Source organism: Canis aureus, chromosome 5 (genome assembly GCF_053574225.1).
Source record: "Canis aureus isolate CA01 chromosome 5, VMU_Caureus_v.1.0, whole genome shotgun sequence".
Classification (NCBI taxonomy): Eukaryota; Metazoa; Chordata; class Mammalia; order Carnivora; family Canidae; genus Canis; species Canis aureus.
Window position 1 is genome coordinate 79930949 of NC_135615.1, and position 508859 is coordinate 80439807.

The 508859-nt window shown below is 49.2% G+C and overlaps 7 protein-coding genes, 11 long non-coding RNA genes, 1 other non-coding gene and 1 pseudogene across 38 annotated transcripts; 14 read left to right on the plus strand and 6 right to left on the minus strand.

Moving 5' to 3' along the window:
• Window positions 1-28612: 28612 nt before the first annotated feature.
• On the plus strand, window positions 28613-28714 carry LOC144315009 (U6 spliceosomal RNA). The gene has a single exon (XR_013380826.1). It is a non-coding gene; the product is annotated as a U6 spliceosomal RNA (small nuclear RNA).
• A 1377-nt stretch (window positions 28715-30091) lies between these two features.
• LOC144313528 (uncharacterized) lies at window positions 30092-36075 on the plus strand. The gene is made up of 3 exons (XR_013379168.1): window positions 30092-30328; window positions 30405-30541; window positions 36003-36075. It is a non-coding gene; the product is annotated as an uncharacterized LOC144313528 (long non-coding RNA).
• A 6309-nt stretch (window positions 36076-42384) lies between these two features.
• Window positions 42385-64198, minus strand: LOC144314813 (uncharacterized). 3 transcript variants are annotated; one of them, XR_013380668.1, is made up of 6 exons: window positions 63910-64198; window positions 54878-55015; window positions 51779-51946; window positions 50547-50665; window positions 45505-46183; window positions 42385-43402 (listed from the first exon to the last, which is right to left on the minus strand). It is a non-coding gene; the product is annotated as an uncharacterized LOC144314813 (long non-coding RNA). The 3 variants fall into 3 exon arrangements; XR_013380669.1 differs by lacking the exon at window positions 45505-46183; XR_013380666.1 differs by lacking the exons at window positions 42385-43402; window positions 45505-46183; window positions 50547-50665 and having other exon boundaries at window positions 50823-51946; window positions 63910-64194.
• A 340-nt stretch (window positions 64199-64538) lies between these two features.
• Window positions 64539-194944, plus strand: CAPZB (capping actin protein of muscle Z-line subunit beta). Of its 4 annotated transcripts, none has more exons than XM_077899379.1 (10): window positions 64539-64694; window positions 125573-125662; window positions 155422-155543; window positions 161128-161241; window positions 178831-178972; window positions 179301-179417; window positions 189779-189844; window positions 190273-190349; window positions 191320-191432; window positions 194150-194944. In XM_077899379.1, the coding sequence occupies exons 1-9, from the start codon at window positions 64692-64694 to the stop codon at window positions 191420-191422; spliced, it is 834 nt and encodes a 277-aa protein (XP_077755505.1). In that variant the 5' UTR covers window positions 64539-64691; the 3' UTR covers window positions 191423-191432; window positions 194150-194944. The 4 variants fall into 4 exon arrangements, with proteins under 4 accessions (XP_077755505.1, XP_077755506.1, XP_077755503.1 ...); XM_077899377.1 differs by lacking the exon at window positions 64539-64694 and adding an exon at window positions 65667-65822; XM_077899378.1 differs by lacking the exons at window positions 64539-64694; window positions 191320-191432 and adding an exon at window positions 65668-65822.
• LOC144313529 (uncharacterized) lies at window positions 92704-93859 on the plus strand (annotated as a pseudogene).
• LOC144314820 (uncharacterized) lies at window positions 105388-109281 on the plus strand. The gene is made up of 2 exons (XR_013380676.1): window positions 105388-108283; window positions 108676-109281. It is a non-coding gene; the product is annotated as an uncharacterized LOC144314820 (long non-coding RNA).
• On the minus strand, window positions 125742-136102 carry LOC144314816 (uncharacterized). The gene is made up of 2 exons (XR_013380671.1): window positions 132835-136102; window positions 125742-132543 (listed from the first exon to the last, which is right to left on the minus strand). It is a non-coding gene; the product is annotated as an uncharacterized LOC144314816 (long non-coding RNA).
• LOC144314817 (uncharacterized) lies at window positions 133112-133977 on the plus strand. The gene is made up of 3 exons (XR_013380673.1): window positions 133112-133205; window positions 133286-133420; window positions 133569-133977. It is a non-coding gene; the product is annotated as an uncharacterized LOC144314817 (long non-coding RNA).
• On the plus strand, window positions 133998-155412 carry LOC144314819 (uncharacterized). Its single transcript, XR_013380675.1, has 3 exons — window positions 133998-135812; window positions 151085-151226; window positions 151918-155412. It is a non-coding gene; the product is annotated as an uncharacterized LOC144314819 (long non-coding RNA).
• On the minus strand, window positions 164076-182864 carry LOC144314818 (uncharacterized). The gene is made up of 3 exons (XR_013380674.1): window positions 180515-182864; window positions 176067-176206; window positions 164076-170712 (listed from the first exon to the last, which is right to left on the minus strand). It is a non-coding gene; the product is annotated as an uncharacterized LOC144314818 (long non-coding RNA).
• LOC144314821 (uncharacterized) lies at window positions 182040-185564 on the plus strand. The gene is made up of 2 exons (XR_013380677.1): window positions 182040-183235; window positions 185347-185564. It is a non-coding gene; the product is annotated as an uncharacterized LOC144314821 (long non-coding RNA).
• Window positions 194945-197438: 2494 nt separating the features above from the next.
• Window positions 197439-218019, minus strand: SLC66A1 (solute carrier family 66 member 1). 3 transcript variants are annotated; one of them, XM_077899381.1, is made up of 8 exons: window positions 217926-218019; window positions 213363-213531; window positions 203606-203735; window positions 203031-203118; window positions 202544-202686; window positions 202322-202414; window positions 201771-201956; window positions 197439-201252 (listed from the first exon to the last, which is right to left on the minus strand). In XM_077899381.1, the coding sequence occupies exons 2-8, from the start codon at window positions 213524-213526 to the stop codon at window positions 201181-201183; spliced, it is 876 nt and encodes a 291-aa protein (XP_077755507.1). In that variant the 5' UTR covers window positions 213527-213531; window positions 217926-218019; the 3' UTR covers window positions 197439-201180. The 3 variants fall into 3 exon arrangements, with proteins under 3 accessions (XP_077755507.1, XP_077755508.1, XP_077755509.1); XM_077899382.1 differs by having other exon boundaries at window positions 213363-213528; window positions 217926-218006; XM_077899383.1 differs by lacking the exons at window positions 213363-213531; window positions 217926-218019 and adding an exon at window positions 203912-204049.
• Window positions 218020-218171: 152 nt separating this feature from the next.
• Window positions 218172-228112, plus strand: LOC144314822 (aflatoxin B1 aldehyde reductase member 4-like). Its single transcript, XM_077899384.1, has 7 exons — window positions 218172-218505; window positions 222520-222707; window positions 222905-223009; window positions 224507-224603; window positions 224825-224924; window positions 225521-225650; window positions 226605-228112. The coding sequence occupies exons 1-7, from the start codon at window positions 218172-218174 to the stop codon at window positions 226764-226766; spliced, it is 1116 nt and encodes a 371-aa protein (XP_077755510.1). The 3' UTR covers window positions 226767-228112.
• A 12209-nt stretch (window positions 228113-240321) lies between these two features.
• LOC144314826 (uncharacterized) lies at window positions 240322-244616 on the plus strand. Its single transcript, XR_013380680.1, has 2 exons — window positions 240322-243427; window positions 243625-244616. It is a non-coding gene; the product is annotated as an uncharacterized LOC144314826 (long non-coding RNA).
• Window positions 244617-244912: 296 nt separating this feature from the next.
• Window positions 244913-251266, minus strand: MRTO4 (MRT4 homolog, ribosome maturation factor). Of its 6 annotated transcripts, none has more exons than XM_077899390.1 (8): window positions 251119-251266; window positions 248501-248559; window positions 247404-247507; window positions 246611-246692; window positions 246358-246425; window positions 245954-246105; window positions 245339-245415; window positions 244913-245236 (listed from the first exon to the last, which is right to left on the minus strand). In XM_077899390.1, exons 1-8 carry the CDS (start codon window positions 251144-251146, stop codon window positions 245084-245086), a joined length of 723 nt encoding a protein of 240 aa, XP_077755516.1. In that variant the 5' UTR covers window positions 251147-251266; the 3' UTR covers window positions 244913-245083. The 6 variants fall into 6 exon arrangements, with proteins under 6 accessions (XP_077755516.1, XP_077755518.1, XP_077755519.1 ...); XM_077899392.1 differs by having other exon boundaries at window positions 247404-247767; window positions 251119-251186; XM_077899393.1 differs by having other exon boundaries at window positions 247404-247529; window positions 251119-251165.
• Window positions 251267-251348: 82 nt separating this feature from the next.
• Window positions 251349-277328, plus strand: EMC1 (ER membrane protein complex subunit 1). 4 transcript variants are annotated; one of them, XM_077899385.1, is made up of 23 exons: window positions 251349-251502; window positions 254566-254690; window positions 255315-255380; window positions 255638-255731; window positions 256972-257100; window positions 258066-258192; window positions 258750-258899; window positions 259190-259357; window positions 259832-259903; window positions 260260-260322; window positions 261121-261243; window positions 262013-262109; window positions 262437-262559; window positions 264181-264380; window positions 264576-264725; window positions 265411-265572; window positions 266125-266244; window positions 269746-269883; window positions 273220-273393; window positions 273931-274141; window positions 274440-274524; window positions 275635-275764; window positions 275921-277328. In XM_077899385.1, the coding sequence occupies exons 1-23, from the start codon at window positions 251405-251407 to the stop codon at window positions 276098-276100; spliced, it is 2985 nt and encodes a 994-aa protein (XP_077755511.1). In that variant the 5' UTR covers window positions 251349-251404; the 3' UTR covers window positions 276101-277328. The 4 variants fall into 4 exon arrangements, with proteins under 4 accessions (XP_077755511.1, XP_077755513.1, XP_077755512.1 ...); XM_077899387.1 differs by having other exon boundaries at window positions 262440-262559; XM_077899386.1 differs by having other exon boundaries at window positions 260263-260322.
• An 8650-nt stretch (window positions 277329-285978) lies between these two features.
• On the minus strand, window positions 285979-287952 carry LOC144314830 (uncharacterized). Its single transcript, XR_013380682.1, has 2 exons — window positions 286831-287952; window positions 285979-286313 (listed from the first exon to the last, which is right to left on the minus strand). It is a non-coding gene; the product is annotated as an uncharacterized LOC144314830 (long non-coding RNA).
• Window positions 287129-419621, plus strand: UBR4 (ubiquitin protein ligase E3 component n-recognin 4). 5 transcript variants are annotated; one of them, XM_077899395.1, is made up of 107 exons: window positions 287129-287319; window positions 294618-294715; window positions 296133-296236; window positions 297231-297360; window positions 297475-297614; window positions 298117-298219; window positions 298336-298477; window positions 298647-298771; window positions 301784-301908; window positions 302402-302461; window positions 302548-302738; window positions 306740-306839; window positions 306977-307114; window positions 307567-307684; window positions 308597-308784; window positions 310163-310322; window positions 310444-310529; window positions 317292-317461; window positions 318730-319012; window positions 319657-319792; window positions 321152-321231; window positions 321893-322021; window positions 322744-322926; window positions 323075-323197; window positions 323287-323516; window positions 325603-325724; window positions 326904-327001; window positions 328806-328963; window positions 329897-330106; window positions 331079-331180; window positions 331483-331583; window positions 331823-332021; window positions 332606-332794; window positions 333213-333276; window positions 335224-335415; window positions 336187-336257; window positions 336346-336493; window positions 336930-337157; window positions 337844-338014; window positions 339049-339231; window positions 340315-340473; window positions 341283-341435; window positions 341879-342106; window positions 342406-342563; window positions 343535-343706; window positions 343971-344172; window positions 345452-345615; window positions 346030-346246; window positions 347108-347324; window positions 348097-348129; window positions 349286-349349; window positions 349779-349913; window positions 351089-351263; window positions 352137-352277; window positions 353162-353283; window positions 353986-354097; window positions 356459-356589; window positions 356699-356876; window positions 357338-357442; window positions 358993-359130; window positions 359945-360119; window positions 364659-364755; window positions 365406-365513; window positions 365969-366085; window positions 367020-367229; window positions 369506-369655; window positions 371281-371508; window positions 372225-372303; window positions 372792-373037; window positions 373825-373993; window positions 374453-374597; window positions 375162-375247; window positions 375940-376027; window positions 376282-376475; window positions 378405-378644; window positions 379001-379139; window positions 379880-380005; window positions 380086-380214; window positions 381287-381630; window positions 383182-383272; window positions 383620-383704; window positions 383866-383993; window positions 387554-387683; window positions 387804-387961; window positions 388647-388756; window positions 389437-389578; window positions 389939-390020; window positions 390296-390469; window positions 392854-392975; window positions 393822-394019; window positions 394744-394824; window positions 397549-397636; window positions 397895-398022; window positions 399217-399324; window positions 399821-399940; window positions 400683-400873; window positions 401274-401447; window positions 401820-401919; window positions 405565-405783; window positions 406704-406817; window positions 407930-408072; window positions 408520-408645; window positions 409702-409896; window positions 412715-412939; window positions 416042-416132; window positions 416782-416944; window positions 419236-419621. In XM_077899395.1, the coding sequence occupies exons 1-107, from the start codon at window positions 287144-287146 to the stop codon at window positions 419298-419300; spliced, it is 15579 nt and encodes a 5192-aa protein (XP_077755521.1). In that variant the 5' UTR covers window positions 287129-287143; the 3' UTR covers window positions 419301-419621. The 5 variants fall into 5 exon arrangements, with proteins under 5 accessions (XP_077755521.1, XP_077755523.1, XP_077755522.1 ...); XM_077899397.1 differs by having other exon boundaries at window positions 358999-359130; XM_077899396.1 differs by having other exon boundaries at window positions 352140-352277.
• Window positions 419622-424371: 4750 nt separating this feature from the next.
• On the plus strand, window positions 424372-430865 carry LOC144314829 (uncharacterized). The gene is made up of 4 exons (XM_077899400.1): window positions 424372-424381; window positions 424751-424833; window positions 425945-426190; window positions 427933-430865. The coding sequence occupies exons 2-4, from the start codon at window positions 424767-424769 to the stop codon at window positions 428598-428600; spliced, it is 981 nt and encodes a 326-aa protein (XP_077755526.1). The 5' UTR covers window positions 424372-424381; window positions 424751-424766; the 3' UTR covers window positions 428601-430865.
• Window positions 430866-488938: 58073 nt separating this feature from the next.
• Window positions 488939-491236, plus strand: LOC144313531 (uncharacterized). The gene is made up of 3 exons (XR_013379169.1): window positions 488939-489083; window positions 489418-489577; window positions 490035-491236. It is a non-coding gene; the product is annotated as an uncharacterized LOC144313531 (long non-coding RNA).
• Window positions 491237-508859: the final 17623 nt, after the last annotated feature.

Below are 508859 nucleotides of genomic sequence, written 5' to 3' on the forward strand. Positions count from 1 at the left end.
TTTTTTTTAAGATTTAAGAGAACCCAACCCATATCAGTTGATACAGAAAGTGGTTTTAGGAAGCAAGCTAAAATGAGATTTTAGAGCTGGATCACCTGCCAGGTGCCTGACAGTGAAGACCCTATCATTGGTGGGTTGTGGAGTTCCAGCAGCCTCTCACATGCAATTACTGCGCAATTGTTAACATTTTCACTGGGGGTGAATGGAATAGGACAGGAAGGGAATTAATCGATGGGGGCAATTGCTCAATGGTTTCAAACACTGGAATTAGATGGCTATTCCTGGAGGCTACCAATGCCCTGGAGAAAGATGATGAAAGACCAAAGAGAGAGGGTGAACCAATGGAGGGTGAACTCACCCTCGTGGTCCTGGAAGATGGCAGTGGACTACTGCAAACCCTACCAAGGAACAGCAGCAATGGCAGCTGCTGTGCCGGATGTGATATCTTTGCTAGAGCAGATTAACGCAACCTCAGAGACAAGGCATAGGGTCACTGAATTGGCACATGCATTCTTTTCCATCCCTACCAGAAACGAAGACCAGAAGCGGTTTGTCCACATGGGACGGAAAGCGTGTATGTGCACAGTCTTGTCCCAGGACTATGTCAACTCTCCTGCCATTATCTAAACGGGCTGGGACCCCAGATCATCTCTTGAATAAGAACCAGTCTTGGCCCTGGATTATTTTATGGTCTAGAAAGAAAGAGACAGGGGCACCTGGGTGGCTCTGCTGTTAAGCGTCTGCCTTCCCCTCAAGTCATGATCCCGGGGTCCTGTGATGGAGCCTCACATCGGGCTCCCCGCTCAGTTTGGAGTCTGCTTCTCCCTTTCCCTCTGCCCCTCCACCTACTCCTGCTGTCTCTCTCTCTCAAATAAATAAAATCTTTTAAAAAAATAGAGACAGAAGGTAACCAATCACAAAACAATTTACTCAAGGATTGCTCGTACTAGTCAGGATTCTTGATTGTGATCGCAAGGGACAGAAACCCAATTCCAACTGGCTTACACAGAAAGTCCCAGATTCTAACCTCACGGATCAGGCTTGGCTGGTGCGTGCATCCCTGAACCCATCACTATGGTTTGGGGAATGGAATACTCTGATTGGCCAGGCATAGTCATGTGCTCAGTCCTGGGCACATGAGGGATGACATAGGGTTAAGATCTGCCCCTTGGACCAAAAGCCAGGAAGGGAATGGTTCCCTAAAGGACAACTAAGGACAATCAAGAAGTTGGTGCTGAGCATGTAAAATAAGCAGATGTCCCCTGGAGGGCTCAAGTAGAGTGGCCATCTTCCCTGGGGAAGTCAAAGGAGGCTTCATGGAGAAAGTGGACATTTGATGCAGGCTCCAAAGAATGAGTAGGAGTTTATCAGGTGGGAAGGACATTCCAGGCAGAGGGCCAAGCAGGTACAGAGGCATAGAAGTGGTTAACGGGAGCTCCAAGTCTAGAGAAGAACGCAGTTCTCTGTGTGGGGGATGGGGCAGGAGACTGGTCCCCACTGGGACCAGTGTAGAGAGCAAGACACTGTGGACCCATGCCCAACACACTGATATGAAGTTATTATTGTCAAATATTAATGTGATGGGGGGGCCTGGCTGGCTTGGTTGGATGAGCATGCAACTCTAGATCTCAGGGTCGTGGGTTGGAGTCCTGTGTTGAGTGTAGAGTTACTAAAAGAAATAAATAAGCACTAAAAAATATGAATGTGGGATCCCTGTGTGGCTCAGCGGTTTGGCACCTGCCTTTGGCCCAGGGTATGATCCTGGAGTCCTGAGATCAAGTCCCACGTCGGGCTCCCTGCAAGAGGCCTGCTTCTCCCTCTGCCTGTGTCTCTGCCTCTCTCTCTGTCAGTGTCTCTCATGAATAAATAAATAAAATCTTTAAAAATAAAAATAGGGAAGCCCAGGTGGCCCAGTGGTTTAGCACCGCCTTTGGCCCAGGGCCTGATCTTGGAGACCTGGGATCGAGTCCCACGTTGGGCTCCCTGGAAGGAGCCTGCTTCTCCCTCTGCCTGTGTCTCTGCCTCTCTCTCTCTCTCTCTCTCTGTGTGTGTGTGTGTGTGTGTGTCTCTCTCATAAATAAATAAATAAAATCTTAAAAATAAATAAATATATAAAAATAAAAATAAATCCTTATAAACCAAGCATCTTCTGGATTCTGGGCTCTGTCACACACTCGTGACTGCACAACAGATTTCTGCTGGTGGCATCCTTATCCCCATGATGCCTATGTTATAGACATAGGAACGAGAGCACAGAGAGGTTGAGTAATTTAGCCAAAGTCACAGGTAAACAATCCGCAAAGGCTGGATCTGAGCCCAGTCAGCCTAACCCCAGTCTTCAGTTCTTTTTTTTTTTTTTTTTTTAATTTATTTGAGAGAGAGAGAGCACAGAGGGAAAGGGAGCGAGAGAATCTCAAGCAGACTCCTCGCTGAGCGTGGAACCCAGTGCAGGGCTCGTCTCACAACCCTGAGATCAGGACCTGAGCCCAAATCAAAAGTTGGACACTCAACCCTCTGCAAACCCAGGCGCCCCTCCAGTCTTCAATTCTTAATTACTACCACCCTGCCGCTGGGCTATGACGCTGTGCTGATTCACAGGGGCATGTAGGGCTTGGCATATGATCCAGTTTGTTTTAGTAACATAAACACGGGCTTTAGAAATCGCCTGGAGTTTGGGCGCCTGATTTTTCACTGAGCGGCTGGGTGACTTTAATGTCTCTGAGCCCCAATTTCCTCAGTTATAAAGGGGGGGAAGAGTAGGAATGCCCACCTTGCAACTGGAAGGATTTCATGAAGTGATATCTATAAAGTTCCTGACATGGTTCCTGCCACGGCCCAAGAGATGTTTGCGCCTTATTTATTGATTTTTGCTCCTGTCTTGTCAAGGATATTTATCTTAGATCGGGGTCTTAACTTCTTTGTGCCATGGGCCCCTTTGGCAGTCTGGGGAAACTGATAAAGATTTCTCCGAATACCCATTTTATTTTTACTTTATTATTATTTTTAAAGATTGTATTTCTTTGTTTTAGAGACAGAGAGTAAGAGAGCTGAGGGAGGAGCAGAGGGAGGGGGAGAGAGAGAATCTCAAGAAGACTCTGCCCTCAGCCTGATATCATGTGGAGGCTCGATCTCACGACCCTGAGATCATGACCTGAGCCAAAACCAAGAGTCTTTTTTTTTTTTAGTATTTTATTTATTTACTCATGGGGGGTGTGGGGCAGAGACACAGTCAGAGGGAGAAGCAGGCTCCACGCAGGGAGCCTGACGTGGGACTCGATCCTGGTCTCCAGGATCACACCCTGGGCCAAAGGTGGCGTTAAACCGCTGAGCCACCTGGGCTGCCCCAAAATCAAGAGTCTGATGCTCAACTGACTGAGCCACCCAGGTGCCTCTCAAAATAATGATTTTAGAGTCAAACAGTAAAATGCATAGAATTACCAGGGAAACCAAGTATGACAAAATACCATTATCAAAAATGTCTTAAATTCAAATTTACGATAGAGTAATTAATACATGTGCTTGCCAATGCATGAAACCATAAAGTGTAGTGGGGTCTAATAGTTACCATAAGTTCAAAGAGGTGATGAAGACAAAAGACATTTGAGGATAATCTGTGGCACCAATCATGTAAAGTGAAAATATCTGTGATCCTTATTGGTAACAGTCACTGGCCTTGCTAAGTCTACTGGGGTTTGTCGCCTACATTCGTTAAGTGAAGGAAATGCAAAATTCCAGGAAGAGGTTAGTGGGGGAAAAAGATGTAATTGTTCTCCCCATCCAAGTTCATGGACCCCCGAGTTGAAAACAGGTGGATAAGAGGAAGGTGACGTCAGGGCACCTGGGTGGCTCAGTTGGTTAAGCATCCAGCTCTTGATTTCAGCTCAGGTCATGATCTCAGGGTCCTGGGATCGAGCCCAGCGTCGGGCTCCAATGCTTAGTGCAGAGTCTGCTTGAGATTCTCCCCTCTGGCTCTCTCTCTCTCTCAAATAAATAAATGAGATCTTTTAAAGAAAATAGAAAAGGTGATGTTGGGGAAACCCTGAAATCAGCTGGTTTTTGTTTGGAGGCTCCTCATAAATGCACCTCTTCGGTCTTGCCTTTGAGTGTTATTTATCTGGCTCCGTGTGGAGAGAAGTTACGTATCTCAGAACTCACTATGTCCAAAAGCAAACTCCTGATCTCCCTTCCCTGCCCACATCTGCCCCACTCAAAACCAGCAGAAACCTTGGAAGCGCCCTGCTGCCTCTCCCTCTCACAGCGCATCTAATCCAGCAGGAAATCCTGCTGACTCTGCCTTCAGAATAAATCCAGAATGCAACCACCATCCGCTGCTCCCAGCCCCCTCTGAGCCACTACAGTGTCTCACCTGGGACTGCAGCAGCCCTTCCCGGCTCTCCTGCCTCTTCCCCGCCCTCTGTGGTCTAGTCACAACACGGCAGCGTGGCCCTTTATGTGTAAGGATTCCTTGCACACTCTGCTCACCCTCACCTTCTTGCTGTTGCTCAGACACTCCGGGCACACTCCCACCTCAGGGTCTTGGCACTGACTTGACTCTTCCCTCTGACAGTAATAATTTCCCTCAAACACCATCCCCACCTCTCATCCTCCCACCAATGTCACCTCCTCCGTGAGGCCTATCTTGATTACCCCGTTTAAATGTACAGCTGTGTCTCCAGCCTTCCCAGGGCCTTAGCCCACTCAATTTTTTTCTTTTGTCCTCAGCATGTAAGACGTATTTTTTTTGTAAGACATATTATTCATAATTTACATATTGATTACATTTTTTTCCATCTACCTCCTTCCTCTGCTCCACCCCCAACTAGAATAGAAGCTCCATAGAAAAATAGATCTTGGGGCTCCCCATGGAGAGCCTGCTTCTCCCTCTGCCTGTGTCTCTGCCTCTCTCTCTGTCTCTCATGAATAAATAAATAAAAATCTTAAAAAAAAAAGAAAAATGGATCTTTGCTCACAACTAGAATGGGGAGTGGCACATCATAGATGCTCAATAAATTGAGTAAATCAACGAATAAAGCGCGGTTAGCGGATTGCCCGTGGTAGTGACCCCGCTCACGCCTAGGACTCAGAGTCAGGCCGTGTTTCCTGTGGACAAGCTGTGCTCCCCTGGGGCACCACATTACACCTCTCTGAGCCTCAGCTTCCTCGTCCGTAATATGGAAGTCACAAAACCCATGTCACACCGCTGTGGGGATTCAACAAGCCTGGCACCTTGCAGCTTTCCTAAATGCTGGTTCCGGCCCCCTTCTGATCTGGAGTAAGCAACTTCCTCCTCTTGGCACAGGGTCCCGGGAACTCCCGTAAAAGGGCAAAGGCTTGTGTCCCCCTCCTTCATCCTGTTCCCAAAAAAAGCTCAGAATAGAACCACCGTCTCCCGGCTCTCCTCTTGGAGTTGTAGCCAACAGACCACACGACCACTTTTTTCCTGTCCACTACTTTCTTTTGAGGTGGAAAGTAGTCGTTGGAATAACTTACCCAGGGGCAGGGAAAGGAAAAAACAGCAAAAATTGTTTTAAAAGGGAGTTATACAAGCATATGCAGGAAAACCCCATTGAGGGACATAAATGCTGATTCAAAGGAGGAGGAAATATGAAATTGGACAGCTTTCCAGGCCTTCCCTGGTTCTGAATTTCCTCTCTTCCATCACACATTTTTCTCGCCCACAAAATAGGCATTAAGGAAGATGACGGGTCAAAAAATAGACCATGCAGAGAGGAGGAGGGGGGTTGAGGTTGTTGTTAGCAAGAGCAGAAGAGCTGCCCCCCGTTACCACCAGCCAGTTCCCTGAGCAGTGCCGGGGACAGGCAGGCTGGAGCAGAGGCTGATGTCTCCCCAGGGAAGGGGAATGAATTCTGGATCCCCAATGGAGCCCGGCTTCCAGGGCTGCTTTGATCTTCTGCTCTCTTGGGGCTGGGGGCCGGCGCTGGGACCCCAAGGACCACAGAGGGCCCCCCGGCCCCAGGCAGCTGTCGCCCCATCCAGCCCAGTTACGGGCTCCCCTGCCCTTGCCCCGCAGCCCCAGGGAGCCTTGCCTCCCCTGTCCTCCCCACCCCAAGGCAGAGCCGAGCTGGCGTCTGCAAATGAGTAAGTGTGAAGCGAGACTGCACACTGGTCTTCGTTGAGGATCTGTTTTTGCCAAGCGTGGTGGAGAAGATTGCATTTCTCGGTTATTTTTAAATCTGGGTTTCTGGAATTTGATTTGCAAGAAGAAACAATGACAACAACCAAAAACCCCCTAGGGAACTCCAGTCCTGGGGGGGCCAGGGGCTCCAGGCATCCTCTCTGGGCGGCTTCATATTCCCTGGAGCCCACAGGAGCCCAGGGAGTGCTGGGCTGGCACAGAGGGGATGCTGAGGGGTTCCGGGCAGTTCCAGAAAAGCATCGCCCCTGCTCTCAGGGGGAGAGAAGGCCCCACCTATGACGTCCCACTTCTGGTGCTCTCGCAGGGGCATTTGCTGCCCGCCAGGCCCTGCGCTGGGGTGATGATGCCAACAGTCTGGGTCCCTGGTTGTACGGGGCTCATCCTTCAGATGAAGAAATTGATGGTTGCAACATATTTACGACATGGGGCTTGACGGGAAGATGCAAGGTTGTAGGCGGAGCTGTGGACCTAGCCCAGAATGATCCAGAAAGACTCCAACACTGAAAGCTGAAGAATGCATGAGAATCAGCAGAGCACAGCCAGAGAGGACAGGGTTATGGAGAGGGTGGGGACCACAAGACCGAGGGCACTTCTAGTTCTGTTCCACCTCTGACAAGCTGTGTCATTTAATAAAGCAAATTTGCTTACCTTCTCTGCACCTTGTTCTCCTCATCTGTGAGGTAGGGATAATCCGCACCTTTTACTTTAAAAAGTTAACATTTATTGAGCCTGTACTAGATGCCAGGCACTGTGCTATGCATCCTACATTAACTCAAAAGATGACTTTCAAAAAAGATAAAATTTTTTCTCTCATAAGGATATGAAATGAGCCTGCCTCAAAAATTTTATGGAACCTGTTAAATAATGAGGGAACCAGTTAGACATTGATGAGTGCAATGGAGAAATTAAAGTTTTCCATCATTATAGGGAGATAAGGAACAGCAAAATTAATCTGTAAACACATACAAAACAGGCAAGGTTGGTGGATACCCACAAAACAATCAACTGCACTCTGCTAGACACAATTTGCATATCAACAGCTAAGAATAATCTGCATTACTCTCAATTTTCTACAATTATGAGCTGCAAAGTAGCTCAGTGGTAATGAAAGAGGTAATGTGAATCCAGTCAGAATGCCCACTGCATTTCTAGGTCTTTCCAACTTGTCCCTTTGGTCTCTGCCAACCCCTTATGATCATAATCATCTGAAAGAAAAATTATTCTTTTTTTAAAGTTTTATTTGTTTTTTTGAAAGAGAGAGAGAGCAAGCATGAACAGGGGGAGGAGCAGAGGGAGAAGGAGAAGCAGGCTCTGCTGAGCAGGGATTCCCCTGGCGGGGCTAGATCCCAGGACCCCAAGCTCATGACCTGAGCCAAAGGCAGACGCTTTACTGACTGAGCCACTCAAGAGCCCCGAAAAATTCTTCTTCTTTTTTTTTAAATTTTATTTGTTTACTCATGAGAGACACAGAGAGAGAGGGCAGAGACACAGGCAGAGGGAGAAGCAGGCTCCATGCAGGGAGCCCGACGTGGGACTTGATCCCAGGTCTCTAGGATCACACCCTGGGCCGAAGGCGGCGCTAAATCGCTGAGCCACCTGGGCTGCCCCGAAAAATTATTCTTGATCACAAAGTAAGTCTCATGAGATTTGGTCTGATTGTTTACATAGGTTCAGTGAGTTTATTAATTTGTCATATGGACCTCCTAAATTTGCTTTTCAAAATTTAAAGCCATACGGTTTTAAATAATTACACAATTAACTTTTGTCTGGAAGTTTTCATAAGGAATCTCCAAGTGGAATTTTAAAAGGCTCTATTATCTGTAATTCCTAGGTTAAGAAACCAACCTAGATTTCTTTCACCTGTCATAGATAAATTCGGGTGAGTTCATCTCCTTTTGAGGTCCCCCAAATATTCCAAATATCATACCTCAGCACCAGTAACTCAGGCACCAGGACAGTTTTCTTGGAGAGCTCTGTAGGCATAAGCTTCTTAAGTAAAGCCAAAATTCCATTCCTTAAAATGTCTTCTCATACCTGATTTGATGAGCATCATTCTTAAATACGACACTTGGTGCCTTGATGTACAATTAATTTATCCCGGTAAGAAGTAGGACACACTCTTATTGAACCTGCACAAGTAGCTATTACCATGCAAAGTAAAAAGATATCAACAGTTTCTGGATTCTGTAGGGTCAGTGAAAATCAGATATTTTAAATGGTTTAGTTCAGTTTATAAAAGCAAAATCAACTAAGTTGTTATGGATAACAGATGGCTTAAGAAGAAAGACAAAGGGCTTCCTTATGAATCTGGAAAACAGAACATTACAAGATCAACAGTATTCCAAACAAATAACTACCATAACATTTCCCTTGTCAGTTCAATCAGCCCTATGTAATTAATTCTTCTTCAGCTGGCTCTTGAGTTAGAGTCTCATGAAGCCATCTGCTTAACTATAGAGTCCTGGAAATCCTGACTCAGTCCACTGGTACAGTCTAAAAGCTGTCTAAGCTGAGTCAGCTCAGGTTTGAGTGCCAATAGTTTTAAGTATCTGGTATAGTCGTTTGCCACGAAGCTCTGAGACTGGGTTCTTTGAAGGAAACACAAACCCTGTGTTTACAGCAGGGTCTTCGGGTAAGCCTCAGAGTTATTGTGGATGAAAAAATAAATAAATAAAAAAAGAGTTATCGTAGATGGCAATGACTTAAAATGGCTCTGGTTAACTTATTTCTGATCATTTCCCAATGTGCAAGGGCTGATGACGAATCATAACAAGAATCATGGAACTGGGGGCACCTGGGTGGCTCAGCAGTTGAGTGTCCGACTTTGGCTCAGGTCGTGATCCTGGAGTCCCAGGATCGAGTCTCACATCAGGCTCCCCTCAGGGAGCCTGCTTCTCCCTCTGCCTGTGTCTCTGCCTCTATGCGTCTCTCACGAATAAATAAAATCTTAAAAAAATAAAAAGAATCCTGAAACTGACTAGGAAACTGCGTTGTTTCTGGCAAGCTAAACAAAGATGATGAAACCATTCCAAAAAGAATAAAATTTAGGCAAAATACTCTGAAGATAATGATTAAGTCTATTTTCTAAGAAGTTAGCTAATGTTACGTCTGATCCACAAAAATAGACGAACATAATTGGTACAGAGGAAAGCATCTTAAGAGAGAGCATATAATAATCCTGAGACATAATTTTTTTTATACCAAGAATATCAAGTAAAGAGATTCAGTAAGTTTAAAGTAGGACCTAGAAATCTTATAGATGCCTGCAGATCTCTATTCCACAGTAAGTCTAGAGTGCATCCCACTGGATCTAGACCATGCTAGATCCAAAATGAAGAAGGAAGACTACAGCAAGTAAACATTTTAAAGAATATCCAGGCTCATTATACGTGGTGCTGTAGTTGCCAGTTTCATCAGTCGAAGCACTGACAGGACTCTGACATGGGAAAACTCAACAGAGCTATTTCATGATGGTTTTTGTTCTTAAGAGAACCAGCTCCTAAGAGTGTTTTCCTACTATGGAGAGCAAGGAGGTTGTCCGAGGGACTTCCCATAAGGCATACAATTTTAAAATATTTATACACTTTTTAGTAGGCTCCATCCCAACACGGAGCCCAACGTGGGGCTTGAACTCGCAACCCTGAGTCACGGTTGGGTCAGATGCTCATCCGACTGAGCTACCCAGGCATCCCTGAATTTTTGTTTTTAAACAAAGCTTTACTTTTCTACCAAAGTAACTAACTTCCATTTCATAGATAATACTGGGGCATGTGGGGATAGCTGATGAAGACCTGTCAGCCATACCCCAGTATTGTAGCAGATGAGCAAAACTTACAGTGCAACTTTCTACAGCCACACATTTCTCTTACACCTTTTAAAATGCCCTGTTAGAGTAATTAGAATAATTCAGAATACAGCCTTTATATAACAAACATATACGCAAAGTATAAAAGTTGAAAATTATGCCTAGTAAACAATGTTTCACTGTTGTATCTTAGAAATTATTTGGGTATCGATGATTATCCATTCAATAACTCAATTATCAGTTCAAGGTTTTCGGTCCTCTGAAGACCTTGGGAATGATCTATCAGCTGACATACTGTTAAGACAGGATCACTGTTAAAGTGTGTCACTCCCTTTGCTCAGCAGGGAGCCTGCTTCTCCCTCTGCCCCTCCGCCTCCCCATGCATGACCTCCCTCGCTCTCTCTCTCAAATAAATAAATAAAATCTTAAAAAACAATAGCGTGTCGGAGTGATTTGATTTAGTTGAATACAGATCTTCATTTCTTCATTTTGTAAATGTTACACATGAATACGTTAGCTTATTTGATCAATAATCCTGAATGAATTCGGAGTAAACAAACCCAAGTATAATAAAATGTACACTGTTATTATACTCACGCTGGTAAATCAGACATAGCTGTTTTTATTAAAGCAAAATTGTTAAGCTAATCTTTTTTTGCCAAAGATTTATCTTATACATGTGAGGCAGGCAGGCTGGGTCCAAGGACCCAGGGGAGGCTCCCACAGGACCAGCCAACAGGGTCTTTGGCTTCTTGCAGATAGAAATCAAAGAGGAGGGGCGCCTGGGTGGCTCAGTCCTTTAAACCTCTGCCTTTGGCTCAGGTCATGATCTTAGGGTCCTGGGATAGAGCCCCACGTCAGGCTCCCTCTTCAGCAAGGCAGTCTGCTTCTCCCAATCCACGCCCCCCCCCCCGCTCATGCTCATTCTCTCTCTTGCTTTCTCTCTCTGAAATAAATAAAATCTTTTTCAAAAAGAATGGTTTACTTATCACACATTAAAGTATTAGAAATTTGGGATCCCTGGGTGGCGCAGCGGTTTAGCGCCTGCCTTTGGCCCAGGGTGCGATCCTAGAGACCTGGGATCAAATCCCACGTCGGGCTCCCGGTGCATGGAGCCTGCTTCTCTGCCTATGTCTCTCTCTCTCTCTCTCTCTCTCTCTGTGACTATCATAAATAAATAAAAATTTAAAAAAATAAAGTATTAGAAATTCAATTTCCTCATTTTATTCATATTTTAGAAATATGATCACTTTTTAAAAATCTCTATGAAATTCAGAAAAGAGCTCCTTTACTTCAGAAGACTTCTTAACCTGATTTACTAATATCCTCCGAAGATAGGAAAACTTTACATACTTAGAAAAGAGATAAGAGCCTTGCTGTATTACAGATACACAAACATACAAAAAGCCTCCAGCTTCAGACCTACACTGTAGCCAAGGGTCAAGAATAAACTGAAAAACATGTAAAACTCACTGGTCCGGATATCAAAGAGCTCTTTTCCTTCCTGGCAAGCATAAAAGTCTTCATTGATTTGAGCTCAAATAGACAAACAAAAAGACTAACGAGCCAGATTCTCTGCCTCTCTCAGCAGAGAATAGATCTCTATAATCCATTAACCCATTTACAGAGATTGCTAAATGTTCTGACCGTAAAAATCAAATTCCCCATTACTGTCGCCACTAAAGGAGAATAATTTATTGGCTGTAAATGAGCCAAAACAAGAAACAAAACACAATCTTAGTAGAGAGAAGAGAGAAACAGAGAGTTAGGAAAGTCGAGATTCCCTTGTTAGTTGGGATCTATTTCTGAGAACCAAGAAGCTACGGGCCTGCGTTTAGACCAGCCCCGAGGCACACTCCTGCAAGCACGGACCGGCTGTCAGGTGGGTCTGGACCAGCCGTCAGGTGGGTCTGTAGGATGTTTTGGTGGAACATTAAAGGATAATTCTCCAAAAAAGTAAAATCCTGACTCTTAGACAGAGTGAACTTTGGGCAGCCCGGGTGGCTTAGCTGTTTAGCGCCGCCTTCAGCCCAGGGCCTGATCCTGGAGACCTGGGATCGAGTCCCACGTCGGGCTCCCTGCATGGAGCCTGCTTCTCCCTCTGCCTGTGTCTCTGCCTCTCTCTCTCTCTGTGTCTCTCATGAATAAATAAATAAAATCTTAAAAAAAAATAGAGTGAACATTGTCAAAGACTTTACTGAACTCAAGTACTGAGGGAACCACTCAGATACTATGGGTAGGAATAAAACTTTGAAAAGTTGGAAGTGCTACCCTTGATAGACCGGGGATACTAAAATGAATTTTCAAATAGATGCAAAACTGACAAAACTGGCCGAATTCCCCAGGGCAAAACCAACTGCATTTCATCACATACAATTTGCATTTCTATTAGCAATAATTATTGCATTACTATCAGTTTCCTATGACTTACAGAGTTGCAAAATAACTCAAAGACCATGAAAGGTAGCAATAACTGTGACGGGTAAGTTCATCAGACACCCATTTGTGGGTTTTTTTGTTTTTGTTTTTTTTCCCATTTCAAAGTCTTTCACAATTTTTCCCTACTTTTTTTTTTTTTTTTTTTTTTTTAAGTAGGCTCCATGCCCAGCATGGAGCCCAATATGGTGCTTGATTTCAGGGCCCTGAGATCAAGACCTCAGCTGAGATCAAGAGTCAGCTGCTTAACTCACTGAGCCACCAGGTGCCCCTCCTTACACTTTTTAAGTAGGTACTATTATCCGCAGTTTAGAGAGAGAGAGAACCCAAGGCAGAGAGGGATTGAGTCTAAGGTCACACAGCTATGTTAGAAGTTGAACTATTATGAAATGTATCCATGATTTCATCTTTTTTTTTAATATTTATTTATTTACTTATGATAGACATAGAGAGAGAGAGAGAGGCAGAGACACAGGAGGAGGGAGAAGCAGGCTCCATGCCAGGAGCCCGACGTGGGACTCGATCCCGAGGCTCCAGGATATCGCATCCTGGTCCAAAGGCAGGCGCCAAACCGCTGAGCCACCCAGGGATCCCCCATGATTTGATCTTATAAAAAATTTTAAACAATTTTTAAATTTGGGAGCACCTGGGTGGCTCAGTTAGTTAAGCATCTGCCACTGGCTCGAGTCATGGTCTCAGGGTCCTGGGATTGAGCCCCGTGTCTGGCTCCTGCTCAGCAAGGAGTTGGCTTCTCCCTCTCCCTCTGCTTGCTACTCCCCTTGCTTGTGCTCTCTCTGTCAAATAAATAAATAAAATCTTTAAAAAATGAATAAATAGGGCAGCCCAGGTGGCTTGGTGGTTTAGCGCCGCCTTCAGCCCAGGGCCTGATCCTGGAGACCCGGGATAGAGTCCCACACTGTTCTCTCTGCATGGAGCCTGCTTCTCCCTCTGCCTGTGTCTCTGCCTCTCTTTCTCTGTGTCTCTCATGAATAAATAAAATATTAAATAAATAAATAAATAAATAAATAAATAAATAAATAAATAAATAAATAAATAAAAATATTTAATCTGATTTTAAAGTAACCTACCTCTAATGTGGGGCTGGAACTCACAACCCTGAGCTCAAGGATCACATACTCGGGATCCCTGGGTGGCGCAGCGGTTTGGCGCCTGCCTTTGGCTCGGGGCGCGATCCTGGAGACCTGGGATCGAATCCCACGTCAGGCTCCTGGTGCATGGAGCCTACTTCTCCCTCTGCCTATGTCTCTGCCCCTCTCTCTGTGTGACTATCGTAAATTAAAAAAAAAAAAAAAATCACATGCTCTATTGACCGAGCCACCCAGGTGCCCCTCCATGACTTGATTTTAATGAGGAATGGTAACATGTCAGACAACTGACAGATGGAGGCAACTGCCTTCAAAAGAAGGATTTAGGGCAGCCTGGGTGGCTCAGCGGTTTAGCGCTGCCTTCAGCCTGGGGCGTGATCCTGGAGATCCAGGATCGAGTTCCACGCTGGGCTCCCCGCATGGAGCCTGCTTCTCCCTCTGCCTGTATCTCTGCCACTCTCTCATGAATAAATAAAATCTTAAAAAAAAAAAAAAAAAAAAGGATTTATTACTTAAAACTCCCAAGGAGTTAAGTTTAGGGTCACCCCGTGTGGAAAAGCACCAGGACAAGTTAGACACAAAAAGCACCAGCATAAGCCTTGATTGCGGTTTTCAGGGCAAGGAATGAGAGAGGCTAGACAAGCAGTTGAGGATTGGCTAGTTTGAATTATGTCAACAGGCTCCAGGCTATGGGGTGACCCTGGTTGTCTGGCTACCTGGCCTCCGGTTGTCCAATTAGGACAGGGAAATATTGACTTGCTGCATGGGGGTTGGATGGAGGAGGGGCTCGGGGTGTGGGCTTTGAATTGACTGGTGTGTGTAGGATAAGGCATGCTTGAAGGCCAGTCATTTACTGTCTCTACGAATTAGCTAGCCCTGGGAGATGCAATCTCTCCGGGATTGGCGAGGCCCTGAGATGTTAAAGCATCGTAAAGTTCTGAAAGTGAAAATATGATTAATGCATAAGCCTGAACGTGAACTCCAGCAGACCAATTGTGTGTATCCCACGGACCCTGCCTCCTTTCATAGAGTTCTGGTGAGTGCTCACGTTGGGTATATACTGCTCACGTAATGCTTAGCACATTGCCTGGCACTTAGTAAGTTCTTTATAAATCACCAAGACTATTATGCAAGAGCCAAGAAGTAGGAGAGAGAACAAGGCATATTTGGACAACTAGGCAATGCAGCCTGGCTTTACTAAGGAATGCTAGGGAGCGTGGGGGGTGGGAGAGGCCAGGTCCTGGAGGCCTTGTTAAGGAGGGTGGAATTTACCCTGAAGGCAAAGAAGAACAACCAAAGAGTTTTAAACAAGGCTCAGATTTGTTCCGTTCGGAGGGCCCCTTTCTGGCTGCAGTATGGAGAATGGATTTACCCCAGGACAGCGCTGGAGGCAGTGTGACCACCAGAGCTCCACTCGGGCTTTGTCTCCCCAGCAACCTAGCAGCACTCCTGGAGGTTCCTCAGGGCCTCTGCCTCCCCCTCTCTTTCAGGGCTTTGTGTGGGGATGGGGGGGAATCGGAGCTCTTGAGCAACCCAGCCCAAGCAATAACTCAGCCCATTTACGGGGTCGCTGTGATTGGGTCCACAATGAGTCTAAAAACAGTGAGTGTCAGAACTTTGACTACTAGAAAACCCGCTTTGGGGGGCCCCTGGGTGGCTCAGTCAGTTAAGCATCTGCCTTCGGCTCAGGTCATGATTCTGGGTCCTCGGATCGAGCCCCACTTTGGCCTCCCTGCTGAGTGGGGTCTGCTTCTCCCTCTCCCTCTGCCACTCTTCCTGCTTGTGCTCTCTCTCTCTTTCTCTCTCTCTGTCTCAAATAAGCGAATAAATTTTTTAAAAGAAAAAGGAAGGACAAAAAGAAAACATGCTGTTGTGTGCAGAACTTGAACCTGAAAGGATAGGAGAACTGGAGCTACTGCAACCACCCTGCTCCGTAAAGGAGAGCGGGCCTGGAGGTGCCTGGCTGGCTCAGTTGGTAAAGCCTGCAACTCTTGATCTCCTGGTTCTGAGTTTGAGCCCCACATTGGGTATAGAGATTACTTAAAAATAACATCTGAAAGAAAAAAAGAGAGAGAAAGAAAGAAAGAAAAAAAGAGAGAGCCTGGAGCTGCTGGGGGCATGACCTAGAATAGAAGTAAGCCAACCCCGTGGGAAACAGAAAATGAGTTCCAATGGCAATATCTGAGCCCTGAATCCAGCCTTGCCTGAAGCTATTTACTTCCTAAGGCCAACTTTTTGCCAAACCAATTTGAGTTTGGTTTCTCCCTAATTCAATGGAGGTAAAATGAAAGCAAATGGCTCACTGCAATGTGTTCCCTAACACTGACCAGGTGCAACAGGTAAAAAGCAGCACAGTCCTCCGCCTTGACTGGATGTGTCCTCACCAAACTAATATACTGGAATCTAATCTCCAGTGGGATGGTACTGGGAAGTGTGATCTTTGGGAGGCCATGTGGGCAGAGCTCTAGAAAATGGGATTCGTGCCCTTATCAAACAGATCTCAGAGAGCTCCCTTCCCTCCCAACACAGGAGGAGGGCAAAAAGACAAGAGTTTGTGAAGTGGGAAGCAGGTTCTCATCAGACACCCAGACTGGCAGCACCTTGACCTTGATCTTAGACTTCTCAGCCCCCAGAACCTCGAGAAATAAATTTCTATTGTTTATGTGCCACCCAGCCTATGGTAGTTCATTCTAGCAGCACGGACAGATTAAGACATCTACTGATGGTTTTTATTAGTGAGAAGAAAAAACAAGGTTAGTATCCCAAGCCCTCCAATGCATTAATGGTAAAAGCTGGCACAACTGCTGGACCCTAGGATAAAAGTTGGACCCCAGATATTAAAACTTTATACCCTCTGACCCAGCAATTGGACAGTAAGCGATAAATTCTACATTCTTACACAAGCAAGCAAACAGAAAGATACAAATAGAGCATTATTTATTAGAGCAAACATTAGAGATAACCCAAATGCCCATCAAAGAGAGACTGGAAAAATAAATTATGGAATTTCTATAAAATCAGAACTACCACACGCTGGCAACTCCGGCAACATGCACAGCCCTGCGCACAATGAAATACGATGCAACGCTTTATTTTTTTTATTTTTATTTTTTTTATTTTTATTTTTTAAAAGAGTATATAAAGACATGGTGAATTGTCCATGATGTATCCAAGAAAAAGTCACAAACATATATGGTATAATCCATTTGGGTCTAAGAACTTCCTATTTTACTATGTACTAGAATATCCAGCAAACTGTCAATTGTGGTTGTCTCAGAGAGTCAGCTCACCGGGAAGTTTACGTATTCTGGGTTTTTTTTTTTGCTTTTGTTTTTAAAGATTTTATTTAGTTGTTCATGAGAGACACGCAGAGACACAGGCAGAGGGAGAAGCAGGCTCCATGCAGGGAGCCCGATATGGGACTCGATCCCAGGATCCTGGGATCACACCCTGAGCTGAAGGCAGACGCTCAACCACTGAGCCACCCAGGCACCCTTATGTATCCTGTTTTATCTAGTCCTTTAATGTTTTATTTTTCTAAGATATTTCTCACTTCCCTAAGGAAAAAAAGATGAAGGTGAAATATTTTTTAGAAGTCTAGATATGTGTCTACCTCTGTTCTTTTAACATTAAAAAGATACAGTCCGCATGTGTCTACCTCTATTCTTCTAACATTAAAAAGGAAAAATAGCTCAAAATGCTCTAAAAACAATGACATCATTGAAGGAGGTTAAGAGGAAGTTGTACAGATATTTCAGCAAATGTATTTAGGGTCCTTCTCTCCAAGTTCTGCACATACACTTCTAAGGAGAGCATGAGCATCAAGCCCTTTGGCATTGACAGAGCTCCAAAATTACCAGATCAAAAGCTAGAAGTTCTGTTTTTGTGTTGACAAGCATCCAAATGTTTGAAAACATGGGGGAAATGGACTGACCTTTCCCCTTCTTCATCCTGTTGTTTTGGCTTTGAGCAGGAAGTGCTTTTGTATCCCATTTCAGGGCCTGATGTCTGACCTAGAGCCACGGCTCCTAGCAGCAGAAGAGGAGTCAGAGGGAATGAATGACCAATGAGTTGGGAGGGAAGAGTGAATAAGAAGGTGTTGATCTCTTGGTGGTAACAGAAAATCCAGCTCACGCTGGCTTAGGCAACATCTCTTGGAAAAGTCCACTGACTTCAGGTTTGGCTGTATCCGGAGGCTCAGCAGCATGTGACCGGTCTCTGTCTCTTTGTTGTGAAACTATGTAGAGAAAGAAAAAAACCCACTTTGTATAGGAAGGCCCTTTCCTAGCTGTGGCACTGGTGCTAGCCATTCCAGGCTTATATTTTGTTCTCTCTTAAAACTGGCAGGAAAGTGGTGCCTGGGTGGCTCAGTCGGTTAGGCATCTGCCTTTGGTTCAGGTCGTGATCCCGGGGTCCTGGGATCCAGTCCCACATTGGGCTCCCTGCTCAGCGGGGAGCCTGCTTCTCCCTCTCCCTCTGCCTGCTGCTCCCCCTGCTTGTGCCCTTTCTCTCTGTGTCAAATAAATGAATAAAAAAATTTTTTTTTAAAAAAAGGTTTTATTTATTTATTCATGAGAGACACACAGAGAGGCAGAGAGAGAAGCAGGCTCCATGCAGGGAGCCCAATGCGGGACTCGATCCTGAAACTCCAGGATCACACCCTGAGCCAAAGGCAGATGCTTTAACTGCTGAGCCACCCAGACGGCCCATGAATAAAAAAAATCTTAACAAAAGAATGGGCAGCAAAAGATGCTCTGTTTCTCCAGCAGCCTCACTGACTTAAATTGGTCCTGATTCTCTTTTATCTCAGTGCGGTCACATGGCCCTACCAAGGCAGTCACTGCAGCCAGAGGATAAAGCAGGGGGACCAGTGCAGCCTTGCCCATGTGCCTCTTCCTGGGGCTCTTGAGAACTATTCCAGTTAAGCCATTTGAATTGAGTGGGGAGGTGGGGGGTGAGGGGAATGGTCCCCCAAGGAAAATCAGAAGAAAGGAGAGTTTCAGAAAAACAGACGTAAAATGCAGAAACAGCCAGGTGGCTAGATGGGGCTTCAGCTCTGTTTCAAACAGTGACAAATGCTATGAAGAAAAATAAAGCAGGGTACCAGGGACAAGAAAAAGCAAACTGTTTCGGCTCTGCTGTGGGACTAGAACCCCTTGCCCTGCTCTTGAGGCTTTGGGGCATTTAAAAGGTCAATGCCTCAGCTCTTAGTTTTATAGTCTGGAAATTCCCCCAGTGTGAAGTAAGGGAATTCAAGATCAACATTCCGAGGTGGGGGTGGGGTGAGGGGGTGGAAAGAGGTTCATTTTCACTCTAGGGCGCTTCAGGGTCCCGAGCTTCCCAACGTTCAAGGGAAGCAGTGCCCTTCCCGGGTCAGGATTCTTCCATTTAACATATATTCATCGAGGGCACCTGGGGGGCTCAGGGATTGAGCATCTGCCTGCAGCTCAGGTTGTGATCCCGGGGTCCTGGGATGGAGTCCTGCATGGGGCTCCCTGCATGGAGCCTGCTTCTCCCTCTGCCTGTGTCTCTGCCTGTGTCTCTGCCTCTCTCTCTCTCTCTGTGTGTGTGTCTCTTATGAATAAATAAATAAAATCTTGAAAAAAATAACATCTCTTCATGGAGTGCTACTCTCTCTGCTCCAGGGCGGGTCCACAGGGGCACAGCAGCCCTCGGGCGTTTGCTCTCTGAGATGAGTCAGACAGTGAAGAAATGAACAGATGAGTATAGCGTGTCTGCTGGTGGGAGATGCCAGGACGAGAGAGAAAGCAGGGTGAGCGAGATCAAGGTCACCTTCTCTGCCGAGAAGACATTTGAGCTAGGACTGAGGGACCCCATCCGGTGGAGTCCCGCAGCTACCTGGGGGAACAGAGCTCTAGGCAGAAGGCAGGGCAAGATCAAGGGCCTTGCGGCAGGAGAACACTTGCATAATCGGACAGAGAGAGCTCAGGGAAGAATGGCAGGAGATAAGATCAGAGAGCCAGTGCGGGGACAGATGACGCCGGGTGGGCCATGGTGACAATTTTGGCTTTGACCCTGAGTTAGACAAGAAGCCACTGGGCACCGTGAACAGAGATGTGATGGAACCAGACTTCGGGTTTGCAGTGAAACAAACAGTAGAAGGAATATTCTAACAGCTGTGTGGACAACACACTGGAATAAGCAAGGCTGGGAGCAGGGAGACGGATAAGGTACCTGTTGCAATGAGAGATGACCCTGGCCATATTTTCTGGATGAGGGCTGCTGCTAGCGGGAGAAGATTCTGGATGGGAGGCATGACAATGAATGAATAAGACAACCATGTCTACCTTGGTGGGTCATAAAACAATGATTGTGCTGTTCGTATTTATGAGGCCATTTGGAGACTTTCAGCCAATCAACATCCAGCTCCCTCTTCCTCCTATTAGGACCTGAAACCCCCTGGCTAGGAACTCACTTGGGGTCTTATAGGAAGGGCCAGGCCTGGCACCCTGATCCACCCTTGTAAATGGGGCCAAGAGGGCCCAATCCTTCCGCCTTCTGTCCCATGGTACAGAATGGCCGCAGGACTTAACTCTTAGCCAGTGGCCTCTCTAAGGACACAGAGAATGGAAAAAGGGGTTGGAAACCCCAGACCCTTCACAGAGGCAGCAGGTGAGCCTGACCTGACCTGTAGCATAACCTTAGCTATAGTTTCTGCTGCCCAGTGTCCCTCCAGACAAGGCCACCAGTGCATTGTACAACTTTGGGGGGCACCACTTCATTCTATTCTAGATTAGTCTACAGCAGGGATGAACAAACGCGTTGGGTAGGTATTTCAGGCTTCGCAGGTCATGTGATCTCCGTTGAAACTACTCCACTTTGCTGTTACAGTGCCAAGGCAGCCATAGGCAACGTGTACACTGAAGAGTATTCTAGGGCCAGTTATTGTTCTCTGCAGTCCCGACGGAGGAAACCAGCAGTGTTGTAAGAGAGAGGTAGTTCTAATAAAACTTTATTTGCAAAAGTGTGTGGCAGGCAAGAAGTGACCAGCAGGCCATGGTCGGCTGACTCCTGGTCTGTAGGAACAGTGCTTTTCGCCCCAAGAATTGTACAAATGTGGCTGCTGGGCTTCTGGAATTCCCTGGAAAACCCCTTCCTGCTGATTTTCCAAGCCAGACCCACAGCGTCCTCTTGATTCTGTGAACCCCCATAGCTTTTGTCTCGGGCAACACAGGCTGCTGTAACAAAATATCATAGACTGGGGGACTGAAACAACAGACATTTATTTCTCTTTATTTCTCACACTTCTGGAGGCTGGGAAGTCTGAGATCAAGGTGCTGGCAAGGTGGGCTTCATCCTGAGGCCTCTTCTGTAGGTGGCTGGCATCATGCTACGTGCTCACATGACCTCCTCTTTGTGTATGCTGTGGGGAGAGGGGGCGCTAGGCCTCTGGAGTCTCCTCTTACAAGGGCACTAATCCCATCATGAGGGCCCCACCCTCATGACTTCATCTCCTCTAATTACCTCCCAAATGCCCCCTCTCCAAAAGCCATCACACTGGGGGTAGGGCTTCAAAATACGAGTTTTGGGGAAACACAAGCATTCAGTCTATAACATCTCTCCTGATGTATTTTGGCTTTGCCTAAGCGAGAGTTCATTTCTGTGGCTTGCAACCAAGAACCCTAATTGATGTAGCACTTACTCAATTTGATTTAATTCCACGAGGCCCTTAGCAAAGGGGATAGCTCAAAGTCCCTCGCTCCCATTGCTGGAGAAAGCACTCGAAGCCGATTATGACTAACAGGAATCATTAGTGTCATCGTGATTTATGATACATCTGTGTGTTTAAAAGTCTCCTCACTGCATAGTTTTAACTTCCTATCTCTTTCTTAGAAGGTTGCTGGTTTCTTCAGTCGAGGCTGCTACAAACAATAACTACCCCCAGGACGAGTTGGTTCAGGAACCAGCCTTCCTCCCCACCTCCTCCTCCCATCAGCTGCTTGGCTTGGCTGTTAGAACTGCGTGCTTCCTGTTTACAAAGAGATATGAAATATATTAGTTAAAGAGTCCTCCCCTAATGCTTTGCTACTTCCTTCTGCTTCGCAGGATGAATTTCACTTGGCCTTGGAATTTTATTTGTCTTTGGAAGTCATGGACTTGATGATGTTTGGAAATTTATGACTATATAAGAACAGATCTGTAAGGTACTCAGTTCACATTACTCATTTGTATTTTATATTTATTGACCTCACCATGTTCCAAAGAGGATTTCCTAAATGTATATTGTGCAAAAGATTAAAAAAAAAAAAAAAGTCAGTGATGAAACTGGGCCAAGCAAACATTAGGGGAGGGAATAAATCAGATGAATTAAGAGACAAAATAAAACATGATGTTGCCTAAACACATATTGCCTAAAATTCTGGGTAGAGGTTTCCCCGCTGGCTCAGTTGGTAAAGCATGTGACTCTTGATCTTGGGGTCGTAAGTTCGAGCCCCGTGTTGGGTGTGGAGCCTACTTTAAAATAAACAAATTTAGAAAAAAAATATAAAGTTCCTGGTAGACGTTAGAGATGTACTACAAATCTTGTTTTTGAGCTTCCTGGTTGTCATAGCAAATAAGGAAATACTTCTAATGTGGTTTTAAGATTAAAAACAAACTAATTACCCAAACAACATAGCTCGTTCTTTTTTTTAGATTTATTTATTCATTTGAGAGAGAGCAAGTATGAGCAGGAAGGGCAAAGGGAGAGGGAGAGCGATTCTCAAGCAGACTCTGCGCTGAGTGCGGAGCTTGACACAGGGCACTGTTTCATGATCCTGAGATCACGACCTGAGCCAAAACCAAGAGTCAGACACCTAACTGACTATGCCATTCACATGCCCCGAAATGACTGGTTCTAATTCTTTATCCAACAAGGGAAGTTGAATAGTTGCATTTTTTTGTTGTTGTTTTACTCAGAAAACTCAAGTATTTTAACCCCAGAAAATGCTTTTGATGCCCTTAGGAAAACTTAAAGAAGGTTTAGCGCTGCCTTCAGTCCAGGACCTGATCCTGGAGACCTGGGATCGAGTCCTACATCGGGCTCCCTGCATGGAGCCTGCTTCTGCCTTTGCCTGTGTCTCTGCCTCTCTCTCTCTCTGTATGTTTCTCATGAATAAATAAATAAAATATTTCTAAAAAAAACTTAAACAAAAATCTCACTTTTCAAATCTGATAAATTAGAGTTGGCTGCTCTCACTGCAAAATAATCATGCTTTTTCACAAGCAGTCCCTTTAAGACACTTAAAAGATACTTACTATTTAAAACTTAAATAGTAATAACATGACATTTTTAAGTATTTGCTTACAGATGGATTTCTATAGGGTCTGGTGGGACCTGAAAAGTCTTCCAGTTCATCCTTCCAGTCCAATATGGAAAGATCATTAACATTTTTTTCAGATTGTAGAAAAATCACATAGCATTAGATTTATCATCTTAATCATTTTAAGTGTACAGTTCAGTAGTGTTAAGTATATTCACATTTGTTGTGCAGCAGATCTCTAGAACCTTTTCATCTTAGAAAACCAAAACTCTATAACCCATTTTAAAATTTTATTTATTTATTTATTTATTTATTTGACAGAGAGAGAGAGAGAGAGAGAGCATGCACACAAGCAGGGGAGGTCGCAGAGGGAGAGAGAGAAGCAGGCTCACCACTGAGCATGGAGCCTGATGTGGGACTCAATCCCAGGACCCCAGGATCACAACCTGAGCCAAAGTCAGATGCTTAACTGACTGAGTCACCCAGGGACCCCCTTTTTAAAAAAATTTAAACTCTATACCCATTAAAAAACTTCCCACCTCCACCTCCCCCCAGCCCCAGGCAACCACCATCCTACTTTCCGTTTCTACAAGTTTGACTACCCCGAGTACCTCGTATAAGTAGAATCATACAATATTTGTTTTTCTGCAACTGGTTTATTTCACTGAGCAACATGTCCTCAAGATTCATCCATGTTGTAGCACTGAACTGATTTCCTTCCTTTTGAAGGCTGAATAATATTCCATTGTATGCATTACCACGTTTTCTGTATTCGTTCATTTGTCTTTAGACATTCGAGTTGTTTCCACAACCCAAACTGTGAATAATGCTACAATAAACATAGGTGTGCGAACATCTCTTAGAGATCCTGCTTTCAGCTCTTTTGCGTATAGACCAGGAAATGGAATTGCTGGGTCATATAGTAATTCTATTTTTAATGCTTTGAGGAATCTGCACTCTGTTTTCCATAGTGGCTGCACCAGTTGAAATTCCCAGCAACAGTGCACAAGAATTCCACATCCTTGCCAACATTCGTTGTTTTCCATGAGATTGTTAGGTTTTTTGTTGTTGTTGCTGCTAAAGATTATTTATTTATTTATTTGAAAGAGAGCATGGGCCAGGGGAGGGGCAGAGCGAGAGGGAGAAGCACACTCTCCACTGAGCAAGGAACCCGATGTGGGGCTCAATCCCAGGACCCCAGGATCATGACCGGAGCTAAAGGCAAATGCTGAACGAACTGAGCCACCAGGTGCCCCACATCATTAGCTTTCAAGGAGTAAGGGAATAGAGACCAATGCACTTACAGTTTTGTGTGTAATGGCAGTGCCTCAGCACATCAGCACTCCAAGTACCTTTCTAAGATATCCTTCCACTATTTAAATTAAATATTTGGGATTCCTGGATGGCTCAGCAGTTAAGCTCTGCTTTCATCTCAGGGCGTGATCCTGGAGTTCAGGGATCAAGTCCCTCAGGGAGCCTACCTCTCCTTCTGCCTATATCTCTGCCTGTGTGTGTGTGTGTGTGTGTGTGTGTGTGTGTGTGTGTCTCTAATGAATAAATAAAATCTTTAAAAAATATCTTTAGGGGTGCTGGCTTAGTCAGTAGAGCATGCGACTCTTTTTTTTTTTTTTTTAATTTTATTTATGATAGTCACAGAGAGAGAGAGAGAGAGAGAGGCAGAGACACAGGCAGAGGGAGAAGCAGGCTCCATGCACCGGGAGCCCGACGTGGGATTCGATCCCGGGTCTCCAGGATCGCGCCCTGGGCCAAAGGCAGGTGCCAAACCGCTGCGCCACCCAGGGATCCCGAGCATGCGACTCTTGATCTCAGGGTCATGAGTTCGAGTCCCACATTGGGTATGGAGATTACTTAAAAATAAAATCTTAAAAAAATAAACATTTTTAGCAAAGTAATACACTCATGGAATAAAAAGCAAATGGTGTATAAGATATGCAGATTGGGGAGGAAGAGATAAAACTCACTTTGTTCCCAGGTGGCATGATCGTGTTTATAGAAAATCCCAAACCATCAACAAAAACCTGTGGAACTAAAAAGCAATTACAGCAAGGTTATAGGATACAAGTTAATACATAAACACCAATCACCTTCCTGTATACTAGCAATGAACAATTGGAATTTGAAATTAAAAGTAATACGGTTAGAAAGGGGAACCCTCAGGGATCCCTGGGTGGTGCAGCGGTTTGGCGCCTGCCTTTGGCCCAGGGCGCGATTCTGGAGACCCGGGATCGAATCCCACGTCGGGCTCCCGGTGCATGGAGCCTGCTTCTCCCTCTGCCTGTGTCTCTGCCTCTCTCTCTCTGTGACTATCATAAATAAATTAAAAAAAAAAAGGGGGGGGGGGACCCTCTTACACTGTTGGGAATGCACGCTGGTGCAGCCACTCTGGAAGAGTGTGGAGTTTTTTCAAAAAGTTGGAAATAGAGCCACCGTAGGATGCACCAATTGCACTACTGGGTATTTACCCCAAAGATACAAATGTAGTGATATGAAGGGGCACCTGCACCCCAGTGTTTATAGCAGCAATGTTGACAATAGCCAAACCATGGAAAGAGCCAGATGTCCATTGACAGATGAATGGATAAAGAAGATGTGACATACATATAGAGATATAGATATAGATATCTATATATAATGGAATACTACTCAGCCATCAAAAGAAATGAAATCTTGCCATTTGCCATGACATGGATAGAATTGGAGGGTATTGTGCTAAGGGAAGTAAGTCAAGCAAAGAAAGACATTTATCATATGATCTCATTCATGTGTGGAATTTAAGAAACAAAACAGAGGAGTATAGGAGAAAGGATGATAAAATGAAACAAAACAAAATCAGAGAGGGAGACAAACCCTAAGAAACTCTTAATCATAGGAAGCAAACTGAAGGTTGCTGGAGGGGAAGGGGGTGGGGGAATGGGGTGACTGGGGGAGGGGCATGAAGGAGGGCACGTGATGTCATGAGCACTGGGTGTTATATAAAACCAATGAATCATTGACCTCAAAAACTACTAGGAAACTATATGTTAATTAACTGAATTTAAATTTTAAAAAATTGAAAACAGCAACAAAACAAAACAAAGCAAAAGACTCTGCTCACCTCTCTGCATTTCCATCTCTTTGATCCTTAACTATTCCCACCTTTAACTTTGGGCTGGGTTTGTGGTGGTTAAAGGAAGCTTTGATTTAAAAAAAAATAATAATAATACTGTTTACATTAGCACCCTCCAAAATTACATATTTAGGTATAAAATCGAACAACATATATACAAGATCTAGATGAGGAAAACTACAGAACTCTGATGAGAGAAATCAAGGAACAACTAAAGAAATAGATATTGTTTGTTCATGGATGAGAAAACTTCATATTGTTATCGGTTATTCCCCACTGGATCTGTAGATTCAATTCAGTCAAAATGCAAGCAAGTTATTTTGTGGATATCAACAAATGAAGTTTATTTTTTTAAATTTTTTATTATTTTAATATTTTATTTATTTATTCGTGAGAGACCCAGAGAGAGAGGCAGAGACACAGGCAGAGGGAGAAGCAGGCTCCCTGAGGGGAGCCCGATGCAGGACTCGATCTCTGGGCTTGGGATCACGACTTGAGCCGAAGGCAGAGGCTTAACCACTGACTGAACCCCCTAGGCATCCCTCCTTAAACAAATTAAAAAAATAAATATACGGTAATCAAGACAGTGTGGTATTAATGGAAGAATAGAGAAATCAGTGGAACAGAATAGAGAGCTCAGAATTCGACCCACACAAATGGAGTCAATTAACTTTTTTACAAAGGCAATTCAGTGGAGAAAGGATAGTGTTTTTGACAAATGATGTTAGAACAACTGGACATCCACCTGCAATAAAAAGGATTCTAGATACTGACCTTACATTTGTTACAAAAATGAAACTCAAGATAGGTCATAAAGCTCAATGGAAAACATAAAACTGAAATACTTCTGGAAGACAACATAGCAGAAAATCTAGGTGACCTTGGGATTGACCAGTAGTTTTTAGACACAACACTGAAAGCACAAACCATGAAAGAAAAAATTGATAAGATGATCTTCATTTAAACAAAAACCTGGGATCCCTGGGTGGCGCAGCAGTTTGGCGCCTGCCTTTGGCCCGGGGCGCGATCCTGGAGACCCGGGATCGAATCCCACGTCGGGCTCCCGGTGCATGGAGCCTGCTTTTCCCTCTGCCTGTGTCTCTGCCTCTCTCTCTCTGTGTGTGTGACTATCATAAATAAAAAAACAAAAACAAAAACCTCCTCTGTGAAAGACAGTTCATAGCGTGAGAAGACAACCCACAGGCTGGGAGAAAATATTTGCAAAACACGTTATCTGATAAAGGACTTGTATCCAACACACACAAAGTCTTTAAACTCAACAAACCAGAAAACAAGCAACACAACAAAGAAATGGGGGAAAGCTCTGCACCAACATTTCACCAGAGAAGATGCACAAATGGCAAGTAAGAATATGAAAGGATCTAAATACCACATATCATTAGGGAATTTTGAGTTAAAAGTCACAATGAGGTGGCACTTGGGGGGTTCGGTGGTTGAGCGTCTGCCTTTGGCTCAGGGCGTGATCCTGGGGTCCCGGGATCGAGTCTTGCATCAGACTCCCTGCATGGAGCCTGTTTCTCCCTCTGCCTGTGTCTCTGTCTCTCTGTGTGTGTCTCTCATGAATAAATACATAAAATTAAAAAAAAATCACAATGGGGGACGCCTGGGTGGCTCAGTCGGTTAAGTATTCAACTTGTAATCTCATCTCAGGTCTTGATCTTACGGTTCTGAGTTCAAGCCCCAGAATGGAGCCAAGAAAGAAAGAGAAGAAAGGAAAGAAAGGAAAGAAAGGAAAGGAAGGAAGGAAGGAAGGAAGGAAGGAAGGAAGGAAGGAAGGAAGGAAGAAAGAAAAAAGAAAGAAAGAAAAGAAAAGAAAGAAAGAGAAAGAAAGAAAGAAAGAAAGAAAGAAAGAAAGAAAGAAAGAAAAATTAAAACCACAATGAGATGCCACTACACACCTAAAATCCAAAACACTGACAACACCAGATGCTGGTGAGGAAATGGGGCAGCAGGAAAGTCCCTTTCACTCCTACGGGAATTCAAGATGTACAGTCACTTTGGAAGCAGGTCCTGCAAAATTAAACATCATCTTACTGTAAGATTCAGCAATGACATTGCTACAGTTGCATTTGTATTTACCCAAGTGAGCTGAAAACACATGTCCCCACAAAACCCTGCACATGAATGTTTATAGCAGCTTTATTCACAGTTGCCAAAAAAAATCAGAAGCAACCAAGATGTCCTTCAGTAGGTGAATGGCTATAAGCAAACAGCGGTACATCCAAACAATGGAAGGTATTATTCAGGGCTCAGAAGGAAATGAGCTATGGGGCCACGAAAACCCAGAGAGGATGTTTCAATGCGGATTGCTAAGTGAGAGAAGCCAGTCTGAAAAGGCTTCGCTCACACTGTAGGATTCCACTATATGACATTCCAGAAAAGGCAAAACTATGGAGGCAGGAAAAAGATGGGTGGTGGCCAGGGGTTCAGGGAACATGAGGGCTGGTGGGGATCGGGGGTGGGGACAAAGGAAGAAGGGCAGCCCGGGAGGTGGTTTAGACAGTGAAACGATTCTACACGATACCATAATAGTGGATTCGTGATATTACGCATTTGATGAAACCCATAAACCATAGACCTCAATGAAGGGCCCCCACTGTACACCATGAACTTCGTTGCTAGTGATGTATCAGGAACGCGTCATCAGGCAGGACGAATGTTCTACGCTCCTGCAAGATATTAAAAATTGAGGAAATTGTGCTCGCTTCGGCAGCATAGACACCAAGATTGGAACGGAGAAGACTGGCCTGCCATCTGCACAAGGATGATGCGCAAAATCGGGAAGCGTTCCATATTAAAAAAATTTGAGGAAATCGCGCATGAGGTGAGGGGAGAAGGGCTATATGGAAAAACTCTCTGTACTTCTGCTTGATTTTCCTGTTAACCTAAAACTGCTCTCAGTAATCAAGTCTATTAATTTTTAAAAAGTGAACGGTCTTGCAGCAGACAATGCTGTGCGTCTTCCCGGGACCACCGCATGTCCCCTGTGTGTCTGAGTTCCCGCGGGTAGGATGAAGCAATGTGAGCCATTTCCAGGGGGGGGGGGCCTTCAAAAAGTCCCTCCAGCTTTTTCTTCTTTTTGCAATGACCCTGTTCCAGATGATGGGGCTACAAAACTGAAGAGGGCTCTCCCACCCACACCGGATTCTGGAAGAATGAGGGGGGAAAAAAACCCCACCTGTTATCGTGCTAAGCCACGGAGGTCTTTGGGATTTATTATTGCAACATAGCGTAATGTAACTGGACCAAAATAATCACCAAAAGGGTTATAACAAAACAAACTACAACAAAAGTAGCAGCTCCCCTACCTCACCTCTCCTCGTTTCAGCAGGCAGCTTCTTTGAGCATTTATGTTCACATTTCTTTCTTTCTTTCTTTCTTTCTTTCTTTCTTTCTTTCTTTCTTTCTTTCTTTCTTTCTTTCTTTCTTTTTTTGGTAAAGATTTATTTATTTGAGAGAGTGAGCGAGAGAGAGAGCACGAGTGGGGGAAGGAGCAGAGGAAGAAGCAGACACCCCGCTGAGCAGGGAGCCCAATCTGGGGCTCAATCCCGGGACTCTGGGATTATGACCTGAACTGAAGGCAGACGCTTAACCGACTGAGCCACCCAGGCACCCCTATGTCCACATTTCTAAATATGATTTTACTTCTAACTTCGTATTTATCCACTTTAGGTATTATCTATGAACTTCCTATTACAGCAGATCACCTTTAGTGTTCTTAAATCATCAACAACCCTGACTGTCCCCTTTCCAACTTTGCAATGTGATAAATGTGACCTTTGGGGTTAAATCTACATTTAGTTTATACATTATGCAGGATATGCAAATATAGAACACTGATGAGCCAGATAGTATAATGGGTTATGTGTCCCCCCCTTTTTTTCTTAAGATTTATTTATTTATTTCAGAGAGCATGAGAGAGAGTGTCCGAGTGCAAGGGGTAGAGGGAGAGGGACGGAGAATCTCCAGCAGACTCCCCACTAAGCGCAGAACCCAATGCAGAGCTCAATCCCAGGACCCTGAGATCATGACCTGAGCCAAAATCAAGAGTCAGGTGCTCAACCGACTGAGCTGCTCGGGTACCCCCACGTTTCCTTTCTTGAGCAAGTTTAAGTTTTATTTGTATCTGTGTCTATATTTGTCTCATTTTATTTTTATTTGCTTAGTTGATTTTTTTTTTTTAATTTCCGGGTCAACAATTTTTTCCATACTTCTACAGTGGATATTTGTCATTCTTCCTTGTTGCCCAGATGTTAAACCCTTCCTGTATTTGGGGAATTTCCCCTTAGGAGACTTGTGGGAAGCAGAACGTCCACCAGAGAAGTGAGAGATTCTAGAAGCTCACTGTCTCAGCCTCTTGCAGCTACAGCACTTAACTTGGACATCACCCATCAGACGCACTCATCTCAATAGGTAACTACTGGGTGCAGAAGCAGAAAATGCGAGGACTATTTTTTTATTTTATTTTTATTTTATTTTTTTTTTGCAGAAGTTACAGTGGGGCAGCAATGCAAGACAGCAGCAATCAACTGTGCCAGGGACCTGTCAGTGGCATCTCTGCAAGCTGTAGGCCCACTACTTGGGGACAGCATCAGTGTCATCCTCGCTACACCAGCTGACAGCCTGGTATGAGGAGTTGTTTCTAGTTGGGAGGCCATGATGGGCGTTCTCCAGCCCTTGTGGGATTTTATGAGTCACCTAATACTTTTTTTTTTTTAAGATTTCATTTATTTATTCATGAGAGACACAGAAAGGGAGGCAGAAACACAGGCAGAGGGAGAAGCAGGCTCCCTGCAGGGAGCCTGATGGGGGACTCGATCTCAGGACCCCAGGATCACACCCTGGGCCAAAGGCAGACGCTCAACCACAGAGCCACCCAGATGTCCCCAATCCTCTTTTAATAAATTCCCTTTTTCCTTAAGTCAATTAGAGTCGGTTTCTCCTAGAAGAGCTATCGAGGCAGTCTTCCACGGGGTCACATGCAGGACCAATTTCCTGGGTGTCTGATCCCTGCAGGAGGCACCGTCTCTGTTCTCCAAAGAGCCCACCCATTCGCTTTGCTTTCACCATCTTGAAATTCTTAAGTTTTAAGCAAGAAGCCTCTTCGTTTTCATTTTACACCGGGCCCTGCAAATGTTGCGGGCAGCCCTGGTGGCCTGGAGCAGATAATGCGTGAAATTCCCTATTTTCCAGGAGAGCTCCATCCCGGGGCCCTCTGCCCCCCATTCCCGTCTGGAATGAGCCCCTGCACAGGTGCCTTACTGAGTCATCCTCGTGCCATCAGCCTGGGAGCTTTCCTGGCCTTTCCCCTGGGTTGGAGCCACTGTCTCCTGGATACGGGTCTTTTTGTTTTCCTCTCATCTGGGTGGAGCACATCATCAATCACTTTCTGAGAGAAAGTGCATGCGAGGTAAAATGCTTTGAAAGTTTGCATGTCTGAGGGGCGCCTGGGTGGGCCAGTCAGTTAAGCACCTGCCTCGGCTCAGGTCCTGGGCTCAGGTCATGATCCCGGGGTCCCGGGGTTGAGCCCCACGTCTGGCTCCTGCTCAGCGCGGAGTCTGCTTCTCCCTCTCCCTCTGCCTGCAGTTCCCCCTGCTTGTGCTCTCTGTCAAATAAATAAATAGAATCTTAAAAAAAAAAAGTTTGCAAATCTGAAATTATGTTGATTCCCCCTCACACCTAATCGAGGGGTTGGCTAGAGGCAGAGTTCCGTGTTAATGGTATTTTTTGTGCAACCTTTTGAAGGCCGAGCTCCTCTGCCTTCTAGCTTCTTCTTCCTCTTCTTCTTTTTTTTTTTTTTTTTTGCCTTCTAGCTTCTAATGCTGTTTTGGGGAAGTTCAGGCCATTCTAGTTCCCAAGGGTTTCCATGCGGCATGTTTTTGATTTTACTTTTCTCCATCTCTCTCTCCCTGAAAGCTTTTTGCCCACAGATTTCCTAGGGCTGGTCCTCTGACTACAAAACATATTTCTTCATACTTCAGAAGGTCCAAGCTGGGAATGATAATTACAGAGCCTCCCTCTTTCTTTCACTCACCAAGTTATTTATTGAGCACTTCCTGAGTGCCAGGGAGCGTGCGAAGCGCCGGGTTTGCGATGGGGACACCGTGGGACAGGGTCCCGCCCTCACTGGAGCTTGTGTGACAGCGAGCAGATGAAGCGCGTGGAAATAGATCAAACAATTGCATGTGTCAGTGCTTATGACGAAAAAAAGAGGGGGTTGTGAACGTGAAGCATGAGGGTGGTCAAGGAATGTCTCCCTGAGATCAGAAAGATAGGAAAGAGCCAGATGCGTAAAGAGGCAGGGTAGAATGTTCCAGGTGGAAATTTCCACAGATGCTGAAGTTCTTATGCAAGTCTGGTGTTCAGGGGAGCCTGATTACATCTAGAATCTCACCTCTCACTCCCTGCCAGCCCTTTTGGCCTCCCTGCTGTTCCGTGAACATAGTGGGTATGCCCCAGCCTCAGGGCCTTTGCACTTGCTAAGCCCTCTGCCAAGAATGCTCCTCCCCCCCATATCCGCATGGCTTATACCCTCACCCCCTTCGGGGCTCCAACCTAGCCTTCTTGAGCCCATTTCTGGCTCCCATATTGGAAACTGCAAATCCATTCCCCAATATCTCTACTCCCCTCTCTCTGCTTTTTTGGTCTCCCTTCGTACTGATTTCCATCCAACGTACTGTATTTGTTTACTTCTCTTGTTTACAGTCTGTCTTCCTTCAACATAATATAAGCTTCCCAAGGGCAAGGATTTGTGTGCATTTTATTCCCCACTCTATCTTCAGCAACAAAAACAATATCTGGCACACAGAAGGTTCCTGATAAATATGTTCTGAGTGAATGGATGGCTCTGGGTGGGAAAGAGTTTGGCGTATTTGGGCACAGTAGAAGGTCAGTGTGTGGGACACGGTGAGCAGGTGGGGTAGGGAAGGAAAAGAAGTTCAGAGAGCTGGGCGGAGGGTAGACACATGGACCTGGTAAGCCATGGAAATGAGGGTGGATTTTATCCTAAGAGTAACAGAAGACCTTTCAAAAGAATCTAAGCAGGGGAGTGACATTATCCAATTTGAATTTTTTAAGGTCCCCTCATGGCACCTGGATTTAGGGTAGAAATGGAATCTGGAAATGGGAGATGGGTTAGGCAATTGCTGGGATAGTCCAAGCCAGAGGGGATGGTGTCTGGGACTCAGGTGACGGTGGTGTAGACAGAGAATGTGACCAGCTTCCAGATTTGACAAGAAATCTGCACTTGACTCTCGTCTCAGGCTCCTTGCTACAAAGTGAACATGGGCTTACGGATCTTGACCTCTTTCTGTAAGATCTTCCTTCAAATTTCAAGTCCAGTTTGGTAGTTAAAGTTCCAGTTGGAAATGGAATCAGAGGAAGGGGGATCAGAGGAAGGGGATACATTAGATCCCACCTGTCCTCAGAAGTTATGACCAAGAACTCAGAGGAATCCTTCCCCTACATTCCAAGTCCTCAACCTTGGATTTTTCTCTTCTCTGTACTTGGCTCATGGCTGATTCTACTTAGTATTTCTTTCTTTCTTTCTTTCTTTTCTTTCTTTCTTTCTTTCTTTCTTTCTTTCTTTCTTTCTTCTTTCTTCTTTCTTTTTTTTAAGATTTTATTTAATTTATTTATTCATGAGAGACACATAGAGAGGCAGAGACACAGGCAGAGGGAGAAGCAGACTCCTTGCAGGGAGCCCAATGCGGGACTCGATTCTGGGACCGGGATCATGACCTGGGCTGAAGCCAGACACTCAACCGCTGAGCCGCCCAGGGATCCCCTACTTAGTATCTCTTGAATCAGACCAGTCTTCTCCATCCCAAGGAAGCAATTTTTCCTTGTTCTCTTCTGCTCTGCGCTCTTAGTTCACCTGGCTTACGGGTAAACCTCTGCATTTGCTCTGGATTGTAATGACTGATTGGCTTGCCTGTCTTCCCCAGCAGACCATGAGGTCTTGGGACTCATGGGTCCACCTTGGTCCACCAAGGACCTTGTGGACTCATCTTTGTGTCCTGGCCTTGTCTGCAGCAACTGGCATGTAGTAGGTGCTCAGTAAAAGACTGTTGAAGTTGGGGTGCCTGGGTGGCTCAGTCAGTCAAGTGTCTGTCTTCAGCTCAGGTCATGATCCCGGGGTCCTGGGATCGAGTCATACATCGGGCTCCCTACTCAGTGGGGAGTCTGCTTCTCCCTCTCCCTCTGGCCCCTGCTTCACCAGTTCATGCACTCATACTCTCTCTTTTTCTCAAGTGAATGAATAAAATCTTAAAAAAAAAAAAAAAAAAGACTGTTGACCTTGATGGCCATAGCCACACTGGCTGTGCCCTCAGGACAGCCTGATTGCTAAAGTCCTCATTGTGAGATGAGGAGAGCTGGCTTTTATCTTTATCAGCCTGCAGTTCTCAATCTGGTCAGACACAGACACTCTTTCCAGGCACTTTTCCATATTAGGCAGGGACTTCCCAGATGCAAAGGACTATGAGAGGTCTCTCCAGTGAGTGCAGGGCCTTGGCGAGGCAGGGAAGGATCCTGAAGTTATCTCTAAGTAAGTTGAAAGGATTAGCTGCTGTTAGAACCACATGGGAGCCCTCAGTAAGGAAATAGCTTCTCTGAGACGGACCCTCCTGAAACTGATAACATGGTTCTCCTAAATATGAGCTACTGACTGGCCTGCTTGTCACAAAGCCTGACTCTTCCTTCCCAGCTGGGTATCTGGTGGTGCCAATCCCCCCGAGGACTGGTGTGCAACAGCTAACCACAGAGGATCCCACCTGGGATCCTAGGGAGGAAGACATCCTCAATTAGCCAGCAGGCACGGACCAGTAATAGTCATATCACAGGTAGAGTGTGGGTTCAGGCTTTCTGAGTGGTGCTGAAACCATACGGAGGATGAGTTGTCAGAAGTTTCCATGAGTCAGATCTTGTCAGAAAAACACTCATTCAACCTTTTATCAAGAGTATTCATGCAAATGTTAATGTGAGTTTTCTATCACTGTGTAACGGATCATCCCCAAACACAGCAGCTTAAGACAACACTAATTTTTTTTTAAGATTTTATTTATTTATTCATGACAGACACAGGGAGAGAGAGAGAGAGAGAGAGAGAAAGAGAGAGAGAGAGAGAGGCAGAGACACAGGCAGAGAGAGAGAAGCAGGCTCCATACAGGGAACCCGATGTGGGACTTGATCCTGGGTCTCCAGGATCATGCCCTGGGCCCAAGGCGGCGCTAAAACCACTGAGCCACCAGAGCTACCCAAGACAACACTTATTACGCCATAGTTCCCGTGGGTCAGAAAATTGGGAGTGACTCAGGAGGATGGTTTTTGCTCAAAGTCTTTGAGGAGGTTGCAGTCAACTCTTGATGGGGGTTGCAGTGATCTGAAGGCTTGACTGGGGCCGGGGGACCTGCTTCCATGACAGCGTGCCCTCACGGCTGCTGGAGAGAAGCCTCAGTTCCTCATTGCACACACCTCACTCAGAGCTGCTTGAGTGTGCTCATGACGTGACAGCTGTCATGGAAACCAGGGCAAGCGATCCAAGAGAGATGGGGATGGAAGCCTCGATGGTTTTTGTGACCCGGTCTTGGAAGTTGCACACTGTCACTTCCACTTTATTCTGCTGGTTAGAATTGAGTCGCTAAAGTCAGCTCACAGTCAAGGGGAAGAAGGGAATTAGAGTCCACATGTTGAAGGGAGGGTCAGAGTTGGGGTCATATTCTTAACCACTTTATCCAGTCAAGAAGAAACAGGAGGGACTCCTGGGGGGCTCAGGAGTTGAGCTTCTGCCTTCAGCTCAGGGTGTGATGCCGGGCTCTGGGCTCTTGGCAGGGAGCCTGCTTCTCCCTCTGCCTATGTCTCCGTGTCTCTCTCTCTCTCTCTCTGTATCTCTCATGAGTAAATAAAATCTTTAAAAAAAAAAAAAAGAAGAAACAAGAAAATTGGAAGTCTCGAGGCTGCAAAAATTCCTATTGCCACGAGATCAAAGGAATTCGGCCTGAAGAAGTTCCGCATGGAGCTCTGGGTTGAGAAGGACGGCAAGTCTGTTCATTAATTCACTCATCCGTTCATTCTTTTCATTCCACAGCTGTCCATTGAACATCTACTGTGTGCAGTTGGGAAACTGAACTGGAGGCCAAAGGCCTCACGAAGAGGCACAGGTATAACTAAAGTAACAATTGCTAGCCTTTATAGAGCGCTTACTGTGTACCCAGTGCTGCAAAGAGTTTTATATCTAAATATCTCATTTCATTGTCCCAATAATCCTTTGAGATGGGTACTATTATTATTCTCCATTTTATAAATGAGAAACTCAGACTTGGAAAGGCAAGGTTGGGTGCTGTCCAAGGGTAGAAGCCATGATTTGAACCAAAGGACTCTGACCCCAAAGCCCTCATGCTTCTAACACTACACTGTGGAAATAATGGTCACAAGTATTATTCCTACTTTATTTATTTTGTTTTAAGATTTTACTTATTTATTTGAGAGAGAGAGAGAGAGAGAGCACGAGTGATGAGGGAAATGCAGAGGGAGAGGGAGAAGCAGACTCTCTGCTGAGCAGGGAACCTGATGTGGGGCTTGAGCCCAGGACCTGAGATCATGACCTTAGCCAAAGGCAGACCCTTAACCAACTGAGTCACCCAGGCGCCCCTCTTCCTACTTAGTTCTGTGCTCCTGTTGTCCAGCTGAGGGCTGTGGGGTTCAGAGAGGTTGAGTGACTCTTGCAGGCTCAGCTTGTCTGGAGCTGTGGGCTGCACAGCTGGTTCCTGGGACCTGCAAGTCTGGGCTCTTTCCTCTACACTCACATAAGACTAAGACCTTTTCTGTCCTTCTTCCTGCAGAAATGGAGCTAAAATGGAAAAGGGCCCAGGGGAGCGGGGAGGGGTTTGGGAAGGGGAGAAATGATTGCTGAGGCCTGGAAGCTTTTACAAGTGTGGATCTGCCCTGGTTGTTGAAGAACACGTCCGAATCTCTCCAGAGGCTGCAGTGAAGATGCTCTGGAATTCCTGGTGCGCCTGATGAGGTGTTGCTGTGCTCAGCCTGTCAGCCAGCTGGCTCCTTTAGGGATGGCCCCTGTGGGGTCTGGAAGCTCTGGATCCTGAGGCTGCAGTAAATCAGGTCAGCTGTGGCTGGAGGGTACAGAGTCCTCGCCGAGCATCAGGCATGTTGCTAAGGTGCTGGGCACAGTCCCTCAGGGCATCCTCACGGCTGTAGACAAATCCATACTGTTTATTATTCCCATTTTACAGAGGAGAAAGCTGAGGCAGAGAAAGGGTGCCTTGTCTGCACCCATGCAGGTATCCAGTCTTAAAGTGGGTTAACTGGGGTTCAGAGATGGGGAGCCCTGGTGGCTTAAACCCAGTGGCCTGGGGGTATGGGACTTGCAGTCAGAGGTCCTGATTTTATGGGCACTCTTGCCTTTTGGGACCCTTCTTTCCGTAATAAATATTAAATGTGATATCTTAGGGGTATGTTGGAATAAAGGTGAATCTAATCCAGACTGAATTCATTATGATATACTCTTTATCGTTATTTTCAATTCTCTTCTGATTGTGAAATAAGTGAAAATGAAAACAATTTTGTGGGCTCTCAAGGTATTATAGGCTTTACACACCATGCCTCCTGTGTCTAATGGGGAAGTGGGTGCTGTCTAGGCATGAGTCTTGCCTCCCTCACCTGGGCAGGGTTACTTTACCTCTCCACCCCGCACTTTCCCTCCCTGGAATATGAGAACGAAGGGTAGCTCTATTATATATGGTGATAATGAAGGTGAAGGGAAGGAACACATGTAAAATGCTCAATAAATCAAGAAATGGTAATTGATTTTTCTGATGGAAACGTATTGGACATAGAACATCATGTGAACTTAAGGTGTACAACAGGTTATGTACACGTCTTGTACCTTTATATGTAGTACGATGATTGCCATTGTAGCGATAATTAGCACCTTTATCATGTCACATAACTATCCTTTCTTTCCAGTGGCTGGAATAATTAACTTCCAGTCACTTAACAAGTTTGATGGTTACAATGTAAGGCTGTTGTCTGTATTCCCTAGACCATGCATCAGATCCCTAGGACTTAGTTACTACTTATTGTAAGTCTGTGCACTTAAATGACATCTGTCCAATCCCCCTATAGTCTTGATTTTTTAATTTATTATTTTTAAAAAATATTTATTTATTTATTCATGAGAGACACAGAGAGAGGGGCAGAGACACAGGCAGAGGGAGAAATAGGCTCTTCGCAGGAGCCCAATGTGGGATTCGATCCCAGGTCCCAGGATCACGACCTGGCCAAAGGCAAGACGCTCAACCACTGAGCCACCCAGGCATCCCTTGGGGTTGATTTTGATCTTGATCTCCAGCTTCATGTTGGGTATAGAGATTACTTTAAAAAACCCAAAACAAAAAAACCCTAGACTTAACCTCCTCAATGTAACATGAGAATAAATGACAACACACATGCGTACACACACTAGCAGAACAGCCAGAGCTAATTGTGTCACAATGAATATATTATATGATATTATATTTTATATTATATATATTCCATTATTATATAATGAATAAGATATAGTCAATAGATTGTGCATTTTCCAGAAAACTCTTAAAAATACATTGTGGTAAAATACATGTCACATAAAATTTTACCATTTTAACCGTTTTCTTTTTAGTGTACAATTCAGTGGCACTAAGTAGGTTAACAATACTGTGCAATGGTCACCAATGGCCCCCTCCAGAACTTTTTCTTTTTTTTTTAAAGATTTATTTATTTATTCATGAAAGACACAGAATGAGAGACAGAGGCAGAGACATAGGCAGAGGGAGAAGTAGGCTCCATGCAGGGAGCCCAATGTGGGACTCGATCCCGGATCCTGAGATGATCACGACCTGAACCAAAGACAGGCGCCCAACCACTGAGCCACCCAGGCGTGTCCCCCCACCCCCCTTCCAGAACTTTTTCATTGCCCCACACTGAATCTGCCCCCAGGAATCACTAACTCCCTAACTCCTCCTCCCTCAGCCTCTGGATAACCACTGTGCTATTTTCTGTCTCTATAAATTTACATCATAGAAGTTTTCTGGGATAATCCCGATTTTAATAATTGCTCCCATTTTCCTCATGAGTATATGCAAAAACTACAAAACAAGTTTGTTTGTTTTTTTCTCTCTCTCTGCTACTATTCACACCAGCAACACTTCTGATACCAAATGTGTGGGTTTTTCCCACACAGAGCAATTCTCAGCAAAACCAACCTGTGCCCCACCATTCAGATCTGACACGAACTGCCCGGAGTTGGCACAGACCCCACAGGGAAGTGCTCAGCCCCCCAGTCCAGACCTCCACTACTTTAGATTCCACTGGAAGTCTGAGCTTCCAGGACTTCTTGACTCTAAGCAGGGAGTTCCCATGCCCCGCTCCTTGGGTTCAATAATTTGCTTTGAATGGCTCGCAGAACTCAGGAAACCAGTTTACTTATTAGATTACCAGTTTATTACAAAAGGATATTTTATTTTATTTTATTTTATTTTTTAGAGATTTCTATTTATTCATGAGAGACACACAGAGAGAGAAGCAGAGACACAGACAAAGGAGAAGCAGGCTCCACGCAGGGAGCCTGATGTGGAACTCGATCCAGGGACTCCAGGATCACACCCCGGGCCGAAGGCAGATGCTCAACCACTGAGCCACCCAGGCGTCCCATAAAAGGATATTCTAAAGAATAGAAATGAACAGCCAGGGACGCCTGGGAAGCTCAGTGGGTTTAGCATCTGCTTTTGGCTCAGGTCCTGATCCCAGGGTCCTAAGATGAAGTCACACCTCCTGCTGGGCTCCTGGCTCATCAGGGAGTCTGCTTCTGCCTCTGCCCCACCTCCCCATTTGTGTGTGTGTGTGCTCTCACTCTCTCTCTCTCAAATAAATAAATAAAAACTAAAAAAAAATGAACAGCTAAGGGCGCCTGGGTCCTTGGACTCAGGTCATGATCCCAGGATCCTGGGATCCAGTCCCACCTCTGGCTCCCTGCTCAGTGAGGAGCCTGCTTCTCTCTCTGCCTCGGCCACTCCCCCTGCCTGTGCTCTCTCTCTGTTAAATAAATAAAATCTTTGAAAAATGAATAGCTAGGGATGCCTGAGTGGCTCAGTGGTGGAGAATCTGCCTTTGGCTCAGGGTGTGATCCCAGAGTCCTGGGATAGAGTCCCACATTGGGCTCTGTGCATGGAGCCTGCTTCTCCCTCTGCCTGTGTCTCTGCCTCTCTCTCTGGGTCTCTCATGAATAAATAAATAAAAACTTTAAAAAAAAAAAAAAAAAGAACAGCCAGATGAAGAGACACACAGGACAAGGTCTGGTAGGGTCTTGAGCACAGTAGCTTCTCCTGCCCCTATAGAGTCTGGGGTGCACTAGATGCGTTCTACCTGAAGGCTGACCTGCCTGGAAGCTCTCTGAGTCCCTTAGATTAATGGATTTGTTTTGTTTTGTTTTGTTTTAATTTTTTATGGAGGCTTCATTACATAGGCACAATTGATTAAATCTAAATCCTAGGCCATCAATGGTTGAACTGGCTCTTCAGCCTCTGTCTCCTCCCCAGAAGTTGGGGGGCAGGGCTGAAAGTTTCAACCCTCTAATCACGTGGTTGGTTCTCCAGGCAACCAGGCCCCCCAACCTCCTGGGCTTTCAAAAGTCACCACATTGACATAAACTCCGGAGCCGCTGAAAGGAGCTTGTTATGAATAACAAAAGATGTTCCTTTCACTTTTATCCCTCTGGAGCTATTTCAGGAACTGGGGACAAAACCCAAATTTTTTTTTCAAAACCCAAATATTACAATAAAAGATGTTCTGATTGCTCTTATCACTTAAGGAAATGACAAAAGACTTAGGAGCTCTGTGCCAGAGACTGGACAGAGACCAAATATATTTCTTATTATATCACAAGATCACAAGTGTCTAGTTTTAGCCAAGAAGCCCGAAGATAGTTTAGGAAAATGTGTCCCTCCTGGGGTCATGGAATAGGGCTAAGGAGGCACAGGTGGGAGTCAGAGTGACCAGGCTTCAGGCGAAGTGTGGGATAAGGTGGACTTAGACTCCTCCAGGGTCTGGAGAAGAGCCCTCTCTCTCCATCCCTCCCCCACCACCTCTACCCTTGAGCCACACACAGAATTCTGAAGGCTGAACAATGAAATCCCACCCCCCTTTTTTTTTAAATTTTTATTTATTTATTTGAGAGAGAGCCCACAAGGTGGGAGGAAGGGGTTAGAGGAAGAAGCTGATTCCCTGCTGAGCCAGGAGCCCAGTGCAGCGCTGGATCCCAGGACCCTGAGGAGTCAGACACTTAACTGATGATGCCAACTGAAAAACGAAATTCTGCATCGAGGAGGTCACAATGCTGCAACAAACAAGCAACAAGCCAGATTGTCACAGGTAGATCAACAGACTGGAAGGCTGGAGGGGGTCTTAAGCCTCATCTAGCTCTCTGGAGTCACAAGGCTTTTTGTTTGTTTGTTTGTTGTTTTTATTCATTCATGAGAGGCACAGAGAGAGAGGCAGAGACACAGGCAGAGGGAGAAGCGGGCTCCCCATGGGGAGCCTGGTGCGGACTCGATCCAGGAATCCCAGGATCAAGACCTGAGCGGAAGGCAGATTCTCAACCACTGAGCCACCCAGACGTCCTGTCACAAGGCTTTGAGGTGATAGGAACCGGAGCTGGATGGTCTTGGCTTTGAATCCTAGCTCTGTTACTTACTAGTTGTGTGACCTTTGATTCCTCTGGGCCTTGATTGCCTCATGTTAATGGTAGATCAGAATAATGCCTACTTCTTAGGGCCATTAGGTGGCTTTAAATGAAATTTTAAATGAATTTATGTATATAAGGCTCTTAAAACAGAGCTGGGTGTACTGTAAGTGCAATATAAGTCTTAAATTTAAAAAAGAATGACGCAGTGTCCCAACTAATGGAGAGGCCAGGTCCCTGTCCTCACTGCAGGCAGAGAAGCTCTGCTTTTATCTGTTCTATATGTCAGGCTTTCTTGTAAAATGTCATTAAAAGGAAGAACAGAGGTTGACCACCCCTGTGGTAATATAACCCCGTATTTTACAAATGGGAAACGTAGCCCGGACAGCTAAGTGCTCTGCCTAAGGTCCCACAGCTAATGAGAGGCAGGCAGAGAGGCTAGGGCAGGGCTGTTTCATCTATGCTGTGCTGTAAGAAAATGGGATTTGGGGGTTTTGTTTCCTCAGGAAAATCTTACTGATCTATGTCAGTAGCTCAACTTCACGCTGGCTGGCCTGGATACAGACTTTTTTTTTTTTTTTAAGATTTTATTTATTTATCCACAACAGACACAGAGAGAAGCAGAGAGAGAGAGAGAGAGAGGCAGAGGGAGAAGCAGGCCCCATGCAGGGAGCCCGACGTGGGACTCGATCCCAGGTCTCCAGGATCACGCCCTGGGCTGAAGGCAGGCACTGAACCACTGAGCCACCCGAGCTGGCCTATTAATGAGCTTTTCACTCCTTTGTGGGGAAGGTCATTAAAGGTGCCACACCAAGGAATTGTGTTCGCTGTTCCCGGGGATCACGGAGAAAATTTTGAGCACTCTGGACAGTAGTCCTGGGGGCCAGAACCTACCCTAATATAGACTTTGGGGTTGGCGCCTCAACTTCCATTACCTTCCTCCCCTACTGATTAATAGCTGTGAGACTCAAGGAAGTGATGCCAGCACCAAGCCTCTGATTATTCTATGCGATCACGGCAATCTTGTGCCTTTTGCCCATGATTGGTTCAAGGACAGCAGGTCTAGGGTGATATGGGTCAGTGAGACATTGGAAGATGTTTGCCAGAGTCTCAGTCCTGTTCATCGTGAGCTAGAAATACATCGCTCTGGTTTCGATGGGAAGTCCTCACACAGCCATGAAGAAGCCAGCCCAAGAACTAGACCATGTGTGTGAAGTAGGATAGAGAAAAATCCAGAGTTCTGACCACGTGGTACGCAAGCCTCCACTGTCCAATGCGGTGGCAGCTAGCCACATGCGGCTGTTGAGCACTTGCAACGTGGCAAGGTCAAATTGAGATATGCTGTAAGCATAAAATACATGCCGGATTTTAAAGACGTAGGATGAAAAAAAAAATAATTTTATTTTTTTAAATTTTTATTTATTTAAAAACATTTTTTCATTAATAATTTTATATGGCATGTTGAAATGATAATATTTTGGAAATACTGGTTCAAGTAAAATTGTTATTAACACTGATTTCACTTGTTTCTTTTTACGCTCATTAAAATGGCCTAGAAAACTGTAAATTACGTATGTGGTCTGCATTCTGTTTCCATTGGAGAACGCTGGTCTCGACTTGCAAGTTTGTGGACTGGAGAATCTCAGCCATGTGCTCCTTTACAGGAAAGTGCGAGCACTGACTATGGGACGTCTATGCTCCAGAAGAGGTAATTCTGGAGGCTTACTTACGATGGTGAGTTCTCATTCTTTTGGCTGGAAGTAGGGGTGAAAAGTTGGACATTTTAATGGAAATTGTTAAACATACACAGAAGTAGAAAGAATAATATAATGATTCCCTCCACTCCCCAACACCAACCGTTGTCAACTTATGGAAGACCCTTTCTGTACCAAAGCTTGAAATGTGCTGGGTTATCCTAAAGCAGAGCTCAGATGTCAAATCCTTCCATTTGTAAGTGCCATTACATATTTCTTTTTTAAAATTTATTTTTAAAGATTTTAAATTATTTATTCATGAAAGACATGAGAGGGAGAGGCAGAGACATAGGCAGAGGGAGAAGGAGGCTCCCTGTGGGGAGCCCGAGGTGGGACTCAATCCCGGGACCCCAGGATCGCGGCCTGAGCCAAAGGCAGATGCTCAACCGCTGAACCACCCAGGCGTCCCTCACATTACGTATTTCTAAGAAACAAGACCTCTTGGGGTGCCTGGGTGGCTTAGTCAGTTAAGCATCTGCCTTTGGCTCGGGTCATGATCCCAGGGTCCCAGGATCAAGCTCCCCGTTGGGCTCCCTGCTCAGTGGGGAGTCTGCTTCCCCCTCTCCCTCTGCCTGTCCCCATCCATGTTCTGTCTCACTCTTTCAAATAAATAAATAAAATCTTAAAAATAAATAAATAAATTTATATCATAACAAATTGCATTTCCTTATGACTAACCTTGTAAACATTCTTTTCTGGTTGTAAAATAAAAATAGTACATGCTTATTGCAGAACATTTGAAAATATAAGAAAGTATAAAGAATGCATGAAAAGTCTCTTATAATCCTACCACACAATATATTTTTGTAGTACATTCTAGTCTACTTTCTCTTCGTGGAAACCATTATAATAACAAATTTTTTTCTACTTTTTTTTAACTTTACAATCTCATTCAGAGTATACTTCAAAAGTGTTCTTCAAAATCTGATTTTTAGATCGCTTCAGAGTAAAGTACCATATAAATGTACCACGGTTTCTCTTCAACACAAATTACCCTGTTTTTGAACTGTAAACATAATTTAAACTGTAAGGATATAACATAAGCAGAGATTTCATAAATCACCATTCCCCTCTGGCTGGACATTTAAGAAGATCCAGTAAATATTAAAAATACCAAATGGTTTCTCTTCTTCCTACGAGTTTCCTGCAAATCTGGTTCATTTGTCCAGTTTACCCCCAACCTCTTTCTTTCTAATCCAGCATTCTAAGCTTAGTGTGCAGGATGTATGAACGATAACAGCGGGGGTTAAGTTGGATGCTTGCCTGAGGACCTCGGATCTCAGACTTTATTTTATGGGCAATGGGGAGCAAGCAGGGAGCTTTGAATAACAGAGGGCCTTGAGCAGATCAGATCTGTTTTTCAGAAAGATCAGTCTGGTAGGAAATGCACAGGAGGTGCAGACAGGAGGTGATGAAGGCAGGAAGTCTAGGTAAGAAGTTTTTCCATTAAGTTCGATTGGGAGTCAGTGAGCAGTGAAAATAGAAACAAGACAGATGGGAGAAAGATCTTGCAGAGAAAGAAGGACAAGACTTGGTCATCAATGTGGAGAAAAGAATTTGGTAGAGAGGCCACTGATAATTGAGGATGGTGAAGCCATGTAAGTAAAACCTTGTCCTTATGCCCGGCAGCCTCTGCAAAGCAAACAGCTAGTGTCTACTCCAAGGGGATTGCCCACCCTACGGTAGCCCCCTAATCACAAACAGCTTCCCAGTCAAGAGGATGATGTAAGACATCTTAGACTATTCCTGTGCTCTCCACATGTTCTCTCTCTCACTTGGCCTTTCTCTTTCATCTAGCCTTAGGCTCCATCTACCGCAAACCCTTACAACTGAGTCCATACCACCTATTTCCGTCCAACCAATATCGATAGGTTCTTGCAGATCTTTGGGCATTACATTAAAAGACCTGCCTTCGGGGCACCTGGGTGGCTCAGTGGTTGAGCCTTCGGCTCAGGTCATGATCCTGGGATCCTGAGATCGAGTCCTACATCAGGCTCCCCATGGGGGGAGACTGCCTCTCCCTCTGCCTGTGTCTCTGCCTCTCTCTGTGTGTCTCTCAGGAATAAATAAATAAAATCTTAAAAAAAAAAAAAAAGACCCACCTTCTCATCTCTTTCCAGGGTTGACAGTGGGAAGGAGCAGAGAGAGTGCAGAGCCCAGAGAAACCCAGTCTGCCACATAACCAAGAGAGGAAACTTATAAAGGATCAGGTTTGAAATTCATAATGCTAATCGCCCCTCAATGCACTGTCCTTTAGTGACACAGGTCTTGTCTGCTGTTGGACAGAAGGTGTCGTGTTCTTGGCAGGTGATGTCGTTGTGGTGATCCAAGCAATAATGGGGACAGTATTTGAGTCTCCGTTTATCTACCTCTAATGTGGCCCGAGGGTTATCAGTATCGTTGCAGCTATGCCTGATGGTAAACTTTCCTTCAAAATCAAGTTCTGCTTTCCAATTCAAAGAATTGTCATCTTTGCCAAAAAGTTGTGTCTGGGGGAGGAAGCTTGACCAGGTCCTCACATTTGTCAAGGTGTCTATTGGTGGAGAACATCCTTTTTTTTCTGCCTTCACGTTTCCATGTGGCAGGAGATCCACCACACCAACGTCTCAGCTGCTCTCTGTCCCCTGTCTCGCTATTTCCCAGAGAAGGAGGATTCATTGATTGATGGCTCAGTGCTGTCCTTCCTTTCTTCCCTCTGGCAACACAAATGTTTTCTCTGTTCCTCCACGGGGCTCCCCCATCCAATGCTGTCTCAGACTGGGTGGCTACATCTGCCTCGTTCTGGAGGGAGGAATTACAAAGACCCTAAGTCATACCCCTAAAGCCAACATCTCCATAATCAGCTCTATAGATAATGATACTTTCGTCTCTACCAACTCGATTCCTGTGTCGTCTCTTCATTTGGTTCCAGATTCAAGCAGGAAAAAGTGGCATGTTATTTACCGAGCTTTTCCTAAACCCTAACGGTCCCTGTAGAGACACATCTAAGATGCCTATAATCAAATTAGAGAATTGGACCTCCCAATAAATAGAAATAACACATAATTCATTTTAAGTTTAACAACAGAGACAACACATAATTCATTGTAAGTCTAACGATGAAGTGATGGGATTTCAAAAAAAGTCATGTTCTTCCAATCTGTAGCTAAAATATTTACATGGGGCCCTGGTGATATGCAGGCGGTGGTTTACAGAGCACAGCCTGTTCAAACCAAACAGTTGCTCTGTTCCTGATTTTGGAAACTCGTCAAGGAATCAGTGTTTACTTAGACAACTAGGGCCCCAAGCGGCTCTTGTGTAGGCTGGATTCAATCCAAGGAGAAGCCATGGCCCGGGAACATTCCTCCTTCTCCCCTGACCATTGAAACTCAGACCTCTCAGCTCTCCAGGGCCCTCTGGAGGGCATCCAGTCCAGCCTCCGGTCAACTGTCCAGTCCCCTGGCTGGACTTTGCAGACTGAGTTCTGTTTTAGAATTGGCCCCTTGGCGCCCAACCTAATGAGTAATCCTGTGTGTGAATGTCTTATTCATTTAACTCTCAAAGAGAGGGTGTAGGCCTCAGGGCAAAGGATCTGATGCTTAATATGTGGATGACTTGAATTAGTCTAGCGTATAATGCAGGGGTGGGCCAGCTGCGAGAAATAGACCACAGAGAACCTAGGAAGATCAGGTCTGAGTATCCAGAAAATCAAATCGACTATTTCTACTCAAAGTAAGAAAACAAATCACATTATTGAAGAATAACGTGTGCAAGTATAAGGATCAAGAGTAATGCATGGGAAAAGTATATGCCTTTTCCTAGGTTCTGGATAAAAGATAGCAATTGCAGGATCCCTGGGTGGCGCAGCGGTTTGGCGCCTGCCTTTGGCCCAGGGCGCGATCCTGGAGACCCGGGATCGAATCCCACATCAGGCTCCCGGTGCATGGAGCCTGCTTCTCCCTCTGCCTATGTCTCTGCCTCTCTCTCTCTGTGTGTGACTATCATAAATAAATTAAAAATTAAAAAAAAATATAGCAATTGCTATCCATGTTCTCACTGAGATAATTTTGAAAATGAATGAGATCACTATGTGGGGAAACCCTGTGGCAATTATAATCATGGGGTGAAAGTAGCAAATAGCAATGGTTTCTGTGTGCTCCATCCTTTCTATTTGGCAACCACCTTTCCCCAACCTTAGACAATTCAATGGGACTGTCACTCTCCCTGCTAGTACAGTGATGGACAATGACTTAGGCCAGGCCAATTAGGGTAATAATCTTTCCTTCCAATGTGATTGGTCCCAGAACAGGCATGTCACACAAGCAGGGCCAATGAGAATTGTTTTCTGAGATTTGGACCTGTCCTCTTCCCCTGAGGTGTATTTGTGGGATAGAAAGAAGGTGAGCCATGGTGTCTGAAGGCATGGATTCTGGATCATGAAGTTGGGCAAGTTTTGTTTTGCTTTTTACTTCTTTGAGCCTCAGTGTCTTCATCTTGGTACACAACAGAGTAAAGCCTATCTTGCAGGGTTGTGAGATTAACGAAGATAAAATACAGAGCTTGGCACATGGTGGACATCGATGAATGGCTTCTGTTGAGAGCATTCATAATAAAAAAACCATCTTGCCTGATCGATCTTCACTCTGTAAAGCACTTCCAAACAGCTATAATTGGGAGATCCCAACTTTTAGTGGGGAGGGGCCATCCTGAATTTTCCCCGACTCTTGAACTCTCTAGAGTGTATAGATGGGATGAGAGAGTAAAATCTTAGGATGGAAAAGTAAGTCACGGTCCAGCCAATCCATTGGTAACAGGTGGCTGGGGTCCAAAGTTCAAGAGATTATCTTCAGTCTAGATGCTAGATCAGTGCTACCTGATAGAACTTTCTGCTACATTAGAAACATGCTGTATCTGTGCTGTCCACTATAGTAGCCATTAGCTGAGTGTGACTGTCAAGCACTTGAAATATGGCCATTGAAACCAACGCACCTAATTATTTATTTAAATTAATTTAAACGTAAATGCCCACACGTGGCAATGGCTGCCATGTTGGTCAGAGCAGATGGAAGCCTTGAATTGGCAGACACAGAGGTAGGTGAGGATGATATCCCTTGCTTGCATGGGCAAGAGCTTGTGCAAGAAGAGCTAACACTTGGGAGCAGGTGGGTCTCCAGGGTTGGAGCAGTTGGTAAAGGAAAGTCATCTATCTAGTTAGCAACTTCAAACAATGCATACTGGTTTCTGGGCTCTGTGCGCCAAACTACAGGACTTCTGAAAACCATGTCTGATAATTGCTTTTTTGTTTTTTTAAGATTTATTATTTTTTTCATGAGAGACAGAGAGAGAGAGAGAGGCAGAGACATAGGCAGAGGGAGAAGCAGGCTCCCTGCAGGAGCCCGATGTGGGACTCGATTCCAGATCTCGGGATCACGACCTCAGCCCAACCGCTGAGCCACCCAGGCATCCCATGATAATTACTTTTTAAATCTATAAATTGTAAAGTAATTTAACCACGTTGCAGAAAGATTAGTCTCTAGAGGGGGGAAAAATCCCTCTGAATCTCCCCACACAGTGAGGATCATATTTATAGGTTTTCTTTCGGTCCTCTGCACATGTATGTTTATAAACTATAAGCTCTATGGACATATATTTGTAGCTCACCTTTTCCCTTTATCATAAAGACTTTTCTGTGTCATCACAGTCTTTGTATCATTTTCAATAACATAAAATATTCTACTGGCTACACTCACTATAATTCATAGGACCATCCCCTTATTTCAGTATTTTTTAGAATGTTTCCAAGTTCCTTCAAAATGATGCTGGGATAGGTATCCTGGTGCACATAACTCCCCAGTGCTCCCCCCATGTTTCTGCCTGGCAGAGGAGGATTAGTTTTGAAGGCAGGCAGACCTGGGTTTAAATCCTGAGCCTTCATTCCTTGGTAGCTACATGACATCCAATGAGATCATTCATCTCCCTGGGCTCCAACTTCTTTTTTTTTTTTTTTTTTTCCAACTTCTTAATCTATAAAATGGGAACAATAATATCTGCCTTTCTGAGTTGGATATTTGTAACTTGCCTCCCATACCACCTAACACTGAGATATTCAATGAATTAAATACTGTTGTGTATTTTAAAATATATATAACAAGTATATATTAAGCATATAAGTATATAATATGTATAATATAAAATAAATATAATTATTGGAGATGCCTGGGTGGCTCAGTAGGTTAAGCCACTGACTCTTGATTTTGGCTCAGGTCCTGATCTCAGGGTCATAAGATTTAACACCGCATCAAGCTTCCTGCTGGACATGGAATCTGCTTGAGATTCTCCTTCTCCCTCTCCCTCTGCCCTTTCCCCCTCTAAAAAATTATATATATATAATTATTTTTAGGAAGTTCAATTACTGGTAGTCTTTACAGTCTAGTCAGAGGATCTCCAAATTTCGAGAAGTTTCCTGATTTGTTTATGCTAATGAGTCTCTTGGCTGGTCTCCCTTGGTCGGACCAGAAGGACCAGAACCCCATGGGCTTAGATGCTGGGAGGCCATGGGTCCCAAAGTGGGAGCTGTGAGGAATCGGGGAGGCATGGCAAGGGGAAGCTGCAGAACAGTCTGGGGAGGTGGGTGGGAGGGAGATCTGTCCTTCACCGACTAACCAAATGCACATCCTCCCCCTGAGGCTTACCTCCTGGAGCTCTTTTCTTCCCAGGGACAAGGGTGGTATGACAACTGAAAACAGGAACATCAAATTAAGGGCAGAGATGGAATTAGAAGGTGCTGGTAAAATGCACTTTACTGCCAGAGTTGGCAGCTGTGGGCATACAGATAAGGCACAGCATTTGGAATCCTGCCCCTCTGGGGATTTTAGTCTCCCCTGAGCTACTGTGAGCAAATCATTAAGCCTCTGTGAGTGATTTTCCTTGTTGGCTAAATGACAAAGGAGAATAATGTCCATACGGAATGATGAAGCTCCAATAACAAAGAAACAACAGTTTTCCTCCCCAGGCTTGGAGCACCTGCTGGGTACCAGGTTCCAGGGGCATATGGTTAGCACACATCCCCTTATCCGGTTGCCACGGCAATTCCCAAAGGTAGGCATCATTATTGTTACTTTACAATAATATAAAGGAAATCATGGGGGTGAAGGCCACTGCTTACCCCTGGATTCCTTTCTGCTTTATAAACTGTAAAGTCCTGGATTGTTGCAATTTGTTGTTAAGATCTGGAGTTCTTCTCAGCTCATTCCCTGGAGATTTCTGCTAGAAAGTTCTAGAGGACTGCACAGGGAATTGAACAAACCGATTTGACTTATACTTGTTGGACACCTGCTGTGTGCTAGGCATGGTGCTAGGGATTCAGCAGTGAACACCACAGACAAATCACCCTCAAAGAGGGTATATTTTTGCCTGGGAAGACTAACAAATGAACCAAAAATGAAAAAAAAATATTTAATATATATATTTGATATGTCAAATATATATGATACATACATATTATACATATATCATGTCCTGTGAGAAGTACTGGGAAGCAAAATTAAACTGAGAAGGGGGTTGAGTGTGACTTTATGTCCAATGGTCAGAGAGGGCTCTGTGATAGGACGACAGTTGTGGTCGCCAGCAAGGCATTAGAGTCTACAAGAAGGTGATCTCTGTAAGGGCAGGCCCCCAGTTCTTGCTCATCCCTGTAGCTCCAGTCCCCACCAGAAGCTCTGGTTCCTAGTAGGTACTCAATAAATATTTGTTGAATGAGTGAATAAACAAACAGCCATTGTGCCAGGTGTGCTGGGGAAATGCCCACTTTAGGGTAGGCATGGGCTTTTCAATCCAGTTCCTACCAGCTGGCAGTTATGGAGGACCTTCTGTGTGCCAGGCACTATTCCTGCCTCCGTGGCTGCACAAAGACCCTTTTCCTTGGAGCTTGCAATTTAGCAGTCTAAAAGAGGAGGGAGGGAGGGAGGGAGGGAGGGAAGGAGGGAGGGAGGGAGGGAGGGAATGAGAAGGAACCAAAGAGAATAAGGGAAGAGCAAGGGGTTAAGTGCAAAGAATAAGAGCTTCAGGGTCAGGAAGGAGTTCAGCAAGTGTATTGCCTGACATTTTTTTCTTGGTGCAAAAAATAGCTAGTTCTGCTTTTTGGACTGGGACTCGCTGAGTCAGGGGTTCAAAGAGAACAGCATGAGGATGGGAGTGGCAGATGTCATCTGCGGCAGATGGTGATGCCCCAGAGACTGGCTGTGGCCTTGAAGATGCTTCCCTCCACCCCCTCTGGCCCAGGAATCAAGGTCAGGGGCAGACAACCAAGCTCAGCTCCCCGGGGTCCCAATCTCAGCCTCTCAACCAGGCCAGCCCTTCCCGACAACATCACCCGTGTTCCACCCTTGGACTCCACACCGGGTTCAGCAGAGTCTCAGAGGCCAAGGGTGTGAGAAGAATCATCTCAGCATCTGTTATTAACCATTATTTCCATTCTTTTGGCCGCTCCTCCTCCTCAGCCCTGAAGACGCTGGGTCAGTGCTTCTTTCAGCACAAACGAACCGATCTGCTGGGCCTTTGTTCAGCCTCACAAAAGAAGAGGATGATTATTAAAAGAACAGATTTTGCATTCCATCTTTACCCCAGACGACATTGCCTTGATCCCTAAAATAACTCCAGATCTCCTGGGTGGAACTTGTTCGTTCCTTTTCATCTTGCTATTTTGCAAACTGTTTATGGAGACCATCGCCATAGCGATATTATCAGAGCAGGTCAAATGAAACTCCAAACCGTTGGGTTGTTCTTGGTTTTTCCTTTGTACCTCAGAACACGACTTTTTCACCCCAAACCAGCTCTTTCATTTCTTATAAGCGCTTAAGGTCTCCACTCCAAGGCAGAAGCAGCTCCTCCCGACTGATGCCCAGCAGTTAAAATCACAGAGGTGGTCCATGCTGGGACAAGGGGAGGAAGTGCTTGAGCTGAGTTTCCAAACTGAAAACCATATTTACCAGAAATCTCCTTTCCTTCAGATAAAACTTGGGTCAAAGTTTCAGGGTGTTGAAAGAGGCACTAAATAAACTAAGAGTCTGAAGGACCTTCAGTGTTTGGTCCAAGGAACATGGCTACAGAGTTCAACAAATAAACACAGCTGGCGTGGGGTGAGCCTTTAGCAAATGCTTATCTTCTTGATTATTTTTTTTTATAATCATCATCGTGGACAAAAGCCTTTATTATAGCATTCTTATGCACTGCTTGTGGGGTTGTGAATTTGTATGACTTTCATAATAGGGAACATGGCAACGGGTAGGAAAAAACTTGACAATGTGCCCTTCCTTTGATGCTAGCTTCTACTTGTGGGTTCTTTTTTTTTATTTTAATTTTTATTTATTTATGATAGTCACACAGAGAGAGAGAGAGAGAGGCAGAGACACAGGCAGAGGGAGAAGCAGGCTCCATGCACCGGGAGCCCGACATGGGATTCGATCCCGGGTCTCCAGGATCGCGCCCTGGGCCAAAGGCAGGCGCCAAACCGCTGCGCCACCCAGGGATCCCTACTTGTGGGTTCTAAGGAAATAATGAGGGATGTGATGAGAGGAGTACACACAAAGACGCTCATTGCTAATGATGGTGAAAAATCAGAAATGACCTAACCATACAACATGAGGGGGTTGCTTTTAAAAAAAATCGTGACCTATCCATATTATGGATACTAAGGCACCACGGAAAATTATGCCATAGGAGTCTCTTTAATAACGTGTGAAATAGGGGATCCCTGGGTGGCTCAGCGGTTTGGCACCTGCCTTCAGCCCAGGGCCTGATCCTGGAGACCCGGGATCGAGTCCCACGTCGGGCTCCCGGCATGGAGCTTGCTTCTCTCTCTGCCTCTCTCTCTATCTCTCTCTCTACGTCTCTCATAAATAAATAAATAAATATTTAAAAAAAATAACGTGTGAAATATTCATGATGTGTTATTAGGTGTGGAAAAAAGCAGGTTACAAAAATATGCCACTTTTGTAAAATATTTATATATGTGCAACAGACAAAAAGGATGGGAAGGGTAGGTTCTAAAAAGACAACAGTGATGGTTTCTTGGGTATTTTTCTATTTTTGCAGTGCTTTTATCTGTAATTTTTCTATGGTGAGCGGGTTTTTCTGTAGCCAGATGCTTAAAATGCTATTTTGAAGAATGATAAGCTGTCATGCCTTTTCAAATCATCTCTCTGATGGTCCTAGTGGGCGGAGACAGTCGTATGCCCAGAGCCTCCTTGCATAAAACTCATGAGATAGGAAGTCCTCAATGATCTCTTATTGTGGTTGGAATAATGAATTCACTCCGTGGTCATGAAATCCATAAATATTTAGCAACCATGGATTTTCTCTCTATTTGGAGTTTAAGGTCACAGGCTGACATATACATAGGTGTAAAATGCATGCACACCCTAATAAGACTGGCAAATGTGTTTACAAAATGCCAAGACTCGTTTGATGTTTGGTGAGAACAGTGAAGATTGTTGGGGGGCAGGGGATAAATACGAATAGCATGCTGTATGCCATCAGTTGATTGATTATCTTATTTAAATATCGTAACAACTGTGTGTGGTAAGTATGATACCCCCATGTTATAGATGTGGAAACCAGGATATGGAGGTTCAGTCACCTGACCTCTCAACATCACCAGGGAGAAAGAAGATGCATTTAGTCATCAAAGAGCCCAGTTTATGACTGGAATGTTGGAGGTAGAAAGGAAGAAGTGGCTAGAGAAGGAAGACCTCTACATTTACGGCATAGTCCCAAGAGCCTTTTACCAGATTAAATGGTAAACATTTAGTTTGCGGGCTAGGGAAATTGATAATAATTTTAACTACCAGTCTTTGAGCCCTTGGAGATGATGTTGATACAAAAATGAGGACTCAGGGACACCTGGGTGGATCAGCGGTTGATCGTCTGGCTTTGGCTCAGGGCATGATCCTGGGGTCCTGGGATTGAGTCCCGCATCGGGCTCCTCATAGGGAGCGTGCTTCTCCCTCTACCTGTGTCTCTGCCTATGTCTCTGCGTGTCTCACATGAATAAATAAATAAAATCTTTAAAAAAAATGAGGATTCCAGGGTGTCATTATATTCAATCTCACTCGCTTGTGGCAAGTGGTGGAAGCCCTGCAATAATATATAGCACAAATGTGTGGGCGAGTAAATTATATAGAACCCTAGAGTCTATCCTCATTATGATCATCACTCAAAATATCTAGGTACTTCTTTGTTTTGGGGTGATATGGAAGAGTGAGAAAAGCGTAGGCTTTGGAGTCAGACAGATCTCTCCAAACCATCCTGGAGCTGTGGGATCTTTGTCCTGCCTTCCTGGCTCTACCTTGAGATACCTATGGAACCTTCACACTTTAGTGGAAATCCTGCTTAAATTGGTCTCCCCAAACGTTTCCTGATATTGGAAGCTATCATGGGGAGCTCTTTAGACCTCTATTTGTTAGGATAATGCTAGCTGCTGAAACAAACGGCCCCCACCTCTTAGTAGCTAACGACCATACAGGTTTATTTTCTCCCCGAGACAGTCTTGTTGGATACTTCAATGGATTGTCCTGGGAGAGGATTCAGGCTTCTTCCACTTTGGAGTCCTCCCTCACATCCTCTGCTTTCAACTGGCTGATGAACAAAGAGAGAGATTGAGAGTATGGCACAGGTCACAAGAGGCATTTTATGGCCATACCTGGAGGTGGTTCAGGTCACTTCCTCCCACATGCCAGTTATACGACCACAACCTACCTCAAGGGATGCTGGGAAATACAGACTATGTTTGCGCCCAGGAAGAAGTGGAAAAGGTGGATGTGTGACCTGCCCGTGCTGCATACCTGCAGCAGTCACAGGTAGTGTGGGGCAGAGGATGAAAAGTCATCCAGATGAAGCCCAACAGAAGTGTAATGGCAGCTGTCCAGGGAGGGGTGCCTGACAGAGAAATCTGACAATCAGTTTTTTTGATCCATATAGATTTTAAATGGGGCCAGACCTTATAGGATCTTAGATCAAGTATATCTGATCCTATCTGGCTATTTTAAGCTGTCAAACAGGCAACACCAGTGAATGTTTGAAATGGGCAACATTGCTACTGGCATTGCTCCGGGCCTCTGCCCTGAGTCAACCTGACCCACCATGCCCTCTGCTTTTCTCCTTTGCATTCCCCATTGGCCTGCCTTCAGATTTGGTGATTCATTTTCCCTGCTTACAGTCACTTTACCTGCTGGGCCAGATACTTGCCGACACTACTCCGCCTTTGACCTTTTTGTCCAGAATCTGGAGTCTTTCTGACTGTAACGACATGAATTGCCTTAAATAAATAGGTCACCCACCGGGTCTCGCCTGGTCCTGGGAGTTAACAATCTCAGTAAGGGTCCTCTTATGCTATGCACTCCATTGATTTCCTTGAATAAAAAAGAAAGCTAATATTCGTGTTTATTTATTTAGAAGAATTGAAGCTTGCATAGTGAAGAAACTGTCATTTTCTTTCAAAAAGATTTAAAGTCCTATATGAGGTTAAATAATGCTTTACATGGCTCTGAAATCCTTTTCTTAAATGGTATCTTTGGAAAAGGAAGATAGTTCTATTTTAATCAAGTTCTAGTTACTGGGTCTTCCGTAGCTAGTGTATTTTATATCCTAAGACATTTTATCTACCCAATGTTGTGAAGATTCTCTCTCATGCTTTCTTCCATAAGTTTGATACTTTTTAACTTTTTAAAAAAGATTTTATTTTCTATTGGTGTTCAATTTGCCAACATATAGAATAACACCCAGTGCTCATCCCATCAAGTGCCCCCCTCAGTGCCTGTCACCCAGTCATCCCCACCCCCCCCACCTCCTTTTCTACCACCCCTTGTTCGTTTCATTTTTAAGATTTTTAAAGTAATCTCTACACCCAATGGGGGGGCTCAAACCCACAACCCAGAGATCAAGAGTTACATGTTCCTCCAACCAAACCAGCTAGGTACCCCAGGTCTACGGTGCATTTTGAGTATATGTTTATGTATGGTGTGAGGTACGGGTCAAAGTTAATTTTTTTTCTGGGCGCCTGGGTAGCTGAGTCAGTTAAGCATTCAACTCTTGGTTTTGGCTCAGGTCATGATCTCAGGGTTGTGAGTTGGAGCTCCATGTTGGGCTTCAGGCTTAGCAGGGAGTCTGCTTGAGATTTTCTTTCTCCCTCTGCCTCTGGCCCTTCCCCAACTTGTGCTCTCTCTCAAATAAATAAATCTTTTTTTTTAAAAGAAAAAGATTCATTATTTTCTATAGAGGATCTTCAGCTCTTCTGGCATTGTTTGTTGAAAATACTATTCTTTCCCAGTTTAATTATTGAATTACATTGGCATTTTCATCAAAAATTATTTGAATGTATATGTGTGAGTCTAATTTTGGGCTCTTCTGTGTCAACGATCTGTGTATCTATCCTTCTGCCAATGACACACTGTTTTGATTTCTGCAGCTTTATAGTAGGTCTTGAAATCAAGTAATGTATGTCCTCAAACTTTTATTTTCCTTCCTCAAGATTTTAAGGCCTTTGCATTTCTGTATACATTTTAAAAAAAAATCAGGTTGGGGTGCCTGGGTTGCTCAGCTGGTTAAGTGTCTGCCTTCATCTTGGGTCATGATCCCACGGCCCTGGGATAGAGCCCCATATCAGGCTGCCTGCTCAAAAGGGAGCCTGCTTCTCCCTCTCCTTCTGTGATTCCCCTTGCTTGTGTTCTCTCTCAAATAAGTAAATAAATACAATCTTTTAAAAAATCAGGTGTGTATTTCTTTCTTTTTTTTTTTTTCTTAAGATTTATTTGAGAGAGAGCAAGCATGAATGGGGCAGTTAGAGGGAGAGAGGGAGAATCCTCAAGCAGGCTTCCCATTGAGCATTGAGCAGGGCTTGATCCCTCAACCCCAACATCATGACCTGAGCCAAAATCAAGAGTCAGATGCTTAACAGACTGAGCCACTCAGGTTCCCCTCCATATACATTTTAAAACCAGTTTTGCAATTTCTCGAAAAAAACTTGCTGGGATTTTAAATTGGATCTCACTGAATCCATAGATCATTAGAATGAATATCTTTTTTAAAAAATCATTTATTTATTTACTTATTTATTTATTTATTTATTTATTCATGAGAAACATAGAGAGGCAGAGACGTAGGTAGAGGGAGAAGCAGGCTCCCTGAGGCAAGCCCAATGCGGGACTCGATCCCAGGGTCTTGGGATCATGACTCGAGCCGAAGTCAGATGCTCAACCACTGAGCCACCAGGTCTTAAGATGTTAAGAATAAACATCTTAACAGTACTGAGTCTTCCAATTCATGAATAGGGTACCTCTATTTATTTAGTGATTTAATTTCTCTCAGCAGTGTTTTCTAGTTTTCAGGGTACACAGGACTTGTGCATCTTTTATTAAATGGATCCTTAAGAATTTTTTATATATATATAGATTTTTTAAGATTTATTTATGCATGAGAGAAACAGAGAGAGAGAGAGAGAGAGGCAGAGACACAGGCAGAGGGAGAAGCAGGCTCCATGCAGGAAGCCTGACATGGGACTCGATCCCAGGTCTCCAGGATCAGGCCCTGGGCCGAAGGCGGCGCTAAACTGCTGAGCCACCGGGGCTGCTCAAATTTTTTATGTTTTGATGTTATTGTAAATTTTTTTAAAGAGATTTATTTATTTACTTGAGAGAGAGAGTGTGCATGAGCAAGCACAGGGAGAGGGGTAGAGGGTAGAGGGAGAAGAGAATTTTTTTTTTTTTTTTTTTTTTTTAATTCATGAGAGACACACACACACACAGAGGCAGAGACACAGGCAGAGGGAGAAGCAGGCCCCATGCAGGGAGCCCGACGTGGGACTCGATCCCAGGACTCCAGGATCATGCCCTGGGCTGAAGGCAGGCGCCAAACTGCTGAGCCACCCAGGGATCCCCCCCCCCCCTTTTTTTTTTTAAGATTTTATTTATTCATTCATGAGATACAGGGAGAGGCAGAGACATAGACAGAGGGAGAAGCAGGCTCCTTGCAAGGAGCCTGACGTGGGACTTGGGCCTGGGACTCCGGGACCACACCCTGAGCCAAAGGCAGAGGCTTAACCACCTAGGCGTCCCCAAGGGAGAAGAGAATCTTAAGTTAAGCAGACTCCCCACTAAGCACAGAGCTGACAGGAGGCTGGATCTCAAAACCCTGAGATCATGACGTGAGCTGAAACCGAGAGTCAGATGCTCAAATGACTGAGCCACCCAGGCGCACCAGTAAATGGTGTCGTTTGCTTATTTAAATAATTTCTATGAAGTGGGATTCAAACTCATGACCCTAAGATCAAGAGTCACATGCTCTATTGGCTGAGCCAGCCAAGTGCCCTGGTAAACGGTATTTTTAAACATCTGATTTTCAGTTGTTTGTTGCTCTGATTCATTATTCCAACATTTTACTAGACTGGTCCCTTAGTCCTGCCACAATACCAGCTCCTACGTCAGTTCTGCATCTGGTTTAGTTTCATTTGCAACACTGGTTGGAAATGAGGGATGAGCACTCTGGAGGAGTTGAGGCTTGCATCCTGGACGACTGTGCTTGGAAGTTCTCTGGCTCACCATCCGACAGGCTTTATTCCCAGAGTACCATATCCCAGGGGCTATGCTAGCTGTTAGTGAGAGGACTCAACAGCCCCTGCCTTGAGGAGCCCAGAAAGTAGTGGGGGCAAATTGCAACCGTAAAGGTGTTGAAAGTACAAGATTTCCAGAGGAACACAGAGTGGGAGGCCCCAAACTCAGCTTTTGAGGGAGAATTGTCAGAGAAAACTACATGGACGAAGGGTAAGCCTCAGACATGTTGAAGAAGCCCATCCCAAGCCTGGTGGGCGGCTGGTTGGCCAGCTTAATAAACTAAACATGAATTCTCCCAAATATGCATATAAAAACTCCAACAGCTGGCCCACATGTGAGAGGTCTTTTTGTAACTCTAAGCAAGACCCCACAGATGGTCAGGATACAAACAGTTCTGGTCCAGCAGAAGGCAGCTGTGAGTTCTCCCAGGTACCTACTCGAAAAGCCACAACAAAAGCCCTGAGATGATGATGTCTAACCTCAGACAGAGATGTCTTCTGGCCCTGACTCTGGGGATGTATTAAAAAGAAGTGGATTGCTAGTGGCCTGTTTACCTCCCTGCTTCTTATTACATGTTCTTTCAAGATGCTAAGCTAAGGGGTGGAAAAAGTTGATCTAAGCTGTCTAGCCAAGACCGCCTCCTCTACAAACCACACAGTGTTCTGTCTTCAAAGGAAATCAGGATTTTGTTTTGCCTGTTCCCAGTCCTGCTTAGGGGCCCAATGACTAGAAGTTTCTGAGACCCAAAAGGAGTCTGTTTCATTGCTTTGCATGAGCTTACGCAGAATGCATGACTGTAATAAGTCTGGAAAGAACACAGAGAAGCAGCAGTATAGAGGTAGGATTAAGACCAGGAGAGTCACTCGATGTCATGGAAGCCAATGGAAGAAGAGGCTTCAAGGAGAAAGAAAGAAATGACCAACAATGTCAAATGATCCTGGGGAGTCAGAGGAGGTGAGGATTGAGTGAAGCCCATGTGGTTTGACATAGAGGTGTGGGTGACCTTGGGGTCATTTCAGTGGAGGAGTGATGAACTAGAATGGGAAATTAGGAAGTGGGGAGAGGAAATTCTGACAATTGTGTAGCTGTGGGAGGCAGAAGATGGGCAGTAGACTGGAGGGGTTATGGCATTCATGTAGGCTTTTTCTTTTTTCTTTTTTTTTTTTTTTCCTTTAAACATAAGATGGGAGAATCCTGGGACTCCGGGATCACACCCTGAGCTTTATAAAGGCAGATGCTCAACTGCTGAGCCACCCAGGCGTCCCACAGAATTTACTTTGATTATTGTTCTGCAGAAAGCACTGTAGCCCAACTCAGGGTAAGGGTCCATCCCCAAAATGATGAGTATGGCCAAGACCATTACTTTGGCTTCAGCCAATCAGGATCCTCCCCTCTGGAGCTGGGGGTGGGCTCAACTCTGTCAAACTAAAGATCTGAGAATGGTTGAGCTGTAGAAAAGAGAGAGTATGCCTAAGTGGGAGATACCCCAGAAGTGACCTCTGAACCAGGTGAATGGTGGGGAAGATGGAATCACCAGGAAGAGTTCCTTCCTTCTGGTACTCTTGGTAACAAGACCCTTGAATCCCACTGAAACTATAGTATATGGAGTTAGAACGTTGAAATGTGGTTTAAACCCCTTGTCTCTAGGATTCAGTGTGGTGAGAGTTTCGAAGCTGGCTAATTCTAGGGTTCTCTTGTGTCTCCAAAGACATAGTAAAACATCCAAAACCACTGTTAGTAATCCAAGAAGATGTCCAATTCAAGGGGAACTGAAAATGGCGGGGAAGTAGAGGATTGCTTGCCAGGGCTCATTTGAAATTTGGGGACATCAAACTAAAGTGACAACAGTCACTTTCAATTTTCCAGCACTGTTCAGATGTTCCGATGCAGGTGGAGTGTAGGGGAATAGCTGAGCTTAACTATGTTTGCACAAGTTAGAGGAAAACAGAGAGCAAAGGGTTAGTGGTTTTTGCAAGGAGGCGAGTGTAGTGGTTATTACTGAGTGAGGAGGGAGGGGAGCATGAGAGGGAGGATAAATACAAGGATCTGGCAAGATTCAAGATTTGCAGGGCTTGATGAGGTTGAAGAAATGCTTGTGTGTGGTACGACAGTAATGAGGTTAAAGTCAGACTTGAGATTATTTGGGATTGTGTTTTCTGAGTGCAATTATGGATGGGAGCAAGTACCCGGGGTACCCAGGGTGGAAGGAAGGAAAAACTCATTGATAGGGAAGAAGTCAGTGAGGGATCAATAAGATTTCTGATGGATTATGCTTATGGAGGTTGAAGTCATAAAAACTGGTACAGGAGAGGAGGAGGTTAGTTCATGAGAGCAAAAAGGAGGGGTGGTAGGTAGAAAATACAATAGCATGAACTTTAAGGAGGGCTGAGCTTTTGAAAGAGGAGGGGAAGGGAAAGAGTACTAAAAATATCTATGGTGCTTGCCTGCCAACCCACAACCCCTGGTAGGCAGTCATGTTTAATGCCCATGGTCCTCATGCCTATGGCAATAGTGGACTGGTCATGGGTGGAATCCAACCTGTGGGGACCCAATCTAGGGACCAGCCGGGGACCTGTCCAATGAGGTGTCATTGTTAAAGCATAAGATGGGGCCATTGGGTTTGAACTATGAAACATAAAAATAGTTTGCCAGTTAAAAGAGCAAGCTGATGCAGAGAGTAAAGGAGGGACAGAGACCACCAGTATGGACCCCAAACAGGCTGAAATGTTGAGGGAATAGCGCTATATGCAAGCTGAGGATGTGGGACCGTAAAGATGGAATGCAGCAGATGCATTCAAAGCAGAAATGGGGCTGCCTGAGAGAGATGGAATAGCCTGTCCTCCGAGCCCTCTATGATATAACTTAATTTTCAAAGCAGAGAACTTGATTTTTTGAGCAGGGAAGCGACAGGATCAGGCCTTGGGTGACGAATGTGGGCTCTGGTCCCAGACTGCCTGGCTTTGAACTTATTAGTTATATGATTTTGAGCACATGACTTAACCTCTGTGTGCCTCAGTTCCCTTATCTGTGAAATGGGACTAATAGCATTGACCTCACAGGGTTGCAATGAGAATTAGATGAGAATATACAGGTAATGCATTTGGAACAGCAAGGTTCCCTATCAATCTTTTATTCAAATAAACAATTCAAGTGTTATTTCTTTCACAAACCTTTCCTTCATGCCCTGATCCCATGGCTACAAGGAGGGATACCATCTCCTCTTGGTCTTCCACGTCCCAGGTCACACTTTCTCCATCTCCTTGCTGGTTCCTCTTTACCACCTTGACCTCTTCTCTCTACATTCACCTTCTAAGTGAACTCACCTAGATGTCTTGTGCCCTTAAGTACTTTAAAATGTCATTTATTAGCTGAGAGTTCTCATAGCAACTCCAACTTCTTCCCCAGCTCCAGATTTCCATGTCCAATTACTTGTTAGACATTTCCATTCAATTCTCCAATAGGCATCTCAGACATAACTTGCCCCAAACTGATTCATTCTTATCCTGCCCCCATCACAACAAAACAGAAACCAAAAAACAAAAACAAAAACAAAAAAAACCAACCCAAACCCTGCTTCCCTACAATCTTCCACAGACCAATAAACGACAAATCTTTTTGGTGTTAATCAAGCTAAAAATCTCAGCATCATCCCTGACTCCTCCCTTCTCACACCCACCACCGAGCCATCAGTAAATATCCAGAAGGTGATGTTCCCTTGCTGCCTCTGCTGCTACTGCCCTGGTGTAAGCACCTTCAGTTCTTTGCTGTGTGACTCTCAGTTTACCTCTTCGGGCCTTTGTTTTGAGGATTAAATGAGTTATTATTTGTAAAGTACTTAACAGTGTTCATCACATAGGAAGCCCCATTTAAGTGCTTTTTAAATAAATAATACACGGTTTAAGTAGCTTTCTCCTGGCCCTAGCCCCCTACAGTCCATTGAGGACACAGCAGCCTCCTGATCCTTCTCAAGCCTAGGGCCCCATCCTGTCACTGCTTGGCACCTCTCTGACCTCAGCTTCCACTGGTCTTCTGCTCAGTCTGGGCCAGTCACCTTGGCCTCCTTGGTCCATGAACACACCAGGGACGGGACTGTCCCCATTGGGTCTGTGTCCTTGCTGGTTCTTGTGCCGCCCTCTGATTGTTACTTTCTAAATTAGCTCTTCCCAGGCCCCACTTTACTAACCTGCCTGCCAATTCCCTCAACTTTAGTTTCCTCCACATCTCTAATCACCACCTGACACTATGTTTACTTTTCTTTTTTTTTTTGACACTATGTTTACTTAGTAGCTGATGGTCTCCCCTCCAACCATTCTCTGCAAAAGCATGGGCTGGGACTGTCACTGTTCACTGTTCTAACCTTAGGGCCCAGAACAGTGCTCAGTACACAGCAGGTGCTCAATAAATGTTGACCAAGTGAAAGAATTCCTAAGTGCCACTCTTTTCTCTGAATTCCCGTAACACAGGCCTTAAACACTTACTTGTATCGATTTTTTTATGCCACTGGTAGCTTTTATTGGACTATGAGCTCCCTTAGGAGGGGGGTGCCTAGGATATGGCCTGGCGTGGGGTCATTCCGCCATTTGTGCAACCCTTTACAGTTTACAATCCCCTCACAGGTGACCTATTCGGTTTTCACAAAAAAGAGTGAGCAAGCCGGGGAGGGCAGGTATTATTAGCTTATTAGCAAGGCTAGAGTCCCAGTTCTCCTGCCTTCTAGACTAAGCTCAACGGCTGTTGCATGAAGAGAGAGAAAGAGGAAAAAGGAAAAAGGAAGAAGAAGAAGAAGAAAGAAGAAAGAAAGAAGAAAAAAGACTTTCTGAGTCACTCTGTGGAGCAAGGCAGCCCCACCGGGCAAGTGGGCTGGTTCTCTGTAGCACCTCTACAAATGCTCGCAAACTCCTAGCATTTATGGATCTGATTTTCTACCTGTGTGGTCCCCACAGCTACGCTGCAGCAGGTAGCTCTGGGGGCATCCTCCTGTCCCGTGCACCTCTGCTTTCTTTCGGCGCCTCCAAAAGGGCCTGGGATGCTCAGCGAGGCGTGTGGCCCGAGACTCCCTTTTTTAGAGATCCGGCTCAGGTGCAGCCACTTGCTCCGGGTCGTGCACGTTGCAGGAGGCGGCGCGGCGATCCAACTGCCCCCCCCCTCCCCCCCGGGCCCGCGCTGCCGCTCTCTCCGGGATGGACCGGCCCCGGGGCAGCGCCAGTTCCGGGTCCGCGAGGGAGAGCGCGCGTGCAGCGGGCGGGGCGGACAGGGCCGGCGCCTTCCGCGTCCCCGCCCGGGAGGCCGGCCGCCCCCGCCTGCAGCAGCCCCAGGGCGCCGGGCGCGGCGGGCGGAAGCCCCCCCCCCCCCCCGCCCAGGCCGCGGGCCCCGCCCCCTCGAGGCCCCGCCCCCAGCAGGCCCCGCCCTCCGAGGCCCCGCCCCGCGGCCCGCCCCGCCCTTCCCCCCGGCGCTCCTCCCCCCGCGCCGCGCTCCATACTTGGCGATCGCCGCGGCCCCGCGCGCTCATTGGCCGAGAGCCGGCCGCGTGGGGGCGGGCCCGGCCGGCCGGGGCGGGGAAGGAAGGCGGCGGCGGCCGGCGCGGGGGGAGGGGGCGCTGACCCGGATGTTCACTCCTGGGCACCCGGGGAAGTGGAAGCGCCGGGCCCTGCCGCGGGGGGGAGAGCACAGACGCCGGGACCCGGAGCGCCGCCGCCGCCGCCGCCGCCATGGTAAAGGCCCGACGTCAGCCTCCCCCGGGCCCGGGCCCCGCCGGCGCCCGCGCCTCCCCGGCCCCCGCCGCCCCGCCCCGCCCGGGCAGGGTGGGTCCCCGGGTGGGGGAGGGGCGGGGCCCCGGCCCAGGTGGCCCGACCCAGGTGGCCCCGGCGCTGCGCGCTCGGCCGGCGACCTGCGCCCCTCGCCCGGCCCCCGGCCTCTGCCCCCCGCCCCCCGCCCGCCGCCCCCCGCCGCTGGGTCAGCGGGTCTCCCCGGAGCCTGCGGTGACCCGGGAGCGGCCCCCTCCTCCCGCCCACGGCCCGGGCTGGGCCCCCTTGGCCCGTCCCCACGGCCTTCCCCGGCCGCCGTCCCCCCCGCCCCCCCAGGGCCGGGCTAGGCCTCTGGACCCGGGTCAACCCCCCTCCGGGGGCCGCAGCCTCGCTCCTCCGTGGCTTCAGCCCGAATCTTCTCTTCCTGCTCGCCCTTCGTGGGGACCCCCTCCCCTCCCCACCCCTCCCCCCCGCCGTCCCCTTCCCCGCACTTCTCCCCGCTCTTAGCGGAGCCTGCGTCAGCCGGTCCGTCCCGGGCTGCTCCCTCCCTCCAGGGCCCTGCTCCCTGCTCCCTGCCCTGCCCCCGACCCCGGCGGCCCCTCCCCTCCCCCGGGAGCCCCTCTGCGGCCCCTGGGGAGCGAGGGAGCGAGGGAGCGAGGGGCGCTCTCCTCCGCGGGGGAGGGTGGTGGTCCCGGGCTGTGCCTCCGCGGGGGGGGGGGGCCCTGCCTCCACTGGGAGCAACGAGGGAAGGGCGGGCACCTGTGTGCCCGGAAGGCAGGAAGGCAGCGCCGCGCTCTGCTCTGCGGGCCCTTCCCGCGGCCGCTGCCTCCGGGCCGAGGGTGCGGTGCCTGCGGGGCGTCGTGCCGGGGCCTGAGCGCGAGCGGAGGGCTGAGGGTGGGGGGAGCCGGCAGGACGGGAATGAGCGCACAATCGCCCTTGTGAGGCTGCAGGCCCTTTTGGGGGGGCGCCCAGCGGGCCCCGAGGCCAACATACGGCCTGGACACGATGCACCCCAGCAGGCGCAGCCTCCCTTTCCCCCTGAACTGTCAGCTCGTGAGGGTTGGAACTGCTGATTATGGAGGTGCCTCGGATCAGGTGAGCCAGACTCCGAGACAGCGAGCCAGCTAGTTCCACTCGTGGTGTTTGTTTTGATAACGATGGCAGGTGCTCCTAGGTTGTTGGGATGGCCCGAGGTGTCGCCTAAGGCCCCCCCCAAGTGAGCCTGCCTTGCCCCTCTACTTTGCAGCCTTCTGCAGGGCAGGCTCACCGCTCGTTGGAAGGGCCAGAGGGCTTCTGCCTTACATGGTCAAGGAACCTTTGGAGATGGGCTAACAGAGCTCAGCCCATCCACCTGCTCCTCCTGCCCAGTGCTGGCAGGTGCCTGCGTGTGAACTTTGGAGAATCTCGGTTTCTTGTTTAATGAAGCGATGTGGCTGCTGAACCAGGATGACTAATAAAGAGTGGCTAGGAGTTTTCTTGCTGCCTTGCTGTATTTTGATTAAAAATGTGGCTCATGCCATTTTTGATGCTATTGGACTTCTCCAATGTGTGTGTTGCCTGGAGGTGGCCCCACCCCAGGGCTGGGTGGGGAAGTACTCTGGACAGTTTTGGGTGAGGACTGTGCAAGTGGAGTGAGGCTTTATAAATTTGCTCTCAGGACAAAAGCAGGGGAATGTGGATCCGGTGGCCAGGTGGGGGCTGCTGAAGGCAGGGTATCTGGCAGGGAGGGGCATCTTGGCTTAGCCCTGATTCTCCAAAGGTAATGGGAAATGCCCATGATGACCCAGGAGGAGCGCAGTGACACAGGATGCTTCTCACAAGTCCTGTATTTGGGTTTTATTTGGATAGTCTGAAAACTGGGGTGGGGGTGGAGGAAAGGGCTAACGTTTCTTGAGGATTACGAGGTGCCTGGCACTGTGCTGTGCAGCCCTCTTGTATGAGCCCGTTTAATCTGCACAGTCCTTTGAGGTAGTTGCTGTCCTCATTTTACAGGTGAAGAAGCTGCCGCTCAGGACGTCCAGTAACTTACTCAAGGTGTTGGCTCGGTCAGTGGAAGCATATCTGGCGGTCTCTGACCTCCATCCTCCCCATTGTCCCACGCTGCTTCTGTGGCCAAGATATAAAGGACACTGTTTAGAAAACAGAATAATGGGGTACTCAGAGATGGCAAGGGAGGAGCAGCATTTACTGACTGTTGGTTGTGTTCTGGGTCCTTTACATAAGAGACCTCGCTGACACTTCACGGTGCAGTAGTCGGATGGTGGTACAGCCATATCTGGCATAGGCCAGGACATGAGCTCTTTGAGGGCAGGGATTTTTCTCTAGTGTTTTCCATGGCTTCATCCTCTGGGGCCTAGGTACCAAAGGAAACACCTGGTACCAAAAGAAATGGCTTGGAGTGTTCTCTTTTGGGATGTGTCTGTGTCCATGAACTCAGCCATTTGGATTTTCATACTTACTCTCTCAGTAGCTTATTCTTAGTATCCCCTATGGTTGTAAGGAATTTCTAACTGCTTGTTGTCAAATTGGTCCCTTACATGGATACTCTAATAATCCAGACTAGGCAGTTGGGCTACGATACCAGTGATGGTGTGGGGTTGTAATAGGTCAGTGAATTAAGACCACTGTGGTTCTTATTTTCATAGTAGGTTTGGTGGTAGAGAAAACAGCCAGATCTCAGTGTATCCATGGAAGGGAAATAGTTTGAGAATCTAAAATGCATTGGACTTTGAAGTAAATTCCAAGATATTTGTTGGCATCAGTTAAGTGCATAGGCAAGTGAAATTTATTTGCATGCCTTCCCTTAGTAGGTAACAATCTTACCACCCCACCCTAACTCTATGGTTTCGGAGCATTTTTCCTTACACAGCTGTAGCTTCTAACTCAGGAATGATTATTCTAACTTAAGTGTTGTGATTCAGGTGCTAGATGGTGGGGGCTGTAGCAGTGCAAGGACTGACAGGGGCCCCTCATGAGTTGTCCCTCCAGCTCACAGCTGGTTTTGCCTGACAGGAGCTGATAGAAGCCTGTCACATTGTTGCAAGGTGAAACAATAGCATTGACACTCCTGTGTCTTGGCATGTGTCTTGGCTGTGCTCCTGGTGGGGATCAGAGACAGTTCAGCCCAGATCCCACATCACATACAGCCCTTTTCCTTTGAACCCAACTGGCCTCTGGTAGAATGCTTGAGAAAGGTAGCCAACAATCGATAGCTTGAGATTGAGATGATAAATCACAGTTTGAGAGCAGATATTCCTTTGATAATTCAGAAGTCCTGTATTTTATATTCCATGGAGGAGAGAAGAGGACCGATGACAGCCCGGGGAGATGGTACCTGGGCAGGTACATATAGCCTGTTGCGAGGCCTGCTTCCCAGGCCGGGAAATGATTGCCAGTAGGCAAATACGGAGGTGCCGTAGGGGGTACCTGAAGCTATAGGGTGACGTTAATTCTGTGAAATTTTTTTTTGATTTTTAAAAATTCTGTGAATATTAGTTGCTTTCCTTGTGCAAATTTATGTGCTGAAGATGCAATGATGAACAAGACAGGGGTCTCTCCCTCATAGCTTACATTGTTTGGGGAGGGGGGATGTCACTCTTACCTAAAATTTAAGGGAGAAGAGCCTTGTTTTATATGAGGGCAAGCCATTTGCATGAGACTTGGTGGGAAATTTAAGAGAATATTGGGGCGTGTGCCCTGTTTCACTCCCAGACCTTCTCTGCCATAACTGTGGACGTGAATTGTACTGCACACCAGAAGCTCCTACCCAGAAGGTGTAATCTTGTGGTGCCGTGGAAGCATGCTCTTCTAACCTGGGTAGCTGCCATGGATGGAGGATCTAGTGTGATCCAGAAACATGGCTTAGGTAATACCTCATCCCTGATTTTATTTACGTGGAACCTGAAGCTTGAGTGACCTGTGTGAGTGGCAGGGCTGGGACTCAAAGCTGGGTCCCCTTCACTCCTGTGCTGGACGCTTACTCTCTGTCTCAAGCTATAAGCAGAAGGGCCCACAGTACAGTATCTGGGCCCATTGCTTCTTGCAGCAGATCCCAGCAGTGGAGTGGGGTGTGGAAGGCTGGAGGGTGTGGTTGCAAGGCCACCCACATTAGGACCAGCTAGAGCCATGTCATTTCTAAACCTAAGCTTTTAGAGAGTTGTGTTTCAGCAGAAGGAAGTAGACATGTATGTTTATAGGGCACCAGCCGTGTGCATGCACTCCGCTGGGAGCTTTAGCTTACTGGATCCATGTGTCAGCCCCACCAGAACAGCTCAGCCTTAGGTGGGACGCGGCATAATATAAGCAGTTAGGACTTGGAGCCAGACTGCGTTGGGATAATAACAGGACCTCCTTGTAAGGCTTGTTTTGAGAATTAGATGAGATAATATGTGTCAAGTACTTCCAACAGCATCTGGCACATAATTATATAATACTCATCATTATTATTATTACTGTAGTACAGATGAGGTTCACAGGGGTATGTGGTGAGTGCCTCTGCTGCAGCTGGTTAAGCGGAGGCACTGGGTTTTCTGACTCCAGAGATACACCCCTGTCCTCCACTCCTGATGCCTGCTGGAGTTGGCTTGGCTTTGGGCTATGCCTTGAATGAAGAGCTTCTGTTACAGAGCCTATGGCACCTCACCATAAAAAAAAGGCTCCCTGTACAGGGGACACCATGTGCTGTCATAGCCTGGTGCTATACATCTCTGGTTTGGATGCCTTGTCTGTGCCTGGTGGAGCCCCTTAAGAATTGGGTCCTCACCCTCTTCCCAGGATGGAAGAAGAGGGTCAGCACTGGGGACACAGCATGTGAGCTCCGTGAGAGCAGAGCCCTGCCTCTTTGGTCCTGCTAACCACCCCACACCTTGCACCAGTCGCGTGGTGCTTGGCGGGTGCTTCTTCAACGCCGAGTGAGTGCGTGGTGAGAGTTGAGAGTGGTTGCACTTTGTTTGCTGCCTGCCTTGCAGAACATGGGCTCTGGAGCTGGGTGCGTGTGGGTTGCAGTCCTGCATCTGCCACTCAGCATGTGATCTGAAGTTGGGGTTCTAATCTCCCTTGGCCTCAGTTTCTTGATCTGTAGCACAAGGATAACATTTTCTAGGGATACTGGGAGAAAGACAGGGAAAATGGCATGTATTTAATCCAGGGCTTGGCACACGGTAGATGGTAGCTGTGATTATTATTTGTCTTATTCTGCGTACTGGAGAGTAAGGGACACAAATAGAAGCCATATAATCCCTGTCGTCTGATCCAGAAAGGGACACTGGATGCATCCAAAAAGTTTAGTGCAGCAGGAAGGACCCAGTATAGAAAAGGCTTAACGAGCAAGGGGAACATGTCTGTTTGGCCTGCATTCCACTTCCTCCAGGAAGTCCTGCAGACCACTTCAACCCACAGGCAGCCTGGGTGGGGGCTGGGTGTGAAGCCCGGGAGACCTTGCCCAGGGTGAGAGGACAGGGTGGGGTGCAGTCAAGGAGAGGCCATTGTAGGCGGTGCTTGGAACAAAAGCAGAGTTCAGGGGTACGGTCAGCCTGGAAGTTGGGAGACCAGCCAGAGTAGACCGCACGAGTGGGGGTGCCGCAGTCCCAGGAGTCCGTTGGGGAGCGCCACAGTTGCTAAGCTAAGGACTGTATTTGATCTGGGACATGGTGGAGCCAGCTGAACATTTGACGGGGGCAGGTAGAAATCTGAGGAGGCTGGCAGAGTCGTGGTATTTTAGGAAGCGTCATCTGGCCGTGGTGTGCACGAAGGCCCCGGGAGGTGAGAGACGGGAGGGAGGCCTTCGCCAGCACCAGCCTGTGGGGTGATGAGGGTCCCAGGCACTGTGAGGCCATGGGCATGGAAAGGAACACAGGGTGGAAGAAGATGGAGATAGGAAGGCAGAGTGAGATGCCGTGATTTAGCGCCGCTGGGGCCGAGGGGGAGCGCTTCTGCGCCCAGAGCTCCCTGCTTAGGCAGCCTGATAGGATGCTCTGTCATTGATCCGGCTGCCATTTCTGGTCAGTTCAAATCCTAGATAGTAGCGTCTGCAAAGCCTTGGTATCCTGTTAACAGCCGAGCAGGGATTTTAGTCTGGTTAGCCCAGTCAGCCTTCTGGATCCGTGAGTGGCACCCAGCTCTGCTCCGCTTCCGCGGCCTCAGGCTCTGGGCAAACAACCACCTAAGACAGTCAGCTGAGGGGGTTGGAGGCTCTGCATGCTGGCTGTAGTAATAACAGGAGCTAGTTTTTATTGACTCCTTTTTAATACCCAGAGCAGCCGTCTGAGGCAGGTTCTCACGTTACCCTCATTACGCAGGCGCGGGAACCTAGGCCTGCCTGGGCAGTCTGACCCGAGTCCGTGCTCTGGACCCTCGGTGCTGCTGCCCTAGGGTTCCTTCCATCCAGCTGTTGGTTCCGTGGATGCTCGCTGAGCCATTAGACAGACCTAGTAGAATAGGAGTCTTACATGGAAGAGGCAGGTGGAGACAGGGAAGTCTCCGATTCTGACAGTGTGGGGCACAAGTGCAGAGCCAAGCTTGGTGGAAGTCCACAACCGAAGTCCCTGAAGCTTAAGGGAGCCACTCTGTTTTCCCTTCTCCCTGCTTCCTCCTGTTCACATTCCAGGTCTTTCTGGCATGTCTGCAAACCTGGGGAAGGGAGCCTTTCTCTGCAACTTTCTAGTGATGAATCTCCAGTCTCCAGTCCAGCAGTCCCATTTCTTCCAAGACAGCAGCCCCAGTGGCCACCTGGATGTGCCCCATACCGGTCGGTTATTGTGAGGGTGGAGTGAGTCTGTGTATGGCAGGTGTAGATAGTGCCTGGCACTCTGTAAGCGCAGCAGGAGTGCAGGCCATGATCTGATCATTTTATTAATATGGATGCTTGCTAGGTGGTGGTTGACAGAACCTCCCAGCCAGCCCGGAAGGCAAGGGTAGTGCCCCGTTCTGCCGAGAGCCCGAGAAGTAGAGTCCCCTGCCAAAGGCTGGCAAATCTTAAGGGCTTGCAGCCTGGTGTTTTGTGGCCATGAGGATCTTACCACACTGCAGACTGCCGGTAGTGATGCTCCTGGACGTTCCCCCACCACTTGAACTGCTTGCGAAGGCTTCCTGTTCCAGCCCTGAACTCCTCGGGGCCCTTCTGAGCTAGGACCTGCAAAGAGACTGTGATGTTAGTATTATTTGGGTTTACTGTTTCAGAGGTTTCTTTAAGATTCAGGCGGAGGATTTTTCAACATTTATCTGGTAAAGTTTCTTTAATTTAAAATATTAAGGTTATGAAAAGATGCTTTTGCTCCTGGGCTGAGTGAGTAGCAAGCAACCTCCCAGTGGAATTCTGTTTTCTGGTGGTACCAGATGCCCTTGTCCTTATCTGTAGCCGAGATCGGTGGATGGAGGATTCAGGGTTGGCTTGCTCACATCTGATGTTGCGATTCAAGGCTTTTCCGTGGTGAGGCTTTGGCCCTGAAGGGGTGTGTCTGATTTCCCAGGGTTGGGCTTCCTGCATATATAGATAGTGTTGTGCTAACAGACTAAGCCAGGGAGCTTTATCCACCACCACCCCCGCCCGCCCTCAAATGAAAAATCTGATTTTAGAGACAAAGGCCACTGAAGGAGCTACTCTTGTATTTCTCTCTGTCTCATCTTTGGCTTTGTTTTTGTGTTTTAAGATTGTATTTTTAAGATATCTCTACAGCCAATATGGAGCTTGAACTTAACAACCCTAAGATCTATAGTCGCATGTTTTACTGACCAATCTTTGTTTTTAGCAGTCCTTTTCCTTCTCTGCCGAGCAGAGAAGCTTGTCTCCTCGGCAGTGTATAGCCACTGGGGCTGGATGTGGACCCCTCACTGAGGAATGCACACCCCTCCACGGCGGGGGGCCAGGTTTGGCTGCTTTATGTGCCTTGCTCATTGAGAATTTCCAGTGTGGGCTGTCCTTGCTTCCTTGTGTATCCTCCTGACAGCTCCCGTGTTGAATCGCTTTTGGACGTAGGGGGTGTGGACCTCTGGTCATCCTGAGATTTGAAGCCTCTAACTTGGTCTACAGGAGTTCCCCTGTTCAACGAGAATTGGAGGTGCCTGAGCTAGCAGTCTTCATCCTGTAGGTTATTAGGTATTCCCTCCTGGATTCCCCAGGAGTCTGGAAAGTGTCTGCCTTCTGTCGCTGTCCCTACGCTGTCTCTACACAGCCGCTGTCGTTAATTCTCTCGACCCAACCCTATGAGGGTGGTTTCCTCATTGCGCAGATAAGGAAACTGAAGCTCAGAAAGGTTTAGGGGCTTGCCGAAAGGCCCCCACCTAGTTAGTGGCAGAGTTGATGTTCCACTGCAGGCCCATCCCACTCCAGAGTGCGTGCTCAGTGAATTCTGCTAGCCCGTGTGGACTCACAGGATGCTTATTTTATAGATGAGGAAGCAGAGAGGTCGAGAGGTTCACCTGCAGGTCTGGCCATGATGGCTGAAGTCTGGGTTTAGACCTTAGAAGGTTTTGTTGGTTCAGGCTGTTAAAATGAAAGCGGATGGATCTTTCTGAGCTGTGGTCTGTTTTTGGGAAGCTACCTGCTAAGCCTTCGAGTGGTAGATGCGTCTTAGCCTGCCATGTAGAGTCACGTCTCGGCATTTGAGGTAGGACAGTAGTTCTTACTGTGCGTATCCTAGTGATTGTGACAGGCCCCCAGTGACAACTGTTGGTTGAACAGAACCTGGCAGGATTCCCTTGGCTTTTTCCGGTGAAGCCCTAGCCCAGCCGTGGGTGCCACATGCAGTGGCAGGTTGCAGGGCCTCTGAGGGGAACGAGCATCATGGCCCATTCCAAAAGTTATTTGACCTTGAGCAGCTTCAGTTGGTGACCCTCACAAGGCCTCAAGCTGTTTGTTATCCTTAGGAAGGAACATGAACAATAAGTGCCCCCTCAGAGTATGAGTGCCATCACAGCGTCATGCTGTCCTGGTGTGCCGGCTGTTGCTCTGTAGTGTTTGTTGAATGAATAAATGAATGTCTGCTAGGCCCTTAGTAAATGTGAGTGCTCCTCCTGCTTTCTGGTGTGAGACTTCCTGGCGGGGCGGAGTCAGGTTGGGTCCTACTTGTCAGTGTCACTTTAGGTAGAGGTGACAAGAACCCAGCAAGGCCTGCCTCTCAGATGGGTTCAGTGTGCCCTTTAGTTGTTTAGGCCACCCTGCCGGTGGAGGTTGTCTGGAGGCACTGGCAGTGGCGGGCTCAGGGCTTGGTGGGACAGTGATCCTCATGGCTCTGACCTTCCCCGGTGGCACTCCGCACACCTGGCGTGGAGTTCCCTGGTGATCCCAGGCAGTCTGGATTCCGGAGTGCAGGGGTGGGGAAGGGCGGGGTCTGGAGTCTGAGTTCAGACCCAAGCCTGCAGACTTGGGCGGCTTCCTTTACTCCCTGCCTCAGTTTCCTTGTCTGTGACCTGGTAAAAAGGGTTAAACGAGTTGACATGTGAAGCCTGACGTGGTGACTTTGTTATTATTCTTAAATTAGTGGTGGTGTTGTGATGTGGACTCCTCACCTGCTCTTAGAGCCGGAAGAGATGTCACAGTGGTAACTCTTGCTTTGTGCTGGGAGGAGTTTAGACTTTGTGTTGCTGCTTATCTGGCAGGGAAGTGTTCCTTTGCCCATTGCTCACTGGAGACTTGTCAGCTACGGGCCTTGCCCTGATGCACCTGACTGTCCATGAACAAGGTGTTGGAAATGGTGCTTGTGTTCCACGTTATAATAAAAGTCACTCTTCTGGAAAATGGCTGAGTTTTTTTCTTTCTCACAGCATAGCATGAGTGGCCCAACCGTAGAGTGTCGGTCATATTTGGTATCCAGGGCCTTTGAGGAGAGTGAGGCATGTGCTAGTCAATGATGATTGTCAATCCTACCCCCCCCCCACACACACACCCCCGTTCCTACACACTGTGGTTATTTTCTGAGCCATTTTCTTCTCTTTGGGAGATGGTAGGTGTTCCTAGGTGCTCCCAGCTTCTACTGACCACGGCTGCATTTGTGAACTGCCACAGACCTGCAGACTCCACTGCTTCGGGCTGAATGCCCTAAGGGCATGGGTTGATTTTTAAGGCTTGTAGAGTGGAGTTTAGGGAGAAGGGAGGCAAGATAAAATGGGCAGAGGAAGCCCTTGTTGGAAGCAGCCTGGTAAGATAGAGTGGAAGGGGACTCCTGGCTCTAATTTCTACTGTGGCTGCCTGTGAACTGCATGAGCTTCAACTATTACTTCGCCTCTCTGACCTCAACTTCCTGATCTGTAAAATGCACGTAACACTTGCCTCTTCACAGGGTAGCTAGAGGATTAATTAAGAACAGTGTACACGAAGTGCTGTAGCTCAGGCCTCCTGTGTGAGCATTTAATACAGGTTCACTATCATCTATAGGAACTTCATCATTCATCATGTAAATTAACACCATTCCACAGGGAAGAGAATTGAGCTGAACCTAAAAATCCCTGTATTGGTGGGGCACCTGAGTAGCTCCATGGTTGAGCGTCTGACTTTGGCTCAGGGCGTGATCCTGGAGTCCCAGGATCCAGTCCCACATCAGGCTCCCTACGGGAAGCCTGATTCTCCCTCTGTCTATGTCTCTGCCTCTCTCTCTCTGCTTCTCATGAATAAATAAATAAAATCTTAAAAAAAAAAAAAAATCCCTGTATTGAGGAATACCATACATCTAAAAAGCAGATCCAGTGATCACACTAACGGGAAGCCCTGACTTTTTGGCTGCCAGGGGCCTTGCTCTTGAGCTGGACTGCCCTCCGCACATCGGCTTAGAGGATTTATCACGCCAGGAGACTTGGATCAGGGTAACCCGGGTGCTGAATCCTGTGGATGCCATCTCACGTAATCTATACCATAGCCCCGTGTTGGTCATGGCTCCCCAAAACGTTATGCATATATGGAAACTCGGTCTTCTCTCTTCTGATTCCAGATTCCGGCTTTCAGTACTCAGTGAAGGCTGGTCCAAGGATGTTGTTTTTATGAACAGAGGAAGTCTTTAAAATGTGGAGGTTCTAACCAATGTTCTTGAGTGCTTTTATACATTTTGAAGCTCCAAACAGACTGCATTAGATGGCTGCCCCCAGTTCTGCTTTGATGACTTGGAGCTCATCTTAAGATGCTACAGGACTGCGGGGCACCTGAGTGGCTCAGTTGGTTAAGCATCTTCCTTCATCCTAGTTCATGATCCTGGGGTATTGGGATCGAGCCCCACATTAGGCTCCCTGTTCACTGGGGAGCCTACTTCTCCCTCTCCGGCCCCTCCCCCTACTCCCGCTACCCCCTCCCCCCCCAAATAAATCATAATTTTTTTATTTTTTATTTTTAAGATACTACAGGAATGAGCTTGCAGTGGTTGTGGTTCTTCTTTTAAAGGGGAGCCCTGTTTTCCACATAGTAAATTCTAACCTATAGTCAGGGTTTGGAATCACTTTTGACACCCTGATGCTGTCATCTTTATTTCTGAGGCCTCTGTCTCCTCTGTGCACACTCAGGTGGACTCTGAAATAATGCAGTATGGGGTATAAAGTTGTTAGTGACTAAGGTGGCATTTGAATTTGGGCCCAATGTACTCCATCTCCTGGCTGTGTTACACCTGCTGCTAGGGCCAGACCAAGCAGAGAGGCTATAGTTGTCTGCCTACCTACAGAACCAGTGGAATTAGTCCAACCCCAAGAGGTAAAACCAATCAGATACTGAAAGAGGCTTCTGACCTCAGCTGGGAGCGCTGGGCTGTGAATGTCCCCACCTGTCTGCAAGATGGACAGAGTCTTTGACCTCTGTTTGTGGTAGCCTCTCTTTTCGTCTTACTTGGCACTAGGTGATATGCCTGGAAAATGGTTCCAGTCTTCACATTTTCTTAACTTTTATTTCTTCATTCTGCCTTTATATTTTATTTTAAAGATTTTATTTATTCATGAGAGAGAGAGAGAGAGAGAGACATAGGCAAAGGGAGAAGCAGGCTCCTCACAGGGAGCCTGATGTGGGACTTGATCCCTGGACCCAGGGTCACACCCTGAGCTGAAGCCAGATGCTCTGCCACAGAGCCACCCAGGCATCCCTTCATTCTTCCTTTAAATCACTTCCTCCAGAAGTGAGTATCCACCTGTTACCTAGAATTCCCTTGTTCTTTTGCCTGCCATAAAACTGGTACCACAAGGCTATAAGGCTTTCTCCCCTCTTGGCCACAGACTGGTTTCTGAGCTTGTTGAATTCCAGATGGAGAGCACCCAGGAGCATCCTGGGAATTTCCCCCAGGATCCTGCTTTTATTTTGATTCCACAGTATCTGTTTGGTACATATTGATTGTTGGGGAGGCATTTCTTGAAATAACAAGTGAGAACTGGTTGCCATGGTCCCCAAGGAAGGGCCCTCCCATCATGTGACTAATTGGCAGAACATGGACACTTAAATAGAGCGTTGGACCTCTGTATGATGAGCTCAGAGTGCCTTGTGAGCCATTGAATTAACTGATAAAATCCCAGGCGTTGAATTCCTTAACATTGCTGGAATCTCTCAGGAAAGAAAAGAAAGGATTTCTAAGCCTCAGGTGATGGGCTATGTGTTGTAACAAGTACCAGCAGATTCCGAGTTAGCTGAAGCATTCAGCGGGCCCTCAGAGTTAATAAGGAAGGCACTAGCATCTGTTGCTACCTACTTTACTTAGCACTTAACATGCATTATCCTCTTTAGTTCCCAGATTTCTCCTAAGCATGGGATCCTGTGAATTTAGGATCTTATATGAATCATAATTATGGAAACTTAGAGACTTTATGTAAATTGCTAATAAATGACAGAGTTGGTACTTAAACCTAGCTGCTCTGATCTTACAGCCTTTGGACGTAACCTCTGCCATCATGGAATTCTGCTGCTCACGCAGGGCTTGAGGCCTGTCCAAATCCTACAGTAAATCGCTAGTGCAGTTGGGACAAGGGTCCTGTGTCTGACACGCTTAGAAGCTGGACCCTGCCAGTAGGCTCTTATCTTTTCTGCTGCATAAACTTTAGCACACTTGAAAACTCATCTTTGAACATGCTTCCCCAGTGCTGCGTCCCAAGACCACACTTTCCAAAATGACATTGCGAGAGTGAGCTTCATGGCAGTGGGGTGGACCTGCCCAGAAAGCCAGTGCCCTTAAAGAAGAAATCTAGGGACAGGGCTGGATTCAAACTCAGGTGCCTTTGATTTAAGCCCCTGCTTTGTTGCCATGTCTGTAAGAGGCAGGGATTACAGTAGCAAGGCTCTGGGGAAAGTGGATGTCCAACAGTCGGTTGACAAATGGTGGTACAGCAGCATAACAGTAGGTAATACAGCCCTTAAAATGTGATGGTGTCGAGGGCACCTGGGTGGTGCAGTCAGTTGGGTGCTTGACTCTTGATATCAGGTCAAGCCTTGATCTCAAGGTCATGAGTAGCTCCATGTTGGGCCTACTTTAAAAAGTGTATTTAATAGTGTTGAATAAAGCAAAGCACTGAATGGGTCAATTCTGAATTCTGTCCTCATAGCTCTCTAGAATGTTCATGTTAGAATTGCCTCCCTCCTTGGGTTTGCGAGGATTCAGTAAACGACCAGCTTGCAAGCCCTTTACTGTATCTACAGTAGATATTGATTATTTACCTGCACACACACACACACACATATGTATGTATATATGTTTTCCCCTCTTTAGAGTCACTTCCTTACGATAAATCCTTAGCAGTGAGTTGTGGGGCTAAGGAGGGCCAGCGTTTTTTCCCCATGCATTCTCTTAATTTTTCCCTAAGCTGCCTCAATTTTTTTTTTTTTTTTTTTTTTTACCAGAAGTTCTTTAGGAGGGAAACTTTGTCGTTACCGTAAATGGGAAACCAGTATCCGATGCCCCAAGTATACATGGAGGTAGACTCCTGTAATGACTAGTAGAGGGATGCTTATCAGGGGACCACCTAAAATCGGTGGCCACCAGATCCTGGCTGCCTTCTACCTCTGGGCCTCAACGTGCAGCGTCCCCTTCTGGCCTTCTCCTGCCTTCCGCTGTCCATCCTGCTGACCCTCCAGGCCTGGCTCTGGTGCCTTGTGTCCACCAAGCCTTCTCTGACTATCACAGCCCTGTCCATCCCGTCTGTGCCTCCACCCATCCATGCAGGTGTTCGGCAATGCCCTCTGCTTGGAGGTGGGCATGATTGGGTACCCTCCATATCTACACAGAGACCATTCAGGGTGGGGGGCCACAGTCAGAAGAACCTGTTGAGTGGAAGATAATTGCTGTGTAAGGGGGTATGTGCAGGTGCAGTGAAAGAGGGTGTTGGGCAGAGGGCAGCACAGCAGGGGTCCCAGGGGAGAGGCTCTTGTTGGAATGGAGATGAAAGGACTGATTTGCCAGGAGGACAAGTGGTGGAGACACGGGCGAGGGAGGCGGCGGGGGGGGGGGGGGGTGTGTGTGAGAGAACAGTATGTGTAGGAGAACCGTGGCATGTTCAGAGGGACTGGCAATAATTTAGTTGTTGGAGCCATAAGGGTAGGAGTGAGAGGGTTTGATGCCACCTGGCAGGGGTCACTCATGAAGGAGGCTCCGATTTCACCCTTGTCCATTTTCATGCCCTCTCCACACCCTGACCTGACCTATAACACAGCCTTGCCCCATGTGATTTACCAGTCGTCTTTCTTCCCTTGAGTAGTATTTGCTGGTGGTTTGTTACCCGTCCTCCTACCCCATCATTATTTGCCGAGTGCCTCCTCTGCTCTGTGCCAAGTCCTGGGGCACTTGGCCGAATGAAAGGAGGACCCTGCCTTAAAGAGCTCACAGCCTGGTCGGGGAGACACATGGCTATCTATTTGGGTGTGAATGCCGGTGACGGGGACCTTGGCAAGCGTCCTGACCCCCTTCCTTGCCTTATATAAGGGATCCCTTTGGAATCTGACAGTACTATTTTTTAAAGTTTGTAATGTTTTTCCTTTTATTGTAAAAAGTAATGTGTTCATTATAGAGAAGTTGGGAAATATAAAAAAGGAAGGGGAAAAGTGGCCTGTAATCTTGCCCTGCCAGCAACTCCAGTTAACCTTTTGTTTTGCTTCATTGTCTTTGTCTCTGCATGGTTTTTAAAGGTTTCTCATAGATTGCATTCGTATTTTTATGTTATTTATGTCATGCTGTTTTTCACAATAACTTTGTTATAAAAATTTCATGAACGTTTTGGATGACTTAATATTTCAACTGATTAAGATTCATTTGCTTAACTGTTCCCCTGTTGTTGGAAGGTAGGGGTTATGCAGTGGAGGTCTTTGTACAGCACTTTTTTTGGGTCCTTCTTATTTGCTTGTTGCATGCTATGACTGTTCCTGTAGGTTGTATGAAGTGTGAACTCTCCTCGCCTTTGTGGTTGTGTCTTAAGGTATGAACTCTCTCGCTGCCCATGTGATTGTGACTTGAGGTATACACTTTCTCCTTGTCCATGTGATTGTGACTTGAGGTATGAACTTTCTCCTTGTCCATGTGATTGTGACTTGAGGTATGAACTCTCTCTCCACCCATGTGATTGTGCCTTGAGGTATGAACTCTTTCCTGGCCTGTGTGATTGCATCTTGAGATATCAGTTCTCTCCCTTCATGTGTGATTGTGCATGGTACCGCTTAAATGTAGAATCTAGACAAATAAAAGTGAAACTTAGTTGAACAGTGGTTGCCAGGGGCTGGGGCATGGAGGAAATAGAGTTTGGTAACAGGGCACAAACTTTCAGCTACAAGATGAATGAAACATAAAAAAACCTTGTTGTATGTGTTTCTATTTAAGGACACCTTTTGATACAGTTAGTTCATTAGTGCTTCATTCTGGACGAGCAGCACCTTAACTCATGTCTGGATGAAGCTCCTCTAGCACACGCATGCTCTCCTTGGCACACACAGCCTTCCTGTGCTTAGGAACGCTGGACAGCTCTGTGCTTGGGGACCATTTTAGACCGTGAAATCAACAGAGCGCACAGAAATGTGGGAAAGGTGACACTAAAGAGACTGTGAGAGGGACTCTTGATAGCGCAAGAGCCGAAACAGGAGCATTGCCTTGTTCCACCTCAGTTCATGCGGGTTGGGCAACTCCATTTTTGCCATTCTGTGCATGTCTGGGAGTGACTGTGGAAGGGCCACGAGTATTGCTTTGAGGGCTACAAATAAATTTGAGTGAGTAGGTGAATTTGCACACATGGAATCCATAGACAGCAAGAACCAACTGTGCACACAAAGTGCTGGATAAGCCTAGTGTGTGGCCACGTATCCACCTGGTGACACAGGTGGTTACAGTGATGATGTTTTAAAAAAACAAGAATTCAGGGTTGCCTGGGTGTTGCAGTCTTGATTTTGGCTCAGGTCATGATCTCAGGGTTGTGAGATCGAGCCCTGCGTTGGGCTCCATGTTCAGTGTGGTATCTACTTGGATTCTCTCTCCCTCTGTGCCTCCCCACCGCACTCATGCTCACCCCCTCTCTCTCTAAAATAAATCTTTAAGAAAAATAAAAACTAGGGGCACCTAGGTGGCTCAGTGGTTGAGCATCTGCCTTTGGCTCAGGGTGTGATCCCGAGATCCTAGGATTGAGTCCCGCATCGGGCCTCCCGCAGGCAGCCTGCTTATGCCTATGTCCTGCCTCTCTCTATGTGTCTCTCATGAATAAATAAATAAAAAATCTTAAAAAGAAAAAAAGAAAAAAGAAGATTGTAATAGAATTCTTCCACAAATTTTGATTTTTGTTGTTGTTGGGAGGGGAATTGTGGGGGAAACCATAATCCCTGCAAGTGTTGGAGACATAGATTTCTCATAATGAGTGAATCTTTCTCCAAGTCTGAGAAGACTCGAGTGCTTGGTTGGGTACTGCTTCCTCTTGGACACAGTCTGACTCTACTGTGATCATAAGACCCTTTGTGTCTCTGGTGATTTTAGATGAGCCTTTCATTCCTAGGACCTTCAGGGGGTGGGTGGGCACAGCTCTTGAGAGCCTGCCACCCTGTAGTGTCTTCCAGCTGCAGATCCAGCATCTGACACTGGTGTGGAAACAGAGAAGGGGAAGCATAACCAGGTATTTCGGGAACCCAAATTGTACTTTAAACCAAAACAGCCATGGTAATTTGGGAGGCTCTGGGGGGGCTTCTGGCCTTCTCCCTGCAGCAAAAAAGAGAGGAGGGTTGGATGGTGACATCTGCTTCACTGAGGGAAGAGACCCACATTAAACATTTCACAACTGGCTCAAGTATCCGGAGTGGAGTAAGGCTGTCTGGACAGCAGTTTTGGGGTGGGAAAACGGTTGGCTTAGGCTGGATGAACTTAGGAACAGGGATGCATGCCCTCAGCTGCGGGCACTCACTTCCTGGTAAGAGCTGGCTTACCAAGAGGCGCTCCACACCTCTGTTCCTCTCTCTCGCTTTCACCCTTTCCTCTGGTTTCTCCCTTTAGCCGGCTGCCAGGGTGAGCCCAGGGTAGAGTTGCCCTACCCAGCTGTCTGCCAGCATATGGTGCTGTATTTTTATGTTACCTTGATCATGACTTATATAATGTTTTTCTTTAAATTGCCTTGAGCCTAACACCTCAGTCTACTTTTGCCTCTTTCTAAGCAGAAACATCCGTAAGGTCATGTTTGAGGTGCTAGTTACATTTTTTCTGTGCATATTAAAAACAGGTAAGCACTGGATCCCACTTGTCTATACCCTTCTAAAACCCTCTCAGACCCCAGGGATCTGCACACCATATGGGAAATGATGCAGAGGTGGAGGGCACAGCTCTGGGGCTGTGGAGCCCCGAGTACAGGCCCCGTCTTGACCCTGCGGGGCTGTGTGATCTCTGGCAGGGGGGTTTCTTCCTCCTTTCTTCATACTGGACTGATGAGAGCACTGGGGGCCCTCCAGGCTCAAGGATCCCAGGCTCTACCTCTGTGGTCTCCCAGCCCTTAGCAGCTCGGGACTCTGACCTGGACCTGTAATGCATTTACTCAGAGAAATAGAGATTTAAAAATATTGCAGCTCAGGAACATTTTGTCTTCCCACGTGCTTCTTATTTTTATTTGGGTTTCAGCCCTTGTGGCTTATTAGCCAAAGAAGCTGCTTGGTCTAGTGCAAAGAATAAGGACTTGGGGCCTGGCAGCATCATGAATCTTTCCACCCAGGCCTCCTTCTCAAATGTGGGAGTGGATGGCCCTCGTGGCAGGCCTGTCACACTGTGGAGGAGGCTGGGAGGGCAGAGCACCATGTTGTGTGACGGTGCAGCGGTAGTGTCACGTCAGGTCCGGGAACAGAGTAGTTGTTGGACACAGATGTAAAGCCCGGCTCCTGGAGCCAGGCCCCCTGAATTTCTGTCCTTGCCCCTCCATTTTCAGCTGCACACATAGCTTTGGGTGTCATTTAACCCTGGGGCTGATCCCCCGTCAGAGTGTCTGTTGGAGGGTACACCAAATAAAACAGGTAATGCGCCTGCCGTCGTACCTGGCATGCAGTAAGGGCTCTAGGCATGCTGTTGGTGGCTCTGGTGTTATTATCATTAATAACGTGTGGCACGTGTCAGATGAGTAGTAAGTAGCACCTGGGTACATAGTAAGTGCTCAGTAAATGGTCACTGCTGATTTGCTAGTAACACAGTAGCTGGAGGGGTGGGAGGGGCAGTGCCGGACTCTGGGCTGAGAAGATATGATGATTTTCTGCATTGGACTCTGGTTGGCCCTAGAGACTTGCCAGTCCACTACCCTTTTAAGGTTTTGTGCCTACAGCTCACCGACAGGAACTGGACATCCATCAGATCACCCCACCCCAGCTGAGCCAGGACCCAGAGCTCTCCTCTGAGTCCGACCTTGAAAGAGTAACTCAGCTTTGGAGTGGGCGATATAACCTCAAGATTAAAATAAAAATTGTTGGGACGTCTGGGTGCTCAGTGGTTGGGTGTCTGTCTTTGGCTCAGGGTGTGATCCCTGGGTCCTGGGATTGGGTCCTGGATCAGGCTCCCTGCATGGAGCCTGTTTCTTCCTATGCCTGTGTCTCTGCCTCTGTCTCTGTCTCTCATGAATAAATCTTTATAAAAAAATAAATAAAATAAAAATTGTTGCATAAAGTACTGTCTCCCTTCTGTCCTTGCCCTCATGGGCATATCTCCTCCAACCTGCCTCTCCTTCCCCAAATCCATGGTCCAACGCTGGTAATATTTCCAAGTCTTGTCACTTTGGTTTTTTTCCTTTCTGTAAATTCATAGAAATGGAATCACGGTATATAGTCTTTTGTGTTTGACTTCTTTCATTTAGCTTGATTTTTTTTTGGGGGGGGCGGGGGGGAGATCCATGCACGTTGATGCATATATTGAGATTTTGTGCCTTCTTATTGCTGTGTAGGATTCTATGGTATGGGTATATCACAGTTTGTCCATTTACTAGTTCTTGAACATCTGGGGTTGCTTTCAAGTTTTTGTTATAAATAATTCTGCTGTAAATCTTCATGGGTAAGTTTATGTGGAGACATGTTTCTTAGCTCATTTTTTAAGACATTAACAAATAAATACAAGTAAATTTTTTACTGTCCACCCCCCCGTTCTGTAAATATAAAAGGGTGAGGTAGGGCAGCCCTGGTGGCTCAGCGGTTTAGTGCCGCCTTTGGCCCGGGGCGTGGTCCTGGAGACCCAGGATCGAGTCCCACGTTGGGCTCCTTGCATAGAGCCTGCTTCTCCCTCTGCCTGTGTATTTGCCTCTCTCTCTCTCTCTCTCTCTCTCTCTCTCTCTCTGTGTGTGTCTCTCATTAGTAAATAAATAAAATGTCTTAAAAAAATAAAAAAGTGAGGTATTATAAAAATGCTTCAGCACTCTGGTGTGGTTTTTTTTTTTTTTTTTTTTGAAAGGGCCTTACTGCCTGATGGAAGCCCCAGATGAATCTTTAATTTGGTCATATATCCTAACATCCCAGGAACCTAGGGTGCCAAGTGGCCTTCCTGGCTTCTGGAGGGGGTGCCAGCCTGCAGGGACTTCAGAGAACGTGATGGAGGTAGGAGTTCAGAGAGGATCACCCTCTGGGTTTTATTCCATGTTGCAGAGCTGCTTGCTCCCTGGACCATTGGAAGAGGTGAGTGGGAGGCTGTGCTGGGCTTAGATGAGGTCACATGCGTATTTTGGCATTAGAATTAAATTGTAAAAGAAATTAGCTTGTGCACTGAGCATATCCTGTTGTAGAACACGGGCGTTTAGCAGAGGCAAACTACTGGGCCTTTTATGGTCTTTCTGTGTAAGTGAGCCTTGATGAATGGACCACTGACCTATTTTGAAGCATGTTCAGTTTACTGATGTGGGTGGAGGACACTGGTACAAGTTAGGTGTTTGCTCGGAACAGATGTAATTAAACTCCTATTTACTTTTACCTGACTCTGGTCTTCATCGCCTTCTAGATCCTGACACCCTCCTTCCCCCAGTAATAAATTGTAACTTTTGAGGGAGATTAGGCTTGTTAAGAATATCCAAATTTGCATTAAAAAAAGGAAGGCTAATGGGATCTTTTCCTGATCTTCTGGTAGCGCTGTTAGCAGGCAGTAGGATTTAGGAAACCAGATGCACTGTATAGGAAATACGCTTAAGGATGTCTTCTGTCTTCTACAGCTGTGCTGTCCACTGCAACTTTCCGTGATACTGGAAGTGTTCTCTATCTGTGGTCCAGCAGCCACCAGACACATGTGGCTCTTGAGCACTTCACTGGCTAGTGTGATTGAGGAACTGAATATTTAAATTTTACTTAATTTTTCTGAACTTATTAAATAACCAGGTGTGTAGTGGCTACAGTATTGGGCTGTGCAGGTATGGGTGAAGGTTGACTCCCACTGAAAAATACTCTTAAACTATTCTAGATTATAGCTGTAGGGAATGCCATTAAGTGATTAAAGAGCAGATTGGGTGATTATGTTGTTTCATGCACAGTACTACTTACATGTCCTGTGTACTGTTTGTGTAGCACCTTTGCGGGCACCCTCTGTTGATAAGGCACCATGCTGGGTAATCAGAGGTTACCTTCCTTAGGGCTCAGTTTCCCCATCTGTACCGAGGCTGTTGGACCAGATGGGCTAGATTTTTTAAAAATTTTATCTTTGATAGCAAATAGCACTCATTTATTGAACAGCGCCATGTGCCGGGAGTGGTATTTGAGACGTTAAATAAATGCATTGTCTCATTTCAATGGAATGATTTCATCTTTGTACCAAGGAGACTAATCTGTGTTGTTATCCTAGCCTCCTAGATGAGAACGTGGAGGCTTGGTGAAGTCCTTTACCTGTAGCTGTGTCGCCAGTTGACTGTAGAGTTCAGATACCTCGTTCAGATTTGCCTCATTCTAAGCTCATTTTTAGTGAAAGCTTTATTTATGCAATGGCTATGTTAAAAATAGATCTGTTTTCTTAAACATTAAAAATTTTTTAACTCTTTAAAATTTCAATTAGATTTTTTTTTTTTTAAGAGAGACTATAGCAGTGCTGAAGTTAGGGGTCAGTGGCTATGAGGGTTTAGGAGTGGGGTAAGCAGGTGGTATAAGCAGAGGCCAGCCCATCTGGCAAGCTTGTGTCCTCCTCCACGCATTTCCGTGAAAGGCTTGCTTTGAACATGCTCCCATTGGGATGCCCATGCTCAGCGCAGGTCAGGCGAAGCTCAGCTTCAGCCAGGATCTCTGGGGAATGGCAGTGGGCTGGGGGCCGAGCTTGGTCCTCCAACATTCTCTTGCTACCCCTCACCCCTGCCCCCTGTGCCATGAAGCAATAGACAACCATGGGAAGGCTTTCTGTTTGGGAGTGAAAAGTTGACTACCCATCTGCTTCCTGGCTGGGCATCCTTGTGCAGGTCACTGTCTCTCCATGTCTGGGAGGTGTCACTCCTACGTCCACCAGCAGTCCTTCTGGAGGTTGTCCTGTGAAACACACTGTTCTGGGTGTGGAGGACGTGGCTGTGAATAGAGTTCTGCCTTCATGAAGCTTGCGTTCTGATTGATGGTGAGCTCTCCTACTCATCCTTGAAATAGGAGCACTGAACTCAGTAAACTACCGCATGGGGTTGTTTTGAAGAGTAGATACCCGACTGATACAGCTCCTGGTGCCCTTCTTCAGAGATGGCTGGCTTTCCTCAAGCATCTTGAGCTAGAGTCATTTACTGCCTGCTGTCTAAAGAGCCAGGATGGGGCACCTGGGCGGCTCAGTGGTTGAGCATCTGCCTTTGGCTCAGGGTGTGATCCTGGGGTCCTGGGATCTAGTCCCACATCGGGCTCCCCACAGGGAGCCTGCTTCTCCCTCTGCCTGTGTCTCTGCCTCTCTCTGTGTGTCTCTCATGAATAAAAAATGAATGAATGAATGGCCAGGACACTCTTCAGCTTAATCCAGGGGGCAGATGGTGTAGATGAAGCCCCTAGAATAGTGCTGGGACTGGGGTAGTCTTCCAGTACATGATGTTTCTTTTTCCCAACACCTTTTCCCTTTGTTAGACAAAGAAATCCTTCCATGTGGGAACTCTGAAGTAGGGGCTGGGAAGCTGAGCCAGGAGTGGTAGGATGTTTCAAAAAGAAATAAATCAGGGGATCCCTGGGTGGCGTAGCAGTTTGGCGCCTGCCTTTGGCCCAGGGCGCGATCCTGGAGACCCGGGATCGAGTCCCACGTCGGGCTCCCGGTGCATGGAGCCTGCTTCTCCCTCTGCCTGTGTCTCTGCCTCTCTGTCTCTCTCTGTAATGACTATCATGAATAAATAAATAAAATCTTTTTTTTAAAAAAAAGTAAATCAAAGCAAATCTCTCATTCTCTTTTTAAAAACACTTTAATTTCCTATTTTTCTCACTACAAAGGTAATACTCCATTAACTTGGAAAACAAACTGTCCCTTAATTCCACCCCTCTGATAGTGCTAGGAGTGATACATATTTGTCTAGAGATTTTCTGTGTGTGCTTAAACATTTTTTTTTTTAAATTGTTCCACCTCTACAGACCGCCATTCAGTCTGCCTTTTTCAGTGTGTCTTCTTGTCCTTCAGATCCTTTTTCTGGGCACAAGGAATCAGGGTCCTTTACTTGAACAGCCTTGGTCTTGTCCTGAGGCCAGTAAAAGGGAGCAAACGTTCTCTGTGACTCTGGCGTGAAATGGGGATCCTGGTTAGAGATGGAGGCCTGTGGAAGGCTGGGCATAAGTGGGGAGCCCAGCAGGGGCAGCCCTGTCCCCCCACCCTATACCCACTCACACACCCTTGTGCATGGGTTGCATCCTGGCTTTTTCTAACCAAGTGGAGGCTTTCGCTCTCTGGATTTATAGCTTAGAAGTGCCACTCCCCGAGTGCCATCTCCACACAGTGGTAGTTGGAGAGCCCGCCTGCGTCTTTCAGAATTGGACCTAAATTTGGTGAAATTGACCTTTATTGGCTCTTTTCTCTGTTAGCTGTTTCATGTGGAGATCCTCTTGGAAGGATCTCCACATTTTTGGATTACAGCACTGTACACATAGGCTTTCAGACCCATCAACTTGTTTTCCCACATGTGTGGAGGTGTTTCTCTACATTAAGAGGGAGTGGGGGCATAGGACAACGACAGATGCTGTGAATGTCTGAAGTTATTAAAACTTAATTATAAAACTGTTAATCTGAACCATACGAAATTGCGATCTTTGTGGGCCAACAGTGGTTGGCTACTGGCAGTTTCATAGGGTTCAGTCTCTTAAAACTTCATTGTGAGAAGTTTGGATCATAGATGGAAAAATTACTTGCTAATTGTCTCATTTTTTAATAAGTCCTTTCATTTCTCTTGTGCCTGTGGATTTTGAGTAGTGATGGTCATAGGCCACGTGTAGTCTTTTATCTTCCTTTTTTAAAGATTAATATGACCAGACAGTGTGCCGTCCCCTCCCCCCATCTGTTAGAACGGCCCAAATCTGGAACATGGACAACACCAAATGCTGGCGAGGACATGGAGCAGCAGGAACCTGTGTTTGTTGCTGCTGGGAGTGGAAATGTAACAGGCCCTTTGGAGGAGTTTAGTGGGTCTTTACAGAACTAAATATGCATTCCGGCAACCATGCTCCCTGGAATTTACCCAAAAGAGTTGAAAACTCATGTCCACACAGAAACCTGCACGGGGTGTTCAGAGCAGCTTTATTCATAAGTGCCAAAGCTTGGAACCACCAAGATGTTCCTCAGCAGGTGAGTGGATGAACAGACAGTGGTCCATCCCAGTGGAACAGTATTCAGCACTGCAGAGAAGGAAGCTGTCGAACCATGAATGGACACAGAGCCCTACATGCACGTGTTACTGAGTGAAAGAAGCCAGTCTGAAAGGGTCACGTTCTGTGTGGTTCCAACTGGGGGACCTTCTGGAAAAGGCACACTGTAGAGACAGTGAGAAGACCTGTGGTTGTCAGGAGTTGGGGAAAAGAAAGGCCGGGACAGGTGGAGCACAGAGTATTTATAGGGCAGTGGAAGGACTCTGTGGCAGATACCTGGTGGAAAACTATGGACTTTGGTCCATAGTGATGGAGGCTATGTCGGTGCAGGTTCATCACTGAGAACCACTGCACCGCCCTGCTGGGGAACATTGGTAATGGGGGAGGCTGTGCAAGAGTCGGGTGGGAAATCTGCACCTTCTCAGTTTTGCTGCCACCCTAAAACTTCTATAAAAGGTGAAGTCCATTAATAATAACTTCTTTGACCTAAGACTTCTCCCCCAAGAGCAAGAAGTCTTCCTAGCTGTCCATCCATGATGGCGCTAACCTCCCCGTTGTCCGTCTTGAGGCTGCTTCTGGCTTTTTTGCATTCTGAGCAGTGTTAGAGTGGGGTCCCTTATGTGGTTTTCCCTGTATTTGGGCTCTCGTGTAGGATAGACCCCCAGGGGTGCTATTAATGTGTCTGCGTGGGAACACTTTCACAGCCTTGGTTAGATACTGCCAGACTGCCTTGCCAGGGGGTCAGGCCAAGTCATAACGCCGCCAACGGCATGAGGGTCCGTGTGTTCCTTCCTTGCTGGCCTTGGGTGTTTTCCCCCTAAATTTCTGATTTCATAAGCAACGAACAGGACCTCATTTTCTGTTTGTTGGTTAGTGGGGTTGACTGTGTTTGCTCACACACGTGCTGGCTGGGCGTGCACTCAGTGTCCCCTCTCCCCACCCAGGAGTCGTGTGTGTCGATGTGCTCGTACACACCGGTAAGTTGTATATTACCGGTGGTAGCCGTGTCAGGCCAGAGCTCCCCGAGTGTACACAGTGGATTACGCGGTGCCCTCCGAGCCGGCCCCTGAGCCATTGTTGGGGGAATTAGAGGTGCCTAATTAGTGCGGATCAAGCTGGAAGCCAGCACTGTGGGCCTTGTCTGCAGTCCCTGGGGCCCAATGGTGACTTCAGTGGCATCTTCCACCTTCAGCTGTTCTGTGAACTCAGCTGAAATTTGATCACATTACAGTATGGTTAAGGGGCCTAATTAGCCGGAAACCTCAGGAAATTCGAAAATTAAAGAGTCCATTAATCCCTAGGCCCCTCCTTTGGTGAAGGGCTCCAATTCCCCTTTGGTTTGCCTGATTTTCCTGCTGTGCTTTAGCTCCAATGAGACTTGGATAGAGTGACAGCTTTTCTGCTGGAACTTCCTCCCTTTCTGAGGTTAAATGGAACCCTTTAAACCTCTCATCTTCCCTCCCCATACCACCGAGCTAATCTCCAAGTAATAGTCTGGAATGCTGGTCATTGTTCCATTTCCTGGATGAAAATCCTCCTGAGCCCAGTTAAGGTGAGTGTCATGACCCCAGCCAGGCCCCTTGACCCTCCTGTGACGTGGAGGAGCAGGAGCGACCTGTGCAGTAGTGTCCCTTGTGCAAGCTGTGTCTGAGAATAAGCACCCCCATTCCTTGTCCCTTTGAAACATTGGTGGTTTGTGTTGTGTTTTAGGTTCCTGTGGTCTGAGCAGTTTTGTGTGGTGGTAGTCTGCTCCTTCCCCCTCCTCGGGTGGCCCGTGGGGGCAGCCCAAGTGAGATGGTGTGAGATGCTCTAAGGATGTCATGTGCTTTGTTGGGCTGATACTTGGCCAGGCCCGTAAGCTGGAGTAGCCTTTCTGTACAGTGCAGTCCTAGTCGGCATGGTGGATCTGCATTCCATCCAAGACGAGGCAGTTTAGCCACAGTTCCCTTGAAGGGCACCTGCATTTAAGAGAACTGGACTGGGATCCTGAGGCTGGCGTTGCTGGAAAGATGTGCCCGTATGACAGCCTCAGTATGAAACCGAGATCTATCTATTGCATGTGTGCGTGTGTTGTTAGCTTCTTACGGAATAGCTGATCCTGCCTTGGATTCGCAGCTGACCCTCCTCCGAGAGGTTTTATTAGTATTCAAAGATTATTTTTGCATTTCTTTTGTTTATTTCTCAAAGCTCTTCTCACTCCAGCTCCTCGTTCCATTTACCATGGGAGCATATTATTTGGTTGCTCTTAAAGTTATGCGCCTGCATTTAAGAACCTATAAAATACAGGAAATGGATCTTTATTTTTCTTCTGAAAACAGTCTGCCCTGAGACTGTGCTCTCTCCATGGCTCGGAGAGAAAGAGTCCGGTACCGTGTTACGTGGGACGTGACCGTGTCCGTGGACCTTGGAGTCAGCCTGCCCTTTTGGAAGGCTTTAAGATGAGTGGCACATGTGGGCATTGGGGCTGTTCTCTTCTCTCCCTCTAGCTCCTCGGCAACTTTTACAGAACAGGATCACAAATCCAAAGGTCAGCTGTGGCAAGTGGATGATGGGAGTGACCTGGCCAGGGTGTGGGTGTGCTACTGGTAGTAAACTGCCGATGTAGTATGTTGAAAAATAGCAGTCACGTGGCCATTGGGGATCAGTGAGGGGTTCCTGCCTGTCTGGACTCCCATTACCTGCTTGGGGACACCCATCAGCTGGCATGTAGAGGGCCTTTGAAATTGGCCCCTTTCAGAGAATAAAGCTTGCTTGTTGAGTTAGATCATAGAAATGGAAGCAGACTATCATCAAAGTCTCAGATCCATGAGCCCCTGGGAGCCCCAGGCATCCTCATGGGTGTTTGCTGGCTGGTAGTGGGTGCTTTGGCCACGCTCCCCTCCCCTTAGCAGGGACTCAGCCCAGCTTTGGCCTTCGCCATTTCTCAGATGGCACCTGTTTCCTCTCCGCCTGGGTAGCCCTGCCTGCTTGCCACTCAGGAGGTGTTGGTCGCCTCCATCTGCCACTCCGTCCCTCGGAGCCGCCCATAACCAGCTCGGGAGGCTCGAGTGGGTGGCCCCACGGGCCCCGGGCTTCCTGGCTGCTTGGTGTGCAGTTCAGCTTCCTCTTTGCAGGCTGGTTCCGTGAATTCACAGTGTGCACACAGCCCCTCAGCCCCTCCTTCCTGTACCAGGGCTTTATCTTTTCGGGCCAGCTCCTGCTGACGGCTGCAGTTTCACAGCTTTAGGCTATGGTGGGGCCTTTTAAACCATCCGCTTAGCAGAAGTGCTTCACCAGAAATGGTCTGCCTCTGCCTTGCAGTCTCTACGCTCCACTACTTGAACCATCATTTGAAGTCTGTTGGAGAAAATTGGGACCGTTTCCTGACACATGTTATTGAAGGCTTTGGTGTTGTGGTAAAGAGGGCAGGTTTGCGCCTGGATCCCCCGACCCACTGCTGTGTGGGCAAATCACTGAGCTTCCCTGCTCGCTTGGGATGAATGTGTGTCCACAAGTTCACCAGGATAGAGATTGGACATAAATGTGTAAGGTAGACAGAACGACTAATAGTAGTTCTTAGTAATCTTAGATAACTTTCCAAAATAAAAGCAGTAGGAAACCTTCTCCAAAAGTCATTTGTGTGATATTTTGTGGAAGAGAGTTTCTAAAGACCAGGGTGTAGCTATTACAGGAGACATTCTAGAACTGACTTGCTCTCTGGGGTCTGTCTCATGTGGCCAGTGCCTCATTCCTCGTCCCACCTGAGGGGTGCCTCATCCCCTAGTGCTCGTGTGAGTTGTAAGCATGCTGTCTTTTGTATGGCTTTCCTCTCCAAGGTTTCTCGGATTCCTTCATTTCTTTCTTTTTTAAAAAATATATTTATTTAGACAACAAGTGTGGCGGCTGTGCAGCCGGCAGGGCGGCGAACTGTCTGGCCTGTAGCCTTCCTCCTTGGTTGAGGAAATGATCAACCAGTACAGTATTCTCTTCAAACAAGAACAAGCCCGTGATGATGCCATTTGGTCAGTTGCCTGGGGGACAAACAAGAAAGAAAACTCTGAGACGGTGGTTATGGGGTCCCTGGATGACCTGGTGAAGGTCTGGAAGTGGTGTGATGAGAGGCTGAACCTACAGTGGAGTCTAGAGGGACATCAACTGGGCAGGGTGTCTGTGGACATCAGCCACACGCTGCCCATCGCTGTGTCCAGTTCTCTTGACGCTCATATTCGTCCCTGGACTTGGATAACGGCAAACAGATAAAATCTAAAGATGCAGTGGATGCCTGGACTTTGGCCTTTTCTCCTGATTCCCAGTATCTGGCCACAGGAACTCATGTGGGTAAAGTGAACATTTTTGGTGTGGAAAGTGGGAAAAAGGAATATTCTCTGGACACGAGAGGAAAATTCATTGTTAGTATTGCATATAGCCGTGATGGGAAGTATCTGGCCAGTGGAGCCATAGATGGGATCATCAATATTTTTGATATTGCAACTGGAAGACTTCTGCACACCCTGGAAGGCCGTGCTATGCCTATCTGTTCCCTGACATTCTCCCCAGGTTCTCAGCTCCTGGTCACTGCATCAGATGATGGCTACATCAAGGTCTTTGATGTACAACATGCCAATTTGGCAGGCACGCTGAGTGGCCATGCATCATGGGTGTTGAATGTTGTGTTTTGTCCTGACGACACTCACATTGTGTCCAGTTCATCTGATAAAAGTGTGAAAGTTTGGGATGTTGGAACAAGAACCTGTGTTCACACCTTCTTCGATCACCAGGATCAGGTGTGGGGAGTAAAATACAATGGAAATCGCTCAAAGATTGTGTCCATGGGTGATGACCAGGAAATCCATGTCTATGATTGCCCCGTATAAACACGAGAGTCTCGCAGGCTGGTGTGCAGGTCATGACATTCCGTATCTCTCTAGCTTTAACAAAACAGAGTGTTTATTGGAATAGAAACTTAAATTTTGTAGATATGATATCTGTTCATACTTTAACATAAAGTGTTCATAACACACACACACAAATATATATATTTATTTATTTAAATTAAATTTGCCAGCGTATAGTATAACACCCACTGTTCATCTCATCGTGCACCCTCCTGAGTGCCCATCACCCTGTCCCTCCACCTACTCCCCTTCTGCAGCCCTTTGTTTGGTTCCCAGAATTAGGACTCTCGTGGTTTGTCTTCCTCTCTAATTCTTCCCATTGAGTTTCCCTCCTTTCCCTTATGGTCCCTTTCATTACTTCTTATATTCCACATATGAGTGAAACCATATAATTGCCTTTCTCCAATTGACTTACTTCACTCAGCACAATACCCTCCAGTTCCATCCACCTTGATGGAAATTCATCCTTTCTGATGGCTGAGTAATATTCCATTGAATATATATATGTGTGTGTGTGTATTGCCATTATCTTGATCCATTCATCTGTTGAAGGACATCTCAGGTGTGTTCACAGTTTGGCTATTGTGGACATTGCTGCTATGAATACTGGGGTGCAGGTGTCCCATCATTTCACTACATCTGTACCTTTGGGGTAAATACCCAGTAATGTAATTGCTGGGTCGTAGGGTAGCTCTATTTTCCTTCATTTCTTTGTTTCTTTTTAAAAAAAAAGTATTTTATTTATTTATTCATGAGAGACAGAGAGAGAGGGAGGGAGAGAGAGAGAGGCAGGGACACAGGCAGAAGGAGAAGCAGGCAGGGAGCCCGACGTGGGACTTGATCCTGGGTTTCCAGGATCAGGCCCTGGGCTGAAGGCAGGCGCTAAACCGCTGAGCCACCGGGGCTGCCCCCTTCATTTATTTCTAAGCTTTCATCTAGGACCTCCTGTGAGAGCGCCAGCCCTGTGGGAGATGAGTCTGCAATCCAGTGTGACGAGAAGCAGCTCACATGGGGTCATGGTCACTAGTGTAGATGCTGGAGCTGGTTGCCTGGGTTTGAATCCCACATGTCATGTCTGTTCCTCACTTTCCTCCTCTAGAATGGGAATGGGGTAGTTGTTTGGAGGATGAATTAATGCATCTCACATGCTTCTTGCTCTGGTGCCCAGAAGGGTACAGTAATTGTTTGTATTAGCACTGTCAGAGGCATTGATTCAGCAGATATTCACCCAAGTAGTGAACAACAGAAAATCCTTGCTTTGTTGGGATGAGGGAGATCATAAACACAAGCCTTTCCTGTGATAAGAAACAGCAGGTGGTGGGCAGGCAGGGACGGCGGGGCCCCCTCCTGTGGGGCCCTCCAGGCAAAGCGACAGTGCCAAGAGGGAGCCAGCCCCAGGGGACCTGATGGGGACAGCCTGTGTAGGGGCATCAAGGTGGAGGAATGTAAGACAGGGTCTGCTGCTGAGTTGAGCCAGGTCAGGTCATCAGGGCCCTGATGACACGGGGCCTTGTGCATCAGGTTCTATTGTGATGGTAACAAGGAGACTTAGGGTTTTAAGCAGGAGAATACTGTGATCTTATTTATTTATTTATTTATTTTTTAAAAAGGTGGGCAGCCTTGGTGGCTCAGCGGTTTAGGCGCCTCCCTTCAACCCAGGGTGTGATCCTGGAGACCCGGGATCGAGTCCCACGTTGGGCTCCCTGCATGGAGCCTGCTTCTCCCTCTGCCTGTCTGTCTCTCTCTAATAAATAAATAAAATCTTTAAAAAAAAAAAAAAAGGTTATTTCAGCTGCTGCACAAATGAAGGATTGTGAGAGACAAGGGTAGAAGCAGGGTGAGGACAGTGGGATGCTCAGTGAGAGAGACGGTGGTACAGTGGATATGGGCAGAATTGGGCTTGGGTCAGGGTCACAGGATGGCTAGGTTGACATTGACGCCAACCTGGAGGCACCTGGAGTTTGCCGGCGGCTGGGTGTTGCTCGCCCCAGGGCTGGTCATCACCAGGCCTCACCCCATCAGGACGTGTTGACTCCACGTCCACTGCTCTTCCCACACCTCCCTGCAGCCTCTCACCATCCTGGCTGCATTCACATGGCTCGCTAGGGACTGGGAGTCAGCTCGCAACCTTTTCTCTTCTTGGTGCTCAAGCAGATATTTATTTATTCACTGACTGTGGGTCAGACACGGTGTCAGATCTGGGCAGTACGAAGGTGACGAAGAAGGACGTTGCCCTTGCCCCCCTGGAGCCTCCAGACCCTCCAACCAGGTAGTCACTGCTCCCAGAGGGAGGCATGCTGCCACGAGGCTGCAGGAGGGGTAGACTTGAGCTGAGGGAATAGCAGCCCGGCCAGAAGGAACCACAGTGTGCGAAGCCCCGTGGCAGGAAGGAGCTTACGAGCATAGGGGGGTGGAAGGAAGACAGTGGTGGCAGGGAGTCGGATGGGAAACGAGAATGGAGAGATGGGCAGGACGCTCCTCCTAGTCACCGTTTGGGGGTGGTGGGGTGGGGGTGGTTTCCCAGGAGGCTTCGAAGGGCGTAGACCATGGGGCTGATCAAGTTTGAGTCTTCAGGTTTGCTCTGCCGCAGGTGTGGAGAAGGGGGAAGGGTGCTGGGGTGGGTGTGGGTCGGTCAGGAGACCACTGTGGTAGGCCAGGGGAGACGTGCCAGGCCAGGGGAGACGTGCCATGGGCAAGAGGGGGAGGGTTGGCACTGGGGATGGAGAGGAGTAATGATCATACTCGTACTAAATGCTTCGTAGCCGTATGACTGGCGTATAGTAGATGCTCAGTAAATGTTCACTGTTTGCATAACGGATAGGCTTTGGTGCGGGCAATCTCTGAGGTTTCGGGTATGTAGAGGCCTCGTACTTTAGAGTTGTTCAGAGCAGTGGAGGCAGGAGTAACTGGCTGGTTGAGGGATGCGTCCTTTGCCCCTCTGCCCAGACTGTCGTGTGCAGAAGGCTTCTCACCTCCGGTCCCAGCCTTGTCACTGGGGAGCTGCGGCCGCTTGGTCTTGTGTAGGTGGGGGGTGGCACCTGCCTTGCCGCTTCGCCGGAGGGGCTGCTGGCCCAGGTGGAGGCGCCTCGCAGGCTCCTCTGTGCTGCATACACGTGAGGTTCCTTATCCAGCGTTAGTCCTCTCCGTCCTTCCGCCACGTGTTAGTTGGGGGTAGGAAACAAAGCTGTCATGTTTTGTCCCCTGGCGTCCTTAAAGGCTTCTCGATCGCCTGTGGCGGTGCGCCCTCCCTCCCACCCACGCTTTTCCTTCCCGTTGTTTCTGCGCCTGCCGGGCCCCCTGGGCCATGATCCGGCGCCGGATCTCCTGCGGGCTTGTCCTGGGGAACTCGGTGCTGACTCGGTGGGCATTTCCGAACCACTCCGCTGCCGAGGTTGAGGAGTTCTCGGACTGAAGCGTTGTTAAGGCCTGAAAGTGAAACAGGAACCTCTGGTAATAATCATGAAAGGAACAGTAACAGTCCACGCGCAGAGCTGACGGGTGCCTGTCAGCCTGCCCTGCACGGTGACACGCACTGAGCAGGGATGATTTTTGCAAACCTGATGATTCAGCAGTGTCCCCTTGGCTCCAGATGAGAGCAGTCCTGGCATGCAGGAATGAGTCTTGTAATAGCAAAGAGAATTCTTACAAATAATAAACATCCCTTTCTATTATCCAAAGATAAACATTAGAGTTGGGGTCACCAGGGTTTTTCATAACCTCTTGTGGACTCTTGACTGGTCTTTTCCAAAACAAACGTGGTGAGTTGTCTGCATTCGAGATACTTCTCTTCCCTTGCCCCTTTATCCTTCAGAAGTATGAGATTTTCCAACACAGGCCTCACTATCAGTCGACATTGCAGAAGTATCAAAGGATAGGTTTTTTTTTTTAATATTTTTTTTTAATTTTTATTTATTTATGATAGTCGCAGAGAGAGAGAGAGGCAGAGACACAGGCAGAGGGAGAAGCAGGCTCCATGCACTGGGAGCCCGATGTGGGATTCAATCCCGGGTCTCCGGGATAACGCCCTGGGCCAAAGGCAGGCGCCAAACCGCTACGCCACCCAGGGATCCCCCAAAGGATAGTTTTTAAGGGTGTTTGCTTCCAAGGGTTCTTGTGCCAGCTTGTCTTTTTCTGGACTCTCTTTTCTTGTTTATGAAACAACCGAGTTGAACCTCGCTCATCTCCAAGTGATCTTCCTCCTGCTTCACAATGCACCCAGTCCAGGCGGCCTCTGCTCTGAGGCTGTAGAGATGCCCCTGACATGTATAGTAGGTAAAATGGACTTTGTGTAGATCAGATTCACACTTAAAGGACTATATAATGAACTTTTAAAAAGTTTTTAAAAATAAGAATTCCGGGCAGCCCCGGTGGCTTAGCGGTTTAGTGCCGCTTGCAGGCTAAAGAATCTGAGGTTGGGTAATGATATTCCCATTTCACAGAAGAAACTTTCTTTGAGGTTGGGTAATGATCAGCCCAGGGTGTGATCCTGGAGACCCGAGTCCCGCGTGGAGCCTGCTTCTCCCTCTGCCTGTGTCTCTGCCTCTCTCTCTCTCTCTGTCTCTCATGAATAAATAAAATCTTTAAAAAAAAAAAAAAAACAAACAATCCTTGTTTGTGTGATTAACCCTGGCAGGAAGTCTGTTTGGAGGTCAGAAAGGCCTAGAATGCTCATGTGTTTGGATTCCCAAAGCAGGGCCCACCCCTGCTGGTGAGTCAGACGTGGTCCTGCTTCGAGATGCCTTGCTGTTGGCCTCTTCGGAAGGGCTCCAGCCTCATTTTGTGAATGCATGCTTGTCTTCCACTGGTCCAGACTGTAATCTGCAGCAAAGTCATCGCTGTCACCCACCTGACCCCCCTGAAGTTGAGTTCTGGCCCATTTGGGAGAACTGGGGCTAGCATCCCCTGGCAGAGCATGTGTTTGAAAACCACCATACCACTCTTGTCTAGAATCTAATATGCCAAAATGGCAACCACAGCCTTCTGAAGTCAATTCCAAAAAGTAGATTGCTCCTAGGTATGGCTGCAGGAGGAGAGAGCGGAGGTTTGCTCCCAAGACTGTCAGCATCAATTTGTCTATGAACTTGGACTGAGTTAGGGACAGCTGAGGGGATAATTGAACCAGGTGGATCAGGTTTCGAGTGTGAACAAAGATACCGAGAACTACCTTGTAATCATTTCAATGTGAGGCATGCTCCCTTCTCCCTGGACCTTTAAGGAGGCTGAAATAGTTGAAAGGGAGCTGCCGAGAAAGAGGAACATGGTGATACCCTGTCTGTCTTCACCTGGAACTTGATCTGAAAAGGAAGTGGGGATTGTGGAAAGAGCGAGGGCCCTGGAGTTGGGTAAATGTGGTTCCAATCTTGGGTTGCCCTCTTCCAGGCACGGTGGCTCGGGGTGAGCTCCTGAACCTCATTTTCTTCCTTTCACCTACCAAGGAGTTAGAAGCAGTTGACTCAGTACATGTTAATGTGCCTAGTGGAGTGAGCATCGAAAAGTGGTGGCTGCTGTGGGGAATAGTATTTGGGCCTCCTGGAAAGGGTGTGATGATTTCGATGCCGGTCCTGTGCCTAGAGATCTACCTTGCTCTCATTTCATCTTGAGGAGTCTCTGAGGTTAGGTAATGATATTCCCATTTCACAGATGGAAGAAACTTGCACACGTGGAGGTAGGATTTAAGTAACTTGCATGAAAGTTTCATGAGAACTGCTGAGGACTGATTACTGGCGATCCCTGAGTGTTAGCACACAGAATGATTTTTTTCTTTAAGGACTCAAAAATGATAATAGTCATGGTTTTCTCCTGATTTAGTAATAAATTGTAGAAATTTAGAAAAAAGAGCAAAGTATAAAAATAAAAATCACTTTAATCCCACTACTTAGACAAAATATTTGTTGTTTTGGAGTATTTCCCTCTGGCCTTTTATGACTGTTATTTAATGTTCTGGTGTATATATAAATAGGTACCGTTGTGTTTCTCTTCTGTTCTGGGTGGCAGTTAAAAACCTGGCTTCTGGAGCCAGGCTGGGTTCAGATTCCAGCTCTGCCATTTGCTAGCTTTGTGACCCTCGACGAGTTCTGTAGCTTCTCTGTACCTCAGTCCTCTCGTCTAAGAAATAGGATTAATAGTGGAAGCTATTTTATAGGCCCATTATGAGGATCGAATGAATTACCACTAAGCACTTGGAACGGTGTCAGGCACACAGAAATCCTTTGTCAGTAAAACTGTGGTTAAAATCATAATCACCATTTTTTGTGTAGCGCTATATTGCCTTTATAAATCTGATTTTAGCTGTTTTGTAACCCACACTACGTAGACCTAGCATAATTTGCCTTGAAGATCTGCCACTGCCTTTGTTACCCTGATCGTGCTAGTGAAGAGCTTAGGAACGAGGCCCGATGTCCCGGTGTCTCCAGTCTGAGCCCAGATGCGGAGCACCGAAGACTCCCCTCCCTGCTTCCTCAGCTCCAGTGCCAGATTTGATTCACATCTTGTCAGACCAGGGCATTTCTTTTTCTTGGCTGTTGTCAGAATCTCCAAGCCTCAAGACCCCCACTTTGCTCTCTTACCCCCGGTTCCGGCCTTGGAAAGTGTGGCCTTTCAGTCCCGCTCTGTGATACACAAGCAGACTTTGTGCCCGTCGGCCGCACATCGACTCCAGGGTCAGGAGGTGTGTGGCGGTGGAGCTGCTGGGGTTTCATCCGCAAATGAAAACCACCTGGCCAGCTGCTCGGGTCAGATGGAAGCCAGATGGGGGAAGTGAGGAGGGGGCCCCCCCGGGGCGGCCTGGAGCAGAGTCCGAGTGTCCTGTCCTGTCCTCTCCGCCCATCCCTGGCCTCCGCAGCCTGCAGGGGATTGTTTGTAACCCGGGTGTCTCTCCCGCGCCCAGATGGGTCCAGGGTGCAAGGTTCTCCCCTGTCCCGGGCCACAGCCAGCCTGGAAGATGTGACCCAGAACCTACAGAGGTGACACGCATGTCAGATCAGACGGAAGAAGAGGAGCAACAGGTGGCTAAGTGGCCATTGGGGTGGAAACTGTAACTGTCAGGCTGAAGGGAGGCGGCAGGGAAAGTAAATAGCAAAGTTAATGGACTCCATATGGCACATGGTTTTGGATGTGAGCAAGGCCAGTGATTAGACCGAGAGACGTGAAAACAGCCCCCCAGGAAATGTGTTGGCTCAGTGACAACCTGCTGCAGACCGGGGAATAAAGTGGGTCTGCTCCCCAGGCCGCTTCTCATGCGCATGAAGTATTTGCAGTTGAGTGAAGGAGAAAAGCATTTATGGAAGGTAGGAGATAGCAGGAGATAGCGAAGCACTTTGCATCTGCCTTTGGTCTGAGTTGTCCCAGTTGCCACCAGGATTTGATTCGTGATTCCGAGAGGAAAAGAGGAGGAGGTTTTTACCTCTATGGATTAAGGAGGTTGCCGGAGTGGAAAGTGATGCGTTCATTTCAGTGTCTAAACACTCGTATTTGGGGGCAGAAAGAGTAGAAAAATATTAATTAGATACCCTGGCGGGAGGGGAGGAGGGAGGAGGCAGGGAGAGGCAGAGGCAATAAGCCTGTTCGGACTGATTTACAGCTAGGAGTAAGAGTTCTGCCTCGAAAGGAAAAATCCTCTCAGAGATAGAAAGAGCCGAGAGAGAAGGGTGTTCTGGATGTTTACTTTCTCCTCAGGAGCCTCCCCAGCGTGCCTTTCCTCGCCAGCAGCACGGCTTGCTGCTGAAACCACAGGCTCTGCAGCCGCAGTCTTAGGTTTGATTACTTGGAGATCGATTATTGGCTTCCCATGTTGGCTGCCTATTAACTCTCCGAAAGGAAAGCCCACCCACACCAGGGGAGGCCCTCGTGTGCCCCCGGAGCTGCCTGTTAGCTCCGTCCCCACCTCCTGGGATATGCAAGTGAGAGTGCCCTAATTAGGGCGCTAACGTCACACCTGTTCCAATTCTTAAATGTGAGATGAACTTTGTGGTGTAACTACGGTGAATTGCACCTTGCTCCCGTGGCACAGCATTCTGGTTGAAGCCGCCACGCAGAGGAGCGGAGGGCCTGTGAGCCCCTCGGGGCTCTGAACTGTGCCCTGTCCCGCCAGTTCTCGGCTGCACTCCGGACTGCTCTGCACCTGACCTTGGGGTGACATCCTGGAGGCACGTCTCTTGGGGAACCTGCCACCTGGAATCATGTAACTGGACTGCTGTGTCTGCAGAACACTCTTGGGAAGGCACGAAGGGCTTGTGGCTCCAGCTTCCTTCCAGGTGGTACAGGGGTCCCCCAAGGACGAGGCCTGGTTCCACCCGATGGGTCATTGTATTTTTTTCTCTCCCACTTGAAAACAGAGCAGCAATAACGACAAAATCCTTATTCCCAAAGAGTGACAGAAGTTTTATGTGCTCCCAGTGAGGGCTGGGATAGGTGGCACACGCCTCCTGGGGGGCCCACTGTGATCTGGAGTGTGGCAGTTGTCATTTTTTAGTGCATGGGGTTGTGATTCCAGAAAGCAGATTCACCATTAGAATTTTATGTCTGGAAAATAAAACCTAGTTTCTACACAAATACAAACCCTAGAGGGTAAAGTTAACGAAATCCACTTGGCAGATGGATCGTGGGTATTTTAGAGATTGAGGAGTACTTTTTTTTTTTAAGATTTTATTTATTTATTCATGAGAGACACAGGGGTTGGGGCAGAGACACAGGCAGAGGGAGAAGCAGGCTCCATGCAGGGAGCCTGATGCGGGACTCAATCCCAGGACTTCAGGATCACGCTCTGGGCCAAAGGCAGGTGCTAAACCGCTGAGCCACCCTGGGATCCCCGAGGAATACTTCAATAAAAATTTTGGAAATTTCAGAAAAACAGGTAAAAAAGAAAGAGTCAATTTCCCCACACAGGGCAAAACACTACTACCATTTTCATGTTGTTTCTCTCCAGGATTTTGGCTTTTTTTTCCTTAGTTGAGATTAAATATTTATATCCAACTGTGCTAATTTAACATAATATAGATCATTTTCTCATGTTTTAAAGGACTTTCTCTGCAACATTGTAATGGTTACAGACTGATCATTTTCCTGTTGTTTGGGGAGGTTATTTCTAGCTTTTTGTAACCTATCAGTGGACATCTTTGATTTCTTTAGGGTAGATTTTCTTAGAAGGGTACAAACACTTTGAAAGTTTTTGACACATAATTCCCAGTTGCTTTTTAAGGGAATCCTACCCATTTTCTGGCCTTTCTGGCGCCCAGATTGGTTTTCTCTTCTGTAGTCATGGTGCCTTTTATGTAATGCGTGATTCTCCGCTCACCTTCTCTTCCACATGGCTCACTGTCCTGTTGCTCATTTTCACTTTGGCCCATTTGTATTCACCTTTGAGTACTTCCAGGGAGTAACATCTTGTCGTGGCAGCTTTAGAGTTTCTGTTGGATGAGAGCAGTGTTCTCAGTTTTCGTGCACGCAGCACATCCTGAACCTTGTGTGGTATTTGGGCCCTTGGGCCAGTGCTCCGTGTCCACCGCCACTTGTCATTAAGGGCAAGCCTCATGAATGGCTGTGCCCCGTGCGCAGTGGAGCTGACCTCTGGCCCCCGCAACTCTTCACTCTCACACATTATCTGATGAGCTTCTGTGTGCAGGAGGTTTGTCCAGTGATTCCTGAGAAGCCGCCAGCTTCCTCTGCCTCTTCCTTGTGGTCTTGGCAAGTGCTCTTGAGAGAAGCAGGGTGCACCCCCACCCAGCAGAGGCGGGCCAGCGCGGGGCCAAGGCTCTAGTTCTGCTGCTGGTATCTTTGGGGTTTTGCAACTGCTTTACCAAGGTATAATTTACATATCCTAAATCTCCCTGGTTTTGAGCGTACAACTCAATTTTGTACATTTTGTAGTAAATTTACAGAGTTGCAGAGCCATCACCACAATCCAATTTAACATTTCCAGCGCCCCCAGAAAGATCCCTTGCACCCATTTGCGGTCGCTCCCCGTCCCCACTCCTGCCTCAGGCAAACCACTCATCTTTCCTTCTTTCTGGATGTTTTGTATATATGGAATCCTATGGATTGTTTTCTGAAGAAATTACTAGATTCTTGCAGTCTTGCTTGTGTTAATCATGTGCTAGTTACCTTTGGGGAGTGATGTCCTCTGGGTGGTGGGATTATAGGGGGGCTTTGCGCTTTCTGTGATGATTGAATTTTTTACAGAGAGCCTGTACCACATTCACAGTCAGAAGAAAAGGAGAAAAGGGCAAAAGGCACATATTTCATTTGTGGAAAATACAAAATAGTATACTGAGGATGAAAAACTAATAGTCCTGAGAATCGCCCCCCGCCCCGGATAAAACTGCTTTTACTTTGGTGTGGGGGTTCCCCCCCCATTCTTCTCTGAGCGTATTTTTAAAATATAACTCTCATATTTTAAACTTTGCATCCTGCTGCCTGTACTGGCATTACAGAAGCCCTTTTCTCACCTAACTGAAAACACCGTTACAAACTTCTTGATGATTGTGTAGTGGTTCATTTTATGATTCACCATAATTTAAGTACACTGAGCTCTAAGGTCGGTTTTACTTTTTGCTACTGTAAATAATGTGGAATGAATGAATGTGTTAAAAGCTTGGTGTCTGACCTTTGCAAAATCCCTGGGTCAGGGACGTCCTCACCTGAAAAAAATTATTTTTCTCCCAGTTGGCAGCTGATTTTGCAAAATTGCTTTCTAAATTTCTTCTCTGAGCTTCACCTACTCCTTGAAATTATTTATTTGGCTCCAGGGATGGGGTTTAGATTTCTAAAAGATGGCCCTTTATGGCAGCTTGAGGTGCAAGGTGGACAGTGGCAGGGAAGTGAATGGAAAAGCCAAACTGGGGCCTCTGAGGAAGGAAGGCAGTGCCCTTGGGAGCCAGGATGTAGTTTATCTGAACAAAATCTAGTGTTTATAATCTAAACAGGGCTGAGGCACCTAGGGTTTTCTGTAAACAGTCCCTTTTTGTTCATCTTTAGTTTTCAGTAAAGGTTTGTTTGTATGAGTGAGAAAATGTCTTAGTTGTTTTAAGAGGGTTCAGTCTAAAGAGATTTTTGGTCATAGTCAAACCGGAGTTGCCAAGGGGTGGGGAGATGGGTAGGGAGATGGCAGCATGGCAACAGCAGCTCTGGGCACACAGGGACCCCAGGAGAGGCGTGGCACAAGCCCTTCAGTGATCCAGAAGGATGTTTGGGGATGGGAGGGATCTGTGAACCCGCCAGCTGTCCTGTCCACACTGCGGTGTGTGTGTGCGCACAGCATTCATCATTGCATCTCTGGCCTTGCGAGGGGTGGAACCCTGAATGTTCCAGAGAGACTGGTGTCTTCCTTAACAGGGGACACCCCTATTGCAGCCCCTGCACCTCAGTTTGCTCTTTATGAAGGTGCCAAAGTGCTGGGTATGTTGGAGGCACTCAGTCACATCAGAGTTCTTATTTGAATTTGGGCTTGTAAAGTTTTTAAGGGAGCCATGGACCTGAAATTGCTCCGAGCAGCCTTATGTACCTCTTCCAATGTGATTCTGTTATACGGTGTTTTATTTTAAAATAAAGAACATATATATATATATTTTAAAATCCTTTTATAAAAGACGTACTCGTTGTAGAGAACTATATAATTGTCGGCGCTTTTTTTTTTTTTTTTTTTTTTTTTGAGGGGAGGAAGGCCATGAAACCAAACCATTGCTAGCCATATACACATTTACCCCTCTGTGCCCTGAATGAAGACTTCTTCCATGCAGTTGGTGTCGACTTAGTTACTGCCGCACAAGGGAGCAGTATTTTTGTAATGTGTAGAAGGAGCCAAGGTAAAGCCAGAAGCAATGGAACTTTCCTAAAACAAACCAGAGTTGGAGATTCTAGAGCGCCCGGTGGCATCTTTGCAGGAAACCAACGAAAGCAGAGCTTACCAAGTTGAAGAGTTCTGGTGATTTTTGAAGACCCTGTGTTTTTTCAGTCCTTTAAGCGCCTGGCTGCTGCAAAGTGTCCTGTAGGGCTTCCTTGGAGGAGCGGGGAACTTCCCTGGCCTGAATGCAAGTGGGAGAAAGCTGCCTAATGACGGATAAACAGTCCTTGGTGGCTGTAAGAGCCTGGCTTCGTTGGCACCTGGGGCAAATGCACTGGGGTGTCGCCTGATTTCAATTTGTATAAAACAAAAAGCAAAAAACTTTTTTATTATGGAAAATTTCAAGCATATAATATAACGAACCTCCGTTTACCTGTCGCCATGGCCAATCTTGTATCCTCCATGCCCACCCACTCCACCCTCCCCTAGCTTAAATTAGTTCGAATCAGATCGTCTGGTTTAAGTTTAATGAGCAATCTGGGCAACCATTCTGAGAACAAAATTTTCCTACACTCTGTACTGAAGTCTGAACAAAGAGTGAGTGATTGCTGGCTTTTTTTTTTTTTTTTAAATTGTCAGTTTTAAACCTTATTTTTAAGTTTAAAAACTCTTTTAGCTTTTTTTGTGATGAAAAAATAATGCATGCTCCTTATAATTGGAAAGCACAGAGTTTACAAAGATAATGAAGCGCTAGTGAGGCCTCATCTGGAGAGCCCACGTGATGATTTAGGAGGGCCCCCGTGCACGGCTCGCTTCTCCTGTGCAGCGTGGGGCAGCCGTCTCCTTTGCCTTCTGCTCTGGGGCCCCCTGTCAAGCTGCCCCTCACCCAGCATTCCCATTGCCTCTGACACTCTGGAGCCCGGGGAGGGTCTGAAGTGAGCAGTTCGAGAGCTCTAGTTCCTAGTGTGTTGGTGACACACTGTGTGTATGTTGGGCAGGAGGGGTGAGCATGCCCATCACCACCCGGCAGTTGGTGGCTCGTTCTTTCTACACATGACGGGTGCCCAACAAATGGAGTTAAATGAACATGCTGCACCCCACTTCCCCTGGGCCCTCAAAGCCTTCTGCGTCTGCCTTGAACCCTACCTCTACCCGGGCTGGCTGGGCGAAAAAAACGAGTCCTAGAGGAAATGTAGTGCTCCTGAGCACACCTCCCACACTCCCTCTACTTCCAAGAAAAGTCCTCAAGCAGATGAACTCCTGGTTGGCCCAGGCTGCCTGTGTGCCATCCATGTGTCCCTACCCTCTGAATGCGGGGGGTGGGGGACAGACCCCAGGTTCTGGCTTGGACACGCAGGCTGCACAAAACCAAGAAAATGCATGGCAAAGTACCGTTTCAGTCTTTTAAGAGTTTGCAAACCTGCTTGTTTATATTTTGTGTATTTTAAATTCATTAACTGTTCTTTGAAAGCGTAGTTTTTAATATACTAGCCTGTCTTTTTTTTTTTTTAAGATTTTTAAAATTTATTTATTCATGAGAGAGAGAGAGAGAGAGAGAGACAGGCAGAGGGAGAAGCAGGCTCCATGCAGGGAACCCGACGTGGGACTTGATCCCGGATCTCCAGGATCAGGCCCTGGGTGGAAGGCGGGCACTAAACTGCTGAGCCACCCAGGCTTTCCAATATACTAGCCTGTCTTAAAGGATGAACTAGAGTCGAGTTGGATGCAGTAATACCTGTTGGGACACTACTTCTGAATCACTCTGCCGAGGGGCCCTCACCTTGCGTGTCTGTGGACCTTTCCTAGCAGCGTGGCAGCTTGGCCCAGTGGCTGCCACCCAGGACAGCTGGCCTGAGGCTGGCTTGGAATTTACCCTCTCACTGCGAGGAAGGGAGGACTGAGCTGCCAGGGTTGGATTTCAGGAGAAATGCTCAATGTACATAAAAGAGCAACTTGTTTTTTACGTCCTCTTTCCCAGCCTCTGTTTCTAACACGTATCTTTTATTCAAGCGTTTCCAGGATGATTATACCTCCAGGTACTTTCTAAGTGGTTTATTGGACTCATTGGTAACATGTGGTTTTTACTTCAACTGTGGGAAAAGTTGACAGTAGCGCCGCCCCCCCCCCCCCCCCACGACCCTGTTGTGCTCTCTCCTGTCTGGCCACAGGATGTGACAGCAGCTGGAGGGAGACTGCCCAAGTACAAGGGACCTGGACTCCCTCAACAAACAGCACCACAATAAAACAAGTCCCGGTGCTGCGTCTAACCCGAGGAGACTGCAGCGAGTGGCGAGTAGCAGGCACGGCCTGAGTCAGTGGGGCAGACTCTGGGGGGACGCCGGGTGCAGGGGGGGTTCAGAGCTGTGTCACATGCAGAACTGGCAGCGTTGGGCGGGGCACACTGCTCTGTGGGCCGGGACACAGGCACTCGAGGGCCGGCGCACCTGGCGCATCTTTGGCGCATCTGGGGGGTGGTGAGCAGGCCAGTAGGTGGGTGGAAGTTGCGGGTGTAAGAGCTGCTTTGTGAAAACAGGCTGCTCTGGGAGGGTGAATTCTCCCCTCTGGTGATGACCAGGCAGAGGCTAAGGAGCCCAGAGCCGGAGAGGTTTTGTGAAGGAGAAGGGGGCACCCTGGGCTCACTCGAACTCTGACCTTCTGGATGCTTGAAGAACAACAGACCTTCAGCACCAAGACTTTTACTACTTGATGCCATCTTTTCCCACATTCATATAGATGTGGATGGTTGTGCTGTACGGGAAGGAGGTTGCCTAAAGTTAGTTTTATGCCTTTAAAAAAAAAAAAAAAGATTTTGTTTATTAGCATGAGTGGGGGGCAGTGGGGAAGGCCGACTCCCCACTGAGCAGGGGGTTCAATGTGGGGCTCAATCCCAGGGCCCTGGGATCATGACCTGAGCTGAAGGCACTCAACCGACTGAGCCACCCAGGCGCCCCTAGTTTTACAACTTTTCTTCCTGTAAAATGGGGCAGTCTCTTGCTTTATCTCACTTTTCTGATGTGGGAGTTCTGGGGATATATAGTTTTGGGGGGAGATCTGTGGTTTCCTGTCTCCAGTGGGCTAGCCTGAGGCCAGGAGACCTCTTCCCCCATGGGGACTCTCTTACCTGGGATGTGTCACCATGTTCCCCTTCTCTTTGGACTTTGGTAGTCTTGGGCGGAACCTGCCGATTTTTACATCCTACAAGCATGCATCCCGGCTGCTGAGTCGTTCCGTTTTCCATCCCTGATTGGAAAGGGTTTCTACCCCTGCCCCCTTGCTCTGTCTGCATTTAATTTTCCTGTGAGAATCAGCTAGGCTGTTTTCCCCAGTCGGAGGACGTCCCAACCTTGACCAGCTGCCTGCGGTAGGTTCTAAGGGAAACTACGAGAAAGAGAGGGGCCGGGCCGTTCCTGCTGATGACCGTGAAGGCCACTGAGGGCCTGTCAGCCTCCGTGGGGAGTCGGGCAGATACCCTGTTACTCCCTTCTTGAACAACACGGTGTGCTCGAGGGCTGACATCCCAGCTTGGACAGGCCTACAGGGCCGCCGCTTCCTGCGCTGAGTCTCGCTGGTGAAGGGAGCACAGCCCTGTGCCTCTCTGAGCTTCAGCTCCCCGGAGGGCAGTAGGAAGCTTCGGTGGCCACTTTTCCAGGGTCCTTGGTGCACTACTCGGCATTGAGATGCTTGGGAACGTCTCTCTTCCCTCGGCATGCTCTGGGTTTCCTGAAGCTCACTTCCTAATTGAATTTTCTCATTAAAACCTGCTTTCCCAAAGCTGTCGGGCAGCAGGGTCCTTTTGAGTTGATAGAAGAGTGGCTGGCTCTCTGTTTTTTCTCCCTCTCCCAGCTTGATTGAGGTATAATTGAGGTACACCAAATGGCACATGGTTAGAGTGGACAGTTTGATCATCGTTGTTTCTTTTATGATAACACATAACATCTGCCTCCCCGCGCTTGCCTTCCTCCTGTGCTTTCCAGAAGCCTCTCATGAAGCAGGGATTCCAGCTGGCAGAGCTGCAACAAGTGTTTCCATAAGCATTCCCACGATCCTTTAAGTGAGGAGCGTGACCTCGGAACCATGTGCCCGGCCCCCCTCCCCTGACGTAGGAGGAGGTGGGAGGTAAGAACAATACTGGGAGGGCTGGGGTGGCTGCGCTCCCCGTCTGGGGCACGGCCGGAAAGCTGAGCATTTGTAGGCCATCCAAACACTGTCGTTCTCCTGGGATCCCAGGGTTAGAAGGGGAGAGCGAATTGATTTCTGCCTTCACATTAGAGCAGAGACAGCTCGCACAACAGCCCCCTCTACTTTTCTGAGCTTTCCTTTGGTGCTTCCCATTCGTTTTGGTCACGGGACTTACGAACTAAGTATAAGAGAGTTGGCAAACTTGGGATGTGTGGGTGGCTCGGGCGGTGAAGCATCCGACTCTTGATCTCAGCTCAGGTCTTGATCTCAGGATTGTGGGTCCAAACCCCGTGTTGGGTTCCTCTTTCTTGAAAAGAAAACTGGCAAACTAAAGCCAAGATGCTTTCTCTTTGTGTTGGGAAGCTCTCAACTAACTGGTGAGTTTTCAGGTAGGGGGTTCCTTCAGTTTCCCCGGGCTGGTGGGAACACGGGGATTCCAAGCTTTGGAGCACTGGAGGGTGTCTTGCTGTGACTGTGCCTGGACTGAGTCCCGCTGCCCGCTGGGCCAGTTCCTAATCACTTCTCCGGTTGTAGAGATCCTCCGTTCATATCAGGTTCCTGTCAGGCCCAGCCGAGGGGGCCTGCGTGGCTTCAGCTGGCTGACTCTGCATTCTGTGCTCACTCCTGTGACCAAGTGACAGGCAGTGATCAACATGACCGTTTATTTTATTAGAAATTAGCGAGCACCCCACTGGAAGCCTTGTTCCCTGGACGTCAGTCGTGCATGGCTGTGACTGGAATTTTCGTCTGCAGGTGAGGAAGGCACAAGCAGTGACTAGAGGTGGTGAGGGGAGCTACACCTTCACCCTCGAGTCACTCAGCACTTGGCCTCAGATCACTCCCTAGCCTGTTCTAGAAGCAGGTTGTGAGGGCCTTTGACCTGAGCCACATGGTGGCATTTCTTATATTCATGAAAGACCTTACCGACTTCCGGTCTTTTATGGTAAGACTCTCTGCTTTTAATGAAAGCTCGTGGTGGATTTATACATCCAGATGAGAAACCGCATTATCTGCCACGGGCGTGGTGGTGGCGGGGAAATACTGTCCTGAGGAATCGAGCGTTCAGGTTCCTAAAGAACCATCCGACAAGCCATCCTTGGGTTTCCACTTCGTGGAGGTCTGTGCTGAATTAGGCCCCGCTCACAGCATCAAGCCTGGGCCGGCCCTCCTTTGATCTGACAGGGACGCCGTCGGGCTCTGCAGGCCCCAGCCCTCCCTGGTGCTCACGGTCGCCGCCGTGCTGCAGAAGCAGAGTCCAGCACAGTTTTCTAGAGGTTGACAGAAGGCCAGAGAGACCTTTATTTTGAAGTTTTAGATTACATCCTTTTATTTTCCCCCCTTCCCCTTCGCTGTTGACTTAACATGTAAAATTTACGGAGCAGTGACTACATCCCATGTACGTGCTAAGTGCTGTATAAGGAATACCCCCCCACACTTGATCCTTAAAATAACAGGATGAAGCGTGTGCTGTTACTACCTTCACATTACAGGTTAGGAAACCTGAAGCCCAGAAGAGGAGGGTAATCTGTCCGGGGTCACACAGCTAGAATCTGATGCACTCAGGATTTGAATGCACACAACCTCTTTCAAACCTGTATCCTTAATGAGAGTGTTACACCACCATCCTCTTTTGCCGCCCAGCTGGCGAAAGTGGGTGAGAAATAATGGGCTTCTCTTCTTTTGGAAGACTTGAAAACCAAGAGGTTAGCAGCGGTTCTTAGGCCACAAAGAGGGCAAGGTGGCAGCAGGTGCCTGGCTGCCGAACGGTACAGGGTGGTGCTTAGGCACGGCAGCTTTGCGGCCAGAGAGACCTGTCTTTGAACCTCTGCTTCAGCACACTCACGCGTGTCACCCCTCCCATGCTCCCTGGGGCAGAATTTCCACGTCTGATGGGAATACTTGTAGTGACCTTCTACGATTGTGTTTTAAGATTAAAGAAGATATCGACATATAATCACTGAGAACAGTACCTTAATACGTTTTTGCTGCTACTGTTAAAGCATTTGAAGTCCGTGGATCCGAGCCCGCTGGCGGAACTGCTCAGTGGAAAGTGGTAGTTCCCAAGGTGGTTGTATTTGTGGGCTGTGGTGGGCAGACCTGCGGCGGTGCTGGCGCCAGAGACGGAGTCACAGTTGCGCACACTGTTGGGGTGTATTAGTTCCTCATCGTCAGAAAGATATTTTGTATTTGGAACTTGCTGCTTCCCTTTCTTTGATTCTTTCTGCTCATTTAGGGACGCTAAGCTCTTTACTCATCCAAGTTGCTTGAGACAGAGCACTGAGTATTCAGTTGAGGATGGAAGGGAAAGAAGATTTGAGCTCAAGAAAAGGTCTTCTTGGTGAGAGACACACCAGCACTCTAAGGAAGCGTGTGTGTTGATGGCAGAGTAGTTTTCACTCCTAAAGATCACTTTCATGTAGCCCAAAAGAGCCAAAAAGAAGTGGCCTGGCCCTGACTGGATTTTCAGGCTCTCGTTGGAGGGCTTACCCACTTGCCAGCGTGTGTTTTAATTCCATGAAGGAACGTTTGGTTCTTGTGCCTTCCGGAACTAAATGCCATGTGAAAGGATGGTGATGATATCTTTCTTTGTGGAGTACTTCATATATTTCAAGAACCATGCTTGTTTCTTTTCCGATTCTTTGATGTTGTCCTCAAAACATTACTGCAAAGTAGGTGCTAGTAATATTCCCATTTAACAGATGGGGGAGTTGAGGCTCAGGGAGGAGGCTTGTTCACATCTTCTTTGCTTAGAAAAGGCAGGTGAGAGATTTACCCTCTTGTCCGTCTGACCCCCAAGACCCTTTGCGCCAGCCACTCACAGGCATATTGTCTGCCGTAGGTCTTGGATATTGAAGCCAGGAGGACCATAGATTTTTAGGCATCTCTCTGCTTAGCCTGTCCTGATGACCAGAAGGGAGGAACTTTGAGACAGGTCCTAGATTGGATTTGCAAACTTTTCGTGGGTTTGGTAAAATGTTGCGTTGTTCTTTACCATCACTAAAGCATATGAAAGTGTTGGTGTGATGTATCTGAGAGTGCTGGGGGCTGGTCATTGTTGCAGGACTCCGTTGTACTGTGGTGTGTTGTGCCCGTGGAGAACAGTGTAGGGGGTAGTCCCCTAATAAGGAGCTGCCCTTGAGTTGCAGAGGACAAGCAGGGCTTGGAAGATTTTCCATATTTATTCATATCTGAAATGGGACATAAGGAACCCAGGAGAGAAGTGGGCCGAGTGTTTTGCTTGATGGATTAGCATTGTGTTCCTCTTTTCCTCAAGCCTCCCTTTGGACATAAGTCAGAAGGCTGCACTGCCCCCTTTTAAGTGAAATTCTTGGATTGGTGGAGCCAATCCTTTAAATCTTGCTTTTCCATCAAGATTTGTCAGTTTGCACTGTTTTCAGGACACTCAAGCTCTCTCCCACCTCTTTGGAAGCCGTGTATTCGTGTCATTGGTGCAAACCAATGTTAAATTTCACCTGGGCCGTCTTACAAATCCATATGGGAGGAGGCTTATGTGAATTGGCTGCTTCTGCTATGAAAAAGGAGTCTGCTTTTCTTAGACTTCCTCAGTGAACATGTGGGTGATGTTTTTCCCAAACTTTTTTTTTTAATTTGTGTTTGAAATACTGTAGCATTCTACTTTAATCGTCTTTCACTTCCATGAAACATGACATCTTGAATTTCTTGTGCCATCGAGGTAGTAATGGACAGCATGTATGACTTCCATGGAAGATGTCTCAGGATTGCCCCTAATTACGTGCCTAACTACTAGCCGACAAAGTGGAAGGATTAGAAGCTTGTTACGTGACACCAGTCAGGAACATGCCGAGGCGGGTGGCTATAGACATCTGTGAAGCATTAATAATCAGACAGTAGGTAATGGTGCCCCGCACATCTTCCCAACAGGTCCAGGAAACCATCAGCCAGAGAAACTGCCTGAAAAGGTGGTTCGTGTTTTCAAGAAATCCACCCATCAGTGATGTGTTTGTGAGAACAGGGTCTGTTAATCCAAGGTGACCAGAGATTTCAGAATTTGGTTGTAGATCGAATTGTTCATAATTGGCCCAGTCTGGGAGAGGAGACGCACCCTGATTTTGTGAGCTGGCAAGCTGTCTCCAAAAGTCATTTGAAATGAGTTCTCTTTAGGTTGGGTTTTTTAACATTCTTTAGAGAGTGTTTGGTCCTGGGAGGCAGTGCTGGGGATCTGGGACCAGTCACTTAACTTTTCTGAGACATGGTTTATGCATCTACAAAACTGGGATGAGCGTACCTGTCTCATGGAGCCGTGGTGAGGCTTTCACAAAACCCAAATGTGCAGGGCCTGGTTCATAGTAGGCACCTACCTAAGTTTGGATTCTTAGTGTTCTTGATAAAGGATGACTAGTTTGGAAAATAAAAGTATATGGATGATATAGAAGTATTCTTTGGGATCCCTGGGTGGCTCAGTGGTTTGGCGCCACCTTTGGCCCAGGGAGTGATCCCGGGGTCCTGGGATCGAGTACCGCATCAGGCTCCCTGCATGGCGCCTGCTTCTCCCTCTGCCTGTGTCTCTGCCTCTCTCTCTCTCTCTCTCTCTCTGTGTCTCTCATGAATAAATAAAATCTTTTAAAAAGTTCTTTAAAACATCATTGTTGGGGCACCTGGGTGGCTCAGTGGTTGAGTGTCTGCCATCGGCTCAGGGCGTGATCCCGAGGTCCTGGGATCCAGTCCCGCATCAGGTTCCCTGCGGGGAGCCTGCTTCTCCCTCTGCCTGTGTCTCTGCCTCTCTTGTGTCTCTCATAAATAACTAAATAAAATCTTTAACAAAAAAAGGGGGGGATTTTTTGGGGGGTGACTCTATCCCCAGACTTGAATTTTGATTTAGTTAAGCAGACAGCACTAAACTGTATAATGAAGAGACTTGTTTCTGGTCCTGGTTCATTTGCTTTTTAGTTATGTGATAAGTTGGAATTAAAAAGCTTTGTAAGCCTGGGTCTCAGTTTTTCTCATTTTTAAAAGAAGTTGCTGATTAGATGGTTTCTAAGGCTCCCTTTAGCTAAACATGTCCCTGATTCTGTGTCTTACAATCTGGAGAGGTAGAGGGAGGCACACCCAAGATAAAATGCTCCACTTCCCCCAGCTGGCTCATTAGCAGAGCCAAGAGCAGTACGTAAGAAATCTGGCAGACACGGTCCTTTCCATTGTCATCTGACCTGGGGTGTTTCCCTGCGTAAACTCATCCCCTCTTCTGTGCGTGGCAGTCCTAAAGGGCGAGCAGCAGTTGCCTTTGAGTTGAGTGCGCATCACGAGCCGAGTTTCAGTGCCTGGAACAGGGGTCAGGAAGCTTTCTGGAGCCCTGGCAGGGGTGGGTAGAGGTGGCGGCCGCAGGAGGTAAAAGGCTTCTGCCCTGCAGGGGAGGGAGGTAGACGGGCAGCTGCACCTGTGCTCCCTCCCCTGGTGGGGCTGGGACGCGCGGTGCCCTCCAGAGCGAGCGCCCACAGCTGTGCCTCCTTCGGGACTCGGTGGCTGACTCCTTATTGAGAATTTTTTGCCATCCCACCAAGTTTACCAAGTCAGCTTTGATGCATCCCTGCAGAGAAGCCATCCTCTGTTCTGCAGTTAGAGGTTTTTGGGCTGTAAACACTGAACTGGCTGTCCCAAACCTTTCTTTAACCCACGCTATGGCAAAGATACAGCTCCACCTGCTGAGCGTGATTCCTTTTGGATCTTTCACTCCCCGAAGGGATGTGTAAGGGAAACATCAGCTGATGGCTGTTGTAGTATTTGACACAGAGCCTATATAGAGGTTGCTAAGTTTTGCTCCGGAATAAATATACCAGGGAGAGAAGCACTTGGAAATTCTCACTGCTGGGTGGGGAGTCGAGGTCGTTTGGGGACTCTCTGAGGGCTGTTTGTCTGCTTTCGACGGCCTCAGATGGGCTTGGGAACAGCAGTAAATACAGAACTGGTAGAGATACTCCTTGATGCTCTCCTGGCCAGAGGGCTTCAGAAAGAAAGCCGAACAAGGAGAGAAGAGTGCAAAAAAAAAGATCTTTTTGGGGTGCATATGGAATTTGATCCACTCTTCCTGTCTTTTGGCTTTAGGGGAGCCACGGATCCCCTGTGCTCCCTCCTAGACAGGGTGGGGGGCATGTGTGGGGTGGGAGTTGTGGGAATCTGCCCTCCTTTGTTGGTGCTTCATGACTTGGAAACGGAAATAACACTCCGCCTGCCTTGCTGGAGACTCCTGGCAGCCTAAATGGAAAACCTGCGTCAAGTGAGCAAAAAAATCAGGGAGGAAAGGGCCCTTGAGCACCCACAAACTGTCGTGTAAAAGTCCTAGTGTACAAGCCACATGCTTTACGCTCTGGGAAGACCCCTGCCGCTCACGGAGGATGGGCCATGGGGAGCTTCTGGCTGCCACACTCGCCACCTCGTTTGTGGCAGCCCGCAGCGTGGAGAGCATCCTTAGGCCTGTGCTTCAGGGTTGCAAAAGCCAAGCCAAGGCTCCCAGGATTAAGTGGTGACTGATGTAGCTCCACCCTGCAGGTGAAGTAGGAGAATAGGAATTTTTATTGTTATTAGAGCCCATCTGTGTTTTCGGAGTCTTATTAGACTGCTTTGACAAAAGCTGTGTACCCTTAACCTTGGAAAACTGTGCGCACATTTGCACACACACACCTGCCTCATGCATGTACACCTCGACCTTCACATACCTACACACACACACACACACACACACACACACACCCCTGCCCTCATACACACCCTTTCACACATACGTTACCCTACCTTCACACACATCCCTCTACTTTCTCACGCATGGATACGCCTGTATCTTCTCTCTCTCTCACACACACACACCACACTCTTTTCTCTCATGCATGAGTACACACCACACACACACCACAGGCACCTGCCTTCACACACACAGCCCTTCACACTCTTCATGCATACATATACACCTCTACCTTTGCACACACAATTCTTCCTCCCTCGTGTGCATGCACACACTTGGACAACACTCTTGCATCCTTATACACCTTTATCTTCACATCCCACACACCTGCTTTCTCTCTCATACATACATACACACCCAGACCTACACAGACCCCTACTTTCTCACGCATGCGTATACATACCCCTGCCTTTACACACAGATCCACACCACACACCCCTCCACAAACTGTCTAGGTGCTCACAGCCGTGAGGAGGGATTCTATACCCCCATTAAGAACCTGGGATTTCTTTCTTCCATCAAAGTTGATTTTGTTTTTTGGTTGTTTTTTGTTTCAAACAAAACTAGGTTTCTAGTTTCCACATTCATAGGAGATTAGAAGCAACATATTAGATGAGGTAGTGTAGTGAAGAGCAGAGCAGAAAACGGTAGAGAGTAGACCTGGGCCGTGTTCCAGGAGTGGTTCCTCCCCATGGCGTCCCTCTGCCAGGGAGAAACGGCCTGTGTGCACTGCTTTGTCTTCTTTGTAAACACACGGACTCTGTAAAACTCCCCAGAAGGCCTCCCTGTCTTTCAGGATTAAGACGGGGTTGGTACATCAGTTCCCCTGCGGGGCCCCCCCTTCAGTGACAGTGCGGGGAGCGCAGGCTGGTGGTTCTGAGGGTAGAGCCGGGTAGTGTCCTCCTGCTGCTTTTTCCCTGGCTGTCACCTTCCTTGGGTCACAAGCTCCTTGAGGCCAGGGACCATGTCCCTCGTGCAGCCCTGTGTACCCAGTGTGTGCCCGTCACTCACAGGCTTCAGTGACTGAATGAAGCGGAAAGACAGCGTGGAACATGGTGGAAAAACCTGTCAAAGTGAAGATAACAGGCTCACGTACTGACTTTGCCCTGACTTTGTGACCTTGCCACACGTTCTCTGAACCTCAATCATTCATCTGTGAGATGAGAGGGCAGGACTTGCGTGAACTCGAAAATTCTGTCCTGTGATCTTAATAGAATTAATTTAGATTTTATTTACTTATTCATGAGAGACACACAGAGAGAAGCAGAGACACAGGCAGAGGGAGAAGCAGGCTCCCTGCGGTGGGGAGCCCGATGCGGGACTCCATCCCCACAACTGATCCCCAGACCCGGGATCATGACCTGAGCCGAAGGGAGACACTCAACCCCTGAGCCACCAGGTGTCCCCTAATAGAATTTTTTTGGAGCAGAGATTTGCTTGTGAAGAAGGCATGGTGTTTCCAGCGTGGTCAAGGTCACATCGGCCCCGCCACTGAATCCGTTCACTGAAAATGCTTCCTTTAGGTTGTGTGGTTTTCTCCTCAGTTTTTATTTTTATTTTTTATTTATTTTTTTTTTAATTTTTATTTATTTATGATAGAGAGAGAGAGAGAGAGAGGCAGAGACACAGGCAGAGGGAGAAGCAGGCTCCATGCACTGGGAGCCCGATGTGGGATTCGATCCCGGATCTCCAGGATCGTGCCCTGGGCCAAAGGCAGGCGCCAAACCGCTGCGCCACCCAGGGATCCCTCCTCAGTTTTTATTAAAGGACAGTGATGGACACTGTGCTGAAGTGCAGTAGACCCCAGACAGTTGAAGGAGGTTTGATCTGCCCGGTTGGCTTGCACTGTGGCATTGACCTTCTTGGTGTAGTAGAGGGTGTTGGGCTTTCCTGTGCGAAGGAAGAGTCGGGGGGTGGGGGGATGATGCTTGTGTTTGTGTTGGGGGGGCCATCACTACCGTGTCCCGCCCAGAAGATTCGACCTGAGGGCAGTCAGTCAATGGAAGAAACAGTTTTCTTTGTATTAATCCAGATGTGCAGCTTTCTGCAGGGACCTGCAGAGAGACCTTCAAGATGAGTGTGGGCTGGGCTGGCTGGTGCCTCCTTCTCCCCAGGGCCCCCCCGCACACCCCGTGTTCCTGTGAGCCTGGTGGCAGGACACAGATTCAGCTTGTACAGAATTGCTGCTTGGGTCACAGAGGATACAAGACAAGCCATGGTTAAGTTAGACTGCATCAGTGTGTGGGAGATCACCCTGGGCTCCTGGGAAGTTTACCTTCGTGCTGTCAGTGAAGTACGAATTTGCTAAGGCTCTCGGGAATGTAAACGAGGGAAGGTCTCGGTGAACTTGACAACAGACTGTCCAGACCTTGAAGCTTTGGGCGGTTGTTTATGTGTGGACAGATGCTGTGAAGTGCAGATCTGCCCCAGCCAGCCACTAGAGCTGGCCAGGCAGGACTTCTGCTCAGAAATCCCCGAAGTTGGAGTTACTGCTTGTCCTTGAGATGATGAACAGTGTGCTTGCAAAGGGCACACACAAACCATACGCACGCTAACGAGGCTTCGGCACTGTCTTCTAGCAGGTGGTCCCTGCTAGGAAACGGAGTCATCTCCAACTTCTTGGGCTTCCTGCCCTTTCCAGTAAGTACTCTCCTCCTGTCTGTCCTGTCTCTTAAAGGCCCTGGCCCTCCCCTCCTCTCCAGCCAGGCAGCCACCGCCCTTGTGGCTGCAGAGGCTCCTCTGCTGACTCTCCTGCCCCTGGTCCTCCCACAGTCACCAGAGATGTCAGTTACAAGTGCCAACTGACAGGATCACTCCCGAACCAGGTGACTTAAAACATCAGTAGTCTTTTTGGCTGGTGCTTTCTGTGGGTCAGAAATTCAGTAGGGTCGTGGTTCTGGCTTGGGCTCTCGGGATGTTGCAGTCAGAGACCTGAAGCTGTAAGAGGGGCATCTCGAGGGTTGGCTGAGAGTCTCACGGTCCCTTCATGTGGCTGCCTTGTGCCGGCTGGCTTGGGCTTCCTCACAGCATGGCCTCCATAGGGTGCTCCAGCTGTTTACATTGCAGCTCCAAGCACAAGTGTCCAGCAAGCAAGGTAAAAAAATGAGTAGCCTTTTATGGCTTGGCCTCAGAAATCACAGATGATCAGTTTTGCTATTCTCTGTCAGTGGAAACAGTCGCCAAAGCTCTCCTATGGCGGGGGTGGGGGGCGGTGCATAGACTTTGCCTCTCACTGGGAGGATGTCAGTCACTCCTTGGAGGAGGAGCATGCCGGGTGAGAGATGGCCTTGTGGCCATTTTTGGACAGGATAATCTTCTTACCTTCTGAGACCCAAGGCTGTTCCTGTCATTTGTCTATGGAAGAATCTTTAGGGCTACTAATCCCTCTGAAGACATAGATTTTAAAGTTTTCAAGGCCATGGGGATCCCTGGGTGATGCAGCGGTTTAGCGCCTGCCTTTGGCCCAGGGCGCGATCCTGGAGACCCGGGATCGAATCCCACATCGGGCTCCCGGTGCATGGAGCCTGCTTCTCCCTCTGCCTATGTCTCTGCCTCTCTCTCTCTCTCTGTGACTATCATAAAATAAAAAATAAATAATAAAAAATAAAAATTAAAGTTTTCAAGGCCAGAGAACATGGCACAGAAGCCTTACCTACAAAGGAGACAACCGCACAACTAACTGCTGGGAGACAGGTCTGGAGCCTGGGCCTGGAACCCACTTAGGAAACTGCTGCCTTCTGAACCATTTGAGGGGAAACCAGCCCGACTGTAGGCCCCTTGGGACAAGGCCCCAGTTACCTCCTCATGTCACACCTTCCTCCTGCATGACCGCACCATGCACGTGCTGTGCTCTTGCACACCCATCCTTCATCCCGCTGCACCTGCAGAGGTGCCTCCCACCCCCCACCCTGTGTCTCCTGTTGCACTGCTGGGTGCATGCAGCTGGTGATAACCAGCTCAGGTACCCTTCTCCTGAGAAGCCTTTTCAGGTTTCCTGTGCCACTTAGTGTCACCTTTACTGTAACTTCGTTCATTCTTGTGGGTTGGTGTGTTCACTGTGTTAGACTTTGAGTTCATCACAGGTTGGAGCATGTCCTGTCCTTTCATTTCTGCCTAGGGCTGAATAAACTAATGATGATTTCCAAATTGGTCTGTGCCCTTTTACTTCATTTAATGGGGCTGAGTTTTACTGCATGTAAATGATGGGCAACACTGGCAGCTGTCTGAATTTGGTAGGAGATTTTTTAAGCTGTAGTGTTTTATTCAACTTACTATTCTGAAAAATTGTTCTCGTCTGTGTTAACAGTTGTTTTACTTGTTGTTGGTGATTGAAGCAGTTTTGCACCTTTTCTCTAAGTTATGGGAAAAACTAGCAGTAAGTGAAGCCCTTTCTAACTTGGTTTATGTGTTCACACACACAGAACACTTAACCCGATCCCGTCGAGCCTCACCAGCCTAAAGTGGGATAACTGCCCCTCCTTAGTCTTTGACATCCTAACAAGACCTAAAATCTGTAGATTTTAACCACCGCATAAGTTCCTGAAGACTTTGTTTTACTCACCATTCAGTATCAGAAATGGTGCTTGTCACCTAGGAAACACTCAGGTAATGATTGAATGACTAATGGAGTGGGCAGCGAACTCTGGAGAGTGACGTGGAAGGGGTCATTCTTTGACTATTTACCTTGCAGCCTGGACACCACCCCCAGTGGGAGGTACTCCTGGTGAAGCGCACTGCCTGAAGGGACCATCCCGGAGAGAGTCCTTAGTCACCAGATGACTGTCCACACAATAAATAGAAAGCCGGTTGGGGGCAGGGACCAGGGCTGGCATCCCACCCCTGCCATCACTGTCTTTCTGGGGTCACTCCTGTTGTTACCTGGGGCTGCGGGCCATCTGTGTTTTCTCCACTCTCCAGAGCTGTGTCCTATCTGGACCCCTTGGGGTTTGGGATGACTCCCAGGTGAAGGGCTCCGGTTCACTCTAATATTAACTTTCACAAGCTGTCATTAAGCGTCCTCATGTTCTGGGAAATCTTTAGTCATTTCCAAATGTATTGATAGACATCCTTAGCCCTAGAAATTTATTATGCAGTATTTCCAATTAGGATTCATTGGGATTAATACAAAATAGGAGTTAGAATGTTTAGCCGTGGTATGTTTTCAGTGCTCAAATAGATATAGTCGGACAGAGGACAATCGGGAAGGGAGCCTTTATGCTGCTGGCACCCTTGGGGGCAAGGCTGTGACAGGCAGCATGCTGGTTTGGGGCATGTGAGCAGGCTCCATGGAACGTGGACACGGTATCTCATATTGATCTTTCCCGGCCAGGTTACAACTTTTCTTCCTAGATAATACGCTGCTCAGTTTCTAGTTTATCTCCTCTGACTCCCTGTATGTTCTGGACAAAGGTTTCAGTGTAGCTAGCTTTGCTTCTGTCTGAATCTGGTTTTGGTTCTCAGGAAGATGATTAATACCCAGTTGAGAATATTTCTAAAGACCAGAAGTTTTTAGGGGTTATGAGTGGTCTGTGGATTAGAATTGCATATAAAATGTTTCTGTACATGTGCAGTTTTCTGGAGCTTTGGCTTTCATCAGAGTCTGGGATTCTGCAGTCCCTCCAAAATGATTGTTTTATTTACTTATTTTTTTTAAGATTTTTTTTTTTTAAGTAACCTCTACACCCAACATGGGGCTCAAATCCATAACCCCAAGATTAAGAGTTGAATGCTCCACTAACAGAGCCAACCAGGTGACCCCAAAATGGGTATTTTATATTTTAGATTTAAAAAAATTTTATTTTAGAAAGGGTGAGAGTGTGGGTGAACAGGGGGGAAGGGTTGAGGGGGAAGGAGAGAGAGATTCTGAAGCAGACTCCCTGCTGAGCACGGAACCAGCCGTGGGATCTGATCTCAGGACCTTAAGATCATTACCTGAAATCAGTAGTTGGACGTGTAACTGACTGAGTCACCCAGGTGCCCCCCAAATTAGTGTTTTAAATCAGGGTTTTCAAACTTGACTCTGGCATTTGGGGCCAGGTTGTTGGGGTGTGTTCTCTATATTGTAGAATGTTAAGAAGCATCGCTGATCTCTACCTATTAGATGCCAGTAGCTCCTCCTCCCCCAATGATGACAATCAAAAAAATTGTCTCCATACGTTGCCAAATGTCTCGTGGGGGTTTGTGGGGAGGACAGAGTCAACCCCAGTTGAGAAACACTAGTATGTACCTTTTTTTCAGTAGCTGTAATTTTTTAGAGTAGTCTTTGGTTCATAGGAGAGTTGAGCAGAAGGTACAGGGGGTGCCCATATATTCCTTGCCCCCACATATGAGTGGCCTTTCCCACCAAGTACAGTTGCTGAACCTACATGGACACGTCATAATCACTCAGTCCTCGGTCTCCTTTAGGATTCACTCTTGGTGTTGTACAGACTGTGGGTTTGGACAAATGTATAATGATGTATATCCACCACTTTAGTAGCCTGCAGAGTAGCTTCACTGGCCTAAAAATCCTCCGCGCTGTGCTCTGCCTGTTAATCCCTTCCTCCCCTGATCTTTTTACCATCTCTGTAGTTTTGCCTTTTCCAGAATGTCACATAGTTGGAATCATGCAGCATGCAGCCTTTTCAGATTAACGTCTTTCACTTAGTAATATGTGTTTAAGGTTCCTCCGTGTCTTCACATGCTTGATAGCTTATTTCTTTTTAGCGCTGAACAATATTCAGCGTCTGGACGGACCACAGGTTGTTTATCCACCCACCTGCTGAAGGACATTTTGGTTGCTTCCAAGTTTCGGCAGTTGTGAATAAAGCTGGTATAAACATTTGTGTGCCGGTTTTTATATGGAAATAAGTTTTCAGCTCCTTTGGGTAAATACCAAGGAGTACAGTTGCTGGATTGTATGGCAAGAGTATGTTTAGTTTTGTAAGAAACTGCCACACTGTCTTCGAAGGTGGTTGTATACCATTTTCATTCCCACCAACAGTGAGTCAGAGTTCTGTTTCTCCACATCCTTGTCAGCAATCAGAGTTCTGGATTTGGGCCATTCTAATAGGTGCGTAATGGGATCTCATTGTTGCCTTAATTTGCATTTCTCTGGTAACAAATGATGTGGAGCATCTTTTCATATTTTTATTTGCCATCTGTAAGTCGTCTTTAGTAAGGTGTATGTTTAGGTCTCTGGCTCATTGGTTTACATCTTTTTAACTAGTTTGACTCGAATCATTTAGGGTTTTCCTATTCTGGCACGGTTGTGGGGGTAGGGGTGGGGACACACAGCTGTTTATGGAGTTTGAGCACAGAGCTCCAGTTTACAGCAACAGGAAAGACTTCAGGGTTAGGTTGAGTGGGGTGAATGCTATAAAATATTTATATTTTAAAATGTTTTTAAAACATATATTTATACACACACACAGAAAATACTCCCAAACACATACTACCGTATATTAAAAATTTCACAGGTATTCACTGAACCATTGCAACAAGCCTATGAAGTAGATACTGCCCCCATTTTATGGATAAATAGAGGCTTAGGTTAAGAAATATGCCCAAGGTTATAGCTAACGAGTGGCAGAACTGGAAGTTGAATATAGATCTCTCTAGTGGCAACTCAGTTTATCTGCCTTCTTGACCCTTGAAGTGGTGTTAAAATGTGTTCCCATGCCAGCAGACCAGACCCACGTCACCATGGCATTGCCTGGCAAAGAAGGCATGGTATGATAGAAGGTTTTCACTGAACAGAACCAACGCTGCACCGTTTCTGGGGAGAGTGAGTGAGAGAGAGTGTGTGTGTGTGTGTGTGTGTCTTTGTAGGGTAGTAGCCAGTTTGTTGTGTATCCCAGAATAAATAGTCACTAACCATCTTCAGCAGGAGGCAAGTTGGTGCTTTATTTTTTTTCTTTTTAAAAACAGCCTACTGTATATGTCCTACTGATTATCTGGGAATGAAATAGCCTCCAGTTAACTTGATGTGTGTGTTCTTTGGTGAAATATAAAATGAGGCCTTGTCCCATAGCCTATTTATGGTTCATATACCTGGGGTGTAGATGGTTATATTTGAAGGTTCTATTTCATTACAGCCAATTATGGCGTTTCAAGGATTACTGTATATATTTTATGAAGATTCTCAATAGCGTGTTGATTAGGCTTTTAAAATTCTGAGATTGGCCTGGGCACATCAGATGATGTCTCCAGCGGGTTGCGTCGGCTACTCCGGTTGCCTTAGCTGTACTTCTCAGAGGTACGTGCGGTGGTCTTCCCTGCTCTAGCCTGGGCCGCCTTGCTCACCTTTCTTGTCATACCTCCTGAGGTCTAGCCTTCTGTGCCACAGCCCACCGGGCACTGAATTTACTCTCACTTTACCCCCGCTTAGTTTTTCCTCCTCCTTCCTGCCTCCATTATTGATCACATATTTATGATGACTGGTGGGTGGTGGCTCTGAATAAATATTTGCAGCCTGAATGTCAATTGAGGCGAGACCTGGGGAGCACACGGTGTGATCTTTATCCTCATGGGCCCCTGCAGCCGCAGAGACCCCAATTTGCTGCCTTTGTGTGCTCTGCAGCTGGAACCATGCTCCAGGTCTTGGGTGGCCTTTGCCAGCACCTAGCACCTGGGGTCACATCCCAGGCTCTTGTTAAATGACTGAAGCACTTTTTTTTTTAGTATATGTGCTGCCGAAGCGAGCACTGAAGCACTTTAATGTTGGCGTGCATCTTGCCATTGGTTCTTTGCCTGGCTTTGTCCCTGGCTTGGAACTCCTCAAGGGACCTGGCCTGGTGACATTACCTGACTCGCATGGCCAGACTCTAGCAAAGGAGAAAGGCTCTCTTGCTACTCGGGCATGCTCCCTTGCAAGGCTGATCAGGAGGTAACACATCTGCCTCTCCCGTAGTCTGTTGAATTGGAAAAGGAAAGCCGAGGGGTCTTTGAGGTGTGGGTGGAATCCTGGCCTGCTTCCTACTTTGAGTATCTTCGGACATCTCCACCTCAGATCGTGCCATCACAGAGCCTGTCCCCCCCCTCTCCAGGAGATGTGTCAGAGGGCCTGCTCCGGGCCTGCTTGGTGTTAGAATACCCTGGGCGAGCTGAAGCTGCAAGAATGCTTTTTAAAAGGGGGTTTTGGTGCTTCTGTTACCAAAGTGACGTAAATGTTTCTGTTTCTTTTTGCAGAGTGACCAGCAGCTGGACTGTGCCTTGGACTTGATGAGGCGCCTGCCTCCACAGCAAATCGAGAAGAACCTCAGCGACCTGATCGACCTGGTACGGGCTTTGTTCGTATGGTTTCTTTTGGCCGGTGGCTTATAATTGGTTGCCTCTGTGTACCTTTTTCCATGAGGCGTTCAGAACCTAGAAGAAACCTACCTTCCACCACCAAGCTCTGAGATTCCTCCACGTGGTTGTGTCTCAGAGCCAGCAAACTCCATAAACCCCAAGACAGGAGCTTGGAAGTTGATCACCATCTGTCCCCTTGCCCCAACTGCATATTTTCAGTTTCTAGAAGCTTGCATTTCAGCACGGGGAGGAAGAGGCCACACACACCCAGCGGGCATTCAGCAGTGCCTGCTGCCAGGCTTCCTTCGTTTGTTCGCTGTTGCGGAGGTTTCTCCAGCCAAGGCAGTACAAAATCAACCCTATATAATACTGCAGAGGCTTCACTTCCACTTTGAACAGCACAAAACAAAAAAGTCAGCTTTCAAAGAGCTCATCACACCTGTTTTTGAAGTATCTTTCTTTTTTCTTTTATGTTAATTCAGAATAATTTGTCTCAAAATGATGCCCTAGATTAATTGGCACCATAGTATTATTTGAAATACTCCAAAATATTTAAATAAAACCTATAAAGCTATGGGAAATATTGCAAAGAAGTAAAATAAACTAAAATCGGGCCCAAGAGGCCAACTGAGTGACTCTCTTATTTGGCCAGTGCGTTCTGGCTTTGTCACCAGGTCCTCTGTTATATACACTGCACCCCTGTTGTCTTGGATGTGATGACCAGCTGCCAACCATGGCTTATCGATGAGGTGTCTTTTACAGTAATGGTTTGAAAACTTGTCTGTATGCTGTAGCGATACTTAATTCTACTGTATGAATTCAGAGCAATGGTAGTGGGGGAAACATTCCTGCGGGAGACTCGTGTCATTCATAGAGGGGACATCCCAGCAGTCCGCAGGCCATAGTCACAACCATGTGTATGGTTTGGTTTGGTTTGGTTTTTTAAAGAAGCCAATTCTGGCTATTTTATTTTCTATTTTTTAAGATTTTATTTATTCGTGAGAATGAGAGACAGAGACGTAGAGGGAGAAGCAGGCTCCCTGCGAGGAACCTGATGTGGGACTTGATCCCAGGGCACTGAGCTGAAGGCAGACGCTCAAACAGTGAGCCACCCAGGTGTCCCACCGTGTGTGTATTTATAGGCCCCCACAGTCCCAGTCAGGAGGCAGCTGTGTGACACAGCTGGGTGAGGGGGTGTGAGCTTCTGCAAAGTGAGGAGGTTTCTTGAGGTCAGTGGTCCTGATGAGAGAGGCAGCGACAGAGGCCCTTGTGAGGGAAGGGAGGAAGGTGGATTTAAAGACATGGTAGGTCCTGGCTGACACAGACGTGTGAAGTGAGTGTGAAAGAAAGAGAGGGTTGAAATGGGAGGCACACAAGCCTCTAAATGTGCAGAATCAGGTCAGAACCCAGAGCCAGGGAGGCGTGAGGGATGTGGTGGCAGGCCCCATCTACAAGGACAGTGGCCCCTCTGCTCCAGCTGCTTGCTGTTGCCCTCTGGGGACAGCAATGGTCCTCTGTTACTTATTTTCAGACTTTTCTGGAAAAGCCATACATTTGGAGTTTGACATGAGACCTCTTGGTTTTTCAGTGTTGGCCCAAACATTGAATTGGTTACATCTGATTTTGTGCAGAGTGCAAGTTGGGAGGTGAGGTGGGTTGGGCGGGGTGTTTAGCAAAAGCAGTCCTAACTGAGAAATGGTGAAGTGCGCAGTTGGACAGTAGCGAGGGGTCCTTGAGGGTCAGGGGGGTGGCTTGAACTTGAGGCGGTGGTCATTGCCGCTGTTCCCCACTCACTGAACCTCGCGTGTGCCACACTTGGTGCGTGGTTTGCTTGCTTGGCCTGATCTGACCCATACAATGCTGTATTGCTTCGTGTTTCTCTCAGTCGGAGATTTTTTGTTTGATCCTATGGGGCAGAGGTGGGCAAAGGATGAAGGTATGATCAGATCCCTAATTGGGTCAGTGGCAGAGGCTTCTTTGTCTTTCAACTCAGCGTGAAAGCATGCTTGGCTGAGTGTAAACTTAGTGTGCCGATTTAGCTATCACTGTATTTTAGAAATCAGCCAGAGAAGAAATGATAAGCGAATTTTTCTCAGACCCTTGGTGTTCGACAAGCTATTTTGTTCTTATGGCAACTGAAGTGTATTTTCTCTGCGATCCCCCTCGTCACTCTTTATTTCAGAGAGGTGCACGGAGCTGCTTTTATGGGCACCTGGTGAGCTGCTTCCTTCGCCGGGTCTGGCACTTGTACTTGGGCTCGGCATGAAAAATCACAGCACTGATGCTGAGTGAAGGAGAACCTTGGGAGAACCTCACCCTCAGCCGCACACTGGGTGTGAGCGCTCAGCCCTGACGTGCCAGTTTGCAGGACGCTCCTTGGACTCCGGTCGAAGTGCCACCCTGTTCCTGTCCCTGATAGGGGACGTGCCGTGTGGCATCCTGTCGGTTATGGTTAGAACCACGCTGCTCTTCCCCTTACAACTTTGTCTTCTGCAGAACGTGGCAGGCGAGGGGTTGGAGGTGACATGGGGTTGCGGGTTCAACACCCCTAACAGTTATTGAACACCTGCTGTGTGCCCAGAACGGAGCTGGATGCTGTGGTTTGTGTTAGTACCTCAACTGATTTTCAGTCTCCCTTGAGTGTACCTAGGACGACCTCACCCTTTTTCCTCCCTCCCTCCCTTCCTTTTATTCAAAAGAGACACAGAGAGGCAGGCTCCCTGTGGGGAGCCTAATATGGAACTCAATCCAGGACCCCCCAGGATCACGCCCTGATCCAAAAGCAGATGCTGGACCACTGAACACCTAGGTGCCCCACCACCTCACCTCTTTTAGATGATTTGGATTTTATGAGGAAGAAGCCAAGGAGCACAAGGAGCCCCAGTTCCTTCTGTGGGGTAACTTGCTGGGCCCCTGGGGGTGAGCCCCTCACACCCAGAGCAAGAGATTAAATACCGTGTGTCTTCCTGATGTGTCCCTCTGATCTGTTAAGGGGAAAACTGTTAAATATTTCATTAGTGATCTAAAACATAAAACAACTGTTTTATAGAGAATAATTTAGAGTTACTGTAATTGAAAACAACAGCAACGCTAGAGACCTGAAAGAGGTGCCCTCCTTAGGGCCAGGCCTCGTGGGATTAGCAGTTTGTGGGATTGATTAGCAGTTTGTGGGATTAGCAGTTCGCTTTTGTCCGCTGCTCCGTGGGGGGTGGGGGGGTTGGCCCCTCAGCTGCCCCTCGAAGGTTGTGTGGAGGCCAGCCTTGGCCCCCTCTACCTCTACCTCCTCAGGCTGAACAGGAGGCCACAATAGATTCCCATCATCCAGAATGGGCTGGGGAATGGTGTTCTCCTTAATTTTTTAATTTGAAGTATGACGAATGTCAGAATGGAAATGGAGCATGGCTTTTCACCGAATTGGGATCTGGTAAAGCACACCTCGTTAAAACTATACTGACATGCTTCAAAAGCCAGTTTTTGATTAATGGCCTTGCTTCAAGGTCCTTGCTATGCACCGTAGTGTCTGAGGGGCATTTGGGCTGGTTTTGTACAAGATCCTATGACCAGTCCTAGAAATTACTTCTTTGAATGTTTTCCTTTCATTGCTGCTGTTTTTCTTCTGTTTGCCCTGGGAATGACGGGGCGGGGGTCTGTTTTGTTTTTAACTGGGTCTGCAGAATTCCGTCGTTAAGAGTTGGTGCTGAGTGTACTCCTGTGTCTCTGAAGTTCACTTGCAGTTTTATTTCTTCCCAGGGCTGTGATTTCAGAAAACTCACACATCTAGAAGCAGTGTGTCCAGGCCTTTGTTTCACGTGATCTGGGCTCAGTCAGAGGTTTTCAGAGCAGCGAATGCTCCGCTCGGTGCAAATTGCAGTCATTCCTCCCATGCTCACCTGCCTAAAATAATGAAGGGGAGGTAGTTGTTTTTGAGAAAAGTCTCCAATTTTAAGACTGACAAGAATGTTTGGATTTGCCAGCATTCTCCATGAAGGGAATGGCCACGCTTAGATGTTGGAGCCAGAGAACCGTAGGGGAATTTATCCGGTCCACCAGTGGTCCGGTTACAGAGTAGTATTAAAGAGAAATGTGGCGTATGCTTGGCAGCCAGGCCAAGGCAGCCCAATTTATCATGCCAGATGAGCTTCCCTTTTTCTTTTTTCTTTCCAGCATCAGGGCTCTTGCTGCCTTGGGATTATGGTGCATGCTGGGATAGATGGGAAATGACCTTCTCTTGCACATGGCCAGAACATCATTTTATTACATATGAATCCCATTGTACTAGAGCGAAGCCGACTGAAATCCATTGTTAAGCCCTTTCAAAAATACCCACTCATCTGTGTGGGCCAAGAATCCTATGATGTTTAGATGTTCCCTTGGCTTCTTACACTTTGGCCTTCTAGGGCTTTACTCGGTGCACTGGCAGTAATAGCTGAAACTTGGCTGGCGTGTATTTTAAGCCCCAAGCCGAGGAAGGAGTTTGTTTCTGCAAATTGGCACCCAGCAGGCCATCCGTCCTTTGCCCTTTTTAAGAGCAGACCAAAAATAGCCCTAAATCGTTTTAACCAGGCAGGAGAGTTTTTGCGTGCAAATATTAGTCGTTTCATGTTTAACTCTTTCTCTCTCTGCTGTAGCCACCCAAAGGTACACCTTGGGGGGTGTCCCCAGACCTTACTCCAGGCCCGGGTTTTGGTGGGGGGATGGGGACTGCAGCTGGGAAGAGCCCTGAGCCATGCTGGCCAGGCCTGTGGGTTAGAGGTGGAGGAGGTGCCCTGGTGGTTGGACGGGGGAGCTGGGAGCCTGCTGGGATTTCGTGGTGGCATACCCTCTTTGTAGCAGCTGGCATTGCCTTCCAGAAATCGAAAGGGCCAGCTGGGTGCAGGGTTTTGCCCTGCCAGCCTCAAACGGACCTGTACTTTGAACGACTTGCTAGAAATTGTCCACCTCTCAAGCAGCATGAGGGCTGCAGGGTATGTGCAATCCTTCTCGCCTGACAGGTCAGAGGCCTGGGTGCACAGGGGGCCCCGGCAAATGAGCCAGTGGAGACCTACTGCCTAAGTCTCTGAAAACCTGCGCTCCGTGAGGCAGCCGGTGGACCACACCCTCACATTTGTGATTGCTGAAATAAAGGCGAACGTTGTATTTAATGGTTCATTAATATTATCTGTCTGATTTCTGCTAAGCATCATTACTCAGCTTTCAGTCTTTAATGGCGGAACCAACGAGTTCTGTAAATTATCCTTCCAGTGGTAGCTTGTGTGGAACCAAGCACCGAACTCAGCTCTGTCCCCAGGTGGTGAAGACGTGCTGGGCCTGGGGACCAGGGTCCCTCCTGCAGTCCAAGATGACCCAGTTTTATCTGTGCCCTGCAATGAGGAGGCTTGTGTTTTCTTCCTGCCTGACTTGCTGTTTATCTTCCCCATTTATTTATTTATTTTTTGATCTTCCCCATTTAAAAGTGGTCTCATACCAGCATTTCTTCCTCCTTTGTTGCAAAGATGACCTTTAAAATGTCTTCTCCTTTCTAAAGTGGTCTGAGTTTAAGCGGTGAAAAGTTAATGGATTCAGACCCACATTTCCTGAGCAGCCCCTCTGAGTCGGGCACTGTGCACAGCCCTGGGAAGAAATGCAGCCTTTATTCCCTGGCCGTCCTTCCACAGCAGAAAATGCCAGGATCCTAAAACTTGACCCCTGTTGAGAATGACCTTGGCTGGGTTCTCAGCCGATTGTTCTTCACCCGTAATTGGCTCCGAGGAGGGCTGTCAGAAGCTGCAGAACTAAGTTATTCTCTGTATAAGAATTTCACTACACAGTTCGTCAAATACTCTTCCAGGTGCCGGGGCTCCGGGATGAAAGGCCTGGCTCCACAGGGCTGGCATTTCGTGGAGAATGTAGGGAAGACTTTGGGAAGAAGGAGGACTTGGCCGTGGCCAGCTTGGCACTCTGTGCCTTCCAAGCAGATACCCAGCCGGCACTTTTGTTGGTCTTTGCTGTTGAGTAAAGGTGGCCCAGGCTCCTTAGGGGTGTGCCCAGCCAGCCGGTGCCCTCTCCCCTGCCTGTCTGCTGGCCACCCTTCACCTGGCCCCTCCCTGTGTTCCTCAGGTTCTTCCCCCGAGAGCAGTCCTGGCAGTTACCTAGATGCACGTCTCTGGAGTTTGGGGGCACAGCCCAAAGTGGCTGCCTGGAATGGAGGGTTTTATGTTTCTTCTCTTTAAATAATTACATTCCAGTCCATAACATGCCCACATGATGTCAGACATTTTAATATAAAATAAATGCTTTCTGCCCTGAAGCTTTAAGTCAAAGTTGAGATTTGGAGAAGTTGGCCTTTCCTGCCTGGGGCTTGGGGAGTAGGCCTCCCAGCTGGGCATCATCTTCCCCCTGCTGGGCACCCATCAGCTGAGCTGGGGGTAAGGGGCCACCATGCATAGGGCTGGGGCTGGGGCATGCTGGTTTCGGAGCCCTGTGCCAGCCTGCATTCGCTGGTACCGAGGGAAGTTCCCTGTGAGTTTGTGTCAGGGGTGGGGGACCTTGGGTTCCATTCTCCCTTTTGGCCTAGGGTCTGCCTAGGGTCTGCCTAGGATCTGCCGGGAAGTTTTCTCTCCTAGGCCGGATATTGTTTCTGGAGCAGGAGCTTGGGAACAGATCGAATAATTAGTAATTATGCAAAAGCCCCTGTACAGTTTCTGTTGGACTGATGTTTCTGAGCTTATCCTGAGCTTCCCTACAGGCGACACTGAGCTGCAGTTCCCATTTTACAAGGGGAAAAGCATTCCAGCCAAGGGCCTCCAGCAGTATTTTAATGAACTCCATTCCTTGGAAAGTTGTGGTGAGCCTTTTCATGCAAGCGTTCTTGCTCTTAGAATGGACTGCAGCTGTGGAGAGTAAAAGCGAGGGAGGGGAGAGAGCCACCCCTGGAGCGAGGTGCTGCACTGGCCCCTTCCCCTGCCTGGGGCGGCCTCTCCAGAGGGAGACGGCCTTCCATGACCCCAGCCTGTTGCTGAGCGAGGACCCTGCCACCTCACGACGCGGCCTCTGATTGTGCCAAGGTGACAGCTAGGCAGCCCTTGTAAACTAGGGCAGAATGGCATTGTGGACTTGGAAAGGGAAGTGGGACTCCCTGGGCTGCCCTCCCCTGACCTCCCTCAGAGATATCCCACACACACCCCAAAGGTCTTTGATATTCCGATGAGCCCAGTTATACACAACAGAAGAATGGGCCCTCCTTTGATCCAATAAAAATGAGATGGATTGCCTCCTGCAGGAGCAGCCCAGACAATGAAAACTGGAAGCCAAGTGAGTGAAGGAGAACTCGGGGGTCATTTGCTTTCCTTTGGCGCATGTGTTCCTTGGGGGGCCGGGACCATTTCCAGGAGACTAGTGAGGTGTTCACTGGTTCTGAGCAGTTCTAGAACAGTGATGGAGGATGACTCATAATGGCCAAGGGCTCAAAATTCTCCAGAACTAGGTTATGAGAAAGCAGTCTCCTGTCACTGCTAATGTCAACCACCCGGTTCACTTTGGTTATTTTTCAGAGGTAATTTTAAAGTTCTAGAGATTTTGTGTTTGGGCCCAGATTGAGAAGTTGACTCTCTCCTCTTTTCATTCTTCCTAAAGTTGCTTGCAGTGAAATGGCGTGGGAAAATAGCTTTAATGGAGACCCATCAGATGTCAGAAGCACTGATATGTATGGGCCACATTATTGTACACATGATCTGTCACCTGGTTTCATCTTCTCAGCCCCTCTGTAAGGTGAGGACAGTGAGGATGTCCCATACCCGATGTGTCATCCAGGGGAAAGTTAATTCCAGTGCTTGTCCACTGGATTATGGTCTTAGAAAATGAAAACATGACGGTATGTCATTTCTCGTACGTCTTGTTGCTAAAACTATCTTTTCAGGTGAAACTGTAAAAGAAATGTGTGACGAGGGTGTGCTAGTGGCCGTGGAGCTTGTAAGTGCCTGAGGAGCGAAGCCTTCATAAACTTCTCTTCCTGCCTCTCCTGATTTGAAGCTCCATCAGAGCTTGGGGCGGGTAGAAACCACTACCTGATTGCTGCTATTTGGGCCTGGCTGTTCGGAGCAGTAGATGTGATGGGAATAGCGGTGCCGAGGTGACGCCGTCAGCAACTGTCTCCCAGTACACGCGCTCATATTCCTGTGTCCGCATGCTCACACACACATACTGTGTCCTTTAAAACACCGTTCTGTCCAAACACAAGAGTGGGCCACTATTTCTTCTTTCGGTTAATAAAGTAAATCTAAAAATTTTAGAAGTTCTTGGCACTGCAAGAACTAAAGGAATGGGTCCATTAGGTGGCTACATTTATTTGCTTGATTTTCTTTATTCATGAGAGAGGAGAGAGGCAGAGACACAGACACAAGGAGAAGCAGGCTCCCTGCGGGATGCCCAATGCAGGACTCCATCCCAGGACCCCGGGATCACGACCTGAGCCCAAGGCAGATGCTCACACTGAGCCACCCAGGTGCCTCACGTGGCTCCCTTTTAATCAGACATACCAGGATCAGCACACAACCCAGCACAAGCCACTTGGGATACAGGAAGGACCTGGGGTGGAAGGACAAGATCCCTCTGGTGGCAGCAGGACAGTGGAAGCTGCAGGGAAGCCTGGTGCCCCGAGCAGCAGGTGGGCCATGTGTGAAGGCCCCACGGAGCTCAGAACCTGGGGCGGAAGCCAGCGGAGTCGGTCCGCATGGCAACGGGCCCGTCACATAAGCAGTTAGGATGTCTTATAAGTGACATTTACGTTTCACTTGAAGAAACAATGGAATATTCAGTCAGATGGCTGACACAACTAAAAATGTCGAAGGCCAACAAGTGAAGTGGCTCTTGCCCGTCACGTGCTCCTCCCCGTCCCGGGCCGACCTGAGTGGACAGGCAAGGAGCAGAGGCAAGGCCTTGACGGTGTTCGGTGCTGGGTTGGGGGACGCTTGTTCCTGAGGCGCAGAAAGAATGCCGAAAGGATGGCTTTGACCACATGCGATTTTAACTTAAAAGCTGAAACAAAATGAAAGGCCCAAGAGCAAACTCTGGAAAGTATTTGCCGCTTATGATAAAGAATGTTGAGAAAGCGCCTTCCGAGGTCATCAGTGTTGTTCCCGCTGGACAGAAGCAGCAGCGGGGCCTGGGCGTCTCGGCCAAGGTCACCAGGTGGCCATGGTGGAGCCAAGCTTTGGACCCAGGGCTCCCAGCTGCTGTGTGCTGTCGCCGTTGATAAGGAAAGTGAGAATGCTCTGTTGGAACAGAGAGCCAGGTACACAGGTGAGTCACAGAGGGAGCAGGGCAGGGGTCTCGTACACATCCTCTGCGTCCTTCTCAGAGGAGTGCAAAATGAAACAGGAGAGGACGGCTAGAAAAGTCACCCTCACGGATGACCTGGCTTTTTCTGCCTCGTGGATGGATTGAATTTCCTCTGGGATGCGACCTGCACAGTGCCTGTCATGAAGTTGGTCAGCTCACCTTGATGAGCTTCCTGAGGAACAAAGACCATGAGCAATGGGGTAAACAACATGGCCTACTCTGCCCCATAGGAGCTTCACCATCCACATTACTAGAGGTTCTGAGAAGTCCTGCAGTTAACAGCAACAACATTTCCTTGAACCCAGCATTTCTCTAGCTCACTTTCATGGACTCTGCTTTGGAAAACATTGGTTTCCTAGAAAGGTTCATAACGTGCATATCAGATGACCTGGGTTCCAGACCCTCTTTGGCAATGGCCATAAGTTTGATGTTAGCCAAGCTTACAATTTTGGTGACCATCTGGTAAAATGGCATACAAAGAACACAGCTTTCCTTGTGGTTTCTTCATATAGAGAACTGCTTCAGAGAACTTCTGGCTCCTTCAGTAGGGAGGAAAGAGGAAGGTGGGGAAAAACCACTGTGTACAGTAAGCAAATCTTATCAGAAGTCAGGGACCCTGGGTCTTAGCGTTGGGTCTGCTGCTGTCTTCTCTGTGATAGGTGGGTCTCTCAGGGTCTCCTCTCTGAAGTGAGGGCCAGATGGTCACAGTCTCAGAACCTGAGTCCCGTTGCCTGGAACTAAAAGATCATCACCATGGATACTGTTGTGTTGTCATCACTACTTTCAGGACCCCTTTTGCTGGCATAAGAGACATTTCTGTAAGGTTTGTGACCGGATAACCTGCCTTGTACAGTGAAAATGTGGAGAGAGCCGAGCAGGTGGGGGGCCTCTGGCAGATGCCCCCGGAGTTGGGCTGGCTCCATTGCCTCTGCAGCTCACGTCTGTGGGTGGAGTTAGGCTGACTGGGACTTGAATCCCGTTCCGTCATCTTCCAGCTTTGAGAGCGCAGGCAGGTTGCTTCACCTCCCAGATTGCTCCGGCATACAAGATCTGGGTCAGAAAACCCCATTCCTGGAGCACTTGGGAGGGTTTGGGATGTGTGTCACATGCTGCTGTACATGACAAGTGGTTAATAAGTGCTGGCTTTCCAGGACCTGTTGCTAACCCCTGGGTTCCACCAGCCTGGGGGCCACACCCCGACGCCCCAGGCTGCCTTCTGTGTGCACACAGGTGGATGGTCCCAGTCCTGATTTTCATGGGGTGGGGGTGTCATAACCAGTGTGCCCTTGCAGGGACTTGGTATGTTTAACCTGACAGGGGGGAAGGAGGAGGTGAGAAGGCCTTCCACTGAGGCATCTGTCTTGAAAACCATTCCCCTACCTTCTGTCAACTCCTGACGGGATGGAAAGCGGGAAGACGCCATTGTCATTGACCCCAGGGCCAGCAGAGCAGCTCAGAGTCAGATTGGCAGGCCAGTGTCGTTGCCAGGAAGGGCAGCCGTCGTTCTGCAGAGTGGGATGATGGACTGTCCGGCAGAGGGGGGCTCCCGGCCTGTGTGAGTCTTCTCTGCTCATCATGCTGGTGGCTTGGGTGGGCGCTCTGCTCCCTCCTTCAGTTCCCTGAATTCATAATGCTCAGTCCTTTCTTGGGAAGGCCCGGTGGGAAAGCTACACAAAGTGGCTGGGTGGTGGGACAGGTAGGGAGTGTGATCTGTCCAAGGACCGGCTGGCGGATCCTCAGGGCCCTAGGTCACTTCAGCCATGCAGAGGTGCCACGTAGGCCCCTGGCTGTCATCCAGGGCCCTTCTCTGTGGTCCAGTTTCCTGCTCTCTCTGCCTCTGCCTCCTTCCGTCCCATCAGGGCTGCTGCTCTCTTGCCCCAGCCTGAAATCCCTATCTCTCATCTGTCCCATTCCTCACTGCCATTGTGCCCCCCAGGCACCCCCTCCCCAGTCTGAGAACCAGCCCCCGCGTCCGTGGCTCCTCCAGGGTCAGCCCACAGTGGGCCTACCCCTTCCAGGGCTCTTCCCCTTCATCCTCTCCCTAGTCTGTCTGTCATGGTGGGGAGGCTGCTTGAGCACCTCGCCTGCTACCACGTGTTCCTGGCAGACATGCCTGTGAGGGGCCCCCAGCCACAGTGTGGATGATAGGGGTGGGCTTGCAATAGTACCCGTTTATTTTGCACATGTCCTTGGTTACTGAGTGATCTCCCCCCACCCACGTACCCTTTATGCGTCCGGCCACAGAAGCCTATTTCAGCATGCTTGTGGAGGTGGAGCTCCTGTAAAGTTCTTGGTTGGGAAGTTTTAGGGCACCTATGAGTCTGACACTGGGTCCCTGATACGGTTGAGCACCTGAAAGCTTGAAGGCCCAACCAGACTGTGTTCTCATCCTCACCATGTCTGAGCTGGGTGACTTCTGAGCCATGGGGGGTGGGGGCTGCTGATGACACTGCCCTTGGAAACGAGATGTGGTGTTTGGAAAGCTTCTGGAACAGTACCTGGCATAGAGAAAGGGGTTCTCACCCAAGTCTGGTGCAGCCATCGTGCGGATGAATGAAAGCTCTGCTGCTTACCTGTTGGTTAGTTGGTAACTGTCAGATGCTTCTCTTGACCCTTCCCATGTTTATTTAAAATACACACCACATCTTACAGGTGAGGAGACCAAGAGAGGCCTAATTAGGTGGTCAGAGCCTCACAGCTAATTACCGAGTAGCAGGGTCAGGCCATTGGACTCAGAGGCCTAGTTTCCTCCCACCATGCTGCCTGTGTGCACAGCTTCTCCAGGAGCAGTTTCCTCCTCGTGCTGCAGGTCCTCACCCGACAGCAGACTCTGAATGCAGATATCACCCCGGTAATTAGTGCCAGTAAGAAGTTGTTCAGTCCTCACAAAGTGGAGCTTTCCCCTTCCCATGTTGAACAGGAGGCCTATTTGAGCCTCCCATTGTTAGAGACCAACTGCTGGTGGAGGCAGCCCTGGTGGAGGCAGCCCGGGTGCTGATCACGTGACCCCAGGTCTGTGTGCCGCCACCGAGTAGTACCCCTCCTTGGTCCTTTTCTCTTGGGAGGTTGGAGGCAGGTGCCTTCCAGCCCCCCAGAGGCTTCCCGTTTGCTTGCATTAAGGAATCAGCGCTCTAGAAACGGTGCAGGGGTGAAGAATGATTCCACCCTCCTTTTTTGGGGTCACTGGCCCTCATCAGGCGGGACACTTTTTATTCATTAGTCAGGAGGTTTGCGGTTGCCGCATTGCCACATCTGTTGCTGCCTTCCTGGGCCCGTTGCGCTCACAATTAAGGTTCATTAAAGACCCTGTCAGTCACAACAGGCATAGAACCTGCCTTTGAGAGGCCTCTCGAAGGGGCTGTCCCTGTGCCCTCCCCTTTGCAAATGATCACCGACCAGATTCTGGATGTGTGGTGTACCGGGCAGGGGGGACGGCGCTTGTGAAACTCCAGACTCTCAGGTCCTTGGGGGCCTGTTACCTTGTGTGTAATTGAAACCTTCACGCCAGGACCAGAATTGATGTTACAGATGGTGCTGGTAGGAGTTGTGTCAGATGGAGGCTTTGGAAGAAGTATCTGACAGCAGGCCGCTCGAGGAGAGATCCGGGGCCAAATACAGAAGAGATTTAATTATCGTTAATCTGCCTCTCTCCTCTTTCTGGAATGTGTAGGCACACTTAATTACTACTGACTGGAAGCTAAAATAACAGTCTGGGTTCAGAACAAAACCCTTTAGGAGATTTGCCCCAGGCTGGAAATGATTATTCTTCCTACAAGTGGATTTCCCCTCATTCTGACCATGCCGAATGCAAGTAGGGAGTAAGGGGGGGGGGTGTTGGCCCTGGAAGGTCTCTCAGTGTTCCTTCCCCAGCGTTTTCACGCCTTGTTTCACTGACCTTCCCACTTGTGAGCTCTGCTTGCTGGGGAGCCCCATCTCCAGGCCGCGTCCCTCAACGGGGCCCGGCTGACCTGCACTGCTAGCGCCCAAGGGCCCTCTGGCTCCGGAGCGCCTGTGGAATAGTAATGCTGCTCATCCGTATCCCGAGTCTACGCGGTGCCCGGCCTCATGGATGATGCTAAATAACTAGTAGATGAGCCAGTCACCCCACCCGGCCCCAGGCTTGGAGAGAGGACTCTCTGTCCATACCTTCTAAGCTGTGTAGTCTGAGGAGGGGCGAGGACACGGGGCAGAAGTGCCACGTGAAGCTGAAACGCAACTCAGGAGGCCTCAGCCCCACGGGGTCAGCGCAGGGATCGCGGTCGGTGCTGGCGGCCCCAGCACGGGGCAGTGCAGAGGGGCAGCAAACCCAGCAAGTGAGCTGGGTCTGGTGCACCCTGAAGACTGAGGTGACCTTGAGGAAGCCGCTTGGGCTGTCTGTGCCTCTGTTTCCCCATGTGTACCATGCAGGGAGTTGTGAATTCACCTCATTCTCAGAGGGCAGCTGGGAGGATTAAAGGGTGTGCTGGGGCATCGTGGGGTGCTGTGATGAGCGCTCCATGGGCCTTGCCAGCTGCTGTGATGGAGAAGAATACGTTGGCACACTTGCCTTGGCTTCTGTGCCAAGTAGTGAGTGCAGGAGAAACCCGTGACCTGGAGCAGCTCGCCTGTTGCAGTCCGGCTGTCCCTTAAGGACGGCTGTGTCCCCTCTCAGAGCACCCTGCATTTTCTTGTATGGCAGGTGGTGGGCGAGTGCTTCTTGATCAGGCTCTGGGGAGGTGGTGCTGTCTTCTAGCCAGGAGGGGGGTGGCGTGGTGAGTGGGCTTTAATGCCCTCGCCCGTGGTGCTTGACCTCTTCTTGGGTCTGGGCAGCTAAAGCATGACGACAGGGCTCGTGGAAGAGCTGGCTCTGGGAGTCTAGCACAGAGGCAGGCCCCAGGAGCATTGGGAGCAGCTCGACAGCCGGTGGAGTCATGGTTCCAGATGCCCCAGGGTGTCACCTCTAAGGAGTGCCTCCCACCCCCTCCATCCTGTCGGCTAAGGGCGTATTAATCACTTAGCGCCGTTCGGTGGACGTTTATTGCTCCTACCCTTCCCTGGGTTACTGGATCTTTCTAACAGCCTCTGGACCTCCCTGCCTGTAGTCCTCCACCTGCCCCATCTCCCTCTCGGCAGCCAGAGTCATCTTTCCAAAATGCGCTTTTCATCATGACCCTCCACTGCCCTCTGACTCCATACTGTTATCAGGATCAAGCCCAGAGAACATTCTGGGTTTAGCAAAACTTCTTGATCTGGCTGGCCCATCCCTCCTCTGTCCCCCTCCCCCCACTCCTGAGGCCCTTCCACTCCAGCCATACTGATCCACTAGGGTTTCTCAAAGGTCCTGTGCCCTGTAGTGTTGGGTCTTGTACTCTCCCTTTACTGGGAACACCTCTCCACAGCAGCTCTGCTGGTCTTTCAGACCTCTGCTTGGGCCTCGTTCCCCCTACTCTGTGCCTTGGTCACCGCAGCCATGGGAGTCCCCTGTACTCTCCATTGGATTAATTATGTGACTTTCACTGGCTGCTAAGCTGAGGGCAGAGATCTTGTCTGCTCTGGTCACCTTTGTATCCTCAGTGAAGGCGTGCTCAGGCCCCTCCTGCGTGCTGGAGCCTGTGCTGAGGCACTGGGGTCAGAGTGTAAGTAAGATACTGTGTGTATCTGAAGAGCCCACAGCCCTTGGTGATGGGTGGGTTTCAAGGAAAGCTGCTTGGAGTAGATGGAGTCTGAGACAGGGTGATAGAAGGGAGCTAGCTGGACACAGAGTAGGAGCGCATGTTTGTGCCCAGATTAGGATGTCAAGCCTTGGGCATTGGTGAGTCCCTTGCCCAGAAGTAGGTGATGGGATGCACTGCGGTCCTCCTGAGGATCAGCTGTTGGTTGCCACTCAGACTTTCTGGTTGCATAATGGAAGAGACAGACAGCCATTGATTTATTGTTTGTGATTTTAAGGTTAGAGCTGGGAAACGTGTCTCTTCCCTACATTGCTCCCCAAGCCTCCCTGCCTCTCGAAGAGCCACCATCGGTCCTTTCCTGGGAAGCAGTGACCTTGCTGGTCCTGTTGACACTGTGCGCTCGCTCAGTGGAACTGCCAGCACCACCTGCCTTTATCATGTCTGACCTCAACAGGGACCTTGGTCTTTCCCAGTCAGATCTTTCAGGCTCTCCATCACCTGGTGTCTTCCTCACAGCTCTGGTTGGTAACAGCTGCTGCTCCCAAAGGAACCCAAAGTAGGCCTCCGGCTTTCTGTTTTTCCTGAGCACTTGGGTTTTGGTGGAGAAAAGGGGCGCAGAGCCTTTACCTTTATTTCTGATCCTTGTCACCTTTCTAACTTAGACTTGGGAACATCTTATAACTGCTAGGGGGCACAGGCTGTCCTCCAAAGTAGAGCTAAAGCATCGGTTTAAGAAGACTGTGCCACAGTGCTGCATCGGACATCACAATGTCCCAGAAAGAAGAGTAGAGACATAGGTGTTGGCTGTGTGGGAAGAACCACTGTCTCCTTCGCCACTTGGGAGTCAAAGAGGCATGCGTTCCCTCTGTAGGGAGCTGGAGGGGGGGGATATCATTTTTCTATTTTATTACAGATCCTTTGTCCATGTGCAAGATATTTAAATCCATGAGAAATGCTTGTGAGGTACTGTATAATAACATGCAAACAAGAACTGCAGCCCCAGGGTCCGAGGGGCTTGCTTGTTTTCCCTAGAATTCTGTTTCTGCCCTAAAACACCTTGATGGAAGAGCTTTCCTGTGTGCTGTGGAAAGAGCCCTTAGGAAGGGGCAGGTCCCACCTGCCTCCTCCCAGGCCAGGGCATCGTCCTCTGTTGCTCCAAGGGACCGATTGCCAGGACTCCTGAAAAGGTGACAGGGACAAGACCAGGGGCTTCACTCTCCACGAGAGTGTCAAGCAGAATGCGAACTTGTTGGTCACCCCGTCGGTTTCCACGTTCTTTCCATTCCGGAGATCCGGGGAAAATCTGCCGACGCTCCACAGGCTTTGCAAATCTTGCCCTAATTAAAGGGCTGCCCAGCTGTGCGCACAGCTCCTCTGCCTCAAATCTCTGCCCTTTTGTGTTTGTGTTTAAAATTCCATCTTTCCAAAAAGTTTGCCACTCAGCAAGTCTCCTTGCAAGCCCCCACTTCTGTTTGGGGAAAGTTTTCTCCTCTGGTTTCTGTTCTGTGTGTGTACGGGAAGTTCAGGTCTCTCTGAGGACGTTCGTGCAGGTGCTCTTCTGTGGTCATTTTTGTTAGCCTTGACGTGTGTGTCTTGCCACAGCTCTGGGAGGTGGCAGTGGGCGCTCCTGGCGTCCGAGCTCTTGTACTCCTGGACACATGAGGGACTGGAGTAGCACTTTGGTTTTCTTCTGGACAAAATGAACAAAAGAGCTTAATCCTCCTGTGATTCTGGTTAGTGGGTGGGCAGTACTGCAGGATCAGGGAAGTCCTTCCGAAGGAACCTGACCTAGAGCAGCGTCAGGTCCGGTAGCAGGAGGCTGCGCTGTCCCAAGGTGAAGAAGATACCTGTGGTTCTTGTCCACCAGAGCTGGGAGGCATAATTCCTCAGAAATACACGAAGACCCCTTTCTTGGCTTTACCTTGCCTGTGGGGGGTAGGGTCCTCTGGCTTCTGCATTATAGGAAGCGTGTGGCATCCTGTTGTTGGTGGACCCAAGGAAGCAGTGCTTTAGGTAACGTTTGGAGAGCTTTCACTGAGGTCTGAAGACTTAGGTTAGGTCCTGCCTTCTGGTGGATGAGAAACAGTGAGACAGAATAGTGAGTTGGAAAAAGAGTCCGCTTCCCCAGGACCTAGAGAGCCAGAAGGCATTTCCTTTCTGAGAGCCACTGAGGCAGCACAGCTTGGCAGGCCCCAACCCTGGGTGAGGAGTGCCTGGTCACCCCTGTGGCACACATCTGGTTTGGGGAACAGATGAAAAGTCCTTGAGAGCAGTAAGGCCCGCCTGGCTTGCTTTTCCCCGACAGAGTCGGTCTGGAGTGTGAGCTAGGACATGGAGCAGCCTGCACATCCTTTGGGTGCCTGGGAGTTCTGACGTGTGTCTGTCACCAGGCCCTTAAAAAGCCAGTGGCGTGCTAACTGCCAGTGACCAGGTCTCCGACGAATGAAGGGGACACCATAGTTGATGAAGATCTGTGTCGTGGGCAATAGGAAATCCCGGGCTTCCCTTTAGTGAGTAGAATTAGGGTGGGAGGCTCAGGGGTGGGAAAGCATCCTGGAAGAGAGCAGAGAGGGAGTAATGTAGGTTCTGTGTACAGATAGAGAAATTTCTGATGGACTTGGACTTGGAACCTATGGTCGGGAGCCCGTTTCTTCTCCCTCGGGCTGTGCCCCTCATAGGCAGGCCCAACTCTTAATCACTCTTGGGTGGCCAGCAGTGCCACACTTAGTAGATGTGGGTTTGGTTTTAGGACGAACATCACAAACTTCTGATGAGCTTGCAAAGCCATTTCCTGGAGGGTCATAGAGATGAGTACGTAGTCTGTCTCGAACTGTGAGACTTTGCAGGGTCTATGGTTCAAATGAACCTTGCTGGTCATCTGGTCAAGTTACTTTCAGACATTTCTTAAATCGGTAGAACCCTTTTTCAAGCTATATCTTATATAGAACTGGCATGAAACAGAGAGTGGTGGGTGGGCCTTCTTACCCTGTCCCCCACCTTCTTACCCCTCCCTCCACCAGCACCCACCAGACATCTCTCCTCTGCCTCGGAGAACCAAAAGGACCATCAAATGATCTATTCCCATTTCATTAGAGATTCAGCTCTGAATTCCTGGCTGGTAGTGCATCCCCTACAATGTGCTGCGCTAATTTATTAATTTATTTTGACGTAGGAAAGCTCTGGGTCGTAAGAGTCAGTAGTCCAGTAGCTATTGAACGTGAAATAAAAAGGTAACACTGCCTCTGGTCCCTGATGCCCAGAGTCACTGCTTACTACCCCAAACTTAGATCACATAACATACTCTGCTGAAAACACAAACTGATCTTTTTTGCATTTGCATTGAACTTCGAGTTCCCTGGGTATATCTGTGCTCTCCACCTGGGACATTCTCTCTTGATTCACCTTTGTTTTTAAACAACAGCTTTATGGAGGTAGAGTCCACATTCTGTTAAATTCACCCTTTTAAAGTGTGTGTTTCATTGGTTTTTAGAATATTCACAGAGTTGCGCAGCCATCCGTCTCCCACACCTTGCTCCTGTGGCCAGGGGTGCTCCCCTTCTTTGCCTCAGTCCCACAGGCTTCGGCTTCTCAGGTCTTGCCTGGACTCTGCCCTGTTCCTTCTGCCTTCCTGAGGAGCTCTGGGCAGCCCTCCTCTCCGTTTCCATAGCATCCAGGACTCCCTGTCCATAGCACCTACTGTGTGGCTATGTCATTTGTGCCCCTCTCTCTCCTCCTAGACGTTGAGCTCCATGTGGGTGGGGACACTGTACTTAACCCCTCATACAGTTAGGTGGGATTAGGTGGAGCTATACATTTGAATTGTATCTCTTAATGGGCCAAAGTGGAGAGGAGCTCTTGATCCTAAAGGCCTAGCCAATGAAGGGGATGCATCGGTGGCTCTTAAGTGGAGCTGACTTCCCCAGTAGGAAGAGTTATAGATTTTTCTTTGTCCATGCGTGGTCATTTTCTCTGGATGACTCAGTGAAATTAAAACCTGATGAGACATCCATCCAATGGAAGGAATCCAGTGGGAAACGTTGTGGCCAGCCAGCCAAGACGGTTTTATGCAAAAAGGGGGGGGCAGAAGGCCCTGACTTGTTCTGAGTATGCCTCACATAACGTGGCACATCAGTGTTGGCCTCGAGCCCCGCTCAGACACACAAACACAGCACGAACAATTCCACTTGAAAGGAACCGGCCGCATCCCTGGAATTTTGGTAGACTGTTAGGGTTGTTTAGAAGTTTGTGGTCTTGAGAGTTTGGGGAGAATATGTGGTGAAAAGAGCCGGAACTCTGGCAGATGACTCAGTGGCTGCGTGGCTCCAAGCCCCTCTGCTTCCCAGGATCATTGGCCTCTCGGGGTGGCTGTAGGGACCTTGAGGGTGAGCTGTACCCAGGCCTGGCTCGCTGTGAGCCTCAGCAGGTGGTGCTGGGGTGGCTTCTATTGGTCTACCGCACCCGCTCTGGAAATCCTGTTCCTTGAGCCATGGTGAACCCTCCCAGGTCAGCAGGAAAGAACCTTTCTGCATTTCACCAGCGTTGTCCATCTGGCAGCTCGCTTCTCATTCGGGCGGCATATGCCCGTTGTCAGATTTCCCTTCCAGAATCTCGTTTCATGGATCTCCGCGCCCCTTCGCAGCTTTCAGGAAGGCTGGAACACGGAGGCTTCAACGCACGTTTCAGAGAGCCCGAGGCCAGGCCCAGACCTGAATGCCCAGTGATGAGGAAGCGGGCTGGTTCTTCTTTCGCCTTCCACCGTGAGAGCTCGCTGCTTTACCCCGGCGGCTGTGATAGGGACCTAATCATGCAAAACCCACTCTTGCCGGGTCCTTGTCTCTGCCCTGCTGTCCAGCTGGTGATCCTTTCAGCTGAGATGGTTTTGTGCTGCGGTTTCCTGTCAGGCCGTGTGGCCGCTGTACCTTCCTGTGCCTCAGCATCTTCCTCTGTGAGCGCTACTCGTTTGGGGTGACAGTAAGGCCGCAGCGTGCTGCAGGGTCCCACGGCAGGGAAGTGAGACAGTGTGAGCAAGCGGTTCAGAGAACACCCGTGGCCGCCAGGGTCCCAGCTCGTGGAGACGGAGATGACGCTGGAGGTTCCCGGTCCTGCCACTGAAGTCACAGGGCCTTAGTGAAAACATCGTTATTCTAAACCGGTTGTTCTGTGTAGTTTCACCTGGTCTTTTCCCTGAATGATCTGACGTGATTTATAAGAATGCGGCCAATGCGGTAATCCCTTAGCAGGAGGCGGCCACAGCTCTGTGCCCACACTTGCTTTCCTCTCACGGGCCGGCCCCGGCCCCTACCATCTCCACCAAGGGGTCATCCTCTCCCCCGGGGCTGAGAACTTGCGTCTTCCTCTGCCTGGGGGTCCGGTGGTCATGGAGCCGCAGTGCCATCGTGGGTCACCGCTGTCACCCTCACTGCCAGCCAGCACCCCCATGCCCCGACCTTGGCCCCAGTCCCATCTCTGGGAGAGGCTCTGAAGCATGTTTTAGGAACCTGCTTCCCACAGAATGTGACTTGGACTCCGGGAGATCAGAACTCTGCCCGGGGGACCATGTCACCAGCACTAGGAGCCCTGCCGGCGTCAGGCCCCACCTCTGTCCCGAATGTGTGAGGCCCACAACCAAGGCCTTGTGGCCACGAGGAGCACAGGCTGGGGAATCGGCTCCTCTCTGAGGCTTTGGGGTTTCATGGGAGAGGCCAGGGGTCATTAGGTCCCCGGGGCAGGGCAGCCTTGGGCGGGATGGACTGGGGGGCACGTTGGGGCCATGGTGACTTGTGTCTGCTGACTTTTCGGCCTCTGGCTTTGCGAAGGTGTTTGTTTTGTGCTCTGTTCCTCAGGAACAAGGCCTTAATTAAGAGGAGCAGGCAGGTTAGACTGCCCTGGGTTCTCTTGACTTCCTCCACCAGAGGAGGAGTCGTGGCCCTGGCCAGGGAACGGTTAATTTAATTAGGTTCCGAGTGCCTAGTTCATCCCCTTTGGGGAAGCATAGGGTTACATGTGGACAACAGGAGCCTTGTGTGTGTGCCTGTGGTTGACTCACAGATAGTGATTTTAATTTTCCCTCAATTTGCTTTCTCTTTGTTGTGCCCCTTCCTGACCCTTCCTTTAGCAAACTCTCCTGGCCTCTTATTCCAGGCTGTGAGCTTCTAGAAGGCAAAGCTTTGGAGTCTTGAGTATGAATGGCTGAAACCCAGCCCAGGAAGTTTGCCTTTATTATTTACCTGGGGTGGTTTGGGGCACCTGTCTGAGAAGAGGAAGCGGGGAGGGACTTGTTTCTTGAGAAAGTTCTTTGTTGTAATGGCATGTGAAAAATTTGTTTCTAAGTAGAATAAAATATTTGATCAGAAATGCTTTCCTCGTGCTAGCCCTGCTGGCCAGCTTCATTTAGACACTGGGGGCACTACAGGCACCACCAGCCTCTTGAATCTGGGGTGCACACGGTTCACCATATTTTAATGTTTTCAAAATAGGGAAATTGCTTCTTACACTTAACAGGTACCTTGAATGATATTCTTGTTATACACTTTGCAACGTATAGACGTCTAATGAAGGTCATAGTTTGTACTTTCATTTAAAGAATATCATTCTTAGAGTCAAGTGACAGCTTAGTTGGAAGAGGGCTGGATCTGAGATGGGAGGGAGGGCAACCCCGTGCGTGCATGCGTGTGTGGTTGGGGTTGGTGGAGGACTGAGTAACCTTCGGTTCAACAGGTAACGACATGCTTGTTTCTGGTCCTGCTCTGCGCTGAGTTGGGGGGCTTTGGGTCTCTGCCGAGATCCACGTGTGGCTGGAGGGCTTCGTGTGGGCAGGGAGCCCCACAGCACAGTCCCTTACCGTTGCTGGCTCCCTGTCCTGGGAGGGGTGGCTTTGTGGCCACAGATTCTCCTCTCTTCCTTACACTCACCTTGGGGCCTCCTGCCCAGAGCCTGTGTGCTGGCTCCTGCTCCTACACAGTGCCCCCCTCTTTCCTTCATTTATGTGCCATCTCTGTGCCACCTCCTAAACCACTGAGTCCCCACAGTCTTGCCCTTGCCACCGGGATGGCCCCTTGTGCCTTGTCAGTGTCCAGTGGCTGGAGCGTGCTTCAGGAGAGCAGGCTGCGTGTGCCCACCTTACCTGCCCCTGTGTCCCTGGCACCTAGTACATCCCTGGGCGGGGGGGGGGGGGGGAGCCCTCAGCATCCACTGAGTGGCGTGAATTTCTCTTTGAGGCCAGTATTGTAGCCCACATTTCTGAGGTTAAGGAAGGGTACACTCAGCCAGGAAGTGGCAGACCAAGGATCTGAAGTTGTGTTTGCTTTCAAGGTTGGTGTTTTCCAGAATGCCACACTGTAGACTGTTTCTGACACCAGCATGTGTGTCGCCAAAAACACTCTTTAGTCTTATATTTCATTTTTCTGTTTATTTATTTTCATTAGTGAATAAAGGGGAGAGTTTGTAGCCTTAGAAAAAATGAAAGGAAGAAATGAAACTGTAAGCAGAGACCTCTGCTGGCCACCGGGAGCTCGGGCATGCTGACACCTGGCTGCCAGGGAGCCGGGCTTCTGATGCGGGGAGAGGGGCGCGGGGAGCGGGGCGGCCTCTGCCCAGCCCTGATTTCCCCAACATTACTCATCCGAGTGTTCGACCCAGCGAACAGGGTCTGTTTTCGATTCTTATCTCTCTGGTGGCGGGCTCGCAGCCAGCGGGCAGATCAAAAGATGGAATGTGTTCGTTTAGCTTTTTTTTTTTTTTTTTTTTTTTTTCCAGAAACAGAGGTACAAGGGCGCACTTCTTAAAGACGGGAGTGCAGTGGATTGGATTATCCATGGGGTTGAACTGGTCTGGCTTTTGTGCCTTTTTTTAAGGGTTCATCTCAAGTTTCTTTTTCTGGTTGAACAATTGTTTTCAACGTTAATAACTAATGGAGAAGGGGAAGAGGCAAAGTAGAACCACATGGCGGCACAGACACGAACCTCACTTGTGGCCGGAAACTTCTGATTTGTATCTCTTTCATGTGATCCGCTGCTGGGTTAGATAGTAGAAGAGCCTTCAGTTTGAGGCAACAGCAAGAGTGGATGTAATTTTTTTTTCTTAACCGAGCTGTTCTGTATCTCACATGTCCTGTCTTGGGCCACTGGCAAATAGCGCTGCGACTCCGGCGCAGTCTTCCTCCAAGGCCCTGTTTTGCTCTTCTTTAAAATAAGGATTCTCTAACTGTTCTATGCCTGGGGCCCTTTTGAGGATTAAAGGAGGTGTTGCCGGGAGAGTTTATAGTACAGTGCCCGGCGTGTACCACCAGATGCTGGCTGTGACTCCTGCTCATCATCCTTGGCCTCATTATTATTAAAGGATCACCTGCAGCTGTGGCTCAGGCCGTCCTAGCCTCTTTTACCGTCTACCTCCTGGGGTCTTTCCCTTCCTGTCCCAGTTCGCTTTCTTCCCCTTCCGCCCTCCTCGGGTGGCCCCCTTGGCCCCGGGGAGCCAGGTGACGGTGTCCGCTCCTCAGGTGTAGGGGGCATGGTGCCTCCTGCTCCCGGGGGTGTGGCCTCAGGAGTTTGTGGCACAGGAGAAACTGATCGGTGGAGCCCTGAACCCCCACCCCACCAGCACGGTGCTCTGGCCGGGGCAGTGCTGTTTACTGTTCCAAGTCACTTAGAATTAAGTTTAAGTCCCCCTAACAGCCTGGACTGATCTGACACCTTTGGTGTTATCCGAACATTCCTCACAAAGGCTGTTAAGCTGTTCAGATGGGCAGTTTGGACAGAAACCATCCGGCCCTCGGGTGTCGGCACCAACCACGTGTTCTCGCTCAGGGGCAGTGGAGCCGATGACACACGCACCCCGGAGTGAACTCTTGCCTTTGTTTGGACCTGTCCTTTCATTTAAATTGCTCTGCAAACTCCTGATCCTTGGGACTTAATGTGATTTCTTCCGCTGTTCTAAGCACTTGACAGGACTGAGTGGGGGCAGCTTTGGGGGTTGAGGGTAGGGAGAGCGCCGGTAACTAATTGACAACAGAGATAAACTGCCTTTATTCTGGGTGTAGAGTAAGACCTCCAATCAGTCAGCAGACTTGCTGGAGCCCCCAGCACCCCGTGCGTGTCTCTAGGCTGGGTCTAGAGAACTGGGCTCTGCTTCCCTGGGCTCGCAGCCGGTACCTGCCTGGGCGCACACTCAGTACCTGCCTGGGTGCACACTCGGTACCTGCCTGGGCTCCCACTCGGTACCTGCCTGGGCTCACACTCGGTACCTGCCTGGGCTCCCACTCGGTACCTGCCTGGGTGCACACTCGGTACCTGCCTGGGTGCACACTCGGTACCTGCCTGGGCTCCCACTCGGTACCTGCCTGGGCTCCCACTCGGTACCTGCCTGGGCGCACACTCGGTACCTGCCTGGGCTCCCACTCGGTACCTGCCTGGGCTCACATTCGGTACCTCCCTGGGCTCACACTCAGTACCTCCCTGGGCTCACACTCAGTACTCAGACTCAGAGAATGTTAAAAGTAGCGAGGAAGGAGTGAAGTGATAGCTGATGGCAGGATTAGAACAGCCATCCCCGATGCATTTGGAATTCAGTTGATCTCAGTGTTACTATAGAAATTCCAAAGAATTTGGCCTCCTGATAAAGAAGTCAGAACTTGGGCTGGGTTCTAGAGGGTGGTAGGATTTGAGAGGAGAATGAGGATGGGTTGCCAAGTTTAGCGAATAAAAATGTATGTCCTGAGTATGAGATTCATCATGTATCAGAAATTAAAAATTAACTGCCCAATCCTGTATTTTCTCCAGCAGTCCTGAAAGGGAGGATATTTTAGGCAGAAGAACACGTGTGCTAACTTGTGTGGAGAGAACAGCGAACAGGACGGTGGTGTTGGGAAGCTGCCAGCAGGAGTGGGGGGTGGGATAGAATGGAAGACAGGTTGGTGGGTGGCACTAGGTCATGACTAATGCAGCCTTGGGCAGCTGCTCTGGCACAAATCTGTGGACACACCATGCCATCCACACTTTTCAGTCCCCATGACAACCAAAGAGGATTCTTTGATCAAAGAAATAGGACTGATGGAGGAGAATGGATACAAAGGTATGGTTCACCTTGAAAGTTTACCCAAAAGGCGAAAATTGTACTTGCTTGGGCAAAGGATCGGCCGGCTGTATCACATCCCAGATGCTCTTCATGGAAGGGCACGTCCTGCGCCTTCAGGAGTTCTCTGCTTTTCTGTGCACTGCCATAACTGTGGTGACACTGTAGATGTATGTTCTTCTGAGGTTGGTTAGTACCTGGCCATGGACTTAAAAGCCCACTCACAGATCTTTAGGGGTGGCTGGGTGTGGGAGCCCAGGTAATATCACCGCTCAGAAGCTCACACAGGCGCTCTCCTGATGCCCACTGCAGCCCGGAGCCCTCACCCACACCCCTGCTTCCCTCGCAGAGAGAATATAAGCCATCTATCTCCCCTCAGACCCTGGAGCAACCTTCTGAGAAGGCCCATCCGTGAGTCGCCTGGGGGCTGATGTTCAATTGCCTGTGGGCAGCAGTGGAGTGAAAGTCAGCTTTGCCCAGACCTCCTGGGATTGGGAAGCTTCCTGACCAGGATAGGAAAGGTAGGCTGGGCAGGCCACGAGAGCGGCCCTTTAGGGGACAGCTGGTACCACAGATTGACCCTTTGCACTGCTGCCTTAGCTTTGTGCTTTGAAGAACATGAGTTACGAAATGGGAGGAGTAGAGTCCCTTCCGGTTCTTTACACTGACCTTGGAAGTTACCCTGATCTATTTGGACAGGCGGGGAGGGCTGGATCCCATTTTCTAGACCAGTGGCTGCCACATTGTTGTATTTCACAGGCCAGAAACATTTTTTTTAAAGGCGAGATGGGGGCTGGTGGAGAAAGAAAAACAGAAGAAGAGTAGATCATTAGGTTGTCAATTTTTTAAAAGATTTTATTTGAGAGCACAAGCAAGGGCAGAGGGAGAGAGAGAAGCAGACTCCCCATTGGGCAGGGAGCCCAATGCAGGGCTCAAACCCAGGACCCTGGGATCATGACCTGAGCTGAAGGCAGGTGCTTAACCAACGGAACCTCCCAGATAGCCCTGGTTGTCAGTTTTTAAATAAAAAACCAAGTAAACCTATTATTTCATAAAACTAAGGGCATCTTGATACCCTGCCCCCCAAAAGGCAGTCTCCAAATAAAAGATGAACATGTTTAACTACATGAAGAATTTTGTCATTTTGATTATAGTCTCTCTTTACCTGAAGTATTTTCACCACAGCAGTGATGGTTTTTTGTTTTTGTTAAGATTTTTAATTTGCTTATTCATAAATGAGAGACAAGAAAGAAGCAGAGAGAGACACCTGATGTGGGACTCAATCCCAGAATCCTGGGATCACAACCTGAGCCAAGGTAGACGGTCAACCATTGAGCCACCCAGGCACTCCAACAGTGACGTTCTTATTACAGACCAGCAGCAGCCGGTCTCCAGCAGAGCTTATCCAGTGCATTGGACACATGAACACCAGAGCAAAGGCTAGAACCCAGTCTCTTAGTTCCCAGTCTGGCCACCATTGCTGTGCTGCTCGGGGTCACATGGTAATAAAAATGTAGGACTTTAATTAAAATGCCAGCTCTCTTTGTCTAGGGCTTTCCCACTACCTCGCGATTCATATTTGGGGAATGTCTGGTTGGAACTACAAAGTGAAGCGGGTCCTTGTGTCCATCAGAGTTCAGTTCTTGACGGCAAACTCTTGATAAAGATCCTTACTGCACACCAATTTATTAACTTCAAAACAAAGCCAGTAGGTGTTCTGGAGGCTCCATGTGGTAAAATTCCTCCCTCCCATCCAAATACACCCGGCCCTCACTATCGCCAAGCACGGCTGCCATAGGTGCTGGGAATACAGGCCTGAACAAGGTGAAGTCCCCACCCTGGCAAAGTCTGCATTCTAAGGAGGGGAGACAGACAACAAATAAATCAGTAGACGTGTTAGCAAGAAATTACTGAAATACTTGTAATTCGTGGATTAACCTTTTGATCAGTGGTGCAGCTGAGCCTATTTTATACTGAATCCCGTTATCTTGTAAGCTTTCCTATGTGGGGGGCCGGTGGGGAAGGGGAGACAGCTTGGCTCCAGGCAGAACTGGGGATCAGAACCGGATGCTCAAAGGTCTGTTTTTATGCAGTGCCTGAAGCAGTGTGGTGAATTCAGGTGGGACCCAGTTTGACGTTGCCCTCAAAGAAGCACATACAGCAGACAATGCTGAGTACAGAGGAGGGAGGGTGGCATGTGGGTGTTCGATGCTAGCGTGTGTGCCCTCCCCCTCGTTGGGCACTGGACTGAATGCCCAGTGCAGGTCTTTTGTGATACCCCAAATCACGGTGAATAGGTTTTGCTATCCCCACATTACAGATAAGGAAATCAGGTCTTCATAGAGAAGTGAAAATGACTTGCCCAGGGTCCTAAGGGTGGTAAGTGGTAGAGTCAGGAAGTCACACTTCAGAGCCTGTTTGCTTAGCCTCTGCCACAGTCCAGGATGAATCGGGCCCCAACCATTTCAAATGGGGTTTGAAGCAGAAGTCAGGGCGCAACAGGGAAGCTAAGGCAACACTCAACAGAACAAACGGTGGTGCAAAGGGCTTGTGGTGACCAGCTGCCACATAGGTGCTCAGGACCATCCGCAGGAAAGCAAGCGATTTTCCAATCCCAGCTGCCTTGGATGGAAGCTGTTCCTTGCCTTGGCCAGGACTTCTTTCCAGGCTCTGTGGCCGTTGGTTGTTGAGCAGGGAGGTTATTTGCCGCCTTGGATGGGAGGGGGTTACTTGCTGCCACAGTGTGCCTTTGGCATGCACTGTCCCTGCTCTCAGTTGTCTGTTGAATCAGAGTTAGTCAGAGGGGGAGATTTCAGCCTCCCCTGCTTGCTTCCTGTGTAAGCCTTGGGCAGCTTAAGGACTCTGGTCCTCAACTGTCTAGTCTTTACAGACAGATGTCTGTAATGGGCATGAAGCTGCCTGCTTTACAGGAGGAGAGTGAGCTCTCAAGTGCAGTCTGCCGAGTATATGTAAAGGCCTCGCCTAATCCCTGGTACCTGGCAGACACTTGGATGTGCTAGGGGTTTGATGTGTGTGTGTGTGTGTGTGTGTGTGTGTGTGTGTGTGTGTGTGTTTTAAGATTTTATTTATTTATGCATGAGAGACACACACACAGAGAGAGAGAGAGAGAGAGAGGGGCAGAGACACAGGCAGAGGGAGAAGCAGGCTCCATGCCAGAAGCCTGACATGGGACTCAATCCCGGGTCTCCAGGATCAGGCCCTGGGCTGAAGTCGGCGCTAAACTGCTGAGCCACCCGGGCTGCCCGGGGTTTGATATTCTCATCACGAAAACTAACCTTGAAAATAGCCTCATTTGGGGCCCTTAGCTGGCTCAGTCGGTAGCACGTGTGACTCTCGATCTAGGGTTGTAAGTTTGAGCCCCATCTTCAGTGTAGAGATTACTTAAAAAATAAAATCACAAAAGACAAAAATAGCTGTGGGGGGGGTTGTGGAGGACACGGGTGGCCGTTGCAGATTGCGCCGGAGGTTAATGGTGTGGACATCTCTCACAGGCTAGAGGACCGGCAGTGGTCCATGTAGAGGAAACCGATGGTTTCACTGAGGCCAGAGTTTATGCGAGACGAGGTGACCATCTTCCAGTTGTGGCAGCCAGGGCCGTGTGAGCTGCTCCGAAGCACCTGGGGGGCTGGCAGACGGGCCCAAAGAAAGCAGCCCCCGGAGGCTGGGTGGTCTCCGAGGGGGCGGTCCCCATGTCCTCACCTTCCTGGAGGCGGTCGGGGTCTTCCAGCCGGTGGTCTGCCCCCCCCGCCGAGCGGCTCTTCTGGGTATCTTTGCCACATGACTTAACTTTTCCATTTGGAAGGGCTGTTGGTGCAGTTGGCAGCCACCATCCTGGTAAACGATATGGTGGGGCCTCCGTAAACCCAGGGCCATGAAACGAATAAGTCAGCACATTGAAAATATAGCGTGGAAGTGACTCAAGCCCGAAGGAATCCGTTTCTGAAAGTGCTGCCATCCCTTCCTGGAATATTTTGGTGGAAATGGATGTTTGAATTAGGAGGAGGCGGCCTGGTTGCTGGTGGGGCCCTGTGTCCGGTTGGGCAGGATTTGCGCTGGGAATCCGCCCCGCCTGGCCAGGCCCCGGGGCCCTCCTCCTCAGTGACGCGGCTCCGTGTGGGTCCGAGATAAGCCCGCTGGAGCTCGGCTCTGCGCGAAGCTAGTGTGAAGCACCTTTGCAGCAGGTAGGGTTGACTCTGCGAGCCAACCTGGTAATGCTTGGCCAGGGGCCTGGAAAGTATTGGAAACTCCACCCCGCACGGGAGCCGGTGGGAGTTCTCGAGCACGGTCGGGTTATTCTCAGAGTTCTTTGGATTCCTATGTATTTCAAATGTTTACCTTCTTCTCAGGACATGAGCTTGTACTTTGCCCACCAGAGACCAATACCAAGCACATACGTACTTAAACGTACCAGACCACCCTGGCGACCAGGTAATTAAAGCTGCACGCAGATTTGGAAGGAAGGCTGTGTTGGAAATCACGCTCCGCTGTAATTCAAGAACAGGTTTCTTTATGGAGGGACACAGTTGGTGTCAGACACATGTGGAAAAGAAAAGAACAGGCCCATGATTCTGGCAGAGTACCAAGGGCCAGATGTTAAATGTGCTGACCATGATGTGGCTCCGGTTGCCATTAGCCAACCTGGATTCGACGTGTTGTTTTAACCCCTGGCTCTGCCTTTTCCTTCCTTCGCGCCAGGTCCCCAGTCTGTGTGAAGATCTCCTGTCTTCTGTTGACCAGCCCCTGAAAATCGCCAGAGACAAGGTGGTGGGAAAGGATTACCTTTTGTGTGACTACAACAGAGATGGGGACTCGTACAGGTGAGCTGCCAGGCCGGGGCCAGGCGCAGTCCCTGTCGCCTGGGACCACTGAAGTCCGGCCGTCCTTCTGTCTGTCTGTCCTCCCTATCTCCCTCCCCACTTCCCTTCCTCCCATCCTTCCTTCCGTCCAGTCCAGCAGTAGACGTTTGTGGAGTGCCTCCAGTAGAAGCGTTGGAGACTCGGCATGGAACAAAGGGCCCCTGCCCTGGCAGAGCTTCCAGTCTAACAGGAGAAGGCTGTCGTTACCACACGGTAGTGGCAGGAAGTCCTGCTAAGTTTGCAGGGTGTAGGGTGTGCATAAGGTGGGGATCTGGAGCACGAGGAGGGCCTATGTGGGTCAGGGACGTCGGAATGAAGCTTGGTCCACTACATACACGACTTTCTTTGTCTTCCATCACCATGCTGAGGGCTTGGACAATGAGGTAGTCATTAGTCCCTGCCCTGAGCGATCACTATTCTAGATCGGGGGATGCACAGGGATGCACTTAGTGGCGGGATGCCGTGTGCTGTGATGCATGCCGCCAGGGCCAAGCTTATTCAGAATTTGAGGGTAGCATGGAAGAGGCTGGGGAAGCTCCAGGATAATTTCCTGAAGGAAGTAATGTCCGAGCTAGGTTTTTAAGGGTGTCTAGGAGTTCTTCCTATTAAGAAAGATCAGGAATCCCTAAACTAGCCACCATTTCTGTGGTGGATTGCTGTAGTCAGTGCCTCGGAGAATGGTGGAGGAATGCAGTCTGCTTTAGGTTTATTTAGAGACCACTGAACCTGGGCTGAGTCTTAAAGATTCAGCTTAATGTTCTTTTGGGGGCCAGGGGCAGGGTCTGAGAGGGGGAAGCAGGGAGAGATGCGTGGAGTCAGCCGACCTCAGCTCCGAACCAGCACTGCCGTTTTGACAGATTACTTGTTATGTCTGGTCTTTTGTTTTCTCACATACAATCTGGAAATAAGAGGATCCATTCTTTGAGCGAATGCACGGGGACCTCTCTGTAAGCGTGCACTGTACGTGTTGGCCCCGAGTCCAAGTCCCTCTTCTGTGGGGCTTCCATCCCAGTGAGGACACCAGGTCGCTGGCAATGCCAAAATGATAGGGACCCGGGAAGGTGAGTCGGAAGGAGAGGCGGGGCGGAAGGTCAGGGAAGGCACGTCTGTGAGTGGTAATACGTGAGCTGAGACGTGGAGATGAGACAGCCGGGTAACGCACCGTCGGGGTGTCAGGTCCCCGTGGGAGCCAAGCCGGTGGGGCTCCAGCTTGGCTGGGAGGCCGGAGCGGGGGTGAGGTCAGAGGTGCAGCAGGGCAGGTGGCGCCAGGCCGTGAAGGATGCAGCAGAGTCACCGGGGGTTACCAGAACTGACACACACCACGTGTTCCAAAACGGAACTGGGTGTGAATCACAGAGATTTCATTAATACTGACTTTTCAGAGAGACCAGATGAATGTTTTATAATCATGTCCCTTTGCCAGCTTCGGATGGAAGTTAGGTGAAAAATAGATTTGGGCCTCGTCCAGACCAGAGACCTGAGTGGAGATGGCGAGCAGTTGTCGGACTGGAGGTCCCTCCTGAGAGCAGGGCCAGCAGCCGCACATGTCCCGGGGGTGGGGACACAGTGGTGGAGGGTGACCCCAAGGCTTCAGGCCTGGGCAGCCGGAAGGCGGGAGCCACTGTGTGTTGAGGTGAGGAAGACCCTGGGAGGACCTGCTCAGGGGCCATTGGAAGCCTGAGATGTCCGTTCAGTGGCAGTGGAGGTGTCCCGGAGGCTGTGGGTAGCCGCAAGCTCCAGGAGCGAGGGCAGGACGAGGGGGAGATGCAGAGGCAGGAAGGCCCCAAGTGGAGGTGCTGAGGCCCCCCCGGGGTAGATTGGGTCTCACTTGGGAGGGCCAGTCTCTGTGCAGGTCGCAAGCATAGCGCCAGGTCCCGTCCTCACTGGAGAGAGGTCTGTGGCAGCACCAGATGCTCTGACATGAGGCGACATGTGGCCGACATGATCCAGGGAGAGGTGATCCTTGAACTGAGTCTTGCTCACTCAGCTTCATTGTATTTCTTCTTTGTTTCTTTTCTTTCTCTTTCTTTTCTTTTCTTTTTTTCTTTTCTCTTCTTTTCTTTCTTCATAAGAGACACAGACAGAGGGAGAAGCAGGCTCCCTGCAGGGAGCCCGATGCGGGACTCGATCCCAAGACTCCAGGGTCACGCCCTGAGCCGAAGGCAGACGCTCAACCACTGAGCCACCTAGGCATCCCGTATTTCTTCTTTCCACCTGAAAACTCCAGTTGGCCGTGTACAGCAGCTGCTCCCCAGCAGCCCGTGGACGGCTGGAATGGTTTCCGTATCCAGTACCCAGGACCGGGCCAGGCTTCCGGGGACTTGGTGCCCACAGCGCCTCTAGGTTGCCCCACCAACTCCCGCATTCCTGGGGCACTGCCAGGGGCCGGGGGGGCCTCAGCCACCGAGGAGCCCAGGGTGTCAGGGCACAGGACTGTTCTTTCCTTTCCCCCCTCCTCAGTATAAAACTTCAAGGTCTTCTGATTCTCTCCACACATTTCCATCCTAACTGTGTTTGATCGTTTGCTTAAATAAGATCCTTATGGCGTGACCACTGCCAGCAGCACTGTTTGAAACCTGTTAGCTCAAACAAAAAGCATTCTCGGAGGGAAATGAAAGCCCTGACTTTTGAAATCTACCCGTTCCTGTCCATCTGTCTTTTTTCAAATGGCCTCCATTTAAGCTCTTAAATGTGTTCTGAGTGCCCCTTCCACTAAGAATATCCTGGGTAATGTTATGATTTTTTCCCCCAGCTACAATTACCCCGGCTCCAGGACTAACAGCTTCAAATGCTGTCGTCTGTGAGCCAGGAGAAATGTGAGTTACAGGCTTCTTGAAAATCCAGGGCCCCAGCCTGCAGGAGAGATGGACTCTTGTGTCTCATCAGGTCACCACTAAATGAAAGCCAGTTGGAGAGGGTCTTCCAGGCCCACAGGAAGGCGAGGGCTGTTTAGCTGGGGGAGCAAAGGTCAGGTCTGGGGGTACTAAGACGTCCTGAAGGGGGCATGTGGGGGAGGGGGCCCGGGTCTCATCCCCTAGCCTCTGGCAAGTGCAGGTCCTGAGCCTGTGGCCTTGTGTCCAAATCAGTACCCTTCCACTGAATCTTTGTCTCAGGAGCTGCCAGGAGGCCTTTTTTGTTGTTGTTAAGTGCTTAGGTGTCCCTCAGAAAAAGCAGAAGGTGGCTCCTTCTCTTTGGTTTGGAGGACCACCAGCAGAGTCCCCCCCCTTGGGTCTTTCTTTCCCACCCTGAGCCATGAGGCTAAGGCCTGGGAGCCCTGTGCTGGGGTGGCAGGTGTGGACAGGGTGGGCTTCTTCCCCACACACCCTTGCACCCTAGAGAAGGGAAGGGAAGAGCTGTGGCAGGTGCAGGAATCCACATCCATATGTGAAAGTGAGGGGCCAGGGCGGGGTGTAGCTTCTGGGGCTGTGGGGGTAAGGATTTCTTCATCCTTTAACAGCTTTCTTGAAGCCATGGTTGAGTGCCAGGCTCTATTCTGGGTGCCAAGCAAACGGTGGAGAACAAGACCGGAAAGACTAGCCCTCTTGGAACCTCTGTTCCAGAACTGATTACATTAATTCAAGTAAAGTAGCCACTAGCCTAGCCGCATCTCACATACTCTGTAGCCTCCTGAACCTCCTGTCCATTTTGGACAACGCTGATAGAGAACATTTCTGTCCTCGAGGAAAGTTCTCTGAGGCAGCAAAGTTTTGGAGGATGAAGAAGACAGGTTATAATAAGAACAGATGCATCAGCCGTGCTCTGGAAGGGAGAGGCCCCTCAGTGGGGTTGCGAGGGTGCCCAGTGTCAGCTTCATAGCTGCCCCCTGAAGCCACGTAGGCCCTGGTTTATGGGACAGCTCTTTCTCATGTCCTGTGCCCAGTCTGGGTCGTCACAGGGCTGGCTGCTGGTCATGGGGCAGAAGGGAGCATCTTACCCCATTGTTGAAAAGTCTCCGTACCAACAGTGAGGAGAGCAGTGGAGTGAGAGAGTCTGCCTGGAAAGAAAGGTTTCCAAAGGCTCCTTGAGCTTCGAAGTGGTCAGGGCTACTGCTGCTTCCTCTTGGGAACCAGGCGCAGTGACTCCTTCCCTGCTCGCCCTTGGTGGCCCAGCAGCCGAGGAGCTGGGATCTCCGTGGAGGCAGCTTGGGGGAGCGACCACCCGGCTCACGGCCCACTCTCTGGTTCCATACTTGTGATGTGATGTGCCGATGTAGGTGCCGGGGGTGGGAGGGGGGTGTACCAGTTCCCTAGAAGAATGATGTGCGTGCACGGAATTCATTAAAACTGGGGTTCTGAGGACCATGATCCCTTTTTCCATAACATGAATCCCAATTGAAAGGTTCTTTTGAGGCTTCTGTGAGGCAAAAGTTGCTTGTCAGCAGGGAATACGGAAAAGGCAGCAGAGACACTGAGAGGTTTCCATCCAGGAGTGGGGAGGACTTTGTCCACAGCCCATGGCACCACTGCCACCCTCCATTCCTCTCACCTTTTCCTTCTCGTTCTTTCTCTGAACTCAACCCGCAGGAATTAACAAGTAGGTACTTTCACTAGAACCCCCGTTTCCAAGTATCCCTGTCATTAAATGCTTTCCTCATGTGGCAAAATACATTTTTTTTTTTAATGCAGCAAGTCTTTGGGCTGGAAAAAGAGAGGCTGTTTCTCATTACTTAGCAGTCTTTTTTTCTTTCTTTTTTTTTTTAAGATGTCATTTATTTATTGAGAGAGAACAAGTGTGCGTGCACACAGGCACATGAGCGGGGGCGGGGGGGAAGGACAGAGGGAGAGAGACTCTCAAGCAGACTCCTGTTGAGCACGGAGCCTGACACGGGGCTCGATCCCACGACCCTGAGATCATGATCTGAGCCAAAACCAAGAGTGGGACAGTCAAGCAGCTCAGCCCCCCAGGCGCCCCAGCTTAGCAGTCTTTGTGCCCATGGTCTCGGGTGTTGGGAAGGCTGTCCCGTCCCCCGTGAGGACCCCTCAGGTTTTCTCACAGGTAGTCAGCAGCTACCTGCCTGCCTCCATGACCAGCAGCTCTCAGTCCTTAGCTGCATAGAAAGATCTTTGGGGTAAGAGTTTATCCAGAGCTGCTGGCAGGTCCCGGAGGCCAGAGGGGCATCTGTTGATCCATACAATGGTGAAAACAGAGGAAACTTAGGAGAAGAGTGAGGAGCTGTCACGACATTGACAGCACAGACCAGGCTGTGGTCTGGCACTTGGTATATTTTCTCCTCTGTCCCTCACAACAGCCCTGCGGGTAGCACATGGTAGCCTCATTTTACAGGCTCGGAGAAGTCAAGACACTTGCCGGAGGTACACGGCTCATGAGAGGTGGCACTGGAGGTTCATGCCGGGGCCAGTCTGCCTCCGAGCCCTTGCTCGGCAAACCTCGAGAAAGCTGTGTGTGTTGCAGGGCCTGGAAACATCTTTGCTGTGGGTAGTGGCCTTGCCTCTGAAACGTCAGACAGCCGGAGCTCAGGCTCACGGCTCACAGGCCACCTCTCCGGGAATGATTGGTGTTATTTCCTTCTCCTTCCTCCCCTCAGGTCACCATGGAGTAACAAGTATGACCCTCCTTTGGAAGACGGGGCCATGCCTTCTGCTCGGCTGAGAAAGCTGGAGGTGGAAGCCAACAATGCCTTTGACCAGTATCGAGACCTGTGAGTTACTTCCTCCCTTCCCACTTCAGCGCTTGTGATTTAGATAAGTGAGTCCCAAGGGAGGGTGGGAGCAGGCCAGGCAGCCTTCCTTGAACCCTGTCACCTGGCTCACCTCGCCAGTGATAACTGAGCGCTCACGGCGGGCCGCTGGGCACTAGCCTGGTGACTGGGTCAGGGATGAGGCGACTCGGCAGTGGAGCACTCTCGTGCGCAGACCTGCGTGTGCAGGTCCCACGTTGTGCTTCCTCGTGGTCGCAGGTACCCCTGGGCCAGCACACACTCTGCACGTCCTCTCAGACCCTCACAAACATGAGAGCTCTTTTAGTCCTCATCGTTCAGATGAAGAAGTTAAGGCCCAGGAGGATCCGGGCATTTGTCTGAGGCAAGAGGACCCCAGCCTGTCTGTTTCCAGGGCCCCTCTGTTTTTCCATCCTGTGTGCCCCGACCAGTCGTGCCTGGGGCTCAGAGACCCCCACCTCAGCTGAGGCCCTTGCACGCTCTGACCCACCGTGTCGCTGACTCCTGAGTTCTTTAGGGCCTAGTCCCTGTCTTGGAAGGTGTTTTTGCTGGGTCTGCATAGATTCCCACCTCCCTTTCCTGCTTCCCCCCGGTCCTGCCACCCACCATAGCACCAAAAAGAGCAGCCACTTACCGACTGGCCTTGCAAAGAAGGGCTCTGGAGAAGCTTAGCCTCTGACACAGTCCTTCCTTGACCGGTAGAATCTCATTGGAAATTCAGGTCTGTACTGAACACAGAGCACAGCTGTGAAAGGCACGGCTCCACCACACAGACTCGGTCGTTTCTGTGAAGGGCCGGACAGCGTGGTCAGAGTGTCGGCGTGGCGGGTTGTAGGAGCCTCTGTTTACTTTGAGTGTTTTCTTGTTTTACGTGTATTATCCTCTGAAAGTGTAAAAACCCAAAAAATAGACAATAAAATAAAAACATGAAAACCACCTCTTGAGCCTTGAGGTGGGTGGGCTTTGACCCTGGGCTGGTCATTTCCCCACCGGGACTTAGGGTCTGGGCAAGAAAGTGGAAGCAGGAGAAGCAAAGCACCTGAAGTGCTGGAACCATTGTCCGGAACTGTTGGCAGCACGCGTGGTGTGGGGATTCAGGACTCCGTCCCGCAGGCACTTGGAATGGCTTTCTGGCTCTTAGCAGATTTGGTAAAACACCCTAAAGAATTTCTCATAGGAACTGGCTTGGGAGGAAAAGTGCCACTTCTCAGCCTGACCTGCAGGCAGAAAACCCCATGACACTTAAGCAGACGAATGCAGTACAAAAGCCAGGTGGAGCAGATGGCCCTCGATGTCTCTGTCGCCCCTGAAGTCACCCCCATGTGACTCAGCTTTAGCTTTGGCGTTGGCCAGGAGCATCCGTACGTACGTCGATCCCTGCAGGAGCGTGTTGGGAAAGAGGATTGCCCCTTACAGGTGAGGGGACAGTCAGCCCAGGTACCTTGCCCAACCTCCCAAAGCCAGTGAGTGGTGGACCTGGGATGTGAAGCCGTCCTCATCCAATTCCGAAGTCCAAAATCTTCACGTACTTGCCCAGCGCTGAAGGTACCCACCAAGTACTGGAGGGTACGGCCTTGATCATGGCATCCCTGCCCTCTGGGGCGTCCTCTGTGGGAAGACACCGCATGTGAATGGATGCCACGATGTATGGTGCGATGGGGACTGACTCGTGCTTCAGGTGGAGCGGTAGGGAAGGCCTCTCCAGGACGTGGTGGCCTTGGAGCTGAGGACTGATGCCCGCAGGGGGCCAGCCATGCCCCAGCCAGGAAAGAGTGGTCTGGGCGGGCACCTCTTAGATTCTCCAGGGGTCAGAACACTTAGGGATTAGAATGGTGACTTCCTGAATGAAGCGATTCAGACATGTGGCCTTTGTACTGCCCTTTTGAGCCAGGCCTAGGGAAGAGCCCAGGTCTTATCTTTGACTTCTTTCCTTCTCCTTCCTATCTTCCTGGTTCACATACATAGTGATGCATGGTCATCATTAGGTGTGTCCTTTCTGTGGGGTCTTTTTTTTTTTTTTAAGATTTTATTTATTCATGGGAGACACAGAGGCAGAGACATAGGCAGAGGGAGAAGCAGGCTCCCCACAAACAGCTCGACGTGGGACTCGATCCTGGAACTCTGGGATCACAACCTCTCCGAGATCACAACCTGAGCCAAAGGCAGACGCTCAACTGCTGAGCCACCCAGACATCCCCCTTCTGCAGGGTCTGGATCAACCGGGGCGGTCACCCCTTCTTAGTATGCTCACACCACTCCGGGTCCAGCAAGGCCTGGGACTCCCTGGGTGCATCTCCTTCGGGCACCTCCTGGAAAGACTTTCCTTCCTGGGCAGATGTCCACTTTGCAGGTAGCGGATGTCTGTGAGCCTGTGCTCGCCTCTGAAGAGGGAGTTGACCACTGGGGGGCTGAGAGGGGCCGCCAGGACCGCTGCCCGCACCCAGGTGGGAGATCAGACTGGACCAGCCCAGACCCTGAGGTGCTGCGGCAGTTTGCAGGCATGGAACACAGCCAGACGGCACACCTCTGTCCCGGCAGCATCCGTGTGCTGCTGCTGGTGGGGAGGAGAGTTCGGGGCCTTCAGTGCCGGGGGAGCGGAGAAGCCCATGTCACCCACGTGACAGCAGCTACAGGCTACCATGAGGGTGGTGGTTAGAGCGTCACTGGGGACCCAGAGTCCTGTTTCAAGCCACCCACTGTTATCAGAGTACTGAGGACACTCTCTCCTGAGACCATGTGTGGGGAACATTTTCCCAGCTGGACCACACATGATGAGTTAAAATGAGACCCATTTCTGAGCTAAAAATTATGAAAACAAATTCTTTTTATTCCCCTTTCCTGCCTTTTTTATTATTATTTTTTTAACATCTTGGTACACTGCTCCCCTCCAGAAGTTCCCATTCTCAGAGTGCCCTGAAGCTGTTGGTGGCCACGCTGGTGACCCTAGTACGGCCCAGAACGTGACCTCTTTCATTCCTTGTGGTTTTGGAGCAGAGTGAAGTCAGCCTGTGGGTTAGGAGGCCTTGTCTCTGCCTTGTGCACAGGCCAGCAGTTACCTGGGTGTTCTAAGGGCCAGATGGTTTCATAGGATGAAGGGACAGTAGGTCACGTCATGTCTTCCCTTTGTCCTTCATCTCTGCCCCTTCCCATTGGAAAGATGCGTTCCAGAGGTGCCTGGGGTGACTGGGGCTGGCTCAGTGGGTAGAGGGCAGGACTCTTGATCAGTTGTGAGTTCGAGCCCCACATTGGGTGTGGAGATCACTTAAAAATAAAACCTTTAAAAACAACAGTAACAAAGACACATTCCTTTCCTGTGGGAAGGCTCATGTGTTGTCAGCCCCAGGGAATGAAGCCGCAGAGCTCCACCTGTCTTCCTGTCGTGTTGGCAAAGGTCACTCTGAGGGGAGGCATTCATTCCCCGCAACACAGCCCTCTGTCTGCTGGCCCTGCTGGTTCTGAGCTGCTGCGTGAGGAGCCGGGAGGGTGGCTTGCGTCCCAGGCCTGGAGAGAGATGCCCAGAGCCCCAGGCAGACCAGACCCACCCACCCTGCCAGGAAGAAGAGGGAGCGCTGCCGCCCTGAGAGCAGAACAGGAGCACCATTGTGCCCAGGAGGATGAGATGAGGAAGGCTGCCGTCTCCAGGGCGCCCCAGTTCCAAACTGGAGCTCGGCCTGCGCCCCATGGCAGTTGAGGAATGCGAGGAGCCTACCCATCCCCTGTGCTCACCTGGTCCTTGATTCTTGATGACCCCAGATGTTTCAGATTCTTTGGAACCCTGATGGGTCACTGAGTTAGGACTGGGCTAGCCTTGCTCTCTCGACTTTCTGACCGCGGTGGACACTCCAGGGAGCTGCTCCTGTGGACTGCTGGTGGGAAGGCCCCCCCCCCCTGCGCTGGGAGGCCCGCTGAAGTCAGTGCAGAGTTGTTGTTCTGTCCTCTGAAGGTCTGGAGATTTGACCCCCACACACACCCCTCTGTGGCCAAGGGCCTGAAGTGCTTTCTTGCCACCCCTCCCCTGCCGCCCCCACTGGCTGTGCCTTAAGACTGACCCTGTAGGAATATTTTGTCATCCAGCAAACCGGCAGACCCCTTGCTCCCTCTGCTCGTCGTGGACCTATTAACCTTGTTCCTGTCCCCGATATTCTCCTTGGAAGGACGGATGCTGGAGACTAGAACTGAGATATGACCCAGGCCTGAGACCTAGAGCCACCCAGGCTTTTCCAGAAAGGAAATGCTCGCTGTTTCCCCGGAGGCTGCTCTCTGCCTGGAGAGATTACAGCTTCCTCATTAGTGTCCTGGGGGAAAGCCTGGATTCTGTCCTCAGGTCTGTCAAGGCTCTGACTTTGCAGGGAATTAGAATGAATTATGAACCGGAGCTGGTCCGAATGGTCACAGGGAGAGCAGGGCCAGGGTTGGGTGGACCCGCAGGCCCTCCATGTGTAACTCCCGGGGGGGGGGGGGGGCATGGTGCCCCCACCCCACCCCTGCCTGCACAACCGCCCCCCCTTGCAGAATAAATGTGCCCTCCTTTGGGGTGTGGGCAGAAGGCGAGTAGGGGCCCATCCTCGGAAGCAGGTCAAGTCCCTGCTTGCCTGACTCTCTGCAGCTCCCTCGCTGTGTTCTCCCCTGAGTCCCTCTGACATTTATCGATGTCCTTTTTTGCTGTCATCATGGCAGAAAGGCCTGTGGTGGCCGCTTTCCCCCCGAGGAGGAGTAACTATCCAACAACTGTTGATTGCCTCACGCAAGCGGCCCTGGTCAAAGTGTCGCACGTCCTTGGGGACATCAAGCCTGTTCTGCAGGCCGGCGGGGTGGGATCTACCCTGATTCCGAGCCTCCCACCCTGGTCACCAACATCCGGGCCACTCGAGTCCTCTCTACCAAGCCCCAAGGTGGTTTTCTACCTCTGAGCACAGGCCCTGCTCAATCCAGGGACTGTCCCTGGAACAGACGTGGCACCTGGGGAGTGGGAAAGGTAGCAGAAAGGGCAGGCTCTTGGGTGGCTGGCTCATGGGATCGTTTCACACTCGTTCTTGGCAACGTTGACTGCTTTTTTAGGCCGAAGCCTAGGGTAGCTCATCAGTCACAGAACCCCATCACCGGATCTGCGCGATGCATCTTTCTTGGGAGAGACTCAGCAGTGAGACCCGCAGTGTAGGGTGGACACTTGCTGCCAGAGACTTCGCACTTGGGGTGTGAACCCCAGGATCACCGCTTTGATTTTTGGGGGGGGTTCCCAAGGAAACCTTCCCAGCTCTAGCTTTCACGTTGGGTCTCACTGTTGCCTCTGTCGGCCTGGATTCTGCTGAGACCAGATGTTCTAACTGCAGGGGCTGGCACGGCTTTCTTCCAGAGATGATTACTCCCATCTGTGCCAGACATCTTGCCCCGTGCTCTGCAATCCTTGGCTCTTGGCTTGCAGCAGATAATACCTTCAAACATGCGGTTGCAATTTATTGGCCTTATAAGTTAATTTTAGTGGGTGTGCAATTGATTGAAATCAAAGCTTAATGAAGGCCAGAGTCTGGGGGGTGGAGGAGCAGGGCGGGAAGGCATTTTGTGTTCTTCCCTTGCTTCGGGTCTGAGATAATCTTCAAAAGATTTAATTAGCTTTTCTAATCAGCCCTTCTTGTCTGGAAGAAGTTTACAGAATGAAACAAGTCTGGCGTCCCTTTGGCAGTCCAGAAACCCACGAGCCTCTCCGGGAGCAGCCAGGGTGCTTGGTGGATGGGCCTTCCCCCAGCTCTGTGCCTTCTCTCCCCTCTGGGGCCATGCTAGAATGGTGGTTATTCCTGCCTCTTCCTCCCATTCTCTGTCCCTCTGTCATTTGACATTTGGGCAGCGCTGGCCCTGGAAGGGCAGGGCATCCATACTCGTGTGTGGCAAAGGTTTGCTGCCGTGGCTTCGGGAGTCCTGGAAATTCCCGTGTTCCTAGCTGCCTTCACAGACCTGAACCCTGGGCCCCTTGGGGTCTTCCGACACCCACCCCCCCACCCCGCTCCCCCCCATCATTGGATGTGAGCATCAGGCCTGGGGAATTTCAGGGTTTCTGTCCTGGTAGGAATTGCAGAGGACAGTGGGGGCTTTTCTGAAGAAATGGGAGACGCAGGGGCAGCAGGTCGGCGATGGTAGGAGATGCTGCTCAGACGGGAGGTGAGGACACCCCAGGAGAGGGCTCAGGCCCACCACCGTCCAGCCAGCTGCAGAATCAGGAGGAGCCGGGCCTTGGAAGGACCTGGACTTGGTTCTCTCTTGTGCCCTGCTCGCTCAATGACCCTGGGCGAGTAAGTGAACCTTGTTGGCCTCTGTTTCCTTATCTGTTGAAGAGGGACCCTGCCGGCTTCAGGGCTGAGGGAGGCATTCAGTGACGTGCAGCTTGTAAGGCTCCTCTTGCACTGACTCGTCGTGTCCACGTGGTGACCTTTGAGTTGTCAGGACAAGACTGTTGTAATTTTGCAGCAGTTATCCTGTGGGTGTCTTAGGTTCTGTGCCGTTATGGCTGTGGATACGGGGTGGTTTGGGTGCAGGCGGTGTCATGTCACCGGCCACCTTGGAAGGCTGTGGGTTCTGCTTGGGGCTCTGTTCCCGGCCCACAGTGAGACCTCAAGTAAATTCTGTAATTTACTCGAGTAATTCGAAAACAGAGTGACATAGTTCACATCTGTGGTGATGGGAGAGTTGCACAGACACTGAGAACCGACCATGCTCTGAGCAGGGGGCACAGTGAAGAGTGGGTCGGGTGCACACAGGAGGGAGGGAGCCAACGTACGAAGCGCTTGCACAGGTTGCAAAGTGCTGTGAAGGGCCAAACCCAGGCATGGAGGCAGGGCCAGCAGGGGGGCCTTACTCTAGGTTGGGGCGGAACTATGGAGTGTAGCGGGTTTGCCCTTGTGCAGGAAAGAGTTTGAGTAGCTAGCGTAGGACTGCTGCCTTTGGAGGGCTGGCCCTTGCCTGGTGTCCAGGAACTTTGCTTTCTGGAAGGTTCCTACCATTCCTGATAAGAATGGCTCATGATGCTTAAAACTTTTTGCACAAACACTGTGGGTTATGCTGAACTCCTGTCTCCCTTCTGGTATGTGCTAGGTGGAGAGCGCTCTAGCAGTAAAAACCCCGGTCACTGAGTCTCATGAGCGTCCCTGTAGATGGCACCTCACATTTGTCATAACTCATTGCTGGAGAAATTAAGTGCATCCTGTGTGACCTCTGGGAGAGGGGTCACAAGCTCTTGCAAACTTGTGTCTGGTTTCCTCAGGACTTCTCCTTTCCGTTGCCTACTCCTGCCCTGTCTCCTTCCACTAGAATGACTCCTGGTGGCAAGACTGTGCTGAGTCCTGTGAGCCTCTTCGTGAATCACTGACCCTTGGGAGGTCATGGGGAGCCTGGGCTCAGCCATGAGGCTGGCAGGAGCCAGGGAGGGTGGTGGAGGTAATGCTCTGAGCAGTGGGAGTCACTCGGACAGTCCTGAGGTGGTTCCTGGGCTGTGGGGTCACTGAGTGAAGGCCGGGGCAGAGTGTGAGCAGTAGGGAGACGTACCCAGGCTCTTGTCAGGCATGGGCTTTGAGTGTCCTTCTCAGTGCATCAGGACGGGCCTGGAGGGCCCCAGGGGCGCACAGGCCAACTCTGAAGCATGTCCTAAGAAACTCTTTATAAGCAGTTTGGAGGCTGGATTGGAGAGGCCACGAGTGGAAAGATCCTGCCTCATACTTCCTGTAGTCTGGCTACTTGGTCCTAACTACTCGTCCTGTAGTCTGGCTGGGGTGAAATCTGTAGCTTAAGGTCACCCAGTGCTTCTCACTACCAGAAACAGCTGGCCATTACCTTCAGTCTCCAGAACCACAACCCCACTGGGAAGTGCACGAAAGAACTGAACAGGGAGGCATGAAGTGGTGGGAGATAATTCAGGAAAGTTCTGGAGCTGGGTGAAGCCTGGGCCGTTTGGTTTGGCACATCCGCCCTCACTCCCTGCCCCTTCACATGGGTCTGAATGGCTCATGATGCATAAACCTTTTTGTTCCTGCCCGGAGCTGGAACCTTTCCTCTTCCCAGATAGAACAGTCTCCAGCCAGCCCTGCGACAGGCCCCACGACAGCCCCCGCATGCTGTGCTCCAGGGATGGCCGCGCGAGGATGGGGTCTGCATCTGGCTTTCCACTTGTCGGCAGTGTAATTAGTACTTGGGTTTTCACATGTATTATTTGTATCTTCAGCCATGCGTACAGAGGGCCTCTGAGAACCCTCCCCGCCTGCTGTGGGACTCCGGCTTGCCACAGCCTCGGGCTTGTGTGAAAGTGCTGGAAGCACTTCTTGGGGAAACCTGGGCCCCCGTCCGTTGTGCCATTTTCATTGACTAGTGGAGAGAGGCCAGTCGACTTTCCAGGGGCGCTGAGCTAGTTAGTCTGCAGCCAGCCCCCAGGGGGCTGTTTCGGCTCTGCCGTGCTTTCTCCAGCCCCTAAAGAGAGGGTTTGACAAGCCTGCAAGCTGCCCCCAGCCCGCAGAGCCATGATGGGAGCGGCCACCGCAGGGCCCCTTCATCTGGCGTCCTAAAGCTGCAGCTCCGGGGTTGGTGGCCCTGGCAGGCACTGGCTCTCACCTGCTAAAAGAAAGTCCAACAAAAAGTAGGAGTGTACAGAAAACCATTTTGTGTACAAACATGGCCCCCTGAATCAGCATCAGAGACCGTGGTTCCTCCAGAACTCTGAGGTGCTTACAAGCGTGTGGCACACAGTCATGCTTTGGATTGTGCAGTTCCACGCATTGGGGTGCAGACACCCATGTGGAAGGAGGGACCAGCTCCCCCCATGGTCGAGCTGTGCTCCTGGCTCCCGGGAGACACGTCTTTTCCCAGATGCTGCTTTGTGCAGGTATTGAGGGCAGGTGGTCTTAGGAGGGTTTAGCCAGCAGGCCCTAGCTGCCTCACTGAGGTGAAGGAGCCCCCTGGCTGCTCAGTGTGGGATCCTTTGTTCCTCTGACCGTCTCCCCCCACCTTGAACCAGCATTGTGTGCAGAGGCGCTGTTGTGTGTGTGTGTGTTCATCTTAGCTAAATTCCACCACACAGGCTGAGCCAGTGCCCACCTGCACTGCTGCAGGACCCCCTCCGCACAGAGCCAGCCAGACCCAAGGGTCAATCCCAGTCCCAATCCCAGTGGCTGGGGCACATTTCTGTCGCTGTCTAGGTTTCGGTTTTCTTAACTGTGAAATAACGTATTCAAAGCCCTTGACACAGAATGGGTTCCCATAAATGGCAACTCTTGGGCGAGAGTGGCGACCCTGCAACTCCAGAAGGCCTGGATCGTCAACATTTTGAGTCGTGGGCAGAGTGGGCTGGCAGGATGGTTGAAGGGGGTCCAGAGATCCAGGAGACGGTCGCGGCAGCACAGCTCAGTCAGATCCCAGAGCCACATCTGCAGCCCTTGCAGCAGCACCCTTATTTCTAGAGAGGCCCTCATCGTGTCTCTGCAAGTACAGAAATATCAAAAACCTATAAAGAGGCTGTAAAGGAATAACAGCCGTGATCCAGATGTGCACTTTCAATGCACAACTGGCATTAAAGCCACACATGCCTAAGCTGATTGGTGTGCTTGCTCGGGGCACCGTCGCACCTGTGTGTCCTAGAGGGAGTTTCCACAGAATACCTGTCCTGTGTCCACAGGCGGATGTGGTGGAAACAGCTGGTCACACACACACACACACAAGGCCCATTGGATCTCAGTGGCACATCCCCCAGCCCAGAGCCAAGTACCCCCCTTTCTCCATTTGGTGCAGAGCTAAATGCAGCCCCCGGGGAAGTGGGATGGGACCGTGCTCACGGGGCAAGCAAGACCTTGCTTCCTGTGTGCAGTTCAGAACAGGCCAGGGTTAGGAGGAGGGAGATGTGTCCTTGTCGGCCCAGAGAGACTTGGGAAGTCGACGGCCACCAGTTTGTGCCTGCTCTGTGCCAGCCCTTCTGCTCTCCTGTTTCCTGCGAGCCTCCTGCTGCCTCCAGGAGGTGGTCTCAGGGATGCACCCGAATGGAAGCTGGTACCCCAGAGTGGCGGAGGAGAGCCCACGTGTCCCGGGCCTCCTTAGCTGTGGCTGTCAGCGTGTCTTCAGCTCTCCGCAGGCTTTCCAGAAGCTGTACCCACCGGGCAGCACCCACGCCTCCTGTCGGATGGGGAGGATGCTTAGCCTCTCAACAGTGGCGTGTTTGGAGCCAATGAGAAGGGAACGTTGGGCTGCACTGCCAGGACGGAGGCCAGGTTTTAGATGCCTCTCCAAGCAAATTGGAGGGTTTTCTTTTTTCCTGGAGTAGAATTGAATTGTTCCCACCTGTAGGTAGCAGCTGCCTTTTTATGCTGTAAGGATGTTTAAGGATGATCAGAAAAACCAACTGCTGCTGGTAGCTGAGAACTTCAGTTTCTTTTTTAGGCTGGGAGGAAACAAGAAGTTATTGTTCTGGGGCCAAACCTGAGCCACTGGTGGAATGGGTCTGCCTCGGGGCTTTATTCTCCCTGCCTTTGCCATAAAATCAGTCAGCGGGCATAAGAGTTTCTGTTTGAACAGGTGCCCACATGACCTCCTTGTCACTGTCAGGACCAAGTGCCAGTTACAGTAAAGTGTGAACCTCAAGCCTTGCTGCTGCTCGATGAGACCCCAGAAACACAACGGACCGCGGACGTGACCCGGGCACCCAGAGTAGGGAAGGAGAAACCTCCTGGAATCTAATGGTTTGGGACATTTTAAGGGACAGTCTTCCTAGCTTGGGACAGGATCCTGGAAGGATTCCACTTGTTTTAAATGGACTGGCATTAAAAATATGTGCAGCCAGAACCCTTGGCCTGGCATTTCAGCTGGTGCCACCACATCTGTTGGCTCTGTCCATCCCTCCTCCTCGCTGATGGACCCTGCGGTCTCTAGTCAGATCTGAGGCCATGGGAGTCCCCCACCCCCACCCCAGCCTTGATACTGCCCCCTCAACTTGAAAGAAGTGTCTAGGCCATAGGCATCCTTCCAAATTGATCATCCCTTTCTCCACAGAAGCTTCACTCCAGCCTCCAGGACTTTCTAGAGCCACTTGGGAGAGCTGGTGCACACAGTGTGGAACTCGGTCGAACTCATCTGGGTGGCATCCTACTTCGTGTATGTTCCCACACATAAGGGTCTCCAAGGAAGAGTGGCTTGGATCAGACACGGATGACAGACTCAGAATCCCCAAAGATACATGGAAATGGTGAAGCCATGACTCTGAGAATTAAATATAACAGATCTGAGTGGAAAATCATATTCTTAGGTCCAGTATACCAGGTTTTTAAAAATCTAGGACGTGGGAGAGAATTTTACAACACGATTAAAAAAAAAAAATTTCATGGGAGAGGATGAGGACAAGCTTGTCTGTGTCAATATGAGTGACACGTGGTGGCCAGGAAAGCTGCTTCAGCCCTGGGCTCTCTGGAGGGGGAAGTAGCCTCCCCCCACAAGAGATGTGCTGATAAACACACAGGGCGTTGACTTCTGTTCTCGGACCCTTACGGTAGAGGGTAACCAAGGCGTGGGGACTTGAAGTCATGTCTTATGGGCAATAATGTAATGACAGGAAGGCCAGAGGAGAGAAACCTTGGCGTTAATGTAAGCCATCTTTAGTTAAAAAGACTCCATGCGAGAAGAGCATTTAGTTCTTATTTTGTGTGGTTCTGGCGGGCAGTCGGTGCAGGTGGTCAGTCCAGTGGGAACTATTTGAACTCTTCAAAACAAAAATGGTGGCCCCGGTCAAGTAGTGAGTTTCCTGTCACTGGAGGCGTGTAAGCAGAGTCTTGACCACCTTGATCACGATGTTAGTAATCTGCGCTGTGGTTCTCAGGGTCTGCCTCTTACAGGCTCTCTGATGCAGCCACCAAATCCCCGGCAGTCTGAGCTTGGGAAGACCCCACTGAGCTTGTGAGCCAGCTCCTTCATTTTGTAATTGGGAAAACAGGCTTTGGCACCACACTGGTGCCAAATAGATATTCCTTGCGTTCCTCTTGGCGTATTGAATGAAGCCAACAGCAGAAGAAAGCCCCTACACGCTCTAGCATCTAGGGGGGCTTACCTTATAATGCCCCTGACTCGGCTTGGGGCCTTGGGCCTTGGAGCTTGGGGATGATGGCCTGGGCTTCCGCATCGCACGTGACAGCACGCTGCCAGGGGCTGCGTCTGCTGCAGCCTCCTGGCCCAGCCCACGTATGGCGAAAAGACCATGTCTGTGTGAAGCCAACAAGGGCCCGCTCCCAGCAGCTCTGTCCTGGCTGCGGTTCTTCTGGGAGAGTCGTGGCCTGTGACTCATCACCTGCCGGGGCCTCCGTATGAGACGCTCGGATCCGGCTCTTCTCCCCAGAGGCATTTTGAAAGGAGGGAGCTCAAGCCAATCACAGCCCCTTCAGTGCATTCCAGTCCCATCTTCCCTGATACACGTGCAGCCCAGTGTTGGCCAAGACTGGGGATTGGGTCATGCTCGCTTACAGCCCAGGTTCCCAGAACAAGTTTCCACTTCCTTTTGTGAAGTTGGTCATTTTGAGTGTGAAGTCTTATGTTTTTCCCTTTTTTCTATTCTGCCCCCCGCCCCGGAGATCCTGCGGTTGAAGAATTAGGGACACAGAATCTGTGTCTGTGACTATGATGTGATTCAAGTGCAGGGGTCATTTTCTGGGAAAAATGCTGAACTCTGAGGACAGGAGGATTAACTGGCACGTTGGGCTTTTAGTTGGTCCACGTTCAGGGATCTGATGGTAGAGAGTACACGTGACCGGATGCTTCACTGTAATTGCCTGTGCTGATAAATAGGTAACCCACCTGCCGGTCTTGCCTTGTGCTCCTGGCTCGTCCTGGGCACAGGTATCCCATGGTGCCCCGAGCTTCTGGAGTTTACGGAACCCGTATCTGCCTGTTGTCATCAAGTACTCGTTTTCAGATGGCCTGACTTCCGGAGCCAACGCACGGTGGCTCCGTCTCCTTAGTGCCAGCCGTCTGAATTCTCTGTTCCATCTGCCTTAGAGAATGTTCACCCTCGGGGCGCCTAGCTGACTCAGTGTCTGGAGCCCACAACACTTGATCTCCAGGTCATGAGTTGGAGCCCCATGTTGGAAATGGAATCTACTTCTTAAAAATAAATATTTGATTAATTAAAATTTTTTTAGAAAACAGATATGAAGCGTTTACCCTTACTGAGAATGTCTCAGAAGCCCCCCAGGACCATTGGTGGAACCCTCCGATGTGTGGTTGAGGGGGTTTGCTCTTCAGTGACACCAGCTCAGAGTCTGACTCGTTTCCCCCGCTGGTGTTCCTGGGGCTTTCAGAGGCCCCACTGCCTCATGGTTCGAGACTCTCCGGAGTGGCTTCTCCGGTGTCCCTGCCGATGGTCCTCGTGTTGTCCAGCTAACAGATCATTCACCCTCTTCACCATCTGTGGGTTTCAGGCCTAACCAAGAAAAGCCTATGCTCTTGTCTTTGGGCTTCTGTGTCTGAAAGTTCTCTGAGCTGCCCTCTGACCGGAGGGTTCACCGCAGGAACTCTGGGCCTTGCCTCGTGAGCTCAAACACCCCGTGTCGTGGCAGTTGGTACTGGGCCTGTCCTCCCTCCCTTCCTGGATGGCGGAGACTTTGAGAGGATCGACCCCTGGCAGAGCCCAGGGTAGGCCTGGTTGCTTCCCCCGTAGCCTGCTCTGCGTCCTGGGCCACGCTTGAGTGTTCATTCACGTTGACATGCAGGGCCCGAGAGCGGGTCGCTGGCGATGGTAGAGCCACCTTATTGAAATGGCATGTTAGCATTTAAACAATATTAATACTATTTGACTCATTAAATATACAAAGGCCAGTTAAAGTGCTTCCATGTGTGTGCTGTTAGTTCTGGCGGGCGACTCCTCAGATGGCTTTATGTGGTTTCAGACAACATTTTAGCACATTCTTAAAATACCCACAAAAGCCTTTATGTAAAAACTCATAAATGTGAACCACATAAAAATTATTTTTTTCCTGTTTCATGTCATTATGATCAAAGTACAGTAGGTAAGAATAAATTTTCAAAAACTTGTTGAGGTCCCTCTTTAATTAATGCTTCACTCACAGAGCAAAGCCGTAAACCATGTAATGGGGGGCTGTCTGTATGCCCCGCAGTTACCCCGCCACCAACCTGCTCACTGCGGTCCTGACGGCACTTGTTGGAGAGGCTGGTGTTTCTGGGAGATTCTGAGCCGGCCCTTTCTGATCACGCAGTCCTCTGCTCCCTTTGTCTTGGAGCATCAGGTTGAGACTTGCTGCCACCCTAGTCCCTGGAGATGCCTTTTAGTGAATGGAATGCAGGTCCGTTGTTGAATTGTTGTGGTCTTGGGGCCCGGCCTGCAGAGGCCGGGTTTCAGCACGTCCGCCTCACCCCGATAGGGAACACCCCAACGGGACTCAAAGTCAGATCGCAGCATCGCCTCCAACTCGGCTGCCGTTCCTTTATTACACGTCAGATCGACTGTAAGTTAGGCTGCTACCCAGTGGAATACTACCTCAGCTAGTAAAATCACTTCTGGAGATCGTGTGGCTCCCTGGAAAAGCGCTAACGAATTCTGTGCCAGGCGCAGAGGCCGAACTCAACACGGCACCATTGCTGCGCTTGTCGTTACGTAAAAGTTAACACATCTGGACAAAGACTTGAGGGGATTTGGAAGAATCAGATTTATAGGATAAGTTGATACGTGGTATCGTGAGCTGGTTTTTATGTCTCCCTGTTTTGTCATGTCCTTGCAGTGAACTTAATTTTGGAGAAGAGAAAAGCTACTCACATAGAGGTCAGAACTGAGTTTGCTTTTTTACCTCCTTTGTCTCCCACATCTTGGAACTTTGGGCCCAGTCAGCGCGGCCCACAAAGGAAGCTGAGGATGCCAGGGAGAAGCTGCCCGAAGCGAGAGCCAGGCCACCGGGTGGGGCGCCAGAGTGGAAACGGCCAGTTCCACCTTATAAAACATGAATGCGGTTGTTATATTTTCCGGAAGAAAACAAACCTAAGGGATGGGACTGAGGAAGATCAACCGTAGGCTGCCTGGTGCTTTGGAGCTGGTCTCCGGGTGGTGTCGCCAAGGGCTCTCAGGCCACCGGGGTCTCTCCCCAGGTTCCCTTCTAGGGCAGCCTGGCCCACCTTCCCTGGTATTCTAACACGGTGCGGGGCCTTTGGCAAGACCACCGTTGCTCCCTGGTCGTGGGGATCAGGGTGGAAGGGTAAGAATGACCACTGGGCATCAGGCCTTCACTCCTGCATGGCCAGTGGAAAGAAGGGATTATTGGCCCTTTCTAAATGTCAGCACAAGAAAAGCCACAGTTTGTCGAGCTGTTTCTTCCCTTTTGATGTGGGGCTTCTCTCCCTACAAGCCGACCAGAGGGAAAACCAAGGGTTAGAACCCAGCCCTCTCCCTAGCAGCACTGGGATTGGCTGGACTGCTCTTCCTTCAGGAGTGCCGAGTGCCTCCTAGTGAACTTGTGAGCTGAGGGAATCACCAGGACTGAGAACAGGGCAGGAAGGCTCCCCCAGGCCCTGATTCGAGCTCACCCAAGCACCACAGGGTGTCTGGTCTAGAGGTGACCGATAGACCTCCACCCATCCCAGGTGCATTCCAGGGCAGCCTGTGGGTGCCCAGCTTCCTGCGGGGCTGCTCCAGACCAGGATGGCCCTACAGAAGGAGGTGGGGCACAGGTCCCAGACCTAAATACTTCTCTACCCCCTCCCGTCCCTGGAGAGCGGGAGTGTGGAGAGTGAGTTGGAATAAGTAGGGTCCCTGAGTGCCCACTGTTGCAGATTTCTTGGAGATCACCTAGGATAGCACTGAGCTCTGCCCCGCCCCCCCGCCCCCCCCCCAGGTGTGTTTGTGCTCTGTGTTGCCCTGGCCTGGAGCCAGCCGCTTCCTGCCCTGGGGCCAGCACCTCCGTACATCTGTCCAGCAGACCCTCACCACGCTCCTGCTGCGTTAGCCCTGGGAGGGTAGGCAGTGCTAGGAATGGCAGCTGACAGCTTTATCACAGTGGAGCCTGCGGGGATGGAGAAGTGGGGACAGGATGTGGTGGCAGCAGCAGGCCGGCCCCACTCTGCCCGAGGAATTCCAGCGGGGAGAGGGGAGGGTAGCAGACCTTGTAGGGACCCTTGGGTGCCCTGTGGGCCTGCAGTGGGTTAGGGCCACGGCACCCTCCAGCCCAAAGGCAGGAGGCTGTCATTCTCATGAGGAAAGGCTGCTGCTTGCTCCAGCTGTTACACACTGGTGTAGATCACCAACTGATCTTCGGATCAAAACTTCTTAGTTTGAAACAGTTTCGGATTTACAGTAAAATTACCCCCAAAAAAGAATTCTTGTGTACCCTTCACCCACATTCTCTAAATATTAGTGTCAACTGTGTACATTTTTAGTATATAACTACTTTGTTGAGAAATCACAGACATGTTTATTTTTAGTACTTATTTTTACTAAAATCAATAATAGTTTTTGGTAAGATTATTTATTTTCCTGGGTTTTTTTTGTTTGTTTGTTTCTCAACAGTCCCATAAAGTAGGTATTACTGTTACTATTTTATAACAAAGCTAATGCCCAATTCAGTGGGTACCTGCTAGCACTTAAGAAACAGTTGGTGGGTAATGTGCGGCCACAGCTCGTGATGGGGGGTGCTGGGCCCGTGTCCCCCCCCCGAGCACATGCTCATCGCCACCCACGTGTGTGCTGCTGGCGAGGCTCCTGGACGCCTGAGCCCATGCTCACACACACCAGCCCTCCCAGCAGGTCCCAGAGTGTGCCTGCCACACCGTGGATTCCGAGGTTAATTAGGGTCACAGAGGCCACAGACTTGCTGGTAAAGAATGTGCTTCAGCAGCGCGCTGGTAGCGAACGTGCTAGGCCGCAGAGACGTGCGTTTTCCAGTGATCTCGTTGGTCGTCAGCAGAGTTCAAGGCCCCACATGGCAGCTGGTGACCTGCCTGTGCCCCGGCAGCCTCGCTCTGCCACTGTCACCTTGGGTCTCGGATTTGGGACCTGGCCCGATTTCCTTTTCTTCTCTGGCCTCTTATATTTGTTCTTAGGGATTTTTCCATATCGATTCAGACCTGAGTAGGGAGCTCCACCCTCAGCTCAGCTCTTCCTTTCTGGGGCTCTGGGAGGGGAGGAGTGTGCTGCTGTTTTCCCCCTTTGTCCCCCCTGTGAGATAGCCATCCCCAAAGACAGGAATGTCGAACAGTGACCGTTATCCCATAGTAATGACCCACTGACCGTCCTTTCCACGTCACACACTTTGCTGGATGCTTCCTCTGGAAGAAACCTGGAGCCCAGAGTTGTTTAGTGAGTTTGCCGAAGACCACAAAGCTAGAGTCAGTGGCAGAGCTCACACTGCGGTTCATCTTTAGGACTCATGCACCCGTGATCTTTCTGTGACTCCTCCCCCAACCAGCAGGTGCTCAGGACACATGTGAGCATCAGCCCTGGGACCATCACAGGGAGGGAGGGTCCTTAACCCCAGACGTTCAGATGACGTTTTGTGAATGAACCCCCAGGCTGCTGATCTTCAGTCTGACAGGCTTAACGTCTCATGCTCCTGTTTCCGGCAGGTATTTTGAAGGCGGTGTCTCGTCTGTCTACCTCTGGGACCTGGATCATGGTTTTGCTGGAGTGATCCTCATAAAGAAGGCTGGAGATGGATCCAAGAAGATCAAGGGTTGCTGGGATTCCATCCACGTGGTGGAAGTGCAGGTACGCCTCCCCAGCGGGTGTTCTTGAAGGGGGAAGTGCTGTGATGTGCAGACCCCCCCCCCCCCCATCACTCCTAAAAATGCCCCGGAGCCCGTGAGATAAAGATAAGTCAGGATTGCAGTAGTCACTGACAGTAAAGATCCCCGAAGAACTGAGCACACATCCCAGATTCGGTCCCTTAGAGACCGGCTGGAATTTTACAAGGTCACGTCGTGGCCCCGTATCTAAGTCAGGGACAGGTTAGAGTGACCCCGGGTCCAGGGGCCGCCTCAGGCTCTCCTCAGCTCAGAGTCCCTCCTGGGCTTCTGATCCCTTCCTCCTCCCGCAGGAGAAATCCAGCGGTCGCACCGCCCATTACAAGCTGACCTCCACCGTGATGCTTTGGCTGCAGACCAACAAATCCGGCTCTGGTACCATGAACCTCGGAGGCAGCCTGACCAGACAGGTAGGGTCTCCCCAGGAGGTTTGATCTTTGGGTCTGGGTCACGGCGTTTACATTAAAATGCTCCTGGGCCGGTTAGGACACACCCCTGATAACATGTAGGATGAGTGACTGTCGCTGTGGTGACTTAGATCCCTCGGGAGGACTGTTGGTTGCGAGTGACAGAAGTAAAACGCTGCCGTTACGCAAAAATGAAAACAAGGCCGTTCGCATAACTGAGAGGCCCAGGCTTGGTTCGGGGTGTCCGGGCCCAGGACAGGAGCGCCCGGCACCGCCTGGCTTCTGCTTCTGGCCCCGGGCAGTCCTGGGGGGAGAGCTCTTCTTTCAGAATTAGGTCTGCCCTCACCCCAGAAATGTCTCCCTGGCCTCGGTTGCTTGTGTCCACCACAGGATCACCTCCTGAGGCCGAGGGGCATGAGGCAGGCTGGGGGGGGCACGTGACTGCAGGGAGTGGTATCAATGAGAAAGGGGTGTCGGATTCCTGCACGAAAACCTGGCTGCTTTTCACAGAGGGGGGGTGGCTGCGGGCAGGCAGCAGACCCGGGCCCTGGGCAGAGAAGGGGCGGGGGGCGGGACTGGGGGTGACGGCACAGCCACAGGGCGGGCGGCCGGCTGCTGGGGGCCGTAGGCAGCGTCTCCAAAACGAGGAGAAAAGGCCGAAATAAAAGCTGAGAGGATCCGGAAGAGGATGTGCCTACATGAAGCATCTGAGCGGGTTTCCGGGCCTTCCTGCGCGCGCGGGGGGGACCGGTCACGGCGGCGCGGGGCTGAGCCTGTGTCCCCTGAGCCCCCGCCCCCGCACAGCCGCGGGCCGAGGACGGAGCCGCGACGCTCCCCGGCATCCCTCGGTGCAGGCTGGAGCGGGGAGCCTTTCAAAACTCCTCACGTTCATCCCCCTCACGAAGAAAAAGCTGCTTTAGTCGCAGGATCCCGACGTTGGAAGAGCTCAGAGCTCCCCTCCCAGCCTGATGCGACCCCTGCCGCCCCCTCGGCCGGACCAGGACCAGGGAGCGCGCCGTTCCCTTTACGCTGGCCTCTGGGAAACGTCGGAACAGACCCTGTCGCCCAGCGTGCCCCGGGTCGCTTCGGCAGCACCTCACCTCACGAGTGCGCCGTGTCGCTCCCACCCCTTCTCTCTCTCAGCAGCCTCGGGGGCTCCAGCGATTTCTCGTGTGGTTGGTCCCTAAGAGGAGATTAGTGTTTGTCCTCACAGTTTGACTTTCATCCGCTCGCTCCTCAGCAGTGAAGCTGACTCTTGGTCTCAGCTGTCCCGGGGGTCGCCGTTCCTCTCGGTTTTGTCATTTGCACCTTAACCGGGATGACTGTGACGTTGTGGTTTCGAGGCCAGATGCAGAGCCCTCCAGCGGGGCTACCGGACACCTCCTCAGACGGAGGCATCGGTCTGATAATCACCTTTCGTAGGTGCTTTTTCTTAGGGGGAGTTGGCTGACCGGCTGTAAAGCCACCGTCTGAGCAGGGCTTCACATTTTTAAAGAAATGCCCTTGGAGTGGTCTGTGGTCCGATACCCACCCGCCACTTCCGTCTGGCTCCCTGCCTCAGTAGGCCGGGGGGCTGCAGGCGTGGCTGCAGCTGCTTCCTCCTCACCGGGACACACCCTGTCACTGTATCACTGTAGCTCAGGCCCATCTCCTCCTGCAAGGAACGGGGCTGTGCTGTTTCCCACACCTGGCCGCCACCCACCCGAGGCAGCCGTGTCCCTGGATCGTCCTCAGCAGCACTGAGGAGCCCGTTGGACACGGAGCTCTTTGGCCCCCTGTCCTGACCCACCAAATTGTGATCTCAGTTTAGCAAAAACTTCCAGGTAATTTATATGCACACTGACATTCGACAGGTGCTCCTCTTGGGTTCTGCACCCCATTCCACCGTTGGTGGAGGGTGGTCCCGAACCCACACCATCTGCAGCACTTCTCTGGCCACTAGCAGGGCATCCCACAGTACAGCTGCCTCTGACGCTGTCCACCTGAAGATGGCCTCAGATCCCACCAGTTGAGGGCTCAGGCTCCTGCCCCCCGCCCCTCCCCCACAGACCTCTTCAGATGCCAGCCGCAAGTCAGGGTGCCACCTGTGCTTCTGACCGACCAGCTGGGTGTCTGAGGTTTCCGTGACCCCCTCCTGGGGTCTGATTACTTCACTGGAGTGGTCACAGAAGCTCACCCAGGGACTCATTAGACTGGTTTATCAGAGTATACAAATCAGCAGCCAAGTGGATACATCAGATGACGTCATAAACAAAGGAGCTTCCGTCGTCTTGGAGTTGAGCTGGCCCAGCATGGTGGCACTTAGAAGCATTCTGTTCCCCAACCTGGAAACTCTCTGAAGCCCCCTGCTCCCCTGCCTGGAAACTGGGGGGTACTGAACGTCCCCCAGTCACCAGAGGTGTTTTCTAAAGTCACTCCATTAACACGAGCCCAGTTGTGGTAGGAAGGGGCTCATTATGAGTAACAAGACCCCCAAGTCACCTGGACGGCCCTGAAGTGACTTCAGGAACCAAGGACAGGAAGCCAAGAAAGATGGCCCCATAGTGGCTCAGGAGAATCCGAGGCTTATGGGAGCCCTGAGCCGGGAACCGTGGACCAAGACCAGTACACGTGGGGAATGTATGTGTCTTGGTCATCTGAACGAATATATGTGTTTCTTACAAATCAGGTTGTCCCAGCTCCACGTGCCTCTCCCCCATCTTTTGCTTCAGTGTCCTTAGCAGTCATGTCCAGGATGTCCCTCCCCTCCAAGTATGTCTCAGGTGAGCTGGGAGCTGGACTCGGAGGTGCTGCTTCCCCCAGAGCAGACCCGTCTTCCCATCCGCTTCAGATGCCTCTTGAAGCATCTGCGTGTAGGACCCGGGACGGCCTTCGCCTGGTGTCTCTCTGTGAAGGGAGGAGAAAGCACAGACCCAGGAACCCCTGGTCTCCCCGAAGTCGGTGCTGGCCACAGCACAGCGTCCTGGGGAATGTCATCCAAGGGAGCGCCCCACCCACCCCGGGGCCAGTAGTGCCTGAGCTCTCAAGGGTTCCTTTTGATGGCAGACGTCGTTTTAAGAGAGATGAAAATTCCAATCTTTTAATACCTCTGTTTGATAGAAAAAAACATATGAAAAGGATGAATTCAGTGACTCAAGTGCATCTGTAGCCACGAACCATGGACGTGCACTTGAAAGCTTGCAGAGCAGGTGTTTTGTCAGCAGGCCTGGGGCACATATCCGAGCCTTACGCTTTCCGTGCTAAGCCTCCACCGCCTCCACTGAGCCTAAGCAGCCTGAAGCCACCAGGGATCTTGGGTGTCCCTGGGTGGGGCTGTCTCCACTCCTCGGAGCCAAGGCTGGTGCATGGACCACAGGCCTTTGTCCTCCAGGAACGACTGGCCGGGCAGCCAGCCGAGCCCCCAGGCAGCGAGCTCTCCCGCAGCCCGCCTCCCCCACACCCTGCCACCTGGGCACCAGTGGAACATCCTAAATCTGTATCCGGAGACAGCTTCCTGCACCACTTACCGCTCCAAACTGTTTATTATTCCACTGGTTTACGGCGACCGGACAAATATTCCATCCCCAGCCTTCCTGGTAGTTTTGGTCAGAGCGGCCAGCCCATGGCCAGGGTCTGGTTCCGGCTCGCCGCGAGCAGCGTCCTGCCAAGCCACACGGGCCCGATGAGGGGCTGTCCTCAGCACACCGGGCCGTGGCTGCAGGACTGTTTGGACTGCCTGGTGCTCTTGGGCTTTGATGAGGAAATTCATGCCTCTGTCATCATCCCTGCGGCCGGTCACATAACTCATCTGAGGTGCATTAAAGCCGGGGCTGGTTTCCAAGGTAAGTAATGTGAAAGGAGAGCCAGGGCAGCGGCGGGGGAGACACATCTCCGGCAGTGATGCATGGCTTCTGAGCAAACGGGAAACGGGTCGCGGGTTGAGCCGTGTGTCCCAGATGAACCTCGGGAAAACATCTGGTTGCCTTGGACGGGGGACACAGGGGTCCCAGGTGAGCCGAGCAAACCCATGGTAAAGGGTGAACATGCATGGTGGTTTGGGGGGCTGTCTCCGGGCTTATACGCAAGCAAGGTAGTGTTACCTTTCCCACGTAACAGGTGAGGAGACCGACATTTGAGCCATGAAGTGATTTCCTCGCGATGATCTGGCTAGGGCAGGGTGAGGGAGCTGTTAGAGTCCCCCAGGAGTGAGGTGACTCGGGCCAGATGGAGGCCACTGGGAGGGCTGGAGGGGATAAGCCCGTACCCAGGAGGTCAGTATGTGAGCTGGTGTCAGCCTCAAGGCAGGAAATGACGGAGGGCAGGGAGAGGGGAACAGAGAGGGACACATTTTGGGATAGAGCGGGCAACGTTTGGGTGACCTACCACCACGTGAGCCATGGGATCAGAGGAGGCTTCCCCATTTGAGCTCCTCCATCAAGTAGTGCTTGCAGTGACCAGACCCAAGGTGTCCCTCTGGAAGCTAGGCCTCGCTGCAGCCACACACTCAAACCTCGTGCCTCGTGTGTGTCTGGAAGGACCCATGTCACCAGGCACCAACCCTGCAAGCTCTCCTGGCCAGTGATGAGGCACATTCCTCCACAGAGCAGCCCCCCCGCCCTCGCTTCTCAGGGCACAGCCCCTGTGCTCCCTCCCCTTTCCTGTTCCCTCTGTCCCCAGGGGTCCCTCCCCAGCTTCAGAGGCTTTGTCCCCAGCCCTCTCCTCTCTCAGTTGAGGCAGCTGTAAGTGTAGGACGTGGAGAACTTCCTTCAAATGGTTGGTAAGGGATCCCTGGGTGGCGCAGCAGTTTGGCGCCTGCCTTTGGCCCAGGGCGCGATCCTGGAGACCCGGGATCGAGTCCCACGTCGGGCTCCCGGTGCATGGAGCCTGCTTCTCCCTCTGCCTGTGTCTCTGTGCCTCTCTCTCTCTCTGTGACTATCATAAATAAATAAAAATTAAAAAAAAAAGAACTTAATATTAAAAAAAAAAAAAAAAAAAACGGTTGGTAAATCTAACAATGACCCATGAGATGAGTCACATGTCGCCCTCACCCATCACCTCCCCTTTGGCCCGCCCTTCCCTTCACTCCCACCTAGCACAGTCTCCCTTAGGGATGTCCCTGGAAACGAGGCAGGTACATAAAGTGCTTTGGCAAATCCACGCAGCCAGGGGGTCTGGGGAGGGAGGGCGCGCGGTGGTCTGTGTGGGAGCCCCGCATAGCCAGATCATGCAGTCCTTCCAGGGGAGGAGGGTGGAGGGAAGGCTGTGGAGCAAGTAAGAGATGTTGCAAGCCAAGTACCAACATGTTGAAAAGGAAGTTGCATTGAGAGGTCACTTCTCCTGTGTGACAGCTGGAGACATGAGAAAGAGGCAAGATCATAAATCTCTGGAAGGAGATCCAAGGTTTCCGATCCAGGGATGGGCCCTGCAGATGTTCGTTTGATATTTTTTTCAGATTCTAAATATTTAGAAACAAAGGTGGAATGTTTTGTCGAGTAGGGGGGATTAGGCTGGTCCTTTGCAAGCTGAGCTCTCTCCCCACTCAGACTCAGGCGCCCTGTGACAGATCTTCGCGCAGTAAAACTCCAGCAGAGGCACCTGCCTGGGTGTCATGGCAGAGAAATCCTCTTTGACTCGAGCTTGGCAGTCAGGCAAGGCCAGGCTGTCCATCCTGGTGAGGGGAGGAGGCCCTCGGGCTCCCCCGGATGTAGGGGAGCAGGGCTACGGGCTCAGGGAGTGCTTTCTTGCTGTGGGAGGCACAGCTACAGCTGCAGCCGGCTCCCTGTGTTCCCGGAGGTGGCCTGGAGGCTCCAGCGTTGTGGCTTCTAGGGACAGCCAGGCCACAGAGGAAGGGACTGGAGATCCCGGGGTGGGGAGGGGGCCGAGCAGGGATGGATACTATTGGGAGTCTCCAAGCCCTGGACTGTGGTCCGTCTCAGATTTTTTTCTCGTAAAGAATGTACATGAATGTGAGCACACGGAGAGGTCTCGTGGAAGAAAACAAGCTGTGGAATCGTCCAGACCTGGTTCAGTCCTAGCCTGCTGCCTTCCAGCTGTGTGACCTGGACAGACCACTCCCCCCTCCCTTTTCCAAAATATGCATTTTTACCCTCAAGCTAATAATGCTTATTTGGAAAAGTTGCTATAGAGTAGAAATAAAAAACCACTTGGACACATAGTTTGTGCTCAATAAATAACAGCTATTTCTGCTACTACCACATACCTTACAAGCAGAGACTTTTCCATCTTCTAGAATACATGTAGTTTTAGGCTCAATTAAAATTTCCCTAAACCAGGCAAACCGAACCTTCCTTGAGAGGCCTTCTGGCCATGTTAAGTCCTGGCCTCCAGCCCAGCTCCTAACCAGAGCCCGGTTCAGTCATCGGGAGGACGTCGCCGGCTTCTGCCCAAGAGCCAGGACCGGAGGAGCCCCGGGAACGGAGCTGCCATTCTCCCGGGCTCCGTCCTGATCCTGCGTGTAGTAGCTCGTTCAGCAGAGGCCCGTGGGCTCCAGGGGCGGAGCCGTGGAGCAGGCGCTGGCTTCCCTCAGGGACCCCCCACGCCGGCTGTGCTGCAGAGCGGCCGGAGAGGCTGTACGTACACCCCTTCCGAGGTAGACAGCCTGCCTTCCAAACACTCACCGTGTCCTTCCCATCTCCAGGCCACAGAGAGGAGGAGGAGGGGTGCTTGATGGGGACGAGCGGGCTGGGCCCAGACTTCAGACTTGGTTGGAACCACCTTGTGGAACATCTGTGCGGCCACAGCACATAAAAATGTTTTCGTCTGGCAGCCACTTTTATAAGGATGTAATAATATATGCATTGCAAAAATAGTCCTATTTTTGGTGGGTCAGCATTTCCAGCAAGCTGACCCTGACCAGGTGTGGAGGGAGTCAGCAGGGGTGTGGGCAAGGGGGCCGTGGAAATGTCTGTGTTGCAAGACCTCTGCCTGCACCCCAGCCCTTGTCTTCCTTCCCCTCCCCGGTCCCTGCTAGGCCTTTCCTTGGGCTCAGATCCCCTGCTACGAGCTTAGGGACTTCTTGTGCCCTTTAGGGGAGACCAGGCCTCCTCACTTTGCCCCTCCCTGTCCCCCCTGCTCCCACACCCACCCCAGACCTGTCTTACCTTTGGACAATCAGTAGTTTGATCCTGGAGCCCAAGAGGTTGGGCTGATGTGACTTTACTTACCCTGATGGCCCAGAGCCCTTTGCCAACAGCTCTGACCCCATTGGGGTGCCTGGCTGGTGTAGTCGGTTCCGCGTTCAGCTCTTGGTTTCGGTTCAGGTGGTGGGACCGAGCCCCCGTCTGGCTCTGTGCTCAGCCCGGAGCCTGCTCCAGATTCGCCCTCCTGCTGCCCATCCCACTTCTATGCATTGCGCACACACTCGCTCTCTTTCTCGCGTAAATAAATCTTTAAAGAATTAATTAAAATAACATAAAGTGGGCCCCTCCACAAGCTCAGCCTGAGATTGCCAGGAGTCCACCCCCTGCTCGGGACTGGGGAGGGTGAGACTCAGACTCTGTGGGAGGACAAGACTCGGGGGGGTCGGGCCCGTCGGGCTTCTCCCTGCCCAGCCCAGCCGCGCTCCAAGCTGCCCTCTGGCCCAAAGAACCTTTTCCGTGTCAGGGAAGGGAGCACACGGTCCTGAGTGGCTCAGTCGCTCAGTTGGTGAAGCGTCTGCCTTCGGCTCAACTCGTGATCCCTGGGGTCCTGGGAGTGAGTCCCGCAGGATGGAGCCCTGCATCGGGCTCCCTGCTGGGGGGGGGGGGTCTGCTTCTCTCTCCCCCCTGCCTGCTGCTCCGCCTACTTGTGCGCTCACCCTGCACACGCTCGCTTGCTCTCGCTCCCATTCTCTGCCAAACAAATCTTTCTTAAATATTTTTTTAAATGGGCAGATGGGGCAGCCCCGGTGGTGCAGTGGTTTAGCGCCGCCTGAAGCCTGGGGTGTGATCCTGGAGATCCGGGATCGAGTCCCATGTCAGGCTTCCTGCATGGAGCCTGCTTCTCCCTCTGCCTGTGTCTGTGCCGCTCTTTCTGAATAAATAAATAAATAAATCTTTTTAAAAAAAAAAGGGTAGATGGATCACCATCCTTCCTGAGTGTGCTCCCAATGTCCCTTCAGCATGCACAAACTCCAGTTGTCCTGACAGTAGTATTTTGGCTGAGGGCAAATGTTCCAGCAAATGCTATGGGGTGGCCCAGGGGGGTGGGTATTTAGGAAACCTGGAAAGAGGGGGAGTAGCTAGCACATCTCCGTTCAGGAGCAGTCTGACTTCTATTTTGTCAGGACCTGTGTAGTCTTCTGAGGATCAAGACTCCCCGGGATCGCTGGCCCAGGGGTGCTGGGGGCAGGGCAGATACTCCATTCTTGCCCATTCTTGGGGTCAGGGCATTCAGACTTTCTAGTGCATGAACTCCAGCTTTGCCCATGGGTCTCTAAAACTCCGGCACCGGAAACTGAATCCAGCCTTGCAGATGTGGCCGGGCCCAGACCTTCCTGAGTGTTGGAGCCCCGCGGCTGCAGCGCCATCACGTGGTCGGGCCAGGCCCTGCCCCGACGGGGACACCGGGAACCCATCTGTAACCCGAAGTTGTGTGAAAGCTCTTGTGGCTGCTTGTCACAATCTCACTGAGCTTGAAATCCTCCCAAAACCATGTGTCTCTTCACGGGACCGGGCTCCCATTTTATACTTAGCGAGGTTCATGTTTGAGGTGGAGAATGTGACTTGCACTCTCCCCAACTGGGGAGCCACGTTTGCGGAAGAGCAAACGTGCTGTGGTCCGGGCAGATACCGTGACATCCTTGAGCTTTCATTCCCTTGGGTTGGAAACAGAGTTCTTCTAGGGACTGAACAGAGTAGGTGAGTCTGCACCTGGCAGCTGCTGTGTCCCGGGCCAGCCCACGGCCCTGGCTTCCGATCATCTGGACCCTTGGTGCTGTCACCAGGATGCTTGTAAGGCGCTCTCAGCTGTGCCTTCTTTAAGCCCCGGGCAGGCAGGCTGGCTCAGGGCCAGGCAGGAGGCCTGCGGGATGCCGGGGAGGCCGCCCCTGGGAACCTGCCAGTGGCGTGAGCTCCCTGGAGGGATTCTTGCAGAACTTGGTCACGGTGAGCCCATGTGTGGATTCCTAGATTTGAGAGAGCTGGTTTAGATGTGCCAACAGATGATTTTTTAAATTTTTATTTATTTATCCACTAGAGATACAGAGGCAGAGACACAGGCAGAGGGAAAAGCAGGCTCCCTGTGGGGAGCCCAATGCAGGACTCGATCCCAGGACCCCGGGATCACGCCCTGAGCCAAAAGCAGGTGCTCAACCACTGAGCCATGCAGGGGTCCCGCCAACAGATGATTTTTAACAGTCTCATCAAAAATGGTGTGGATCAGTGTCAGACTCATGTCTTCCTTGTTTCACGAAGGTAGGGCCAGCCCCCGCGTGTGCTGACTGGTCAAGGATGGCTGTTCCCCAGGATGGGGCTGGCCTCACTCACTCCGGGAACCTGATTAGTTCAAGTGACGTGGGTCTCTCCTACCATCTGCTTGCCCAGTTGTGGCTTCATCTTGCTCTTAACTGGGTCTTTTCTACCATTTCTGGCCTCGAGATCATTCTCCCCGATACAGAAGTCAAAATAGGTGAGAAGCAGCAAAGCCTCTGGGCTCCGAGCACACCGCCGTCCAGGTCTCCAGCCCCAGAGCCCCCCCCCCCCCCACCGCCGCCCCAACCTTCCCGCGTTTTCTCCACTTGTCTGAGTCCATCCTGAGCTCTGGCTGCCCCGATGACACGCTCTGATCTTTTCATCCTGTCCCGGCCTCCACGTCTTCAACCACTGTCCATTCCGTGACCGAGATGCTCAGCACCCTCTGGGGCACCCCGCGAGCTGTGGACACGGGGACCTCTCCTGGAGGAATCGGCCTCATGGGAGACGGGGGTTCTCGTGCGGGAGCGCCCAGGTCACGAAGCCCCGGCCCCACCCGCTGCCGCCTCTAATAGCTGTAACGGTAACGATTATCCAGTCAGAATGGACCCCGCGAGGCTCGATCGCTGGGTCCCCCCCAGGACCCCACTCGGTCACAGTCTAGGAACCTGGGTCCCGACGGCCGGCCCCGCCACCAGTCCGTGCGTCCCCTCAGCCCGGCTCCGGGCTGCTGGTCCCTCCCTCCGAAGCTGCCGCCGCAGGGCCATCGAAGCACAGAGGAGGCTCCCCCACAGGGGACGCGGACAGCCGGAGCCCGTGCCCGGCCGGGTGGTCCTCTGCTGGCCGAGCTGCGTGGACCAAAGCTGAGGCCCCCCCGCGGGGGTGCCACCCGGAGCAGCCGGCTCTGTGCGGCCCGGGCTCGTTCTCAGGAGCGCGCCGGCCTCTGACGCCGAGGGACCCTCTGATCTCTTGCAGATGGAGAAGGACGAGACCGTGAGTGACTGCTCCCCGCACATAGCCAACATCGGGCGCCTGGTGGAGGTGAGTGCGCCCCGGGCTCCTCCCCGCGGGGCAGCCCCAGCTGCGCGAGTGTTGCTCGTTGCTCGGGCCTTGCCTCCCCAAGCCCACGGGCTGGCAGGTGCCCCAGCTCAGCCAGGACGCACCCGTCGGGGCCCTTGGCCGCACTCTGTACTGGTCGGGGGACCAAGGGGTGGAGGCGTGGCACAGACACGGGGAACTTGCCAGTGGTGTGAGCTCCCTGGAGGCCCATCGGTGTTGGCCGCTGGTCCCCGAGTGTTGGCTTCTCAAGCCCAAAGCCTGGGAAGCGCCTGGGGGCCAGCCTGGCTGTGGCGCGGTCCTGCACCTCCCCCCTGTGGTGGCGGCAGGGACTGCAGGGGTGAGCGGCCGGTGGGGAGGGTGGGCCTGGGGCCTCCCGTTGGCCGCCCTGACCTGACCGACCTCCCTTCCAGGACATGGAAAATAAAATCAGAAGTACGCTGAATGAGATCTACTTTGGAAAAACAAAGGACATCGTCAACGGGCTGAGGTAACGTACCCACAGCACAGGCTTCACGACCAAAAGACGTGGGTTTGAATCCTAGGCGTGCTGCACGAGGTGGCACCGGCCTCGGGTCGTCCTGGCTCCTGCCTGCTGTTGTGTTTGCTGGGGGCGCTCACGTGGAGCCCATCGGTGCCCTCGGGACCGCGAGGGAGTGCAGCCTGTCGGGCGGCCTGCTCTGCTCTGGAGCCCCCGGGGCTCTGGTGGCCGTGACCCTGTCCTGGGCTGCCCCCCCCCCCTTCTGGTGCCCTCGGTTCTGCAGCGCTGGCCCAAAAGAAGGCGGAAAGGGTTCTCTGGGCCGTCGAAGTCTGGGGGGACAAGGCAGGAGATGCAACCGTGGGACGAGCACTGGCCTTGGGGTCAGAAAACTGAGAGCTCCTGCAGGTGCTGTGCAACCCTCGGCCGGTGGCTTCTTTCTGTGGGCCTCCCCCGGCCCGGGGAGCAGGTGGGGTAGCCTCTGCCCTCAGCTTCAGTCCCCAGGGCCCCGTTCCATGTGTCAGGCTCTGCTTTGGGGCCGACAGCAGAGGCAGGGAGCCGCTCCGGGGGCTGCCCTGACTTGTGGATTCACCCAGGAGACAGATTCCTGGTCTCCTGCTTGTATGGTTTGAAATAGCGAGGAGCCCCCTGGATCTGCATCTCTCCCATTTCCACCTGCCGGTGGGGAACTCAGTCTGGCCCCTGGCGGGTTCTGTTCCTCCTCTGGCAACATCGCTGTCCTCTGGTCACCTGGGGCCCACGCTCCGTCCCGCAGACACGCTCCTGGCAGGGGGGTGGTGGCCGGGCCCCCTCCAGCCTCAAGCTCAGCGGCTCCCCCTCTGTGCTGCGCCCCGGAGCGCAGGGCCCTTGGACACGGCTCTGCCTTCTACCCCGCACGCCCCTGCGTCTCCAGCAGTCATGTCGTGCTCCTAGGTGCGTGTCCCTCCCTCCCGCCGCACTCATCTCTGACCACTCTCTGTAGATCTGTTGACGTAATCCCCGACCACCCCAAGTTTCAGCAGCTGCAGAGGGAGCTTTCCCAAGTGCTGACCCAGCGCCAGATCCACATCCAGCCTGATAACTAAGCCGACGCAGGTACCCTGCCTGAGAGGCGTGAGCACCCTCCCCACTAAACAGGACTCACCAACCCGCCGCCACCCCCGGACCAGCTGTGGCTGCGCGGTCCTCTAAACCACCACTAACCCCCGTGTCGGCTCACGGCTGTGGGCGGCCGCGGTAACACGTAGAGTCGGCCCCGTGTAACCCAGACCCGTATCACGTGTGTGCTGTGTGTGTGTCTTGCACTCTAGGCAGGGGTGGGTGTGGGACAGAGACGGGGCTTGGCCCTGGCTCTGGAGGAAGCCCAGTCTGGGGATTAACCCTGCGTCTCCAGCAGAAGCCGCCTGTCTGCACCGCTCTGGTCTCAGAGCCGGGGTCTGGGCACAGCCTTCGCTCGGCCGCATGCCCCAGGGCAGCCTCCCCGAGCCCCCTCTCTGTGCACCGGAGCCTCTGGCCTCCCCACCAAGCATCCCAGAGGCCAGATGAGCCTTCTCCATGGGAAATGGACAGTTTGGGGCCGTGGCTTGTGAAAGGGGTGTGTGGCCCCGAGCCGGAGGCTAGAGCACAGAGCGGAGGCCAGAATCCCCCCGGCTGGGCTTGCTGCACCCCCAGACCGGTTGCTGCTGGAGCTGCTTGGACCGGCATAACCTTCTGCCCCTAACAAGCTGCGGCCGTCCTCTTAAACGCCTCACACTGACGGAAAGGAGCAAGTGTTGCTTGTTGACCACAGCTGTGAACCCCGACTTGAGCCCATGACAGATACAGATGGGGGAAAGCCCGCGTCCTGGGAGAGGAGGGAAACTTTTAATCCAAGGCACTCAGAAGGCCTCAGGGCAGGGCTAAGGGATTTCTGCCCAGACCAGGGACTGGCCACTGGAGGCCTGACCCAGAAGAGGCCCAGCAGGATTTCGGGGGAGCGGGGGGCATTGATGCAACCAGGCTCCTCTGTGTTCATGGGACTCCAGTGTGTCTGGGCCTCTGAGTACCACCCTCACGCCTTGCGCTGGGACATCCCATTCCCATCGCAGCGAGAGGAAACCTTCTTAAGGCGTGCCGTGGTACTGCCGGCGTCTTCCCCAGCCTCTCAGCTTTTGTTGAGGGTGGGGTGGGGTGTAAAGTCTTCTAGAGCCCTGCCCTGGGTCAGTCCCTTGGCCACCCCCTGGAAGATTTCCAGCATAGAGCCCCCCCCCCCCCCCCCAGCAGCGGGCAGCCGGGCTCTCCGTGGGTCCAGGACACGTCCTCCTTCCCACTCTGAGCCAGCAGTTCCTCTGGGCATTGATTGGACATTGCTTGGCAGTGACCTTTCCAGGCTGTGTCCCCCAAATTATATCTCCAGGCCATTCTGAGCCCAGTCTCCCGTGCCTTACCTAATCTCCCTCTGGTTCTAACTCTGGAACTTTCTCCCTTGTGGAGGTTGAGGACAGGGCCCAGGCCAGGCCTGGTGTGCTTGGCTGCTCCTTCCCAGAAGAGCCAGCACCCACGCAGGCCGGGGAGCCGTGCGAGCTGTCGCTTCCTCCCCCCGGAAGCTTTTCCAGAAGCACATGGTGGGCCAAGAACCGAAGCCCGGGGCCACCAGGGCTGCCGTCTGACGCTTCCCTTTGCTACCGCTGAGCCGGGGCAGCCCAGGATGCTTGTTCAGAAACATTCCACCGAAAACCATGGCACTTCTCCTGAGAGTTTTTTAGTGGTTTACGGATCAGCTTATCTGTGCCACCCTCAGACTTGGGAGGCCACGTGCCATGATTTTTCTGGGATTCAGTAGCCAGAGCTCAGTTTGGGATGTTCTTGGTTCTCCCAGTTCTGGAAGTCGAGGATTCTTTTCTGCCCCGTCTTCCGGCCTTTTCACGGCCGATGCATTTCAAGCCTGAGATTCCCACGGGCCGCAGTGTCCACAGCTTTCCTGCCAGGCAGCCTGCACCCTTCCGTCACTGCTTCAAAACTGTTGAAAAGATTATAAGAAGTTTAGCAGCTTCTTGGTCAACACGTTGGGTCAGTTTGACAGAGCGACCTTTCAGGCCCTTGGAGGGGGGCACTTCCCTGAGCCTCAGTTTCCTCGTCCGTGGATTGGGGAAACCAGGAGGCCCCCCAGGATCTTTGAGGGGAATGAGAGCTGTGTGGGAAGCACTGTGTGCGCCGCCCGGCCTCTGCAGAGCTTAGCGGCCGCTTGCTCCGGTGCAGAGCTTAACGCCCGTGCGCAGGTGCACCGGTCCACACGGCCCCACAAATCCAGGATCGGACAGCAGGGACCCAGGGCCTCTCGTCTCCGTCCCATGCTGCCTCCTGAAATCCAGGCTGAGGGAGCTTCTCGGCCAAGTTCAGCTGACGGTGCCGCACAGCAGCAGGCTGCCCGCGCCTGCCCTTTGGGGCTCAGATGTCCAGAGGTTCTTAAGCGTTCGCTGCACCCTGCACCCTGCACTTGGGGGGTGAGCCACGGGCCGCCTCTGCCGGGCAGGGGGGCGGTGAGGGGAGGCTCCCCGGCAGGGCCCCTGAAGCACGAGGGGCTCGGCTGCGTTGCTCTCAGAAGCCCCGGAGCCACCCTCTGGCTCAGGCTGACTTGGGACCCGCGCCCGGAGGAGTGGATGGGGTTCGGTGACCCCAGGCGGGCCGTGCACGGAGGCCCCCGCGCCTCTCCAGCGCCCCCAGCCGACGTCAGCCCGGCGGCCCCACGGTCACCCGAGGAGGCAGCATGACCCGGCCCTCGGGCCGCCGCTCCCCGCCACGCGCACTGACGCCCTCTTTCCCCCTCCCGGCAGGTCTGTGCAGACTTTCGCAGACAAATCAAAGCAAGAAGCTCTTAAGAACGACCTGGTGGAGGCCTTGAAGAGAAAGCAGCAGTGTTAGAGCCCCGCTCCGCTCGCTCCGGACACGCCACGCGCTCGGTAGAGTCCTTTCTTAGAAAACTCGTCTTCTGCCCCCGCCCCGCCCCGCCCCCACCAGGTCCCGTAACACCGGCATCGCGACCGCACAGCGCCATCTCCCCAGAATAAAGCCCAGTAAACACCCCTGTCTCCGAGGCCTACTTCCCACCACGTTTTGCTATCAGAACTCTCCTTGTTTCCAGAGCCCGTGTGCTTTTGTTTGCCCCAGCCCCCCCCGCCTCCCCTCCCTCCCCCCCTTTTTGTTACATTGGTGTAAAAAATGTAAAACAAAAAAATTTTATGAACTAACTGTGGTGTGTGAAAGAGAAGAAAAACTGGAAATCTGATTCCACGTGTGTTTGGGAGTTGCTTGGGGTTGGGGCCGGGGGGACAGGGGACAGCTCCCGGAGAAAGGAGGTGGCCCTCAGCGTCGTCCTGCACAGACTGGCCCCTGTCCCACGGAGCCCACGTGGTGGGGGCGCGGAGTGGGGCCTGCTGACCGTCTGCTCTTCTGGCCAGGTGCTTTTCTGTCAATTTTTATGGAATGCAAAAGGAGTTTTTTGTTTTATTTTGTTTTTTTGTAAAGCTTAAAAAAAGAAAATCTACATCTTATACTTGAGCTTCCATACTTAAAAAAAAAAAAAAGAAAAAAAGAACAAAAAAATAAATAAACAAACTGGGACGCAGTTAGCACCGGCCTTGTGTTCTCTCTCACCTCGCCGGCGTGCGTGGCCTGGGGAGGGCTGGCCCCGGGTGGTGGCAGAGGGGGGACCCCCACAGTGGGCGAGAAGAGGGGCCCTTGCGGGGCCCAGGGCTGCTGCTCTGCTCCCCAGCCCACGCGCCCGGAAGAGCTGGGCACCCCACGTCCTGTCACCCTGGGTATGGCCTCCCCCACCCTCACCCCTACTTTCATCCCCGCAGACCCCCGCTGTGTGTGGGACTCCGCGGTCCCTGCTCTCCTGCTGACACCAGGCAGCTGGGGGGCCAGTTCGGGGGTCCCACGCCCTGGCTGTGGGGTGAGCTCTGCACCCACTTAACACCCCTGGGGCGGGTGGTGGTCTCAGGCTCTTTCACCCCGTCACTGTGGTCTTGACAAGTCAGCCTCTGGGCCTTGCTGAGCTCCCTCTGGGGCCCCAGATTCCAAGACACACACCCCCACCCCATTCCAAACTTTGCATCACTGACTGCAGCACCACGTGGCACATCCCCTCGACCCTCAGCCACCGGAGGAAGCAGGCAGCGTGGACGGGGCCTCGCTGATGCCAGCGCCACCGCCACCCCCCAGCAGCCGCCTGAGTGCGGCCACACGGCCCTCCCCTGGCATGACCCAGGCCCAACCAGTTCAGTTCTCGCCTGACACTCTCCGACAGGAAAGAGCTGGTCCCACAGGGAAGGTTTCCTGCTCCCAAGATCCTGGCGCAGCCCCGGCCCCTGACTTTCCAGCTGCCACCCACCCGCTCACCTTCACCTTCCCTCCCGGAGCTCCCCACAGGTGCCTGCAGCTCTGCGCCAGCGAACCCTAAGGAGGCTGGAGGGAGGGCAGCTCCCCACCTGCTGGCCCGTCCTGGAATTCTCGGTGATGAAGCCTCTACAGCAAAAGCTTCCCTTTTTTTTTTTTTTTTTAACGATTTTATTTATTTATTTGGGAGAGAAACAACACGAGCAGAGAGGGGCAGAGGAAGAGGGACAAGCAGACCACGCTGAGCGTGGAGCCCGACGCGGGGCTCCATCCCATGACCCTGAGAGCATGACCCGAGCCGAAATCAAAAGGCACCCAAGTGCCCAGAGCTCCAAGCTTTTTAAAAATAAAGTACATCTCGTTCCAGTTAATGTTAAGAATTACCTATCATAGAAGTGAAAGTGTTTCATCATTATTTTCTCAATGTAACTAACATTTGTAAAACTTTCAGCCCGAAAACCAGATTACTTAATCCTACCTTGTCGGGTCGTCATTTCAGCCGGAACCTACCTGATTTGCTACAAATATTTTGAGTGAGGGCTTGTTACTGATTTTGCAATGCTCTTTTCTGCCCTTAGGAAGCGGATGATCTATTATTAAATAGATAACTTTTTTAAAAAAACGAGTTGGTGCTATTTTTGTGTCATAAAAACCTTGATTATAATTCACAGCACCAACAGTCTATTCACTTTTTTAAAAGATGAAGTTCACAGCATAAACATTTTCTATAAATTCAATTTAAAGAAATTTTCTAAAGTCTATTGAAACGTACAAAACTTTTTAATGTCGTATTTTTAATTTTCTATAATTTTCTCTTTCAGAATACTATGTCAGGGGCACTTGGGTAGTTCAGTCAGTTAAGTGCCTGACTCTTGGTTTCGTCTCAGGTCATGACTCAGGGTTGGGAGATCGAGCCACGTCGGGCTCCCACTCAGCAGCAGCATCTGGTTGAGATTCTCTCCCCCTGCATGAGTGCACGCATGCTCTCTCAATTAAAAATCTTTTAAGATTTGATTTATTTTTGTTAAAGATTTTATTTATTTATTCATGAGAGACACAGAAAGAGAGAGGCGGAGAGACACAGGCAGAGGGAGAAGCAGGCTCCAGGCAGGGAGCCCGACGTGGGACTTGATCCCAGGTCTCCTGGACCAGGCCCTGGGCCAAAGGCAGCGCTAAACCACTGAGCCCCCCGGGCTGCCCATCAATTAAAAATCTTTATACTTCCGAGACACGCACCCCTATCACTGTTCTCTACCTTTGTTGTTTTTTTAAGATTTCTTTTTTTATTCATGAGAGACAGAGAGGCAGAGACACAGGCAGAGGGAGAAGCAGGCTCCCCGCAGGGAGCCCGACCGACTGGATCCTGGAACTCCGGGACCACAACCGGAGCCAAAGGCAGACGCTCAACCACTGAGCCACCCGGGCGCCCCTGTTCTCTATTGTGCAACCTTTAAAAAAGTTTTAAGTAATCTCTACACCCTAAGTGGGGCTTGAGCTCACAACCTCAAAATCAAGAATCCCACGCTCCACCATCTGAGCCAGTCCGGTGCCCCATCTCTGTGCAACTTTTCAACGTCAATGGCCAATTCCTGCTTCACAGAATGAAGACAGTGTCACATACGTGCAAATTTTTGACCGGTCTAGTGATGAAATTCTTCACAATTCCTCATGCACATTAGGCATTTGGGTTACCATCAAATAGTAGAAATGTTGCAAACTAGAATATAGTTTTAATTTTTTTAATTTAAATTTAGTTAACACATAATGTATTCTTGGTTTCAGAGGTAGAGGTCGGCGATTCATCGGTCTTCTAGAACACCCAGTGCTCACTCCGTCACGAGCCCTCCTCAATGTCCATCATCCAGTTACCGCATCCATCCACCCAAGATGGAATATATTCTTATACCTGTAACTTCCATGCAGATTTAGTAATCACTAACCTGTTTTTTTTTTTTTTTAAAGAGTGTCCTGGAGCTAGAACTCCTACACCATACACTCCCCTGTGTCAAGTGTACACATCCGGTAGTGCTGTGATTGTGCGTCATGGGCCTGCTTCCTCCACCAGGTGGAGGGCTCCTGGAGGGACAGTCACTCTCATTCACTTACTGAGCACCTACTGTGTACTGCGGTGAGCAGGACAGAAGTCAGCCCACATTGTGGTGGGGGTAGGGTCGTGCCCACTAATAAAAATCATCTTTACGGACCACTTCTGTGCTGGGCCCAGAGATCCCAATGGGTGGCTGTGTCCTTGGGGCTGCAGGACAGATCAACAGTTCCCCCGGAGTTAACCCGAGCGGAAGGCAAGCCCCACTCCCGCCGCAGGGCTAACAGTAACCTGACCAGGTAAGCGCTGGCAAGTTGGGGCAGGGAGTCAGGTCTCAGCACCCGGCTGCCTACCCAGGGGCCTCCGCGGTCCATCCATCCAGCAACAGTGAAGGCCAAGTCCAATAGCAGAAGAGGTAGAGAGGGGAGTGAGCTGTGGGGTGCTCCCCTTTCTCCACTTTGGGGGCTGAAGGCCACATCCACGCTGTGGCTTAAACCCCAGGTTCACAGAATTAACCCAGGGGAACCCTCCTCCCCGGCTGGGAGGGTCTGGGGACACACATGCAGGACCCTTCCTGCTGCCACAGAGATCGCCACCTGCCTGCTTCCCCCACCCCACCCCCACCCCGCCAGGACTCCGGGGACACGGGGACCAGGCTCTGCGCAAGGCCAAGGCGTCTGCACTCACGGCATCTCCGTAGTTACAGGCTAGGCCTCTTTGGGGGGGCCGGCCCGGCCTCCTGCTCCCCATGAGTGTCCAGAGGGACAATCCCTCCCGGACAAGGGCGAGTGACAAGTGCGGAGCCTGGGCCTGAAACCCGAATGCAGAACGCGGCCGCACACACGAGGCGGGAGGCAGGGCCTGAGGCCGCACCTGGAGGGCAGGCCCCACCCTCTGCAGCCACCCGACCCCCTGCACACCTGGCCGGCGCCGTGGGGGTGGGGGTGGGGGTGGGGACTGGCGGACCCTCGGCCGCGGAGGACAAGCTCCTCCATTTACTTGGCCGTGACCGCGTCGTCCGCAGGGCGCTCCGGGGCCTGAGCCCTCCCAGCCGGGCCTTCCCGAAGGGGAGGGGACCGGAGCCCAGAGCCGTGAGGCGGGACACAAGGCGGGACACAGGCCGGGCACCGCAGCCGCCAGCCACCGCCTCCCGGGCCAGGGCCGCGCGCAGGGCTGTGCCGCTTGTCCCCAGCCATGGGCACGCGGGCTCCCGCCACCACGCGAGCGGGCCACCGGCGACCAGACGGGGCACAGGACGCCCCAACTGGCCCAGGCGGAGCCGGCGGGATGGGGGGGGGGGGGGACAGAGGCTCAGCCCGCCGGGGGTTGGATCGCGGGGCGGAAAGCTGCTGGGGCCCTCAAAGCCGGTTTTGCATCCTAAGTGCCCGACCCGGGATGGCCCAACCCGGCCCCGCACGCAACGGGCGCTCAATGGCCGGGCCGACTCGCCCTGGCTGCCCCCCTGCACCTCAGACCCCCCCATGCTCTCCCCGTCGTGTCGTGTCCCCCCGACCCAGTCTCCCGCCGCCTCGGCCCTGCCCCACGACCCTGCCGTCAGCCTGACTTCTGGGGGCCCATCCTGGGAGCAGCCCAGACCCACAGCTCCAGGCCTGTGCACACACCTTCCCCTTCCTGACCCGCTCTGCCTCCAGGATTCTGCTCCACTGGGGGCCCCTGGGGGGCTCAGCCTGTTAAGCATCTGCCTTCAGCTCAGGTCATGATCCCAGGGTCCTGGGATAGAGCCCCACATTGGGCTCCCTGCTTGGCGGGGAGTCTGCTTCTCCCTCTGCCTCTGCTGCTCCCCCTGCCTGTGCCCATTGTCTCCTCTGTCATATAAATACACAAAATCTTAAAAAAAAAAAAGGAAGGAAGGAAGGAAGGAAGGAAGGAAGGAAGGAAGGAAGGAAAGAAGGGAAAAGAAAAGGAAAAGAAAAGAAAAGAAGGAAAGGAAAGGGGGAAAAGGGGGAAAGGAAAGGGAAAGGGAAAGGGAAAGGGAAAGGGAAAGGGAAAGGAGAAAAAAGAAGAGTCTGCTCCAGGGCCCTCCTCCTCCATGAAGCCTTCCCGGTCTCCTCTGGGTCAAAGCCCTTACCCCCAGGGCCCCGCAGCCGTCTTCCCTCCTTCCCTCCGTGCTGGCAAGGACAGGAGCCGGATCCCCCCAATCCCAGCCACCCAGTGCGGCCTGGGCACGCTGCGCCCCGCAAATCTGAGCGGCACCTCACTGAGCTGTGGGCCCCCTGCGGGCAGAGGGCAGACCCCGCGGCTGAGCTCCCTCCGGCCCCCAGGGCAGAAGAGACTGGGAGAGCCTGAGACACGCTTCTCCCCCCACCAGCCCTCGGGCCCCACAGGGTCATGGCCAACAAGAAAGTGGACTCAGAACAGGGTCTGGGAGGCAGTGAGGTTGGGGCTCAGAAGCGGAGCTCCGGGCTGAGCTGTCCTCCCCCTGTCCTCCCCCTGCCCTTCCCCCGGCCCTTGCACCTCCTCCCTCCTGCCTGCAACACCTCCCACGCTCCCCCTGCTATCTCCTGCTCATCCTGCAGGTCACCTCCTCCAGGAAGGTCTCTGATCTGCAGGGCGATCTGGACGTGCCTCTCCTCCAGCTATAAATGGTCAAAGCTGACCTTACGGCGCGCTCACTACGTTCAGGCTTCCGGGCTGACGTCCGCCGCTACTTACACCATCTTATAAGAACAATAAGAACATATGAACTGGGAACAGTGTCATCCCATTTCACAGACGAAGTAACTGAGGCACAGAGAAGCTGAGATGCAGACCCAAGATCTGAACCTTAACTACTCTGCTTCTTCCTGACAACGCGAGGCCGGGACCCTGTCATTCTCGCTGCTGCGTCCTCACCCCCAGCGATGGGGTCTGTTACCCAGGAGCAGGGGAGAAAACCCGAGGTCCCCCCGAGGCCGGGCGGCCCGCTTGGCCCTGCCACAGCCCGACCTCCGGGCCCCGACCTGGAAGCTGCTGCTCAGAGCAGCGTGGACCCCAGCACCTCGGGGAAGGAGCAGAAGGACGCCTCGCTGGCAGGGACCGTTTACTCGGCCGGCCGGGGTCAGCAGCAAGGTCCTGGGGTCACCCAGCTGCGGCCACGCCCCGCTCCGAGGAGTGTGCACGCAGGCGGACGGAGGGGGCCGGGGGTGCAGCTGCAACCCCTCCCTTGAGGCTCCCAAGGGACAGCAGCTTCAGACTGGGGGGTGTCCCAAGGGGACGGGGGCTGGCTCTGGCGCCCCACTTCCTCCTCGCTCCCCGCAGAGTCCGGATTCCTGGAAGCAGCGGCCAGGAGGTTTTGGAGGTGGGGACGCAGCTGGGCCGGGGCCTCCAGGTGCCCCCGGCTCCCTCCATGGCCCAGTCCGGGGGCAGCAGTGCCGGGCCGGCCCATACTTGTCCCCTCCTGGGAGTGGCCTCTGGAGGTCCTGGTCAACTGGGGAGGAGGGGCTGGCGCTCCGAGGAGGTGGCGGTGTCCCTGTACACCAGGAACTGTATGGAGATCTGGAGGCGCCGACGTCAAGGCCAAACCGAGCGGAGGCTGGGATGGACGTACCCTGGGGGCCGGCTCCCTGGAGAGCTGCTCCCCTCTCCCCTCCACCCCGCACCCTGCCCCCACCCCGAGGCCAAGGCCCCAAGCCGCAGCTGCAGCCCCCCCCCAAGGATCTCGAGGACAGCCTCTTCCCAGTTCCAGCCTGCACTCCTCCGGCCTGGACGGGCTCATCAACCCCCCCCCCACCCCCGTTCCTCAGGGCCTTTGCACAAGCTGAGGCAAGGTCCCCCCTCCCCGTCCTCCTCCTCCCAGGAGCACTTGCAGAGGCCTCGGCTGACCTTCTAAACCAAGACAGCCCCTGGTGTGACACAGGTTTCCCCCGAAGTGCTCAGTGCCACCGCCAAGAAGGGGGTGCCGACGGCCGCTTCACCGAGCTGGGAGCTCCCTGGGGTGCTGGGCACACGGACTCCCCTCTTGGATAGACGGAGGCTGCCACCTGCCCCCCGCTGCCCCCGACCCCGGAGGATACGATGGTGTCGAGCAGCAGCACGCCCAGGCTGCCCACGAGCCAGGGCAGGTGGTGCAGCAGGTAGCTGCCCTCGCTCTGGCCCACCTCGGGGTTCTTGAGCAGCACGCTCAGCCCGTACAGCGTGTTCCCCAGCATCACCAGGGCGAACAGCGAGTAGGAGACGCCCTGCGTCGACTTCCTCAGGAACTGGGGGGAGGGGGGTCAGAGGCCTGGGCCGGGGCTCCTGCCACTCGGTCCGCCCCGTCACACCGTGCGCCCGAGCTGGCTTCCCGCCGTGGGCCCGCGTCCAGCATCCGCACTCCCACCACCCGGCCCAGGTCCCCGGGAGCCTGGCTGCCCCTCGCTGCCCCTCGCTGCCCCCCCGCCACTCCCTCCTCCCCTCGGAGGGCTGCAGGCCGAGCCCCCCCGCACCTGCCGCTGCGCCCCAGTCCCGGAGGCAGACACGGAGGCCCGGGGGAGCCTTCCCCGCCCCGCCCGCCCGAGCTGGGCCCGGGCCTTCTGCACACAGAGCACGAGGTGACCGAGCCCCCCCCGCCCCTGCCCCGGCTCACGTTGGTGCGGATCTGAGGCAGCCGCGACAGCAGGTACAACACGCTGGACACGGAGCCGATGACGAAGCCGATGATTTCCTGCTGAGTGAAGGGCTGAGAGGGCGGGGGTGCTCAGCGCCCACGAGGGGCCGGGGTGCGCCGTGCCATCGGGCTCCCTCGCGGGGGGAGGCCCACCCGTGGCCGGCGGGGCCCCAGCCGCCACGTCACGCACCCCCCGCTCACCTTGCTGCCCGGCTCCACGGACAGGAGCATCCGGCCCCGGAAGACCTCGGCCGGGGCAGCCTCGGGGCCGGCGCGCCTCAGCAGCGGGGTGCCGCACGCCACCCCCAAGCCGACCAGGAGCACCGCGTTGATGGGGGCAGACACTGCGCCGGGGGAGGGAGCCAGGGTCGCACGGGGCAGCAGCGACCAGGACGCAGGACGCGCCCCAGCCCCTCAGGGCTACCTAGCCCGCCGTCCGCAGCAGCACCCTCCTCCAGGGCGGGGCGCCCACGCAGAAACAAACGCTCCCGGGCCGCCCCGCCCGCAAGTGACCCCGGCTGTCACCCCTGCTCAATCCCCGGGGCCACTGTGACCTGAGTCCTTGTCACCTCGGCTCCAAGCCCAGGTGAGGTCAGGTGAGGCCGGGGGAAGCCCACCTCCCCCGAGGCCCGGCCCTCCCGCCACCCTGTCCCCGTCCCCGGCCACCCGCCCGGCCACCCGCACTCACACGCCGAGGGCCGTTTCTTAAACTTGTAATGAAAGTAGAGCGACAGCATGAGCAGGTCCGCCAGCACGTAGTACACGGCCGTGTAGGTCTGCGGGAAGCGGGGCTCAGGGCACCAGGCGCGCAGCAGGCGGCCCGACCCACGACCCCGCCGCCCGGACCTCCTGGGGCCCCGTCTGGGTCCCCGTCCCCGAAGGACGCGGAGGGCCCGGCCTGCACGGACGGAGGGAGGTGGCGGGCGCGCCTCGGCGGGGCAGATGGGGCTCAGGGGTGAACTGAGGGTCCCGGCTGAGGCCTTCCCAGCGGGGAAGATGCGATGCCGGCCTGTGGTTCCCGGCACCTGCCACCCCGCCCCCCGAAGGCAAATCTTTCCTCCTCCAGGCCCCCCCAACCCTGGCAGCTCAGCGGGGTGCCCAGCACCCCAGAGGCACCCTCTGGTTTGATGTGCTCGTTCTGCAGACGGGCGACAGGCCCGGAGAGGGTGTGGACCAGGGCTGCACGGCAGGAGCAATGGTCGGGGGCGGGATGCTCCTGCCAGCTGCCCCCCACCCTCACCCCCCACCCCCCGCGGGACCCACCTGCAGGGGCAGCTGGTCGGCCAGGAAGGAGCCGATGAGGTTGCAGGAGTCTCCTCCGATCCAGCCCAAGAGGAACCACAGAGACAGCGCCTGGTCCATGTTGCCGGCCTTGCAGGCCTTGATGTACTGGCTGCAGGAGAGGAAGAAGACAGGGGCTCAGGGGAGGGCAGGGCTGCAGCGGGGGACCGGGGGGGTGGGGGGGGATGAAGGCGTCGGGGGCGGGGGGCACAGGTGGTCCCCTGGGAGCCCAGCCTCCCTGCAGGCAGAACCCCCAGGAGCCTCCCTGTGCCCTTCGCGGACGCTCACCGGGGGGGTTCTCTGCCAACCAGGGGTCTCTAGGGCATCAGATTCCCCTCCACAGCACCCCGGAGACTCCCCGGGGGCACCTGGAGTTTGGTGTCAGGACCCCACATTCACTCGCCTACACAGGGAGGCAGGGGTTCAGACGACGGTGGCAGTGGCGGGAGCCAGGGCCTGGCCTGTGCTGTGTCCCGAGCGGCAGAGGAGAAGCTGGGCCAAACCACAGCCCGGTTCCTTCAAAGGGCAGTGGGGAGGGCAGGGCTGTGCCCCCAGAGCTCATGCCCCGGTGGGCGGCTGGGACCCCCTGGTTCCTTTCCCAAAGGCCCTCTCTTCAGACCTCCGGCCGGTGTCAGTGCGAGGTGACAGCACAGGTGACAGGCCTCAGCAGAATCCCGCGCCCTCGGTGCTGCTAACCTGCTGGCCCTGCAGAAGCCCCAGAGGGCAGCTCTAGTCCGTGTGGGACGGGCCAAGTCACGTCACTCGGGGCCTTGGCGCCAGCGTCACAGCCAGTGTCAGAGCCAGCCCCCAGGCTCTGGTCGCTCTGATCCTTTCTACAACTGCCATTTACTCTACATTTCTGTTTAATCGTCTGTATTTATTTTACTTATTATTATTATTTTAGGGGGGCGGCAGAGGGAAAGAAAAAAAAATCTTTTCTATTTAAGGTTTATTTGAGGGAGAGAGAGTGGGGGTGCGGGTGGTGGGGGATAGAGGGGGAGAGAGTGAGAGAATCCCAAGCAGAGTCAGTGCAGAGCACGGAGATGGACGTGGGGTTCGATCTCACGACCCTGAGACTATAACCTGAGCCGAAACCCAAGAGTCGGCCGCTTAACCGATGGAGCCGCCGGGGTGCCCCTCGTCTGTGTGTATTTAAATTAAAGGACTAAAGAGCACCTCATCCCACCCATCACCCAAGTCAGAAGCCGAGAAGCCGGATATGGCCCCGGTTCTTCCCACGGCCACCCTGCCCTCTCCTCCTCCTGTCGGGACCCACCCCTGCCCGTGCACCTGCCTGTCCCCCATCCGAGCCTGGCTCCCCCTGAATCTGTCCTCCCTCTCAAGGGCCCTTCTGAAACCCCAGGCTTGCCGAAGTCACTCGGATCCTTCTGCTGCTCTCCAGCGAGGGCCTGCATCCTCCTGAGCGTGTCCTCACAAGGCCCCCAGGGCCAGCTGTCCCTCTGTCCCCCCCCTCCACCAGGACTTATTTCCCTTTCTCCAGACTCTTCATCGGCAGCCAGACAGCTGACTCTCTCCTCTTCCTTTTTGTCTTTTGTGGCTCAGGAAGTATCACTTCCTCCCCACGCCTTCTTGACACAAGCTCGCCCGTGTCCTCTACTTCCTCCTCCGTAACACGGGATGTCCTTGTCCCTCCCAGACGCAAGCTCCCTGAGGGCAGGAAGAGTGTCCAATGCAGGCCTGGCACCCAGAAGGTCCCTAAGTAAGGTCTAGCCTATGGCCCTTACAGCCCCTTGTAGCACACGTGACTTGGCAAGTCGTAGATTTCAGGGACCGTGACTGTGTCACACCCAAGGAAGGCTGAGTCCTAAGGAGGGGCAGAAGAACAGGCACCTTCCTGCTGTCACCTGGGGCTCTCTCCCAGGCCTCTGACCCCCTCCCTGGTGAGCCAGCCGGCCTCAGGCAGGGCCAACATGATCTCAGCCAGCTCCCCAGGTAGCTCTAGAGATGCGCTCACTCTGGAACAGGGCGTCTCTCCATCAGCCTCTGTGAGTCACCCACACCTGTCCTGTCAGCCTGGAAGGGCCTCTCCAATGCCCCCGACAGCGCTGCTTGCTGGATGGCTTCCACGGCCTCCCGGCTGGTCCCCCTGCCTCCGGTCTCACTCCTTGTCCTACCAGTCCTTTTTCCCTGAGACTCCCAGACTGCCTTTTCAGGGTAGCCAGAATGGAAGCGCTGTAAACCCAAGGACGGCACCTATTTTTGTTTACTTGCAACCTGCCTACTACATACAGCACCTAGAACAAGCTCATTCAGCAAAACTGCCAAGTCCACAACAGGATACTAGGATAATTCAGCGGGGAGATGGTCTTTTAAACACATGGTACTGGGACAACTGGGTATCTCCAAGCTAAAGAACGAGATTGGACTCCTCCCCCATACCGTGCACAAAATACGACGCAAACTGTACCAAAGACCCATTAAAAAGAAAACCACAGGGACGCCTATGTGGCTCAGCGGTTGAGTGTCTGCCTTCAGCTCAGGGCCTGGTCCTGGGATCTTGGGATCGAGTGTCACACTGGGCATCCTGTGGGGACCCTGCTTCTCCCTCTGCCTGTGTCTCTGCCTCTCTGTGTCTCTCATGAATAAATAAATAAAAATCTTTAAAAAAAAAAAGAGAGAGAAGAAAGAAAGAAGAAAGAAAGAAAGAAGAAAGAAAGAAAGAAAGAAAGAAAGAAAGAAAGAAAGAAAGAGAAAGAAAGAAAGAAAGAAAGAAAGAAAGAAAGAAAGAAAGAAAATCACAGGCCCAAGGTGGAGTCACTTAGGCCAAATCACCAAACAGGGGCTTAAAAACTAACCTAATCATATTTCAACCTCCCCCAGAAATGTAGTCTTAATCGCTCAGGAATTTTCTGGTCAGTAGCAATGAGGTAATCTGTCCCATGTCACATGTCTCCACCCCCCACAAAGGAACATGACGTCACCTACCAAGACCCCCTGCAGGAAAGTGAGCTTGCAGGATCTAATCCCTTCTTTTTTTTCTACTAATTCCTTGCCCCACTGTCTTTCCTATAAAAACCTTCCATTTTGGAAGCTCCTTAGAACATCTATTTGCAAAAAAAAAAACAAAAAAAAAAACATCTATTTGCTGGGCGCCTGGGTGGTTCAGTCAGTCAGCTGTTGGTCTTCAGCTCAGGTCATGATCCCAGGGTCTGAGTCCCCCACTGGGTTCCCTGCTCAGTGGGGAGTCTGCTTCTGCCTCTGCCCCTCACCCTACTCATGTGCTCGCTCGCTCTCTCTCTCACAAAAACAAATCTGTTGAATTTTTTAAAGATCTATTTGCCGTGTAGGATGCTGCCCAATGGCTTAATAACCCAAACTGTGTCTTCAAATTTCACCAGTGGAATTTTGTTTTTTAACAGACCTAAATTTTTTTTTAATTTATTTATTTATGATAGTCACAGAGAGAGAGAGAGAGGCAGAGACACAGGCAGAGAAGCAGGCTCCATGCACCGGGAGCCCAATGTGGGATTCGATCCTGGGTCTCCAGGATCGCACCCTGGGCCAAAGGCAGGCGCCAAACCGCTGCGCCACCCAGGGATCCCAACAGACCTAAATTTAAAACCTCCTCTATCATACTGTGATTCATAATAAGAAATATAGGGGCGCACCTGGGTGGCTCAGTCAATTAAGCATCTGAGTCTTTTTTTTTTTTTTAAAGATTTTATTTATTTATTCATGAGAGACAGAGAGAGGCAGAGACACAGGCAGAGGGAGAAGCAGGCTCCATGAAGGGAGCCTGATGTGGGACTTGATCCTGGGTCTCCAGGATCAGGCCCTGGGCTGAAGGCGGGGCTGAACCGCTGAGCCACCCAGGCTGCCCAGCATCTGAGTCTTGATTTTGGCTCAGGTCAGGATCTCAGGGTCCTAAGATGGAGCCCGTCTTGGGCTCCACGCTGGGTGTGGAACCTGCTTAAGCATCTCTCTCCCCCTCTGCCCCTCCCCTAAAAAAAAAGAAAAAAGAAAAAAGAAAGTAAATTGGTCTTCACCCCATCCCTGGCATATTGCTAAGTAAAATTCCTGGAATTTCCTAAGTGATTTGAGCAATACAGGTGCCATTCGTTATGTTAAAATTCCTGGAATTTCCTAAGTGATTTGAGCAATACAGGTGCCATTCGTTATGTTAATGAGGTGCCTTTTGGAACACCTCTGGGTCACCTCAAGATGAGGGCTGGTGGCTGTGATGTGACTAAACCATTGGTACTTTCACTCCCATTGCCCTGACCTCTGGGGAAGCGAGAGGGACTGGAGATGGGGTCCAGTCGCCAGCTGCCAATGATGTAACCAATCAGGCCTGTGCAGCGAAGCCTCCAGAACTCGAACAGACAGGTTCAGAGAGCTTCCAGGTCGGTGACCAGAGGACCCAGCAGCTCCAGGCCCCCGTCCGCATCCCCTGCCCTGGGCATCCCTGCCAGCTGGCTGCTCCCAAGTTAACCTCCTTTTGTAAGAAGTCGGTGATCTAGTGAGTCGACCGTGAGCCGTTCTCCCAAATTAGTCAAACTCAAGTAAGGGGTTTGTTGGGACCTCCAGTCTATAGCTGGTCTACACGTATCAGAAGCACAGGTGACAACGTGGACTTGCCACTGACATCTGAAGGGGGAGGGGCAGTCTTGTGGGACCGAGCCCCTAACCTGTGGGATCTGATGCTGTCCCAAGGTAAACAGGGTCTGAACTGTTAAATGCTGGACAGTGTGGGGAAAATATATATGTGGACACTGATGTCAGAATCAGGTAAATCTACAAACCTGTTGTGGAAAAGACAGCAAAAGAGGGCTTGACTACCACCATTCTGACCTCAAACTTTTTATACATTTTAAAATGTAAAAATTTTTAAAAGATTTTATTCATTTATTCAGGAGAGACACGGGGGCGGGGGGGGGGGGTTGGCAGAAACACAGGCAGAGGGAGAAGCAGGCCCCATGCAGGAGGGAGCTCAACACAGAACTCGATCCCGGGTCTCCAGAATCAGGCCCTGGGCTGCAGGCAGCACTAAACCGCTGAGCCACCGGGGCTGCCCTAAATTTAAATTTAATATGACAACATATAGTGTAACACCCAGTGCTCATCCCATCATGCACCCTGCTTAGTGCCTGTCACCCAGTCCCCCCGTCCCCCCACCCACCTCCCCTTCTGCAACTCTTTGTTTGGTTCCCAGAGTCAGGAGTCTCTCGTGGTTTGTCTTCCTCTCTGATTCTTCCCACTCGATTTCCCCCCTTCCCTCATGGTCCCTTTCACTATTTCTTACATCCCACGTGTGAGTGAAACCACATGATGATGGTCTCTCTCCGACTGACTCATTTCACTCAGCACAAACCCTCCATTCCATCCGTCCTTTCTGAGGGCTGAGTACTATTCCACTGTGTGTAGACACCACACCTTCTTGATCCATCCATCTGTCGAAGGACATCTCAGCTCTGTTCAGTTTGGCTATTGTGGACACTGCTGCTACGAACACTGGGGTGCGGGCACCCGTTGTTTCACTACATCTGCTGGTAAATACCCAGTAGTGCGATTGCTCGGTCGTAGGGTAGCTCTATTTTTAACTTCTTGACAAACAGTGTTTTCCAGAGTGGCTGCACCAGCGTGCATTCCCACCAACAGCGCAAGAGGGTTCCCCTTTCTCCACATCCTCACCAACATGTTGTTTCCTGTCCTGTTAATTTTAGCCATTCTCACTGGTGCAAAGTGGTATCTCATTGTGCTTTTGATTTGTACTTCCCTGATGACAAGTGATGTGGAGCATTTTTTCATGTGCCTGTTGGCCATGTGTAGGTCTTCTTTGGAGAAACTTCTGTCAAACTTTCTTTCTAAACTTTCTTCTTTAAGTAGGCTCCATGCCCAGCGCAGGGCTTGAACTCGTGACCTGAGATCAAGACCTGAGCCAAAAATCAAGAGTTGGAGGTTTAACTGACCTAGCCCCCCCCAGGCGCCTGCCCCTTGGCCTTAAACTTTCAATCTTGATTAAGTTCTTCTTTCTAGCTTATCCCTTAACTCAGGCAAAAAACCACGTGGGCAAAGCATCCTGGGAAAGGAAACGAAAGTACCTGCTCAAGCAACAAGGACTGCCCTGAGCCAGCAAGACCCGGAGTGACTGACCCCAAGAGAATGCCTGATCTGACCTTCACCGCACCCCCGTATGTTCCCACCGACCAGAGTCCCCCACTTTCCTTATATAAACCTGGAGGAATTTTCAACACCTGGGAGACAGTCTTTGAGACACTAGTCTGCAGTCTTCCCAGAGTCAGCCTCGTGGAGATAAGCTCCTTTCTCATTTCACCACCACTCATGTCTCTGCCTTTGGGTGAATGCTCAAACCTGATTTGTCTGGGACCCCCTGGAGCCAGCTGCGCTCCTCATACCATAAGGGTAGGTCTCTGTTACTTGGGTTAGGCAACGATGTTTTTTTAGATGTGACACCAAAAGCACAAGCAAAAAAAGAGATAAGCTGTACATCATCCAAATTTAGAACTTCTGTGCTTCAAAGGACACTCTCAAGGAAGTGAAAAGAGGACCCACAGAATGGGAGAAAATATTTACTAATCAATCACATGTCAAATGAGGCTATCGTATTCAGACTACATAAAGAGCTCTTACAACTCAACAGCAAAATGAAAAATAATCCAATTGAAAAGTGAGCAAAGGGGGCACCTGTGGTGGCTCCGTCGGTTAAGTGTCTGTCTTCAGCTCTGGTCATGATCTCAGAGCCCTGCATAGGGCTCCCTGCTCAGCAGGGAATCTGCTTCTCCCTCTGCCTCTGCCTGTGCTCTCACACGTGCTCTCTAATAAATTAATTAAATTTATTTATCTTTTGCCTTTTTTTCCCAGAAATAAATTAAATTTTTTTTAAAAAGAAAAAAAAAGGGCAAAGGATCTGAAAAGATCTTTTCTTAACATCACTAGCCATCAGGCAAATAATAATCTAAAACCATATACAAATCATAAACTATAACGAGATAACACTTCAAACCCATTAGAACGGCTATAATGAAAAGATGGAAAAACATATGCATTGAGAAGGATATGGACGCACTGGAACCTCACACACGACTGGAAGGAATACAAAAGGAATATAAAATGGTGCAGCCTCTTTGGAAAACAGTCTGGCAGTTAGTTCCCTGTTAAAAAGAAAACCGCAGGGGATGCATGGCTGGCTCAGTGGATGGATCATGGGACTCTTAATCTCAGGGCTGTGAGTTTGAGCCCCACGCTGGGGGTAGAGATTTTTACTTAAAAAAAAAAAAAAAAATCTGGGCAGCCCGGGTGGCGCAGCGGTTTAGCGCCACCCGCAGCTCAGGGTGTGATTCTGGAGACCTGGGATCGAGGCCCATGTCGGGCTCCCTGCGTGAAGCCTGCTTCTCCCTCTGCCTGTGTCTCTGTCTCTCTCTCTCTGTGTCTCTCATGAATAAATAAATAAAATCTTAAAAAAAAAAAAATTTTGGGACGCCTGGGTGGCTCAGCAGTTGGGCGGCTGCCTTTGGCTCAGATCGTGATCCCAGGATCCGGATTGAGTCTCATATGTGGCTCCTGCAAAGAGCCTGCTTCTCCCTCTGCCTATGTCTCTGCTGCTCTCTCTCTCTGTCTCTCATGAGTAAACAAATTTTAAAAAAGAAATTCTTAAAAAAAAAAAAACAGAGGCCCAAAATGACATCACTAGGACCAGACTAAGTCATGAAATCAGGGCTTAATAATGTTTTTTAAAACATCCTTAAAAGAGGGACACCTGGGTAGCTCAGCGGTTGGGTGTCTGCCTTTGGCTCAGGGCGTGATCCCGGGATCCGGGATTGAGTCCCACATAGGGCTCCTTGTGTGGAGCCTGCTTCTCCCTCTGCCTGTGTCTCTGTCTCTCTCTCATTGTCTCTCATGAATAAATAAATAAAATCTTAAAAAAAAAAAAATCCTTAAAAGAGGAACACCTGGGTGGCTCAGTGGTTGAGCATCTGCCTTTGGCTCAGGTTGTGGTCCCAGGGTCCTGGGATCGGGCTCCCCGTGGGGGGTCTGCTTCTCCCACTGCTTATGTCTCTGCCTCTCTCTCTGTGTCTCTCATAAACAAATTAAAAAAAAAAATTAAAAAAAAATCCTTGGGGGATCCCTGGGTGGCCCAGCGGTTTGGCGCCTGCCTTTGGCCCAGGGCACGATCCTGGAGTCCCGGGATCGAGTCCTGCATCGGGCTCCTGGTGTGGAGCCTGCTTCTCCGTCCTCCTGTGTCTCTGCCTCTCTCTTTCTCTCTCTACATCTATCATGAATGAATAAATAAATAAATAAATAAATCTTTAAAAAAAAAGAATCCTTAAAAGATTAAATACAGTTACCACATGACCCAGCAATTTTACTATGTAGGCATACACCCAAGAGAAGTCAAAACGTATGTACCCACAGAAACTGGCCCATGAATGTTCAGTGGCCTTCACTGTAACAGCCAAAAAGTGGAAACAGCCCAAATGTCCATCTGGGAATGAATGAATGAATAAGATGTGGAACATCACACATTAGAATATTCTTTGGAAATAAAAGGAATGATGTCCTGACATCTGCTACAATGTGGGTGAGCCTTGAAGCCGTTCTGGTAAGTGAAAGAAGCCGGTCTTTCACATGTTCTATGATTTCATTTACAGGAAATGTCCAGAGTTGGCAAATCTATATAGAGACAGAAGGTAGACAGGTGGTTGCCAGGGGCTGGGAGCTTCGGGGGGAATAAGGAATGACTCATTTCTTTAGTTTTTTTTTTTCCCTAGGGTGATGAAAATGTTCTAAAACTGATTATGGCAGTGGATACGCAGCTCTGTGGATATTCTAAAAACACCGAATTATACATGTAAAGATGCTAATTATATGATATGTGGATTATCTCTCCAAAAAGCTATTTTTCAAAAATGCCGAGCTCCTGATGAAACCCTTATCTTCCTCAGGATAAAGAGCCCGTCTCCTGACCGTAGAGAACCCTCACATTGCAGGGCCTTCGGACCTCACGTCTCCCCGTGCCCCTGACCCCCACACACTCTGTCCAGCCCCGGGACTCTGCCCACATTGTGCCAAGGCCCAGAGCCCCGTGCTTGACGTACACTCCCTCGTGCCATCCTCACACCAACCCTGGGAAGGAGGGAACAACATTCCCGTTTTGCAGATGAGGAAGCTGAGCCGTGGAGCAGCAAAGTGACTCTCCCAAGTCACAGTGCGTCTCCGTTCCTCAATAGCAGCAGGGATCACACTATTTTGTAATCACTGCTTGCCGGCCACCCACCAGACTGTCACAGGACAAGGGCTGTGTTTGGGGCATCTGAGCCCTCCCACCCCTCTGCTTCCTCTCTTCTTAGCTGTGCAACCCAGGGCAAGTTACTTAGCTTCTCTGACTTTCCATTCCTTCCATCCATAAAGCAAGGATGGTAACTGTACCTGTTTCACAGGGTTACGAGGATTAAGTGAGCTAAGAACACTTCAAGTGTTTAGGACTGAAGTACATAGTGTGCACTGAACAAACAGCGAGTGTTAAGGTTGTTACTACTATCTGTGTGTCGGCATCGCCCAGCATAAGGTGGGACCTAGGGTGCAGTTCAGTGCAGGGCCCTCCAGGGTGGGTTGGAAGTCAGCAAGTGGGAGTGGTGGAGGGCTCACGCTTGACCTTGAGTCTGGAGAGGCCCAGCGCCCGTGATCTGCCTCCGGGCAGTGCCTGAGCCATCACCCACCGCACCCCCTGTCCCGGGCCCCGCGCCCTGCCATTACTCACGGGAAGGTGGATGCTGCAAAACAGAGAATGGAGATCAAGCCCAGGCCCACGCTGGCCTCGTCCCAGCCATCCTGGGCACATTCGCCGAACACGTCCCATATCCAGGGGCGGGAGCCGTTGGGGCAGTCGGAGAAGTTGCCGGAGCCCACCTTCTTCCAGACCATGGCTGCTGTGGGAGTTCGGGAGGGGTGTCCAGGGAGAAAGAGAGGGGGCCTTTAGCCTTGGGAGGTCCGGCCCCTGGGCTCCTGAGCTCTTCGCCCCCTGCCTCGCCCATCCCGTTATCCCCCAGCACAGGGCAAGCCCCCAGACCCTAGGACACGCTCAGCCTGGAGGACAGAGAGCAAAGCACCCCTGTGACAACCACCTGTGCAGGGAGAGCGCTGGGTCTGCGCGCAGGGACGAACGTGCTCAAATGCCAGCTTTACCAAAACTCGTCAAGGCTGCGACTTTGGGCAAGAGCCTCCGCCTCCCTGGGCGTCAGGTCCCCCATCTGTAGGGTGATTACCCGGCCTCCCTCCTACAGTTGCCCTGAGGCTGAAAGGCTTCAGGCAGTGAACCCTCAGAATCACTTTGTTCCTGCTCCCCAACATTTACATTGTGTCCAATCTTTGGTTTGTGAGTTAGACCAGCAGGGAGAACCAGTAGGTTCTCTTATTTAAGGTAGGGCTGTCTGCCCACAGGGGTCAGAGGACACCGCCCCGGCCTGGGGGTGGGGGTGGGGGTGGGGCAGCTTGCGCAGGCCGCGGGTTCGAGCCTGGCACCCCGCCGATTCTCCACGAGCACGTGTGGGACGCCTGCGGCCAAGGAGTCGGAGCCACCTTCCCATTCTCACCGCCCACAAAGCCTGAAAGTGGCGGGTCCCAGGAGCGGCAGGAATTTCCCCTCCTGATGCCCGGGCGCCCTGCAGTGGCCACGGCAGTCACCGTCTGCGCGACAGTCCCAGACAAGGCAGAGCGAGCGGAGCCCGACGGCGCCACCTCTACCAGGAGAGACTCACCAGGCCCCGGATCACCAAGCTCTGCTCCTAGCACCTTGCAGGCATTGCCTCATTTTGTCCCCACATCAACTCCATGAAGGGGACACGGGGGCTCCTGATACACCCCAGGCACCAGGGAAGTGACTTAACATCGGGCCAGGAAGCGGTGGAGGCAGGAGTCAAAGCCGGGCCTGGGACCCCAAGCCGCAGCTCCTGGCCACCCTGTCACGCTGCCTCAGGCGCTCTGTCCCCGTGGGGCAGGCTGCCCAACCCCCCCAGCAGCCAGAGGCAGGCCTGCCCTTCTCTCCCTGTGCCCAGAGGCTGTCCTCGCCGGACTGACTCCCCAGCTACCTTCAGTTCCTGCTGCCCTCAGCCGGCCCAGGATCCCCATAAAGCAACGCCCTGTGCTCCAGACCATGTCTGTGGCCCCCCAGATTCATACGTGGAAACCTAACCCCCCAGTGTGAGGGCATTGGGGGGGGGCCTCTGGATGCGCTTGGGTCAGGGGAGCAGAGCTCTCAGGAATGGGATGGGCGCCCTTATACAAGAGACCCCAGAGGGCTCCCTCGCCCCTTCCGCCACGTAGGGGGACACAGAGAAAGACAGCCACCTGTGAACCAGGAAGCAGACCCTCACCTAACACTACATGTGCTGGTGTCTTGACCTAGGACTTTTCCAGCCTCTTGAATTGTAAAAATCAATGTTTGTTGTTTATAAGCCACCCGGTCTTTGGTCTTTTGTCATAGCCCTTGAATGGACCGTCACTCTGGCCAGACTCTTGGAAGTGAGGAGGGAAGGAAGCCAGTCAGCTTCTTTTCTCAGGAAGTGGGACTCTCAGGCCTACTGTGATGGGCCATGGGCAGAAGCCCCGAGCCGGGGGTAACAGTGTCCAGGTCACGTGTGCCAGGGTCACTGCTGTATGTGCAGGGCCCGGCAAGGGTGGCTGACAGCCTCTTCCTGCATCCTGGCCACCCATCTGGATGACCTTTAGCACATCAAGGAGCTCTTCACCTGATGTCCTGCCACCAGCACCTGCAAGGCCACCCAGGCTAGCAGACCGTCTGGGTAAGTACTGTCATCTTTGCTGCACTAAAGGCATTTCCAAGCAAGTCCTTTGTCCCCCTACTAGACCCCCACATCGACCCCTTACAGATTCTGTGTCTGCCCATCCAGTTCACTGCCACCCTCGTAACTTCCCTGTGAGGTGGGGGATACTGTCCCCATTTTCCAGGTAAGGTTGGGTAGCATTGCCCAAATAAGGAACCTGCCTGAACCTGTCTGTAGAATGAAGATGATGACCTGGCTCCTTGGGGTTTGTGGTGCAGATGAAATGCACATAAGGAAGGCTCTCGGCCCATGCGTGACCAAACGTGTGCTGGGGACTATTTTAAGGATGAGAATCCAGGAGTTCAACCACCCTGAGGTCACCCCTTGCTTGCTTCTCACCAGGTTAGGGAGGAAATAAAGTGAATACATCACTGGTGAGGGAAGGGGGTGTCTTGAGCATTATAGCTTGGATCACAGGGCCCAGAGCAGTGGGTGGGTGGTCCCCGATCTTCACAGGGCACATGCACAGCTCAGGATGTTCTAAGACACACCTGATCCTGACCCGAAGAGGCCTTCTCCCGGGGGCCATCATCTGTAGGTTCTGACCCAGCTAGGGAGCCTGCCTGGGCGCCAGGCCTGGCTTCTGGGAACGGGCCCACCTCCTGGTCACACAGCAGCATGAGAATGGATGTCCAGGGTTGCAACAAAGCTTGACTGCATCCAAGGTTTGACAAGGACCACAGCAGGGGTGGGTGCCTTGGTGCCACAGAGGGCACACGTCCAGAATTCAGGCTCAGTGTCTCTGGACTTCAGATCAGGGACTTTGGGTTTAAGAAGCAACCCCGGGTGTGCACCTGGCTGGCTAAGTCAGTAGAGCAGGCAATTCCTGATCTCAGGGTTGTGAGTTCAAGCCCCACATCGGATGTGAAAATTACTTAAAAATAAAATCTTAAAAAAAAAAAAAAAAAAAAAAAGCACTACCAGTTGTTTCTGGTGCAAACAACCACGCTTGGAGAAAGCCTGCGCTGGAGAAGGCATCTCCGGCCGCACCCAAGCTCCTCTCTTGGATTCCAAGCTGAGTCAGGAAGATGCTTCCCACGGAAGCTTCCCATGGAAGTGGCAAGCCTCCAGGCTTCTGCACATGTGGTCTCTTCCCTTAAGAGGGTCCTTCTCAGGGGATCCCTGTTTGGCTCAGTGGGTTAGCCCCTGTCTTTGGCCCAAGGCGTGATTGATCCTGGGGTCCTGGGATCGACCCCACATCAGGCTCCGTGCATGGAGCCTGCTTCTCCCTCTGCCTGTGTCTCTGCCTCTGTGTCTCTCATGAATAAATAAAATCTTTAAAAAAAGAGTGTGTCCTTCTCCCCCTGGAGGGCCAGGTAAGGAGACACTAGTACCTCGTTCTAACATGCTACCTCAAAGACGCCTTGCAAAGGCTGGTCAGACGACACCTGTCACCTCTTCCCCTCCCCCCCATTCACATATCTGAAGAATGCTTATCACATTCCTCAGCTAAGCCTGCTCCTCAAGCTCATACCTCTCCCTTCACGCTAGTTGTGATGGACTCTCAGGGCCAGAAGCAGCGGCTGCACAGTAAAGGTCCAGAAAGAGGGGACAGAGAGAAAGAGAGACCGCGAGGAAAGGCAAGGGAAGAAAGAAGGAAGGGAGGGAAGAAGGAAGGAAGTAAACAAACTAGCTGTGAGCTCAGATGACCTAGGTTCGAGGAGAGAGCACTGTAGAACTGACCGGCCAGGTGTCCACAAGCACAGAACTGCAGGGCAAGTGACTGAGCCTCAGAGTTCCAATCTGTACAATGGGGGGGTGGGGATAACCTATGTCTCCAGCCCCTAGACCGACTGCAGAATTAAATGACATAATCCAGGCCAAGGGATTAGAACGGTGCCTGGCAGATTAGCCACTCCATGGTAACAGCCTGGGATGGCTCTAGTGGGGGGACCCCCCCCGAACTCCTCCTCCCCCACCCCCCCCGCCACCCTCCCCGGGGCACCAGCGCGAAGCAGCCTTCGGTAGGTGAATGGACAAGGCCCGGGCCAGCCCTCAGCCTTCCAGACCCAGCCTCCAGCCACACACTCCAAAACTCGTCCTAGGCACAGGAGGGGAGAGGGCCATCTGGGCTCCCTGCAGAACACGGCGTCCCCACTGCAGGCCTCCGGTCCCCGGCCACCTGGTGACTCAGGCCAGCGCCGCCTGTTTGTCGGGGATAATGACAGGGCAGCTGCGGGGGTCAGCGCTCAGCCGCGCCGAGGCCCCTGCCCTGGCCTGCCCTGCGGAACGCAAAGCCGTCGGCCCCGTCCGCCCGCACCAGGCGCTGCAGTGAGGACCCAGATCCCGACCCCTGGCCAGGCTGGTCCAAGAGACGCCCCAGGGGCCACCTAACCCCGGCCCCGAGCCTCGTCCCAGGACCTCGCGCCCCGGGGAGGCGGACGGAAGCCCCAAGACGGCCCAGCGGCTGCACGAGGCCCCTGGAGAGATGCGGCGGGGGCGCCCCGGAGTCCCGACCCCCCAGTTCCAACCCGACTCACCGCGCCACGACCCGCCGCCCGCCCGGCTTCTGGGGTCAGACTGCACAGCCCGGGTCAGCTGACCCGAAGCCCCGCCCCGGAGCCGCGTGGCCCCGCCCCCGAGCCGCGTAGCTCCGCCTCCTGCGCGAGGGGCGGGAGCGAACCGCGCGTGCGTGGGGGCGGCGCGCGTCGGCCCCGCCCTCCCTCGGCCCCGCCCCCAAGCGGGTGGGCGGGGCTACGGGCGCCCAGTGCGCAGGCGCCGACGTCATGCTGCGCGCCGTGGGTCGCGCGGTGGCGGGCGGTGCGCTGCGCTGCGCCCCTGGTGTCCCGGCGCCCGAGCTTCGCGCCGCCGCCGCTGCCGCCATGTCCCGTCCGCTGTCGCCGCCGCGGGCCGCCTCGGGGACCCCGGCGCGGCCCGCCACCGTGCTGGGCACCATGGAGATGGGGCGCCGCATGGACGCCGCCGCCAGCGCCGCGGCCGTGCGCGCCTTCCTGGAGCGCGGCCACACGGAGCTGGACACGGCCTTCATGTACAGCGACGGCCAGTCGGAGAGCATCCTGGGCGGCCTGGGCCTCGGGCTGCGCGGCGGCCACTGCACAGGTGACACCCCCCCGTCCTCAGGCCCGTGCACCGGTCGCCCCGGACACCGCTTTGTCCCCCCCTTCCCCTGGGGGTGCAGCTCCGGAGCCGGGTCCAGTCCTGCGCTTCCTCCCCGCCTCGCCTTCTCGGGGCCCCTCCCGAAGGCGGTGGTCTCCAGGCCCGGCGCTGCCCCCTCCAGCCCTGCCAGGTGCCCCAACCCGCCCCTCTCGGCGTTGCCCTCCTCCCCCCCACCCCGTGGCTCCCTGAGCAGCCCCCTCTTCTCATCCTGGTCTTTCATCAGCCCCTAGACTTTGCTCCCTGCAGTTGGCAGTGCCCCGCCCCCCACCCCCCCACCCCGGAGACAGCTGCATCTAGGCCACAGAGCAGGCGGGGAGAGAGCTGGGACGGAACATCCGGAGTGAGGAGGTTTGTTCTGGGGCTGCAGGTGGCTCCGGCCCACCCCCCAGGGACCTTACAGTCTAATGGGAAAGGTTGAAGCCCAGAAGAGGAAGCACTTTGGGGGGGATCAAGGGGTCCAGGAGAAGCACTAGGGAAGGTTCGGAGAACACCAGAACTGGGCCTTAAAGGGTCAGTTGAAGTTTGCTGCGGGGGACCCCTGGGTGGCTCAGCTCTTGAGCATCTGCCTTCAGCTCAGGTTCTGATCCTGAGGACCTGGGATCGAGGCCCACATCGGGCTCCCTGCGTGGAGCCTGCTTCTTCCTCTGCCTGTGTCTCTGCCTCTCTCTCTCTCTCTGTGTCTCTCATGAATGAATAAAATCTTAAAAAAAAAAAAAATAGTTTGCTGGGAAGAGAATGGGAGAAAGGGGCTGAAGGCTGAGGGCACAGCTGTGCAGACCAGGCTTGGAAATGCAGCGTCTGGTATGTGGAGGGACAACCTGTAGACAGGTGCGACTTGGGTAGTGGATGGATGTGCGCCGCAGGGACTCTGTCCCTCATTAGCCTGACGCCATTGGAAGTGCCGTGGAGGATGCCTGGCACATGGTAGTGAGTAGGAAAATGTTGGGATTTGGAGCCGACAGCCGGGAAAGAATTTTTGAGACTTCTTTGGTGCAAAATAAGGTGGTTTTTAGCAAAGCACAGAGTGGCGGTAGGACCCGTGGGCAGAAAGAGCAGCACTGGGGTTGTGATGGGTGACTAGTTCTATTCTTTCAAGTTGACAAGGGTTTAGGATCAGCACAAACCTCCAAGGTATTTTGGACACTGGATTTCCAGGACCTTGAGGGGGCTAGCTCTTGTTAGGAAAAAGTCTGCTTAAAGGTCTCTCTCCTCCTCCTGCTCCTCCCTCCTAAAATAAATAAATCTGGGATCCCTGGGTGGCTCAGCGGTTTAGCGCCTGCCTTCGGCCCAGGTCGTGATCCTGGAGACCCGCGGTCGAGTCCCGCATCGGGCACCCTGCAGGGAGCCTGCTTCTCCCTCTGCCTGTGTCTCTGCCTCTCTCTGTGTGTCTCTCATGGATAAATAAATAAAATCTCTTTTAAAAATTAGTAAAAATGTTAAAAAATATAAATAAAATTTTTTAAAGGAAAAGTTTTACTTTTTAGTAAAAACTCAATCATGAGGCCCTTCAGATGTATGTTAGTGGTCCATAGGCTTGTTGGATGATTGCTAACATGTATCTTGTGGGGAGGGGGGTAGAGATCAAGGAAGTTTCCAAAGGAATTTTTATTTTTATTTTTTATTTTATTTTTTTAAAGATTTTTATTTCATTTACTTATGAGAGATACAGAGTGAGAGAGAGAGAGAGAGAGAGAGAGAGAGGCAGAGACACAGGCAGAGGGAGAAGCAGGCTCCATGCAAAGAGCCCGGCATCACGCCCTGAGCTGAAGGCAGAAGCTCAATTCCTTAGCCCCCAGGCGTCCCTCTTGTTTCTTCTTGACTGGATAAAGTGGTTAAGAATATGACCCCAACTCTGACTCTCCCTTCAACATGTGGACTCTAATTCCCTTCTTCCCCTTGACTGTGAGATCCATGCAGGGAACCCGACGTGGGACTCGATCCTGGGTCTCCAGGATCAGGCCCTGGGCTGCAGGCGGCGCTAAACCGCTGCGCTACTGGGGCTGCCCAGGAATTTTTTTTTTTTTTAATTTTTTTATTTATTTATGATAGTCACAGAGAGAGAGAGAGAGAGAGGCAGAGACATAGGCAGAGGGAGAAGCAGGCTCCATGCACAGGGAGCCCAACGTGGGATTTGATCCCGGGTCTCCAGGATCACGCCCTGAGCCAAAGGCAGGCACCAAACCGCTGTACCACCCAGGGATCCCGGAATTTTTATTTTTATACATTAAAGTAGACCTACGGGATCCTGGGGGCAAGGGGCAGACCAAGATTGCCTCTTGCCCTTAGCAAAATATTAACATTGAGGCTGCTGAGTCCCTAGAGAAATGTCCCTCTGCCTGTCTCAAGGACTTGTCAGGGGCACCTGGGGGGCTCAGTGGTTGAGTGTCTGCCTTCTGCTCAGGTCGTGATCCCAGGGTCCTGGGATCGAGTCCCGCATCAGGCTCCCTGCAAAAAGCCTGCTTCTCTCTTTGTGTGTCTCATGAATAAATAAAATCTTAAAAAAAAAAAAAAGAAGGACCTGTCAATAGGCTGTAGGCAGTAAGGAAATTTAATTTTTTCTTTCTTTTGCCTTTGTTTCTCACATCAGTAGGGCCCAGTAAACTTTCACTCATATTTTTACAAACATCCTCTGCTGCTCTTCTGTCCTTCCCAGCTCTTGTGCGGGAGCCCCTCTGGGTCCTCCTTCAGTTCATAGCTTGGTGGGGCTGGAGGAAGCTGTATCTCAGACCCACGAGTTCTGGTTAACCCTGCTGCCTCCCCCTTAACAACGAAGATTTAGTTTCTGAATTGGTTTTTCTCTTCCCAGCCTTTCCCTGCGTCCTGAGCCTGGGCACTCGCTGAGCCAAAGTCCACAGGTTGGACTTAAGGCAAAGTTCACACCAGGAGTACAGAGGATTTGAGAATTGTGGGGGGAAATGGAGAAAATATGGGCAAGAAGCTGTGGGCCTGGTTCTCTCCTACATCCCAAGTGGCCGTGTGCCTCCTCTCTGACCTGCAGAGTTGCCTTTGCCAAGTGTGAGAAGTGTAGAATCCAGACACCTGGCGCGCTCTAGCCCTTCTGGGCTGCTTGCGTGGCAGTACACTATCCCATCCTCATGGGGATCGTGTGTCAGCTGTGGATGCACAGACGCGCACTGCCCTGAGTGCAGGGGCAGGGCATCTGCAACCGGCTTCTCCTTTTGCCTTGTACCTCTCAGATTGATCTCTGCCAGCGGCACCTGTTCAGGCAGCTGCATCTCTGCAGAGTTCTCGAGGCAGCCTCTCGCCTCCCTGTGTCCAGGCCTGCCCCCTTGAATTCCCTCCCGACTTCAGACACAGTGAGCATAGCTTTGATTGACAGTATTTGAAAAAAAGCATCTGCGATTAGGTCTGTCACCCTTCTCTACTTGTCCCCTGTCCCATCGCTCTCTGCCTGGAGTTGATGCTCTTATAACTCCGAATTGCAGGGATGGGCCTCCACGGACTGTGTGTTTGCCTTTGTGACTCTGCCCATGTTCCCAGGGTCCAGAATGTGCTTCCCATCCTTCCATGTCGGCCTGGACTCATTCTTAAGAGACTCAGCTCCTGGGTCATGACTACAGAAAGCCTACCCTGGAATTCCCAGGACAGCCACACTCCTCTACTCTGGGCTCCTTTAGAGCCGGGGAGGCTTTTCTCTATTGTACTTACCTTAGTGTAATATCACCTTTAGGCTATGAGCTCCTTGAGGGCAGAGAATAAGTGTGCTTCTAGGCAAGGCCTGGTGTGGCCAGCAGTTTGGTGACTAATACTAGCGATTATAACAGCAGTGAGCATTGATGACATAAATGTCATTATACAATGCTCATGATCTCCCTATGAGGGCAGTACCATTGTTATACCCCCATTTTACAGATTAAAGAATTGAGGCTCAGAAAACTGAAGTAATTTAGGGGGTCATATAATAAGCCTCTTAACCATTTTTTGCTCCCCTCAAAGTGAAAATTGCCACCAAGGCCAATCCCTGGGAAGGGAAGTCCCTGAAGCCTGATAGTCTCTGGACTCAGCTGGACACATCCCTGAAACGATTGCAGTGCTCCAGGGTGGACCTCTTCTACCTACATGCCCCTGACCACGACACCCCCGTGGAAGAGACGCTGCGGGCCTGCCACCAGCTGCACCAGGAGGTGAGGCCAGCCCCCGAGCTCCAGGAGGTGGTCTGCTGCTCCTCTCCTCAGCCTGTCATCACCCAGGAGAGGGGAGGCACCAGGGTAGTCCCAGAGCAGAGCTGGGGACAGACCCCAGCCCCACGGGGCCCACCCCTGTATCCCCTTTCTAATGTCCTGGGCCGCGGTGGGTTCTGACGGGGACCTCTCCCCCGCAGGACAAGTTCGTGGAGCTGGGCCTCTCCAACTATGCCGCCTGGGAGGTGGCTGAGATCTGCACCCTCTGCAGGAGCAACGGCTGGGTCCTGCCCACCGTGTACCAGGTGAGGGCCGGGGCCTCAGGCGCCCGTCTGCGGGGCTGCTGCTGATCCCCGGGTTCTCTTGGCCCCTCCGACAGCCTCCTGTGCCCTCTCCATCCCCGCCACTCCCCTGCTGACTGCCTGGAGGTGCTCCCAGGTGCCGTGGGGCTGTCGTGCAAGCCCTTTAGCTTGTCCAGGAGGCACCTGCTCCCTCTGGCCCTGGCTGCCCTGCCGCCTGCGTGTGTTCCTTGGGCCCTTCCTTCCTGCTCTCTCACTGAGTGCGTTAGCCTGGGCCACTTTTCCCCTTCTCCCTGGTAGAGAAGTAAGTGCTCAGGCCTCACTGAGGTGGCTCGTCTCCTGGAAGCCTTTCCCGATGCCCCAGCAGAGCCTCCAGTATCTAGGCATCACCTTTATGCATTTAGGGAGTATTTGTGAGCATCTGCTGTAATCCCAGAACCCACCTCCATAGTGACCACCTGTCTTCTTTTTGTGTATCCTTTTAATTGAAGTATAATTGATACATCGTGTTATTTTAGTCTTTGATACATCGTGTTATTTTAGTCTCTGGTTTACAACATAACAGTCTATGTTATGCTGTGCTCACCACCAGCGTGGTAGCTACAGGGTCAACATGCAGAGCCAGTCCAATACCATTGACTTATTCCTTCTGTTGTACCTTTCATCCCTGTGACTTTCTGGTTCCCTAACTAGAAGCCGGTGCCCCCCATTTTTGCCTATCCCCGAACCCGTCTCTTCCAACAACTGGCAGTTTGTTCTCTGTGTATATGGGTCTGTTTCTGCTTTTTTGCATTTGCGTTTTGTTTTTTAGATTACACATATAAGTGAGATCACACAGTATTTTCTTTGGCTTATTTCATTTAGCATCATACTCTGTAGGTCATCCCATATTGTCACAAAAGGCAAGACTTTATCCTTTTTTACATGGCTGAGCAGTACTCCTTTATCCATTCAACTAACGACGGCGACTTCTTTCTTTGTGTTTAGTCTGATGCTAACACCTGTGGGATGCAGAGGCAGAAACCTGGCTGGACTTGCTCGTGTGTGGCAATGCAGTGTCCAGCCACAGCTGGCAACAATAGCTGTTTGTGGAATGATGTAGCCGCCCAGCTTTCCTGCCTGGGCCCATCCCCCACCACCACTAGGAATTTGGGAAATCATTGCTGAAGTCCTGGGCAGCTTTTGACTGATAATTTTAAAAGAAGGCTGGGAATGGGGTCCAGAGTGGGCCCTGGGTGGCGCAGTGGGTTAAAGCGCCCAACTCTTGGTTATGGCTCAGGTTTGATCTTGGGGTTGTGAGGTTGAGCCCCACATCAGGCTCTGCGCTGAGTGTGGGATCTGCTTTAGTTTTTCTTTCCCTCTTCCTCTGCCCCCCCTAACCCACGTAAGCTCACACACATGTGTGCGCGTTCTCTTTCTCAAATAGATAATAAAGAAGAAAAGAAGGTGGCTAGGGTTCCTTCCCTTGACACAAGCAACCTCTCCTGGCTCTTCTACCTGCAGGGCATGTACAACGCCACCACCCGGCAGGTGGAGACGGAGCTCTTTCCCTGCCTCAGGCACTTCGGATTGAGGTTCTACGCCTACAACCCTTTGGCGGGTATGGGCGGCTGCAGGGGTGGGAGGCAGGCTCCCCCTGGGGTGGGAGGCCATTCCTGGTCCCGTCTCTGCCTATTCCTGACACGGTGGAGGCAGGGAGGGATTTGAGAGGCTGGGCTGAGTCCTCCATCCCTCCTGGGCCCCCCGACCATCCCCTGCCCAGTCCAGAACAGCCTCTGGGAGCAGCGTGGGCCTGCTGATCTGATGGCGGTCTTCCCGCAGGGGGCCTGCTGACAGGCAAGTACAAGTATGAGGACAAGGATGGGAAACAACCCGTGGGCCGCTTCTTTGGGAATAACTGGGCTGAGACCTACAGGAATCGGTGAGCTGGGGATGGGCTGCGTCAGGGTGAGTGGGGTGCAAGGTGAAGTGGAGAAATTCTAGGCTGCTTTCCTGGGGGTTCCAGGTCTTCCCTGCTGTCTGGACCTATGTCTCTTGATTCCTGCAGAAATTACCAAATTCTGGCATTTCTTGTTTTCTCGGGACCTCTGTGAGCAAATGGAAATCCGTAGATCTTACACCGGGTCTTCCAAGTCATAGCTCTTCCCTGAGAAGTGCTTATCACTTGCCTGAAGGAAAGAGTGAATCCCAGATTGATGATCAGGACCCCAGGCCTCAATCCTGCCCCTGGTACTAGTTACCTTTGCTTCACTAGGTAAAGTAAGGGCAGATATTATGAGTTTTTAAGAACTCATGAAAAGGTTAAAGATGTTTTTGAGGACTCTGGTAAGACCCCTTCAACTGCCTTATGTGCCCAGTGGTTCTGCTGCCCAATAAAGTAGACGTGCTGCTGGAAGATCACTGGTCCCTCTTCTCTGCAGAGTTGGGTGGGCATAGCTGCTGTGCTTGGCTTTGTGGCTGTAACCTCAGTGTGACCTCATGTTATTGACCCTTGTGCCATCCTCCCCACTTGCCCAGCTTCTGGAAGGAGCACCACTTCGAGGCCATTGCCCTGGTGGAGAAGGCCCTGCAGGCTGCGTATGGCAGCAGCGCCCCCAGCATGACCTCGGCTGCCCTCCGGTGGCTGTACCACCACTCCCAGCTCCAGGTAACCCAGCCTACCTGGAGGGGGCACTACTACCCCTTTTAGGAGAGCTAGAATTACCTTTATGTGATTTCTAAGTAGTACATTCCCCTCCCCGCCCACCCAAAGACTTTACTTGGGGAACACCCAGCTGGTTCAGTCAGTGGAGCATGTGACTCTTGATCTCAGGGTCATGAATTCATGCCCATGTTGGTCATGGGGCTTGAAAATAAATACAAGAAATTTATTTTTAAGTCATCTGCACACCCAGTGTTAGGACTCAAACTCACAACCCTGAGACCAAGAGTTGTGTTCTGCACTGACTGAGCCAACCAGGCTGTGTGAGTGCCAGGCCCAGGACGAGGGCTATGCGTCCATGTACTTAGTACTCAGGCCCTATGCAGTGTCATTCCCCCACTTCTACAGATGAGGGAGTGGGTTCACACAGCTGTGCAGGGGGTAGACAGTTTCTCAGAACTCAATAGCCTCACTCTTTGGTGGGAGTTGGGGGTTGCCCTCTCCTTGGCATCCTCTGTTTTCCTAACTAAAACCTTTCCCTGCATCAGCCCATTCGGTTGCATGGTGTTTGAAGTACACAGTGTAGTTTCTCAATAAACGGGCGCCAAGAGTGCCTGCCATGGTGTCTCGTTCCCATAACCATGTTGAAGATCGAGAAGCTGGAGTCACAGGGAGGTGGTGTAACCAAGCGGCCGTATGTGGCTGCTGGTCTCAGAACTGGGCTCTGAGCCTAAGTCTGTCTGAGGATGAGCAGCGTTACAGCAGAGGGAGAGAAGACAGGGCTTGTGGTCACATAGTTAAGGTCCTTGAAGGCATCTCAGGTTCCTTGTGGAACTATATTCAGTGTAAATAAACACCAGAGCTCAAGGCTTGGCGAGGGCGGGGCGGGGCAGGGAGGAAGTGTGGCCGAGGTCGCCACGGTGCGCAAGTGTGGTCCCATCTGGCTATCTCCCCTTGCAGGGTGCCCGTGGGGACGCAGTCATCCTGGGCATGTCCAGCGTGGAGCAGCTGGCCCAGAACTTGGCGGCGACTGAGGAAGGGCCCCTGGCACCGGCCGTGGTGCAGGCCTTCGATCAAGCCTGGCACCTGGTTGCCCACGAATGTCCCAACTACTTCCGCTAGGGCCAGGCCCGCCTCCAGCTGCCAGAGGTTTCTCTCTTTCAGGTCACCTCTTCTGTTCTCATCCCAACCAGTCTGCCTTAAGCTGATTTAGTGGACTTTTTTGATTGTCTGGATCAATGCATTATTTTTCTAGATTCCTATCTGGCTCCCAGTTGCCTTCACAATGTGGAAAGGTTGGGGCTGTTGTCCACTTGGGAAGTTCCTGTCTGAATAAAGCAGACACCTGACCTGACTGTAATCTAGGCCCTGAGTAAACCCCACGAACCTGTGTCCTTTACTGTCTGCAGCCTGTTTTCATCCTGCTTCAGGGAGGCAGGACCGTAAACTGGAGTCTCCAGAGGGCAGAGGTGCAGCACACACTGCCCTCAGGAGGGTGCCTCCTGATCCCTGTCCAGAAACCAGCCTGAACTCTCAATGGCAGGACTGAGGTCTCCTCACTCTGCTGGTCATAGGAGAAGAAAAGGAGGCCATACACCCAAAAGTAAATATTCTAATTCAGAATCACTTCATGAAATAGAAATAGAATTCTTGGGGCAAAACCTACTGTTAGCATCCCCACCAAGAAGCAGAAAGATGCCCCTGGGGACCCCTAAGATGTTGGGTGACATTTTTAACAGCCTCTCAATTTCACCAGTGGCTTTTCTCTTGTCCTGGTGAAAGCCTCCTTGTCGCCTTGTCATCTCTAAGACTCTCAGCCTTGCCGAGGGTCTCCTGCTGTTGAAAGTGGAAATGTGACATGGGCAGCCGGGGTCCCCATTTCCCTTGGCAAACCCCTACTCCAAGCAGGGGACACCTGAGGCTAAAGAAGAAAAACCTCAGGTCTGATGGTGGCTATTTGACCATTCCCAGTGCAGAAAATCAGTCTAGCCCTGGGCAGGGAGTTGGGAATTAGCCAAGCAACAGAGGTCAGCAGTTGGAGCTTCCAGATCTTGAAGTGAGACAGAGGGCTCAATTTGGAAATGTCAGACCAAACCACCAACCAGAAAGTTTTTGTTCTAAGAAATGTCCTATTTGCCATCTAGAAGGAGATACCTTGCAAACAAAATTTTATTCTCTTAAGAAGTGGTCACCCTCCCTTGTCTTCACAATAAAATGGATTCTTCCCCTGAGTGGGATGGTATATCAGTTACCATTGCACAACTAGCCATCCTAAAATCGAATTGACTAAAATGGCAAAAATCCTCCAAGTTGCAATTAATCTGAAGATTCAATGCAATCTCTACCGAAAGTCCAACCGGTTTTTTGTTTGTTTGTTTGTTTGTTTGTTTTAACAGAAACTCGTAAGTCCTAAAATTCGTGTGGAAATTCAAGGGACACAGAATAACTAAAATAATCTTGAATAAAAAGACTGAGTTCTCTGATTCTTTATTTCAAAACTTACCATAAAGCTATAATAATAAGACGTGTGATGCTGGCATAAGGGTAGACATATAGATCAATGAAATAGAATCGAGAGTCCAGAAATAAATCTTTACATATATTTTCAGTTGGTTTTAGAGAAGCATGTCAAGACAATTCAATAGGAAAATAGTAGTTGTCAACAACTGATGCTGGGACAACTGGATATCCACATGCAAAAGAATGAAGTTGATCCCTCTCCTCACACCATAACACACACCAAATGAACTCTAGGATCGTAGACCTAAATGTAAAAGCTAAAACTATAGCGGATCCCTGGGTGACTCAGCGGTTGACCACCTGCCTTTGGCCCAGGGTATGATCCTGGAGTCCTGGGATCGAGTCCCACATCAGGCTCCCTGCATGGAGCCTGCTTCTCCCTCTGCCTGTGTCTCTGCCTCTCTCTCTCTCTCTCTGTCTCTCATGAAAAAATAAACAAAATCTTAAAAAAAAAAAAAAAAAAAAGCACCAACAGAAAACAAGAATTTGACATGATCAAAATTTAAGATGTATGTGCTTCAAATGATCCCATCAAGAAAGTGAAAAGGGGATCCCTGGGTGGCGCAGTGGTTTAGTGCCTGCCTTTGGCCCAGGGCGCGATCCTGGAGACCCGGGATCGAATCCCACGTCAGGCTCCCGGTGCATGGAGCCTGCTTCTCCCTCTGCCTGTGTCTCTGCCTCTCTCTCTCTCTCTCTGTGACTATCATAAATAAATAAAAATTAAAAAAAAATTAAAAAAAAAAAAAAGAAAGTGAAAAGGTGGGCAGTCCGGGTGGCCCAGCGATTTAGCACTGCCTTCAGCCCAGGGCCTGATCCTGGAGACCCGGGATCAAGTCCCACGTCGGGCTCCCTGCATGGAGCCTGCTTCTTGTCTCTGCCTGTGTGTGTCTCTCTCTCTGTGCCTCTCATGAATAAATAAAAAAAATCTTTTAAGAAAAAGTGAAAAGGTAACCTACAGAATGGGAAAAAAATATTGAAAAAAAAAGTCCTATATCTCCTAAGGAACTGGTATCTACAAGAACTCTTGCAACTCAATGATAAAACCCAATTTAAAAAGCTGGCAAAGGATTTGAATAAACTTTATTCTGAAGAAGATGTACACATGGCCAATAAACACATGGAAAGCTCTTCAACATTATTACCCATCAGAGAACGTAAATCAAAGCCACAGCGATCCTGCTTTGCACCCAACCCACCCGGATGGCCATAGTTAAAGATGAACAATAACAAGTGTTGACAAGGATGTGGAGAAACTAGAATCTCCACTGCTGGGGGGAATGTAAAATGGTTCAGGCACGGTCTGGAAACTGGCAGTTCCTCAAAAGCTAAGACCTAGAGTTGCCATATGAACTGGCACCTCCATCCCTTAAGTGTCACCAAGAGAAGTGAAAACATCACACAAAACTTTGTATGCGGATGTTCATATTGGTAGCCGAAAAGTGGAAATAGCCTGATGTCCATCAGCTGATGAGTGGATAAATGAAAGGTGGCCTATTCATATAGTGGAATAGCATTAAAAAGGAACAAGATGAAAAAAACATTGACAATGTGGACGAAACATGTTTGAAAATATGCAAAGTGGAAGAAGCCAGTCACCAAAGACCTCCTAGTGTATGATTTGGCTTACATGAAATGGCTGGAACAGGCAAATCCACTAGAGACAGAAGGTAGGCTAACGGTTGCCGAGGGCTGGAAGGAGTGTTGGAGGAAATGGAGAGAGACTGCTAATGAGGTCAGGGCTCTCACGGGGCGGGGGGCGGGGGGTGATGGAAGGCTCCAGAACTATGATGGTTGTGTAACTCCAAATACACTAAAAGTCATTGAGTTATATGTTTATGTGTGTAATATGTGAATTATATCTCAAGGTGGGATTTTGTGGGGGCGGTTGGTTTTTCTTTTGGGCTTTTTTGGGTTGTTTGGTTTGTTTTTTAGAAAACAAGTCATTGGGCAGCCCCAGTGGCGCAGCGGCTTAGTGCTGCCTGCAGCCAGGGGCGTGATCCTGGAGACCAGGGATCGAGTCCCACATCGGGCTCCCTACATGGAGCCTGCTTCTCCCTCTGCCTGTGTCTCTGCCTCTCTCTCTCTCTCTCTCTCTCTGTGTCTCTATGAATAAATAAATAAAAATCTTTAAAAAAAAAAAAAAAAGAAAGAAAACAAGTCATTTAGCATGAATCTGCTCTTGGGCAGGGCTCAGTGCGGAATGCTCATCTGCTCCCAGTGTCTGAGAAGTGACTTTAAAGCTGAAGGTAGAATCACCTGGGGGCCAACGCACTGACATGTTTGGTGGTTGATGCTGATTGTCAGCTGGAAGGCCGGCTGCTGTGGTCAAGTGGTACACTTCCATGTGACACCTTCACGTAGCCTGGGCTCTCTCAGAGTGTGGCTGCTGGCTTCTAAGGGTGAGCATCCAAGAAAACCAGAAGAAGCCTTAATGCCCTATACGTCCCATCTTTGGAAATCCGTAACATCACTCTTGCCCCATGGGGTGATTGTCAACATTATGTCGTAAGACAGTATGAGAGAACCAACAGTCATCTTTGAAAGACAACCTCTGCCACGGGAGCAGTGGTCCTGAGCAGTCAAGTCAAGAAGGTGACTGGTCAGGAGACCTTCAGTCCTGAGCAACCCCACTAGGGATGCGTTCTCTAGGTCATGTTCCGTCTAGTAGACGTTTTGGGTAGTGCATCTCATGTGTTCCATGGTTGTTTGAATTCACCCGTTTTTTACCTAAAATGAAGTTTTTTTCAAAAGACAGAGGAACAGAGTAAGATCTGGAAAACAGCACATACTTAACTTCAAACTAAGGTATATAAAAGACTGGAGGATGATTTGAAATAGATTTTGTATATTCAAACTAATGTGGTAGAAAACTGCTGAAGCCAGAAGCTCGAGGGAGGGGATCTGGGCTGATATATGTGTTTACTTCCCAATCTGGTCTACTTGTTAATATTAGCGGTGTCGAATGTGAGGGTTAACATCAGTACCTCAAATTTGCATTCTGAATACTTTTTAGAGGCCATAAAGAAGATGGGAATGCAAGGATCCATACTACTCATGAGAAAGTACATTTCTTTTTTTTTTTTTTAAGATTATATTTATTCATGAGAGACAGAGGAAGAGACACAAGCAGAGGGAGAAGCAGGCTCTCCACAGGAGCCCAATGTGGGACTTGATCCCAGACCCCAGGATCATGCCCTGAGTCAAAGGCAGATGCTCAACCACTGAGCCACCCAGGCATCCTGAGAAAGTACATTTCTACTCCTAAGTAGATTTCTAATTTAATAGGACTTTTAAAAAAGATTTTATTTTTCATTATTTGAGAGAGAGAGCACGAGTAGGGGACCAGTGCAAGGCTCGATCCCAGGACCCCAGGATGATGACCTGAGCCAAGGCAGATACTTAACCGACTGAGCTACCTGGGCACCCCAGGACTATTTTTAAAATGACACCATGGTGCACCAAAATTTGTGTGTGCTCATTGCAAAGACATTTCATCTTTGATGCTGAACTTTGTGATTGAATTTAAAATAGCATTCAGGGGATGCCTGGGTAGCTCAGTCGGTTAAATGTCCAATTCTTGATCTCAGCTCAGATCTTGATTTCAGGGTTGTGAGTTCAAGCCCCATGTTGGCTGTGGAGCCTGCTTAATTAATTAATTAATTTAATTTAATAGCATTTACCCGAGTGCCAGATGTTTTACCTTTGACGAACTTCCAAAAGCTTTACTTTGCATGCAGTGGATAGAAGAAAAGTTTAATGATTATTAGAATGAACCGATTTTCGACTTGAAGTGTCTGGCACTGATAGGATATTGGCATTTTCCATTTGTGAAGTGTTTCTATCATTGATACCAGCACGTCAACAGCTACTGCTGGACACTTAGGACATGCCTAAGGAAACTTGGATGACAAATGAGCAAATTTAACTGAGAAGGATAACTACTTAATCTAGATCAAAAGTTACCTGTCACAGTAATAAGAAAATGAACCTTCCAGGGACACCTGGGTGGCTCAGTTAGTTAAGTGTCCGACTCTTGGTTTTGGCTTGGGTCATGATCTCGTGAGTCCTGAGATTGAACCATGCTCAATGGGGAATCTACTTTATTCTCTCCTCCTGCCTCTCCCCTCACTCGTGCGCTCTCTATTGCTCTCTCTCATAAATAAATTAAAAAAAAAAAACTGAACCTTCTGCATTGCACAAGGTTATGACTAAATCATAATCTCCAGATACTATTCTACTTCAAAAAATAGCAGTGATTTCAAGATGCTCGTGCCAGCTGTCTTAGTCTGTTCAGGCTGCTATAACAAAATACCATAGACTGCTGACTTAAAACACTTATTTCTCACAGTTTTTAGAGGCTGAAATGTCCAAGATCAAGGGGTCAGTGTATTCAGTGTCTGTGAGAGTTCTCTTTGTGTTTTGCAGACAGCTGTCTTTTTGCTATATACCCTCACATGGTGGAGAGCGCTAATCTGTCTCTTCCTCTTTTCAGAACATTAGTCACATCGCGGGGCTCTACCCTCATCACTTCATTTAAACCTAATCGTTTCCCAAAGGTCGCACCTCCTAACACCATCACATTGTGGGGGTAGCGTTTCAACATAGGAATTGGGGGAGGGTAAATAAAAAAAAAAAAAAAAAAAAAAAAGGGATCCCTGGGTGGCGCAGCGGTTTGGCGCCTGCCTTTGGCCCAGGGCGCGATCCTGGAGACCCGGGATCGAATCCCACGTCGGGCTCCCGTTGCATGGAGCCTGCTTCTCCCTCTGCCTGTGACTCTGCGCCTCTCTCTCTCTCTCTCTGTGTGACTATCATAAATAAAAAAAAAAAAAAAAAAAAAGGAATTGGGGGAGGGGGCGGCCCGGGTGGCTCAGTGGTTTAGTGCCGCCTTCCGCCCAGGGTGTGATCCTGGAGATCTGGGATTGAGTCCGCATCGGGCTCCCTGCATGCAGCCTGCTTCTCCCTCTGCCTGGGTCTCTGCCTCTCTCTCTCTCTCTCTCTCTCTCAGATAAGTAAATAAAATCTTTTTTTTAAAAAAAAGGAATTTGGGGGGAACTCAGTCATTCAGTCTGTAACACCAGTTCAGTTTCGTGTTTTCTGCTTGTCATGTGGCCAGTGGGATCATTACGTTCTCTGTGGTGGATATAAACGCTGGCAACCTGTATGAATAAGGTATAGATTCATTATCAGTTTTCTTAAGAAATGGAAATCCAGTATTTGTTATTTGATTAACTAGACATCTGGCCTTTCCAAATTAGCAATTCCTTTGACTGATTCGTTGGCTAACTTGTTAGAATAATAGCTCCTCCGTGCTGATGTATATCCTGCCTTAACAGAGGAAACCTGGACATACAGCCTGGGAAAGTAGTTTAGGTTTATAATGAGGTTCGGGAGAAAAAAAGGATTCTCCCCAAGGGCTCTGCTCATGTAAAGTGATGTTGCTATGGCTTCTGGATAAAAGGATCAGTACTTATGAACTGAACTGAAATTATTATGAGAGCTTTTGAGTATTTTGTTGAGAGTGCATTGGCCATTTCCCTCACTGGACTGCATAGTTGATATGTCCATTTAGAATTACTTGAGCAAGGTGCAAATGCCTTGACATGCTTTTGAGAATCAGTCATGATTCGAAATCCCCACAGATTGCTTTCATAAATTCAGCGGAAATCATCAAAGGGAGCTGCCCATACTCCAATAAAATCTTTTTAAAAAGAAAAGAGGGATGCCTGAGTAGCTCAGCAGTTGAGCACCTGCTTTCGGCTCAGGTCGTGATCCCCAGGTCCTGGGATTGAGTCCTGAATCAGGCTTCCTACATAGAGCCTGCTTCTCCTTCTGCCTGTGTCTCTGCCTCTCTCTCTATGTCTCTCATGAATGAATAAATAAATAAAATCTTTTAAAAAAAGAGAAAAGGAAAACACATTCATCATTCAAGGATTACTACAGTGCTATCTCCCAGTTTAACAGCCCTATCTCTGAAAAGAGATAGTAGTACTTGGCAAATTATCATGGACTACTGAGGTTTAAGTAAAAAGTCACCACTCCTACTTCATCAGCACTGACCATTGGTGACTGAATTGTCGCCACTGCTGGCACTTGGTATGTGACGTTGGATTTGATAATGTCTTCTTTTCCTTTTTATATATATATATATTTTTTAATTTTTTATTTATTTATGATAGTCACAGAGAGAGAGAGAGAGAGAGAGGCAGAGACATAGGCAGAGGGAGAAGCAGGCTCCATGAACCGGGAACCTGACGTGGGATTCGATCCAGGGTCTCCAGGATCGCGCCCTGGGCCAAAGGCAGGCGCCAAACCGCTGTGCCACCCAGGGATCCCCAATGTCTTCTTTTCCATATCCATTAAGGCAAATATGCTTTCACCTGGCAAGGTATGAAATACGCATGCTCTTCCTTTTGCTGAGTTATTTAAAACTCCCCTGGATAATTTCATTAATGAGTCAAACGCTAGCACAATAATATCTGCTGAGAGATGTCCACATATTCCATTACAATAATGAAACTAAGAGTGTATTCTAATAGTGGTTCCCACATAAGACAATGGTCTCATTGCATGCAGTCCAAGCACAGCTAAAAAAAATGGACAAGTCTTGATTGAGGACAAAATTCAAGCCACATCCCTCAAGTAATCTTTAGGTGGGGCTATGTAGGCCACTTCCAAAGGCTTTTCACAAGTCATATTAGACAATTTATTGGCTTGAGGCCCTGAGTCATGAAGGATAAAGCCTAACATTATTACGGCCCAAGGACAGCACATTCTGACCTGGAAATTCTATCAAATCTTTGTATCATGTAATTAGATAAATATCTAAACGTGAGGGACGCCTGGGTGGTTCAGCGGTTGAGCATCTGCTTTTGGCTCAGGGTGTGATCCCGGGGTGCCAGGATCGAGTCTCACATCGGGCTCCCTGCATGGAGCCTGCTTCTTCCTCTGCCTGTGTCTCTGCCTCTGTTTCTGTGTGTGTCTCTCATGAATAAATAAATAAAATCCTTTCAAAAAATAAAAATAAACGTGAAAGAAGCCTCCTAAAGTAAAAAGCTTTGAAAGTGGTCTGGGCAGCTATAAATCAAGCTCTACTTTCAGATCCTCTATCCCATTCAAACCCCCAAAGAATCATAGGTGTCCATAATAATCAACACAGCTCATTAGAGGCTTTGTCATTTAGACATCACTGGTATTTGTGTCCTCTGAACTTTGACCTGGATCTTTCTGTTGCACAATGCGTACCTTCTGAGCCACTCTATTATTAGGCTTTAGTAGATAGACTGTCGTTTAAGAGGAAGCTCTAATTCTCTGACCCAACATCCCCATCCTTAATAAGTTCTTTCTGAATCAAAACCATGAAAATTAGGTCATGTCTGAAAAAGAACTACTGTGGTATGATGTTAGAAGATCCAATCAAGGGGAGAAAAAAAAAGATCCAATCAACGGACAGAGCCTGGTCAAGGACAGAGCCTGGTCCCCAAGACCTTAGCCATGTTCATGAATAAATAGTCCACCCACCCTTTAGAGACTGAGACTATCTCAGCTGCTGCTTTACACAAATCATGCCATTTGTGGTAACATGAGTGAACCTAAAAGGTATTATGGGAAGTGAAATGAGTTAAAACAAAACAAACACCACATGTTTTCACTTATATGTGAAATCTAGAAAAAACAAATTAATAAACAAAAAATCAGAAATATAAATGCAGAAAACAAACTGGTGGTTGCCATGAGATAGGGGATGGGAGGATGAGTAAAATATGTGAAGGGGATAAAGAAGTACAAACTGCCAGTTATAAAATAAATGAGTCCTGGAGATGAAAAGTACAGCATAGCGAATATAGTCTATAATAACTACACTTACCGTGGTGAGCAATTCACAGTGTACATAATTGTCAAATCACTATGTTGTACGCCTAAAACTAATATTGTATGTCATCTATATTCCTTTTTTTTAAATTTTTTCTATTTATTTATGATAGTCACACAGAGAGAGAGAAAGAGAGGCAGAGACACAGGCAGAGGGAGAAGCAGGTTCCATGCACCGGGAGCCTGACGTGGGATTCGATCCCGGGTCTCCAGGATCGCGCCCTGGGCCAAAGACAGGCGCTAAACCGCTGCGCCACCCAGGGATCCCTATATTCCTTTTTTTTTAAATTCATTTATTTGAGAGAGAAAGAGTACGAGTGGGGGGAAGGGAAGGGGGAGAGAATCTCAAGCTGAGTCCCTGCTGAGCACAGACCCAGAGGCAGAGCTCGACCTCACAACCTGTGAGATCATGACCTGATCCAAAATCACCAGTTAGACGTTTAACCAACAGCCACTCAGGCACCCCGTTCTTAATGAAAAATTAAAAACTAAAAACTAAAAAAAAAAAAAAAAAAAAAAAAAAAAAGAATTCAGGATGCCTGGCTGGCTCAGTTGGTATAGATGGTGACTCTTGATCTTGGAGTTGTGAGTTTGAGCCCCATGTTGGGTGTAGAGATTAGTTAAAAATAAAATCTTCTTTTTAGAAAAAGAAAGAATTCAGTATCTTTAACATATGATATGACTCAGACAGGAGGCCTGGGAGGCTCAGTAGTTGAGTGTCTGCCTTTGGCTCAGGGCATGATCCTGAGGTCCTGGGGTCGAGTCCCACACTGGGCTCTCTGTGAGGAGCTTGCTTCTCCCTCTGCCTCTGTCTCTGCCTCTCTCTCTGTGCCTCTCATGAATAAATAAATAAAATATTAAAAAAATATATGGCTCAGATGATCTATTTCTTTTTTTTAAGATTTTATTTTTTAAAAGTAATTTCTATACCCATTGTGGGGCTCACACTGACAACCCCAAGATCAAGAGTGACATGCTTTACCGACTAAGCCAGCAAGGCACCCCTCTATTTCTTCTTGAATGGGCTTTGGTAGTTTGTGTCTTTCAAGGAGTTTTTCCATTTTTTTTTTAAGATTTTATTTATTTATTCATGAGAGACACAGAGAGAGAGAGAGAGAGAGGCAGAGACACAGGCAGAGGGAGAAGCAGGCTCCATGCAGGGAGCCCGACGTGGGACTCGATCCCGGGACTCCAGGATGGCACCCTGGGTGGAAGGCAGGTGCCAAGCCGCTGAGCCACCCAGGTGTCTCGAGTTTTTCCATTTTATCTAATTTATGAAATTTATTGACATGAAGGTTTTTATAATATTTGCTTATTATTATTTTAATTTCTCTGAAGTTTGTAGTGATGTCTCTTCCTCTGTTTCTTCTTTTTTTTTTTTAATTTTTATTTATGATAGTCATAGAGAGAGAGAGAGAATGAGACAGAGACACAGGCAGAGGGAGAAGCAGGCTCCATGCACCGGGAGCCCGATGTGGGATTCGATCCCGGGTCTCCAGGATCGCGCCCTGGGCCAAAGGCAGGCGCCAAACCGCTGCGCCACCCAGGGATCCCTGTTTCTTCTTTTTTTAAAAGACTTTATTTATTTATTCATGAGAAGCAGAGACACAGGCAGCGCGAGAAGCAGGCTCCCCACAGGGAGTCCAATGTGGGACTCGATCCCCAGACCGGGATCATGCCCTGAGCCGAAGGTAGACGCTCAACTGCTGACCCACCAAGGTGTCCCTCCTGTTTCTGATGTAGGTAATATGTATCTTTTATTCCTGATCAGTCTAACTGGAAGTTTATCAATTTTATTCATCTTTTCAAAAACCTTGCTTCAGTTTTTTCTGTGTTTTTTTTTTTTTTTTAATTTTTGGTTTCACAGGTCATTTATTTTGGCTTTTATCTGTATTATTTCTGTCCCAACTTTGGATTTAATTGGCCCTTGTTTGGGGCAGCCCGGGTGGCTCAGAGGTTTAGCGCCGCCTTCAGCCCAGGGTGTGATCCTGGAGACCCGGGATCAGGGATCAGGTCCCACATTGGGTCCCACATCAGTCTCCCAGCATGGAGCCTCTTTTTCCCTCTCCCTGTGTCTCTGCCTCTCTCTCTGTCTCTCAGGAATAAATAAAAATTTAAAAAAAATTGGCTCTTGTTTTTCTGGTTTCTTAAAGTGGAAGCTTAAATCATTGATTTGAGATATTTATTTATTTATTTATTTATTTATTTATTTATTTATGATTTTATTTATATGACAGAGAGAGAGCACAAGCAAGGGTACCAGCTGAGGGAGAGGGAGAAGCAGACTCCCCACTGAGCAGGGAGCCCAACGTGGGCTCTGTCCCTATATCATTTTTTTTTATTTTTTTATTTTTTTATTTATTTATTTATTTTTATTTATTTATTTATGATAGTCACAGAGAGAGAGAGAGAGGCAGAGACACAGGCAGAGGGAGAAGCAGGCTCCATGCACTGGGAGCCCGACGTGGGATTCGATCCCGGGTCTCCAGGATCACGCCCTGGGCCAAAGGCAGGCGCTAAACCGCTGCGCCACCCAGGGATCCCTCATTTTTTTTTTAAAGATGTTATTTATTTATCCATGAGAGACACAGAGAGAGAGAGAGAGAGAGAGAGAGAGAGAGAGAGGCAGAGAGAGACAGGCAGAGGGAGAAGCAGGCTCCATGCAGGGAGCCTGGTGCGGGACTGGATCCCAGGTCTCCAGGACCACGCCCTGGGCTGAAAGCAGGCACCAAACCGCTGAGCCACCCAGGATCCCCTATCTTTTGTATTTAATATGATTATTGATATGATTGGGCTTAAACCGATCTTGCTATTTGTTTCATCTCTCCTTTGTTCCTTTTTTTTTTCATATTTACCTGCCTTCTTTTGGCTTAATTCAGGATGTTTTATGAGTGATTTTACTTCTACTATTACCTTCTTAGTCACACCTTTTAAATTTTTTCAGTGGTTGTTTTAAGGTTTATGATTTACGTTTTTAACTTATCACAATCTATCTTCAAATAATAGTACACCAGTTCACTTATATTTGTTGTAAACATCTACCTTTGCATGATAAACAACATATTGTTATTCTTTTCCTTTAAACAATAGCTTTTTAATGTTTGTATTAATATATAATTTACACGCTATGAAGTTCACTCTTTTAAGGGTATAGCTCTTTTTTTTTCTTTAAGTTTTATTTATTTAAGTAATCTGTACACCCAAGGTGGGGCCTGAACTCCAGATCCTAAGGAAGAATCACATGATCTCCATGAGTGAGGCAACCAGGTGCCCCAGGGGTATAGTTCAGAAAGTTCCAACATAATCACCATCACAATCAAGATGTAGAAGAGCTCCATTACCCCATCCTTCTGTCTTCCTACCAGAGGGCCTGGGAAGGACTGATTAGACTTGTCTCTCTAGCCCTGTCTTTGCAGGAATGTCCTGTAAATGGAATTATCCAGTATGTAGCTCAGCAGTTGAGATTTATCCATGTGACTGTATGTATCAGTTAATTCAATGCAGTTTATCCATTCTGCAGTTGAAGGACATTTTGGTTGTTTTCAATTTTTTGTCTACTACAAATAAGGCCTCTAAAAAACACTGGTGTAGGGGAACCTGGGTGGCTTAATGGTTGAGTTCAGGGCATGATCCTGAGGTCCTGGGATGGAGTCTGTCATCAGGCTCCCTGCATGGAGCCTGCTTCTCCCTCTGCCTGTGTCTCTGCCTCTCTCTCTGTGTCTCTCATGAATAAATAAATAAAATGTTTTAAATTAAAAAAAAAATAGGAAACAATGGTGTATATATAGGCTTTTGTATGAACATAGGTTTTTGCTGAGTCATATGGTAAGCTTATGATTAACTCTATAAAAACGCAGTATCAAAAAAAATTAAAAAAATAAAAACGCAGTATTTTTTTAAAAAGTTAAAAATGAGGGGCGCCTGGCTGGCTCAGTAGGAAGAGCATGTGACTCTTAACATCCAGAGCTGTGAATTCAGCCCCACGGTGGGTGTAGAGGTTACTGACGTAGGTAACCTAAAAACAATGGTTGAAAATGAACATGTTTTATGTTGACCCACCTTGACCATCCCCAGCACTTCATTTTTGCGAGTGTATATTAAAATTTCCTTCCGTCTAACGATACTTCTATCTAGTAGGGTGACTTTGCTACTATGAATGCTCTCGCATCTGCTCGTCTGAACAAAGTGTTTATTTTGCCTTCTTTTTTTTTTTTAAGATTTAAAAAAAATGTATTAATGAGAGACACACACACAGAGAGAGAGAGAGAGAGGCAGAGACACAGGCAGAGGAGAAGCAGGCCCCATGCAGGGAGCCCGATGCGGGACTTGATCCCGGGACCCCAGGGTCACATCCTGGGCCAAAAGCAGACGCTCAACCGCTGAGCCACCGGGGTGTCCCTTGCCTCCAGGTTTGACTGGCGTTTTCGCTTGGGGATACTTGATTCGAGGCGGGCGGTTGTTTGCATAGTTGACCGTGTCACTGCACAGGGGCACGGGCTGGGGCCACTGGCCAGTCCCCACGGGAGATGCACAGGGTCGCCCCTGGGGCCGCGGGTCGGGGCGGCCCGAGCCCCCAGCCGAGACCTCGTTCCAGGCTCTGCAGCGCCCAGGAAAGCCCCCACCCGAACGACCCCGGGGCCCTGGGACGGTTCAGGGCGAGGTGAGGGAGGGGGGACACGTGGCCGCCACGTGCTGGGCAGCACGGAGATGGTCACCAGAGCGCGGCCCCCCGGAGCTGGCCCCGGCCTTGCCGCACAGCGGCGGCCGGTCAGAGAGCATCGAGGGCGGCCTGGGCCCCGGGCTGCGTGGCGGCGACTGCAGAGGAGGCCGGGTTCCCCGCAGCCCCGGGGCGCCCCCACCCCGCTCCTCAGGCCCGTGCACCTGTGGCCCCGGACACCGCTTTGTCCCCACCTTCCTTTCCTCTCCTTTACCCTTCCGGGAAGGGCGCGCGGGAGCCTCCCTCCAGCAACGTCCCACCCCAGTCTGGAAAGGACTTGGTCACAGGTCTTCTGGGATCCCCCCAAAAGCGTTGATGTGGCTCTGGGGAGCCCCTGCCCCCTTTCCCGGCCCCCGCAAGTGCCCCGTGCGGGCCCATCTGCTGGAACCCGGCCCCTCCTGTCCCCGCATTCCCGGGCTCCCCACCCTGGCGCCCCACGATCAGACTTTGGAACCTGTGGGGGATCTGCTTCCTCCTTGCTCTGGGCCCTAGACTTTGCTCCCCGGGGATCCCGGTGCCACGCTCAGTCGTGGGAGCCTCAGTGGGCGGTAATGGGTGTGGGGGTGGTGGGGTGTCTAACATTCCTGTGCTAGCCTCTGAGGTCGTAGAAGGCAAGTTGAGGGGAACCCACCCCACGGAGCTGAGAGGCTAGACAAGGACGGCAGGCCCGCAAGAGGGAGCATTGACATTGAAAACCTGAGGAGTTTGCTGGAAGAGGGACGAGGACAGGCCTTAGTGCTGTGGGTGTGCCAAGGCAATGGGATTCGGCAGTGCCGGGGGTGTTGGGGCAAGCAGATACGGCGAAGGGGGGTTGTGTAAGGGCAGGGGACCGACCATCATCAGTCTGGTGCCATTTGAAAAGCTGGGGCAGCGCCTGGCAGGTACCTGGAGTTCAGCAATGTAGGCTTTTAGTAACAGTAACAGTAACTAACGTTGTTAGCACCCGCTCGTCTGTCGCTCACACTCCTCTCCTCTGCCAGAGTCTCGCTTGGTTTCTCCGGTGATTCACAGCGCGCTGGACCGGGAACAACTGGCAACATGCCCGCGTTTCTAGATCCCCTGGATGCTCCTCTGACCCCTCTGGCTTATTTCTCAACGTCTTCTTTTTTTTTTCTTCTCTCCAAGCCCTCCTTCTCTCTTCTCTCCTTCTGGTCAGGCTGGCGAGGCCAAGGTCCTTAAACCTCAGATCTGAAGTTTCATTCACACGAAAAAGAGGTGGAGGAACAGAACAATTCCAAGCGAGCAGTCCTCCAGTCCACGGGGAGCCCCCCCCCCATCAGTCCCGCCACCGAGGATCCTTCATGAGGGCCAGAGATCAAAGTATTAAATTAACCCCGTCCTGGTGCGCGCAGGCGGGAGAACACCAGCCCCTTCTCCCTGGGATAGTTCTCAGATGGATTTCTGGATTTCCCACCTTGGGGCCCATCTGTGGCCTCCTGCCTCTCCTGATTTCCTGTCATGGTCTCCTTGCTGGTCACCCCACCCCGACCTGCTGCCCGAGGCTCTTCATCCACGCTTTCTTCACATTTATCTTTCAAAACTGCAGAACTGGGGACATCCGGGTGGCTCAGTGGTTGAGCGTCTGCCTTCGGCTCAGGGCGTGACCCCGGGGTTCTGGGATTGAGTCCCGCATCGGGCTCCCTGCACGGAGCCTGCTGCTCCCTCTGCCTGAGTCTCTGCCCTCTCTGTGTGTCTCTCATGAATAAATAAATATCATCTTTAAAAGCAAAACAAAACAAAACAGAACTGACCACTTAGCTCCTCAGCTGGAGAGTGTTCAGAAGTTCCCAGGGCCCCATAAAGTCCAGATTCTGTGGGCGCTCTCGAAAGCTTTTGCATCGCGTCTGTGGCCCTTCTCTTGCCTTGTGTGCCCCCTGGACCTGGTGCTCTAGCTCCCTGGAACCGCAGGCATGGCTCCTCACACACCATGTTCTTTTTCTCTGGGCTTTTGTCCTTGTCATCACCCTCTGGAGTGAATTTCCCATCCCTCCTCAGCTGGCAGCCTCTGACTTCCTGCTGGAGACCAAGATGCAGATTCTAAAGAAGCCCTTGCCTGAGCTCGCAGGGGGCCTTCCTCCTGTAGGCCCTGGGCCCCCAGCACCTGGTGCACATCCCTGCTCACTGTAATGCAGCCCCTTGGACAGTGAGGCCTCGAGGGCAGAGACTGACTGCTGGGCTTACCAGCTCGTAGGGTCTGGGAGATAATCCATCATAGTGATGACACTAGTGAGGATGACAATGAGCACGCCCATTCAAGTTCTGATCCATCCTTGGGACCACCACACAAGATAGTACCACTGTCACTACCAGTTTACAGTTGAGAGGAACGAGGCTCGGTCAAGGTCACAGTTAGTAATGACAGAGCTAGGATAGGAACCCAGGTCTTTCTCTTAGTCATTACTCTGGACTCTCTCCAGTGTTTGGTAAACTGGCCTGAACTCTCATTTCACTCCGCACTCCCCGCCCCCCCACTCCCTGCCCATCCACAGTGAAAATCGCCACCAAGGCCAATCCATTGGATGAGAATTCACGGGAGCCTGAAAGTCTCCGGGCCCAGCTGGACACATCCCTGAAGCGGCTGCAGTGCTCCAGGGTGGACCTCTTCTACCTACATGCCCCTGACCACGACACCCCCGTGGAAGAGACGCTGCGGGCCTGCCACCAGCTGCACCAGGAGGTGAGGCCAGCCCCCGAGCTCCAGGAGGTGGTCTGCTGCTCCTCTCCTCGGCCTGTCATCACCCAGGAGAGGGGAGGCACCAGGGTAGTCCCAGAGCAGAGCTGGGGACAGACCCCAGCCCCACGGGGCCCGCCCCTGTCTCCCCTTTCTAGTGTCCTGGGCCGCGGTGGGTTCTGACGGGGACCTCTCCCCCGCAGGACAAGTTCGTGGAGCTGGGCCTCTCCAACTATGCCGCCTGGGAGGTGGCCGAGATCTGCACCCTCTGCAGGAGCAACGGCTGGGTCCTGCCCACCGTGTACCAGGTGAGGGCCGGGGCCTCAGGCGCCTGTCTGCAGGGCTGCTGCTGATCCCCGGGTTCTCTTGGCCCCTCCGACAGCCTCCTGTGCCCTCTCCATCCCCGCCACTCCCCTGCTGACTGCCTGGAGGTGCTCCCAGGTGCCGTGGGGCTGTCGTGCAAGCCCTTTAGCTTGTCCAGGAGGCACCTGCTCCCTCTGGCCCTGGCTGCCCTGCCGCCTGCTTGTGTTCCTTGGGCCCTTCCTTCCTGCTCTCTCACTGAGTGCGTTAGCCTGGGCCACTCTTCCCCTTCTCCCTGGTAGAGAAGTAAGTGCTCAGGCCTCACTGTGGTGGCTCGTCTCCTGGAAGCCTTTCCCGATGCCCCAGCAGAGCCTCCTCGTTCATCCAACAAATGTCCGTACTCCTACTTGGTGCCAGACATTGCTCACAGAACTTAGTGGACTGTGATTGCTTCTTTTCTCGATTACACCTGCTGACGCTCCACCTGGCTATTAAATCTCTCAGAGCAGGGACCTTGTCCCATTGGACAGTGGGTGGAAGTTCCATGTCCAGCCCATGGTTGGTGCTCAGAGTGTGGGCTGAATGACTGAAGTGTCCTTTCCACTAAATGTATGCCCGGATTGTTAAGGTCCTAGGATTGTTAGGGTCTGAACTGCAGGCTCTGCCAGGGAAGATTTGGGGTCCCTTCCCTGACATGTGCACCCCCTGAGGCTGGTCCTTCTACCTGCAGGGCACGTACAATGCCATTACCCGGCGGGGGGAGGGCCGTATGTCTTGAAGTAGATTTTCTCACTCTGAGTTTCTCACGCAAATAATAATTTGTGCAAAACCCAACCATGAGTCGCTACCAAGAATAAAAATTCCCCAAGATGTTATGGGCAGTTTTCCTATGTGCTCCGGGTGTCAGCAGTGACTTTACTCTGGTCTCAGCGCAAGTGTCCAGCCTTACCATCTGTGAGACTCTCAGCGCTGGCTGGGTGGGGACAGAGGTGCGGGTGGAGGAAGAGAAAGAAAGGGGTAGGAAGGGTGACCAGGGTTCCTCCATCCCTTGGCAAACCCCCGTTTCGAGCAGGGGCACAAGGGCCAGAAGAGAAGCCCCGGCTCTGGTGGCAGCTCTCACGTTCCCAGCCGTCACGTCAAGCAGGAGCCAGTGCTGGAAGCTGGCTCGTGGTAAACAAAAGGAATCCGGAATCAAAACAAAAGCCCAAAGCTGAGGCCTTTTTCCTAGGAAAAGTTCTCTCTTTGCTGTCCACGGGAGCCACCCTGCAGACAGCTTTATTCCTTACAGAAAAGCAGTCCGTCCCTCGCCCTCCCTGCTGTTTGCCCAGTGGGTGGCGCCCCTCAGTCCTGGTCCAGGGCCTGTCAGCCGTCGTCCTCCCCTTCAGATTCTTCCTCCGCAGACTCCGAGGCACTCTCGGGCAAGTCCTCTCCCATCTGCTGGAACCTTCCAGACTGTGCATCCCACATGTATCTGATGGTAACTTTGAATTCAGCCATCTCATACCCGAAAAGCTTCTGCAAGAGACACAGGGAACCAGTGATGAGAAGCAGGTGTGACTCAAAGTGGCCAGAGTCCCTGGTGCCACAGCACACCGACTGCGGCGGGGGAGTACTCACCAGCACGCGGGCCTGCTCTGGGGTCAGCACATCACCCTCCTTGCACACCTCGTGGTCGGACAGCAGGGTCACCACACCTGCGGGGAACAGGCCCCCACACAGCTCTCTGCCAGCTGCCCAGAGCTGGGTCGGAGCTGGCTGGCCCCCCGCCCTCCCTTGCACACTCAGGCTAAATCCACAAGTGTGCAGCTGCCCAGGAGGAGCTGTGGGGCAGATGCCTTCCTCACGCCCCTTAGCTGCTGTGTCCTGGCTGCAAGTTACTGTCCACTCTTGCCTCGACCAAGAGATGGTCACTTAGTCCCATCTTCACCTGAGACAGTGGAGGCTGGCAGAAATAGGCTGCTCAGCCACAGGGGCCAGAGGGCATGTGTCGGGTTTGGGAGCTTGTGTTCCCAGCAGCAAGCTGTGATTTCCCCATACCTCTCTTTTTTTTTTTTTATTTATTTATGATAGTCACAGAGAGAGAGAGAGAGAGGCAGAGACACAGGCAGAGGGAGAAGCAGGCTCCATGCACTGGGAGCCTGATGTGGGATTCGATCCCGGGTCTCCAGGATCGCGCCCTGGGCCAAAGGCAGGCGCTAAACCGCTGCGCCACCCAGGGATCCCTCCCCATACCTCTCTTGAGGGCAGTGGGCAGGCCCAGCTGCCTCAGCTGTGGCTCCATGGAGTGGGGGAACTGCTCCAGGGGCCCTGGGTCCAGGGTCACGGTGAAAGTTGCTTTGTTTCCTGCTCGAGCGAAGTCCATTTCCGTGTATTTTGTAAACCACCTTGGGGAAAACACAAGAGGTAGGAGGGGAGGTTCCTGACTGGCCCACCTCCCCGCATGAAGCCAGGCTCCCTTGGCCTGGCCTCCCCTCCTAGTCCGTGTCTGCTGCGAGACAGGCATCAGCGTGGAGCACGGTGCTGCAGAGAACGAAGACTCAGGAGCGGTGTTCCAGGAACCAGTTTTTACTCAGTGCCTCCATACTGTACAAAGTATCCGGATTATTCCTTCCCTGCTACATCCCAAAAACACTTACTCATTCACTTCCTCCTTGGTGCGGTTGGTGAAAAGCAGGCCGACCTCACCCTTCAACTTCTTGCTGACCTACAGAATGAAAGGGGCCGGCCCAATCCCTATCTTGCAGTATCTGCAGATGTTTTTGGCTGACACAGCTGGTGGCAGGGGGTGGACGTGGGGGACTACCTAGGGTTGGGGGTTAAGGAGAACTGAACCTTAAATGAGGTTTTGCTCTCCCCATCCCTCCACTGGCGACATGGCCAGAAACTCACCTGATGCAGGTTGTCTTTGTACTCGTCAGCTGGGCTTCGACCCAAGGCCACCATCATCACCTTGTTTTTGCCAAAGAACATCCTATGGAGGAAAAGGGGTTTGTGAAGAGTGCCCCAGGGACCCTCCCCAACTTAGGCGCCTGTACACCGGCTCTGGTCCTCTGGAGCCGGAACTCAGGCCCAGGCTGTTCCGCAGCAGAAGGTGTGGCCAGAGGCTCCTACTCCTTCCATGTAGCCCTGCCAGCCCACTGTCCGCAGCCAAGGACCCCTTTCGTTATTTTCATTATTTCAACATTCACAATACTTAGTCTAGCGGCCCACTGTGGGTATTACGTGCTCCCCTAGACTTCCCAGTCTGGATGTAAGGAAGAGGCACATTTACTGGTCTGAGGCAGACCAGGGTCAGCACTTGTACCAACACAGATTCAGTCCAACGACAGGTACCTGCCATGTGGCTCACGCAGCCTGCCCTCGTGTGCATCCTCGAGTACACATTCTAAAATTGATGAGATGTTCCTAAAAGGACCAGACCCCAGGGGGAAGGGAGCCCCTTCTCCTGAGGGATCACTGTTCCAACATTCCCAAACAACTACCAAGTCCTCCCCGCAAGGAGCTCAAGGCAAGAGCAGTTGTAACGGTTAAAAAGTGCCTCTGGAGAGTGTGGCACTTTGTCCTCACGAAGGTGGTTATCTGTGGGACCCAGGTACCCGAGGGTCAATCACCACCCCTGTGCTTGGAGAGCATCCTGCCTCCTTCCCTACTCAGAAAGACCCTCGTCCCATCGCCTACTTACCGGCTGTGCTTCCAGGCGTTCCGGATGTCCTTCAGCTTGCTGTTCCTCATGTTGGCCACGGAGAAGATGAAAAGGTACTTGTATGTGTCCACACATTTCCGAAGCTATGGGACAATTCATGGGGCTCTGGAGTTCAAGGGGCAGCATGGGTTGGGCCTCAGAAGGGGAAGAATCTGCTCTAGGTCCCTAACAGCCATGGAAGTTTAGAGCTGGAGGCTTCTAATCTGGTTGTTTCCTCTTTACTTCTGTCACTGAAGCCAAGCTCAAAGATTACAGGGGCTCCCCCGCGGCAGGGCAGGTGTGGTCTCAAAGTGCAGGGTAAGCAGAAATCCCATGGTCTTCCAGGTCTCTGACTTACCTGTGCCTGGGAGTGGAATGGATCGCTTTGGTTTGCCCATTAACTGACAACCTAGAAACACTTAGCTACACTTGGAAGACTCCTGCTAAATGGAAATCTATAAAGTCTCATTATTTACTCCCAAGGGGAGGTGGCTCACCAGCCCTGCTCTGCCCATATTGCTGGCTGCAGTGATGATGACGTGGTCTCAAGGAAAAGGAATCATTGTGCTGGAGGAGACTCTCCTCTCACGCAGCCTGCCGTAGTGTGGGCAGTGGGCTGGCGCATTTACTCACATCTGATAACCCCACTGTTGTTTTTTTAAGTAATCTACTTTACATGGGACTTGAACTCATGATCCCAAGAGCAAGAGTCCCATGCTCTACCAATGGAGCCAGCTAGGCTCCCCCCTAACTCCAAAGCTTTCTGACAGGCCACCAAATCTCCCTAGGCTTCTGTCACCTAGCTGCAAGACAGTGGTAACTCCTCCAGGCACACTGCAAAGACGGGGTACACAGCACACATGGAGCACTTAGTGGGGGTTCAAGGCACAGAGGAAGAGCTCTGTCAAAGCTGGAAATCACTGCCACAGGAGTTTCTAATGCTGCTGCTGCAGGGGGAACCAGCACCCTGTGGTGGTGTGTTTTTTTTCTAAAATAGTTTTTCTGGCAGCCCCAGAGGCACCCTTAGAAACCAAATTCAAGGTCTGGAACAATAAAAAGAATGAAAAATAAAGAAAATGAAAAGAATGAGCTCTTACCTCTTCTATCAGGTTCTGTTTCAGTTCTAAGCCTTTCTTGGCAGTTTTGGTTAAGGAAACTAATACAAAGAAAAGGAGAGATGATGAGAGGCGAATCCAGAGGCCCTGTGGACTCATTTCCCTCTCCCCTTTGGTAGCTCAGCTGCACCAAGCCGGCAGGAGGAAAGGCAAGGCTGTGTATTCCCAGGGTCCTCCAAGCGCCTCCTCTCTAGTGTTCCTGAGCCTGGAGATCCCCTCGCACATTTCCTATTACTTAATGAACCAGGTGGTCCTGCGCTCCTCTCAGGCTAAACTACAAATCCGAGTGGGGATACTGAGGCGTGGGGGCAGGGCTCGCTCCTGTCCTTGAAGTGCTTTCAGGGGCACTTAGCAGACTTAGCTCGCTGAGGCAGCTCCCTATCTGCTCTCCACCACGGCGCACAGAGAAAATCTTTGGTGGCCTCAGCTGTGGCATGATGAATCTGGGGGCTCTGTCTCCTCTGCTACGTCCTGTTCTGCAGTTTGGACTCCTGGATAAAGCAGTGTCTCTGTGGGGAGGGCAAGCACCTCTCCCCAAGAGCTAGGGGCTCAATTTCTTCTTAACCAGAAAGATGGGATTTGTGAGATCTCACCAGAGCTCCCTCCTCTCCTTATTCATCCCGCCTGGCACTCACAAGGCATATACATAGAATGGCAATCACACCAGTCAGGGCAAGGGCAGCGCAGGAGCGGAAACCAAACGCCCTTGTCCATTTCCCACCATTTCCACTGCTATAACTGGACCAAGCCAGCCTTACCCCGTCTTACATTACTGCTGATCTCGCTCATTCCAACTTTGCCTTCTATCTCCACCTTCCCCAATCTATTATCATCAAAGCAACCAGGGTGATTTTTTAAAAAACTTTTTCAGAGAGAGAGAGAGAGACAGAGGTGGGGAGGAGCAGATGAACATGGGGAGAGAGAATATTTTTTTAAAGCATTTTTAATTTTTTTTTAAAGATTTGATTGATTTATTCATGAGAGAGAGAGAGAGAGAGAGAGAGAGAGAGAGAGAGGCAGAGACACAGGCAGAGGGAGAAGCAGGTTCCAAGCAGGGAGCCTGACGTGGGACTTGATCCTGGGTCTCCAGGATTGCACCCTGGGCTGAAGGCAGCGCTAAACTGCTGAGCCACTGGCGCTGCCAGGGGAGAGAGAATCTTAAGCAGGCTCCACACCCAACAAGGAACCTGATGTGGGGCTTGATCTCATGAACCTGGGATCACGACCTGAGCCAAAACCAAGAGTCTGACACTCAACCGACTCAGCCACCCAATGCCCCTAGAGTGATCTTTTAGATGCTGACCCATGCTGGGGTCCGGGGTGGGGCGGGGAGGGGAGGGGGGCACGGGGGTATTGGTCAGTTAAGCGTCTGACTTTGGCTCTGGTCATGATCTCAGGGTTGTGGGGATTGAGCCCTGTGCCTGGCTCTACACTTGCTGTTTTTTTTTTTTTTAATTAAAGATGTTTATTTATGTATTTGTTCATGAAAGACACAGAAAGAGAGAGAGAGACAGAAGAGAGAGAGAGGAAGACGGGGAGATCAGAGGCAGAGGGAGAAGCAGTCTCCATGCAGGGAGCCCGATGTGGGACTCGGTCAGATGTCTCCAGGTCAGGGTCTCCAGGATCACGCCCCGGGCTGAAGGCAGACGCTGGACCGCCGAGCCACCCGGGCGTCCCTACACTTGGCGCTCAGCTTGGAGCCTGCTTCTCGCTCTCCCTCTGCCCCTCGCCCTGTTCACGCTGGGTCTCAAATAAATAAAATCTTAAAAAAAAAAAAGTGCAAGTGTGTCATCCCTGTGCTCCAGCCTTGGGTGTGAAAGCCAAAGCCCTGCCCACTGCCCCTTCCTTGCACACTCTGCTCCAGCCACACGGGCCTCTTGCCCCCGACCTTCCCTCTCCTTGCAACAGTCGCTCTCCCAGGGAGCTCCGAGGACGCCTCACTAACCTTCCTTAGATGTTCGCTTATTTACTGGCTCATCAGGCACCATCCCTGGCTGCACTAGACGGAATAACATCACTGCCCTGTCTCCCTTTTATTTAGCTCCTGAGACTCATCATGATGTGACCTGATTTGACTTTTGGTGTTTTTTTTGGGGGGGTGGGGGTGGGATGTATTTCCCACGACCAAATCGTTAAAGTCCACGAAGGGCCTAGGCCTCGCTTGCTGCACCTGCCGCCCCGCCAACACCGCGAGCGCCGGGCCCCGAAGCATCCGTCCAGCGACTGTGCTGGGGCCGCGAGGCAAGAGGCGCTACCGCCCGGCGCAGTGGTCAGCGACCGCCTCCCAGGAGCTGGTGGCGGAGCCAGGCCCAACTACAGGGCGACCCGGGCACGAGCGAGCCACGCAGAGGCCGTGCGAGCACCAGGGCCGGATTCGGGAGCGAGTCCCACCGGGCGGCGAGGGCGCAGGGGGCGCCGGGCCGCGGCCGGGGTGGGGGTGGGGAAGGGCCACGGCGAGGTGGCGCGCAAGCCGCGGAAGGGCCGCCGACGCCCCGCGCTCTCCGCTCCCTGCCCCGGCAGGCTCGGCTCCCCGCAGCGCGGCCCGCAGCCCGCGGCCCAGCCGCCCGCCGCGCCCCCGCGCCCCCGCGGCCCCCGCTCACCTTTCTTGTCGCGCTTGGATTTGGGCATCGCGCTGCAGGCACGTGCGGCGGCAGGCGGCAGGCGGCAGGCGGCGCTGCCTGCTAGGACCCCGGCGGCGCGGGGGCCTCTGGGACGGCCCTCGGGGGCTGCCCCCGCGCGTGCCTGCCTCAACCCACGCCGCAGCCGGCTTCTCCCCGCCAGGCGGGCTCCAGGGCGACTTCCCGCGCGCCGGGGGTCCTAGCTCCGCGGGGGCGGAGCCTGCGGCGCGGTGCATGCCGGGCGGGGGCGGGGCGCCCGGCTCTCATCATGGCGGCGGCGGCGGCCGGTCTCCGCTTCTGGCTCTGGGCCGCCCTGCTTGTCCTTGCGGCCGCGGTCTACGAAGACCAAGTGGGCAAGTTCGACTGGTGCGTGCGTGTGGGTCACGTTCGGGAGCTGTGCGGCTGTTTTCTCAGCGCCAGCCTCGCGCCTGCTACGGGGAGGACGGGTCGCGGGCAGCGGGACCGGCCGCAGCACCTCCGGGGGGCCCGGTGCGAAATGAAAATGTGGGTCTCCGCGTTCGAGAGCTGAAAGAGGCGGGAGACGGCCGCAGGAGAGCGTTGGACGAAGCAGCGTCAGGGCCGCTTCTCAGCCCGTCTCCGCGGGCCCGGCATTGAGGCGGGCTTGGGGTTCTGGCCGGAGGCCCGGTTTCCGTGCGGGTCAGGCTCGGGTCTACCGGGCGGCGGGGCCCGTGGCCCCTCAGTGGACTCTCGCTTTTCCTCGACTTGGCATCTCGGGTGCGTGAGCAGGGGCTCGGGTCTCCCTGCGGGTCCTAAACCGAGCCCCTTCTCCGGTCATTCAGCCCCGCCCGGCCCCGGGCTCAGGACGGGCCCAGCACGTCTCCCATCAGCTGGGAGGTGCCAGCTTGCTGGCTTTCTTTTCTTTTTACTTATTCATGAGAGACACACAGAGAGAGGCAGAGACACAGGCAGAGGGAGAAGCAGGCTCCGTGCAAGGAGCCCGACGTGGGACTCGATCCTGGGTCTCCGGGGTCACGCCCTGGGCCGAACGCAGGTGCTAAACCGCTGAGCCGCCCGGGAGTCCCTGTAAAATGATCTTATTAATAGTTCATCATTACCTACAGTAGGGGTGAGAATGAATGAGATCGTTAAGTTAGCACAATGTCTGGCGCGTGGAGTACAATTAAGTATTACCTATTATCAGGACTATTCAGGAAACAGTTAATTCTTCAGAGCCCAGCTCAGGTAGCTCCTCCTCTGTGAAGTGTTTTCTGTATCAGATACATTGATTCATGTTTTTTTTTTTTTTTTTGTGTGTGTGTGTGTGTGTGTGTGTGTCTGTAGAGGTCAGCAGTTGTTTTGGGTGCTGTAGATGGAGAGGTAAGAAAGCACTCAGTCGGGGATCCCTGGGTGGCTCAGCGGTTCAGCGCCTGCCTTTGACCCAGGGCGTGATCCTGGAGTCCTGGGATCGAGTCCTGTGTCGGGCTCCCTGCATGGAGGCTGTTTCTCCCTCTGCCTGTGTCTCTGCCTCCTTCTCTCTCTCTCTCTGTCTCACGAATAAGTAAATAAAATCTAAAAAATATAAATAAATTCAACCTAAGTCATATTTTTAATGATGTGGACAAATGCTCACAATACAATGTATATATTGCGCATGTACAGCCTGTACGTGTATGTAGTATGGTTCTAATTTAGCAGAATAGTACAAACATGTCATTACAGATACATAAACAGAAGGAAGTACCCTAAAACATTGAAGAGTTTATGGTGGTGGTATGTTAAGACATTTTAAATTTTTAAGAAATGCTTTTATGTATTTTTCGTATTTTCTATCATGAGCAGACATTGCTTTAGTTTGTCCCCCACCCCGCAGAGAAAGAGCATACACGAAGGAAGGGCAAAGGGAGAGGGAGAAAGAATTGTAAGCAGGCTTCATGCTCAGATGACACAGGGCTGGATCTCGTGACCCTGAGATCATGACCTGAGCCGAAATCAAGAGTTGGATGCTTAATTGATGGAGCCATCCCTGAGCCCTGAGCAGGCATTACTTTTACAGTCCAGATAAAAGATAACGATATTTTATTTTACTTATTTATTTTTAAAGATTTTATTTATTTGACAGCACGCGCATAAGCAGGAGGAGTGGCAGGCAGAGGCAAAAGGAGAAGCAGGCTCCCCACTGAGCAGGGAACCTGACGTGGGTCTCTTGAGGCTCATGAGCCTGGGTCATGACTGACTGAGCCACCCGGGTGCCCCAGATAACAGTATTTTAAAAGAGAGCATGGTAATTAGAATCAGAAAGTCTTAGTCTTGTGTTCTATTTCTGACTATAGTTAGTTGACCCCAACAGACCTTAGTTTACTTATCTGTAAAATGAGAGTAATAACATTTGTCCTATGTATTTCATAGAGCGTTCAATGGATATAGAGAGAATTAAGTACATGAAAATACAGGTAGAAACTGTTATGTCATATAAGCCTGTTTCTTTACTATCTGCTGAGTTGCTTCCTTTTTTTTTTTCTTAGACCAAACAACATAAGAGAAATTTAGTGTAAATGCCATGTGTGTTTAGTTTGCCAGGGATGAGAGTACTTTTCCTGTAGCAGCAATGTGCAAGTACCTCCCGTGTACTTGGTAGCGTGCCATGCAAAGCTAATTATATTCCCTTTATGCTTGAGAGGGGTGTTGAAAAGGATGGGAAATATTCCAAGGAAAGCGTGAGTAATGAGTCAAATGGATCCTGAACATCGGGTGGGCTCGAAAAGGCTGAAGAGAACAGAAGCCTGACCCAGTTTGTGGAGTTTTGTTGGAAAATTCGCATGATTTTTTTTCTCCAGGAGTCAGAATAGAAGGGCCAGTTGGATTGTATGCTTGTGGACACAGACTTTGTGTCTCTTCCCTCGTGTAATAGGAGTGTCTGGTCCCGTTAATGAATACAGAGAGGACTGATGTTTGTTCCTGTAGGAGATTTAGACCTGGTGTTCTTTTGGGTGGCCCTTGAGATCAATATGTGCTTGCATTTAGAAGTAAGAGTTGGGGGCAGCCCGGGTGGTTCAGTGGTTGGCGCCGCCTTCAGTCCAGGGCATGATCCTAGAGACCCGGGATCGAGTCCCGTGTCAGGCTCCTGCATGGAGCCTGCTTCTCCCTCTCCTGTGTCTCTGCCTCTCTCTCTCTCTTTCTGTCTCTATGAATAAATAAATAAAATCTTTTTTTTTTTTTTTTTTTTTTTAAAGAAGAGTTGTACTTCTTATCTATGAGGGTCTATTCTCTCTTCTTGTTCTCTTGGTTTCTGACTACATTGCCTAGAAATCTTGCTTTTGATCAGATTTCCTCATTAACAGACATTCTTCACACGTCCTAAGATACCCATGATGGTGACCACCTCACGTGTTGGTGCAGTGGTCTCTTCACAAAACACTTTTTGCGCAGTGATGATTTTGGCCTTCACACTTCTTGTCCTCACTTCCTCAGGAGACAGCAGTATGTCGGGAAACTCAAGTTTGCCTCCTTGGAGTTTTCCCCTGGATCCAAGAAGTTGGTTGTGGCTACAGAGAAGAATGTGATTGCAGCATTAAATTCTCGGACTGGGGAGATCTGTGAGTGACCAGTGTGGGCCGTAGCTTGGGGTGGAGTGGCTGAGCCTCATGAATCCAGGATGGCCCATGGCCTGTGTAGCCTTCCTGGTTGCTTCCCAGGTTAGGGACAGATTGGCCGAAAGATGCATCTCTTACTGGATTCTGATTCTTTTTTTCAGTTGTGTTAGCTTTGAATAGTAACTGTTTCCCTATAACGACTTTTTAGTTTATCCCCTTAGCCTGAGTTCTAAGAGTTCTTAAGATACTATTTCAAAAAATCCATTTTTCTCTTGCTACTTTTAGGGATGTTTTTAGGCACTAAAATCATGGTGATATAACTTACAATCACTATTTTTCTTGTGCATCTTAAAGATCCTGTTATTTTGTCATGCATTTGTATGTTTAGGGTGGTTGGGGGGGGTGGGAAGTGAGGAGACTTCAGATTGGGACAGGACTGGCTCCTCTCAAACCTTCCTCCCCTCAGTACCCAGTGAGTGTGAGGGGATCATTGTCAGTTAAGTGTAATCCTCCTCTCCCTTGAAATAAAATGAAGTAACCAAGGTGCAAAGACCTCTTTGGTTCTCTGCTACCTTTTTGCACACCTCTCTCTAGTTAATGGTAATGTCTGACTCTCGTGTCTCTCAGTGTGGCGCCATGTTGACAAGGGCACAGCAGAAGGGGCAGTGGATGCTATGCTGCTCTACGGACAGGGTAAGCACAGTCCTGCCTGGTCTCTCTCGTGGTGTTGGTCCATCTCCCCATTCCTCAGTTCCTTCCTTCATACAGGGTCTGCTAGTGAAAAAAAGGAGTGTTCCCAAAAGGTAAGGGGCAGGTATCATAAATAACTTCTATTTGCATCCATACATCAGAGGTGTGGCCACTGCTCATAGCCCATCAGAGGATAGTCTGATACCCCAACAGAGTACCAGTTGGGGAGATGACTTCACCATGAATTTTTTCTCTTCCAGATGCAATCACTGTGTCCAATGGAGGCCGGATCATGCGTTCCTGGGAGACTAACATTGGGGGTCTGAACTGGGAGATTACCTTGGACAGTGGCAGGTAGAGGGCAAGAAGCTCTATTTTTTTTTTAACTTAAATTATTTTTTTATTTTTTAAAATATTATATATATTTATTCATGATAGAGTCAGAAACAGGCAGAGGGAGAAGCAGGCTCCTTGTGGAGAGCCTGATGTGGGACTCGGTCCCAGGATCCTGGGATCACACCCTGAGCTGAAGGCAAATGCTCCACCACCGAGCCACGCAGGCATCCCAAAATTTTTTTATTTTTAAAGATTTTATTTATTTATTCATGAGACAGAGAGAGGCAGAGACATAGGCAGAGGGAAAAGCAGGCTCTCTGTGGGAGTCCAATGTGGGACTTGATCCCAGGGCTCTGGGAATTCACCCTGAGCCGAAGGCAGACGCTCAACCACTGAGCCACCCAGGCGTCCCTGGAAGCTATATTTCAGGTAGCCGTGGTTTGAGGTTTTGCTGAAACACAGGTCTGCATGGACAGCAATTTAGGGTCTTTTGACTTTTTCCTCACAGGCCACTGAAGAACCAAATAACATCAAACACCCTGTGACTTAATGATCTGAGGTCATGGAACATGTGGTTACTCTGCCAGTGTTTCTTGAGCACCGATTGGATGCAGAGCTCTGTGCTAGGTGCAGTGTTTATCCTTGCACTTGAATGCTGCTCCTAACCTTACTGTGATATGAGAACTCTGATGTCCTAGATATAGGAATGTAATATAAATCTTACAATGTTTTAATTTTATATTGAGAGAATAGCTTGGGCAACTGTTACATCTTTCCTGGGATTGTTTCAATTTTGGGGTCATTTGCATTAGTGTATATCTCTTCTGATAATAATTTATCTGATTAATATTTGGCACACCCCCAGGCAGTGGGAATGCACATGTGACTCGAGAAGATTTCTGTTGTCAAGAAACACATTGTCAGCAGTGGGGAGGCAAGCACATAGCCTGTAATCTCAGTACGGGGTGACAGATGCCATGGTAGAGGGATGATCTACTTGCTGGGAATTCCTAGGGGAAGGAGGTAACAAGACTGAGGAGGTTCACAGGGCTTCAGGGAAGCAGTACAGCCAAGTGCTTGAAAGCGCAGCCTCCCAAGTCAGCTAACCAGAAGCAGAGCCCATATTAGGATCCTGATGCATTTGACCCCAAGGCCTATTTTCTTACCTACTAAGCTACAGTGGTAGTGTTTCAGATTATCTCCTCTCATCTGAGACCCTGGAGGTGCTGGCAGTGCTCACTCCTGCACCTGTGCTCAGTTTCCAGGCACTTGGGCTGGTGGGTCTGCAGGAATCAGTGAGGTACATTGCGGTCCTGAAGAAGACCACTCTTGCCCTGCATCATCTCTCCAGCGGACACCTGAAGTGGGTGGAACACCTCCCCGAAAGGTAAGGCCACCTTCCCACCAGGTGGTGGCTGCCTCGTTCTGCTCTCCACAAGCTCCTGTTTCTGAGGGTTGTAACATTTATTCTGACTCAGGCTCCACTTGTGTTGGCCTCATGTGTCTTGTGTTGGGCTCAGTAGATAGAAGCCTGCACTCAGAGGCCGTGCTACTTCTGGCATTTCTTTGCAGTGAGTGGAAGATTCTCAAACTGGGCACTAGAGACAGTCCAGCAAGGGGAGTGGCTTATTCAATTATGGTCATAGCACTCTGGGCTTTTTGATTTCTAATTCAAGTCAGACTGAGCCTTTCATTCATGTTATGAATCAGAACAACTGAAGAAGAGCTCAAGGGAAGAACTGAGCAAGGTTTGAGATGGTTACCAGAGGTCCTAGTCATGGAAAGCATTAAAGCTCTGAAGGATCAGGAGGGAGGAAAGAAAGGAAAAGATTTGCTTAGACCTGTGGCTATTTTCAGGGCATAAAACTCAAATTTGCATGTGGCCAAATGCCTGGCACCTGGGAGCAAAGCAGGCCCAGTAGGAATTGCTGGCAGCTGCAGTGTGTCTGACTTACCTCCGGGGGGCAGCCTTACTCAGCTCATTGACGCCCTATAGGAATTGCCTAGCGATGCTTCTACTTTTTAAGAGCCAGGAGTCTGGTTTTTACATGTAAAGTCAGTTCTAAATTTTTTTTTTTTTTTTTTTTTTTAGTTTTAAATGTTGATGGCTGTTTTACTTATTTACTTTTAGTTTTTAAAGATTTTATTTATTTATTCATGAGAGACACAGAGGCAGAAGCAGGCTCCATGCAGGGAGCCTGATGGCTGTTTTAAAAGAACCAAACCAAACAAAACCTCCTTAGGGACTGCTAATTTGTGATCTGTGGGCAGGGACCTGGCTGATTTTAGAGGACCTGGGAGTGGGCCTGTCCTGCCGCTGAAGCTGTTGCTCCTTGCTTTTTCTTCCCTTAGTGACAGCATCCATTACCAGATGATGTATTCCTACGGTTCTGGGGTGGTGTGGGCCCTTGGAGTTGTTCCCTTCAGCCACGTGAACATTGTCAAGTTTAATGTGGAAGATGGAGAGATTGTTCAGCAGGTATGGATGGCCAGGCATCTGGCTTGAGGAGCCTTATTGATTGTGGAGGGGAATATATGGAGCCCTTCTTTGCATTGGGGTCCAGGGAACTTGGCTGGGCAGATGCAAAAGCCATTCATGGTCCCTGATTCTGTTCAGTTGGAGGCTGCTTTCTCCTCATCAGGTGTTGGTTTAAAGCCCTCACATTTCATGCATGGTGCTTTCCTGGGAGGGCTGGAAAATTATGTAAGTGTTTTCACTGTGAGTTTCTTAGAAGGTAATACTGTGGAAGTAGTGATAGAGAACCACATATGATAAGTACAGTAGAGAAATGCTTATTTGAAGTGTCAGGTCTTAAAAATGACCTAGTATATTTTTCCAGTGAAAAGAAAATCTTAAAAAAAAAATTCTGATTTTTCCATCTTTGGAGCTCTTGAGAAGTTGGGAGGGATGGGAAGAAGTCCTTTGGAACCAGCCATGAAGAGAACCCTCAAGCTTAGGCCCTGGTGGTGACCTTGCTGATGAACAGAGAGGAAAATGTAGAAATTCTCACAAACGTTCTGCTATCTTTTTTGTAGGTCAGGGTGTCAACCCCCTGGCTTCAGAGTCTTACTGGAGCCTGTGGTGTGGTGGATGAGGCTGTCCTGGTGTGCCCTGACCCAAGCTCACGGTCCCTCCAGACCTTGGCCCTGGAGACAGAGTGGGAGTTGAGGCAGATACCACTGCAGGTGAGAGGTAGTGCTGCTGCTCCCTGGCCTGAGGCCTTGCCTTTGCTGCTTAGGAAAGTCTTTCTTCCACTGACACTGCTTGCTTCCTGAGCCTTGGCAGTTGGAAGAAAGTCAGGCCTCTGGCTGAACTCATGTAAAGGGAAATAGGTAGGCCACTCTTCTCTGTAGGGAACTTGAATGGCCACTCTTCTAGAACCATATGACTTGGCCCAGGTAGAGGCCTGGGATTGATCGGTGGATCAGTGACTTGCCTGCTTTTAGCCCTAATCCTCTTTCTTCTTGCCTTTCAGTCTCTGGATTTAGAATTTGCAAGTGGATTCCAACCCCGGGTCCTTCCCACACAGCCCAACCCAGTGGATCCTTCTCGGGCCCAGTTCTTCCTGCAGTTGTCCCCAAGCCACTATGCTCTGCTGCACTACCGTCACGGAGCCCTGAGTCTGCTCAAAAACTTCCCACAGGTAAGTTCAGGCTGTATGGGGCTAGGATTCAGGAGGATCTAGCCAAGCCATGATACTAGTAAGTCCTGCTTGTGAATCTGTAGATGTTTGCTCTGGATCCAGACATCTCTGTGTGTGGTGTGAGAGGGGTTAGCATTAGAGCAGAAATGGAACACTTTTTCTTCTGAGAATTAACAAAGGATCTTCCTCTGAGTCCATAGGAGAGTGGGAGTAATTCAAGCTTCCCTATAGATACCAAGAAAAGCATGAGACTTAGGGTTGGCCTCTACCTGTGTTGTAGTAGGGGAAGGGCCTGTTTTCAGCTGTGGAGGCACCAGGGGCCTCCCTCTGTTTTCAAGTATCCTGGTTGCCATGCTCCAAAGTCAGGAGCACTTTCAGCTCCAAGGCCAAGGGACCTCCCTAGGGAGATGCTCCTTTGTAAGGCCGCTGGCTGGTATAGGCCCCATTTAGGAACTGACACTGCTTTATTCCCAGGCTGCGCTGGTGAGCTTTGCCACCACTGGAGAGAAGACGGTGGCTGCAGTGGTGACCTGTCGCAGCGAAGTGGTGAGTGTCGAGAGTAACGGTCAGCACTGGAGGGTGTTCCTTCCTTATGTCTATCGGGAGCCTTGAGAACCAAAAGTCGGGGCAGTTTGAACCCAGGGGGCAGGAAGCTGTTGAGAAGTAAGTTTTCAGTTGCTCTATAGTGCTTTCAGCACACCCCCTTGTCCTCAGGAACAGGAACCTAATATTGCAACCCTACTTTCATCCGCAGCTGTTAAGCTATGTAGACTTGTGAGCAGTAGTGAGGAGTGACGTCTTCTCCTGGGTGCTGAGATGACACGGAAAAGACGGCTTAATTTCAGGGACTGGGGAGTGACCCCGTGGCTAAGTTTTCTTTTCCATCCTTTTCTTTTCCCTAGCAGAAGCCTAGCAGTTCTGAAGATGGGTCACTGGGGAGCTTTGCGGAGAAGCCCAGTCCCCAGGTACGGTGTGGCATTGGGCACTATGGACCCTGGATGCCAGGGTCCAGGAAGGCTGGAGCGGGTCTCCCAGAGCTTTCAGCCTCAGATGGCGTTTGCTGCAGTCTATGAATCATGTTTGTCTGGATCCTTTGTAGTTAGGAAATTGGATGTAGGATCCCTAGAGTCTGCTCTCAAGCACTTTTTCTTCTCGCTCTGTTTGCGCATGTCCTCTGGGGCCCTGGCTGGTATTGCTGAGTGGTGATCTGTGCAGTTGTGCTGCAGCAGGACACAGGACCCTGGGTGGGACACTTTCTGCTGTGTCTTCCAGCTCCTGAGTTCCTTTCTTTTTTTCTTTCTTTTTTTGGAAGATATTTATTTGATGGAGAGAGCACCAGCAGGCAGAGTGGCAGGCAGAGGGAGAGTGAGAAGCAGGCTCTGAGCGGGGAGCCCGTTGCAGGGCTCAGTCCCGGGACCCTGGGATCATGACCTGAGCCGAAGGCAGATGCTTGACTGACTGAGCCACCCAGGCCCCCCTCTCCTGAGCTCTTCTGAAGAGCTTTGTGATTTCCTTGCTGGGGTCTTACCTCTGTAGGGGAGGTCAGCTGCTCTGTACTGACTTCCTTCTGACATAAGTACAGTGGTCCTGTTTGCTTACTCAGATACCTTATTTCTGCCTTTCTTTTTTCCTTTTGTTTTTCTTTGCATTTCTTTCTTGACGTGGCCCTTCATTAGGGTAGTTAACCCCAATTCCTGAACTACTTTTGTGGGACTTGGCTTTAGGGGATCTCTCTAGGTGACCCGTGCTGTCTGTACCCATAGGACTCATTGACTTGCTTCAACCAGACCTACACCATTAATCTCTACTTAGTGGAGACAGGTCGGCGGTTGCTCGACACCTCCATCACCTTCAGTTTGGAACAGAACGGCACTCGGCCAGAGCGGGTGAGTCAAAGGCTTTGTCTTTGGGCTCTGGCCCGTGGGCTTCCGAGAGTGGGTGTCCCTTCCCTCAGGGCCAGGTCACAATTCTTGGGTCCTGTGTTTGGGCTCTCTGGACATGAGTTCAGTTCCTCTGAACAGCTGACTTGTCAGAAGTCCTCACGATTAGTAGTAGAGGCAGGTATCATTTGTGCAAAGTGGTGAGCGTGCCAGGCACTGTGCTGAGCTACTTACTGATACACTAATTGATTTAGCTTTCTCACCAGTCTTGCGAAGTGCTTACTACTGCCCTCATTTTAAAATTAAACTTGTGCCTTGTGAGATCCAGGAACCTGTCCAGAGTCACGGAGCTAGTAAGTTGTCACCAGTGCCCCAGCCTGCACTTTTGGTCGTCGTCTTATATGGCCTCCATGCACAGTTAGGGTGTTCTTCAGCTTCCCTGGGCTGTGGCTTCCCCATCTCCAAAATGGAAGCTCTGATCTTGGCCTTCTGCTCACTTTGTGGGGAGTGATTGGAGCATATGGAATGACACAGTGCCTGAGAGGCAGTCCGGTTCCTCCTCTGAGAGGTCTGGGCTGCAGCCTAGTGGCACTGTGCTGGCTCTGACAAGTTCTTGTTATCTCATTGAGGTCTAGGCAGTAAGCCATGTTGCTTACATGATGAATAACTTCGTGTGCTGAGCCTTTAACAACTTCTGATACCTTGAATCTGGGGGTCTGGTGCTCAGAGACATTTGGGTTGTGGCTGACTGCAGTGGTTGGGACTTTGCTTACAGCTCTACATCCAGGTGTTCTTGAAGAAGGACGACTCTGTGGGCTACCGGGCCTTGGTACAGACAGAGGATCACCTGCTCCTCTTCCTGCAGCAGCTGGGTGAGCAGACCTCATCCAGCCTGTTTTTTTAAAGCCTGCCCAGATTTCTAGTCAGACTATATTTTTGGGGCCGTGGACTGGTTTCTGGGAAAGATTCCAGGGGAGTGTGGCCTGAATATTTTTTAGAGCCATATGTCATCTGTTTTTGAATAATCCCTTAGCATTCCAGGGTGGGATCTGGAACTTCCCTTGGACTGTTAAATGCCGCCCCCTGCTGTGGCTGCTTCTCTGCCTGACATGAGAGCTGCTGGAATCCCTGAGCCACATAGAAGAGCCTTTGGGCTATGAGGGAGGCAGGCTTGGGTTTCGTAACCAGGGTTTCTGTAGCAGGGAAGGTGGTGCTGTGGGGCCGGGAGGAGTCGCTGGCGGAGGTGGTATGCCTGGAGATGGTGGATCTGCCCCTGACCGGTGCGCAGGCTGAGCTGGAAGGAGAATTTGGCAAGAAGGCAGGTATGCACGGGGGACTCTGGACAGCATAGTGGTTAGAGGGGCTGCTCCAAGAATGAGTCTGGTAGTTAGACGACAGGAGATGTTGGCTCACGGCATCTCCGGCTTTCTGGGTGCAGTCATTTTGCCAGTGTGTGTGGAACTAGCTCTGCGACCAGATTCCAGTGCGTACATGGCCACGTGGTTTAGGTAACGGTTCTTCTCTCTGAAAGGAGCCACTTGGAAACCCTTCTATGGGAAGATCCTGAGGAAAGAGTCTTAACTTAGTAGAGTAGTAACTACCATTGTCTCAGTACCTCAGATCTGCCAGGCACTGTATCATACTTTGTCCCCCAGGCACCAGCCACCTCTTTCTGGAGAGGTGTAACTGGGTTGATGGGGTTGTTGTGGTAATTGGCAGTGTCCTCTGCTGCTGGCCAGTCCCAGGCCCCAGAATGGACTTGGTTCATTCCACTCTGGTCAGTCCTGCCTCCCGCCTCTCCCTCCCATCCCTCACTCTGCAGCCGTAGTTACTGAGGGCCTACTCTGGGCCAGGCACCTTGGTAGGCATTGTGGGTTCTCTTGAGCCGAGGATTAATTTGACTTTACTATTTATTTCTGCTGCCCGGATCCAGCAATTCAAGGTAAAATCTGCTTCCTGCTGCCTTGTTGCTCATTGCCTGCCCACGTGGCTAGCTTTTGGTTAATTCTTTGTTTTTCCTGACCTGCATCAATGAGGTACATAACTGTGTGTGCATGAACTCCTGTTCCTGTGACTTGTCCTGTTTGCCTCTCACTTCCTTGACCTGAGGTTGCTGGAAAGTAGCATACGCAAGGGCACCACTCTTTAGTGAGCACTCACTGGGGACCCTGCATGGCATGAAGTCCTGTGTGTAGGTCTTGTGGTCTTCGGACTATATACAAGTTTACAGATGAGGAACCAGAGGCCAGAAGTTATGTACATTTCCCAGGTCACCCAGCTAGTGAGTAGTAGAGCTAGGATTTTAATCCAGGCTGCCAGACGCCAGAGACCATCTCTTTACTCATGCTACCTTGCTCTGGTGGCCACACTTACCCTGTGGGGAAGACTTGAGGGTGGCACCCTCATTGACAGGGTCAGGGGTGAACGATTGCCCAGGGAAGTTGGTGGCAAGTAGGTCTGTTGGGTGTAGGTTCAATAGTGAACAGGGTGGGGGTAGAGCAGTGGGTAATGGAAATTCCTGTCCACGGCACACTTACCTCTGCATCCTGCGCTCCCACATTCTCCCCTCTTCTGGCTTTCTTGTGGCACCCAGAAGCCTTCCTCTGGCCATTCTGGATGCGGGCTGTGGTGGAGACATGCTCAGCATGGCCACGTCCTGCATGGCTGATCCCTGACCTCCTGGTCTCCCTTTCCAAGATTCCAGGAGGTGAGAGAACTGCGAGCCAGGAAGATAGGTTTTAGAAGTTCCTGCATGGCTATACCCGAGTGTGAGATTAGTAGCTTCAGATAAGGACTGCCCTTTGGGCTTGCTTCTTCATGTATGGATGACTTGAGTGTTCCAGGGGAGCAGGAGAGATCCCCCATGAGGAAAAGCTTCTTGCTGGAAATACCTGGTCTGATAAGGGGTGAGCCTCAGCTGTGTTACCTTTTCCTTGACACCAGACGGCTTACTGGGGATGTTCCTGAAACGCCTCTCGTCCCAGCTCATCCTGCTGCAGGCGTGGACTTCTCACCTCTGGAAGATGTTTTATGATGCTCGGAAGCCCCGCAGTCAGATTAAGAATGAGATCAACATTGACACCCTAGCCAGAGATGAATTTAATCTCCAGAAGATGATGGTGATGGTGACAGCCTCGGGCAAGGTGAGGTAGAGGGTTTTAAGCCCCCAGTAGCAAACCTGCTGAGGTTCTGTGAGTGGGAAGCAAAAAAGCCTTTGGTAGACACTGGTTCTAATTTCTAAGGATGGAAAAAAAAAAAAAAAAAAAAATTTCCAAGGATGGAATCAGTTCTTCAGTTTGTCTTTCTAGTAGTGAGTCAGTTATTTGTTTATCTTGCAGCTTTTTGGCATTGAGAGCAGTTCTGGCACCATCCTGTGGAAACAGTATCTCCCCAATGTCAAGCCAGACTCCTCCTTTAAACTGATGGTCCAGAGGACTACTGCCCATTTCCCCCACCCCCCGCAGTGCACCCTCCTGGTAAAGGACAAGGTGAGGCTGTCCTTCTCAGGTTTGAGCCAAAGTGGGGGTGGCTTTTTAGTGTTGTGTAAGTTGAATTTCTCCTGGGCCTTTGGAATTCTGGGAGAGCTAGGGACAAGTGTTCAGGAGTTAGAGCTCTGTTTGTTCCAGCTGTTTGTCTAAGTGGAGGAAGCACCAAGGACCGATGGGGGTTGACTCTGGAGGGGGTGTGATGTCACCAGACCTGGGATGAGCCAGCCCTCCTTCCCAGCTGAGCAGCTGCTTTCTCTTGAGACAAGGGAGAGCAGGATGCAAAGCTATTTGTTTCTGCCTCCTGGAATTCGCTGGATTTTAGCGGATTCATTCAGGTGTCATTAGAAAGGGGCACTTTCTTGGCTTGTTAGTCCCTGTTGGAATGGCTGCCCGGGGTTCCCGAATCTGTACTTGACCATTGTGTTTGTTCCTCAGCATGTGCGGTACTTGCTTAGCTTCAGAGCCAGGGACTGTTTAACTGTTCACCTTCTGACACGTACATTAGCCTTGAGGATGGTTCGCCTTTAGGCGAAACTTTATTTTGCACAAATAGGAAATCCATACAGAGGAGTCTAGAGAATCTGTCAGAGTTGAGCTGAAGTCCCAGCAATCAGGGACAATTTACCTCTAGCATTTGCATTCTTTTCCTGTTGGTGGGGTCTGACAGTTTGCTTGCCCATTTCAGGACACGGGCATGAGTTCTCTGTATGTCTTCAATCCCATCTTTGGGAAGTGGAGTCAGGTGGCTCCCCCAGTGCTGAAGCGTCCCATCTTGCAGTCTTTGCTTCTCCCCATCATGGATCAAGACTATGCCAAGGTGCTGCTGTTGATCGACGACGAGTATAAGGTAGGAGATTTCAGAGTGGCTGGAGAACCTCTGGTGGGTTGGGTGGGAGGAAGGTGGTCCTGAGGCAGCTGGTGGCCAGAGCTGGAGCTCTGTGCGGTCAGCCCGTGTGTGGGCCTGAAGGGCTTCTCTGCGCCACCCGATGGCACTTCTGCACTTCTGCACTTGTGAAAACTCAGGCTCTTAGCAAAATTAGATTTAAGCCTATTTGGGTTCAGTGGACCTTTTTTTTTTTTTTTTTTAAATTATTTATTTATTTATGATAGTCACACAGAGAGAGAGAGGCAGAGACACAGGCAGAGAGAGAGGCAGGCACCATCCAGAGAGCCTGATGTGGGACTCGATCCTGGGTCTCCAGGATCGCGCCCTGGGCCAAAGGCAGGCGCCAAACTGCTGCGCCACGCAGGGATCCCTCAGTGGACTTTAATTCTTTTCAGATGGACTGTTTGATTCTTAAGGCTTTTTGATGGTGAACAGTGATGAATCTTGAGAAACTGTGCACAGAGAGCATCCTTTAGCTTTAACTCTTTCCTTGGGGTATCTGGCATCTTCAAGGTCACAGCGTTCCCAGCCACTCGGAATGTCTTGAGACAGCTACATGAGCTCGCCCCTTCCATCTTCTTCTATTTGGTGGATGCAGAACAGGGACGGCTGTGTGGATACCGACTTCGAAAGGTAGGGAAAGCACCTCCTGGGGACCTTTCAGGAGAGGGGTATAAGTGTTTCCTGGATATTGGCTCAGAAGTGGATTATGTTCATTTATTGTAAATATGGGTCAGCATAGTCCTGATGTCTGATTCATAGTCCTTTCCATGTTGAGCAGCTGCTGCCTGGTAGGCAAGGTTCTAGGTGCTGTGAAAAGAGCAGTGCCCGGTAGATGAAGTCTCTGCCCCCTTGGAGTTATGTGTTTTTTTGTTGTTGTTGTTTGTTTGTTTGTTTTTACAATTAATTTAGAGAGAGTGCGCGTGAGTGGTGGGAAGGGCAGAGGGAGAGGGAGGAGGAGAGCACACTTGAACAGACTCCTTGCTGAGCAGGGAACCCGACGTGGGGCTTGATCCCAGGATCCTGGGACCATGACCTGAGCTGAAATAAAGGGTGGGCCGCTTAACTGGCTGAGCCTCTCAGCTGCTCCTGCTCTCCCCATGAGTTTTTGTTTGTTTGTTTGTTTTTTGTTTGTTTTTGTTGCCCCCCCCCCCCCCATGAGTTTTTATCTTGTGTTCCTTTCCTCTAGCAAAGGGAAGGGATGTTGTTGTTTGTTCTGGAGAGGTTGGGAGGTAGGAATGGGGCTTGAGTAATGGCTTGTACTTCTGTATGAAGATGATAGTATTGACCACTCTGGATAGAACGTGTGCTTTGAATCTTATTTTTAGGATTGAGATTGATTTGCTCTAATGCTGGCGTACTCGAGTCCAGCGCTAGCAAACCGTGATAGACACTGGCTCTGAGGGCCAGCCCTGAGCTCACAGGAGGCTGGCCTTGACCTCATTAGCTGGGCATGTACTCACGAGAGGCCCTCCACCCTGTCCCGCGGGGCGTTTTGAGAGGCAATACAACATAGAGCTTAAGAGCTTGGCTCCAGCTGCCCAAGTGTGAAGCCAAGCTCTATCACTTACTTACTTTGTGACATTGGGCCCGTGACTTCTTGGGCCCTGTTTTCTCATCTATAAAATAAGATGAGAGAGGACCTACTCTAAGTTTGCTGTGAGGAGACAGGGAGTTAATGTGTGGTGTGCAAGTCACAGGAAGCAAGGCCTGGCACATGGTAAATGCCATCTAAGTTTTAGCTGCTGTTGTCTTAAAAATGCAGTGACTTTTCTTGACATTTTGTAACAGTTGACCTTTCCAGAAACAGCATGGGAAATAGTCTCCCCAGAAAACATTCTTTACCGTTGTGCATAAAAACATTGCCCCTTCCAAGTTGTTAAAAAGGGGGACCTTGAGGGACCCCTGGGTGGCTCAGTGGTTGAGCCTCTGCCCTTCAGCTCAAGAGGTGTGATCCTGGGATCCGGGATTGAGTCCCCCCGTCACAGGGAGCCTGCTTCTCCCTCTGCTTGTGTCTCTGCATCTCTCTCTCTCTTTGTGTCTCTCATGAATAAATAATCTTTAAAAGAAGGGGAGGTGTACCTTGAAAGAGATGCACTTTATGGATAGAGGAGAGCAAGTCTGCCAGTGTCATGATGGGTGAAATCCTGAGGAAATGGGAAGAAACAGTGGCCAAGGGAGGGCAAAGTACACAAAGCTTATGTGGGAAATAAGCCAAGTGCAGTCTTGGGTCTTTGACCTCCAAGTGCATTTACTGGGGCCTTCCTCCCTGGGGATGCTTTAGGAACTCCTAATGGTTTCACAGGAGGCCATATCAAGGAAGCCTAATTTGCTCTTAATAAAATTTTTATTAAAAAAAAATTTCAGTAATGCATGAATATATTCTCACTGTAAAAATTAAATGTAGGACATGAACAGACTTCTTCAGCCCCGCACTCAGCTGCCTCCTGCACATGGAACATGTGTAAGTGGTTGGCCATGCATCTTTTTTTTTTTAAGATTTATTTATTTGAGGGAGTAGGGGGAGAGAGAAAGCGTGCACGTGTGAGTAGGGAAGGGGTTAGAGGCAGAGGGAGAGTCCACAAGCAGACCCTTTGCTGAGTGCAGAGCACAACACACAGGGCCAGGGGATATTTCAGGACCCCAAGATCATGACCCCAGCTGAAACCAAGAGAGTCAGCCACTTAACTGACTGAGCCAACCAGGCGCCCCTTCCCCCGGCCTTTCTGTGTTTTTACAGATACAGAGTAACAGTGATATGGACTATAATACATATGGGGTTTATATTTAGGTTTTCTTACTGAAACAGAATTGACCTGTATTTTTTAATGTAAAATTTGTTCCTTTCGCATAATGTATTTTTTCATTATTTTGTTAAGTCCATTTTTTAGAACATTGAGAAAATGCAAAATCATGAGGTTATGGCTCGCTTCTTGAATGCACTATGTACGTGGCACTCAGATCAGGAAGCAGCATGGCACCAGGGCCCTTTCCAGTCACCCCTCCCCTTCCTCCCAAGGCTTCATGTATACATAGTATGGATGGATAATTATTTAACTATAGGGCGCCTGGGTGATGCATTCAGTTAAGTGTCCAACTCCTGGTTTCGGCTCAGGTCATCATGATCTCATGGTTGTGAGAGTGAGCCCCCTATTGGGCTCTGTGCTCAGTGGGGAGTCTGCTGGAGATTCTTTCTCTCTCACCCTCTGCCCCTCCAGCTCATGCTCGCTTGCCTGCTCTCTCACTAGCGCTCTTTCTCTCTCTCTCTCTCTCTCTCTCTCAAATAAATAAATCTTTATCTTTTTATTTTCAAAAGATTTATTTATTTATTCATGACAGACACAGAGAGAGAGAGGCAGAGACAGAGGCAGAGAGAGAGAAGCAGACTCCATGCGGGGAGCCTGATGTGGGACTCGATCCTGGAACTCCAGGATCTTGCCCTGGGCTGAAGGCAGCCTCTCAACTGCCGAGCCACCCAGGCATCCCAATAAATAAATCTTTAAAAAAATAATATATTTAACTGTAAAGGTTTGTGAATTGGTTTTCTTGACCATAGAGAGCATTTCCTGTAATGTTTTGTTTGTTTCTTTAAAAAAAAAAAAAAAGATTTTATTTATTTATCTATCCATGAAAGGCACAGAGAGAGAGAGGCAGAGACACAGGCAGAGGCAGGAGCAGGCTCCATGCAGGGAGCCTGGTGTGGGACTTGATCCCGGGACTCCAGGATCATGCCCTGAGCTGAAGGCAGATGCTCAACCGCTGAGCCACCCAGGTGTCCTTCCTGTAATGTTTCAGTGTCCCCGCTAGCTTAGCAATTTATTGCTGGATTCAGATACAGGAATCGTAGTTATTATCAATAAGTGGTAAACTTTTCTTGGATAGTTCATATTCAGATAAACAGTGGGATACCACTGAACATTCCTTTCTTACTAGCTTCAGTATCTTGCCTCAACAAACTAAGAGTTCCATAACTTCTGTACAAACTAGATCCTTTTTTGCTGTTTTCCTAGGAGCTCTGATCTCTGTTTCTTCTGGTACAAAGGCCCCAAATAAAGGTGTGTGGGATATATAACTGTCATGGGTCTGAGTGTACCCACCAGATTATAAGTGCTGGCTTTCTTGCCCTTGCCCTAGGATCTTACCACTGAGCTAAGTTGGGAGCTGACTATTCCCCCAGAAGTCCAGCGCATTGTCAAGGTGAAGGGGAAGCGCAGCAGTGAGCACGTTCATTCCCAGGGTCGAGTGATGGGGGACCGCAGCGTGCTCTATAAGGTATGGTTCTGTAGTTCCAGGGTCGGGAAGGGCAAGGGTTTGGATTCTGGCTCTAGGATTTGGTAGATACTTGATCTTGAGTGAGTCATTTCATTCCTTTGAGCCTTAATTTATCACCTATGAGATGAGCATAACATCCCCTCCTAGGGTCATTGTGATGATCACATAGATGCTCGTGCCTAAGGTAGTACCTGGCATATGGCTGCTACCCAGTACATTAGCTCTTGTTTTTATTGATAGTGCTGATAGAACTTTCTGGAGTTAAGCCTTAGTTAATCCATTAGAAACTCCATCTCTATGATCCAACACTAGTTAGTGGCAAGGGAAGGGAGACAGAGCTAGTGGGTTGCAAAACTGCTGGGAGAGAAGGCAGTCCTTGTAATGCATGGTCATTAATTATATTAATTATACCTTCTGCAGAGCATGGATTGAGTTGGAGGAGGATGTGTGATGGAACAGGGTAGCATGTCCAAGGTAGCTTATGGGGAAGCTGCTTCACTGGGCGTGGGGCAGCACTGCAGGGTGTAAGCCAGCTGGACTGTCCAAGTACAGACTTGGCTCCACCGCACGCTAGCTGCTCATCATGGCTAATTTTCATATGTTTCCTAAATGTGTATTTTTTTTTTTTTTAAGATTTTATTTAGGGACCCCTGGGTGGCGCAGCAGTTTGGCACCTGCCTTTAGCCCGGGGCGCGATCCTGGAGACCTGGGATCGAATCCCACGTCGGGCTCCCTGCATGGAGCCTGCTTTTCTCTCTGCCTGTGTCTCTGCCTCTCTGTCTCTCTCTGTGTGACTATCATGAATAAATAAATAAAATCTTAAAAAAAAAAAGAAAGATTTACTTATTCATGAGAGACAGAGAGAGGCAGAGACACAGGCAGAGGGAGAAGCAGGCTCCATGCAAGGAGCCCGACATGGTACTTGATCCCAGGTCTCCAGGATCATGCCCTGGGCCAAAGGTGGCGCTAAACCGCTGAGCCACCCGGGCTGCCCCTGAATGTGTATTTTTAAGAATATAATGGGGTTAAGAGCACCTACATTGTATGATTGTTTTTGAAGATTAACAACAACATATAACATGGTTAGAACAGTGCCAGCCGTGTAGTTAACGTTATTATCACTCTTGATTTGAAATCTTTATTGATGGATGCCTTCCATATGGCTGCAGTTTGACTTATTCAGAAAGGCCAAAATAACATATTCTAAAGTACATTTGATTTGTACTAGAAAAAGTGTGTTCATTATGTAAATTTACCTTTATGAGTTAAAATTTACTAGAGTACTTGTATTCTTCTACATTGAAAAAAATAGTAGTCAGAGTAGGGTTTTTTGGATTTGTACACATCACACAAATTTTTTAGTTTTTTTCAGGAAGCTTCCTTCTGTTTGGCCTAGTTTTAGATTTACAGGAAAGCTGCAAAGATGGTACATTGAATTGGCATGTACACCTTACTTGGCTTTCCCTAGGGACTGTGGTGCATCTGTCTGAACTAAGAAACCAGCATCAGTACAAGACTGTTAACTACAGACTTTCTTGGGGTTTCACTGGTTTTCCCATGAAGGTCCCTTTCTGCCACAGGCCCAATCCCAGGCCGCACGCCCCATGGAGTTGCCATGTTTCTCTAAGTCTCCTCCAGCCTGTTTAGTCTTTCGTGATTTTGATAGATTTGAAGAGTACTAGACAGGTGTTTTGTAGACAATTTTGGTTTGTCTGATGTTTTTCTCATGGTTAGACTGTGGTTGGGGGTTTAGATGGAATACCACAAAGGGAAGCTGTACTTTTTTTGTAGGAGTGGGGGCTTGCTAGCGGGATGTCAGGTACTCTTTTAGACCCTGGGGATATATCAGTGAACAAAATAGACAAAATTGAGGCTGTTAATATATTCAGGAGCATATCAGAGAGATGATTAGTTCTACAGAAGAACAAAGCCAAGAAAAGGGGAGTGGGAAGCTGGGATTGGAAGGGGGTGGAATTTAAAATAGGGAGGTTAGGGAGGGTCTCACTGAGATAGTGACACCTTAACGAAGGAGGGAGGATAGTGCGTAACATAGAGGAACAGGCTTCTGGACAGGAAGGCTGGAGTGGACCTGGAGCGTTCTAGAAACAGCCAGGGGGCGCAGTATGACTGGAATGGGGTGAGTGAGGAGAGTTCAGGCTGCTGGGGTTGGAGGGTGGCGGGGCATATCATGGCCACCACTCTCGCCTTGATGTTGAATGAGTTGGAGTGCCAGTGGGAAGTTGGGAGCACAGATGTGACATAAGTGACTAAGGTTAAGGGCTCACTCAGCTTGCTGGGTCGAGATCAGAAGACCAAGGGAGACAGCAGGCTGGGGGACAGCAGGCTGACCTGCTCTTGCAGTAAGCCAGATGATGTGGTGGCTTGACCTGGGTTGGGTGGGGGGTGAGGTGAGGGGGACCAGAGTCCAGGTGCTTCTGAAGGTAGAATCAGTACGATATGCTGATAGGTGGGATGTTTGGGGAGCAAGAAGGGAGTCAAGGAGTTGGAGGTTCCGGATCTCCACCCTGACACATTGGGGAGGCCTGCAGGGAGCAGGCTTTAGGCACGGGCAGAACAGGAGTTCCCTTTGGGGCATGTCAGGTTTGAGGTAGGACATTTAAGAAGAGATACTGAGACGTCAGCCTGGAGTTCGGAACAGTGCAGCGTGGGTACGTGACCTTGGCCGTTGGCAGTACCCCTGAGTGGCCTGACCATGAGAGCCAGTGTAGATGATGTCCAGGAGACTGGGGAGATGAGGAGCCTGCAGAACAGACTGAGAAAGAGGGGCTAGTGGGGTGGAGGAAAACCGAGGAACACATGTCCCGGATGCCAGGTGGAGAAAGTATTTTGAGAAGGGGTGATCATGTGTGTCACTTTGTACTAGCAGGTCAGGTGAGACGAGGATGGAGACTCGTCCATTGGTTTAGGGTAGGGAGGGTACTGGTGCAAAGAACTAGCATTGCCGGAGCAGTGGCTTAGGTCAGTGAGTGGGCAGACCGGATTGTATCTTTAGTTAACCATTTACTGTGTCTGTGGCGTGAGCAAGCTGCTTAACTACCTGAAGCCTTTCCTCACCTATTACATGTGGATGACGGTAGCTCCATTCCCAGGTTTGTGGGATTCAGTGAGGTGATGTAGGTAGAGCACCTGACTTGGCACATGGCACCGAGTACAGTGACGACGGACACCGATAGAAAGCTCTTGTGGTCAGGAAGCCCGATTCCTCCACCGGGCAGGTGGGCTCCAGGTCTGCCTCTCCACCCAGGGCTTACAGCACAGCAGAGCTTGTGATTGGCCATTGTGGCTCTGAAGGAACTCTTCCCTCCTCCTCCCCAGAGCCTGAACCCCAACCTGCTGGCCGTCGTGACAGAGAGCACAGACGTACACCATGAGCGCACCTTCATTGGCATCTTCCTCGTGGATGGTGTCACCGGGCGCATCATCCATTCCTCCGTGCAGAGGAAGGCCAAGGGCCCCGTCCACATCGTGCACTCAGAGAACTGGGTGGTGGTAAGGAGCGGCAGGTGGACGGGTGGGAGTTGCAGGGATGCGACCCAGCCAAGGCTGTGTGGCTGGTCTCCCTGGGTCTCAAATACTTTCACTGCCTCTTGTTCCAGAAATTGGTGCTGCTTTCTATTTCTGTTGGATCTAGACCCCTGGATGGCAGCTGAGGTGCTGGTTAGGTCCTGGCTAGGCTCAGGAGCTAGATGGCTCTGGGCTGGTGGCAGCCCTTCCTTGTCCCGCCGGTGTGACCTTGAAGGGTTATTGAACTCTCCGTGTTGTGTAACTTGTGAAGTAGGGCTAGGGGAGTGTCCTCTGGTCTGACTTGGAACAAGTACCCAGACCCTAACTCCTAAGTATCTTGAGAATCCTTTGTCTTATGGCAAACTTTGGGTAAAGCTAGAGAAAACTACCCTGAGAGTTAGTAAAGTTGGTAGCAAGAAGGTGGTGCTGGGTGGTTTCTTTCCTTCCTGCCTTCTTGTGCAATACCCCTTTTGAGCTGAACTTGGCAGCTCAGTCCCCAGATGCCACCCCTCCTCTCTGCAGTACCAGTACTGGAATACCAAGGCCCGGCGCAACGAGTTCACTGTGCTAGAGCTCTACGAGGGCACCGAGCAGTACAATGCCACGGCCTTCAGTTCCTTGGACCGCCCCCAGCTGCCCCAGGTCCTCCAGCAGTCCTATATCTTCCCCTCCTCCATCAGTGCCATGGAAGCCACCATCACCGAGCGTGGCATCACCAGCCGGCACCTGCTTAGTGAGTAACAGGGGAAGGGTCTCTGGGGTGATGGTTTCCTCCGTGTGCCACGCCCAGGACAGAGCTGGAGGCACGCTGCACGCTGCCGGCACAACCCTGTTTGACCACTAGGGGACGTTAGTGAGGAGGGCTTTGTATCAGTAGGCAGAGTTCCTTAGTCCAGCTTTGCCACTGTAAGTGACCCACTTTTTTGGATTTGAAACTCTATTTTAAATTTCTGTGATAATGGTATTTTTTGTGACTAGTCCTGGTTTGGATCACTGTGAACACTGACTTCTGTTTACTTGTTTCTGTGCAGTTGGGCTACCTTCTGGAGCAATCCTTTCCCTTCCTAAAGCCTTGCTGGATCCCCGCCGTCCCGAGATCCCAACAGAACAAAGCAGGTGAGATGCTTGCAGGTAGTGCTGAAGGCCCCCACCCTAAGGAGTGTGGCCTGTTGGTTACGTTTGGTCCTCAGCCTGCTACGTGCTGCCTTGCTATGCTGGGGGCTCGGGCTGTAGCAGGAAACAATCGGACGAAAACCTCTGCCCTCGTGGAGCTAGCTTAACATGCTGGTGAGGGGATGAGACGGACACTGAATAAGATAGGCAAGGGAAATAATACTGTGTTAGGTACTTGTAAAGGCTACTGAGAAAAAATTAAGAGGGGACCAGGGCTATGGAGGGTTGGGAGGGTGGTACGAGGGGTTGTAACTTGAGAGAGTGACCTGGAAACGCCCCTCTGGGAAGGTGACTGAAGACTGGAGGTGGTCAGAAGCCGACCTTTGGCTGTCTGAGAGCAGACTTCCCAGGCAGGGGAGAGCTGTGCCCATGCACTGAGACCATGGCTGGTGCGCCAGAGGCAGGGAGGAGGCCACGCTGGCTACAGCTGTTGCTGGGGGTGGGGGATGTGAGGAGATGGGCTTAGGGAGCTAATGGAGCTGGGTCATGTGGGGAAGCCAGTAGCTTGTGACCGTTGGCATTCAGTTTTGTATTGCCAGCCATCATCTATCTGGTACTTTCTCACTTTTGTTCTGAATTCTGTTCATTTAGGGGTGTGGGGAACTGAGCAGTGTCAGGGGAGAGCAGATCTGCTTTTGCACAGGAGGCAAGGGGGAGTGCAGTGTGGAGAGTGGGGCAGCTGAAGCTGGGCAAGCATGTGGGGTGAGGCTAGGGTTTTCTAAGGAGCGTGGACCAGGGGTGGGAATTGTCCTAGAGGCTCCACAGGTGGGTTTTAGAGTGGCCCTGACTTCCTCCTCTATTGTGAAATACTGGGTGGCTGTTACTAGATGTAGAACAAGGTAGGAGTACAGATCTCACTCTCCACACAGGTTTTTCTTTTGTAGCCCTTTCTAACATTAAGCTGCTAAATTTTTAACTACGTGATGCAAGGAGACTTTGAAGGAAAATTTGAGGCTACACATGTGGCCTCAAAGCCTCCCAGGACTGAGAAAGGGCAGCCAAGAGATCCCCTTGCAGCAGTTCTGAAGGCTGGTCCTGGCTGATGTCTTACAGAGAGGAGAACCTAATCCCATATTCCCCAGACGTGCAGATACACGCAGAGCGATTCATTAACTACAACCAGACGGTTTCTCGAATGCGAGGTATCTACACAGCTCCCTCAGGCCTGGAGTCCACTTGTTTGGTGAGTAGAACTCACAGCCATCCTGTGTGGCAGCCGCTCTTTGCTTCACCCTGGGGAAACAGCTGAGGATTCCATTTCCTTTCTGACCAGAGTTTGAGGTTGTGGTAGACCACTGGCCACCTCTCTTACATATTTCTCATTCTGTCTGCCTTCCAGGTTGTGGCCTATGGTTTGGACATTTACCAAACTCGAGTCTACCCATCCAAGCAGTTTGATGTCTTGAAGGATGACTATGACTATGTGCTGATCAGCAGTGTCCTCTTTGGCCTGGTCTTTGCCACCATGATCACTAAGAGACTAGCACAGGTGAAACTCCTGAATCGGGCCTGGCGGTAAAGACACGGGATCCACTGCCAGAGAGCTGAGGGCAGTAAGGGCCAGACGAGAAGCTCCAGCTGCAGAGTGACGGGCCGGGGGAGGATGTGTGCTGGGTGCTCATCTCCGCGAAGTCGTGGGGAAGATGGGCACTCGTGGAGACTCCTTTCAGGACATGTCTGCTGCAGCATCAGGGGTGGATGGAGGCTGAACTCATTCTCTCAGGCGGGAATCTCAGAGCATCTCGACGGACTTGCCCTCAGAGTCTGAAGGACATCGCCCTGTTTCCTTCCTCTGCCCATCTGCGAATGGTTTTTCTTTACTAAGTCCCCCAACAGATCGTTCTCTTTTGTGAAGCTCACTTCACATGATTTTGGTTCACCTTTTCTGTTTCCCAGGCTCATCTAGAAGTCCTTCTGACTGTTTCCTTGCCTCATGCTTCAGAGTCAGGAGGGAACTCTTATTGATAACTCCACCTCATAGGTGCTTTTGCTGTTGTATATTGGGGAGAAAGAAGATCTACGCTTATTTGAGGCTCAAAGATGGATCCAGCATCTCATGGATTCTCTCCCAGGAGTTGAAGAATCTATATATGGTGTCAAAATTCACTTGAAGCCCCTAGTTTGGAGTCTCTCATTATTTTGGGCCACCCAGTCCTTGGTGCAGTTTATCAAAAGTTAGGTGTGTCACAGTGTCCTGTTCTGCTGATCATTGCCCATGCTTTGCACATAAGGTGTGTCCGAGCCGAGGCCACCTTAATACTACTGAATTGCCTGAACCTGCAAGGGATTGCAAGGGAAGAGAGACTCTACCCATTTCTTGGTACCTCCTAACCTTTCATTGTATCCCCAGGCTGGTCTAGTCCTCTTCTGACCTAGTTAGAGACAGGTATCCTGTTTAAGAACCTTATTATTTATTTTTTACTTTTAGATACAAATTAATGAGTACATCACCATATTTCTCCTAAAGTGAGTAGATTTTAAACGTTACTGCTGTAACCCTTGCAGCTTTAAAAAAGGGGAGAGGGGACCGGGGTTATGAAACTGGCACATTGTGGAGGGAGCATTGCTGATTGGCTGGGCTGACATCTCTGCCACAAATGGAAAAAGTCCTAAAGGCTTCCTTTATGCAACTTGAGGAATTATGGAGTTTTTCCTGTGGAGGATTAAATGTGCAGAGGAGACCATCTCTAGCCTGTGGGGAGGAGCAGTTCCCTCAGATGTGTGAATAAAGTGGATGATGAAGGGCATGAATGTCTGACCTTTTTTGTGATGTGGGACTCTGAGACAACTTCTGCATTAGAGGGAACCAGAAGCTGTGTATTTTAGTAGGGAAACATGCCAATTTAATCATCTAGGAGTTGTGTTATTTATTATTACTTTTAAAGAGTTTATTTATTTGAGGGCGGGGTTGGGGCAGAGGGAGAGGGACAAGCAAACCCCCTGTTGAGTAGGGGAGCCCACCTTGGGTTTTGATCCCAGGACCCTGTCATGACCTGAGGCAAAGGCTGACACTTAACTGACTGAGTCACCCAGGCATCCCAAGAATTGTGTTATTTAAAAACAAAACTTGAACTCCTTTTGTCGTTATATATGCTGCTGGTTAATAATGCCAGAGGAAGGAAGAAAAATGAGAATCATTTTACTTGAGTAATAAAATTGTCAAATTGATTTTAATGAGTGAATGAACATCTAAGTATCTCCAGAAAAAACAGGCATCTCTTCATCCAGACTCAAGGCACAAGTTTGTTTAAAGTGTCCTGGGAGAAGGGAATACATACAAGTTAAAATAATCCCACCCTGGTTTTGAGAAAGCCTGGCTGGAATCTCGACTGTCCTAAAGAATGTGCAAACTGCATCATTAGCTGTCTACCACGTCTTGCTGCCTGCTGTTTGCACAGCACCCCAATCTGCTAGATGCTAGTTTTTACTTACCTACTTATATGCCAGAATCCGAAAGAACAAGCTAAGTGGAGGGAAGCTGTGTGCCTTTCTGTAAAATGCCCTGTATTTTGGCTTTAATCATTACCATTTTACCAAAAATTCTCTCAAAGCAGGTGTTTGAGAGAGCTAAGGCTAATGGCAGGGTCCTGTGTCCGTCCTGTATCATTCCTTTGCCTCTCGTCTTAAGGCCACACTTGGTTCTGACTAGCTTGGCTCAGCCTCTGCCTGTGGCTTTTGACCCTGTTGCCTGCCAGTGCTCTGATCTGCTTTCTTGTCTTCCTCTTTTTCTGTGCATCTCCCTCGAGCCATCTTCACCCCATCTTCATTAATTATGTTCATTTGGAGCCCCCTGCAATGTTTCACTTGAATTAAGTTCTTCAGTATTTTTTATGTCCTGATTTTTTAATTTTTAATTAGTTTGGGCAATATTTTTTTTTAAACATTTTTAAAAAAAATTTTATTTATTTATGATAGTCACAGAGAGAGAGAGAGAGAGAGAGAGAGGCAGAGACACAAGCAGAGGGAGAAGCAGGCTCCATGCACCGAGAGCCCGATGTGGGATTCGATCCCGGGTCTCCAGGATCGCACCCTGGGCCAAAGGCAGGCGCTAACCTGCTGCGCCACCCAGGGATCCCCCTAGTTTGGGCAATATTCAAGATCTTTTGGTGCAGAACTTTTTTAAGATTTTATTTATTCATGAGAGAGAGAGAGAGAGAGGCAGAGACACAGGCAGAGGGAGAAGCAGGCTCCATGCAGGGAGCCCGATGAGGGACTCAATCCTGGGACCACAGGATCATACCCCAAGCCAAAGGCAGACGCTCAACCACTGAGCCACCCAGGGATCCCCTTGGTGCAGAATTTTGCAGCTAAATAGTATTTAGTGATTCTCAGTCCCTGTGGGGAATAATGGATAACAGTCTGTAGCTTTTGTTATAATTTTCCCTACCCTTTGACTCTGCAATCAATTATTGGGGAGTGCTTATGAATTAAATACAGAGTTGGTTAGAACATTCAAGCTCAGTAAGAACTTTAAAAAAAATTTTTTTTGATAGATGAGGGGCACCTGGTGAGCTCAGCTGGAGGAGCATACAACTCTTAGATCTTGGGGTTGTGACTTCGAGCCATACAGTGGGTGTAGAAATTACTTAAATAAAACTTAAAAAAAAATTTAAAAAAATTTATAAGGGACATTATTCTCTTGGGATGGGGTTAAGTAGTAATGTATTATGCTCCATCCTCCTCTCTCTTAAAATTGTGATTTACTGATTTAATAACACTTTTGGAAGAGTGACATCTGTTCCCCTACCCCCAGCAAAAAAGAAGAGTAGGCTAACATGCAGATAACATGGTTTTACTGTCAAAGCAGTAAATGGGTGCTCTAACAGACAACTGACCCTGCAATTTAATAGCTAGCGGAGCAAGTTAGAGATAAACTTCTCTGAAACCTACACAATGTAGTTTTTTTTTTTAAATAAAGATTTTATTTATTTATTCATTAGAGACCCAGAGCGAGAGAGAGGCAGAGACAGAGGCAGAGGGAGACGCAGGCTCCATGCAGGAAGCCTGATGTGGGACTTGACCACAGGACTCTGGGATCGCGCCCTGAGCCAAAGGCAGACGCTCAACTGCTAAGCCACCCAGGCGTACCTATAATATTTATGTTCTGTTTAAAATCAAGGAAAAGAGACTTATTTTTAAGTGACTTAGGAGACAATTCCTGATACTGTGACCAGAGGGAAATTTCTCAATGGTTCTATAGGTAACATGATCAACAATGCCCTTAACAACATCTCTGGCTAAAATATGAGTTGTAAAATCCATTTGTGAGGGAGGATGGAGTCTGAGAAAATATAACCTCCAAATTCAGCCTAGATGCACAGCTAGTTCTCTGCTGGCTTGGTTTAAGCTAGGGATCAAGTTCAGAGTAGCTGGAGGAGAAGATGATAATATATATGTGGAGGTGCCCACCACAAATGTGATTCAACCGATCTCCTTCTGAGTTGTTGGTTATTCTTGTGGCTGTCTCTTTGCCCAGGTGGTTTCCATTGTATCTTATCATCTATCATTTGCCTTGTGTCAGCTGTCCCCAGTGCTTTATGTAACAAAGTGAGATGCTGACCATCCAGATCTAGAGTAAACTTCCTGGAGCATAGCTATTCTGTGGTGCCAGATAAGCAAGGGGCTGCTTATCTGCTTAAAATCTTAAAAAAAAAAAAAAGTCTATATATAACAACACACTGATCCTACTATATATTTTTTTAAAGATTTATTTATTTATTTATTTATTCATGATAGAGGCAGAGACACAGGCAGAGGAAGAAGCAGGCTCCATGCAGGGAGCTTGACGTGGGACTGGATCCTGGGTCTCCAGGATCAAGCTCTGGGCTGAAGGCGGCACTAAACCGCTGAGCCACCAGGGCTGCCCAAAATGTTTTTTTAAAAAAAGATTTATTTTTTATTTTTTTAAATTTTATTTATTTATTCATGATAGAGAGAGAGAGGCAGGCTCCATGCAGGGAGCCCGACGTGGGACTTGATCAGGCCCTCGGCTGAAGGTGGCGCTAAACCACTGAGCCACCGGGGCTGCCCTAAAAAAGATTTTATCCATTAGAGAGAGTGGGAGAGAACAGAGTACAAAGCAAGGGGAGGGGCAGAAGGAGGGAAGAAACAGGCTCCCCGGTGAGTAGGGATGCCAGGAAGGGGCTCCATCCCAGGACTCCAGAATCGTGACCTGAGCGAAGGTAGACACCCAACCGATGGAGTCATCCAGGTGCCCCTTAAAATGTTATTTATAAAAAAAAAAATAGGGGATCCCTGGGTGGCTCACTGGTTTAGCGACTGCCTTTGGCCCAGGGCGCGATCCTCAAGTCCCGGGATCAAGTCCCGCATAAGGCTCCCTGCATGGAGCCTGCTTCTCCCTCTGCCTGTGTGTCTGCCTCTCTCTCTCTCTCTATGTCTATCATGAATAAATAAATAAAATCTTAAAAAAACTAAAATAAAAATAAATAAAACCTTCCCCCATTCTCTATTTCCCAGAGGTCACCACTGAACAGTTTAGCATATATCTCTCCAAATCCCGTAATACCCTGTAACTTGATTTTATCACTTAATGTATCATGGGGAGATCCCCGCATTAGCAATATGGATCTCCCAAACCCTCTTTTTTATGGTCACGAGGTTGAAATTCTTTTTTTTTTTTTTTTCCGAGGTTGAAATTCTTAAGTGTTATTCCATTAGAGATTTTTATGAGATCAATCGAATGCTCTTTCAGACAAGTCTATTCTGTATTATTTAGACCATCTTTCCAGTAAGGATTTATGATGATGTAAAGAATGTGTGCATGCCTGCCTCCTCTTAAGGCACTACAGTATGACCCTGAGACTGACTAGAGCCATTTTTCTATGAGTGCTGAGGCTTATGTACATTTTTAAAAAATATATTTATTTATTTGAGAGAGAGAGAACATGCGTGCACAAGCGGGGGAACAGGAGAGGGAGAAACCGGCTCCCCACTGAGCAGGGAGCCCAATGTGGGGCTCGACCCCAGGACCCTGGAATCATGACCTGAGCTGAAGGGAGACACTTTAACCAACAGAGCATCCAGGTGCCCCCAGGCTTATGTAAATTTCTGATCCAGGATACTGAGAAGGTGCCTTTCCCAGTATATAGACTGATGACATTTAGGAGGGTGTCTTTATAAAATAGCCACAGATTTATATGGAAGTAAACTCTTGTCTGTTACTGCCTGACCTGCACTCAGATGTGTGAAAGTCAATAAACTGAAAATGAGCATTTAAAAGCCTCGTTTATATAAATAAGTGCCATTATTATTTACAGTTTTGGTGATGTTGTGTATCTCATGTGCTGTGCTAGATTAGAAGACTGACAAACCAGAATGCTGGTTTATAGAGGACAATGAAGACGACAGTCATGAAAAGCAAAATACTTATGTCTGCTAGTGGGAATGCATATCCTATAAAAAAAAGCCTATATAATACATTAAAATGTTATTATAAGCCTGTTTGGTTATTCTGGAGTTAGAATAGAGGAGGTGATACCATACGCATGTTTTGTAACAGGCACGCTTCTGCAAAGAGACCAGGACTCTGCTGACCAGGACAGCTCCTATCCCTTCTCCCCTCACTGGGTTGAAGGAATGTGATATAATCATTTTACTCCACTCTTTCTAGATTTTTACCTACACTACTTTATTTCTGCTAACTCCCTGCCATATATATCATATTTTCTGAATCACAAAGTATTTACAAACTTTTAAAAACTTAATTTTGATCCAATTTAGACTTACAGAAATGTTACAAGAATAGGACAAATAGGGATCCCTGGGTGGCGCAGCGGTTTGGTGCCTGCCTTTGGCCCAGGGCGTGATCCTGGAGACCCGGGATCGAGTCCCACGTCGGGCTCCCGGTGCATGGAGCCTGCTTCTCCCTCTGCCTGTGTCTCTGCCTCATTCTCTCTCTCTCTCTGTGACTATCACAAATAAATAAAAATTAAAAAAAAAAAAAAAGAATAGGACAAATAATTCTGATACCCTTCACTCAGATTCCCCAAATATTAACATTTTACCACATTAGCTTTATCTTTCTCCCTCCCATCTCTAAATCTGATGGTCCAAGATTTTGCTGAGTGTAAACCCTAAAGGATGACAATGGCAGGTCTGAGGAATAATCATTTTACAAAACAAAACTCGTCTTTTTTTTTTTTTTTTTAAGATTTTATTTATTTGAGAGAAAGCGGGAGGAGGAGCAGAGGGAGAGGGACAAGCAGACTGTGCTGAGCGTGGAGCCCAAGGCAGAGCTCAATCCCAGGACCCTGAGATCGTGACCTGAGCCGAAATCAAGAGTGGTAGCTTAAACCAACAGAGCCACCCAGGTGCCCCTAAAACAAAACTCTCCTGATACATTTGCAATGTTATGTAAGCTATCTGGGTTAAGCTGTATCTAATAAACTTCATTTTGTAGAAGTTTGCCAGTCAAGCTTTTACTATTTAATTCACATTAGCTATTGCTGAACAGCATTGCAAATTTGGATGTTCACCTTATTATCATTTTCATTTCAATTTTGATCTTTTTGTCCTTAGTTTCCTCTAAGTCTTGCTTCCTGCTCTTCAGTAAAACTGACATTCTATTCTAGTCCCTGTACAATTGCCAAAATTGCTTCTCTTTCTTTAAGCAAGAAGGCTGCAAGGCGCATTTTTCTTGTTTTAAATTCATACCATATAAAATGCAGTATTATGAGAAAAATAATCAGTATTTGTGGATTACAAATGACTCATATTATGAAACAGAATTAGGCTTCTAATCTATTTCCTTATAGTCTTGATGTTAAAAAAAAAAAAAAATCTCTGTTCATTGGTGAATTTCCAAAAAGGAGCTGCTCTTCATTTGTAGCAGTTTCCACAAAATATGCACTGTTGGTTCTTGAAACTTTGTAAAAGCTTGAGAACAGGATGTAAAAGCTTGAGAACAGGATGATCTCTGTTGAGCCCTGAGAGTTAATACATGTAGTTTATTCATGGAATGAAGAACACACAAGACCTACCAGGATTATTTCAAGCAACTCTTATCAGATAGATTTTTTTTTGAAATAAAAATGCCAGTGGGCAAACTGGGTAGCTCAGAGGTTTAGCACCTGCCTTCAGCCCATGGTGTGATCCTACAGACCTGGGATTGAGTCTTGCATCGGGCTGCCTGCATGGAGCCTGCTTCTCCCTCTGCCTGTGTCTCTGCCTGTCTCTCTCTCTCTCTGTGTCTAATGAAGAAATAAATAAATAAAATGTTAAAAAAACAAATGCCAGTATTTCTTGCTTTGGAGGTTCCTGGAGTGACAATGAACTCTTATTGTTTGCATTTTGTTTTTAAAGACATCTTTTAAGAAATGTATTAATTTATTTGTTAAGAGAGGGGGGGGAGGGGCGGAGGGAAGAACGAGAGAATCTTAAGCAGGTTCCATGCCCAGTGCAGAGCCCCGTTGGAAGTGTGTGTGTGTGTGTGTGGGGGGGGGGGGGGGGGCTTTGATTTAATGACCCTGAGATCATGACCTGAGCTGAAATCAAGTTGGATATTTAATCCACTGAGCCATGCTGGTGCTCCTTGTTTTTAGATTAAGGTATGATTTTTAACTGCTAATGTATATACATTATAAGTATACAGTTGAACAAATATTGTGTGTATATCCAAGCAACCATAACTCCTGTCAAGATGCAGAATGTTTTCACTTGCCAGCCGGTTTCTTTCTTTTTTTTTTAGATTTTATTTATTTATTCATGAAAGAGAGAGAGAGGCACGCAGGCAGAGGGAGAAGCAGGCTCCATGCAGGGAACCCGACACAGGACTCGATCCCGGGACTCCAGGATCACACCCTGGGCTGAAGGCAGGAGCCACCCAGGGATCCCCAACCCAGTGGGTTTCTTCACGCTTTCTCCTCGTCTGTATTCCCACACTGACACTATTCAATCATGGCTGCTGAATTTTTTTCTTTCACTGCATTTCTTGTAATATGATCATATCATATCTCTTGTTAAGTTTAAAAATCTTAGTTCCTTACTCAGCCACTTGGGATTAGAAGGAAACTAATACTTTAAATCCTTCAGTTAATAATCCCCCCAAATGACTATTCTTTAGTTTCTATCTTATTTTCTGGACCAGAGTATTAGAACCTTATGTTTCATCTAGAAGTCTGTTTTAGTCCTCTATGTATTGCCTTCCTTTCTTGTTTAAATTTAGAATGTGGAGGAGCATCTGGCTGGCTCAGTTGGTAGAGCATGAGACTCTTGATGCTGTGGTCCTGAGTTCAAGCCCCACATTGGGCACACAACACATCTCACTTAAAAAAATTTTTTAAGGGACGCCTGGGTGGCTCAGCAGTTGGGCAGTTGCCTTCGGCTCAGGTCATGATGCTGGGATCCAGGATCAAGCCCTGCATCAGGATCCTTGCACGGAGCCTGCTTCTTCCTCCACTGCCTGTGTCTCTGGCTCTCTGTGTCTCCCATGAATAAATAAATAACATCTTTAAAAATATATATATTTAAAGAAAAATCTTAATCTGGAGTGCTTTCTCCAAATCTATGAGCCAGAAATATTAAAAAGTAATGTGAGATAAAAAAAAAAAAAAGTAATATGAGTTTGGTACAGGAGCAAATTTCCCTGTGATAGTCTGCATTTGCCTTTTTACTCTCTCTTCCAGCAGCAGATGGATGGGGAAAGAAGGGAGTAGAAACATTTGATCTTCTGTTATTTCCTGAAACCTTTCCAAGAGAACCTCTGCAGATTAATTTTGTCCTTTGGGTGAAATAAAATTAATGTCCCAAGAGCCACTCTAAAATTTTAAGCCTTCTTCTTCAGGCACTGGGTTCAGTATTTTGAACTACTGCAATATTCACTGTGTTAGGGCAGCCTGGGTGGCTCAGCGGTTTGGTGCCTGTCTTCAGCCCAGGGTGTGATCCTGGAGTCCTGAGATCGAGTCCCACATCGGGCTCCCTGCATGGAGCCTGCTTCTCCCTCTGCCTGTGTCTCTGCCTCTCTCTCTCTGTCTCTCACATGAATAAATAAATAAAATCTTAAAAAACAACTAAATTCTTTTTTTTAATTTTTTTTAATTTTTTTATGACAGTCACACAGAGAGAGAGAGAGAGGCAGAGACACAGGCAGAGGGAGAAGCAGGCTCCATGCACCGGGAGCCCGATGTGGGATTCGATCCCGGGTCTCCAGGATCGCGCCCTGGGCCAAAGGCAGGCGCCAAACCACTGCGCCACCCAGGGATCCCAAAAACAACTAAATTCTTAAAAAAAAAAAATTCACTGTTATGGAAAGGCTTCATTCTCTGTCTTTAACTTTTCATATTTTCATGTTTAAGAAACCTGCCACTGACACTATTTCCCCCTGAGAAAATAAAGGGAAATCTCTACCGTTATCATTAAAGCCACGTTTTCCTCCAACACTAGCTTTGACTTGATTGCATTTTATTCCTAATGTAAAATAGCCCTTTTGCTACTACAAGTGCAAATCGATCACCAGGTCACCCGTTTAGCTATCAAAGAGGTACACCGGTGGCAAAAGGAGATCCTCCAAAACTTGGGGAAGAATTTCAGGGCTTCAGGGTTTTCAAACCATCCACACTTCTTGCGAAGGGGCCTGCGGGCCACAGGCTTGACGTCCTGCGCCGACACCCATGCGCCGCCCAAGAATGTTCTCGAAGCACGCATACCTTTCCTTGAGTCAACTGTCAAGTCAGACTGCTTTTCCCCTCTTAGATCTGGAACCCAGGTCGGTTTATCTGCAAAAAAAAAAAAAAAAAAAAAAAAAAAGGCCCTTATTAAACCTTCCATTCTTTCTCTGCTAGCATTAAAGTGGGGAAACACAACCTGCCGCATCAAATTGCAGACAGCAGTGAACAGTCAGGGCTGGCAACATAGTGCGGGTAATCAAGACACAAGGTGGGGGGCCCCGGGGAGCCTCTGGCTCAGCCGGTGACCCCGGGGTCCTGGGTTCGAGTCCTGCACCAGGCTCCCTGCGGGGGGCCTCCTTCTCCCTCTGCCTGTGTCTCTCATGAATAAACAAATAAAATCTTTTAAAAACACACACACACGACGGGGATGTGGGCCCAAATTCGGTAAGACTAGTGACTGCACGTTTTTTAAGTATCACCGTGCGGGGCGCGGGGCGGGGCTCTCGGAAGGGGAGCGAGCCGACTCTCGTCTTCAGGTGTCTCCGGCGGTGGCCCTTCCATCCGCAGACGCACAGCCTGCTCCGAGGCCCCGGTCTCCCCTCCTTCAAGCAAACCCCCAACTCACCTTTCCCTGATGCCCCGAAGCCGCATCCATCACTCCCACTTTCAGAAACGACTGCCAGCGCGCAGGCGCGGAGGTCGCCCCCACCTCCCCCGAAGGGGTAAGTCCTGCGCAGGCGCAGTTGCTCCGGCCCGCCTCCGCGTCGCGCCGAGCTTCTCCCGAGAGCAAAGGCTGACCGCCCCGCGCGTTGCGTGTTTTGCCCTGCGACCGCGTCGCGCAGTCTGACGTGTCTGTCACGTCACTTCCGCCCCCTCCCGGGAGGCGGCGCTGGGCCGGTGGCAAGCCCCCGGAGGGAGCCGCAGTAGTACGACGGAAGATGGCGACGAGCGGCGGCGAAGAGGCGGCGGCGGCGGCGCCGGCGCCCGGGGCCTCGGCGACGGGGGCGGACACAACCCCGGGCTGGGAAGTGGCGGTGCGGCCCCTGCTGTCCGCGTCCTATTCCGCCTTCGAGATGAAGGAGTTGCCGCAGCTGGTGGCCTCAGTCATCGAGAGGTACCGGGCGGCGGCCCCGGCGAGGCGGGCGCGGGGGGGGAGGGGAGGCCGCGCCGGATCGTCTGCACCCGCGTCCCCGGGCCGCCGCGCGCCGCTTGGCGACCCCGGGCCCCCGGCCGCGGCTTCGGGGCCCCGGGATCCCGGCGGACGAGGGCCGGCCGGGGGCTCCTCCCGCCGGCCCGGGTAGATGATCTGTGCCTCGGTTTCCCTCCTGAGCAAAACTTTTGGAGACGCCTTCTCGAGAGGGCGTGGCCGGCCCCGTGTGCGAGTGACTGAGACGCCGGGCGCTGCTGGCGGAGAACGTCCCCGGGGCCGCCCCCCCTGCGCTAAGGTCACAGCGCTGATGAGTCTGCAGTTCTCGCCCGCGCTCACCCCCCTGGCCTGCGCCCGAGCGGGGCCTCGGGGTGCAAGCTGGAGGTGGGCCGCACGATTTAGTAACGGTCTCCCCGCGGTGCCGTGATCGCCGGGGGCACGTGCTGCTCCTGTGCCTGGAGCCGCCGCGACCACGCAGGATGTGTCTTCAGGCCGCGCTTGGTGTCTGTGGCTGCTGTAACGGTCTAGGAGGAAACCGTGTCCGTGGGAGTCGGAGGTCACTTTCCCACGGAAACCGTGCCCTCCGCGTTCTCTCTCCCTCTCTCTCCCTCTCGCAATAGAATATCCTTAGATTTTGTTACAGACAGGAACCCTCCTCTGTTGGTTTGGTGTTAACATGGTTTTGTCATTTTGTATCGAGGTCCTAGATCGTGATAGTTTGTGTTCCTAGGAGGCCGGGGATACCAGAACGCCTGTCTTCCTGACTCGACCTTGCTCAGAGGAGTCTGTTCTTTGGTTTCATGGTAGACGTGCTTTTCTTTTTTCTTTTCTTTCTCTTTTCTTTTCTTTTCTTTTCTTTTCTTTTCTTTTCTTTTCTTTTCCTTCTTTCTTTCTTTTTTTTTTTTTTTTAAAGGCAGTCTCACTTTTATTTTACTACTCAAACCTTACTTCAGCCATCCCGCAGTTGCTGCCTGGGTCACTTTAGCTTCTGGCCAACAAGGGTGTATCTCAGTGTTCTCCACGTTGGAAATCGCTATTCTTATTCAAGGGAGGCCCCATGACTTGACAAATTGTTTATGATAGTGCCTGCTGTTAGGTTTGTGGTGCCTTGGGTACACGTTTGTTTGTTTGTTTATTTATTAAGTTGGAATAAAATGACGACTGGGTTTGGTAAATTCACAGTTTGCTTTACAGATGGGTTTTCCTACCTAATTATTAAATCAGGAAAGTTTTTTTTTTTTTTTTTTTTTAAGATTTTACTTATTTATTCATGAGAGAGACACACACATACAGAGGCAGAGACACAGGCAGAGGGAGAAGCAGGCTCCCTGCAGGGAGCCCCACGTGGGACTCCATCCTGGGTCTCCAGGATCACACCTTTGCGCTGAAGGCAGGCGCTAAACCGCTGAGCCACCCAGGGATCCCCAAATCGGGAATGTTTTAAAGATGGAAACCAAGTACCAAGATACCGCTCTCAGGTTATGGCCTCTCTTTAACTTGCTTTATTTTTTTATTTTTTTATTTCTTTTCTTTAACTTGCTTCAAACGTTTGGTTTGGTGGCATTTTTCCTGCATTATGCTCATCAGGTGACTTGTAATGGACACTGCTTCACTCTAGAACATTTGCTTTTATTTATTTATTTCACCCCAAAGATTTTATTTTTGAGTCATCTCCACCCCTAACGTGGGACTCATCCACAAACCTGAAATCAAGAGCGGCTCACCCTACTGAGCCAGCCAGGCACTCCTGCTTTTATGTTTTTTCTGGACAGGAGTTGAGTCGGTTACAAAGTCATTTGCTGACAGCCTCCTGTTCATCCCGTGTTCAAGTCATCTTTTTGAAACTATATAATGGTTTAGCAACTCTGTCCGGCTTGTAAAAGGACCCAAAACCCAATACATGAACTAGATGTGAATTTTGCCAAACAAGTGACTGCTTCCTTCTGCACCCTAAGATAATCAAGTGTTGCCTGTGTTTGTAGACACTAGTAAGAACTCTCTTCACCATTTAGAAAAGAAATCCAAACTAGTGGATGTTTAGTGACAAAAACTTTTTGTTGTAAGGCAAGATCCCTGAAGTCTTGGTTCTGGTTTTATTGCTAAGTTCACTTTGAAAGCCTGTTATGTGTCCTCCCGAGGCTCTATGAGAGTAATATAATCCTAAGAAAACTTTTCAAAAGAAATCTCTGACTTTCACGTTCTTTTACAGTTAAAAAAACAAACATATTACTGTTCAGCTTGGTGTAGAGCAGAGGTCAGCACACTTGTTTTGTAAAGAGGCAGAGAGTAAATATTTGCAGGCTATACATTCTCTGTGTGGAGTAGTCAACTTGGTCATTGTATAGCAAAAGCAGCCTTATACAGTAAGTAAATGAATGGTTGTGGCTGTTTTTCCAAAATCTTATTTATGGACACTGAAATACGAACTTCATATATTTACATGTCACCAAATAGCTTTAAAATTTTTTTCAGCCATGTGAAAACTGCAGAAACATTCTTAAATATAGGCTGTTACAAAAACAGTGCCAAACCCTGATTTAGAGCACAAAAATTAGTACCCTGTTACTTTCTCATAAGTTTTTTGCCTTTTAAAAAAAATGAGGGGCACTTGGAAGGCTCAGGCGGTTAGATATCCAACACTTAATTTCGGCTCAGGTCATGATCTCAGGGTGGTGAAATGGAGCTCAGAATGGAGTCTGCTTGAGATTCTCTCCTGAGCAGCCCGGGTGGCTCAGCTGTTTGGCGTCGCCTTCAGCCCAGGGCCTGATCCTGGAGACCTGGGATCGAGTCCTCCATTGGGCTCCCTGCATGGAGCCTGCTTCTCCCTCTGCCTGTGTCTCTGCCTCTCTCTCTCTCTCATGAATAAATAAATAAGTAAATATCTTTTAAGAATTAAAAAAAGAGATTCTCTCTCTCCTGCCTCTGCATCCCCTGCTCTGACACTGTCTAAATAAATAAATAAAGTCTTAAAAAGTGAAACGAGGGTGTCAGAATTGTGGATGTATTTTTTTTTCAAGACTATTTTTATTTATTCATGAGAGACAGAGAGAGGGACAGACACAGTCAGAGGGAGAAGCAGGCTCCATGCAGGGAGCCCCATGCAGGACTTGATCCCAGGACTCTGGGATCATGCCCTGAGCTGAAGGCAGGCACTGAACTATCCAGGCGTCCCTGTGGAAGTATTTCTTGACTATAGAGTTATGGCCACCAAATTTAGAACCAGATCAGAGTCAGCACTGTACAGGTACTATTGTGGGCTTTATTTTGTAGGTAATCAAAGGTTCAGGTGTCTAGGCCGCTACTTTATTTCTGGGGTTGCTGCTCCCATCTGGGGTTCCCCTTTTTATTGTCATGACTGCCATGTTTTTCTTCCTTGCCTCTAGGGACCTTCTGTTTTTCTGTTGCAGTCTACTACTCTCTGTTTCCCTTTTAGATATCCTGGCTCCATCATTGCCAGCTCTACCTTTCCATCTGACAGCCTGCTTGTCCATTGAATTCCTCCCCATTTGACTGTTGGGGATGATGACTTGCCCTGAGACTGCTTCGTGCTCCACCGTTCCGCTTGCCATCTGTAGTCTTTCATACCTTTATTATGTTTTTTTAAAATAAAGATTTTTATTTATTTATTTCATAGCTTTATAATTGGAATTGAACTTGGTGTTTGAAGAAAAGGTAGATACAATTTCTAGGTCTAGACCCTGTTTATTAAGTTTGACTTTGTAACCAAAATGTGAAACAAAGGAGGAATAGATTAGCATAGATAAATTGGGAAGCATACTCAAAAATGTCCTTTGACTTTTAAAAGAAAAACATATGTGAGTTTACTTAAAAGAGATGTTCATTTTTATTTTTACTGCCTGTTGCTAGCATGTCTTCTAGTATTAAAGATTGAAAATCTTTACAGTGTCCCTACTTTTCCAGACCAGAAATGGAGCTAGAACTAGTTCAATGGAGCACATGCCATATTTGGGATTAATTAGTATAATTGCTGAATGTAATCTTATGTTTTAAGGTACTATCAAATACAGAATTCCTTTCTTAACTCTTTGTAAGATAGGTTGGTGATCATGATTGTCATCGAACACTTTGACTCTTTGTAGATTACTAAAACAGGAAAAAAGAAAAACCAAAAAAACCCCTTTCCCATGAGCCAGTCCTTCCTAGGCTGTCCTGGCCTCCTTACTGATAAGTCTGTTTCGGTCTCTGCCTCCCAGGTGTTTAATAAAATTTAGGCCAGAGAGACCTACTTGGGAAGGTGGAAGCTGTTACAAAATCCATATTAGATAGTGTTCATCTATTTCTTAAATATCTTAAAAGGGAGAATGGGATACACAAATGCCAGTCTTCTGAATTTACATGCTGCAGGACAGAAATTCATGATTGATTTACAGGAAGAAGAAAAGCCTGCCACCAAGTGATGGAGTGTAATTGTGAGATTAGTCCTCATGGCTGGTTAATTTCTTAGTGTCACATTCACCACAGATTTGTCAGGAGTATGGGGATCTGAAAGCTTTTAGTTCTTTGGTTACATGTGTATTACTCTGTGACACAGCAGATGTTCAGTCAGCATATATTTTTTAATGCTGTTATTCTTTAAGTATATTTAATATGCTTGCTTGTTTCCTGGCTGTAAGGAATCATAATAGATTCTGTTCTTGGGGGTTTATGAGTCTGATGAAGGGAAAGGGGTTTGTGGAGTTTCCACAGTTTAGAAAAGAGATGTAAATAGTATCTAGGGGGAGAAGGGAGGTGAATCTGTAGTCTTTATTTTGTCCTCTTGGATTTCCACCTCTTCCTAAAAAAAGGCTAGATATTTCCAGACTTGAGGTAGTTCTTTTTTACTTACATGTCAAATTGGATTTCTCTGACCTGGCTGTACTGTAGCTGCTGTTTCTCTTTGTACTCTGCCTCACATTTATTTTGTATGGAATATAAACGTTTTAGAAAAATTCTGTGTCTCTCAGCAGTGTTTTAGCCCCAGTGGTGGTGTGGTTGGAATGTTTGTTAGAAGAAGCAGATGTTTGAGGAAGATAGCTTGACTGCCCAGAGGAGAGATGTATTTTTACCTAGAAGTCTTATTTTCCTTTCTCTTTGTTATATTTGCCTGCAGTTCTTCATTCTTCCCCATTCCTACCTAACTTCTTGCCTTTTGTCCCATTTTTTCTATTTCTTTGCGTCTTCTGGTATCTTGGTGTCTGTCAGATTCTTGGGGAATGAGGGTGGCAGCAAGTCTTTATTAGGTGACTCATACATGCTTGCTTCTTTAAAATCAAGAGATATGATATTGTCCTTTGGGCCACATATCCGCACGTCTCCTTACTCCTTCAAGTCTTTTCTTTTTTTTTTTTTTTCCTTCAAGTCTTTTCAAATTAATTTTCCCAGGTTCATCCTTAGTTGCCCTGAGCAAATTATAAGTGCAGTTTGAGAGTGCTCCATTTTTTTGGATGCCAGTGTCCATCTTTCCTCAAAGTGCATTCTTGTTTCTTTATTGGAATAAGGCAGTTGTGTATTTCTAGGGCAGGAACCAAGAACCAAGGTTTGTTAAATCACAGTGGGGCCTCATTGAACCAGGCAATTAAATGAGTTTATTCTTGCATATTGGATGTATTTCACTATCTGAATGGAAGTGAAAGCAACAGAGTAGGTTCATCCTCTGGGTGGGCAGTTTTTGTCTTAATTCTAGTAAGCCTGTCCAGCTGAAAAACACGGGGATAAGCAGCTCTGAACTTTTGAAATAAGACAGTAAATGACTCAGTGAAATATATCAAATTACAGGGTGAGAAAACCTTAGAACAATGACTAAGAAAATACAAGGATGGAATGAAGGAACAACTAAGTATATGAGGTAGAAGCAGGGGATTTAGTAGAGATTTTTCTGCTGAGTAGAATATGACCTGGACCAGTGTGTTGGCCACCAGAAACTGAGCATTACTTGGTGTTTAAAAGGTTTTCGTTTCCTCCTTTTTGTCCATTTGACAAATAGAAATGATCGTTGGTGGGCAGGAAGACCCTTGCGCATCATAGATGCTACATAAATATTTTTTCTTGGTGAAAGTTACTCTGAGATAAGGAACTGATCTTTGCTAAATCCCCGTTTATCCTAGATAAATCCCCACATAGCAAAGTGTTCGCAATGCCAGACTCTTAAGTGCTATTTGAGGTGATTCATCACTCACACTGGCACCTCCCCAGTGTTGAACTTGTCTTTTTGGCTCTTGTGTTCATTTGGCAAGTGAATAGAGTCCTGACTGTGTACATTTCCCTTCCTAGGCTGATACTTCTGGTTGGAGAATTAATTCGCTAAGGAAACTGTTTAGCCACAGCCCTCTGTCCCCCCCCTCCCTTTTAAAAATATTTTATTTATTTATTCATGAGAGACGGGGGTGGGGGAGAGAGAGAGAAGGGCAGAGAAAGAGGGAGAAGCCTGCTCCTTGAGCAGGGAGCCTGAGGCGGACTCAACCTCAGGACCCTGGGATCACGACCTGAGCCAAAAGCAGACACTCAAGGGACTGAGCCACTCAGGCTCCCTGTTCTTTACCTTTAATAAAATACATTTTGTTTTATTTTGTTTACATTGTCATTTTGTTTCATGGGTTGTGGATTAGCATATGATTTGACAGAAGGACATAAATGTGTATCTATCTCTAAGATCTAGTTGGGCTCTAGATTTTCACAGAAGAGGGCAATTTCCTCAGCTCAAGATAAGGGATGTGATTAAAACCCCTGAATTTGTTGTGATCTACCTGTGTCTTGGTTGGGAGTGGGATGATACTTGAAGTTTGGGTTTTAGCACTGATCAGGTGATTTCTCCCCAGGTTATTGATTCTTGCATTGTGGACTGGTCTTTGGTCTTCAAAATGGATTTCTGTGACCTGTATTCCCACTAACAGTATTTTGAGTGCTCCAGTCTCCTCCCTTTTGGTCAGCACTTGACACTATTAGCTTTTGGTCTTTGCCAACCAGTAATACAGGACAAAATACAGGCATCCTGTAATGTTTTTACTTGTACTTATTTAATTCTAAATGGGTTTGAAAATGTTCCCTGCCTATTAGCTTTTGTCACTCCCTAAGCCTGATACCTTGAGCAAGGTGTTTACTTTTAATTTGCTAAGGTTCACTTTCCTGATCTTGAATATAGGGATGATAACAGTGCCTCCCAAATGGGGCTGTTGTAAGGATTAAGTATAGTAATGCCTATAAAAGGATGGGGTATCTGGCATATAGGAAGCACTAAGTAAATGCTAGCTGAATTATCTTCTTTGCAGTGAATCCGAAATCCTGCACCACGAGAAGCAGTATGAGCCCTTCTACTCCTCTTTTGTTGCACTTTCCACACACTATATTACAACAGTTTGCAGCCTCAGTGAGTATTCCATTCTTGTCACTCCCTTTCTGAAGGCTTGGAGGGGTGGTGGTTGGGTCTCCTCTTTGTGGGGTGTCTCAACAGGTTGTGAATGAAGTCTGTATTTAAGCACTCCTGAGCTGTCCTCCCAGCTGGGCAGACCACTGTCAGTCTGATAAGGCTCTGGAAGTCCATTTACCTAGGCCAACCAAGATGGATTTAAAAAGGACTTGGTTTGGACACTTGCTTCATAACCCATTAAGTTAATTTTCTTTACCATCTTAATCAAAAGCATTTTATTGATTTCATACATGCACATGTAATTATTAGTGTGTTAATTCCTGAGGCTTGAGGGGAATGGGCGGATACTGACCTAGGGTTCATGGCCACTCATGAAAGCTCTGTTATTCCTTATTTGGTTTTGATGAGAAAGTAAATTCTACTTTTGTATTCTCTGGTATGTCAAGGGATTTCAGTTTCAGTTCCCTATCTTTTTTTAAGATTTTATTTATTTATTCATGAGAGACACAGAGACAGAGAGGCAGAGACACAGGCAGAGGAAGAAGCAGGCTCCATGTAGGGAGCTTGACGTGGGACTCGATCCTGGGTTTCCAGGATCACGTCCCGGGCTGAAGGCAGTGCTAAATCGCTGAGCCATCTGGGCTGCCCAGTTCCCCATCTTTTAAACATTTTTTTACCCTTATTTTCTACTATTTCTGAATTTTTGCACTTTTATTTGTTTAAAAAAATCCTAACTCAGAGAATTCTGAATAATGCTAATTTGTTAACTTAAATAGTTTGCTAAGTAAGTAAAATGAAGGGAAGCTATAGGGTTGCTGGATAACCTTTGTGTGCAGTGCTGTTTATTATAGGCATTGGCTGCTGGTGGAGGAATTACTTTTAACTTTGAGAAGTTTTGTGTAGGAAGCCCCTTGTAAAAGGTATTCAGAATCTATGGAAAAGGAGAGGTAGTATATTCTAGTAGTTAGTGCATGAACTCTAGAGCCAGACTTCCTGGATTTGATTCTAGCCGTATGACTTTGGGCAAGTCACTTAAGCTCTCCGTGGTGTAATTTCCTGATCTGTTGCGAAAAGGAGGGGGAGGGGATAATAATACTACCTACTTCAAAATGGTCGTTTAAGGATTGAGTGGGTTAATATAATATATTTGAAGTGCTCAGTGCTTACTGTGATGTATTTCCTATTATAATTAATTTCCAGTAAATGTAAGATAGGTTGATCTAGAAGTAGTAGATAGTTATCTGCCAGGATCCCTTTGTTTGGCCCTTGGATTGTTGGTTCTGAATGATTATTGTCATAGAATGGCTCTGGAAATGCTGGACACTGGCACTTGGGAATTGTCTGGTTTGATATACTGACTATGAGGCTGACCAAGCTGTGGTGGTCTAAGGTTAATTGAAGTCCATTCCTTTCCTAGTTCCCCGGAACCAGCTTCAGTCGGTGGCAGCAGCCTGTAAAGTCCTGATCGAGTTTTCTCTCCTGCGTCTGGAGAATCCAGATGAGGCTTGTGCTGTGTCCCAGGTGAGAGTGATGGGCTCATTTGCAGCCCTTATTTCAAGGTAGGACTGTGACAGACTAGTGGAATGATGGAGAAGGGTGGCATAGGGTAGGGGTTGGTGAACTTTTCCTGTAACAGGCCAGACAGTGAACAATTTGCTGACCATTAGTCCCTGTTGCAACAGTCTCTCTCTTTTTAAAATCTGCCTTTGTAGTATGAAAGCAGCCACAGACAATACATAAATGAGCAAGCATAGCTGTGGTCCAGTAAACTTTATTTACAAAAACAGGCAGTGGGCTGAATTGGAACTGTGGTTTGCCAGCTTCTTGTATAGAGGGCTGCAGAGGCTTTTGCAAAGATTGCAAACTTCCATGTTTCCATGGGTCAGGCAAATAACGTAAAATGAGTGAAGTATGCCAGTTGGAAAGGGTGCCTGACCCAGCTACAAAGGGCCAATCATTGTGTGGCATCAGCTGATTGTTGCCAGGTAGAGGTAGAGGTAGAGACTCAGTTACTGTGTCTTGTGCATTATTGAGAGATAAGAAATCTAGTTTTGTATATTAAACCTTCCATGTTTTAAAAAGTTAGCTATAACTTCAAATAAAAAAATAAAAATCCAAGAGCAACACTGTGAGAATAAGACACATTTGCAAGCCAGACATGGTCTGAGGACCATCAGCATGTGATCTCTGCTTTATTGTTTTCCCCAGTCTCAGTTCTTGATAAGAACCTAAATTTGGCTGTACGCCAGTTTGAAGTCCCAGGGGAGTAGTATCTTCTGAAAGATATACTTGATTTTAGGTTTTTTTTTTGTTTGTTTTTTTAAAGATTTTATTTATTTATTCATGAGAGACAGAGAGAGAGACAGACAGACAGACAAGGGAAGAGGGAAGAGAAGCAGGGTCCATGCAGAGAGCCCAACACGGGACTCGACCCCGGGACTCTAGGATCACGCCAAAGGGAGATGCTGAACCACTGAGGCACCCAGGTGTCCCATTGAATATATTTTCTTTTCAGAAACACTTGATTCTCCTCATCAAGGGCCTGTGTACTGGCTGTAGCCGACTAGACAGGACTGAAATGATAACGTTCACGGCAATGATGAAATCAGCCAAGCTGCCACAGACAGTGAAGACGCTCTCAGATGGTGAGCGTTTATTTGCCAGGCCTAGTTCTCTGACTGCTTCCCCGGCCAGCTGTTTTCCTGCATTGCCTTCTAGTGGCACTATGCTCATTCCTGTTGTTGGTTTTATACTTGCAGTGGAAGACCAGAAAGAGCTGGCCTCACCAGTAAGCCCAGAACTGAGGCAGAAGGAGGTCCAGATGAATTTTTTGAACCAGCTGACATCAGTTTTCAACCCTAGAACTGTAGCATCACCGCCTGGAGGTCCACACACTCCAGTGAGTTACTCCAGCAAAGTGTCCTCATCCCATGGGAGTTTTAAGAGATAATACTAGAAAAAGTAACATGTATCTTCTATTTGTGATGTGGAATGATGTATGTGCCTAGGGTAGAAAGCCAGTAGAAAAATACAATCCAAAAAAAGGGGAAAACTTCCCCTAACTTTCTGCCCACTGTTGATACTATTCTGATGATCATTCTTCTAAAATTTCTCAATATAAATAAATAGATATAAACAACACGTGTGCTTTTCTGTGAAAGACATCACACTCTCTACTAGTTGTAGAATGTATCTTTGTATATTTTTCTCCTGCTCTTGGGACAATAACTTGTGTTTTCCCTAACATTAGAGAGGGATTTCCTTCCCCCATCATTAACTGGGGAGTCTGCAGAGTACCCCTTAGAACTTCTTGGGCACTTGGTTTGATTCCAAAATGCAGGGCAGCAGTTGACAGATGATAGTATCATGATAGGCCTTTCAGATCCTTTGTTTCTCTTTAGGCCGAAGGAGAAAATGATGAGCAGTCATCCACAGATCAAGCCTCTGCTATCAAAACCAAGAATGTGTTTATAGCTCAGAATGTGGCTAGTCTTCAAGAGCTTGGTAAGACTCTTAATTATTGTCACAAAGCTGGTTCTCTGCTTTCAAAAATTCCGTAAGTGGAAAAGAAGCAGCAGCCAGATGCCCGTTGGTAAAGTTGAGCCCTGTCATTAATGCAGGTGGCTCAGAGAAGCTACTGCGCGTGTGTTTGAACCTGCCCTATTTCCTGCGCTACATCAATCGGTTTCAGGATGCAGTGTCGGCCAATTCTTTCTTCATCATGCCGGCCACAGTAGCAGATGCCACTGCTGTTCGCAATGGGTAAGGTGTTCCAGGGTGTGTGCTTTTTTTTCTAATGCTGCTCTCAAAAAGAGAAACTGGTTAGTCTTTTTTTTTTTTTTTGGCATGCCAACTTTCTTTAATTATCATATTATAGAAGCAAGGGATTCAAAGAGATGCTTTGGTTAACCTCCTCTCCTTCATGTTCTAGTTTTCATTCACTGGTGATTGATGTAACCATGGCGTTGGATACTCTGTCTCTGCCTGTGTTGGAACCCCTCAATCCTTCTCGTCTGCAGGATGTGACAGTTCTCAGCCTAAGTTGTCTGTATGCAGGTGAGAGGTTATGATGTCTGATTTCATTTTTTCAGTTAAGCACAAGTATACTTTCAGAAAATCATGAGATCCTCCTGAGTGCTCTGCTGTCTCCCTGTTACTTGGGCCTTTGTCCCTGAGGGTCATCTAAAGTCTCGTCTAGGTGAAATGAGGTCTGCATAGGAATCTTGTAAGTTATCCAATTGTACCACTGCTGGTGGTGTGTTATGTGCATATTTATTTTCATAGTATGCGCAGATAGTAAATGTTTACTAGGAAAAGCAAAACGCTAAGTGCTGTTTGGATATTGAGATAAATAACACGTAATCTGTGCCCTCAAGGAGCCTACATCGAGAACGGTTAGGGCCACATGGAATCATATAAAATAGGAGATGATAGGGACACCTGGGTGGCTCAGCGGTTGAGCGTCTGCCTTTAGCTCGGAGCGTGATCCTGGAGACCAGGGATCAAGTCCCACATTGGGCTCCTTGCATGGAGCCTGCTTCCCCCTCTGCCTGTGTCTCTGCCTCTCTCTCTGTGTCTCTCTCATGAATAAATAAATAAAAATCTTAAAAAGGAGATGATAAAAGCCATCAGAAGGCTAGTGTAGTTGGGTGCACAAAGAAGGGAGAGATGGATGGAGTCTTGCTGTGGGAGCAGGTTTGAGGAAGCCTTCACGGAACAGGTGCTGTTTATAAGTACATGAGATGTTATCCTTCATGCTCCCACAAAGTCCCCTTTCTTCCTGCTGCTCATGCTGCCTTGAAAGTGGGGACTGACAGCTGCTGTTTACTCTCTTTTACGTTATGATGACCGTGACTTTTTAATCCAATTCACTGATCCTTGGTTTTAAATACTATAGTCCTGGTGTGTCTTGGAAGGTATAACAATTTCCGATGTTTACTTCGTTCTCTGAATGAGGATTTGTATAGCCTTAGTAACCTGACCTTGGGAACACCAAGAAATTGCCGAGGTTTGTCATCTCCCTGCATTGTTTCACTAGCTTTATTTGAACATCTGGATGCAAATAGGGATATAAAGAGGAAGGCGCCTTCAGTTGGGTAAAGCAGGAGTAATGAAGGAGTTCTTTTGATGTACCTGTAGGGCAGGTAGGATTGCAACTTGGCTATCCTGAGGCAGAGGCAGAAGCAGGACTCAAAGTATACTATAGTTTGGGGGAACATAGTAAGTGTGTGTGTGGGGGGGGGGTGAAGGGAGAAGATATGTGTTTAGTGGGTATCCTGCAACCAGAGAGAAAGGAAACAATCACAGGGGTCTCAGAAATGCAGTCTAAGTCATTTGGACCATGTCCTATGACAGGAGAAACCACTGCAGATTCTGACCTATATCAAAGCAGCAACTTGCAGGATATTTTGGTGTGGGGAGATTTGGAGGCAGGAGAATTCTCTGTTAGGAGAATTTTTTGTAGTCGTTCAAGTGAGACATGATAAGAACGTGAGCTAGGGTAGTAGTGGTAGGAAGAGAAAGCTAAAGGTATGTGTGAAAATGTGTTCTCCCCCAGCTCACTTCTGGTGCTTATTTCCTCGTCCTCTGCTTTTGATCTTTGCAGTTTTAAGTTGGGGTTGTTTCAATTTTTAGGGAATTTCTTTGAGCATCATGTGGCCCTCAGTGTACTTAGTATTGGTTACAGAGTCCTTAACATTTTTTAGTTGGATTGAAGATCCCAGATTTGGCTTGTTGAAATTTGATGGCCTGGGATTTGATGTAAAGACAGGGATTTGGCCTTGGTATCTTTGAGGAACACCGAATGTGAAATGTATTTCCCCATGGTCTTGAAAAAATGGAAAGACGTCTTGTGATGTTTTAAAGTTAATAGGTTTTATTTTATTTTATTTTTTTAAAAGATTTTTAAATTTATTCATGAGAGACAAAGAGAGAGGCAGAGACATAGGCAGAGGGAGAAGCAGCAGGCTCCCTGCGGGGAGCCTGGTGCGGGACTTGATCCTGGGACCTCAGGATCACGCCCTGAGCCAAAGGCAGATGCTCAACCACTGAGCCACCCTGGTGCCCCAATAGGTTTTATTTTTAAAGCAGTTTTAGGTTTAGAGAGAAGTCGAGCAGGTCATACAGAATTTCCATCTACCTTCTCTCCCCAGTACCCCGTTTCCGTATTGTTCAGATTTTTTTCATTTTTAAGATTTTGCTTATTTATTCATGAGAAAGAGAGAGAAAGGCAGAGACATAGGTAGAGGGAGAAGCAGGCTCCCCACAGGGAGTCTACTGTGGGACTTGATCCAGGACCACGGGATCACGACCTGAGCCAAATGCAGGCACTCAACCACTGAGCTACTCAGGCGCCCCTTTATTTCATATGTTGTATTAACATGGTGCATTTGTTAAAATTGACGAACTCAGTATTTGATACATTATTATGATTTGTGAAGTCCATTACTTAATCAGGATTTTCTCTGTGTTAGACAGTTCTGTGGGTTTTGACAAATGTATAGCATCCTGTGTTAATCGTCACTATGACACAGAATAGTTTCACCACTCCTGTACTCCACCTCGTAATCCCTCTTCCTACTTTCACCTCCTGGGAACCACTGATCTTTTTACTGTTTTTGGAGTTTTAATTTTTCCAGAATGCCCTAAAGTTGGAATCAATTATATAGTATGTTGCCTTTTCAGACTGGCTTCTTCCTTGTGGAGTGTGCATTTAAGTTTCTTCCCTGATTTTTTGTGACTTGATTGCTTACTTTTTTAAAGTGCTGAATAATATTCCTTGTATGGGTGTGCCATAGTTTGTGGTACGTCCACCTATTGAAGGCATCTCAGTTGCTTCCAATTGTGGCAGTTAGGAATAAAGCTACAGTAAGTATTTGTGAGCAGGTTTTTATGATTGCTGGACCTGATGGTAACATTGTCTAGTCTTGCTCTTGTGGATATTATTCTCAGTTGTCAAATCATGGAATGGCTTCAGGGTGGGTTATGTTTTCTATTTCTATTTTGGTGGACTCCTGGGACTGTGCCATGATTGGAATCTGTGCATCTTTCTTTTATTCCCCCCCCCAGGTGTGAGTGTGGCAACTTGCATGGCCATCCTGCATGTGGGTAGTGCCCAGCAAGTACGGACAGGGTCCACAAGCTCCAAAGAAGAAGACTATGAGAGTGATGCAGCTACGATTGTCCAGAAATGTGTAAGCCGTGCCTCCTTGTTCTGGGGGCCTCCCATCATTCAGTGAGGAGATAGTGCCAGGTCCACTCTTCCCAGGTCGAGAAAAGGACATGGAGTACTCTCCATACCCATCCCCTTGGGTAGCAGTTCTTGTGAAAGATGAGTCACTCAGTCTGCATGTATACTTGAAGGCTTGCTGTGTGTGTGTGTCAGTGCACTTTTAGCAAGACCTGCAGTGCATGAGATAGTCTCAGAGAATGATGAGTGTGTAAGACAAGTCCATGTGATACACCACGATCTGATGTGGGCCTGAGTGTGTTGCTTTAGATTGTGTGAAGTGGACATCTTTGAGAAGGTGACCCTTGAGCTATGAAGGTCAAGGAAAGTGTGATGGAATCATATCTTTAGAAAGTGCTTTAAGGATATTTAATTCTTTGAGCGAAATTAATTATGGGGATTAGCTTTTGTAATGAAGTACTCAGCTTGCTCAGATTTTTGTGTTTGTTGTTGGACAGCTTGAAATCTACGACATGATTGGACAAGCAATCAGCAATTCCCGTCGGGCTGGTGGAGAGGTGAGAAGTAGGTCTCTCTGTTCCATCCCTGTCTCATAGTTCTAAGATCCGTGTGTTTATACATTACTTTCATGCTTTTTTAACAGCATTATCAGAACTTCCAATTGCTGGGTGCCTGGTGTTTGTTAAACAGCCTGTTCCTCATATTGAACCTCAGTCCTACTGCCTTGGCTGATAAGGGGAAAGAGAAAGACCCTCTGGCTGCACTCCGAGTTAGAGACATCCTTTCTCGTACAAAAGAGGGAGTGGGCTCTCCTAAACTGGGACCTGGGAAAGGGTATGTGTCTCCTTGATTCATGTTTTGTTTTGTGTCTTTGCCATTTTATATTGATGGGGAGCTAGGGTAACCCCTCTCATCTTCACATCAGTAGAACAATTTATCTCCATACCTGATTGAATTTAACTAAAGTGATGATCACAGTCTCCTATCTCTATATCATAGCCTTGTGATTTTGGACATATTGTTCATTCTTTCCAAGCTTGTTTGCTTACCTCTAAGAGGGGGAAAGTGTCTGTGTAATATACATTCTAGGGTTTTTATGAGGTTCAAAAAAAAAAAAGGGTACTTTTGTTTTGTAAGATGGGCTGGTATGAGTTACAGTTCATTACTCACTTGCATGTTCAACCAATAAAGAGGATTCAATCAGGTCCTCTGGGCTTGCTTCCTAAAACATTTGCTACCATTTTGACAAAGTCTGGACAATGAGCCCTGCTTGCTTGGAGAGGAGTTAGAGATAGGACTTCCATGTGGCTCAAGGTTTTATTTTCTAAGTCTAGGCATTTCTGGATATTATTTATTCATTCAGTTCCTACCATGTACTGGGTTCTTTCCAGGCATTGAAGATGTGAAAGTATTCAATATCTGTGCTTCTATGGAACTTATTTCTAACTGGAGCAACAGTAAACAAATTAATAGGTTCATGATAGATTTTCATATGAGTGTTGTGAAGAAAAATAAGCCAGAACAAGGGGCTAGAGAGTCATAGAGGCTGTTATTTTAATTAGGATGGTGAGGAATGGGCTTTAAGGACAAGATGTAGAGAATACATGTGAGGTGACAGAGTGAGCCATGCAAATTTTGGGGGTAGAATTGTTTAGGTTTGGAGGTGGGGGTATGATTGGTATTTTTAGGAATCAGTAAGGTCAGTGTGGCTAAAGTGGAGCCCTCCAGGAGGGAGAGTGGTAGAAAGTTAGGTTATAGAGGTAGCTAGGGGCCAAATCTCCTAGGGCAAAGTATAATCTGTGTGTTAGAGGGTTTTCCCAAGGAGAGTGATCTAATCTGTTAGTTATTAGTGACCTGAGAACCTAGCTGCTGTGAAGAGAATAGACTGCAGTGTATAAGGTGGGAAGGAGGAAGAGTAGTTGGGAAGATGATGCATTATTCCAAACAAGAGATGAAGGCACTTGGAATAGGGTATTGGTGGGAAAGGCAGAGAGAAAAGGTCAAAGCAGCATGTATGTGTTTGGAAGGTACAGCTGACAGGATTTGCTGATGGCTTGCATATTAAGTGTGAACAATATGACATCGGAATTTTTTTTTTTAAGATTTTATTTATTTATAGAGACCCAGAGAGAGAGAGAGAGAGAGAGAGAGACACAGGCAGAGACACAGGCAGAGGGAGAAGCAGGCTCCATGCAACAAGCCTGATGTGGGACTCGATCCCGGGTCTCCAGGATCACACCCCGGGCTGCAGGCAGCGCTAAACCGCTGCGCCACCGGGGCTGCCCGACATCAGAATTTTTTGACATGAACAACTGGGTTGTGTAATTTATGGAGGCCGGAGACACTGGCTTAGGAGTATCTTGGGTGGCCGGAAAGGGAAGAAATGTAGAATTCTGTCTTTGTCGTGGTGAGTTGAGGTGATTGTCAGACCTCTCTATGTGAGATGTTGAGTAGGCAGTTGGTATGGGCATCAGGAGTTCAAGGAGGAAGTCAAATTCTGGACCTCATTCAACAAATTATTCATTGAGTGTCTTCTCTGTCAGTTCTGGAATGCTGTGATATATAAGAAAAGGACACATTTCTGAGAGAAGTGAAGAGATATGTCAAATTGTATGTAGAGAGTATTACAGTAAGGGTATTTGGCCTGGTTGGAGAACTCAAGGCAGATTTCCTTGAGGAGGAACACTTAGCTGAAATTTGAAATAGACATTGGTAGATAGTAGAAACCAGGCAAAGAAGGGAAGTAAGAGAGAACAGTAGTTTGTGATTCTTGTGAGCTTCTGTCTTCACTCTTAGCACTCTAGCAGGAAATGGGAGGATGCCCAAAGGTCTATCCTTGGAAATAGTTATGTTTTAAAAATGGCTCGTTTCTTGACATTTCAAAAGAATATCTGTACTTTGTGTAAGTTACAAACCATAAGAAAGGGGGAAAAAGTCATCGCAAATTCTACCACCAAATTGATAAACATTCTTCCAGATATTTTTCAGTGCACGTATATAAGATGTGTATCTTTACAGAACACAATTGCCGTTAGAATATACTGTAGACAATTTTTCAGTGGCGCTGTTTGCAGATTCACTGTGTTTGTAATAGGCTGGTGGTATTCACTGTATAAACATGCTGTTGTTAACTAATTACCCTATTAAAACAGTTATGGCTATATTAAATTTTTTGTTTTGATAAATCTTCTAAAATGTAAGTCTTTGTGAACTTGTTTAATTATCCACTGGGGGTAAATTCCCGGAAGTGTGAATGTTAGGACAAAAGTCACGCCTATTTTATGTAAAAATTTGCAATGTTTTACTAGCCTGTCTTTTTTTTTTTTTTTTTTTTAAGATTTTATTGATTCATGAGAGACACAGAGAGAGAGGCAGAGACACAGGCAGAGGGGGAAGCAGGCTTCTGGCGGGAGCCCAATGCGGGACTTGATCCCGGATTCCAGGATCATGACCGGAGCCAAAGGCAGATGCTCAACCACTGAGCCACCTAGGCACCCCTACTAGCCTGTTCTGATTGAACTTTCACTAGCTCTGTGTGCGAATGTGCCCATTTCCTCAGGTGCTCTTTGACAGTGGCTGTCATTAATCTTCCTGTTTTTTAATATTAAAGGAGAAAGATGGCTATTATATCACTCCTACTTGTATTTTTTTGTTAGGATGACTATAACTGCCTGTGTCCTTTGCCCTAGTTTTCTCTGGTATTTGTCCTTTTTTCATTTTCTCATGAACATGAGCTCTCTGTATATTAGGTATGCTAATTCTTTGTCATGTGGTCATTTGGACAGAAAGAAAAAGTTTTACACATTAAATGTGAGTAAAACTTTGCTTTCATCCTCTTTGGTTTGTGACCAGATATAGAAGTGATTTTTACCTTTTTTCTTCTCAAAGAATGCCTTTTTTTAAAAACTTTATTGATGAGGGATTTATTATAAAAGACTGTAACCCTGAAACAGCCAGTTGGAAGAGATGCTTAGAGCAAGGTGTGGGGAAAGAGCACAGAGCATCCCTGCCCTCCCGTGTGCACTGCTCTCCCCACATCTCCCTGTATCCACCGGCCCAGAAGCTATCTCAAAAGAATGACCTTCAAAAAGTTCAGCCAGCCTTTGAATGTCAGCATCTTCAATTCATCCAGTAGTTTTGAACTGATAGTTTATTTTTATTTATTTATTTATTTATTTATTTATTTATTTATTTATTTATTGCTGCAAAAAGCTTTATTGTCTCCATTTGGTCCACGTTTTGGGAAAGGGCTCCAGGATGGTTAAAAAGCTGCCTAGTGGCTGCATGGGAAAAGGTTCAGGCACAAGCCCTGGCACCAGGGGGTTGCCAGAGGAGCCCCTCAAAGGCTGCTGTTCTCCAGAGGCTCCTAGTCGTGAACTGATAGTTTAAATTCCAAAATGTTATGTATTTGGAAGACTTTCTTCTTTTAAGATTTTATTTACTTATTCACGAGAGACAGAGAGAGAGGCAGACACATAGAGGGAGAAGCAGGCTTCCCACAGAGCCTGATGGGGGACTCGATCCCAGCACCCCGAGATCATGACCTGAGCCAAAGGCAGACACTCAACCACTGAGCCACCCAGGTGATTTCCAGACATCCTGGAAGACTTTCTTGTAGTTCTGTAGTTCTTAACCTGAAGCCTGTAGATCCTTAGGCGGGCTACAGATGAGCTTCAGGGAGACTGAGCTTTTGAAATTATATGCATATATTGTGTGTATAGTTTTTTTCCATTTGGGGAAAGGTCCACAGATTCTCAAAGGAGTCTAGGCCCCAAATGGCAAGATCCCTGTTTTTGAGGTTGTAATTTGTTGTGTTTTCCTTTTTCTTTATATAGGCACCAGGGATTTGGGGTACTCTCAGTAATACTGGCAAACCATGCTGTCAAGCTGTTAACCTCTCTCTTTCAAGACCTTCAAGTGGAAGCTCTGCACAAGGTGAGGGATTGTTGTCAGGGGATGAGCCTACTGACTGCTGGCTTCACTTCTAGGTAGGCTACCTTGAGCCATCTGATCCTGTTGTTACCTCCTGCTCTGCTAGAACATTAATTCTCTTTTGCCATGGTTACCTTCAGGCCTGGGAGACAGATGGTCCCCCTGCAGTCCTGAACATTATGGCCCAGAGCACCTCCATCCAGAGGATCCAACGGCTGATTGACTCAGTCCCACTGACGAACCTGCTGTTGACATTACTCTCAACCTCCTACAGAAAGGTAGGTGGCATAACACCACTGATAATTTGGAACATTTATATAATCCTTTCAAAATGAATAAGATTGTATACTGTGACCTTTATAAACTCAAATTTCGTGGTAAAGGTTTTGAAAACGAGTGGAATTCTTGAATGAGTCTACACTTTGTGTCTGTTATTGTCAGCGTTGTGATACATATAGCTGTGAGGTGCTTTGTGACAGGTGTCATGCTGATTCAGAAACTTAGAGGCTACTCTGGAAAGACTCCTGTTTCAATTCTTGTCTGTAGCTTTGGGTTTGGAGTGCATTGGGATAAAGGGATCCGAGCTCGGAAAGGAGGACACTGTTAGGAGGATTTCTTGGATTTAGAGGAAAGGAAAAGACACAGAGAAAATGTCTCATATGGTGAGTGAGGTGAAGCAGGGTGGCATCTTGTCTGTCATTGTCAGTTACGGAAGCTGCTATTTTCCTAGGCCTGTGTCCTGCAACGTCAGAGGAAGGGCTCCATGAGCAGCGATGCCAGCGCCTCGACTGACTCAAACACTTACTATGAGGATGATTTCAGCAGCACGGAGGAGGACAGCAGCCAAGGTAGAGGCCTCTTTTCGGTGTCCCGGGAGGCAGGCAGCAGAGAGCAACAGGAGCTCCCTTGCGTGGATTCTGTTAGTGTCCTGTTGCCGTCTTCACCTGCCTAGCATGGATCCTGATTTTCTGGGTCCTCGAAGGGGCATATTGTTGAAGAGTAGGTTGAGCTGTTGAAGACTGAGTGATAGAAACTTCTCCCAGTGATACCCAGATTGCTTTTCAGCCCTTCCCCTCCAAGATCAGGATCCATCTCAGTTCCTGCTGCTGTTTGTGTTGACCCAGCTGGTGAACTTTGAACTTTGTTCTGAGCTTCCCAGTGAAACTCCAGAGCTTGTGTGTGAGGGGTTTGCTCCAGCTATTGTCATGGATGTGTGGCTTGGGGAGGCATAGGGAGAGGAACTCCAGACTCCGTGGCAGTGAACAACAGGGCAAAACAAGCATTCCCTCCTTTCTTGGTTGGGAGAGAGATGGAGTAAGACAAATCGCTCAGGTTCTTTATGATCAGATTTTTTCTTTTATAATCAGGTGGGAGCCATGTATAGTATTGTGAAAGGTGCATCTGTTAATTTGGGCTTTACAATTGATAGATAAAAATTTGTTTTTCAAAATGTTTGACTTCTTGCCAGTAAAGTGAGGTTGTTCCTGTTTCTTCATTGGCTCCTTTATAAAAAAAAAAAAAATACTAGTTTTATTGATGTATAGGTTACATGCAGTGAAATGCTCCTGTTTTGTGTGTACATTTAGATGAGCATTGACAAATTTGTGCAACATGTAACTATCACCTGAAATCAAGATAACCCTTTGTTCCTTTTTTTTCTTTTTCCTTGTGTTTCTTTTGATGTAGACACTTCCATAAAACAGATGTACTAAAACTTTTTTAAAAAATGTGTTATTTTTATTACTTATCTCTTTCTTCAGATGATGACAGTGAGCCTATTTTGGGGCAGTGGTTTGAGGAGACCATCTCTCCCAGTAAAGAGAAAGTGGCACCTCCGCCTCCTCCCCCGCCACCTCCGCTAGAGAGTTCTCCTCGAGTTAAAAGCCCCAGTAAACAGGCTCCCGGTGAAAAGGGCAACATTTTGGCTAGTCGCAAAGATCCTGAGTTGGTAAGAGTGGATTTTTGAGGTTAAGGGAAAGGAGAGATGGGGAGTTGTGAAAAGTAGATCGTTTGAACTAAAACATTTTGTAGGTTGGGTCAACTGTAATATTTAAAGATATTTTTGGGTGTCTGGATGGCTCAGTCAGTTGAGCCTCTGCCTTCAGCTCAGGTCATGATCCAGGGTACTGGAATTGCACCCTTCATTGGGCTCCCTGCTCAGTGGGGAGTCTGTTTCTCCCTCTCCCACCACTCCCCCTGCCCCGCCCTGCATTAGTATTCTGTCTTGCTCACTCTGTGCTTGTGTGCGTGCACTCTTTCTCTCAAGTAAATTAAAAAAAAAAATCTTTAAAGATATTTTTACTTAGGACTTAAGCGTACAAATTGTGTTTGATTAAATAATTTGTACTCTTGATACTGTTTCTCTGATTGAGGGTTAGTAACATAGCCTTTGGAGTTAGAAGTGAGTTTGAATCCTGCTTTTACTGGCCATTTTACTTACCATTTACTGGCTCTAAACTTTGGACAAGAATCTAAACCTCTCCAAGACTCATTGTTGTCTTTTGTCATATGGGAATGATTGTACCTGCTTTGAGGGGTGTTGTGAAGAATTAAGGAGCCCCTAGTATAGGTGTGGTACATCTTAAGTGCTTGCTAATTATTTATTCAAACAGTATTTCTAGATGACATATTATCAGCACTGTTCTAAAGCTGTATCAGGAAACAAATCAGATATAGACCTTACTTTCATACAGTACAGCTTATTCTAGTCAAGATTGTGGGCATAAAACATTTACACCATAATTCAGTATCATTTTGAGAAAGAAGGAAGGAGCTGGGAATTCCATGTGTGTATAATGATCAGACTTCAGAATTCCTTATTTCAATAGTGTCCTTGAGCTGAACAAATGCAGGACCTTAGGGGAATGACAGAAAAAAGTCTGTCTAGAAGCCTCAGTTTTCACAGTGTTTTCTGAAGTCTTTTGTGTTCAACAGGTGCCATTTCATGTAACTGGTAGAATTATGATGGGAAAGACTGTTGTAATTAAACTTCATTCCACTGTAGGTGATTTAAAATCTGACACTAATTCATTGAGTTTGTTGCATCAGATCTGTAGGCATTTTTTTTTTTTTTTTTTTTTTAGATTTTATTTATTTATTCATGAGAGACACAGAGAGAGACAGAGACACAGGCAGAGGGAGAAGCAGGCTCCCTGCAGGGAGCCTGATGTGGGTCTCAATCTCAGGACCCCAGGAGCCAAAGGCAGTCTCAACCATTGAGCCACCCAGGTGTCCCATTTTGATGTGTTTTATTTTTATTTGTATTCAAGATTTGGAAGTACTTTGGGCTTATGACCCTGACGTAAGATTCTTGCTGTTCTTTTTAGTTCTTAGGTCTGGCTTCCAACATTTTGAACTTCATCACTTCTTCCATGCTGAACTCACGGAACAATTTTATCCGAAACTACCTGAGTGTGTCTCTTTCAGAACACCATATGGCCACCCTGGCCAGCATCATTAAGGAGGTGGACAAAGATGGACTCAAGGGTCAGTAGACAGGATCAAGGCTTGGTTGATGTTTTCTCCAGTGGAGTTTGGCTGTTGGCAGGGCAGTATGATGATGTATCAAGAGGCTGCTTGAGTAATCAGCGTCCTTATTGCCTTTAAGGTTCATCAGATGAAGAATTTGCTGCTGCTCTCTATCACTTCAACCACTCTCTGGTAACTTCTGACCTTCAGTCACCCAACCTGCAGGTTTGTGTGCACTGTGACCTTTGGCCATGCGCTGTGTCTGCTTCCAGTAGGCTGTAGTATTCAGTTGGGAAGAAACACAGTTTGTTGTAGAAACCCCCAACTGGAAAGAGTTTGAGACATTATGCTAATGTGTCTCACTGCCCCATTCAGATTATTTCAAAAAAGAGAAAATGTGTCCTTTATCCCCAAGTCATTCAGTAAGCTTAAAGTGAAAGGAAAACTACAAAAATAGCTCCTAATTACTGTCCTAGTAGACAGGTGGACAAAATAGACAAGAGGGCAGGAAAATATAAATGGCCAATAAATGTAGAAAATGCTTAATTTCATTAGTAATCTAAGAAATACACGTTGGACATGTGTTCTTTTTGAAGAGTCAAATTACAGAAGGTAGTTGCTCTCAGATACATGCCTGCTTGCAAACTCACCACCAAAATAAAGTGTAGGATCTTGATTGTGACCTTCTAAATCTTAGGGTTTTTCCTCTCTATTAGTTTCATATATATGTTTATTTTTACATATATACTCCTTAAATTTTACAATTATTTGATTGTTTTCAGCTTTATGGTAACTGATACCATGCTCTATATGATCTTGTTAGGCTTTCTTATTTCAGCTAATATTATTTGACACCATATTGCCAAGATTCGTCTATACTATTGCTAACTCTGTAGTTCTTGTTTTGACTACTACATGCTATGCCATTGTGTTTGTGACTATGCCAATTATTCATCTCCCCTCTGCTCCCACTGATGGATCTTTTGATTGTGTCAGGGTTTGTTACTACTCCAAGTATTACTGTGATCTTGTATGTGTCCCCTGAGATAACAAGGGGTTCTCTTGGGCAGGTAAGTGGGAGTAGAATTGACAAGATACAGAGTAGGTGACTGTAAGCAAGTAATACTGGACTGCTCTCTAAAGTAGCAGCACGGTGGGGCACCTGGCTGGCTCAGTCAATAGAGTATTCCACTCTTAATCTGGGTTGTGAGTTTGAGCCCCATGTTGGGTATAGAGATTACTTTAAAAGAAAAAAAGTAGCTGTACCAAGTTTTATCATCACCAGCAATGTGTCAGGTTTGTGGATTCACTTTCTCTCCCAACATTTGACAGTGTGGTGGTTGTTTTTTTTCTAAGCCCGATGTGGTGATTGAGCTTATGACCATGAGATCAAGAACTGAGCTGAGATTAAGAGTCGCACACTTAACCGACTGAACCACCCAGGTGCCCCGGCAGTGTTGTATTTTGATAATTTTTTGAACATGGTCAGACTTCGTCAGTCTTTTAGTGTGCATAAAGATCCTTGGGGAATTTGTTTAATAAATGCAGATTCCTATTTGCAGCTATCCCTCACCTCCCCAGAAGAATTAAATTTGTAGATCTCTCCAATATTTTGTCCTAAGATTGTTTTGAAAAGTTTTGTTACTCTTGAGATTATTTCAGTGGATTTCTCAGAATCAGGAGACAATTTAAGGATTTGCTCTTGCCCCCAAAGAGATAGGATCTAGGAAGCTATTTTAAAAGGTTAAACTTAATTCTTACCATCCCATAGTCTTTGAGAAATTCTTGAAAATTTATTTCATTGTTTAAAAAGATAATTACAAAACCTATTTACACATACCTACTGTTAGATGAAAAAAATTCTTTTGGGGATGCCTGGGTGATGGCAGTCAGTTGAGCATCTATCTGAGTCTTGGTTTTGGCTCAGATTGTGATCCACATTCAGTGTGGAGTCTGCTTGAGATACTGTCTCCCTCTCCCTCCCCATTGCTTGTGCTGTCTCTATCTCTAAAATCAATCAATCAATCAATATTTATTTATTTATTTCGTGGGAAAGGAAATATAACTTGAGTGGTAAAGTTGTTGACCTAAGATGAAGAGAAGAAAATGCTTCAATTAGTATATGGCTTGCAGCACCTTCCCAGACTGTATAGGGTCAGGATATCCTGCCAAAGTTATCAGCTCCTTGCTGAAATCTAAGTTTACTTAGAGAAGTTTCAAAGTTCATAGACTTGGCCTTTTCCTGCTTAAACTTGTCCAAATAATGGGGGAAGAAATATTTTCCTGTAGAGAATAGGAGTTCATAGGATTCCTGTAATGATGTGCCCTCTTAGCATTAAAAAAAAATAATTCTAGACCTTGTGTGGACATGTAGCTTGGCTGCCCATATCACTGACTTTATGCAGAGCAAATTATCAAACTTAGTCTTCATTTTATTTCCAAACATGGGACTTTAAATTCTTCCCCCAAATTTCATTGCTATGATGAAAAAAAAGTGAAGGATATTTAGTGTAATTATTTGCTATTGATGATTGTTTCTTTGGAATCCTGTACAATGTTCTTTTTTTTTAGGAGAGTGTGTGTTTGTGTGCACACACGTGCGCGTGCATGTGTGCACACAAGGTGGGGGGGGCAGACAATGGGAAAGGTAGAGAATGTTAAGCAACCTTCACACCAACGTGGAATCCAACATGTGGCTCAGTCTCATGACCCTGAGATCATGAGTTGAGCTGAAACCAAGAGTCCTACACTTGACTGATTCACCCAGCTGCTCCATGTACAAAGTTATTTACTCAAGGTGTCTAACTTGCAAGATGCACATAGTGTCCTTTAAGGGAAGTTCATGGAATGGAGTCCGGTCTATGAAAGTAAACAAATATAAATTACATCATAAAAGTTGTCTTCATTTGTCAGGGTAATAAAAAGCTTGTTCTGAGTTAGTAAGACCAGTAGGCTTTCCCTACTTAATAGAAGAAACCTATTTAAGATGACTTACAAACATCTTGGGAAGCGGACTTTCTGCTGAAAGGCCATGTGCTTGGTTGGCATGGGCTCTGTTTTCTTTCAAATTTGTTTAATAACACAGTCTACTAAGATGATTTGTGTCTTCTGAAGCCAAATGAGAAAGCAGGCTTTGTCTGGTTTTCTGTTGGCATTCTGCTCTATTGGCCATTGGTGATTAACTCAAACTCTAGCCCCAGTTGGTGGAGCTGAAAGTTCTAGCCCTTTAATCATGTGGTTGGTTCCCCTGGCGACCATCCCCCATCCTGAAGCTGTCTAGGGGCCTCATTATCATAAATACAGGTATTATTGAAGAGCTTATTATGAATGCCATACACGTTCTCACCCCTGTCAGGAAATGACAGCTTTAAGACCTCTGTTCCAGGAATGGGACAAAGACCAAATATGTATTTCTTCTTTTATCGTATCACAGGGAGTTAGTATTTAATGGGTATAGAATTTGAATTGGGAAAAATAAAAAAAAGTGCTGGAGATGGATAGTAATGATGTTTGCACAGTGTTTATGTACTTAATGCCACAGAACTTTCCACTTAAAAATGATTAAAGTGATAAATTTTATGTTACATTATTTTATCACAAAAAAAGTAAAATCTATCTGGCACATAGTAATAGTGTCTACTAAACATTAGCTGCTATCTGTATTTATTGTTATCATTTAGTATTAAGATTATTATATTCGTCTTATATTTATTACTATTACATGTAGAATTACAATAACTTAATATTACACAGTGATCTCGGTTCAACTCATTCGTTCACTGAGCATTCATTGAGCACCTACTATGTGCCAGGTAACATTGTAGACACTGAAGAAATCCAGATGGCTTGAATTAGTGTGGGATCATGAGAAAGGGGAGATACAGTATTGATAAAGGACCCATGGTAGAGATCATAGTAAATTATTTGAATGGGATAAAGGACATGGATAGGAAGAAGTCTAAGATCTTGCCTGGCTTTTCAACCCAAATGAGACCAGAAGCGTGCTGTTGTCTTTCATAGAAAGGGAACATCAGCAAGGAGAGTTGGTTTGGTGATAGAAGGAGCCGTATTGAGTGTTCAGGGAGCTCACTCTCCTAGGTTTGAGTCAGCTTGGGTTCTGTTTACTCATGGATCACTTATTTACTGCACGTTTGCTCAGAATGATCCTCTGGGTTCTTGAGCTATGTGAGGTACATTGTGCTATTTTCTTTGTGTTATGAAAAACAAGCAGTGTTTGCTTACCCCAAACAACTTTCTTGTAGTCACTTGTGGTTGGCCAGCCTGGAAACCACTGTGTGGTAGAGCTTGAGTGCGAGGCTTTCGTTTCATGAAGGAGTAAGCTAAAGGCAGTGAACGGTGGCATAACCCATGTGATTGCATGGCTTCGGTCTAATGAGAAAAGCAATTCGTGTATTTGTGTATACTGGAATTTTTTTTTTTAAAGATTTTAGTTATTTATTCATAAGAGACACAGAGAGAGAGGCAGAGACACAGGCAGAGGGAGAAACAGGCTCCATGCAGGGAGCCGGACATGGGACTGGATCCCAGGCCTCCAGGATCACACCCTGGGCTGAAGGCGGTGCTAAACCTCTGAGCCATCTGGGCTGCCCGGGAATTTTTTTTTTTTAAGATTTTATTTATTTATTCATGACAGACACACACACAAGACAGAGGCAGAGACACAGGCAGAAGGAGACGCAGGCTCCATGCAGGGAGCCGGACATGGGACTGGATCCCAGGCCTCCAGGATCACACCCTGGGCTGAAGGCGGTGCTAAACCTCTGAGCCATCTGGGCTGCCTGGGAATTTTTTTTTTTAAGATTTTATTTATTTATTCATGACAGACACACACACAAGACAGAGGCAGAGACACAGGCAGAGGGAGAAGCAGGCTCCATGCAGGGAGCCTGACGTGGGACTCCATCCTAGGTCTCCAGGATCACACCCTATGCTGAAGGTGGTGCTAAAACGCTGGGCCACCAGGGCTGCCCTGTATACTGGAATTAATATATAAGAGTTTTATATAGAAGTTTTATCAGTGTTTTTAGTTAAAATAAGGAGTTCCCACTACTGCTGTTAAAAAATTATTTTTAAAGGATTTTATTTATTCATGAGAGACACAGAGAGACAGAGACACAGGCAGAGGGAGAAGCAGGCTCCCTGCAGGAAGTCTGGTGCAGGACTCGATCCCCAGTCTGGGGATCACTTCCTGGCAAAGGCAGACATTCAACTGCTGAGCCACCCAGGCGTCCCAGAAAAAATAATTTTAAAGAGGATGACATTTTGAGGCACCAGTGGGATGAAAACATCTAGAAAGTAGTTGGAAATGTGAGTCTGAAATTCAGGGCTTAAAAAATTATAATTGAAAACGAAGCTTTGAGAATTGTCCACTAAGAGGTGGTTGTTTCAAGTAATGAGAACAGTAAGATGAGTGGGGGATGGCCCTAGTGGGGAGGGCAGAGGCAGAGAGCCCAGTAGTGATTAAAGGCACGGGTCAGCACAGGGTGCCTGGAGGGCAGGTGGGAACACTTCAGGCCAGGCCTTTGTGGGTGTGCTGTGACTCAGTTTTACTTAGGAAGCCAGTTCCTCTTACTCAGGGATAATGAATGTTGGAGTGGATTAGGAGAAAACCAGGTTCTGAGGAATGTTCACTCATTTCTTAGGGCTCTGAGGCCTGAAACAACAGATACAAAACAAAAAAACCCTCTTTTAAAAAAATATGACCTGGATAACAAATTCATGATTTCCATTTTTCCATGTTTCTGGATCCTATCTGTATAGTTGCAGTTTTACAATTAAAATCAGAACATTGATGCCTCTCTTTTTTTTTTTTTTACTTTTTCAAAGTTTACTATTTCAGATACCGTTTACCTTGGTCTTTATAGCTGCTACCGTTATGACTGCATGTTCCTTGATTTGAATACTTAGATGTTTTTTCTAAATTTTTTTTTATTATTACAGTAGTGTTACAGTATTTTATAGCTCAGACATGTTAATTTTTTTGAATCATTTCCTTGAGTCAGGAATTGAGAAAAGTCTTTAAGACTGTGAGGAGCATAAATGATTAAGAATGAAGATTTTAGAGATAAGCCTGGCTTTGAATACTTGGGAATTTTGTGGCTTAGGTCATGTTCTTAAACCATTCTGAGCTCTATTTCCTTCGTCAGTAAAATGGAGCACATACCCACCTAACACTCTGACTCTGAGCATTTAGTGTGACAGTAGGTGTGCAGTGCTTAGCCTGTGATAACTGCCCAGTACGAGTCAACTACTCTTCATATCTGCAACATTTTGAATAATTATTTCCAAGTAGTGGGGTCCTCTGGGATGTTTTGTAAGAATATAATTTAATTTGACAGACTTAGGAATTTATCCTACATCCCGAGGTAACTGTGATTTGTGTCTTCTGAAGCCAAGTGAGAAAGCAGGCCTTTGTCTGGTTTTCCATTGGCATCCTGCTTAGTTTGTGTGTGTGTTTGAAAAGATAAGTTGCAGCTTAGATAACTGAGCACAAGTCAAGCTCATTTGAAAGACACGCTACAACTGGAGGCAAAAACGACCCTGACTAATTCGGGGTGCCTTGACATCTAATAGGCAGACTCTCTGCTAATACTGTTGTAGAATACAAGTGGCAGGACCTCCCCACCTTGAGTGTTACTTGTAGTAGTATATGACTAGTTGTGAAAGAAAAACTGTCAGCCCATTTGGAAAATTATCCAGATTCTGCTTTCTCAGTGCATTTCTCCTTTTCCAGGACCCCACTTCTGACACTAACTATAGTTGTGAAAGGGGTTAGATTAGTACTTTTCCCTTTATAGTTTTGTTTGCTGAGCAAAATGACCTTTCTCCAAACCACATCTAAATCTGAATTTCTGCTCACTCTTTAAAATACTCTTCTTGCATTAAAGAGTAATATTTAGGGCTCCTGGGTAACCTTTGGCCTCATTCTCTTTTTTCTAACGGTCTCTTGTATGTCTTTCCTGGCAGAACACGCTGTTGCAGCAGCTGGGAGTAGCTCCTTTCTCTGAGGGCCCTTGGCCCTTGTACATTCACCCTCAAAGCCTCTCTGTGCTTTCACGCCTTTTGCTCATCTGGCAACATAAAGCCGGCACTCAGGGTGATCCCGATGTCCCTGAATGCCTGAAAGTTTGGGACAGGTAAGAGAACTCCAGGAGAAGCCCTGCAGAGAAGGATATGTACTTTTTAAAATTTGTTTGACCTCTTTGTAGTTAGCCTTGGGGATCTGAGACAGTGTCTGATAATAGAGTGTACAGTGGTGAGGGTGGAGGAGTAGGTTTCTGATGGTGTTGGGGGAAAATGCGCTGCTCAAGAAGCAGAAGTACCTAAACTATGGTCTGGAAACAAAATCACCCCTTAGCACATGGGGGATATGGTTGCAATTATGAGATAGAACCTGAATCCTGAACGTAACCAATTTTATCCTGACCTGATTTTTTGAAAGACAGGGAACGGGGAAGCCAACTCTGTGTTTGGTTGTTTTGCTTTCAACATGAAAACCACTCAATGACTTGCAGTCTTTTTTGGACAACTTTTAAAGAATTTTTTTACTTGGGGGAAGCTCAGATTAATCGTCTAAATCCTCTTTAGATGGACCTATATTTGCCATTTTTGTTTACATGGTTAGGAGTCTTCAAAGCAGTTTGTTTTCCTAAAAGGCTTTGCTTTTCTCTTCCCCATTCTATGATCAAATAGCTCTAATGCTGGATTTAAGAAATCATAAACCTCCTTGAATGCCAAAGACCCACTGTATTTTTCCTGGTGGATTCTTGCAAAAAGGCCAGGAGGTGGGGGAAGGGGGAGAGCATGGGGGATGGGGTGAGGGAAGCCCTTATTAAAACACAAATCTCTTCCCTAATAGCCAAAGGCAATGGAAACGGTTGGCTACATTCATTCCTTTTTTGCATAAAAGCTCTTTTGACAAGTTTTCTGAATAGTATAATTTCTTTTTTATTGCTTTTTAGTACATTGAGTTATTTTTGACTTATCACGCAGTGATAATAATCTATAGCGTAAACTCTAAAAATAAGCTGTAGAGTCAAATTATAGTGAAAAGTAATTGAACTGTTTCTAGTGTATAAAACTGTCCAGGTCTATCAACTCAAAAAAAAAAAAAAGAAAAAAAAAAAGCCACCCTTTGGGGACTTACAGTTCTTTTCATGTTCAGAAATGGCAGAATGGGTGTTCACACTACTGCCAGTGTCAATGGAATATTTTTGGCTGAATTTACCTTTTTTGTAGCCAAGATTGAGTTAATAATCTTCTCTTAACATGTAGATTTTGTCTTCCTTGATTTGTTATCTTAATGCATGGTTTTAAAAACTGAACTCTTCCAGCACTTGACATTATAGCTTTTGGGGGATATTCTGAGGACTTTGACCAAACATGTTCATTTCCTCTGCGACAGATTTTTGTCGACAATGAAGCAGAATGCCCTGCAAGGGGTGGTGCCCAATGAGACGGAAGATTTGAATGTAGAACACCTACAGCTGCTCCTCCTCATTTTCCACAACTTCACTGAGAAGGGCCGGCGGGCCATACTGACCCTTTTTGTGCAGATCATCCAGGAATTGAGTGCCAGCGTGGATGCACAGGCGCGCTCCGTGCCTCTCATCCTGGCTCGCCTCCTTTTGATCTTTGATTATTTGCTTCATCAGTACTCCAAAGCACCTGTGTATCTGTTCGAGCAGGTACAGATTAATACATTGTTTTTGCTTTACTTGCTACTGTCAAGAGAGTTTTTCTTCTCAAGTTGCCATGATCCAAAGCAAAATGACCTGCTCACTTTAAGTTTTAGCCATTTGTAGTAGTAGGTATATGATTAACTTTAGAAGTACCATTGGACTTACTTATATCTGTGCGCTCATACTTTGTATTTAGCCACGATCAGTAAGTATAGGTTATTTGATTTGATACTTTTGTGAAAATTGGATTATGGGTTCTGTTCACAGGTGACCTTTGAATTACCTCACTTTAGCTGGTGTCCAGCTCAGTGTCCTGAGCATCTGCGCTCCATGAGTATTTGTTAGTGGTTGAATGATGGTTGGGCAGTAAGTTTTATGGATTAGTAAACTCTTTTGTTGTAGGGATCCAATGTGAGGATGGGAGGGCCAGTTAAGGATTATTCAGCATTTCCTAAAATGTTTGCTTGGTCAGTGTTCCCATTATATGTCAGCAAAAAGATGCTCCCCAGAGAAGTCACAGAAAAATCTAAAACTTCATTTTGGTTTGTGAATTTCCCAAGCTTTAATATATTGATCAGTTATAACGCTTATAGTGAGATGTGGAATGTGGCTGTGTATCTTTCTTAATTTGAGTATTTGTGTTTTAAAAGGTGCAGCATAACTTGCTGAGTCCTCCTTTTGGGTGGGCAAATGGATCTCAGGACAGCAACAGCCGCCGGGTGACCACCCCTCTCTATCATGGGTTCAAAGAAGTAGAAGAGAACTGGTCTAAGCATTTTTCATCAGGTCAGAAAGAAGATTGTCAGCAAGAAACTGGCTCACTGGTTCTCACTGGGGGGATTGAATTTGGTGTTTAGAGATTACTTATTTATTTTATTATTATTATTTTTTAGTTTATTTATTTTTTTAGAGATTCCTTAAAATTCAGTCTATTCCATATAGGTGGCAAATACCAAGGGATTCAAAACATTTTTGGAAATTCACTGTCACATATCCCACATAAATTTAATTTAATTAATTTATTTTTAAAAGATTTTATTTATTCATGAGAGACAGAGAGGCAGAGACACAGGCCGAAGGAGAAATAGGGTCTATGCAAGGAGCCCGATGTGGGACTCGATCCCGGGACTCCAGGATCACACCCTGAGCAGAAGGCAAAAGCACAACTACTGAGCCACCCAGGCGTCCCTCCCACATTGATTTAAAAGCCAAAACCAAAAACAACATTGAGACATAATTAGGAATTCTTGTGTCTGCTCATAGAGTACAATATATGGATTCCTTCCACTCTGAGTAATTACATTTAGTTTTCCACAGGAATGTGGTTCTAACCCACAGGCTGAATTTCCTTTTGGGTCATGATGGGATACTGTCAGAAAATAATGGGAACTGTGACCTTTTCTGTGGTATTTCTCATGAAACACCATTCTTTTGATAAAGTACCTTTTGTGTTTATTTTTAGTGTGTATTTGCTCATCCTGAGGAATTGTTAGCTGTTAAATGTATTTTGTGGAAACTCTCATCAAGCCTATGTATGAATTTTCTGTGATTGGGAGCTCTTATTACTCAGTCCCTTTGATGTCGGGGAGATAACATATAAGGTTTTTTTTTTTTTAAGATTTTATTTATTCATGAGAGAGAGAGAGAGAGAGGGGCAGAGACACAGGCAGAGGGAGAAGCAGGCTCCATGCAGGGAGTCTGACATAGGACTTGATCCCAGGTCTCCAGGATCACATCCTGGGCTGAAGGTGGTACTAAATTGCTGAGCCACCCGGCTGCCCCAACATTTTAAGTTTTAATGTAGTTAGTCTAAGGACCCAATTTTGATGATTAATATGGTGATTGTAGGGCACCTCTGTTAGTTATCTTCTAGAGCAGTGGTTCTTAACTAGGTAGGGATGATTGGGCCTCATCCCCACAAAGGACCATTTGGCGAGATCTAGAGATCTGTTTGGTTGTCACCATGGGGAGGGTGCTAAACATCCTGTCTTGCACAGGGCTATAGAATTATCTGGCCCCGAATGTCAGTAGTGCCAAGATTGTGTTTTCAAGTGTCCAAAGTATTTTCCTAGTTTTTACATTTTATAGTTGCTAAACAGAGTTGAGATTGAGACCATTCTTTCAATGAGCCCATTGTTTTTTTAGATGCTGTTCCACAACCCAGATTCTACTGTGTCCTGTCCCCAGAAGCCTCAGAGGATGATTTGAACCGACTCGATTCTGTGGTACCAGGAATTTTAAAAGATTTTACTTATTTATTTGAGATAGAGAGAGCACACACGAATGGGGAGGAGCCAGAGTGAGAGGGAAAAGCAGGTGCTCTGCTGAGCAGGGAGCCCTTCTCGGGGCTCAATCCCAGGACCCCAAGATCCTGACCTGAGCTGAAGGTAGACGCTTCACCGACTAAGCCACCTAGGTGCCCCTGGTACCAGGAATTTTAAAACTCCATTTTACATGTGGGATCAGATGGTTTCCACCAAAATCAGTCTGTCAGGGAAAGAGGAAATGACTTGCTTTTTGTAATGAGGGAATTTGGCCTGTATTAGGATTTGAGCTTGTACTAGAAAGAAAATGTTATTTTGAGATTTATTTGCTGGGCTCCACTTTCACTGTGGGGGTTGTTCTTCCTGTATCTGTTAGTATCTTCATGTGCAGATAATTTTAATGGACAAAAATAGTTGCCTCGTTCTAACGCCTGCATTTGTGTGCTTCATAATAGCCCATAAACTGAGAGAAGTCCCTGAGTGGGCATCTTGCTGCAATGAGAAATTCTTATCAGTAATTTGAATGAGCTATTTTGCCAGTTGTGAGGTTAAATGATAATATACGAGTAATACACAGAATAATTCAAAAAATAAAAAATTATTTTTTTCCCCTCAATACTAGGCATGTGATGTTCTTTTCTCTAAGCTTGTCAAGTATGATGAGCTTTACACTGCACTGACTTGCCTGCTTGCAGCTGGGTCCCAGCTTGATACAGTCAGGAGGAAGGAAAACAAGAACGTAACAGCCTTGGTAAGACCATTGCAGCCTGGGATGATTTTAGAGAGTTTGCAATGTGTTTGATACTTGGGTAACAGTTCTGGGAATTTCTTTCTGGGATCTAATCAGTTCTTGAATTACCTATTTCCAGAACTGGCTGATATTTCAGTATTTCTAGGTAGTTTGAGTGGCTCTTTTTACTTTAGAGATACTTGAACCATTTTTGTCCTTTTTTTGTTACATTTAGGAAAATGTGACTTTGAGAGTTAAGGACTACTAAATATCATACCTTCAGTGAAGGGTGGTTGATATGTGACAGTGGAAGTCTCCCACTCATGCTTTTTCTATGGTCCCATTAATGTGTCTCTACCTCTAGAAGCCATAACAGCAGTTCAGGCCATAGAAAGGGGCACTTGATGATGGGGTTGCAGGGCAGAATGTCCTACTCTCTTTTGGTTACTTGCTAAATTTCTTGGGGAGCCAGAGTTGTCTTAAAACCATGATATTGGCCTGTGAGATGTGCACAGGTGGAGCAAATTATTTATATGTGTGTTTTACTATTTTCTGCATTATTAGCTATGTCTATTTTATAGACCTAACAGACCTATAGAACAGACTTGAGAGCCAGGTCTCAGTTGAAAATCAGGACTATACTGTCTACTTTAATTGTTGTATTTGGAACAGGTATTACTGTCAGGGAGTTTGTGACTCAATACCACAAGTGCTGCTGTGATTGTTCTTTTTGCTTCTTCTAGGAGGCCTGTGCCCTTCAGTATTACTTCTTGATACTGTGGAGGATCCTAGGGATTTTGCCGCCATCAAAGACTTACATGAACCAGCTGGCCATGAACTCACCTGAGATGAGTGAATGTGACATCCTACACACGCTGCGGTGGTCTTCCCGCCTCCGCATCAGCTCCTATGTCAACTGGATAAAGGTACCACACTGTCACATAGGGCTTGCTGCCGAGGGGTGGCCAAAGCCACTATGCTCTATACTTGTGGGAACTTGTCAATTTAAGGGTAATGAAAGCTTTAGACTCTGTGTATTAATCTCCTGAACATTTTTTCTTGCTGTCCAAATAGGATCACCTTATCAAACAGGGAATGAAGCCGGAACATGCTGGTTCTCTTCTAGACCTGGCATCCACCAAGTGCAGCTCGGTGAAATACGACGTCGAAATTGTAGAGGAATACTTTGCTCGACAGGTATGTTCATTTTGGGTTAATAACGACAGGATTTAGTTTCTGCCACAGCCTTTTGCCACAACTAATTAATGTCTTGGGTACTTTTAAAGATCTCATCATTCTGTAGCATCGACTGTACTACCATCTTGCAACTCCATGAAATTCCAAGTCTGCAGTCTATCTACACCCTTGACGCTGCCATCTCGAAGGTTCAGGTCTCCCTGGATGAGCATTTTTCCAAGATGGCCGCCGAGACCGATCCTCATAAGTCATCTGAGATCACCAAGAACCTGCTTCCAGCCACACTACAACTCATTGACACCTATGCATCATTCACTAGGTGTGATGGGCTGCCTGCCCACAGATGTTGGAAATGGGGAATTTAGATCCTTGGGTTGTTTACTTTCTTTAGAAGCCTGAAAATTCTTCAAATTGAACATAGTGGTTCTAGGACCATTCACTGTGCAGATCCTTAAGGACTCAGAATCTTAACTTTTTTGTTTTTTTTTTTTCTTTTTGTCAACTTGGTTTTTTTTTTTTTGTCTCGGTAAAATGTTTTTTTTTCTCTAATATAAATGGGTGCCCAATGAGAGAGTTTTCAAATAGTTCAGGAAGAGTCAGAAGAAGTTTGATTTCTATAAATCTTTAAATATTTTCTAGCATTTAACTTGTAGGATACAAGGAAAGATCATGAAATATCCCCAAACATATCATTGCTGTTATTCACTAAGATGAAGCTTTAAATGCTCTTTAAATTTCATGGTAGGTAGTTAGAGAAAACACATTCTGTCATGAGTCTGTATTTTGAATTCCAGTCCTTTCTGAGATAATACATGTTGCAAATTGCACGTCCTATAGACTTGTTTTGCTTGATGTTTAAATACTGTGGAATCTACCTTCAGTATATAAAAATGAGGAGTTTATTCACGAAACAAGATTTCTGTGTTTTCTTGTAAGAAAAAACTGGCAAAACAGTCTGACTTCATGTGACATTAGTACAGCACCGTTGAGGAATGGCTACCCTGTGTAGCTGTTCTCCTGGGCCCTTTTATGCTCATTTACTTTATCTGGTCCTTATAGATTTCACTGTGCCGCTCCTGTTCTGTGGAGCTTTTATGCTAAAAGGGACTTGGATCATTATAAAGCTTAACTAATGCCTAAGTGTGAATATCTTGCAGTAAGTAGAGTTAGGACCATTGCTGGAGGTACCGTTCTTGATGATACTTGAGCAGTAGGCATGAATAGCAAATGGGGGTGCTTGCAGTGTGTCAAGTACTTTTCTAGGTGCCAAGGGGATCACAGTAGCAAAGCTGACCAAGTCACTGCCCTCTGAGAGCTTCTCGGCTCCAATCTGGCCCATTAGGCCAACTCTCTGTACTAAGCTAGTGATAAATGTTCCTGGCAATTAAGTTGGTTAAGTTCTGAGTAAATACAGTTGAATTAGTTTTGAAAAAGTATAGTACAGGGGCACCTGGGTGGCTCAGTCGGTTAAGCGTCTACCTTCAGCTCAGGTCATGATCCCGGGGTCCTGGGATCAAGTCTCATGTCAGGCTCCCTGCTCAGCAGGGTGTCTACCTTTTCTTTTCTCTCTGCTGCTCCCCCTGTTTTTGTTCTCTCGTGTGCTCTCTCTCAAATAAATGAATAAATAAATCTTAAAAAGTATAGTACAGCTGGCCCTTGAACACCGTGGGATTGGGGGAATGATGCCCTTGTGCATTTGAAAATGTGCATAAAACTTTCGACACCCCCAAAACATAACTACTGATAGCCTACTATTGACTGCATGGGGAAGTAAAAAGGGCTTGAATAGGGCTGGAGTTAAGAGCAGAAGCTACCCTTTAAATTTATAGCCGTTTTGTCATTTTCCTGAATTATTGCAGTCATTGCGTTACTGAGAAGTTTGTTAGCGCATATTTTACATATATATGTATTATATGCTATATTCTTACAGTTAAGCTAGTGAAAAGAAAATGTTATTAGGAAAGTCATAAGGAAGACAATATGTTAATTGTGCTGTATTTGTATTTATTGACAAAAACCCATGTATAAGTGGACCTGCACAGTTAAAACTCCTGTTGTGCAAAGTATACTTCCTGAGAAGTATACTTCTCAGAGCTTTTGTTATATGCACTGCCAATCGTCCAAGACCAAGGAGAGGTGGGTAGGTAGTATTCACTGTTTGCCAGGCTCATTTGTCCTGGAAATTGTGTTTTGAGAACATTTCAAAGGATGGGATATTCTTTGGGAAAAAGCTACCCATTGGAATTATTACGAGATCACAGAGGCAGGTAATGTCAACTACAGTTAATAGATAGGAAACTGAGGTACTGGTGTTTCAATATGTCTAGGGCTGTTTCTTCTAACTATGATAGGAATAGATTCTTCAGCTTTCATGTATCCCCCTATTTTCTTTTTTTTTTTTTCAGAGCCTATTTGCTACAGAACTTTAATGAAGAAGGATCCACTGAAAAACCTTCCCAGGAGAAATTGCATGGTTTTGCTGCTGTTTTGGCTATTGGCTCTAGTAGGTGCAAGGCAAACACTCTGGGTAAGTGGATGTGCTTTTGAAATGCTATACTAGTAATAGGTCTAGTCCTGCCACTTCCATACCGGTCTACTGACATTTACCACTTCCTGGAACCTTTGTGAGTGTCAAAGGCTGACATAGGTTTATCTGTGTCAGTCCTCTCGGGAGCCTTACGAAGGATTACTTTCCCCTTTTACTCAGTAGGAAACTAAGTCTTAAAGAAGTTAATTTGCCTAAAGTCCTACATCTTGTAAGATGAGGCTGGAATCCAAACCAATGTCATTTGATTCTAAAGCATTAGCCTGTGTTGTTTTCCTTTTCATTTATAGAGATTGGGAAGATTAACGAGCTGCTGCTTTGTGCTGGCTAAACCCCCTTCCCGTGTTAAGAATGATCTAGTAAAAATGGAGGGTGGGGAAGCAAAGGGCTTCAGCAGTTAAGATAGTAGTTACCCTCTAAATTTATAGCTGTTTGTATTTTCTGCATTACAAGCTTTAAATGCCCTTTTAGTGTTCAGATAGGCACACTTTTGGAAATTAAATTCTCCTACTTCATAGAATGCTGTTCTTGATGTGCATTAAGAGTCCCTGCCCTCAGAGGCACCTGGGTGGTATAGTCGGTCAAGTGTCTGACTCTTGATTTCAGCTTAGGTCATGATCTCAGGGTCGTGGGGTCGAGACTGATGTCAAGGTCCCAACTCAGCAGGGAGTTGATGCTTGAGATTCTCTCCTTTGCACTCCTCGCCCCCCGACCCCTGCCGTGTCTCTCATTCTCTCTTTCTAAAATGAATAAATCTTAAAAAATAATAATCCTTTCCCTTAGATTCATCTTGAGGACAGAAGAGATCAAAGTGCTACCTGTTAGTAGAAGGTGTAGCAGATGCTGAGTAGCAGTTTTAGCCTGACTTGTAGTGACATGCCCCTGCCTTGCATCCTGTTTTCAGTTGTCATCTTTACTTGCAAGATTAGAAAGTGACTATGATAGGACGTGAAAACCTTATAATTGGCATTGTTAGCTATTAAGCAATTAGCTAGTTCTTGGATGCAGTACTGCTATTGAAAGATCCATCTAAGCAATCTTAGTAATGATGTTGACAGCTTGGGCAGTGGTGTATCTTTCTGCATTTGGGCTTGGCTTTAAAATACTATGTGTCATTCTTTCCATCTTGTGGTGAGTCCTTGTCCTTCCTGTTGCCTCCAGGTCCCACCCTCGTTCAGAATTTGCCATCCTGGGTCCAGGCTGTATGTGAATCCTGGAATAACATTAGCACCAATGAGTTTCCCAACATCGGATCCTGGGTGAGTGTCTCTTCTCAGAGTAGAAATGGGCACTAGCCATTCTTTGTTTTGTTCTTATTCCTTAGGCTGAAGCCAAGTGCCAAGAGGCTTGGTATGCCACAGGATATCTGCTATGGCTGAATTGATAATCACAGGCTCAGCTTAACCCAGGTGGTACCCAAGTGGCCATTTTGTTAAGCAATCTGTTATCATGTCACGGGACAACCACTTTATTACCAGGAGTCTCCTTTTCCTTGTCTGTTTAATCCTGAGATGTAAAAATTATTTTATTTTATTTATTTTTTTTTTTCTGAGATGTAAAAATTAATTGTATTACATGTAAGGTGCCTGACACAGTCTTCGGCCCCTGATTCTCAGTAAATGTGAACTGTTTTCATTTTCTTTTTAGGAAAATAATGTCATGAACCTGCTCGTTTTGTCATTGTTTTATAGGGTAGCTTTCACGTTCTGGAGGCTGTTTACTTGACCTTTGTGTATGCTTTGCTCAAATTGTCTCTATTAACAGATTATTCCCTTGTCACTGTTCTTTGGAAAAGCCAAGTACTATAATCTTGTTATCCCTGCTTTATAATTGTGACCTCTGTTTACATCACCCGGGGGGCTGTAGCAGAAGGATAATGAAGATATTTTGAGGGAGACCTGATACTTTGCAAAATACACATCCTTCTTAATTATTAGAGAGTGTAGTTTTAGTGTTAAATAGAATATATTTTAATTATTTGAAAACTGGCATTAGGTATCTTAACTCTTTAACCAAACTAACCTTTTAACTTCTTTTTTTTTTTTTAAGATTATTTATTTCTCTATTTATGAGAGACCCAGAGAGAGAGAGAAAGAGAGAGAGAGAGGCAGAGACACAGGCAGAGGGAGTAGCAGGCTCCATGCAGGGAGCCGATGTGGGACTTGATCCTGGGTCCCCAGGATCAGGCCCTGGGCTGAAGGCAGCGTTAAACTGCTGAGCCACCCAGGCTGCCCACCTTTTAACTTCTTTTTTAGAGGGGGAGAGGGGAGGGTGAGGGAGAGAGAATCTCAAGCAGACTCCCTGCTTAGCCTGGAGCCTAATGTCGGCCTCGATCCCATGACCTGAGCTGAAACCGAGTTGGATATTCACTGACTGAGTCACCTGGCACCTGAGACAGAACCTTTTTTTTTTTTTAATGTTTTATTTATTCATGAGAGACACAGAGAGAGGCAGAGACAAAGGCAGAGGCAGAAGCAGGCTCCCTCTGGGAGCCCGACGTGGGACTTGATCCCAGGACCCCAGGATCATGCCCTGAGCCAAAGGCTCAACCAATGAACCACCCAGGTGCCCTGAGAGAGAATCTTAAGCAGGCTTCATGGCCAGCATAGAACCTGAAATGGGACTTAATCTCAAGACCCTGAGATCAATACCTGAGCTGTAATCAGGAGTTGGAAACTTAACTCCCTGAGCCACCCAGGCACTCCTTAACTTTTTAAATTTTGAGTTACCTTTGGGATGCCTGAGTGGCTCAGTGGTTGGGTTCCCTGCATGGAGCCTGCTTCTCCCTCTTCCTGTGTCTCTGCCTCTTTCTCTGTGTGTCTTATGAATAAATAAATCTTAAAAAAAACTTTTTTTTTAGTACCTTTGAACTAAAATTTGTTAATTGTTTCCTTGGTTCACTCCACTTTCCTCCCCAGGATGAATAATAGTGTATACTGAGTAGAGCCATTGTCTAGAAACCTCAGTGAGGTCTTAGTTTATGCCAGTTGTTTTTTCCCCCATGTGAGAATTTTATCCTGGGTAGATGGTCTGTCCATTCATGTCGGTTTTGTTTCCTTTCAGCGCAATGCCTTTGCTAATGACACCATCCCTTCAGAGAGTTACATCAGTGCTGTGCAGGCTGCTCACTTGGGGACTCTTTGTGGGCAAAGTCTGCCTCTGGCTGCTTCCCTGAAGCACACCCTCCTCTCACTGGTCAGGCTGACTGGAGATCTTATTGTGTGAGTACCTACTATGGAGCCCTGTGTACTCTCTATGCCTGTTTTCTGTCATAGGTGAAGGACGATGGAGTTTATTATAATAATCCTTTTCTTGAATGCTTTTATAAGCAGAGAGAGTCTATTGTTTCAGAGTGGAGTGTGAGCATTTACCTAGAATGTGATGTGAAAAGTAGCAGAATACTTCCTTCCCTCTTGCAGGGAAGGCCATGCAGGCTTTAAATCCTATTGTAATTTGCTTTGTATTGGAATTTTAAGGTGGCAGTAATGTATTTCAAATCATGCATCTCCAGAATCCTCGTGAGTGTTAGATTCTGCTCTTGTGGGAACTGGGGCAAGCCAGTGCCTTTGTCTTCCAGTACACAGGTCATTGGTGAAGTCCTCTATCACATGGCCTTAAAAGTGACCCAGATTCCTGGAGTTCTACAAAAGTTGTCTGGGATGGGTTTCTAGCACTGGTTTCAGTTAATTTTCTTTTCTGAATATTATAAAATATATCTTCTATTTTTTTTTTAAGATTTTACTTATTATTCATGAGAAACACAGAGAGGGGAGAGAGAGAGGCAGAGGCACAGGCAAAGGGAGAAACAGGCTCTATGCAGGAAGCCCGACATGGGACTCGATCCCAGGTCTCCAGGATCACACCCTGGGCTCAAGGCGGCACTAAACCGCTGAGCCATCGGGGCTGCCCATATCTTCTATTGTTAATTGAACATTTTAATGAATGAGCTTTTTCCATGGAAATGATTTTTGTTTCTGCATAATGCAAAATGAAACTGAAGTCAAATGATTACACGTATATAAAAGATAAGTATCAAGGGAAAAAAGACTGGAATAAATGCCCTCCTTAGTAAATGATTGAATTGCCTTATCCTCGCTTTTGCAGCTTTCGGGGGGAGTATATTCACTAATAGGGTTCCCTTTTCTTTGCTGAAGTTGGTCCGATGAGATGAACCCGCCACAGGTAATTCGGACCCTGCTTCCCCTTCTTTTGGAATCAAGCACTGAGAGCGTTGCTGAGATCAGTAGCAACTCCCTGGAGCGCATCCTGGGTCCTGCCGAATCTGAGGAGTTCTTGGCTCGAGTATATGAGAAGCTGATCACTGGTTGTTACAACATTCTGGCCAATCATGCAGATCCCAATAGGTGAGCCTAATTGAGGGGGACATTCAGGCTCCTGAACCAACGCTGGCTTCTCTATGTCATTAGTTAATGGCTTATTGTGTTTTTTAGCAGAAAGTTCTATATCTGTGTGCATTTTATCTTCTTGTGGATGTGCACAAAAGGTTATTTGGAACCCACTTTTCTGATTGTTAGGAATTAACTTTGAGCAAATGGAAGGCTTAAATGGTTCACATCTGGAAACTTTAAGTTATTGAACAGATACTTATCAAGTATCATACTTGATGTAATGAACTGTACAGAGGAGTTTCATAGAATTTGTAACATTTCTGGAACTATACCTCTAAGATGGGTGTGGGGAATAGTTAGTCTCTCACCATTGTTTGACTTTGGTAGTTTAGGCCATAGTGATGTTGGTAAGCCTTTAGGACCAGTAGAGTAAGTTGTAGCTTGTCCCACAGAGAACTTCTTAAATGAAGGGTCCAAATATGGGCATTCTTGACTTCATTTTTGAGGACTCCAGAGTGTCTTGGGCTCTCTTTTTTTCCTTCCTTCCTTCCTTCCTTCCTTCCTTCCTTCCTTCCTTCCTTCCTTCCTTCCTTCCTTCCTTCCTCTCTTTCTCCTTCCTTCCTTCCTTCCTTCCTTCCTTCCTTCCTTCCTTCCTTCCTTCCTTCCTTCCTTCCTTCCTTCCTTCCTTCCTTCCTCTCTCTCTCTCTTTCTATAATATGAAACAGCAGTAATGATTCTTTGAACTCTTAGCCACTGACTGCATGCTTTATCTGAGATTTTAGGAACTTTTTTGTTTTGTTATAGTTTAATGTGTTAGACATGTACTGAGCTCCTGTGTAGCCAGGCTTTTATGCTAAGCTTTGGGAAAAAAAAAATGAATATTGCCATTAAGGGTCAGTCATAAACTTTGGATTTTTAAAAATAAATATAGGAAGATACTGAAACAGACCTTCATTCTGGTAGTAAATTTTTCTTTTTGATCCTCAGTGGACTGGATGAATCCATCTTGGAGGAATGTCTCCAGTATTTGGAAAAGCAGCTGGAAAGCAGCCAGGCTCGTAAAGCTATGGAGGAATTTTTCTCTGACAGGTTAGCCGTATTTTGTTTTACTCAGTGAGCATTTTTTGAATGCCTCCTGAAAGCATTAGGTATTTTTTTCTCGGGGAAAACTTAAGGCCTGCTTAGGTATTTGTACCATGGGGAGGACTTAGATTAATTGCTGACTCCTTCAGGTTATTGATGAGGGGTCTACCTCATGAATACCTGGTGTCGTTGATTGGCGAGTGACCAGCTACCCTTGGGGAGATGGCGTCATGAAGAAATGGAAGCGGATGCCTTTTTATGTGAGGCTTAATGTGATTCTCCCATTTTTTCCCTCTTCTGCCTCCCAGTGGAGAACTCGTGCAGATCATGATGGCAACAGCCAATGAGAACCTCTCTGCTAAATTTTGTAACCGAGTTCTGAAATTCTTCACCAAACTCTTCCAGCTGAGTGAGTGACAGCTTTTAGTAATCTTCTTATGGGAACTTTGATGTCCAGCTAATACTGTGCATATCTTCTGCCCGAGTATAACTACCGCATAACAAGTGCAGAGAATCCCTGCAAGGAACTTGAAAAGGAATTTGAAAACTTACTTGAAGCCTTCCTTCCCCCTTTCCTGGCTCCCAGTTGTTGCCTTCCCTCCTGTCCCTACCCTTCTTCACTGACCACCCTTCTTGGTCTGTCCCTAGCTGAGAAGAGCCCTAACCCGAGCCTTCTGCATCTCTGTGGCTCTCTGGCACAGCTGGCTTGTGTGGAGCCTACACGCCTCCAGGCCTGGCTCACCCGCATGACCGCATCACCCCCAAAAGACTCCGACCAACTGGATGTGATTCAGGAGAACCGGCAGCTGTTGCAGCTATTGACTACGTACATTGTTCGGGAAAACAGGTAGAACAAATACATTGGGTCATGTGTTCCTAAGAGCCCCAAGTGAACGTTGAGACCCATTTGTTGATTTCTTTCCTTCAGGCATTGGTCCTTAGCCTTTTGAGTGCTTCCAGAACTCTCCTCACTAGACTTAAGGAATCTAGTAGAGCTCCTTAATTTCTCCTGTGGAAAAGTTTTGAAGTGACTTGGCCTATCAGTTGTCACATGGGTGAATGTTTTGTGCTCTAATAGCTGAAGTCCAAAACTGGGTGCATATATATGGAGTAGGGAGGAAACGGGGGGGCAAGTCACATATTTAATGTTTAATTTTCAACATCCTTGTTTTGTTTTTTTAATTCTATTTATTTATTCATGAGAGACATAGAGGGAGAGAGGCAGAGACACAGGCAGAGGCAGAAGCAGGCTCCATGCAGGGAGTCTGACATGGGACTCGATCCCGGGTCTCCAGGATCATGCCCTGGGTTGAAGGTGGCACTAAACTGCTGAGCCACCCAGCCTGCCCAACGTCTGTTATTTTTATACATTTAAAAGTACAGTCAGATTCCTGTTGTGTATTTAATACTTTGCTATTTCTTTTCTACCAGCCAAGTTGGGGAAGGTGTGTGTGCTGTGCTGCTGGGTACCCTGATCCCCATGGCGACAGAGATGTTGGCCAACGGTGATGGGACTGGTTTCCCGGAACTCATGGTTGTGATGGCCACCCTGGCCAGTGCAGGTCAAGGTGCTGGCCATCTTCAGCTCCACAATGCTGCTGTGGACTGGCTGAGCAGATGGTAAGATGATGAAATTGGAGGAGCCCATTTATCGGTGCAGCACTGCTCTTAGAGAAAAGGGGGTTAATTTGTTGCAGGTTATTTTCTTTGTAGCTTGGAGTGAGTATAAAAGAACTTGAGTCTCCCTTTTTCTTGGAGATTGAGGGAGTGGCCTGTAACTGTTCACTTTAGATTCCACCTTCGTCCCATTCTTAGTAGGGTTTCTTGTTCATTATTCCTAAGAGAAGTCTTAGGGAAAGTGTGCCACGTGTTGGTGATCAGGCCAGAACACCCCAAACCTCAGTGCTTTCTCCGAATGACTATGCTTCCCAGCGTCACAAATTAAACCAGGATTCATGAAACTGGTTCCTTTTCTTTGATTCCTTAGATGATTTTTGTGTCTCTCCTGCCCCCCCCCCCTTTTTTTCCTTTGGGACAGCAAGAAATACCTATCACAGAAGAACGTGGTTGAAAAACTGAATGCCAATGTGATGCATGGAAAGGTAAGCGAAATGCACCTTGACAGCAGTCAGGAAGTGATGAGTCTTCTTTGTGGTCATGTAGAAGACTCTCCTTTTGACTGGTTCCTGGTCCTAGCCAGCCTGCCCACAATTTCAAAGCCCTGGGGGTGTGTAACATGAACTACCTGCTCTCAGGCTTCTACTAGGTTATGAGGAATGATGAGGGGAGGGAAGGGGGAATACAAGACGATAGACAAAACATCCAACTGAATCCTTAAAACCTAGTAAATTCTTGCTATTTTTAGATTTTGTTATGTTGTGGAAAATTGTTCCCTGCTCCTGCATTGGAACTTTGTGCTCTGAGTATGTGTTTTAGGGGGTTACCTACTGCCTTCTCAGCTCTAGTCCACTTGCTAGTATTGTTTACTGCTGAGAAGAAGGGTTTTTAAACTGACAGAAATCTTGCATTCAGGCATTTTTCCTACTTGCCCTACCGTGAACTGGACATAAGTGGCTAAAAAGAGCTAACTGGCCTCTGAGACCTAGCACAGCACCGTTCATGTCTCCTTTCCTTTCTTTCATGTTTCTTCTCTCAGCTCTGAACTGTCAGAGTGCAAAGGGAAGGAACTTAGAAATCTGAGGCCTTGACGCCAGGTGCTGGGATTTTAGGCAAACCTAAGCTACTGGTAGTGGTTTGCTGGAAGACTTTTTGCTTGGTTTCTGAGGCTGTTCCTTTCTTATTGCATTAATTTAAAACCTGGTAATGTAAGTGTCTTTCACCAGTGGTTAAAAAAATACTGATGGTAGGAAAAAAGCCAATGAGAGCCCATTCATACTTTTAATCTAGTCTTTTTTGTTTTCTTTTGTTTTTTATTTTTATTTATTTTTTATTTTTTATTTTTTTAAAGATTTTATTTATTCTTGAGAGACACACACACACACACAGAGATACAGAGATACAGGCAGAGGGAGAAGCAGGCTCCATGTAGGGAGCCTGATGTGGGACTTGATCCCCAGACTCCAGGATCAAGCCCTGGGCCAAAGGCAGGTACTAAACCGCTGAGCCACCCAGGTGTCCCTCTTTTGTTTTTTAAATTGAGGTATCCTTAACATGACACTAGATTATTTTCAGGTGGACAGCATAATCATTAGATGTTTGTGTAGGCTGTGAAATGATCACAGTAAGGCTAGTTAACATGTCTTCATACATAGTTCCAAGATGTTTTTTTCTAATAATGAGGGCTTTTAAGATCTATTCTCTTAGTGACTTTCAAATATGCAATACAGTATGTTTTTTTTTTTTTTCAGTATGTTGTTAACTATAGTCCTTATACTGTCTGTGTATTATATCCCTGTGACTTATTTATTTTATAACTGGAAGGTTGTAGGTTTTTTTTTGGTAAAGATTTTTATTTATTTATTCATGAGACAGAGAGAGGCAGAGTCATAGGTAAAGGGAGAAGCAGGCTCCCTGCAAGGAGCCTGATGCGGGACTCGATTCCAGGACCCTGGGATCACGACCCGAGCCAAAGGCAGATGCTCAACCCCTGAGTCACCCAGGCATCCCAAGGTTGTAGCTTTTGAACCCACTTCATCTGTTCTCCACTCACCCCCTCCTTCTCCCTGCCTCTGGCAACTACCATTCTGTTCTCTGTATCAGTCATCTTTTCTTGAATGATTTTTGCCTCCAGTTTTACCTGCTTTCCTGATTTCAGGTTTGCCTCATTTTATAGCATTTTGTGGAGAATGGTTTTTGTGCTTAAGAATGAAAGAATCACATTAATTCAGTACAGCATATTGACTGGCTACATGTGGTTACAGTGCTCAGAGCTGAGGAAATAGATAATGTAAACATGTTTTTTTGTCTGCTTTTAAACCATTTCTCTGATCTTCAGCTTTATTGGGAAAAGTTTGAGAAAACACAGTATATAATAATTAGGTATGGAGAAGCTAAGGTCTCTTTGGTATGATGGTGGTCTTCTCTTCTAGCACGTGATAGTCCTGGAGTGCACGTGCCATATTATGTCTTACTTGGCTGATGTCACCAATGCCCTGAGCCAGAGTAATGGTCAAGGCCCAAGTCACCTCTCAGTGGATGGGGAGGAGCGGGCCATTGAGGTGGACTCGGACTGGGTGGAGGAGTTGGCAGTGGAAGAGGAAGACTCCCAGGCTGAAGATTCAGTAAGTACCATGTAACCATCCAGGCAACTGGTTATTAGTGGCTGACTGACTGGCACTGACACAGCTCATGCTAACCAGCCTTTGGCCCTCTTTTCTAGCCCTGTGCGCTTCGAAACTCTCCCACTCCTGTCTGCTTTCTCCCAGCTTATATGACTAATGCCAGACCAATTTTCCAGGTCTCCAGAGCAAGCTGTGGGGATCTAATCTCTTAGGAAAGGGGCTGTTGAATAAGCATATGCCTTCTTCCATCCAGAAGTCACTTACTCTGCAGTTGTTTGGTTTTTGTATCATAATGGAGTCCTAGGGATGAATTCTTAATGGTTATGGTGTGAACTCCCTTACAGAGAAAGTGGAAAAACTTTTTTCTCCTAAAGATTTATTTATTTATTTAGGGGGGAGGAGAGGGAGAGCTTGCATGAGTAGGAGGAGGAGCCGAGGGAGAAGAAGAGAATAGCAGGCAGAGTCCCCGCTGAGGATGAAGCCCGATGCAGGGCTTACCCCCATGGTTGAGATCATGACCAGAGCTGAAAATAAGAATCAGATGCTCAACTGAGTGAGCCACCCAGGTGCCCCTAGGTTTATTTTTTTCTATTCCTACAACATTAAGCTCTCACTTGGAATTGTAGCGCATTTATAGCCTGCAGATTATTTTCCGGAATAAGTTTTACTGGTCATTTATGAATTGACTGTTTATTCTCTGTAGGGTATACTTTTGGGGGTGCCTGTGTAGAAGGGTGTATTTCTGATTAAAAAGATTTGTTATCTTTGAAGGATGAAGATTCTCTTTGTAACAAACTCTGCACTTTCACAATCACTCAGAAAGAATTCATGAACCAGCATTGGTAAGAATAGTTCTCTTTCAGGTGAGGATTTGTTGGGTCTTGACTGTTGGGGCTGCTGGGCTTATTTGCTCATTCTTATTCTTTGTAGGTACCACTGTCACACCTGCAAAATGGTGGATGGAGTAGGTGTGTGCACAGTTTGCGCCAAGGTGTGCCACAAGGATCATGAGATTTCCTATGCCAAATACGGGTCCTTCTTCTGTGACTGTGGAGCCAAGGAAGATGGCAGCTGTTTGGTGAGAGTTTGGAACATTTCCTGGGCTAGGAAGGGTGACTTATTAGTGACACGGGAATGCTAAAGCCAGATTGGGAAGCTGCCATGTCACCTTCATGGTGGCCTGGGTCTAGGAGTACGTTGGGTCTGTCACTGATCATGGCCTAAGTGCTTCACTTAGAATGTTAGAACATGCAGGGTCATTAAAAGGTCTTGTAGTTTTTTTTCTAAGATCTACTACCACAGGTTTGGATATTGTAATCAAGACCTGTCGGTGTGAGTGGGTAAAGTGTTAACTATTAGGTGGGTATCGTGAAAATCAGAATTTAGGCATTTGGATATCATTTAAATGGTTGGCTGATTTCTCCTCCTGGTCCAGATTTCCCTCCAAGATCTCAGGCAGTGTTTCATCTGGGTTGTGGTTCAGGCTTTGGGCCTCTGATGTTTTCTGTCTCTAGGCGCTGGTGAAGCGAACTCCTAGCAGTGGCATGAGCTCCACTATGAAGGAGTCAGCCTTTCAGAGTGAACCCAGGGTTTCTGAGAGTCTGGTGCGCCACACTAGCACCTCTCCAGCTGACAAGGCCAAAGTCACCATCAGTGATGGAAAGGTTGCTGACGAAGAGAAGCCAAAGAAGAGCAGCCTATGCCGCACAGTAGAGGGCTGCCGGGAGGAGCTGCAGAACCAGGTGTGCGTTTTGGTGGTGCCTGGGATGCTGGGTGGTGTGTGGAGCCTGGCAGGTTGGTTCACAAGCAGGCTAGGCGCAGGGCTGATATAGCAGTGCGCCTTGAGGGGCTGAGAGTTACTTTCTCTTTTCTGTGAGTTGGCTCATTTTCACAGGACTGATATGAGTAGGATGTGTTGTCAAGCCCCTGCCTCACAGGGAGGGATTTGAGACTGAGGAGTACTATGGGAATTTGCAGGAGAGGGTGTCTTTTAGTTCTAGAGTACCTTTCTTGGCCAGGGTTCCTCATCTGAAGTACAGACTACAGAAAGTGATTTACGTGATTGTTTTCTCAGTTTTCTCAAGGATGGCATGTAACTAGAATGATTCTAGATGCACAGGAGAGAATTTAATCATACGTGATGGATATATTCTAGCATTAGGGTAGGGTATCTGTGGGATTTCTTTTTTTTTTTTTTTTTTTGGTGGGATTTCCGGTTTAGAAAGATTGCTCTAGAGTTTGTAGCACAAATCTAATGTTATTGAGAGGAAGAGATACGGCTAGAATATCAAATTGGAAGTGAGGAAACTGGATTCTAGATTGTAGAGTTACTGGCAAGATGTATTATGATGAGTACGACTTGTTATTTTTTTTTTCTTTCTTTTTTTTTTTTTTTTTTTTTTCATTTGTGTATTTGGATTTTTCTCAGGCCAATTTCTCCTTCGCTCCTCTCGTGTTAGACATGCTCAATTTCCTCATGGATGCCATTCAGACCAACTTTCAGCAGGCTTCAGCTGTGGGGAGCAGCAGCCGGGCTCAGCAAGCCCTCCGGGAGCTGCATACCGTGGACAAGGTGGTTGAGATGACAGATCAGCTGATGGTGAGTGTGTCCGGAGGAGCATATTTACTGAAATGCTAAGTTATGCCGATACTCTGAGGAGGATCCTTTGGACAGCCAATCCCTAGCTATCCAGCATGAAGATCCATGTGTGAGGGTATCTTCAAAAGAAGAGACAGAAAAGGTCATTTGGGCCAACCCAGTGAATAAGTCCCCTTTTCAGTTCATAAAAATAGATCAACTCCCAAGATGTTGGAGATAGCATCTGGGGGCAATTGTAGTAGAATTTCTTCTGAATCTAAAGTAGAAAACCTCTTCTTCCCTAAGATTCCACTGGCTTGCAGAGTTCATGTTTGTCGTCTTCTGCTTATAGCCCTTCAGGCAACTCTCCCTAGCTCTTCATATGAAATGGCTTAGAAGTCCTGAGTCATTATCCACATTAAGTCCTCTTGCTCGCACTGAGGCTAGGAGTTCTGGTGTGTTCTGCTTGTCCTGTGTAGTAGCAAGTGTAAAGTAGTGAAAACCAGTGTTAAGTGTCTGTGCTTCTGTAAAGGAAGTGCACAAACGAACAAGGTATGGGAACCGATCTTAGAGGGTATCTGTTTTTAAGGGAGAAATATTCCCTCGGAAATACACACACGTACATACATACAGATATTTTGATATTTTGGTAAAAGTGGTAATGGCTTTTAGACTTCGAGCTATTAAAGATGAAGTTAATTATTGGGATAGTATTGGTGATCATAAAGTTGCTGACTTTAGTTTTGCAAGGTCAGATGAATGGAAACCATTCTGTCATTAGCATCATTTCACTTAAAAAAAAAAAGAGGCATTTTAACATTTCAAGAAGCCTATACTTTATTAATTAAATTTAGCTTGGTGAAACATTATTATGTTATTCTTACTGGATTGACAATAACTTTGAGAGATTCACCTAACTGTCCATAGATCAGAGACTGGAATCTGTTGCTTTTGAATGACTGCATCGTATAGTATCTCAGTCATATGAATAGTGTATGAATCCATTTGATCTCTTTGCCTTACTATTGCATGTTCTCTCCTTCCCTCTTTGCCAGGTTCCCACCTTAGGCTCCCAGGAAGGTGCCTTTGAAAATGTTCGGATGAATTACAGCGGAGACCAGGGCCAGACTATTCGACAGCTAATTAGTGCCCATGTGCTCAGGCGGGTGGCTATGTGTGTGCTCTCTTCCCCGCATGGGCGCCGCCAGCATTTGGCAGTTAGCCATGAGAAAGGGAAGGTGGGTTTCCGATTCTTTCCTACTCATTTTAGGTCATGTTTGTCTTTTTTTTTTTTCCTTTAAAGATTTTATTCATTTATTCATGAGCGAGACACAGAGGCAGAGACACAGGCAGAGGGAGAAGCAGGCTACCCAATGAGGGACTTGATCCCAGCACCCCAGGATCACGACCCAAGCCAAAGGCAGACCCTTAGCCACTGAGCCACCCAGGCATCCTGGTCGTGTTTGTCAAGTGCTAAACAAAACTGATGACTATGCTCAGGTTGGCCCTCTGGGAAAAAGTCTTGGATTCTAAGAATGCTTTAGGGGATGGAGCTTAATGAGCTTTTTCTACTCCACCCCTCAGTTTGTTGATAAGACTTAGAGGCAGTGGGACTAGAACAAAGTTGCTGTTTCTCATTAGTAGTTTCCCACTCAAAACATCCTTCAAGCCCTCAGAGAAAGGTAATGACGTGATTACCTAGGACAGCATGGCTCCCAGGCTTGGCCTGGTTTGGTCATGCTGGAGGGAGGGCACAAGTCAAGAGAATAAAAGTCTTCATGGGAAGACTCAGTGTTCCTTAGTTTTTCCCTGTCCTCCTGGCCCACTGTGGACACAGGGAAGCTTAGGTTGTTTTATAGAATTGGTAGAGGTTGGAACAGTGGCAGATATGTTAACATTTTTCTGTATTCTGGTTTCTTTATCATCAGTAAAGTTGTTTTAACTTTATCTTAAGTGAAAAACAAACTAGAAATCCAAATAGTCCATAAGATCCCTCTAAGATACTTAAAAACAAAACAAAAACTTGTACAGAAAACTAGAAAGGAAAAAAAAAAAGAAAACTAGAAAGGATGATAGCATACAGGAAGTGGGGTAATGATCTTCGTGAACTGATTATACAAGGAGGAGTTGGTTTCATTACTCCTCTCTTTTGTTGTCACTTGAAGGAGGAAATTAAAGGCATTCCATCTCTTTGAGCCGGGAGAAAGGGTTTTCTTAAGAGGCTTAGCTGTGGACTAGTACCCCACTGAAGGAGCTTTTGTTGGGCTCTATGTTCTCTAAGAGGACGGCGATAAGGAAATCTGGCAATTGTCCCCTTGCAGATCACTGTTCTGCAGCTCTCTGCACTCTTGAAGCAAGCGGATTCCAGCAAAAGAAAGCTGACTCTGACCCGCCTGGCTTCTGCTCCCGTCCCTTTTACTGTATTGAGCCTCACTGGGAATCCCTGTAAGGAGGACTACCTTGCTGTGTGTGGGCTGAAGGTAATAATCTGATCTAAGTTTGATTACTTCTTGCTCTAGGTCCTGCATGGATCGCATTCCTCTCCTCTCCTTTGTTCTCAGCGCCACTTTCTTTTTTTTTTTTTAATAATAAATTTATTTTTTATTGGTGTTCAATTTACCAACATACAGAATAACACCCAGTGCTCATCCCGTCAAGTGCCTCCCTCAGTGCCCGTCACCCATTCACCCCCACCCCCCGCCCTCCTCCCCTTCCACCACCCCTAGTTCGTTTCCCAGAGTTAGGGGTCTTTATGTTCTGTCTCCCTTTCTGATATTTCCCACACATTTCTTCTCCCTTCCCTTATATTCCCTTTCACTATTATTTATATTCCCCAAATGAATGAGAACATACAATGTCCTTCTCCGATTGACTTACTTCACTCAGCATAATACCTTCCAGTTCCATCCACGTTGAAGCAAATGGTGGGTATTTGTCGTTTCTAATGGCTGAGTAATATTCCATTGTATACATAAACCACATCTTCTTTATCCATTCATCTTTCGATGGACACCGAGTCAACGCCACTTTCTTGTACTCATTGTTGAGATGAAAACTTAAAAGCTTTTGGAATATAAAAGAAATCTTTCTCTGAATTTCTCCCAGCTCTTGCAGATCTTTCTTGTGTTGGAAGTGATTTTTGTGTGTGTTCTTGAAACCTGAGTGTATTATCTGACAGTGGGAACACTATCTGAAGGCAGGGAATGTTCAGGAAGACTTGAAAGAGCTGAAATGAGTTAGCCTGCCTCCTGCTATCTTTTAACCAGTCTGCTCCTTAAACCCTGTGCAGGACTGCCACGTGTTGACCTTCAGTAGCTCAGGCTCTGTTTCGGATCACTTGGTGCTGCACCCTCAGTTGGCAACAGGCAACTTCATCATCAAAGCTGTGTGGTTACCTGGTTCGCAGACCGAGTTAGCGATTGTCACTGCGGACTTTGTCAAGGTATAGTTACTGTTCTTTGATGATGTAGTCCTAGAATGGTTTTGTTTTTGAATCCAAAATGTCTGATCTCCATTCTGTGCTAGCTTGTCCCAGGAATTAAAGATAAGCAATCATGACATTTTTGTCACCTTTTGTTATGGTGCCGAGCAAGAGCTTTCTTTGTGTAGGTGATAGGACATTGATTCTGGTTCTACCCTTGCTATATCACGTGCATGGCTCTTTCTGTACTCGTCATAGAATTTGTAGATGCATATCTGTCCCCTAGTCATTCCTTGAGGGAGAATAAAAAGATACCCATCTTTGTATGCTCAGTGCCTGACACTTCCAGACCTTTGTTGGAAGGAGAAGGAATACCCATTACTCACCAGTGGCAGGTCTTTGGATTTGTCAGGATAATTTGGGGGGTGGGACTGAAATAGATCTCCCTTCCTTCTGTATTGCAGATTTATGACCTGTCTGTTGATGCCTTGAGCCCGACCTTCTACTTTCTCCTGCCAAGCTCAAAGATAAGAGATGTTACCTTCCTCTTCAACGAGGAGGGAAAGAACATCATTGTTATAATGTCTTCAGCTGGTTACATCTATACCCAGCTCATGGAAGAGGCCAGCAGTGCCCAGCAGGGACCCTTTTACGTCACTAATGTGCTGGAAATCAACCACGAGGACTTGAAGGTTTGGGCAGATACTGCTTTCTCCTGCTGTTCCAGATCTCATTAGCATAGCAGCTCTTCCGTTGTTCTTTTCTCTTTAGTCTCTGACTTTTCCCCTAATGGCAGAAATACTTGTCCTCGAGGACCAAACTGATTAACTGTGAAGTTCCTTGACTCTCAGGTTATTTTAAGATTAACCCACAGGGCTTAAATTTTTAGAGCCCATATTCATGATTTAAAACTAATAAGCAGCAAAACCGGATGCTGGTCCCGAAGGCAACACTCGAGATTAATGCAAGTGTCATATTTTTGCTCTGACAGGACAGTAACAGCCAGGTGGCAGGTGGCGGTGTGTCCGTCTACTACTCCCATGTGTTGCAGATGTTGTTCTTCAGCTATTGTCAAGGCAGATCATTCGCAGCCACCGTTAGCAGGACAACTCTGGAAGTATTGCAGCTCTTCTCCATCAACATCAAAAGGTGGGAAGGAGCACTTCATGTTCAGCTTTCACAGTGCCCGTGTTCAGTGGGGAGATGCCCTGGCCCAGTGCTGGCGTCTCTGAGGAACCTGGTGAACCTTACTTTGCTCCAGCGGTCCTTTCCCTTTTACAAGCAGAGGGCACCCAGTGTTGGCAGGTTGGCTGTCTGCATGGTTTGTCCTCCACCATGCAGACCCCAAGCTGTAAGAGGTGGTTTGGGGACCACTGTCACTCAGAAGGAAGAAGCAATGGTCAAGGCAGTGCATGTAGCTTGGGTGTGCTAACGGAGTTTTGAGAAGGGAGCATCAGTTGCTCCTAGACACTGACAGGACCAAAATACCCTTTAAGTTTTCCTGCTGGAGTAGTTGATCGGTACACAGAACATGGTGTCAGTAATGGGGGCATGGTTCACAGGATTGGGGGGCGGCGGGTAGAGGCTTGCATCAGGTGTACGGATAATAGAGGTGCACATGAGGTGGTGAGTATTTAGGGAGCTAGGAGGAAGAGACTTAGACTTTCTTCCTGTCTTTCCTTTCTGCCACTGAGGAGCCAGAAAAGTGCTGTAGGCCAGGTCTCTCTGGCCTCTGTGTTGTGAAACGTTGTGAAAAGCAAATGGGATACCATTCACACAGAATTTCACGTACTTGGAGATGCTTGATAGGACTGGGGATCATGTGCCTTAAGCAGCTCTGTTCAGTTGACGACCTCTAGGCACATTGAGACCCCTCTTTCCTCAGACAGTGGAAGCCAGCAGAGGAGATTTCTAAACCAGGACTCTTGCTGGGGCCACACAGTGGGTATGTGAGAGTATATATGTGGCTCAGAATAAACTTGAGACTCATGGGTAACTCCAGGCCCTGGAAAGATGCATTGCTCTGGAGTCAAGTGTTTGGTTGGGATGGCCTTTAAGTCAAGAAAAAAATGACTAGGGGTGATTGACACTCTGACTGTGGCCAATTTTGTTGTCTGCAGTTCCAATGGTGGCAGTAAGACATCTCCTGCCCTTTGCCAGTGGTCCGAGGTGATGAACCACCCTGGCCTGGTATGTTGTGTCCAGCAAACTACAGGTGTGCCATTGGTAGTTATGGTGAAGCCGGACACTTTCCTTATTCAAGAGATTAAGACGCTGCCTGCGAAAGCAAAGGTGAGTGCCAGATGCTCCTATCACTTGGCTGTGAAACCTGGTCTAATTTTATATTTACGTATTTGTATGTTATGTTCCTTGCCCAGCTCTTTCAGTAGAAGAGGCTTGTCAAAGAATTTTCACCTGTTTTCTCCTAGATGCCTTTTCCCTGTTGCTCTTCTACACCCCTTGACTAACTGTGGAACTAGTTGGATCTCTGCCTCTTTTTGTAGATTCTGATCTATAGTTGTGAGAACTCTTACACTCCTTTGTCCCCTATGCCAGATCCAAGACATGGTTGCCATTCGGCACACGGCCTGCAACGAGCAGCAGCGGACCACGATGATCCTGCTGTGTGAGGATGGCAGCCTGCGCATTTACATGGCCAACGTGGAGAACACCTCCTATTGGCTGCAGCCGTCCCTGCAGCCCAGCAGTGTTATCAGTATCATGAAGCCTGTGCGAAAGCGCAAGACCGCTACCATCAGTAAGGCCCTTCCTGAAAAGACTGGTGGGGGAACAGGGATGGCAGTCTTTTAGACAAGACTTGGAACAGACTATGATAAATCTCCATGAAGAAAGAGTGCCTCTCTTGCTTGCCTGTTTTGTAAAGGTAGAGGAATAGGTGTTAGTTAATTTCCCAAAAGCAGTGTCAAGTTTTCTGAGGCCAGCAGTGTTCTTGTGATTTTTAGAAACCCATGGGACAGATGGCAAGCATTCACCAGCTTTCTACTTTAGCTCAGTGGTTCTTAGGTGCCGTCAAAAGAATGATCTCGTGGACCTTGTTGGACAGATTTTTCTCTGGGTTTGGGGAACATGGCTTGCCTGACGTGAAGTATAAGATGGAACCGAGGGAATATTGCTTCCACTTAGCAGTTCCCCACCGAGCAGCAGAGAACCCATTATAGATCTCTGAGCTGGGTGTTTTGCTCCTGGCTGATAGAGGACTCTTCAGGATGTGAAGGCTTGAATTCAGGAATGAGTGACTCTAGCTAAGCAGAAACCTTTGCAAGAATCATCCCCTGAATGAAATTTGTCTTAGGGATCCCTGGGTGGCGCAGCGGTTTGGCGCCTGCCTTTGGCCCAGGGCGCGATCCTGGAGACCCGGGATCGAATCCCACATCGGGCTCCCGGTGCATGGAGCCTTCTTCTCCCTCTGCCTGTGTCTCTGCCGCGCTCTCTCTCTCTCTGTGACTATCATAAATAAAAAAAAAAAAAAAAAAAAGAAATTTGTCTTAGAGTCCATGTTTGAGGTAATGATGCAGCTCATCCTACTGTAAAGAAATAGTTTCTATTTATTTGTTTAAAAGATTTTGTTTATGTGAGAGAGAAGAAAAGAGAACAAGCAGAGGGAAAGGGAAAAGCAAACTCCCTTGTAAGTGGGAGCCTGATGCAGGGGTCGATAGCAAGGCCCTGAGATCATGACCTGAGCCAAAGGCAGATACTTAACCAATGAGCCACCCAGGTGCCCCACTGTTGTTTACTTTAAACAAACCATCCACGAGAGAGCCTATTGTTACTAACTACTCAGTACCACACCCAAGTTCTTTGTCCCACTTGTTGAATTGTGGTAAGGAATGATGACCATTGGGTTGCTGGCCACATGTGGGCATCATGCTGATAGGAATGTTATAATCCCAGTTGTCCAGAAGAGGTTAGAGTGTTGATTGTGGGATTGGTCTGGGAGGGACTTTGCCCGTGGAGTGGGTACAGAGGCAGGAGCAACACACTGATAGGTCTCTGTACACTGGTGCCATTCCCCACAGCGACCCGCACATCTAGTCAGGTGACCTTCCCCATCGACTTCTTTGAACACAACCAGCAGCTGACGGACGTGGAGTTTGGTGGGAACGACCTTCTGCAGGTGTACAACGCGCAGCAGATAAAGCACCGGCTGAATTCCACCGGCATGTATGTGGCCAACACCAAGGTGAGGACTGCTGGGTAGGGTATGGTGCCTGGGTAGAAGTATGGTTTGAAGACACGTCTGCTCTTAGAATGCAGGTGTGAAATCTATCCTTACAGTCACTGACCCTTGGACTCTAGTTAGTGGTCCTTGGAATAAATGGCTGGTTATTCTCGACTTCCACATAGAACGGCTCCTGTTCCAATGTTAGCAACAGGAGGTGGTTTGTGATAGGGAGGAAGTAGCCACAAATTGGAGACTGTCCACTCCCTGCCTCTATTTTCCTGTTCTCAGAAGTAAATAAGTAATTACCAAGGAGTTAGAAGGATCGAGGATTTGTCTGGGGTCGCACACTTTGGTGCCAGCAGACGAAGGGTTCCAAGTTTGCCTTAAAGAAATTGTGTTCCGTTTTCTGACTTGTGCATTTCCTCCCTCTAGCCCGGTGGATTCACCATTGAGATCAGTAACAACAACAGCACTATGGTGATGACAGGCATGCGGATCCAGATTGGGACCCAGGCCATTGAACGGGCCCCATCATACATTGAGATTTTTGGCAGGACCATGCAGCTTAACCTGAGTCGCTCCCGCTGGTTTGACTTCCCCTTCACCAGAGAAGAAGCCCTACAGGCTGACAAGAAACTGAACCTCTTCAGTGAGTCGCCAGCCCCTGGCATGGCCTGCCCTTCTCATTTGCCTGCTGACTTTGGGGCCACTTCTCTGTGGCTCTCCAGTATTCTAGGAGCCCTCTGCTCTCTGCTGCTCAGTGATATCTGCCATCCTGGACCTCTGAGCTTTACCGGAGGTGGACAGGAGGCAGGGGGGCAAGAGAGGAGTGTACTGAAGAATGCGAGGGGTAAAGGCGGGGCAGACTCTGCCTCTATGTCCCACATCTGTGGGGCTGGCTCAGCCTTGCTGGTGTGGTCTCCATGGCGGGGCAGAGAAGAGGCAAGCTTGGGATGCAAAAGCAGCATGTGTTCTTCCAGCACAAGGGTTTTGGTCACACATCACTAAGAGAGGGATGAGTAGCAACGCCTGGCTTTGCTGTGTCGGACACTTTAAACCCTTAATATAAATACTGTCCCTTTGACGAGCCTGGCATCCTTCTCTACTATTTACTGGTTGCCTGTCTCATGCTTTTGCTCTTAGAAATAGTTGCTGTTAGGAAGAATGATGATGATCTGTGTTTTGAACAAAGGGGGTGCTTTGAGTTCCCTAAGGGTGGAGGCTGGGGGATGCAGTGCCCTGATAGCCCCAGAGGATTCCTGCTGTGGTGCTCAGGGGTTCTTCTGGGAGGTAGACTTCCTAGGCCTCTGGTCAGTGGGACTGCTTCATATGTACTCGGTGTCTCCTCAGGGCTCAAGCGCTGTTCGAATCTCAGGAGACAGAGTTTCTCCATGACTAAAATCAGTGGGATGTGCTACTTTTCACTCATGAGTCTAGTCTTCACTTTGGAGGTGGCCACGTTTGCCCTTTAGAGAATGTGCTTCCTAGAGGTTTCTCTAACTTGTTGCAGTTGGGGCTTCGGTGGATCCAGCAGGCGTCACCATGATTGACGCGGTAAAAATTTACGGCAAAACGAAAGAGCAGTTTGGCTGGCCCGATGAACCCCCAGAAGAGTTCCCCTCTGCCTCTGTCAGCAACATCTGTCCTTCCAACCTGAACCAGAGCAATGGCACTGGAGACAGCGACCCTGCGGCTCCTGCCACCACCAGCGGAACTGTCCTGGAGAGGTACCTGCCTGGGCAGGGGGTAACTCCAGTCCCCAGCATTTTTCCCCTCCCCCAGCACAACCTGTCCTGAGAGCATCCATCCCTCAGAACTGTCCCAAGGGTAGCCTGTGAGTTTCAGCTCGCCCCCGAGCCACCTGACACCTTGCATCTCCTTAGTTTGCAAACGGAGCCTGACAGCGTGCTCAGAGCCGTGGGACTCCAGTCTGCCTGCCTGGGGGCTTCTGTGTCTTCTCTTAATGCTCAGGCGCCCTTTGGAGGAGCCAGAGGCTGCCCAGTAGAAGATGCTCAAGCCAGCATTAGAGATTTGGGTCCAGTCTTGCTGAGATTAGAGGGGAGAATCTTCCCGGTCATTCTGATGTCATCATCTTCTCTTTCTCTGCAGCGGCCACTTAGGTGGTAATGGCGCTGCTGGCGAGATGCTGGCTGCCGCTCGTGCGGCAGAGTTCAGAGCCTCCCCAGGCTCCCCCCAGTGGCCTTCTGAAGCATTGCGCTTGGCTTCTTTGTGCTAGGCGGCTGCTGGTTTGTGCGGTAGATGAGGCGACTCACGATGTAAGACGCTGAGTTTCTTACATTGTAAGTCGGAAGAATAGCCTGGCTTGGGATCACTGCCTTCCACCAGCAGCCTGCCCCCACTCTTTTCTCTCTCTCTCTCTTTCTCTTTCTTTTTTTTCCCCTCCCCTATTCTTATATTGTTTGCTTAGGATATGTTTCCAGGTTTTTCTGAGCTTCACATTTTTTTCCTTTTTTTTTTTTCCTTTGCTTCTCCCCCAAGTTCTGAAACTGAGTCCCTAACCAAGCTGGACCGGTTAGTATGCCCTCTTTCTTTTCTCTGCACGGGTGAGTGTGTGTCAGAGAGCAGTGTAACCGATGGTGTGGCTTCGCGTTGGTTCTGCTTCTGTGGTAGAGTCCTCCTGCTTCTTTCTGTTCTGGTCCTTGCATGGCTGCGGAGCTATCCCCATGTAAGAATGGAGTATGTGGAGGGTTGTATGTGCACACTTGGTGGTGGCCGCTCCAGAACCTCTTAGCTCTTTCTTCCATCCCCTGTCCCTCTCCGCTCCCTCCCCACAGTGGGTGAGAAGGGGGCAGGGGCGGGCAGTGGGATGATGGGAAAATCCTAGCATCTGACAAGCCAGTGGAGAGCTTGTTCCATCCACCTTTGTTTCACGCCTCAGGACCCCTTCCCTTGCTCTTTGTTGCCTTCTGCTACCCCTTGACCTGTTTCTCTCCAGCTGCCTTCTCCATGCCTTTCCCTCTATGCCTGGAGCCTCAGCATCAAGATGTTGGTCTTTTTACCATGCTACATTAAACTCACAGGAGTAAGCCCTGGGGAGAATGTTACTAGGTGCCCTTCAACAGCTGGGTTTCTGGTTCCTTTCCCAGGAGAAAGTGGCTCAGTTTTTTAAAGGTGCTTTGTTGTGCCCTGTGAATGTTGGCAGTTGGCATGCTCCTGAAAACTCAGTCTGTATTCTCCCCGGACTTAGGGGCTCACAGGAAGTGCCTTTGTACATTTGCTTGGAGGTGTAAATAAAGTACAACGTGGACCTTCCCAGTGTGAGAAGATGGCTTTAACCTTTCCCTTTGTGTATCCCTTTGCCTCCTGATCTCTGGGCACCTGAGCTTCGGGTCCCATTGCATCAGTGCTAAGCCCTTCTCAGTGATCCCTGCCACAGGCAGCAGAAGGAAACACTTATCCGCTTTGAGGAAGAAAAGCCCTGTCTTTCAGTTACGGATTATGAACACGGCCTCAGGTTGATCTCCAAGCAGGAGCCAGGTTTCTTCTGGCCTGTCACGCAAGGAAATGATATGCATGATGCCTGTGGCAGGTCTTATTGTGCTTTGATTTTGTATTTGGCATTCGTTAGCTGTTCCCAAGGTTCCCCTGACTGTAGTTTGTACAGGCTAAAGCACAACCAGAGAGAAGGGTGGTGGTTGTACTCAGGCCAGCTTTTCTGTCTCCCTAGGCTGGTTGTGAGTTCTTTAGAAGCCCTGGAAAGCTGCTTTGCTGTTGGCCCAATCATCGAGAAGGCAAGTGACTTTTTCAAAGCACGTGGAAGGTTTCTGAAGAGGCAGGAAGTCAGTGGAGTTGTCAGAAGCTTGCAGCTAAAGAATATTTGTAGAATAACCTTGATTTGCAAAGAAGCTCCAGAGAAATCTCCAGCTTAAGATATTCTGTCCTACTTCTGGGGGATCCATTGTGAGAGTGTTTCATAGAAGAAGATGAGTGCTGGCAAAAAGAACACTGTTCCAGGATCCATAGGCTTGGACTTGATTCCTGCTCCTTTATCATGGGAGGATAGCAGTTTCTGAAATTCCTCATTTTGCTCTTAGCAGTCCATGGAGCATAACCTAGCCCTGGTGGTCTAGAAAAGAGGAATGGGGAAGGGCAGAGTGTACATAGTTGGTTCTGCATGGATTTGGTGGGCCCAGTGATAACCCTACTGTCTTTTGCACCAGGAGAGAAACAAGAATGCAGCTCAGGAGCTGGCCACTCTGCTGCTGTCTCTGCCAGCGCCTGCCAGTGTTCAGCAGCAGTCCAAGAGCCTTCTGGCCAGCTTGCACACCAGCCGCTCAGCCTATCACAGCCACAAGGTAATTGCCTCTCTAGATGCCTTCCGTAGAAGTGCAAGTTGTGGTACTGACAGGGAATCAGGCCAGTTGGTTCTTCACATGCAAAGTGAGGAGGATGTAGTGAAGTCATTGAGATGAGACCCATAGCATCTAAAGTGTCCCCTGAGAAGTGAACAACTACCCCCAAAATTGAAGCCAAGCAGACTAAGGGGTCTCTGGCTTACACTGATTTTTTTTTTTTTTTCTCTCTAGTAGGTTCAGCAAGATCTAAGAGACTGGGAGGGTTCTCTGGAAAAGAACTAGAGCAGGGGAATCACTGAGATCCTTCCTCCAACTGTGAACCCTTGCTTAGGTGTACTCACTTGAGAGGGAATTGCTGGATAGTTGGAGAGACTCTGAGGGGGAAATTGGGACATGGGGTAGGGGTGGGGGATTCTCACCTATAACTAAAAGTAGTGGCCAAAGGCAGTAACTTAGGCCAATTACTGTAGATGGGAAAGGTGACCAGTCAAGGTGACCAGTCAGTTCTACAAGGAAGAAGCCAGTAGCCCAGACGCCTCGGTTAGCTTTTGTGCCTCCAGCCCAGAGGCTTGAAAAATGCAAGTTTAACCTGCTGAACCATTCTCTCATGGAAAGACAGGTTTAGAAACAGACTCTTTGGGGGATAGGAAGTTGCAGAGAAATGGCACTTCTACTGTAGCAAAGCCATCTGGGTTGTTGCAGTTCTGGAGAATCAGGCAATTCCACATTTTCCTGTTCTACTTCGATACTTAATAACTTTTGAACTTTGTGCTTTTAACGTTTTTTTTTTTTTTTTTTTTTTTTAAGATTTATTTATTTATTCATTCAGAGAGAGCGAAGAGAGAGGCAGAGACACAGGCAGAGGGAGAAGCACGCTCCACGCAGGGAGCCCGATGTGGGACTCGATCCTGGGTCTCCAGGATCACACCCCGGGCTGCAGGCGGCGCTAAACCGCTGCGCCACCAGGGCTACCCCTTTTAACGTTTTGTGTATGATGAAGCTTACCTGTCCTGGGCTGCTCTGAAGACTTATTCCAAGTAGTTGGCTGTACTTAACCTGTTCTCCTGAGAGCCAAATAGCCATCCTGATGACCTGCCAGCTGTCTTCTCCTGTTGGCTTTAGTATCCTATGAAGGCCTTGCTTTTGCTTCATCCTCTGCGACCCTTTCATTACAGGATCAGGCCTTGCTGAGCAAAGCTGTGCAGTGTCTCAACACATCCAGCAGAGAGGGCAAGGATTTGGACCCCGAGGTCTTCCAGAGGCTGGTGATCACAGCTCGTTCCATTGCCATCATGCGCCCTAACAACCTTGTCCACTTTACGGAATCCAAGCTGCCCCCAATGGAAACAGGTGAACTTGGCCTATGTGGTCGTGGTCCTGAAATCTGCTTGATACATCCTCTCTACCCTCTCACCCTCTTCTTGTTGTCTCTGGCCTCCACCTGAGTGCATGCTCTGAGACAGAGCTTTTACTCTTGTCTTTGTACCTTAAGACTTTCGACATTTAGATTGTACCATTTAAGAAGCAAATACTCTTTCTAGTGTTTATGCCTTGGAAAATCCTTGAGTTTATTTAGTGCTTTGGATGTCAGATATAATCCGTCTCTGAAGTAACTACCGCTTAGGATCTTCAGGGCAAACCTAAGCTTGTGCCCTGGTTACTTTAAAATAATAGGATCAGATCTTGTTTTTGTGCTATTTTTTGCCAATGTTTTTATTAACATGTTCAGTGGCCTTTCTCAGTGCTTGATTCTGTTTCCTCCTCTGTCCTCACGTTGGCTGGGTACCTAACTCATTTTGCTTTATCAAATACAGCTTATCAATGCCTTTACAGTTCTGTTACTTACATGCTCTCATTTGCTGTCATCGTCCGGTTCCTTCTGATATTCTCATCCAGGAATTGTGCCAGAAAATCTCAGATGTTCCCCTAGTTTTTAGAAGTTGAGCAGTTGGACCTGAGATCTCTGAATCTGCTGTAAAGATCCTGAATGCTCCCCTTTCTACTTAATTCTAACATACAATGTTTTCTGTGATATTCCTTTCCCAGACTGTTTCTTTCCTAGATGTGCCTGCTGGAGTCTAGGGATAGTTGGCATATTGATTGGGGCCCCACTTGAAACTCCCTCCCCAGGCAAGCTTCCTTGACCTGAGTTAACCTTAAAACAAATTAAATTCCCTGTCAGATTTACCATCGTTAATCATTTTCTTTCTCCTGCTCTATTAGAAGGAGTGGATGAGGGGAGAGAACCTCAGAAGCAGCTGGAAGGAGACTGCTGTAGTTTCATCACCCAGCTGGTGAACCACTTCTGGAAACTCCATGCATCCAAACCCAAGAATGCCTTCTTGGCACCTGCCTGCCTGCCAGGTATCATGTTCAAAGGGATACTTGAAGCCTGATCCAATTTCTGTTTTGGAACAGGTCGATCCCTTATCCTTTTGCTTCGTCATCCATCTCTTCCAGAATTAATAGTCAGGAAATAGAAGTCTTTGAGATCAGTGCATTCTCCGTGACACAGGAGCTTAGCAGTGTGGCAGAGAAGTGGGATTTTTTTTTTTGAAGTGGGATTTTCTTATACTGTATCTTCTCCTGGGAGATTGAATATTTCACGTAAAGAGGCACTTTTGTGTTTCCATGTATCCTCAGTGGTAGTTATAATTGTTTTTTTGAAACCTTGGGTAAAGCCACTTCAAAAGGTAAAAGTGAAGCATCACCTTGAGAATTGTTTTATTTCCAACCTACTGCTGTATCTGGCATCTGACTTCTCACTATCCAAAGTTTAAGTGGAAAGGTAAGGATCTGAATAGCCATCTAGGAAAGTAAAGTGAGCACTGGCGCTGATTTGTGTTTGCAGGTTGCTTGGGCAGTCAGCCTAAAAGGCAGGTCAGAGGCAAGTTTATTATCACCTAAGGGTTGGGGATTGTGGAGAACAAGTACAGCCTGCTCACATCTTCATACTTTTCTGCCCTTTTACTATCTAAGAGTAGACAACTACTCGTTGCTGTGATGTAGGATATCTGGAAAGGCTTTTGAGGACAGTTTGGGAGATTAGGAGACTGTTAATAAAGCAAATCATAAATAATGTTGGTAACTTGCATTCTGTATGCATGTTTTTTTCATCTGTTTTGTCGTGTGTGAGCACTTGTCATTTCTTTGTTAGCTTGACCTTTATGTAGGGATAAGAATTTGCACTTTTGTTATAGATTCACAAGTAGCTAGAAGTCTTTCTACTATGTTTTCCTCCCCTGTAGGCCTGACTCATATTGAAGCTACTGTCAATGCCCTGGTAGACATAATTCATGGCTACTGTACCTGTGAGCTGGACTGTATTAATACAGCATCCAAGATCTACATGCAGATGCTACTGTGTCCTGTACGTATTACTCCAGCCCCAGATAATTTTGTATTGGCCTGGGAGTGTCTGGAAATTTTTTTAGAATAACTTTGTTAAATTAACAAAATACAATAGACTTAAAGGAAGGTCGTGGAAAGTAAGAATTTTGAGTATCAATAAAAGCTTTATAATCTCGTTCATTCCATGCTAGAGAAAAGTTTGAAATGGAGATGGATTTTGTTTTTCTGGTTTAGTGCTAAATCCCAAGGGAATGTACTGGTAGTTGCTACATAGTTAGTGCTAAGTTAGTATTACTTAAATAAATCTGTGAATGAAAGTCAAAGATCGGTTTCCAGTGACTGTGTCATAGAAGCTTAGTGTTAGAAGTATTGATTTTAGCATAGAGCTAAGATGAACCTACTATCTGATGAAAGCCAAAATCTATTTAGCTTTAGCTTCCATTTGTTTTTGCTGGGAGCCAGTGTGACTTCAGGAGCAAATGACCTGCAAATCTATTGCTAAGAACTGAGATTGAGGGATGCAGGGAGTGGGTCTTACATACGCCATGCCAGGAAATGGGATTAACTACTGAACTTGGTCAGCAGGGTTGCAAGTGAGATTAGATAGATAGCTCTTACACATTTGTCTAAGTGACTGACCAGGAAAGAAAATCTTTATAATACAGTTTCATGATGAATATAAAATCTAATTATGCTGGGTTTTTTTCCCCCCCGACCTCAGGATCCTGCTGTGAGCTTCTCTTGTAAACAAGCTCTAATTCGAGTCCTAAGGCCCAGAAACAAGCGGAGACATGTGACATTGCCCTCCTCCCCTCGAAGCAACACTCCAATGGGTAATGTGAGGTCTGGGTTTAGGCTTGTGTGTGTATGTGATGGAGCTGGGAGAGGAAAGTATAGCCTTAGGAGATGTTGCTCCTTTTGACCAATGTCCTGGAAACTTTTGTGTATATCCATTGTTTTAATCTACCTTATTCCATAAAGAATTTAAGGTGTCCTATGAAAATGCGTATGGTAAGTAGAATAAAAATAAAATAAATTGAAGCCGTAGGAAAGTAAAGATACAATAGTAAAAGCAAGTCAAGGATGGCAGGAAATGTCTTTTTATTAAAAGATTTGTTTTAGGGATGCCTGGGTGGCTCAGCAGTTGAGCGTCTGCCTTCGGCCCAGGGTGTGATCCTGGAGACCCAGGATCGAGTCCCACATTGGGCCTGCTTCTCCCTCTGCCTTTGTCTCTGCCGGCCTCTCTTCTCTGTGTCTTTCATGAATAAATAAATAAAATCTTTTTTTTTTTTTTAAAGATTTGTTTTAAGGAGAGAGTGTACACATACACATGAGCAAGGGGGAGGGGCAGAGGGAAAGAGAATCTCAAGCAGACTCCCTAGCTGAGCCCAGAGCCTAGTGCAGGGCTTGATCTTATGACCCTGGGATCATGACCTGAGCCAAAATCAAGAGTTGGACACTCCTGACTGAGCCACCCAGGTGCCCCGGGTTCTGAAAATGTCTATCATAAGATTCTTACGTGTCTTGCATTATTGCTAAAGTGAAGATCTTCTGTTTGGCTGAAAGTGTCCTAAGAGCTTATAGCAAAAATAAGAACAATCACAAAAATCACATGACCACAGACAAAAAATGGCCCTTTTCCAGGAAAAACTCTATTTTTCCTGGCATAAAAAAACTCTTCATTAAGGACCCATTTTGTTGCCTAAGGGGTAGTAGCCCCAGTGGACTTAACCTACAGTCAGTTTGCTAGCACATTGCTCAAGAGATTTCTCTCCATATACTTGCATACAGGTCAAGGGCATACAGTTGAACATTTTTAGTAAAAGCAGTTCTGTGAAGTGTCTGAATGTCAGCATTATTATGTAACTCTGGTTACTTGGTTGGGCTCCAGAGGAAACTTCTAACAAAAGTCACATACCTAACTTTTTTCTATTATCCATTTTATGAAGAGTAAAGAGAAATATGCCTGGTATATAAAAAATACCATTTTAATGTGAGTCAATATGAAAAGTTATTAATGAGAAGTTTTCCTTTCTGAAAATGGTTTTTGGTAGTTTTCAGAATCTAGTGGGTAGCTTACACTAACACCACATCTCTGCTTGGACTAGCCACATTTTAAGTGCTTGGCAGCCACCTGTAGCTGGTGGCTACCTTGTGGTAACGGTTGCAGGTCTAGAGGAATGTGTATAACTTGGTGATCTTCAGATAATCTTCCTTTATAATCCTCACTTATTGATGTAAGCTTCAGTTAGGTACAGGCTGGAAGCTAGAGTACAGGGAGTTAATGTTTCCAGTTCAGGCCATGGTCACATGTTTTCACAACCCAATAAGTAGAAGGTGAGGACTCCACCATCTTCTGACAATTACGAGTCTAACCCTGACTTCTCCCTTACTCAGATGGCCTCTCACTTCACACAGAAGCCAGCGTGGACAGGACCTATAGTGGTGTCCTTTAGCTTCCATTTGTTTTGTTTTGTTTTTTTTTAAGATTTTATTTATTGATGAGAGACAGAGAGACTGAGAGAGAGAGAGGCAGAGACACAGGCAGAGAGAGAAGCAGGCTCCATGCAGGGAGCCTGATGTGGGACTCGATCCTGGGTCTCCAGGATCACGCCCTGGGCTGAATATGGTGCTAAACAGCTGAGCCACTGGGGCTGCCCTAGCTTCCATTTGTTGGTTTTACATTTTAGTTCTGGTTCTTCTCATGAGGATTATGCAGTGTGAAAACAACTAAACTGACCCAGTTATTTTGGACAGGAGTGAAATTATACTCCAAGCTGCCATGACATCACAGATAAACATCTCCAGTATACTATTTTCCTGGTCTTGTCCAGTCTCCTGGGAATTGGTGTGGGCTCATGGGGCATACTGGTCTTAGATTTCACTGCCTGTGGAGATCTCTTGGAAATCCAAGGTTTTTTTGGTGGTGGTAGGGGGACTGTTGTTTGTTGTTTTTGTCACATCATCAACTGGGAAAATGTTTTCCTAAGGGGGCAAGCTGTCAATGCCAGAGCCATCTTCCCAGATCCCGCCGGGTCCAGGAATAGGGAAGATAAGGCTGGGATGACCCTCTAAAGCACAGGGCTCTCTCTGGTAGCTTGGCTTGGGTTTATGTTGCTTTGTGACTTACTGCACCACATGCTGAGGGAGGAAAGAATAGGCACCTTCAGGTGACTGGGGTTTCTCTGACTTAGGAGACAAGGATGATGATGACGATGATGATGCAGACGACAAGATGCAGTCATCAGGGATTCCGAATGGTGGTCATATCCGTCAGGAAAGCCAGGAACAGAGTGAGGTGGACCATGGAGATTTTGAGATGGTGGTGAGTCTCTGGCAGCAGGAAAGGGGAGGAAGATTCTCTTCCGGCTCTTTTGTGGACTTGAAAAAGCTGCCATTTACCATGGGAAACTGACAGAGCTTTCTCTCTGCAGTCTGAGTCGATGGTGCTGGAGACAGCTGAAAATGTCAACAATGGCAACCCCTCTCCCCTGGAGGCCCTGCTGGCAGGTGCAGAGGGCTTCCCCCCCATGCTGGACATCCCACCTGATGCAGATGACGAGACCATGGTTGAACTAGCCATTGCCCTGAGCCTGCAGCAGGACCAGCAAGGTAGAAGGCAATGCCAGGAACAGAGCCGCCCGGTGGCCTTGCACAGCAGAGAGGGTTTGGCAGTTACTGATATCCAGCTGACTTAGCTTGTCCCCAGATTTGGGGAGAGGTTGATCTGGGTGAGAGCTGTTCAGAGACACAGGTGGAGAGTGAGAGGGGCATGGTGGGATTTGCCGTCTGAGTGTCAATCTCCTCATTTCTGTTAGTTTGGTCTTTGGGATTATTTCCTTCCAAATCTGTTAGGTTTCTCCGGCCTGTGTCCTGCTTGAGCCAAAGGAAGCCTTCCACTCTGTCTGTAACCGAATTCGGGTAGACAGCGGTGGCTGTTGATTTAACTTCCTCTAGGCCAGAGGGGGTCACACGCTGGTGAGTTTAGACTCTCGAGGGCAGCAGGTGACCAAAGCAGCACTGTGGATGGGGTCTGGAGGGAATGCTGTGCTCACTCTCCACTTGTTTCCCAGGCAGCAGCAGCAGTGCCCTGGGCCTGCAGAGCCTGGGACTGTCCGGCCAGGCACCCAGCTCTTCCTCTCTGGACGCAGGAACCCTCTCTGACACCACAGCATCAGGTAACTGTCCACAGCAAGGAGCACGGCTCAGGGCCCCAGGACCCTCTGGCCTTGTTTCCAGTGCTGTGAGAGTGGAACGGGCAGCTGCTTTGACAGGCCATTCTGGACTTCCTGCTTCTGCCTTTGCATTAGAAATATGGGTATGGAGGGCACAGTGATGCAGCTCGGCAAAGGCACTCATGGCTCCGCTTCTTTACACTTTGCATGCTGCCTGGCTCCTGCTGGTTCCCCAAGGAGAGGCTGAGAGAGTGGCTTGCTGGGTGGTTGGCTGTAGGGCTTCAGTAACAGCTTTCAGGGGTCTGCACCAGAATCCAAATGTTTTAGACAACATGAAAAGGGAAATGAGAAGTAGATAGAGCTCCTACCATTCACTGTTTTCTCTTCATTTACAAATAAAAGTGAAATTGCAAGAAGCTGAGTCCTGCTCCAGGTCAGCGTGGCTCACCATCAGGGGGCTGTGAGCTTCGGAGTGGGGGGTTCATGGAGAGTTAAAATGCATAGGAATTCTTCAGACCTCATTTTGCTTTTTACACTCAATCTCTTTGCTGATCTCATAAGGGAAAAAAATGTTCTGAGTAGAGAATTGGACCAAATAGAGGAAGAGGGAACACCTGAATAATCCCCTGGAAAATCAACTGAGGAATGTCCGGGTTGATTTAGAGTTTTCCAGAGTGCTGCTCCCCTGTATTTCTTTCTTCATTTTCTCCCTTTTTTTCTCTTCTCTTGGGAGTTTTACCCTGTAGAAGAGAAAGGGGAGACATTGGCTGTCCCCTCTCACCTGCTGCCATGGCGTGTTGCTTTTCTTAGTTTTCGTTAGCTGCTGTCATCTCAGGCTTGGAGGTGGCTGTTGTGGTGTGCCGATTGTGTTCCTCCTGTGCTCTGTGGCTCTCTTGGCTTTCTTCCCCCATGTATCTCATCCAGCATTTTCCTCCTGTCTCAGCTCAGCCCTGATCCTGGATGCTGTGGCTGTCTCTGGGGGATTTCCTTGCTTCATTCTTAGCGTCTGAGGAGGGGTGAAATTTCCCCATGAGCTCCCCTCTGGACCACCTGACCAAACAAACAAATGAACAGAGGTTGATTCCAGAGCTCATGATAAGTGATTTCCTACCAGAAGCACAAATTAACTGATTGCAAAAACAAATCTCATTAAAATTCAGAGTTCTGCGCTTTGAATGATAATGGGTAGTTTCTGATCTCAGCAGGTGTCAGTAACACCTAGACAATGGTGGCCTTGAGGCATTCTAGCTAGAAACCTGAGCGTCCATCATATCACAGATTCTCGTTGGATCTCTGCGCTGTCTCCTTGCACTATAGTGTAGCAGTGAAGGAAATGCCCAGCGAACTGGGGTTTCCCTCTGTCTCAGTATCGTTTGCTACGCACCGTGTATAGTGTTTGTTCCTGTTGGTGATGAACCAGCAAAGCAAATCTTTCCCTTTTTCCTTTGATGACAGGATATATAAACTGCACTGTGTCCTCTGCGCTATGTGGTTTGATGCTGTCACCCCCCAGGAGGGGTTTTTACCTGTAACAGCTCTCGTTACTCTCTCAGCTCCAGCCTCGGACGATGAGGGCAGCACAGCAGCTACTGACGGCTCCACCCTTCGGACCTCCCCTGCTGACCACGGCGGTAGTGTGGGCTCAGAGAGTGGGGGAAGCGCAGTGGACTCGGTGGCTGGCGAACACAGTGGTAATGCGGCTGGGGGGCCTGATCTCCTTGGGCAGGGGTGGAATGCTCTGGGAATCTCTGCCTGGGTCCTAGCTTTGGTGTCAGCAAAGGGCAGCTTTGAGGGCTTCCGAACTTCTGCTGGAATTCATTTAACCTCAACCCTGGAGTTTCAGATGTTTAGCGAAAAGAATTTAGGCACACCATAGTTAATGTTTGAACATTATATAGGGAGCTTTTAACTGTGTCTTACTGGAAGAAAGCAAGGACATGCTAATCCCGAATCAGGAGTAGTCCAAAACAGTTATGGTATGATCTTGAAGTTCATCATACTGTGGCTTTTGTCCCCTCTGTTGGGGAAAGCTGTTTTGGGCAGTCGTCCTGTTAACATAGGCCATTTTCATAGTCTACTGCTGATAGGGCAGGGCTCTAGAATGAGGAAGTGTGCAATTTTGGTTTGACCTTGTAAACCAGTCTGTGGTTAAAAATTGGATGTAAAAATATTTTATGGAGGGGATTAAGAGTAGCTGACAATTCCTAGATTCCCAAGTCAGTGTACATTTCCTCTGGGTTAGGAGATGGAAATTTAGCAGCAGCAGAGATTGTTCTAGTAGGTGGATCTTATATGCCGTCAGGGATGAGTGGCTACCCCGAGAGTCTTTTAGCGTACTGTTGTAGGGCCAGAATCTTGAAAGTCCTTATTTATTCTCTTTTGCCCACAGAAGAAAAAATTCTCTAAAGCTATCAGGTATCTCTGAACTATTACTGACTTGAGCGTGCATTGGATTCCATCATGCTGGGGGACTTGATTCCCACCTTTTTAACTATTTCCCTCTAGTATCTGGCCGGAGCAGTGCTTACGGTGATGCCACAGTGGAGGGGCACCCAGCTGGACCAGGAAGTGTCAGCTCAAGCACTGGCGCCATCAGCACCACCACTGGACACCAGGAAGGAGATGGCTCCGAGGGAGAAGGAGAAGGGGAAGGGGAAGGCGATGTCCACACTAGCAACAGGTTAGGACTTGGCCATTTGCAGTCAAGAGGCTATGGGAGAATATTTCAGGACTAAGATGATGGATTAGTTGCAGAAGGTGGAGTGTTTCTAGTCTCCTGGTGGTTATCCTGATCATTTCAGTATGTACGTTGAACTTAACTCAAAACTCAAGTTAACTCACAGCTGCATCTTCTTCCTACAAGATATAGAGGACCTTAGAAGACTTGGCCCCTTCGTACCAATTAAGCTGTTTTTGTGTATTTTAATTCTTTTTCAAAAAGGTTTTTGAAGCTTTCAATGGATTGTTTGTTAATGTTTCCTGTTGTTTATGTGGTCAATGTTCAGATTTACTCACACATTTCCCACTTTCTGTGCTCAGCATTGCTTGTATGTTCAGACTTTCTGTCTGGGATCATTTCTTCTTGAGGTGTGTCATTTAGATTTTCTTTTAGGGGAGGACCACTATTTATAAAATCATAGGTTTTCCTAGTCTGGAAATGTCTTCATTCAGCTAACATTTTGTGGACATATTTTCGATGGCTATATGGTTTTGTGCTGATAGTTTTTCTCCTCCCAAATTGAAAATGATATCCCCTGTTATTGCCAGTTAGAAGTCATCTACTATTACAACCATTGCTTCTTTGAAAATAGAATCCTTATTGCTGCTTATAAGATCTTTATTTTGTCATTGTTTTTAAGATATAGTTAGGGTAGAGTCCGTCCTTCCTTCCTTCCTTATTTATTTGAGAGAGAATACGAGTGGTGGTGGACAGAGGGAGAAGGAGAAGCAGACTCCCTGCTGAGCAGGGAGCCAGATGTGGGACTATAAATCTCAGGACCCCAAGATTATGACTTGAGTTTAAGCTAGCCAGGTACCCCAGGATGGATTTCTTTACATTTGTTCTGCTTAGTGGTCTTTGGGAATCTGGAATGTTTGGGTTAGTGTCTTTTATTGTAGGAAATTCTTACCTATTAATCTTCTCAGATACTGCTTCTGCCTCACTTTCTGTCATTTTTCTTCCTAAGGATTCTAGGTAGATGTTTTACCGTCATATTCTCTTTTCCATGTCTCATAATGTTTTTTTTTCTTTAAAAAAAATTCTCTGTGCTTAATTAGTTATAGCTTTTTAAGATCTATATGAGCATCAAAAAATATATAGGGGGCACCTGGGTGGCTCAGTTGCTTAAGTGTGCAACTCTTGGAAGCAAGAAGAAAAAAAGAGTTTCTGTGATAATTGGTATTATTTCATCTATAAACTCTTGTAAAAATTTGGCAGCAGAGTCATCTGAGTCTGGACTTTCTTTAAGGGAACATTTAAAATTACAGATTCATTCTTTAAATGGTACAGAATTATTTCTGCTTCTTCCTGTGTCAGTTTTGATATGTTGTGCTTTTTGAGGAATTTGTTCATTTTATTTAAGTTATCAACTTTATTGGCATAAAGTTGCTTATAACCATTTTTTAAAGATTTTTTTATTTTTATTTTATTTTTTTTAATTTTTTTTTTTATTTATTTATGATAGTCACAGAGAGAGAGAGAGGCAGAGACACAGGCAGAGGGAAAAGCAGGCTCCATGCACCGGGAGCCCGACGTGGGATTCGATCCCGTGTCTCCAGGATCACGCCCTGGGCCAAAGGCAGGCGCTAAACCGCTGTGCCACCCAGGGATCCCAAGATTTATTTATTTTAGAGAGCATGCATGCATGTGAAAGTTGGAGGAGAGGGCAGAGCGAGAGAAAAGATCTCAAGCAGACTCCATGCTGAGCACAGAGCACAATTCAGGGCTTGATCCCAGACCCTGAGATCATGACCTAAGCTAAATTCAGGAATCAGATGGTTATTCGATAGAGCCACCCAGGAGCCCCCATTACCTTTTTTTAAAAAAAAAATCATCCTTTTAACGTCTTTAGGGTCTGTAGTGATACATCTATTTTTCATTTCTGATGGTAACTTACATGTTTGTTCTCTATTCAAAAGTCAGTTTTGCTTGGAGCTGCCAACTTTATAAGGAACTTTTAGGTGGCTCCCTGCATGACTGTCTGTCATGAATAAGTAAAATCTTTTTTTTTTTTTAATTTTTTTAATTTATTTATGTTAGTCACACACACAGAGAGAGAGAGAGAGAGAGAGAGAGAGAGAGAGAGGCAGAGACATAGGCAGAGGGAGAAGCAGGCTCCATGCACCGGGAGCCCGACGTGGGACTCGATCCCGGGTCTCCAGGATCGCGCCCTGGGCCAAAGGCAGGCACCAAACCGCTGCGCCACCCAGGGATCCCGAATAAGTAAAATCTATAAAAAAAGAGAACCTTTAGCTTTGATTTTTTTGTGTGTGTTATGCCTGCTTTCTGTTTTATTTCTATTCTTAATATTCCTTTCTGTGCTTTCTAAGCTTTTATAGTACCTTATTTTGGGGGTTTAATTTTTTCTTTTTTTAGCTTAAGAAGATGGAAGCTTAGATTATTTTAAACCTTTCATTTTAAATGCATATTTGAAGCTAAATATTTCTCTCTGCACTTCCCTTTAAACTCTGCTTTGGCTGGGGCCCCACATATTTTGAGGTGTTGTATTTTTATTGCTGTTCAGTTCAGAATGTTTCTAAATTCTGTTGTAAGCTTCCATCTTTAGCCACTGGGATATTTAGAAGTATGTTGTTAAATTTCCAAACTTTTGAGGATTTTTAAATTATTTTTGTTACTAATTTATAGTTTAATTTAGTATGGTTGGGGAACATACTAAGTGATTTCAGTCCTTTCAAGTTTTTTGAGATTCAGCATTGCTTCTAAAATGATGTTCTTGGGATGCCTGGGTAGCTCAGTGGTTGAATGTCTGCCTTTGGCTCAGGTCGTGATCCTGGGGTCCCTGGATCAAGTCCCACAGTGGGCTCCCCATGGGGAGGGAGCCTGCTTCACCCTCTATGTGTGTCTCTGTCTCTCTCTGTGTTTCTCATGAACAAATAAATAAATCTTTAAGAAAAGAAAAAAGGATGTTCTTTTTTTTAGGAGGACCATTTTAGGTAACTTAACTATTAGTAATAGAAGTCTCTAAAGTGGTTTTAAGTTAACTTTTTTTCCCAGGGATAAGTTAATTGAACAATTATTGAATGACTTGTTTTAAATAATATAATTAACTTGTTTTTATTTGAAGTCACTAAAGAAAAGGAAATTGCAATTTTTGGTATAAGGTTAATTTTTTTGTCAGATTTTTTTTTTTTTTTTTTTTTGGTCAGATTTTTTAAGAGTATTATCTAAGAGTTTAAAAAGCCAACAGTCTGGCAATGTCTTGGTCCAGGTCCACATTCTTTGCATTTTGTTGATTTTTTCTTTTATATATGTGTATTCACAAGTATATCCTGCCAATCTGAAGATTTTCATCCACCTCAATGCTTGCTATGTTTTATTCTGCAAGTATAAACTGACCTGCTAAATTTGAACTGCTACTATTCTATTACTTCTTTGTTATATCTTATACATTCCTGAGCTGTTCTTGTTTGTGGTACCCATACAGCTTGCTTTATTCTCCGGATGTGTGTGTGAGCTTTTATGTGTGACTGTATTCTGAGGGACTGTTATTAGCTCATTCCTTTGAGTTATTTTTGGAATCATGGTCTTTTATCATTCAAGTAAGACCCCATACTTTGATTCAAGCTTTTATTATTTTGAAAATATTTTGGATATCTCCTAAGATATGTTAATACATGAAAATCACTTTTTTATGCATGTGTAGGTATTGTGGTTTATTTTATACAGCCTGTAAAGTTAAATGAAGCAAAAACAAACTATGAGAGTGAAGCCATTGAGTAAATGAGCTCTTCATCTGTGTAAGATTGTGTGTTAGGTGAGATTGCCAACCAGATTGTTAGCAAGACCCTAATGAATTATCATTTTGGTCCTCTCTTGAATCAGTATGTTCACTAGAGATCCAGAAGCACACATTTAGTAGAAAAGCCCAGCTGTGTATCTTTAGATGAAGAAGGCTAGTTAGTGCCCAACTGAATACATGGGAGAAGTCATGGTCCAGTGTGGAAAGGGTGGTGTTGAAATTGAATTTTCTACTAAGAAAAAGGAAAGGTAGGTAGGCAAGTTGAGAGGGTGTAAAGCAGTGCTGGTCCTTCCGGGAAGCAGGAAAAAAGGAAGGGCTGGGTCACTGTGCAACCGGACGATGTAGGCTTTGTAGTTGGAAGGATCCCAAAAGATAATGCTTGGAGGCAGAATTGCACCATGTGTTGGAAAAAGCTATAGAGCGTACTACTGAAGGTTTGGTTTTGCTACTGAGAACAACTAGGGCTGATTGCTTGAAAAATATTTTTAACTTTTCCTGTATCAAGTTTTCAGGGCCATCAGTTGTATTTTGGAATAGTGTGCTCCTTTTAACAGAGTGAGATTTCTCCTTCTGTGTTGGTGGTATACCAAATAGGTATTTCTGAACGTGTTGCTAATGGTAGGATTATTCCTAAGCAGTAGACTCCTTGTTTACTTTAGTGGCAGGAGGAAAGAACTATATCCAGCTGGTTAGTGGTTGTGAACTAGCTCACATCTCATGTATTTTCCTTGGCCTTTTAGGCTGCACATGGTCCGTCTGATGCTGTTGGAGAGACTACTGCAAACCTTGCCCCAGTTACGAAATGTTGGAGGTGTCCGGGCCATCCCGTACATGCAGGTATCCCACAGTTCCCCTGGGTCTGTCACATTATGGTTGGACCATCCTTCAGCATGTTCACGTCTCTCCTTTAGAAGCTCTGTAAGGCTTTGTTTGGTGTTAGGTTATAGAGTAATTGAATGCAATTTTGAATTGTAAGTTCTAGCCCTTAACTCTCTAGGTGAAAAGGCCAAGGTTCAGAGAATTTAAAAAGATGTCTGCAGTCATCCAGCTAGTTATTGACAGAGTTGGGAGCAGATGTCCGCCCCAGAGATTCTTAGTGTGTAGTGAGACTTTATTAACACAGTGTTGGAATGTGGTCTGGTAGTATTCTCTTACTAGCTGCCTTCCTCTTAGGCAGAAAATTCTTTACTTTTGAGCATAACACACTGCCCTTGTCAAGCCACCTTGGTTGGTTATAATGTAGTTTAGTCAATTTGTTTTGCACACTCTTTGCAAAACATTTTTGTGATGCTACATATGGCATATACCAAAATTGGACTCTTTTTCTGACTCTGGACACTTAAACTTTGGATTTAGGACCTTTTCATGGATTACAGTTACTGTTGACAGGGCAGTCAGGAAGATTGGGATTTCTTCTGAACCCCCCTGCCTTTAGAGTTGTTTTTAGGGTCCTGGTGCTCATGTTACACCTCTCTCTTGACTTCCAGGTCATCCTGATGCTCACTACAGACCTGGATGGAGAAGATGAGAAAGACAAGGGGGCCCTGGACAACCTGCTCTCCCAGCTGATTGCTGAACTGGGCATGGACAAAAAGGTAAGACTGGTGAGTCCGGCCATGTGAGAGAGACTGATGTCTGTTCATGGTTTGTCATCCTTCTCTTAGAGGGACTTCATATCATTTCAGAGTAACCACCCACTAAGGGCTCCAGTTCTGTTGGTTCAACAAAAATGTTGGCAGTGCCTGTTTTGGCCTAGATTTCCTGTTAGATCTAGACGTAAATGAGGAACGGACCAAGTCCCTGCCTCTACAGACCTTTTGTAGCTCCCCAAGCTGAAAACAGTAAATTGGTTGTTTGTATCTTAATACAGCTTTTTAAGCGTGTTGGACTCTAGGTAATCCAGATGTATTCCATGGAGGCGTTGGCACCCATTTTGACTCTGATTTCATGTGAGGAACAGTTAGTGGTGATAGGCTGAAGGGAACCTTGTTAAGAGGATGCCTCAAGCTTAAAGTAAGCATGGGCTCCTGGGCTCTGTTCCTTTCTTCAGGACGTCTCCAGGAAGAATGAGCGCAGTGCCTTGAATGAAGTCCATCTGGTAGTAATGAGACTCCTGAGTGTCTTCATGTCCCGGACCAAATCCGGATCCAAGTCTTCTATATGTGAGGTACTATCACTTTGAGCACAGGGGTGTGGGGAAGGTAAGAGGCTTGTCTGGTTGGTGCTAGGGCTGAGGGGCAGAGGTGATAGTTAGAATATGCTGTTGTCACTCTAGAGGAAAAGGATTCTAAGCTGTCACCTCTTTAAGAGCAGAGCTGCCACCTTTTTCAGAATCTCTTCCAAGCCCTGATCTTTGCCAGCAGTTCCTCCAATGGAAGGGTTACAGGGTTTTTGGAAGTTCTATTATTGAAAGGTGGGGACTGTTCTGCAAGGTCGCAGGGTGGCTAAGAGGATTCCCCTACTGTGTGTTGCTATAAGGTATGGTAATAAAGCAGAGAGAAAGCAGGGTGTGTGTGGTGGAAAGGAGATTAACACAAAGCAGAGAAGGTAGAAACGGAGACTGAACTGCATCCGATCTTAATGAGCTTATGAGCTGTGGGGTTTGCTGGGATTTGCAAGGCTCTCCTAATGGTTTTATTTACAGTGGCTTTTCTCCTGCTTTTTTATTCGTGTGATCACTTACCCCATCTCCTTTAGAAGCCAGTTTGCTGGGAGAGAGCCCCTATGGGGAGGGTGGGGTGCTGAAAGGTGCTTATAGTGGAAAGTTTTCCCTCTCTTTCTTGAAATGGGCTTCTTTTCTAATTGCCTAAGGGAAGAAGACAACCTGCCCCTCCCGGGAGAAGGGTTATCCAGTCCTTGTTCCCTTGGCCTCTAGCACGTGTGTGATGATGAGTAGAGCTGGGGACTGGTTTTGACCAGCTCTTACCATGCCTTTATTGGAGAGAGTTTGTGGGGAGTGTTTGAGTTAGTGGGGAGACTTCTAACTCAGGAGACAGACTCACTCCCCCCAACAGCCCACTCTGAGGCTGGCACCAGTTCTATCCCCCACCCTTGCCCAGTTCTCTTATAAGCCGGTCTGACCCCCTCCCTGTTGCCCCCAGTCATCTTCCCTCATCTCCAGCGCCACAGCAGCGGCCCTGCTGAGCTCTGGCGCCGTGGACTACTGCCTGCATGTGCTCAAATCCCTGCTAGAATACTGGAAGAGCCAGCAGAATGATGAGGAGCCGGTGGCTACTAGCCAGTTGCTGAAACCACACACAACTTCGTCCCCACCCGACATGAGCCCGTTCTTCCTCCGCCAGTATGTGAAGGTGAGGCCTTTCCCTGAACAGAGGACTGCTCCTGCCTTCCTCCAGAGCATTCTCTTCACTCTCCATGAGTACAGTGAAGGATTCAAGGACAAGGAGTTGCAAGAGGCAGACTGTGTGCCCTGGGGGACTTTGCTTTCAGGGCAGTTTAGTGGATGACCACTTCTTCCAACCTACTGGGGTTCAGAGTCCTATCACTTTGTAAAGTGGAACTGAATGAAATCAGACAGGCCTGTCCTTTGACATTAATAAGCTCATTAGAAAAAGGTGAGAGGGATCCCTGGGTGGCTCAGCAGTTTAGCACCTGCCTTTGGCCCGGGGCACGATCCTGGAGACCCGGGGTCGAGTCCCACATCGGGCTCCCTGCATGGAGCCTGCTTCTCCCTCTGCCTGTGTCTCTGCCTCTCTCTCTGTCTCTCTGTCTCTCTGTCTCTCTATCATGAATAAATAAATAAAATCTTTAAAAAAAAAAAAAAAGGAAAGAAAAAGGTGAGAAGGCACGGGGTAATGTCAGAGGTGGATCATGTCTGTGTGGGGGGTGAGGGGGGGACTCCCCCTGCTGGTGTCAGAGGCCCTTTAGTAGGGAGTTGGTTTAGAAGATGGGCTTTCTGGGATGCCTGGGTGGCTTAGCGGTTGAGCATCTGCCTATGGCTCAGGGAGTGACCCTGGATTCCCAGGATCATGTCCCACATCAGACTCCTTGCATGGAGCTTGCTTCTCCTCCCTCTCCCTGGTATCTTTGTCTCTTTTTCTGTGTCTCTCAGGAGTAAATAAATAGAATCTTAAAAAAAGGAAAAAAAAATAGAAGATGGGCTTTCTGATCAGGTGAGTTTGAGAACAGGCATTCCCACTTTCTAGCCATGAAGCTCAGACAAGTTATGTGTAGCTTTTGCATGCCTCAGGTTCATACCTGGAAAATGAGACTCCACATGGGGTCTCCTGTGTGGGGTTGTTGTGCTGTGACATAGTAAAGCCCAGTGCTAGGCGCCTGCCGGTCCGGTCTGGGTTAGTCATCACCGCCACTTCTGCACATTTGCATTTGGGGGTGGCTCGAGCTATGTTCCTCACTGCACACTCCCAACTGGTTTTACTAAGACAGGGTATATAACAGGTGTAAAATGTGAATCACATCATGTCCTTCTACTCTTTTAACCCTTTCTTGGTTTTCAGTGAATTTGGGGTCAAAAAGTTCTTTTGAGGACCCAGCCATCTACTTTCTCTAGCTGTGTTACTACAGCACCCCAGTAGCACGCAGCCCCCTATCCTGTGCTTTTCCCCAGATGTGGCATGTTGCCTTCTTGCTTTCTGTTCTCCTGAATTTCTCTCCCTCTGTATCACTTCTTCCCCTCTAAGCTAATTGCTAGTCCTTTAAGACCCAGCTCACGCACTGGATCTTGGGAAAACCCTCCCCAAAATGCCCTTCCTACAAGTGGGGTCAAAATGGCTTTTCCCCAGGTCCCCAGAGAGCCCTGTGCACACATGTGGAAGCTTCCCCTTGTTTGCACCCCCAGTGCTTGGCAAAGACTTGAGTAACTGGCGATTCAATATATGAGACACATTGTGCCCCAAACTCTTGCAGGCTCTTTCCAGAACCATGCAGCCTGCAGGACAACTGCCACTTAAGTGATCCTAGCCACCCTGATTCATTTATTTATTTTTAAAAGACTTATTTATTTCAGAAAGAGAGAGAGCGTGTGCGGTGTAGGGTCATGCATGCAGGTGAGGGGAGGGGCACAGGAAGAGGGAGAGAGAATCTTCAAGGAGACTCCCCTCTGAGCACAGAGCCCGAGGCAGAGCTCCATCCCAGAACCCTGAGATCATGACCTGAGCCCAAACCAAGAATTGGTTGCTTAACCAACTGAGCCACCCAGGTCCCCCTTTTCTGGTTTATTTAATTGTCTCTTATCCTAGAAGGTTTTGGTTCTAGGGAATAGACCGTGCATCTCTCAGAGAAAGTCAGAAATCCTCCACCACCACTGTTTTCCCCATTTTTTCCCATTAGAAGTTTAATTTTCGTGTAAGCAGAGTATAATCAGTGCAAAGTCCACAGTGTGAAATTTTGGAACTTTGAGGACAAGTGAGATCTGTGTCCCCTGGAGCCCTGGGTCCTTGCTAGTTTTAAACCAAGCTGTCAGGCCGTGATGGCCCCAGCTTTGGAAGGTACTGTTTACCAGCTCCAATATAAGCTATGCCTAATGAGCAGTAAACCAGCCCTTTTCCAAACTGTGGCTGTGGACAATTGTCCGTCGCAGGTTCTTACGCAGATGTTCTTCCCACAGGGTCATGCTGCTGATGTGTTTGAGGCCTACACTCAGCTTCTCACAGAGATGGTCCTGAGGCTTCCTTACCAAATCAAGAAGATTGCCGATACCAACTCTAGAATCCCGCCTCCTGTCTTTGATCATTCATGGTTTTACTTTCTCTCAGAGGTAAGTGAAGGCCCAGGCAGTGGGGAGGAAAGAACACATCAGTTGTGACAGCTTTTTTTTTTTTTAAGATTTTATTTATTTATTCATGAGAACACACACACACAGATAGAGGTAGAGAGAGAGAGAAAGAGAGAGGGGCAGACTCCATGCAGGGAGCCTGACATGGGATTCGACCTTGGGTCTCCAGGATCACGCCCTGGGCTGAAGGTGGCACTAAACCGCTGAGCCACTGGGCTGCCCTGTGACCCTGTGACAGCCTTTTTTAAAAAAAATTTATTTATTTGAGAGCGAGCGCATGCATGTGCATGTCAGGGGGAGAGGCAGAAGGAGCCAGAGAGTCAGACTTCCCACTGAGCAGGGAGCCTGATGCAGAGCTCGATCCCAGGACCCAGGATCATGACCTGAGCCAAAGGCAGAAGTTTAACCGACTGAGCCACCTAGACACCCTGGCTCTGACAGCCTTTATGGCCTCCTTCCGTCCTCACCGGCAGAAGTGTTTCCCCCAGTAGCACCCCTCACACTGTTTAGGTCTTTTCCCAGGTGTGCTGAATGGTGAAACCATGGAAGGTGGATGTCAAAACAAGCTATAGCTTTAGTTTCTGATTCTGTGTATATAACTTTTTTTGCCATGATGGTAAGGGATGGGTTTAATAATTTGGGACTCTGTCTGGAAACAGAAAATAGACTAAACTACAGAGATTTTAACACAGGGAACTGGTTGAACGGTCATTGAAGAACCAAAAAAAAAAAAAAACCCCACAGTGAACAGAGAAACAGTAACTGTAGGCAGCAGGCATCAGAAGCCCTGTGTCTGAAGTGGAGTCGGCCTGGTGGGCCTGAGGAGGGGTGCTGTAGCTGGTATCCCAGGAGCTCTGAGAGGACATGATGCAGTTGATTCTGGAAGTACGGGAAGATGCTGATGATTAGAACCAATTGTGGATGGTTTGTCCTTAAACACCAAAGAGCTGATGGAGGCTGCCAGAGCGAAGGGCTGCTACCAGGATAGCAGGCAGACAGGAAGGAGCTAATGGTTTTTCCTTGTACCCTCTCATGCCTGTTTTTGTTCCCTATTGGCAGGACTTGAGGGGGAGCCAGCTGTCAGAGAAGCATAGTTAGTACACTTCTGGACTGGCTATTGCAGAGCAGCGTGTGATGGGTGGGGTTAGAGGCAGCTGAGGGATGCGAGCTTAAGATTAGCTGCCATCACAGCAAGTTTGAGATTAACTCTGGGAAGAATAGGCTATTAGCATACCCGCGGTGACCATTTCAGGTTATATGGATGGAACAACTCAACCTCTTCTCCACCTCTTTAACCTGAAAGAGAGATTCTGAGTATGTTTTCCTGACCATTTCACTCTGGGTATGCTGGAGCAGAGGCTAGCTTCCCTGTAGATTCCAGAACCTTCCCAGTAAGAGAGCAGGAATATTACTGTTTCTCCCTCTTTGACAGCTTTCTCATGCCCATGTCAGGAATACTGAAGTTCACTGGAGGCTAGCTTGGCCATGAGGAAATAGCTTGGTGTGTGTTTCTTACCACTTTTCACTAACAGTTCATGAAAGCCCAGGGAGCCACTGGTGGTACACTTCCTAAGCCCTTAATTCTTTGTGTTGCCTTTCTTCTCAAGTACCTGATGATCCAGCAAACTCCCTTTGTGCGTCGTCAAGTCCGCAAACTTCTGCTCTTCATCTGTGGGTCAAAGGAAAAGTATCGCCAGCTCCGGGATTTGCACACCCTGGACTCCCACGTGCGTGGGATCAAGAAGCTGCTGGAGGAACAAGGGATATTCCTCCGGGCAAGTGTGGTTACAGCCAGCTCAGGCTCTGCCTTGCAGTATGACACACTCATCAGCCTGGTATGAGGGGTGAGGGGTATGGTGGGATAGGGAGAGGGCTTGTGATGAGAGTCAGGTAGGCAATAGGATGGATTGGTATAGGGCTTTTATGTACTCAGAGAATGTCAGCAGCCACAGTTGAGTTCAGGGTGGATCCATCACATGTATATTAAAGCATCACATGTATATTAAGTGTGGTTGGCTTCAAGATCTGAGATAACCCCCTCACCATCCCCACTCCACTTGGTAGTGGTTCCATCATGAGGAGGAGTAGCTTGGGCTTATTCCTGTGTCATTGGCTCATATGGATAGGATAGGATCAACCTGGAATTTGCAAATCTCTGATTTTTGTCCTTGAATACTAAAGAAATGATGTGCCTGAAGATGTTCAGATTTTGGGGATCGAACTGAATATATTGCATGGGAGCCTCTAGATGAGAATATCTTTGGTATCACGTATACTCTAAAACTCTTGTCCTTACAGTTGTTTTTTCAACAAGAGAAAAGTAAACTGGGAGGGTAGGAAGAAAAGAAAAAAAGGGAAACTGGATCATAGTTTCCCATCATGGCCTATCTTTCCTGCTGTGTTAATGAGTGGTGTGAAGGGTCCCTGAAAACAAAGGGTATTTGTGTGGTGGCTCACCGGGGCACAGGATCACCCTCAAGGGAGAGCATGTTTGGTATGGCACAGGCCAATTGGTGGGCTTACTCATTCTGGCAATTGGTTTCCCTTTCAGATGGAGCACCTGAAGGCTTGTGCAGAGATTGCTGCCCAGCGAACCGTCAACTGGCAGAAATTCTGCATCAAAGACGATTGTAAGCAGGGCAGCTCCTTTCAGTGCCTATTTGTTCATCCCTTTGAGAACTACTTATTGAAGCCTGCCCTGTGCCAAGCACTGAACTGGATGCCAGGGATAGGGCTGTGAACAAGACACATAGCTAGAACTCTGCCTAGCTAAGAAGACCAGTCAAAACTTGAGATTGATAAGGGTCAGATGCAAAATTGGGGGTACTAGGGGGGCACAGTAGGAGTAGCTGACCTCCAGTTTGTGGAGCTACAGCTAAAGAGGAGCCTGTGGAGTTAGAGAATCGTCTTATTGAAAGAAGTGGGGCTAGGTAGCTGTCAGGACATTTACTAGGTTATTTGTGCACAAGGTGTGAATTCTGGGCAGCATCTGGTAGAGAAGATTCAGAACGCCAGCTGGTGGGGTGGGGGCAGTCCCAGCATGTGCTGATGTGGCCCCTGCAGCACCTCTGTCCAGCACATTTGTCTCTGAGCTGAGACCCGTCTCCTCTGCCTGCAGCCGTCCTGTACTTCCTCCTCCAAGTCAGCTTCCTGGTGGATGAGGGGGTGTCCCCAGTACTGCTGCAGCTGCTCTCCTGTGCCCTGTGTGGCAGCAAAGTCCTTGCCGCGCTGGCAGCCTCGGCGGGCTCCTCGAGTGCCTCCTCTTCCACAGCCCCTGTGGCTGCCAGTTCTGGTCAGGCCACGACACAGTCCAAGTCGTCTACAAAGAAAAGCAAGAAAGAAGAAAAGGAAAAGGAGAAAGAGGGTAAACGTTACTCTCTTACCTTGGTGACCAGGGCAATGTGTTCTGATTTCTTGGAGCACATGGTTTATGGTCCTCCTTGGAAAGGGCTTTTATCCCTATTTACTAGGACCTGACAGCTCAGAGGCTGTCCAGTATCTAGTTTTGGTTCCATTGTCAATTACACCTTGATCATGTGGATTCCCATACCAAAGAAAGGTGAGAGTGCACTAAACATTTTTAGTAACCCAAGTTTTCCCATGAAGTAATACAGGACACCTGCCTTGTGGAGAGGTTGTGAGCCTCAAATGATGCTTGTAAACATGCCTGGTAAACTGTTAAATCTCTACACATGGAAGTGTTTTGGCTGATTTCTTACTATCAGGAAGGCAAAAGCCTTTCTGTTTTACTGTTTCTCATGGTCTGTGGAGTCCTGGGATGGGTGATTAAGGGTGGAGAGCAGTGCAGGCGGTTTACATTCTCCCAGTTAATTCTTCAGACAGCTGTTTCAGGGAGCAAACCCCTGAAAGGAGATTCCCCCCTCTAGGGTAGCTGTATGTGTGCTCAGGGCCAGGCCTGTGTCGGCACTTCGTCCTGTGCTTTTTTGGTAGCAGTATTATTGCTGGTCTCATATGGGGCTGGCCTTTTGTTCTCCAGTAAACAAGTTAAAGTTGTTTTCAAATTAAAATCATTTAGTTGAAACTCTTAGAAATGGACTGAACTGCCTCCGTCTCCATCTGGTAGTAACAGCTTTGAGACCCTAGAGCACATTTCCTGCTTTCCAGTCCTCAGTCCTCCCCTGATTTTGCAGGTGAGAGCTCAGGCAGCCAGGAGGACCAGCTGTGCACAGCTCTGGTGAACCAGCTGAACAAATTTGCAGATAAGGAGACCTTGGTTCAGTTCCTGCGTTGTTTCCTGTTAGAGTCCAATTCTTCTTCGGTGCGCTGGCAGGCCCACTGTCTGACCCTGCATATCTACAGGTAGGGTCCCAGGGTTCATTTTGGCAGTCTGCATGGGTCCAGGATCCCAGTGGACAATGTAGTTCTGTCTTGCTTTACATCACACATTCACAGTCCCAGTGTCAGTATTTATATCAGCCTGGGTCTTCTTGACTATTATAGATGTCTGCATCAAGTTATCTGCCTTTAAAGTGATGTTTTAAGTAAGAAATGATCATTTTTCCTGAGAGGGCTGTGTTTACAAGTTTGTAAAGCGACCAGGCTTCACTCTTTAGGCTACCTTCTGAAGATAGGAAAGATTGGAGCTATGCCTGTTAGGATCTACTGCCCAAAGAGTGCAGAAACAATTCAAACTTAACCCCTGGTTGTGGGGAGGTAGATATGTATATCTATAAAAATGGTACTTGGGCCTAGTTGATGAATAAAAAGAACCACAAGGTTTTCTGCTGATTGGTAATACGAACTATCCTTTATCTACAGAAACTCTAGTAAATCTCAACAGGAACTTCTGTTAGATCTGATGTGGTCCATATGGCCAGAACTCCCAGCCTATGGTCGTAAGGCTGCCCAGTTTGTGGACCTACTAGGATATTTCTCCTTGAAAACCCCACAAACGGAGAAGAAGGTAACAATTGACATATGGTCAGAGGGGCTGACTTGGCATATTTGACCTTTTTTTCTTTTGAGTTAAGAACATCATCAACCCGCATAGGGAGTGCATATGTGAAATCTTTTTAGGTATATGGTAAGCACTGCCAACATACATACCACACAGATAACATATGTTAGCAAATAAGTACAGGCTCAATTTGCCTTAGCCAACAGGAGGTAATCAGGTGGGGAGGAAAATGCAACCCATTAAAGTTGCTTTAGGAAAGAAGGTGTACCCCAGGTTTTCCTGGCAGCCCTGATGACATCCCTAAAAGTGTCTCTGCAATTGGATAACCATTTCATGACTTCTCCTTGGGAATAGAAATTATTTTCATGTACAGGGTCTAGAGAGATGGCTGTCACTAAAGATTGTTGGACACTTGTAGGAGTTAGGCCCAGCCTTGTATGATTTTACGTGGGGGCTGAGAGGCCTGGTGCTTCTTGGACAGTATCAGCTAGACAGAAGACAGAAGTCTTTGCCAGTAAGACTTTCCCTTGGGCTTTAACTGTGGCCTTTTTTTATTGACTTCTGTTTCAGTTGAAGGAGTATTCACAGAAGGCTGTGGAAATTCTGCGGACCCAAAACCACATTCTTACCAACCATCCCAACTCCAATATTTACAAGTGAGCTTGTTCTGCTTTCTCCCTGTTTGAAGTCCCAGTTGCTATTTCCACATTGGTTGGCCTTTACATAAGAATCAATACATCTCTGCCTAGTTGGTTTTCGAATCCCTCCCATGTAGCTGAGGCCATGTGCCCATGGGGTACTCAAAATGTGACTGCTAAATTAAGTCTTGGTAAGCAGAAATTTGAGAATGTCTCAATTTCAAGTGTCTAAGTCTAAATCAGATAAGTTTACAGAAAATAGCTATATTAAAAAAAACTTTTGAAAGACTATTTGCTGGTTAAACAAGCTGTTATTTCTTTAGTTTTAATAGTGACTTTTTTTCCCTCTAAACTTCATTGAGGTATAATTTATATATCACAAAAATCACCTATTTTTAGTATACAATTCAGTGATTTTTTTTTAGTAAATCTAATTGTGACTCTTCTTGGAGTCAAATTTTAATGTCACTTTTTAGGATTCCTCTGACCTCAGAACAGCTCAGAAATAGGAACCATCTTGGTAAATTGGTTGAAATTCCCTTCCTGTGACGTCTAAGCCCTATTGGGAGTTCTCACTTCCCCTTATGTTCTTACTAGGGTGGGGCTCACTTCAGGGAATGTTGAGCAGTGGCTCATTCATGGCTTCTTCGTGAAGCTCAGTGCTTTCTAAGATGAAGATTTCTTTATGCTGAGACTGGTTTCTTCCTTAGCACCTTGTCTGGCTTAGTGGAATTTGATGGCTATTACCTGGAGAGCGATCCCTGCCTGGTGTGTAATAATCCAGAGGTGCCGTTCTGTGTAAGTGCCGTCTTCAACAGGGGCAGTCATGAGGCTTGCAGGGCTAGTGGGTTTCTTGTTACTGGAGCTTGAGTGTGGCCACATAGGTGTTTGGTCACTGGTGGTATGGCATGCTTACTTGCCACACTTAACCACCCTTAATAGAAACTTTATCCATGGATGAAGAGTGGGTTACAGTGATCAGTTTTGAAGAAGGCAGGATGAGCCAGTTACCTTGAACTGATACAATGTTTTGTGTGTACTCCTGTGTTTAGTATATCAAGCTGTCTTCCATTAAAGTGGACACGCGGTACACCACAACCCAGCAGGTTGTGAAGCTCATCGGCAGCCACACCATCAGCAAAGTGACAGTGAAAATTGGAGATCTGAAACGGACAAAGATGGTGCGGACCATCAACCTCTATTACAACAACCGGACTGTGCAGGCCATCGTAGAGTTAAAAAACAAGTAAGGGCTCCTCAGACTTGGGAAGGGGCAGCTTGTAAGGCTTTGCTGGCTCTGATTGCTAGAATCGGGTAAAGCAGCATATCCGTAGGGATTGGTAGGATCTTCTTACCCCCTTGCGTCATGACGCAGACAAAAGTGAGACACAGTTCCTAAGGGTGTTGACAAAGGTTCTTTTAAAATCATGTCCATGGGGATCCCTGGGTGGCGCAGCGGTTTGGCGCCTGCCTTTGGCCCAGGGCGCAATCCTGGAGACCCAGGATCGAATCCCACGTCGGGCTTCCGGTGCATGGAGCCTGCTTCTCCCTCTGCCTGTGTCTCTGCCTCTCTCTCTCTCTCTCTCTCTCTCTGTGTGACTATCATAAATAAATAAAAATTAAAAAAAAAAAAGAAGAGACATTCTCTTTAAAAAAAAAAAAAAAAAAAACAAAATCATGTCCATGGATGGGGATCCCTGGGTGGCTCAGTGATTTAGCGTCTGCCTTCGGCCCAGGGCGTGATCCTGGAGTCCCAGGATCGAGTCTAACATCGGGTTCCCTGCATGGAGTCTGCTACTCCCTCTCCCTGGGTCTCTCATAAATAAATAAATAAAATCTATGTGTGTATGCATACATATGTGTATACATAGATAAATAATAATAAATTAAAAATAATAAAATCATGTCCAGTGGAGCCTTTGGGGTCTCAGGAAGCAATTCACAGCCTTCCTTGGGAGGGGAAGCTGAGTGAGGGAACTTCAGGCTCCTCCTACTCATGTTAATTAGGGCAGTTCTAGTTTTCTATAACATCTGTATTGGGAAGTAGTTGTCATTTTTTCAGTTAAGACACTGTTTTCTTGCTCATGGAGCAGGCAGTAAGTCTCAAGAAGCTCCTCTAGTACGCAGGCTGTCCTTCCATTTCCACATGTACCTTCCCTCTATATCTGCCCAAGTTGGATCTTTCTAGCTCACATCTTCCAGTGTCTGAGTGGGGGCATGTCGTTTGTGGGCCAAAGAAGGCATCAGCGTGGGTTATAGTGTTGACTCCCAGAAACCGATCTCTTGTTGAAATCTCAGGCACTGCTGTTGGGCAGAGGACGTGGGGAGGTGCTGCTTGAATAGTAAGACTTTTGGGGCTGTTGTGCACAGAATGGAAGTATTGGTATCACTCTGAGCGGCAGAGTAAAGCTAGAGTTTACCACATCATTGGACGGCTGCTAGGAGCACTGCCTGCAGGAAGTTTTCTTCCTTTGAGGAGTAGCTAACATTGGTGACCTGCAAGTAGAAGCTGCTCACTGGGATAACCCACCGCCTTTGGAGGAGGTGGATTTCATTTTGTGTCGTGTAGCATCGGTGCAGCAGCTGGAAGCTCAGACTCTGTAGTAAGACCGTGGGTTTACACCCCCGCCCTCCTACCTGTCTCGACATGGGAGTTGTGCTGCCTTTGTTTCTTTAACTGTAAAATGGAGATAAGTCCACTCTTAGGGTGTTATTTTGAGGATTAGAACTAGTTTAGTGTATGTAATGTGCTGAGAACAGAGCCTAGCACATATTAAGTGCCCAATAAATATTACCTGTGATTAATGTGATTATTCTAAATAATTACATGCTTTTTTTTTTTTTTTTTTTTTGGTCTGTACTTGGCACATGGTACCTCTTGGGATTCAGGCTTCAGGGCAGCATACTTTTGGAGTAATGTCTTTTGTTATTTTTTTAGAATCTGAAAAAATGATTCTACAGAGCACCTTAAAGTGCTTATATTCTTTTCTATAGTGAATGTTTTAAAAATTAGGTTGGTATTATTTGCTGTATCTTCACTTCTTAAAGTGATGACTACCTTAGGAGAACACACGGGGACAGTCTTGCTCTTTGTCTCCTCAGACCTCTGTCACTGGAGGGGTATGAAAGTGGCTCCCCGGCCCTCTATCCCTCTAGCTGCCACTCTCTCTCCTAGGCCGGCTCGCTGGCATAAGGCCAAGAAAGTTCAGCTGACCCCTGGGCAGACAGAGGTGAAGATCGACCTGCCCTTGCCCATTGTGGCCTCCAACCTGATGATTGAGTTTGCGGACTTCTACGAAAACTATCAGGCCTCCACAGAGACCCTGCAGTGCCCCCGCTGCAGTGCCTCCGTCCCTGCCAACCCAGGGGTCTGTGGCAACTGTGGAGAGAATGTCTACCAGTGTCACAAATGCAGGTGAGGGGGAGAGTGTGTCGCCCCGGTTGGGGCCACGTATGTCCCTTGTATCCCCTACAAGAGTCTCGGTGTTTGCTGCCTTCATCATTATTGGAGGGTTATGGGTGTGTGGAGTTCAAGGCTAGAAGGTGGTGGAAGAAAGAGCGGTGCCTGCACCTGTCCCGTGGTAGCCTGGGGGTGGGGATCCCTCAGCTTAGTTCCAAGTCATCCTTTCTCATTACCTGGTTGTGTAAGCATCCTCACCTCTTGTCATCCTGACACAGTTCCAGAATATGCGTGTGGCACTCACAGTCCCTGCACACCACTCCAAACCTCTGCTGCCGCCCCTCCTTGACCGAAACATTTTGGTTCTTTAGGTCCATCAACTACGATGAAAAAGATCCCTTCCTCTGCAATGCCTGTGGTTTCTGTAAATACGCTCGCTTCGATTTTATGCTCTATGCCAAGCCTTGCTGTGCAGTGGATCCCATTGAGAATGAAGAAGACCGGAAGAAGGTGAGGCTGGGTCTGTCCTATACTCAAGGACAGTGGCTTTGCTCTGAGCTTTGGGCAGCAGGGCTATTGGAGGGCAGTGTGCTTTTCCTTTTCACCCAAGTCTTCCTTGACTCAGCACTCTCTTTAGGACCTGGCTTTCAGGCGGGTGCAGATAATGGCATTGGAACATGTGATTTACATAGGACTTTGGAGCATGTTGGCAGTGAACTAGAATGTCTCAAGGGGCATGTAACTTTAGATTTGGAAAGGCAGGAAGAAGTCGGATGAGTGCCTTGCATTTATTCCAGAGATGTCTCGTATTACAGCTGTTGGCCTTCCAGCAGTGTCTGCTTATCCAGGGTCTGGTTCTCAGTCTGTGTGGTGTGGTGGGACTAGGGATTAGATGATAGTCAAAAGTGGGGAGCTTTTGGGATTGCTGCTAGAAGCAGCATGGGAAGCAAGAGAACATTTAGCTATGGAGTCAGAAGGACCAAAGTTCCAGTTCCTGCTGTGTCTTTTTAGTGCTATGTGACCTAATGAAAATGACTTCTCTCAGCATTGTGTATTTTTATGTATATTGTGTTAGATACATATTGTATGTTACTATAAATAATGTACCAACCCCAGGGATTATTGTGAGGAATAGAAGTGATGAATGTATGAAACGCAGAACCTGACCTGTAGGAAATGTTTCAGGAAACAGTTAGCAGTTGGGATCACTCAAGGAAAAGCCTTCACACACAGTTGTCTTCTCCTGCTAGGCTGTTTCCAACATTAATACACTTCTGGACAAAGCTGACCGAGTGTATCACCAGCTGATGGGACACCGGCCACAGCTGGAGAACCTGCTCTGCAAAGTGAACGAGGCAGCCCCTGAAAAGCCACAGGTAACCCCAAGCTAGAGGGGCATCTGGAGAGGGCTCTGGGTCTGAAGCAGGAGGCTGACAGCATACCTCTTGGGTTGCAGGATGACTCGGGGACAGCTGGGGGCATCAGTTCCACTTCAGCCAGCGTGAATCGGTACATCCTGCAGCTGGCTCAGGAGTACTGTGGAGATTGCAAGAACTCGTTTGATGAGCTTTCCAAAATCATCCAGGTAGAGGAACTGGAGCCGCTCTAGTGTTCTGTCAAGTGTTACCCCTCCTGTTTTCAGAGCAGGCCTGTTGCCCCGCTCCGGCAGTTCAAATCTTGGGTTTCCCTTGCTCAGTTGGCTGAAAAGGCAAGGTCTAGGTCGCTGCACCATTTAGCTTCTCTCCCACTATAGTTTCTGGTGCTTGGCAGAGACCTGAATTTGTTCCAGAAGACTAAGGATAACAGATGATTATAAATCTGTTTTCCAAAAAAATAAATAAATAAATAAATCTGTTTTCCTTGGCCCATTCACAACTCATCTTTCAGCAGAGGGGTGGCAAGTTTTAAAAAACTGGGTGTCAAGATTCTGTTCCCTCTTTTTTCTGATATGCCATATTTGTAGACTGGAGGGGCAGGGCACACCAGTGCCAGTCAACCAAGGTGGGCTGTGAGGCCAATGGAATATTACTGACCTAATCTCCGTGGGATGGGAGGCTGGCCACAGACAAGCTGGTTCTTTGCCCCCTAGAATTGTCTTTGTTTCATGGGCCTACATCTCTGATCTTTGTGTTTGTTCTTTATGAGACAGCATTACATGGAAGTTAAGGACATGTGCTTCTGATCAGGGCTTGAGTTCTGATTCTGCCGTTTGTCTTGGGCACACCAATCTTCCTAAGCTTCAGCTTCCTGCTCTGTAAAACAAGGATGAAATATTTAATGGGTGGGGTCATCACAAAGATTAAATTAGATCATGCATGTATCTATTTATGTATAGATATATATATATCTATTTATGTATCTATTTATCTAGCTATCTTTTTACCTACTTATTTAGTTGACAGAGAAAGCACAGGCAGGGAGAGCAGCAGAGGGGGAGGGAGAAGCAAGCTCCACACGGAGCCAGGAGCCCAAGGTGGGGTCAATTCCAGGACCCCGAGATCATGACCTAAGCCAAAGGCAGACACTTAACCGACTAAGCCACCCAGGCACCCCTAAAGTGTTTTTTCAAACCAAACCTGATTTCTAGTTAACTTTCCCTTTCTCCTTCCTTTAATTGCTAATTTGTATCTCTTTTATCTTTTTTTTTTTTTTCTTAGAAAGTCTTTGCTTCACGAAAAGAGTTGTTGGAATATGACCTGCAACAGAGGGAAGCGGCCACCAAATCGTCCCGAACCTCCGTGCAGCCCACTTTCACTGCCAGCCAGTACCGCGCCTTATCTGTCCTGGGCTGTGGCCACACATCCTCCACCAAGTGCTACGGCTGCGCCTCGGCTGTCACAGAACATTGTATCACACTGCTCCGGGCCCTGGCCACCAATCCAGCCCTGAGGCACATCCTCGTCTCTCAGGGCCTCATCCGGGATCTCTTTGATTACAATCTCCGTCGGGGCTCTGCAGGCATGCGGGAGGAGGTCCGCCAGCTCATGTGCCTGCTAACTCGGTCAGCGCCTGCCTTGGGATTGTGGACACAGTAACTCCTGCTGGCACAGAAATTGGTGGTAGCAGCCATGCTGGGAGCTTGGGGGTGCAAAGTGTGGTGTTTGTCACTGCCAGACGGGCTGGCTTACTTAGGAGGGCGGAAGTGCAGGAGATGGCCAGGGGTCTGGATGAGCAGACTCTGTGAGCATTTGAGACCAGATTTCCTCATAAAAAGAATATTTGGCTTGTACTTTGTTGGTTCCAGTGAAGTTCCCTGAACAGTCTCTGGATTCTGGTGAGGGAAGCGAAGGGAGTGACCGGACACTTGGACTTCAGACTCACATGGAAGAGGCCAGTGGAACAGTGTAGCCTAGCAGTGAAGCTTGGGCTCAGTGTTTGATCTCTGTGCTTTGGACAGCTTACCTACCTTCCCTGAGCTGAGGTTTTCGTCATCTGAAAAATACTGATAATAATAGTAAATACCTTAAAGGCTTGTGGCGAAGGTGGAATGGTATAACTCGTGGGCAATAACTTGTATTTATTGAGTACTAGTATTGTGGATGCAGTCGCCAGAGCTAGATTTACTAAGTGTGCGACATGAGTTCCGGGACATGTTAGGTGATTGGTAACTGTTTCTTGCTGTATTATTTATTCACTTAGTGGGTGTTTTTTGAGCATCTGCTGAATGCCAGGCATTGTTCTGGACTCTGTGCAGTGGTAAATGAAACAGAGTCCCTACTTCCTGGAGCCTGCAGTCCAGGTGGGGAGAACTGTAGAAAGATACTTGCACAAGTACAGTGTCAGGAGATTGGGTTGTGAAAGGGAGGTACAGCTGGGGTGGCACCCCTGACTGTGGCAGGAATTGCTGCTGGGAGAAGGTGGTCAGAGAAGACGTGTGTGAAGTAAGGGGACAAGCCATGAAGATGTCTCAGCTGTGGTTGCACACATAGGAAACCTCACATTTAAGAGCAAGAGGCAGGCCTGTGCTGGGGATGATGCGGGAGCTGTGTAGGTGGTGTGAAGGAGGCCACCTGGGAAACAGGAAGGAGAATGAGACGTTTCTGGGGGCCAGATCCTGGGGGGATCTTCTAGGCCATTGGAAGGACTCTGGTTTTTATTCGAAACAGGGAAGGAAGTGAGAAAGTGACCTAGTACAATTGACATTGTCATGACTAATACAGACATTCTTATGGTGAGGCGTCAGTGGGAAATGTGGGTACCTCATGGGAGGTAAAGTGGAGGCAGATGGAGAAAATGAGGAAAGTGTTGTAACCCATCCTGGCAGGGGTCCCCCGAATTCAGAGATTGGAGGATGTGGTGCACCAGGCAGTGCCTGGGGAGGTCTCTTTAGCCTGGGCTGTGCATGGGGAGATCTCTTAGATGCTGTAGTTGCTCTCCCCAGTGACTGCTGTGGGGCAGGTGGCTGTGATGGACACTCTCTTCCAGATCCAGGTCTTGTGGGGCCAATTTGTGGTCAGGCCCGTGGGGAGGCCAGGTGGCCCTTGGCATTGAGTGCCTTTTCTCTGTGCTCCTTCAGGTAGGTAACAGGACTTCCATTTCTTTGTTTCCCCAGAGACAATCCAGAAGCCACCCAGCAAATGAATGACTTGATTATTGGCAAAGTCTCCACTGCCCTGAAGGGCCACTGGGCCAATCCCGATCTGGTAAGCAGGACAGCCACACTCTGACTCCTTCCTCTTTCTCCTGCGTTCCCTCACTTTCTTTCCATCAGTCTCCCTGGCGTGGCTAGGGAGGCAAGGAGCAGCAGCCTGGAGAGCTCTTACCCTAGAATGACTGTCCCAGGTCAGAGCCAGCCTCAGGGAGAAGAGAAATTGGTGGTTGGCTGGATGGAGTACAGGGGTCTCTACCCCTCCTTTCTCTTTCTGATGGTGCCACTGAGTACTAGACATCTTAGTTCTGAGTTCCCTGATCAGAGCTTGGACATGAGGCCCAGTCCTGGTCTCACTTGCAGACTCTCCTCTTTTCATGTCTCCTCTCGTTGGCCTTCTAGGCAAGCAGCCTTCAGTATGAAATGCTGTTGCTGACAGATTCCATCTCAAAGGAGGACAGCTGCTGGGAACTCCGGTTACGCTGTGGTGAGCTGGTTAGGGGCTTTTCAGAAAGGGGATGGGGGCTTCGGGTGCAGTTCTAGCCACAGAGGTGGTGGGGCAGGGCAGCCGCCATGGACAGCCTTGCTGGAGCAGGTACAGGGTGCTATGACTGAGACTTGGCCTGTCCTTCCTATCCCTGCCCCTAGCTCTCAGCCTTTTCCTCATGGCCGTGAACATTAAGACTCCTGTGGTTGTGGAGAACATTACCCTCATGTGCCTGCGGATCTTGCAGAAGTTGATTAAACCACCTGCTCCAACCAGCAAGAAGAACAAGGTACCGGGTGGGGAGTCACAGAGAGCAAGGCGGCGGCCCCCTCCTGCCCCAGCCAGCATGGTGTCCTGCCTTACCCGGCACTCAGCCTGCTCGTGGTGGGGCACCAGCACTTCCTTCGCCATACTTCAGCAGATAGGAGTTGGGATTTTTTTTTTTTTTAAGATTTTATTTATTCATGAGAGACCCAGAGAGAGAGATTGAGAGAGAGAGAGAGAGAGGCAGAGACACAGGCAGAGGGAAATGCAGGCTACATGCAGGGAGCCCGACGTGGGACTCGATCCCGGGACTCCAGGATCACGCCCTGGGCTGAAGGCAGGCGCTAAACTGCTGAGCCACCCAGGGACCCCCCCCCCCCCACCTTTTATAGATTTTATTTATTAGGAGTTGGGATTTTTGAGAAAGAAGGTTTCTCAGAGGAAAGTCTCAAGGGTAAAATAAACATGAAAATCAAGAGCCTTGAACAAGACAGCTTTACTGGAGGACTGTCTTTCCAGTCCCATTGGAGGACAGAGGACTCACAGCTCCCAGAGAGCACAGTGTTCTTTCCTGCCCCTGTGACTTTGACCATGCAGCATGGTGCTTTGGTGAAGATCCTAGGCTCTGAAGCAAGACTTCACATCCCAGCTCTTCTATTTACTAGCCTTGTGACTTTGGGCAAGTTACTGACTCAGGCTCCTCAGATTGCCTACCTCTGAAATGAGAGCACAATACATTGTGAAGAATCAGTTACTTGATGCGGTCACATGCCCAGAATGCTGTGTGGCTCATGTTAGTCCCTAGTAAATGGTGGCTGCCGCTGCATGCTGTCTACTGTGTAGGATCTCCCCTCTCAGTGAGCTGCTCCTTAGAAGATCCAGTTCCCTGCTAGGCGGGTTGTGAGCTCCTTGAACCCAGGGACATTAGTTTAGACGTTTATTTTATGTCCAGGGCAGAGTGTAATATCTAGCAGATGATAGCCACTCAGTGAATCATTAAGTGAGAGAGGAAAGCCAAGTTTTATTCTAAAATAACCATAGCCTAGCCCCAGATTGATGTGCTTGTAACAGCCTTTGGAAAACATGGACCATAATTCTTCTTCACGGCCATGCCTGAGGCTCCTTGTCCCTTACTCCTCTGTGGTCCTTGGGCTATTTGATTCCTGCCCCATCCTGATAGAATCCTTTGGTGAGAACAGTCTTTAGCATTGTAGGAAGACTGCTTTCTGAGTGGTTAGCACTAGGGAGGAAGCTGGATCCTGAACAGTTCACTGAATTTTCTTTGACTCTCCTTTTCCTAGACAGTCCTTAGAAAAGGCAGGGCAGGAACGCCTGGGTGGCTCAGCGGTTGAACATCTGCCTTTGGCTCAGGGCATGATCCTAGCATCCGGGATTGAGTCCCCTATTGGGCTCCCTGAGAGGAGCCTGCTTCTCCCTCTGCCTAGGTCTCTGTATGTCTCTCATGAATAAATAAAAATCTTTTAAAAAGCTGGGGCGGGGCGGGGGGGTGGGCAGCCCTGGTGGCCCAGCGGTTTAGCACCACCTTCAGCCCAGGGTGTGATCCTGGAGACCTGGGATCGAGTCCCGTGTCTGGCTCCCTACATGGAGCCTGCTTCTCCCTCTGCCTGTGTCTCTGCTTTCTCTCTCTCTCTCTCTCTCTCTCTGTTTCTGTCATGAATAAATAAATAAAATCTTAAAAAAAAAAAAAGGCAGGACTGAAGTATCCATCTTCCTTCCCTTTGGTGAGGTTTATTTCCCCTCAGAGCTCATTCTTAGATAAAATTGGCCTTTGATTGAAGAAGAACCCTACTTTCAGATAACCATCGATTTTTTCCAGAGTGAGGCAGCAGATTTCTAGAGTTGCTTACCCTCTAAGCACCAGAGCCCCATATCGATGTTCACACTGTGCTTAACGCCAGCCTAGAGAAAGCATCAGTTCTAACATTGGGACTCCCAGATGCCTGGGTGTTGCCCAGACTATCCGGGAATCTGTGAGGTCAATGTCTGTTGCAGAATCTTCCGCTGACCCTGTTTGCCCCTTCAGGTCTGGCACCATTGGTGCTAAGGGCACATATTCAGTGGTGGGTTGGGCTGCTGGAGCCTCAGTGGGAAAGGCGACAGCTCCCAGCCACCCTCCTGGCCGGGCTCTTCACTGTCCTGTGCTTTGACTCAAGGGGATCCTTGGTGAAGCAGCACAAGTGAATTTTAGTAAATCTTGACTCTGGTGTACTTGTGTTTTTAATATTCAGTGTGGAAGTACACAGAAGTGCTCCTGCTACAGCACTTGTCTTGAGAAGCACATGGGGTATTATTTCAGATGCAGGCTGAGCCAGATGCTTTTCTTACGGAGCCCCTGTAAGAAAATGTGCTTGGGAAAATGTGCACCAGGCTAGTTGTCATTCAGAATTGGGTGTTTAGCAGACATTTTCTTTAAAAATGAATGAAGTATGCCTGTCACTTTAGAGGCATTGGCATAACTCAGTGAGCCAGTATTTTCCAAATGACCAGCAAATGCTACAGAATCATGAGTAGGTAAAACGAGTTTTAGTATAATGGACTATGAAAAGAAAAAAAAAAAAAAGGACTGTGAAAAGTTTATCCATTGATTTCAGCTTCCATGTAACAGCCAATCTTTAAGAACCTATAACTTGTTAATAGTAGTATCAGAAAGAAAGAAACCCACAATTAAATGAGCAGTCTAGTAAAACATTCTTCTCCTTTCCAGCTGTGTATCTGTATGCAGCTGGGTGTTTTTCATGCACTTCAGCCCAAACAACTTCTCCCAAACAGTTGGAACACAGAAGTAGGTTGGAGAATCCAGCTCCTACTAAGGCAGTCTGTTAGGCAAATTTTCAAAAACCAAAAATAGTGTCACTTCTTCAGATGATTTTTACTTTGGAAATATAAAAAATGTCATTTACATTGTCCCTTTGTTCCCATTTTTATTTTTTATTTTTTATTTTTTATTTTTTTTATTTTTTATTTTTATTTTATTTTTGCCTTTTTTTTTTTTGTTCTCATTTTTAAATGAAATTAGTAAATATTTTAAGAATTTCTCATGCTTCTTAGCATGGTAAATATCAATAGAATCACACGTACAAAAGCTGTTTAGAGTCTTAAGTAATTTTTTAAGAGTGAAGGCGTCCTGAGGCCAAAAAGCTTGAGAACGGCAAGCTTAGAGTGCTGTATGGATCTCTCTGCTGTGCACCTTAGTTCGGCTTAGTAGTGGCTCTTGAAATTCTGGAGACTGCTCAGAGACTCCTTGAAGATTTAGGTTAAGGAAACTGCGAGTCAGGTTTGGGATAGGAATTGGTGTTTGTGGTTGTAGGATGGTCTATAGGAAGCCAGCTACATCTTATCCTCTGCAGTCAAAGCAGTGACTTGAAGCCAAGCATGGAGTTGGTGCTGCTAAATTGGGCCAGAATGCTTTAACAGGAACACATATTTGGGCATAACTGATACAAACATTGATCCTTCTGATCCTTGCTTTTGCGTATGTCCCGCTGGGGCGTATGTGCCGTTGTATTGGAGCCCAACTCAGGTATGCTCTGAAGCTCCCCACCCTGTTCGGCCTTCCACCTGCAGGACGTCCCCGTTGAAGCCCTCACCACAGTCAAACCGTACTGCAATGAGATCCATGCCCAGGCTCAGCTGTGGCTCAAGAGAGACCCCAAAGCATCCTATGAATCCTGGAAGAAGTGTCTTCCTATCAGAGGTGTGTCTGTCTCTTCAAGACCGGGGAAGTCAACCCTCTTACCCATATCACGACAGCCCTGCAATCCCTACTTTCTGTCACTTCCTTTCCTTACCCCTGGTGAACCCCTGTGCCTGCCAGGGATAGATGGCAATGGGAAGTCCCCCAGCAAGTCAGAGCTCCGCCACCTCTATTTGACCGAGAAGTACGTGTGGAGGTGGAAACAGTTCCTGAGTCGTCGTGGGAAGAGGACGCCCCCCTTGGATCTCAAACTAGGCCATAACAACTGGCTGCGGCAAGTGAGTGACCACGTGCTCGGCCCTCTGCCCCAGAGCCAGGCAGCCCATTTCTGCTCCTCCCCATGTGTCTGCTCTGCTCTCTCTTCCTTTCAGATATAGAAAGCAATGGGAGGTTCTTGGTTGTAGCTACCAGTGTGGTAGACTGGTCAAGACAGGATTTTCCTGTGCCTTTCTCAAGCTGGTGTGCTTGCCACTATCCTCCCTGGCCCCTTAACCAGAAAAAAGCCTCAATGCTGCTTTCCCTTTTTCTCCTTTCATCCCTACCTCCTGCTGCCCTCTCTCTTTGTTCTGTCAAACATAAGGAAGGATTAAAGTAATTAAGGGCATCCACTTGTCCACTAATACATAAAATGAGAAATATTTTACTAGGTAGAAGTATTTAGTGTATAGCTATCCCAAAAATAGAGTTAAAAGAAATGTATGCTAAGAAAAAGACTTGATTATTTGACTAGTTCAGCCATTAGGGGCATCCTCCAGATTGCTTGAGGAAGAAATTTTCCATGAAGAAGGGGACTCCTGAGCAACCACGGTTGCATCTGGCATTAGCTGTTGGTTTTCACCTTTAATCTTTTCCCTGAGAAGTGCCCAGAGGACTTCTGGAAGGGTGGCAGTTGATTGTGCCATGTTGGGGGCCTGGCGAGGCAGGCTGTCCCCTGAGCTGGAGCTTCTCTCCTGTGTCCTGCAGGTGCTCTTCACTCCAGCAACGCAGGCAGCCAGGCAGGCAGCCTGCACCATTGTGGAAGCTCTTGCCACCATTCCCAGCCGCAAACAGCAGGTCCTTGACCTCCTCACCAGGTACTGCTTGAGTGGGGGGTGGAAGGGTGTTCAGGCTTCACCTGGGGTCAGCTTTCCCTATTTTCCTGGGGGAATCAATAGGTCAGGATGATAGAAGGCACACCTGGGCTCCATACCCATATTGTGCTGCATAGAAGAGCACAAAACAGGAAAGGACTAGAAAGCTGAGTGGTCCTGCTGCTGGTGGTAATAGAACATCAGCACTGGTAGCTCACGGTTGTTAAGGTTGTAGAAGCATATAAATGTGCAGCCTGCCCCATCTCATTTCATCCTCATAGCAGCCTAGGCTTGATGTGGTTGAGGGACTTGTCAGCTGAAGGCAGGATTGGAATCCAGGCGGTGGAGTTCCAAAGCCCACACCATCAGCCACTAAACTCCGTGGTACACTTGCCTTCTCCACAAGCCACTCCGAACTGCAGTCTCGCTCCCCGGATAGGCACTCTTAAATCTCGGTGCCAGTTGGTCCAAATGAGTATAGTTCACTGCATCGTGTCCCCGTTGTGTGCGCGTGTTATCCCCACATGTGGGGAGTTCCCCGGTGGGAAGTTCGGGGTTTCCTGAGGTGCCCAGAAAGAAGGGGGGGAGCGCAGGACAGCAGAGGACGAGGTGGGAGGAGCGGAGAGTGCCTGTTGGAGCCACTGGAGCGGAGTTCTCACAGTGCTCTGTGTCCCTTGGGGCAGCTACCTGGACGAGCTGAGCATAGCTGGCGAGTGTGCTGCTGAGTACTTGGCTCTCTACCAGAAGCTCATCACTTCGGCCCACTGGAAAGTCTACCTTGCAGCTCGGGGAGTCCTGCCCTACGTCGGCAACCTCATCACCAAGGTAGCCGCCCCTCTGCTCAGGAGAGCCCTTTTCTGTTTCTGCTTTCATCCTTCATGCCATCCTTCTTGGCGGAGAAGAAATGTTTGTTGAAAAATTTATCTTTATAGCTTTGTGTATCATAAGGAGGCAGCAACCTGCTGGGGGCATTTCGGCTGTTACTGGTCTTTGAGCCATCCTTACCATCATTGTAAACTGCCCCCAGCTTTTTAGGAGTTCTGTAGAGGTTCAGCTCAAGGGGTCATTGGGATAAAACGGTGACTGCAGAGTGTCTAGTTCCTGTTGCGGGCTCCTGGACTGCAACTGGAGGGGGCCAACATCGTCAGCAGTGCTGTCACTAACTCTGCTTGTTGTTCTGTATAGGAGATTGCCCGCTTGCTGGCCCTGGAGGAGGCCACCCTGAGCACTGACCTGCAGCAGGGTTACGCCCTCAAAAGTCTCACAGGTAGACTGAGCCTCCGGGTCTTTCCTTTAGGCACCCTGGGTATAGTTTGGGGGCTGACCTTTGTTCTTAGGGCACAGAGATTGACTCTGTTCTCTCTTGTGTTGACTCAGTGCCTATTTAAACTCTGTGTGTTCCTCTTTGGTGGGCTGACATTTTTGAGCGCCTGCTCTGCTTGGAAGTTGCTTTGGAGTTGATCATAATCTCTGGAAGTCATGAATTTCCTTACGGTCATTCCCATTCAGAGCCCTGGCAGCAGCTTTTTTCTGTCCCCACAGGCCTTCTTTCCTCCTTTGTTGAGGTGGAGTCCATCAAAAGACATTTTAAAAGTCGTTTGGTGGGTACTGTGCTGAATGGATACCTGTGCTTGCGAAAGCTGGTGGTGCAGAGGACCAAGCTGATCGACGAGACCCAGGACATGCTGCTTGAGATGCTAGAGGACATGACCACAGGTAGCACTGCCCAGCAGCCCAGAGCAGGGGGGATGCCTGCTAGAAGACGATGGCAGGCTTCTCTCTACTTTGAGGAAAGAGGGCGAGAAGCCCCTGGTGCTTGGAGCTGTAAAATTCCAGAACTGGGCTTAGTCCATTTAGACGTTTTATATTAAGGTCATAGAATAGAAGGAAGTGTGTGTCCTCAGATTGGTGTCTTTGCTTTCTGGAAAATTCTCCACCATCATCTCCTCAGTTGTCTTTGCCCCAGTCTCTCCATCAACCTTGTGGAACCCACCCTCTCATCCATTTCTCTTTACTGCTCTGTTCTGGGCTCATCTCACCATCTCTTTATGCTGACTTTGGAGGATTTTTTTCAGTTCTTTCATGTAGTTCACTAGTTTTTTTTTCACTGTGTTAGCTCTGCAGTCTACCTGTTGAGTCTTTGTGGTTCTCTATAGGTCACTTGTTTTTCACTCACATTTTCCATTCCTCTTGTAATTTGCAAACATAGCAAACATTTCTGTGTCTGATAATTCTAATGCTTGAAATATTTATCCAGTTCTGCTGTTTGTTATTCCAGCTCTTGATTCTGATGCCTTAAATCTTTTGTATTTTGTGATTTTTGACTGTGAGCTCATGTTTCAGGGTTTTTTCTGTGGAAAAAAATTTTTTTTTTAAGATTTAAAAAACTATTTTTTTTAGAGATAGAGTGCAGGGAGGGGGACAGGGATGGTGAGGCAGACTCCCTGCCAAGTGCCAGCACCTTACATGGGGCTCGAGCTCAAGACTCTGAGATCATGAGCCAAAACCAAGAGTTGGATGGTCAGCTGAGCCACCCAGGCACCCTCTGTGAAAATTCTTTAGGGCCCAAGCCAAGTATGGGTTTCTCCAGTGAGGATTTGTAACTGCTTCTGCAAAGCATCTCCAGGTACTGCCGAAGACTGGGGTAGTCGTTCATGAAGTTCTGAGCTTCAGGTTTTGTAGACCTCCTTAGGTAGTATGAAGTTTGAGCCACAGACCCCTGGGGGAGGGGCAGCCTGTTATGAGTTCTTTCCAGGGAGATTTTTTTCTCCTCTACTCAATGCCAGATTATAAGGGAACACCATTTCATTTTTGTGACTTGCCTGGGGAAGAGGAAGAGTTACTTCTAGTTGACCCTTGTACCATGGTGTAGCTCTTTTGGGGCACCAGACTTTTGTGTGTGGGGAGGGGTTCCCACTAGATTCTTCACCTTGGCAGACCTGGGGCTTTGTGTCTAGCTCTCAAATCCTGGCAGGTTCTGGAAACCAAAGCTCAGACACCAACTTCCTCTGTAGGTTCCGAATATCTCCTAGTTCTGGATTTTGATTCGTCTTTGCTAGTGTGACAGTTCACTGATAAATGTTACTTAAGTGGTGAGGAGTGGGAGTAGATCAGGAAGTGTAGTCTGTCATAATTTCAAACATGAAGACATTCCTGATGTATTTTCATCATGCCATGCTGAGCCAGTTTGTGACCTTGCCATGTCAGTTGGACCCCTCCCCCCCCCCCCCCGTTTTTTAAAGATTTTATTAATTTATCCATGAGACACACACACCCACAGAGGCAGAGACCTAGGCAGAAGGAGAAGCAGGCACCATGCGGGGAGCTCGATGTGGGACTGAATCGCGGGTCCCCAGGATCACACCCCGGGCTGAAGGTGGCGCTGAACCGCTGAGCCACCTGGGCTGCCCCTACTTCCCTTTTTAAAAAAGATTTTATTTTATTCATTTGAGAGCGCATGAGCAGGGGGAGGAATGGAGGGAGAGGGAGACCATTTCTAGCTGACTTTGTGCTGAGTGCAGAGCCTGTCACGGGGCTTGATCCCAGGACCTTGAGGTCATGACCTGAGCCGAAACCAAGAGTCAGACGGTCAGATGCTTAACTAACTGAGCTGCCCAAGCCTCCCACAGTTGGATCCTTTTGAAGCATATTCCTTCTGTGACTTGAAGTTGTCTCTCTGGTTTGTAGAGGGTAGTCCGCCTTTATCACTTAAGGTTGAAGCTTAAAGCTATAATTTCCCTTTGATTTGCCTGGAATACAGTTAGGATTGTTATTTGACGTTTTTGAGTACCTGTTTTGGCCAAAAGGATGCTAGTTGAATAAAGCATAGTTCCTCTCCTTGAAGTGATCATTCTGAGAGGAAGCAAGATGTACTATGTTGACTTGGGCACTCTGGCTTTCAAATGCCCCAGTGTGGTCTGAGCATGGAAATCAGTCAGCTTCAAGTTTCCAATTGAAATATTGATACTGCCATGCAGGGCATTTAAAATTTTACTGGAAAGAAAGAACCTGCTGGTGATTGTGCTTCATGTAAAGTCTCATCAGGGTTTGTGTATGTGAAGCTCTCTCCCAACTGACGTGGCCACTTTGATTTCTGGCAGGCACAGAATCGGAAACCAAGGCCTTCATGGCTGTGTGCATCGAGACAGCCAAGCGCTACAACCTGGATGACTACCGGACACCGGTCTTCATCTTTGAGAGGCTCTGCAGCATCATTTATCCCGTAAGCCATGCTTCTTCCTGTGCCTCCCAGGGGTCCGTGTGCGCCATTCTGCCAAGAAGCCTGTTAGTTATGGGTGGTCTTAATTTTCTTGCTCCTTGATGGGAAATCTGATGACCTTCCTTGGTCTTATGTCCTAGATTGAAGGTTTGGACCAATCTTAAGAATGGGGTCTAACCCCCCCCTTGCTAAGATCCTGCTGCTTTACCCATTCAGTATGCTGTGAAAGAAACAATATTGAGCTAGAGTAAAGAAATGCTCCCTCTCTTTCTGCTTTCCCCACCTCTGTTTGGTGCACGCACACATGTACATGTGTTTGTTTCTCTCACCTAGCTATCCGAGAGCATTGTATGACCCAAAGACCCTCTCCTGCTGAAAAATATCGGCGTTATCAGTTAATGATGAGAGTTCTTTGGGGTTTCGTGTGCCTGAGTGTTACATAATAGAAAGACCCTCCTTTTGGTGTGGGGGTCATCAGTGGCAGAGTCGTCCCACTGCGGATGGGCTAGCATTGCTTGAGGCGAGCAGGAGGAGGAAAGCCCTCTCTCCTTGGTTCAGTAACAGCTTTGATAACAGGGCCCATGTGCTGGTCATGGTGGGCTTTCTCTCCTACTCCACCCTTGAGTTTCAGAGGAGATGCTTGATATTGAAGGCTATTTGAAGTGTATGTAGAATCACCTTTGAGTTTCTATTGTTTATATCTTAAAACGTGTAAGGGGCTAGATGTTTCCTCCATGTGTTTGTTTCTATGGAATGAAGTAGCATAGTCTGAATCCAAAAGACCTCTGCCATCCTTCTGTAATATCTTTATGCCATCCCTGCCAATGCGTTCTTCTCTCTGTCCTTTAGGAGGAGAATGAGGTCACTGAATTCTTTGTAACCCTGGAGAAGGACCCCCAACAAGAAGACTTCTTACAGGGCAGGATGCCCGGGAACCCATATAGTAGCAATGAGCCAGGCATTGGGCCACTTATGAGGGATATAAAGAACAAGATTTGCCAGGACTGTGACTTGGTGGCTCTCCTGGAGGATGACAGCGGGATGGAGGTAATAAGTGTAGGATTGTTGCTCTCATGGCTAAGAACTTGGGCTGGGGTCACATCCAGGTACCTCCCTACTTAGTAGCTGGTTAACCTTGGGCAGGTAGCTTGCTTTAACTTCTTCCTCTGTAAATGGGGCCAGTGGTTCCCACCTATGTATCTTACCTGGTGTTAAGGTTAATTACCTGTAAAGGGTACCCAGTGCCTGCCATGCTGTAAGCAAATGGTGAGTGAGTTTTGCTTGTCACAGAGTAGGATTTTATTATTTTTGTTGCTCTGACAGATTTCCCAGGGGTTCCAAGTTAATTAAGCTCTCTAAATACTGGCACAGTGGCCCCTGTGCAGATTTCTGGCCCTGTGTCTAGTACCTTGTGGCAGACAACTCCAGGATCTGGCTTTGTCACCTATGGGGTGGAAAGCCTGTTCGGGGAAATAGAGAAAATGGTTTTTCTGGCAGAACCTAAGAGGGACTCTGGGTAGGAGAAGATCTTCGGCAGTAGATTTTAACTTGGAGTTAGTGGTCTGGGTTAAGGGTATTTGTACCCTCTGAAATTATGTCCCAGATTCTGTGTGTTGTGCACACGTGTGTGCAGTTTAGAGAGGGAGAGTTGATGAGTTCAGAACACAAAAGTGATGAGTTAGGAACTGCTGTCATTAAGTACCCTTTCATCTTGAAATGTACTTGCATTATAATTACTTGGAATAACAGCCTCGTCTCCTCTACTGTTCAGCTTCTAGTGAACAATAAGATCATTAGTTTGGACCTTCCTGTGGCTGAGGTTTACAAGAAAGTCTGGTGTACCACGAATGAGGTATGTGCTTGTTTTCTTGGAGGTGGGGTTTTACTTTTCTGACTTATGCAGACTTGTACCAGGAGGCACCGTTCTTAATCATCCCTGCCCAGCTTGTCACCGTGCTTCCACAGCCGTGCCTTTCCTGGCTCTGGTTGTTGAGAAAGCCAGTCATCTTGTCCTCCTTTTGAGGCATCTGACCAGTGGTAGAAGAGCTTCAGGGGAGGACAAGCGTGTCTGGCTTGGTCCCCTCAGGCCAACAGTGTCGGAGGAGGCATGTGACAGGAAGTGCTTGCTGTCCTGGATCCTTTCTACATGAGCACCTCTCCACTAAGATGAGCACTCTGCTTTCAGGGGCCTGCTCACGTGGAGCCTTCAGGGAGCGAGCATGGCTTCTGTCTTACTAGCAGGGAAATGAGACGCAGACAGGCAGTTCTTGAGGATAGGAAAGGGAAGTGAAGGAAGCATGGTGCTTTGGTCCTTTGGCCCCCTTAATACCGTTTGGCCTCTCTGTCAGGGTCTTAGGTGTTCTGTTTCCCCTCCTCTTCCCATCCCTTCATCAGGGGGAGTTTTTAGTCAAAGTAATGGAAGTAGGGCAAGCTAGTGTGCCATTAAAGCACGGTGAACTTTTCCATATTGAGTCCCAAATATTTCTGGAGAGTTTAAGACACTGGATTGGTGGTATCTGCTGGTATGTTTGGCCTTCGGTCTGTCACATGTTTTTGCTTCTCTCTTTTCTGTTCTCCCACTATGCTGGGAATCCTGGTCAGCAGGTATTGCTGCTGGTTAGCAGAGAGACGCACAGAAGATTGCCCGGTCCAGTGCATCTTGTCATTGACACTTAACGCACCAAAACAGAAACATACAGATTTGATCCCTGGTGTACACAAAAAATAAACACCAAGCTTCTATGCCTGCCTTGTAAATGGTGGTATGGAGCCCAAAGAGCATACATGGGCATCTTCCTCCTTGAACCATGAGGCAAGGTAGAAGTTGAGGATCACTGCCCTTCATTTTATTGCTCAGTCCACTGAGGACGACTTCTGGCAAAGTCCAGAGTTTGTGGTACCTTTTTATGAGGGCCTTCATCAACTTGCATTTTTGTTCTACCCCTCTGTTTCCTGATAAACAGCCTTTCTCCTTAGCTACTGACTAGAGCCTGGTCTGTTTCTGTGTCTCTGTTTCTGCCCTGTTCTCTGGCCGTTCATTCTCTTAAGTTGCCATTGGGCTTCCCTATCTGCAAGTGGCCTGACAGGTTCTCTCCCATGAGGCTTTCCTCTCCTGAAACTGAGCACGGACGTAGAGGCAGGCAGCGTGAATTAATGTGGTACCTGCACTTCAACTTCATTTCACACAGGGTGACTTTAGACCCCTGTTTCTCTTACCTCCAAAATGAGAGTAATGTACACAGTAGAGTGCCTAACTTAGTATACAGTATATAGTGACCTGTCCTGATCCTCCAGTCTAGTAAAGTGCTCTACTCTTCTAGTTTGCAAAAGACTTATTTCTAATCCTTCCATCAGGTTAGAGGTTTTAACTTGAGTAACTTGGAAAGAACCCTTTCCTTGTTGTGTGGTTATGTGAAGATTTCAGGATTAGCTTATGCTCTTACTTTTGATTCCTGAGTCTTGAATCACAGCTCTTTAATCTTTTTTTTTTTATTTTTTATTGAGTTCAATTTGCCAACATTTAGCATAACACCCAGTGCTCATCCTGCCAAGTGCCCTCCTCAGTGCCCATCACCCAGTCACCCCAACCCCCCGCCCACCTCCCTTTCCACTACCCCTTGTTCATTTCCCAGAGTTAGGTGTCTCTCATGTTTTGTCACCCTCACTGATATTTTCACTCATTTTCTCTCCTTTCCCTTTATTCCCTTTCACTAATTTTTATATTCCTCAAATGAATGAGACCATATAATGTTTGTCCTTTTCCAGTTGAGTTATTTCGCTCAGCATAATACTCTCCAGTTCCATCCACGTCAAAGCAATTGGTGGGTATTTGTTGTTTCTAATGGCTGAGTAATATTCCATTGTATACATAGACCACATCTTTTTTTTTTTAAGATTTTATTCTTTTTTTTTTTTTAAGATTTTTATTTATTTATTCACGAGACACACAGAGAGAGAGAGAGAGAGGCAGAAACACAGGCAGAGGGAGAAGCAGGCTCCATGCAGGGAGACTGACATGGGACTTGATCCTAGGTCTCCAGGATCACACCCTGGGCTGCAGGCGGCGCTAAACCGCTAAGCCACTGGGGCTGCCCATATACCACATCTTCTAAAGCTCTTTAATCTAATTGATCTTGCTTGTCCTGATTCTTTGGGTTGTGGTCCCTTTGGTTAGAGAGAATTTGTGCTCCTGAAGGAGGCACAGGCTTGGAATTAGACTGTGCTTATCACTGGATAACTCTAAAAAAGCTGCTTAACCTAGTGTAAGATGTGCTTGATTAGCATGGAACTTAGCACAGAGTAAAACACTCAATAAATAATAGTAATTATTTTGTTACATACAATTTTAATGAAATTAAATGAGATTGTGTTTATAAAATGCTTCGCACAATTCCTGGCCCATAGTAGACACTACATAAAATTGGCTTCCTTTCCACTACGTGAGTTGCAACATGCTTGAATTCTAGATGTTGTGGTTAAGATCATGTAGAGAAGTAGAAGAACGAGGCCAGGTATTAAGTCCTTTGCATTTTCTGAACCTGTTTACAAGCCCCTTTGTCTACCTGCCTCTGTTCAGGGAGAACCCATGAGGATTGTTTACCGCATGCGTGGGCTATTGGGTGATGCCACTGAGGAGTTTATTGAGTCCCTGGACTCCACCACAGGTAGGCCCTTACAGACACTGCTGCATGTTGGGTTGGGGTTTGTTTTTGGCTTTTTTTGGTGACGGTGGTTGTATATATTTTCATATATTTGAGTAAATAATCATAATTGGCTTCAGTCTCGTAGTTTAACATCCAAGTGTCAATGCTTTTCTTGGAGATAAGAAAGAGGGAACTAGCTGTCAGTCAGAAGAGGATTATTTGTTTTATTTCCATCCTTCCCTTCCCTGCCATTTCTGCTTGGCTTCCTTCCTCCCTCAGATGAAGAAGAAGATGAAGAGGAAGTATATAAGATGGCTGGTGTGATGGCCCAGTGTGGGGGCCTGGAGTGCATGCTCAACAGACTGGCTGGGATCAAAGATTTCAAGCAGGGACGCCACCTTCTCACCGTGAGTTGGGGACAGCATGTGGGACCAACCCTCTGCCTTGAGAATGGCCCTTGTGAAGAGAAGCTTGTGGCCACTGTGCTATGAAGCCCTAGAGGGTGGCATGGTGCCACAGGCCAGGGCAAGCCAGCCAAGGGCCTGGCAGCCTCCCTCAGCCTGCTGTTCCATCAGCTCCCCCTCCCCTGCTTCTTGGCCTTCCTCCCCTGGGCAAAGCCAGTGCCTGCCTGACTTTCCCTGTGAAACTGTACTTGAGTCCATTATTATCACTGTTGCTTTTTTAAATTGAATTTGTAGGTAGCTTTTTCATTTTTTTTGGTAGGATCTTGTTTGGGTGATGATCCAACTATTTTCTAAGGACTAGAGGATCCCAAAGGCACCATAAACATTACACTATTATTTTTCACTCCAGAGGATAGGAGAACATCTATTACTGTAATCGTATTTCAAATGACCTATGTAAAGAATTAAAGTAGTTTTTAAAAAAGCATTAAAAAAATAATTAAAATCTAAGAAATATATTTTTAATATCCTCTTGATAGAGGAAAAATGTTACTTAAAAAAGTAAATATATAGGTATGTGACCTACGTGATTCTGTGCTCCCACAGGCCATGAGCTTTGGAATCTTTCTGTTTACTATTAGAGTCTGAGTTAATACTGGGATTTCCCTGAAACAACAAAGCATCACCTGTTCCAGTAGGAATTGGTTATCATAGCCATAGTCTTAGAGATGATACGCTCTGCCGAGGCCACGTGGGCTATTGCCAGAGAATATTGCCATTTAAAATGCCAACCTAGGGATCCCTGGGTGGCGCAGCGGTTTGGTGCCTGCCTTTGGCCCAGGGCGTGATCCTGGAGACCCAGGATCGAGTCCCGCGTTGGGCTCCCAGTGCATGGAGCCTGCTTCTCCCTCTGCCTGTGTCTCTGCCTCTCTCTCTCTCTCTCTCTCTCTCTCTCTGTGACTATCATAAATAAATTAAAAAAAAATAAAAAATAAAATAAATAAAATGCCAACCTAGCTTGAGATCCTCCTCTACCTTATCATGTCCTTTCCAGAAAACACTTCTCCGTACTGTTCCCCACTTTTCAAGAAGAGTACCTACTGATTGTATGTGACCCCCCTCAGACATTTCTTTCTTGCTTGTCCTGTCTTACACTCTCAGATGGCCTCTTGGGTTTTGACCAGCTTTTCTTGGCAGGTACTCCTGAAATTGTTTAGTTACTGCGTAAAGGTGAAAGTCAACCGACAGCAGCTGGTTAAGCTGGAAATGAACACCTTGAATGTCATGCTGGGGACCCTAAACCTGGTAAGGAGTATGGGCTGCAGACAATAGAGTGAGCCTCAGGAGTCCTGGGTGGGGGCAGGGGCATCTCAGCTCTGGTCTCAGATGAAATGGGTTTGTGGACTTTTCAGACCCTTTATCTCTGTCTAGCTGACTGGCCCCAAGGTATGGACCATTTAAATTGTCTCTTTTCTTGCTGGCTCACCCCTATGCTGCTGCTGGGACATGCAAGAGTTTCCTGGTCCTTTTCCCGAATTCAGATCAGAGGTCAGAGGAAGTTAGTCTGTTAAAACAGTCCAGATGTACAGCGTTGGAGAAGTAGTGCCAACGTCCTTGGGGCAACCAAGATAGAGATCTGGAGCATCACGATTTCATTGTCTGCAGAAGTCTACACGTGTCTCTCTCTGACATGCGCGCGCACACACATACACGTATTGGGGGTAAGACCAGGAAGGAGCAGATCCCATCAGCAGTGAGCAGTTGTGGTCTTATTCCCGGTGTAACTGGGTCTCCTTTACAGGCCCTGGTAGCTGAGCAGGAAAGCAAGGACAGTGGTGGTGCAACTGTGGCTGAGCAGGTACTTAGCATCATGGAGATCATTCTGGATGAATCCAACGCTGAGCCCCTGAGTGAGGACAAGGTATGTGGGGCCTGTCTGTCTACCTGCAAACACTGGGAGCACATACTGTATCTCACTGGCAGCAGTGGGCTTATTTGTGTGTCTACCTGTGTCCACCAAGATTGATTGAATGAGCTCAGGTCAGAAATGACAAAGCTCAGCTAATGGTGACATGACAACACTGAAGCATGGAATCTGGATTTGGAGGAAACCAAGCTGCTAAGGATGTTCTTTGAATCAGAAGCTGCTCATGGAATCATGGAATGCTGACATGTTCCAACTGATAGGGGCCTTAGCCCAGCCCCTCACTGCCCAGTTAAGGGAACTCTAAGCCCAGAGAAGTGAAGGGAGCTGTTTAGTGTTCCATAGTTGGCTGCAGCAGAATCAGGTGGAGAACCCAGGTCTTTAGCTCCCGGTTCGGTTTCTCTCCGCCGATCACACCCTTACCTTCCCCTGTCCGTCTTGGTACTAATGTTTTGGTTAGAGGGATGATCCAGTCATTACCGGGCAGCCTGGATTCCCTTGGGGCGGAGAGATTATGTTAACAATTTGTCTGAGACTATAAACAGAGCCACACAAGATCTTAAAAACTGGTATCAAGTGGAACTCATACTATTCATTATTTCCCAGGAAGTGCCAAAACCATTCTTCGAGGGCTGCTTCTGATCGGGGTTCAGTGTGGGGGTAACGTCTGGGGTTCAGCTATCATCTGACCAGAGTCCTAACCCTGTAACTGAGTCTTCTGTCCTCTTTTCTACTGCAGGGCAACCTTCTCTTGACGGGCGACAAAGATCAGCTTGTGATGCTCTTGGACCAGATTAATAGCACCTTTGTTCGCTCCAACCCTAGTGTGCTCCAGGGCCTGCTTCGTATCATCCCATACCTATCCTTTGGCGAACTGGAGAAAATGCAGATCTTGGTGGAGCGGTTCAAGCCATATTGTAGTTTTGACAAGTAAGTGCTTGGATTTCAGATGGCTATGTGAGGGTCCTCACTGATACCCTGAGCTAGTTCTGTAAGACTTAATCACCTGAATTTCTATTAGATATTTGTGTGCCTTTCCGGCGTTTAAGGGGTTCCATTGTAACTGGGGAGTCAGTATATTACTGTGTTATGTTGGCTAGGCAGAGATGATGGAGGGGCTGGTGAGATGAGATGGGCATGACAAGATGGAATCGTGTGCAAAAGCAGGAAAACACAAGAGAATGTTGGGAGTTTTGAGGGACGTAGCAGGTAAGAGGGGGTGGCAGGAACCAGATCAGCAGGCTCCTTGTTGAAGATCATTAACCAAGAGAATAACAAGATGTATGTTTGTCATTTCCTTCACACTCTGAGTCTTTGCTCTGTGCTTCAGGTATGATGAAGACCACAGTGGAGATGATAAAGTCTTCCTGGACTGCTTCTGTAAGATTGCAGCTGGCATCAAGAACAGCAGCAATGGGCATCAGCTAAAGGATCTGATTCTCCAGAAGGGAATCACCCAGAGTGCACTGGACTATATGAAAAAACACATTCCCAGTGCCAAGAAGTGAGAACTCTATTAGAATGGCTGTTTTCTTTCCCTCTTCTGGTTCCTTTTCCCCTTTATCATTGTAACCTAAAGCTTCACATAGTCCCCTCTGGCCCTCCTGAGGGTCTCCCTCCCCTTCCAGGAACTGTCAAGGTGACCCCTTAGCTACCGCAGAGCCCTTTGGGGCTGAGGAACGGGTGGCAGCTTGTTGGTTTCTATTTAGAATACTCACTTCTATCTGGCTACATAGCTGAGCGAGGTGATCCTTTATGTGAATCTTCATGGCCGTCTTGAAGAGTTCTATTTCAGTAAGCCAGAATAGAATTAACACCAGGTTCTAGATAGACGTTGCTCCTCCAGCCTGCTAATCAGCCTTCTTTTCCTTTGCAGTCTGGATGCTGACATCTGGAAAAAGTTCTTATCTCGCCCAGCCCTGCCATTCATCTTGAGGCTTCTTCGAGGGTTGGCTGTCCAGCACCCTGCCACCCAGGTGAGTGAGTAGCCAGCATGCCTGTGGACTTTATTCTGGAAGTAGGACATGTATGATGAAGGAACCATACACTCTCATCTCATCTGCCGTGGCTGAATGAAGATAACCACCTTAATTAGCCTCAGGATGTGACTTCCCCTGGCATGTAAGACCCCTAGAGTAGAGGGGACTCTCAGAGGTCATCTGGTTCAGCTGTGTGGAGAGGAGTAAGCTATGCTTGTGATTTCCTCATTCAACTCATTCTTAAGTGGGGCTTTATCATCTCATGGGTTAACTGAAGGTATGGCTGGCCAGAGTGTAATATAAAACAGTTTTGATTTCTGGGTATAGCCATTGGAGTCATTTGGGACATTTATGGTAGCATCACCACCATTTCCTGCTCTGCTTCAGGCAGCTGGAAACTTTGTTCTCAGAGAGACCCACCATTCCATTTTGCTCCTCATCCCTGATCTGTCCCCACTGAACTGGTATATCTGGTACCCCTCACAGATCCTGAGTGGCCCAGACAGGTGGCCAGGCTAGATTTTTCTAAATTAAACTTTTCATTTTGAGATAATTACAGGTTTACAGGCAGTTAAGAAATCCTCTGTACCCATTTCTCAATGGTAATGTCATAGAAAACCATATGTAATATCATGGGATTATTGACATCGATATAGTCAGGATTCACGAGAGTTTTATCATCACAGATATCCCCCTGTTGACTTTTATACCCACATCTGCCTTGCCACTGACCCCTGGCAACCACTGATAGGCTCTCCATGGCTATAATCTCGTCACTTCAAGAATGTTCTATATGGCATCAGACAGCATGTAGCCTTTCAGGGTTGGCTTTTTTCACTCAGCATAATTTTCTGGGAGATTCATCTAGGTTATGTACATTGATGGTCTTTTCTTTTTATTGCTCAGTAGAGTTCCATGGTGTGGGTTCCACAGGTGGCCTAACCATTCACCCATTAAAGAACTTCTGGATTGTTTCCAGTTTTTGGATGTTACAGATAAAACTGCCATAAACGTTCATGTGTTGTTTTGTGTATGTTTAGAAATCTTCATTTCTCTAGGATAAATGCCTAGGCATGCAGTCGCTGGGTTGTACAGTAATTGCTGAGTTAGTTTTATTAGAAACTACCAAGCTTTTTTCTAGAGTGAGTGATTGCTCCATTTTTAATTCTAACCAGCAGTGCACAAGTGAGCTACTTTCTCTGCATCCTCATCAGCATTTGGTGGCACGTTGCCACTTTGATAAAGTGAATGGTGGTGATGTTTCACTGGGATTTTAATTTGTATTTCCCTAATGGTAAATGGTGCTATACAGCTTTCCATGTGCTTTGCGTGTCTTTTTCAGTGACCTGCCTGCACGTGTCTTTTGCCCGTTTTCTAAATGGATTTTTTTTAATGAGCTTTGAAGAGGTCTTGGGGCTGGATTTTTTTCTGTATATCGTGTTCTGCATCGAATGGAATCCCACATTCTCATTTCGTGATTTTTAGTTTAAATTCAATTTGCCGACATATAGTATAACACTCTTGTAATCTGTTCTGATGGCTCATTCCAAGAATAGGGTAGGGTAGCTTGGCTATAGGATTCTTCCCTGTGTCTCTTCCATTCTCTGTTGTCTAGACTTTTGTTCAGGTCAGTGGGGATAGTCATAATTAGCACACCTTTGTGGAAGTAATTTTTCTTACATGGGAGTCTTCACATATATTCATTTCTATGTTCTTGTAACATCTGTTTTCTATGTGGGTGAATCCAGGAGTAGGGCTGTGATATGGCCAAGCCCGGGTCAGCTGTTTTCCAGACTTCTTTGTAGTTACTAAGTCGAATTACTTTTTTTCTCTAGACTGAGACTTTATCTAGTTAGGAACTTGGCATTCACACTTGGGACCATTCACTTCCTAGCAACACATTTTTGTTGAGCGCTTGTTGTGTGTCTGTACTGTGCTAGGCTGAGGTGACGTTGGTGACCAGGGTGATCACAGCCTGTGCCTCATACATGATGATAACTGAAGTGTGAAGATGATTAAGTGCAATATGACAGGGGCCAAAGGGAGGAGGAAAGAATGGCACCTGTTAAGGCTCAAGAGCCAAAAGATGCTGGAAGTGCTCTGGGGCTTGAGAGCAGTTGCATGATGGGGGCGAGGTGTGGTGAGAGCTGGCCCCGATGCAGCATGGTTCCAGGGCATGTTCTCTGAAGAGGAGAGGTATACATTTTATCCTGAGGGCTGTGACCCGGGCCATGAACTGGAAGGAGGATAGATGACAGGAGAGATGGTTGGATGCCTTTTATCATAATCTAGGTAAGAGATGAAACCAGCTGAGCTAGAGTGTGAGGTGGATAGCAGATGGCTTCAGCAGCGGTGTGGGAGGCAGAATGAATGGGATTTGGAGATTGGTTACACATGGGGGTTGCCAAGAGGCTAGATGAGTCGAGAACTCTGTTCAGTTTCTGGGTTGGACGACAGATGAGTCGAGAACTCTGTTCAGTTTCTGGGTTGGACCTCCTCTAGGAGGTTTGAGGCAGGGTGCAAGAGGGCTCATTCTGTCACACTGGACATGCCCCGGTAGAATATAGGCTTCAGGAGGGTTGGGACTTTGTCCCCCTGGCACCAGAGCACTGCTTTACGCAGATGTGTATGCATGCACGCACCAGCATGGAGCTACCACCCAGTGTGAGGAGGTCAGGGTGCTTGTGCAGCATTCTGTAGGCAGTCGCCCAGTGGGCTCAGCATCTAGGAACAGGAAACATCAGATGCCCTGTAGTTTTGCTGAGGTGCAGGTTTGAAGCATACCTGCCCTGAGGGCAGGTTTATAAGCCAGTGAGTGGTCTTAGTTGAGTGTTGAGCTTTCACCTTGAAAGTTGGCTCTGTTGTTTTCTGTTTATTGTCAAACCTCTGCGGTAGTAATTAGCATTATACAATACACATATGCAGGGGATGGGGGATTTTAATAGTACAGTGCTCCTTCTCCACTCACCCGGAGAGCTTTGTTGGACTGGCCCTGCCTTCCATATTTGTTCTCCCATCCATGTTGATGGCGTGGCACTGTCGTGTGGTAACTGCCAGCCTTAAGCATAGGGATTTCTTCGTAATACCTATTTTTAAACAAGATCCTCACTTATCCCCACTCCCACTGTAGTTGTATCTCTGATATCTCTAGGCCTAGAAAATCCTGTTCCTGCTTTTGGTGGACACAGGGCTCCTGGAGGAAGAACTTAGCACAGTCCCTATGAATGTCAAGGTGTGCTCTGCTCTGTGTGGTCACTGACCCCACCACCCAGGCCTCATCAGGTGCTGCTGCTCTAGGGAATCTTTCCCAAGCCCCTTTCTCCTTCATCCTATTGGGTGCTTAACAGCTAATCATTTGTGACTAATTTTTAATCTTCATTGTAACCCTGACACCATCCCCACCTTATAGACTGGGCACTGGAGCCAGAGAGCAGAATGACTAGTCAGAGGTCAGTGACAGACCCAAACCCTCCTCTATTTGTTGAAACTTTGGAAACACACATTCAGAGGGATCTGTTTGAATCTAAACAGTTGACATGAGATTGAGTACAGTCTGTTGAGAGTTATAAACCTATAAGCTCCTGGACAGAATGCTTGTTTACCTAAATGGAAGCATGTATCTCTCTGGTCTCTACTTGATAGGTGCTGATTGGAACAGACTCCATCACAAACCTACATAAACTGGAACAGGTGTCCAGTGACGAGGGCATTGGGACCCTGGCAGAGAACCTACTAGAGGCATTGCGGGAGCACCCTGATGTAAACAAGAAGATCGATGCTGCCCGCAGGGAGACCCGCGCTGAGAAGAAGCGCATGGCCATGGCAATGCGGCAGAAGGCTCTGGGCACCCTGGGCATGACGGTAAGGCCACTCTTTGGGAATCCCTCACATTCTTGTCTACGCTGTTGAGGAGCTAGCCGTGCTTCTTTCAGGACAGAGCTGGTTTGAGGATGATGAAGGTGAAGGCTGACGAGAAGGAGGGAACTAGGTGTGGCAGGCACTGTGCCAGGTGCTTTACCTTCTGTGATCTTCCTGACAACCCTCAGAGGTGTGACTATGGTCCCTTTACATATGTGGGACTCAAGAGGTTAAGTGACTTAACAAGTTCACAAAAACAGTAAAAATGGGGATAACCCTTGCTTATGGAGGATTTACTATTTGCCAGGCACTATGCTTGGGCACCTTGCTTGTAAGATGTCATTTAAGCCCTCATGTGATCCTGTGAGGGTGATACTACTATACCCATTTTCTGGTTAAAGTAATAGAGGCAAGAAGCAAAGGAAATAGACCAAAGCATATTATTAATAAGAGGTTGACAAGAGTTTGAACCCACATATGTTGGACATGACAGTCTGCTTTTGTTGCCCCACATTGGAGGAAGCAGTGGCCCTATGAGTAGGGCTTTCTCCAGAGTAGCAAGCTGGATGTCAGCAGTTTCAGAACTCCCATGGGAACTGTCAAGTGAATCCTCATGCAACAGCCCTTGGCAGCTGAGACTTGGGAGTGCTGGCACAAAGAAAGGGGGCTTTTCTTATATCCTGTGGTAGCTTGCCAGACTTGCAGCCAGATAGTTTCCTCTGCCTCAGCGCTTCCTTCGGAAGAGAAGAGCGTAAGAATCTGGGTCTTAACCCTCATCAGAAGCTACCTACAGAGGTTTCCTTTCCATGCATCCTCCCTCTAGTGTCTGTGGAAGGGCAGCCCTGTTTCTGAGCATCGCAGGCTAGGCTGGGGGGGGTGGGTAGATATCCCCTTCTGACATGCCCTTTGGGTTTCCCCTGCAGACAAACGAGAAGGGCCAGGTGGTAACCAAGACCGCGCTCCTGAAGCAGATGGAGGAGCTGATTGAGGAGCCAGGCCTCACGTGCTGCATCTGCAGGGAAGGGTACAAGTTCCAGGTATGTGCTCAGCCCGAACCTGATGCACAGCCTGGCCGCTTGCTCCGGTGGCGTCCTCTCCTGCAGGCCTTCCCATTCTTTTATGGGCTGATGTCAGGGCATGTCTCAGGGCTGGCTGTCCTCTCTAAAGGGAGGAAGGCAGACTGCTCTGAACATTAATCTTCATCACCATCCTTGGCACCACTTATTGTATGCCTTCTGTATACTAGTCCCAATGCCCAGAGCTTTCTGTAATTTTGTCTGTAACCCTACAAAACCCCAAATTATGGATGTGAAAATAAGGGTCACATGGCAGAGCCAGAATTCTAGCCCACACTTCTCTGACTCTAGACTTAGGGCTTTTGAAAATATACCCTGCTGCTTCAGAAGATCAGGTCTTATACCAAATTAGATTTATGACTGAGAGGAGCAGAGCAAGTGACCCATTTGTTCTCCTAAAGGCCTGAAAGATGTCCTCTTCCTCCACCGTGAATGTCCTGCTTGGCATTCATGCTACTGAAGGGCTGCAAGCCTCATAAATCCTGCTATGGCACAGGCTCCTGGGAACTGCCTGATAACTTTTGTCGAGCAAGTGACTTACCAGGAAGATACTTTATTCTTCCTTTTATTTTTATTTATTTATTTATTTTAAAGGATTTTATTTATTTATTCATGAGAGACGCAGAGAGAGAGAGAAAGGCAGAGACACAGGCAGAGGGAGAAGTAGGCTCCACGCAGGGAGCCTGATGTGGGACTCGATCCCGGGTCTCCAGGATCATGCCCTGGGCCAAAGGCAGACGCCAAACCGCTGAGCCACCCAGGGATCCCTTTATTCTTCCTTTTAAAGTAAATAAAACAGCAAAGAGAAAAGAGTGACAGAGGAGGCTTCCATGTCCGCCTTCCCATCGGCATAGCACCTGCTTTATTGTGGTTGTCCCCCCACATTCCTCCTCTCACTGGGGTTGTGCCCAGCCAGGTGCTTAACCCAGCAACTGAGGTTCTGACCCATCACCCCCTCTCTGGGTGCATTTCTTCCCAGGGGAGGCCCTGGGGTTCCTGCTCTTCTGCTTTGCCTCCTCCCAAACCCTGCCTTGGAGTTCGTCTCACCTCTCCTTTTACTGGTGTCTTTGCAGCCTACAAAAGTCCTGGGCATTTATACTTTCACCAAGCGGGTAGCCTTGGAAGAGATGGAGAATAAGCCCCGGAAACAGCAGGGCTACAGCACCGTGTCCCACTTCAACATCGTGCACTACGACTGCCACCTGGCTGCCGTCAGGTAGGCCCTGGCACCTGTGCCAGAGGGCCCCTCGGGAGGCTTCTTCCTCTGGTGTTTCCATCCAGGCCTGTGTCACTTCAGAGGAATGGGCAGCTTGCCCAGGGCCCTGTGCTAGGAGGGGATAGGATGCCAACTGTGAGGTTTTCATCTCAGGGAAGTAGGGTGTCATGCCTTAAACCGTGGTCTGTAAGCCATTCATGCTATATGACTAAGAAAATCCACTTGGCTTTTGGCCTCAGGGTGGAGAAAGCAACCTTGCTTCCCTGAAGCAGTGAAGCTGGCATTTACCATATTGTAATGCAAAGAGCTTGTTCTCTATGGAGTCAGGTGCACGGCCTAACTTTTTTCCTTAGTGTTAGCAAACACTTCTCCATCCCCACTTGCCCAGGTGCTTGGTTGCCAAATCAATTCCAGTGGTCACTTTTCCCTGCTTTACTCCCAATCCAGGCTGGCTCGTGGCCGAGAAGAGTGGGAAAGTGCTGCCCTTCAGAATGCCAACACTAAGTGCAATGGACTCCTTCCGGTCTGGGGGCCCCATGTCCCTGAATCAGCTTTTGCCACCTGCTTGGCAAGGTGAGTGTTGAGCGTGTGCTTGGCAGAAAAGGGGGGTGGTCCCAGGAGATGGGGGAAGATCAGCAGCAATTAGCTCAGCCTAAAGGCCTGTCACTGTCTTTGGGAACCCTGGTCTCTGCATGCTGGCAGGGAAGCCGTTTGGCAGAGGGAGGAACCTGGCTGCGAGAAGCCAGCACCCCCAGTGTCTGGTGCACCACTTAGAACTTCTGGTTGTCTGCTACCTCTTCTCCCTTCTTCATCTTGGTGCCTAAGACACAGGACCCTGACTTTGTTGTCAAAGCCAAAATTTTCAGATATCTCTTCTGTGGTGTGTGCTTCTAAGGTTTGAATAATGCAGACAGCTCAGTGGCATGGGGAGATATCAGGCTGCTTTGAAGCCTCCCTCATTCTCAAATCCAGAGTAGAGTTCCTAAAACTTAGAGGAAGTCCCCGTTCTTGCCGATGCTTTGAGGAAGGAGTGGTGCCCAATCCTGAGTCTTCTCAGAAGGTTCAGGGATGGAAAGATACCTGGCAGTAATAACGATGGTCACTGTATTGAAGTGCTTACCGTGTGCTGTTACTACACACATTCTCTGGATGAAGAGATTGAGGCATAGAGAGGTCGAGTAAATTACCTGAGGTCACAGAGAGAAGCAGAGTGCATATATTGATGTAGAAAATTATCTTTCATTTGGGGGTTGAAGAAAAGATTCTTAGGGATAGATAACCTTGTCAGAATGCATGCCTTCCACATTTCTTTTTCCACAATGTACTTCCAGGCTTGGCCATGATATGTTATGTGACATTTGTCCATCAGGAAGTGCCCTCCTCCCCAAACTGGCGAGTTCTCAAAGCTTTGAGAGCATCACATTCTATCACGGCAGAAATGGAAATGTCCTCTGCTCCCATCTTGCTGTGGGCTCCAGCTCCTGTCCTTGGCTCTCCCCTTCACCCCTCTGCTCATGTGACCTTTGCAGCCATCAGGCCATGTGGCGCCCAGGGAGGCTCTGCCTTCCAACTTGGGCTTTCCCCAAGGGAGCTTGCTTTGCTCACCACATTTGTTCCGCTGTCCCCTAGGCACAACACTTACCTCCAGGAATGTACGGGCCAGCGGGAGCCCACGTACCAGCTCAACATCCACGACATCAAGCTGCTCTTCCTGCGCTTCGCCATGGAACAGTCGTTCAGCGCAGACACCGGCGGAGGCGGCCGGGAGAGCAACATCCACCTGATCCCGTACATCATTCACACTGTGCTTTACGTCCTGAACACGTCAGTATCTCACCCCCCATGGGCAGCGGCCGGCCCACCTGCCTGCCCACCCTGTGCCCCTCTGCCCAGCAAGGTCTCTGCTTTCTCACGTTTGCCTGAGTTAGCTGCAGACCCAATGGCTGACCTAAGGTAGCCTTTACTAAAGCATGCATGTTCATCTGCAGCTTTTTAGAGTCACACAGAATAAGGTAATATGGGTGACTTCCTTTCCAGATCAATCCCAGCTCCCCTTGTGGGCATCCGAGGGCTGTATCCTTGGACTGACTCTCATCCCAAAGGGGAGCTGGAACTGGCCAAGGCCAGACCTGCCAAAAGACCTCCTTAGCTTCTACTACCCCGTAGCCTCTAATTCTTGCGGGACTCGGTGTTCATGGATGGGAGAGGCCGTGGGTCAGAGCCCCACGCCATCACTGTCAAGGGCACACTGGGTGTAACAAGGTTTCACAACTAGGGGCTGTGGCAGAACCAAGGACCCTTCTCATAAACGGAAGACCGGACTTGCTATCCCTGTTTCCTCTCCAGTTAATAGTGCTCTAGCAAGTCAAGGGGCAGGGAATGTTGAAGATAATCTGAGAAAGTCAGCTAATAGCCAGGAGAAGAGCAGAAGAAGAGCTTGTATTTTCATCTGTGAGTCCCACATAGAGCTGTGAGGCTGATAATGAAAAGTGTAATTTTAAAGAAGCACTTAGGATAGAGAATAGTACTCGTTCATTTTCAGCCCAGATTTTAAAAGCGAATTAGGAGATTTAACATACTTTAGCTCTTAAACACTTGTCTGCTTTACCCTGTTTTCCAACAAGTCTGACACCTGTATTGGGCGGGGAACTGGCCGGCTGCAGAGAGGCCGGGCACGGTCCGCCTGAGGCAGCTGCAGGGCAGCTTGGGCGGCAAGGACAATCCATCACTTGTCCTTTCTGGTCTTCTGTCTTCAGCAATATTGTTTTCCTCTTCCCTCCCATTTCCTGGGGAGATAGGAGGCTGGCTTCCAGACCGCAGCCCTCATTGTGAAAAAGATGCACAGGCAGGTCTCGTCAGCACATGACATCAGCTGCTAAGCTGTTGGGACCGTCAGAAGGAACACCCACATCATCAACAGCACAGATGCTTGCACTCTCCAGACCGCTGCAGGCCTAAGCAGTGCTAATTACCGGTGTTCGTGGGGCCTTTGACAGAGCCCTTGGCCTTGTGGAGACCTGTCTCTTGGCAGCTCTGAGGCAGAGTGCACCGCTCTACTCTAGGGGGAAACACAGCCCCAGAAAGGCAGCATGATTTGCCCGGCAGAAGAGAGCCAGTGACTCTGGGTGGCACTGGCTTTCTCAGGTGCCAGATACTAGTAACTCATGCTCAAGTTGCTTGGTCGGGGAGGGAGTCTGCTGTGTCCTAGATGTCTGGGTCAGAGGCTGACCTGGATGTTTCATGGAGAGGCACTGCTGCCCATCCACTGACCGCTTCCCTAGCTGGTCGCTTCTTCCTGATGTGAGTGTGGTCATAGCAGTGCCTGGGTGGCACATCTGTGCACACAGCCAGGTGGATCCCACCGTGAGCTGGAGCAGAGTTGGGCAGGTACTACAGTGGTGGAGAGCTTCCGACTCCTCTAATTCCGGAAAGTCAAGTAGGGTATGTCCAAAAAAAAAAAAAAAAAAAAAGGGTATGTCCATCTGAGCCATCCGTATCTGTTCTTCAGGTGCAGAAGGAAGCGGCGTGTCCTTAAACCATCCCCACCTGCTTTCCCATAGTCCAGTGTCTGCCAGTGGTCCCTGCAGGCCTGGTAACTTTGATCCTCGTGGCTACTGGGGTCGAGTTTTCTTTCTTCTCCCACAGGATGAGGTTAGACCGTCGGGTGCCTTTGGTGTGAGAGCATCATCCATGTTTTAGGGTCAGGAATTTGTGATCAGGAAAGCTTACAGTGACGTCTCCACATAGCTCCAGTGGCTGCTTGTGGAAGCTGGGGAGGGAGTGGCATTTACAAGGATCGGAACATGGAGGGCTGGGTCAGCATCCAGACTGCCGGGGTTCGAAGCCTATTTTTTCCATTCCCCACTGTGACTTTGTGCAGAAAGCTCCGTTCTCTGCACATTCAACTCCTCTGTTTCCCCTTTGTGGAGTTGGGGTACTGCTGGTACCCCTGTGTCCTAGGGCCCTTGTCTGGGTTTAGGTAAGGTGATTGATTTCAAGCTCAGAGTGGGTGCCTGGTGGTGAGTTAGTGATCACGTCATCACTTTAGGCAAGAGGGAGAACAGAGCAGTGCTTGCCCAGAGTTAGCTATTCAAATGGAGGAGGGGACATAGATGTACAAGGAAACACCAAAGCAGAGTGCCCAGGGAGGGAACTGGTGGAATGTCGCACAGATAGCCAAGCTGTGAGGACTGCGTGGGGCAAGTGAGAACACAGGCTGGCTTGTAGAGTCAGATTCTGGGCTCACCTTGGCCCCCTCACTTACTGACTTGTTGGCTTTGGCAAGGTCCCGTCGTTTCTCTGGGCTTCTGATACTGTGGTAAAAACGTACTAGCTGTCACTTTTCAGGGTTGTTAGGACATTTGATGGAGTGTTTGTGTATGTGCCCACCATAGCCAGGGGCTCAAGAGCCAGGAAGTTGTTTGGAATTGTTTCAGAGCCGAGCTGCGGGTTGGTGGAGGCAAGGAGAATGCCACCAAGGAGGGCTTGGAAGGGGAGAAGCAGCTCTCGGAGAGGGGGTGGCTGTGTTCCATGATCCAAGCATTGCTGAAGCTGGAAAGATGAGATATTGACCAAATCTCCTTCCCTCTTGCTGCTGGTGCCTTGCTTGTACCCTGGTTTCATTGTGTCCCTTTTGTTACAGAACCCGAGCAACTTCCCGAGAGGAGAAGAACCTCCAGGGCTTTCTGGAGCAGCCCAAGGAAAAGTGGGTGGAGAGTGCCTTTGAAGTGGACGGGCCCCACTATTTCACAGTCCTGGCCCTCCACATCCTGCCCCCCGAGAAGTGGAGAGCCACACGTGTGGAAATCCTGCGGAGGCTGCTGGTGACCTCTCAGGCCCGGGCAGTGGCTCCAGGCGGAGCCACCAGGTCAGTCCCTGCTTCGGGAGGTACGGTCCTCTGGGCTGCCTAGTGTCTGCATGGTATATCCCTGTGTGTGCTAAGTGAAGGGCCTGCTTGTCTGACTCAGTCCTTTCTGTCCCTTCTCAGTCTCCGTCTGTCATGCCAAGAGCCTAGACCCAATGGCTGGTAGGTGCTTGGCCACCTCTGGGTCTCGAGTTTAGCCATTTAGGAAGGTGGAGCCAGGCTCTAGTCTGTGGAAGAGTTCAGAGAAGCAGCCAGCCAGGCATAGGGTGAGATGACTGATGAGAATTAGGGCCAGCAGGGAGCTGGGCAGGTAACTGGGTTTTCCCAGTCCTGGCTGGCCATTAACTGGGAGGGCTCCTGCATGGCTGCACTGGGGATTTTCTTTTCTGATCATCTTTTGTTTTCTGTTCATTATCGCATCTCCTTGGTCACATTGCTATCACATCTCCGCCATGTTCCACGAGCCTTTCTTTTTCTCCTGTTCATGTGGACACGTCCCAAAGAAGGAACGTTTCAGGAAGGAAGTGTCTTTGTTTTCATTACCTTGTACTGGGATTTGGGTCGAATGGGCGGCATCTTTAGAGAAACACCTGTAAACCACAAGAAGCTCTTGGAGTTGACTACATGGATCTCCACACATTGACTCCAAGGGCGCTGCTCTAGGCCCATGGTGACCCTGACGGTCTCTGCCTCCCCTGGGCTCCACCGTAGGGTGTAGGTTTGTCAGCTTGCTTCTGCCACTTCCCTTCTGGAAGATCCATCTTGTCTGCTTTTGCTGGGATCTGAGGGAACATTTCCACATTCACAGGCCAACAAAGGAGCAGAGGAGGAGCTTTCCAGCCCCTGACCATGGCAGACCAAGGGGGGAGCAGCCGTGAGCCTACCTTGGCACCCCTGGTATCTTCTGTCTACCTGGCTCTGATAAAGCCAGCATTGCCAGTCACCGGCACCTCCCACCCTCAGAGAGACCAGGTCAGGGCTCCGTTGTTGAGCCCGGCCAGTACCAGCTGCTTTGTGCAGAGGAGGAGGGGGCAAGTCTTGCCAGCTTCCTACCTGACCTCTGCCCCCATTCCAGACATATCACCTTCCAGTGTTTCCCAGAGTCCAAAGCATTCATGCTGAACTAGCTGCTTGAAATCAGAAGTTAGATCAGAAAGATACCAGGTTGTTGATAAGCCAGGCTCAGCCTGTATCCATGGCACAAAAAGTGGCTGTTGCGAGACACTAGCTCTCAGTGGCGGGTGTGAAATCTGAACCCACGGGAGCTGTTTTGCTTTCAGTGAGGAGACCAGAATTCAGTACTGTCCCGGGCAATTTAGGAGAAGCCTGCGTGGCCACAGCTTACTCAGGAACTCCGGTGTGGGCTGCGTTCCCGAGCTGCCGTTTTCTCTGTGGCAGTTTAGTCACCTTTGCTAATTAGCCTGAAATAATTAAGTTGGGCAGGTCACTCATGGTTCCTGCTTACTACAGCACAGCAGCCGCCAAACCTGGTGTGGGGTGGAGGCCCGAGCAGGTGCCCCTGAGACAGAGCGGGGGAGGTGGTGGGCATGAGTCCCATACTAGGATGCCCTCCGAGGAGAGACCGAGAGGGCATCATCCTGGTGGTTGGGCAGTGTCCCTTGCAGGGGACTTTGTCCTAAGTCAGTGATGGGGTGGAAGGCAGTAGCCCATATAAAAAATCTAGGAATGTGCTCAAGAGAAGAGGACCTCTTCTGCATGTTTAAATCGAAGGGAGGGTTCCTCTGCCAGGAACTTGCCGGTAGTTAGGCCTTGGACTTTCTTAGGCTTCCGTCAGAGCCTTATCTGGCGTCTTGTGCGCAGTGTGCAGAGGAGCGGGTGTCCGCCTCGGCCCCAGGCCTGCCTTGCAGCCGACTTCACTGTCGGCTGTAGAGTCCGCTTGTGGGCCTGGTGGGGAGAGTGGGTGCTCTGGAGACTGTTGGGGCGCAGGGACAGAACAGGAAGAGCATTGTAGCAAACAGAATTGCCTCACTCTCTTACTGTTCACATTTACTGGACGTAGGTATAGCCGGCCCACCCCATGCTCAGCAGTCCTTCCCCTTGAGGCCATGAAGGATAGTCCGGGCTTCTGTGATAATAAATAAGCTCTCTGCCTGTCTGTCCCTCCTGATTCTTATACATACACACACTCTAATACCAAATTTTAGCTCCTTTAGTTACGGGCTTTGTTCTACTGTGTAGTAGGATCCAGAATTTCCGTGATAAGGGTTCACCTGGCCTTCACTTAATGCAGATGTGAACGCAGTTTGCAAACAAAATCTCTTGTAGATCATGGGTGGTAGAAGCCGAATCCTAGCCCCGATCTTTCACTGCCAGTGCAGAGGGGAGGTCCTGGGTTCTCTGTATTCACAGTGGCTTTACCACCATGATGAAGGGTCATCGTTCCTCACACCAGCAGAGTCTGCTGAGCAGGCAGGGGATGGGGTCACAGGCCACCCCTGGTGTTCTGAGGGCCTGTTGGCCTTTCATCCTGCACTGAATCACTGGGCTAAGTGGAGATGGTCCTGGGCAGAGGCAGAGGGGTGTGGTGGCAGCTCTGGGATTACCCCAGGATTTAGGAGGTGTTGGTTGCACCCTCCGTCCTAGATATTACTCTTGCTCAGCACTAGCCACCCCCCCCCCCCCAATCTTTCAAACACAGCCCATGGTTGCCAAATCCCTGTATTGGGCTGGTTTGGGTCTGCTGACTGTTCATGAAAATGTGTCAGGAGGAGCGTCAAGACTGAGAGAGAACCGTTTCCTGCTTCATTTATGAGGTCCTGTCAAGTCCAAGAACTTATGTGGGACTGAACACAGGGATGCGAGGGTCTCCTTGGCATGTCTTCCAGGCAGTGGTCTTTGGTTGCCACGTGCCCCTTATGTTCCCCCACTTCTGATTCACCCCGGTTTGGAAGGGAGTCTGTACTAAGGATGAGTGCTTCATGGATCATTGGGTCAAGGCTTCAGAGGTTCTTGCCCACAGCTGCTTTTCTCGGATGAGATAGGTGGCTGGAGTGGAGTGGCGTGCAGAGTAATGGGGCTCTGGCCTGTCCTTGTGTGTATCTGTCTGGGGTCTTCATGGGCATGCTATGGGATTTTCTTTTCCAGGCTGACAGACAAGGCAGTGAAGGACTACTCTGCCTACCGCTCTTCCCTTCTCTTCTGGGCCCTCGTCGATCTCATTTACAACATGTTCAAGGTAGGCCTGACTGGCTTCTGCGAGGGTGTGAAAGTTCTGTGCTGCTGGCTCTGAGCCAGCCCCATGTCCGGGTGGCTGCTCCTCCACTGGCCTCTCACTGGAAGCAGACCACCTACCGTGGAAGGGGTCTACGCTGTACCTTAGAGCCTTCCGTCTGTGACATACACCTGGAACCAAGGCCGCTCCTGTCACCCAGTTTCAGGCCTGCCGCAGGTCATCCCTGGTTTGCTTTGTGTCCTCTGTCTGGGGAACCTCATTGCATTGTGTGAGTGTGACTCACTGCAGCCCAACTCATAGGGACCCTGCCTTCTGCCTTGAGAGAACCCTGGCAGGGTGTTCCTTTTACAGTCTGAATGGGACAGCTCAGTTGAAGCATGGTGAGAGTGTCCCTTTCCTGGGGGGGAAACAGGTGTGACCTGTGCAGGAAGAGCTGTCACTTGTAGCTTAGAGGTCACATGATGTGGTGCATCATAAAGGGGTTGCAAGAGGAATGACACGAGACTTTGCTGTTCCTAGAAGCAAAACACGTCCTCCAGGGAAACTTTGATGTATGGAGGGGGCGGGGGAAGAAGGGCTGCTTTTTGGCATTGAGACGGTAGGGACATTAAGTAATCCAGCCCCTGGGCCTGTCTCCTGTTGCTTCTTGTAGAAGGTGCCTACCAGTAACACGGAGGGAGGCTGGTCCTGCTCTCTAGCGGAATACATCCGCCACAATGACATGCCCATCTACGAAGCTGCTGACAAAGCCCTGAAGACCTTCCAGGAGGAGTTCATGCCAGTGGAGACCTTCTCGGAGTTCCTTGATGCGGCTGGTCAGTGTCAAGGTTTTATCTTTCAGAGATCTCCTGCAGCAGAACCCATGTGTGCCACAGGGGGGCTGGTCTTAGCTTGCATCTTCACAGCAGCAGAACTACTGGGAAGAACCAGCCTGTTGGTCCCTCCCACACGGTCTGCAAGAGAGATGGGAACACCAGGCCCCTGGGAGTAAGAACAGCAGCTGGGACATGTGGGGACTCTGCATCCTAGGCCCTGTGCTGCTCATGTGTTTGAGGTGGATACTGTGTTGCCCCCACTTCATAGATGGGGTAACTGAGGCGTGGACATTAGATGTTTCCTGTGGGGCATACCTGGAAAATAGGTAGAGTCTCTTAAATTCTTTTAAATTCCTGGCTGTTTCTCACAGTCTCAGAGAATTGACATGGAGCTGACCTGTCTTCTTCCTGCCTCTTGGGGGCTGAGACTTCTTATGTCACAGCTACCCTGGGGAGATGGAGAAGAGTCCAACTCTGATTCTAAATACCATTTGGTAAATGGTAAATATCAAAACAGAGCAAAGAGCATCTTGGCTTGGAAGAACAGGGGCAGCACTTTGAACTGTTGTCCTGAGACACCCTTAGACAGTCCTTCATCCCATACCTGCTGAGGACAATTCTAGTTCTCTCCTGGCTACGGAGGCTGTGTACAACACATGTGTCATCCTCCTCACAAACACGTTAAAATTTGTTTGCATCTCCTCAGCAAGCCCTGGGTGACAGCCGAGGAGGTGGTTGAGAAAATGCACCAGGGTGCAAACCTCAGGGCCCTGTCAGGCCGAGAATGCTGGGACACCAGAGTCCTGTTGTTGCCGGCCTTGCTGAAGTCGGGGGGTGGAGGCTCCCAGAGCCAAGGCTGAGGGTGCAGGACCTTGCCTCACTCCTGTGTCAGCTTGTTGCACTTTTCCCTCGTGTTCATTGTGAGGATTTTGTGAAGTGTAAGGAAGCAGGAAAAAATTCTTCTCAGACCCTACTATCAAGAGAAAGCCTGCACTAGCATTTGTCCATGCTTTAGGGTGGCCTGGGTGGAAGCTGAGCACGGCCACGGGCCTCTGTCGGCCTGCTGCCACACCTGTGATCTGGCGGTCCCGCGTCGGCACTGCCCAGCACAGTTCAGAAGAAACATTAGCCTCGACGTTTCTTCCCAGGAGTGGTCCCTGCCAATGAGCAGCTGACCTGTGTACTGCCATGTCGCCCAGGGCTCTAGGGAATGTCCGAACAAAGACTGTGAGTGGGAATGGAAGAGTCCGAGCAAGAAGGAGGAAGTGGCAGGGGAAGGAAGGTGTTTGCCTCATTCAGGGCTTCCCAGCCACCCTGCAGCTGGTGGCAGTGCCCCTGGCCGGAAGCCGGGGAGAGCGGGAGCCCAACAGGCAGGGGGAGCTGGTGGCTTCACTCACCGGGGTCTGGTTTTACAGCATGATTTTATTACTTTGTTTAAACTGGTAGAAGATTTCAGAACATCTGACACACCCTACTCAAAAGCAAGGGCGAAACACCTTCCAGAGCCAATAAGAGGTAATGATCGGTGCCAGCCTTCCCTCTGCCAGCGCAGATGCTGGGGAAGGGACTTGAGTGGGAATGTCACCAGGCCTCCGGCTTAGCCACTCTACGCCTGTGAAATGGAAGCACCCTGCTTGGTGAGGGAGCTGTGGGGGGCCCACAGGGCCACTGAGCCCCTTCTGTGCGCTGGCACCTTCACATACACGGCCTCATTTAGACCCACGGCGACTGAACCAGGACTTGTTACTGTGTCCGGTTGATGGTTGCAGAAACAGAGCTCCTGAGCTTTGGCAGCTCGTTGCAGGCCCTGGGACTCATGGTTGGAACGAAGCCCAGCTAAGCCCAGGGGCCTACTGTCCTGCTCCCTTCCTCTCAGCCCTTGGGGACACTGGTTTTAGCTTTTCCTTGGCCCTGGCCCCTCTGAGAATATGCTGAATGCTGTGGACTCTCTCCCCCCAGAAGACCCCTCCGCTTTGCAGTCAGGGTCAGACTGGAGCCCCCCTCTGCAGTGGTCCATGGCCCCGGATTAGAGCCTCTGCCCTGGGTGGCCATGGGGTCAGCCTCCCCCACATTAACGCCTTTAAACACCCAGTGGTGCCCGTTCTAGAACACAGCTGACTCCTCTGCCAGAACGAGAGTGCTTGCTCGGTGACTGTCTCCCCAGGGAGCGGCTGTGTTGGAGCTTGTCGGGGCACACCGTGTTCTCTGCGTGGATGGGGCAGCTGTGACTCAGTGGGGCTGGGGGCCCTGCGTGCCCGCGCCTCACCCCTCTGCCCGCCCCTGTTTTCCAGGCCTGTTGTCAGAAGTCACCGATCCCGAGAACTTCCTGAAGGACCTGTTGAACTCAATCCCTTGAACATCATGCGGAAGCTGCCGTTGGCAGAGACCGAAGCTAGCTTGCCTTCCATCCTCCGTGTTCTTCCCTCCTGTGCATTGACTCCCCCCACGGGACGCTGCAGCCTCACTCCTCCCTCCCCCCTCATGTCTTCTTGGAGTGGCTTGGGGTTTTTAGGCTTCCTGTTTTATCTTGTGTGTGTGGTGCACTAGCTATGAAGTTGTCTGTAACCCAAGCCACGGAAGGACGTGTACATACCTAGGAGCCTCGACCTGTCCTGGCCGACTCAACACTTGAGTGTGCGCATCTTGAGAAATAAACGAATGACTGAGTACACATTGAGAGAGGAGGTGTAGCCTGCTGCTTAAACCCACCCTCGGCGCCCCTGGCCAGCTGCTCTCCTTGGCCACGCGGCCCCCTCCCGCGCGAGCACAGGACGACTGCCGTGTCAGAGTCGCCGTTGGTAGTACCAGTGGAGCCCGTCTGCTCTTGGCCGGCGAGCTGGGGCAGCACGTTTGCGGAGTGTGAGCTTTCCTCAAACAGACCCCTCAGCCTCTCTTAGTTTTTTGGCCTTAAGAGCTGGAACCCAAAGACTCGTGGAGCCGATGAGTTGGTCCTCGGCCGGAGGCTGGCGTGGTGGAGTAATCCTGCCAGCTGTGCACCGGAGAGCTTTTGGCGACTTTGCTTCGGGCTTGCCGTGTCAGGGGAGGGCCTGGGGCTGTCTTCGCACTGGAATAACGAGTGGCTGCCTTTCCCTGAGCTGCTCTCTGCTGGGTTTGTGTGTGTGTGTGTGTGTGTATGTGTGTGTGCACGTGCGTGCATGCTCCTGTGCTTCCAGTCTTCAGGAAAGAGCCTGGGAACAGGCATCCTTTGCCCAGGGCCACCCCACCAGTAGCTGCCGGGGCTGCGGGCTTGTGCCCCCAAAGCTGTGCCAGCTGCATCTGGGGGCCTTGAAAGCTGCTTTGCCGTCCCCCTGGGCAGTGGCCTTGTTACTAGTGAGGAAGCAAGACTTGCAAGGACCTCTCCCCAGATTCTAGGGCAAGGCTACGCCAGATGTGGCCTCATGGGGAGGAAGAGTTTGCTAACGGCCATCTTTCGTTCCCTGGGAGCCGCTCTGCCAGTTGCTTCTCTGAAGACCGCCTCCTCTGTCTCGATGCCCAGCTTGTGTCGAGGCTCCTTCCTCTGGCCAGACCGTTGGGGAGAGGAGATCCCTCTCCACCCCATTCGAAGACCTCCACATCCCGAGGACTTGGTGACCCTCCCTCAGAGTCCCTAACTGGGCGGCCACGACAGGAGTGTCCTGCTTGGGGCTTCGCCAGAGAGACAAAGGCGATTTGTGGCAAGAGCCCAGCTAGAGGCCCTGGCAGGCGAGAGTGCGTCTGTGCCCGTGTGCACAAATGCACGTCGGTGTTGGTGCTGGGTGAGGAGCTTTCTGGGGGACTGACGGGCTCTGGGGAGGGGCGCAGCCGTGTGTCAGGCTCTCTCTGTGCTCAGATCCCAGCTTTGCCGCCTTACGTGTCTTCGCAGCCTCGCCCATAAGATGGGATTGTGGGCAACCGTGGGGGAGGACGTCGCCAGGTATATGTGGGCTTCCTCGTCTGCTCTGTAGTCGGGAAACCGCTGCTCTCGTTAAGGAGTTCATTTTCGGTCTGCGTGACCTGGCTTTTTTCTTTAGCAAAGCTCCAGGTTTCAGCTGAGGTCCAAGTGTGTCTAGTGAAGGAGGATGAAGGACCTTGGTGTTAGGGACACTTGCTCCTCACACCGACCACAGCACGCTCACGCCCACTCTCACCCCGCATCTCCCGCTGGCTCGTGGCTCCCCGAGGGCCTGTTCCAGGTACACACTCGCTCACGTGCAGGATTGCTATCCGGAACATCCCAGCAGGGAGAGATTGGAGCGGCTTCATCCGGGGTGGCAGAGCCAGAATGGAAATCGGGGGAAGGGGCCGGGAGAGACTCTCACGATGTCACCTGCCAACCGGGTGTCGGGCCTGCTATTTGACACCATCATAGCCTGAGCCACCTTCACGGTGACCCCTCAGGGCGTCGGGAGTGTTGACGGGCACCTGCACAAGCACATCCGCAGCCTGGCTCCTTTGGCCTGCAGAGCCAGAGTCACCAAAGCGCATTGCAAGGTGCTGGTTTATTTTTCTCTGCCCTTCACTTCTGGATTTCTTGCAGAAGCCTCAGGGAGTTCTGATTTCAGCCCAAACACCGCAGCCCCTTGCTCTCCATGTGACAGCTTTCCTGGTGTCCATGTGGACCACTGCGGTGACATCCTGGTCCCAGAGTGCTGGTGTGGCCGCCCAGGTCTGTGACAGTCCCAGGATGACTGGTACCTTAGGCAGAGCTTGGGCAGGAGCACAAACTGGCCTAGGGAGAGCCCCTGTCTCCTGACAGCAGTGTCGAGGGACCCTAGGCAGAAGGACACTGGGTCCCTGCCTTCCTCAACGGACAGCCTCAGTTGGAGAATTCAGAAGGTTCCAGACTGACAGCGCCTCGTCATGGCTGCAGTGGTTAAGCCCCTGAGGTCTGTGTTCAGCAATAAAGCTGGAGGAGGCATGTGGGCATCTTCCTCCCGGATTGCAAGGCCTCTGGGCTTCTCCGTTTGTGTCGCGCCTCTTCTGGCGGCCGGCTCTCCGAGTTCAGTTCTCTGTTAGGGGCTAAATGGGACGCTGGGCGGCCCCCTCCTCACGCGGCCCCCTTCTCTGCCCCGGTTGTGTTTGCTGCGAGCCGGGGGCTGGGCCCGGTCCTGCGCGTGTAGTTCCCACACGGGGCCTGCGGGTTAGGTGGCCGTTTATCCCACCTGGCCCCCAGAGGGAGCGTCCGGCCGGCGGGGGCTCCCCTACTGGCCTTGTGCGCACCTGCGAGGCTTTCCATCCCCTTGGCACTGGGCACTGGGCACGTGCTGAGGGCGTGACGGGGTGTCCGCGTCTCTGGCTTTGGAGAACCCAGGATCCTGTGAGGGGCGCTAGATAGGAATGGGTGAAGGTGAGAGGCAGGTGGCGCGGCGGCTCCCTCCCCGGCCTGGGCGCCTCTCCCATCCCCCGATCCCCCCCACTCCCCACACTTGCTCCCTGCAGTACGCAGCACCCAGGGGACGAGCTCCTCCAGCTTCCCTAGGCCACCTCGACCCTCCTTCTGCCTCAAGGTTGTTTCTCGAGGCTCCGATGCAGCAGAGGGAGCCGGGCAGCCCCTGAACGAGAAGAGGATGAAGACGGGCCTTTCCCAAGTGCCCGTGAGAACCAGACGCTTCACCTGCAGCACCTGCGTCAGCCCCTAGTGCCATCTCACGGGGCAGGTGGCCCCCCTTTTCCAGACTAGTGAACTGGGGTGCAGAGAGCCTGGTAGCCTGGTTCACTCCAGGGTAAGGACCCAGCTCTGCCTGGTTCCTGAGCCTGGAAGGGTCTGGGACCCGGTGTGGCCCCGGCCCAGGTCCCCCTAGTTGATCGTCAGTGTTAGTGTATTGTCGCCTAAGAGAATCGCAGACTGTCCCGGGTCCGGAGCCCTTGGGAGTCTCCCCTCCTCGTGTCACGGCTGCAAGGCAGATGTTGGGCCCCGACACGCACACGTGCACGTGCCGAGTTCTGCCGTTGCACCGGAGCCCGTTGCTTTGGTGACTCCTCTGCGTCCCGAGTCCTGTGTGTCTCTGCCACTCTGCGGTCCCTGCCCCGAGCGCCGCTCCCGTTCCTGCCTGTCCTTGCCTGCCGCCGGGTCAGGCGTCGTGGGCTGCCAGCTCGCCCATGCGGCCTCCCTGGGTCCCGGAGCGGCTGGGCCAGGCCCGGCTGGGTGCAGAGCACGGGGGCCCCGCCTGTGGCGGGAGGCCCCCGCCGCCTGCAGTGCCACCTGAGGTCGCCTGGCCTGGGGCCGGCCACCATCGGCCGGGGCTGGCATCCTCGTGCCCCTCACCTGTGCTCCTTTGCCGGCTTCGGGGGCGCACCCGACCCCTTCACTCTAGGCTGCGACAGTGGGGTGCAGAGGACGAGGGTCTCGCCTGAGGCCCACATCCCAGGCCAACAGGGTCTGGGGCACTTAGGCTCAGGGACTCCCGGCCTGTCCCCACTGAAAATGATTTCCAGGTTGGCTGATGAGAAGACAGAGGGACTGGTGACGGGCTGGGAGGTGGGGGCCTTCTCCTCGGGAAGAGCCCGTGGCCAGTGGGGTGCAGGTGGGGGGCTGGCCTGGACCCTCGGGAGCAGGAGAGGTGGCGCCTGGGACATGCCCAGCAAGAAGACAGCCACCGGGCGAGGCCAGGGGGCTGGGACAGGACCAGCGTTAGCCCGGGGTGACCAGCTCCCAGGGACATCGGTGAGGGACCCCAACTGCCTCCCAGGGTCCGGCGCTCCCGGCGTGGGCGGGCTTGAAGAGCCGGGACCCAGCGGTCTCACTGGTCGCTCTTCGGTCCCTCTGCCCCTCTGCCCCTGTCCCTGTCACCCCCCCTGCCTCAGCTGCCCCGGCCCGCTCAGTCTCCACAAGGGGGCTCCTGCTGGAGCCCCCCCCCCCGTCCGGCTGTTCACAAATTTAGATATTTGCCCCCCCGCCCCCCACTCCTGTACGAGCACCCGCTCGGGCCGAGCACTGTGTCAGACACAGTCTCGTCCTCGCTGTTCTTCGTCCTGTTTCACTCAGAGGTGGATGCACTTGCCCAAGGCTGCACAGCCCTGAAGGGGGGGCCGCCGCCGTCCGTCTGCAGGAGCCCCGCTCATTCCCCTGGGCCTGCTCCCCCTCTGCTCCGGGAGCCAGGGCCCAGCCAAGTGCCCACGGGCAGGTGGGGCGGGCATGCGCTGGGAACCACGCAGAGGGCGGGACAGGCGGGCGCAGGCCCTGGGAATGAGCTCCTGGCTGGGATGACAGGGCGGATCCGTGGGCCCCACTGGCCCTAATGCCAGGGCAAATAGGGCAATTAGGAGGTAGCTTTTGTTTGGTGGGGCCTGCGTGCTGGGCTTGGAGCCGCGAGTGGCCGGCGGCCCGGTCCCCAGTCACATGGCTGCCCTCGGCCCTGGTCTCTTCGTGGGGATGAGGTCACAGCCCCGTGGAACGTGACTGCATGCGGCAGGACAATGACACTTTGTTTCTTCTCCTGGCTCCGGAGATGGTGGCCGGTGGGCTGATTCTTTTCACAGCACAGGACACCGATCCTTCCCTCCTTCCCTGCCCCCGGTTGCCAGAGGGGCTCCGGCTTCCCCCCAGGGTGACCTTACAGGCGGGGCTCCCAGGCTGCAGATACTGGGTCCCCGAGCCTTCAGGTCGCCCTTCCTCTGCTTTCCCTGCTCTGGCAGCCGCCCCTGGTCCCCCGACCACCCCCCCGGCCCCCACCTGCTGTGCTGAGACGCCGGGGGCTGGCCCCATCCCTCCCCAGCCCGCCCACCCTCCTCTGCCCCTCCGAAGCTGCTCAGCTCTGCTCTGGGGTCCTATTGAGTTCAGCTGGCTGTGCAGCCTTGGACCAAGCCCTTCTCCTCTCTGGGCCTCAGTTTCTTCCTGTATAGGATGGACATGTCTCATCTGGCTGACAAGGCGCTTGCACAGCACCTGGCACAGAGGAGGCTCTGGCAACGTGAGTCGTTGGGGTTATGAGTGACTCACCCCCAGGAGGGGCTTTCGCAGATGTGGTGTGGGTCCCATCGAAGGAAAGCGCAGCCGCCAGCGGGGCTCCTGCAGCGACAAGAGCACTTTGGAGGGAGTGAGTCTCCTGTCATCGGAGGCATCCCGACAGCGGTCCACAGCGGCTGCTGTGAATCGGACATGCACGGGGCGGGGGGGCGGGGGGGGGATGATGAGGTCGAAGGTCATTTCCAACTCTAAGGGCTGGGGAGCAGGGGAGAAGTTCGAGGGCTCTGCAGCCACCCAGTGCGGGGTTCTCATTCGGCCTCCTCTATGCTGTGGGCCCTCGGCCAGCCGCCTCCCCCGGCAGCCCTGCTGGGGCCCTGTGAGGGTGGCCCGCAGTGCCGCCTCCCCGGATAAACGCCACCGTGTTCGTGAAGTGCCCAGCGCAGAGCAGGGCCCAGAGCACTGTGGGTCTAAGCAGCGTCTCCCTGACGTGGGAGCAGAGGCTTCTGAGCAGCCTCTCGCGGGGCCCTGCTGGGAGCCACCCATCCCTCCCGGGTGACTGGCTGTCCCCCAGCGGGTGGGGCTAGGCCGCGGGGCAGGACCCCACGGCGATCTCGAGGCCGAGGGGCCCTGGGGAGACGGCGCGTCAGAGGAGAGAGCCCGCCCACCCCCAGGGTCTCCGCAGCAGCTTCGGGGGATGGAAGGGCCCGAGCCTGGGCTCTGGGGCGGGGGGGGGGGGGGCAACCGCGAACCCGACAGGTAGGCTGGGCACCAGGCCTGGCTGCCCTCACTGCTGCATTGCGCCGCTCCGGGGTTGCCCGCGGCCTGGGGCAGCTGCCAGGACGGGGCGCACACACGTGCACGGAGGCTCTCATCTTCCTAACTCCTGGAGGGTGGACGGTAGGCAGAGATCTGTCCAATGAGCAACGTTTTGGGAAACTGAGGCCCAAGAGGGGTGGGACTCGCACAGGTTCATGGGTATCCGGCACCCCAGAGCAGGATGGGGCCACCGGACGCCTCCCGGCTTCGTGCCCGTCAGCCCGGGCGAGTGCTCCCGGGGAGCTTTATCCCCACAGCCGCCCCCGTGAGCTGCCACTCAGGTCATCCCCATCCCACAGGTAAGGAGCCCGCGGCCGCCGTGTCGGAAGCAGCAGAGCAAAGATCTGAGCCCAGGTCCACGGTCGTTACCCCGTTGCCACCTCCCCAGCTGATGGGTCTCGGAAACGCCCGGACTCGAGTGGCCAGGACTGCGCGGGGCCGTCATGAAGGACTTCTTACTGTCCCAGGGGCCCAACGTGGCACATCCGTTCCAGAAGGGTTTCCGGGGGCGAGGCGCATCTGGCCTGTACTTGCACAGCCTGAGAGTAAGAACAGTTGGCACACTTGTGAAGGGTTGGCAGAAACACAAAAATGTGTAACAGAGGCCGTATGTGGCCGCCAGAGCCCCACGTAGTAGGCCCGTGTCTGCAGGACACGTCTGCCGGGCCTGGGGCGAGCGGGGGATCCCCGCATCCGAGGTCCCTGACCCCCCGAGCCATCCTGCGCCCCAGGTCACGCAGCTGAGCTGGGAAGCACCCGCAGGCTGACTCCCCGGCCTGGCTGTGGGTCCGTCCCCTGAGCCCGCGTCTGTCCAGGCTCCGGCCCGAGGCTGTGCGAGACCACCCTGGGGCCCGGGAAGGGGGTGTTGGCGCTGCTGTGGGAGGTGGGGCGGCGGAGAGGCTCCCGCTGTGAGTGCCAGCGGGGAGCAGTCAGGGGACCCCACTGTCGCGCCCACCAGCACACCCAGAGTGGGAGCCCCGGGGCTGCTAGAGCCCGCGGCCCAGCCTGGCCTCAGGGCCCGGGTGGCGATTCCTGCGTCCCCTTCTTGGGAGACCTCCGTTGGCGTCTGGAGACATGGGACGGCCCAGCTTGGCTCAGACAAGCCTGAGTGTCTCTGGGGCTCCCCAAGCAGGGGGAGGGCACGATGCCGTCGGGTGGGCAGGGACAGTGCCTGTCCCCGCCCATCCTGGGGCTCCCGGCCTGCCTCACTCCTGCACACTTGCCAAGGGAACCGGTCACCTAGGCCACCACCCTGCACACTGGATGTGCCTGTGCCCCACGGCGCCGCCAGCCCCGCCGCTCTGGCTTCAGAGTCTGGGCAGGGGCATCCGAGTGGCTGAGGGAGGCCGGGAGGCAGCCTGGCAGGCCTGGGGGGCAGTGAGGCGGGGCCCCCGAGACTCACAGCTGGGTTCAGATGCTGGGTGGTCGGAGGCCAGACAGAAGGACAGCTGTCCGCCCCAGACACACCGGCAGTGACCTAGGGGGACAGAGAGTGCCCGTCACAGGGCAGCTTCTCCTCAGCTGGCCCGAGTCCCCTCCTCCACGAGGACCTGTGACCCCGACAGCAGGACCGAGAGTATGACCGCTGAGCACTAAGCTCTGTGCTGTCCCCGACCACCCACAGCCGTCCCCGGGGCCCGCCACCGCCCTCTGGCTCACGGGATGCAGGGCCGGCGTCCAGGGCAGGTGATAGGAGTCCTCGGGAGCCGGGGCACAGGCCTGAGTCCCAGCGGACCAAGGGAAGGAGCAGCGGGCCCCAGGGCGGGTGGAATCGTCAGGGCAGTGAGGTGTGCGGTGGCCAGAGACCTTCCAGGCGGGGGCTCCTAGGTCGGGGGACCAGGGACAGCGCAGGGGAGACATCTGGGGGGAGGCCAGCCCCGAGGGCGGTGTGTCTGCGGCCCACAGAAGCCCGGTGCTCGGAAGGGAGAGCCCAGCTGCCAGGTGTGCGGCTGGTGGGCAGGTAGGGGGTGGGGGGGGAGGCTGGGGGGACAGCGAGGAGTGGGCAGGGGAAGGAGGGGACGCTAAGGAGGGTGGCTTGGCTGCTGTGTGACCCAGGGCGAGCCCCTGGCCCTCTCTGGACCCCGCTGGTCCCTGTGCAGCATGAGGGCACTGGGAGCCCCCAGAGACTTCCCCCTCCTTCCCTAGGGGGTGTCAGGGGAGCTGGATGGTGGTGCAGGTTCCTGGGCACCCCCAGCCCCGTCCCCTTCCTGGGCTGGGCCGGGTGTGGGGACCGCCCCACAGCACAAGTGATCATACGACTCCTCTTCCTCTAAATGTTTGGCTGCAGCCAAGTCCTGGGATTCCGAGGTGGACGAGGCTGCCCCTGCCGGTAACGCGGGTGACGGGGAGAGAGACCCTCATGTTAAAATCCTCCGAAACCCAAACCGTAGTGATCCACGAGTCACCTCATGTGAGCTCCGACGGGCCACCCGGCCACAGTGGGGCAGGCACCCTCCCCGGGAGCTGCGGGCTGCCCCGAGATGTGAGGTGCGTGTGCTGCTTTGGGGTAGAGTCCTGGCTCCTGTGGTCCCATGGCCCCAGCACCCGAGTGAGCTTGGGGGGCCGCCGTCCCGAGCCTCCTGGGCGGCCACCAAGGTCTCCCGGCCTCGGCCCTCTGCTCTGGGAACCCGCCATCTCTCACCTGCCCCGCCTGCCCGTCCGTGGCCTCATGCGGCCTCGTTCCCCCATTTTACAGGTGAGCAAACTGAGGCCCAGGTCAGGGGTGATAGAGGGACCTTGAGGGTAGGGCTCAGCAAGTGGCTTCCAGAGTCTGGCCGGTGCCTCTTTCTTTGCCTCACAGCCTTCAGTTGCCTTTCGGTTCTCTTTCGTCCGCCCCACACGGGCCCCTTTCCCTCCAGCCGTGGCATTTTGCGGAGCTCGGGTCCGTGGCCTTGGAGGCTGCTCCAGCCTGGGTGTTGGGTGCACCAGGGAATGTCATTTAGCTGCTGCCTGTAACCGCGTGTGTCCTGCAAACGGGAAGGCAGCTCTGACGGCCTGATTGGGGGGGGGGGGGGCTCATTACAACTTGCCGGCCGAGCGCAGGCATGGGGGGAGCACCAGGTCCACCCCGAGGCGGGGCCGGGCGCCCTGAGACCTCGGGGCCTGCTGAACCCCCCGGCCGCCCCTTCCCAAGGCGGCGGCGAAGCTGCTGGGGACCGCGGGGCTGCCTCCCACAGACCCCCCACCCCGTCTCCACGGTGACATCTCCTTCGGGAGCACCTGCCAGCCCAGGCACCGTAAAACCTGCTCGGAGACGTGCTCCCCGCCGCCCCCGCTCAGCCGTCCCTGCACCTCGTCCTCAGGAGAGCCTGGCTGCCAAAACCTGACAGTTCCTGGCTCCTGGCCCCCGGCAGACAGGGCTCGGGCCCCGAGACGGCCCCTGTGTCTGCGGAAGGCCTCAGGACGGCGGGAGGGCCGGGAGCTGTGACGGAAGCACCTGACACATGTCGCCCTGCCTTCCTCTGCGGTCGGGGGGCAGCCCGCTCTTCCTGCCCCACCGCCAGGACAGGCTGCCCATCACTCCCAGGGCAGCGGGTGCCCGGCCCCGAGGCAGTGACATCACCTGCTCTTGGGCGAGCTTCGTCTGCCAGGGCGGGGCCCCCACCAGGAAGAGGCTGGCACGTGTCTGGGCACCTGAGCCAGGCGGGTGGAGGGGGGGGGAACAGGGAGGCAGCCACGCAGTCAGGATCCTGAGGTCCCTGTGTCTTGAGTTTCCCAGCCTGCCCTGGCGCGGCCCATGGTCCTCTCCTGATGGCCTGGGGCAGGAATTCTCACCTGTGACTCTGCCTCCAAAAGAGTTAGGGCAGCTGAGTGTCAGGAGATGGAGGAAGCAGAGAATTCACTGGGTGCACACTTCTAGACCCAGGGTGGGGATGGAGGGGGTCAGGCAGGTGCCCCCCAAAGGCAGTGGGGCTGCAGGCCTGTGAGGAGACAGCTGTACCCATAGAGACCTTTCTGTTCCTCCAAAAAACCAAACCCTTTTCCAACCCCAGGGCCTTTGCTTGGATGAATCCCCTTCCCGAGTCTCAGGGACCACTTCACGGCCCCTGGGGCTGGATCATGGGGCACCCCCTGACAGGGGCCTTCCCCAGGGACTCATCCAGTGCTGCCCCCACCCCGTCTACCCCGTCGCCCTGTCTCTGTGGCATGTGTCCCATCCTGAAGTGCCGTCTGGCTGTGTCTTGGTCACAGCTCTCTGGCTCGGGTGTAATTACAGTTAAGCATCAGCTCCTGGGTACCTGCGACCCCGAGGCAAGATCACAATCCTGTTCTCTCTGTACTCTTGGCATTAACCTGGGGACACCTGAGGATGCTTCTCCCCCCAGCCTCCCCGCTAGTTTGGCCTTTACAAGGATGAGCACCCAAGGGAAACTGAGGCAGCTCTCAACTCATTTTCGTCCGCAGCCCCATCTTCTGGACCCGAGCTGGACCCTACCTGTTCACAGGTGCCTTCCTGAGTATCCCTGGGACACTCAGGTGTTGGCCTGAGCGGGCCCGAGTGCCCAGCTGGCGCCCTGTCTCCCAGGGCCCATCTGCGCCGTCTGAGTGCTGAGTGAGCTTAATAAGGAGGAGGGAGGGGAGCCAGGAACGGCCAGCGGGAGGCCCCGAGCTCCCCCCAGTCCGTGGTTTTCACACCTTATTCTTTTCCAGCCAAACTGTAAATAGGGCCCCACCCGCCTCAACTCACCCTCACCCCATATATGAAGAGAAGCCCAAGGTCTAGCTCTGGGGACATAGTCCCGGTGGGAGCTGGAGTCCTACTTGCCGGGCAAGCCCCACCCCCAAGGGGGCCACGGCCGCATGCAGGACACAATACCTACCACTGATCAGAGAGAACAGTCTTGGGGCCCTTGGGTGGCTCAGCGGTGGAGCGTCTGCCTCCAGCTCAGGGTGTGATCCTGGGGTCCCGGGATCAGGTCCCGCATCGAGCTCCCGCACGGAGCCTGCTTCTCCCTCTGCCTGTGTCTCTGCCTCTCTCTCTCTGTGTCTCTCATGAATAAATAAATAAATCTAAAAAAAAAAAAAGAACAGTCTTGTTTTACAGATGGGGAAACTGAGGCCTGACAGGGGAGTGCCAGACGTTTCCACAGGCCTCTTCTCTTGGCCTTGCCATGCCCCGGCTACCACGGACCCCTGTCTGCCAGTGGGAGGCATTTGCGTGTGGCCCACCCTTTACCGGGACCACAGGTGGCTGCGGGCTGGCCTCGACCTTCTCCTACGCCCAGGGGGAGAGGGTGGGCCCCCCAGGATGCACTGGGGAGGGGAGGGGGTTTCTGAAGGGGTTGTGAGGAGGGGAGGGCGTTCATCCGCTTGCCTCAGCCGGTCTCGCATAGCTGGGGGCTGCGCCATGACTCAGTTTCCCTCCTGAGGAATTTGGGGGACGAAGATTGTTCCCACCGTGGGGAGTGGTGTCCCCAGCCGGCCAGGTAAGAGGCTCCGTGCTGAGCTCGGCTTGGGGCTGATGCACGCAGGAGCCTGGCCTGCCCGGGGCTCCCACGAGGCAGCCTGGGGGGCCGCCCCCCGCCCACCCGGCTCCCCTGCCCGGGATGCGGCCTGAGCGGAGTCACCGTGCTGGGCCGGGGCGCTGGCCGCACTCACAGGCCGGCCTTGGTCCCGGGCCCGCAGACGCAGGGGTTTGTCCTGCGTTGGGGCTGGGCCCGCCTTTGAGGTGGCCGTCTGTCCGGCGCACGTGGCATTCCCCGAGGAGAATGGGGCAGGCGACGGAGAACCCCGCACGACGCACGGGCCACCCCTCGGTGTGCTGGCCCAGTTAAAAAGAGTCAGCAGCCAGGCTGCTAGGAAGAGGGGCGTGCGTGTCCCCACGGCCCCCTGGGACGCCTGCCCCAGACGGCGAGCCCTGAAGAGCAGGGACAGAGCTGCCAGCGCCACCCTGTGTGACCGGAGCCACACACTTGCGAGTCCTCTGGAGGGGCTCAGGGGCGAGGCGAGCCGTCCCCCCGGAGGGAAGTGGGGAGGCGTGGGGTGCGGTGAAGGGGAGGTCAGGCCCGGGAGGATTCCCCGGCTGACACCCGCTAGCCATCGGATTTCTGTCCCGGTCTGAGCGCAGGTTTCACTGACCACACAACGGGTTTGCTGAGCCTGCCCTCCCGGAGCCGGTGTGAAGACTCAGCAAGTTACAGAGGACTTTGTAAACTGCAGCGCTGAAAACATGGTGAGCTGTTTTTATTACCTGCCACAGGCAGGCAGATGACTCAAAATTCCCGAGTTCCTCCCTGGCGAGGCCTACGAGCCGTGCTGAAGGGCTGGAGGTGGGGAGGGTGGCGGCCTGTTCCCCCGGGAGAACCTGTCCTGGCTCAGGCTGAGAGTGGCCTCCGTCCCAGTTCGGATCTCCAACTGGGGAGATCCACCTGGACACCAAGCGTGCTCCTCCTCGGGACTTTGGAGAGGACGCAGTGGTCGAGGGCCCAGAGTCTGCAGCCGAGAGATCTGGTTTTGAATCCGAGCTTCGCTACTTACTAGCTCCGGGAAGGGGAGTGTCCGCGGGGTACCAGCGGCCCGGAGGACAAGAGCCCGAGCAAGGGGAGAAGGCCACCCCTGTGGAGGGTTGGCCTGTGTGGGTGCCACAGCCCAAAGGGTCAGAGGTTGTCCACGTGGGGGAGCGGCCCAGAGGGGATGCCCGAGCCTGCGAGGGGTGAGGAGGGCATCCCGGTATGTGCGCAGGGGGTGGGAGGGGTGGAGGGTGGGGAAGCAGAGGTGGGAAACTGGTTACACATAAGGGATCCCCCAAACTGGTCAATATGCTAAGGATAAAGGAAGCCAGACTTGCACGTCCGAGAAGGGAGCTGCAGGTACAGAAAGGGAAAGAAGGGAGACGAGCCCTGTGCTGTCAGATTGGAATTTCAAGAGTCTGTGTGGTTTTCAGTATGAGAGACACAGAAATAAATACAGATTTAAACGTGTGCCTTAGGCTCTCCCCGTGCAGACACACGTGTGTATACATGCACATATGGGTGTCCTGCCCCCGGCCCCTGCTCTGTCCACTGAGAGGGCCCGGGAGCAGCACCTTCCCACTTGCAGCGAGCACCCTGGGCCCCCAGATGTTGGCTTCTATGTACCCTTCTCGACTACAGGAACCAGGGTTCTTTGGAGACCTGAGTCTAAGGGAAAGCGCAAGATGCCGCTGGGATATCTTGTGGCAGAAAGCAAGGGGACGCTCTCAGAATGATGGAGCTGGGCCCCGAGGCCCCAGGAGCCACTTGGAGGGGCACCCACGGGCCCTGGCAATGCTCATGATCACGCGCCATGCTAGCTATGGATTATAAGGTGCTGCATACAGCAAGGAGCCGTGCGTCCCTCCTGCTAGAACTCAGCAAGAGGATAAAGCGTGGGTCCGATGAAGAGACGGATGCTTGCACCGTTTCAAAGTGAGTCGTCACAAAGACGCATTAGTTACAAGGAAAGAAAGAGTAACCTGGCAGCAAGGATCCCTGGCAGGCACCACCTTAGTCAAGCCACCCAACCTGACATCACTGTAAGGGAAGGAATTCCAAGCCACGCAGGGGGCACCCAGGATGGTCCCAGCTCAAATGACTCTGGCCCACGAGGAAACATCCTCTGAAGCCACGTTCTACAGAAGAAAAGGACCTGGATGTCTTCAAAAGGAGGCACGAGTGTGTGGTTCAGATCGAGAAGCCCTGACAGCTCTGGATTCCACACGGGAGTGGGGGTGGGGGGCTTTTGCTATAAAGGGTGTTGCAGGGATCCCTGGGTGGCGCAGCAGCTTAGTACCTGCCTTTGGCCCAGGGCGCGATCCTGGAGACCCGGGATCGAATCCCACGTCGGGCTCCAGGTGCATGGAGCCTGCTTCTCCCTCTGCCTGGGTCTCTGCCTCTCTCTCTCTCTCACTGTGTGCCTATCATAAATAAATAAAATAAAATAAAAAATTTAAAAAAAAAGGGTGTTGCAATCGAGTCCCACGTCGGGCTCCCTGCGTGGAGCCTGCTTCTCCCTCTGCCTGTGTCTCTGCCCCTCTCTCTTGTGTCCCTCATGAATAAATAAATAAAATCTTAAAATAATAATAAATAAAAAAAATAAAAATAAAAGCTTAGCAGAAAAGCATAGGGGCCTCTGGGTGGCTCAATCGGTTAAGCATCTACCCTCCGCTTGGGTGGTGATGCCGGGGTGCTGGGATCAAGCCCTGCATCCGGCTCCCTCCTCAGCAGGAATCTGCTTTTCTCTCTCTTTCTCCCTCTGCCCCCTCCCCACCACTTGTTCCTTCTCTCTCTCTCTCTCTCACAAATAGATAAAAAAAATCTTTAAAAAAGGAAAAAAACAAATATATAAATGACGACAAAAAAATTCCCAGAGTGCAGTGAGGTGAGTGTGGCCCTCGGGCAAATCCTGACATAGTATGTGCTTAACTAACGTCCCTAGTTGCGCTGAGGACTGTTAACTCCTGGCCTCCTCTGCTCTTTCTGCCCATCCCCGCCCCTTCCCTCCCTGCTCAAAAGTCACCTCCTCCAGGAAGTCCTTTAAGAAGACGTCATGTGTATCAGTGCCTGGGGTCACCTGGCCTCTCCCGGTCCCAGCGTCCTGCTTTTTTGTCATTCACAGCCGCTGACAGCGCAGGATGCACCTGCACCCACCCCGTGTCCCCAAGCTCTCCTCCTGCCCTAAATTTCCATCATCTTCTGCTGGGGTGTCGGCCCCGTTCCTGGGAGCAGGTGCCTTCCCCACCCACCCACGGCGTCAAGGTCAAGGCCCTTCCTGTCAAGGTCAAGGTCCAGTCCCAGAAGACCTGGCTCATTGAGTCCGCTCCCCAGCCCCGCGGCAGGGCTGTTCTTAAACTGCTTTGGCAAAAGGGGGCCTTATCTTTCCTCCTGCATTTCCAGGAAACGGGGTCTCGATGGCTGGGCCGTGTGGCAGGAGCATGGCAGTGACATTCCCTGGCTCCCTGGCTCCTCACCCGCCGGTGCAGGCCGCCGTCACCCAGGGGGCGCCCAGCCCGGGGGGCACCCACAGAGGCCTTGCTGGTGCCAGTGCATTTGATGGTGGCCCGGGGTGAGGCTTCGGGGGTTCCACCCCGTTCTACAGATGAGGGGTGGGGGGGGGAGCCTTGTCAGTCGGCCTCGCTACCTGTGCCAGGTGCATTCCCAGGGGCTGCGCCGCGGGAGGGCCCTGCGGAGGCCCAAATCACTTTCTTCAGTTTTTAGGGGGCCCACAGCTCTGACCACTCGAGGGGGACAAGGCAACGAGTACAAACATACTTTGCTTTGGCAAATGCTGCAAAACGCACAAGCGCCCGAACCCACGGTGGGGGCTCGTCCTCGGCCCCGGGGGGGCCCTGGTTGCTCCCCGTCCATCTGGCGGCGCTCAGACAGGTGCGGTGACTCGTCCTGGGTCTCTCAGTTCGCGGAAGCTTCGGCCCAAGCTCCTGGGAAGCCTCCCTCTCCTGTCCCCTCCCCGGGTCACTTTCTTGGATCTTGCCACATTCTCGAGTGAGCCGGTCAGGTGAGGGCGGGGCTCTGTCTGGCTTCGGGGTGGGGCAGGTTGAAACCCCAGGCTTGGAGCCCACGGAGAATCCAGGTCCTTGGGCCCTCGGACACCCCCCGCCCCCTTCCGCCAGACCCAGATCTCACGGGCGGGGCCTGGGAATCTGCATTTTCAACAGGTCCCCAGGTGAGGTGGGTGCGGTCACTCCTGTGGGGACACTCTGCTCCCAGACACCCCCTCCCGCCCCGTCACCTCTGCGTTGGGCTCCCTTGCCAGGCTGCACCCGCCCTGGCACTGTGGCCGAGGTCGGGGTTAACAGCGGGGGCGGGGGGGGGGGGGGGGGGGGGGGGGAGGGTGCCTCGGCCTCACTCCCCAGGTATGCAATTAGCAGCCGAGAACAATGGCCTTGTTTTAATCATTACAGCTCCAGCCGCCTGGTAATTTGCTGCTGCTTTTACTGCAGTAACAAGCTCTGGCTTGGGAACAGGGGGCGGGGCTGTGTCCTTTCATCCCCGCATTCCCAAACACCTGCTGGGGGGGGCCTGGGGGCCTGCAGGGGAGGTGCACCGCCTGGGACAGTCTGGGGAGGCTGCCTGAGGGAGGTGGCTGCTGGCTGGCCCCTGGCAGGATCCAGAGAGGGGGCGGAATTGGGCCCCGTGCTGGGGATAGAATGGTAGGGGGGGACAGGGTGGACACCGCCCGGGCCCGTGGGGGCCTCAGTCTGTTGGAGACCAACCAGCAAAGAAGCCAGAGTGCTCGGAGGGGCGCATGTGGTGGTGGTCAACAGGGGCCCCAACTCAGCTGGGGTGGGGTGGGGGGGTCAGAGCAGGCTTCCTGGGAAGAGAGGACATCTCCCCTGAGCCCTGAAGGGTGAGTCGAGGTGAGCCAGGTGGAGGGGCTGGGGGCCGGCCGGGCAGACGGGTCTTCCGGTCAGAAGGAACAGCAGGTGCAAGGACACTGAGGCTGGTGATGCAAACTGGCCTCTTGGGGGGTCGGACCCCAACTGACACGCGGTAGGTTCTAATTCTCCAGAGGCGGCTTGTGACACTATCTCCCATCTCTCTTGCTCTTGGTTCAGCATGACCTTGACATTCCTCCCATCCCGATGCTGGGTCTGGGTCCCCTTCCCTGGAACCCGGGTGGAGCTGTGTAGGTGGCGGGGCTTTGTGTCTGACCTCCTGACCCAGGCCAGGTGATAAAGATGCCTTTCCGTCCCGCTCTCCGGGATGCTCGCTCCTTGAACCCGGCTGTCACGCTGCGAGGAAGCCCCAGCGAGTCCACCTGGGGAGAGGCCGCGTGGACGAGTCCGGTCCCGCAGGCAGCCAGCGCCAACCAACCGCCAGACTCCTCCAGATGGTTCCCGGGCCCACCCCGTGGTCAGCCCCGCCTTCGAGCCCAGCCGGGGCCCCAACGGCACAGAGCGGGATGAGGCCATCCCCCGTGTGCCCAGGGGCCGCGAGCCCCCAGACCCTGAGCGTAATAACGCGGGTGTTTTATGGCACTCGGTGCTGGGTACTGGGATCCTCAGCACTAGGAACCCCCAGAGGTGGTGCAATGGCACAGGACTCCCGCGGGTCAGAGGGACGCTTTGGAAAGTTCTGCACGTGGGGAGTGGGCTGGCCCGGCCCCGACTGGAGGCGGGGGGCTTGGTCTGTGAAGCAAAGCACAGGAGAAGTCATTTGCCCCGGGTCACACAGCACTAACAGGCACAGGGCTTGCCGGTGACCATTCAGCCTCTGCCTCTGTGACCCGACGCACGTCCCTCCCCAGGCTGCCCTTCCCTCTCTCCCTCTGAAGGTCACCGGGTTCCTCCTCGGGTCGCTTCCAAATCTGCTTCCCTGCAGCATCCCTGTGCTGGACGTCGTTCTGTCCTCGGGACTCCCATGCAACCGTCTCTTCCATCCTGTCCCTCGAGGACACGATGACAGGAAGGCTGCTGCACCCGGGCCCACTGCCTCTTGCGGCCCTCGAGAAAATCCAGGGAGACAGAGGGCAGGAAAACGCTTTACCCACCGAACTGCCAGTGGTGATGCAATTCAGCCTCGGCCTCACCTGCTCTTGGGGACCAGGTAGTGGCGGTCACCCTCTCTCCAGCTTGGCCCCTCGAGGCAGAGGCCCTGACTGTGCCATCACCAGGCTCACGGTTCCCCCCTGGGTGTGAGGTCACGGTGGGAGGCCGGGCCTTGCTGGAGGGGCCGGGAGTGCTGACGGTGTGGGGGGCGGTGCTGGGGGCGACGGTGCGAGGGGGTCACAGGTCCCCCACCTCTCCTGTGTACCCCAGGACCCCGCGGCCTCGCCTGGTCCGGTCCGGGTTTCCCTGACCTCACCTGGGCGGTTCCATCACCCTGACGGTGGGCGGGGCCGTGCAGGCTCCGGTGGCTTGGGAGTGAGGGGGGCTCCTGGGGTGCTTGTGGGGAGGGGAGGGACTGCAGGGTGAGGGTCCTGCCTCCAGCCTCCAGGCTTCGACCCTGACCCCAGCATCTCCACTTGGATATGATTTACATTAGACTTTGAAAAAAATTTGTTTCTTTTAAACAGAGTTTAAAGGATTTGCTCCAGTCCAGGGAGCCTAGAGAGGGGATTGGATTGCCCAGGTCCCTAGCCAGGCCTGGCCAAAATGCAGCTGGCGGCGGACACGGTAGAGATCAGTCACTGCCTCCACCGGCGGGGTCTCCAGGTCGGGTTACAGGTGGAGGCGTAGGCTGGAGGGTGGACATGTGACCAAAGCAGGCCCAATCAGAGTGAAGCTCAGGACCGAGCTGGGTGGTGGGGAGGGGGCCCTGGGGCTCCGAGCCCCAGGAGGGGCCTGGCTCTGCAGCAGGCCGGTAGTGATGGGGAAAAGTGGGTCTTGGTGGTTTTTAGAGCCGCTGGAGCCAGCCTCACCTGCTGGCTGACTTTTGGCCTCTTTGTAGTCTGGGCCAGGTCTGTAGTTCAGCGACCCACAGGGTGAGTGACAGCTTCGTCCTGCGGATGCGACGACTTCCCGGGCCTGGGATGTTGCCAAGACCTCTGGGCACTTCCAGGCTCGTGGCCCTTTGACCTCGGAGCCCCTCCTCTTTCATCCTCCACCCTCAGAATGTGCTGGCAGGGGGACCCGGGCAGGCGCCCACACGGGGCTCCCCGCCCCGCCCTTGGAACAGGTGGGGCTGCCTTTCTCACGGAGGCCACCCCCCCTCAGCCCACCCACCACCCCCAGAGCCACGACCCGGGGCGCTTCAGACCCTGAATCATCCACCTGCACAGGCCTGTGCACCTGCGCTATGAGGAAGATGCCTTCTCCGCCGAATTCCCCGCTCAGCCTCCGGCTGGGGGTGGCACAAGGAAGGCTCAGGAGGGGCTGCCTCATGACCCAGCTGTGCCCCAGGTGGCTGCAGGTCACCCAGGGGCTCTTCCCACAAACCTCTGTGCCCCAGTCTGCGGTAGCAGCAGCAATGCATTACCTGCCCACTGGGTGCCCGGCACCGCGCCACGGACTTTGAGGGCGGTCTTGGGCTAATGTACACTGTCTCCCCCAGGAGGCAGGCAGTGTGGGCTGGGGGGTTAGCACAGGGACCCCGGGGCCAGGCTGCCCAGGTTCGAATCCTAGTCGTGCCACATGCTAGCTGTATGGCCTGGGGCAACTTCCCTAATCTCTCTGTGCCTCAGTGCTCCCGTGAAATTGTGATGCTGCGCAACAGACTCTTGAGTGAGGAGTTAACACACTAAAGGGCTTAGGACAACAGTGCCGGGCCCGTGCGTGGTGCTCTACAATGTTGGCGATTGTTGGGATCCCTGTTTCACAGATGGCAAAACCGAGGCTCGGAGAGGATGAGTAACTTGCCCAGAGCACACCGCTGAGCCAGCCAGGTCTGTGTCATTCCAGAATCAATGGCCCATTTTATTGCCACTTGAGCGGCATTTTGTTGCCCTCAGTACATCACCTGAATGGCTTTCTGCAACTGGGCCCGGCCCGGGCCCTTGGTGTTCAGCCGGAGGCGGATGTTTAAGGACTCCAGCCGGGCCTTGAATCCAGCCACATAAGGGGAGGCCCTGGAGGTCATCCCTATGGGCGCTGCCCGATGTGGCGGTCCCTGGCCACGTGGCTGTGGGGCCGCCACATGGGACCATGGCCAGTCTAACTTCAGATGTGCTCTAAGTGTGAGGTGCACACGGGATTCGGAAGCTGTAGTGCAAATGAAGAATGAAAAATCTTGCTGCTTTTTGATATCGACTACGTGTTGGACTGATAATGTTTTGGTTGTATTGGGTTAAAGAACATATATTAGGGGCGCGTGGGTGGCTCAGTGGTTGAGCGTCTGCCTTTGACTCGGGTTGTGATCTCGGGGTCCTGGGATCAAGTCCTGCATCAGGCTCCCTGCAGGGAGCCCGCTTCTCCCTCTGCCTGTGTCTCTGCCTCTGTCTCTCATGAACAGATAAATAAAATCTTTTTTATTTATTAATTCATGAGAGACACACAGAGAGAAAGAGGCAGAGACACAGGCAGAGGGAGAAGCGGGCTCCCTGCAGGAAGCCCCACGCGGGATTCGATCCCAGGACTCCAGGACCACGCCCTGGGCTGAAGGCAAGTGCCAAACTGCCGAGTCACTCAGGGATCCCCTAAATAAATAAAATCTTTTTTTTAAAAAAGAACATATATTATTAAAATAAATTCCACCCGGTTGATTTTTACCTCTTTATATGGCCTCTAGACCATGTACAACTCACGTTATGTTTCCGTCAGACAGTGCTGGGCGAGGCATTATTCTATTTTACAGATGAGGCCAGGGAGGCTCAGAGGTGTGACTTGCTCAATTTCGGGGTTTCTGTTGGCCGAGCTGGGCCTCTGGGTCCCCCCCATCCCGGGGTGCTTTGGGGGGCGGGAGGGAGGCTGCACCACGAGAGAAGGAGTGTGGCCACCAAGCTCTGTGTTCTCCAGGCCACCGTGGCTCTGTCCCTTCCTCGCCAGCCGCCCCCTCCCCGCCCGCACCTGCTCACAGGGTGTCAGAGAATCACCCATCGGGTGTCAGAGAATCACTCCATCCAGCGATTTCTGAGAGGCCCTGTGACCGACCCAGTCTGCTGTCGGGAAGCACTGGCCGTGCTGTTCTAGACGGAAAACCCGTCTCTGCTTTCAAAGATGTTCTGGGAGGGAGGCTCCATCGCCCAAATGGCTTTGCTCATTCCGGACTCCAGCACTGGCTCTTCGGGGCCCTCCTGGTGTCTGACCCACACCCCTCATGCTGCACCGTGGGCCTCTTCCCCGCAGGCTGGCTCCTGGGGGTTTTCCCGAGAACGGGTTGGGTGGGGACGTCTGGCCAGTGAGGTCCTGGCGTAGGGAGCCGCCGCTCACCTCCCCGATGGTGCCTGCTGGGTCCCCCTCTCCCCCTAAGCGCCAAACAGGGGTGGTCTCCCCCTGTGGTCTCCTGAGCCCTCACTTCTGGGAGTCACCCCATCCCTGGAAGCCACGTTACAGTAACGTCATGTAGACCACAGTGCAGCCCATTGGCTTTTGAATATTTGATCACAACTCACAGTGATAAGCATAGTTTTCATCAGGACCTTGCCTACGACACACACGCACCTTGTTTATGAAACAAGCCTTCCCTTACGATCTGCACTATTTTTTGTTTGTTTGTTTTACTCTTTTCTACCTGATTCTATTTTTAAAATGCTGCCAAGTCGATTTCATACCCGCTAACGGTGACAATCTACAGATTGAGAAGCGCCGGTCTACACGGGCAAGAACTCAGGCTTTGGAGACAGAGGTCTCTGTGCCTTTCTGTCTGTAAAGGGAACAGGATCATCCCGCACTTGGGGCTGTCATGAGGGCTGGGCATAAAGGAAGGGGTGCGCCTGGCATACAGTAAGAGCACCAGAAGCAGGTGACGGCTGTTACTGCTGCATGGATGAGCCCGGCTGGGAGGGTGGGCAGGGTGGGACGTCACCCCTGGGCTGTGATCTGGGAAGCCCAGGCTGGATGTTTAGAATGGATGTGTTCAAGTATTACCATTAGATAGTCATTCCTTGGGATGGAGCATTGCCCGGCCCAGCTCCAGCCTTTCATTGTGTGAGTCCACCTTGTCACGGGAGCAGCAGCTCCCAGGTCCCCACTACTCTACCTGGAATGTGGGAAGGGGGGTTAAGAAGCTGGGGAGAGACCTGGGAGGTTCTTTCTGGCCACCTGCCCTGCCTCCCACATCTGCCTGGCCAGCCAGCCCCAACCTTCCACCAAAGTGACACTCTGGGGTGTGGGTCTGGCTGCACCACACACACGAGCCAAGTGGTCTCGGCTTGGTCCCTGGCTCCTCGGAGCTCCGGTTCCCTCCTCTGTAAGCCCTTGCTTGTACCACCCCCCCAACCCCCCTCACTGGGCGGAGCGGGGGCGGGTGTCAGGCTTAAAGAAAGGGTGCGTGCGCAGCACCCCACACCGCTGCCAGCACATAGTGGGACCCAAGGCATCTTAGTTGGCCCTTCCCAACACATCTCCCTTCCCTACATATTCCCTAAAAAAACCAGCGCTTGGGAAAAGATCTGCCACATGAAGCAGTGAGTTCCCCATTACTAGAAATATATGAAAGAAAAGAAAGAAAGAAGAAAGAGAGAGAGAGAAAGAAAGAAAGAAAGAAAGAAAGAAAGAAAGAAAGAAAGAAAGAAAGAACGAGCCAGAGACCCAACAGAGTTATCATAGAAGAGGTTAAGATGATCCTGGTTTCCAGCACCGAGTGGGTGCTCTGTACACGTCTGTGGGATAAATAAACAACCGCGATCCCTGCATGGGGAAGCCAGTTGTTCTGGAAGCCCACTACCCCCCGCTACTAGCAGAATCCCGGGAGCTTAGGGAGCTGGCTGCTTGCATCTCCCCCTCCCCGGGTGCGGCCTTAGCTGGTCTGCTGCGGCCCTGGCCCCGCGTGGGTATTTGCGAAAGGCCCCGGGTGATCCCACGGTTGAGAACAGAACATGGCATTTCTTTCCTTCCTACCCCAGGATCCCACGTCCGCCTTACAAAGTCATTTACACTTTGTGTACCTTTAAGGGAAAGTTACCCCCTACGCCGTGTGGTTTGGAGTCAGCGGCCGTGTAAGAAGCGGTTTGAGAAATGATCTTGGGGCAGCCTGGGTGGCCCCGCTGTTGAGCACCTGCCTTGGCCCAGGGCGAGATCCTGGAGACCCGGGATCGAGTCCCGCGTCGGGCTCCCCGCAGGGAGCCTGCTTCTCCCTCTGCCTGTGTCTCTGCCTCTCTCTCTCTCTCATGAATGAATAAATAAAATCTTAAAAAAAAAAAAAAAGAAATGATCTCGGATGCCAGGGTACAGCTGGATTTTCTTTCTAAGAAGCAGAAAGTGTTCAGATGAGTCAGCTAAGCCTTGATGCTGAAGGTGAGTGGCCCTTTGGCAGCCACGTAAGCGGTTCAAGGGGGTCCACGAAGCCTGGATGCAGAACCTTCTGGGACCGCTCAAGTAAAGCAGGAATCTCCTGTTTTATGGGAGAGGCCAAGACCCCGACTCAGGGGTTCCCGGGCTGATGGGGGCAGCACAGCCCTCGCCATCAGGAGGCTGCCAGCTTAGAGATGACTGTCTCTGCTCCCAGCTTCATCCAGTGGTTTTTTTCTTTCTTTCTTTCTTTCTTTATTTCTTTCTTTCTTTCTTTCTTTCTTCTTTCTTTCTTTTTTTTTTTTAAGATTTTATTTATTTATTCATGAGAGACACACAGAGAGAGGCAGAGACACAGGCAGAGGGAGAAGCAGTTTCCTTGAAAGGAGCCCGATGTGGGACTCGATCCTGGGGCCCCAGGATCACGCCCTGGGCTGAAGGCACCCAGGCGTCCCCATCCAGTGCTTTCCTGTCCACCACCCTCATGAAGTGAAGGGTCTAGTGGGGGAGATGGGGTCCCAGCTGCCAGGGAACTAGCTCGACCAGACCGTCCTTCCACCCTTGGAGAATTTTCTGTAGAATTCCCCTCCCCGGAATCCTTGGGCGGATGGGAGAGCCCCAGTGACTGAGTACACGTAGGGAGTCCTTGAGCTGATGCCCTCCTGCGTGCCTGACGGGGACAGAAGCAGAGTCCCTGTTCCCGGGAACCTCCTGGCCACGGGGGGCAGCTCCGCGGTGCCTTCAGCGTGCCCGGGTGTAATGGTCTCTCTGGTTGCTCATCTCCTCCCTCGGACAGGAGCTCCTGATGGGTCGGGACTCTATCCGTTTTCTCGGTATCCCCAGGTTTGCTTTTGACTCACTGATGGGCCAACTTAGTGAATGAATGAATGAGGAGGTGCGGGGTTGCAGGCAGCCCCCCAGAGAGGCAGTGCCCCCTGCTTATTTGCCCTGGACAGCCTAGAAACCCTCCCGCTTCTGTCCTCGGAGTCCCTGAGTTCCCCGAAAGGACTGTGTACATCGGTGCAGGTGCAGACTCTTCCGTGGGCCGCGTGGGCCGCGTAAAAACATGCCCCGAGGCCAGGCGGAGCCCGGGGGCCCAGGGAGGGAAGGATCACAGCTCTGCAAGCAGGACCCTGAGCACCTCTCAGCGTGAGCCTGTGGGACCCAACGAGGGGGGCCGGGGGGGGGGAGTGGACAGCGTCCTCCTCCGTGGTTTGTGGGGGGTCCCTTGCCTCTGCGCTCTGGTGCAGAAAACCGTGCCGACGAAGAGCTGGAAGGAGATGCACCCAAGCAGCAGGTGTCTTGGGGGGAGGAGGGGATACACCATCCCTTCTCTGCAGTTTCCAGAATTCCCAAGCACGGCTGCGACGACCTGCATGATTTCCGATTCCTGTGCAAGGCCCGCCCTGGCTGTCGCCCCCTCCGCGGCACTGCCTGTCCCCTCGGGGTACTTTGATGTCTTGGGATTCACTGGAATGTTCTCCAGGCACTGCCCATCAGCTGCTCACGGCTGCCCTGGTTGGCCTGAGCTGTTTCAGCGGTGGTGGCGGCGGCAGCGGGGGGAACTTGTCTTGTCGCTGGTGCAGGGTCCGGGCCAGGAAGGGGCCCGAAAGAGCCACAGGGGTTACTCAATATGTGTCACTATCTTGACGGCTGTTCTCGGGTGGGTGGCGGCGGGGGGCGGGGGGACTATGTCAGTGTGCCCAAGTCCTGAGGGAGGGGGGAGGCCCAGGCCACCTGCCGCGGAGCCTGCCACCCTGTGAACCCTGCCTTCCTGGGCCCCGCGATCTTTCTCTGCCTCGTTGATCCATTCGTGCCTTTACTCAGCCGTGCATTCGGGGTCTGGCCGCGCTCTCCTGTCGGGCCTTCCTCACCGCTTGTCCAGTTTCCTCTCCTGCCCCCCCCAGGAGACTGTTGCCCCCCAGGAGGCTTCAGTGTTCACCCCCCACCCCCCGCATCAGGTCCCACATGAAGCACAGAGGCCAAACTTTAAATCCGTAAGACTCGGGCTTGAAAGGAGGCATCACCTGGTCAGGAAGAAAGACGGGTAAATGAATAATCCAGGTGAAACGTGTTCAGTGAGGGAGTGGGGCTCGGGAGGAGGCAGGGTGGGGTGGGCGATGGCGGAATCAGGGCGGGCAGCCCGGAGGAGGAGTCGGGAAAGACAGTCTGGGCCAGGGGACGACTCCACGGCCAGCACCTGCGGGGTCACTCTCTCCCCTCCGCCCCCCAGCACGCCCCTCACCTCCTCCCAGAACCACTGTTCAAGGTCATCCCCAGGTGGGGGGAAGGTGAGGAGGGGAAATTCTTGCCAGCCCCTCGGTGGGAGGGTGGGAGGCTGCCCTGCGGTGAAATTCAGAGCTAAAGTCAGCTCCGGGGATTATCTGGGAGCCTCAATTATCCTGGCTTCAGTTTATCTGTCCATCTCTTCCCGGCTTTGTTGCAGGGAGTTAACACGATTATCTGTGATAATATCTGCTTGGGGGGGTGGGGGGGAACCCAGGCATCCCAGAAAAAGCAGCCCCCACTTCCCTGCTGGATCCCCTCCTCCCTGCCTGGGGATGCCCCGGGATCCAGAAAGGCCAGCGGGCCGACCCGACCGAGGTAGCCAGAGCAGAAAGAGGTCACAGTGCTGTGGGGAGGGGGCCGCGGCGTGTGGCCAGGTCTTGGCTCCCGGTGACCACCTGCTTGGCAAAATCTAAGGTTTGCCTTGCTTTGGCTCACCACCCGCACGATTTGGCAAGAGAAGCCAGGGGTCCTGATTTAAGGGCCAGATGGGGGTATCTCACCCTCAGGAGGTCCTTGGGGAAGCGAGGTGTCCGGAGGCCCCTGCCCCAGGCACGGAGGTGGGGGGATGTCCCATCACATCCACAGCCCAGTGCCGGGCTGGGCCCTGACTGTAGGGGGTGAGGGGGGGTCTCTGCGCCAGGTGAAGTCCTGCCAGGGACACCTGAAAACATGACCGGCTACATAATCAGTGGCCCCCGGTGCAAAATGAAAATGTGAGCCCTTTGTTCAGAAGTTACTAAGAATTTAGGGTGGGGGGCGTTGAACCCTCTACCAAGCAGGGGCCCTACTGGGCACAGGGCCTGTGCAGGGTCCCACCTGTGACCAGGAGGCCTGGAATGCAGGACTCACAGTCCTGGGGGCCAGAAGGGGCAGCAGGGCGGGCTGCTTCTGGGCCCTGGGGGGACGATCGGCCCCAGGGCTCTCAGGGGCTGGGTGCGGGCCACCCTCTTTGCGTCCTTGGCCTGTGGAAGCTTCTGACGCGGCCATCTGCTCCCTCCCCGAGGCCGCATCTTCCCTTGAGCGTGGCTGCCTCTCCCTAGAGTTCCTCCGCGGGAGGCCATGGGTCGTGTTGGGTTAGGGCCCATCCTAAGGACCCCATTTTACTCGATTACCTCCGTAAAGACCCTATTTCCAGAGAAGGTCGTATTCTAACATACGAGGCGTTAGGACTTCAAAATATCTTTTTGGGGGACACAGTTCAACCCATAACCCGGGTCCCCCCAAAAGCCTCCCTTTGGGCCAGTTCACCCAGGGGACGTTAAGAGACCCTTGTCTGTGCCCGGCTCCCTCCAGGGGCAGGTGAAGCTGCCCTGCAGGGATTTCCTGTCCCCCTGGGGGCCTCCCAAGGAGGCAGGCTGGCTCCCAGGGTGTGGTGGCCGGAGAGCCTCTAGAGGGCCAGAGTTCCCAGCATGGCTTCGTTGGGGATCCTGCGGCTGTGTCATCACCCGCGTCACCCGGTGGTGGCCGCTCTTCTGCTGCGGGCACCCACCGCCTCTGTGTCCTCACTGCGGGTCCTGCAGGGGCTCTCGGAATAGCCCTTGCCTGGGAAGGGCAATCAACGCTGTCCCTTCTTCCAAAAGGATGATGCCGTGGGGCCCGTGCTGTCCGGTGGAAAGACAGGACCTTTGTCCCCTGCGCTGTCGCTGACCAGGGACTAACCTTGAAGCCCCCTCCTCCGCCCCCCGTCCCCCGGTTTCTGTTTCTCCACCTGCATAATCAGGTCACCAGGGCCCACCTGGCGGTTCTGCTGTTTCCGAGACAGCCAGCAGAGCCGGGGACACTGCAGGGGCACTGGACGGGGGGAGCCGTTTGAACCCCATTTTCAGGTGCGCTGGTAGGAAAGCCACCATCTGCCTCGGAGGTACAGAGGCCTCACAAAGCCCGCCCGGGGGGCTGGGAGGGGGCAGATGTTTGGGGAATGACGGACGGGGGATGAGGGATGAGTCCGGAGGGCGGGGCGGTGTCCTTGGCACGGCAGGCCTGGGCTGGGTTCAGGGCCCTCCACCTGGCACACACCTGGGGCTCTTGTTTTTGGGCTCCAACCAGGGATGGTGTCATCCGTTCTTTACGAGTGATCGTTAATTACCTCCGAGGAAAAGCGCCAGCTGTGGGATTTGAGCCTTTTCCCTCCTATTTCTTTTCTTTTTCTTTTAATGAGTGTAATATGCTCGGCATGGACCTGACGGAGGGAAGCTGTTCCCTTTTTAGGGCAAGGCGTCTCCCCTGCCCTGACTCATCGCCTTGCTTTCTGGCCGCCAAGCATGCACCTTGCCTGTTAAAGCTGTCCCAGGCGCCACCCCTCCCTAGGAGGGTGGCCCCCACCTTCATGTTTGCGAGGTCGAGTCAGCAAGTGAGGTCACCCCTTGGCTTGGTGCTCAGACAAGCGCCTTCTTGCCCGGCCTGCCCAGTTCCCACTGGCACCCCGGCTCCACCCCAGCGGGCGTGTGGGCCGGGACCCTGGGCAGGTGGTCAGTTGTCCTTACCCGGTGTTGACTCTGGGCTGGGCTCCGATGTGGGCACCGGGGTGTGAAGATGAGGAAGGCCCGTGGGCCTGGGGAGATGTGCACACAGAGATTTCCAGGCACCGGACCATTGGCGCTCAGCAGCGCGGGTGCGCTCAGGGGGCAGCACCCTGCTGCCCGGAGGTCAGGGAAGGTGATGCTGGATGTGAATCTTGAAGGATGTTCCAGAAGCTGCCAGGAAAAGGGGAGGGGGTGGATTACCCAGAGGAACAGCATCCATCAGAGGGAAAGCATGTACAAAGGCCTGGAGACAAGTTTAGGGGAGCACGAGCAGGTTTCAGGGTGAGCCCGGGCAGAGCTGAGCGCAGAGCTCCAGAAGGAAGAAGGCTCACGTCACAGCAGGAGCTCAGGCCAGGACAGCGGGGACCGAGGAGAGAGTCGAGGCGTGGGAGAGACTTGGCCCCGTTCAGGTTTTAGGGCAGTGATGCTGGCGGCAGGATGGGGGCAGGTGGCAGGAAGCCCAGCCAGACACGGTCACGGTCATCATGGGGGTCAGGGGTGCAGAAGGAGGAGATGGGCTTGGCGAGCCCAGGGCTCCGGGTCCCGGGAAGCAGCAGGTGCTTCTCCTAGTTGCCGCTGTCCTCCCCTTGTTTCTGGCCTCCGTGCCACTGGTCCACTATGTCCCCCATGCTCGGCTCCGGCAGCGTGCCAGCCCTATGTCACCCTGAGGACGGAGGGGAGTGGGAGGCACCCCTCGAACAGATGGGGCTTCAGGGGCAGCCCGGGTGGCTCAGCGGTTTGGCGCCGCCTTTGGCCCAGGACCTGATCCTGGAGTCCCGGGATCGAGTCCCACGTCGGGCTCCCTGCATGGAGCCTGCTTCTCCCTCTGCCTGTGTCTCTGCCTCTCTGTGTCTCTAATAAATAAATAAAATCTTAAAAAAAAAAAAAAAAGAAAAGAATAGATGGGGCTTCAGGCCAACCGAGGCCGAGAAGCATCTCAGAGGAGGGTGGGCTCCAGTCCCCACCCCCCAACCCGTGGCTCTCCCTGCCCCACACGGCAGGAGAGAGCACCAGCTTCTGAGCCAGACACAGGCTCAGGGCCTGGCTCTCCCAGTCCCCGACTGTGTGACCTTGGGCAAGTATCCTGACTGCTCCGTGCTTCAAGGTCCCTCACCTGCAAAGTGGGCTGATCCCTGAGGCTTGAAGGCAATGGGAGACGGGAAGGCAGGGCCCCGAAGCCGGGATACAGTGGTGACAGGTGACTGTGTATATGGTTGTCACGAGCACAGCCCCCTGGCCCGTCTCCCACTACCCGGTACCTTAGACGTATGGAAGGCTCCGGTCTCCCGACCTCCGAGGCCGCGTCTGCCAGGTCACCCAACACCCACCTAGGCAGCGAGGACCTGCGTCTCCAGGAGCTTCTAAATAGCGACTGCCCCAGTGCAGGATAAATGCTGGGTGACAGGTATCTGGCTCCAAAGACCGTCGAATTGCTTTGTGCCCGAGGGCCGCTGTGTCACCTGCACCCGGCTCCCATGAGACGGGCTTCCCGACCGCGTCCGCTCGCGGGCCAGGCCTCGGGATCAAAGCAGGTGCCCGTCGGTGCTGCTTCTGTGCGTCAGCGCCACCCGCTACTCCCAGCCGTCGCTGGCAAGAAGTGGGTGAGAGTAAATGCGTGATAAAACCATCCGCCAGAAGCGCTTCTTCGCGTCTGCTGTGGGAGGGGAGCCTTGGACCCGGGTCACCAAGATCCATCCCTTTATTTGTCTTTTTCTGTCTCTTAAGAAGGTGAGTGAGGACTCGGAGGCAGTAATTCGTGTGCCCTCAGTAAATATGTCAAAGAACCGGTGAGGTGCAGATGACGCGGGACCACACAGCCGTGGGAATGGTGTCCTAGATCCATATCCAGCAGCGTGGACCCCGGGCCACATTGCTTTGTTAAAAGGAAAGATCCAGGGATGCCTGGGTGGCTCAGCGGTTGAGCATCTGCCTTTGGCTCAGCTCGTGATCCTGGGGTCCTGGGATCGAGTCCTGCTGCAGGGAGCCTGCTTCTCCCTCCGCCTGTGTCTCTGCCTCTCTGTGGGTCTCTCATGAATAAATCTTTAAAAAAAATAAATAAAAAGAAAGATTCAGTGATTAAATAGTATGGAGAATATCATCCTCCTTTGTCACATACATAGAATAGAGCCAGCCAGGAAGAGTCCAGAGTGAAGCACACCAAAATCTCAGAGAGCCGTTGCTTCTGGATGAAGGTTTACGGGCACCTTTTCCCTTCTTACCTGCATCTGACGGGGTTTGGCAACCTCCAGCCTGCAGGCCACATGCAGTCTGGGGCCTGTTTGCCTACAGCCCATGTGCTACGAGTGGCTTGTGCATCCCGAAGGCGTTGTAAAAACAAACAAAAACCAGAAGAGTATATTAGACAGAACATATGTGAGCCCCCAAACCTAAATTATTTAGGCCCTTTATACAGAAGAAATTTGCCAACTCTCATTCTAGAAAAAAAAAAAAAAAAAAAAAAAACCCAAACCCACGAGCACGTATCACTGCTGTGATGGTAAACGCAGCCATGTGCTTCCTTTCTGAAATGTCCTTAATTTAAAATTTAGTGAAAATATTAAATTCCCCTTTAGCAAACAGAGGCACCCAGAATCAGTTTTCTTTTTGCTTACGGTGTGGGCAGCGTGCTGGGAGCCTCCCTCCCTCCCTCCCTCTTTCCCTTCCTCCCTTTATTTGCCCCCCCACCCCCACCCCCATCCACATCCAAATATATCCCTGTATCCCGGGAACCTTCTAAGGCAGGCGGCTCACAACCTGATGGGAAGACCATCCCAGGCACAAGTTACCCTGACTCCTTGGCCTAAGCGCCGCGGTGCGTCTGTGGGTCCTTCGTGGCAAGAGGTCACGGGGTGGGAGGACTGGCTTTGCCTGAGATGGTGAAGCGCTTTCCAAGGAGGACTTAGCATGGGGTTTACCACCATCACCCAAGAGCCAGGCCAGGCCCTCGGCAAGGTGATTGAAGATGCCAGTGGCCCCGGCCAGAGCACCCCAGATCAGTCTGGTGACCAAAGGGGCTTGTTTGAGGATTTTTTTTTTTTAAGATTTTATTTATTTATTCATGAGAGACACAGAGAGAGAGGCAGAGACATAGGCAGAGGGAGAAGCAGGCTCCATGCAGGGAGCCCGATGCAGGACTAGATCCCAGGACCCCAAGATCACGACCTGAGCCAAAGGCAGATGCTCAGCCCCTGAGCCAGGGGCCCCTTGTTTGAAGATTTTAAGAGTCGAACATCGATACATGGAAAACAGAAGCAGATGTTGAGGTGACGGGGGATGGGCACAGCCAAAGACCAAGTGAAATGGGGCTTGGAAAGGCATTTTGGGGGAGCAATAGGTTGTGAGGTGGGGATCCATGGGGGCCGATCCTAGAAACCCGAGCAGCAAAATGTCAGGCTGGGGAGCTGGGCTTTGTCCTGGGATGAAGGGGAGCCCCAAGGGGCTGGGCGGTACGGGGCAGGGCAGGAGGCGGGAGGCTGTTGCAACCATGTCCTGCTCCTGCCCAGCCAGCTCCCTGCAGCCGGGGCCTGGAGGCCCACCCCTCTTTTCCTCCCTCTCTCCCATCAACTCAGTCAAACCAGTAGAGAGAATCGGGAAATGGCTGAGTGGGGCAAGGGTGGGTAGGCCGAGGACACCCCTTCCTTCCTCTTAGTCACTGGATCTTACTTTCAGTACATCTTTCAAGCCTTAGTCACACCTGAGATAATCTTGCCTTCCCTAGCACCCAGGGGACCTGAGGCAGGGAGCCACGGGGACTGGGAGGCTCTGACCTCAGGCTGCCTGCCTCCTGCCCCCTCTCCTGGGTGCTGGGATTCAGGGAACGAGCCCGATGAATAGGCCGGGCCCAGCCATGCCCTGACACCACCAGGACTTCTGAACACCTCTTAGCTCTTGGTACGGGACTAGAGGGGGGTGCTAGGGCTCGGGCAAGGCAGACCGTGGGTTGTTTGTTTGTTTGTTTTCTTAGACTGTGGGTTTTTGTTTGTTATTAAAGATTTTATCTATTTATTCATGAGAGACACAGAGAGAGGCAGAGACACAGAGGGAGAAGCAGGCTCCCTGCAGGAAGCCCAATGTGGGACTCGATCCCAGGACTCTGGGATCACAACCTGAGCCGAAGGCAGATGCTCTACCACTGAGCCACCCAGGTGTCCCCAGACCGTGGTATGAATCCCAGCTCTGCCTCTGTGTGACTTTAGGCAAGTCACTTCACCTCTTTGGACCTCAGCTTCCTTATTCTGAAGCAGGGACAATGAAATAAGCTACCATATAAGGACTGCCTGCTATCATGGCCATAAAGTACACAGTAGGCTTGCAATAAACATTCCTTCCATCCTTTGCAGACCAATAAGGAAGCTGTGTGAAGCACAAGCTCTGCCCTCAAGGGGTTGCCCAAGGAACGGGGACAGAGCAACGCCCTTGGGGACAATTAGGTATGCTAATGGAGCTGAATAACCTCACAAGACTCTGCTCTGCCCTTGGAAACTGCAGTTTGCATCACAGGCCTTGGTGGCTCCTTTAGGTCATTGCTAACTATGCTCTGGTCACACTGCGGGGCCCTAGGACAGGTGGTTCTCTCCACCCGCCACACTCTCCTTCTTGCTACCTACCCTGCCCCCACCCCACTGGGATCAGATCAGCATCCGGAGATGTCACCAAGGAGACCCTCAGCGTTTAGACAGTGGGGCAACACCCTGAGGGAGACCCTAATTGTTCCAAGAGGTATGAAGAAACTCTCCAGGCAAGATTAATTTGAATTCACTTGAATTAAAAGAGAAAAGATGGCACTCTGGTGCTTTGGTGGGTGGGAAGACGGAGACGTTGCTGGGAAGAGCAGCCAACAGGTCTAAGTCTCCACTGTCCCCACTGTGCTCACTGTCCCCACCGTCTGGGCTCCAAGGAGGCCTGTCCCCGCCTGGGAGTGGTTGACAGCTCCCTCCCTGGCATGCTCACAGCACTGGGGACACTCATGAAGCCTCATTGCATTGCTTTGCAGTGACTGGGTCACATGCCTTTCTGGCCCGCTGGCCTGGGCCCCGTCTCCACGGCCCTCACCTTCCCAGCCACCCTGCCCAGAAGGTTGGCGGTGTGTGGTGCACGACGTGGAGCCAGATGTGGGTACGGGTCAGAGCGCTGCTCCTTGTCCCCAAGGTTCTTTTTTTTTTTTTTTTTTTTAATTTTCTTTTTTTTTCTTTTTTTTTTCTTTTTAATTTTTATTTATTTATGATAGTTACAGAGAGAGAGAGAGAGGCAGAGACACAGGCAGAGGGAGAAGCAGGCTCCATGCACCGGGAGCCCGATGTGGGATTCGATCCCGGGTCTCCAGGATCGCGCCCTGGGCCAAAGGCAGGAGCCAAACCGCTGCGCCACCCAGGGATCCCAAGGTTCTTTGACAGCTTTTATAATTTTATACTCCATGAACTTGACTCTTTTTAAAACGCCTGGTTCAGCGAATTTCATTAAATACGCACAACTGTGTATCCACATCCATGGTCAAGGTTTGGCACGCTTCCAACACCCCCAAATTCCCTCGTACCCCTTTGTGGATAAACACTGCAAATACTGATAAATGCTGATGTAATTCCTGACACTGTGGATTTGCTTTTCCTAGAATTTTACATAAATGAAATCAGTCAGTATGTGATCTTTGGTGCCCAGTTTCTTTGCTTAGTATAATGTTTTGGAGGCTCCTCCACATTGGAGCTTGTATCCATAGGCTGTTCCTTTTCTTTGCTGAATAATATTCCCATCATAAGGCTGTATCGCTTTTTGTTCAATGTTCGCCTGTTGAAGGGCATTTGCACTGGATCGGTTTTGGGGGGATTATGAGTAATGTGGCTGTGATCGTTGGCATACAAATCTCTGCGTGCACATAGATGTTTTCCATTTGCTCAGGTAGATTTTAGGGCTAGAATTACTAGATCATGAGATGAAGTGCTTTTTAAGAAACCCATCAAGGGGCACCTGTCTGGCTAAGTTGGGGTGTGTGTGAGTTTGAACTCTTCATCTTGGGGTTGTGAGTTCAAACCTCACACTGGATGTAGAGATTACTTAAATAAATAAAACTTAAGAAAAAAGAAAATATGTATATATATAAAAAAAGAAACCCATCAGGCTATTTTTCAAAGTAGCTGTACCATTTGGCGTTCTCACCAACAATGCATAGGGTACTAGTTTTTTACATCCTTACTCACACTTGGAATAGTCAGGTGTGGTGTTTGGTTTTTTTTTATTTTTTATTTTTTTTAAAGATTTTATTTATTTATTCATGAGAGACACGGAGAGAGAGAGAGAGAGAGAGAGGCAGAGACACAGGCAGAGGGAGAAGCAGGCTCCATGCAGGGAGCCCGATGTGGGACTTGATTCCAGGACCCCAGGATCACGTCCTGAACCAAAAGCAGATGCTCAACCACTGAGCCACCCAGGTGCCCCTCTTCCTGAAATATTTGATAGGATTCACCAGTGAAGTCATCTGAACCTGGCCTTTCCTTGGAGGGAAGATTTTAAATTACCAATTCGATTTCATTAGTCAGTATTGAAATTGGTAATCTGTGACTCCTTTCTCTTCTGTGTTGATCAGCCTGACTAAAGGTTTATGAATTTTATTGATTTTTACTGCGAGCGAACTTTTAGTTTCATTGATTTTCTCCTGTTTTCTATTGTATTAATCTTTGCTTGTCTCTTTGTCATCTCCTATCTTGTACTCCTTATCTTTAAGCCTATTCTGTTGGTTATTAATACGGTCAGTACAGCCCTCTCATGCTTGCATTTGCATGGGACACCCTTTCCCATCATTTTACTTTCTTGTGCACAGTGTATAGTTGGATCTTGCTTTTTAATTCAGTCTAAAGCATCGCTGCCTTTTGGTTTAACCAAAAGTGGTTAAAATGGTTTAACCCATTCATATTTATTGTATTACTGACCTGGTTAGAGTTGGTCTGCAATTTTGCTGTTTGTTTTCTACTTGTCTCTTAGTTATTTCTCTCTTTCTTCTAAGCTTCCTGCTTTGGTGTTAAATAATTCCTTTAATGTATGATTTTAATTCTCTTCAATATTTTTGTGGGTTATGGTGATTATTGTGGGCGCTACAATATGAATCCTTACCTTATTGCAATCTTATTCAAGTAAATAATAACCTACTTCCACCAACTCTGCACTAGCCTGTTTGCACCCACCTTCCTTTGAGTTATTGTTGTCATATATTACCCCCATATTTGTTATAAACCCAGTGTGTTAATTCTTTCTTTCAGCAGTCATATATCTTTTAATGAAATTAAGAGAGCCAAATTAAAAATATGCCACATTATCACCAATTTCAGTGCTCTTTAACCTGTGGATTAGGTGGCATTTCCCTTTTCCCTTTTGTTGAAAGGTTTTAATCCATTTTTCCTTTATTTTTTATTGTAATGCAGATCTGCTGGCAACACATTTGCTCTTTTTTTTTTTTTTTATTGCAAATGTCTTTATTTCATCCTTATTTTGAAGGATACTCTTACTAGATAGAGAATTCTTTGTCGACAAGTTTTTCTTTCATCACTTTGAATGTGCCAGTACATCTTCTGGTCTCCATCATTTCTATTTCAGCTACTTATCATATTATTAGTCCTCTATATGTGATGTGTCATTTTTGTCTTGCTGCTTTCAAGATTTTGTCTTTGTCTTTCAGCAGTTTGACCGTGATGTATCTAGGCTTGACCCCTTGTGTTCAGCTTTGTTGTTGAGTTTTGTAGATCTGCTGGTCGATGTTTTTCACCAAATTTGGGAAGATTTTGGCCATTATATGTCAAATATTTCTTGGCCCACTTCTCTCTTCTCTCTCCTTGGGCTACAATTAAGCATAAGTTGGAATGCTTGATATTATCTTTCAGATTTCTGAGATTCTGTTGATTTTTCTTAATCTTTTTGTCTCTGGTTTTCAGTCAGGAGAATTTCTACTGATTTATCTTCAAGTTCATTGTTTCTTTCTTCTATTTTCTCACATCTACTTTTGAGCCCATCTTGTAGATTTACATTTGTTCTGCCCAAGATTGCGAATCCCAGAAACCACCAAGGAGCCGACACCGATGCAAGTACACGAGGGTTTATTTATAAGCTCGAGCTTGGGTCCAAGTATAGTATACTCCACACAGCAGAGCAGGGGCTTGGACCCCGAAGTGGGTTACAGCTGGGTTTTTTATGGCCTCGTCTGGGGGATTTTCAGAAGGGGTGGAGGAATTTTTTTCCATTCCAATATGGGGGAAAGGGTGGGGGAGTTTCTTAAGATCTGATATGGGATTCTCTGCCGAGGGCATTGTGAGCTCTGTTGTCTTTCTGATATGGGATTCCCTGTCAAGGACATTCTGCAGTTTTTCCTGTAAAGTTCAGCTCTTATTCACAGGGGCCTAAGATGGCTGTACTTGTGCTAATGCTAAACTTGAGGTGGAATGGCCTTAATTTTCTCGGCCTCCACACATTCTTTTTCAGTTATTGTACTTTTTAGCTCTAGAATTTCTATTTGATTTTTAAGTTTTGTTTCCTCTGTTGAGAGTTCCTATTTGTTCACTTCCTTCTAGTATATAGTCCCTTATTCTTTGAATATATTCTTTTAGTTCTTTGAACATATTTATAATAGCTTTTTTGGAGTTTTTCATCTATAGGTAACTTTTGGGCTTACGGGATCCCTGGGTGGCGCAGCGGTTTGGCGCCTGCCTTTGGCCCAGGGCGCGATCCTGGAAACCCGGGATCGAATCCCACGTCGGGCTACTGGTGCGTGGAGCCTGCTTCTCCCTCTGCCTGTGTCTCTGCCTCTCTCTCTCTTTCTGTGTGACTATCATAAATAAATTAAAAAAAAAAAAAAAACTTTTGGGCTTACTCAGTCAGTTTCTATTTACTGCTATTTTTGTTGTTGTTGTTTTATTTTTGGTCCTGATATGGATCACACTTACCTGTTTTTTGTATGTGTATAGTAATTTTGGCTGAAAACTGGACATTGTAGATAATACACTGTGGCAACTCTAGATTATTTGGCTTTCCTGAAGTTGTTACTTTTTTTGTTTTCATTAAGCAATTAACTTACCTGGACTCTGGCTGGCTTGGTCCATAGAGTGTGCGACTCTTGATGCTAGGATTGTAGGTTTGAGCCCAGTGTTGGGTGTAGAGATTACTTAAAAATAAAATCTTTAAAAACAAAAACAAAGGCCTTACCTGGACTCAGACTTCAAATTGTCTCTCCCACAGTATGAAGCTGCTAATGTTTCTGCTAAGATAAATTTTTAAAATTTTTTCTATTTTTAGTTGGCTCCCTAGGGGTCTCTTCTGTGTCTGAATAGTTCAAGGTCAACCAACGATTGGGCAAATGTTATGCTTAGGCCATCTCAAGCCAATGAGGATTTAAACTCTGTGCTATTGGGGGATCCCTGGGTGGCTGCCTGCCTTCAGCCTAGGGCGTGATCCTGGAGTCTTGGGATCAAGTCCCACATCAGGCTCCCTGCATGGAGCCTGCTTCTCCCTCTGCCTGTGTCTCTGCCTCTCTCTCTCTCATGAGTAAATAAATAAAATCTTAAAAAATAAATAAATTCTGTGCTACGTGAGCTCTGGGTGGTTTGAGGAGCTCATTCAATGGTTCTAGTTTCATGTAAGCTAAGAAGAAAGAGAAAGTGTTCAAGTGTCCCTAGGCTTTCCATTTCCTTTGAGTTCTTTGGGCTCTCCACATTTATGCTTAGCTTAGCATACAGCCTAAGATGTATGAGGAATTTGTTATCTTCACCTTTCTATGGTGTATTAGTCGGGGTTCTCCTGAGAAAGAAAACAAGATATATAGATACAGATAAATAAGCAAAGATGTATTACGAGGATTGGCTCAACAAATCTTGGAGGCTGAGAAGTCCCACAGTCTGCCACTTGCAAGTTGGAGAACCAGGAAAGCCAGCAATGCAATTCAGTCCAAATCTGAAGGTCTGAGAACCAGGGGAGCTGACGGTCTAAATCTAAGTCCAAAGGCCTGAGAATTGGGGCTGATGGTGTACATTCTGGTCTGAGTTCAAAGGCTTAAGAACCAGGAGTGCTGCTGCCTGAGGGCAAGAGAAGATGGATGTCCCAGTTCAGGCAAAAAGAGCAAATTCATCCTTCCTCTGCCTTTTTGTTCTGTTCAGGCCCTTAATGGATTGGATGATGTGAGGACAAAATCTCCTTTACTTAGTCTATTCAAACGCTAATCTCTTCTGGAAACACCCTTGCAGACACACCCAGAAATAATGTTTTACTAGCTATCTGGACATCCCTTAGCCCAGTCAGGTTGATACAGAAATTAGCCACCAACTGGCTCTTTCACTTTCACATTCTCTCTGTTACAACCCTCCAACCATGTCCAACACCTTTGGCCAGTGAAGATGTGGGTTGTTGCTGCCTGTACTGGGAGAAACCCAAACACCCCCAGGCATAAAGGTCACAAATTCTCTTTTCCTAGCCTCAGTAGTGATTTTTCCTGGTAAAGACTAGTCAAGTTGTTACCTGCCTTAGGTCATTTCCAGTGCTTTGTTAGCAAAATAATTTTGTCCAGTTTTATGCTTGTTTTTCCATAGAGGAGAATTACTAAGGCCTCATGTTATATTACTAGAAATCTTGCTCATTACAGTTTTTCAGGATTTTATTTTATTATACAACAAAACTAAGCTCATCATAAGTATTTAGAAAATAAGATAATATCTCAAAACACTGATAATCTACTAACAGGAGATAATTAACATTGTAGATATATCCTTTCATATACATTTAAATATATACATTAAAAATTTTAAAATGGGATAATTTGATGTATACTTTATGTAAAACACACATGAGGGGTGACCCGGGTGGCTCAGGGGTTTAGAGCCGACTTCAGCCCAGGGTGTGATCCTGGAGATCCGGGATCGAGTCCCATGTCAGGTTCCCTGCATGGAGACTGCTTCTCCCTCTGCTGTGTCTCTGCCTCTCTCTCTCTCTCCTCTCTGTGTTTCTCATGAATAAATAAATAAAATCTTAAAAAAAAAAAAAAGAAATACTATAACATTGAAAAAAAATCACACATGAGTTTACCATTTTAACTATCTTAAGTATACAGCTCTGTGGCATTAAGTACATTCACATCGCTGTTGCAACCATCACCACTGTCCATCTCCAGAACTTTCCATCTTCCCCCACTGAAACTGTGTACCCATTAAACAACATTTTTATCTCTCCCAGCTTCTGGCAACCCTCAATTCTACTTTCTGATTCTATGAATTTGACTACTCTAGGTACCTCATGTAAGGGGAATTATACAATTATTTGTCCTTTTGTGACTGTCATATTTCGCTTAGCATAATGTCCTCGAGTTCTTTTCATATTGTAGCACATGGAACTTCACATTAGGTCTGAATAATGTTATTCCATTGTATGTATATACCACATTTTGTGTATCTATCTTGGGTCGTTTCTCATTGGGGTTGCTTTCACCTTTTTGCTTTTGTGACCAATGCTGCTATGAACATAGGCCTATAGGTATCGCTTTCTTTTTTTTTTTTTTTTTAAGATTTTATTTTTATTTATTTATTCATGAGAGACACAGAGAAAGAAGGAGGCAGAGACATGGGCAGAGCAAGAGGCAGGCTCCCTGTGGGGAGCCTGATGCAGGACTTGATCCCAGGACCCCAGGATCATGCCCTGAGCCAAAGGCAGAGCCACCCAGGCATCCCTAGGTATCTCTTTCAATTTTTTTTTTTTTTTTTTTTTGGGTATATACCCCAAAGTAGAATTTCTGGATCACAGGGTAATTTTGTTTAATCTTTTAAGGAATCACCACATTATTTTCCACAGCAGCTGCAGAAGCAATGCACAAGTGTTCTGATTTCACACATCCTCACCAACACTTATTATGTTTTGGCTTTTGAAAATAGCAATACTAATAGGTATGCAGTGGTATCTAATAAGGTTTTGATTGCATTTCCCTAATGATTAGTGACATTGAGTATTTTTTCTTATGCTTGTTAGCCATTTGTAATATCTTCTTTGGAGAAATGTCTGCTCATTTTGCCCATTTTAAAATCAGATTATTTGTTTTTGTGCTGTGCAGTTATGAGAGTTCTTTATATATTGTGGATATTCAACCTTTATCAAATACATGATTTTCAAATATTTTCTTCCATTGTATGTATTGCCTTTTTATTCTGTTAGTGGTGTCTTTTGATGGACAAAGTTTCTAATTTAGCTAAAGTGCAAATAATCTATTCTTTCTTTTGTTGCTTGTACTTTTGGTGTCATATCCAATAAATCATTCCCAAATCTAATGTTGTAAAGATTTTCCCATATGTTTTCTTCTAAAGGTCTCATCATTTTGGCTTTTCCACTTAGGTCTTTGATCCATTTTTCAGTTAATTTTTGTATATGGTGTTAAGTAAGCGTTCAACTTTGTTATTATTTTTTGAATGTGAATATCCAGTTTCCTCAGCACCATTTGCTGAAGGGTTACTTTCCCTATTGAGTGGTCTTGGCTTTTGTTGAAAATTATTTGACTATATAAGTGAAGGTTTATTTATGGCTTTCCTTTCTCTTCCCTTGGTCTATATGTCAGTCTTTATGCCAGTATCATATTATTTTGATTACCACTGCTTGCAGTAAGTTTTGAAATCAGGACATGATAGACTTCCAACTTTGTACTTCTTTTTCAAGATTGTTTAGCTATTCAGGTCCTTAAAATTCTGCATAAATGGCTTTCTTTTTTTAAAATTGAGGTATAATTGACATAAAACATTATATTAGTTTTAGGCATACGACATGATTCAATATTTGTACATATTGCAAAATAATCACCACAGTAAGTCTAGTTAACATCTGCCACCATACATAGTTAAACAATTAAAAAAAAAACACATTTTTTTTTCTGTGATGAAGACTTTTAAGATCTACTCTCTTAGCAACTTTCAAATATGCAATATGTAGGATGGATTTTTCTATTTCTGTGAAAATGTTACTGGGATTTTGATAAGGATTCCACTGAATCTGTAGATAATATACATTGCTTTAAAACTATCTTTTTCACCAAATATTATGAATATATGAACAGTATATCATGAAATCTTTTATGTTCATGACAGAGTTCAATGATTTCATTCGTAATGTTTGCACAATACTCCACTGTGTGGATATATTATAATTTATTTAATCAATACCTATTTTGGTTACTTCCCAGTGTAACCAAACCAGTGTTTTGGTTACTTCCCATTGTTGATATTATAAAGAATTCATGATGACTATCCTTGTACCATTATCCATTCAAGTATGTCCTTTCTCTGGGGGTGGGGAGTCATCACTGAGTTTTAATTATAGAGAGAATATTGGCAGGCGAAGGAGCTCTTTTGCTGTATCTCCTCCATTTTACAAATGGAGGAAAACCAAAAGGTCCCACAGTGCAAGTGATTTGTGAATGGTCCCACACCTAGCCGTGGCTGGGTTTGAATCCTAGCTCCACCACCGATGAGCCAAATGCATTGACACAACTACCTTAACCTCCCTTCACAGGGAAAATCACGGTAACTCAGTTTGTAGGGCGAATGGCACAGCTCTGAACCCAGCCCAGAACAAACATTCAGTAAATGCTTCTCCTTCCTGGCATGCCTAGAACTAGAACCCAGGGTCTTTCTTACCCAAGTCTTATTTTTTTTGCAATCAGAGGCCTGAGATGCTTTCTGGTTCCCTAGTCTCATCTGAAGAGAAGGGGAAAACCCTTTCCTCTTTTTCTATCTAGTTCAAACCCCGACTACTTTAAGTAATTCATATTTATATTGATCGCATGCCATATTTTATATACTATCTTTTATTTGTATTAACTTATATTCTACGTAATATAAAATGATCATTTATGTTCCTTATCTGCCAGGCACTATCCGGGCACTTTAAGAGTGTGAATTCATTTAACACTTTGTGGCTGAGAGTGAAATGAGCTGGGACGGAGAAAGTACAGATCTGTGGCCATTTGTCCGTCTGGAAAGGCAGACACACAGAAGGCCAGCTGCCAAGAACCAGGAAAGAGTGGTCCCTTGCAGCAGGACCCTCTGCAGCTGTATAATGTAACAACTCATGTCTTTCAGGGACGCGCTGAGAAACCGCTTTCTGAGAGCACAGACTCCCTGAAACACTGCTGCTGCTCGAAATTTTATCAGCAGGAGTTTGGAGGAAGAACGGGAGGTAAGAGTGAAACGGCCCACCTTTGCCCTGAATATCTAAGTCACTTTGACACAGAAAAACAGACCCATTTCCAGCCCAAGCTCAGGGCTCCAGATAAGGGGTTTCTGAACACACCACATTGCGGCTGTCTCAACCTTGTCGTTTCCAAGGAGACAGGACTCTGAGTCCACTTGTGGCCCAGACTTGATGTTGATCCCTTTCAACACGGTTCTGCTTTGCTTTGAGGTGAAAACACTGCTTCGTTTAAATTCCACCCTTCTCCAAAGTTCTATAGTACCTCCGTCTTTTCTTTTGTTTGGTTCCTCCAGTGTGTGCTCTTCCCCGTAGCCATGGATTGATAAATCTGACTTTACCAGACTAAGGCTGGGTTTTGGCCTCAGTGTGATTGGGCTGGGAGGCGATTGTTATGCCTTGACTCCAAGGCTGTCCTTGAGGAACTCGGGCTGCATGTCACCCCTAGTCCAGGGCTTCTCAAACTTGAGCATGCGTCTGGATCCCCCAGAGAGCTTGGTAGAGCACAGATTGGTGGCCCCCACCTCCCAGAGTTTCTGCTTTAGTAGGTGTGAGTGGGAACCCTCAAGGTTGGCTTTCTAGCAAATTCCTAGGTGATGTTGATGCTGTTGATTCCAAGGGATCACAGTCTGGGAACATTGATAACTAACCCATATCACCTTCCCGTAGTAGAATTGTAAGGAATAAGTGACAAATGTGTGAAGAGCTTGGTTCAGGATTTGGCATATAGTAAGTACGCAATAAATGTAAGCTATTAACTGTTATTTTTAAATGAACCATTCAGATTTTCCAATAATCCACACACCCATCTGTCGTTTCTTCCAATCCATCGACAAGTCCACTCTTGTGGTCCTCTGGGAGTTTACATTTGGGGGGTTGGGGGCAGATAGACAACCAGTTAATGGCAACACAGGGCAGAATGAAATAAGCTCCTTGCACGAGTGTTGAAAAGATTTGGAGTCATATTATAAATATATAATTTTGTATATTTTCCCCCCACCAACTCTTTTTCCCCATCTCATGATTAGAAATCCTTCTGATCCAGAAACATTAGACTGCGTCTTTGATGAATTCTATTTAACCATTCTATTGTTGGACACTTAATCTCTTCCAGTCGTTTCTAATGTAAAGAACTCTCCTGTCAAGATCTCTGCATCTAAATTATATTAAAACCACAGATGACTTCTTTAGGGAAAAGGCCTAAGATGGGGACATGATGCGGTCCAAAGGCATAAACTTTTATGAGTCTTCCGACAGCTATTGTCAAATTTCTGTCCATCTTGGAACAGCGGGGCTGCTGGTAAAAGCTTCCAGATGGCAACATTAGGGCCCCTTTCAGCAGATGTCCATGCTTCTGAGAGGCAGGCAGAGATGATGGGGGCCCCTGCAACGGATTCAGTTTTGCCTTTCCCTGCTTCTTGCTGTGACTGAGCGTGCGCGTTGGCCGGACTCCTCCTGGCATCTGCCCATCATTTTCTTCCTTGATCAGAGGGCAGCCTTGGATCAGTGTTTGCAGTGCTGTCAGGGCTTTAGTTACCTTCTTTTACCGGTCCCTAATGGTGCATGAATGGCTTTATGGGTTTCAGTGAAACGTGAAGCTAATAGGAGTGAAATCATTTCCTGGTGACCTTTATTTAAACCAGGGCTTGGCTGAAGTTTGAATAAACTGAGGCAGGAAGTGGCTAAGTCTATGATCAGCTCTCATTCAAAATAAATCATTCTTCAAAGGGAGTAGCCACCTCCACCACCATCACCAAGGACCATTGAACTAGCCTTACCTGTGTTTATAGAGCATCCACTGTGGGCACTAGGCGCCACCTGTTCAGTCCTGCCTTTGCTTCTAAGGACTTGTGCCAAACCCGCAGGAGAAACCGCCCCAGATGCCCACAGTCCACATTTGTCTCTCTACCCCTGAGGGCTGCACTGGGGGCGGTGTTCTTTGCATACCTCGTCTCCCTCAATACTCGTGCCTATTGGTGGCCCACTTCACAGCCAAGAAAACTGAGGCTCAGAGCAGAGTGGGAACTTGTCCAAATGACAAAACAAGAGACTGAGGGTTGGAAGTCAGGTCACCAGTGTCCAGACCAGACTGGCTGACCCATGTCAGTCCCAGAGGGTCATTTGTGGCGTCTATGCCCTGCCCAGAGTCTTCTTCCACTACCGATTGCTTATATCATGCTTACAACCGTCGTCTGTGCACCTGTCTTATTTTATTATTATCTCAGACCTCGGATGCCTCACTTGCTATTCTCTGGAGGACCCAGGCTAAACACGGGGCTGGGCACAGCAAGGATGTGCAGAGATGCTTGAGGACATCCACTTTGCTTTTCCTTTCCCTTCCTTCTTCCGCCTCTCTGTCTCTAGAAGAAGTGATATTGGACGATCACATTTGTACTGAATGGGGGAGAAATGTCCTCATCTGTAGCCCTGTAGTTCAGCACTTTTGAGAGAGAGACCCGAATTATCTACATCACTCTTCCCTTAAAAACCACCACAGTCTTAGAGACAGCAATAAAACTTCTAGATAGTTCAATATTTAATAATCACGAAGTGGATCGGGCAAATTTTGGCCCCTGTCTCCCTGTGCTAAACGCTAGGCTGCGAAGGCCAGGGGGAAGCAGGTGGCCTTGGCTTTCTGGGCGATCCTCCCTGGGTCACGATGACAGGCACTAAGCATCAAAACCTGCCCAATGTGAGGTCACTATTCGGCAGACTATTTTTCAGCCTTATTGATAAATAAAATGATAATATGTTTTAAGTGTATAATGTGAGGATTAGATATATGTAGGATTCCTCTCATCCAGTTAATTAACACATCCATCACTAAGTGTGTGTGTGTATATACACACACACACACATATATACAGTGAAAACTATACATATATATAGTGAGAACCTTCAAGTTCCACTCTCAGCAAATCTCAATTATATGGTACAGTGTTACCAACTATATTCACCATGTTTGCACTGGATTCTCAGACCTCATTCATCTTAGAGCTCAGAATATGTACCCTTTTACCCACCTCTTTTTTTTTTTTTTTTAATCAAACCCACCTCTTTCTATTTCTCTTACCCCCTAGCACCTGGCAACTACTTTTCTACTCTCTGTTTCTCTGAGCTTGACACTTTCTTTTCAGACTCCACATATAAGTGATACCACGCAGTATTCATCTTTCTCCATTTGGCTTATTTCCCTTAGAGTAGTGCCCTTTCCGATGATAGAACATGAGAGACTCCTAACTCTGGGAATCGAACAAGGGGTAGTGGAAGGGGAGGTGGGCAGGGGGTTGGGGTGACTGGATGACGGGCACTGAGGGGGGCACTTGACGGGATGAGCCCTGGGTGTTATACTATATGTTGGCAAATAGAACTCCAATAAAAAATATACAAAAATAGGGATCCCTGGGTGGCGCAGTGGTTTAGTGCCTGCCTTTGGCCCAGGGCACGATCCTGGAGACCCAGGATCGAATCCCACGTCGGGCTCCCAGTGCATGGAGCCTCCTTCTCCCTCTGCCTGTGTCTCTGCCTCTCTCTCTCTCTCTGTGACTATCATAAATAAATAAAAATTAAAAAAAATATATACAAAAATAAAAAAATTAAAATAAATAAAATAAATAATAAATAAATAAAATAAAATTAAAAAAAAAAAAAGAGAATAATGCCCTTTCCTCCTTTCTCATGTATATACCTACACACATCATATCTTCTCATCCACTCATCTGTTGATGGACTCTTGGGTTGTTTCCACATCTTGGCTCCTGTGAATAAGGCTGCAACGAACATGGGAGAGCAGGTATCTCTTTGAGATCCTGTTTTCGTTTCCTTTGGGTAAATATCCAGAAGTGGGATTGTTGCTTTGCAGGGTAGTTCTATTTTTAGTGTCTTGAAAACCCTCCATCTGTTTTCCATAATGGCCGCACCAATGCACATTCCCGCCAACACAGCACAAGGGTTCGCCTTCTCCACATCCTGGCCACGTGTAATCTCTTGTCTTTTTGACAGTAGCCATTCTGACAGGTGCGAGGTGGTATCTCAGTGTAGCTTTGATTTGCATTTCCCTGATGATGACTGGTGCTGAGCACCTTTTCACGGACCTGTTGGCCATCTGGATGTCTTCTTTGGGAAAATGTCAAGTCAGTTCCTCTGCCAATTATTTTTTAAATATTTCATTTATTTATCTGTGAGAGACACACAGAGAGAGGCAGAGACACAGGCAGAGGGAGAAGCAGGCTCCATGCAGGGAGCCCGACACGGGACTCGATCCCGGGATCATGACCCGAGCCGAAGGCAGACACTCAACTGCTGAGCCACCCGGGTGTCCCTCTCTGCCGATTTTTAAATTGGATTCTTTGGGGGATGTTTCACTATTCAGTTGTGTGTTAACATTTTAGATATTAACTCTTTGTCACATGTATGACTTACAGAGAGTTCCTCCTGCCCCATGGGTTTGCCTTTCATTTTGCTGATGGTTTCCTTCTCTGTGCAGAACTCCCTTTTCGTTTGAGGTCATCCCACCTGCTTATTCTTGCTTTTGTTGCCTTTGCTTTTTAGTGTCAAAAAAAAAAAAAAAAATCATTGCCAAGACCAATGTCAAGGAGCTTACCCCCTATGTGTTCTTGTAAGCAGCGTGTTCTTTTTTTTTTTTTTTAAGGTTTTCTCAACTATTTTTTTTAATTTTTTAAATTTATTTATGATAGTCACAGAGAGAGAGAGAGAGAGAGAGAGAGAGAGGCAGAGACACAGGCAGAGGGAAAAGCAGGCTCCATGCACCGGGAGCCCGACGTGGGATTCGATTCCGGGTCTCCAGGATCGCGCCCTGGGCCAAAGGCAGGCGCCAAACCGAGCAGCGTGTTCTTTATAAGACAAGTATCGCTAGGATCCTGGACGTCAATTTTCTTGTGTTCCCAAAGGGAAATCAGGGCAACCATCACCAATGTGTGGTCTATTTGGGGCAGCCACCCAAGGATCCGTCTGCCCCTCCTCAGCCACCGCCGGGTGGCCCCTTGGAGGCTGTGTCCTGGGCAAGGCAGCTGCTGAGTTTAGCTGGGTTCCTACTGGACTCCCCTGGAAAACCACTGTTCTCTACGTGGGGCTGGGGATTCCTATCACCAAATCAAATCATGATGCTGTGCTTTCAAATCACAGAAAAATTAAAGGGAGAGAATATTCTCAGTGATAAGGTTTTTTCCTACCTCCTGCCTCTCGTCCGCAGCATAATCGAGTATACAGAGGGCATCCGACTTAGCCCCAGATTCGGTTTGATTCGTTGATATTTCATACTGTTCTCTGCAAAGTCACTTGAAGACACTGGGGAGCTGCTGGCCTGGAATACCTGAGCTGGATGCTGCCCTCAGGGACTGAGGGGTTCCCACCTTCCTGCGCCTGCAGCCCCCTGATTCCGTGCTCCGCTCACCCCTCACCCCTGTGCTCAAGGCAGGCTGCCCTTCTCGCATGGGACAAGCCGTGCTTCTGCTTCTGCGCAGGGGCCTCGCTCACAGCTTCTCTCTGCCTGGCCTCTCTCCTATCTCCTACACAGTTGTCGCTCCTTTGGGAGGTCTTCCCCGTCCCACTCCTGCCCACCCCAGGCTGGGTCCAACCCCCCGGGTCTGACCCCCATCACGGGCTCTTATAGCACCATAGAGCTCAGCACTAATCATGGCTGCATTTATTTATATTATTATTATTTTTTAAAGATTTTATTTATTCATGAGAGACACACAGAGAGAGGCAGAGACACAGGCAGAGGGAGAAGCAGGCTCCCTGCAGGGAGCCCGACGTGGGACTCGATCCCAGGACCCCAGGATCATGACCTGAGCCAAAGGCAGATGCTCAACCACTGAGCCCTCCAGGTGCCCCTCACGGCTGCATTTTAATATTCGTTTATGGACTCATTTGATTGTGTGCGTGTGTGTGCGCGTGTGTGTGTGTGCGTCTGTGCGCTTCCTACCACCATAATCTCCATTGTGCCCGGTGCTTGACGTGTAGTAAGCACCCGACAAATACCTGCTGCTTGAATGACTGCGTAGTGCTGCATGTTTCTTTAGGATCCTGGTAGGGCTGACTTCGTTTTACAAACGGAGAAACTGAGGCCCAGAGATGTGACTCGCCTGGGCCATCGTCCTGTGGCTGGGAGGGAGCTGAGCTGGGGTTTGAACCCGGGCCTCTGACTCAGTCTGGTGCCCTTTGCACTTGTAGGCTGCCGGCTTCCCTCGAGGTCTGGAGTGTTTAACAGAAACAAAAGAGTTCAGAGGGAATTTACCGGAAGGCAGCATGTTTACCAGCGATGATGTCACCTCGGGGCAGTGAGAGACTTTGCAGAGTAGAACCGGAAAGAAAATACCTTTGCAGTGAATGAGCTGGACTGCTGGGCTCTGGCTGACTCATGAGAAGTTTTCACTTTATAAGGACTTTCTTGGGGTCCCCCGGGCGTGCCTGGTGCCCCGTGTCTGGGCCTGGGACAGGCTAGGTGGGGTGAGCGCAGGTTGCAGGCCCGGCTCGGCCAGCTGTGTGTCCGGGGCCTGCCCCTCCCTCCGCCGCCTGGAACCCGTCTCTCCTGCCTTGTGCACAAACAGGCTCGGGTCAGCAGCACCCACTCCGATCTCAGTGGGTCTGGCTGCCAGCGGCGCCTCGGGATGTCCAGCCCCTGCCCAACCCTGCCCCAGGGGACTGGGAGGCCTGAGCACTCAGCCCCTGCTCCATTCACCCCTGCTGGTCCATCCATCCTTGCCTTTGGCCACTCCCTTCCCCCTTGTGCCTTTTGTCCTTGAAGTCACTTGAGGGGCCTGGCCAGTGCTATCTGCAGGAATGTGGAAATTCATGCCAAGAGCTGTTTCCCAAAGCTCCCCTTCCCTGGGCCCACGGAGCTGTGTCGGTGGCAGGAGGAGGGGAAGGGCTGCTCTTACTGCTCTAGTCATGCCTGGGTCCCTGCGAACAGCAGAGCCGGCCCCCTGCCCGGGCACCTGCTCCCCGGGGCACACACACACCTGTGCCACGGCCCCGACTGCATCTTCCTGCCTCTTCTTTCAAGTGACATTTGCCCCCTGAGAGCCGCTAGAGCAGATCCAGGCCTGTGCACTGCCCACTCTTGCTGGCCAACCTATCAGACCGTCCCCCGCTGTGTTTTCAACCAGGCAGAGAGAACTGGGGGGACCCCCAGCCACTTCCATGCACCCGTCATAGTCCTCACAGCCCAGGAGGTTGGATTATCACCCACCCATTTCAGAGATGGAGAAGCTGAGGCTCAGAGAAGGAGAAATCCACCGAGATCTCCCAGCCGGTGGGACGGAGCTGGGGCGGTAATGGTCCCACTGTCCTGTGTCCGTCCTGTGTCCTGTGGGGCGTGGAGCATCTCCCCTGACCTCAGCCTGCCGCAGGGGTTCACATCTGGGACCAGCTGGAGCAGAACTTGCAGCAGGAAAATTAGGAATGCACGAAGGTGATCTCAGGAATTCCTGGCACCTGCCAACTGATAAAAATCACTGGGGGGGGGGGTGATGTCACACATTGGTGACCCGTTGATTGGCATGTGTTTCTGCTTGTTCTGCTCAGGTCAGAGTTGGATAATGATTAAGCCGAAGGCTGAGGGTCAGGAAGCGGAAGGAAGTGTGGATTATGACCCTGGCTGCAGACTGTCGGGTGGGAGATTGGACGGCAGGAGCCCAGCAGTGACTCAGCAAACCCCTGGCGGGCAGTGTCCCCTGCCTTCTTTCCTTTGGGCTGGAAACAGACCGTGGCTTTGATTTCAGGCAAACAGCACAATCCCATCCTATTTCTGCTGTTTCCTAGCTGCAGACCTTGGAAGAGTCCCGTCCTCACCCTAAGCCTTGTATTCCTGCCTGTAAAACAAGAATATGGGGACCCCTGGGTGTCAGCGGTTGAGCGCCTGCCTTTGTCCCAGGACCTGATCCTGGATTCCCTGGATTGGGTCCCACCTTGGGCTCCCCGCATGGAGCCTGCTTCTCCCTCTGCCTGTGTCTCTGCCTGTCTCTGTCTCTCATGAATAAATAAATAAAATCTTAAAAAAATAAAATAAAATAAAATGAGAATGTAAGATGCTCTACTCTATGAGGGCGTCAGGAAGGCAACCTGAGATGGACCAGGTAAAGGGTTTTGCAGGTCGTGGATGCTCCACAAATGTAGGCTCTCCGCCTCCTCCTGCCGCATGGAGTCGTCAGCATCAATCAGCTCCGGAGAGAGACAGACCCTGGGTCGGAAGCCCACCCGTCTCATTTCCTGGCTGTTCAACCTAGAGAACGTCACCCCCGCCTCCTCCCAGAACCCCGGCTTCGTCTGTCGTAACAGGGATGATGACACAGCCCCTGAGTAGGGTTTGTGTAAAGAAGGTTCAAATATGACCGAGTTCATGAGACCTGATGTTTGTCAGGCTCCTGGCTGGGTGCCAGGAGTCTGCATTCTTAACAAGCTCTTGGTGATTTGATGCTGATGCTGCGGGTCCAGGGACCTCCGTACCCTGCGAGAAGTGAGGTGATGGGTGAAGGTCAGTGGGGTCGCCCGGGGGCAGTGGGTGGAACAGGTGCACCTGCTAAAAAGCGGGTGCTGCCTTCAGGATGCCACCTGACGGAGAGCTAAAGACCACCTGGCAATTCATTAATCTACTTAACATGTGTTCCATCGAGAGACGTGTCGGTGCGCAGGGGTTGGGGGATGAGCTCCTGTCCTCTGGGAGCACAGGGGTCAGGGCCCTGGCCCAGTCTAGGGGTCGGGCAGGCTGACTGCAGGTGACGGCCCTTGAGCTAGTGGCCGGGATGAGGAGGGATCAGCCGGGTGGAGGGGGCCGAGGGAAGCGTCCAGGCAGGTGTGCTGTGGGAGACGAGAGTCACGCAGACACGCACCTGAAGACGGAGTCTGTCTTTGCTGTCATCGTTTTACAGCCTCCCACGAGGAAAGCACCCAGGCTTGGGAGGCCGGGAGGGCTGAAGTCACAGCTCTGCCCTCAACATGCTGTGTGACCTCAGCGAGGGACGTCCCTCTCTGGGCCTCAGCTTCCTCTTCTGTTAAGTGGAGGCGACGTGGCCTGTCTGGGGTGCTCTGGGCGGCGGGAAGGCACAGGAGGCGGGGGGTGTGGGGTCTGGCTTCCAGCCGCTGGCCGACCACCGTGCAGTCCCTCCCCTGGTGGCACGGAAGGCCCAGGGGTCCTGAGCTCCGAGGGGAGCCTCTGCCCCCCCTCCCCCAGCCAGGCTTCAGGGCGAGGACAGGAAGCAGGCCAGGGTCCCAGGGAGACTGATTTTGTCAGTCTCAGACCTTAACCCCCTGCCCTGTCTGACAAGAAACCAGAGACCTGGCTGAGATAAGAAGGCTGTTATCATGGTAAACAGACTCCTCCTGGGATGAAGAAAGGACTAGAACAGCCTGTTTGTCTCCCCAGGCATGACACCAGGAGGCTTGGCTGCCCGGGACCCCCGGCGGACCTGACTTCGCAGCTGCCCCTGCCTTTTGACGGACAAATTTGAAGCAGTGAAGGGGGGCGGGTTAGTCAAGAGCCCCGGGGTGGACACCAGGAGGCTGGGCCCACTCTCCACTCTGCCACTAGCTTGCTGTGTGACCTCGGGACAGTCGCTTCGCCTCCTGGGTCTCAGTGTTTCCATCTACAGAGTGGAGAGTTGGGCCTCATGGTCTCGAAGTTCACCTTCTAGCTCTGACTCTCGGTGATCCCACGGTTCAGATGCTCGTCCCCCCTGGGCTGACGCTGTTGGAGGAAATACTGAGGACGGGAAAGATCCATGGTGCCAGGGACCCTGGGGAAAGGAGCCCAGCGTCGCACACCTTCTTAAGCACCAAGTAACGTCTGGGAAATCACACGACGGCGTCTTGCGGACACAGCGGCTGCTGGATGTCTTGCAACGCAGGCCGGGCACGGTCTCCTGACCTGTTCATTCCTTCGTTCCTTCCTTCTTCCCTCTGTCCTCTGTTCACCCAGCGCTTGCTGGCGTGGACCCCGAGGTTTATTTGCTCGGGTGCAAACCCTGGCTCCGCCAGTTACTAGTTATGTGTCCGCAGCAAATTACCTGACTTCTCCGCGTCTCTCTTCATCGTGGAGTGGAGGCCACACACCTGCCTTGGGGGGTGGGTTTTGTGTTACACGCTTTCCGGTGTGTAAAGCGCTCAAAACGATCCCTGGCAGTTGCGAGCTGCAACATTCATGTTTGCTACCGTCGGTCTTTTTTTTTTTTTTTTTCTTTCCCCTGGCATCGTTTACTAAGAGACAGTGATGTAGCAGGTGCTGGGCCAGGCAGCCACCAGGCATTCGGATCCGAAGGGCGATCCCCAACCTCGAGGAGGTCACAAATGCATAAACAGGCAATTGCAGTCATGTGGTCAGTGTTGTGCAGGTAAGCTCAGGTTGCCATGGGAACAGAGAGGCGGGGCACCGCGGCTGGGTGGGGGGTGTGTCCGGGAAGGATTCCTGGCCGGGATGTCACTTGATCTGGGTGTAGAAGCACAGGTACCTCCGTGTCTGCCAGGAGGTGGAGGGTGCAGGGTGCTTAGAAACTGTGGCGGAGGGAACGGCTTGTGGATCCGCTTGGAGGGGAGAACGGGGACGTCCGGGGAGCACACGGGGTTTGGTTGGCTCGTTGTGGGGGGACAGGTAGGTGGCAGATGGAGCTGGAGGGGGAAGCAGGGCCTTCACTCTGCTGAGTATTCCGGGACTACTGAAGAGCTAGTACATTATCAGTGAGGCCAGTGTCCCCAACTTTTAGGATCATGCTTGACGTAAAGAAAAGAAATCTCCATTAAACGGACACGTATCTATAAATAAATAATATACACGTACCACCATGCACATACACCGTGTACATAAGACGCAAAGAGGAACATTTAAGATATTAATCCCTCATCAGACGTACGGTTTGCAAATATTTTCTCCCGTTCAGTAGACTTCCTCTTCGTTTTGTTGGTGGTTTCCTTTGCTGTGCCAAAGTTTTTTGGTTTGATAAACAAGCAGTCCCACGTGTTTATTTTTGCTTTTGTTGCCTTTGCTTTTGGTGTCAAATCAAAAAAAAAAAAAAAAAATCATCACCCAGACCCATGGGAGGGAGCTCACTCTGCCTGTTTTTTCTTCTAGGAGTTTCATGGTTTCAGGTCTGATGTTCAAGTCTTTGATCCACTTTGGGTTCATTTTTGTGTGTTGTGTCAGATATAGCGGACCTGGTTTCATTTTTCTGTAGGTGGCTGCTCAATTTTCCCAACAGGAAAATCTAAAGTATGACATAAAGAATGCATATAAGTCGAAATTCTGGTACCTTTTCTCCTTTGAACCAATGGCTCTTCTCGTGCATTTCCTGGAATGCACCCTTCCTCCTCTTGGCATCTTGGGGTGCATCAAAGGAGGGTCAGTGGAAGAGAGTGAAGTCTTGTCTTTAAAAGTCATCATGACATTTATACATGTTGATATCCCCGCAGTCATTGAAATGAAGACTAATTGTCTATTATTAACACTGGAAGCAAAAACACTGCAGGGTGACAACTATGCCGGTTTGCCAGGACTGAGTGCTTTCCTGTGATGCAGGACCTTCCGTGCTAAACCCGGCATTGTTCTACGTGCACCGGGTCACCCTAGTAGTCTAGAACAATCCTATTTTGTAAAGAATATAAATGAATGTTTAGAAAAGCATCGGAAGGCGGTTCATCCACAATATTGACAGTGGTTATCACTGGGTGATGGTATTTTACTCCTGTTTATTAAAGGATTAATTCTGGTTTTGCTGGCCTGTGTTAAATATCTTCTCATGAGAAATTATGTAGTATTGTACGATTTTTAAAACATAGAAAACAAGAAATTGAGACTCCGTTTGTGTGGAGGGCATAGCACAGAGGGGAGGCTGAATAAGGCAGGAGTCCTGGGATGAGTTAGAGGGTGTCAGAGAACAAGGTGAGGGGTGAGAAGGGACCTTGGATTTGGCAGTGGTGGGGGGAGGGAGGAGAGATGACATGATTAAGAGATCAATGCAAGAGAAAGACTCTGTGGGACTCAGTGGCAGAGTCAGTGACCAATTAAACCATGGGAACTGAAGAAGAGGTGGGAATCCCCCCTTGTCCATAAGGGATTTGTTCCGAGACCTCTAGTGGATGCTCAGACCCAGGGACAGAACCGAACCCTGTCCCTGCTGTTTAGTCCTAGACATACAAACATGTGATAAAGTTTAGTCTATAAATTAGGCAGCATAAGAGATCAGCAATACCAATGATAAAATAGAACAATTATAACAAGATACTGTAATGAAAGTGGTGGGAATGTGGTCTCTGTCCTGGAAAATATCTGATCGTGCTGTACTCACCCTTCTCGGACGATGCGAGATGATAAAATGCCTGTGCGATGAGATGAAGCCGTAGGCATGTGACATAGCTTTAGGCGACTACTGACCTGATAAAACATCAGAGGGAGGATCACCTGTTTCTGGACCACAATTGACCGTGGATAACTGAAACTTCAGAAGGCAAAACCAGGGTAAAAAGGGACCACCCGCTGTAGCCACAAGTTTCCCCCCGTGATGCTGTTAACTAAGATGGGTAGTTCGGGAGAGGAGGAATTCAGTTTTGAGCGGGGGGGTTGGGGATCTGGTGTCGGCTTACTTTGGGACACATGGCTTGGTGTGGGACACACGGACGTGCCTGTGGGACATGCTGGAGGAAATGGAGGAGATGGATTGATCACTGGAACTCAGGCAACTCTGGCTATCTACAGGCCTGTTTCTCTGCTCAAGCCACTGTGACCAGCACTCTCCCTTTGAAAAATTGTCCAGACACCCAACAACATGCTCTACTGGCCTGGGTGTCCCTTCTGACTCATGGCCTAGTTTGAAAGGAGTTAAGTTTAAAGACACACGGCAGTAATCCACTGTTATCTCTTGTAAGCAGCCCCAGATGACTCATTTGCATTATATAGAAAGTTTTCTTTACCTTTTAGCTGGAAAAAAAAAAAAAAAAAAACAAACTTGGGCACGCCCTTATCATTTTTTCTCCCTCCAGAATCAGTGTGGGGATTTCAACCCTTTGAGATTGTATTGAGACTTGTTTTATGGACCAGTGTCTGATGTATCTTGGTGTGTGTCTTTTATAATGGCTACTCCGTGGTTGGGTGGCGTGGTCTCTAAATGTCAATTAGGTAAGTCAGTCGACAGGGTTGTTCAAGTTTTCTTTATCCTAGCTGACTTTATGTCTACGTGTTCTCTCAATTATGGGAGTGTTAAAATTTCCAACTCTAGTTGCGGGTTTGTCTGTTTCCTTTCAGGGGTGCCAAGTTTTGCCTCATGTATTTTGAAGACGTGTTACTAGGGACATATCTATCTGGGAGTTATATCCTCCGACTAGTTAATCCATTTCTCATTAATACACATATACACATCCTTCTTAATCTCTGGTCATATCCCTTGTTCTGAAGTCTACTTTGTCTGATATTAATAGAGTTAGTTTCTTTATTATATGTTTTCTCATCTTTTTACTTTTAACTTATCTTTCTATTAAAACTGGGGTTTTCATAGGCAGCATGTACTTGAAGCTTGCTTTTAAAACCAGATTGACCATCTCTGTCTTTAAATTGGAATGTTTAGGTAGTTTATATTTAATATAATTATCAATAAGGTGGGGTTTAAATCTACTTTCTTTTTTAAAAAAAATAGATTTTATTTATATATTTGAGAGAAATAGTGAAGAGAGAGAGAGAGAGAAAGAGAGAGGGAGGGGCAGAAGGCAGAGGAAGAAGCAGACTCCCTACTGAGCAGAGTCCGTTCTGGGGCTCAATCCCAGGACTCTGGGATCATGACCCGAGCCAAAGGCAGATGCTTGACTGACTGAGCCACCCAGGTGCCCCTAAGTCTACTTTCTTATGCTAAGCAAAATAATTCAGTCAGAGAAAGGAATACCAAATGATTTCACACATATGTGGAATTTAAGAAATAAACAAATAAGCAAAAAAAAAAAAAAAAAAAAAGAAAGAAAGAAAGAAGCAAACTAAGAAACAGATTCTTAACTATAAAGAATAATAAAGTGTTGATTGCCAGAGGAGAGATGTGTGTGGGGATGGGAGCAATAGGGATTAAGGAGTGCACTTGTTCTGCTGAGGACTGAGTAATGTACAGAATTGTTGAATCACTATATTGTACACCTGAAACTAATATAACACTATATATTAACTATACAGGAATTAAAATAGAAAATTTAATAAAAAATTATGATGGAAAAAGATGCTTATCTAAATAAAAGTAAACAAATTGTAAAAACAAAACAAAACAAAACAAAAAAACTACTGTCTTGCTACTTGCTCTCTATTTGTCCCACCTATTCTTTGTTCCTTAATTTTCCTTTGCCTGGCTTCTTTTGGATTAATTATTTCTTTATTATTCCATTTTGTTTTCACTTTTTGTTCTATTTTTTTAAAAGATTTTTATTTATTTGAGAGAGAAAGAGAGAGAGTGAGCATGAATGGAGGGGAAGGGGAAGGGGGGAGGGAGAAAAAAGATTCCCCACTGAGCAGGGAGCCTGATGTGGGGCTCAATCCCAGGACGCCAAGATCATGACCTAAGCTGAAGGCAGATGCTTAACCGACTGAGCCACGCAGATGCTCTGTCTCTTTGTTTTATTTTTAGTGGACACTTAGGGTTCATTGAATGCACCTTCCCTTATCTTATCATATTTGCATAATATTATGGCACTTCCTATATTTATTAAAATCTGATCAGAAAAACAGAGCTGCTGGGAATAATATAGGATAAGGGATTTATTATAGGAATTTGAACTTATATAATTATATGGAGCTGGCTAAACAATCTATAAAAGGCCATGTCTGGTGTTGGTACACTATGATAGTGAAAGGAAGGAAGTTGGGAAGGGGGATGGATTTAATGTGGGAAAGAGTGGGTGAGAGCAGGAACAAACCAGTACCTACCTGTCATCTCATGATGCCAACATCAATGCTGTGAATGACTTATAGGAGAAACTGGAGCTTTTCATCATTTAGCTAAACACAACTAGTCTAGAGATCAGAGAGCTTGAAGGACAATCCAGCAAGAAGTAGAGAAGCTGTAAGCCCAACTGCTACCTCATGATGACAAGGTGACCCAGCAGTTAAGGGATACTGTGTGTGAATTGCACCTGGTATTCTTGTACCAACTTTCTGAGTGGAAAAAAAGAAAACAAGGGGCAACTTCTTTATTCCACCTTCCAGATGTTGCACAAAATATCTTCTGTGACCCATGCTAACTTGGAACTATACAGGAAGAGGACTTCTGGGAAGCGAAGTTCCCAGAAGAGCTTAGCTGAATTGACCCCATACAAATCCACTATAGTAGATCAGGTAAGAAACCTGTAATGCCAGTTCATTTCCATTCCCCATTCTGTCCTTTTAATGCTATTGTTGTCATACATTGTGCTTTTTCATACATTGTGAACCCCAACATACACTATTAATATATATATTTTTTATCTTTTAAAGAAATTGACAAATGAGGTGGGGGAAAAGACCTTCATATTTATTTATTTTTTAAAGATTTCTATTTATTTATTAATAAGAGACAGAGAGAGGCAGAGATATAGGTAGAGGGAGAAGCAGGCTCCCTGCATGGGAACCCAATGTGGGTCTTGGTCTGGGGACCCCAGGATCACGGCCTGAGCCGAAGGCAGACACTCAACTACTGAGCCACCCAGGCATCCCGACCTTCATATTTATTTATGTGCTTATTACATAGCATAGATTCAAGTTTCCATCCAGTATAATGTTCCTTTCACCTGAAGAATTTCCATTACTATTTCTTATAGTGAAGATCTTCTGGTAACAAATTCTCTCAGGTTTTGTTTTTCTGAAAAAGGTTTTATTTCTCCTTCATTGTTTAAAAGATATTGTTGCTGAAAACCTAGAATTTTAGATTGAGAGCTTTTTCTGTCGGTGCGTTAGAGAGGTTCCATTGTCTCTTGGCTTGCATAGTTTCTGACGAGAAGTCTTTGTTTTAAAGATTCTCTCTCTCTCTCTCTCTCTCTCTCTCTCTCTCTCTACCTATTTATCATCCATCTGGAGCACAAGTGTGGAGAGGGAGAGGGAGAATCTCAAGCAGACTTTGTGCTCAGCATGGAGCCCAACGTGGGGCATGATCTCATGACCCTGAGATCATGACCAGAAGCAAACATCAAGAATCAGACACTTAACTCACTGAGCCGCGCAGGTGCCCCAGAAGTCTTCTTAAATCTTACTATTGTTCCTCTGTAAGTAACATGGTTGTTTTCTCTCTTTGCTTTTAAGATTTTCTTGTTATTATTGGGTTTCAGGATTTGATTATGATGTATCTTGGTGTAGGGCTTTTATGTTTGTTCTATTTGAGATTTATTGAAGTCCTTGGATCTGTGGGTTTAGAGTTTTAAGCAAATTTAGAAAATGTTCAGGTATCATTTCTCCCAACGCATTTTCTGTTTCTCTCCAACCCCCTCTTTCTCTCTCTTCTCTCTCTTCAAGTACACGTTGGACTACTGGATGTCATATCACAGACCACTAAGCTCTGTTCTTTTTTCCCAATCTTTTTTCCCACTGTGCCTTAGTTTACATAGATAATATTGCTATGTCTTCAGGGTCAATGATCTTTTCTTCTGCAGTGCCTAATCTGCTCTTAACTTTAATGATTTTTTAAAAAAATTTAGATACTCCATTTTTCATCTTCAGAAGTTCCATTTGATTCTTTTTTATGTCTTCCATGTCTCTCCTTATTGTGCTTATATTTTTCTTTAAATATTTCAATGAGTTATAATAACTATTTTAACATCTTTGTATGCTAATTTGCTCATTGCTGTCACTTCTGGGTCCATTTCTATTGACTGATTTTTCTTCTGGTCACATTTTCCTGCTTCTTAGACTATCTAGTAATTTCTGACTGGATGCTGGACATTATGAGTGGTATGTAGTTATGTTGAAGATTTTAATTTCTTTGTCTTCTTTTAAAAAGTGCTGGGGTTGGGATCCCTGGGTGGCGCAGTGGTTTGGCACCTGCCTTTGGCCCAGGGCCCGATCCTGGAGACCCGGGATCGAATCCCACGTCGGGCTCCCTGCATGGAGCCTGCTTCTCCCTCTGCCTGTGTCTCTGCCTCTCTCTCTCTCTGACTATCATGAATAAATAAATAAAATCTTAAAAAAAAAAAAGTGCTGGGGTTTGTTGTAACAATCAACAGGGTTACTTACAAATCAGTTGGCTCTCTTTGGAGACTGTTTTTAAGCTTTGCTGTAACCGGTCTGGACTAGCCCTCGTTCTAGGGTTAGCTCAGCTTACAGCTAAGGCATGACATCTACAGTCTTTACTGAATGTTCTAGGTTTTCAGTGACTTCTTACCACTCTGGCTGGTCACAAGACAAATGCCTCCTGTCCTGTGTGAGCTCTGCAGATTGTTCATCTTGCAACTTTCTAGTTTCTCTTTGCCCAGGATCATGGAACTTTACCCTGGTACTCAGCAATGACTCCAGAAGGCCAGACACAGATTTCTAGAGCTCTTTTTTGGGCACAGCTTCCTCCTTTCTAGAACTTCTCCACACAGCTTCTAGCTGGGTGCCTGAACCTCAGTCTCCAAATCCTCAAATCAACAATATTACTATAATCTGCTTTGGATCCCTCTCTCAGAACCTTGGTCTGGATTATGACTTCATGCAGAAAACCAGGACAATCAAAGGATTCCCTCATTTTTTCTCTTCTCTTAGGGATCACATCCTTCCATACCTATTTTTAATTGTTGGAAAACAGTTGTTTCCTATATCTTGATCAGCTTTCTAGCTGTTTGGGGTGGGTAGGTAACTTTAATCCTTGTTGGTCTATCACAGCCAGAAGCAGAAGTCAGGAATTAATATAAAGAAAAGCTCTCTAATGGCTTTTTTAAAATAAAGATTTTATTTATTTATTCATGAGAGACACATAGAGAGAGGCAGAGACATAGAGGGAGAAGCAGGCTTCCTGCATGGAGCCTGATGCAGGACTCGATCCTGGGACCCCAGGATCACGACCTGAGCCAAAAGCATATGCTCAACCACTGAGCCACCCAGGTGCCCCCTCTAATGGCTCTTTATTTTTTTTAATTTATTTTTTATTATTTATTTTTTTAATAATAAATTTATTTTTTATTGGTGTTCAATTTGCCAACATACAGAATTAGAATAACACCCAGTGCTCATCCCATCAAGTGCCCCCCTCAGTGCCCGTCACCATTCACCCCCACCCCCCGCCCTCCTCCCCTTCCATCACCCTTAGTTCATTTCCCAGAGTCAGGAGTCTTTATGTTCTGTCTCCCTTTCTGATATTTCCTACTAATGGCTCTTTAAATGTTATCTCTCTCTCATCAAGTTCTTAACTTCTGTGTTTTATGCCATCACACTCTGCCTTGATTTGTAATCACATACATATGTGACTCAGTGGACTATAGGGGCCTTGAAGGTGAGCACAGAGTCTTTCTTAGTGGCTTCTCTGAGTCTAGTACATGATAGGCCCTTGGGAAGTGAGGCCGAGTTTCCTCATGTGGCAGTGAACTAAAGTGACCCCGATGAAGTAATGGGTATCCCAAGCTGAAACCCAGGAGGACCGGCTCTCTCCCTTGTGTGATCAGCAGTAGGCAGACTCCCAGGTAGAATCACGAGGGTGCACAATTCTCCCTTATTAGGCAGGAGACCAAGCGATTGGTTAAAAGAATCTGAGCCTGTACAGACTTGTCAAATACATCATCCTGACATTAGAGCTCACAAAGCCTCAGATCTTGGCATAATGGAAGGGTTTGACCAGAGGTGTCCTGACAGTGTCACATGATCCCCCAGAGTGAGGCCAGACCATTCCCCAAGGGGCAAGTCCTAGAGTGTCCAGGAACTCTGTTGCTGCTCTTGCCCACTTTCCCTGGAAATGGAGCAAAGATGGGGAGTGACAAGGTTCGAGTCCTTGCCCTAGCTATATGACCTTAATCAGCTGACTCAATTTCCCCACCTGCAAATGAAGCCTCAGACAAATAGGTCTCTCAGGCCTTTTCCTGCTCTAAAGAGCTAGTTCTGGCAATGGATGGCTTGATGGTCCTGGAAGCCTGTGATTGCCTTAGCTGGTGAGTCTAGGTTTATAATTGATGGCATTGGGACGTCGGCTTTTTGTGGCTCTGTGATTAGAACAATCCATAGCTCTTGAATGATCCACTAACCTTCTATAGTTCTGACGGCCACAGTCAGTGACAATTCCGGGACACTGTTGTGTGGCTCTGTGACCCTGAAGCATTCACCTTATTGAGCTCCATCAGCAGTGATGCTGGTGTGCCTGGGACCCAGCTTTCTATCTGCTCAAGGACTCAAACCTGCTCCTCCTTCATTGCTCCGAGGGTCATTAATCTGAGTGATTCACTTGCGGGAGCCAGTGAGAAACAGAGGTACAGCGAATGCCAGTCTGGTCGCCCTCAGCCTGAAAGGGCTTAATTGTTTGCCTGCCTGAGAGAGCCGTTGTCTGGTGAGGGCCTGGCTGGGCCAAGTTCAGCTGGGTTGTCGTGAGGGTGCTGGGCAACACTGCATTGTGCCCATGCTGGAGGGGTGTTTTGCCCTCCCCGCCCATTATTGAGGATGAGAATGTGCACTACCCGGAGGGATGAGCCGAGGACAGGCAGGGGCCCATTGCTGATTCTGCCCCAGGTTCCTGGGGCCACCACCGGCTGGGCTTGTGCCTGTTTTTCCAACCCTGGGTGGTGGCCCTGGTTTGCCTGGTTTCTGGCCTGACCCTACGTGAGAGTCGGCCGTGCAGCTCTCTGAGGTCCTCCGGGCCTGGTTGTGCTGTCTGGCTGGGGCCTCTGGGCATGTCCCCTGGAATGGCTTGTTTCTATTTCATCTCCCCATAAATGAGGACCCAGGTGCTTCTCCCTGACCTGTTGGCCTGTGGACCTGAGAGTTCCAGGTCCTCTGGCCAACCTCTGGCAATCCCATAATCCTGTCCCTGGCCTGTGACTGCCTATGGTCAGATCCTGATCCATCAGGACAGGCCAGAGGAAAAGGGACCCCCACTCTGTCACCTGTTCCTGTGTGACAACTCACATCCCCTCTCTGAGCTGTGAGCTCAGCAACTTATAAAATGGAAGTGAGGGACTTCCCTCCCTGGGGCTATGGGGAGAAATCCATGAGAACCTGGGTGCAACTTGGGAATTCCTGTGCGGACAGTAGGGTTGGTTCTCCAGGAACACATGTGAGCCCATCTCCTACACCACACCACAGAGGGGGTCCCCTGCCCCCAGGGACAATGTCTGATGCGCACCTGGGTCTGCCTCACCTGGCAGGAATTGGAGACTCTCCTTCTGACTGGGGAGGATGTAGTCAAGAGAAATCCATTCTTCATTCATTCATTCATTCATTCACTCAACATTCATTAGTTCATTTGTTCATTCATTCATACATTGCCAGTCACTGTGTTTGCCACTGGTTTTTGTCTTGGCAATTTGACCTCGAGAATGATTTCGTTACACTCCAGCCTTGAAGAGGCGAGGGGTGGGGAGGTGGGAGTGGTCACAGCAGCCCAGCCCTCCCCAGGGAAACTGTTCCAGGCAGTACTTGAGCATGTTGGAGTCAGACACCTATGGGTCTCTGCCATTACCCTCCTGGCTGAGTGGCCTTGGGCGCCCTACTTAGCCTCTCAGTGTCTCCGACAGCTCAGCTGTAAAATGGCAGAAGGTAACGGCGATCCCCCTGCCAGGATTGCTGTGAGGCCTGAATGTAATCAGGTGTAGTCCTGAGTGGCCAAGGATGGGCTCCATAAACGGGGTGGAGGTTAAGGTCACAGGAATCAGGTGACCAGTTTGAATTTCAGCTCTGCCAATTGTGGGCCAAGGGCCCTTCGGCAAGCCACTTGGCTTTCCCACCTCAGTTTTCTCTGTCTCTTCTGTCAAATGGGACTCATAGGGATATTATGAGGCTTGAATTTCCTAAAAGGAAGATCACATAGCACAAGGCCTGGCATGTGGAAGGCCTCGATCGATTGCAGCCAATAGTATTATTAAATATTCCTCAGGATACCTGAGGACTTCATTCAGGAACTTCTCAGGGAAGCATGTGCCCCTGGGTGGCCTTGGAGAAAGACTCTGGCCACATGGCAAACAGGGATTTGTCTTGGAGCCTGGGATTTCTTTATATGGAACGAGTGTCCCACACCTGTCTCCCAGTTGGCCCCACTGGAATTTCTAGATTCCTAAGTTACCGGTGAAGGAGACACCCCTCCTTGCCCCTTGAGTTTCCAGGAAGGGTTTGGTCTCTGTTTTGGTGCCGTGTTGTGGGGTTTCCATGGGGAAACTGAGCTTGAAGATTGAATTGATCTCAGCTGCAACACCCCTGGTACCAAAGCCGGCTCACCTTCCGGTTTGGGAGGGAGGAGGAGGAGGAGGGCGCAGCCAGTGCTGGACCTTGATCAAAAACTTGTAACGGATCAGTGCTGCTGGGCTTCACATGGGCAAGGGGACAGCCCCATCCAGGAGCCTGCCCATCTGGGTGCTTAGCCTTCCTGGCTCTGACACCAGCATTCTCTTCCAGTCTGTTCCAGTTCCCTATGTCTTGAACAGCTGAGTGGTTCAAGAGTGAATATGAGCCTGGTACCCCTGCTCCAAAGGCACGCGTTCATTCACTTATTCATTCCAGATCTCACTGAGATTCCTGTACTGGCATTTGGGGAAACAGTGGTGGGCTTGCCCTCACGCATCCCACGGTTGGGAGGACCTGGCCAAATTATAACCCAACTGAAACAACAGTGTTACGACAACTTAAAAAAAAAGTATTTATTTTAAGTAATCTCTACACCCAGTATAGGGCTTGAACCTACGACCCCGTGATGAAGAGTCCATACTCTTCCGACTGAGCCTGCCAGGTGCCCCACAACCCTTTTGTGTGTTTGTGGCATAACTCCTTTAAGAACATGACAAAAATAAAGAAACTTCTCAGGAAATGTAATACACACACGCACATGAAATTTTGCTTATGATTTTAGGATGTTTACGGATTCCCCAGACATCTATTCGAGAACCTCCGATCAAGAGTTCTTCAATCATCATGGGAAAATTGCTGAGAGAGCCACGCTGGGAGGCTGGAGAGGTGCAGAGTTAAGGAATGCTCCTTGGCCTAGGAATTGGGGAAAGACTCCCGGGAGGAAGTCCTACTTACTACTCATTCAACAAGCACTTCCTGAGCGCCTCCATGAATGAAATGCCATTCACTTGTGATGCGCCACCAAAGAAAAAAGGCAAGGTCCTTCCCGTCCTGGAACTTACGGTCTAGTGGAGAGAGATAAAAAAATAAATAGATAAACAAACAAACAAACAAATTGAGGAACACAGAGATGTCTGGGGGTGACAAGGAGCCCACGTTAGGGGCAGTGCCAGGCAGAGAGAACAGTTAATAGAAAGGTCCTGAGGTGACCACGAAACTATAGGGCGGGAAGACTGTGTAAAAGAAAGCTAGTGTGGCTGGAGCTTAGCGAGCGGTGGGAGATGGGTGAGGTTGCTCACCCATCATACAGGCCTTGCAGTCTAGGGCAGGGAGTAGGATTTTGCTGTCAGGGTAATGGGAAACCCTGTTTCTCCTTCAGTTCAGCATTTTAAATTTATATAAATGAAAGCAGTGAGCACATTTCTTTTCACAGCTGCCTTTTTCTCATCCCACGATGTTTGCTAGCTGTTAAATCAATTTACCTTCAACTGCTATGTAGGGTTATATGGTGTACATAGTTACCCGTTCTTACAGTGTTGGGCATCTAGGCTATATCTCGTTTTAGGATTACAACTGAATCCGAAATGGAAGATCAGTGGGTTGAAGGGTGAGCACCTTTGCACCCTTATAGGAAATTGCCAGATGACTCCCTAAAGTTCGTGTAGTAATTTATATTCCCACTAGCAGCGTCCGGAAGTTCCCATTTCTTTATAACCTTGCCAGTAGTTGATAGGGTCAGCCTTTTAAGGTTTTGACAATGTTTTGGGTGTAAAATGGTAACTCGCTTTAATTTGCATTTCCATGATGACTAGCGAGTGAAACGTGTAATTTTGTATTTATTGGCTCTTGGGAGTTTCGTCTCTTGTGAATTGTCTGTTCACATCCCTTGTCATTTTCCCACAAGGATGTCTCTTTCTAATTGATTGATGGAAGATGTTTGTATATTCAAGTTACTAATCCATTGTCTTTTACAAATGTTGCAAAGCTCTTCTCCCACGCTGTTTACGGAAGGGTTTTTTAAGGAGAGGAGTGATATGTTCTGATTTACATTTTTAAAGATCACCCTAGCTACTGTGTGAAGAACAGATGGGGATGGTGGGCATGGGTGAAAGTGGGTAAACCGGTTAGAAGGTCATTACAGTGGTCCAAGGACGAAGGATGGCGGCCTAAAGTGGTAGGAGGGGAACTAGAGAAAGATGGACAGTCCCAGAGTACATTTTGGAGCAGAAATTGCTGATAGATTTGATGTGGGGCAAGAAGAAAAGATAGGAATCAGGATGACTCTTAGGTTTTTGGCCTGAGCAACTGGGTGGATGGTGGTGCCATTGACTGAGATAGAGAAACAGGTTTAGGCTGAGAGATGGGGAATAAACATTCCTGTTTTCTTTTTTTCTTTTTTTTTTTTTTTTTTTTTTGGCTCATTTCTGTTTTCAACATGTGAAGCTTGAGACAGCCTGTGGACATCCAAGAGGTTAAATCAAATAGGCAGTTGGATCCGTGAGTCTGAGTTCAGGGAAATCAGCCAGGGCTCAGGATAGACATTTGGGAGTCATCAGCACATGAATGGAATTTAAAGCCAGAGAGACTGGATAAGATGGAAAAGACAAGAGGCTCCCAGGTGAGCCTCAGCACATGACAACATTAAGAAGTTGAGTAGAGGTGGAGAATCCATAAAGAACGCCCTAGAATGTAAACTCTACAGAGTAGAGCTTTGTTCTGTTGACTGGCTAGTGTCTAGCCCAGGACTTAGCAAGTAGCAGGCTCCTAGTAAATATTTGTGGAAGGAACATGTAACAGAATAAATGAATGCATGAATGAAGAGATTGAGAAGGAGTGGCCAATGAGATAAGAACAAGCAGCCGTGGAAGCCAAGAGAAAGAGAAAGATTTCAAGAAGACAAGAACGGTTAGTTGTGTTAAGTGTTGTCCAGAAGTTGCAAGAAAGCTGGTCAGAGAACTGACCATTGGATTTGGTGACACAGAAGTCACCGGTGACCTTGACAAGAGTAGTCAAGCCTCGAAAGGGGCGGAGTTTGTCAGGTTGTGTGAGGTAGGGGGCAGGGTGGGAGTGGGGAGGGAAAGGATGCTCTAGGCAGTGGGAATGGCATGTGACAACGCCAGAGGACAAGGGGGGCTGGTTCCCAACACTGCAGGTTGGTCCAGCTGCGGGGAGGGGGAGAGAGTGGCCAGAGAGATGCGGCTGGGGCCGCTGGGAGGACAGGCTGAGAGGCTTCAGGCAGCCCAGGGGTGTTGAACATGGCTAGCTGGTTAAGGGGGTAAGTGTCCATGTGTTATTCAAGATTCAAGGGAGAATTCCAATTCTAGTTGACTTTTTTCCTCTTGTAACTGAAAAGTCCAGGGATGGATTGTGGCTTTAGGTCCAAGACTTGGGCTGTCTTCACTCTTAATTCTCCTTCTGTCTGTGTTGCCCTCCTTGTCAGGCAGGCCATTGTCTCAGAGGCACAAGATCTGGGTGTCTGTCCATCCGGTGCTCTTCTCTGATTGGCCAGGCCTGGGTCATAGACCCATCCCTGGAGCCGGTGGGAGGATGGATCTACCAGACGTAATCTCCCACTGGAAAGTCAAAGCGCCCACACCGGACCAGGGTGTGTGTATGTGTGTGTGTGTGTGTTGGGGGGTGGTGGTGGGAATGCCAGACAAGCCAACTCATAGGATTTAATGATTACCAAGCCCTGGAAGGGCATAGATTTGTAAAATATCAGAATATTAAAAAAAAAAAAAAAATAGGGAGTGTGTGTGTGTGTGTGTGTGTGTGTGTGTGAGATTCTTTCGGGAATTCCTACAGAGATTCCCTAGTACAAGTAGAACATGAGCCACAAATGTAACTTTAAATCTTGTGGTACCTATATTAAAAACAAAAAGACAAAAAAAAAAAAAAAGAGAGAGAGAGAAACAGGTGAAATTAATTTTGATAATGCATTTTATTTTATTTTTTAAAGATTTTATTTATTTATTCATGAGAGACACACAGAGAGAGGCAGAGACACAGGCAGAGGGAGAAGCAGGCTTCATGCAGGGAGCCTGATACAGGACTCGATCCCGGGAAGTCTGGGATCACGCCCTGAGCCAAAGGCAGACGCTCAACCACTGAGCCACCCAGACGTCCCTACATCCCTTTTTCATATTAAGTCTTCAAAGTCTGTATTTTATACTTACAGAACATCTTAGTCCAAAATCTAAATTTTCCCCAGAAATACTTGATCTGTGTTTAGATTTTATCAAATTTACAATGGAAGAAACTAGATTCCCATACCCACGTTGTTCCAAATGTATTTGAGAATTCTCCAATGACTTAGGACTTGTATGTTCATTTTAAAATTCAGATTAGGGGGGAATCCCTGGGTGGCTCAATGGTTTAGCGCCTGCCTTCAGCCCAAGGTGTGATCCTGGAGTCCCGGGATCGAGTCCCACATCGGGCTCCCTGCATGGAGCTTGCTTCTCCCTCTGCCTGTGTCTCTGCCTCTCTCTCTCTCATGAATAAATAAATAAAATCTTAAAAAAATTAAAATTCAGATTAATTAAAATTAGTTAATACAATTTCAAATGCAGTTCCCTAAGTCCCACCAGCCACATTTCAAGCAAGTGGTGACCATGTTGAATGATCCAATGTGTTTGCCAGGTGGAGGTGGAAGTGACGTCCAGGGGAGGGGAGCGGCCCTGCAAGGGTCCTGAACCGAGCAGGAGCAGACCCTAGGTCTTCTGATCCTGTCAGGGGCTTTCCACTCCACCCCACACCTGCCCTGCTCTGTGCAGGTCAGTGAGCACGGATCAGGGAAGCAGCATGAAGGTAGTGGGAGTCCAACTTTTGCTGAGGCTCCAATTCTTGCTCAGACTGTAAGAAATGCTCCTTTATTTTATGCTAATCTTGTCTGTAACCATCCCTGCCCCTGGATGATAAATGTGTTTGGAATGAGTGCATAAACACATCAGCAAAATGGAACACCTCCGTGTTCTAAGCACTGCACCCAGCCCTGGGACATGGAGATGAGGCTGGCCCAGCCCCTGCACTTGAGGGGCTCACCACCTGGCCGAAGGGGGACAGGCTGATAAATGCACCATTGAGGGTGCACACAGGATAGTGTGGGGCAAGCGCTTCTGGGAATGAGCAGATAGCAGGCCTCGTGGATGGGAACCACCAGCAAACAGCCTCTGGGGCTGGTTGAGTCCTTGGGAAAATCCATGGGGAGCCCACACCTGGCACTGCTGGGTGTTGGGCCTTGGCCTGTGGGCGTGGGGGTGTTTGGGTGACAGCCCAAAGGCTAGGAGGGGTTGTTTTGGTTATTGATGTTTGGAACAGAGAGGGGCTATTGTTAGGTGAAGTCTCAGCTCGTTGGTGTGTGGGGTTGGCCCGGGACCATGGGGTGGGTCCTGGCTGGGGTGTCTGCCATCAGCTAACATCGCTTTGTTGATGAGAACATCTCTTTACTGGGCACCCACAGCGTCCTCCTCTCCACTCACCATTGTGTGGGGGCTCTCTCTCTCTCTCTCTTTCTCTCACACACATGCACGCATACGCGGTTGCTACATAATTTAACTTAGGGAGCCCAGGGCACTACAAAAACTCAAGGTCCCTTGTTCCAAAATTAAGAATTTCAAGATGAGGGCATGAAAGCAGGGTGTTGACCCAGCGCGTGGCCCTGTACGACTGCCCAGGTCCTGGGTCCCAAGTCCCGAGTGTGGGAAGCCAACCCTCCACACGTGCAACACACACGAGGTCTCCGCGGGGTGCTGGACTTGTGCCTTCCCTCAGGGGAGCCCAGCAACTAGTGCCAAGTGCTTTAGAGATTCGTTATCTCGTGTGACCTGCCCACGTCCGGATGTAAGCGACGACTATTAGGCCCACTTTACATATCGGGACCTGGAGGTGCCCAGGATGACCTGGCACCTGCACCCCAAACTTGACTGAGTTGGAAGCTCAGACTTGTTCCTCTGCCTGCCTACCTCTCCTGCCCAGAGGAGTAAGCCTCCTATCTTTGGGTCCTTTCTGATTTTTTTCTAATGTTCTTTTCTTCTGAAGTTTTAGATGGTGAACCTGATAGAGAAGTGGAATCACCAGATTCCTGGAGCCATGTGGGGCTGGTCACTGTTCCTGTCAGTGAGTCCCCACCCTGAGGACCCGTGGGGTCCCCACCTGGCCCAAATCACCAAGGATTCTCTGGGGTGGGGGGCGGATCTGCGTCGCCTCCTGTGCTTGTTTCCTTTTCTCCGCCCCCACGTGGACTCAAGAGCTGCCTATTTTCCTGTAACTGCTTCTCAAGGTGTCGCTCACCTGAGAGGCACAGGCTTTTCCTGGGATCTGGGCTCCTGGGGAGGATTGCATCACAGAACAGCAAACAATGGGAAAGTGACACTAGATGCTTCTCCCCTTCATCATCTCCGGGCCCCCCTGCCTCCGTGGGCTCTTTCTTGATCAAGGCTTCGCTGGAGCCTCCTTCCATGGTAAGTACCTCCTTGCTTCTCTCCCGTTCCTCCCTGCTACGCAGGCTGTCTCTCCTCCATCTTTCCAAGGATATCCCATTCTTTCTTTTTTTTTTTAATTTTAAAAATTAATTAATTTATTTTAAAATATTTATTTATTTATTCATGAGACACAGAGAGGGAGAGGCAGATCCCACATAAGCAGAGGGAGAAGCACGCTCCCTGCGGGAGTCCAATGTGGGACTCGATCTCAGGACTCCAGGATCACGACCTGAGCTGAAGGCAGACGCTCAACCACTGAGCCACCCAGGTGGCCCATGTCTCATTCATTCATTCATTCATTCATTCCTCACAGAGCATCGAGTATACATCAGGTACCATGTTTGGTGCTGGAGATAGAGGGAAGAAGCCTCTGCCTTGATGGGCTCCCAGGCTGGTGGGAAGATGGACCCGAAATGCCTGACGCAGACACACAGATTGGCTTCTGAGTTTCGATAGTGACAGAAGCTATGAAGGCAAGGGATGGAAAAGTAGAACCAGATGGGGGAAGAGCCGTCTTAGATTGTGTGACGTTCAGGCCAAGACCTGAAAGAGGAGCGGGGGCCAGCATGGGAAGGAAGAGATGGGAGTGGGTCCTGAACACGGGGCACAACTGGGGGGGTATGTGCAGGGTAGAAGGGATCCAGGGTGCCCAGGCTGCAGGCAGCAAGGGGGACAGCAGAGGAGATGAAGTCAGGGAGCAGGTGGGGTCAGATGGTGCAGGGCTCTGCGGCCAGGGAAGGGGCTGGGCTGTGATTCAAGAAAGATTTGTCTAGCTTTTGGGCGGAGAATAGACTGGAGGCTCAAAAGGGCGAGTGGAAGTGGGGGACAATGGCCAACAACTTTGGGGTTCGCATGCTGGATGAGAATGGCCGGGTGTGGAACGCTGATGATGGGGGTGGAAGAGGTGGGCAGATTTGACATTTCTTTCAGTGGGAGAATTGGATCGTGCTGGAATCATGTTTGGTGATGGAAGATGGTTCCCACATTTCTGGAATATCTCCCCCCGTCCACAGCCTCACGGACCCTCCTCACTTCGCCTTCAGACGTAGCAATGATGCGTGACAGCAGCCACCCAGGGCACTTGGTACAAAACTGTGTTCCTGAGGGTTTGAGGTGGACAAGAAAGGCTGGTGGACCCCTTGGATGGTGTTAGAGACGCAGCCAAGCACCATGTGGAAGGGTTAAGTGGGGTGACCTGTGAGAACCCTATTTTCTTCCTTATCATTGAAGTAGCACACAAAAAAGTAAAAAGATTGATGATGTCACGTGCTGTTGGCAAGGACTTGGAGAAAGAGATATCTTGAACAGTGGGAAAACCACGCCAGGCAAGTCTTATTTTTGGAGAATACTTTGGGGTTATGTATTTACATTTAAACTATGCATAACCATAGACTCGGCTTCTTAGGATTTCCCCCTAAGGAATGAGTATGTACCTGCATGCGTGCAAGTGTGGACTGGGATCTTCACTGCACCGGTGTTCGCATTAGTCAGAAACTGTAAACCAACACCCCAGATAGTCACCAGTCGTGGGTAGATGGGCAAACTGTGGTCCATCCATACTGTAGACACCATGTGGCTGTTACAATGGTCGAGGTAGCTATCTTACCGAAAGCTCTCCCAGGCCACTGGGTAAGTGAAAGAACAAGTTACATATCAGTACGGTACACGTTAGGAGACCAATGATGAGAAAAAAGGAAAAAAAAAATCTACAGAATGTTGCTTATTTCTAAATGTGCATACGTGTCCGTGCAAAATGCACAAGGGACTCAGAGGAGTGACATTAACCCGCTCACAGAGGTCACCGCTGGGAGGGGATGGGCCCTGGGGTGGGAGTTAAAGATGACGCTGGCCTTCAGCGTTTTGGTTCACTACTTCACAGGAGTCTATTTTCAGGCATTACTGGTGTAATTAAAAAGCTCAAACTAAAACACATATTCATGGCAAACCCTCTGAAATGCAGCTATGCGAAATGAAGGAGGGAAAACTACCCATAATCTTACATCCCGAAGGTAACCATTATTAAGGTCTTTGCTTCCAAATCTTTCCTGTACTTTCCCATGCTTTAAAACTACGACTCTATTATTAAACACACTATTTTATGACCTGTGTTTTTTTTCACACTTTCCATGTCATTAAATATTCTCTCAAGCCAAGTTTTTTTTTTTTTTTTATGCGTTATTTTTTTGCTGCTGGGTTTTACCATTTCGTATTAAATCCTCTATGGTTGACACATAGCACATTTCTAATTTTTCTTTATTATATACAAAATCTTAAATCCCTCTTTATACAGTTGTCCAGTTGTTTATTTAGGAGAATTTTGTTAGGAAACTATATGGGTTAAGGTGATTTGGAAGCTCTTTTTTTTTTAAGTAAGTTTCCTGCCCAACATGGGGCTCAAACTCACAACCCTGAGATCCAGAGTCACATGCTCTACCGGCTGGACCAGCCAGGTGCCCCTGGAAGTTCTTGGTGTGCAGTGCCCAGTTGCCTTCCACGAAGGGGAAGCCGTTGCAGGCCAAACAGGACAGTATGTACCTGACAGTCCCCTTTACCTCAAGATTTTTCAAGAGGAGCTTCTTGTCCAAAGGGAGAAATAGCTCCCAGGAGAATCAGGGGTGTCTTCCTCATAGGAAACCTTCAGAGAGGGAAGACATGGAAGCCTGTCCAGGTTGGTCCTCAGAGGCAGAGCTGCCCAGGTGACCCCTGAAGTGCCTCCCAGAGTTGATTTGAGGTTCCATTGACAAGAAGAATACCATGGAAACTGTGTCAAGGTTAACTTCGGCACCTGGCTGGGAGTGCCAAGGCCGCTGGGTGGATATCTGAAGACTCTGCCCTCGGAGGGCCCAGGTCAGAAGTCAAGTTCCCTCTGGGCCCACGAAGGCAGAGTCTCTCCAGGTGTAGCCACCATACAAAGTGTGTACGCCTCCCCAAACAGGGTGCTGGGTGTTGTTAAGAGGTAAGGACGGAGTCATGTGATAGAAGGGCTCTGCTGGGTCCAAGAGGTGACCAGTAGCACCCCCCCCCCACCCGGGGTTTGCCTGAGGCTGGAGAGCTGTGGGGTCTGCAGTTGGATGCCAGGACTGGCTTGGGGGCAGCTTTTCCAGCAAATCCTCGACTGTCCATCCTTAGTACAAGCTCCCCATCTATCCATCTCCAGTCCAGTGCACTGAACATATTGATAAAAGTAACCATTCACATGATCGTTTTGCAGCGTAAACAGATTCAAATCATTATGTTGTACACCCGAAACTTGATATAATGATATATATCAATTATCATGTCAATTACCTCAATAATAATAATAATAATAATAATAATAATAATAATAGTAATAACCAACCTGAGGGGTGCCTGGGTGGTTCAATCAGTTGAGCATCCAACTCAGGATGCTCAGGTCATGATCTCAGGTTGTGAGATCCAGCCCTGCGTTGGGCTCCATGCTGGGCGTGGAGCCTGCGTGAGATTCTCTCTCTCCCTCTGCCCTTCCTCTGCTCACATTTTCTCTCTCTCTAAAAAGCAAAAAACAAAAAACAAAAAACCCAAACCATCCCCACATGATTCAGCGATGCATCCAGAACAGCCATCACCCCTGCAGCCCCCAACTGCTTTTCCTCTGCTGTTCCCTGCTTGGTTTTCTGCAAATGCGGAGTGTATTCCTAAATGCCATGGAGTCACAGTATCACTTTGCAGTCACCCTGAGCTACAGAGATCTCTCAAATATATCCCCTTTCCCTCTGTACCCGCTACATCACCTCTGCCATGCCCTCACCATCACCGTAAGGACAAAGACTCACATAGAGCTTATCATGGGCGAGGCATCGTTTTAAGCACTGTAGCATTTGTGTTTTCACTTAATACTCAGAAGACCCAAGAGAGGTAACAGGCTCACGGCCGATCTCCACTGTCCTTTTGAGTCCTCACGTGTGCCCGAGGATGGGTGCCTGGGTGTGGTAGTTGCATTTCCTTTTTTTTTTATTTTCCAAGATTCTATCTATTTATTCATGAGAGACACACAGAGAGAGGCAGAGTCACAGGTAGAGGGAGAAGCAGGCTCCCTGCGGGGAGCCGGATATGGGACTCAATCCCAGGACCCCGGGGTTGCGACTTGAGCCGAAAGCAGATGCTCAACTGCTGAGCCACCCAGGCGCCCCATTGCATTTCCTTTTCGAAATTAAGAACATTTCAGGGGTACCTGGCTGGCTCCGTTGGTGAAGCATGTGACACTTGATCTCAGGGTTGTGGGTTTGAGCCCCACATTGTGTGTAGAGTTTGCTTAAAAATGAAATCTTAAAGGGACCCCTGGGTGGCTCAGTGGTTAAGCGTCTGTCCTTGGCTCAGGGCTTGAACCTGGATAACCAGGATGAGTCTCACATCGTGCTCCTTCCCTCTGCCTGTGTCTCTGCCTCTCTCTCTCTGTGTGTGTGTGTCTCTCATGAATAAATAAATAAAATATTAAAAAAATAATAAAATAAAATCTTAAAAATAAAAAAAGAAGTTCACATTTCATCCACATAAAACCTACCTTGTATGTAAGATGTTAGTAATAATGATGATGATAATATTAATAAATTCACATACCCACATCCATCTTGGGAGAGCTGAGGTTACAAATTCCGGTGTGTGTGTCCCCACCTCTTCCTCTCCCTCCCATCTGGAGGCAATAACTACCCTGGATTTTGTTTTAATTATTCCTTTACCTTTTTTCTTTATAGTTTTCTCACAGTTGGATGCAGTCTTGAACAATATATTGTCTAGCTTCTCATGCCTTTGAAATTTAGAGAAATCACCTCGGATGGCATTTTCCTATGGTATGTGTGTGTTTGTTGCACGTTTTGTTTATGACATTCACCCATGCAATTGAGTGCAGCCGTAATGTGCTCATTTTTTTGCTGCCATAATGCACTGTGTTGTGTGAATAAACCACAAATCCTCAATTGGTGCTCCTCTTTATGGACACAGGGTTGCTGCTGTCCACATTGATCACTTCTCCTGATGCACACGTGGAAAAGTGTCCAGATGAAGCACATGGGAAGAGAAATGCTGGGTAGTGAGGTGTGTGCATCTGAACTTGACCTGACTAAGCCAAGTTGCTTTCCAGAATCGTTGTATGAATCTATGCTCCCCCGAGCAGTGTATAAGAGCCTGCATTGTTCCACAGCCCTGACAACACTTAGTGTTGTCAGACTTTTCCATTGTTGCCAATCTGATGGGTGTAAGTTGGCATATTATGGAGGTTTTAGGCTTGCATTTCTCTCATTCCTGATGAGGTTGGGCATCTTTTCATGCTTATTGGCAATATTGCTTCCTTGCCTGTGCAATGCTTGGTTATGGTCTTTAGTCCTTTCTCTAGCATGCTGTTTTTTTCTTATTGATTCTTTAGGACCTCTTTATATATCAGGATCCCGATCTTTTGTAAATTATATGCATTCCAAGTGTCATTTCCCAATTGGTGGCTTGTCTTTTCCCTTTCTAAGTGATGACTTTTTGTGAACAGGAGTTCTTATTCGTAACATAGGAGACTGTATTAAGGTTTTTCCTTATCATGTGTGCTTTTCATGTCTTTTTAAAGAAACTTCCCCCTCCCCTGGGGTCCTAGAGATCATCTCCTATATTCTCTTTCAAAAGTTTGCCTTGCACATTTAGGTCTTTTTGTCCACCCAAAATTGATTATGTAAAAATAAGGATCCAATTTCAATTTTTTTCCATGTGGATAAGCAACCCTTTATTTATTGAATACTTCCTTGTCTGCCTTATTTTGCAGAACCAGCTCTTCTCTAGATCACATTTCTACTTATGCTTGATTCTGCTTGTAGTCTCTCTAGTTGGATCCACTGGTCCATCCTGAGCCAAACCCACACAACTCCAATTACTAATGCTTGAAAATAAGTCTTAATGATTACTTTATATTGTGTATATTGATACCTGATAAGCTAAACTCTACTCCTTGTAATTCTTCAGGAATGTCTTAGCTCTTTTTGGCCTTTTTCTCTTCCTTATAAAGTATAGAAAGAGACTGTCACATGCCATGAGCACCTTGTTGGGATTTCATTTGGAACTGCACTGAGTGAAAATGGATTTATGCAAAAACTATATTTTATAGAGTTAATATTTATTCATGTTTACCTGCATGGTTGTCTCTTTTCTTCTCATTGTTTTGTCTTGCATTTTGGACCTTTCATCTGGGATAATTTTTCTTCTTCCTAAGATACATTCTTTTTTTTTTTTTTTTAAGATTTTATTTATTTATCCATGGGGGGGAGAGAGAGAGAGAGAGAGAAGCAGAGACATAGGCAGAGAGAGAAGCAGGCTCCCTGCAGGGAACCTGATGTGGGACTCAATCTAAGAACTCCAGGATCATGCCCTGAGCCAAAGGCAGATGCTCAACTGCTGAGACACTCAGGCATCCCTTAAGATATATTCTTTAAAAGTTTCTTTGTGGGGCACCTCATTGGCTCAGTTGGATAAGCATCTCACTCTTGATTTCTGCTCAGGTCATGATCTCAGGGTCATGGGATTGAGCTCTACATCGGGCTCCATGCTGGGTGTGGAGCCTGCTTGGGATTCTCTTTCTCCCTCTCCCTCTGCCCACCCTTGCTGCTTTGTTTGCCCTCTAAAAAAATAAATTAATTTTAAAAAGTAAAAAATAAAAGTGTCTTTGCCAAAGCTTTATTGGTGGTCAGCACACCCAATACTGGCTTGTTTGAAAATTTTATCCTTATTCTTGAAAGACAGTTTTGCTGGGTATACAATTCTAGTTGATAATTATTTTCCCTTGGTCTCTCGCTTCAGTTGTTACAGGTGAAAAGTCAGCTGTCCACAAAGTCTTTTTTTTTTTGTTGGTAAATCTCCTTATCTCTGACTGTATTTTCTCTTTGACTATGCTCTCCTGTAGGTTCATTATGTTCTATATGGATGGATTTGAACTTTCAACTTGCTTTTTGAATTCATGACAATTCACAACTTTCATTAATTTTGAAAAATTCTTAGCCATTATCTTCTTGATTATTGCTTTTCTCTATTGCATTCATTTCCTGCAGCCACAAACTTGGCTCAAAACAACAAAAATTCATTCCTTCACAGTTCTAGGGGCCAAAATCCTTTAATCAGTATGTTTAGGCTGAAATCAAGGTATTAGCAAGGCCATGCTTCCTCTGGAGGCTTGAGAGAGGGAATCCACTCCTTGTCCCTTCCAGCTCCTGGTGGCTGCCAGTGCCCTTGGGATCATAGCAGTTGTACTCCAGACTTCAACAGCAGCATCTTCAAACCTCTCTCTACTTTGTTTTCATATTGTCTTCTCTTCTGTGTGTTGTCAAATCTCCCCTGTCTCTCTCTTAGAAGGACAAATGTCATTGCATTTAGGGACCCTGGGTAATTCAGGCTAACTCCTCATCCTAGGACCTTTAACTTAATTATATCTGCAAAGACCCCCCCTTTTTTTGCCATATATGGTAACATTCACAGGTTTCAGACATTAGGACATGGAAATCTTTGAGGGGGGGCATTTTTAGCCTACCAATGACATGTGTGTTACACCCTCCTTCTGGCCCCCATGTCTTTAGTCTTTATTTCATAGTTTATCACATTGTCCCTCTGAGCTAGGTTCTAGGTAGTTTCCCCAGATATAGCTTCCATTTCCCTGGATGATCTTTTCAGCCCTGTGTAATCCACTATTTAAGCTGGACATTGATGCTTACAATTTCACTTACTATATTTTACTTTCCTAGAAGTTCGTTTTGGTTCTTTTTCAAATTTCCATGGTAACTTTCATAATCTTATGCTCCTTGCTCAGTTTGATTCTCTTTAAAAAAATTTTTTTACTCTTTTTTTTTTAAAGATTTTATTTATTCATGAGAGATAGGGAGAGAGAGAGAGAGAGAGGCAGAGACACAAGCAGAGGGAGAAGCAGGTTCCATGCAGGGAGCCCGACATGAGACTTGATCCCAGATCTCCAGGATCAGGCCCTGGGCTGAAGGCAGCACTAAACTGCTGAGCCACCCGGGCTGCCCTAAAATTTTTTTTAAAGATTTATTTATTTGAGAGAGAGAAAGAGAGCGAGTGAGCAAGTGAGAGAACGTGCATGTAGGAGTTGGGGGAGGGACAGAGAGAGAGAATCTTCAAGCAGACTCCTTGCTAAGTGTGGAACCTGACACGGGGCTTGATCCCACAACCCATGAGATCATGACCTGAACCAAAACCAAGAGTCAGACATTCAACTGCCTGAGCCACCCACTCAACAGGCACCCCAGTTTGATTCTCCTTTTAATTGATTCAATTCTTTGTATTCAATGTGGCTGGAGAAAAATTCACCACTCTTTTATGAAATCTTTCCTATGGAAATGATCAGAGAAATGGGCCAGTAGCTGGAGAGGAGCATAGGGTCAAGATAATCATAGTAATGATGATGATGATGGTGGTGATGGTGTTGAGGGGAGATGGAAATTTATATGGTGATGAGAACGACCTAGCAGGCAGGAGTCAGTTCATGGGGCTATGTCCTTGTGTGGGGGAGAGCAGAAGGAGTCCATTGCATGAGGGGAGGCATGGGGCTCAGGTATAGCTGGAGAGTTCACTTGTAGCAACCAGGGAATGACAGGGCACAGAGTCAGGTAGGTTGGAATGAGGTGATGGATAGGTGTGAACCATCTCTTCCGGTTACTTTGATTCCTCAGTAAATAGGAAGGAAGGCTATCAGCTGAGAAGGAGGATGGGCAGGAGGTGTCCAAGCTATGAGAGAGAGGAGGTGTCACATGGCCATCTGCGAGAGTAGGAATTCACATGGAGTGGATTGTCCAGCAGCACAAAACACACTGGATGTTGGCGGGCTGAATTTAATGAGAGACTGCTCAGCATGGGTGTATTTTTCTAAAGCACAGATTTGACCATGTCCCTCCCTTGCTTAAACCCTCATTCACCCACCTGCATCACACCCCTTTGTGTGGCATTCGAAGTTATCCATGGCCTCAGCTCCACTCCATCCCAGTCCTGCCCTTTACACCCCAGCAACTCGGAGCTACCTGAAATTCGCCAGACAGACTCCACACTTCTCTCTGCCATAGCTCTTGCTGCTCCCACTGCCCGGAACGCCCTTCCCTGCCTCACCCACAACCCCTGAGCTCCCCTTCAATGATGAGTCTGCCTAAGGAGTCTGCTTCACTTCCTTTTTTTTTCCTTTAAGATTTTATTTATTTATTCACGAAAGACGCACACAGAGAGAGGCAGAGACACAGGCAGAGAGGGAAGCAGGCTCTGTGTGGGGAGCCCGATGTGGGACTCAATCCTAGGACTCCAGGATCATGCCAAGCCAATGGCAGATGCTCAACCGCTGAGCCACCCAGGCGTCTCTGCTTTACTTCCGCCTCCCGTCCCTCACCCCATGGTTCCCTGGACAGAATTTTCTCATTTGATAAAGCTCCCACAATACTTCAATGGCTATCAGTCACTGTTTATGGTTCTGTCTTGTCTACCTCATCGAGGGCACAGAGCGCCTCTTGTCCTTTCTGTGTCCCTGGCATCCTGCATGGAGCAGGTGCTAAGAAAGTGTCTACGGAGAGGACTGACTGAGAACTTCTAGAGGAGAGCTGGGTCAGCCAGCAGGGGTGTTACCCAGAGGGCCATTAGTGGGATCACTGGACTGCAGGGAAGAGACAAGAACATTAACCAGGAAGCAGAGCCAAGGCCGGAGGTCAGGAGAAAGCAGGCCACGCTTCCAAGAGTAGGGCCGAGAGGGAGCGAGTGGGGAGTGGGCGGGGTGGAGCCTCATGTCCATGACACACATTTGCCAACTCTGAGCAACTGGTGAGGTGACTCTGTGCTGTCACCTGGTCCTTGTGCCGGGGAGGGGCATGGGCTGCAGCCAAGCATCTTTCTCTCTGGGAATCCTAGCTCTCTAAAGGTAGAAAAGATGTGGGGGTACCCACAGCCCCTCATTTCCAAAGAACCAAATGTTCAGCTCCCAACAGCTCCAAACATGCCTTTGGGGAATGAGGTCAAATGGGTGTCTGGACACAGCCTGGAGTAGTGCCAGGGGCAGAGCTTAGGGGCCAGGCTGCCTGTCACCCACAAGCTGTGGCACTGTGGGTGACAGCTCTGCTTCTCTGCGCCACAGTTCTCATCTGTGAAAGGGGGACGATGAAGGAGACACTTCACCTAGTTAAAAACGGGCAAAGGAATTTGCAACGGCATGGATGGAGCTAGAGGGCATTATGCTGAGTGAAAGAAGTCGGACACAGACAAATACCCTATGATTTCACTTATATGTGGAATCTAAAAGAACAAATGGACAAACAGAAAAACCTAGAAACGGTCTCATAAATACAGACAACAGACTGGTGATTGCCGGAGGAGTAAGCGTGGGGCAATGGGTGAAATGGGCGAAGGAGACTAAGAGGTACAAACTTCCAGGTATAAAATAAATAAATCACAGGGACGAAAAGTACAGCATAGGGAATATAGTCAATGATATTGGAGTAACTTTGCATGGTGACAGATGGTAGCTGCACTTATCGTGGGGAGCATTTGGTAACATATAAAAATGTTGAATCAGTGTGTTGTACATCTGAAACTAATATCATCTTGTATGTCTCCTATAGTTTTTTAAAAAAGATTTTATTTATTTATTCATGAGAGACACACAGAGACAGGCAGACACACAGGCAGAGGGAGAAGCAGGCTCCCTGCAGGGGGCTCGATGTGGGACTTGATCCCAGGACCCCGGGATCACGCCCTGAGCCAAAGGCAGACGCTCAACCACTGAGCCACCCAGGCGTCCTCACCTATACCTCAATTAATATGAAAGGACAAATGATTTGAATATATTTACATCCAAAGAAGATCATAGACATGGCCAACAAGCACAGGAAAGCTGCTCAGCCAATCCTTAGTCATGAGGGAAATGCAAATCCAACCGACAATGGGATACCACTTTGCATCCCCTGGATGAGAGACCAGGATTGAAACCTTCATGGGTTGCTGGGGAGGATGGCCAACGTGGTACAGTCTCTTTGGAAAAACATTTTCTCAAAATGCTAAGCATGAAGTTAGCAGACGACCCAGTGATCCTGCTCCTAGGTATCTACTCAAGAAAAATGAAAGCATGTATTTACCCCAAATCTTGTACGTGAATGTTCATAGCAACGTTGTCCATAATAGCCAAAAAATGGGACTGATGCAAACGCCTGTCAGCTGGTGAATGGAGAAGCAAAATGTGGCCTATCCATTTAGCAGAATGCTATGTGGCAATAAAAAAGAGAAGTATTGAAAATCCAAAGTATTGGATGGATGTATATATATTCAAATCATTTGTCCTTTCATATTAATTGAGGTATAGATGAGGGACGCCTGGGTGGCTCAGTGGTTGAGCGTCTGCCTTTGGCTCAGGGTATGATCCCCTTAAGAACATCATGCGAGGTCAAAGAAACCAGACTCAAATGATCGCACGGTATATGATTCCATTTATATGAAATGTCCAGAGAGAAGGCTCTATGGAGACAGAACATGGATTTGCGGCTGCCTAGGGCTGGTGGGGGGTGCTGGCCGGGGGCGCTGGGGAGCGACTGTAAGTGGGCTCGAACATTAGGTTGTGGAGACAGTGTCCCACTCTGTAAATACAATAAAATACATGGAGTCGTACGCTTAAAATGGGTGAATTTTGTGGTGTGTAAATGATACCTCGATAAGGCTATTTAAATGGGGAGGGACCCTTGCTGTGATCTATGGAAACTCCGAAAAAATTTAAAAAGAGAGAGAGAGAGAGAAGGGGAGGGAGATAATGACGTCCACCTTGCAAGGTTGGGGGGACTGAGTGAGCAGTTGAGTGTAGGGAAGCGAGTGCCTGGAAGGGAGTAGGTGCTGGCGGCTGGGGCAGTGGGTGCCCCACAGGCCCTCGCTCTCACCGCCCCAGAGCACACTGGCCCCACTGCCAGCTGCCAGCCCCTTGGGTGGTTTGCCTGGGGCTTTCTCATGCCGCATCCAGAGCAGCCATGAGGTGCTGGGGAATTAACCCCCCTTCCCAACACACTTCTGACAGCGGGGTGTTGGTGTACGAAGACCCTGCCTTGCTCGCCTGGTTCTTCGCTGGCTCCCAGGATTGCCCCGTTGGTGCTGAGCTCCAGCTGCCCAGAGCTGGCTGCCTTCCCCACTCCCCTCCCAGTATTTCCTGGGGGTCGCCTTTCCAATATACTCCGGGTTCAGGTAGTGAATCCGTATATATCGGGTCTACAGCTGCACTCCCAAGCCCTGGCTGTGACCATGGTCCTCGTGGCGCTGACTCTCGTGACCCCAGCTGGCCCATCTCCTTCCTGCTCCCAGGGCACTGTCCGTTGCCCTGTCCCACTCTGCTCTGCGGAGGGACATCTTGTTCTGGAAGGAGCTGAGGCCCAGGGAGGGGAAGGGAAGGACCCAAGGATTCCCAGATGCTGACAGACTGGATGAATTGAAGATTTACGGGTGCCTGGCACTGTATGCACGGTCCCTCCCAGGTGTTGTCTTCACAGCGGCTCTGTGCTTCACTCCACTGACGGTCAGAGAGGTCAAGTGACTTGCTCGAGGTCACTTAGCTATTGAGCTGTGATGTCTGGACTTGAAACCAGGGCCTGACTTCTTTGTCATCGCACTACTCGGCCTTTCACGGAGCCCTGGTAAGCAGTGACCCACCTTTTTTTCTGTTTAGACTTATGGGGAGTCTGGTTTTACTGGGGAGGTTTCACTCTGTCCCGCACTCTCTTGCATTGGCCCCGAGCCCGCCGGTAAGGACACCATCCAGGTGTGTCTTTGCTTGGGTTGTTTTTCCACAGATCTATAGTTCTGGGGAACCCATTCTTGGGAGAGAACCTGGGGAGTGGATGAGGAACCAGGGTGCTAGGGTGGCCTCCTTTGAGGTCCCACTGACTCATGAACAGGACAAGCCTCTAAATCTGTGTCCCGGCCCATAAACCGTGTTTACAGGGCACCATCCTTGGATTTGGAAGGGCCGCTGTGAGGACGGCCTTTGGCGTGGCCCTGGAGCCTGAGGCCCTGGGTTTCGGGTCAGGGACCTCTGTGAGAAAGCAGAGCTGTCCCAACCCCTCTCCAGCCCCACAGCCAGATCAGCGCACTGTGTCCAGCTGAGCAGGGGTTGTGGGGGAGGAAAGGAGGACAGGTGCAAGGGAGCCCACTTTTACTGTGTACATAGCCCAGACCTGCTGCTGCATCAGGCACCGCGAGCCAGTTCCCACTCCCACAGAACCCCGACACTTGGAGGCCGGGGAACCGAGAAACTGCCAATTACAATGATGGTGCAGTCATAGCAGCGAGCTATGACTGGATGTAGGGGCTTCACCCTGGATTGAGGTTTATTGAGCACTGACTGGATGTAGGGGCTTCAACCACATTTTGTCATCCAGGCCTTACACTGACCCACAACCTGTTGTTGCTGCCCCCATTTTACAGGCAAAGCAGCCAAGGCACAGCAAGCCTCAGTCATCTGTCCAACAGTAGAGCTAGAACTGAGAAGAGCCAGATTTGAACCCCAGTGGGCTGGCTCCAGAGCCTGTAGCCTAAGCATCCCCCTCTAAATCGCCTCACCAGAAGCGGGGGCACGGAAGCAACCTAGGGGAGCCTGTCCTGCTGGGGTAGGAGTGGGAGACACAGCGGTTTCCGTACTGACACCTGATTGGGGCTTTGAAGGATGAATAGGAGTTGGATGCAGAATGGGTAGGGAGTGTGTCTTGTCAGAAGGAACAGCCTGTGCACAGGTAGATAGGCCTGAGCTAGCATGATGGGTTTGGAGGGTTACAAGTGGGTCCATATGGCTGGAGCATAAAGCATAAGCAGGGGAGAGGTGAAGTGAGGCTCTAGACCAGGCCCTAGGCATGGAGGGCCTGCCCTGTCCTGTGTAGTTGTTTGCTTTTTGTAGAAGTCACAGTCCTCAGCCTCCAGGGGCCTTAGTTGAGCCATATCATCGGGAAATGATGAATAATCCATGGCCTTGCAGGGGCAAGTGTGGGGAGGGCAGAGGAAGGAGCCTGTGCTGGGTCTGAGAGGGATGGGCCATAGGGAGGACTTCCTAGAGGAGGTGCCATCTTGCTGGGGGTTAATAAATGGGAAGAAGAGGCATATGGACAAAGGTCCCGAGGTACCAAAGGACCAGGTGTGTCCTGGGGACATGGAAAAGATGACGGGGCAGGTGGTATGGGAAGAAAGATCAGCCAAACGTACGTTATGCTCGGGCCTGCCTACCTAAAGCCCTTTGCAGTCTGACCTGGGTTCAAATCCCGTCTCGCTGCTGCCCAGCTGGGAGACCTCGGGCAAGCCACCAAACCTCTCAGAGGCTGTTTCCTTCTCTTCTGTAAAATGGGTGGAAACAGATGACCGTAACCTCCCGGAGTTCAGGTGAGGGGTTCCTTCAGCCTGGTACCATCACGAGGATCTTTGGCGAGTCGGCCAATCACCTCCACCAGGGGCTGGCAAGGTTTTTCTATAAAGGGTCTCGTAACAAACGTTTTGGGCCATTGTAAGCTCTTCAGTCCCTGTTCTAACTACTCAGCTCTGCCATCGTAGCGTGAAAGCAGCCAGATGAAACGTGAGTGAATGGGCATCGGCGTGTGCCAACGAAACTGTGTGTGTAGACAATGAGATTTGAAGCCCAAGTAGTCACCGTGTATTCTTTTGATTTTTACCCCCAGCCACTTAAAAACGTAAAAGTCACTCTTGCTTTGTGATCCGCACAAAAACAGGCAGTGGGCTGCCTCTCTCTGTGTGTCTCTCATGAATAAATAAAATCTTTTTTTTTTTTTTTTAATGTATTCATGAGAGACACAGAGAGAGAGAGAATGAGAGGCAGAGACACAGGCAGAGGGAGAAGCAGGCTCCATGCAGGGAGCCCGACGGGGGACTCGATCCCAGGTCTCCAGGATCACACCCTGGGCTGAAGGCAGGTGCTAAACCGCTGAGCCACCCAGGGATCCCTAAATAAATAAAATCTTTTAAAAAAAGGAGGTGAGCATAAACATAGTCCCCAAAAAAGCGAACTGGCATCATTAAGCAAATTCTCACTGGGTCCAGCCCAAGGGTCCGAGCCTGGGGCCTTGTTCTCTCTTTGTTAGAGCTAGAGACAGGTGTCGAGGACAAATGAGGACAACACTGAGACTTTCTCTGGGACAAATTCAGGACCAAAGTGGAAAAGGGGTGAACGGGAGGATACTTCATGGTGGAAGCCAGTGTTATCACTGTGTCTCATATGGCCCAGCGCTGGTGTGTCTGGTGCTGTGCCCGGCGCAGTGCTGGGCAGCATGGTCCTGAGTGCTTATCAAGTTCTTCGACTTTTGGGGGAGAAAAATACTGCCCCTGACCAGCCCATCGGGCACGAGTCAACCCCTGCGAACTGTTTTGAATCATCTGAAGACAAGATGATGTCCAGAGCAGGGGATGACTATTGTTAATAAAATATGAATCACGGTATTGGTGGGTGAATTCTGTTGCTGAGATGTTAGTGCCGGAAGGCCTCAGAGCATCTTTTAAAAGCATCTCTAAAGGGACGCCTGGGTGGCTCAGTGGTTGAGCATCTACCTTCGGCTCAGGGCGTGATCCTGGGGTCCCAGGATCGAGTCCCACGTCGGGCTCCCTGTGTGGAGCCTGCTTCTCCCTCTGCCTGTGTCTCTCTGCCTCTCTCTCTCTCTCTGTCTCTCATGAAGAAATAAATAAAATCTTAAAAAAAAAAAAAAGTATCTCCAAAATAATAATTAAAGTTACAGCAAGAGTAAGTCACGTTCAGAAGAGCAGCTTAGGCCCAGTGAAAAACCCAGCTGGGCCAGCGGCGGATGCCCGTGGTCCCTTCCAGGCAGAGGCTACGTAGGGCTTCAGGAGGTTCACCGAGCTGAGACAGCGGTCAGGTTGTCGGGAATTTTAAGACCCCGGGTAAGACAGTGGCTTCTGACATGTGGCCTGTTGGAGGGTTCTGGGCCTCCGTGGTCTCCTCTGAAAAATGGAGATAATAATGCTATATGGGCAAGAGAAAGGGGCTGGACCAGACCAGCCCTCGAGATCCCGTCCCAGTCTTGTCAGCTCTTCCCTGCTGTACCCTGTCATCTCGACGGCCGGGCGCTCTCCCTCTGGAAGAACATCCCGAACCCCGGGGCTGCCCACTTGCTGCCTGGGGCCCAGATCTGGCCCTTGGCTGTGTTTTGCATGCACAACATGTCATCAAACCATTGGCTCAGAGATCTGTCACATGGCGAGCAGCTGAGTAACCACCAACTGGGCCAAGAGGGACCGCACGGCATGGAGGGCCCCCCAGAAGCCCCCTGTGCCTCTTCCCGTCACTTGACACTCTTTTTTTTTTTTTTTTTTAAATTTTTAAAAAACTTTTCATGATGTGGTATCTTTCTTCCGACACCAGGGGGTGTGGGGTTTTTCCAGCACGGGTTCTGCAATTCTCTGACACCAGCTAAGCACCCAACAATTCAGTTCAGTTCTGACGCTATGTGTTTGGAGTTCAGGGCTGAGTCCCCAGGACTGCCCCCCACTTCAGACATCGGTCGTGAGTCCTGGGGGCCACCGGTGCTTCTGACCAACTGGCTCTAAATCGAGGGTTCCCAGGACCCCTTCTTTAGGTGTGATACGTCACCAGAACGACTCATAGAACTAGGAAGACACTTTCCTTGGTGTCCTGGGTTGTTGTAAAGGATGTAACGTAGGAACAGCCAAATGGAAGAAGTGCCTGGAGGACCTGTCAGGGGCACCACCCTCCCAGTACCTCTCAGTACCTCATGCCTGGGGCCTTCTGGCCACCAGCACCCCGCCCTGTCGTGAAGTTACCTTGCCCCCCCATGCCTCCGTCCCATGACTCACTCGTGTACAAGGGACAGTTAAGTTCCAAGGGTTGTAGGAAACAGGAACCTGGGACAAAGACCAACTGTGTCTTTTGTATTAGATCACAGACCACCTTTAAGCAGGGGCCCGCACGCTCCACTTTGCTGCAGATCCCCCCACCCCCTGTTGATCTGTACAGCCCAGTTCACGGATTCGAGTTACCTGCTCAGCCTCGGCAGGCATTGAAGGGGTGATCCCTGCTTTAGAGATGCTTTTTCTCTTAATAGAAACAGTTGTCATCATCATAAATAATAATAATAATGATAATAATAATAATAATAATAATAATAATAATAAAAGTAACCATCAACTGTTGGGTATTTACAACATGCCATGGACTATTTTGAGCATATAAGATACAGTATCCCATTTAATCTTCACAGAAACCCTTCCAAGTAAGGACTCTTATGCTTGGTATTTTCAGATAAGGAAAGAAAGGATCAGAAAATTTTTTTAAAGATTTTATTTATTTATTCATGAGAGGCACACAGAGAGAGGCAGAGACACAGGCAGAGGGAGAAGCAGGCTTCCTGCTGGGAGCCCAATGCAGGACTCGATCCCGGGACCCCAGGATCACGCCCTGAGCCAAAGGCAGACGCTCCACTGCTGAGCCCCCAGGGGCCCTGATAAGAGAATTTGAGTACATTTCCCAAGGTGACGTAGCAAGTGGGGCAGAAAGCTGATGGAGGAGCCCAGACCATGAGGTGGGATTAGGAGTGGGACCTGCTCTAACCCTTTGGGAGCAGTTTCATCCTGGGGAGTGGCACAGGTAAGGGGGTCAGATAGGCTTGGGCTTCAACCTTTACACTGCCCCCCCCGGATAGGTGGCTCAGTCTTTTGAGACTCAGCCTCCCTATTTATCTATATAGCAGGGGCACAATGACAGCAGGGTCACTCTTAGGATTGAGCGAGCTAGGTATTGGGTAGATGTTCCATAAATAATTCTCCTCTGCATCTGACCTCAGCAGAGGGATTGCTAGAAAGCCAGGATCCCATGAAGCATGGGGATGAACCCCCAATTCAAGCCCATCTCCTCCAGCAGGCCTCCCCAAAATTCCCTGCAGCCCCCACGGTTCTTGTCCTTACTTTTAAATCCCCGGGGACTTTGGTTTACAGAACAGCATCCCATCGTGCACCTGCCGCGCCTCCTAGCCCGGTGTACTCTCTCCTAACTCTGAACACCTTTGACTTTCCAGAACTCCCTGGACCTTGTCACTCATCATTTTTGATCTGCGGTGGGTGGCACTGGAGGGACTGCTGGGTCCCCCGCACCGGGCAGCAGAGCCTCCTTGAGGGCAGGGGTCCAGTGGAGCCTTGCAGACCCCCACCCGAGCCTGGCACAGAGCTCAGCAGAGCGCACGCCTCTTGTTGGTGGACTTCAGCGCATCTCTTGTCCCTTTTTGGCAACGAGTTGTGCAGGAACATCTCTTTTGCCAGACAATGAACTGGGGCAAGCAGGTACACACCTTGTCTCATGTAACCTTCCCGTGAGTTTTTTGCCGATGGTACCAAAGACATTTTTTTTTTAATCGTGGAAAAATATGCCTAACATAAAATTTATCGTTGTTAACATTTTTAAGTGTACAACTCAGTGGTATTTGAGTACATTTCCAGTATGGAACAATGACGCCACTATCCGTTTCCAGAACTTTTTCATTGCCCCAAACCGAAACCCTGGACGCATTAGACAGTACGTCCCCACTTCCCTGTCCCCACGCTCCAGGCCCCCCGTAACCTTGGCTCCAGTCCCGTCTCCATGAATTTGCCTCTTCTAAGCCCCTCACATAAGTGGATTCATACAATGTTTACCCTTTTGCAACCCTTTTGATTGTCTCTTCTTATTTCCCTAGCGTGTCCTTCTATGGTATAGCATGGGTCAGATCCTTCTTCCCGTTGGAAGCTGACTGATACCCCATTGCACGTGTACTCCACATTGTTTATCTGTTCCTCTGTTGATGGATCCTCGGGTTGCTCCCGCCTCTTGGCCGGTGTGAACAATGCTGCCGTGAACATGGGTGTGCCAACAGGCATTTAGTCCCTGCTCTTGATTCTTGGGTGTATTCCTAGGGGTGGAATTGCACACCCAAGTGAGCAGCAGGGCGGAAGCAGGTGTCATGAGCCCCAGGCCTCATCGCTGGGTCCCCAACTCTCCCAGAGGCGTCCTGCTTCCTGACTCCTGAGCGCCGCCCCAGCTACTCGCCACCCTCTTATCTGACCCCCAGCACGGATGGGCACTGGGAGGCAGGGCCGGATCCCAGGCCCGCTGACCCGTGTCCAGGGCACAGGGGATGAGCTGTACTTCCCCAACGGCTCCTCCGAAACAGATGTCTCCACCCTGCCTGAGGGTTGGTGGTTTCAATCTCCTCTGACATGTAGGGATGGTGGCCAATCTCGAATGGGGCCCCCAGAGGAGGGCCATGATCCAGGGGCTCTTGATAGCTGCCCAGACTAACTCTTTGCCCCAGACAACCCCAGTGGTTGTCCCCGAAGGAGGCCAGAAGGTCCCGTGGGTGGATTCTAGCCCAACGGCACAGGTTTGTCTCAGCTGCAGGGGAGATGGGGACCTGTCTGACTTTCAGGAGCCAGAGGCTAAAGGGAGGTGTGTCCCTCCTCCCTTGCAGTGTCCACCCACTGCATCGGGGCAAAAAGTCAAAGGGAAAGAGTGTGGGGTTTGAGAGAGAATGTGGACTTTGCAGAGCTCAAGGTGCTGTCCTGGCCAGGCCACAAATTAGCTGTGTCACGTTTACAAGTTGCTTGGGCTTCCTGGGCCTCAGTGTCCCCGTCTGTAAAATGGGGAGGCGAGCACGTGCTCATGGCATCAGTATGAGGATTAAAAGGTTTCCTGCAGGAGAAAAGCAGAGCAATGTGCCGGGCCCCTAACAGCTGCGAGGCAAGGTCATTACTGTTTTC

What these genes read in the sequence shown, in the direction of transcription:
- MRTO4 (XM_077899389.1), bottom strand. Translation starts at nt 250,533, where the DNA reads ATGTTATTCCGTCTAGTGCAGCCAGGGATGGTGCCTGATGAGCCAGTA. An exon ending in TAAGCGAACATCTAAGGAAG is followed by an intron (nt 248,560 to 250,463) that starts GTTAGTGAGGCG and finishes TCTTTGTATTAG; the next exon opens with TTTCCTTAACCAAAACTGCC. An exon ending in AACGCCTGGAAGCACAGCCG is followed by an intron (nt 246,693 to 247,403) that starts GTAAGTAGGCGA and finishes TTTCCTCCATAG; the next exon opens with GATGTTCTTTGGCAAAAACA.
- UBR4 (XM_077899395.1), top strand. Translation starts at nt 287,144, where the DNA reads ATGGCGACGAGCGGCGGCGAAGAGGCGGCGGCGGCGGCGCCGGCGCCC. An exon ending in AGGAAGATGGCAGCTGTTTG is followed by an intron (nt 336,494 to 336,929) that starts GTGAGAGTTTGG and finishes TTCTGTCTCTAG; the next exon opens with GCGCTGGTGAAGCGAACTCC. An exon ending in ATTCTGCATCAAAGACGATT is followed by an intron (nt 372,304 to 372,791) that starts GTAAGCAGGGCA and finishes CTCTGCCTGCAG; the next exon opens with CCGTCCTGTACTTCCTCCTC.
- LOC144314829 (XM_077899400.1), top strand. Translation starts at nt 424,767, where the DNA reads ATGGACATGTCTCATCTGGCTGACAAGGCGCTTGCACAGCACCTGGCA. An exon ending in ACAGAGGAGGCTCTGGCAAC is followed by an intron (nt 424,834 to 425,944) that starts GTGAGTCGTTGG and finishes CCCATCCCACAG; the next exon opens with GTAAGGAGCCCGCGGCCGCC. An exon ending in TGTACTTGCACAGCCTGAGA is followed by an intron (nt 426,191 to 427,932) that starts GTAAGAACAGTT and finishes GTTTGGCTGCAG; the next exon opens with CCAAGTCCTGGGATTCCGAG.
- EMC1 (XM_077899385.1), top strand. Translation starts at nt 251,405, where the DNA reads ATGGCGGCGGCGGCGGCCGGTCTCCGCTTCTGGCTCTGGGCCGCCCTG. An exon ending in ATTACCTTGGACAGTGGCAG is followed by an intron (nt 255,732 to 256,971) that starts GTAGAGGGCAAG and finishes ACCTGTGCTCAG; the next exon opens with TTTCCAGGCACTTGGGCTGG. An exon ending in ACGGCACTCGGCCAGAGCGG is followed by an intron (nt 261,244 to 262,012) that starts GTGAGTCAAAGG and finishes CTTTGCTTACAG; the next exon opens with CTCTACATCCAGGTGTTCTT.
- CAPZB (XM_077899377.1), top strand. Translation starts at nt 65,733, where the DNA reads ATGCACCCCAGCAGGCGCAGCCTCCCTTTCCCCCTGAACTGTCAGCTC. An exon ending in ATGGAGGTGCCTCGGATCAG is followed by an intron (nt 65,823 to 125,572) that starts GTGAGCCAGACT and finishes TTCTTTTTGCAG; the next exon opens with AGTGACCAGCAGCTGGACTG. An exon ending in GAGGCAGCCTGACCAGACAG is followed by an intron (nt 179,418 to 189,778) that starts GTAGGGTCTCCC and finishes GATCTCTTGCAG; the next exon opens with ATGGAGAAGGACGAGACCGT.
- LOC144314822 (XM_077899384.1), top strand. Translation starts at nt 218,172, where the DNA reads ATGCTGCGCGCCGTGGGTCGCGCGGTGGCGGGCGGTGCGCTGCGCTGC. An exon ending in GCGCGGCGGCCACTGCACAG is followed by an intron (nt 218,506 to 222,519) that starts GTGACACCCCCC and finishes CTCCCCTCAAAG; the next exon opens with TGAAAATTGCCACCAAGGCC. An exon ending in GCTGAGACCTACAGGAATCG is followed by an intron (nt 224,925 to 225,520) that starts GTGAGCTGGGGA and finishes CCACTTGCCCAG; the next exon opens with CTTCTGGAAGGAGCACCACT.
- SLC66A1 (XM_077899381.1), bottom strand. Translation starts at nt 213,526, where the DNA reads ATGGTCTGGAAGAAGGTGGGCTCCGGCAACTTCTCCGACTGCCCCAAC. An exon ending in CCGTGGAGCCGGGCAGCAAG is followed by an intron (nt 202,415 to 202,543) that starts GTGAGCGGGGGG and finishes CCGCCCTCTCAG; the next exon opens with CCCTTCACTCAGCAGGAAAT. An exon ending in TGCCTCAGATCCGCACCAAC is followed by an intron (nt 201,957 to 202,321) that starts GTGAGCCGGGGC and finishes CCCTCCCCCCAG; the next exon opens with TTCCTGAGGAAGTCGACGCA.